The 576,716-nt window shown below is 42.6% G+C and overlaps 1 protein-coding gene and 1 non-coding gene across 2 annotated transcripts; both read right to left on the reverse strand.

The window, feature by feature from the left end:
- Positions 1-82,391: 82,391 nt before the first annotated feature.
- Positions 82,392-429,028, reverse strand: LOC124722723 (GTPase-activating Rap/Ran-GAP domain-like protein 3). Its single transcript, XM_047247864.1, has 23 exons — positions 429,021-429,028; positions 428,885-428,954; positions 369,382-369,468; positions 322,474-322,555; positions 311,752-311,870; positions 302,797-302,861; positions 302,265-302,331; positions 298,840-298,942; positions 269,619-269,717; positions 255,453-255,556; positions 242,245-242,356; positions 232,911-233,063; positions 192,290-192,405; positions 181,737-182,031; positions 169,841-169,939; positions 159,450-159,622; positions 146,485-146,598; positions 142,638-142,866; positions 136,104-136,187; positions 108,917-109,035; positions 85,984-86,065; positions 82,934-82,963; positions 82,392-82,728 (listed from the first exon to the last, which is right to left on the reverse strand). The coding sequence occupies exons 1-23, from the start codon at positions 429,026-429,028 to the stop codon at positions 82,451-82,453; spliced, it is 2,688 nt and encodes an 895-aa protein (XP_047103820.1). The 3' UTR covers positions 82,392-82,450.
- On the reverse strand, positions 257,138-257,221 carry Trnas-gga. The gene is given in 2 exon segments: positions 257,138-257,172; positions 257,182-257,221. It is a non-coding gene; the product is annotated as a tRNA-Ser (tRNA).
- Positions 429,029-576,716: the final 147,688 nt, after the last annotated feature.

Raw genomic sequence — 576,716 nt, forward strand, 5'->3', positions numbered from 1 at the left:
GCATCAGGATCATCAACATCTATGTGCCATACGGTTTGGGTGGCCACCATGAACGTTTCACTTTCTTCTCCGAGATGGTCATGCCTCTCTTACTGCACCAGCAGGATGCACTGATCGTGGAAGCTGACTACAACTTCACATAGAAGTCCAAAGACTAACTGCTGCATCACTCTCCATTGATGGCACTAGCAGCAACTGTTCAGCACTTCAACCTAGTGGACTCTTGGAAGCCTGATTGTGGAGATCATTCGGAGTTTACCCATTTCACTAGCCATTCTCCCTGTCACCTTAATAGTGTTTATATCTCCCACAATATTGTCAGTGGGAAGCAAGCTGGTTGAATCTGGTCTATTGCATTCTCTGACGCCTGTTTCTGTGTGATCTATCTTTGCCGCAAAGAATTGTGGCGCAGTTGGAGACCATGGAAACTGAACACAATCTAACTTACTTCACCTGACAGCTGGCTGCTCATCAAAACCACATTGGGCAGCTTGTGACCATTGCCAAAATGCATATCAGTCTGCATTGTCATTTTGGGTACACTGTGCAAAGCCTGCCTTCTGTAAGGCCTTGATTGGTTATGGAAGGGAGCTAGCAGTGTAATGGCGACAAACTCAGGATTTCTACTTCACCATTCTCTGGGACTGTACGATGCTTATTTGCCAGACCACCAGGCGATGGTGAATCTGTTTCAAGGCACAGCTCACTACCGTATCTCTATGCCACCTTGAAGGAGCTATGGTCAGGGCTTGCACGCACGATGGATTAGCACAGGAGCATCCATCCAGGTATCACGTGATAGCAGAATGATGCCACCATTGGAGGACTTTGATTAACATTCTTACTATAATGATGGATGGCATTTAGATACTCAATGTTATATAGGGTCTCGCATATAAGCACAGTATGTTATGCTGTAGTCTGTACAATGAGATCACCCCACCAACTTTGTGGCGGTCTCCTGACTCTCCTTTGACTTGGTTCCTGGGAGTTCCAATGATGGATCTGTTAACCGATGTCACAGAGGACAAGTCCATAATGGTATCAATGTGGATTCTATAAAGAAGTGGCTGGCCATGACAGCCTCCTACTAGGCCTTTATTGGACATTTCGTTCCTTACCAGTGCCAGAGTGGACGGAAATTTGTCGAGACCTTATGTCGCCCATCGTACAGATCCCCAACAGTTTCCTCCTGGTCTCCTCATTCCCATCCATAAGCCATGCAGTTTTCGCCCCTTGATACTGCTCAACAGTGACATGAAGATCTTTACTCGACTGCTGCCTGCACGGCTTAAACAGATAGCCTGATATGTGTCTTCTTCTGATCAAACCTCTTTGTGTGGTGCCGATAATATGTGCACTGCCCTCTGTCGCTATTGTGTCATATTCGCTCTTGCTCGAGCTTGTTGTGTGCAGGGGATTATGGTCGCTCTGGACTTCAGTCAGGGTTTCGACTAGGTCGATCATGACTACCTGCAAGGGGTGTTCTGCAGTATAGAATACCCTGATACTACCGCCGACGTCGTAATGCGTCTCCTTCATGGAGTGATGTCATGTGTGCTTTACAATGGCGTCTCACTCCTCCTATCTTTATCCGTCGTTCGGTGTGTCAAGGCTGCCCGCTATCTGCACAATTGTATGCTTTTGCCAAGGAACTGTTACTCTGTGGCCTCTGTCAGCACCTGTCTGGGATGCCTCTCGGTGGCCACGTCTTTTGCTGCAGTGCTTATGAGAACGTTTTCGTCCTCATTCTTCGTAGCAGTGCTGAGGTCAGGGAGCCCTTGGCATGGGTTACCACCTACAGCAGAAGCTTCTAGTAGCTGTCTTAACGTCCACAAATCGAGCGCAATAGCTATAAGTGTAGATGCAGGGCTTCTTGAGCACATCACTGCTCCATTCCATGTAGCTGCTCCTGTGCGATGCTTAAGACTTGATTTCATGGGTGTTCTGTGGCGCACGATTGCCAACTGTCAGTGCCTATTGTCTCAATTGCGAGCTGGGCTCCTAGATCATCGTTTAGAAGCCCTTGATCTTCCGCAATGGACACAATATATTAATGTATATTGGCGTCACATACCTCCCATGAGGCGCAGACCCTTCACATCCCACCATCCATGACCTGCCACATGCTGGCGACAGTGGGTTTGTACATTTGCCACAGCTTACTGTTACTGTTCAAGATATGGTACAAGACCCTCGCCCTCCTGCAGTGCAGGGGCTGTTTAGGACTGTATCATATCCCTGTAAGAGCGATAACCTGTTTTGTCAGCTCTCGGATGGTGCTGTGGCGCCGTTGTCCCACGAACCTCACCAACCTGTTGCTGGAGACCCTTGCACCATGCTCTCTCTCAGCTATCAGATGCCCTTCTTTTACTTCCGCCATTTTTACCTCTAAGTAAGCTGTGTCCATAAAGCGCTATTGTCAACACGCTTGATATTCATGAAGATGATATAAGGCTTTTTTCAGCAGGACAGGGTACCAAATGTCATTTAATGGAAGCATCCCCACGTCGATAGTACTGCTGTCTCGTGATCGGTGTGTGCTCCTTATCTTGCCACAAATGTCCAGTCTGCATGGTGCCTTATGGTCAATGGGAAACAAGTATGTTGGTCACGCCTTCACGTGACTCACTTAGCAGACTCCCCAATGTTCCTCACCTTGTGGTGTTCTGGACACGGATGAGCATCGCCTAGTGTGCGGATCGGCGATAAGTGTCTGGTTCTTGGTGCGACAGATGCTGGCCTTTATTACTTGTATGAGTCCTCATCAGATACCTCCTCACCTGCTCCTCTTTCTGGACTCCAGATACTTCCCACAAACGAAGACGAACTCCATGAACTGGATTTATGGACAGGCAACTCACTACTCGTTAGACGGGAAAAATGTCCTTGATTTTTGGCACTTTGTTAATGAACGACATTGTGTAGTTTTCTGCAATCTCAAATACAGAATTTTTTCTCTTATTTTCTTTGTAGTGTTTTTCTTAATCCACTTCAACGTTCAGGTGTTACTGCAATGAGCAGTTGATCCACGCATTTTCCACTCTTAGTACCGATTATTCTCTGGTCATTTAAATGTTCTTCTGCTAGAAGATATGCATAGATAGTCCCTGCGAGTGTGCGAATTGATGCTCCCTCCTTCTCATGATGTCGGTTTCCTATTACACATGGCAGTGTTACCAAAAAGACGAATTAAAAAAAGGCTTGTCTCATTGATATGTTTTGTACCTCTACTATTTCTCATTTCCTACCCTTTCCTTGGTTCCTGGGGAGGGAAGAGGACATGGTGGCCAGGCCTGTCCACTTTGCCCCACCCGTTCCTTTGGGCACATGGAAGGTTTCCTGGAGAAAAAAACTTCAGTGACGTTTGAGTTCAAAATGTTGCTTGGGGTGTACTACAACTTAATCTGATTAACATAAAAAATTGAAAAAAAATGACAGTATACGTCTTCCCCATGAAAGACGAAGGCCTGAGTTCGAGTTCCAGTCTTGCAAATCTGCCAGGAAGTTTCATTCCAGCGCAAACTACGCTGCAGGGTGAAAACTTCATTCTAATAACGTTATTACTTGCTTGCATCTAGAGAGAACACAGTGAAGAAGCATAAGCTTCTGTATTTCGGTTTACTCAAAAAGAAGAAGACAAAAAATGTCATCGAACATAAATAAGTATGCATATATATCTGCCATGATGATCAATTTAAAATTAAAAATGTATGAAGGACTTGTTAATTCTCATGGCTAATGTTCAAGATAACTGTAATTACATCATCACTGGCTATCAACGTTGTTTTAGGACCTTCTGAGTATTGGGGCAAGGGGGGGACCATGACGAAGTACCTTTATCCAATATGGCGGCGATGACGTCATCCAATATGGGGCGATGCCGTCATCTAATATGGCGGCGATGAGATCATCCATGATGGCGGCGATGACATCACCCAATATGGCGGATTTTGGTGGGAAGTTTGAATTTTGGTGGGAAGATAGGTCAATTGGGCTACCTCCACTAACTTTAATCCCCCTCCTCTCTCCTCCCCGAGAAAATGGTGAGAAGTTCAAATTCCGACAGGATAATGCATCCCACCTCTACTAACCAAAGAAAATAGCGGGAAGATCGGTCACTTGGGCTACCCCCACAATCCTAAGTCATCCGACCGCCACCTCTTCCTAGGAACTGGCGCCAAGTTTGAATTTTGGTGGTAAAGAAAGGTCAAATCGTGTATCTCTACTAAGCTAAGAAAATGGTGTGTAAGAAAGGACACTTGGACTATCCCCACTAACATAAGTCACCCGACTACCACCTCCTCCTAAGGATTCGTAGGAAAAGGACTTGACCAGTGCTGGACATAACTCTTTATTTAAACAATTTACTGCAGTACGGCCATTCAGTGTGCTCGCCATGAGGTCTGGACTCCAACTGACCTAATACACAATACTGCAGCCAGAGGGCACTCTCATCCATGATGTAATCCAAGATGGCAGGGGAAAATGGCGACAGACAGTGTCTCCACCAAGAGGCTTAGAGTCTAACTGACCTAGTACACAGTACTGTCGCCAGAGGGCGCTGTCATCTGTTCCATGACATAACCCAAGATGGTGGTTTGGGGTGACGGAAAATGGCGGGAAAAGGACTGTGCCTGTGCTGGACATGAGTCTTTATTTTGCAGGCAGTCTCTCCACCACAAGATCTAGAGTCCAACTGATCAAGTATACAGTACTGCCACCAGAGGATGCTGTCATCCGTCCTGTGATGTAATCCAAGATGGTGGTCTGGAGGGGGAAAATGACGCAAAAATGACTCAGCCTGCGCTGGGCTGCTGGGGAGAATAAGGAAGGAGTTTACTCTATTTATTTTGGAACATTTTATTTAAGGATGGAGAATATTTATCACACTGATACAAATCACATGCTTGGGGTCACGCCACACAGCCCACAGACCTGTAAACTACTCCTAAATAACGCTCTGCAGACACGCAAACAACTCCTAATTTACTGAAATCATTTCAGTACAGACATGCAGACTCCTCCAAAAGAATGCAATACACTGATATGTAGACACACTCAGTACTCGTAAAACATCCAAATAACGCATAGCACAGCCCACAGACCTGCTCGCAAAATAATACAACAGACACTCGTAGACACCGTCCTCCACCCGCTGCCCAGTAGGCCACACAGGAGGCTACCTGCAGTCCCACAAAGTGACGCACCCGTCAGCTGTCAAAACACGCACAGATGCCCTCAAGCATGAGGCAGCCATATCCCTTTCATACTTGGTACCTGAAAAATTCCTCTCGAAATACATGTTCACCTAGGCACCACTGCTGATGCAACCGGGTGGAAGTGCAGACACTCCAGGGGCGTGTGCGGCGCCATGGGCCGCAAGACGCCATCAGACGCAGGTGAAAGTTGCCACTATTTTTGGGTATACAGTCAGTGTTATACTGACGTCACAGAACTCCAAGGCGCGCTCACGCAGCTCCCATTTGTGAGACACCTCCGGGCAGCATGTGTCTTTACAATTGATGACAGAGTAGCACAGGGCGCGTTGTCCCTTGCGCAACATGAGAGATGTGTCTAACCGTGCTTAACTGCACAGCGTGACTGACGCAATGCCATGAAGTGTGCGCATGTAGCTACAAACCATCGCAAGCACATCGAACAAGGTTCTCAATCATATACCGATGTCAGATGACTATGTTAAAGCTAAGAACTGAGTCGACCTCTCGGAAATTGTATAGTGTCTCAGAAATAGTTAATGCTCGCTTTCTTGATGTCACAGCTTGTATGCATGGAAATTCTTTCCCTAACAGAACCTGTTTACGAAAATAGCGCAGAATGACGTCGAATGCAGTATTCCTAATGGTCCTAACGTGATACTCCATCCATCACGTGTTACCCTCCCTGCTTTCAACACACATAAAGGTGTAGAGACTCCTATATCCCAGCACAAAGGATGTGAATGAATTGAGCATTATGATTAGCTCTTATCGAATTTACCCAGCGAATTTCTGATGCTGCCAGTATTGAAGAACCGTCCGCCTAGTTTCCTTCTGCAAATGAGACTTTCAGCAGTTATTTTACACAGATAGGCATATTGCACTGGCAATTAAATCGTACAAACACCATGCATATCATCAAGTATGGAAAGACTCTTGCTTATTTACACTTCTCTCCCACCGAGGACAGGAGCTTGAACATTAGAACGTGAAACCAACCTGTGACCTATCAACATATCACTGCATACCCTACATAACGTCAAATATGGAAAGACTCCTACACAATTACACTGTTCTCCACCGAGGACAGGAGATTAAATATTAGTGCGCGAAACTGATCTCCAACCCAGCAGTATATCAATGTGTACCGTTTATATGTAGTAAACATACAATTCATATCCTGCGCCAAACAAAAACATCCCTTTTGCATCATTCATACATATACCGTGAAGACGAACAGTACCGTATATATTCCTCACTGCACTAGATATTTTCCTATAGCCGACGATCACAAGTCATCCACCCCCAACGCACGACCAGAGCGCCCTCAGCGGACCGAAGTCGCTCTCAGAACTGTACCACAAATTCGGCCATATTTCCCCCAAATGCACAAACGCATTACTGTTTCTGGTCCGAACCTGCTTGCTTGCTTGCTTTTCTTTACTCATCTCCAGACTCTGGGATTACAAGAACACAAGTATTTTCGTATGGTTTAACATAATATTATACCAGTTTCGCGGTACTTCTCGATATCAAGCACTAGGCAGCGTCTTACCAATCTCTAGCGTAGCAAAATTGCCAATATCTAGATTGGGAATTTCTTCTGTTCAAACCCGAAACTTTAATTAGGTGGGGCGTGCTATAAACCACTGACTAAGTAGAAACTTGTCACATCTGCAAAGACATCAAACTCGGAAAAAAATAAAGAAAACTGATATTTCCACTCACGAATACTGATGCCAGTGAATTAGTAGATTCCAAATTATCCCTATAATTTACAAGGTCAACTAAGGTGTTTCTCATGTCTAGAGAAACGGCAAACGTGTCTTCCACACACTAGATGCACACGCCGCAATCGATCGTCTTTCAACTAAATAAAGGCGCGAAATACGCAGAAGCAGTCAGCCGAACAAATTACATGGTGGAGAATAACGACCCAGCGCAAACGCACCTTCATATTTGATCTTCTCAAATATCCACGTAATCATGAATGCTATCCAACACATACTAAGTATTAGTTCACTATTCGGTCGTCTAGAGAACGGCAAAGTTAACTCAGATACTTTCCTACGCTCCAACAGACCTATGCATTTGGACGGCTGCTGCTGTTAACGGGAAACATGAATCACCCCAACACAGGTCACCGGAGCTGCAGGCCGAGCACACACAGGTAGAATGTTTGTCCTAAGAAATCAGTCACATATATATTTTATCCCTTTACTTACAACTAAATGTTACGATCGCGGTCTCAGTTGAACGACATTCTACAATGAGCAAAGTATCGGAAATACACTCTGTTGACGGCTGTGGCTCTGGAAATATATATATCAGTACCATTCTTATGACTTGACAAACTCTTCCCATGCTATCACAGTACTCCACGTCAAATCCATACCTCCCGTATGACTGGACATGGTCATTTCCTTTGCACATGTTGGAACACAAACACATATTTGTAAGCCTGATGCTCAAATGCAAAAGTATCACGTACCCCCTGCTACTAAGTATAATACTTCGCCAATAACTGTTCGCTGGCGATACGAAATAATACTGAGGGAAAATCAATCATGGGTGGACATGTCTCATAAGTTTTTCTTGTGAGTGCTACCACCGAGTCCTAGAAAGAGAGACGTAATTGGCCAGATGTTAAAAAAAAACTCGATGCCAACAAATACTGTATTTTACTGACACAAGCGGTCTTGGTTCTACAGGTGCATACAAGTATCCATGTTACAAGCTATACTGGCTTTATAAATCGAGGTACGACATTACCTCTGAATGAGGTGGTTTCTCTATCCATACAAATACCGAGACGGTGATCGCTGGAGTGTATATTATCAGACCAGCACTCCAGTTACACGCAGCCCACGATGCAACCTCGTTATAAAATCGCTGAATTTTGAAAGTGATTCGGCTAAAGGACATAGTATGTAAGTGGTATTCGCGACTCCCTCACACCACCCCAGCTAGATATTTCTATAGTACTTGTAATGTATTCTGACTCGATACAATATAAGAGGTTCTGAGATATATCCACTGAGTTATAGGCGATGACTGATTGAAAAGTAACAGAAGCAGTAGCAGTAGATGATGTGCTGATTGAGGACGTAAGAAAATGTTCACTAGCTTTTCAGATCTCCAGTGTTACACTATCAGCTAGAAATGATGTCTATTATTTGTAATCAAGTCTTTCCATTGAAGCACATACCTGCATCGGATCGCACTCACAAATGAATCATATTTCTGGCACTCAAATATCTCGAAACGAGACACCTTTCTCGAACATGTCTGTACAGTAAAATTCCAACCTGGTTTTAGTCAGCCCCCTACGCATCTTGCAACTGCTCATGCAATGACGCATAGCTGCAATATGGGTCTGGTGCAGAGAGAGTTGTTGCAATGCTTCTCAGAATAGCATTCCTAACAGGACACACCGTCCATCATCGAATTTACCTGTCAAACTGCTGCTGTTGCCGATGCAGTACGATCCTATTAAATATACAGATTTTGATCAATTGCAGAGGGCAGTTTAAGGCTTCATCACCCTTATTATAGAAGGATGGCTATATCCCACAGACTATACTGTAAGTCGCAAGAGACGCTCCATGTGACGCTGTGTCATTGTTTGATACATTGTGTTCTAACACACTTTGTACACAGTCCTACATTTTGTTTTTCTGCCACGACTTCGATGTCTAAGTCAGGTCCTAAACTGACATTCAGACGCTCTGATCCACGGCCTCTCACAGAAAAGTAGACATTATACAATGTAAATCATATTGTTACTTTGGCTACCATAACATGTCACAAACATTGGATGATTTTAAATAAAAGAGAGTTACAACATAAGTAACTGGGAGAGTTTTACGGCGTTGGCGTAGGTTTCCAAACTACATTTAAACAAATCTGTCAAAGTCACAGAATAGCTGAAGACTCTACATTCCGTTTCGACTGATTCATTATATTGCAGTCATGGAAGCGATCAGTGTTTCGGTGCTGTCCATCTACCAAAACTCTTTACCTAACTCAAACAAGCGATATCAGTGAATCATTATGTGGTAATCAACAGTGTGGCAGTGCACAGTTGGGATGGAAAACACACCATCGATGTAATCTAAAAATAAGCATCACAGTTTGTAGTGTAAACAATTTTACAGTAATTTCAACACCGACCAATGATCTGACAACATGTTTCTCAATTTCAGTGTAATAGCTAAACCACCCCTTCTCCACTTTGCGAGTTTCATTGTGAACGTGGATAGATGACCGTGCAATGCGTCCATTCATTATTAATCATCGAACGCATAAATCATCAATATATACGAAACAGCGCTCCACATATTTCTAACGCCTCGAACATAGTGCTCAATTTATGATCTATCTCTCTGCGTGTGAGAGTCAGAGAGTATTCTCGCTGTCTTAGGGTAAAATTAGAGAGTGAAAGACCCTCCTCACACTGTCCTTGACCAACCTGCTCTGCAGCACTGTTACTGAATTAATCTGCAACCGACCAGAAGATGACCGATACACTCCATTTCCCGTGAACGAATGGAGCTTTTCGCGTCCTCGCCCATCCAAGTGCATGAGATTTCTGTTGATACGCCCATGTCGAAAAGCTTAGCACTCCTTATCGATGTATAGTACAAGATTTCAAAGTGTCATGATGTAATAGCAGACGGTTAAGAAGAACAAGAAACGAATTGTTTTTATGCGCGATGGAGCTCCAGATGGATGGAGTTCGACGCATTTTTACGTAAATCAACCAATCTATCAACTCTAAAGTATTGTTCTAGAGTCTAGAATCGGTACCTGGAAGGTATTGGTAAGAGAGAACATAAACACACGAACTCCTAAGGCTACAACGTTCTGCACTTAAAACTGGCTATAATGTTAGATCGCCTCCGATTCCGACCTATCAGTCATATGGACTATAGCGCTGTTAATATTCCAATGTAAGAAATATATTTGAAGCGCATAACGTACAATCTTCTTCCCGGTTTCTCTACGATAAATTATGTTATCGAACCATAAAACGAAAAAACTACTTCCGTAAAACATTTGCTCTGCGTGATATGAGTACAAATTAGCTTTCCGGAGACGTATAGTGTCCACTGTTCACATCCATTGACTGTTCCGAAATTATAAAATGACCGTTAGTAGCGCGGGATACGTCCTACAAGGAAACAGACAAACGCATAGCAGCATCGTCCGATATGTGAAAATTACAAGTCATTCCGTCACTAACTCTGTAATCAGCGCATCTGTCAGGCAAATGTGTTCACAAGGATTGCAGGGCCTCACAAACACCTGTCGCCAACTTAGTTGCGAAGCCGATTTTTCACCCAATATGCGACAGGGGGGATGGAGAACATCACATAATCAAAATTCGTTTAGAGGAATGTGTCGAGTTTCATCACACGAGTTGGATGTTCTCTGATGACAGATAGATTTACCGTTAACGATCGCAAGTAGACAGCGCTTTACACCACATACAGAACACATGACTGCATATGAGTAGAACGCTGGCTATGTCATGCGACTGATGAATCCAGGAAGAACAGTGGAAAAATTGACCAGCAACTTCTCCTTCTCTAGAATGCATCAGTCAACCATTAAATCATACCCTGTTACAGCTCCATCTCAATCGATCACTCCGTCCACTCTGAGTTATCCTTTAACGCAGATGCAAGTAAGTTTAAAGGTGAATGGTTCTCTGTCTTCCTGATAAGCATCAAATACAGTAGCCAACTCACGCATATCACTAGACTTCAATAGCCATTCACTATAATGCTGCCTCGATGGAAAAAAAATTGATTGCCTCCCTCATTCCCTTCATTTCGATGTCGACTCTTCTCGGATTCCTCTTGTTGCCGTATACTTGTTCCCATGTAATAATATTATGGTAAACCATGCGAAAATACTTGTATTCTTGTAATCCCAGAGTCTGGAGATGTGTGTAGAAAAGCAAGCAAGCAAGCATGTCCAGATGAGAAACAGTAATGCATTTGTGCATTTGGGGGAAATGAGGCCGAATTTTTAGAACAGTTCTGAGAGTGACTTCGGTCCACTGAGGGCGCTCTGGTCATGCGTTGGGGATGGATGACTTGTGATTGTTGCTGCAGGAAAATATCTAGTTCTGTGAGGAGTATATATGGTGCTGTCCGTTTTCTTGGTATATGTACTAATGATGTAAAAGGGATGATTTTGTTTGGCGCAGGATATGAATTGTATGTTTACTAGATTGAAATGGTACACAGTGATATATTGCTGGGCTGGAGATCAATTTCACGCACTATAGTTCAATTCTTTTATCTTGGCGGCTCGCGCATGCCCGCCCAGACGCGGGAGATTGCTGCGTTGCCAGTTGCACACGACGCACGCGCCAATAGAAGCAGCGCCATAGTATAGCATAGTTCGCAAGATTACGTGTAGGGGGGAGTGCGCAGTTCGTGAGGTAAAGCCACCACGGCCGCATTAACCCTTTCGCAGCTACAAAGACGTGCTCCCTGCATTCCGCGCTGTGCGCGATTTTGTCACTGCACTGCTCGCCTGTGCAGACACATCGTGTTCCGACTGCTTTGACACTCTTATCAATCGATTCCACAAAAACTATTTGGCCCAAAAATTAGATTTTTACACCTCTTCTTGACTGATACCTTCCCCCCGTAAATGACTTAATTTTGTTTCGATGTTCAACGCAGTTATTATGCAGCATTAAATATAGTAAACCATTGCAGGAAATTTTGAAGAGTTTGCAGAGGTAAAAGTCCATAGAGTATACTTTCTGTATGGCCGATTTTAGTTGCCACAATGTTGAGAATGAAATGTGGAAAAGATACCTAAATTTCATATAAAATTTACTGTATAACAATAGCTCATTTAAGTACCACATAGGTGTCGTATGTAATATTGAGAAATATTCTGTCTTTCGCGACTGTAACAAAAGTTTTATTTACACTGAGCACGTTTGGCTTTATTTTAAAGCACTTCAATCAATCAAAAGGAAGTAGACATAATACGTTAAACAAAACTGTGGACTTACAAAAACATTAGGACTTGAATATACCGTCTATCAGTGAAGTGCTCTGAGCTATGTCAAATATAATTTTTGTGTGTGGCACACACAAACATCATTTATTTGCTAAAACACTGATCTCCCAACACAAACGTTGAATATTGTGTTACCGCAGCACAAAACTACGAAAGGTGACTTGGCAATGGAGGAGACAAAATGCTGTCCACTGAAGATGCTTCAAAAGAGAGAAACGTGTCTGGTCTAAATAAGTCCCATATTACAGTTGCAGAAGAGGAATATATTTCAGTACCATTGGTAAAACTGCGACTGTGGAACAAAAACAAGATAGAGAACATGAGTACCATTGTGTATGTGCCATACCTTTCCTTGATTGAAGTGCTTTAAAATAAAGCCAAACGCGTCCGGTGTAAATAATACTTTTATTACAGTCGCGAAAGACGGAATATTTTCAATATTACATACGACACCTATGTCGTACTTAAATTAAATGAGATATTGTTATACAGTAAATTTTATATGAAATTTAGGTATCTTGTCCACATTTCATTCTCAACATTGTGGCAACTAAAATCGACCATACGGAAAGTATACGCTATGGACTTCTACCTCTGCAAACTCTTCAAAATTTCGTGCAATGGTTTACTACATCTAATGCTGCATAATAACTGCGTTGAACATCGAAACAAAATTAAGTCATTTATGGGGGGAAGGTATCAGTCAAGAAGAGGTGTAAAAATCAAATTTTTGGGCCAAATAGTTTTTGTGAAATCGAATGATAAGTGTGTCAAAGCAGTGGGAACACTATGTGTCTGCACAGGCGAGCAGTGCAGTGATGACAAAATCGCGCACAGTGCGGAATGCGGGGAGCATGTGTCTGCAGCAGCGAAAGGGTTAATGAAGAGACAAAGCACTAGAAATTTCAAAAAATTGCATTCAAACGAATATAATTCGTGAAGTAAGGCACTTCGATATTGTTTTTAAATAATGAAATTATTTAGCACCACACAACATTTGAACTCATAACCTGTCGCGTAGCAGCCCAACACCTCAACCATTACGCTAACGTACCTTGTCTGACTACAGACCGCCACTAGGAGTATAAGACGTCACGCAGAATACTGACAAACACTGTTGGTATGACTATGAATTACTCACGCTTCGTCGAAGTACAATAGGAAATAAACAATTACCGCTGTTCTTTACTGCGAAAAAGCGGTTTGTGACAGTGATACAAACACCTTTCCTTGCTATCGCCTGAATTAGGAGTCTTATTGCTTGTTTGGTTTAATTAATTAATAGAATATGAAGCAATTGATATAAAGAATGCTTTTTCCAAACTTTCTATAAAAGAATGTCTGCTATCAAGACATTGCTTTTGTTCTATTACTTTATTTATGACTGAACGTTTCTAAAACTGAAGACACTCGTCCATGCTCTGCACTGCACTCGAGATATGGCAACGTCGTTCTCTGTTCATTGGCTGACTGTGTTTTGTGACGTCAGATGCGCAGAACGAACCTAAACCCGGCCGCCAACATAAATGACGCGCACTTTAATATTCAAGCTCTGGTCCTTGGTGGGGGAGCAGTGCAATTGTGTAGGAGTCTTTCCGTATTTGACGTTATGTAGGGTACGCTTTGATATATTGACAGGTCACAGGCCGGTTTCACGTTCTGATATTCAAGCTCCTTTCCTCGGTGGGAGGGTAGTGTAAATGAGTAAGAGCCTTTCCATATTTGACGATACGCATGGTAGTTTGTAAGATTTAATTGCCAGTGCAATATGCCTATCTGTGTAAAATAGCCACTGAAAGTCTCGTTTGCAGAAGGAAAAAAGGTGGACAGTGCTTCGAGTCCGGCAGCATCAGTAATTCGGAGGGTAAATTCGATAAGAACCAATCATAATGCTCGATTCATTCACATCCTTTGTGCTGGGATATAGGAGTCTCTACACGTTGGTGTGTGTTGAAAACAGGAAGGGTAACACGTGATGGACGATGTATCACGTTAGGACCGCTAGGAAGACTGCATTCTACGGTATTCTGCGCTATTTTCGTAAACAGGTTCTGTTAGGGAAAGAATTTCCATGCATGCAAGCTGAGACATCAAGAAAGCGAGTATTAACTATTTCTGGGATACTATACAATTCACGACTACCATGGCTGCAGATTCGAATCCTGCCTCAGGCATGGATGTGTGTTATGTCTTTAGGTTAGTTAGGTTTAAGTAGTTCTAAGTTCTAGGGGACTGATGACCTCTGATGTTAAGTCCCATAGTGCTCAGAGCCATTTGAACCATTTGAACACTATACAATTTCTGCGAGGTCGACTCAGTTCTTAGTTTTTACATAGTCATCTGACATCAGTATATGATTGAGAACCTTGGTAGATGCGCTTGCGATGGTTTGTAGCTACGCGCTTGCACTTCACGGCATTACGTCAGTCACATTGTGCAGTTAAGCATGATTAGACGAATCTCTCATGTTGCGCTGGGAACAATGCACCCTGTGCTACTCCGTCATCAACAGTAAAGACATGTGCTGCCCGGAGGTGTCTCGCATATGGGAGCTGCGTGAGCGCGCCTTGGAGTTCTGTGATGTCAATACAACACTGACTGTATGCCCGAAAATAGAGGCAACTTTCACCTGTGTCTGACGGTGGCTTGCGGCTGTGATGGCGCATGTTCCCTTGGAGTGCTGAGTGTGTCTACACATCTGTGTACTGCATTATTTAGGAAGAGTTTGCATTTAGGTACTGAAATTATTTTGGTAAATTAGGAGTTGTGTGAGGCTGGCCGCGGTGGCCGTGCGGTTCTAGGCGCTTCAGTCCGGAACCGCGAGACTGCTACAGTCGCAGGTTCGAATCCTGCCTCGGGCGTGGATGTGTGTGATGTCCTTAGGTTAGTTAGGTTTAAGTAGTTCTAAGTTCTAGGGGACAGGTGACCTCAGATGTTAAGCCCCTTGGTGCTCAGAGCCATTTTTGAGTTGTGTGTGTGTCTTCAGAGCGTTATTTAGGAGTAGTTTACAGGTCCGTGGGCTGTGTGGCATGACCCCAAGCATGTATTTTGTACCAGTGTGATAAATATACTCCATCCTTAAACAAAATGTCCCAAAATAGAGTACACTCCTTACTTACTCTCCCCAGCAGCCCAGCGCATGCTGAGTCATTTTCGCGCCATTTTCCCCCTCCAGACCACCATGTTGGATTATGTCACAGGAGGGATGACAGCACCCTCTGGTGGTAGTACTGTGTACTAGGTCAGTTGGACTCTAGATCTTGTGGTGCAGAGACTGCCTGCAAAATAAAGACTCATATCCAGCTCAGGAAGAGTCCTTTTCCCACCATTTCCTGCCACCCCAGACAGCCATCTTGGGTTACATCACAGAACAGACAACAGCGCGCTCTGGCGGCAGTACTGTGTACTAGGTCAGTTGGACCCTAGGTCTCTTGGTGGAAACACTGTCTGTCACCAATTTCCCCGCCATCTTGCATTACGTCATGAATGAGAGCACCCCCTGGCTGCAGTACTGAAAAAAATGGCTCTGAGCACTATGGGACTTAACATCTTAGGTCATCAGTCCCCTAGAACTTAGAACTACTTAAACCTAACTAACCTAAGGACATCACACACATCCATGCCCGAGGCAGGATTCGAACCTGCGACCATAGCGGTCGCGCCGTCCAAGACTGAAGCGCCTAGAACCGCTCGACCACACCGGCCGGCTGCTGCAGTACTGTGTACCAGGTCAGTTGGAGTCCGGCCCTCATGGTGAATGCTCTGGATGACTGTACTGCAGCAAATTGTTTAAATAAAGAGTTATGTCCAGGCCTGGTTGAGTCCTTTTCCCACGAATCCCTAGGAGGAGGTGGCAGTCGGTGACTTAGGTTAGTGGATGTAGTCCAAGTGTCCTTTCTTTCGTGCCATTTTCTTAGCTTAGTAGAGATACGCGATTTGATCTTTCTTTACCACCAAAATTCAAACCTGGCGCCAGTTCCTAGGAAGAGGTTTTGGTTGGGTGACTTAGGTTAGTGCGGGTAGCCCAAGTAACCTATCTTCCCGCTATTTTCTTTGGTTAGTAGAGGTGTGATGCATTACCCTGTTGGAATTTGAACTTCCTGCCAGTTTCTGGGGGAAGGGATGGGAGGAGGGGTTAGGTTAGTGGAGGTAGCCCAATTGACCTATCTTCCTGCCAAATTTAAACTTCCTGCCAAAATCCTCCATCTTGGATAACGCCATCGCCACCATCTTGGATAACGGTACTTTGGAGTAGTGCCCCCTTGCCCCAATACTTTTCTGATCTAATAGCCAAAAAATACAAAAACGTTATTTTTCTCTCAGTCAGGCTATCTGCTCTCAAACTAACTATATAGCAGAGTTTATCACACAGATAATAATTTGGTGACATTATACACTGCAATGCCGAAGAAACTGGTATAGGCATGCGTATTCAAATACAGAGATATTTGAACGAGTCTCGTTTCAAATCGTAGCGAATGGATGGACGTGTATGGGTATGGAGACAGCCTCATGAATCCATGGACTATGGACTATTCAAGTTGGTGAGGGCTCAGTAATGGTTTGGGGTGTGTGCAGTTGGACTGATATGGGAACTCTAAATAAATGGTTCAAATGGTTCTGAGCACTATGGGACTCAAATGCTGAGTTCATTAGTCCCCTAGAACTCAGAAATAGTTAAACCTAACTAACCTAAGGACATCACAAACATCCATCCCCGAGGCAGGATTCAATCCTGCGACTGTAGCGGTCCTGCGGTTCCAGACTGCAGCGCCTTTAACCGCACGGCCACTTCGGCTGGCATGGGAACTCTGATGCGACTCTGACTGGTGATAGGTATGAAAGCACGTCTGATCACCTGCATCCATTAATGTCTATTGTGCATTCCGACAGACTTGGGCAATTCCAGGAGAACAATGCGTGACCCCACATGCCCAAAATTGCTATAGAGTGGCTCCAGGAACACTCTTCTGAGTTTAAACACTTCCACTGGACAGCAAACTCCCCAGACATGAACATTAGTGAAAATATCTGGGATGCCTTGCAACGAGCTATTCGCAAGAGATCTCCACCCTCTCGTACTCTTAAGGATTTATGAATAGCCCTGCAGGATTCATGGAGTCAATTCCTCCCAGCACTACTTAAGAAATTAGTCGAGTCATGCCACGTCGTATTGTGGCGCTTCTTGCAAGGGGTCTGCACGATATTAAGCAGGTGAACCAATTAGTTTGTTTGGCTCTTCAGTGTATATTCAATATGGACTATGTATTTTAATTAAAACTTTGTCTGGTTTGCATTCATTGAGGAGTTCAGAGACTATCTGAGATATAGTAGCTATTGAAATGCAAAACAGCTGCTACTGTAAACGCCTTCAATTTCTGTAATGCAGAGTGTAAATGCTAGTGTTTCTTCAAGTTACACTGCTCGTTGGTGACTAGTGTCCTGCTTTTAAATTCCCCACTCAGCTGCAATGAGAAGCTAGAAAAAAGAGTCATCCAACAAATATGCAAGGTTTTGGAATTGGACTGTCCTTAAATGAACTAAATCCACGTATTTAATGCTTGCATAAAAATCTAGACCCTTATACAGGGTGTATCGAAAAGAATCATCTGATTTAAAAAAATCATAACTATTATGTTATTTGAAATATGTGTGTGGACAAAGTACTGCTGGAAAGAGCAAACTCTCAAGTTTTACGTGGTTCCTGCTAGATAGCAGCAGTCTCCGCCCACTTCAGTTCTATTAAAAATGGTGTCGGGACAACAGAAATCGTTTTGTGTTCTACATTTCGTGCAATGTGGGTCAGTCATAACTGTTCAGCGTGACTTCTGCACTAGATATCGTTTGGATCTTCCTACATCACAGAGCATTATGCGATGGCATGAACAATTCCAAGAAGCAGGTTCTTTGTGAAAGGGCAAATCGCTAGGCCATCCCCAAGTGTCTGACACAGACGTCTGAAGCATCCGTCATAGTTTCACAAGGAGTCCATACATCTCGACAGCTCAACAGGCCACCAATAGTATTGGAACAAGGTCGGTTCAGGGACAAAGTACCGCTATCCAAGATGGCGGCGATGACGTCATCCGAGATGGCGGCTGTGAAGTCAATCAACATGATGGATTTTGGCGGGAAGTTTGATTTTTGGCGGGAAATTGCGACGCCCCTCTCCCCCAGGAAAATGGCGTGAAATTCAAATTCCAGCATTATAATGCACCACACCCCAGTTATCTCTACTAAGCAAAGGAAATGGCGGGAAAAAAGTACTTGTCTTTATTATTTAACCAATTTCAAGCAGGTGTGTTCTCCACAGGGTCTGGACTCCAACTGGCTTAGTTCATATCGTCGCCACCAGAGGACACCACCGTGACATCAGGTGATGACACAAGTAGAATTATTCAAGATGACTGTACCCAGTGTGTTCACCACGAGCTCCAGAGCCCAACTGGCTTAGTTCATATCGTGGCCACCAGAGGGTGCAACCGTGAAGTCGGGGGATGACACAAGATCGTCCTCTCTCTCTCTCTCTCCCCCTCTCGTGTGAATTGTAACTGGACATGCCTCAGGCCTGCACCTTAATACTTGCGCCAGACATAGTCTTCTGTAAATATGCTAACGAATTTAACTGAACACAAGTGACACCAACATCATTCATCTAACCTATCAATTACCTAAGTACTTAATTTCATTTTAATTTTAATCATACTCAATAAGTCAATTTACAATTTCAATATTCAATGATCAAATGAGAAGTTCCACATTTTCTTACTATCAGCACGGTGCTCATTCATGACCTAACATCCCCGCCCCAAGAATACTACACTCCTATTTGCTACTGCATTAGTCATGTGTTTCGACTTCATAGAACTTAGCCCTTGGAACCAATTTTCACCAATGCCACACCCACCTGGACTTGGAATCAAATAGTTTAAGTCTCCACTACGATCCTCAACCCAGCACCACGCCCCCTTACCGACCCATGTTGGCGGGCTAACGTGTACTAACGTGCACTAACCTGTACTAACGTGCACAGCGCATGACATAATCCAAAATGGTGGGGCAAAATGGTAGGAAAACAGATCTGAACACAAGTCTTTATTTTGCAGGCAATGTCTCTACCACGAGATTTATTGTCCAACTGACGTAGTACATATTACTGCCATCAGATCCTACTGTCATCCCTCCTATGAACTAATCCCAGTTGGCGGTCTGTAGGGGCGAGAATTATGCTTAAATTACTCAGGCTGCGCTAGGCTGCTGGAGACAGTAAGGAGAGAGTCAACTCCATTTACCTTTGAACATTTTATTTATAGGTCGAATATATTTATCACACAGAGGCAATAAGTCCATTTACAATTTCAATATCCATTGATCAAATGAGAAGTTCCACACCTTATGCTTGTGCTCACAATACACAGTCTGCATACATGCAAACAACTCCTAATTTACGCAAATAATTTAATTACAAACATTCAGACTCCTCCTAAATAATGCTTCACACTGATATGTAGACACACTCTGCACTCGTAAGCTGTCCAGATAGCACATAGCTTGGCCTGCAGACCTGCTCGCGAAATAATGCAATCAACACACACAAGCACAGTCTGCCGCCCCGTGTCCAGTAGAGTACACATGAGGTAGCAATAAGTGACGCATCCGTCAGATGGCAAACCGCCCACAGCTGCCCGCAAGCATGAGGTTGTGGCATCCCCTTCATACTTCACACGTGAGAAATTCCTATCACCTAGACGCAGATGATGACATGATCGCACCGGAGCGAAGACATATTTACACAGTGCACATACGATCGAAGCTGGTCCATGTGCGCCACAAACCCCACGAAGTGAGGCGTCCGTCGGCTGTCAAAGCACACACAGGTCCCTGCTCTGCTCTCACGCGCTCTGTCACAGCCACAGCTAGCCGCAGCCATTGAACGCAGGTGAAAGTTGCATTCCTCTATACAGTCACAGTTATACTAAGGTCATAGCATTCCAAGGCGCACTCATGCCAGTCTAATATGCGAGACATCTCCAGGCCCCACTACCATTGAAAGCAGAATAGCACAGGGTGCATTGACACACGCATTCAGCCATGCATACCTGCCCCAACGTGGCACTCGCCTCGCCATGTGATTACTCAACATCTAAAACATTCCCCATGTTATTCTTACATCACATGGCTTTGTGAAAAAAAAAAAAAACAACCAAGTCGACCTTTCAGGAATTGTATAGCGCCCCAGAAATAATTAACGCTCGCTTTCTTGATGTCTCAGCTTGTACGTATGAAATTTCTTACCCTAACAGAACCTGTTTACCAAAATAGCATCTATTGCACTCTTCCCAGCGCCCCTAACGTCTTACCCTTCCAAATTTCAACATGTGCAAACGTTCCCTCCGCTATGTAGAGACTCCTGTACCCCAGCACAAACGACGTGAATGAACTGAGCATTCTGATTCGCTCTTATCGAATTTACACGGCGAATTACTTATGCCACCGGTATCGAAGCACCATCCACCTATTCTTTCACAGACTTCCAGCGGTTGTTTTTTCACAGATCGCTAAATTGCATTGACAGTTAAAATCGCAAAATTCTCTCCACATTATGAAATACATACCATACTCACAAGAATATTGGAAGCCAGGAACATATTTACCAGTGTAGCTACAATTAAATATTACGATTGCTGCTAAAGTCTGACACTAATCAACGTACACATAATCTCTCCTCTTGACTATGTTTCAGTATCTACAGCGCATATAATTTTCCACTTAAAAACTCTATCTCATACCCTTGTCGTTATCAGTCTGCTCAATCTATATGTAATAAACTACTTTACGCTGATCACCATTTCGCACCGAAAACTAAACCTCGCAAAATTGTCTACAGATCATCAAATACATACCAGACTCGCAAGAATATTAAAGCGTGAAACCGATCACCATCCCAGCAGTGCATCACCGAGTACCGTGTCGATCTAGTAAACATACATTTCACATCCTCCGCCATACAAAATCACCCCTTTTACATCAGCGAACCGAACTCACTCTCAGAACTGTTCTACAAATTCGCGATCGTTTCCCCTCGACGCAAACGCGTTAGTCTCTGCTTCCTTACCTGCTCGTTTTTCTATGCACATCTCCAGACTCGGGGATTACAAGAACACACGTATTTTCGTCATAATATTATACCATTTTCGCTATACTTCTCAATATCAAGTACACAGCAGTAGCCTCCCGATCGCTAACGCAACATGATTCCCGACATATAGACTAGAAATCATTTCTCTACAAACACGAAACTTTAGCTACGTGGAGCGTCCTCTAGACCAGTGAGTAACTAGAAACAAACACATGAAAAATCATATTTCATCCCGCGAATACCGATCTCGCTGATGTAACATACTCCAAGTCATCCATATAATTTCCAAGCCAACTAAGGTCCTTCCCACGTCTAGAGAACAGGCAGACGTATCTTCCACACAACACATTCGATCTTCTCTCAACTAAATAAAGACGCAAACTGTGCACAAACAGTCAAACGAACAATTTACATGGGAGGAAATAACACTCCATCACAACCATACCATCTTCTCAAAGTTCCACTTGATCACGAAAGCCGCCCAACACATACTAAGTATTCGTTCGCTATCTGGCCGTCTAGACAAGGGCAACGTTAAGTCATATACATTCCTACAATCCAACAGGCCTCTCTGCATTCACACGTATGCTGCTGTTAACAGAAAACGTGAATCATTACCACCACGGACTCTGTACCACACCGAATCATTCCGGACAACCGGTCGCATATATGTTTATCATTATACTTACAATTAAATGTTACGAACGCGCTCTCAACTGAACAGCATTAGAAAATGAGCGAAGTATCAAAAATACACCCTGTCATCGGCACATACTTTATAAACCTGATGCTCAAATGCAAACATATCACGCACCCGCCAATACTATTAAGTATATCACTTCGTCAATAACTGATTGCCTACCATACCAAATAATACTGATCGAAAATCAGCGATGGGCGTGCATGTCTCTTAAGTTCTTCTTTCGAGTCCTACCACCGCGTCCTAGAAAGATACACGTTATCGGCGAGATGTTAAAGAAATAACCGATCCCAGCAACTAGCGCATGTCATGTCACAATCAGTCTTGGTTCTACAGGCGCACATAAGTATCCATGTTAAAACCTATACCCGCTTTACGAATCGAGGTACGACATTACCTCTCAGTGAGATGGTTTTTTCTGAACAAATACTGTGACGGTGATCGTAGGAATACGTATTATCAGCCAACGATTCAGCCTAGGGATAAAATCACTGAACTTTGAAAGTGATTCGGCTAAGGAACATGGTATGTACACGGTATTTGCACCTCACTCACACCCCACCAACTAGATAATTCTTTAGTATTTGTAACGTACCCCGTCTCGACATCATATCAGAGGTTCCGCGACATATCCACCGAGTTATAGGAGATGCCTGATTGAGAAGGAACACGAACAGTAGTAGTAGATAGTGATGTGCTTACAGGTCGTAAGAAGAAAAATGTACACTAGCTTCTCAGATCTCTGGTGTTACGCTATATGTTCGAAATGATGTCAATCATTTGGAATCACCTCTCTCCATTCAAACACATACCTGCATCGGATTACAACCACTACTCAATCACATTCGGGGCACTCTCATATCTCGAAACGAATCACCTTTCCCGAACCTAGCTTCTACAGTAAAATTCCAACGGGGTTTTATTCACCCCCTACACATCGTTAAACTGATTCCATTTCTACAGCTTCGCGGATGTGATCGGTCTAATTGTCTGAACTGAGCAGAAGTCGGAGAAAGACATATCCACCACCTTCACCAAACCTCTGTAGAAACAGAACGAGCTCAATTACTGCAACAGGGCCGTGTTTTGACCATTTGGTGGAAATGCACGCAATATGGTACGTCCCCAAACTAGATACAAGTACTACAGATCCACGTGCATTCAAATCAATCAGCCCAACAGATAAAAATTACGAACTATAATAGTTCATACGAATTAGAAGCCAGCAAGGAACTGATGCGGGCGCCTCCAGCGCAGGAAACCGATTTCACAATACTTCCCACAATAGCATAGCGTGCAGCCATCCAAGCGTTCCTAGCCATATAATCCCTTCCTCACCGGCTCTCACCTCAAACTCCTACTGCTGCTGTATGTATGACACGATTCTATTAAATACACTGCAGGCCATTAAAATTGCTACACCAAAAAGTAATGCAGATGATAGACGGGTATTCATTGGACAAATATATTATACTAGAACTGACATGTGATTACATTTTCACGCAATGTGGGTGCATAGATCCTGAGAAATCAGTACCCAAAACAACCACCTCTGGCCGTAATAACGGCCTTGATATGCCTAGGCATTGAGTCAAATAGAGCTTGGATGGCGTGTACAGGTACAGCTGCCCATGCAGCTTCAACACGATAGCACAGTTCATCAAGAGTAGTGACTGACATATTGAGACAAGCCAGTTGCTCGGCCACCATTGACCAGACGTTTTCAATTGGTGAGAGATCTGGAGAATGTGCTGGCCACGGCAGCAGTCGAACACTTTCTCTATCCAGAAAGGCCTGTACAGGACCTGCAACATGCGGTCGTGCATTATCCTGTTGAAATGTATGGTTTCGCAGGGATCGAATGAAGGGTAGAGCCACGGGTCATAACACATCTGAAATGTAAGGTCCACTGTTCAAAGTGCCGTCAATGCGAACAAGAGGTGACCGAGACGTGTAACCAATGGCATCCCATACCATCACGCCGGGTGACACGCCAGTATAGCGATGACGAATACACGTTTCCAATGTGCGTTCACTGTGATGTCGCGGAACACGGATGTGACCATCACGATGCTGTAAACAGAAGCTGGATTCATCCGAACAAATGACGTTTTGCCATTCGTGCACCCAGGTTCGTCGTTGAGTACACCATCGCTGGCGCTCCTGTCTGTGATGCAGAGTCAAGGATAACCGCGGCCGTGGTCTCCGAGCTGATAGTCCATGCTGCTGCAAACGTCGTCGAACTGTTCGTGCAGATGGTTGTTGTCTTGCAAACGTCCCCATGTGTTGACTCAGGGATCGAGACGTGGCTGCACGATCCGTTACATCCATGCGGATAAGATGCCTGTCATCTCGACTGTTAGTGATACGAGGCCGTTGGGATCCAGCACGGCGTTCCGTATTACCCTCCTGAACTCACCGATTCCATATTCTGCTAACAGTCATTGGATCTCGACCAACGCGAGCAACAATGTCGCGATACAATAAACCCGCAATTGCGACAGGCTACAATCCGACCTTTATCAATGTCGGAAACGTGATGGTACGCATTTCTCCTCCTTACACGAGGCATCACAACGACGTTTCACCTGGCAACGCCAGGCAACTGCTGTTTGTGTATGAGAAATCGGTTGGAAACTTTCCACGTGTCAGCACGTTGTAGGTGTCGAAACCGGCGCCAAATTTGTGTGAATGCTCTGAAAAGCTAATTGATGTGTTGGCGAATGTGCCAACACCTTGTAGATAGAGGAGGCCGAAATGCACGCTATCTAACGCAGACGGGCGTGAATTCTGGAACAGGATAAATAGTGAATGTTAATAAGAAAAGTATGCAGCTCCTCGAATACTTAACTTTTATTTATCCTTGTTGTGAATACAGCATTCTTGATGAGACATTTCATACGATAACTATCAAACTATGTAAGGCTAATGGCGCCTTGCTAGGTCGTAGCCATGGACTTAGCTGAAGGCTATTCTAACTGTCTCTCGGCAAATGAGAGAAAGGCTTCGTCAGTGTAGTCGCTAGCAAAGTCGTCGTACAACTGGGGTGGAGTGCTATTCCGTATCTCGAGACCTGCCTTGTGGTGGCGCTCGGTCTGCGATCACACAGTGGCGACACGCGGGTCCGACATGTACTAAATGGACCGCGGCCGATTTAAGCTACCACCTAGCAAGTGTGGTGTCTGGCGGTGACACCACACTAATCATCTGCATATCACAGCAGCTTCTTCCCGTCGGTTAAATTTCGCGTCTGTAGCACGTTATCTTCGCAGTGAAGCAATTTTAATGGCCAGTAGTGTATACAGACACCGCCGAAGTCACTTTAAAGTTTGATCACCTACACTCTGGGCGAATTATCGTATGACACCCTCCCTCTGGGCCTGTTTAGTTGTCTCAAACACTGTTTTCTAACACGCTTTTGTACAACGCCAAACATTTCGATTTGCTGCCACGACTTCGATGCCTGTCTCATGTTCTGAACTAACATTAAGACGCCCTGATACACGGCCACCGGCCGCGGTGGCCGAGCGGTTCTAGGCGCTTCAGTCCGGAACCGCACGACTGCTACGGTCGCAGGTTCGAATCCTGCCTCGGTCATGGATGTGTGTGATGTCCTTCGGTTAGGTAGCTTTAACTAGTTCTAAGTTCTAGGGGACTGATGACCTCAGAAGTTAAGTCCCATAGTGCTCAGAGTCATTTTAACCATTTGATACACGGCCTCTCAGAGAAAACTCGACATCGCACGGTGTAAATCATTTTGTTGCTGCAACTACCATAACACGCCACTCATCTGCTTATTTTAAATAAACACCCACTTACAACATAACGAAACTAGAAGACTTTTACGGCACTGGTGTAGGTCTCCAGACTGATGTCTGAAAGCGAATGACGACCTATACACTTAGACTCGTCTCTCACACTCACGGAATATCTGACGACTATGCATTCCCTTTCGACTCATTCCTCATATTGCACTCATTTACGCGATCACTGTTTCACTGCTAGCACCCCTCAGAAGTTGCTATGCATCCACAAAAACTTTTTCCCCAACTCAAACAAGCCATATCAGTCAACCATTATCTGCTAACCAATGCAGGGATGTGATGGAAAAGACACCATCCATGTACTCTAATAATTAACATGAAACTTGATAGCGCAAACAATTTTATACTAAGTTCAACACTGGCCAATGATGTGACAGCATGTTTCCCCAATTTCAGTATCATAGCTAAACCACGCCCTTTCCACGTTGCGAGTATCATTGCGAACATGGATAGATGACTGAAGAGTACGTCCTTTCAGTCTGAATTCTAAAACACATAAATCATCCAAGTATACCAGACAGTGCTCCACATATTTCTACCACATCGAGTATAGTGTTTAATTTACGATCTAACTCTCTGCGTATGGGAGTCACAGAGCATTCTCGCTGTCTTAGGGTGAAATTAGAGAGTGAAGACCCTCATCACAATGTCATTGACCAACCAGCCCTGCAGCACAGTTAGCGAATTTATCTGCAACCGACTAGAAGAAGACCGCTACACTCCACATCTCGTGAATGAATTGAGCCTTCCGAGTCCTAACGCGTTCAAGTGCCATGTCGAGGAACGTAGCACTCCTTATCAATATATAGTAACAGATTTCAAAGTGCCGTGATATAATAGCAGACAGTTAAGAAGAACAAGAAATGAATGATTTTTATACGCAATCGAGCTCCAGACGGATGGAGTTCGGGGAATTTTTAAGTAAATCAACCAAGCTATCAACTCTAAAGTATTGTTCTAGAGTCTAGGATTGGTACCTAGAAGGTGTTGGTAAGAGAGAGAACATAAACACAGGCACTCCTAAGGCTACAACGTTTCTGCACTTAAAAACGGATTATAATATTACATCGCTTGCGTTTCGGACATATCGGACGTATCGAATGTAGCGCCGTTAATATTGCATTGTGAGAAATATATTTCAGGCTCATGACATAAATCCTTCTTCATGCTTTCTGGACGCTGAACTATCTAATCGAATCGTAAAACGAAAAAAACGACTTCCGTAAAACATTTTGTTTCCATGATACGAGAACAATATAGGTTTGCGGAGTTGTATAGTGTACACTGTTCACATCCAATCACGGTTCAGAAATTATACGATGCCCGAATCAGGCCTATATAAAATAATAGTAGCAGGGGATACCTCCTACAAGGAAACAGATAAACGCATAGCAGCAGCGTCCGACATGTTAAAATTACAAGTCATTCCGTCACTAACTCTGTAAACAGCACATCTGTCAGGCAAATGTGTACATGGGGATTGCAGCACCTCACAAGCTCCTGCCGCTAACTTAGTAATTACGCTGAAGTCTCGATTTCACACTCATGATGCTACATGGGGGGATCACATAAATCAAAGTTCGTTAGAGGAATGTATCAAGTTTCATCACACAGGAGATGGAAGTCCTCCGATGACAGACAGGTTTACCGTTAACGAACCCAAGTAGACAGTGCTTTAAAACACATAGGGAACACGTAGCTTTATGAGAGTAGAACACAGGCGATGTCACGTGACTGGTGCATACGGACAGAACACAGGCACAAAAAATTGACCTGCAACAACTTCTCCTTCTCTAGAATGAACCAGTCAGCCATTAAATCGGACCTCGTTACAGCGGTTCTAGGCGCTTCAGTATGGAACCGCGCGACCGCTGCGGTCGCAGGTTCGAATCCTGCCTCGGGCGTGGATGTGTGTGATGTCCTTAGGTTTAAGTAGTTCTAGGTTCTAGGGGACTGATGACCTCAGATCTTAAGTCACATAGTGCTCTGAGCCATTTGAACCAATTGATCAACCCGTCCACTCTCCGGTATCCTTTAACGCAGATGCAAGAAGTTTAGAGCTGAATCGATCTCTGTCCTCCTCAAAAGCATCAAATACAGTAGGCAACTCGCGTGTATCACTGGTACCTCAATAGACATACAGTATAATACTGCCTGAACGTAAAAAAATTGACTGCCTCCCTGATTCCCTTCGTTTTTCGATGTCAACGTTTTCTCGCATTGCTCTTGTTGCCGCATACTTGTTCCCATGTACAAACTGTTCAGCACGAACCAGAAGATACACAAGTACTTCCTCAATTTCACCGCATTTCGGTGTATATTAGATCAATTTATACCTATTCCCTCCTCGTTTTTCGCAATTCTATCGATTTTATGTCAGATCTGTCCATGCGATCACGACATAAGCGCTCGTTCCGTGTTCTAAAACTGATTGTAAATGTAACACAAATGCCAACACCTAACTCAAATGCACTGATCAGGAGACGTAATATAGTACTGTACTCGACTGTATCCAGTCATCCCCACATTCAGGGAGCGTTTGATTTGTTTTCTGTATGTCTGTGTACATGCACGCCTCGCCAAAGGCTCTCAGAACCCGCAAGGTAATAATACACCAAGAAGATAATAAGAAATTACCTGTTACTCCTCTTAGTCGTTTTTTTTGTTCACTCTGGTAGTCTGAATCTATGGATTTCGCTAGTAATTATAACAACGCTTATCATTTGCACACCCAATCAACCACATAAACAAACAGAGATTGGCATTCACCCGTTCGGGTTTATTCGGCTCATCCTGCATAGCCCCATCCCCTTTTGTCTGCCAGAAAGTTTTTTATTTCTAGATGCGATGGGGATTCCCCTGGCAGAGACATCACGTACACTGTGCACGCTTTCAAAAATCAAATTATGATTGGTTCAGAAATCAACTTAGAATGAGTTTAAAAATGTTCAAAAATCAACAAGCATGCGTTTCAAAATCATCTGAATAATTGATAGACCGACGTGTGTTGGATGCTAGGTGCTTTGTGAAACAAGATTTTTTTCTTCAAGAATAGGAATTTGGAGCCATCAGTCCAGATCTCTTCCTAAGTCTTCCTCTAGTTCCAGTTTTCTCTCTATAATTATTTGTTGCAGACAATTCCTAGCAGCTGTTGGCTCCAGAAAATTATCCAGCTCAGATGTGTGTGTGTGTGTGTGTGTGTGTGTGTGTGTGTGCGTGCGCGCGCGCGTCTGTGTCGTCACGTGACTTTGGACACAGGAACCAATACAGATTAATCAAAACACAAGCACCTGCTAAAAAGCGTGTAGGTCTATCTTTTGCTTCCAATACAGCGGTAATTCGGCATGGCATGAATTGGACAAGTCATTGACAGGTTTCTTGCGGTACTGAGGTATGGTTTACGGAATTCCCATCACATTATGATTCAGCATCTGCGATTTTCCGTCGTTCCAAAAGAATGCATGACAACGCTGAAGAGTTGGAGAATGACCAGCAGACACAGGAGAGCGAAGGAAGGAAGAAAGGAAGATTGGGTTTAACGTCCCGCCGACATAGAGGTCATTCTTCGAGAGCGACATAGTTCACAGACCAGGAGAAAATTAGTAATTGCAGTTCCGACAGGTAACAGTAATATCCACGAAATCGGAGATAATGTTACGCTGTATTTTAGCCAATCACCGCCTTGATGCGTAACAACTACACGATGAAGGCGTGGGATTCATTTTTTAAAAACAAATTACAGTATATTTTAACTAAATACACTTTCGCTACATAACAATGATACCATGCTTTAGCACCGGACGCAGAAACCTGTTGATAGTGCAGACACGGAAATCATGGTAGTGGCTGCATAAACGTCTGCCCCATCCCCAACCCCCCAAGTGAATGCCATCCCCAAACCACACACACCCCAGACGCCAAAACATGTGTGAGGTACTCAACGAGATACCTGCAACATCCAACTATAATATTAAGATGCACTTTAGATCACGCTTTGCTGCATATGGAATTTAGCTAAGTGCATTGCCGACTATTGAAATTGAAACAGCAAGAAGGATGGCAGTTGCACACATATAGTACGGTATGAAGAATGCATGATTTTATTCATAGCTGGTATGATGGTATACAGGGTGCAGTTATGTGAATGAACTGATCCCTCATCAGGTAGCAGTTTAAGGTAGATCATCCATCTCGATTGGGAATAAAGTTCAAGAAGTTCCACGTTTTTAGGAGTGCCAGTGAAATGCATACAACTAAATACCAATTCAACAGGAGTTATTTTTCAAATAAAACTACATGTTGTGCTCGAGTATGACAGTCATTTTGGAGGTCAAACATCTCTTCTATAGGGAGCTACACAGATTCTACAAGCAGTGGTAGTGCAAAACTTAACTTGACTCCACTTGCTCGCAAGAAATTAAAGGCTGTAAATATCAGAGCACAGATATATTCAGTACTTGGAAAGCCAAGTGAGTAAATTCAGCTTCCTAGTAAACGAAACATGGTTTTCGTTGCGCTGTAGCTTTTAATTTACCATTAAGAAAAGAGTCTACCATTAATATCCCAACCATATATGAGACTGATGACCTCACTGCTTGGTCCCTTAACCCTTTAACCTACCGATCAACCAACACTAGCATATGTGCAGCAGCACATGGCTTGAGTATTGGAAGAGTGTATGCAGCCTCCTAGTATTATAATACACTATTTCTATGTTTTCAATTCGAAGGATCCCAGCTGTAAATGTAAAATAAGATGCAGCTACTAGCTCTTTGAAATATCGGTCTGCACTTTAACAACTAGCGTTTCTGTCCAAGTTGCTTGCAAGTATCCCTGATGTGACAGAGAAATGATGTAGTTTCCATATTCTTTAGTCAGGAAATACGTATGTCAGGGCACTTTAAAAAATCATTAAGTTGGCTACCGAATCATAAATAGTGTTATAATCTGTGTTGCCGATTTCATCACAGATTACGGGTAAGTCTTCCACATGAACCATGTTCTGCAGTCATGGAAGACGCTTATCAGAGCACTGCATGAAGTGTCACAGAATACGTGCAGCTAGTTAATTGTTAGATTGCAGAATGATGACTCCTATCTATCGAGGGTTGTGTATCTCATTGAAACCTTCAAGGTCAGAGCACCAGGGCGACCAGTGATGCGCGATGTTGGAGGACCAAATCCCATTCCATGTGGACGAAAAAAGCTGATGGAGACATCTCTGGAACAACGCGGCCAAAAAAGGAAGGAGGTACCACTCGTCAACAGCTAACGGTCATAGTATATTGCTAAAACAGACCATTAGAGCAATCTGATATATCCAAATGTCATTGTCCTTTTGTGTGCAGTGTATGGAATGAGTTTGAGGCATTGTAAAACTATCCTAATTGTGACTAACTATTTCTGTTTGAAACATTTTAATTCTTTGGTGCAAATGGCTATGAGCCCTATGGGATTTAACATCTACGGTCATCAGTCCCCTAGAACTTAGAACTACTTAAACCTAACTAACCTAAGGACATCACACAACACCCAGTCATCACGAGGCAGAGAAAATCCCTGACCCCGCCGGGAATCGAACCCGGGAACCCGTTAATTCTTTAGTCAAGGAATATTTAACTAATAGAGTATGGAACATCGTATTAGGGAAGGTGAATGGAAGTATTTTAGGAAAATGCAATGAATCTTTCAAGGAAATTATATGCAAGACGCTATTGCTGCCAACTATGGAGTATTTCTCCTGTGTTTGAAGCTCTTATGAAGAAGACATGACAACAGACAACGATTTCAGAGACATGCTTCTAGTATCTCAACAGCTCAATACAGCCCAATATGAAAGTGTAACAGAAATGCTCAGGGAAACTTACATGGAATTCCACAGAAGAATGACAATGTTGGGTAAATGGATGTGAACATCAGTATGTAAGAAAGATATTGCCAGTAGAAGTGATTCCAATTATCCAAAACGAGGTGGTCATACACAGTACAGCACATACATACAGTGAATTTTGCTACAAATTTATGACTTTTTTTGTGTTTCATCTGTAATTGCAGAGGTATTGTATATTGTGGCATCGAAAACTCTCAAAAAACCCTATTATCGATATGAATATGCATCATCACGAAACAGAAGGACTAAGAGATAGAGTTTCTGGTACAGCTTCTTGCAATTTCATCTAGCAGTGGACCCTAGTCGAACTATTCTCTGTAGTGTAATTTCTGACCATGTGTTAGACGCAGACTTGTTCATGTAACTGTCAGTGCGTAAGCTACCATTCGTATGGCGTTAATCTAACAGACTTTGAATGAATGCAAATAGGAGATAATTATCACAAATCTGCTAGAGGCATATAGAGATACTAAATCCAGCATTATGACATCATAAATGGTTCACAGGGAAACTTTATCTGCTGATGTAATAAAGGAAGAATAATTAAATTTTGTTACAGAGGACTGTGAACTGTTTACGCCACGAAGATGAAAAAAATGGTTCAAATGGCTCTGAGCAATATGGGACTTAACATCTGTGGTCATCAGTCCCCTAGAACTTAGAACTACTTAAACCTAACTAACCTAAGGACATCACACACATCCATGCCCGAGTCAGGATTCGAACCTGCGACCGTAGCGGTCACGCGGTTCCAGACTGAAGCGCCTAGAACCGCACGGCCACACCGGCCGGCACGAAGATGATGTTACTAAAGAAGAGTGTTAACGAAAACAGTAGGATAGGAACTGCAGAAAAAATACAGCCATGTATGGAGTGTTTTGTTACACTTTTACTGTAACACAGTGCATTTTCTACAATTTTACTGCAAACTGGGGCAATTGGTTACAATTTTGCTATAAGGCAGTGTATTTGTTACGATCTTTGCTGCAGCACGTGGAAATTTGTTACCGTTTCACTGTAACATGAGCATTTTGTAACAATTTTGCCGTAACATGGGGTATTTCTTACTATTCCTCTGTAACATGGGGTAATCTGTTACAATTTTATTGTAATATGTTGATGTATGTGGCCCAGTGTCATGTAGCTTCTACTGCACAATTGATTAAGTTAGCATCATCGGCAGATGATGTCAACATTTTGTACTGGAAAATACGATTAATACCATAGTATAGAGACACTAAAATGGGTTTGGGTGACTTTGAAAAGTAGTTGAAAGTGGGCAGTTGGCGGTCCAGGTACTATGATGTGGGCAGGCATAATATTGCATGGTATACTGATCCCCACATAGTTTCACACAGTACACTCATTCCTCAGTTTTGTTGTGACACTGTACTCCTTCCCTTTGTGTAGCTTTTCAAGGGTTAATTCGAACATGACCTCATTTTTAAAGCTGATAATGCATAACTGCATCAAACTGCAAAGGTGGAGTAGGTCTTGGATATTCAGCAAATGGACTGGCCTGCCCATTCCCCTAACTTAAATCCCATCGAGTATCGAGCACATGTGCGATGCACTATGGAGATGTGTTGCAGCATGCCCACATGTATTAACAACTAGCAGTTGGCCGCACTTTAAAACAAGCGTGCTGCCAGTCACGCCACTGTGTTTCCCACAGCCGCCACCATGGCATGAGGTCACTGCCACAAATGCTTACACCGATGCCAATGATATGCAAGCATCCTCTCTCCAGAGTTCCAGGAAACATCGATGCACAGGACCTATTTTGAGTGTTTGCCATTTCATAACATTTACAGATTTTCGTAGTGGTCAGGTCTCGTCATCTATGGAATAGTCATTGTATTGAAGGCTGACTGAATTGTAAATCTCTGTATCCCTATATATTTCATGATTCAAATCTGCAGTTAACAACTGACGCTGCAACTGCAGCAGAAAAATTTATGTACTACTTTTACTACAGGGTGTACAACTTTGCTTCTGCCGTTTTTCCCCAACATTTGAGGCTTTAATGAAACAAGTTGGTTACACATGTATCATTCAAAGTATTTTCCATCGCTGGCCACTACTTTCTCCCATCTTTTGAGCAGTGTACGAACCCTGCGTCGAAAAAACTGTTCATCTTTTGAAGTGATCCACGAATCGATCGAATTTGTGACTTCTTCATGAGATCGAAAGTGTTTGTCAGCCAGGCCATGCGCCATTGATCTAAACAGGTGATAGTAAGAGGGAGCAATATCTGGAGAATACGGAGAGTGGGGTAGGACTTCCCATTTTAACGTTTCCAAGTACGTTTTGACCTCTTTTGCAACGTGGGGCCGAGCGGTGTCGTGCTGCAAAATCACTTTGTCGTGCCTCTCGCTGTATTGCTGCCGTTTGTCTATTAATGCTCTGCTCAAACACGTTAATTGCGTTCGATAACGAGCACCTGTGATTGTTTCACTTGTTTTTAACACCTCATAGTACACGGCGCCGTGATGGTCCCACCAAATGCAGAGCATGATCTTAAAGCCGTGAATACTCGGTTTGGCCGTCGACGTGGAAATATTGCCGGGATATCCCCATGATTTTTTGTGTTCAGGGTTATCGTGATGAATCCATTTTTCGTCCCTGGTCACAATGCGATGCAGAAATCCCTTCCGTTATTGCCTCTGAAGCAACTGTTCACAAACACACAAACGCCGTTCTACGAGTACGTCTCTTGGTTTCAGCTCACATGGGACCCAAGTTTCTTCTTTCTGAATCATGCCCATAGCCTTGAGACGTTTTGAAATGGCTTGCTGTGTCACTCCCGCTAATAGTGCCAATTCTTCTTGAGTTTGACGTGCGTCTTCACTCAGCAGTGTCTCCCATTCTGCATCTTCGAAAACATTCTCTCTTCCACCACTATGCCGGTCTACGACTTTAAAATCACCGTTCTTGAAGCGTTGAAACCACTCACTACACGTTCTTTCACTAATAGCGTCCTTACCATACGTACTTGAGGGCATTCGATGAGACTCAGCCGCTGTTTTCTTCATATTGAAACAAAACAGTAACACCTCCCGCAAATGTCGATAATTAGGCTCGTAAACCGACATTTTCAATCAAGAACAACATTATGATGCAGACACAAATCGACTAATGTTTGAATGAGGTTATGTTGACCGAGGTCCAAGCTAACTGCCTGACGTCTGCGATCTGTTTCTTTCGACCGCAACTTACCGTTGTCACCACCTGTCGGCAAACAGCGGAAGCAAAGTTGTACACCCTGTATTTGATATTAGATGCTGAAAAAATTAATATTTGCGTTCTCTGTCCACAAACCTCATCTATTCGTCGCTCCTGTATCCACTAAAGAACCACAAAGTGTACGAAGGAAGGTACAATAAGTTGACGAAAAGGACGGATTTACTGGAACAAGGAGCTTCGGACACCAAAGCAGTACACCTTTTTTTCTTTCTGTTGAATGTGTGTGTGTATATATTAAGCTGAAATATGAAAGTTGAAATATTTAAGCTGAGGTATTTAAGTAGTCATGACAAACAAGGGAGACCAACGTACAAGTGCTGAGCAGCATCTCTTATTCAGTTTCAGAGTCAACAAATAACAGAACTGCTGTCAGCAGTTTTTCGTCTCGTACAAGTACAAGCAGTCCAGCAGCAAAAGGCGCTAGATGCTAAAGACGGAGTTCAGCTGCCGCCTCCGCCTTTTCGACAGTTTGATGAGAAGAAGGAAATATGGAAAAAGTACATAACACACCAACATAAACAGTTCGACACCTCCAAAATCACAGGTGAATCGCGTCACGTATTTTTCTTTTCGTCTGTAGGAGTGTACACGTACCGGCTCATAGTGAAATTATTTCTCCTCACTGAGCCCCCAACCCAGCCCTACGAGATCATAATTGAAAGGCTAGACGAACTTTTTGAGAGTCAAAAACACGTTCCTGCTGCACAGCATAAATTTTTCAGCACGCAACGTCTTAGGGACCAGTCCTATAAAGAATGGATACAGAATTGCAGGGCATGAATAGAGTCTGCAAAGTCAATTGTGTGTGTAGCGTAACTTATCAGGATGAAATACTTCGCGACGCTATTATTAAGAATCTATCAGATAAGAGATTGAGGGCTGAAATTCTTAAGCATCACAATATTAGTCTCAGTGAAGCGCTTAAAGTTATTGTAGCGGCGCCACAGTTTAGGATAGGGAAAGTTAGTTTTGTGCGATATTCTGAGCATAAGTTCCAGCCAGGTGCGGGCTGGATTGTAGTAAGTTAAGCTGACCAGCAGTTGCGAAGTGGAATGGAGGCCAAAGGGGCCATCGAACTACTGAAAAGAGTAAACGCAGCGGTTCGCATGTCACAAGCTATAGGCAGAATGGGCCCACTGCCGCAACCGGGGTGTGGGGCGTACATGACTCGGAGCGATGCGTTAGCGAAACAGAGCCGCAAAGCCGAGTATAAATAGGTGTTGTTTTCTAACGAGATTCATTCAAGTGTGGCAGCTCTCCTGGACAGCGGGGCGTGTCGCACTACCGGCGACACAAGGCAACAGATGGGGCGACAGCGTCCCAGTCCACGGCGGGTCATTGGTTCGACCCTCTGAGGCCGGCGCGGGGTCCGCAGCCAGCCAGGGTGGGCCACTCTTCGGGTCGCTACCGTGGGCAGTCGTCTCGGCTCCCGACACACACCGAAGACTTTCGTGGCGCAGCCATCCTGACGTAATTGGTAAGCTACAGCTGGCGAACAAGGCCAGCACGACACAGCGATGCGTTGCACAGGTCGCTGGGGCAGTGGCCTCAGCAATGTGGGGCCTGTGACGCGGACAGAGGTGAACGAATCTCTGTAGTGGAAGCAAATAAATCATTTGAAAAGATCGAACGAGTTTTAATACGGCAACTCATGGCACCCATCCACTACATTATAAATGCACACGGAGTCCAAGATTTAGCTGAGCAAGGTTTCTGTCTACCTCACTTGGGACAAACAACCAGCACCCCAGCCACAGCCTCGCCCTGCCATCCGCGAACTGTAGCCGTAAGTCCACTGCTTCCGCACTGTGCAAAGTGAAGTCGTATGGGAAATGCTATGTCACCCATTATCAGAAGAACTGCTTCTTCAGACAGGCTGAATGCAATTCTTGTCATCGCACTGGACATACAAAACCGGTCTGCCTGCAAAAGACTAGAAAGCCCTCCTCTGCTTCATGGGGGAATAATGAAAAGCAGGAACATATGAAAATGACATTTATTGTCATTTCATGTTTAGATTATGCGTCTCCTCATGCTAAAACTCAGACAAGCAAAGACGCAGAAATCACACACACATGAGTTCAAAGTGAATAAAACACATTTCAAACAGGCTCCCCCAATCTCGAAATTTGAGAAAGCACTCCAGTGTGCATGTGGAAACAGAAAATTTTTTGGAAATTTGTGGTAAGTTCATATGTGACCAAACTGCTGAGGTCATCGGTTGCTAGGCTTACACACTACTTAACCTAACTTAAACTAACTTAAGCTAAGGACAACACACACCCATGCCCAATGGAGGACTCAAACCTCCGATGGGGGGAGCCGCGCGAACCGTGACAATGCGCCTGAGACCGCGCGGCTACTCCAAATGGCGTGGAAACAGAGAACTGTTTTTCACAACAGAGAATGGGCATTTGTATTCAGACAAGACACAGCAAACTGTGGACTACATTGCAAGTTTGTAACCAGTCAGTGCCTTTTGAACTAGATACTGCAGCTTTATGATGTTGTTTAATCTAGATAGATACGAAAAAATTGGCCAAGCATCTTTGCAAACAACAAGTCTGCATCTCACCGCCTACAATGGCGACAACATTTCAATGCTTGGAACATGCCACGTAACTGCAAACTACAAAAGCACGTCTAAGGAAGTACCTTTCACTATAGTTCGCTCACCCATGAGTCCAAATATTTTTGGCATGGACTGGTTAGACATACAGGACAATGTGCGTGTCATCGACAGAAAAGTTACCCATGCCGCAGTTCAACAACTCTGTGACAAGTGTCAACATTTGTTCGACGGTACTCTGGGATGTGCAAAAGATTTTCACGCCCACATTACGCTGAAAGCTAATGTGCAACCCAAATTTTGCCACACATGCCCTGTACAGCATGCATTACGCTACGATGCTGCTAGTAATTCAGAGACTAAAATCCGTTGGTGTCTTGAGAGCTATTTCAGCGAGTCAGTGAGCATCACCTTTGTCGTCGTTTGTAAACCAAATGGAAACATTCGTTTTTGTGCAGATTTCAAACGCAGTTATTGATTGCCACCCACTCCCACATCTTGAAGAAATGTTGGGTCGCCTAGCGGAAGGACGGTTCTCAAAATCCGATATTGCAGACGCCTGTCTCCAATTACCAATGGCTGAAGAGACAAAGAACATTTTTGTTGTGAATACTCATTTCGGCTTGTTTGAATATCAACGTCTACCTTTTGGGAGTGCTTCAGCACCTGCATAGTTTCAAAAATTTCTCGAACAAGTAATGGCCAACGTTCCATTTCGTTTTAATTAACTTGAAGGCATAATCGTCTCTGGACAAACCGAAACAACATCATAAAAATTTGGACTGTGTTTTTCAAGTTCTCACTAAGGCAGATCTCAAATGTATTTGCGGAAATGTTTTTTTTTTTTTTCTACACAGCGATTGACATATCATCGACGTCAGTGGCGCTCCTAAGAATTTAGGTGAAATGCAAGCTGTATTCGGAAAATTGAACAAATAGAACATGTGGTGGCACACTGTTGTGCGTGTGCGGACAATCAGGCCGCTCCACGCCAAAAAGTTCATTCCTAATGCGGCGCAAATTGCTGCATCTCTGAACCACCTCAGACGTAAAAATGTTCCATTCCATTGGACAAAAGACTGTGATCAAGCTTTTCAAAGACTGAAAAATGCATTGCTTTATGCACTACGATCCGCTCAAACCACTTGAGCTTGCTGTAAATGCCTTGCCTGAAGGCGCAAGCCACAAAACTGCAAAACACAACGTCCTATTGCATTTGCTTCGAAAACTTTGAACAGTTCTTGTGGTGTCACCGCCTGACACCACACTTGCTAGGTGGTAGATTAAATCGGCCGCGGTCCATTTAGTACATGTCGGACCCGCGTGTCGCCACTGTGTGATCGCAGACCTAGCGCCACCACAAGGCAGGTCTCGTGATACGAACAAGCACTCGCCCAGTTGTACGGACGACCTAGCTAGCGACTAGATGTACGAAGCCTTTCTCTCTCATTAGCCGAGAGACAGAATAGCCTTCAGCTAAGTTAATGGCTACGAACTAGCAAGGCGTCATTAGCCTTACAGTGATTGTAATTAAAGTCTCCTGTGTATAGTCAAGAGCGATGTACCACAATGATTGATTAAAGATAAGTATTAATCCAGCTACGTACTTTTCTTCATAGCATTAATTACGTAGCCTGTTCCAGTACTTCACGCCCGTCTGCGTTAGTCTAGCGTGCATTTTCAACCATCTCGATCTTCAAGGTGTTGGCCCAGCTGCCGACACATCAGTTCTCATGTTAATTGTAGTCAGCTGGAGAATGAAGTCCTGGCTACAGTATGTCGTAACAAATTTTTCCTGGTCACAGATCATTAGCCATCGACTGCACTGTTTCATCTGTCAAAACAAGACCCTTACCGCACTGCGCAAAGGCTTCAATGTTGGTTGCTATTGTTGTCAAATTACCAGTGAGAAATTCTGTATTGCCTGGCGGTGCAACACGCAAACGCCGACACACTGTCTCGTTTATCGATCGGGCCACATGCAGCATTCTATGCATAGGTAGCTTCTTGTTTACATACTGTTTCTTCTAATTTGCAAGCACTGAATTCTTTTCCTACTGATTCGCGGTGGATCACAAAAGTTACGGAGCATGACCGATCACAAAGACTGCTAAAAAGTTACATTTGTAGAGGTTGGTCGCACTCTCGGTAATGTATTCCTGGTCCCTTAGTACGAAGATATTTTGTGCACCGTAACAGTTTATCTCTTCTGAATGATGTGATTCTGCTTCACACGCGTAATGAAGGGATAAGTGTGTTAATCCCTATCTCATTGTAGCAGCAGGTGTTAAGCCTTCTACGTAGAGGTCAAGAGGTCATTGGGGAACAGTTCACAATAAGCAGCTGGTGCACCAACATTGTCCGTGGCTTGGTTTGGATAAGCAAATAGAACATGTGATGGCACACTGTTGTGCGTGTGCGGACAATCAGGCCGCTCCACGCCAAAATTTGTCTCCTAGCCACATTTAGATACTCCATGGCAACGCCTCCATATAACCTGTGGTTGATTTTCGTCGATGTTTACGTCAAATACCACGTTGTTATTCTAATACATTCGATGAATGCCGCCAACACTATCAATGTACTCGCTTCTATATTTTACCACAAACAACTGTTTCTGACACTGGGCCTCCTTTTTCTTCAAAGTAATTTGCACAAGTTTGCAAACAGAATACACACACATCAAAAAAGGTGTTGCATCACCCCAGCCGGCCGCGATGGTCTAGCGGTTCTAGGCGCGCAGTCCGGAACCGCGCGACTGCTACGGTCGCAGGTTCGAATCCTGCCTCGGGCATGGATGTGTGTGATGTCCTTAGGTTAGTTAGGTTTAAGTAGTCGTAAGTTCTAGGGGACTGATGACCACAGATGTTAAGTCCCATAGTGCTCAGAGCCATTTGAACCATTTTTTTTTTTTTTTTTTTTTTTTTGCATCACCCCAGTTTCCAGAACTGCCGAAGACAGACATTGACTGTGGATATTGTATCACAGACACAGTCCCTTTCACTGTTCACAGATGTCACTAAACCCGCCCAAAGATGTAAACAACCATGCGTGATCAACACCTACAAGACGGAGGGGTCCGACAACTAATCAGTTCCAGTCATTCCTCCAGGAAGGAGGTACATTGCTCGTGTTGTCTGTAGTTCAACCATGCCTAGACGGTCAATACCGCAGTTCCATCGCGTTCGCATTGTTACTTTGTGCCTGGAGGGGCTCTCAACAAGGGAAGTGTCCACGCGTCTCTGAGTGAACCAAGCGATGTTGTTCGGACATGGAGGAGGTACAGAGAGATAGGAACTCTCGATGACATGCCTCGCTCAGGCCGCCCAAGGGCTACTACTGCAGTGGATAACAGCTACCTACAGATTATGGCTCGGAGGAACCCTGACGGCAATGACACCGTGTTGAATAATGCTTTTCGTGCAGTCACAGGACGTCGTGTTACGACTCAAAGTGTGCACAATAGGCAGCATGATGTGCAACTTCACTCCCTTCGTCCATGGCAAGGTCCATCTTTGCAACCGCAACACCATGTAGCGTGGTACAGATGGGTCCAACAACATGCCGAATGGACCATTCCGGATTGGCATCACCTTCTCTTCATCGATGAGTGCCGCATATGCCTTCAACCAGACAATCGTCGGAGACGTGTTTGGAGGCAACCCAGTCGGGCTGAACACCCCTACACACTGTCCAGCGAGTGCAGCAAGGTGGAGATTCCCTGCTGTTTTGGGGTGGCATAATGTGGGGCCGACGTACGCCACTGGAGGTCACGGAAGGCGCCATAACGGCTGTACGATACATGAATGCCATCCTATGACCGATAGTGCAGCCATATCAGCAGCGTATTGGCTAGGCATTCATCAGTAGTAGGGTAGTGGCGACCTCGGTGCAATTTGGTATTAAATTGATGTGCAAATTAATTAAATTGATCAATTAATCACCCCGCACTCCCGCTCTCAACCACATCCATCCCCACCACCTGGATGATATGACGTGTTTTTCCCAGCTACACATGTGCTCCAGTTTCCTCATCCCCCTCTCCCCCTGCCTCCCTCCTCCCTGCCACCAACCTACCATATTAGCGCGAATTCCGAATTTTGGCGGGAATTTCTAATTTTGGTGGGAATTTTCAATTTTGGCGGGATTTCTTTGTCCCACGGTTGTGCTGGCATCACACCCCCCACCCCCATCTGGGAATGGCGGGAAAAAGGCCTCTGTGCTGGATAGGATGGACGTATGTCTTTATTTAAACAGTCTTTATTTCAACAATTTTTGAGGCAGTGCCTCCATCTGGTGTGTTCACCATGAGGTAAGGAGTCCAAGTGACCTAGTACATACTACCGCTACCAGAGGCCGCTGTCGCCCCTCGCATGAAGTAATCCAAGATGGTGGTCTGGAGGGGAAAAATGGTGGGAAAAGGACTCAGACTGTTCTGGGCTGCTGGACAGAGGAAGGAGTGTACTTTATTTATTTTTGGAACAATTTATTTAGGGGCTGATTTCACGTAGTTTATTTATTACGCTGATACGAAACACTCACCCTGACATGCTTGAGGTCGCAGTAAATAATCTACAGACCGGCAAACTTCTCGTAAATAATGCAGTACACGTGCCGGCCGAAGTGGCCGTGCGGTTAAAGGCGCTGCAGTCTGGAACCGCAAGACCGCTACGGTCGCAGGTTCGAATCCTGCCTCGGGCATGGATGTTTGTGATGTCCTTAGGTTAGTTAGGTTTAACTAGTTCTAAGTTCTAGGGGACTAATGACCTCAGCAGTTGAGTCCCATAGTGCTCAGAGCCAATGCAGTACACTGATGTGCAGAGACACAAACAACTCGTAAATTACCGAAATAATCCAGTACACAGCATACAGACATGCCTACCACTGGTAGATCACCGAAATAATGCATGTGTAACACTATGCTAACACGCTCACAACGCTTAAACACCCAAAAATAATGCAGTGCACAAGCACTCAGGCACGTAAAAAACACAACGTATCAGCGACTCAAACCCTGGTCCTCCTGGATGGAAAGCCCAAGTGCACCTCCCGACACATGGAAACTGTCCAGATGCGGGAGAGGAAGGTTAAGTTAGTGTTCCTTATTTATTTTGGTCGGGAAACTGACACAGATGTCGATCCTAGTTGCGCAATTAATCTCAAAGATCGGTCCTAATTACACAACTATATGCATAGAGCTCCACAAAGAGGGCATAAAATCGCAATACAGCGTAAAAACTGACGATACCATACAACTGGTGCTATCCTGCTGGGAAAAAATTTCGCAATGCCACTCGAAACTGATGCAAATATCGATTCTAATTACGCAATTAATCACAAAGGTCGGTCCTAATTACACAACTATGTGCATAGCGCTGCATAAGGACTGCGTAAAATCTCAATGCAGCGCAAAAACTGACGATACCATACAACTGGTGTTATCCTACTGGGAAAAAATTTCACAATACCACTCGAAACCAGCTACAGAAACACTCAAACTCTACCCTATATCTACAAGCTGGAGGGGAAAAAGGCTGGGGTGTAAGGTACTATCTTTATTCTTTTTGGTGGGAAATAGGTTCAACTGACTAGATGCTGGTGTTGGACAGAGAGAAGTTTAAAAAGTATATTACCTGTAAGCATACAGCATCTATCGATGTTTGTCATCAGAGTTCACTACAGATGCCTACTAAAAATTACCCTACAGCCCAACTAATTGAAGCCAATAGACGCAATCACAGCTGATGGAAAAAATGCGTCGCAGTTCTAATTACACTTCGAAATTGTCATGAAAAAACCAGCACTTGTAATGAATGGGTCATAATGCAGCACATTTACTGGGGGAAATCGTTGCCCTAAAAGACCACAAAGGGGGTGGTAGTAGAACGTGCATCCACTCCATGTAGAATCACAAACTGCCGAAAACCTAGGCCCTCTCCCCTCCCTCCCTCCATTCCACTACGGGATTGATGAATGGGGGGTGCTGCTCTGCTGACAGCCTCACAGCACGTGATGGCCGCTGTCCACCTTGAAGTATGATCCTTTGCAAACACAAAAGAAGGTATAGTTAACTAAACAGTAGGAGATGAAAGAATGGCTGTCCCGAATGCATCTTTGTCGTTTAAAGAACAGTGACACAGCCATCCCCTAATGGTTAAGGGGCGAACCTGCGGCGACGAGCTGTCACAGTCTAGAAACGTCACCAATTCCTCCAGTAGGCCTTTCGTTCTGTGATGAAAAACACTTTTCTTTAGCGTCACGTACGACGTTCAAGATTGGACCGGCCGGCCGCGGTGGCCGTGCCTTTCGTTCTGTGATGAAAAACACTTTTCTTTAGCGTCACGTACGACGTTCAAGATTGGACCGGCCGGCCGCGGTGGCCGTGCGGTTCTAGGCGCTGCAGTCCGGAACCGCGGGACTGCTACGGTCGCAGGTTCGAATCCTGCCTCGGGCATGGATGTGTGTGATGTCCTTAGGTTAGTTAGTTTTAAGTAGTTCTAAGTTCTAGGGGACTGATGACCTAAGACGTTAAGTCCCATAGTGCTCAGAGCCATTTGAACCATTTTTTGATTGGACCGAGGGAGAGTCGCAGTCTCATAGGAAAGTCGCCCGCCATTCTGCGCTGGACTACTTAACATCAACTCGACTTCTATAATAAAGCAACTATCAAAAAAAGAAAAAAAACATTCATGACGATGATAAATGTACTCTTTCCACGAAAACAGACAAACTCCATTTTCATTTAGTTTTATGAGCAAAATCAGTATAGCTTTTTTACGTTCGACTGCACTCGCATCTCATTCTTTTGTCATGTCCAGCGAAGTGTACCGCCACCGATCACAAATGATCAGCAGAGACATACCCACCCTGCGTAAAATCGGGAAAAAAAACTTCGACTATTTTGATGCAGAAACCACCGATCACCGCAGAATGTCCTCGTTATTTCGAAATTAAATTGATCATGAGAGTCACTTGCATGGCGAGCAATTTTTTTTTCTGTAGTCGGATTACACTCACCAGGTTGGTCAAATGGGAATATGTGGAGGAAACACGATATTCTTTTCAAGGAACACTATTGAAAAATGACATCTGAAGCTGACCACAGTGGGATTCTACAGCTCACAATATGCATTTCACATAGGGACCATGCTATTAAAACCACGATAGTCACGACTACGTTACTGTCACCCCGCATAAAAAGTGGTCTTGAGTCTACATGTACACACACGAGCCGCTGATAGTGTAACGCTTCCTGGTAGAAATGCTGTCTGTGATATGGAATCAGGTCTATGCATTCAACCGCTTACTTGCGTTGGATCCTGTAGAGACATCTTTTAATGATTACAGCCACTGGTGAATCATATTCATGGCACTCTCATATCTCGAAATGAGTCACCTTTTGTCTCTCAGGGTGCATTCACGTCTATCACCCAAACATATGTGGCGATCCTATTAAATATACAGGTATTGGTCATTGGAGCATCGAAGTCACTTTCACAGACCGGTGTAATGTTTCGTCACCTGTACTGTAGGATGACCATATCCAACAGACTATAAATCACACGAGAGGGTTCCTGTATTGCTGCTTCCTAAGCAGTTTAATACATTGTTTTTTTTCGGTTGTAACACATCCAATCAGTTTACATCACCATACACTTTGTTTTTCCTACCATGACTTAGAGACCCGTGTCAGCTGCTGTTAAACCAGCATTAACATGCTTCGATCTTCTGGCTCTCACAGAAAGCTTAACATCGCATGGCATAAACTGTGCAGCTACCACACCACAGGCTAGTAGAAATGAATCGCAGATGCGATGTTTCTCATTGACAAAAATGTGGAAGGCATCGCAACATATGGAAACTGGAAGAGTCTGCAGTATTGTAGAGTGCTTCCAACAACTATTCGAAGGGTAGCGGATGTCTGGGTGCTCCATTTCGAAAAGCATTGTTCCTTCATTTTGCAGTCATGTACATGATTACTGTTCTGGTGTTGACCATCGCCGGAAGGTAGCACTAACAAAAAGAGGTACTGTTATGTTACTGGTGAAAAAAATAAAAATAAAAACATGTATACGTTATCGCAGCATATGTAAACAGGACGAGTCTGTAGCAATGAGGAACGCTTCCAAACAACTGTATTAAGGTGACTACATCTACATTTAATCCCATGTTCCACAGCCACAAATAGCAGATATCCAGTGTTCCGTCAAGGTTCCCTCCATCTCAACAGAGTTGTGCCAGTCAATCATTAAGCAGTAATCAACAGCATACCCAGTGGACGGTCAGGATTGGGAAGACGCCATTGATATGGAGCGATGTACTGTAATACACACCGCAGTTGATAGCGAGATCAATTTTAGCAATTTTACCCAGAAGTCGGAGAGAGCAATATCCACCACAATCTGCAACCTGTTTAGGAACAGAGTGAGCTGAGTTAATGCTATAGGAGCGTGGTTTGACCACTCAGTGGAAGTGGGAACATGTTCTCGTAGATCAGGGCCGGCCAAACGCTGCACATTGTGCAGACGTGCGGAAGTGCTGCACATGTACGCACGTGTGCGACAGCGACATCTGTTATTAGACGTGTTCTAAATGAACGGCGTGGCTCCGCTGCCCTGTGGTACAAGCAAGAGCGCAACATATCCAGTCTCGTTTACCCCCTGTGACAGTAACCTTAGTAGAGAAGTTCTGAGAAATGGCAAGTACTGTGAAAAAGCTAAGGACGAGAGATCTATGTTCTTAGTCGTTTAAAAATGACTGAGAACTGCAATTCTTTTTTGTAGCCGTTGGTGAAAACTCACAGTGTTTGCTGTGCCGCCGAATAATAGGCGGCCAGCATAAGTTTTCAATTGAAAGATACTACAATACATATTACAAAGACGAGTGTAGTGTACTCAACAGTGAAGAACGGGAAGCAAAATTAAATGTCCTTAAGAAAATGAATGGGACACATCAACTCGATTTTACTTTACGTCGAAGGAACTGATACTTCTTGAACTCTTAGTTTCTTGTGTTACATTTATGTCTATTTTACTGTACGCTGTACAATTTACTGTTTTCAATTTTCCAGATTGACAACCACATTAAATCTTCACTGGGAGCAAGTTTTAAAATCGCATTAAGAACTGCACAATCCGGGAAAACCTTTTCCGAAGGGGAGTTTGTGAAAGGGTGTCTGATTGATGCTGCAGAACTTGTGTGTCCCACGAACGTTAGCGGGTTTCAAGTAATCAGTCTATCCAAACAAACAGTGACGAGACGTATCAGTGCTATAGCCGGCGATCTGCACAGGCAGCTATTAAATAAGGCTAAATACTTCGTTGCTTTCTCTGTTGCGCTCGATGAAGCAACAGATCTTACAGATACAGCCCAGGTTGTGATATACACACGAGGTGTCGATAACGCACTTTGTGTAACAGAGGAACGACATCTGTACGTAGAAACATGCACTACATGAACGCTGACGGCTGTGGCGTGCACGCTGTGACCCGGAAGTTGCACATGTGCAGGAGCACCGCACGCGTGCAGAATTTCTGGGCGGCCCTGTCGTAGATCCACCACCCGTGTACGATGTGTAAGGTCAGCGTCGAATGAAGCCTGCTCCTGCAACACGACAACAGTACGAACAGTTATGGTGGTGTTTCTTGCTGGGAAAATTAGAAAGACTCAACATCGAAGCAGATCCACGTTCCTCAGGATCCATTCACATCTATCACCCAAACATTCTATCATCGTTATTCTGTATCATCCAGAAGAGAAAAATTACGGACTATCTGCATGCAGGCATTGAGTACATGTAACAATCCTATTAAATATACAAGTATTGGTTTACTGCGCAGACCAGTGTAGCGTTCTCGCTTCCCACGCCCGGGTTCCCGGGTTCGATTCCCGGCGGGGTCAGGGATTTTCTCTGCCTCGTGATGGCTGGGTGTTGTGTGCTGTCCTTATGTTAGTTAGGTTTAAGTAGTTCTAAGTTCTAGGGGACTGATGACCATAGATGTTGAGTCCCATAGTGCTCAGAGCCATCTGAACCATCAGACCAGTGTAAAGTTGCATCGACTGTACGGTAGGAGGATGACCGTATCCCACAAACTATACAATAAGTCGCAAGAGACACTGCCTGTGATCGTATGTCCTTGTTTGAAACATTGCTTTTCTGCTGTAACACGCTTTGTACACTGCCAAACATTTTGTATTTCCGCCACAACTTCGAGGTCCGTGTCAGGTTCCAAACTGACATTAACATGTTCTGACCCATTGCTTCTCGCAGAAAACTAGACATTGCGTGGTCTAAATACGTTGCTACTGCTGTTATCATAACACGCCACACGTTCTTGATGATTTTAAATAAAAGACAGTTACAACATAAGGAAACAGGAAGAGTTTTGCGGCGCTGTGGAGAGTTTCCAAACTGCTGTCCAAAGGTGACTGACGACTTCTACATTTGAACTCATCTGTCACAGTGACGGAATAGCTGATGGCTCTGCATTCCGTTTCGACTGATTCCTCATATTGCAATCATGTACGCGATCACTGTTTCGGTGCTAGCCAGCCCCAGAAGGTGTTGTCCCTCCACCAAAACACTTTCTCCATCTCAAACAGGTGATGTCAGTCAGTCATTATGTGGTAACCAACAGCGTACTAGTGGACGGATGGGGTGGAAAGGACACCGTCAATGTACAGTAATAATAAGCATCACAGTTGTCAGTGCGAACAATTTTAGCAATTTTACAGTAACTTCAACACCGACCAATGATGTGGCAGCACGTTTCCCAATTACCTTGTAATCGCTAAACCATCCCTTCTCTACTTTGCGAGTATCATTGCAAAAGTAGATAGATGACTGTGCAGTACGTTCATTCATTTTTAATTCTCGAAAATTCACATCATCGAAGTATACCAGATAGCGCTTTACATATTTCTAGCACCTAGAGCATAGTGCATAATTTACGATCTATCTCTACGTGGATTGGAGTCACTGAGCATTCTCACAGTCTTAGGGTGAAATAAGAGACTGGAAGACTCCCTCGCACTGTTTTGAACCAATCCACCATGTAGTACCGTTACCAATTTAATCTGCAGCTCACCAGAAGTAGACTGCTACATTCCACGTCTCGTGAATGAATGGAGCTTGTTGAGTCGTCGCCCTTCCAAGTGCACAAGATTTCTCCAGACGCGCCCATGTCGAGGAGGTTAGCACCCCTTATCGGTATATAGCAGTAGATTTGGAAGTGCTGTGATGTAATAGGAGACGGTTAAGAAGAAAAAGAAATGGGTGGTATTTATGCATGATGGAGCTCCAGACGGATGGAGTTCGAAGAATTTTACTTAAATCAACTACGCTATCAATTTTAAGGTATTGTTCTAGTGTCTGGGATCAGTACCAGGATGGTATTGGTAAGAGGGAACATAAACACACGCAGCCCTAAGGCTACACAGTTCTGCACTTAAAGCAGGCTATAACGTTAGATCGCTTCAGTTTCCGACCTATCAGTCATGTGGAATGCAGCGCTGTTAGCATTCCAATGTAAGAAATATATTTCCAGTGCATGACATACGTCCTTCCTGCAGGTTTCTCTACGATATGGTAACAAAGTGTAAAATGAAAAAATACTTCCACAAAATATCGGTTCTGTGTGGTATGTGCACAATGTAGCCTTCCAGAGATGTATAACGTCCAGCGATTGCAGCAAGGTGGAGGTTCCCTGCTGTTTTGGGGTGACATTATGTGGGGCCGACGTATGCCGCTGGTGGTCATGGAAGGCGCCATAATGGCTGTACGATACGTGAATGCCATCCTCCGACTGATAGTGCAACCATATTGGCAACATATTGGTGAGGCATTGATCTTCATAAACGACAATTCGCACCCACATCATGCACATCTTGTGAATGACTTCCTTCAGGATAACGACATCGCTCAACTAGAGTTGCCAGCATGCTCTGCAGACATGAACCCTTTCAAACATGCCTGGGATAGATTGAAAAGGGCTGTTTATGGACGACGTGACCCACCGACCACTCTTAGGGATCTACGCTGAAGTGCTATTGAGGAGTGGGACAATCTGGACACCCCTCGCCTTTTCGTTATGCTGATCCGCACAGCTTTAAAATATGCTACTCAGCATAACAGGCAAGGCGACGATGTGTTACCAACATACTATGCACAGGCGTGAAATTGACAAACTATCCGAATTTTCTCAGACTGTTTTCAATCATGTGTATGACTATATTAATGCTGATTAGTGTGTTGCACACAACAAGTAAATATAAGATATAAATGAAAGAAGAAACGCTAATTAGTATGAGCTGTACTAATATGAATGGATTTCAGCTTATCGAGATAACATAACTGTTTTAGTAAGACAAAGTACCCCAGATCGTTACGAATTAGCCTATACACGTGGTAATTCAGATCCCAGTATTAATGCCACCGCGTTTTAGAAGTGCGAGCATTCCCATTGCCGGGTAGCTTAAGAAACACTTCGGCTAATGAACGTTTTTTGACTGTGGCGAGTCTACTGGAGAATTCGAAACATTGTAGAATACGTTTGGCAGCTATGTAGCCGTTTATTTCCTGGGGTGGTGCAGAATTATCCTACTAAATTTACTCGCTAATAACAGTATTTTGTTATTTCGGTAAACATCCCGAATGATTGTCACATAAGCGGTGACATAAAGGTAGAAAATTTTTGTTTTTGAGTCCAGAAAGCTCTGTGCAACGGAAACTGCAGATCATTTTGCCATTTTCATTGCGAAATTGCCGGCTTATTCAAGTCTGGGGTAATAATAGAGGGCTGTTTGCCTGGGTTGTCTGCTAGCGCAGTGAAAGGTGTTTGCTACTGCAAGGGAGTTCTGGTTTGTTTTCGGTTCTAATCTCGATGGAGGCAGATAGACTGGCAGTACAGCAATTTTAAGAAATTCTCGCTCCCCAATATATTTTATTGCTACCTTTATTCTGTACCGGCGTCTTATGGATGTAAATATGAAGATCTTGTAGAATTTCATACTTCTTACTGATTACTTTTTCCGCTTCTGTCAATAACTGAATTGACTTACGTGTGGCACTGAATGATTTTTGACTGAATTTCGTTATGAATCTTCATGCATTGCTAAATTTGCACATTTTCATGGTAGGTCAGCAACGGTAATCCAGTATGACTGGTCTGAATGTTGACACAGACCGTTTCGCAGCCGAATACGCATAATATTTTGCTAATTCGTAACGATCTGGGTACTTTGTCTTACTAAAACAGTTATGTTGTCTCGATAAACTGAAATTCATTTTTATCAGTACAGTTCATACATGACTGAAAACAGGCTGACAAAGTTCGGATAGTCTGTCAATTTCACGCCTGTGCATAGTATGTTGGTAGCACTTCGTCGCCTTGCCTGTTATGCTGTGTAGCAGACTTCAAAGCTGTGCGGATCAGCATAACGAAAAGGCGAGGGGTCTCGCTCGTTTTGTCCACGACTGTACATGGGGGGCAATAATCGTCCAGTGCAGACATCCATCATATTGAATCCTCTCATGCAACACGCGTGTCCACTTCTATCGTCACTCACCCAGCATACTGGTTACTTGCTTGGCTCATCAGTCATTTGGAGAGCACTGCCGCTGGGACCTGTCCCTGCGGCTGTTGGCAAGAGGCGACACGTTGAGGCATTCTTTGTAACTAACTTGCAGCTTCCAATCGACTGAGGCCTGATGCCCACTTGTGCCGCCGGTCGCGACCTCCTGCGAGACAAGCAAGCATGCCTTGGAAGTATAGCTGTAATTGCACTTCCACCCTGTCATAGACTCTCCCCAGTTTCCGAGACAGGGATGTCGTTGACCATACACCTAGAATTTCTCACGCGCAATGTAGATTTATCCATTTGTTTCAAGTTACACTACCTGCCATTAAAATTGCTACACCAAGAAGAAATGCAGATGATAAGCGGGTATTCAGTGGATAAATATATTATACTAGAACTGACATGTGATTACATTTTCACGCAATTTGGGTGCATAGATCCTGAGAAATCAGTACCCAGAACAACCACCTCTGGCCATAATAACGGCCTTGATACGCCTGGGCATTGAGTCAAACAGAGCTTGGATGGCGTGTACAGGTACAGCTGCCCATGCAGCTTCAACACGATTCCACAGTTCATCAAGAGTAGTGACTGGCGTATTGTGACGAGCCAGTTGCTCGGCCACTAATTGGCCAGACGTTTTCAGTTGGTGAGAGATCTGGAGAATGTGCTGGCCAGGGCAGCAGTCGAACATTTTCTGTATCCACAAAGGCCCGTACAGGACGTGCAACATGCGGTCGTGCATTATCCTGCTGAAATGTAGGGTTTCGCAGAGATCGAATGAAGGGTAGAGCCACGGGTCGTAACACATCTGAAATGTAACGTCCACTGTTCAAAGTGCCGTCAATGCGAACAAGAGATGACCGAGACGTGTAACCAATGGCATCCCATACCATCACGCCGGGTGATACGCCAGTATGGCGATGACGAATACACGCTTCCAATGTGCGTTCGCCGCGATGTCGCCAAACACGGATGCAACCATCATGATTCTGTAAACAGAACCTGGATTCATCCGAAAAAAAATGACGTTTTGCCATTCGTGCACCCAGGTTCGTCGTTGAGTACACCATCGCAGGTGCTCCTGTCTGTGATGCAGAGTCAAGTATAACCGCGGCCGTGGTCTCCGAGCTGATACTCCATGCTGCTGCGAACGTCGTCGAACTGTTCGTGCACATGGTTGTTGTCTTGCAAACGTCCTCATTTGTTGAGTCAGGGATCGAGACGTGGCTGCACGATCCGTTACAACCATGCGGATAAGATGCCTGTCATCTCGACTGCTAGTGGTACGAGGCCGTTGGGATCCAGCATGGCGTTCCGTATTACCCTCCTGAAGCCACCGATTCCATATTCTGCTAACAGTCATTGGATCTCGACCAACGCGAGCAGCGGTGTCGCGATACGATAAACCGCAATCGCGGTAGGCTACAATCGACCTTTATCAAAGTCGGAAACGTGATGGTACGCATTTCTCCTCCTTACACGAGGCATCACAACAACGTTTCACCAGGCAGCGCCGGTCAACTGCTGTTTGTGTATGAGAAATCGGTTGGAAACTTTCCTCATGTCAGCACATTGTAGGTGTCGCCACCGGCGCCAACCTTGTGTGGATGCTCTGAAAAGCTTATCATTTGCATAACACAGCACCTTCTTCCCGTCGGTTAAATTTCGCGTCTGTAGCACGTCATCTTCTTGGTGTAGCAATTTCAATGGCCAGTAGTGTATTTTCGAAGACAGAAGAAATCGGGGCGCACACGCGTTTTCACATCGCTGAAGTATTTACTTGCGAAAATCTTATAACAGTATTGCATGGGCGATATTTCCTCTAAGTATTCTCTCATCAGGTAAAAAGTGTGCTCTAGTCAGCATAATATCTGTTATGTCCTGCATCACAGGACTAAAATATTAAACGCATTTTAGGCTCGTGATGGAGTGCTAAGAGCATGCTGTACCTGTGTCACATGATGCTACCTCACTTTCAAACTCTCTTAAAGTAATCAAATGCTTAATCACATACGAAGCCTTAAGGTAACAGCACAGAGAAATTATAAATATCAGGGTTGTATCACTTTATAAACTCGGTAATATTGCTGATCTCATTACGATGGTCATATGTCTCTATGTAGGTGGGAGATAGAAATTTCGTTAAAAGATCTCATCGCAACGAAAAGACACCTGATTACCACTTCAACCTCCAAATCATATCCGTGGTGCTCTTCCATCTGCCCGGGAGCACGTCACTGATATCAAATTGATAGGCTAATTAATTAAAGTGATCATGAGAGCCACGTTGCAAGGCAAGTAACTTTTTTCCAGCAGTCGAATTACAATCAGCAGGTAGCTCAAATGGGAATCCCTGGAGGGAAAACGATGTTCTTTGCGAGGAACACTTTTGAGAACAGACTGCAGAAGGATTGTACCACCATCAACGTACAGTCTGCACAAGGACTACAAAGATAAGATACTAGAAATTAGCGCTCACAAGGAGGCGTATAGGCAGTCTTCCTCCCTCGCTCTATTTGCGAGGGAATAAGAAAGAGACTGACTAGTAGCGGCACAGGGTACCCATCACCACATACCGTACAATGGCTTCTGAAGTAAGCAGATAGGTGTAAATGTAAATTTAGTGTATCTATTAAGACGTCACTCCATCCATTTATAGGCACACAAAACTCACAGAAGAAAGTTGTCTCTTACATATCGAGAAAACAAAAGACGTAACTTGTGTCTCTCGGTAAAAATCTTTGTATTAGCCCCTGATTTTCACACTGCATCCACTCCGCGTGACGGTATGTGAGAGGTTGTAATATGTTTGCCCACAACGTTTGGAAGAAACGGTATAGAGCTCACCTCTCAACTCCCCTTGCGTCGGAGTATCACTTACCTGCCTTATACTCATATTCTCATGAATCTTCCAGTCTTCGACGTATAGCGTAGGAATCCCCATGATTTCCACGAGTAGAAGAAGTCTCCAGGCAAGTCACACATCCCTGCTAATTCTCTCTAAATCCCATCACGTTCCGACAGCACTGTTCCATTAGGAAGCTGTCTAATTCTCCTCCTGTCACTGACTAGGTAGAGAGCTGTCACAACGAGAAAAATAGAACACTAACGTGCACGAGGAGATTCACAACCATATAGAGTATACGCGGACTGTACGAAGAAATTCAGAAGCATAACATCTACAATGTATCGATATGGAATGATGGTATATAAATATCACCCTGTACGTGTCCTGATCTCATTATCATATTCCTATGATTACTACGTTAGATATACGACAGTGTAATGGCGTCAGTGGCCTCGCTGACAGCACAGTCTCTCTCTCTCTCTTTCTCTCTCTCTCTCTCTCTCTCTCTCTCTCTCTCTCTCTCTCTCTCTCTCTCTCTCTTTCTCTCCCCCCCCCCCCCCCCACCCCCTCTCCTCGTTATTTTTATAACATCCAACGGAGTAAAACTACGAACTACAAAAACCTGGTAAAATTACGAAAATACGACAAAAATGTAGATGACTGAGGGTCATGCTCGTCTGGGTGTGTGAAAATCATTCCAATCCTCGACTGATGCGACTGACAACTGATGGTCCATGCTCTATGGGTTTAATTCTTGCAGGTTCCCCCATCTGAAACTGATACAGTCATACACACATAGGGAAAAAATTTCGCAGCTGCACTAGGTGTGCACCACTGCACCAAATTCACAAACAATTTTTGCAAAACGTTACGAGAAGTGATGTCATGATCCATGAGCAGAAGTGACATAAAATCGGTTAAATTACGAAAATTGCCGGAAAATACGTATAATTGAGAAAAATGCGCCAAAATGCGGGGAAATTGAGGGAGAACTTATTTCTCTGCTTTGTGCAGGATAAGTCTTGCACATGGGAACGCGTATGTGACAGCAAGAGGAATACGAGGAAAAGTTGACATGGAAGCAGCAGGAACCAGGGAAACAGTCACTTTTCGCGAACGGCGATAGGACGGCTGGAATAGATTGACATGAATGACTACCAAATGTAGAGAAATAAATTTATATATGAGGGATCACAAGCGCAGGTGTGATCCGAAAGTTATTGGCGACCACCTTACAGAATTTTATAGAATGTCCTTTCCTAAGGAGCATTGTATTACCAGCCTGGGGGACTGCAATATACAACTACAGAATGGATCGCGTGTTTCATCCTGTCCAAGACTTTTTTGCATGTTTCAAACTCTAACAAACAGTATTTACAATGAGCTTCTCTGTACTCTCTACAAATCACAACTATGCGGTGCCAGCTAACAAATTCCTCACAGAACAGTTGCTGCAGGGCTTTTAGCAATATTCCGCTGTATATCTATTGAGGTGATAGGGATATATGAAAGTTGATTGCTGTTTTTGATGCTTTCCTCGAGAAGAGAACCATCTGCCTCTAAGTTGACGTGGAGCTGAGTTAAAGGATGATAGAATGTAGATGAAGTGATCGGTTGAGAGGGGTTGTAACGAGGCATGATTTAATGGTAGACTGATGATACATACTAGAGAGAGGGAGCGGCAGGTCATTTATCACACATTTTACCATTTTTTAAATTTGTTCTCTAGGTTATGTGGTATAACATGCATTTGACTTGTATATAGTTGCGTGTTCTGTGTGTGACTTAGAGCGATAGAGAGATAGAAAACTTGCAGGGTGAATGTTGACAAGTGTTGGAAAGACATTTCGTGCATTGGCTTGTTAACACTGTTTCATTTCATGCGACTAATATATCGCATATCAAACTGCTTTAACACTGTAGCATGTTTAAGTGCTGAATCGTGTAGCCTTAAGAGTGTATGTTATGTTCTACAATCATTTCCCTCTTTGCAGTACTTTCTTGGTATGGAATCCAAACACTACAAAAACACTACAAAATTGAGAGCACAAGTGATTTACGTAAAACGTTTCAAACTCCTTCCGCCTGATCTCCCACTTCTTAATCATCTGTTATATCTGTGGTGTCACCGCCAGACACCACACTTGCTAGGTGGTAGCCTTTAAATCGGCCGCGGTCCGTTAGTATACGTCGGACCCGCGTGTCGCCACTGTCAGTGATTGCAGACCGAGCGCCGCCACACGGCAGGTCTAGAGAGACGTCCTAGCACTCGCCCCAGTTGTACAGCCGACTTTGCTAGCGATGGTTCACTGACAAATTACGCTCTCATTTGCCGAGACGATAGTTCGCATAGCCTTCAGTTACGTCATTTGCTACGACCTAGCAAGGCGCCATTATCATTTGCTATTTATCTTGTGATGCATGTACCGTCAGACCGATGTTCACCAATTATGGATTAAAGTTAAGTATTCCAGAAGCTACGTACCTTTTTTTCACTAGTCTCAACTCCTTTAACTGTTCCAGACCTCACGCCAGCCTGCGTGAGCTTAAACGCGCGCCTTTCGGCTTCCTCATAGTGGCTTGGCTGTCTTGCCAAGTCACAACAATATCACCACAACACACTCAAATGTATCAGGATCGTAACTACTATACACCAATAAGAAGTGCTCACCTCTTCAGCATGCATGCATCTAGGGAGAACGTGTGTAATTGGATGGATGGCGTAAGACTGGTACAGAACAGTATTCGCAGGACTGTAGTTATGGTAATAGAATGTGAATACCAGTCTATATCACAGGTGTTGGTCGTTTGTGGAAGTTTGGAAGATGTATTATGCTCTTTCCAAAAGTAAAATATCGAAGTGTATTGATTATGTGGAATTCAGCTCGTTCTGTTCGTTAACAAGATGTCGAATGTAGCGGGTATAGTGCGCTCCTACTTCTGGTCGGTTCCAAACTAAATCGGAGACAGTGTTGCAGGGAGGGCTGGTTAAAGACAGAAGACAGTTACAAAAAGCTTAGAGAGAATATCTGAAGTTTTGGTCATGATCCACGAATGTGGGAATACTTTGTGACTGTCATCCACATAGAGAGAGATGGCCAATCGTAATAAAACCGTACCGAATTTATAAAGTGTTTCAAGTAAGGAACGTAGTTTTTGCACTACCTCTCTGCTGATGGCTATTTCCTACACTAAGAAACGGTATTTGCGTTATGTGGCATAGGCGGTGTAGCAGGGTTTGCGATAAGTCCACATGTATATAGCCATAGCAAAGCTATGGAGGGGGGTGGTGTAGAACCATGCTGCAATACCATTGGCTGACAGCATCGCGAGATCGAGGCGAGGGGACGTTTTGTTGACGTGACAAATTGTCCAGAGTGGTGGTCTGGACTCGAGTAATTGGGTAAAATGAGCTGAAATTACAGAAAACCTAGTAAAATTACGAAAACTAATGGAAAATACATACAACTAAGGTAAATACGAGAAAAATGTGGACGAATGAGGGTATTTAAATGCTCGCCTGGGTGTATGAAAACCAATGCTTTTCTCCACCAGTGTGACTGACAACTGATGGTCCATACTCTCCGCACTGTAGCGCTGAAGTCCTCCAGAATACCCCCTTGTTCCACATGTGGTTTTGCATTGTAAGCCATAAAAATGAAAGACTCAGTGTCCAAAGATTGGGCGGTCATGATGACCGCCATCTAGGACATCGAAACAGTGGTCACATACCTGGATGCGATATGCCCCCCAGTAAGAGGAATCCATGCTCTTGGTCTCTTTCAAGGGGAACAATGAGACATCTGCTACCCCTTCACTGTGGAACATGATTTTAAGTGTAGAGGTCATCACCTTTGGACAGCTCTTTGGAAATGCTCCACAATGCTGCAAACTCTTTCAGTTTCCGTATGTTGCAATGTCTTCCACAATCTTGTCAATAAGAAACACTACCTCTAGTTTCCATTTCAACCATACTGTGTGTTGAGGGAACAGCATAGTCTAGACCATGTGATGTCCAGCTTTCTGTGAGAGCCAATGGATCGAAACGTGTTAATGGCGGTTTAGCACTTGACACAGATCTCAAAGTCCTGGTGGAAAAAAAAAGTATGGCAGTGTACAAAGCTGTAGTTCTACATTAGTTGGATGTATTACAGCAGAAAAATAATGTATCAAACGTTTTTTCATGAAAGAGCAACACAGGAACACTCTTTTGTGATTGATAGTCTGTGGGATATTATCTTCCTACAGTACAAGTGACAAAAATTTGCACAAGTAACTTCGATCACTGGCCACCTACTCCAATGGACCAATACATGTATGTTTAATAGGACCATCAAAGTACTGTAGCAACGGCAGTGTCAGCACATTTTGTTAGAGCAGGCTGCATGTATTAAAGGGCAAGCATACATTCAGTGACAAACTTGATTGATTTATGAGCTCCTCCAACTCCTCTTAACCTGTTGTTCTGTTAATTGATTTATGACCCCCTGAGGCTTCAGTTATGACCCCATGGGGACAATATATCCTTCTAAGAAACCATCCACCCCTCCCCCTCCACCTCTCCCACTTCTCTCGGAAATCCCATCGCTGACACAAGCACGCTTTTGATATCTATTTAATTGTCTAATTAATTAAATTAAATCGATCAATTAATTAATCCCTCCTCCTCTGGGAAATCCCCCAGCCCTCCCCTCCTATCTCCCACTTACCTTCATGATATGAAACTCAAATCAGTATCAGTTACATAGCACAGGATATACGTTTTATAAAATTCATTTTTCAAGGGTTGGATCTCTCTTTCATGTGGTAGGAAAAGCTCATAATTCTCTGCTGTTTTGAAAGATGCAGGTCTTGTAAAATACATCAAAAAAGAAGTAATGAAATGGATCGCTTTTTTTCTGATCTTCCCAGGAATACCGTCACGAAGTTGATGTCAACATAACTCACCACAAGTAATTACACTGTAAAAAATCTTTTGATAGCATCTTTACACCCACCACAGTGCAGAAGTGCCAGCAGGGACATTGCGTATCCACACGCCGGCCGCTTTGACAGGCTGCACCACACACCAGTGTCCAACAGGCCACTCTATACCTGCTCGGGTCCCGCGACCATTGTCGGCCACCACACTGGCAGCCATCTCGCAGTATTAGCACACCCCAAGTGGCTGTTCCTGTTGCATGCTACTGCATGAGAGAATTCCGACCAACCTGTCCAGCAGACCATAGTGTCTCAGAATACAGTGCTCCTTTGCTTGTGACCATCTGGCACCCAGGTCAAACCAATAGCCATGGTCCCATTTGTATGTGGTGGAGTCCTTTGCCACCTCAGTTGCAGCATCTGCACAATCTGCTCCCAAAACACACCTTCCATACCAGGTCAGTAGAAGCAGCTACTCTATGTGCTCGCCCTGCTGTGCAGATACTGACCGAGTCAGTTCACGATGCCACCAGCAGAGGACGCTGGGAGAAGCAACCATTCCACCCATTCTCCCTCAAATTTCCTCCTCTCCTCCCCCTCAGGTTATTTCCAGTGAGGCAAAGCACCAGGTGGCAGCAACTCTTTGGTACTGATAGCTGGGAAGTTCCTCTCAAAACATGCTCTCTCGCTCTCCCTCTCTTGCAGATGGCTACTTCCTCTCCAGCGAGCACGTCATGTGCTACACTAACCGAACAAAGTAGCGGATACCTGGTAAATCCCCAGCTGTGGATGTCTTGGAAATATTCCGCCACTCTGTCAGATGGGTTGACTAATTAATTAATTAAATCTATATCCTTTGTGTGCAGGCTGTTTTTCCTTGCATCCTATTGATTGATAATAGGACTGGTATATTTGATGGGACTCAATCCTGCAACTACCTCGTTTCCAAACCCTTCTGGACGTTTTTCCCCCTTGCCTCCTATTGGCACAGTTATATTATCTGGTTGGAAGTCGAATACGTGGAAGATAGCTGAGAATTTAAAATTTCAGCTCAGTTGCATTCTGTGTCCTTAAGCAATCTGTGGGGGGTTGGACTGATGTGTGCGTTTGCAGTATCACTATTGGAGGCAATAAATTGAGCACTCGGGAATTTGGCATCTTGGTTGGAAAGGATGCTGGATAAAATGATAGTTAGATTTTAAAATTTAGACATGAATTTATACGTCATGGTTGTGGAATTCCCGACCATTACAGATCTGCTAAGTGTATTTTACAAAGCACTATAGAATTTAATTTTGTCCCTCTTTTACAGTGTTACTTCTGTGACTGTATTACTTTCATAATAATAAAGAACAACCGCCTTCACAAATCGTGATTTTATTAAAATACAAAAGATGCACTTTGAGCCCTGGGGGCTCATCTTCAGGTGCTTTGACAGTTTACATCCACTTTACATTTCGTTTAATTCTGGGCCTGGCAAGGTCACACTTTTATATTATAAAATGCCCCATTAGGAAATATAAGTTTCAAAAACTATGATAAATTTAAAAGTAACTTACTGTTTCTAGTAGTAGGTGTATGGTTCTGGTGAATGTTTAACTACAAATACTCATTTCCTGTTAAAAAGCACATTTGCAGAAATGTTTTGACGCAGCACATTTTCGGGCACAATTCAGAGCAAGTCAAGGAACTTCGACCGTGCAGATGCTGCATTTTCACAAATCAATATTAGTGTATTTGAGAAGGCAAGTATGGAAGTACCGTCATCGGTCCACATTTCTTGTCGTATTTTCATCAGTTTTCATAATTTTAACAGGTTGTCTATAATTTCAACGCATTTAACTCAGTTACTCAAGGTCCAAACCACCACTCTCGATGAGTTGTCAAGTGAACGAAATGTCTCATCATGTCGACCTTTTGATGCTATCAGCAAATGACATTGCAGCATGGTTGGCAATTTCTGTATCATCGCTAATCCAACCCCTCCCCCCCTCCTCCCCCCAATTACTTTGCGAGGGTCATATGCATGTGAAAATATCATGAAACCTATTACACAGCCTACACCACATGATACAAATAGTGTTTTTTAGTGTAGGAAATAGCCATCAGCAGAGAGGTAGTGCAAAAACTACGTTCCTTACCTGAAACACTTTTTAAGTTTGGTAAGATTTGATAGCGATTTGCTATCTCCACCTATGTGGATGGGAGTCACAAAATATTCTTGCATTTGTGGGATAAAGTCTCAGAGAGTCAAAGCTCTAGTTCTCACCCCTCTATTTCTAAACGAGATATCCCTTTATTGAACCTATAGGATAAGGATTCTGAGCAAAACTCTATGTGGTCTCTCTCTATGCATCTGTTCCTTTGCCTTTAACCAATCCTCCCTGCAATACTGTCTCCAATTTAATTTGAAACTGACCAGAAGTAGAAGGGCGCTATATCCACTACATTAGATATCTTGTGAAGGAACAGAAGGATCTGAGTTCCACATAATCAATACACTTCGATATTTTGATTTTGCAACGAGCATAGCGTGTGTTCCAGACTTGTACTGACTGGCGCTAGTGATATAGACCAACTTTATCATTCCAATATTGTAACTGCCGTTCTGCTAAGACTGTTCTGTACCAATCTTAGGCCTACTCACATCACCCATCCAATTACATGCGATCTCTGTACATGCTTGCTTGCTGAGGAGTTTAGCGCTCCTTATTGATGTATAATACATACAAGCCGGCCATTGTGGCCGAGCGGTTCTAGGCGCTTCAGTCCGGAACCGCGCTGCTTCTACGGTCGCAGGTTCGAATCCTGCCTCGGGCATGGATGTGTGTGATGTCCTTAGGTTAGTTAGGTGTAATTAGTTCTAAGTCTAGAGGGGACTGATGACCTCAGATGTTAAGTCCCATAGTGCTCAGAGCCATTCGAACCATTAGGAGATACAAGCCTGATACATTTGAGAGTGTTGTGGTGATATAACAGACGATTAAGAAGAAGAAGAAGAAGAAGAAGAAGAAACGTTTGAGTTGTGTATAATGAAGCTCCAGATGGAAAGAGATCAAAACATTTTACATAAATCACTTGCGCTATTAATTCCATAGGATTGTTTTAGCGTCTGGATTCCATACCAAGAAGATGCTGGGAAGAGACAAACACACATGCATATCAGTGGTGTTTGATATGTGAAATTACACACTATGCTGCACTAACTCTGAGAACAAAACACACCCTCTCCCACACACACAACATTTCTCAATCAGATGTATACACAGGGATTGCAGTATCTGACAAACCCCTTTCACTAGCTTAGAATCACTGCAGTTACGAAAATAACACTCGTTTTATGTCCAAGATGTGACAGAGAAATGGAGTACTTCGCACACGTCTCTGTTTATTTAGGGGAGAGTGCTGAAATAGGTTTTCCATTGATGGACGTGATTCATCACACATGCTTCGGAATTCCTCTCTGGACTGTAGTATAGAGAGTTCCACTGTTAATGATTGCATGTAGATAACACTCTAAGTCACACAAAGAACACAAATTGTATACAGGTCGATTGCAAGTTATACCACAACCGATGCAGCCCGAGAAAACAACAAAAAAAAAGCGTTGAATGCTTGATAAAGTCCTATCATCCTTTAACGCAGATCCATGTCAATTGAGAGTCAGATGGTTCCATTTTCAAGGAAAGCATCAAAGACAGCAGTCAACTTGCATATCCCTATCACCTTAATAGACATACAGTGGAACATGGCTAAAAACCATGCAGCAACTGCTCTGTAAGGTATTTGTTAGCCGACACCACATGGTTGTGCTTGGTAGAGAGTACAGAGAAGCACATTGTAAATACTATTTGTTACAGTTTTAAACACGTAAACAGTCTTGGACACGATCCATTCTATAGTTGTATATTGCCGTCCCCCAGCTGGTTCAAATGGTTCAAATGGCTCTGAGCACTATGGGACTCAACATCTTAGGTCATAAGTCCCCTAGAACTTAAAACTACTTAAACCTAACTAACCTAAGGACATCACACACACCCATGCCCGAGGCAGGATTCGAACCTGCGACCGTAGCAGTCCCGTAGCAGTCCCGCGGTTCCGGACTGCAGCGCCAGAACCGCACGGCCACCGCGGCCGGCCCCAGCTGGTAATATAATGCTCTTTACTTAAGGACACTTTATAAACGTCTATAATATGGTTGTCAATAAGTTTGGGGTTACACTTGGGCTTGCCACCCGACATATATAAATATATTAGTCTACATTTGGTAGTCATTCACGTTATACAACCTGTTCCAGCCGTCTTATCGCTGTCCACGAAAAATGACTGTTCGCTGGTTCCTAGTGCTTCCATGTCAACTTTTCCTCGTATTCCTCTTGCCGTCACATACTTGTTCACATGTACAAGAATTTTCCTACATCAAGTAAAAGGCATGAGAGTACTCCCTTATTTCGTTCACCCTCATTTCGTTCAAGTTCCCCGCATTTTGGCGTATTTTCCCTCGATTTATACGTATTTTCCGACAATTTTCGTAATTTTATCGATTTTATGCCACATGTTCTAAAACTGTCTGTAAATATAACAGAGTTGTCAACATCTAGCGTAAATATGCTATTTTTCCGTATGTGTGCGCGCCTGTATGGGTTCCATGTGTTCCTTCAAAAGAACATCGTCTTTTCTCCGGGGATTCCCATTTGAGCTACCTGCCGGGTGTAACCTGACTGCTGGAAAAGAATTACTCGTCTTGAAAAGTGACTCACATCATCAATTTGATTAATTAGCCTAACAATTTGATATCAATGAAGTGCCGCTGGGCGGGTGGAAGTGAGAGCTAGAGTAACACTGATATGATTTGGTGCTTGGAGCGATAGTCAGGCGTTTTTTCGTTGTGGTGAGATTTTTTAACGGAATTTCAGTCGCCCACCTACACAGGGACAGATGAGCACCATAATAAAATCAGCTATGTTACCGAATTTATTGGGTGATTCGTAGTACAACACTGATATTTATAACTTCTCTGTGCTGTTACCTTAAGAGGCTTTGTATGTCATGAAGATTTTGGTTACTTTAAGAGAGTTTGACAGCGAGGAAGCATCCTGTGACAGAGGTAGAACACTCTTAGAACTCCCATCACGAAGCCTAAAATCAGTTTAATATTCTAGTCCTGTGATGCAGGACATAACAGATGTTATACTGGTGACAGCACACTTTTTTGCCTGATGAGAGAATACTTAGAGGGAATATCGCCTATGCCACACTGTTATAGGATTTTCACAACAAGTAAATATATTAACGATGTGAAACTCGTGTATGCCCCGATTTCTTACATCTTCGAAAATAACTCGTATAAAATGGTGAAATCTACATTTTTAGTGAGAAATTTGAGGTGTATGGTCAACAACATCCCTGTCTCGGATTGTACAATCTGGGGAAAGTCTATGTCAGGTTGGAATTGCAATTAGAACTATGCAGCCAAGTCACGCTTGCTTCAAATGGTTCAAATGGCTCTGAGCACTATGGGACTCAACTGCTGAGGTCATTAGTCCCCTAGAACTAGTTAAACCTAACTAACCTAAGGACATCACAAACATCCATGCCCGAGGCAGGATTCGAACCTGCGACCGTAGCGGTCTTGCGGTTCCAGACTGCAGCGTCTTTAACCGCACGGCACGCTTGCTTGTCTTGCAGTCTGTCGCGGGTGGTGGCAGGAGTGGGCATATGGCTTTCGCTGAATGGGAGCTGCGGATTAGTTAGAAAGAATGACCCAGCCTGTCGGCTCTTGCCTACAGCTGCAGGGACAGGTCCCAGCGGCAGTGCTCTCTAGATGACCGATGAGTGAAGGAAGTAACCAGAATGCTGAGTGAGCAGCGACAGATGCGGACTTGTGTGTTGTGTAAGAAGATTCAATATGGTTGGTGTTTGCGCTGGAAGATTATTGCCCCCCCCCCCCCCCCCCATGTAAACTGATCATTTGACTGCTTGGTGACAGTCTCTACAACCTATCAGTGTTTGGTAAGATCAGCGTGTGGATGCAGTGGGATATGCGCATGTAGCTGCACTTGGCAGTGTGTATGGAAGTTTCCACGATCTCCAACATCTAATAAAGGTGACTACAGAATGTATCATGGTTTAAGTGTACGTGTTTACAAAGTGCCCTGTCCATGTGCAGACAGCTGCTGTGTGTGGTATTGAGTGTTCCTCAACACATCCCAGTGGACTTTGTCTTGCAGTGGAAAGGTGGAGTGGTATTTGTTAAACTAAATGTGGATTTATTGTTGTTACTATCCTATCAAGCTGTGGGCCCTTTCCCCTCCTTCTTGTACGTCTACATCTACATGTATATTCCGCAAGCCACCCAACAGTGTGTGGCGGAGGGCACTTTACGTGCCACTGTCATTACCTCCCTTTCCTGTTCCAGTCGCGTATGGTTCGCGGGAAGAACGACTGCCGGAAAGCGTCCGTGCGCGGTCGAATCTCTCTTACTTTACATTCGTGATCTCCTCGGGAGGTATAAGTAGGGGGAAGCAATATATTCGATACCTCATCCAGAAACGCACCCTCTCTTGAGGAGTCTGCCACTTGAGTTTGCTAAACATCTCCATAACGCTATCACGCTTACCAAATAACCCTGTGACAAAATGCGCCCCTCTTCTTTGGATCTTCTCTATCTCCTTTGTCAACCCGACCTGGTACGGATCCCACGCTGATGAGCAATACTAAAGTATAGGCCGAACGAGTGTTTTGTAAGCCACCTCCTTTGTTGATGGACTACATTTTCTAAGGACTCTCCCAATGAATCTCAACCTGACACCCGCCTTACCAACAATTAATTTTATATGATTATTCCACTTCTAATCGTTCCACACGCATACTCCCAGATATTTTACAGAAGTAACTGCTACCAGTGTTTGTTCCGCTATCATATAATCATACAATAAAGGATCCTTCTTTCTATGTATCCGCAATACATTACATTTGTCTATGTTCTTCTTCCTGGTGTAGCAGACAAAACCGACTTGGGAATTCTATAGTGCTTTAAAAAAGTGCAGTCAGCAGATCTGCAGGTGGTTGAGAATTACACAACCATGGAGGCAACAAAATTTGAAAATACAACTATTATTTTACACAGCACTGCTTCCAATCGCGATGTGAAATTCCTCATTGATCAGTTTATTGTTTTCGGTAGTGGTATAGTGAGAAACTTCCAGGCACACCCTTGCCCTGTCTCCTACAAATTGTTTAAGGACATAGCACAACGGAACTGAAATTTGATATTCTCACTATCGTTTCAGCTACCTCCAATGTAATAGATTTCCTGCCAAACCACCTACCTGTGCCAGTATCCACCAGCAGAATGCAAAGAAAAAATCCAGAAATCCAGAAGGGGGAAGAATAGGGTTTGGAAACCAGATAGTTGTGGGGTAGTTTCAGGATTGACTCCAACATTCACGGCCCAGCATTTTAGAGAGGGCTGGTAATTTACCAGGTATCCACTAGCACGTTTAGGACAAACGAGGAGTTAGTGCAGTACATGACAGTGTTCACTGGACAGGAAATAGCCACTTCAGAGAGAGAGAGAGGAGGGGATTTGTGTGTGTGTGTGTGTGTGTGTGTGTGTGTGTGTGTGTGTGTGTTAGAGAGAGAGAGAGAGAGAGAGAGAGAGAGAGAGAGAGAATTTCTCAGGTATCAATGTCAATGAGTTGCCATCACCTGATGATTTGTCTGACAGGAAGTCATTGGAGAGGTGAGGGAAGGAGAGGAGGTGACTGGAGGGAGGAGAAGTGGCATAGAGGTTGCTGCTCTCAGCAACCTTTGCTGGTAGTATTGTGAACTAACTCTGCCAGTATCTGCACAGCAGAGCGAGCACATAAGAGGTGCATTCAAGTTCTAAGGCCTCCGATTTTTTTTCTCCGGACTGGAAAGAGATAGAAACATGCGCATTGTTTTAAAATGAGGCCACCTTCATTGTCAATACGTCCCAGGGATGGCAGCACCGTACGGCAGATGGAATTTTAGCGCCAGTGGCGAGAATAAGAACTGTTTTAAACACTTAAAATGGCGACGTTTTCCTTACTTGAACAGCGTGCAATCATTCGTTTTCTGAATTTGTGTGGTGTGAAACCAATTGAAATTCATCGACAGTTGAAGGAGACATGTGGTGATGGAGTTATGGATGTGTCGAAAGTGCGTTCGTGGGTGCGACAGTTTAATGGAGGTAGAACATCGTGTGACAACAAACCGAAACAACCTCGGGCTTGCACAATCCGGTCTGACGACATGATCGAGAAAGTGGAGAGAATTGTTTTGGGGGATCGCCGAATGACTGTTGAACAGATCGCCTCCAGAGTTGGCATTTCTGTGGGTTCTGTGCCCACAGTCCTGCATGACGACCTGAAAATGCGAAAAGTGTCATCCAGGTGGGTGCCACGAATGCTGACAGACGACCACATGGCTGCCCGTGTGGCATGTTGCCGAGCAATGTTGACGCGCAACGACAGCATGAATGGGACTTTCTTTTCGTCGGTTGTGACAATGGATGAGACGTGGATGCCATTTTTCAATCCAGAAACAAAGCGCCAGTCAGCTCAATGGAAGCACACAGATTCACCGCCACCAAAAAAATTTCGAGTAACCGCCAGTGCTGAAAAAATGATGGTGTCCATGTTTTGGGACAGCGAGGGCATAATCCTTACCCATTGCGTTCCAAAGGGCACTACGGTAACAGGTGCATCCTACGAAAATGTTTTGAAGAACAAATTCCTTCCTGCACTGCAACAAAAACGTCTGGGAAGGACTGCGCGTGTGCTGTTTCACTGAGACAACGCACCCGCACATCGAGCTAATGTTACGCAACAGTTTCTTTGTGATAACAACTTTGAAGTGATTCCTCATGCTCCCTACTCACCTGACCTGGCTCCTAGTGACTTTTGGCTTTTTCCAACAATGAAAGACACTCTCCATGGCCGCACATTCACCAGCCGTGCTGCTATTGCCTCAGCAATTTTCCAGTGGTCAAAACAGACCCCTAAAGAAGCCTTCGCCGCTGCCATGGAATCATGGCATCAGCGTTGTGAAAAATGTGTACATCTGCAGGGCGATTACGTCGAGAAGTAACGCCAGTTTCATCGATTTCGGGTGAGTAGTCAATTAGAAAAAAATCGGAGGCCTTAGAACTTGAATGCACCTCGTAGTATTGTGAACTAACTCTGCCAGTATCTGCACAGCAGAGCGAGCACATAGAGTAGCTGCCTCCACTGACCTGGTAGCCACTTGATGTGGGGATTGCCCAGCAAAGAATGCTGCCTGAACAAAGGGGACCATGGCTGCACAGTGACCTGGCTGCCGGACAGCACAAACAACGTAGCTTGTGTCCACTGTCTGGGTGCTCAGTATGCACTGTGTAATTTCCGTATTGATTGACAGTCTCTGTATGGTGAACATGCTAACACTGGGAGATGTGCACTTAATGGTAGATGGCAGGAGCCTCTCGTGGTGCGGTGCAGTGTTACCAACCCAGGCACATCACAGATTCCAGAGGATGGCGTGTGTGTGCCTCTCAGCTAGCTCAGACACTGGCACACGGTGCAGCCTGGCGATGTGGCTAATGCGTAGTTGTGCAGTATTCTGGTGTGTCTGTGCTTCAATCAGTGTGAAGACGCGATCGTAAGATTTTTAACAGTGTAATTATGCATGGTGAGTTATGTTGATGTAAATTTTGTGATGGTATTCCTTATGCAATCAAGAAAAAATCGACCTATGTAATTAATTCATTTTGATGTATTTTACAACACCTGCATCTTCCAAAACTGCAGATAATGTTGAGTTCTTCCTACCAAATAAAAGAGAGGAGCAACCCCAGCAAACCAAAATTATAAATAAACAATATATTATTATACACTCTGCAATGTAGTTCAGTTTCATGTCATGGGATCCTTCCAGTCCAGGGCAGATAGAGTATTTTTCGCGTCAATTGCCAGGTGAGAGAGGGGAGGGGTTTTTCCTAGAGGTGGAGGGATTAATTAATTTCTCGATTTAACTAATTAGTCAGTTAATTTGATATCAAAGGTGTGCTTCTATTGGTGAGCGGTTTCCCTAGAGGTGTTGGAGAGTTGGAGGGGGAGGTGGTGAAGTGAGGGGTTTCTCAGAAGAACAGATTACACCAGGGGGTTGTAAATCAGTTAAAAAACAGTTGGTTAAGGGGAGGGGCTCATAGAACAGGGAAATTTGTCCCTGAATGTATGCTTGCTTCTGAATGTATGCAACCCACACTAACAAAATGTGCCAGAATGAAGGTTGCCCTACTACTGTTGGTCTATAATTAGAAAGGATTGGTAGCCATTCCAGCAGCTGAATTAAAGCAGGGTGCCATTTACTTACGTCACATGAATAAATGCTGCTTTTAAATACCAGCACATTGAGGATCTCTCGAGAACATGACAGTATTGCTACAATTTGCTGTAGCAAAGTGAAGAAAAGCCATATATTGGAGGTTAATGGTGTAGTTTAATTGAAGATGATGTAAATTTTCTTTTGTATGGTAATGTATTTTAAAGATAGCTGAGAGTTAATTATCTCTTAATTTTTGCAAATGTTTCACTCCTTTCTACACTTTTTATTTGTGGTGTGTTGGATGCGATTGGATTTTGCCCCTATGGTGCACAAAACCAAATTATGGTGCCCAGCAGGGTGAGGAACCCAGCCAAGTTATCATGATGATTAATTGAAAACAAAGATACTGTCATGCAACGGAAAGCAAATGGTAATTGGGGGGGGGGGGAGGGGGGGCATTAAGCATGAAACAAATGAGTTCTACGCCTCTCGCATAGATGTATTAATGGGAGGAGAGATCTTCTAGCTGTGAATGGGAACAAATGGGCACTATAACAAATCGATTTATTTATTTTGAACATGGAAGTTGCCTGCTGACATCTTAAAAAGGAGCATTAATAATTGGACAAGGGTATACAACCCGAAGTATAACCTTGGAACAGGTGGCCATGGAGGGTAAAACACAGTTACGTTAGTACTTCCGCATACACGGCCACTGCCTGTGTAAATTTATAATTAAGTGCAGAACATATACAGAAAGATAGTAGCAAACACCTTTACACTGCCAAAAATATGTGCTGAAAGCAAGAAGCTCAATGCGTGACTTTAAAGTTGCGTACTAGGCTCCTGAGGGGAATGCCTTCATTTTACGATTTATTGGCTTTTGGGCCATGCCCATTGAGCCATCTCACTGGTGTAATGTCAGTTTTGATGGTATGACCATAAGGACATCACAACACCCAGTCCCTGTCGCCATGTATATACAACAAAACCTGAATGATGGAGACAATTCATAATTCATGAATACTAACTTAGAAGGGGAACCCTGGTGAGTGCCATCCGAAACAGTCAGCAACATTATCGGACAAATGGTCAAATGTTTACAGAAAGTTTGGGACATTCAGCAGCTGGAACATTGTTTCCTTACTTACTTACTACTTAATAAATAAAATAAAATAAATAAATAGAAGATGAAGTTGAAAAGAAGATCAATGTAGATTAAAAACAATGCAATGAAAAGACTATAGGAATAATAAACTGGCACACTCTTTTGCACAAGAGGAAAATAGAGTAACAATGATGTGGTTAAAAAAGAAAAAAAAACCAGATGGGATTCTTGCAGAAATGAAATGAGCTTTATTGATCAACAAGATATTTACCCGAGTAAATTGCTAATGGGTTTCTCTTCATTCTTGAAGGAATGATTTCCTGTACCATAGAAGAATGCTAAAGCAATGATCATCAGTAAAGGGCAGGGCAAGGATCTGATGACACTCAAATTCTACCTACCCACAAGTCTCAAGTCTCAGGTCAATATTCTCAATATGACATTTACAAAGCTATTATCTGAAAGACTACACGATCATGGACTGCTACATGGCATTAACCATCAACATCACCAGTATGGATATAGGAGTGTCAAATCAATGGAAGATGCAATGAACAGTGGGGTGTTGCCTCTAGTGAACACTCATACTATGTATACTCTAGTGACAGTGATAGATGTTACCAATGATTTTGAAATCCTATGGCTGCTGTCAGTCTTTGATTGCCTGAGAAGTTAGAGGCACTGTATAACTGGCCAAGAGACTATTGTCATGGTAGACAAGAATATTTAATCTGCCCAGGACAGGAAATGATGGCAGCCATATGGAAAGGCAGTCCACAAGCGACAGTGTGTGGTTCTGAAATTTAGTATGTAGCAGGAAGCCCATATTATAGACATTATATGACAGTAATAATATAATTGGTTTGTAGCATTTGAAGATGATGTGTTGTTTAAGTAATGACTAAGAAGAGTTAAGAAGATACATGTAATACTTCACATCCATTAACTTGAACTATGGTTTTAGTGTCAAAACAGTACCTGCTGAAAGTGAACTTGTCAAAAAATCCTAAAATAAGATTATTCAATTTAATCATTACAACAAGCATTGTTATAAGGTACTTAAGTGTGTACCTAGATGAACATAATGCAGAAAATGTGCAAAGGTGATGCACAAAATTATGAATATCGAAAATGGATAATTACAGCTTCCCTTGAAAACAATCAGGACATACTACCAATTTTTATTAGTGCCAACTATGCAATGTGATGTAAGTGTATGGGCCCATAGATTACAGCTCATGAAGCCAGCCCCAGTACTCAGAAGAGAACATGGTGTGGTATTGAGATTACCTACTGTACTGCCCTACTGTACCTACTGTATTACCTACCATATTACCCTAATAAATGTGTTCCCAGTAATTCTGGAAATTTCTCCAACTGACCTGAAAATCAGGAAGAAGAAAGCGACATACTCCAGGACATACTCATTGAGAAGCCAAGGAGGGAAAACCATTAACTGCATTGCACAAACATAAATATTAATTTAGTACTTATTTGAAGACAGCCAGAATATGCAATGGATGTTGACAAGTAGAAAATGTTCCCAGTCATTTTTCATGAAATTCAAAATTATTTCACCATTTGCCATGAAATTAATATGTGTCACATAATTCTGCAGTATAATTTTCCTCATTATGCAAGTGAAATCAGTGTTGCAATTCAACCAATTCTAAGTACAGTACAGTGCAATATTTGTTAACTGAAGGCTGATTTAGTATCGAGGAAAACACATCTGAGTGATGTGAGGGTACAATAGAGACACACTTAGTCTTATTACTCTGATAATATATTCTACTTTTTTATTTCTTTCCATTTAAAAAAATAAAAGGGTTTATACCACAGTTTTGAAAATGTAGGATCTCCTGTAACACAGATGTGCAAATCATTTCACTGATGGTTAAAGATATCAAAACAACACAACATTCTGTAAAGTGATAGCAGAGCAATAGGCAAAAATTTTGTTTATTTAACTATGCAAATATTTTTATCTGCTAAGAGACTGAAGTAACTACACTTCTTTTAAATGAAATGATACACTTTTGTATTGATTTTAAGTATGTCTTCAAAAGAGATGTATGGTGATATAATGCTTATTAATGTTTGTGTTTAAACATATTGTAAAACATAGACAGAAAATATACTAAAAACAAATCCAATGTTTTTCTGCACAATATATCTGCTGTCAAGCAGACATATAATAATTGGGCTGAAAGAATCAGTATCTGGCTCTTAACTTAAGTGTTGACTGTTTTTGGATGGACTCTGTACACAGTTGTTGATGAATGACTTTATCTTTTTGCAGGTAACATTCTTTGTGATTACTTTGCGTAGCATAAGACAGACAGGTCCACACACATATTCTTTTGCTGAGGTCCTGTGTAGTGTTTCTGAAAAGACCTCATATTTGCACTATCCACTAGAGCAGATACAGCCTGTTTATGAACCACAGTTACATAGCAGTTTTAACTTGCACCAATTTCTTACCTTTTATTTCATCTCAAATGAATTGTGTATTTTAGGTTGATATGATGTTTTCTAAACAATTAAATTCATTAAAATATTTTATCCCTACTTTTAAGGGTTGTGCTTGTTAGATAATTAACATATAACATTAATCTCATGCTTCAGTTTACGACCAGTTTGCACTTAACTTCAGCGACCATGCCATCATGGTGAATGGAAGATATAGATTTGCTGGAAACATTCTGGGTAAGTACAGTGCAGCTGTAAAAGAAATTGTCTACAAGATGCTAGTGCCATCTATTCTAAAGTATTGTTCGAGCGATTAGAGCCCATATCACATAGGCATGACAACAGGCATTAAGAAAATTCAGTGATGGGCTACTAAATTGTAAATGATCATTATAGCCCATGAAAAAATGTAACAGAATTGCTCAGGGAACTTAAATGAGAATCCTTGTATGAAATAAGTTGTAGTTGTCATGATGGTCTATTGGGCTGATTTAGAGAACCTGTATTTGAAGAAGACTGTTCAACAGTCCTGCTCCATTCTATATTTCATGTAGGGATCATGAGAATCAGGTGAGAGAGACTAGGGCCTGTACAGAGACATATACATTAATTTTTTCCTCACACAGTACACAAGTGGAAAAGGATAGAATATCAATAATATTGGTATGAAGTAGTCTCTGCCTTGCATGGTATCATATCTTTCTGAGTATACAAGTAAATATACATAATTTTATGTATTTATTCTGTTTTGCGTCATAGACTGCATTTGTGACATCTATATAATGTGTTTTGGCAGCTATCAATGAGACCAGGAGATTAGGAGCTGTCTTATATTAGTATTGTATATCAACATTATCATTGAAATGTGTTGCATATTTTTCTACATTTGTATAGAAATTCCAACTTGTGTAACTCTCCACCCTATTTCTACCTTTACAGACCAAGGTTAACAACTATTTGAACTGTATGAAAAGGAGAAGTCACTTGGAAAAAAAAATCACAAATACACACAATGGGTGGCCTTCATTTATCTGTAGAAGTCGGGATTTGAGTACCGCTAACAGAAACATTTAAAGGTCAAAAAATGAATATCAGATTTTGGAACTATTAACTCAGTCCTCAGGGAGAAAAGAGGGATGGATTGAAAAGGTCTGAAAAAAGAAGCAGGTCACTCAAATCCCAAGATAAAGGGTCAGTTCATGAATAGCCCTCATGTTCAATAAATACCTTAGCTGTTTGCACATTATTACTATAAATGCTTTGTGGATCCTTGCTTATATTGTAAATTCATCATCATCTACAAGCACATTTTTACATCTTTATACGCCTCAGAAATAACTATTTTAGAGCATCACTTATTCTGGAGATAGATGCTAAAAGCACACCATCTTGTAAAAACCATATGTTGAATAATTTCTAATTTAAACTGGTCATAGCAATAAATTTTTGTATGCCTATATCTACTGTTTTAATTAATATAGAGCTGTCCTCAACTCAAATGTTGGTTTAAACACCACAGTGCTAAACTAGGTGTGATCCTTTTGGAAGTGGTATGCATTTATTCTGATCTTTGAGTTGACTTTCAAAATGTATTGTTTTTATGGGATGTATTCATCAATAAATTAAATAGACTTTACATGAGGAATTCTTTAATACTGATATGAAAAAATGTAAAACACAGCAGTCTAAATGAGTGAGCAGATATAAGCATCAGAGTATATTTATTTTTATTTGTATTTGCACCATGTATGCATACATATATATATATATATATATATATATATATATATATATATATATATATATATATATATATATATATATATATATAGTTTTCATATTGTGTGCATAGTCACTGATCACAGTATATAACTTAGACAAAAAATATGCTGCTTAAAAAATTACTTTTATCTCAACAAATTTTCATGTTACCATAATACGAATGCCTTAATAGCATAAAAAATACATCACATATTTCAATAAGCACAATTTTGATTCCATTTGTATCAACTATATGCAAATAAAAAAATGCACTGCCTGGTCCATGAAAGTACAGATTTAAATGCTGTAGGATGCATTCATTATAGTAGTATTGACATTTCATATATGACATTTGACTATAACATTCACCTCCACATTGAAAGATTGATTCTTTTCAAATACCTGTAAATATAACACAGTATCACATGTATTTAAAACTACCCAGTGACACAAAACACAAAAGAAAAGCCATTGCAAAATATTACGAATGCAGTTACAAAATTTTGTTGCTTCTGATAAATGAGGTTCCAGCACAAGTGTGAGTTACTGCATTTGAAAGTATGTACCACTATGTAGTTTCTAGTCAGGAAATACCTCTCTTATACTGGGTGACTCTCCTAGGAGTCCTCAGGCACATTTTTCTCTGGTATTTTGCCGAATATTTTAATTATATTTTTTGTAAAGTGTAGGGGGAGACAGCCAAAACTAATACTGATCACCACAATTTTAAGTGAAAGATAGAGTCAAATGGAACATGTCAGTCTGTTCCCACAACAGAATAGTTTTTGGTGTGTAATTTAATATGCACATTTGATAGAATGGCCCCAAATTAATATAGCATGATATTTGGTCTAACTATACTAACAAGGACACCAGTACTCCATCAGCAACTGAGTAGTGATGCTGCAAGGTGATAGAAGACAAACAGTACAGCGTGGGAAGGAGGCATACAAGATGGGGAAAATGGGCAAGGAAGATGTGGAAAAGAAATGTCTAGCAATATGATGAGTGCTAGAGAATATATTATTAAAGTGAGTGTTGCACTGTACCAATTTTGGACAGCTCTGTGGAATACACAAACAAATTCTTACTTTAAATTTTTTTTGTTTCTAACAAGAAAGTAATCATAAATTTCCATGGATACTATGTGTCACATGAAAACATGTCATGAGTATTAATTACTGATCTTACTCTGTTGACAAACTGAGAAACAAAATTGTAGACATCTGCCAAAACAACAGAGAAAATTCACCTGGTAACCCTTAGGAGAGGTACTCATCAAGACCACTGGTTTTCCACACAAGAGAGTATATCTTGGAGCATGGAAATCAAGTGTAAGTGGAGTAGTTAACCAAACAGCTTATGTGTCAGTAAAAGCATGATATGCCAAGCACATAATAATGTCAAAGTCTAAAACAAGATGAACACTACATGACCTGGAGGGCTCTAATAAATGTGTTATGGATGCATCCATTATTTAGGTGTCCTCTTAGTAAGTGATAATGAGACAGTTTATTACAGAAGGGATAGAGGTAAGGAACAGAAGCTATCATGCAAAGAGTATTCAAGAATCCGCTAATTACAAGAACAACCAAGTTAAGTTATACTCTCATGTGAGCAGTTGTTACATATGGACCAGAAATGCAGATGATGACAGAAACAGATACAAGCAACCTAAGGGCATTTGAATGGAAAATCCTGCAAAAAATTTATAGATCCACGAAAGAGGCAAAGGGCTGGAGAGTAAGGTACAGCCATGAAATACAAGAGAATACACAGAAGAAAAATACAGCAAAATTTATTAAATCGCAAAGAATATGCTGGTTAGGACATAAGCAGAGGAGGAGAGATGACAGGATGCCCAAATGAATAATGGAAGGCGGACTGTATTTCACTGGAAGGAATGGCTGATCAGGAGCTAGGTGGCTGGACAATGTGTCAGCTGACCTTACCGAGATGGAAATCTGAGGATGGAGGAGAACAGTGCAGAACAGAGAGGTATGGAGGAAGACTGTTGCGGAGCCTGTAGTGGTGAAGAAGAAGAAGAAGAAGAAGAAGAAGAAGAAGAACAACAACAACTTTTGGGAGAGACACCCAGTATATTTAGTTGTAAATAAAATTATGCTACAGGAGAAGTAAGTAATTTAAAATTATTTTCTGAAAATACAGCCATACATAAATATAAATATACTAAATATAATAGGTATTAATTTAAAAAATAAATAACAAAATAAATTCTCAAAATGGAATGAGAAAACAGGCATGTTAACATATCCAGAAAACATTCTACAATGTATAGCACACTGTGTTTAGATACTGGAAAACAATATTGTGCTTGAGTTTTAATGAAGTTTCTTAAGAATAAATTATTCTGTTTACAACTTGTGCATTTTTTTTCATATGCAGGATGAACTTTAGACTTTGAAGAAATGGTTGTGAAATATATAAACAATATGAGTATATTATGTATTAAAACATTCAAGTTCATATCAAATAAAATAATGAAAGAACATTTCTATTTGTAATGGCATTGCAGCCACTGTCCATCATTAGCTGCACAGATTTGATTATGTGAAGGATGTAAAGTGAATAGTTTGTGCCCTTAATTTGAAAATTTCTTCATTCTTTTCAGCAATGAACACTGTCTGTTATGGGAAGGAAGACAGTAAAAAATACCTAAATTTTTTACTTCTTAGGTAATAGCCTGCAGAAGAAAATTGTTTTATGGAAACAGTGGTCATTTTCAATGTGCAAAAGTCAGTACTGAGACGGGTACAGTTTACAACATGTATTATTCCAGTTGGATAAGTCAAAAGACTGACAAGTAAGATATGTAGTTACAGTATTAGAAATTACATAGTAATGGAAGCAGAGAACAAAGTTAATAGTTTCTCATTAACTGTTACATAGCAGAATCACAAATAAATCTGAATGGATTTTTAACACAACATGGACCATCATGCACTGCAGAATAGTAATACAGCATCAAAATCTGTTCTGTAAGCTGTTTTACTTTATTTATGTTAAAGGAAATTTAGATGTCAATAATTAATTTTGAACTTGTAACTGTACTATGTTGATGTTTTGTATCAGAGCCAAGATATAAAATTATATCAGGTATTTCGTTAGTGTGACCAGCTTTAATCAGAACTTAACAGCTTCATTGTTGGACATACTGATACAGAATTACACAACTCCCTTACCTTAACCATAGATTTAGATAAATTTCGATTGCATTCCTACTAAACAATTCATGAGTATTTAATGGACCACCAGAAAGTAAAACAGCAAACTTCATTTGAAGGCAAAGTTATCAGTTTGTAAACCATAAAACTAACCATTTTGAATAACATATGGATGAATACTATTCTTACTTCATACATCAAATTGTGACCTACTACAAACGACTTACATATATTTTAACACCAATATGATGACACATCAAAGGGATTAATTGTTAATATGCCTACACAATACTGCTGAAGTTCCAGTTAATTTACACAATACAACTTCTCTACAAACACAGAATTAGGTCTATAATTGATTGACTTTTTGAGAAACATCAAATATGACATACACCTACTTTACTTGTCTTAGTGTGATACTAAAGATGAAACACAAACTATGCTGTCATTATTTTAGACAATCACACAAAAGACATGGAATTTTTTGTAAGCACAGAAACAGAAAACCTTTAATGAAGATTACACAGTTACTTGTTACCAAAGATGTATTTTGATTTTCATTAGTGTAAATGGAAATTAGTCTGAATGGACTAATTAGTTAAATATTTGCAATAAAAACTTTGACAAGCACAACTGTCATCATATAGGCAAGACAAATGTACTGAACACTAAATGTTATTTGTAAAATAATCATTTCAGGATAACAAGCCATCGAAAGTCTGATCAGGATACAGATATAGCAGACCAGTAAAAATAATTGTTGTTGTATGTGAGCTAAGTAAGTGGGAGAAAATATTTTAGTCATGTAAGACAGTGACTAATATTCATGGAGATAAATATTTGTTTTCTAGTTGAGTGGTTTTTCATACCAAACATTTTTTAATTAATGTTAATTACAATTAATAATTAGTAAATTAAAGACATGGAGTGAACATGCTAACCTAAGGCAGGTATTGTTATTGTACTGTGATACTTCAGGTCACAATGCTGTCTTTGTAGCTGTGTAATTATGAAATATAATGGCCTGTGAATGTCTCAGTGTGCATGTTTGAAACATTCTTCTGTTGCTATTGTGTTTGTATTCAACAGAAGTCCTTGCTCCAGTGCTTTGATTTTAGTTTATTTATTGAAACATTGTTTCATTATACATCACTGGAAATGGTTACACACAACCTTCACGTTTCATTCTTTTTATCAGAAAAACTTTCACTTAACACTAAAACAATATGCAACAATTATTGCATGTCATTCATGATATCAATATCTGTAACATATCCAACCTCAGTTTTTTTTCCATACAGCCACAATGTAACACTTCTATCTCAAGATGAAAATAGTATACAGGACTTATCTGCTCAATGCATCAACAAACTTTCATATATAAAAATACTTGCTTATAAATATGGCAACTAAACATATGTCTAATAGAAAGTATTGTTTCACAGCAAACAAAAGCACTCATAATAATGCTTTATTTATCCTGTACTTTAAGGATTACTCTAATTTATCTCAAAATATTTATAATGGGCTTGCTAGTTATATGTAACTGTTTCTCATAAGATGTTTGAATACTTATTGGGAAGAGCTGATATTTGATTGAAAAACAGTCAGAACTGTGGTAATCATATCTACAAAAAATAACCATGTTTGCACATGAAGAACCTGAAATTCTGAAGTACTTTTTTTGTTTTTCTATTAACAGTCTTTCACTGATACATTTTGCATTTGTGGAAAATGAACTACACTTACTGTTTGAAAGTATTGCTTGAAATGGACAACTTAACGTAATTTTTGTACCCATAGAAATTATGGACCAATATGCCAATTAATGGAATTGGATTTCCTGACAGAGAGAAAAATGTAATGTGCTCAAAAGCAACATATTTAAAATATCTGGAGACAGACATAGGAAAATACATAAGGTTAACTTTTATCTTAATGCTTACATTACGTAATTTAAATTATACCACATATTTTAAAATTTGCATGGATGCTGGTAATGAAACAGTACAGTGAAGAAAGCATGAAACATTTCTGAAAGTGTCACTTTTTGTTTTTGTAGGTGAAGCAACAAGTGGTGTGTGGAAGTATTCTGGTATGAAAGTCTTAAATTTTAGCAACTGCAACTAATTCACAACTGAAAATTAAGTATATTTCTGCTGTGACAGATTTTAATGAACATATATTTATTTATCACTTTATTTTAATTTTGTTTGAAGTTTACCATTTCTTATAGAATATATAATACTGGTTAGAAATACATGACAGTCTTTGCATCTACAGTCACACATTTATAACATGTGGAACAGAGAAGTGTTACAATAGACTGCAACAATACAATCACATTAAAATGTAGATACTCACTAATGTGTAGTGATTCATCAAAAGTGATGTATCTCATGTTTTGCTATTCATGTATTGCAAGTTGCACTTCTGTCATGTTTCTACAGAGAACTGTAAATCTATCCATACATAGAGTTCAATTTTTCTCATGGTGATAGGAAAGTAACTTAGCCACTGGACAGATGTTACTGCTTTTCATGACACAGTGAACATAATCTTTTCATAATATTGTATAGAAATGCATTACAAATGTCATGAAATACAAAAGGAACTTTGAGAATAAAGGTACCAATGTATAAGAAACATAAAAAGTTTTACAGAAAAATCAATCGGAGAAACATTTTTAATTTCACATGCTGGTTGTTTCTCTTCTGATTCACTTATATTTTTGAGGATATTCGTCAATAGCACACATGAACACTGAGAAAAATTATTGATTTAGGTACATTATACTGGCCACAAAATATTTTTATCTTCCTTAAGTGGACAAACCTTAATGTATTTTTGATAGGAATGTTTTATTGACCTGCGATAAATTTGTATTTCATCTACTTGGCTGCAAATGCTCAAAGACATATAGTCACTAATGTCATTATGGACAATAAATACATCAACACACAATAAATAATTACAACATCAAACATCAAGAACATGCAAAATACACAGTGTATTATTATTTGCTGAAATTAGTTGTGAGGATATATAGTAGCTTTAACATACATATTTACTCTGAACATGCATTTAACATACAATAAATGTTATATCAACACCACATATATCATGCAGAATTTGAAGATCATCTTCATGTTTATTAATTGAATAATATGCTCTGTGTAACATATACTGTAAATATTTATCTGTGAACAAACAGAATTGATGACAATTTTGCTAATACTACTTGAAGTGCTTGCATAAATAATGTGGAAATATTTTAACCATGCAATCAATATTTTGAATACAGTCACAGTAACTGTACTAATTTATGTTCGCAAATTTTTGCAGTTTGCTTAATGTGTCATTGACATGTGATTTAGCACATCAGATTTGATTTCCATCAATATAGTACAACCAGGCCACACAATTCACCCTTACAACTTCAGCTATGTGTTCCAATGCAATTACATAGTATGAGCAAGAGATTACATGAAGACATACAGCATTCCATTTAGAAGGAGTATGTTTCTTTCATTTTTCATATACACTCTTATTATCAGGAGGAGATGTGAAATAGAAATAATCGCAGTTGTATATTTTTGGTCTTGGTATGACTTGAAAAGAAAATTGCAGTCATTAGGACTCCACTTCACTATATGTAATTTGAAAGTTTTCCCGAGCTATTAGAACAGCATACCAACTACTAAATTTCAAATTCATTTCAGCAAATAAATTTAAGAACAATTGACAAAAATATATATATTTTTTTTGTATAAAACAGATATCTTAAACTCAAGTGTTACCTGAGTATTCTTTTCTCACAAACAAATATTACTTCCTTTAAAACATTAGAACACAGTATTCACATTTGAGTAAAGTTGTGATAGCAGCAGAGTAAGCATTCAGACAACTGTTTCACAGTAATTACTGCAATAATTAACCTTACTCTATGTGTCGGATAAGAAATATATTGATGACAGAACTACAGTATAAACAGTAATATGAATAGTTTACCCTGGATAAAATACTGCAGAAGTACAAATATTACTATAAATACTTTTGAGTACACACGTTAAGAGTAGATTAACTGCTCCCACTTTTATTTAGAATACAATTTGTTAACATAGTTTCCAAGTCTGGAATATTTTTTGACAGCTTGTTTCTCCAAATTTATAAGTTCAATAAAGTTAGGCATCTTTTGGATTAGAAATATAGTGTACATCTGCCACAACAAGTAGCAGGGTGTGAAAGACTGGTATAATACAATTTTGCATTTAAAAATGCCCTGGAAGATGATATAGGCAATAAATATTGATTTAATTGCCATTAATGGTATTTTGCTTGACAATGACAAAAATTATATGATCAGGAAGTTATAAAATACATCTAAAATTTTAAAATGTGGATCCTTTACAAGTAAATTGACATGTATTGGACTGATCTTATGTTTCTTTCATGGGTAAAACTTTGTGGAGAAACTGTGTTTTAGTGAGAAGTCATCTCTTGCATGTACGGCAGGTTTCCTTTTTGGAAATGAGTAGAGTGAGAAAATATGAAGAAATTGAGTACCTGGTTGACTCTTTGACAGCTAGGGCTTTTATTTTAACATTCCTCACTTTGGTGGTGCAAGGAAGGATGGCTGATGTGGTGTGGGCGAGGATGAGCAGCTGCGGCTCAAGCCACGAGCATGCTCATTTTGCAGTGGCTGTCTCTGTGCAGAGCTCCCTTCAGCACCAGGAACTACAAGACCCCGAGCTCCAGAACTGGAAGCTGAAGAACTTCCTGGATCACATGGTGTTGGACAACGTCGCCCACAGGGTGGAATTGCTCCACTCAGTGTCTGCATTGGTATGCGGAAAAGGCGAAATGGTCTAGCATCTGGTGATGTAGCTGCAACAGATAGATATAGTTTCCAGTTTCATGTCACTACATGCTAAATTTTATTTCATTGCATCATTTACTTTGTTGTGGGAAAACATCATAGATTAATCTAAGGGAAGTCTTTAGTTATCCAGAAGAGCAATATAAATTCATACTAAACCAATTACAACTGTAGCACTAAAGTATTAAATGAAGTTGTAATACTAAAACATACAGGGTGATTCAGTTGCCCCTACTGCTGGGTTTTATGCAGCCTGAAATGCTTTCAAATACCACGTGCAAGATTTTCATATTCTCTCCCTCAGTACACGAAAACTACACACATCAAAAAAAGTTTTGCATCACCTCAGTTCCGAGAGTTCCTGAACCAGTACAGAAAATTGGAATAGAGATAAACTAAACATCACTTCTTCCCTTTTTATTGCTCATGAAAGCCACACATTGCATGTTGTACCACCATACAGTGAGATCTTCAGAGGTGGTGGTAAAGATTGCTGTACACACCGGTACCTCTAATATCCACATGGAATGATGCATGCCTGTATTCATCGTGGCATACTATCCACAAGTTCATCAAGGCACTGTGGGTCCAGATTGACCCACTCCTCAATGGCGATTCAGCATATATCCCTCGGAGTGTTTGGTGGGTCACATCACCATAAACAGCCCTTTTCAATCTATACCAGGCATGTTCGATAGGGTTCATGACTGGAGAACATCCTGGCCACCTCTAGTCAAGTGATGCTGTTATCCTGAAGGAAGTCATTCACAAGATGTGCACAATGCCGGTGTGAATTGTCGTCCATGAAGACGAATGTCTCGCCAATATGCTGCCGATATGGTTGCACTATTGGTCGGAGGATGGCATTCACGTATAGTGCAGCCATTACGGCACCTTCCATGACCACCAGCGGCATACGTCGGCCCCACATAATGCCACCCCAAAACAGCAGGGAATCTCCACCTTGCTGCACTTGCTGGACAGTGTGTCTAAGGCGTTCAACCCGACCAGGTAGCCTCCAAACATGTCTCCAATGATTGTCTGGCTGAAGGAATATGTAACACTCATCAGTGAGGAGAACATGATGCCAATCCTGAGTGGTTCATTCAGCGTGTTGGGCCAATCTGTACCATGGTGGATGGTGTCATGTTTGCAAAGATGGACCTCGCCATTGACGTCGGGAGTGAAGTTGCGCATCATGCAATCTATTGTGCAAAGTTGTAACATAATATCCTTTGGCTGCACGAAAAGCATTATTCAACATGGTGGCATTGCTGTCAGGGTTCCTCCAAGCCATAATCCATAGGTAGTGATCATCCAGTGCAGTAGTAGCCCTTTTGCGGCCTGAGCAAGGAATATCATCGACAGTTCCTGTCTCTCTGTATCTCCTCCATGTCTGAACAACATCGCTTTGGTTCACTCTGAGATGCCTGGACACTTCCCTTGTTGAGAGCCCTTCCTGGCACAAAGTAACAATGTGGACAGGATCACACCGTGGTACTGATTGTCTAGGCATGGTTGAACTACAGACAACACGAGCCGTGTACCTCCTTTCTGGTGGACTGACTGGAACTGATCAGCTGTTGGACCCCCTCCATCTAATAGGTGCTGTTCATTCATGGTTGTTTACATCTTTGGGTAGGCTTAGGGCAACAGTCAAATGGCCTCTGTCTGTGATATAATATCCACAGTCAACGTCTATCTTCAGGAGTTCTGGGAAATGGGGTGATGCAAAACTTTTTTTTATGTGTGTATTAGTCCTACAGAGAAAATGAACCGGATCTTTTTCTAGGAAATTTAATGTAGTTAAAATTTTGTACTGGGATATGTTTTCACTGGAGGCCATGGTTTTTGTCTTATTCAAGGAAAATGCATTTGAAGGTCACTTTCGTTCATTTTTCTTGAATAGTTTGTAAACTGTGACCTCTAGCAAAGACACACCCCAGTACAAAATTTAACTGCATTAAATGTACTTCAAAAAGTCCTGTTCATTTTTTTCTGTAGGGCTAATAGTCTGCATGCACCAAATGAGGGAATATGAAAATCTTCCATATAGCATTTGAAGCCATTGTGGGTTGCATAAAACCCAGCAGTAGAGGTAGCCAAATCACCCAGGATATGGGGATAATGAGGAAAATCTGAAGAAATGTGACAGCCTATGTTAATCATTTTGAATATTATTGCATCTGAATTAATCTACACAGAGACTACAGCTTAAATTAAATTTTACAGGATCAGGCTTGTCCACAATTTCCAGGAATACTTTTGTGTCATATGTCAACAGTTTGTGTGTATGTGTGTGTGTGTGTGTGTGTGTGTGTGTGTGTGTGTGTGTGTGTGTGTGTGTGTGTGTGTGTGTCCACAGGGCCTGTTTAAGGTCCAAAGAACACAAGCTGCTGCCTGATGGTACCAAACTGAGAGCGGTGCAACAGGTGTAAGAGTTCTATACAGAACATGTCACAATTAAAAATGGCCTCTTAGGGCGCCAAGCTGAAAGGGGCACAGGGGTGCACAGGTGAAAGACTTGTATACAGTGGTATCACAATTAGTAGTGAAAACTGACACCACAAGTGTAAGTGTAAGAGGAAAAGGAGGGGGGTGGGGAAAGGGGGGGGGGGGGAAGGGCAGGTGCCAAATGATAAGTTGCTTCTGCGGAGAAATGTCCTTGAACTGGCCCCAATTGTATGAACAACAGAATGTAATTAAGTTTTACTTTGAGAAAATCACATGTAGACTGAATCTGGGCCATCACCCAAAAATGTGAGATGTAAAATGTTCCAGCATTTGAACCTAGTGAAAACACTTATATAAAAAATAACAAAAATCATCAGTTATTTGTGCTTCTCTTCATAGTGCATTAGTGTTCTTTTTTTCACTGATGAACAAAATGTGAGGAACAAATTCAAACTGTCCAAAAGCTATAGTTGATAGGGAAACTAAGATAATAAAATACTGTGTACTCGTACTTTGAGGTGATGATGGAGGTGTAGCTGTTGATTCCTTTCCATCTTTGCCATCTTTTGTTTCTTTGCCATCCTTCACTTCTTTGCCATCCTTCACTTCTTTCACTTCTTTACCATCCTTCACTTCTTTCACTTCTTTTCCATCCTTCGGTTCTTTAGTATCTTTTACATCTTTACCATCCTTCTCAGTCTTCACATCCCTTACATCTGTCAGATCTGTTCCATTATTGGTTTCCTTAGCATCCTTTGCTTCTTTTGATTCTTCCCCATCCTTTACATCTGTTGTTGTCTCTGTTTCCTCTTTTTCTGGGGCATCTACATGAACTTGGGCATCTTTGTTATGAAAGAACTCAGGTGCAGTTGTTGCAAAGTATATGTCATTCTGAAACAAAGGATATGTGAAGTTATGTTAGTCACATAGTGAGAAGGTATAGACAAGGAAAATTAACAGAATGAGCTTACCAGTTCAAGAGACAAAATGTTGAATAAATAGATCAAAATGTATTTTCTGTTATGTTCTTCTGCAAGTCAGTTCATATAATTTTAAAGAACTGGTCATATGACATTCACCTAACTATAAGTGATGTAAATTCACTTGATATTTTGGTATAATGTTTACAGTTCATAAATATTAATGGAAAAGTGTTGAAAATGAAACATATTTATTGGCAGTTAGTATTCCATGCCAGCTAAGTTCAACAATGTTAGGTTTAACACTACACTTGAATATTATTTTGAATACATACACACAAATATGGTAAATTCTCCATTGTATTCATCCAGAAATTATGCTCCATGTATCATATTATTGTGGTGATGGGGGGCAGAGGGTGGGGGGAAGGTGGCTGTGGGACTGTGGATAGGTGACGCTTGATGGGAATGTGGATTGGCTGTAATGTCCAAATGCAGCTGACAGCAGTAATCCCCTTTGTTTCCATTCCTTTCTCCTCTTCTGCACCTTCAATTTACATATAATTATATCATTAGTCACATGATCATGAAGTTTCATGCTCATTCATTTGGTTTTCCATTACAGCAAGTCATTGCTCTGCTTCTTTAGTGTGGGGCAACACTCTTCTTTCTATGAGGTAGCTGCATGGATTGCAAAGCAGTGTATTTTTTACATGAGTTGGTATGGGATATTTTTATCACCGGGCACAACACTCTTAATGGTGTCTATATTATTTACATTGAGAGGGAAGTGCATTGGGGATGGACTGGTAGGCAAAATTTCATTAATTATGTGGTAGATTCCAGGTCTCTGGTATGCTTTATGATATGAACTTATATATGTATGACACAGTAAAGTAGGCCGCATGAAAATAATTATTTCATTCATAATGAGTAACAAAAAAAAGTGCAAAATTTTAAGCATTTTCTTTAAAATGATTTGAATTAATATTTATTATTCCAGTACTGTTATCAGGAAGAGCATCTGGCATACAGCTGTCACTAACGTTGCCAAAACCTGGATAACAGTGCTGACACTGTAGAGAAACAGGAACAGACATGGAAGAAGAAGAAGAAAAAGAAGGTGAAGAAGAAGAGATGAAGTTAAAGATTTAGGTACTGGTTATCTGTTTGAAAAAATGTGATTAGTTTAATCAAAAACACATTATTAAAGGGGAACTAATAAAAATTATTAAGTAAAGAAACTTGGAATAATGAAAAATTTCTACAGAGACATCAGTTGTTTGAATTATTTTTTACATACCTTAATTTGTTATCTTTATTTAGAAAAACTATTAAAGGAAGAAAATTGAGAATTCTATGACTTTTGAATAGAAATTTTAAATTAATTTAAACAATAAATAATATCTATTAGTGATGATAAAATAATAGATTCTACAATTGCATACATTGTGTGCAAATTCATGTTTTAGTTAGTAAACAGTTTTAATTAAAAATATATTTTTAGAGAACATTCTGGTGTGGACAGAGAGGTTATGAATAGATGCAAAATGCACCACTTGCATTCAAAGCTTCTGTTGTTATGCCGATGCATTCAGATGTTATCCAGTCATTCTCCTGTTATGATGAGCTTTATAAAAAAGTGTTTTTCTGATGTGCATGTTGCTTCTAAGAAGTATTTTGGAAAAAATAACTGTTAAGAACTGTAATGTCAAAAGCATTTTAATCAATATTATCACAAACCCATCCCTTTAAAGAACAAAGTCAGAGATTATCTACAAGAAATGAGAAAAGATAATTACATTATTAAGTATTTATAATTATTTCTTCCCAATCTGGACAGCTATTAGTGGACATTAATATTGGATATGTTCTCCCTTCACATTTATGGTAGCCAGTTTCTCCTCATAAGCCAAAACAAGAGAAGGTAGTGATGTTGGACATTGAGGTCTGGAATGAAGTTGATGTTCTGCCTCATTCTTCCACTGTTTGGTATCCCAGCCCAATGAGTTTGAAAGCCCACCAGAAAGTGTGGACCTAGATGACAGCTACTAGGTGGCACTCCTAATATTTGTGAGTGCTGCTGTTGCTGTCTCACTGCTAGACATAGCCCACTCCCCATGCACCAACCTATCAGCACCTTTGGCCAAGCTTATAAAGCTTGCAGCACAGGGGCCTGAACCTCAGTCATGTTCCGACTGCCCTATCTTATTTTTCATTGTATGCAATGTTCCTTGGACTTGGTTTCAGATATCACTACATCATGGTTTACACTCTTGACTCGTCATTCTGTCACTTTGCCTTGTCATTTGTCCACTGCTGTTGTTGTCTTTCATAGTTTTTGGTACTTCACCATCAATGGCCTCAGCTGGTTGGCCAGTGTCTCCTGGCTGGGACCAATTCTAGTTACTGTAATTGGTGATAAGGAAAAAGGTTAATAGTGTCTTGTGAATGCAAAACTAGTGCAACCTGTGTAACAGTGACAGCAATATCTGCTAGTGCAGCAACAATTGCAACAGCAATTACAATAGCAGTTGCAGCAGCAAACCAACTTGCTACATCAGGAAATTCAGTTTTTGTCAGAATGCTTGCAGGTGCAGGGTTTGCAACACATCCAGGCTGCAGTCACTTCCCAGGCTGAGTCCTGCCCACCCTCATTTCTGACATTTAACAGCGCCAAAGAAGATTGGGACACCTCTTTGCAGTGGCTGAAACAGCAGTTTGCCACTTTTTGGGATTCTGATGGCATCTATAATGGTTGCTCTTCATTTTTTGGTTCCCCAGAGACATGTTTCTTACTAAAGAAGTTGGCTGTCCTCTCAAATCTGGTTGTACTCCCGTTCACAGAGATGTGCTCATTGCTGTTGAACTATTATTTGCAACAATTCCATGTGGTCATGTTACACATTGAGGTCCATCAATACCACAAATGACCTGGTCAGTCATATCACCTGTGGGTGACGGATTTGCAAGGGATGAGTCAGCATTGTGATTTCACTTGTGCAGATCCATCTTGCAAAACTTCATATGCAGATTCCTTGAATCGAGACATGGTGGTCCAACTGGCCCCTGATCTTGAAGTATGCATGGCAGCCCTCAAGCTGAACATTCCTTCCTTGGACAATATTTTGAAAATTGTACACACTTTTGAGATCATGCAGACAGCAAATGAACACCTTATGGCTCATCCCCATGTAGCAGTGGTTCAACCACCACCAATGAGTCAAAATTCTCTGAAGTCCTTTTTACCAATTCATCAGATTCAGATGTGTCAATGGCCTCTGAGGAGCCAGTTACACCATGTCAGTGTAAGCAGTGGTGTTTCCCATCTTGTCCTGACTGTTTCATGACAAACCAGTGTGCAGGCTGTCCAGATCACTGGGTGCATTGCACTCATTGTGTAAAGGATGGGCATCTCTGAAAACTGAACCCCACTCCAGGCAATTGTTCCCCAGGACAATCCTTCTGCTACAGAGTTGTTTATGATCTCACAATTACACAAAATTCATTTCAAAGTAGACACAGGAGTGTTGGTTTCCCTGGTGAACCTCCCCATGAATGCTCATCTAGGATGCCCAATGTTGGTGTTACCCTCCCACAAGATGGTTACATATGGTGACAGCTCAGTTCCCCTTAGAAGTCAGTTGACAACTACAGCAGCATACAATAAGGTTACATGGCTGATAATGCTGTTTGTTGTCAATAGTCACTTGGCAGGCAACATTTTCAGCATGGATGCCTTCTTGCTGTTTGGGTTTCTCATCATGTATGAAGTTCAGGTTACCCCAACATGGTTCCCTTCCAGGAACTTGATGGCTTCTGTATCTCTTTAGCATCTTTGTTCAAAGCTGGCCTGCGGTGCACCACTAATTTAAAGGCACGTATTTCTCTACATCCAGATGTACTGCCTCATTTCTGTCAGGCCCATTTGCTTTCAGTCTCCCTACAGATGGCAGCTGAGATCAAACTCAATTGCCTTCATCAAGCTGGGCTAATTGAACATGTCAAAACCAGCATTTGAGCCACATTCCTCATAGTGGTTAAGAAACCAAATGGCTCCATCTGATTCTGTGGAGATTTTGGGTCAACAATCAATGTGTACCCCATGCCATGTCTGGAGGACCTCACAAAGCTTCTCAGTAGTAAATATTTTTCTAAGATAGACCTTGCTGGTGCTTATTTACAGCTCCCGATGGATGAGGAATTGCAATGCATTATGGTCATCATTACACCCTTTGGCACGTACAGATGCAATCACTTGCCCTTTATGATTTCTTCCACTCTGGCAATCTTCCAGAGATACATGGAACAGTTAACTATATCCATTCCCACTTGTATCAATTACCTAGAAAACTTAATAGTTATGGGTGCCCAATGCACAACCTTTGCACCCTCTTTACTATGTTGTGCTACGCAGGGCTCAAGTGCTGACTACACATATACCAGTTTCTTCAGGAGCAAGTGGAATATCTTAGGCATTTGATCAGCAAAGATTGGAGTCAACCCACTGACCACAACATTTCACTGTTGACTCTCTTCCATGTCCCCAAAAGCTATAAAAGCTACAGGCTCTTTTGTGTAAAGTAAATTATTATTCTAAGCTCCTCCCACAAGCAGCACACATTATGCACCCAATCAACCAGTTGCAGAAGAAGAGAACATTCAGTTCCAGTGGTTGGCTGCCTGTGAGCATGCTTTCAGCCAGCTGCAGCACATGTTATGCTCACCACCCCACCTTATGTCCTTTTCTCCATCAAGTCCTCTTGTTTTGGCTGCTGACACTTCCTCCTATGACACTGATGCAGTGCTGGCGCACCATAACAATGATGGTACTGTGCAAACCAGTGCCTATGCATCAAAGACAGTGACACCTGCTCAACGAAACTGCTCACAAATCAAGAAAGAGGCTTTTGTGATCATTTTTGTCTTTAAGAAATTCTGTGTGTATGTCTTTGGGGATAAATTTACCCCCATTACTGACCACAAATCATTGGTAGCACTCTTTGGATCACACTCGTGGCTTCCAGAGTGGACAGTTCAAAGGCTCCAGCATCGAGCTCATTTACTTAGTTCTTACAGTTACACCATTTACAAGCCTACCTCACAACACCCAAATGCAGATGTGCTCTCTCATCTATCCTCAGGACCAGACCCAACATTTGACGAAAAGGAGGTCTCCTTGATGATTAAATCTTCTTTGGTTATCAGCCAAGTCAAGGCATTGTTTGAACAAACAATGCTGCTGCGCAGGGTGAACGGGTTCTGTGATTTGATCTTTAAAGAGGCTCTGGAGACAAAAATTGAGAAGAGCACTCTAATGCAAAACCAGTGAAGGCAGCAGATGGAATCGAGAAGCCATACCAGGACATGATGCTCACACCCACCAACATGCAGGGAGCCCTCGCCCTCACCACCACCAGCCTTGACCCCCCCCCCCCCCCCCCCCATGGGCCGCAACACCCAACACCCCATCCAGAGGTGAACGATTGGTGGTGCCGATGCAGATGAGGCAGAGTAGGGTGCAGTTCAGTGGCTGTAAAGAACTGGACAATACATGAACCCAACACTTCACCTGAAGATGACAAGTAGGAAACTTGTTGAAATGTTGCTGCAGAACGACATCTTGACTCACCTGATAACCCAAGAAGACTTCATCATTGAAATTCACCAATAAAGTTTAAATTCACATATAGGAGATCTCCTCTTTCAACATTGACGTAGAATGTCTACACCCCTCGAATGGGTTTGCCTTCCTCCTATTCACATTTCCACAGACGGGCTCCATGACCCTAACTTACAGAATGTCACCCACTATGTGCTTCATGGGTAGCCCACTTATTTTTCCAAATCTGCTGATCCAGATCTCTGGGCCTGGGCTCACCTTTCTCATAATTTGTCTGTTGTTTCTGATATTCTTCTGCTGGATGCAGAGGTGGATACCTACCATGTTGTCTTTCTGATTACCTTATGCTCTCATATCTTGAAAGTTCTCCATTGTGAGCATTGGGGTGTGTCAGAGATGAAAGCCTTTGCCAAACGACATGACTATTGGCCAGGACTGAGCAAAGACATGGAGGCCATGGTGTGCATCTGTTCCTCATGTACCCAGCATCAGGCTGCTGCTCCTCAGTCTTTCAACCCTGGGTCCACTCATCATCGTCCCTGGTACAACATTCATCTGGTCTTCGCTGGTCCCTTTCTGGGCTTATGTGGCTCATTGTCAAGGATGCTTACTCCAACTACCCCCAATGGTTAGAATGGTGTCCACCACTATGACTGCCACATTCAATTCACTTACCAAGATTCTAGCCATCAAAGGGCTTCCTCACATCCTCCTGTCTGACAATGTGCCCCAATTCATGACAATTACCTTTGAACAGTCCTGTTATGACAATGATTTAAACACCTATTTAGCCCACCTTTTAACCCATCCTCCAATAGTGAAGTGGAGTGGTTGGTGAGTACATTTAAACACCAACATTGAAAGCAGTGGGAACATCTGCCACTGCAGTGGCACTTACAATGTTCCTGAGCATCTACATGAACACTCCTGTCCATGACCACAGCCTGGCATAGCTCCTCCATGAATGACAGCCACGTACTCTCTTCCAACTCCTGGCACTGCAGCCCTCAGAACCCTGGATCTTATATGCTGGACAGTACCCCCAGGCTCAGCAGTCTGGGCCCATTCCTATGGAGCTAAACTTTCATGGATGCCAGTTACAGTAGTGGCCACCCATACGTGGTGCATTATGATGGTTGCTACTCTGCGAGGTTTGGAGCATCGGCACACCAACCAATGCTGTTTCCATCTACTGACTGTGTGACCATCGGTGGGTCACTCGGAGTTCGAATGCCAGCCCTTGCAACCCCTTCAACCATATGAGTACAATTTTGCACAGCAGGGCGCCATCAGCAATTGCAGGGGATCCAGGTTTGGAAGTTACCTCACGACACAGCATCCATCGCATCAACAGTTATCTCCCATATCACTGATCCCCAGAGTGCACTGCCCGACGTCCCGCTTTCCTTCTTCCACCTGGCAGGCTCCCCCATCAGGACAAAAACCATGCCACCAGCCAGTTCACCTTATGAAACATCACCAAGGCACTTCAGGCACTATGAGCCCATTTTGGGAGGGGAGGGACCTGGTATCCGAGCCCAACAAATTCAAAACTGCACTGGAATGCATAGACCTAGATGACAGTTGCTAGGTGGTGCTCCTAATCTCCTAATATTTGTGAGCACTGCTGTCATGTGGGCCACACCCCACCTACCAGCCTATAGGCACCTGCAGATGTGCTATAAAGGTCACAGTTCAGTGGCCCAGACCTCAGTCATGTTCTGACAACCCTCTCATATGGTTCATTGTACACAGGGTTGTTTGGTTCCAGATGTTGCTACGTTTGATTTACTCTCTTGACTTGTGATTCTGTCATATTGTCTTGTTGTTCATCCACTGCTGTTATTGTCTTTTGTGGCTTTCGGCAAGTCACCATTGATGTCCTTGGCCAGTTGGCCACTGTCTCCTGGTCATGTCCAATTCTGGTTACTATACGCTGGGTTCAGGTCGAGACTCTGGATAGGCCAGTCCATTACAGGTATGTTATTTCCATGAACCATTGTCTCAGAGATGTTGCTTCATGACATAATGGATTGTCATGCTGATACAAACAATTATTATCATTGAAGTCATTGAGCTTTCATGACCAACACATCTGTTACTACTTATCTTCTGGTAACACAATACTTCCTGGCTCTTGCAACATCTAGTGGTCAACTCAATACTAAACAGGGGTTTTTGGACATGTATGATCACACTGTGTGTATTGTAATGTCGGTTTGTAGATACACTAAAAATATGCTTCATGTTCAATGTTATGGTAAATACTATAAGGGGTGTTCAAAAAGAAATGAGCCAGAGGCATAATTACAGAAACCAGTACCTTTATGTTAGAAATATTGACTCTGGTTGTTGAGACACTTGTCCCACTGTGACACAAGGCTGGGGCTGCGATGTTAACCAGTTCCACATGTACATCTGGACATTGTCCGAGGTGAATCGTTTGCTCCTCAGATCCTTTTTAAGGGGATCAAAAGTGGTGTAATCACAGGGAGAGAGGTCCAGACTGTATGGAGGGTGGCCAAGAACCTCCCATTTGAATTTCTGCAGGAGTGCCATGACTAGTTGACCATATGAGGCTTTGCATTGTCATGGAGCAGAAAGACTCCATGCGTGAGATTGTCTGGTCATTTTGATTTGATTGTTTGGAGAAGGGTGGTCAAGGTTTGCAAATAATCCTGGGCATTCATTGTTGTCCCATGCTGCAGGAAGTGAATTAGACGGAGGTGTTCTTGGTCAAAGAAGAACGTCAGCTTAGGGGCGAACGATTCACCTCGGACGACGACATCCAGCTGTAAGTGCAGAACTGGTTAACATCACAGCCCCAGGAATTTTATGAGACAGCATTCACCACCTTGTGTCATAGTGGGACAAGTGTCTCAACAGCCAGGGTCAATACTTCTAACATACAGGTACTGGTTTCTGTAATTATGCGTCTGTCTCATTTCTTTTTAAACACCCTTTATATTTGGATACTTGAAAACATGCAGACGTTGTGCTAGATGAAATATGATGATTTATGTAGCTAATCACAGAAGAATAGTTCCAAGTTTGGTTTTTTGTCTAGGATTATTTTGACTTGTGCATATAACTGTGAAAGAAGTACATTACAGGAGGAAGATGATAACTCTTCTCAGTGCATCAGTCTAGCCATCTAACACTTTAAGGCTCTTAGAACATGAGTAGCTGCATCATCAGGACTGTATGTGCTTCCTACAGTACACAAGGAGGGCATTCATCTAAGATCCATGGTTAGTAATATTAGAGTGCTTGAATATCAGTGAGCAAAATACACTGAAGCATCAAAGAAACTGGTATAGGCATGCATATTCAAATACAAAGAAATGTAAATGGGCAATGCCAATATAAGACAACAAGTGTCTGGTGCAATTGTTAGATTGGTTACTGCTGCTACAATGGCAGGTTATCAAGATTTAAGTGAGCTTGAACGTGGTGTTATAGTCGGTGCACAAGCAATGGGACACAGCATCTCTGAGGTAGCAATTTTCCCATATCACCACTTCATGAGTGTTCTGTAAGTATCAAGAATCTGGTGAAACATCAAATCTCCAACATCACTGCAGCTGGAAAAAGATCCTGCAAGAATGGGAACAACTATAACTGAGGAGAATTCTTGAACATGACAGAAGTGCAACCCTTCTGCAAATTGCTGCAGATCTCAATGCTGGGCCATCAGAAAGTGTCAGTGCATGAACCATTCAATGAAACATCATTGGAGCTGAAGGCCCACTCATTTACCCTTGATGATTGCATACACAAAGCTTTATGCCCCACCTGGGCTCTGTAATGGTGTAGGGCATGTGCGGTTGGAGTGTTATGGGACCCCTGATATGTCAACGTATGGCTCTGACAGGTGAGATGTATGTAAGCATCCTGTCTGATCACCTGCATCCATTCATGTCCATTGTGCATTCTGATGGATTTGGGCAATTCCAGCAGGACAATGCAACACCCCACACATTCAGAATTACTACAGGGTGTCTCCAGGAACACTCTTCTGAGTTTAAAAACTTCCTCTAGCCTCCAAACACCCCAAACATGAACATTATTGAGCATATCTGGGATGCCTTGCAACGTGCTGTTCAGAAGAGATTTCCATCCCTTGTACTCTCATGGATTTATGGACAGCCCTGCAAGATTCATTGTGTCAATTCCTTCCAGCACTACTTCAGACATTAATTGACTCCATGCCATGTCATGTTGCAGCACTTCTGCATGCTTGCAGGGGTCCTACACGATATTAGGCACGTGCACGAGTTTCTTTGTCTCTTCAGTGTACATGAAACACATTCTCAGTGAATATGAAGGGGAGTGCAAACACTACACTTGCAACTAAAGTCACTTTGTACAGTGCCTCAGTCAATTCCAGCTCTCGTAAATGAATATGTCCATTTTGATGCCGTTTCATATCTTACCAGTGTCCCACTTTCTGACTTCTTGGAACTAGGTACTGAAAAATTCGATGATTGTTTCCCTGAAATGTTTAGGCACAGTTTCACATCAACTTATTTCATGTTTTTGGAAAATATTACAAAGGGATCAATGGCATGGTATGGGTAGTACCGTATAATCTGTTGTGGTAATCCTTCGCATGTGACACTTTGAAGGACATTGTGCTTCTATTGATGTGTGGTGTGACCACATGAAATGAAAAACAACTTACAGAGTTTCTTAAATACTGAAACTCTACTAACCCTAATATAAAATTCTTGATGTAACATTATAAAAAGTGTCAGCTTCCTTTGCTCTGTGTGTTAGTACAGGGTTACAGTGTGTATAGAAAACTCAAGCAAAAAGACTTCTGTCTCAATGTCTCAAGCCATTATCACCATCCACAAAGAAATTCCATGTCAGAGACTCTAGTGCATAGAGAGTGAACACTGTCAGACAGCAAAGGCCTTGCTGAAGAATACAACATCTGTAAATAGTGTTCTGAAGGAATGGGTACTAAGATTGAAGACAATTGAGCAGGCATTGCTGTCAAAACAAACAACACCAGAAGAAAGGATAGAGACTGAAAAAAGAAAATTAAAAGCAAAAATCACTTATGTACTTTCTATGGTCCATCCTCTGGAAAGATTGGTAGATTTCTATTGAAACACGATAGCCAATGTGTGTCACTCTCTTCAACAAATATAAAAAAATCTTCTTTCTAATGTTAAAGATGGTTTATAAGGGCAATTAAAAATTTTCGATCTGAAACCTGTACAGGCCAGAATTGGTATGCTAATTAGACAAAATCTCCTAGAGCACAGAGGCAATAGTCCCACTGATTAATCAGACTGAAGATACCTGCTTGGTAAAACACCATGTCCTGCTATGTGGAGAAGTTTTTAACTGCATGCTGCACACTCTTATCTGACAGGAATCATTGGCACTTTGAAGCATTTTTTAAGGGATCAAAGGCATGATGATCACATGGGGGAGAAATCTGGACTATAGGTGGGTGCTCAAGTGTCTCCCACCTGAGTTTATACAACTTCTGCATTACCATGTTTACGATATACGGATGTGTGTTATCATGAGCTTGGCACACCATTCCACAATGGGAGTTTTCAACAGATATGCTACCACGTGCAAATTCTTCATTCTCCACTGGATGTCTACCAGTGTTTGTACTTTGGCAGCCAGGAAAATAGTAACAGCATGTTGGTCCTATCTAGATGCATTTGGCAATAACGTAGCCATAGTTCATGTTTTGACACTTACTGCATGCACACCGGAAAGAAACGAATATCACAATAATCCCTTGCCTACATGTCAGTTCTTATATACACACATTGGAGTCATGCTATGTTGCACATATGCTGCAGCAATGCCCTCAAATGAAAACTTTTTGATTGCCCCTTATAAATATCCGAAAGCTGGGTGTGTACCACATTTCAAGCGAATGTAACATGAACAGTGGAAGAGAGGTGCAAGGAACGTCATGACATACCTAACTAAAACAGCCAAGAAAATCAGCTGTCACTAAGTGCTCAACTGTGTATAATCATTAAATGAAATACAAGACCAGTATCATGGTGCAAATATCAGATTTGTAGGACAGTGTAGTTAAGTAGTCTAGAAAAATAAATATGTCAGAAAATCGAATAAACTGGCATGAAAGCTTCTATTTAAGTATGGGTTTAGATATGGTAAACAACTTTTTAACATCCCAGCATCCAACTCATCCATCAGAGCTGGAAAATGCAGGGAGAATGTGCATTTCATGGAACAACAGGGGCAGTTTCCAAAAAACAAATGTCCATGAAAAGGTACCGAGAGTCAAACAGCAGCATGACATAAACAATATTTCACAGTCTTGTTGGAGTCCAACCAGTGAGTATCCATAATACACCTTGCAGCACCTAGAGGTGGCTGGGTTGGTTGTCAAAATATTATGCAGTAAAACAGAAACAACAACTTGGCTGAACACCTGGAACCACTCCATAAGCAATCATGCTAAGAAATCCTGAGAGAACACATTAACCACTCCTTTTATTACTGATTCACAAAAAGTATATATTTATTTCAAAGCCAAAACTAGAATGCAGTGCTTTAGGTATAACAACAAAGCAACTTTAGGAGTTTCTGCTTACCATTGAAATACGATTTTATGCTTTATTGCAAACTGTTACTCAGTAATTAATCTGTAGTAGCTGACATTTAAATAAAAAAACCATTGATTATCTAGTGAGCCCCAATGAAGAAAAATGACTGACAAAACTCCATTTAATGTTGCTTTGAAGCAAAAAATGAGGAGGCAGTGGTATCATACCTCAATAAGGAATTTGAAACTCTTTGCTCTGAAAAGGAGCTAATGATGGGAGGGATCTTCATGATATACAGTCACAATAAAGAAACTTTTACAGAAACAGAGGCTACTGCATAATAGGTGTAAAACAAAACATAAGACTATAAATAGAGAGACACAGAATGAAATGCATTTTACCATCATGAGGGCAATGCAAAAAGCATTCAATTAGTATGATAGCACAATATTATTGAAGTATCTCTCTCAAAACCTAAAGAAATTCTGGTCATATGTAAGGGTTGTTAGTGGTAATAGGGTTAATGCCGAGATACATATAGATGAGACAAAGACGGACAGCAAAAGCAGAAATGGTTAACTCCATTTTTCAACCATGCATTTACAAATGAAATTCTGGGATATTGCCTTCATTTAATTCTCATATCAGGGCAGAGATGAGTGATTTAGATATCAGTGTCAGTATTTATTTATTTAATCGTATGGTGATTTTATACAATATACAGTTGATATAATGCAAATGATTTTATACAACATACATATGATATTAGACAAGATTAAACCTTAAAGTCCATGTTTTTCAACCAGTTAATTAAGCTGGGTGTGAGAGTGAACAAGTCATTGAGAATTCCAGGGTATGAATGAAGTGGAAAGTGTTGGACTAAATGTTCAATTGTCTGCTCTTCTTGATTACATTGGTGAACTGATCCAGCCCCATTTGTACTTGAAGTACCTACAACAACCATGTCCAGTCCTTAACCTGTTGAGGCAGCACCAAAGGTTCCTCGGTAGGTCAAAACCTTTTGGCTTCTTTGTGGGATCAAGGTGATGGGCTCTTGTTCCCAATGTTTTTGTTGACCATTCATGCTTCCAGCTTTCATTTAGATCAAAACCATCCATGATAAGTTGTCCTGCAGTAACACTTACTGGTCTTCTTGATTGCAAATCATTGCTGTGGCGGATGACAGAATTCCTGGTTCAGTGGTAGAGAGGGTGATGCAGAGTTACTCAGTACAGGTAATCAGTGGCATGGGGTTGATTTGATGGAACCAGTAATTTGGCGCATTGTGTCATTAAGTTTTGTGTCTACCTTCTTCACATATACACTTTCCAACCAGACAGGTGCACAGTACTTGGCAGCAGAGTACACAAGACTGATGCCAGTTAAATGCAGACAGTCACCAGGGGTTCCCCAGGTGGTACCACTGAACTTATGTAGTATGTTGTTCCTTGCAGTAACTTTAGGAGAAAGCTTGGTGATGTCCTCTTTGTAGCTCAGGGTTCTATCTAGACTGATTCCAAGATCTTTTGGGAAAGTATTGTACCTCTACGTTTGTCCATTGGGCAGAACTCTCGGTTTGTATTTCGCAGCATGATTCGCTAGATGGAAACAAGAGACTTCAGTTTTTGATGTGCTTGGGATCAATCTCCAGGTATTAAAGAAAGTTGACATCTTCTACAGATCCTCCGTAAGAATTTGTTCACTATCTTCGAAATTACTGCTCTGTGCTACCAGTGCGATTTCATCAGCATAGATGGCGACAGGGACTGATCTACAAGCTACTGCAAGTTGTACCAAGTCGAGAAACTGTGGATCTAATATCCAGCATGCTTAGTGAAAGGCAATTTCAACTGCTTCTAGGCAGCTCTAAAAGCCACAAACGGAAACTAAATAATGGACTGCCACAGGGATCTGTTTTAGCTCCATCACTATTCAATTTATACATTAGTGATTTACCAACCACAATCAGTGTTAGTGATACTGAGAAAAATTGCAATTGCTAAAATTTAACAAAACTCCTGGACCTGACGGAATCCCTATCATATTTTATGCCAAATTTACCACTGTGTTAGCCCATCTTTTAACCATAATCTACCAAGGACCCCATTGAACAAAATACTGTACCCAAAAGTTGGAATAAAGCACAAGTCATATCCATCTACAAGAATGGTGGTCAGATCTTGATAAGATTTCAAAGTGGTTTAAAGGTTGGCAACTTGCTTTAAATACACTGAAACATAAAACTGTGCACTTCACAAAAAAGGAATGCAGTATCCTCTGCCTACAATGTCAGTTATATACAGCTGGAATACTTGACTGTAAGACTTTGATGAGAGATCACATAGGCTTGGCTGTAGATAAAGCTGGTGACAGACTTTGAATCATTGGTAGGATGCTAGGAACATGCAATCAGACTACAAAGAAGACTAGTTGCAAACCATTTGTATTGCCTATCCTAGAATACTGTTCAAATACATGAGTTCCACACTTAATAGGCTAACAGGGTATACTGAATGTGTACAGGGAAGGGAAGTGTGTATGGTCACAGAGTCATTTGATCTGTGAGAGAGTGTAACAGAGATGTTGAGGAAACTGAATTGCCACACACTTGAAGACAGATACAAAGTGTCCCAAGAAAGCCTACTTACAAACATCCAAGAACCAGCTTCATCTAAGAAACTACTATAACTCACTGTGTATCACTCTCACAGGAACCATGAGGACAATATTATCTTAATTATAGTGTGCACAGAGGCATTTAAACAGTCATACTCTAGACACGGAAGGAAAGAATCCCTAGTAACTGGCACTGTGGGAAGTATCCTCTTCCACTCACTTGCAGAGTATTGATCTAGATGTAGAACAGGATTTAATTAGCTATTTACTGACAATATTGATTGTTGAAGTAGTTGGTACCAATAAAATATGAGTGTTTTCTTCTAAGATTGCACTGCGAACTTTACCACTCTACCACTCTATTGGTACAAAATATTGGCACTTTTGACATCATAAGTAATACGATAATTTTCTGTAATAACTAAATCACCTTGTTCTCTTACTGATTTACCCTGTTTTAATTTTTTCTCAGTTTTTGTTATTTCTGTACCCTTTCTCAACATGAGGTGAGAGTAGTGATATATCTGCAATTGTGATAATTATCTTTTATGATTCCATTTCTTGTATCATGATATTTTGTTTCCATTTGTTACCTGTAGTTTTTAATTGGGAACTAGTGACATATTTTACAGTACAATATTCATTTAGGACACTTGTTTAATGGTGAAATGGCATAAAGAAATGTGCTATTTTATACATGAAATTAAAACAACATGATGGACAGTTAAAAGGGAAATTGGACACTTTGTTATGGAACAAAATAATTCAGCTATTAAAGAAAATGAGTTGATCTAAATGACAACACATATGTAGTAGAAATTAATTGAATTCTCCATTGGGTCTTGGGAGAAAATGAAAATAAGTAGTAAAAAATCAATACCATGGAATTTGATTTTAGTTTTGTTACCATATGTCTTACATATAAGTGACCCCTGATCATATACTGATAATTATAATTACTTCTTTTGTCTGAAACTGAAGCCTAATAATCATGTTCTAATTATGGCAGTGGGATAAAAATATGTTTTATATTTTGTAGTAATAGGTAAAACATTTGTAATAGCCACTTTCTTCACATAGTAGATGAATTTAGTGCACTCCACCCAAAAGCTAAAACATTGTAGTATATGTAAGAAGCACAATCACATCATTCAATCAATTTTCTGTCAGTGTGATTTCTACTTCAGAAACTATGGAAAAAAAGGTGTGAAACTAAGTAAAGCCACCCAAAAAATTGATAAAAACCAAGACTGACTTCATTGTTAATAGTAGTCCCTGAAATCCTGGTTAAGTTATATTTTATAATGGGTAAGCATAGACAATGAATGAATCAGAATTTAGACTGAAGAAAGACCTTTCTACTGAAAACTGATTTACCTGTCACATATAAAGATATTTAAATGACAAAATGTTATTCATAAAGTTTCTAGCAATATTTCTATACAGTTGTATTGCAAAAATCACATAATTCTTTTGGAGACATTTACATTTTAAGATACTGAACATACAATTGATATCTGGTTTATTTAATATTAGAACAGAAAGCAGAGACAGCTTCATCCATTTGGTGACAGATCATATTTCAGCTGCAGAGATACAAACAATTTCTGAGTTCCATTAATGAATAAATATGATATTCGAAGTGCAGACAATAGAAAAATGTGGAAAGAAAATGCCAGTGTTGCAAGAAACTGTTCAGAAAGACCTACTGACAAAAAAGTGGCAGTGGAAGCTCATTATCATCACATAATATTAGACATAAAAATTGCATTAGTAAATCTTAGCAAACAGTGAAGGAAAAAGAAAAATCAACTGGTTATGCCAAGAGACTAGCAGTGATCACGTCTGATATTCAGTCAGAGTAGAAAGTGACTGGAATCAAAAAGTCTGAAGCACCAATATAGGAAGTGCTGAAAAACAATGAAGTGCCGTAAAGAAAGGTGTAAAATGAGTCATAATTGAAACAGGAAATGATGTGCATAAAAGCAAAAGTAGCTTTGCATTAAGAACACTGAAAGAATCACTAGCAAAAGTTTCACAAGCAAAGGATTTCACGAGCGTCCCCCACAGGCATGACTTATTTGAAAACTCTGGTGTATATAGATAAATCATCATAATAAACCAAAAATTCAAGAAGATTTGTAGCAGTTTTGTACATACAACTTTCACTAAATAAACCAATTCTGTCATAGAGCACTTTATTGGACATGGACTGCGTGGAAACCACCTTGATGAGAAAGTGCTGGCCAAAGAAATTCTTGAGGTGATAAAAACTGCAGGAGTAGACACCCACATAAAAATTACACTACATGCAACAGGTTTGCTGCCATTTCCAAAAGAACAAAACAATGCACCAGCAAGATATGAGGAGGAAGTTATATCAGCACCAGAATGTAAAGAACCACTGTCACCAGCTGCTCATTGATAGCACCAAAAGCAATAGTGTAAAATGAAGAAACATCAGAACACCCATTGGTATCAGAAACAGCAGAGCAAACAGTAGATCTTCTGACAACTGCTAGGGCATGATCTAGATCCATAGAAAGTAGCATCAGAAACAGGAAGCTCACTGAAAAGGACCTTTTTTTGTGTGTATCCAGAGTCAAGAGCAATACCTGCAGGAGGTAAAACTGCAACTGCTACTGCAGCTGCAACAGCAGCGAGAGAAACAGATAAGTGCCAACAGAAGAAGAAGAAACACCTGCAATTGAAATGTGCAATGTAGCAAACAGGCGATAAACAATGCCTCCATATTATCTGAAGAATATTTTAATCTCTGACATGAAGAAGAGGAAGCCACCACAATAAGTAGAACCAAATGTTTAACAGTTTTTCACCCAAATATTCAATCTCCTGGTGGGAATATAGGCATCGTTACCTCAAAAATGCATCTGGGCAAGGTATCTAGTCGAAAAATTACTACATTTCTTTGTCGTGATTTACATATCAGTACAATGAAGTCAAATATTGTCAGTAATACCTAATTGAATACACTGTTCAATTATGGCATATCTTCACTCAAAAACTGTACAACTACACTAACTAAACACCCTTCTGCAATGATAGACCATATAGCAAGAGATTTTGACAGAAAAAATGTCACATATTTGTTCTAAATCTAGGTCTGTCAGGTCATCTCTATCAGTTACTAGAATCAGATATTTACCTAGAGAAGCCAGCAAAGTTAAATGCATACAAAACGATTTCCTCAGAATCAAACCTATATGAATTTGCAGGTCAGTTATAATATGAAAAGTAGGGGCATGTGTATGCAGAAACAAATGTTAGCAAATTGTTTAATAAATTCATGGCACTATTTAAATTAAAATTTGAAGAATCATTCCCGAAAAAACTACATTGCATTGGAACTTCAGGTAGAAAAATATGGGAGACAAAAGGTATCAAAAATCTTATGGAACTATTAGGTATTTGACAGCCATCAGATACAGACAAAATGAGCCAGATTTTTTGGAATTTTACAAAAAACAAAAAAAAAAACAAAAAAAAAAAAAAAACAGGGAAATTTACAGAAAAGTACTCCTAGCTATGAAAAATATTGCAAACAACACATTATTGTTGAAAGCAGAAAAAAGCAAAGGAGACAACAAGTTTCGGGATGCTGTTGTTTTATCCATCAGGGACTAGCCAACAAAGTCAATGGTGCTCTTGTCAACAACTGAGATAGGGGTTACACATAGCATGCCAAATAAAAAATAAAAAAAAAATTGGCATCTTTATATGACATTCCAGTCACTGATCTTAAATAATGCACACATGACATAAAAGCACTATTAACAGAAAGAATTTATTTATTACTCAAATCTGGCTGCTTTCCAAAATAGTTGAAACAAGCTAAGTTTCTCCTATACTAAAGAAAGATGAGGCAGAAAATATATAAAATTAAAGACCAATTTCAGTACTATCTTCCATTTCTAAAATAATAGTAATGAAAAATAGATTACTGCACTACCTGAATAAACTTAACATTCTTTGCAATTAACAATTTGGTTTTAGGCCCAAAAGAGGTACAGAGTCTGTTACAGCATAGTTTACGAAAACTGTTCTTGAAACTCTCGACAAAGGTGACCATGTATCAGACATCTTCTGAGATCTGTCAAAAGCTTTTGACACTGTTAACCACAGAATTCTATTATATAAACTAGAAATATTGTGAATAAGAGGTGTGCCAAATAAGTGGTTTGACTCCTATACAGAAAACAGAGTTTAGTGAGTTAAAATTTATATACTTCAAGAAGATTCACTAGAAAAACACATATCAGAGTCAAAATATGTTAATATAAGCGTACCTCAGGGAAATGAATTGGTCCCTATCCTCTTTCTAATGTGCATAAATGATTTCCCAGACTGTGTCAAATCTGGAGAAAAAATACTATTTGCAGATAACAGCACAATACTGATCTCAGATGAAATACTGACACAGCTGACAAACAGAAGCCAATTATGCTTTCAAAGACATTCAAAAATGGTCATTATACAATAAAGTAACACTAAATGCAAAGAAGACAAACTGTAAAAATTTTGGAGAGAATGAAAAACACAATGGTGCTAGATTAATAGTAAACAATGCTGTATTACTATGTACCTATGCAATTTGATAAAATTGAAATTCAACCCACTTCTCCTACTGAAATTAGGAAAATAATAAATTCACTCAAAAGTAAAAGCTCACATAGAATTGATGGCATTTCCAACAGAGTACAAAAACCTTGTTCCCAACAAATAAGTAGGATTCACAGCCATATATGTAGTAGCTCACTGAAACAGGGCATTTTTCCAGATGGACCAAAATATGCTATCGTTAAACCATTGCATAAAAAAGGGGATAGATCTGATGCTAACAACTACCACCCAATCTCACTTCTGACAGCCTTTATCCAAAATTCTTGTAAAAGTAATGTATTCAAGAGTAGCTTCACATATTTGTAAAAATGAAGTACTAACAAAATGTCAATTTGGTTTTCAGAAAGGCTTTTCAACAGAAAATGCTATATATGCTTTCACTGATCAAATATTAAATGCTTTGGATAACCGAATATCACCCATTGGGATATTTTATGATCTCTCGAAGGCTTTTGATTGCACGAATCATGAAATTCTTATGATTAAGCTTAAGTATTGTGGTATGAGTGGATAGGGCACAAATGGTTTAATTCATACTTAACTGGAAGAATGCAGAAGTTTGAAATTAACAGTACAGATAGTCTGCAAAAAACAGCAGAGTCCTCTAACTGGAGAGGTATCAAGAGTGGTGTCCCACAGGGTTTTCAGCCTTGGGTAGCTTATTGTTCTTAATATATATTAATGACTTGCCACTTTATATTCATGAAGATGCAAAGCTAGTTCCTTTTGCTGATGATACAAGTATAGTAATCACACCCAAGAAGCAAGAATTGCCTGAGAAAATTGCAAATAAAATCTTTCAGAAAATTATTAAGTGGTTGTCTGCAAATGGACTCTCACTAAATTTTGAGAAAACACAGTTTATACAATTCTGTACAGCAAATGGCATAACACCATTGATAAATATAGACTATGAACGGAAGTCTGTTGCTAAGGCAGAATACTCAAAATTTCTGGGTGTGTGCATTGATGAGAAATTGAACTGGAAGAAACACATCAATGATCTGCTGAAACGGTTAGGTACAGCTACTTATGCTATTAGGGTTATTGGAAATTTTGGTGATAAACATATCAGTAAATTAGCCTACTATGATTATTTCCTTCACTCTTTTCATATGGCATCATATTTTGGGGCAATTCATCATTAAGAGAGAAAGTATTCATTGCACAAAAGCAGTGTAAGCAGAATAATAGCTGGGGCCCACCCAAGTTCACCTTGCAGACATTTATTTAAGGAACTCGGGATATTCACAGTACCTTTGCAATACAAATTTGTTGTTAATAACACATCCCAATTCAAAAGTAACAGTGAAGTGCACAGCAACAACACTAGAAGAAAGGTTGATATTCACTGTTCTGGACTAAATCTCACTTTGGCACAGAAAGGGGTGAATTATGTTGATATTCAGTGTTCAGGACTAAATCTCACTTTGGTACAGACAGGGGTGAATTACGCCAAAAAAATCTTTACTAATTTGTCAAAGAGTATTAAAAGTCTGACAGATAGCTAACCAACATTTAAAAGCAAATTAAAAGAATTTCTGAATGACAACTCCTTCTACTCAATAGATGAATTCTTAGATATGAAGTAGTAACTGCAAAAAATTAATTATTTTGTGTAAAGAAAACTTATGATAAAGTGACACATTCCACATCATTACAAAATGACATTCATATTAATGACCTATGGAACAAGGATTAACGTATGTATGTAAATGGGATCAAATTCTTGGGCATAAATGTAAACTGCCAACTGAAATGGACAGAGCATATGAAATTTTTACAAATACAATTTCTACCACTTATTAAGCCATTCAAATCCTTATTCCAGTTTGCAGAATTTCATTTCTAAAAGTGTCCTCTTTTGGACATATACAGTCAATACTGTTGTGGGATCATGGTTTGGGTAATAAGTGCTGGGAATATAACAGACTGTGTTTGAGGTACAGAAAAGGGCTGTGCAAATAACTGTGTGTTGAATTATTTAAAAGGATAGAAATTCTGACTGTATCATGTGATATATATTTCAGAAGATGAGGATAGGAAATATATAAAATACAGCATTAAAAATGCTGGGTATTCATATTGGTAAGTACTTGAATTAGAAATTAAATCTGGCAGAAAACTTTAAGAGCTTTATTTTGGGACCTGTTACTGTGTTTGTGTTGCTGACTTTGATGATGAAAGTGGCAGAACATTAGTTATATTAGCATACTTCCATGTATTAGTGTCATATGGATCAATATTCTGGAATATCTTTAGGTCTACAGTTTCCATCTTGCAGTAAACTGTGGAAGTAACAAGTCATACAATGACAGCTTCAAAATACATTTACAACCCTAAGGAATTTGTTGTTAATAGACAACAGTGACATACATGAATATACTAGAAGATTCTGGCAAAAAAAAAAAAAATCATGCATAGCAGGAAGCACTCATGACATAGAGTATGTATTGGGCAGTGGATAGACACCTTTTTCAGAGTGCACTGTTATGATGCTGTTTGTCAGTCAATTATTTATGTGTTTATGGATGATATTTGTGACATCTTGATGTAAAAAATGTCAACAGGTTTACAAATAAGATACATTTACTCTGTGAAAATATGTTCACATGCTGTTTATTTATGCAACTGAATTTTTATTGTAATTTCAATTATAATAAACATTATTAAATTCAAGCCAATTGCACATAGATATTATCTTTTCAGAAATTAATCTATGAGGTAGGAACAGTTCTCAAGAAAAATGATTTTCCTTTGGTTTTAAACTGCTTTCATTGTCTGCCATCCCCTTTTATTCACAAGAAAGATGGTCAAAGATACTTATGGCTGAATACTGTGTTCTTTTCTGTGCAATAATAAGATCATGCTGAGGACAGTGGAGTCTGTTTTGTTACTAATGTTATATTTTTGAATGCTGCTATTCTTTGGTTGTTTACAAACTTCATAACAGAGTAAGCATGTTGTGGGACTGTTGTTATACTGTCTAGTTTTTTTAAACTGTTGTCTACATGAGGTTAAAGGATGAATATCAGATATCATCCTTTCAACACACTTTGTGTCTTGTTTCGAATCATTCCAGAAAATTGCTGCTTAAGACATTTATCAACAGAAGTATGATATTCCATACAAACATAAAAGATAAAAACATTACTCATGTAAATGGTCATAGTGTAGGAACAAGAATAAACTCATGAAGAAAAGTACCATTAGTGTTAATATGCTGGCATGTTGCACATCATAGCATGATATCATGAATATTATTTAGATTTACTAACCAACATACTGAAATATTTTGTGTGAATGTCAGAGCATATAAGTGGCTAATAAAAGGATCTTGATTAAAATATATTAAACTGTATTGATGAATCTAAAGGTAGGTACCTACCTTGGCACAAATAAAATGGAGTTTTGGCATTACAGTTGTTTGCACCAAATTTCCATTGATGATTAGTCGGATTTCCATTGCATCAGTAGTAAAGGCAAAGATGTAAGGAAAAGCACAGACTGAAAAAGACAGAGATACAGGAAGATTAATGAATTATTTTTTTGCTTGATTTCACAAAAACCTAATTGTAAACATAACAATACATTCCTAAATTTTGAGATTCTGGTGTAAGGTAACACAACATCAAATACTTATTGGTATATTAACTTCCCTTAACTGGAATCAGGCATTTAATGGTTCTAATTGCAAACAAGTTTTGATACTGGTCCTTCAGTTTATTTCCTGCTTCCTGACAATAGCATACGTTATGTTGACAATGTTTGTTAACAAGCGCTATAAATGGTTACAATTAGGAACTAGCGCACTGTGGTATGAAATACAGTACTGACACATCTGTGGCAGTAGACAGCATAAGACATAGGATTTTCCATTCTTATTTATTGAAATGTTTAAACAGAAGTAACCCAATAACTGTAAGCAGATGAGTAACTGTAGAAAATATGAGGGTCTACATACTTAGTTTGGGTTAACAGAAGTGAAATGTCATTTACAGTGCATTTGCATGGTATTTGTTTAGGTCAGTATCAATCATTGTATCTTAATCTGAATGACTGAATGGTGCAATAATTATCAAAATTTGTAACACACTATCAATTAAAGGGTGGTAATTAGCATGAAACAAACAAAACATTAAAAATCACCTGAAAAAACTGAACTAGATCAGGTTATCATGTAAATATTCAAGTTACAGCATGCTCTGTACACAGCAACATTTCAAGAGTTAATAACATGACAAAGAGAAGAAAGGAGAAATGGCTCTTAAAATTGTTTTTCTTGAAAATGCCTGCTGGATTGAAACTGGTCAATATTACTGACTAAGGCGTTTTATTCAACTAACACACAGCATCAATGGCACCATGACTTCACTTAAATACTCTCTAAGTGTAACTCACCATTATTTTTTAATCCTTTTTTATGTATTGTTGACAGTTGTTGGTGGACAATGCTTTAAACTGACCTTGAAAACATTATGTAATTTGTTTGTTCTACATCCTGACTCTTCACAGAGTGTCAAGGAAAAATATTGTGATTTAGTGTTCCACTGATGACAATGTCATTAGAGGTAGTGTATAAGCTTTGATTGTTCTTTTTGAAGGAGTCATCCTGCCATTTACCTTAAGCAACTTAGGGAAGCCATGAAAAACCTAACTCTGGGTAGTAAAATCTTCTCAAGTGATCAGACAAGTGGTGGCAGCATCTTGTCACAATGTTTCGATGAGTTTTGTACCCACCACCTTCAGGCAAAGTGTCAGGATGCTGTGCTCTGCATATCTATATAGACCCAGGACTGCTGACCTCTTCTGTGTATATACCATTCTTCCAGAAACGAATGCCACACCAGTGGTCCTGGCACGTGACGAGCCCTGATGCAGAAGTTGAGCCCTGATGTCTGTCCATTCTATCTGCAGATGCCACCACCTTAAGCCAGAGCATTCCTATTGTGCTTTTGCAGTTGGACAATCCCATGCTGTGCTGAGTTGAAATCAACTATACTGGTTTATTAGGTTGTTGTACAGACATATTTCCACTGCCTCTTTGACAGTCGAGTCCCAGGACCTGTTGGCACTGCATATCTTCTTCATTTGTTCAAAATCGAATGTGGATGGTTGGATGGGGTTTGAACTGCTGTTTATCTAAATGTAAGTACAGTAATTTACTACTGTGTCACCTTGCTCAGTTGAGAGAGTCAAATAAATTTTTCTTGATACTTTGAATATAATAGAGGGAAACATTCCACGTGGGAGAAATATATCTAAAAACAAAGATGATGTAACATACCAAACGAAAGCGTTGGTATGTTGATAGACACACAAACAAAGACAAATACACACACAAAATTCAAGCTTTTGCAACCAACGGTTGCTTCATTGGGAAAGAGGGAAGGAGAGGGAAAGAAGAAAAGATGTGGGTTTTAAGGGAGAGGGTAAGGAGTCATTCCAATGCCAGGAGCGGAAAAACTTACCTTAGGGGGAGAGAAGGACAGGTATACACTCCTACACACACACATATCCATGCGCACATATACAGACACAAGCAGACATATGTAAAGACAAAGAGTTTGGGCAGAGATGTCAGTCGAGGCAGAAGTACAGAGGCAAAGATGTTGTTGAATGACAGGTGAGGTATGAGCGGCAGCAACTTGAAATTATCGGAGGTTGAGGCCTGGTGGGTAATGGGAAGAGAGGATATATTGAAGGGCAAGTTCCCATCTCCGGAGTTCTGACAGGTTGGTGTTAGTGGGAAGTATCCAGATAACCCGGATGGCATAACACTGTGCCAAGATGTGCTGGCCATGCACCAAGGCATGTTTAGCCACAGGGTGATCCTCATTACCAACAAACACTGTCTGCCTGTGTCCATTCATGTGAATGGACAGTTTGTTGCTGGTCATTCCCACATAGAAAGCTTCGCGGTGTAGGCAGGTCAGTTGGTAAATCACGTGGGTGCTTTCACACGTGGCTCTGCCTTTGACCATGTACACCTTCCGGGTTACAGGACTGGAGTAGGTGGTGGTGGTGGGAGGGTGCATGGGACAGGTTTTACACTGGGGGCGGTTACAAGGGTAGGAGCCAGAGGGTAGGGAAGGTGGTTTGGGGATTTCATAGGGATGAACCAAGAGGTTACGAAGGTTAGGTGGGCGGCGGAAAGACACTGTTGGTGGAGTGGGGAGGATTTCATGAAGGATGGATCTCATTTCAGGGCAGGATTTGAGGAAGTCATATCCCTGCTGGAGAGCCACATTCAGAGTCTGATCCAGTCCCAGAAAGTATCCTGTCACAGCTTTCGCATCCCGCAACTACCCTCCTGACCTGGTACAGAAGCAAATAACCAGAGCCATTTCCTCATCCCCTCAAACCCAGAACCTCACCTGTCATTCAACAACATCTTTGCCTCTGTACTTCTGCCTCGACTGACATCTCTGCCCAAACTCTTTGATTTTACATATGTCTGCTTGTGTCTGTATATGTGCGGATGGATATGTGTGTGTTTGCGAGTGTATACCTGTTCTTTTTTCCCCCTAAGGTAAGTCTTTCCGCTCCCGGGATTGGAATGACTCCTTACCCTCTCCCTTAAAACCCACATCCTTTCTTCTTTCCCTCTCCTTCCCTGTTTCCTGATGAAGCAACTGTTGGTTGCGAAAGCTTGAATTTTGTGTGTGTATTTGTCTTTGTTTGTGTGTCTATCGACATACCAATGCTTTCGTTTGGTAAGTTACATCATCTTTGTTTTTAGATATATTTCTTGATACTTTGTAATATATCCATTCATTTTGTTGTTCCGTGAAAAGACACATACTTTAATTTTTGTTGGCAGTCCTGTTACACAGAAAATCATTGATTACACTAACATATGTGAAAATTTGTACCTATCAAAAGCTACATCTGACTTAAATGAAATTTATACCCATGATTTAATATATGACAGTATGTTAATCATCTGGGTTACAGACCAGTACATGATCAATGACTATAAGAATTTTGTGCGGTGTAAAGTTCCCACATGGCATAATCAGAATCTCTAAATGGCACTGCAGGATAATCAAGGAGGGACTGCATATGTTTCTCAGAAAAACTGCTCCATACACTTTGCAAACAAATCCACACAACTTCAAAAGAGACTGGTACAAGACTCAGATGAACAGGTTTCTGATCAACTTTATCTAAAATAATGTCAGATGAGCCATGTGAAGTAAAGTGGAAGCCAAAAGAGCAGTGGGGTCTATTATTCTTTGCAGAATACTTGAACATTTCTTGCCACATGTTGATGGGCACTGCCATGCAGAAGTAAGGCAAGCAAAGTTGATTGAAGAAAGGACTGTACTTCAGATGCTAAAACCTCCATGATGTAGAAACTGTTGTTCATATCACCATTAGTACATTGGAGTCAGCATTACATGTTGTATCCAATAGCACCATAGGTCAACAAACTTGTTTTTTTCTCCATTACACTACTTAATAACACAAGGTGGCAAATGCAGATTATTATAGTAATATTTAACACAAATGTGGTCATCACTAAAGGATTGTTGAAGTAGGAGACATTTGGAAAACAGTATATTTTGGCACATAGTATTCCACCAGCAGCTTTCATATGTCCAAGTGTCACATGTAGTTTCTTGGAAATGTAATATATCACAGTGATATTGCAGATGGAGCTGTAAAGTACATTAAATTATGTAGGCAAGATGGTGGTCACACCATGCTGTGGCCGTACTGCATATTCTTGTAATCCCTCACAGGTATATAGAAATGTCTTTTAATCAATAGTTTTATACATAATGGGCGTAACAAAAGATATGGCCAAACTTTCAAGAAACATTCCTCACATGTAGAGGAAGAAAACGTGTTACGTGGATGTTGGAGCTCATTTTCTACTTCTCTTCATCATCATGTTTATCATGGGGAACAAACAGAAACAGAATGTACAAGCAGTATGTGAAATATTTTCTACATGAAATATTCAACATAGCCACTTTGTTACAGTATGAAACACTTTGCTAAAGGAAATGTTCAACATACCCTCTGTTTGTAAGGGTACGTGCATCAGCATGCTTTTGCACTGAATCCCTGGTGTGCTTGTGTATATCTGGAGAGTGACACCATCAACAAAGGTTTACTGTCAACATTTGGGTGGGCATTGTTGGTGCCTGTTTGTTAGGGCTTCATATTCTTGAACCCAGAGTCAATGGAGAAATGTACCACTCTTTTTAGAGAACATGTCACCTGTTCTGCTAGAACATGAGCCCTTATGAGTGCATCAAAATGTACTTCATGCATGATGGGGCTCCTTCTCATTTCAGTGTAAACATTTATAGGCTTCTAAATACAGATTTAGTGATGGATGACCAGGTAGACGTGGGCCAATTCCTTGGCATCCTTGCTCTCCAGACCTGAGGTCACAAGACTTTTATTTGTGGAGGCATTTGAAAGCTCTTGTGTGTGGAACCCTGGTACAAGATGTATAGACTTTTCACACCTGTATTGTGAAAGCCTGTGAAACAATACACAAATCTCTAGGGGTAAATGAGTGGATCAGGGATTCAGTATGACTTCAGGTTGAACATGTATCCTTGCTAACAGAGGGCCTTATGAGCATTTCCTTTAGGAAAGTGTTTCATATTGTAACCAAGAAGGTATGATGCACATATCATCAAAGAAAATGCTTGATGAAATGCTGATATGTGCTGTTTCTGTAGGTTTCTCATAAACAATGTGTTTATGAAGAGAAGAGGAAAATGAGCTTGAACATGGAAATAAAACATTTCTTGACAAATGTCCATAAATATGGACATATTAACCAGTATCAGATTAGATTAGATTAATACTAGTTCCATGGATCATGAATACGATATTTCGTAATGATGTGGAACGAGTCGAATTTTCTAATACATGACATAATTAGGTTAATTTAACAACATACTTAAGTTAATATAACAACTTTATTTTTTGTGTTTTTTTCTTTTTCTTTTTATTTTTTAAATATTTTTTTTTCTTAATTTATATCTAAAAATTTCTCTATGGAGTAGAAGGAGTTGTCATTCAGAAATTCTTTTAATTTCTTCTTAAATACTTGTTGGTTATCTGTCAGACTTTTGATACTATTTGGTAAGTGACCAAAGACTTTAGTGCCAGTATAATTCACCCCTTTCTGTGCCAAAGTTAGATTTAATTTTGAATAGTGAAGATCATCCTTTCTCCTAGTATTGTAGTTATGCACACTGCTATTACTTTTGAATTGGGTTTGGTTGTTAATAACAAATTTCATAAGAGAGTATATATACTGAGAAGCTACTGTGAATATCCCTAGATCCTTAAATAAATGTCTGCAGGATGATCTTGGGTGGACTCCAGCTATTATTCTGATTACACGCTTTTGTGCAATAAATACTTTATTCCTCAGTGATGAATTCCCCCAAAATATGATGCCATATGAAAGCAATGAGTGAAAATAGGCGTAGTAAGCTAATTTACTAAGATGTTTATCACCAAAATTTGCAATGACCCTTATTGCATAAGTAGCTGAACTCAAACGTTTCAGCAGATCATCAATGTGTTTCTTCCAATTTAATCTCTCATCAATGGACACACCTAAAAATTTGGAATATTCTACCTTAGCTATATGCTTCTGATTAAGGTCTATATTTATTAATGGCGTCATACCATTCCCTGTACGGAACTGTATGTACTGTGTCTTATCAAAATTCAGTGAGAGTCCGTTTACAAGGAACCACTTAGTAATTTTCTGAAAGACAGTATTGACAATTTCATCAGTTAATTCTTGTTTGTCAGGTGTGATTACTATACTTGTATCATCAGCAAAGAGAACTAACTTTGCCTCTTCATGAATACAGAATGGCAAGTCATTAATATATAATAAGAACAACAAAGGACCCAAGACTGACCCTTGTGGAAACCCATGCTTGATAGTTCCCCAGTTTGAGGACTGTGCTGATCTTTGCATGTTATGAGAACTACTTATTTCAACTTTCTGCACTCTTCCAGTTAGGTACGAATTAAACCATTTGTGCACTGTCCCACTGATGCCACAATACTTGAGCTTGTCTAGCAGAATTTCATGATTTACACAATCAAAAGCCTTTGAGAGATCACAAAAAATCCCAATGGATGGTGTTCGGTTATTCAGATCATTCAAAATTTGACTGGTGAAAGCATATATGGCATTTTCTGTTGAAAAACCTTTCTGGAAACCAAACTGACATTTTGTTAGTACTTCATTTTTACAGATATGTGAAGCTACTCTTGAATACATTACTTTCTCAAAAATTTTGGATAAAGCTGTTAGAAGGGAGATTTGACGGTAATTGTTGACATCAGATCTATCCCCCTTTTTATGCAAAGGTATAACAATAGCATATTTCAGTCTATGAGGGAAAATGCCCTGTTCCAGAGAATTATTACACAGGTGGCTGAGAATCTTACTTATCTGTTGAGAACAAGCTTTTAGTATTTTGCTGGAAATGCCATCAATTCCATGTGAGTTTTTGCTTTTAAGCAAGTTTATTATTTTCCTAATTTCAGAGGGAGAAGTGGGTCAGATTTCAATTGTATCAAATTGCATAGGTATGGCCTCTTCCATTAACAGCTTAGCATCTTCTAATGAACACCTGGATCCCACTATATCCACAACATTTAGAAAATGATTATTAAAAATATTTTCAACTTCTGACTTTTTGTTCATAAAGTTTTCATTCAATTTGATGGTAATACTGTCTTCCTCTGCTCTTGGTTGACCTGTTTCTCTTTTAATAATATTCCAAATTGTTTTAATTTTATTATCAGAGTTGCTGATTTCAGACATGATACACATACTCCTGGATTTTTTAATAACTTTTCTTAATATAACACAGTAGTTTTTATAATTTTTGATAGTTTCTGGGTCACTACTCTTTCTTGCTGTCAGATACATTTCCCTTTTCCGGTTACAAGATATTTTTATACCCTTAGTAAGCCATGGTTTGTTACACGGTTTCTTACGAGTATATTTAACTATTTTCTTGGGGAAGCAGTTTTCAAATGCATTTACAAAAATGTCATGAAATAAATTATATTTTAAATTGGCATCAGGTTCACGGTACACCTCATCCCAGTCTAACTGCTGTAGGCTTTCCCTGAAATTTGCAATTGTTAAATCGTTGACTGAACGTACTACTTTGGAGGACTGTTTAGTATTGCTGAATGGAGCTATGTCATATATTGTAACTAGCTGTGCACCATGATCAGAAAGACCATTCTCAACAGGCTGAGCATTTATCTGGTTAAACTTATCTTGGTCTATAAAGAAGTTATCTATCAGTGAGCTGCTATCCTTTACCACCTGAGTAGGGAAATCAATAACGGGTGTCAAATTGAAAGAACCGAGTAATACTTCAAGGTCATTTTTCCTATTACCCTCTTTCAGAGAATCTACATTGAAGTCCCCACAAATAATAATTTGCTTCCCCCTGTCTGACAGATAGCACAACAAGGAGTCCAAATTTTTCAGAAATAGATGAAAATTTCCTGATGGGGACCTATATACAGTTACAATTATAAATGTGCCTTTATTTAATTTAAGCTCACAGGCACATGCTTCTATATGTTTCTCTACACAAAACTGTTTTGTTTCTATACTTTTTTGCACAATGATAACTTTTGACATATATGGCAACTCCTCCTTTCTCCATATTTTCTCTCATTACATGTGCAGAGAGCTTATATCCACTTACATTTACCTTATCCATATCAGTAACAATGTGATGCTCAGACAGGCATAGTATATCTATTTCATTCTCAGCTTCTAAATCTTCTAAACAAACCAGAAGCTCATCTACTTTGTTCTTTAAACTCCCAATATTTTGATGAAATATACTTACATTATTTTTAATTATACTTTTATGAGAACCTTTCCTTATTCTAACATTTGCAGTACTCTCCTGTCTGAGTTTCTCATTGTGCTTAGGCCTAGTTCCTATACCAGTGGTCACATGGTGTTCAGAGAGGCAGATTATGTCAACTGGGTTGGGTGACTTTAATTCATCAATGCAATTACCTAGGACTGAGATACAACTTGGTGGAGATAAAATTTCTGGTGATTGATGAAAATTTATAATTGATAGCTGTGATTGGTGATCAAATGTGCTAGAATTGTGCTGTTTAATTTCTTTCCTAAACTGAAGATTTGTTTCAATCCTGACCTCTCGTAGAACTTGACATCTTTCTGTCTTACCTATCCTAAAAAAGGTGCTGCTCCAACACCTGTAACCACTGGTATTTTACCATTCATGGCAGTGCCTCCCCCCCTTAAATTTCCTGCTATTACCCCAGCCAGTTTCCCCTTCCCTTTCCTGTTGAGATGTAGGCCGTGCCTGGTATAGTCCCACCTACTGAGATAATCAACAGGAACCACACCAATATGAGCCCCCGCACCCGACCCAAGCAGCTGTTCCAACTTCAAATTAACTCTCCCAACAGAAGAGTTCAAATGAGGCCAGTCATGGCGTCTCAGGACAGATACAAATTCAACATTGGTGTGTCTCGATGCCGACGCAATCTTTACCAGGTCACACTCTATACTGTACCCAGGATCTCTGTCGATGCTGTTCCCTGGCCCTCCCACAATAACCACGGTGTCTTCCCTGGTAAATCCTTTACAGAGTGAACCTAAATCCTCTGTCACCTGATCCAGACTAGCACTTGGTTTGAAAAAATTTGTAACCTGGTATTCTGGTCCTAATTCCTCCTGCAGAAGTTGGCCTACACCTCTGGCATGAGAACTGCCTAACAACAAAACTTTCTTCCTTTTCGATGACTTTCCTACATTCTTTTTCAATTTCCTATTGAAAGTTTGTTGTGTCCTGTCTACACCTACCTCTGCTTGAGGCTCATCAGTTTCTAACTGAAGCAACAGGTCAAACTTATTTTTGACATTCAGCACAAAACTGTCAGACTTAGTTCTAGGCCTGTTCCTTCTGCTACCTGTTGCCACTTCCCACCTCTCTTTGCCCTTCTCCCTCCTTAACCTGTCCAGATATTCCCTAGCCTGATCAGATAAGGAAAGTAGATGGGTAACAAGGGTATTAGAAAATCCTGTCAGACACTTAAATGTCTCAGTTCTTTGCAAAAGAATTACACTAATCCACAGCTCCTAAATTACTATAATAGATACAAAAGAATATAAAAGAGGGTACTGCTTCCTGCAAAAAATCATTCAATGACAAAAATATACAATACAGAAAATAAAAGCAAAGTAGTATAGGATGACGTAAAACATGAAACTGGAAAAGGCAAATACAAGCATTGTGATAAGTGAGACAGAGATGAGAGTAGAGAAGCAAAAACTTCAGAGGACTTGGCAGATTTTGTAAATGGCTGTTTCTCAAGTGTTGCAGAGAACTTGCAACAAATTATTTCTAAAACACATTTAGCACTAGCAACAAACTACATTGCATGCACAACAATGTTGTTTTCCACAACGGAATTTGAAATCAAAGATAATAACTGTGTCCTTTAGTTTAGGTATTTTTTCCAGAATACCTGAAGCACACATTTGTTGTGCCCTTACTGAAGAAAATCATGCTGAAAGTATAGAAAGCTGCAAGCCAGTTTCACTATTGACAGCATTCACAAAAATAACTGAATCAATCATGAAAAATGGAATAATGAGTTACATGGATACATATAACCTTTTCAATGAAACACAGTTTAGTTTATGAAGTGGGAGAAGTGCAATATCAGCTGTAACAGGATTCACAAATGTTGTACTTGAAGCTCTTGACAAGGGTGACTGTGTTACAGGCAAATTCTTAGACTTATCCAAGGATTTTGACATTGTTGGCCATAAAATACTATTAAGCAAACCAGGAACATTATGTGTAACAGGAATAACAAATGAGTGGTTCCTGTCTTATGTGGAAAATAGGATGTAAAATGTAGTGACAGTTCATCCATGTGATGAGGATAAATGTTTAGTAAAGCAATTGTCATACAATAAATGTGCATATATAAGTGTGCCTCAGGGTAATGTACTGGGTCAAATATACGCCACATGACTAAAAAGCATCCAGAAGAGAAGGAGGAAACAAAATTAGACTTCAGGGACTGAGAAGGTATGTGATGTTATTTCAGTGATTACAGAGTCAAGTTAAATTTACAGAGAGTTTGGAGTATAAGCACACATATCAGTGGGATGTTGCACCCCTCTGGCCCAGATGCAAGTCCTATTTCAGTTTGGAAGGGTGTCATAAAGCTGATGCATCTTCTCTTGAGCTGAGCTGACCCACAACTGTTATGACAGTTCCTCGATATCCTGGATACTGGGATGGGATGGAGTTGATGTCCTGACTGGTCATAAATGTGTTCTGTTGAGACCAAATCTGGGGATCTTGTTAGCTATGGTAGTACCTCAACATCATACAGACAGTTTTTAGAGACACATGCCATGAGTGGATGAGCATTGTCTTGTTGAAAAATGGCACCACGATACTGTCACATGAGAAGTAACACGTGAGGACACAGGATGTCCAAGGCGTAATGTTGTGCTACCAGAGATCCCTCAGTCATTACCAACCATGACTTGTAGTCATACGCAATAGATCCCCACATCATGATCCCAGAGGTAACACTGCCATGCCTCTCCAAAATATTGGAAGAATGGGACCCCTCCACAGATCACCACCATACAATGGTCATCCAGAACAACTCAGAACCGGGATTCATCACTGAACACGACATGATGCCATTTAATCAGTAGTCCATGCTTCCCCATTCATGGTACCACTCAAAATATAGCCATTTGTGTAGTGGTGTCAATGACATCCTATGCACGGGCAGTAATTCCCTAGTCCAGGTGCTGCTAGTCTCCAAGCAATGGTGCAGGATGACACACAATGTAGCAGAGAGTTCATTAGTTGTTCTTGGATAACATACACAGATGTGAAGGTGTTACGATGTACTTGGTGCACAGTACAGTGATCATCCCTTGTCTGCCCTCCCATTTCTACCTGGTCCAACATATGCCCTCAAATCTGGGTATTTCATGATTTGAACACATTCCGAAAGACCTCTTTCAAACAATGTCATGTGTTGATAATGGTGTCTCACACCAGTACATGGCATCTCTGTGTGCTTCAAAGGGATCACTCAACATCTGACACTGTTCACACCCATTGTATATCCTGCTAGGCCTGGCAAAAACATGAATATGGACAACACTAACACCCTCTGATAGTCATTCTACCTACTGCAATGAACTGCAACACTAACCATTTACATACCTGCTGGTGGTGTGTAAGTGTACAAAGTTACAGTGACACCCGACCATGCCTTTTTGGTGCTTCACTTTTTTTGTAAATCAGTCTATATTATGTATTTTCCAGGAAGACATGGAGAAAAGTTCTCTTTGGTGATGACAGCTACATCTTACTCATAAAATGTCAGAACTCCTAATAGAGAAGGCAAATGAAAATCTCACATATGTTTACAAGTGGGCAGCAGGTGGAAAATGAAAAGAAAACAAATAGCCTGCATTTCACCAAAAAGAGGGAAAATGACTCTGTCACATAGACAATAAGCCTACAGATTGTGTAACAAATAAAAAGTTTTTAGGGATGAATATTGCTTGTCAATCAGCACAGAATGAACATGAAAAGATACTGGTAAAAATAATGTCATTAGCATGTTATTATCCTCTTAGGGTTTTAGCAGCAGTTTGTAACAGCTGAAATAGCATCTGTTATTAGTACCTAGTTCTTAGCAGTGGGTTTCTTTTCTGTGGCTCAGATGTGCAAAATAGATAAGTTTTTAAATCAAAGAAAAGTGCCCTAAGAATAAGAAGTAAAAGTAGCAATCAGATTCATAGTAAAGAACTATTTAAAATACTGGATATCCTTACTGCACCAAGTGTGTACACATCTATCACTCTGTTGTGCATATCAAGAAAAACTTTAGTAAGTTTCACACACACACACACACACACACACACACACACACACACACACACACACATATGAGAAACAATGAACTTGACATTGTTACATGTTTTTCACAACTGAATGTAATTCTTCAATCCAGTGCACAGTCTCTGGTGCTGTTTGTAAGAAATCTTCCTCACTACCATGAAGTGCTTGAATCCAACAATTAGTGACAATATGATGTATATTCTGGCCTGCAGCTCCACAATCATAATTTGGATTTACAGTTTGTTTTAATTGTGGAGTGAACCTTTGCAACTGTCATGGCCTGGTTGGATTCGATTCAGGGCAGTTCAGGCCTGGCATGGTAGATGAGATCCACTTGGGAGCTTAGCACCTGAGAAGGCATTATGCAGGTGCATATCTGTTACAGCTTACTGCTGACATTTCCATTCTTCAAGAGGTTTAAAACCTCTAGTGAACATGTCAGAATCATCATGCAGAACATGTCATGATTCTATTCTAGCCTTTCAAGATTTAAAAGTCGCAGGTATATATGCATCAGTAGATTAGGATTTCTGGGCATCTTGTTTTAATTCATGATAAGAATAGCAGACCTGCACATAACAGCTGGCATAATTCCTGTCAACAGCAGAAACCAGTGAACTTAGGTAGATCTGATAGCTCCAGATATTATGCACATAGTAGTAGTCAGTTGGGTACCAACAAGCTTTTTATGATGGCTACCAAAACATCACTGGTGCAGTCATAGCACCAGCCAAAAAGTGTATACAAAGAGGATAATGAAAAGAATATATTCTGGGATGGAATGATGAAGGTACAATGCTGTATGAACACTTCCAGCAAAGTGGAGACCTTGAGATATCAGCTGAGCTTATGTCCATCTAGGACTTAACTTTGAGACAAAAATGGACAGAAACATTCAAAAATGGGGGTTTTACCCACTCGAGCAGGAAAGGAAGCATAGTGGAAGGAAGTGGACCAGTATGCATAAAACTTGTGAAATGACATTGGGATGTGATCTATCTGCAAATGATTACTCTGCCCTCAGAGCCTGATTGAAGGAGGTTTGTTGAATAGCACAAACACCAGTATTACAGGAAAACTTTCAATATGTTCACTGCACAACTTTTAATTAGTGTGACTTTTCAAACTTTTGTTGTCACTATAAGCAGTATAATGACCAATTCCAGTTTTCACATGACTTAGTTGTTTACAGGCACACTCATATGAAATAGTTTGACAGTGGCAGATACAATACACTTTATCATATGAAGTCTCAAATATGAATATCAGTGTTGGCTTTCATTTACACAGTCAATTAGTAGATGCAGTAAGTTTTACAATGGCTGACAATAATGCACACTAATGAATATAGTTGACACTGAACAGTTAATACAATACAAGCAGACAGTAACTTTAAAGTATTGCATGCCCGGTTTTTAAGAATGAACTGCACTTTGACCACAGATGTTCATGAAGATATGATACAAAATTACATGATGTTAAGATTTTGTTACTTAGATGGCATACTGTCTTGGAGATATTAGGTGTGTGATTACTGACTGTAGACTTTATGACATTATTATTGATACCAACAGAGGTGTTACTCATTTATTAGCTTGTCTGGGACTTTCATATAGTAATCATCACCACTATCTGAGCCCATACTGATTATTTTGGGAGTGGGGCTGGTCTTATAATGACTGGCATACGAGAATGTTGTGATTTTGGAAATAACATAATGTTTTGATAAGCAGCTATGTTGGATTTTGCTAATTCAGATGGGCTATATGATACCACAGTCACTTGGTTTAAAAAGTATGCAGTAGTTAAGAAAAATGCAAAAGGTCATGAAACTATTTTATATATCTACACTGGGAATAATCCATTTATGAGTACAGGCACCATTTTTAGATTTATTATCATGAATGCAAATTTATACTGATTCTTAATTAATGGCTTAATCAATTAGTGAAAGGTGTCATTTGATTTGAAAAAAAAAAAAAAAACCAGAACAACAAAAGTGTGCCAAGCAAGATCATAAGAGATGGAAAAGAGCCACCGTGGTACAACAACCGAGTTAGAAAACTGCTGCGGAAGCAAAGGGAACTTCACAGCAAACAGGTCAGGAGTCCACTACACGCAGCAAGCAGCTACACGGGTAGCAGGGGTTGTGTGGCATGGACTGGGCAGTTTTTTACGTTAGATGGCCTCGGGCAAGTACAGAAAGGGCAACAGCCTCTAAGGGTGCAGGGCAAAGTCAGGACATGCGGGGACCAAGCAGCAATCCGTATTGTAATTGTAAACTGTCGAAGCTGCATTGGTAAAGTAGCGGAACTTCAAGCGCTGATAGAAAGCACCAAAGCTGAAATTGTTATAGGTACAGAAAGCTGGCTGAAGCCAGAGATAAATTCTGCCAAAATTTTTACAAAGGCACAGACGGTGTTTAGAAAGGATAGATTGCATGCAACCGGTGGTGGCGTGTTTGTCGCTGTTAGTAGTAGTTTATCCTGTAGTGAAGTAGAAGTGGATAGTTCCTGTGAATTATTATGGGTGGAGGTTACACTCAACAACCAAGCTAGATTAATAATTGGCTCCTTTTACTGACCTCCCGACTCAGCAGCATTAGTGGCAGAACAACTGAGAGAAAATTTGGAATACATTTCACATAAATTTTCTCAGCATGTTATAGGTGGAGATTTCAATTTACCAGATATAGACTGGGACACTCAGATGTTTAGGACGGGTGGTAGGGACAGAGCATTGAGTGACATTATACTGAGTGCACTATCCGAAAATTACCTCGAGCAATTAAACATAGAACCGACTTGCGGAGATAACATCTTGGACCTACTGATAACAAACAGAGCCGAACTTTTCGACTCTGTAAGTGCAGAACAGGGAATCAGTGATCATAAGGCCATTGCAGCATCCCTGAATATGGAAGTTAATAGGAATATAAAAAAAGGGAGGAAGGTTTATCTGTTTAGCAATAGTAATAGAAGGCAGATTCCAGACTACCTAACAAATCAAAATGATAATTTCTGTTCCGACACTAACAATGTTGAGTGTTTATGGAAAAAGTTCAAGGAAATCGTAAAATGCATTTTAGACAGGTATGTGCCGAGTAAAACTGTGAGGGACGGGAAAAACTCACCGTGGTTCAACAACAAAGTTAGGAAACTACTGCGAAAGCAAAGAGAGCTTCACTCCAAGTTTAAATGCAGCCAAAACCTCTCAGACAAACAGAAGCTAAATGATGTCAAAGTTAGCATAAGGAGGGCTATGCGTGAAGCATTCAGTGAATTTGAAAGTAACATTCTATGTACCGACTTGACAGAAAATCCTAGGAAGTTCTAGTCTTATGTTAAATCAGTAAGTGGCTCGAAACAGCATATCCAGACACTCCGGGATGATGATGGCATTGAAACAGAGGATGACACACATAAAGCTGAAATACTAAACACCTTTTTCCAAAGCTGTTTCACAGAGGAAGACCGCACTGCAGTTCCATCTCTAAATCCTCGCACAAACGAAAAAATGGCTGACATTCAAATAAGTATCCAAGGAATAGAAAAGCAACTGGAATCACTCAACAGAGGAAAGTCCACTGGACCTGATGGGATACCAATTCGATTCCACACAGAGTATGCGAAAGAACTTGCCCCCCTTCTATCAGCTGTGTACCGCAAGTCTCTAGAGGAATGGAAGGTTCCAAATGATTGGAAAAGAGCACAGGTAGTCCCAGTCTTCAAGAAGGGTCGTCGAGCAGATGCGCAAAAGTATAGACCTATATCTCTGACATTGATCTGTTGTGGAATTTTAGAACATGTTTTTTGCTCAAGTATCATGTCGTTTTTGGAAACCCAGAATCTACTCTGTAGGAATCAACATGGATTCCGGAAACAGCCATCGTGTGAGACCCAACTCGCTTTGTTTGTTCATGAGACCCAGAAAATATTAGATACAGGCTCCCAGGTAGATGCCATTTTCCTTGACTTCCGGAAGACGTTCGATACAGTTCCACACTGTCGCCTGATAAACAAAGTAAGAGCGTATGGAATATCAGACCAGCTGTGTGGCTGGATTGAAGAGTTTTTAGCAAACAGAACACAGCATGTTGTTATCAATGGAGAGACATCTACAGACGTTAAAGTAACCTCTGGCATCCCACAGGGGAGTGTTATGGGACCATTGCTTTTCACAATATATATAAATGACCTAGTAGATAGTGTCGGAAGTTCCATATGGCTTTTCGCGGATGATGCTGTAGTATACAGAGAAGTTGCAGCATTAGAAAATTGCAGCGAAATGCAGGAAGATCTGCAGCGGATAGGCACTTGGTGCAGGGAGTGGCAACTGACCCTTAATGTAGACAACTGTAATGTATTGCGAATACATAGAAAGAAGGATCCTTTATTGTATGATTATATGATAGCGGAACAAACACTGGTAGCAGTTACTTCTGTAAAATATCTGGGAGTATGCGTGCAGAACGATTTGAAGTGGAATGATCATATAAAATTAATTATTGGTAAGGTTGGTACCAGGTTGAAATTCATTAGGAGAGTCCTTAGAAAATGTAGTCCATCAACAAAGAAGGTGGCTTACAAAATACTCGTTCGACCTATACTTGAGTATTGCTCATCAGTGTGGGATCCGTACCAGATTGGGTTGACGGAGGAGATAGAGAAGATCCAAAGAAGAGTGGCGCGTTTCGTCACAGGGTTATTTGGTAACTGTGATAGTGTTACGGAGATGTTTAGCAAACTCAAATGGCAGACTCTGCAAGAGAGGCGCTCTGCATCGCGGTGTAGCTTGCTCGCCAGGTTTTGAGAGGGTGTGTTTCTGGATGAGGTATCAAATATATTGCTTCCCCCTACTTATACCTCCCAAGGAGATCACGAATGTAAAATTAGAGAGATTTGAGTGCGCACGGAGGCTTTCAGACAGTCATTCTTCCCATGAACCATACGCGACTGGAACAGAAAAGGGAGATAATGACAGTGGCATGTAAAGTGCCCTCCGCCACACACTGTTTGGTGGCTTGCGGAGTATAAATGTAGATGTAGATGTATAACATAGCCAAAGCCTTGCAGACAAACAAAAATTACGTGAAGCAAAATGTAGTGTGAGAAGGGCTATGCAAGAGGCATTCAATGAATTCAAAGTAAAGTTCTATGTACTGACTTCGCAGAAAATCCTAAGAAATTTTGGTCTTATGTCAGAGCAGTTGGTGGATCAAAACAAAATGTCCAGACACTCTGTGACCAAAATGGTACTGAAACAGAGGATGATAGACTAAAGGCTGAAATACTGAATGTCTTTTTCCAAAGCTGTTTCACAGAGGAAGACTGCACTGTAGTTCCTTCTCTAGATTGTTGCACAGATGACAAAATGGTTGATATCAAATAGACGACAGAGGGATAGAGAAAAAAATTAAAATCGCTCAAAAGAGGGAAGGCCGCTTGACCTGATGGGATACCAGTTCGATTTTACACAGAGTACGCAAAGGAACTTGGCCCCCTTCTTGCAGCGGTGTACCGTAGGTCTCTAGAAGAGCATAGCGTTCCAAAGGATTGGAAAATGGCACAGGTCATCCCCGTTTTCAAGAAGGGAAATCAAACAGATATACAGAACAATAGACACATATATCTAACGTTGATCAGTTGTAGAATTTTGGAACACGTATTATGTTCGAGTAAAATGACTTTTCTGGCGACTAGAAATCTACTTTGTAGGAATCAGCATGGGTTTCGAAAAAGAAGAACAAAGTAACAGCATATGGACTATCAGACCAATTGTGTGATTGGATTGAAGAGTTCCTAGATAACAGAATGCAGCATGTCACTCTGAATGGAGTGAAGTCTTCCGAAGTAAGAGTGATTTCAGGTGTGCCACAGGGGAGTGTCGTAGGATCGTTGCTATTCACAATATACATAAATGACCTTGTGGATGACATCGGAAGCTCACTGAGGCTTTTTGCAGATGATGCTGTGGTATATCGAGAGTTGTAACAATGGAAAATTGTACTGAAATGCAGGAGGATCTGCAGCGAATTGACGCATGATGCAGGGAATTGCAATTGAATCTCAATGTAGACAAGTGTAATGTGCTGTGAATACATAGAAAGAAAGATCCCTTATCATTTAGCTACAATATAGCAGGTCAGCAACTGGAAGCAATTAATTCCATAAATTACCTGGGAGTACGCATTAGGAGTGATTTAAAATGGAATGATCATATAAAGTTGATCGTTGGTAAAGCAGATGCCAGACTGAGATTCATTGGAAGAATCCTAAGGAAATGCAATCCGAAAACAAAGGAAGTAGGTTACAGTACACTTGTTTTCCCAATGCTTGAATAGTGCTCAGCAGTGTGGGATCTGTACCAGATAGGGTTGATAGAAGAGATAGAAAAGATCCAACAGAGAGCAGCGTGCTTCGTTACAGGATCATTTAATAATTGCAAAAGCATTATGGAGATGATAGATAAACTCCAGTGGAAGTCTCTGTAGGAGAGATGCTCAGTAGATCGGTACGGGCTTTTGTTGAAGTTTCGAGAACATACCTTCACCAAGGAGTCAAGCAGTATATTGCTCCCTCCTATGTATATCTTGCGAAGAGACCATGAAGATATAATCAGAGAGATTAGAGCCCACACAGAGGCATACCGACAATCCTTCTTTCCACGAACAATACGAGACTGGAATAGAAGGGAGAACCAATAGAGGTACTCAAGGTACCCTCTGCCACACACCGTCAAGTGCCTTGCGGAGTGTGGATGTAGATGTAGATGTAGATGTAGATGTAGATGTAGTGGCAAAACTTGGAATCTAACAGGCACAATGGTACAAATGGCTAAAGTAGTTTTGGGTCTACTCAAACTTTGATTACAATTATTTCTTTATTTAATTAGCTTGAAATATGTTACTCCAAGGTCAGAATACCAGTCTTTCTATTCAGTAATGTCAACATGCTCTATTAGACTGATTAGTTCAGTCAAAGGTTGCTATCTCATATTGTAGTAAGCATTTCAGTTGTTAAAAAACTTTTAATTAACATGGTTTTCTGAAATTAATTACATTAATAAAATTAGTATACTGAACAGGAAAGCCTGACTTAAGTGAAGCAAAGGCTGCTTAATAATTGAATGAAAAATTGAGAAAAAAAATTATTAATATGGGTGCCATAAGAGCACATGGCAGGTTCCAGCTTGCTCTGTTTCAACAAAATATTCAGAATCAATGATTGTAGAAACAAATGTATCAATATCTATAGTGCATGATAGTAATGTCTTGCCATTTTTCTGAGCTCAATATCTCACTCATTAGGAGAGATGCTGACTCAGTATTCCAGATAGACTGAAGGGAGGACATAGAGTTGTGTAGGTTTGTGGTCCTAGACAGCTAAGTAGAATAAGAATCATAACGCTACTCTATCATGATAGGTCTAAGCACAATAATGCTGACAAGAAAATGTATGTGAATGTGAAAAAGATGTACAGGTCTGAAATCAGAGCAGCTAAGTGCAAAGTAAATGATACATATACAATGAACTCCGTGAATACATGCAAAGCTGTAAGGGTAATTACTGAAAGAGAAATAAACTGTGATGATAAGGTATACCAGACACCAATTCCACCTGATATTCTAAATGCACATTTCATCAGTCCTCAGTCAGATAACAGCATAATGGAGGATGTGAGTAAGTCAGAGGCACTGCTGCCAGAAATGAACAGTAAGCAGACAGACAGCTTTCACTGGACTTGTGTACTGAGAAGATGGTCAATGAATCAGTAGCTAAGCTCAGTAATTCTGGAGCAGAGGATTACCATGGTGTCTCAAATTATGTTATTAAATATATCAGAAATCAAATTTTAACCCCACTGACTAAAATAATCAACAAAATTTTAAATAAAGGTAATTATCCGGAATGTTTAAATATATCTGTAGTTAAACCAGTACATAATAAAGGAGATATAGCATTTCCAGATAACTATCGACCAATATCACTTATACCCATAATATCAAAAATAATAGAATACCGCATGCATAAACACATGAGTCAATATTTTGAACATAGTGATATACTTACCTCCTCATAGTATTGTTTCAGATCCAGCCTTTCTACATTCAAAGCACTTGGGAATATGGTAGCAAAAATATACAATTGTTTTGAAAATAAAGATATTATCTGTGGAACGCTGCTGGAGCCGAGGAAAGCTTTTGATATGGTCCCCACAATATTCTCATAAAAAAGGTCTACCACTACAGAGTAGGAGAGAATGCTCTATGCCTAATGCAGTCTTACTTGGACAATAGAAAACAGTTACTTAAGGTAAATAATCAAATGTCAGAATGTCTCCCAGTTGAAAATGGCGTACCTCAAGGATCTGTTCTTTGACCTTTCCTTTTCGTTACTTATATAAATGAGTTACCTGCAGTTGTACCATATGATTCAGTGCTATATGCTGATGACACAACACTCATCAAATGTGATACCAACCTCAAAAATGTGTAACACAGCATGGCAGTGGCAATGGAGAGATGCACTACTTGGTTTGAGGCAAATGTACTGCAGAAGAATGATAGTAAAACTGAAGCTGTTGTATTCAATCTGAATGCTCCCAGTCCTGATAACAGTAAAAGTATTAGTATTTCAAACAGTTCAAAACTGCAGCTGGGATACCCACACAGGGAAGTTAAGTGGTAAATTGGCACATGTCATCTATCTGCTGTACAGGGTGAGGAGCAGTGTTAGTAAAGAACTTCTGTTATATGCATATTTTGCATTCTTCCATTTGCACCTGAGTTATGGAATAGTATTATGGGGCAATTCCATAGGCTCAAAATTAGTGTCTAATGGCAAAAGTAAGCCATAAGGTTCAAGGCAGGACTTAGCCCATATGAATCATGTCATGATTATTTTAAGAAACTAAATATAATGAGTATGTACTGTCATGTTTTTCATGTCCATTGAAAGCTCTTTGGTAATTGAGCTTAGTGTAACATTGATCTTTTCAGTCACATGACACAGGACACTGAAGGATCTACATGTACAGTACCCTTCTGTAAGCTGAACCACTTACTGTTGGTAAACAGTTCTACACTTCCTATAACTGTGGTTTCATCTAGGTTACTCTTTCTTTATGTTGCGGTTTTAACAAATATTATTGTAAGTAAAGCTGTTCTAAACTTGAAAGTTTGTTTAAACACTGTAGTGCTTTATCAAGGATGGTCTTAGTGGAGGAAAATTGCCCCCTTGATGTCTCCAAAGCAATTAAATGAATACATGGCCAATTACTGTAGAACTTAAACAGTTTAACATGGACTCCAACCACAGCACAACTTGGCATTTCTCACATTAACAAATCATTGCCAGAAGTGAAAGAAGTTATAACTGGGGGCAAAACCTGGAGCTTTGGATCTGTAGTCTGGCACTTATCCACTGAGCCACACAACACTGGTGAATAATGGAAATACTTTCACTTTTTGAAACAGAGTTTAAACTTCATCTGGATCCAGCTACTGCAAACCATATCATTTAATGCAGGGCTGGCCACAGCATGCCAAACTTCACACGCACAGTGCGTGCTGGCCAAGGGAGAGCCATGGCCTGGCCTGCCAGTCAGTTTTGCTTGGTCCTTCTCGGAAGTTTCCAGAATGGCATGACATTTCATTGAGTATTGTGGTGCAGCATTTTTTGGTCAGCACAACTCCCTCAGTGTGGCACAATCATGGTGTGGGTGGCGTTTACTCTTCACTATTTGTTCATGATATGAAGGATGTTCACAGATCCACTGGCTGTTTGCACAAAAAGAGGAAATCTAGTGATCTATGAAAACCTTTAAAATGAAAGGGAATGACAGACGTGAGGGATGAGAACTGTCAATTCACTTAAGTGATAGGTGCTGCATATCAGCTATGAAACAACATTACAATACCATGCAGAAGGATTTTAATGATTTAGTTGACAATGAAAGAGCAAAAAAATTACAATGATCAACAGACAGGATTCATTTCTCTGCATACCAAGAAACATTTTGTGCTAAGTTTGCAGGTGTGAAGCATCTGAAGAAAGTGGTGATACAAACAGAAAATTTCTGAAGCTGCATGCATTATTCTAGTGCCAGTTGCAACAATTTTCAATGGAACTGAGTGAAGCATAGGGAGACTTCACATATTACTGCAAAGTACATTGGTTGAGTCAAGGGGCATGCCTGAAATGATTTTTTGATTTAAAACTCGCTATTTTTAAATTTATGAAGGAAAAAGAACATCTGAAATGGATTGCAGTCTCTGCATTGTAAGTGGAGTTGACTGCACACTGCCGGCCGGAGTGGCTGAGCGGTTAAAGGCGCTACAGTCTGGAACCGCACGACCGCTACGGTCGCAGGTTCGAATCCTGCCTCGGGCATGGATGTGTGTGATGTCCTTAGGTTAGTTAGGTTTAAGTAGTTCTAAGTTCTAGGGGACTTATGACCACAGCAGTTGAGTCCCATAGTGCTCAGAGCCATTTGACTGCACACTGCTCACAGTAAGACAATGAAATGTAACTTCTTTCTGATTTGATGGGGATGCATTTAAAAAGAAAATTGCTTTGTAGAAAGGACACATTCTGACCAACACAGTCCAGTTCCCTGAGCTCACTGTCATCAAAGGAACTGTGTGGTTTGAGGAATTCATTCTGGTCTTAAAAGAATTACAAGGATATAATAGAGGGAAACATTCCACGTGGGAAAAATATATCTAAAAAGAAAGATGATGAAACTTACCAAACAAAAGCGCTGGCAGGTCGATAGACACACAAGCAAACACAAACATACACACAAAATTCTAGCTTTCGCAACCAATGGTTGCCTCGTCAGGAAAGAGGGAAGGAGAAGGAAAGACAAAAGGATATGGGTTTTAAGGGAGAGGGTAAGGAGTCATTCCAATCCCGGGAGCGGAAAGACTTACCTTAGGGGGAAAAAAGGACAGGTATACACTCGCACACACACACATATCCATCCACACATACACATGTATGTGTGGATGGATATGTGTGTGTGTGCGAGTGTATACCTGTCCTTTTTTCCCCCTAAGGTAAGTCTTTCCGCTCCCGGGATTGGAATGACTCCTTACCCTCTCCCTTAAAACCCATATCCTTTTGTCTTTCCTTCTCCTTCCCTCTTTCCTGACGAGGCAACCATTGGTTGCGAAAGCTAGAATTTTGTGTGTATGTTTGTGTTTGCTTGTGTGTCTATCGACCTGCCAGCGCTTTTGTTTGGTAAGTTTCATCATCTTTCTTTTTGAATTACAAGGATAGTTTTATAAAGGGTTGGAGGACACTGTCAGTCTTAAATCTGTTTTTGAGCTGTTTTTGAGACCATTTGCTGCTTCAGTTAAAAGCATCTTTGTGCATGTGCAGCTGTAACTGACTGACCAGCAAGGTATTTCCAGTTAGAATGACAAATATTTTTATGTTAAAACTGTTCAGGATGCCTACATTGCTTTCCTCAGGTAGAGTTTCTAAGTCTCCATAATGAGGTTGCAAAAGTGTTACAATATTTTGATTACCATATTTGTGTGAAAGACCTTTTTTTCATTATGATCTCCCAGCACATAGTTCCTGACAGCTGCCAACAACTCCCACATTCAGATGTGTGGCAAAAAATGTCTGTAATTGGACCTTGATTTGAACAAGTTGTTCCAATGCAATTTCATCATGGCAGATGTCACCAGACCTCTTACAGGAGCTGATTTCCTACTCCATTTTTGCTTGGCTGTGGACCTCTACAAGGGAATGTTTCTGTTCTATCAGAAGTCAACTCCTTGTAAATTTTAAGCACATCATTCAAGAGGTTCCAGAGACAGTGTCTCATCAGTAGTGCAAACATGACATGATGCACCAGATTCAGATCTCACTGGGCCCACCAGTCACTGCTAAACTAGGAAAACCCCCAAAATTTTTTGGTGATAAAGGCAGAAATTGAGAGGAAAATACGAGAAGGTGTAGCAGCACCTTCCCCAGAAATCTACTCCTTGATCATGGAGTCACTCGAGAACTGCAGCGTGAACATCCTGGTCATTGGAAAATCTCTTTCCTCCCAGTTGGTCTTTCAGCTTGATGAAAAGATGGAATTCACATGGTGCAAGATTGGCACTTACTGATCAGCATCATCCACATCTGTGTAAGCTTGATCAAATTGTGGAATATATTTCCAGTTGGCGTGCCATTTCACTCGCGCACTGTGATGCATTTATTATCCATACTTCAGCAGGTTTGTGCCTGCAGGAAACCCAGAACATATGCTCTGTTGTGACAATGCATCATTCTTATTGTGCAATAGTCTTAGTGTGGGTCAGCATCTGTAACTTATTTTCTGAAGTCCTTACATAATTAATTCTGGCTATGCTGTTAGTCACTAGAACATATCACTCTGTTATTTACATCCAAGTAGATTTAAGTTATTTACCACCACTCTTAGTTGCCATCTATTTAATTCAACTGTCCATTAATATTGCTGCTAAATGTGTATTTGTATTATGGTTACACTCAAAAAACGTCAAAAAATTTGTTGCATTTGCAATAATGTTATCAAAAAGAGAAACTCATTCAGTTTATTGTTTCTGTATAAATGCTAACTTTGGATTCAAGTCTGTATTAATGTCTTTGCTGTTACACAAAACCTATGAGACTTTATTCACTCCATGTCATATGACTTGTAATGGAGCCAATCCAAAATTAGATTTTTTAAAGCATGGATGTGTCTTGAAGGAAATTGTTTATGTAATTGGAACAAGAGTTTTGGCAGGTGATATTGTTACTGTGTTTGTAAATTGGTATATCTAAAAAAAGAATAAGTAAATTTTGTATAATTACTGCATAATGGGTACACTTTTTGCTCTGTAAATAGCACAGAACTATACATAATTGTGATTATATTGCAAAAATAAAGTGTGTGAATATGCAGAAAAATCACTTTTACTGCATGGGATTGGTTTTTAAGGAATGAGTTTGAAATTGAATGATTATACTCTTCTTTAGAATCTGAGTAATAATTTGTACATTTATCATTTTTTTTATAATTTTGCCTTTCCTTAGTTCATATTCCAAATTCACAATCATTATTGACTTGAAACTGGTAATTATGATCCTTTGTAAGCAGTTTTGTGATTCAGTAGCTCAGTGAGTAAGTGGCAAACTATATTTCTAGAGATCTGGGTTTTGTCCAGTTCCCTATCACTTATTACTTATTTCACATCTGAAAATGATCTTTTAATATCAAAAATTCCAAGTTACATCATGGTTTGCAGCCCATATTAAACTGTAGGTTCCACTATAACTAGTAGGTAAATCAGTTTAGAGGCCAGGGGAATGCAAGGATATGTCATCTCCAAAAGGGATCACCCAGTGGAGTACTGTAGAGTTCAAACCAATCTTTGGATGGAGGTCAAACAATGTATAGCTACCAGTTCCACTGCAATTTTTGATGGTTCTATGGCATTGACAGCAAATAATCATCACACACATAATTGTGATAAGTGACATTTGAGGATAAACTTTGGTACTACCAAATTCTGATACTCAGCTTGTTTTGGAGCATAAAGTAAAACTTATGTTATGGTCTATGAATATTACATGTTGTCAGAATGATGGTCCATTGGAGAATAGATTCATTATATTAACATCTGACCATTTAGATGATAAAATTTACATGGGTACTTTTACTTGTATAACAATTCAGGATTAAAATATTCTTGACAACCTGTATTTAAAACTGTAACAGGATATTCTGAAGAATGCTTTCCCATTATTGCTATGGTACAAACAAATTATTTGCAATGAATGTGACAAAAGTCTGCTACATTGGCATACACCAGCCACTCACATGCTAAGATAAATGGTTATGTTGCCATCCTGTCTGCAACAAAAGGATGGAAGGAAGATTAGGGTTTAGTATCTTACTAATTTTGCTGTCATTAGAGGTGGAACACAAAACTGGAAAGGGCAACAATGTAGAAGGACACAGATCATGTCATTTCCCAAAGAAGCATCCCAGAACACTTCTAAATGTGTTTAGGGAGGCCAAGGAAAACTTAAAATCAGAATGGCTGGGCAGTTATTGAAGTATTTACAAAAAAATGAATATGACTTTTGAGAAAATAAAATTATAACTGATTTGGTTTGGATTTGTGCTTATAAGCTCACTGGAGATGACGAAAAAGAAAACATCAAACATTTTCTGAGTGTACTGAGAGTAATTGGGTGAGGGAGGCGGAAGGGGACAGGATATATGAGGAAGTAAAAACAAAGGTAAAATGTGAGATATAATAAGAAGAGATTAGAGTAGCATATCTTGCATTTTAAAGGACCTAATGTGTCATAATGGATGTGGCACATAAATTTACAGTAGTAAATCAGTTTTGAGTTATTTTGTACATATGGATTTGCACAGTCATTAGTCACTGTATTTTCCACAAATTCATTCCTAGTGTTCAGAACTTTTGTGTATGTAGTCACTCATTGATGCACTGATCAAACCTCTGTCACTCTGAGGAAGCCATATTCACTAATACATTTTATTAGAATTTCACTAGGTAATTAACTAAAACTGAAAATGACATAAGATTACTGTAGGAATGCGAACCTATTGCTGATGGTATTGCATTCCAGCGGAAATCATAGTCAGTTGTTGATTTTCCTGGTACAAGTTTCTGGAAATGACAAGTATCTGAAAAGAGGAAAAATAAAAAAAATTAGGTACCAGTAGTGTAATTAATTATCTTTTTAATATTTCTCACAGTCAAAAAGTAATATGAAATTAGAAGTAAAAACTTCAGATTCCAAGATTGCTAATTATAATTTATTTTTGATGACCGGTTTCAGCAAATCTAAATTGTCATCATCGGATCGGTAAAGCACATAGATCACAAATTACAAACATAATCAGGTCAGATATAGAAAGGGGGGTACATATTTTCACAAGAGGGATATATACAAATACCATATACAACTACACCTTAATACATCTCATGTTACAAGACTGCATGTTTCTATTTTGATTTTATTTCAGTTGAACACTAGTGCCCTACACTTTATTTGTATACATTACATTATTGCTATCCTTCCCTATGCTAATGGCTGTATATTTTACATCCAGACCTTGAGCTACTATTGTCTTATAGGGGTGTTTTGTAATGTCTGGACATAATTTAATCACATTTACCCTGACATTCTACTTATTTCAATATGTTAAAAAACTGTTTGCATATATATTCATTATCTGGTGGTCTTGTACTAGATGCTTCTTATACCAAACTTAGACTTTGAGCACCATGTTATGTTAGTATGAACACCTTGTGTCAGACTGTATATTTTTTGTTACACTATTTTATTCTAGATTTATATCAGTTGAACACTGTAATGCGATACATTTTATCAGTACACTTCACATTGCTGATGTCCCTCCTCATGGTTATGGCTCTATATACATTTTACACCTAGACCTCGAACCACCACAATCTTTTACGATTTTTTTGTAATATCTGTTTATAATTTCAACACAGTTAGTTGGATATTGTACTTATATCACTATATTGGAAACTGTTTGTACACAATTATTCATTACTTAATTCCTAGTCTCATACTAGACTCTATTACACCAAGACTTTGAGCACAATGATACATTTAGCACCTTGACCTTGTGTTCTACTGATGTTCTTCTATAATATTGCAATTCGAATACAGTATTTTAAGAGTGCAATATTTTAGGTGTTCCCCTTTGTTACCCACAAAATTATAACATCTACTTCATGCATTGTTTCTGTATTCGTATCACCTAGACTTCTGTACCCTTACTCAATGGTGATATACTTTCCACATTATATTTCCCTTATAACAATATTGGCTATGTAGGCAACAGGTGTACAATTGATATACACATATCAAAACAAGTTTAGCATCACCCCGGTTCCTAGAACTCATGAAGATAGACATTGACTGTGGATATCGCATGATAGACACATCTACATCTACATCTACATCTATACTCCGCGAGCCACCTTACGGTGTGTGGTGGAGGGTACTTATTGTACCTTTACTGTTCATAGAGGTCACTAAACCCGCCGAAAGATGTAAAAAACCATGCATGAGCAGCACCTATTAGATGGAGGGGCTCTGACAGCCAACCAGTTCCATCATTCCACCAGGAAGGAGGTACATGGCTTGTGTTGTCTGTAGTACAAGCACGCCTAGAAGGTCAGTGGTGCAGTTCGATTGTGTCTGCATTGTTACTTTGTGCCAGGAAGGGCCCTCAACGAGGGCAGTGTCCAGGCATCACAGAATGAACCAAAGCGATGTTGTTCGGACATGGAGGAGATACAGAGAGACAGGAACTGCCGATGACATCCCCTGCTCAGGTCGCCCATGGGCTACTACTGCATTGGATGACTGCTACCTACGGATTATGGCTCAGAGGAACCCTGTCAGCAACGCCACCATGTTGAACAATGCTTTTTGTGCAGCCACAGGATGTTGTGTGATGACTCAAACTGTGTGCAATAGGCTTCATGATGCACAACTTCACTCCCGACGTCCATGGTGAGGTCCATCTTTGCAACCACAACACCATGCAGCACGGTACAGATGGGCCCAGCAACATGCTGAATGGACCGCTCAGGACTGACATCACCTTCTCTTCACAGATGAGTGTTGCATATGCATTCAACCAGACAATTCTCAGAGAAATGTTTGGAGGCAACCCAGTCAGGCTGAATGTCTTAGACACACTGTGCAGCGAGTGCAGCAAGGTGGAGGTTCCCTGCTGTTTTGGGGTGGCATTATGTGTGGCCAACATACATCGCTACTGGTCTTGGAAGGTGCTTTAATGGCTGTATGATTCGTGAATGCCATCTTCAAACTGATAGTGCAACCATATCGGCAGCATATTGGTGACGCATTTGTCTTCATGGATGACAATTCATGCCCCCAACGTGCACATCTTGTGAATGACTTCCTTCAGGATAACGACATCGCGTAATTAGAGTAGCCATCATGTTCTCCAGACATGAACCGTATCAAACATGCTTGGTATGGATTGAAAAGGGCTGTTTATGGATGACGTGACCCACCAACCCCTCTGAGGGATCTATGCTAAATCGCCATTGAGGAGTGGGACAATCTGGACCATCTGTGCCTTGATAAACTTGTGGATAGTGTGCCAAGATGAACACAGGCATGCATCAGTGCAAGAGGACATGATACTGGGTATTAGAGGTACTGGTGTGTAAGCAATTTGGAACACTACCTCTGAAGGTCTCGCTGTATGGTGGTACAACATGCAATGTGTGGTTTTCATGAGCAATAAAAAGGGTGGAAATGATGTTTATGTTGATCTCTATTCCAATTTTGTGCACAGGTTCTGGAACTCTCAGAATTGAGGTGATGCAAAACTCTTTTTTATAAGAAATTTAAATTTAAAAATTAAAAAAGAAATTTTTAGGAATGGAATTTTGTTATTCCAGTATACTCTGGATTGGATTATTTGTGTTATTCAATTACATATTAAAATGTATATATTGCATTGTTTTGTTGACTCGTTGGATGTAACTTATTCCTTATGCTTTCTATGTTACAATTGTATTTCTGTATGTTAAATGCCACAGTGCCTCTCGTTGGTAGTTTGTAACATTTTTGCTTTGTTTTGTGATTTACACTGAGAGAGCAAATCAGATGTATAATTGAGAAATCTCGGTATTGTGACACAAGTCATTCAGCTTAGGTTTATATTTCCAGAATTCAGATGCCTATGTAAACATTTGGCAATAAGTCAATATCATATGTCATTTGACACTCATTGATGGGTAAAGGCTTCCACTAGACTTTTGCATACATTATGGTCTTCAGTTATTTGCAACCATGTTGCTCCTGCATTTTTTGTAATGCTTTGGGCACATCTTCCATTAGGATATCACTTCAGTCTTTTCCTATATCCTGGAATCCACCAGTGAATTTCTTCAGTCCATTTACCATCCACAATGATGGTTTCAATATATTTCATGTACAAGTATGCCTTCTTCATTTTCCCAGTTTAAGACTCTAAAAATTCTTCAGAGATGGACAACAGTATTTTTGGAGGTATGGAATTTCCTTTTCTGTTTCAGCAAGTACTTACACTTATCATGGTACCTGGAACATGGCACAAACACAATACAGTGTCTGGAACATACTTCAGAGTCCATTGGCCGCACTTGACAGTTTGTCCATAAATGCATTCTGTACGACAACCTGGGAAAAGTCCAATCCATGCTAACACTCATGAGTCTAAAGATTTAAGTCATAAGCAGAGTCCAAATCACAGCAGTGTCAATGACAGTGTATGAACCTGAGGTAGACAGAGTATAGCAAGAATCAAACATGAAGTGCTTATAGCTGACTCTGAGCAGTATTTTAGTATACAACCCTGGATGAGCAGAACCACACATGTCTCATGGTGCCACTGCCATGGCTTGGAAATCAGTGTAGATCAGGGCATCTCTTGGCTATATTACATTGCACGGGAACTAATGTTAGGTTGGAGATGCTCTCCATCTTGTGATTAGCTACTTCCATAATCATCTCCATCTTTATGTCTGCTGCTTGTATACTTTCCTCAGTAGTGCCCTCTCTGTTGTTGTGGTCTGTCTCCAGAACTAATTCAGTATTTACATCTCCTGTTTCCAGTGAAGGTACAAGATTACCTTGCCTGACACCACTTTCTAGTATGAATTTCTAACTATTATGATGAAGTCTAATCAGAACTATCATAATCACATCTAATGGAAGCTGTAGCATTTATGTATGCATATTTCAGCATAAGAATGTAGGATGAATCAATTCCTTGTTTCTCAATGACTGTTAGCATCAAATTTATTGGAAGTGAGTGAAATCTTAAAGACAGAAAGAAATATTACTCGCAGATAAGGCTCTCAAAATTCTAGTGATTAAAGCCTTCATTGATGACTGTAGTAGAATCTTATGAAAAGATCTTTCACTAAACCAAAAGAAATGCTGGTCTCATGTAAAAGCTTTCATTGGCACTAAAATTTGGTTCCAGACACTAACAGTTGAAACAGTAACTAAAGGTGAGGATGTCAAAGAAAATGACGTGCTGGATTCCATTTTCAAATGTTCCTTTACAAAGAAAGATACAGGAGAATTACCTGTTTCAATTTCTGTACAGCTGCAGGCATGGGTGGTATAGATATTAATATCAACAGTGTTAAGAAACAGCTAAGATCTCTAAAACTGAACAAGATCCCAGGACCCACTGGATTTCCTATTAGATTCTACATAGAACTTATGACTCAGTTAGCCCCTCTGGAAACCATAATATATTGTAAATCCCTAGAGCAGTAAACTGTGTCCAGTATTTGAAAAGAAGCACAGGTCATACCTGTCTGCAAGAAGGGTAAGCAAAGTGCTGTACAAAATTATTGTCCAATATTACTGACATCCATCTGATGTAGAATAGTTAATCATATTCTGAGCCCAAACATAATGAGGTGTCTTGAACAGAATTATAACCTCTTTGCCAACCAGCATTTTACTTGTGTGACATCCTGAATGTCATCAATCAAGACAACTGAGGATATGAAGTATTGCTCAACTTACAAAGAAGTGCTCAACTCAGTACCTCAGAAATGCTTATTAATGAAGATACAATCATATGGGTGCCAAACTTGAGGGATGCCACAAGGAAGTGTTCCTTTTGCATATTAATGTCCTGGCATAAAATATAAATAGTAACCTCAAATTCTGTGCAGATGATGCAGCACTCTACAATGAAGTACTGTCTGAAGATAGCTGCAGATTGCCATGCACATCTTGTTAAAATTTAAAAGTGGTGCAATTATTAGTAAGTCATTTTGTGTATTCAGAAATGTGACATTGTGCACTTCAGGAAACACAAAAAGTGTAGTATCATGTGACTACAATATCAGTCAATTACAACTGCAATAAATCAACATGTACAAATACCTGTGTGCTGGTATTGTGGGTAAATGAAATAGAAGGATTGCATGGGCTCAGTTGTGGGCAAAGCATGTAGTAGATTTAATTCATTGATAGGATGATTTTTACTCGAGTAAATACAAGAAAAACAGCACTGGACAATAGCTCACTACAGTCAATGGGTTTCACTTAATTTTAAGCATTTCTAGTTAGCTATTTTTGATAGAATATAAAAAAAGGCATACAGTAAAAATTAAGAGTTTAATCTTGAGATATTAAAAGTACTTTTATTGATTTTCATTCCTAAGTGTTGCCATAATTTATATCTCACAATCTGATCATTTCCTACAAGTACTTATTAATTCCTTCAAGCTTCATTAGTAGCTATATGATTATTACTGTTATTATTTTTGCCAGTGCAGCTGTTTGAGAGGCTGACAAATTGGGCAAATTTATGGATTCATTCCCAGATTCAAAAACCCACTTCACACCTTGCTGTAAAGGATACAATCTCTATAAGAAATCAGTATTACCTTAAATGTTGTACCAGCAAAATTCATTGCTCAAATTTTCTGTCAAAATTGGTGGGAAAGATGCAGAAATAAAATTATTTTGTCATTGCAATTGATCTTTCATACAGTAATCAAGTACTAGTCAATATTATTATTAGTGTTGTTGCTTGATTTAACATAATTTAAATATCTGTTAATTTGCTATTCTAATGTTTCTCTGTTTTAAAATTATTACTTGCAGTTCGTTACTAAACTCAATTTTAACTCACATTTTATACAATCTGAACACTGGGAAAATTTGCATGTATAAAGAAATATGTTGAACTGAATTTCTTTTTAAAGCTTGCTCTAAATGCTTCTATTGCTTTGTCATTAATCACACTCTATGAGTGTGACTGAACTGTTCTTGTAGGTATGTTATGTAATGTAATTAAATGAGCACCATGTGCTGCCGATCCATTTACAGCAGATAAATATCAATCTGGTTAGATTTTACTGGATGTAAATATGAATGAACAGATGAATTCTTAAATATCTCAGACATAGTATTATTGAAAGATATGTGAAATTAACAGATTTAAATTGGAATTTATGTTGTTTTTGTGATGCATACAATTTTACTTTATAAGTGTTTTCTTTTGTTATTGATATTATAGGTAAAATTTGAAAGTTTCACTTACGATTGTAGCAGAGTAATAATTCTGGCTCTTCATCTTCATAAAGATCAATAGCAGCAACAAGATGTGCCCGTGATGACTCCACTGTATGTAAGTGCTTGTACTCTCCTGAGTGTTCATTCACAAGGTCAAACTGATGACGATATCCTAAGCATATATTTGTTTCAGTACTAGGTGTTAGGCCACCATCCACAAATGTCATCAGTGATGGATGTTCTGATAATGGTATCTCCTGTTAAGGGGATAAATGAAAATTGTGGATTAAAATCCATTAACTTACAGTATAAAAATGAAAAATAAGACACTGAAACATACAGGGTGTTTCTGTAAGAGCATGCAAAATTGTAACAATGCATAGTGAATGCTCCACTGAACAATTTGGGGCAAGGAATCTGGGGTCGGAGAAGCCAGCATAAGAATATATGGAAGTAAACTTGTCTATTGTTTTGTCTAGCATTACTGTTTTACAGCTTATTTAAAGCTAATATGTGTACAAGTTTACATGTACCATGCTCTTTATTTACAAGTACATTCATTATTTCCTGCAAGGAAACAAGGACGATGAGTCTGATTACTAGGAAGCCATGACGCAGGTTTTATTCACTTTACTTGTCCATAATGTGGCTCTGTTTTATCGTATGTACATTCTCCCATGACACAATATGCAATGAATCAATAACAGACCCATTTGTTACTCAGTGCTGTTCAGAGACACACAGTACAATATGATGGAGCAATACTGGTACAGTTTCGCAGAACTCATTGACATGCATCTTTTGTGTGGGGAAGTACATTGCAATGCCCTCACTGTTGAAAGGCTGTACAAGGAATGATTTCCTAACAGGCTTCATCCATCATTATAAGTGTTTATTTCTCTTGATCAGAGAATGCAGGACACTGGTTCATTGGGAAGAAGAAACAAGGGACCTGGCAACATGAGGACCACTCCCACATGCTATTATTTCCTTAAGCTGGCTTCTCCAACCTCAGGTTCACTACCTCAAACTGTTCAGTGAAACATCCTTGTCCTGTTAAATTTTTCCATACTCTTATGGAAACACATTAAGAGTTAAGAAAAAGAAAACATTTTTGTGAGAAAAACGGAAGATCAGCTTTTGCATTATACTAGTGATATTTTTAAAGTATTTTATGTGATTCCTTTAACAATAAGTGTTTCCAATAAACTAACTTATTTAACAGCTCCTTAAAATTCATTACAGTAAGAGTTGTTTGATAAAATGAGACAGCGCTTCAGCTTTGCATTGTCCCATACATTGTTCTCCAGGATATGGTTTATAAAATGTGTGTTTAATACATTGCTTTTTATGAAAAGTGCAACACCAAGAAGGAATTATCTGAATAATGCCACACTTGGTGGAAGTGGCGACGGGTGTGCAAGCAATACATGATACATTTTGCAGTGAGATGGGGTACACGTAGGCCGAGCAGAGCCCTCTTGTGTCGGTCCGACAGCGTCAGTGTTGCGTCTAGTGTAGTCAGTGCAGAGCTGTCACACAAGGTGGAAACAATACAGTTGGTGCCAGTATGCTTTGTTGACATCAAATGGAGCCATATCGGCATGTGAGCTTGTTTGAATAAGGCAGAATGCTCGGTCTCTGGGCGACGAGGTTATCATACCATGACACTTTGGCTCACACAGGGCATGCTGTTACTACAGTGATGTGTGTGTGGAAGCAGTGGATACAGGAAGGTCGTATGCAGCAATGAGTGGGAACTGGACCACAGAACATGACCACAACACAGGATGACTGTCATCTTGTCCAGATGACCATTATGGACCATAAAGCACCATCCACAGCTTTGGCTCGTCGCTGGAGCACTGCAACAGGTGTGAACTTGTCTGCATTGATGGTTCATCGCCATCTACTGCAGGTTGGACTGGCTGCATGCATGCCATTATGTTGGTTTCCATTGTCCAGAAATCACAAGCTCCTCCAACTGCAATAGGCATGTGAGCACTGTCGCTGGGGTGCTGAGTGGCAACATGTGGATGAGTCCCACTTCATCGTGTCCTACAGTGATGACTACATACGTGTCTGGTGGTACCGCGGTGAGTGCAACCTGGAGGGCTGCATTGTGGAGTGGCATAGCAGACAAACACTAGGTGTGATGGTTTGGGGCACCATTGATAACAACAACCAATCTCACCTCACATATATTGTGGGCACTTTGAGCAACAGCCAGTAACTAACAGAGTTTGTGGAGCTTAAGGTACTCCCCCTGCTTGAGGCATCTCCACAGGCCACATATCAACAGGACAATGCCCAGCCACATATTGCGAGGAATGCACAGGCTTCTTCAAAGAGTGACAGGTACCATTGTTTCTCTGGACTGCATGTTCACCAGACATGTCGCCCATCGAAAATGTCTGGGATATTGCTCGTTGGCATCTGGTGCATCACAGTCCTCCAGTAACTGGTGTCACAGATTTGTGTACTTGGATACAAACTGCATGAAGAGAAGTCTCTCAGGAACATATTCAGAATCTTATTGATTCAGTGCCATGCCATGTAGCAGCTCTAACTGCAAAGCATTGTGGCCATATGACATATTAAATAGTAGAGCTCAAAGGACATGAACTGATTTGAAAAGGTAATCATTTGTTACTTGTCACGTATCTAACCTGTGGAATTAAATAAAATGAATTCACATGTTTCCTTCTTGGTGTTGCAATTTCCACAAATGGTAGTGTAAATTTGGAAAGATTAGAATAGCAATGGATTTCTTTTGAGAGAGATTAGAGTTTAACATCCCATCGATAGTGAGGTCATTAGAGGCTTTCTTTTGATGGTTACCTCTAATTTGATGACCTCCCATACTACATTACATGTGTTGATGTACTAAGAAAGTATTCATTATTCACTTTGGATTTTGATGCTTTGATTTCTGGCTCATAATACCTTTTCATTTTTGTGAAAATTCTCTTGTAAGCTTTAAAGTGATGTGACCTATCACAGCACAAGAGTATCAGGATTATTACATCTTGTAGTTGTGTCGGTAAGCAGTTGTGTAGCCTTTAGGTTTAATGGAGCGTTCATGCTTGCAACACAATGAAATCAAAATATGCATCTCAGACATTACAGATTTTTATTTTGCAAACAATCTAATAACAAATATAAAAAAAAATTGTTACTATCAATCTCTACACAGTACAGAATAAGTATCCATTAACCCCACCTATAGAGTTAGTCACCAGAAACCTGGAAAACGTAAGTGCAACAAAGTTTCTTAGACTACGGATTCAGGAGGATCTGAGATGGGTTCAACATACAGAATATATAACCAATAAAATAGATATCATCTGTTACTGCATAAAAATTCTGTCAAGTTGCATGTCAAATGAAACAACAAAAAATATGTACTTTGGCAAAGCAGAATCTGTACTGCTGTATTGTATAATTTTCAGAGAAAACTCAAGTGCTAGCAGAAGTTGTTTCATAGCACAATAGAGAATAGTATAAGCCATGGGAAGTGCAGCTCCTAGACTCTCATCCAAGCCTGTATTTCAAAAAACTTCAAGTCCTTCCAATGCCAACGCCAATAATTTTCACCAGGAAACCCTTAAATCTTAATGAGCATTTTCTAGTGAAAACCAGGGTATTCAGTCCCTTAAAACAAGAAGAAACTGGGATATCACTACCAAACACTCAAGTACACCACTAAAACAAAATTGACCATGCCAAGCAGGGAATTAGCTACAGCATACAACAAACTATCTTATGACATCAAAGTGATCAGAGATACTTCAGCATTTAAACCAGATAATGGTTCAACTACTATTCTATAATAATAATAATAATAATAAAAAGGAAATTATGTACAAGCTTACCCGGATATACTGAAAGCCTTCTACAGTATCTGTGTCACTAGCAGGGCACCAAGCAGTCCAGGCAGCTGAGTGTCTCCACTGCATTATCAACAGTTTCTTCTGGAGAGCTGCTACCTTTAATTGAAATTAGACAAGGGTCAATTAGGTAACACTGACTGATGTATAAATCACCCTTATTATTTTGCTTGTATGATCAGGTAGACCTCTTAATCCTATGGAAACAGCCAATTTCTGTGTGAGGGCAACCAAAATCTTAATTTGCAATATTTTCACAAAATAATTTGATGATGTCTGGTTCCTAAAGTCACAGAATCTTGGCTTAAATACATGTGTTAAGCTCACTGCTTAACACATGTATTGTCATAAGCAATTATCACTCCAAGTTAGGTGTCATTGTTATTGATGTAACTAACATATTGAAAAGTATGTCCATGAAATTGGTAACTGATGGGTCATGATGTGTTTTATATATATTCAAGTATTTGCAGGGACAAAAAGCATAATTTAGGTTTTTATTTCTGAAAAACAAGATATAATTGTTGTGCACTGAAAATAACTGGAAATCATACCTCACAATTGTCACAGGCTAGTCCTTTTGAGTAGTGACATACAGGGCTATTACAAATGATTGAAGCGATTTCATAAATTCACTGTAGCTCCATTCATTGACATATGGTCATGACACACTACAGATACGTAGAAAAACTCATAAAGTTTTGTTCGGCTGAAGCCGCACTTCAGGTTTCTGCCACCAGAGCGCTCGAGAGCGCAGTGAGACAAAATGGCGACAGGAGCCGAGAAAGCGTATGTCGTGCTTGAAATGCACTCACATCAGTCAGTCATAACAGTGCAACGACACTTCAGGAGGAAGTTCAACAAAGATCCACCAACTGCTAACTCCATTTGGGGATGGTATGCGCAGTTTAAAGCTTCTGGATGCCTCTGTAAGGGGAAATCAACGGGTCTGCCTGCAGTGAGCGAAGAAGCGGTTGAACGCGTGCGGGCAAGTTTCACGCGTAGCCCGCAGAAGTCGACGAATAAAGCAAGCAGGGAGCAACGTACCACAGCCGACGGTTTGGAAAATCTTACGGAAAAGGCTAAAGCAGAAGCCTTACCGTTTAGAATTGCTACAAGCCCTGACACCCGATGACAAAGTCAAACGCTCTGAATTTTCAACGCGGTTGCAACAGCTCAGGGAAGAGGATGCGTTCAGTGCGAAACTTGTTTTCAGTGATGAAGCAACATCTTTTCTTAATGGTGAAGTGAACAGACACAATGTGCGAATCTGGGCGGTAGAGAATCCTCACGCATTTGTGCAGCAAATTCGCAATTCACCAAAAGTTAATGTGTTTTGTGCAATCTCACGGTTTAAAGTTTACGGCCTCTTTTTCTTCTGCGAAAAAAACGTTACAGGACACGTGTATCTGGACATGCTGGAAAATTGGCTCATGCCACAACTGGAGACCGACAGCACCGACTTCATCTTTCAACAGGATGGTGCTCCACCGCACTTCCATCATGATGTTCGGCATTTCTTAAACAGGAGATTGGAAAACCGATGGATCGGTCGTGGTGGAGATCATGATCAGCAATTCACGTCATAGCCTCCACGCTCTCCCGACTTAACCCCATGCGATTTCTTTCTGTGGGGTTATGTGAAAGATTCAGTGTTTAAACCTCCTCTACCAAGAAACGTGCCAGAACTGCGAGCTCACATCAACGATGCTTTCGAACTCATTGATGGGGACATGCTGCGCGTCCGCCGAATCACTAAAGGGGCACATATCGAACATTTGTGAATGCCTAAAAAAACTTTTTGAGTTTTTGTATGTGTGTGCAAAGCATTGTGAAAATGTCTCAAATAATAAAGTTATTGTAGAGCTGTGAAATCGCTTCAATCATTTGTAATAACCCTGTATATTTTCCATAGCATTTTTTAGTTAAATGTAAAACATTATATTTATTTGACTTAATTGCCAAGTTGGCTGAGATATATTGATTTTTAAATGAGGTCATTTGATCATGAACATGTTCTGTAAGACATCTTGAAAATATAGTGAGTACTCCTTAAGGCAATAAACATTTTGGGTGCCATTCTGAAATCATTTTCATTGCAATACAGGAAAAATCACCTTGAGTTTATATGCACTATGTAATCTCAATTACTTGGCATATCAAACTACAAAACATGGCAATATCATAGTCATTGTCTCCACAAATCATAGCATTGTGACACAACATTGTCATATACCACATTATTATTTTTCATTACTTGATCCATAGTGAATTGATGTCAATAAGTAATAGAATGAGGAGATAGTGAGTCAAATTTCTGACTGTTGAACTGAATAGAAATTATCTGAATAAGATGAGACCGAAAAGTTTTGTCATAGCAATGAGCAAATACCTATAGTGAGAATGGTTTTTTATTTGTACTTAGCCATGTTAAGCAGGTGGCTGAAATACTGGGTTCATTTTTGGGAGGAACGTGTTCAAATCACTGTCTGGTCATCATAAATCAGTTTCCTTAAATAAGGCCAAGATCAAAATTCCTTTTGTATCCTTATCTAGAAAAATCTGTGGTCTATCTAATGGCAACAGTGGTAGGATGTTAAATATTACAAATCTTTGTTTCTAACTATTTCTGTTTGTCACATAATTAATTTTAGGTACCTCTACAGCTAGGAAAGTGATCTGGATTTGTTGAATATTGCTGATACTCAGTGACTGAGTCTGTGTATTTAGTTAGGAAGGTAAGGGTTCCCTTTCTCTGGTGTGTGTTCTGCAAATTACATTCTAATGTAGACAATTCAATGGAAATAAAATCTGATGGCACATTTAAAACCAATGCAAATACCTGAGGTCTGCTCAAATGCATAATGTCTACTTAGCAAGGATGTGATGCTACCCCAAACCCACAGAGGCTGGCTATGGTTAGGAGCTACTGGTGTGAAAGAAATTCTTGTAAATAGTTACATGTAAATAACTAATGCCAGTGAAGCTCTCCATCAGATCTTCACTTATACTCCACAAGCCACCTTATGATGTATGCGGTGAAAGGTACATGTGACACTACTATCATTTCCTGACTTCCACACATTCCTGTTCCATTCATGAATAGTAGGCCTACATGGGAAGAATGACTGTTCATAAGTCTCTGTGTGAACTCTAGTTTCTCAGATTTCCTTGTCATGATCATCTCATGAGAAATGTATCTGGTACAAAATAATGTGTCTCCCGATGTTTCTTGGCTCACAGTATTTTAAACAGTAAACCTCTCCACGATGCACACTGCCTCTCTTGTAGTGTCTACCACTGGAGTTTTCCGAACATCTCTGTAACAAACTCACAGTTATTAGATGAGCCTGTGATGAAATATGTCACAATTCATTGGATGTTTCCTATTCCCTCTATTAATACTATAGCCTACAGGACCCAAACTGGTGAGCAGTAATCAAGAATCTGTCCTATTAGTATTCTGCACACCATTTCTTTTGTGGATGAACTGCATTTCCAGTGAATCTCAGTGTGGTAACTGCTTTTCCTGCAATTACTTTAATGCGGTCATTTTAGCTCCACTATGTTGCTCCTAGGTATTTTTGATTTGTAAGCAGTAGTGTAATTGAACAGTAATGAATCTCTTACTCAGTTTGCGTACAGTTCAGGGCTAGCACCATTCATCATCCTCTGCAACTCTTTCTACATTTTGCTATAATCTTCTAGTGTTACAGCCTTGATATAGACCACAGCATCGTTTGCAGACAGATTTATGGAGATTCCAACATTATCCACTAGCTCATTTATATAAGTCAAAAATGTTGGCTGACTCTCAGTAAGCTTGTAGTTTTTGCACTAAATGATGGTGCAGAACTGAATCAGGTGCCACCTGGAAGTAAGGAACATGGTCTCAATAAGGCAGTCTTTGTCTATAGTGTTCTGTATATCATGAATGAGCAGAGTTAGCTAAGTTTTACATGATCTCTGTTTACAGAATCCATGATGATTTTTATAGAAGAGACACTATGTGATCAAAAGTATCCCAGACACATCCAAAAACATACGTTTTTCAAATTAGGTGAATTGTGCTGCCACCTACTGCCAGGTACCCCATATCACAGACCTCAGTAGTCATTAGACATACAGCACAAAAGCATACAGGCTGACCTCATCTGTTGAGTGACAAAGACCGCCGACAGTTGATGAGGGTCATAATGTGTAAGAGGAAGACATCTATCCAGACCATCACACAGGAATTACAAACTGCATCTGGATTCACTGCAAGTACTATGACAATTAGGCGGTAGGTGAGGAAACTTGGATTTCATGGTCGAGCGGCTGCTCATAAACTGCACATCACGACGGTAAATGCCAAATGACGCTTCGTTTGGTGTAAGGAGAGTAAACATTGGGTGACTGAACAGTGTATAAACATTGTGTGGAGTGACGAATCACGGTACACAATGTGGCGATCTGATGGCAGGGTGTGGGTATGACGAATGCCCGGTGAATGTCACCTGCCAGCACGTGTAATGCCAACAGTAAAATTCGGAGGTGGTGGTGTTATGGTGTGGTCGTGTTTTTCGTGGAAGGGGCTTGCACCCCTTGTTGTTTTGCATGGCACTATCACAGCACAGGCCTACATTGATGTTTTAAGCACCTTCTTCCTTCCCATTGTTGAAGAGTAATTTGGGGATGGCGATTGAATCTTTGAACATGATCAAGCATCTGTTCATAATGCATGGCCTGTGGCGGAGATGTTACATGCTAATAATATCCCTGTAATGGACTGGTGTCCACAGAGTCCTGAGCTGAATCCTATAGAACACCTTTGGGATGTTTTGGAACCGACTGCGTGCCACATCTCACCGACTGACATCGATGCCTCTGCTCAGTGCAGCACTCCGTGAATAATGGGCTGCCATTCCCCAAGAAATCTTCCAGCCCCTGGCTGGATGTAAGCCTGCGAGAGTGGAAGCTGTCATCAAGGTTAAGGGTGGTCCAACACCGAACTGAATTCCAGCATTACGATGGAGTGTGCCACGAACTGGAAAGTCATTTTCAGCCAGGTGTCCAGATACTTTTGATCATATAGTGTATGTGATACTACCGAGAAGGAAGACCGCTGTGTTTGGCATATGGCTTTGGTGTACATACTTCTTTGCTACAGGAAACCGAGCGGCAGTTGACACCACAGTGACGCAACGAACTACTACAAAATGGTTATCTCAAGGATGGCTCCGAATCAGACGCCCTATAGCGTGCATTCTACAGACCCCCAAACCACCACCATTTGCTGCTTCAGTAGTGTCAAGCGAGAGGTCCCTGGATGTCAGGGCCGAAGTGTGTTGTGTTTCGTGACGAAAGCTGGTTGTGACTTGATGCCAGTGGTGGCCGTGTGTTGGTCAGGAGGCCAGTTGAGAGACTACAACCAACGAGTCTGTATGCTAGGCACACTGGGCCTACACCTTGAGTTATGGCCTGGGGTGCGATTTCGCATGGCAGCAGGAGCACTCCCGTGGTTATCCCGTGCACCCTGACTGGAAATTTATATGTCAGTCTGGCCATTCGACCTGTTGTACTGCCATTCTTGAACAGCATTTAAGGGGGTGTGTCCAACAGGATAACGCTCGCCCACATACTTCTGTTGTAACCCAACATGCGCTACAGAGTTGCTTGGCCAGCTCGATCAACACATCTGTCTCCGATCCAACACCTATGTTACATCATCGGACGACAGCTCCAGCGCCATACAGAAATAGCATTAACCGTCCCTGTACTGATTGATCAATTGCAACAGGCATGACATTCCATCCCACAAACTGACATCCGGCACCTGTACAATACAATGCATGCACGTTTGCATGCTCGCATTCAACATACTGGTGCTTACACCAATTAATAATGTACCAACATTTAACATTTGAAATGCCTTATCTCGCGCTTACCTTAACATGTGATGTTCCAATGTTAATCACTGAAACATATTACCTAGACAAATATATTCGAGAAATTTCTTGCCTCCACATTAATTATTTTTTGGTATCAGAATATGTAAAATGTGTTTTAATACTGTAGAATTATGATGATTATATTCAGATGTTCGAAAACAGTCACCATTTCACGACAATGATTTGTATTTAGAGTGATTTAAATATACTGAACTAAAAGGTACACTACTGGCCATTAAAATTGCTACACCATGAAGATGACGTGCTACAGACGCGAAATTTAACCGACAGGAAGAAGATGCTGTGATATGCAAAAGATTAGCTTTTCAGAGCATTCACACAAGGTTGGCGCCGATGACGACACCTACAACGTGCTGACATGAGGAAAGTTTCCAACCGATTTCTCCTACACAAACAGCAGTTGACCGGCATTCCCTGGTGAAACGTTGTTGTGATGCCTCGTGTAAGGAGGAGAAATGCGTGCCATCACGTTTCCGACTTTGATAAAGGTCGGATTGCAGCCTATCGCGATTGCGGTTTATTGTATCGCGACATTGCTGCTCGCGTTGGAAACAGAATATGGAATCGATGGGTTCAGGAGGGTAATACGGAACGCCGTGCTGGGTCCCAACGGCCTCGTATCACTAGCAGTCGAGGTGACAGGCATCTTATCCGCATGGCTGTAACGGATCGTGCAACCACGTCTCGATTCCAGAGTCAACAGATGGGGACGTTTGCAAGACAACAACCATCTGCAGGAACAGTTCGACGACATTTGCAGCAGCATGGACTATCAGCTCGGAGACCATGGCTGCAGTTACCCTTGACGCTGCATCACAGACAGGAGCACCTGCGATGGTGTACTCAACGACGAACCTGGGTGCACGAATGGCAAAACGTCATTTTTTCTGATGAATCCAGGTTCTGTTAACAGCATCGTGTTCGGCAACATCGCGGTGAACGCACATTGGAAGCGTGTATTCGTCATCGTCATACTGGCGTATCACCCGGGGTGATCGTATGGGGTGCCATTGGTTACACGTCTCGGGCACCTCTTGTTCGCATTGACGGCACTTTGAGCAGTGGACGTTACATTTCAGATGTGTTACAACCCGTGGCTCTACCTTTCATTCGATCCCTGCGAAACCCTACATTTCAGCAGCATAATGCACCGCCGCATGTTGCAGGTCCTGTATGGACCTTTCTGGATACAGAAAATGCTCGACTGCTGCCCTGGCCAGCACATTCTCCAGCTCTGTCACCGATTGAAAACGTCAGGTCAATGATGGCCGAGCAGCTAGCTCGTCACAATACGCCAGTCACTACTCTTGATTAACTGTGGTCTTGTGTTGAAGCTGCATAGGCAGCTGTACCCGTACACGCCATCCAAGCTCTGTTTGACTCAATGCCGAGGCGTATCAAGGCCGTTATTACGGCCAGAGGTGGTTGTTCTGGGTACTGATTTGTCAGGGTCTATGCACCCAAATTGCGTGAAAATGTAATCACATGTCAGTTCTAGTATAATATATTTGTCCAATGAATACCCATTTATCATCTGCATTTCTTCTTGGTGTAGCAATTTTAATGGCCAGTAGTGTAGCATTAACCGCCCCTGTATTGACTCATCAAGTGCAACAGGCATGGAACTCCATCCCACAAACTGTCATCCGGCACCTGTACAATACAATGCATGCACGTTTGCATGCTCGCATTCAACATACTGGTGCTTATACCAATTATTAATGTACCAGCATTTCACATTTTAAATGCCTTATCTCGCGCTTGCTTTAACCTGTGATCTTCCAATGTTAATCTCTTAAATATATTACCTAGACAAATAAGTTCACGAAATTTCTTGACGCCACAATAGTTATTTTTTGGTGTTGCAATTTTTTCCGTCAGAATATGTAAAATGTGTTTTAATACTAGAGAATTATGATAATTATATTCAGATGTTCGAAAACAGTCACCATTTCACGACAATTATTTGTATTTAGTGATTTAAATATACTGGCCTAAAAAGTATTATTATTCTCAATTCAGATATGCTAATTTCTCTCTGAAAAAAATGGCAATGCAGGTGCGGAATTCCTGAGAGCACGGACCCCATAGTGTCTGCTGCAAGCGCTGTGTCGATTAATCGCATGTGACCTTTGCCACCGTAGAGCCGCATCGTCGCGGCCGTAGTATTGGCAAAGAGCGGTGAATGAATGAGAAGTTATGGGAGATTTTCAGAGCATATTCTCTGCTCTGGTCGGGGGTTTTGCGTTTCACTAGGCGCTGCCTTTCGTAGCTGTGAGCGGAGCTTCTGGTCTGGTGTATTAGAGTCCGCTGTCAGCGCGTGTGAGATATTAGACAGCACGGGAGTGCCGAGCTGCCAACGCAGTGCGAACTCAGGCTCCATTCCAGGCGGTTGGCGGTCAGCGTGGCTTTACTCGTATTACCTCACACAACTGCGATCACTGTTTAATAAGTGGAGTCGTACCATTCGTCACGAACAGCAGTGAAAACACAGTCAAAAGGGAGATATTCACAACAAAACCCACCACCAGTATCGCCTGTCTGTTGGACAGTCGTACCAAATACGGCATCCGTATCCGACTGGTGAACTGTGATTTTAGAGACAATGTGAAGGAACTGCGATTTTAACTGACGCTTTTGACACTGCATCAGGCTATGTGAGACTGCAGGCTATGCTGCTTCCCCTACTCACCGAGTGAAGAAAAGAGGGTCGTTTGATATTCAGCGTCTAGACGACATCATCGTCTGAAGCTGTGAGATGGAGGAGACAGTCGACGCCGATTCGGGAGTAGTGGGGTTCAAAACTCTGCCCGATCCTCTTCATTTCAGTTTTCCGTGGTTTCTCTAAATTACTCTCTCTCATTTCTGGCTTCGCTTGCTCTATTCCTTTCTGCATTAAATGTCCAAAATGAATAATACCGTTTAAAGCAGCTAACGCCAGAAAGTTTATGTGAGGCGGCCAATACAGTTTAGTTAATGCACATGTTTTTACTGAAACTTTTTGCTATATCTGTATAAAAGTAGGTTGCATCCAACTGATAACGCCAACAGCCGAGTTCTCTCTAAGCAGCCGTATCTTGGCACTCGTAAAGTTATTCGGGGCACAGTCTGTGACGGTATCTCAAACAGCAGTATTGTAGGCCTACATAGAGTGAGTGACAATTTTTTTTACTCAGATGAAAGATAAAGAAAAATCACTGAGAAGTCTTCCTTTGCGCATTTAATTAACAAGTCAAAAATATGTCACGTCAGGTCGCTGCAGACTTCATGAAAAAAAAAACCCTCAGTTTTAGTGAACGCTACCACGTTGATAGAGACATCTTCGACTGAAGGATGCAAGTGAGTGAATGTTGACAGAAATACATATGACGGTAGTATCGCGTACACAAGGTATAAAAGTGCAGTGCATCGGGGGAGCTGTCATTTGTACACAAGTGATTCATGTGGAAAGGTTTCCAACGTGATTATGGTCGCAGACGGGAATTAACAGATGTCGAATGCGGAATGGTAGTTGTAGCAAGATACATTGGACATTCCATTTGGGAAACCTTTAGGAAATTCAATATCACGAGATCCACAGTGTCAAGAGTGTGCCAAGAACACCAAATTTCAGGCATTACTTGTCACTCAAGAATAACGCAGTGGTCGACGGCCTTCACTTAACGACCGAGAGCAGCGGCGTTTGGGTGGAGTTTTCAGTGCTCACAACAAGCAACACTGCATGATATGATCGCAAAAATCATTGTGGGACATATGACGAATGTATTCGTTGGAACAGTGCGGCGAAATTTTGTGTTAATGGACAATGGAAGCAGACGACTGACGCGAGTGCCTTAGCTAGCAACACATCGCCTGCAACACATCGCCTGCAGCGCCTCTCCTGAACTCGTGACCATATCGGTTGGACCCTAGACGATCGGAAAACCGTGGCCTGGTCAGATGAGTCCCGATTTCAGTTGGCAAGAGCTGATGTTTGGATCAGAGCGTGGTGCAGACCCACAAAGCCGTGGACACAAGTTGTCAACAAGGCACCGTTCAAGCTGGCAGTGGCTCGCTAATGGTGTGGGCTGTGTATACATGGAATGGACTGCGCCCTCTCGACCAACTGAACCGATAATTCACCACAATTGTTCGCAACTGGTTTGAAGAATATTCTGGACAGTTGGAGCGAATGATCTGGCCGCCCAATCACCCGACGTGAATCCCATCGAACATTTGTGCGACATAATCGAAAGGTCAGTTCGTGTACAAAATCCTGCACCGCAACGCAATCGCAAACTATGGGTGGCTATAGATGCATCATGGTTTAGTATTTTTGCAGGGAACTTTCATCGACTTTTTGAGTCCATGAAACGTTGAGTTGCTGCACTACGTTGGGCAAAACGAGGTTAGACACTATATTAGGAGATAACCCAATCACCTCCATGTACAAACGTTTGGAACAGCTGTGTCTTCATTCAGCACTTCACAAGATGTAATGCATGGACGTTCGCTTATCGACTCCACCCTTGCGGCAGGAAACATTCAGTGATGTCGCGTACCCAATCTGACACTTCTATTATGAGGTAAGCCCACACATGTAGGAGCTGTATACCGATTAACCTTGGAAGAATACACGCTGCGCGAGGCACTGTAAACAAACCAAAAGTCGGCATTGGGCAAAAATTGACGGAGGCTGCTTCTTTTCTAGACTGATTGCCGGTCAGAGATGTGGCAAGTGGAGCTTTCATTGTCTTCGGCTATTCGGTAACTGACCACAAACGTTCTACAGCAGCCAGCACCATTCGACTGTGGACTAGATTTGGAGTATGGCACGCAGTACGACTTTAGCACAGTATACATATAGATTTTTTTTGTAAACAACTATTTCTCCGCACAAACTTCCCTACAACACCTATACTAGCTTTCCAAACTGTTTCTGACTACTCTGTATACAAGGTTATTCGTAAGTGCCCCTGGGTTTTCAGAAGACTGCTGCACAAAAACTACAAGACACACAGAAAATAGACACACATCAGTGGATAGAGTATCTCTCCACGTTTCTGACTTACAGTACAGTATGGGCAGTGTTAGTGATGCTGCAAAAGGCAAATATGGGCGGAAGAGCACGCGCATGCAACTCATTCAAGTCGTTACTGCTGCTACGACAGCAACCAGCTTTTGAAATCTGTGCATTTGGTTGCGTATGTGCAGGTGCAAATTAATTCCATACTACAGAGTCCACCGGAGAAAGTATACCCTCTTTGTCAGTTTCTATCGAGATATCGATATTGTCGTTCGAATTTAGTTATGAGTGTCTGTAGTGTGGTCTTTGGCTCAACAGATATTAGTACTTTCATCTCGGTATTGAGAAATGAAGATGGCTGGAGCACGCTTGACATTCGAGCAACGAAAATGTATTGTGAAGAGGCTTTTCAAGTTTGATAATGCCGCTGAAGTGCAACGTCAGTGGAGGCGGGAGTTTGAAACAGAACCAACCGCCAATCCGCCTGACAATTAAACGCATCATTGACAAGTTTGAATTGCATGGAACGATTTGTGATATTTACAAAGGAAGATCAGGAAGACAGCGTACAGCTAGACGTCCTGCTTCGTCGGCTCTCGTGTTGGAAACGTTTGTTAATTCTCCACAGAAGTCTGCTACGCAATGTGCACGTGAAGTGTGGGTTAGCAGTACAAGTGTAAGAAGAATTCTGAAAGCTGCAAAGTGGAAAGTTTACATTCCAAGATTACTGCATGCGATTTGTTATGGCGATCCTGATCGTCGAATGCAATTTTGTGAATGGTATCAGCAAATGGTAACTGACGACGAACAATTTGTGACGGAGGTAGTGTGGAGTGACTAGACACAATTTAAACTTAATGGAACCGTGAACTGGCATAACTGTGTGTACTGGGCAGCGGAAAATCCGCATGTTTATGTGCATAAAGCGGTAAATCTACCAGGGGTTCATGTATGGTGTGCACTGTCATCTAGGGGCTTAGTAGGACCCTTTTTCCTTGATGATACTGCCACTGGAGAAATGTACCTGGAAATATTAGGCACATCAATTTTGCCAGGTATAAGTGCGGTTTATGGAGCTGATGAACAGGTGTTCTACCAACAGGACGGGGGGCCACCACACTACCGTCTAGCTCTATGAGCTTTCCTGGATGACAATTTTCTGGGGCACTGGACTGGACGAAGGGGGGTCATTGACTTCCCTCCACGGTCGCCAGATCTAACACCTATGCACTTTTACTTGTGGGGAACTGTGAAAGATAACGTCTGTCGACATAAGCCACGCACGCTGGAGGAACTTCGCCAGGTGATTATAGCGACATGTGTAGCGATCTCCACTGTAAAAGTGACTGACGTAGTTGCGGCGACCACTCGTCGTTCTGTTTACGTGTACAGCCGTCAACGGTGAGCATTTTGGTTCAATGGTTCAAATGGCTCTGAGCACTATGGGACTTAACAGCTGTGGTCATCAGTCCCCTAGAACTTAGAACTACTTAAACCTAACTAACCTAAGGATATCACACACATCCATGCCCGAGGCAGGATTCGAACCTGCGACCGTAGCAGTCGCGCGGTTGAGCATTTTGAACATTTAAAGTAACCACGTGCTAAACTGAAGGTTGTACAACATGTGTGATCAATTATTAAATGTAAAATGAACACATCAGTAATACTTTTCGTACCTTAAAGTGTGTATACATTTTTCTGGCGGACTCTGCGCAATACGGAACGAATGATATGTCTACATGTTCTTCCGTGACACGAAGGAACATCTTCGATGGAAATCAGGATCACATTGACGGTCGCGTACTTACATAGTTCTTCGTGAGTTATTATGTAGCAAGCATCTACCGGGAATGTTTCGGGCGTATGTAAGAGGTGCTGTTACTGCTCTACTATGATTAAGATGGTGTAAGAAAATCCACATGATGGGATGAGTAATATTTTTCTTGTAAGAACACTTCTGGAGTGGGAGAAAGAGATGTTTTGCGTACCACACGGAGATGTGATCCTCCTGGTCTGCTTGTGGCGTACAGAGTGCAGCCCCTGGTGCGTTCCAGGCGGAAGTCCTTGAGATCATTGCGGTTCCGGGCCGGCAGAGGAGGGCCACCTTCAACATCGCTCTCGAAGTCTGACAGTCGAAACACGTGGATCTTGCATTCACGACCTGCAAATGAAAGGAATTACGGTGATATTTATTGTAGATGGCTCTGTTACTGAAAAAGTACTGTTTATTTTTCTCGTGCTGTAAAGAGGATAATGGATGTGATACGGTTTGGTCCTAAGTCATTCGAGTATGAGGAAAGCAGTGCTGTATTGTTTGGTAAAAATCTTTTTTAGCAAAATATGCTGCTTTTTACAAGTTCTGACATATTCAAGAAAAGGCTTTCAGTGGTCCAGGAAAATATTTGCTTTATTATAATTCCAGTCTCGGATCAAAATGTTTATTTGTAATCAAGTAATTAATTTTGGTCGGTAATGACCATCTTCAGACCGGAGTAGAAACGTGTTTCATTATACATGAAATTTCTGTTACAAACTTCTAGGACTTGCAGAAGGAAGTGAGTACATAATATTTTGAATAGGTACCCATGTCTGGAAACGTACCGTTTCCGTTCTACGACGGTTTCTAATCGAATGTTTAATTCATTCTCTTCTGCTCGCGGAATTAAATTAGGCGTGACATAGTACAGTTATTACGTAACGATTCGAAAGAAAACATAACGAAACATCCATTTATCACTTAAGCTCATTTGTATTATTAACACTTAAACATTGCGTTGTGTACGTGCAGTATGCTACGTCCTTTTTTGGTTTGGAATAATGTAAATACGTAACGTTTAAGTGTTAATACAAACAAATGTACTTAAGCAACAAATGGATATTTAGCTATGTTCCCTTTCAAAAATGGTTCAAATGGCTCTGAGCACTATGGAACTCAACTTCTGAGGTCATCAGTCCCTTAGAACTTATAACTGTTTAAACCTAAGTAACCTAAGGACATCACACACATCCATGCCCGAGGCAGGATTCGAACCTGCGACCGTAGCGGCCGCGCAGTTCCAGACTGTAGCACCTAGAATCGCTCGGCCACTCCGGCCGGCCTATGTTCCCTTTCGAATAATTACTTAATAATTGCTTTGCGTCACGCCTAATCCAATTCCTCAAGCAGAAGTGGACGAGTTAAACATTTGAAATGAAACCGTCATAGAACGGAAACGGTGTGTTACCGGAGACGGGCAGTTATTCAAAATATTATGCACTCACTCCCCTCCACATGTCCCAGAAGTTTGTAATGGGAATTTCCGAACACCCTGTATATATCACGCCATTACATCTGATAAACTCATTAGCCATTTCGGCTTCGTCAAACAAATAAAACTGTGGTATGTAAAGTCTACCATTGAAGCGAACATACTGCATATGAAGCAGCTATCATGTCCTGTGATCACAATACAAGGCCAGAAAAAGTGCAACATCCTCAAGAACTGTGTTCAGTGGCATGTCTGTGCACCCTCCGTTTTGTCTGTGCAAGCAGTAACTGTGTCGAGTTTAGAGGTGAAAAGTGTTTACAACATTCATTCTACGGTACAACAATGCCCCACCGGCTAGTGCGTACTCCCGTTGAGCAGCTTCAATCAGTAATTTAAATCGGGTCACACTGGGGGCCTGCGGGAAACTGGATGGATACATCGAAGGATCGCTCCAGAAGCTGGGCTCACTGCTTCAGTGGTGTTATAATTAGCCTTTCCTCGAGACATTTGAGTCTCATATGTATCTACGATAGTGATGGAAGCTGAAGAAATGAACTAAAATTTTTGCCATACTAAGGACTTGAACCAAGGCCGCTTTGCTTTTTTTATTCTAATTTATTTATTATATATATATATATATATATATATATATATAATAAATTAGAATATATATATATATTTGTTGAGATCACATAGTACGCGAAAAATAACTATGTGTAATTACCATCAATAACAAACCAAATATTAAGGGAATGATAGAAATTAAAGAAAACGCCCTTCTGGCAGAACAGACAAAATGGTATCCGTGTCCCGCCAACTTGTGGGTAGACGCGCTCTGAATCCAAAGGCAGTCAAGCATGTTCCAAACACGTCTTCACGAAGGTTATTGCATTTGCCGGTACATGGGACTGAGTCCTGGTATTACACACTCTCACTGAAATAACCTTCTCATATTGGGGCACCCCAGCTGAAGGGGGGGATCGGAGAAGACACTACCCAAAAAGTTGGCATAGCACTGACGGTATCGCGGATGGTGCATGAGAAACGTAAGGCTATCTTGCAGAAACGTCCAAAAATCAAGAACACTCTCATCACCTTCATGGAACAAATAAGAGATCGAGAGGCCTTTTATCTAGATCACAGCATTGGTCTTCGTACTTGGAAAATATGTCTCATCTGGGAGCAGAAGAGATTTCGGTGTAATGGCATGGGGAGCCGTATGTAGAAGAAAGGCAAGCAACTTCTGAATCAGCTGCCACACCTCTGCAGAAGATCCACACATCAGTCGATGTTCGTCCGTATCAAGCGTGTGACAACGAGGACACAGCGGCGGATCTGTCATTTTTATGGCATGTAGACGAAATTGTGTCATGTATTTTCCACTAACGACCAGATACCAGGTCACACGACCCTTCCTGTGGAGGAGTATGTGGTGCACATAACGCCAAACCACGTGCCATGCGATCGTAGGATATCGGCTTTTCACAACATTCCGAGTATGATTTCTCATCATTAGGCGGTAAACATCACGTGCCGAAGGGTTTCTGGTACTAAGCAAGTTGGCATGGACATAACTGTGTTCGATGGGAAAGGTCCTGACATGTGAGAGAGAGGAAAAAATATGGGCTACTGCAACGGGTGCCACTCGAGAGGGAGGGGCCCGTTCATCAATCAGGCTTCCCGATAATCCGGTTCAGCGGCGGGTCCACGATTAAACCATCGTACTGACATAAGGGGCAGCTGCTCTCGCTTGGACGTTGACAAGGCCGAGGCCGCCATCTCGAGGAGGAAGTGTCAGCGTGTCGTAGCGGACTTTGAGGATAAGACCCGCGCTTACAAAGTAGCCGAAAGCCACCTGAAGTCTGTGTGCCATTGCCTTTGGCATCGGTAAAATCTGTGCTAAATGGGGCAGTCGCAAGACTAGATGAGTGTTAACAAAATCCACCCTTTGTAACATGTCCAGTGCTCTCAGGAGGTTGCCACGAACGTTCGTGCGGGTAGCTTGAAGCAGGCGTTTGTAGTTAAATGAGATCGTGTGCTGTATATTACGCGTGAAGGTGATCCCCAAACATTTGAGCTTGTCCACTAATGGCATGGAGCCACACACTCTGCTGGAAGGCTTCTACCGACGGACATAGCTCTAGATTTCGTCAGGTTCACACGGCTGCCCGCAGCAGTCCCGTACTGGTTGATCCATGCCAGTGCCTCTCGCACTTCATCCTCCGATAGAACCAAGAACACCACGTCATCTGTATAGGCGAGAACACCACGTCATCTGTATAGGCGCGGCATATGAGAGCATTCCCCCTTATTGTTACCCCTGTGAGTCGGCTTCTCAAACCGTGTAACAGTGGCCCAAGGGCGATAGCGAAAAGCAGCATCGACAGCGGATATCCTTGACGGACCGACCGCATGACATTAATAGGGCCTGCCACACGGCCATTGACCAGTACTCGCGACGTGGCACCGCGGAGGAGCCGCAAGACGATGTGTCTAAACCTGTGTGGAAAGGCCATCCGTCGGAGTACGTTTTCTAGAAAGTCATGACTCACTCTATCAAAGGCGTGGTCGAAGTCCACTGTTACTAAGGCACCGCGATTGCGGCAGGTCGTGGCCAGGACTATGACGTCATAGTAATCGCTGAGTGCCGTCTGGATGTTACTGTCACTTCCAAAGCACGTTTGATCCAGAGAGATGACTTGAGGGATGACGCGCCAAAGGCGAGCGGCAAGAATCCGGGTAAAAATCTTGAAGTCACAATTTAACCTGGTCAACGGCCGATAATGTCCAACTTCCAGACATCCCGATGGCTTGTGGACCGGGATAAGCAAGCCTTCTACGAATATGGGTCGGAGGAGAAGGTCAGGGTTCATCAGTTTTTCATACATCACAGTCCAGCGTGAGCCCATGATGTCATGGAATGTGCGTTAAAACTCTAGCGGGAACCCGTCTGGATCTGCGGCTTTGTTCGCCGCACCCTTATGAAGAGTATCGGTGACGCCATCAGCGGTAATTGTCACAGTGAGAATCTCCGCAGCAGCCTCATCCAGGGTACCTGTCAAGAAACGGAGGACATCAGTCGTTACCACCATGTTCTGGTCCTCTGCTGCATAGAACAAGTTGTAGTGATCCACAAAGACTTTTTCGATGTTATTCTGGGACGTCAATCGACGACCATCTGGCATGTCGAGGGCGTTGATCAGCTTTCTCCGACACTGCTGCTTCTCTCGGATAATACGATGAATGGACGGGGGCTCTCCTAGCACACAATCGTGACATCTTGCGCGTACTATTGTGCGGTGACGCATAACAGAAATTATCTTCGCCTTAATTGGTTGAATTTCAACCTGTCGTTGAACAGAAGGGACACGGTTTGAGAGTTCCCGGAGAATTGTGAAACAGTATTCCATGGTATGTCGTTGCCACGGCATGTTGTCGCAACCGTATTTCATCATCGAACCACGTAAAGCAGGCTCGGTGCAGTCGATCCACCACCGGAGTATAGAAGGATACACTGGATGGCGTCTCACACAGTTGTTCCACATCGTTTCTACGACCTGCCTGCATTCCGGATCCTTGAGATGGGCGACATTCAGCTTCCACAGGCCTCGACCGCGCCACACCTTAACTCTGGAGTGAAACAGTGCAAATGTAGACGATATGGTCGGAAAAGGCGGTAGGCCATATATCACCGTCAAGCGTGGCAGTTACGATTCCTTGGGAAACGTAGACACGGTCAGGACGACTTGCTGAATGGCTTGTGGCGTACGTATACCCACGCCGATCACTATGCACGCGGTCCCAAGTATCGGTGAGGTTCAGTTCATGCACGAGCAGCCACGACCTCTGAAGGCACCTCGAAAGGGAGTTCAAATAAACGTATCGTCTGTAGTCCAATCCCACATGTTCCACAGTTAACGTCACCGATGTGTCCAGTGACGGAACTTAAGACCACTTCGAGTTGCACTTAGAATTGTTTCACATATGTCTTCGTTAACCAATTCCACATATACCACACTGCTCACTATAGACAGGTGGATACCAACAAGATCGTCGCAATCAATCTTGACTTCCAGAATGAGATTTTCACTCTGCAGCGCCATGTCTCCGCTATATCCTTTCTTTCAGGAGTGCTAGTTCTGCAAGGTTCGCAGAAGAGCTTCTGTAAAGTTTGGAAGGTAAGAGACGAGATACTGGCAGAAGTAAAGCTGTGAGTACCGGGCGTGAGTCGTGCTTCGGTAGCTCAGATGGTAGAGCACTTGCCCGCGAAAGGCAAAGGTCCCAAGTTCGAGTCTCGGTCGGGCACACAGTTTTAATCTGCCAGGAAGTTTCATATCAGCGCACACTCCGCTGCAGAGTGAAAATCTCATTCTGGAAACATCCCCCAGGCTGTGGCTAAGCCATGTCTCCGCTATATCCTTTCTTTCAGGAGTGCTAGTTCTGCAAGGTTCGCAGAAGAGCTTCTGTAAAGTTTGGAAGGTAGGAGACGAGATACTGGCAGAAGTAAAGCTGTGAGGAGGGGTGGTGAGTCGTGCTTCGGTAGCTCAGATGGTAGAGCACTTTCCCGCGAAAGGCAAAGATCCCGAGTTCGAGTCTCGGTCGGGCACACAGTTTTAATCTGCCAGGAAGTTTCATATCAGCGCACACTCCGCTGCAGAGTGAAAATCTCATTCTGGAAACATCCCCCAGGCTGTGGATAAGCCATGTCTCCGCTATATCCTTTCTTTCAGGAGTGCTAGTTCACAAAGTTCGCAGAAGAGCTTCTGTAAAGTTTGGAAGGTAGGAGACGAGATACTGGCAAAAGTAAAGCTGTGAGTACCGGGCGTGAGTCGTGCTTCGGTAGCTCAGATGGTAGAGCACTTGCCCGCGAAAGGCAAAGGTCCCGAGTTCGAGTCTCGGTCGGGCACACAGTTTTAATGTGCCAGGAAGTTTCAATCTTGACTTCATCTCTGATAAACTGTTCGATTTCCAGTGCTTTTGGTCGGGCATACTCAGGTGCAAAGCTAATCTTCAGTGTCGATTTTCTGTGGGCATAAGACATTCTCTGTCGAAGGAAATATAGCGCGCTAAGACGGCAGAATCACGTAAACAAACTCCGCGAGCGAGCTGCGCGGCGAGGACGTAATCAAGACGTCCGTGCCGCTAGCGTGCCGTAAGGCGAATAACTGCTTAGTAGGCAGGAATGCTAGCCATTACACCACCACACCACTTCGGTTAACGCAGCGATGTTAGCCACAGTGCTGCAGTGGTGTAATGGTTAACATTCCTACTTAGAAAGCAAGGAGATCTGGGTTCAAATCCGCCGGCACGGTAGTTCAACGTGTTCGGCCAGAGGCCTGTTCGCCCTCAGTAAAAAAAAAAAAAAACGCCAGCACGATAGCTCAGCGTGTTCGGTCATTGTCTCTGTAATAAAAAAAACTGAGTGAAAAGATCAACAAAGAACTTCAATGGAATGGATATCATGTGACGTCCGCTTCGACCAAAATACATCGAACCCCCCCCCCCCCCACCCACCCACCCAAAAAAAAAAAACCTAGCTGTGGCACAAATTTTAATATATTTGTTCAGCTTCCATAATTTCGATATGTGTTGCTGTTTTTTAACGGTGGTCTGAGGAACATTCCTACACCTGTTGGTCAGGTTCTGTACGTCTGCGTAGTACAGACGTACGTCAAGATCAACGCGATGTGCGAACAACGGTGGCTGACCCAACATAATCCAGGGTTGAAATCCAGTCACATGTTGCACTGCTGTGTCATCAGGCACCATTGGGAGCCGTCTGTTTGCAGCAGGATTAAGATCACATGTGCCTCTGCCCATGCTACCACTGACAACACGACAAGGAAAGAGCGTGGAAACTTGGGTGTCGTGAAAGGATTGACTGGAGGGTGGAATGGCTCTATGTTGTCTTCAGTGATGAGAGTACCTTTTGACTGTATGCGAGTTACAGACGTACACGTGGGTATGGCGTAGAACTGATGAGCTGCCTATTCCAGAATGCATTCGCCCACGGTACACAGGTCCAGGTTTTATGATGTGGTGGCCATCAGTGCCAACTCGCTGTCAGATTTAGTATTTCTGCAGGCTAAAGTAGTCAGCGCCCGCTGCATTGCACAAGCTTTTTCCCTGTGCTACTGCCATTTCTTCCACAGGTTGGAGATGTGATTATTCAGCAGGAAAATACGCGTCAACATACTGCTGCTGCGAAGCAATATGCTCTTCGTGATGTACAACAAGTGCCTTGGCCAGCTAGATCACCAGATCTCCCGCCAACTGAACACGTATGGGACATACTGAAGTGGGAACTTGCTCGTTCTCCTGGGGCTGCAGGAACCATTGCCGAATCAAAATGCACAAGGTGCCTGGGATAATCTACACTACTGGCCATTAAAATTGCTACACCAAGAAGAAATGCAGATGATAAACGGGTATTCATTGGACAAATATATTATACTAGAACTGACATGTGATTACATTTTCACGCAATTTGGGTGCATAGACCCTGAGAAATCAGTACCCAGGGCAACCACCTCTGGCCGTAATAACGGCCTTGATACGCCTGGGCATTGAGTCAAACAGAGCTTGGATGGCGTGTACAAGTACAGCTGCTCATGCAGCTTCAACACGATACCACAGTTCATCAAGAGTAGTGACTGGCGTATTGTGACGAGCTAGTTGGTCGGCCACCATTGACCAGACGTTTCCAATTGGTGAGAGTTCTGGAGAATGTGCTGGCCAGGGCAGCATTCGAACATTTTCTATATCCAGAAAGGCCCGATCAGGAGCTGCAACATGTAGTCGTGCATTATCCTGCTGAAATGTAGGGTTTCGCAGGGATCGAATGAAGGGTAGAGCCACGGGTTGTAACACATCTGAAATGTAACGCCCACTGTTCAAAGTGCCGTCAATGCGAACAAGAAGTGACCGAGACGTGTAACGAATGGCACCCCATACCATCACGTCGGGTGATACGCCAGTATGGCGATGACGAATACACGCTTCTAATGTGCGTTCACCGCGATGTCGCCAAACACGGATGCGACCACCTTGATGTTGTAAACAGAACCTGGATTCATCCGAAAAAATGACGTTTTGCCATTCGTGCACCCAGGTTCGTCGTTGAGTACACCATCGCAGGCGCTCCTGTTGTGATGCAGCGTCGAGGGTAACCGCAGGCATGGTCTCCGAGCTGATAGTCCATGCTGCTGCAAACGTCGTCGAACTGTTCGTGCAGATGGTTGTTGTCTTGCAAACGTCCCCATGTGTTGACTTAGGGATCGAGACGTGGCTGCACGATTCGTTACAGCCATGCGCATAAGGTGCCTGTCATCTCGACTGCTAGTGATACGAGGCCGTTGGGATCCAGCAAGGCGTTCCTTATTACCCTCCTGAACCCACTGATTCCATATTCTGCTAACAGTCATTGGATCTCGACCAACGCGAGCAGCAATGTCGCGATACGATAAACCGCAATCGCGATAGGCTAGAATCCGACCTTTATTAAAGTCGGAAACGTGATGGTACGCATTTCTCCTCCTTACACGAGGCATCACAACAACGTTTCACCAGGCGACACCGCTCAAGTGCTGTTTGTGTATGAGAAATCGGTTGGAAACTTTCCTCATGTCAGTACGTTATAGGTGTCGCCACCGCCGCCAACCTTGTGTGAATGCTCTGAAAAGCTAATCATTTGCATATCACAGCATCTTCTTCCTGTCGGTTAAATTTCGCGTCTGTAGCACGTCATTTGCGTGGTGTAACAATTTTAATGGCCAGTAGCGTATCATCGGATGCCATTCAGCTTCTTTATGATCATTTGCAAGAGAGAATACACGCCTGCGTTGCTGCCAGAGGGGGTGTAATGTGTATTGGTGCGACTCTTTGGACACACTTTACTGTGACGTGTATTTCATTCGGTCTGAATTTGGTATCATATACTCCTGCAATGATGAATTACATGTCACCTCACATAATATTTTAATTTCAGTCTCTTTTACCACGTGGCGACATATTTCGTAGCAATTTATGAGGTTCAGAGTGCATAATTAAAAATTTTTAAACATCATGACGAAGCTGTTAGTGGCTTAATTATCATATCTGAAGATGGCAATGAAGTGTCAAAATCGCTAATTTGAATTTTCTAGTAATTTTGGAATCCTGACATTATAAATTATTATAGACAAATTTACAATGTTGCATGTTTCCGTTGGACAGTGTCCAATTCTTAAAAAATTAAAGCTTGTTCTTAAAATAAATAGATCTAATTGATACGAAAATATATATAATATTTCATGAATATTTTTTGCAGATTGAATCTGTTCTTTCTTATTAAACATTTTGTTTTGGTAACTGTGACAAAGTTCTGTCCCTCTCATCTTAGCACTTACAGAGTTAACTCCTAGATACCTCTCATATCCATCTCTTGGTAGTTTACATTGTTCTAATGAGAAAGATGGCGTCTGCCTTTGGTATTAAAACGTTAGCGAGCGCAAGCTTTTGCCTGCAGAGGAAAAGCGACCGTCAGAAACTAAAATTGTAGAGCCACCACAAGTCGCATATAACTTTTTCTTTATTTTTACATGTTTCTCTCGACCTGCGCGAGCATCTTCAGAAATTACGCAGCCGGGAACCGCAATATCGGGCCGTGTATAGAGCCCCCTTCATACACAAATATATGACGGCGGCGCTATACACAGCCAGGTATTTGTAAAGTGAGGGCCTCGGCTACGAAATTACTGAAGGTGCTCGCGTTGGTTTAGTGAAACATGTCAAAATAAAGAAAAAGTTATATGCGACTTGTGGTGGCTCTACAATTCTAGTTTCTAACGGTCGCAATCACGTGACTTATGGCGGCTCTACAGGTTTAATTAAAACGTTACATCAACAAAAAAGAAACGGCACACTGCGTGATGATTTATAGCCTGTTACTTTAGAATACTGTGTTTTCAGTGACAAACAGATTACAAAGATTTTTTACGTAGAACTAAAAGAATGTGAAAAAAAGTGAAAAAATGCTTATGACTAACGATTCTCAAAAAAGTAATCTTTCTCGATGGATTTTCAATGGAAAGCCGAGCTGAGAAACATAATTACGTTTAGCATTTTTCATGGTATTCTAAGACAAAACAAACCTTTTTCAGCTCTGAGAAGAAGTATGCCATGTGCCTCGATGACGCTAAGCTGTTTCACGGGAACTGTCTTGTCAAATATCAGTCGATGAGATGTGCTTTCTGCAAAAGAAGAATATATTGGCATGTGTATAATTTTGCAGGCAATAATAATTGTTCTAATACATTTGTCACATTACTTACGCATTACTTTTCTACGTAGTAGACAGAAATTTGATAACATACGATAAATTATTAGTGTGTATTATATATATTCTGTTGTAAACTAAATGACTCCCGCATGTACTGCAGAAAATTTAGTGTTACATTTAATTATTACCTCGAGGAAGTGTTGAAAATATTTGTACACTGAAGCGGCAAAGAAACTGGTATAGGCATGCGTATTCAAATAGAGAGATATGTAAACAGACAGAATACCGCGGTGCGGTTGGCAACGCCTATATGTATAAGACAACAAGTATCTGGAGCAGTTGTTAGCTCGGTTTCTGCCGCTACAATGGCAGTTTATCAAGATTTAAGTGAGTTTTCACGTGGTGTTAGAGTCGACGCACGAGTGATGGACACAGCATGTCCGAAGTAGCGATGAAGTGGGGATTTTTCCCGTACTACCATTTCACGGGTGTACCGCGAATATCAGGAGTCCGGTAAAACATCCAATCTCCGACATCGCTACGACCGGAAAAAAATCCTGCAAGAACGGAATCAACGACGACTGAAGAAAATCGTTTCGCCGTGACAGAAGTGCAGCCCTTCCGCAAATTGCTGCAGGTTTCAATGCTGGGCCATGAACAAATATCAAAGTACGAACCATTCAACGAAACATCATCGATATGGGCTTTCGGAGCCGAAGGCCCACTCGTGTATCCTTGATGACTGCACGGCACAAAGCAATTCGTAGCATTGGCTCTTAGGAATAATTCCTTTTAAAAAAATCGAAATATATATTTTATCGCTGAATGCTTTCAGTTATAAAGTGGTATTCTGTAAGTCTTAAGGGTACTTTGAAGACAACTCTGAAGTAAAAAACCAGCACATCTTTGCAAGACCGATTGCTCGTACGTGGGGTAGTAATGAAGTTTTGATTATCACATTTAAAAAAATACGTAATTAGTTTTTTGTTTATTTGCAGGTATACGTCTGCGATCCTTGTACGAATCGAAAATCTGACAGAAAAGTAGCGTGGTACACTACTGGAGGAGACAAAGGAAAATAACAACTGTGGCGCACCGGGTCCAACGGGTGCGAGAACTGTAAGTAACCGCAAAATTCGTTTGGTTGTAAAATGATCACACCAAGCTGCCAAAAGCTTTTGTTTTATTCTTTTGCAGCTAGTTTAGACATAATACTTACCATCTGTCGGAAATTTTAAATACACTCCTGGAAATGGAAATAAGAACACATTGACACCGGTGTGTCAGGCCCACCATACTTGCTCCGGACACTGCGAGAGGGCTGAACAAGCAATGATCACACGCACGGCACAGCGGACACACCAGGAACCGTGGTGTTGGCCGTCGAATGGCGCTAGCTGCGCAGCATTTGTGCACCGCCGCCGTCAGTGTCAGCCAGTTTGCCGTGGCATACGGAGCTCCATCGCAGTCTTTAACACTGGTAGCATGCCGCGACAGCGTGGACGTGAACCGTATGTGCAGTTGACGGACTTTGAGCGAGGGCGTATAGTGGGCATGCGGGAGGCCGGGTGGACGTACCGCCGAATTGCTCAACACGTGGGGCGTGAGGTCTCCACAGTACATCGATGTTGTCGCCAGTGGTCGGCGGAAGGTGCACGTGCCCGTCGACCTGGGACCGGACCGCAGCGACGCACGGATGCACGCCAAGACCGTAGGATCCTACGCAGTGCCGTAGGGGACCGCACCGCCACTTCCCAGCAAATTAGGGACACTGTTGCTCCTGGGGTATCGGCGAGGACCATTCGCAACCGTCTCCATGAAGCTGGGCTACGGTCCCGCACACCGTTAGGCCGTCTTCCGCTCACGCCCCAAAATCGTGCAGCCCGCCTCCAGTGGTGTCGCGACAGGCGTGAATGGAGGGACGAATGGAGACGTGTCGTCTTCAGCGATGAGAGTCGCTTCTGCCTTGGTGCCAATGATGGTCGTATGCGTGTTTGGCGCCGTGCAGGTGAGCGCCACAATCAGGACTGCATACGACCGAGGCACACAGGGCCAACATCCGGCATCGTGGTGTGGGGAGCGATCTCCTACACTGGCCGTACACCACTGGTGATCGTCGAGGGGACACTGAATAGTGCACGGTACATCCAAACCGTCATCGAACCCATCGTTCTACCATTCCTAGACCGGCAAGGGAACTTGCTGTTCCAACAGGACAATGCACGTCCGCATGTATCCCGTGCCACCCAACGTGCTCTAGAAGGTGTAAGTCAACTACCCTGGCCAGCAAGATCTGTCCCCCATTGAGCATGTTTGGGACTGGATGAAGCGTCGTCTCACGCGGTCTGCACGTCCAGCACGAACGCTGGTCCAACTGAGGCGCCAGGTGGAAATGGCATGGCAAGCCGTTCCACAGGACTACATCCAGCATCTCTACGATCGTCTCCATGGGAGAATAGCAGCCTGCATTGCTGCGAAAGGTGGATATACACTGTACTAGTGCCGACATTGTGCATGCTCTGTTGCCTGTGTCTATGTGCCTGTGGTTCTGTCAGTGTGATCATGTGATGTATCTGACCCCAGGAATGTGTCAATAAAGTTTCCCCTTCCTGGGACAATGAATTCACGGTGTTCTTATTTCAATTTCCAGGAGTGTATTTTTCTTCTTGATGTATAACACTTGTCTATAATTCAAACTGAATCAGCGATTACTTACCGCTGTGTTAATATGTAGCCCTTGCATATGGCATGACATCGTCGCGATTGCGCAGTTCCAAACTTGACGGTCATACCACTTGAAGGGTCACATTTTTGCACAGCGATAAGCAGTCATGGAGTACAGTTTAAAGTTGTAGACATGTGGCCTGTGGAAGAAGACAGAGACTGAAATACATCGAGTAAATAACTGAGGACGTATGTTGCAACTGATACTCTGGGATGAAGAGGTTAGCTCAGGTGAATAATTCGTGGCGGGCCGCATCAAGCCAGGCAGAAGACTGATGACCCCCAAAAAAATGTGGCATACCCCGTGAACAACTTTTAAAAATTATCTTCCAGATGATGACTGATAGGTCGAACCAGTTGCAGAATAAGGAAACAAAGACTTTTGTACGCTTGGTGTGGTTATTTTACAACAAAATATCTTCTACACAAGCTGTGCGCCACTATTTTAAGATGATCTTATAAACAAGAAATTAATTACGTAAGAATCTGAATGAAATTGCGGCTTATGCTAGACATCGTTTGATTAGTTTTATTTTACCTAATCATGTTCCAGCACTTTCTATACTCTCTTCAGGGAGTTTTTATTTATTTTTATTCTGAAAACTGTTATTACATGTTAACATCTTGTGGAGGTTATATGCGTCTTTGGCTTAAAGTTCCTCACATGTACAAAGTTGCGATAATAAGGTGCCTAATTTTACGTTAGTTTACATATACAGTAAGGAACACATGCCACAGAATATCTCGTACACTTACGCCATGCTGAAAAAATTAGGTCTAGGTTACTAACTTGGAAATGATATAAGCGGGGCGATCAAAAAGTTTCCGTTCGAAGGCCGTACAGTCTAGAATTGGTTTGCCAATTAAGAAATATTTTCTTGAGCATTGAGGTAATCATCCCACCAATGCAACAGGTCGAAGATACCAGTTCGGTAAAACACCACGTCCTGCTGCGTGAAGAAATCCTTACCTGCCCACTGCACATGCTTTTTTTATGGAACACCATTCCTTAACGGTGGATCTCGACAGACATGCTCCTCCCACACACATTCTTCATCCCTCCAATGGATGTCTACCGGTGTTTGTCCTTCGGCAGCCAAGAAAGGAGTAACAGCACGTTGGACGTATTTGGTAATAACGTCGTCACAGTTCCGCTATTACCGCACGCATGTCGGAAAGACACGAATGCCACACAAATCCTTGCCTACATGTCGGTGCTTATATACCAGCACCGGGATGGCGCTACGTCGCACAGACGTGCAGCAACACTCTCAAACTGAAACTTTTTGATCGCCACTTACACATTTGCTCACATATCTCATATGTCACTATTCGTCATGCGTGTCTGTAGTTTTACATTTACCACACATACTACAGCTTGTCACCTGCAAGCAACGAAACTTTCCCTGTTTTTCGTTCATTTCAAACTTAAAATCGCTGTTTTCTATCGCGTTATTTAGCGTGTTACTTATGTTTTTCCAGATTTTTTTATGCTGTGGTCTTCCTTCCCGTTTGTGATATGTGACTTTAACATTATATGTAAACAAACGTAATATTTGACGTCTAATTATTGCTTCTTTGTAAGTGTAAATTACTTAAAGCCAAAAATTCATACAACCTCCACAAGAAGTTAATATGTACTAATAATTTTCAGAAAAAAATTAAAACCTATTATAGATAGCACAGAAAGCGCTGAAACATGTTTGAGTAAAACAAAACTAATCGAACGGCATAATACTGGTTGATTCTTGCAGAGACAATGATAGCAACCAATCACTTTTTGTAATGCTATTTATTCACATAAATAGCGCCATTACCAATTTCGAAGCGATAGGTTCGTCATCAGACGGCTTGTTCATACAGTTTGTTGTAGTTTACATTAGTTTTCACTTTTGATTCCCACATGTAGTGAAAATTGCTTGGGATGGTGGTCCTGCAACCACAACATGATCTGATAAACTGTCTAATTTAACTGTAATTGTGAATCATAACGATTTAAAACGATATAAATACGTGTACAAAAATCATCATAAGAAGTGGTTGGTTGCTGTTATCTTTTCTGCAAGAATAAACCTGTAGTTTGTACATAGCCATGGTCTCAAAATATCAGTTTTCGACAAAATAGCATTAAGGGGCTCCGGAAAGGCTCAAAATCATGAAAAGTTCAATTTTTACTTTTTTGCGTTTTCTGAATCTGCAGACTATTACCTTTTAATAGATATATAATTTATTCAATTCCGAAGACTACAACTATTTTTAAATTTTTTTTGAAATGCATTCTACATGGGCGTGACCCACTGTGGCGCTGTTAAACTGCTGTCAAATGGTGTTATTATTAACATCCGTGTTCATCAGGCACATTTTAGTGATGTGAGATAAAGTATGTGTTGTGGCTAACCTGTGATGGTTCAATATATATCGCTGGTGTGATTGTCGATTGTTTCATGTTTATTTACTCTGTCGTTATCTCGGAAATATTCGTAATTAATTCTGTTTCTTGAGTCTCTGTTTTGTTGAAGTATAATAATGAGTAAAAGTAAAGTTATTAGAAATCCTCTGAAGGCTTTTAAGAAAAGGAGAAATGTTGGAAAGCCAAAGGTATGTGTTATTACTGTAAACAATAAAGACCATAACCAAGTGAGTGAACCTAACCTCTCAAGAACACCTGCCCATAGCAGTCAAAGTGGGAAAGAAAATACTTCACAGAAGAAGCTTGGTTCAATGAGTGAAAACTATGAATGTTTTATGAGCGAATCGGATGTGAATGAAATATTTGATATGTCGGTTCTCAAAGGAATTTTTTCAAACTGTGTAAGATGTATTCATTGTAGTGAAGTTGGTCTGGAACTCTCCATAATAAAGCACGTAGGACTTGCTAGTGAAATACAACTGAAATGTGATAAGTGTTCATACATGACCACCTTTTGGAACAGTGTTGCAGTAACTGCAACTGAAGAAAATGGTAGCAAAATCTACGAACACAACAACGAGCGATGCTTGCTTTAGATAAGGAACGCCTTCGGGCTGCAGACAGGGCTGTAAAGAGTCTAGAAATACAAGCAAGAGTAAACAGGAGGAGGAACAAGAGGAAGCTGGAGGAGGAGTTTGCAGAGGATGAAGATAATCCATCCTATGGACCTGGAATGTACTAAAAAGTTAATCCAATCTTTGTCGCTCGATTCCCAAAACTTTTATTTTATCACACTAATCACGTGTTTTCTAAGGATCTTCCAAACATATTTGTTTCAAACTTTCAGTAAATGTTACACAGTACCTTCTGCATAATTTAACACAGCCTTTTTCCAAAAAACTGTATATTTTTGAATATATAAATAAAAAATTGCAAAAAAATGTTGTGAATTTTCATTACAATTGAAAAAAAATCATCTTTAATAACTGAACTAAAATTTTGTAAAATCCCTGTGTTAAGTTGTAGCCCATATTCCAATAAATAATCTGTAAAAAGTTCAACTTCCTACCTCAAATACTTTGTGAGGAAAGATGTAATTTATAAGCGTTATTTTAACATTGCAAGTACAGGGCGTTCCGGAGCCCCTTAAGATTAGTCCGCCAGGTACTGAGAAACGTTCATGCTTCTAAAAGCTCCAAAAGGAACCTAACGAAGCCTAACCTCAACATCATGTACAGCATAAAATGCATGTCAGTACAGGTAACACCAGTCTACCAAAAATCGATGTACCAGGTGGCGCACACACGACGTCCTCCGTTGACGTTAGTTAATACCGGATACCACAGACGACGAAAGGTTTGCCTAAGCAGAACAGTAAAGAGGACTCCACACCAACAGAGAGGGGACCCTCTGAACGTAAGACTAGCGCTTGAAAACAACCACTTTACAGGTATAATTAGTCCTATAGCTCGATGCCAGAAAACTTGCTTGCTGCAGGTGGGGTGCCGCGTTCGATTCCTGGGCTCGAGAAAGGTGTCTGTGTAGAAGAACGATTGTCCCTGACCAAAACACTATGCTTAAGGGCCAAAGCCTATTAATTGTCTGTTTCAAGGCATATCAAGATATGATAGTTGATTTGTTAATAACACATAATGCACCAGTTCGTGTTTTGCAATTAGCAGCTCATATCATTGCAATAAAGAAAAATGAATATAATGAATGTCGTAAATGATGTTCCTTTAAACCTATGTTATAGACTGATAGACCTTTATAATTGCATTATTCGCAATACAAACGTTAAAATGCATGTCCGCCTTGTTGGATGCATTGATGTAAGCGCCTCTCGGTATTAGCATGGACACCTCTTAACATTTCTGCAGATACTGAAGCGCAAGCATGACGTATTAGTTCTTTAAACACATCTGGATTTTCCGGTTCCGTTTCGTAAACCATGGATTTGATACAACCCCATAAGAAAAAATTCAAGGATGTTAAATCAGGCGATCTCGATGATCATCGAATGCAACCACCACGACCTATCCACTGTTCTGGGTATACACTGTTGAGATATTCCCTAATCCCTCTACAATAATGGGGTGATGTACCATCGTGCTGAAACCAGTGTGTGCCGGCCGCGGTGGTCTCGCGGTTCTAGGCGCGCAGTCCGGAAACGTGCGACTGCTACGGTCGCAGGTTCGAATCCTGCCTCGGGCATGGATGTGTGTGATGTCCTTAGGTTAGTTAGGTTTAAGTAGTTCTAAGTTCTAGGGGACTGATGACCACAGCAGTTGAGTCCCATACTGCTCAGAGCCATTTGAAACCAGTGTCACACAGCTAACTGAAGTAGGATGTATTCCAAAAGATGCCCAAAGTTCAGCTCATTCTGTAGGAACTGCAAATACAGCCGATCAGTTAGTCTGGGAGCCCAACAAACTGGTCCAATGACGTGTCTCCTAGAATGCCTAGATTATTGACAAGAGAAATGAAAACGACGAGGAAGAATGTGTGCGAGGGTCTCATGAAGACCTTCACTGAAGAGTGGTTCAAAATGGCTCTAAGCACTGTGGGACTTAACATCTGAGGTCACCAGTCCCCTAGACACACCAGTGCGCTTGCATGTGAGGACTGGCAGGAGCCCAATAATGTAGATTGTGTCTATTGACAGTGGTGTCATTGGCGAAATAGTATTCGTCGCCCCACAAAATCTGGCCGATGGAATTCGGATTTAACGCTACTTTATTTACGTCTGCAGAACTATGCCCAATTTTGGAAATCGTTTGCATATAGCTGTCAGTGTAGGTGCAGCTTGAGGTAATGCCTTTTTCGTTCCCCCAGAATCCTTTGTACCGGAGACCTCGATATCCTCAGGCACGCTGCAGCTCTTCTTTGTCCTATTTACGATGAGAAATAGGTATTACTGGGCGAGATTTAATGTCTTTCATAATATTAATACAAAGGGTGTTCAAAACGTTTCGCACAGTCGTCTCTAATTTTTTTATTTTCTGCAGGAGGAGAATGAAATTTTTTGTGAACGAACTTGGAACATTTACCTATATATTGGAATATGAACGTATTTTCTTTTATTTACAGGTGAGCCATAATGGACCGTGAAGTAGATGTCAGGTTGCGACAACGGTCGGTGATGGAGTTCCTCTTCAAGACCGGCGATGACTCTGCCACATCGATTCACAGGAAGTTGATCCCTGTTTATGGGGAGGACACAGTGGATCGCAGCAGTATCGAGCGGTGGTTGCAGAGGTTTAAAGAAGGTGATTTCTCTCTACAGGACAATCCACGATGCGGTAGTCCATCAACAGTAGTGAGTGATGTGAATAAGGAGACCATTGATCAAATCACCCAAAATGACAGATGTGTGACGACACGACAGCTTGCTGAAATGACTCGTTTATCATTGGGTAGTGTGGTATCTCTGTTACTGTAACTAGGGTACAGAAAAATCTGTGCACGTTGGGTGCCTAGATTATTAACAAGAGAAATGAAAACGACGAGGAAGAATGTGTGCGAGGGTCTCATGAAGACCTTCACTGAAGAGTGGTTCAAAATGGCTCTAAGTACTGTGGGACTTAACATCTGAGGTCACCAGTCCCCTAGACTTAGAACTACTTAAACCTAACTAATGTAAGGACATCACACACATCCATGCCTGTATCCTAGATATTTATAGGCATCTGTTTTTTCCATCGCTTCTATGCAGTCGCTGTGGTTATCCAATATGTAATCTTCCTGTTTAGTGTGTTGTTATTATTATTATTATTATTATAGGAACAAATAATACCGCAACCTAAATGCAATAGCACGATAACACTTTCGCTTATACTAAATCGTACGCACGCGTTATTTTCATACGAGCTGTGCTTACCGTGCGCGGAATGTGCTCCAAAATACTCAATAACGTTCCGGGCAACATCGGGTACGTCGTGGATTGGTCTTTCCATGACACGTTGCACCTGTAAAGCTCCTTCGGTCCTTAAACGCATCTCCGTACTTCTAAAAACATGCACATTAGGTAGAACTCGCGTTGAAAAACGTTGTGAATATAGCATTGGGGCCTCAGCTGCACTGCAGTGCATCTCTCCGTAGATCAGTATCACATCGGGGTAGCCTTTGCTACAGTACATTGCAGTTGTTACCTGTTTGACCGTGAGACCTGACTCGAACTACAAGCAGACGGCCACGCGATCTTACTAGAGTGGAACCGGTAGGAAAACGCACGCTGATGGAGCACTTCCCCTTTGGACAGCAGTGATGACGCAACCCTTCTTGCACTAACGTATGCGGGCAACGTAAAACCACAGAGGACGGCTTGCCTGGGCCACCTAGCAAATATCGAAATATCTCTGAGAGCGAAATTCTTTGGTACTGTTATGGTTGCGATATCGCCATCTTTGCATACATCCTCCCATGCGGCAAAATTTTTTGGTATGTGTAGTAGTTGTGCTTTAAACCACAAATAAAAAAGTGCTTGATATTGTCTTCGCTACTCCATGAACACAAGTAGAGAGCATTGCAACGTAATGGCGCGGAGTTTCCGACGTACGTAACTAAAATATGTTCACGTTAATAATTTGTTTAGATCTACGTCCTTCGAAATTGTTATGAGGCAGAATTACAGCTAAATTAGACAGTTTCTCACATCATGGTTTGGTTGTCAGGCGCTACCAGCTCCAGGAATTTTCATCACATGGGAAAAGTGAAAATTAATGTAATACCAGGCCCCTGGAGTAGACAACATTCCATTAGAACTACTGACAGCCTTGGGAGAGCCAGTCCTGACAAAATTGTACTATCTGTGAGCAAAATGTATGAGACAGGCGAAATACCCTCAGACTTCAAGAAGAATATAATAATTCCAATCCCAATGAAAGCAGGTGTTGACAGATGTGAAAATTACCGAACTATCAGTTTAATAAGTCACGGCTGCAAAATACTAACGCGAATTATTTACAGACGAATGGAAAAACTGGTAGAAGCCGACCTCGGGGAAGATCAGTTTGGATTCCGTAGAAATGTTGGAACACGTGAGGCAATACTGACCCTACGACTTATCTTAGAAACTAGATTAAGAAAAGGCAAACCTACGTTTCTAGCATTTGTAGACTTAGAGAAAGCCTTTGACAGTGTTGGCTGGAATACTCCCATTCAAATTCTGAAGGTGGCAGGGGTAAAATACAGGGAGCGAAAGGCTATTTGCAATTTCTACAGAAACCAGATGACAGTTATAAGAGTCGAGGGACATGAAAGAGAAGCAGTGGTTGGGAAGGGAGTGAGACAGGGTTGTAGCCTCTCCCCAATGTTATTCAATCTGTATATTGTGCAAGCAGTGAAGGAAACAAAAGAAAAATTTGGAGTAGGTATTAAAATCCATGGAGAAGAAATAAAAACTTTGAGGTTTGCCGATGACATTGTAATTCTGTGAGAGACAGCAAAGGACTTGGAAGAGCAGTTGAACGGAATGGACAGTGTCTTCAAAGGAGGATATAAGATGAACATCAACAAAAGCAAAACGAGGATAATGGAATGTAGTCGAATTAAATCAGGTGATGCTGAGGGAATTAGATTAGGAAATGAGACACTTAAGGTAGTAAAGGAGTTTTGCTATTTGGGAAGCAAAATAACTGATGATGATCGAAGTAGAGAGGATATAAAATGTAGACTGGCAATGGCAACGAAAGCGTTTCTGAAGAAGAGAAATTTGTTAACATCGAGTGTAGATTTAAGTTTCAGGAAGTCGTTTCTGAAAGTATTTGTATGGAGTGTAGCCATGTATGGAAGTGAAACATGGGCGATAAATAGTTTGGACAAGGAGAGAATAGAAGCTTTCGAAATGTGGTGCTACGGAAGAATGCTGAAGATTAGATGGGTAGATCGCATAACTAATGACGAGGTATTGAATAGAATTGGAGAGAAGAGGATTTTGTGGCACAACTTGAGTAGAAGAAGGGATCGGTTGGTAGGACATGTTCTGAGGCATCAAGGGATCACCAATTTAGTATTGGAGGGCAGCGTGGAAGGTAAAAATTGTAGAGGGCGACCAAGAGATGAATACACTAAGCAGATTCAGAAGAATGTAGGCTGCAGTACGTACTTGGAGATGAAGAAGCTTGCACAGGATAGAGTAGCATGGAGAGCTGCATCAAATCAGTCTCAGGACTGAAGACCACAACAACAATGTAAATACAACAAAAATGTATCTTAACGCGAACAAGCCGTCTGATGATGAACCCGTCGGTTCGAACCCGGTAACGGCGCTATTTATCTGAATAAATAACGTTATAAAAAGTGGTTGGTCGCTGTTATCTTCTTTGCAAGAATAAATCTGTATTTTGCATATAGCCACGGTCTCAAAATATCAGTTTTCCTCGAAACAGCATTAATCAAACGGCGTTTAGCATATAGCGGAATTTCTGTCAAATTTTTCTTAGATTGTAAAAGCAGCTATAACATCCAAAAGATGATTACTTAAGTTTTCTTTTTGGAAGTGATAGTTACAACTTTATGACAAACCTTCGTCTCTATTAGGTTACGGAATTTCTCTCATTCCTTTCTGGCAGTGATCAAGCGATATGTCCTTAACTGTAGGCGCCATAGTTGGCAAGAAGTGAGCGTCTCGTACCTTCAATGACGAAGACTCCAGCCTCGGTTGCGGCAATGAGCTTGTTGTCTCCCCAGGAATCGCCGCAGAAGGTCTCGTGCGGGAAGTCCGGGTAGAAGCAGGCGGGCTCCCATGGCGGGCGTTTGAACATGGAGGATGAGGCGAGGCTGGTCGGAGCGTCGCCACGCATGATGGTGTCCAATTTGAGCGCCTGCCCTGCGCGCACGAATTCCACCTGGCGCGCCTCCTCCTTGCGCCGTGAACCCCTCGGTGCGTCGGGCAGCACGTCGCTGAAAGCCCTCCTGTTCAGCATCGTCTGCGGCGCACCCACACACATCACTCCGATTAGTAACTATTGTTTTTAATTCTCGGCAAATCGTGCACAACCAGTTAAGGAACCTCAACGGATATGTACGGCGCTGAAGTAATCGATTTTAAAATCTGTTCTTAATTTTCGTGAGATTTTTGGGGAAATATGGGAACTGAAATAATTTTGTGCTTTGATATGATGGAACCAAACTTTCTTTGAGTCATATGAATCTCAACCTTATTTTCGATAATGACAGGAGCTGAAGAAATGGATTAAAATTTGTGCTATGACCAGGACCTGCACCCAGATCTCCTGCTTACGAGGCAGATGTGGAAGCCATTACACCAAACGCAGCTGCGCGGACTGCTCTAGCACAGATCTGGGGTGCTATTTCAGTATCGCAGAGCCTCGGCATTTCTAAAGATTTAAGAAGGGGAAAATAGGTTGAAAGCGTGAATTGAAGTTTGTATTCGGTAGGGCACTGGACTAGACTAGTAAGTGCAGTTGTGTTAGCCATGCTGGTATAGTGATGTAATGGCTAGCGCATCTGCCTAGTTAGCAGGAGACCCGGGTTCAAGTCCCAGACGTAGCACGAATTTTAATTCATTAAAATTTTATGTATTTTTTGTGAAAAAATGGCCAAAAGAGAATTTTGAACACTGATCTCCTTGTTCGCACTCCAAGCCCGTGATCACATAACCACGACACCGGGCGTAATCAAATTTGCTCGATGTTGCATGTCTTGAGCTTGGATCGTTCACTATTTCTATTTTGCTGCTTTTTCACAGTTCAGGATACATTCTTTCTGTTTTCATGCTTGAATGTGTTCGTTTTTTACGGACTGTCCACTGGGTCATTTAGGGGGCTGCGATGGGGAGTTTCCCTTGTCAGTCGCCGAGTGGTCAGCGCAGCAGAATGCCATACGTGGGGTCCCGGTTGATTCCCAGCCGGGTCGGTGATGTTCTCCGCTCGCGGACTGGATGTTGTGTTGTCTTCATCATCATTTCATCCTCATCGACAAGCAAGTAGCCGAAGTGGCGTGAGCTAAAAATACTTGCACCAGGTGAACGGTCTACCTGACGGGAGGCACTTGCCACACTTGGTCTACACGGTAGTACCTCGCTGTCGTCCTGACATCAGCTGTATTGCAGAATGATATCATCTCTAGTTTGGAAATATTTTATGATGTGCGGTAGCCACGGAGTACAACGCTCCATTTGCTTTAAAAGGTTAAAAATGGAAGGAGTCACAACTAACTAGCGACACCGTGTAAGGAGAAAACATCCACAATGTTTGTTGGAAGAGAAGGTAACTTTGGTTGACATACCTATAATTTTGTAGACGTGCAATATACTTGGGACAATAACTGAAGCATTCATTTTTCGGTTGCTTCAGGGTGAAAAATTGATACCATCCAAAAGCAACGATGCAGGACAATCATCGGCTTGTGACTTTTCGCTCTGGCTGTCGCCGCACCCGTCTCTTTCACCTTCGCCATCTTTGCAGGAGACAAAGATATCGATTTGTGCCACAGCCTTCATCCCATACCGAATATGGTCTCCTATTCCTTCACATTTATTAGAATTTCTCGACCTTTGTTCGAATTCTACGATTATTACTGGAGGTAACAGCGATCAAAAACCGAAAATCAGTTATTTCAGAAGCCTGTTATTGCGAGCAGTTTCAATAGTCAGGTTAAACTGGTGATGGGAAGAAATGGTGTACTGTCGCTACTCCTTCTTGCCGGGACGGAATTTGTGTAGAACATCTGTCTGTGTCTAGTGCTATCTCATGTGAAAATGTGAGAACATCTTCGAAATGTTTACAAATCATGTAACGGAGGTTCAAATGGTTCAAATGGTTCAAATGGCTCTAAGCACTATGGGACTTAACATCTAAGGTCATCAGTCCCCTAGACTTAGAAACTACTTAAACCTAACTAACCTAAGGACATCACACACATCCATGCCCGAGGCAGGATTCGAACCTACGACCGTAGCAGCAGCGCGATTCCGGACTGAAGCGCCTAGAACCGCTCGGCCACAACGGCCGGCCGTAACGGAGGCGGGACGTGAGTACCAGCCCAGCCGGAACATTTATTTATTTATTTACTTCGTTGCTTCCTTTAGACTTACTCTCTATATTTATACAGGGTGTTTCCGTAAGAACGTGCAAAAATGTAACAGGACATAGAGAATGCTCCACTGAAGAATTTGAGACACGGAACCTAGGGTCGGAGAAGCCAGCTTAAGCAGATATGGAAGTAAACTTGTCTACCGCTTTGTCCAGCATTACTGTTTTCCAGCTTATTTACAGCCAACATGCATACAAATTTACACGTATGGTGCAGTTTATTTACATTTACATTCTTCATTTCCTGCAAGCAAACAAGGTGGATGAGTCTGATTACCAATAAGTTATGATTCACTTTTTGTTTACTTTACTTGTCCATAAGATGGCTCCGTTTTAACGTATTTACATCGTTACATGACAGACTGTGCTATGAATCAACGACAGATCCATTCATTACTCAGCGCTATTCAGAGACGTGTAGTACAATACGATTGAGCAGTACAGGTGCAGTATCTCCTGGTCGCTGGATTGGGAGGGTCCTATTCCGTGGCCTGCGAGTCATCTGACCTGAATCCCCTTTTTTATTTCCTATGTAGATAGCTAAAGGCACTTGTGTATGAGACCCCAGTGGATATGGAGATGGAATTAGTTGCCAGAATTTTAGCTGCCTGTGATCTGATTCGAAACACACCAGGGATATTTGTCAATGTGGGTCAGAAACTTGTTCGCCGATGTCATGCTTGCATGGAGGTTGATGGCCGTCAGTTTCAGCACATTTTGTAAGATACAGTACAAATGGTATGCTCATTGTGTCAGTGATGGTATTTGAAGTTAACTGTAACTAATGTAAATAAAAAAGTACACAGTAACGTGATTTTATTCCTATTATCTTCTTAAGCTGGCGTCTCCGACCCCAGGTTGATTACCTCAAGTTGTTCAGTGGAGCATCATCTACGTCCTGTTAAATTTTTGCACGCTCTTACGGACACACCCTGTATAATAAGTCGTACGGCACTAACACTGCCAAAACCGAAATACCACTGCCGACCCCATAGTGAAACGAGAAAAAGTGAAGAAGACCTTGTAGTGATACGAATATACTGATTCGTTACCACAAAGCTGGACTTGTGATATTGAGGCCATGTTAGTTGTTTGTGAATACATTTTTCAAAACCGTCAATGACGTGAGCGAGGGAGATAACATTTGACTACCAGGTGGATCCTGGTCTCGTACTGGGAGGAGTTTTCTACAATTTCCGCTTATTGGGAGACGAAGTGAAAGCGAGGCCGTTAATTCAAACAAGGCAGAAAAGACATAGATATTGTCAGTCTCAGGCCTCGTGCTAGATCGACCTTTCCAGGAACTTTAACAGAGACAAATTATTCTGTTTTTCCTTTTGGAGGAGCGTACCTGCTACACCACTGGGTTCGCAACATGGGAAGACTATCGTAAGTGCAGGTAGTTCTCTGAAATCAAACGCCGAAGACAGGCCAGGGGTTTTCGAGACGGCACGAAAGATCACCCGTAGACGGGCAGTGTTACAGGAGACGTGTGTTGCAGACGCCTCCGTGATGGCCGAACCTCTACCGGGTGATCAAAAAGTCAGTATAAATTTGAAAACTTAATAAACCACGGAATAATGTAGATAGAGGACTAAAAATTGACACAAATGCTTGGAATGACATGGGGTTTTATTAGAACAAAAAAAAAAAAAAAGTTCGCAAAATGTCCGACAGATCGCGCTGTACAGCAAAACTGCTACCGTGACGGGTGAGAGGTACACCGATATGTTACAGAATCGCCTGCCTGGCTGATAAACACCTGCTGGAACGTACGATGTTTATGCAGGATGGCGCTCCACCCCATATTGCAAGACGCATGAAAGATCTCTTGCGCGCGTCGTTTGGTGATGATCGTGTGCTCAGCCGTCACTTTCGTCATGCTTGGCCTCCCAGGTCCTCAGACCTCAGTCCGTGCGATTATTGGCTTTGGGGTTACCTAAGTCACAAGTGTATCGTGATCGACCGACATCTCTAGGGATGCTGAAAGACAACATCCGACGCCGATGCCTCACCATAACTCCGGACATGCTTTACAGTGCTGTTCACAACATTATTCCTCGACTACAGCTATTGCTGAGGAATGATGGTAGACATATTGAGCATTTCCTGTAAAGAACATCATCTTTGCTTTGTCTTACTTTGTTATGCTAATTATTGCTATTCTGATCAGATGAAGCGCCATCTGTCGGAAATTTTTTGAATTTTTGTATTTTTTTGGTTCTAATAAAACCCCATGTCATTCCAAGCATGTGTGTGAATTTGTACCTCTCTATCTACATTATTCCGTGATTTATTCAGTTTTCAAATTTATACTGACTTTTTGATCACCCTGTATTTCCGACGCGGCTCCATTCGGCACTGAGGTCAGTGTCGCCGCACCAATGCACGTTGCAGTATGAAGGCAAACTCTACGTACTTAGCGAAACCATGGGGCAACTGATTCTCGTTTTTCTCCCGCGTTCATTGGATTTCTGTCCGTTTTTATCACTACAGCTTGTGCATTGAAAAGCATTAAGAATACATATAGTTTTACCAGACTTCCTGTGTTTTTTAATTCACTTTTACACCCAGCCAAAATAATAGATTGCCTGTTGCTATACGCATCCATCTTGCAGCCAGCATCGAGCTCCGGTCACATTATTTCAGTCCAACCCTGCAAATAGGATCGAATCGATGCTCTTTGATCCAGAGCATTTCTCTTGCGATGAATATGTGCGTTTAGTCTTGCAGAGGAATCGCGCATTTACATTAATATGGTGAACATATTTTATTCTGTTATTTCACGTAGCCATACAGACGCATTCGGTGTCATGAGTTATTAAGTGAGCTCAGGTGGAGGCCGAAAAGCAGTACTTCGTTAGGCTTTTGACGTAAAATTATACGAAATAAGTCGCAAGCTGTTTATGAAACATCCAGTAATGCTTGCCACTGGGTACCCACAGAAGAATAGAATGAGACTGTATTCGATTACTGTGTGTGGCTTCGGTTGATGCTTGAGCAGGTAAACAAGTAACATATAAAAAAGTTACATATAGTTACATACACGTGACGAAAAGACTTACGTTACATATTACTTATTAACATTATGGTCAAATAAATGAAATGGGTTTTCTGAACCTTTCTTCCTCTGAAAATTCCCTGTGTCTGCTCAGATTGTGCTCATCGTTGTCAACGTGTTCTGCTGCCAAACAAAATTCGTAATATCCACATTTTGATAATAGCTCACGAAAGTTAAAAAGGAAAACTTCAGTCGGAGAGTCATCGCAAAATTTTTTTAAAAAGTGATTACTTTGCAACCAAATTTATCCGTCAAGGTTCCGTAAAGCCTGCCGTATAGGTCTATATCACTTAAAATATTAGTACAAAGGAACTATGGATATAAATTGCTTGCTTGGTTCTGTCCTGTATAGTTAAATAGAGATTGGTATTTTTAATAACACTAATTTCTGTTGCTTAGTCAGTGATTATTACAGTTATTCAAAAGCAGAGATTTAACCGATAATCGTGCAAGCAAATACAATAAACTTGTCTACAAAAATGTTTAAAGCAAAAACAAAGAATAAATGCAACTACGACAATGAAAGCTTAGATTAATTTAACAATATGAGTGTAATGAGACTACTGAAATGATGAACGTACAAACCGCAATGAATGAAACATCACTCATTAAATAATTTATGATGGTTCACGCCTTACTGAAAATTAGAAAAGAAAGGAGACAAATGAGTTTTGATAAGAGTGGGCAGGCTATTGCAAAAGAAATCCATTAAGATGAAAGTACAGCGAGGTATTCAGTTCACATTTATATAGGTAACTGATGCAAATGAAAAATATTACACATAATGCGCCATCAAAACTTGAATTTACCGTAGCATGGTTCGAATAATGCTTACAGCAGTACTGCTATATGCTGTATTTTTTGAAATCTAATTTCATGTATAATTTTAGCACTCTGACATGCTCACAAATCAAATACATTGCGTTTTATGTATCTTTCAGTTCTCTTTTTCAATGTTCACTATCTTTCCTAAAATGAGTTACATTTTACTGATAATCGCCGTTCTTCCTCTGGAAGCCTTTTTTGGTAAAAAGATCTAGATATTATATTTATGAGTCTCCGTTACGATTGTCGGTAACGTTAAGAAAAAATTAAAATGAATCATTATTCAGTGCAACAAGAAAGAGAGTGGTGTATATTTTTTTTTTCTGTCAGTAGCCTGTTTCAAATTACTTATTTCCCTTTAGGATCTTACTTATGTTGTCCGATCTCGCTTATCACCAGAAAGATATTTTACCGCATTCACTAATATCTAAGACAGCATTTGATTTATTCCAAACAATTCTTCACAATTAAAAGTTAAGGCAGACTAAGTCCTTCCGTCTCCGTTGCTACTTTAACGTATGTTGCTCAATCTGTGATTATTGCAATTCTTTAGTTTACTGTTTTCCATGAATTTTACTCCGTTAGCGTTTTGTTAAAATTTCTGTCTTTTGAAATTACGCACCATTGTCTTCGACAGAAAAGCAACTGGCACTAACATAAATAATGGGAATCCACAGACAATAACGCTGCTGTATTTTGCTTTTTTCAGTATTACTGATTAAGCGAAGGTAAAATTATTTTTGATTTTCCCATTACACGTCTGTACACACATACACAAGCAGTCTTCCTTAGGAAATACGGCTATCGGAGTAATTAGTAGCTCTAAATATTTGAAGCATTGCATCCTCACGTAGAGCATACGCACTGGCGTAATGTTGTCTTCGTCGAACCTACAGTCACTGTATTTGATAACAGTGGGCAGAGAATAACACCAGACAAACTGCAAAAGTTCTCGACAAAAAACTTTTCCGGTTTACTGTTTTCTATGAATTTCTTTTCCGTTAGCTTTTGTTAAAGTTCCTATCTTTTGAAATTACGCTCCATTGTTTTTGACAGAGAAACATCTGACAGTAACATAAATAATGGGAATCCATAGATAGTAATGCTAAGGAATGACCCAGAAATCCGATATTACATCGTCGCTAGTTTTTATTTGATGATACAGCATCGTTTTTCGCATCACAATGCAAGATAACAGCCCTTGAAGCACGTCGGATGGCCATCTTGATGTCGAAATGGAGCACGTGACCACTATGTTCAGAACAAAAATGACTTTCGAGGACCTCAATTAAATCAATTTGTGTTATGTGGAGGAATATCCAGTAAAATAAGACGAATCTTAAACAGGAGAGTAAATATATTGGTGTCAGACTTCTTAAGAGAAAGAAAAAGCTGTTGGACTCTGTGATGGATAGTCATGTTCTCCGAGTCCCAAGTATTAATAATAATCCGCGTGCGTGTGGCAGTGATTACGCGATGAAGAAAATCTGCATACTTAAATACAGCCTCATGAGTAAGCTAAGGATCTTGATTAAGCAGATGCGGTAACTGGTACATACTTTAAATTAACGTGACTCTGTCACTAAGGAGACAGTGGAAATTTGATCTTTGCAGACTTTGTGAATTTTCATGCATCCATATTTTTCCATGCTATGGTAATTTCTGCTATCAGGTTGAAACTCAGAATACATTAATATGACAGTCCTGTAATCATTTGTAGAGCCAGGCCGTAAGAGCATGGTAATTATCGAACAAGAGAGGTCTGAATCCCGTCCACCAACCACTGCACGTCAGTCCGATTCCTTAGGCCACGCGCAGTAACGCAATGGATTCGTTCAATTAATGGCAATATTGTCGTGCACATATGCCTGCTACAGCCGTCAGTGGCTGTCTTTCCCATTTGTCGTATCACCCTGCCATGACTCAGGCCGTCATCCATATTTATCCACGCTATGGTAATTTCTGCTATCAGGTTGACAGAATACATTAATATGACAGTCCTGTAATCATGCTGCAAATGGCGACACTATTATCAGGTTATTTTGAATAAGTCCTGTCATTCATGTTTCTACTTCTTCGCTTAACATTATCTTCATTTACTATATCATCTTTTTGAATATACTCATAAACCCCATCACCAACTTATACTTCACTCTACTACTGTATTATTATAAAAAATGTTAACTAGTCATTGGCGTCCCTGTGCGCACAGTGGATATACAGGACTAGTTACAAATGCCATCTGTACTGAAACTTTTTATGTGACGTTGTATTAATCCGACCTACTTAATAGTCCTTATTAAATAAAAAACCGGGTATACAAAATTACCGCTGTCAGGAGTTACATAATGATGTGGAATAATAAGTTTAGCATGAGCTGCTTCCTCATTATAGTTGTGTGGAAATAAGTTTCTATTAGGAATGCTGGTAGTATGGGACGAATAGAAATGGCTACGGTATACTGTCGTTTGTTCCAACGACTCACCTTTGACAATGTGAATGATCTTCTGAGCCTGTGCAGTTTCGAAGTTATTCAGACTTCGTATACAGAAACGTAGCGAATTAATTTTTGAAGATGGCTGTTAATCAGTCGTTTCAAATCTAAACTGTCTTAGCGTTGGTATGAAACCTTACCGTTTTACAGTTTTAGACTTTTATCTGCGGGAGATCTTGTATTAGTGTTAGAACTTATTTTCAGCCTGTCTTGAAGTCAAAATTATATAAATGTTTGTTATTTTAGATAACTGCTTCGTAATTTACCAATTCTTGGTAGATATCTTTGTCTTCATTGATTTTATAACTGTGTTAACCTTTTTTGTACTGCAGTTTATTTCACATCTTAATTCTCATTATCTAATTATCTAATTATCATGAAGACAAAAGAAGTTTAATGTGTATCTATGCGAGTCGCTATTAATACACACAAAGAGGCTCTACTAATACCGTCTTTTGCAGATCCATGAGAAGTTTCTTCTTTCTTTATGGTTTCAGATTTATCTCAGATAAGTTCCAATTACTTTGATCTATATCATATATATTTCCATTTTCCTGGACGAAGGCTATCTGAACGTTGATGAACATAAGGTTTTTGAACATAATATTTCGTTGTTTGCTCATTTGAGACGTTCAGTTAAGGAAAGCAAATAGTACTATTCTTGGTACGCTCTTTCCACCGTAATTCCTAGTGTTTACTTACAGTCAAATGCGTGAAATTCTTCTTCTATAAATAGAATTGTTGAAGGATTTTCCACAAAAGTCTTTATTTACAAATTATTTGTGAAACTGATGAGATATATTTAATGGTTGCGCTCACAATAAATGTTGTCTGATGTTTTGTCATGGCTTCTTATTTCTTATTGTCGTCACATTGATACGTCTGAGAATATTCGATACATCTGTGAACACAAAATTGTAATAAGCTTGTTCCTTGCATCTTATTTAGACTGCTACGATACATGTATGCAAGACATAGGATACTTTAATATATTTTCTTTCGTATGTTTTAATAACGTATTTAGCTGATCCTGAAGTAATCCATCTAACTGCTGATTATGAATCATTTAGCAAAGACATTTCTTTGTCACACTTGGACTAACAATAATCTTTATGGTTCGGTCATTCTACAGTGGAAGAGTGTTGTATAACCTACCCCATAGCGTGGAAGTTAACAGAGAGATGGGTTTTCAGTGGTATTTTAAATGTTGGGCCTTATAAATATGGCACACGAATAATAATTTTCTATCACGATTATAACGTCATTAAATGATCATGACAGAATACCTCTCATTACGAATGGTTACAGAAACAGGATAACGCAGAATGAAATAAAGGAGGAAAGAGCAGTAATTTTCGAACTTCTACCCTGGATGTTACTGCCACTCGATTCACATTAGAATTTCAAGACATGGAAACATTTATGTTGAAATACATCGAAGAAACTCATAATTTATTGTTTATGCCAAAAATATTGTGCCTGCACATAAAATATTAACCAGATTTGACATTAAAACTCTACAATACCATGGTTATAGCGAATGATAGATTATGAATTTTGTGATCTATTGAAAAGCGCATGAATGAAGTAGCAACAGGAATTTTGGTTAATGATTATGTGCTGTAGCCTTTCTATGTTATTTTTTTAGAGACTCGTTTGGCAAATTAACTGTATATAGACTGAATTGGAGACCACGAAGAGATCTTCTGTATGTGACAATAAATGCTACAGGGGTAGAGTGGAGCGCTCACCCCTCTTCCTTCGATCATGTGTTCCGAGTAGAGGTCCTTGATGAGCATATCCAGTGTGCGTTCACGTTTCTGTGCAAATGTTGGCGTGTTGAAAGCTGCTTTTTCACCGTTGATCACTGCAACACACATGCAACTCCCCTCAACGACTTCGAAAGACACGGGAACAATGTAGGCTGCAGTTTTGCTGTGGACAAATAGTGCTGACGAATTTGTACATTATCCAGGAGCATCACAGGTAGTAATTTCCGTTTCAGTTGCCATCGAGTATGGTGTTTAGGCGAAATAAGCATTGCATATTCCAAAACAACTGAAAACGGAATTAAAGGAATAATATATCGTGTCTGGTCGAAAATATCAGATTACTTTTCTGATTATATGTTGTTTTCCTCGAGGAGGGATAATGACCTGCGCTAGCGTCAATCGCCTTCCTGCAGTTTTATGAGAACGTAGCATTGCAGCCAATAACATGCTGTAACTTTTAGTTAGTTATGAGAGCTTGCTGTATCAGTATAGTTAATATAGATAAGCCCGTTGAAAGGATTAGCTTTTCTTCCTTTTTTTCTTACTTCTGATATAATAATCAAATACATAAAAATATAGAGCCTTTCTTGCTAATCTTTGTCATCGACGTTTGACGTTGCACCGTAGACTGTAATTATCCTGATTGGTACAAATTATGCGATGCCAAACATGGAAAAGTCACACAAATCAGACGTGCCTGCTTAAAATTATTGGATTTTTAACAACAGCGTAAGAGAAACCTTATTGCTTCACTGGTATGACTCCAATGGGCTTAAGTCGAGAAATAGCTATTGAAGATACGCAAGACATTATCTTACAAATGTCATACATTTTATGAGTAACTGTCTAATAAGTGACGGCTAAAATCCAGAAGATTTCTGCGCTCTGCTGAAGGTCTATCGGACTCGCAATTGCTTGTGGAAACAGAGAAGTATCCTCTTGCTCGTTAGTTGCACCCATTCTCAAATCTCCTACCAGATGACAAGGAGAAATGAGGGAAGATAAGGTTTCTTAGAACTATACGAGCCAAAGTTACTTGTTCATGGAACGCGTCAATACGTAGTGCACAGAATGCTGATTAGAAAATTTATAAACAAAGAATTGAAGAACTAATAAAACACAAAAATACGAATCAATAATACATTACAGAAAAACGTTCTCAGCTACTGCAAGGAACTCCTGTACAGAACAGAACTTCGACTTGAATACTTGGGTTGTATCACCCACTCTTTTTTCAGTTCTGCTGGAGGTGTGCTGAAAAGGAAACGTGGTGAATAGTGCACACCTTTTTGTACAGTAGCTAAGGAAGTGTTATCTAAGTGTATGTCGTTTTCCTGTGTAGTATTCACTGAATGAACGTTGCAGTCTCTTCTGAATGAACCAGTACTGTCAACATCAAATGTCGGGACGAAATATTTGCGCAGGGAGGGCAGAATTAGACTTCCCAGACACAATATCAATGGCCTACCTAGTGATTGCGTCAGTCTGACCGCCTGTTTCTGGGCGAAGATACTTAGTGAGAGCACGGAGTGGCCCAAAATATTATACACTGAGGTAACAAAAGTCACGGGATAGCTATACGCACATATACAGAGGGAGACAGCGTCGCGTACACGAGTTATAAAAGGGCAGAGCATTGGCGGAGTTGTCATTTGCACTCATGTGATACATGTGAAAAGGTTTTCCATGTGATTATGGCCGCACAACACGAATCGACAGACTTTGAACGCGTATTTGTAGTAGGAGCTAGACCCATGGGATATTCCATTTCTAAAATTGCTAGGGAATTCAATATTCCGATATCCAAGAGTGTACCGCGAATACCAAATTTAAGGCATTATCTCTCACCACTGGCAACGCAGTGGCCCACGGCCTTCACTTAACGGGCGAGAGCAGCGGCGTATGCGTAGAGTTGTCAGCGCTTAAAGACAAGCAACATTGCATAAAATAAATGGTTCAAATGGCTCTGAACATTATGGAACTTAACTTCTCAGGTCATCAGTCCCCTAGAACCTGGAACTACTTAAACCTAACGAACCTAAGAACATCACACACATCCACGCCCGAGGCAGGATTCGAACCTGCGACCGTAGCGGTCGCGCATGAGATAACCTCAGAAACCAGTGTGACGTACAACGAACGTATGCATTAGGACAGTGCGGCGAAATTTGGCGTTAACGGCCTATGGCAGAAGACGACCGACGCGAGTGCCTTTGCTAACAGCACGACATCGCCTGCAGCGCCTCTCCTGGGCTCCTGACCATGTTGGTTGGACCCTAGACGACTGGAAAACCGTGGCTTGGTTAGATGAGTCCCGGTTTCAGTTGATAAGAGCTGATGGTAGGGTTCGAGTGTAACACAGACCCCACGAAGCCATTGACCCAAGTTGTCAACTGTACAAGCTGGCGGTGGCTCCATAATGGTGTGGGCTGTGTTTACATGGAATGGACTGGGTTCTCTGGTCAAACTGAACCGATAATTCACTGTATATTGTTATGTTTGGCTACTTTGAGATCTTTTGCAGCTATTCATCGACTTCATGTTCCAAAACAACTACGGAATGTTTATGGATGACAGTGTACCATGTCACTGGGCCACAGTTGATCACAATTGGTTTGAAGAACATTCTGGACATTTCGAGTTGGGCCATCCAGATCACCCGACATGAATTCCATCGAAGATTTGTGGGACATAATCGAGAGATCAGTTCCTGAACAAAACCCTACACCAACACTTTCGCAATTATGCAGGGCTATAGAGGCAGCATGGCTCAATATTTCTGCAGGGGACTTTGAAAGACTTGATGAGTCCATGCCACGCAGCGTCGCTGTACGACGCCGGGCTAGAGGAGGTCGGACACGATGTTACGAGGTATCCCATGATTTTTGACACCTTAGTGTAGACTGTAAGTAGGCAAAGTAAACAAACATTCGTGTTGCAGTGTTACAGATAGTGGAGATTAGTTGATAGGGAGGATAGCACTAGCTCTTGAACTGACTGACTACATTCACACAACAAGTTTTTATTTTTACAAGAGTTCCGTTTCCGAAACTGTGGAACGTGTGGAACATGGGACCTTCTTTTGAAATGTTCTGAATGTTCCTTTCCTTGTATCATGGATGACTTGATAAGGGCGTCGCCAAATAATCTCGATATATACAAGTAATGGTCAGTACGTGTGCCGAGTGGCTGTAATTAAAGTTCAGCGACTCACATGGGCCCTGTGTCGGCTGTAGTTATGGTATGGAAGTGAAACTTGGTAGATATTCTAATGCGTTAATGCAGAACCGATTTACGCTGGAAAAAATTAGTTCTAATTTTGCCCACCAGGTGCGAATCTGATGCTGTTAATGCAACAAAGACGAATAGAAATGTTTCTATATGTAATGGATTAGGAACTGGACATGAGCAGAGAAGGCCGAACAAGTGAGAAAGGCATAACGTTACTTTTATTATTAACTACTATTTACACAATTTGTTCTATATGAGCAGCGGAGACGCCGAAGAGAAGGTGTACATTGCCAGACTTTCATCTGGTGGCCCTAAATTGGAAATAAATTTTTTCTAGCGTAAATCGGTATCGCATTAACGCATCAGCATATGTTGCCAGACAATAATTATAGTCCACACTGGAGTACCTGCACTTAATTATTCCAAAATGGTATTTTCGGAAGACTTCGAGAACTGATTACTGAGTACTGTGGCGAGATTTAGCCAATGGATGAAGATATTGCGAAAAAAGATTGTGCCAGTCAGAAACGAATTTAAAAATTGAATTGGCTGCAGTTACCCAGAACTCTAGAAACACTGTAGACGTAGTTCACCAAATTTTCTATTTTGATGTTTCGATTTCACAAACATCGTGGAGTAACATTGTACGATAGAGAATAGTTAACAGAACAAAAACAACTCTCATCTACATCTGCAAATTAGCTACTCTCAGTTATAAAACTGTATTATTTGTAGCGGAAGCGCAAATTCAGGCCTTGAAGTGGGAATGATAACTTCTTATTTACTTCATTTGTTGACATCTCACAGTGGAAATACCGATGTCTGCAGTTGATCACAACATTCTAATACATAGGAATTGAAGTACGGCAGACTAAAAAACAAAAAATGAGAACTTGTGATGTGACGACTTAGGTGGATAGTTTTTCAAGAGAATTATAGACAAGACGCTAAGCAGTTTGAAACGTAAGTAGAGGATCATTCAAACTAATGAAACAAATCCATCTCTTGCAGTAAATCACAATACTGGTGGTAGACTCAAACATCGAGAAGCAGCCAGTCAGCAATGACACAAGACTTGGAGCGAGAGTTGCTGAGAGGTAACGGACCAGCACAGCACGCTGGCCAGCAGAACATAGCTCACTGTCAGAGTCTTGAGAAATGACTACGCCGATACGTATGCCCACTCGGCACTGTTTCTCTCGGAAGACTAATATCCTACATTTTTCAAAAAGATCGATTGACTGTTTTCCGTTCCAAATCTTCCGCATACTTCCATTATATAGGAATTCCGTTGCTGCCGGAACGTCCTGCATAACATTAATGCCTTCTTTTAAAAGAATTGCGTTTCTAGTACATCAGTTCAAATAATTTAGTGGGATTCTGGTACAGAAGTGCAGCTGTCATTGTGATCCATTATTGATCGAGTGCGCAGACGTATTAGTGGAGGATTACATTTTAACAAGTGCGAGAACGCTTTAGTAACAATGTAATTTGGTTTTAATGACAAAAATTATTTTGTTTTCCTTTTGTAGCTTCCTGTCCACATTGTTGTCAAATGACAACATAGGGTTTAACCTCATAGATCAAAATAATTTTCTACTAAGCAATAAACATAAATTAGTGCGAAAGTGAAGTTTCTCGTTTCAAAACAATTACGCCCACTTCAGGGAATATTTGTGGAATAAAGCAAAAAATACATTTCCAGAAAAGATAATAAACCAATAACGAGGGTAGCAAATTCGAGCAACAACAGCAGAGAAATGGAGCAGTGACGTATGGTGTGCTGCTAAAACCAGCAGAGAATTGCTTCATTTCGAGATTCCGTGCCTTTAGACGGTTACTGTTGGGTGCTCATGGTGCAAAAACCTCAGGATAGGTCCAGTAGCTGAATGTGTAGGTAAGGGAAGCCTTGGTAACTTTATTAGGAAAGGTGTAGTGAAGAATCCAATGTAAACAGTAGCACACCATAATATGCTGAATTAAATACAGGTTTAGCTACAAAACCTTTCAACATTAATTAGTATCAAAGCCAAAATTATGACTGCGAAAGAGTTAATTGCATCAACTTTGTAGCCTGCGCTGCTAACTTGTCACTGTTTGTTTAAATGAACTAGCTGGTAGTGTCCGTACTTGCTTCAGACAATCAAAGGTAATGCATGTAGTCTTTGTTATTTTATGGCTCTAATGGTACAAGGGCAAGGTGAAACTTCTTGACCTTGTGCAGAGATGGCATTGACAACGATTAAATGATTGTTTTTGTAACGTTGGTAAATGTTGTATAGTAATATAAACCAAGTCCCAACGTGATTTTCGAAATAAGTTAATTCGTGTGGCTTTCTGAAATATTTGTAATGATGTGTGCTTCGTTCCAGTGTTATCCACTGTAATACTGTGTCGTTATAAAATACTTTATTTCGGACGGTTCATCGCCAAAGGAAATTGACTCAAGGTTTCTAAGAAGTATGCACCTTTATTTTCTACAGTCAATAAATGAATTGTTAAATTCAAATGCAACTGTACTTCTCTTGAAGGTGAGCCAGGTGAAGGATGACCAGAAACTGCAACAAGCGATGAAAAAATGGAGAAAGTGCACAATGTGGCACTGGAAGATCTCCAGTTAATGGTGTAGGAGTAGCTGATGGCACAAGTATATCGAACTAAAGGGTTCGGTACATTTTAACAGAAGAATTAACTATGAGAAAAGTTTTTACAGAATGGATGCCCTATGTCTTGAGTGATAGCCATAAGAAAATGCGAAAACGGATGTTTGGGGCGGCATGAAGAGAAACGATTCGACATGGTGTGCCAATTCATGTCAGTGGACATGTCACGATTTAACCATTTCACAAAACAGCAACAGACGATGACCCGGCAAAAAAAAAAAAAAGTGTGCGTTTCATGTATCGCAGGATTATGGCCATTGTTTTCAAGGACGAAAGGACTCTTTACCATTTACCACCTTGAGGATACTAAGCAAATGTGCTGGTGCAACTGACTGGAATGAACGATAAAGCCTGGATTGAAAAAAAAAAATCATATTTATTCAAGACCATGCACCTGTTTACAAAGGTATTTTGAAGCGGGAAAACTGAAGGTTTCGAAACACGAATGTTTGAAACATTCACTCCGTTTAAAAGATTTGGCGTCCTCTGTCTTCCACCTGTTCCAGCATCTAAAGGGACAGATGCTTCGGAAACTTTTGGAGTTTCATGAAAAAGTTATGACAGTATATTCTGCAGATATTTTAAAATCAGAGGTAGAATCTACTCACTCATGAGGCTGGATAACCAGCACTGACTTACAAAAAAGAAAAGTAATGGTCAGGTGCGAGTAGGATTCACGCTCCGAGGGTTCATGCAAACTTAATTATATATTCTGACAGTTCCTCCGCTCTAGGAGTCGATAATCTCAATGATTTTTACGTGTTATACGGATTGATACTGGCAATAAATCGGTTCCGGGAATTCCAAGACTTTCGAGAATGTTTTAATTTTAAGAACTTTTAACATTACAGCGCGTCAGCAATCGTGAATAATTTAATGATTATAAAGAATCCGCCTCGATTGCTAATAGAAACCGGATGTTGGCCTAGGTTTCTGCGAGGATAACCACGCCTTCTTCTAAAGAGGCAGTCTTGCCAACTTTCATGATTCTAAGTCAACGGGAAGTACGCTGTAGGTTTTAATGAGTGAGTTTGCGAGTGTCAAAATATGCGACACAAAATGTCCAACCTTTTGATTTCATTGACTTAGAAACTTAACTTTTTTACACCATGAAGAGATCATAGACCTCAGTACCTCGTTGCTACATGAATTTCAAATTGATACGTCTACCCGTGACTGAGAAAAAGGCATCTTAACAGACGGACGGTCGGGTAGAGAGACAGTAGGATAACAAATGACTTTTTTTCGTGTGATGTAACTAAAAATTAACAATTTCGTTTTTTCCCTTTAGTTATACTGTAAAGCCTTTCTTACTGCCAAGCTTCATGATTCTAGGTCCACGGGAAGTACCCTATAGGTTTTGATGAGTGAGTTTTCGAGTGTCAAAATACGTGACATAAATGGTCGTATCTTTTGACAGCGTTGACTTAGAAGATTCAATCCTTTACATCGCCAAGGGACCGTAGACCTTAGTATGTGACATACATTTCAACTTGATACGTCTAACGTTCCTGAGAAAATTGGTTTTTAACAGTCGGACAGACAGAAAGATAGACAGACAACGAAGTGATGCTCTAAGGGTTCCGTTTTTACCTACTGAGGCACGGAACTCAATGTATCAATTTTGCCTTATGTATATGAAACTACCTCTGATAAAATGGAAAATCTTGAAATGTTTAACCGACAACAGCAACGTGTGTGCGTAAAATGCTGTTCTAAATTGTGTGAAATGGTAAGAGACAAGTTCTCACAATAACAACAATAATAGTAATAATAATATAATGCCAACGATTCACCATGTCTTTATTGAACCCTGATTGGATCAGACATAACTACTGAAATATCATTTGCGGATCGAGAGCGGCCGAAAATCGATTAATGATGATAGAAAACGGCAGGAAGGACCAACACGATCATGGAGATCAACGAGGTAGCGTTCTCCACTATGTGATCTTTCCGTTGTTGATTGTAGAACGTTACAATTGTATCTCCAACGCTGCATCTCGTTTACCCCTTGACTGTCAGTTTGATGTGACAGGCACATGTGCACACGGCAGTTAAGTGCTGACGCATGTAGTACAATATTCAATTTTTAATAATAGTGACATGAAAACGGTTTTAAGGCACCCATAATATCAGAGAGGACAAAATCCTTTGATGTTGATCACAGGAGATGGTATACACTGTGATGGATCACTAACCATCCATGTGCGCAGATACATGGACGCAGGAAGCGGTGCAAATGTCTGCTTATTTTGTTATGTTGATAGGCAGTGAAACACGTAGAGCGTGATATATTAATGCTTATGTGGCTTAGGTAAATGTTTGGGACAGGACTTAACGTTAAAAAGCGTGATTTCCCCAGTGGTTTCGCTGACCCTCCAGAGTGGAGGATGAGGTGCTTGATGGCCGAGAGAGGATGTCTCCTATATTGATGATCATTGCAAAAATGGCGAAAGGCACGCATATGGCCACATAAATATGATAATTACTAAATCCATTACGGGCGAGTGCCGATCCAGAGAACGCGAATATCGCAAGAAAAAGAGACTGTGGGTGTGACTGCACCGAAGCAAACAGAGGAGGTATATGGAAGGAAGAAAGATGGAAATCACCGAACGTGGAATGTAGTCCGAAGACTGTTGTGGCTTCCTCTGGACTAACGGTCAGGGTCTTCCGTACGATGATGAATTTTTTTTGGATTGTACACTTATCCGAATGGATTCTTGTGTTTGATAATAGATGGTATCATTGCTCAGGGGCATTACTTGATCAATAATGAGTCTCATTGGCCAGTAGATAGTTCAGATGCAAATGGAAGGTATAGACTCTTTCAGAGCAAAAGAGGTGGGACTGAAATGTGAAAGAGCATGAGGGCAATCTGCGTGAGGCCCGGGAATATTAATACCTGTGAATGTCAGAAATAAATTAGCTACAGAACTTGGTCATGAACTAGCGAGATATTAAAACAATTCTGTAACTTAAAAAAAAGGGCAGGGCAACGGTTCGAGTTTGTTCTTTGTTTGTGAAAATAGAACTGTAGAAGTTTTTGATATCGTCAATGGAGAAATGAAATACGTGTGTAGTCAAAATCTACCACAGTGTACGAGCATGAAATTATCTTAGGCAGTCAGAGTGATATGGTTAAGAACCGTATTGGAAAACTTGTTAACCTTGTCTCGAGGGTAATAGGAAGGTTGATAACTCTATATAATTATTGAAAGTGATAGTATAGAACAAGGCCACGGATCGAAGTTTGCTCCTGATGTATGCTTTCGGCTGGTGTCTCATCACCTCGTAGTCACGGCTTTGCGTGTTGTGGAAGTAATATCGTAGTTGCGACGTAGTAGGCTGCGCAGCGTTCAGCATCGAAGAAGAAAGAAAATCACAGTACAAGCATGTTCCACACAAGTTCGTATCGGCTTAACGTGCAGTAAAAACGAATTTTATCTAGTGTACACTAAAGACGTAGTGAACAACTGGTGAATACTAAGACGCGTACAATACCAAATTGCTGCTACAGAACAACGCCGAGGAGAAGCTCCTGTACCTGGGTACGGAGTATGTGTAAAACGTGTAGTTGACAGGAGAGCATTTCGTCACTTTGCCGACACCTAGTTGATACACGAAACACAGTGACTGTTGATGACTCACATTAAGCGAAGAAGTACTACCAAGATATGTAATCCATGTCTCTAATTGTCATCCAACAAAAGAAACGGATTCATTGCAACTGTGATCCTATGAAGTGAGACGAAATTTTTCCAACAGGATGTTATCCCAACATGGTAGTCAAACTTTATACATGAGCTGCCATTACAGCTGGTGGCTGTGGTCTTACGGGGTTGAGATGACTGAATGGCACACGCTCAATATTGCTTAACAAGGAAAAGTATGCATCGATACTAATGGGCATTTTATGGTTAATGGAATAATACCGAGGTTTCCACCGAGATTAACTCCAACGAGAGAAGAAATGGTTCAAATGGCTCTGAGCACTATGCGACTTAACATCTGTGGTCATCAGTCCCCTAGAACTTAGAACTACTTAAACCTAACTAACCTAAGGACGTCACACACATCCATGCCCGAGGCAGGATTCGAACCCGCGACAGCAGCGGTCAAGCGGTTCCAGACTGAAGCGCCCAGAACCGCACGGCCACACCGGCCGGCCAACGAGAGAAGAATCACCTCCCAACAAAGTCATACTTTTGAGCTTCTGAAACACGACTGCGAAATTTCGATTTAAATAAGAGCACTCCTGCACTAATTTATGACCAGGGACCGTACACAGCAATCTGTTTTGCAATACAGTGTTCATAGTTCTTTCTGTCATCACGATACGAATCGATAAATCCGCGTCATCAAGGAGGGTAGTATTTGAAAGAGTCTGATAAAAAATTTCATAAAATGCTCTCTGCGATGTAGTTCTTACGCCGTGGTTGAGATGAAGATAGCTTACGCCTGTATGTACGAGAATGTGTGAGGGCTGCGGCACAAGAAAAAAGAAGGTAGGTTTAATATATGAAAACATCTGTGGACTACTTATTAATGAAGTTATGTACTTGGGAAGTTATATATAAAGCATTGAGATTTACAGCAATATTTGTTGGAGAGTAAAAAATGACGAATAGATGTACCTGAGCTATTCTGTTGTTGCGTCATATCATTACAGTAGAAAAACTGCAGGAAGGCGAGCAGACTGCTGCCATATACAGTCTAAGTGGCTCAGACCAGCTCAAGGCCGATTCATAAATAGACACAGCAGGCGCATGTCTGCTTATGTAGGAACGTTAGTTTTCGTTATGAATCTGTTGCTAACATCTTGGTTCGGATTGCACAGCTATTTATTTCTTTAAGCAATAAAATATAATTTACTGTATAATTGATAAAAGCAATCAGTTTTAATAATTCGTCATGAATTCACTATTCAATTATTAAAGCTGTTACACATATGATGTTTGTTTTATGTTGCGACGTGAAGTAATGATAATCGCAACATTATCTGCTGGCTGTTTCCTGTTCTACTGGTGATCCTTTAACGCAAATTATGTAACACGAAGGAAACTTAAATAAAAGGAGTCATTCCTCCACTAAAGGAGATAAATATTAGTGCACATGCTGTACTACATGTCAACTGGCCGCCCCACGATGTGCGTTTTTCACTCTCATTCCGGCGAATTACTGTGACTTAAGGCCTCCTTTAGCTTTGTTACCTTCTTTGAGATAGTTATGTTACTGCTCACTCGGATTGTGCTATCCAAGTTTCTTACCATCGTTATAAACGTCCACTCATCTTGCTTCTTTATCTTTGTTTGTTCGTTTACTGTGTCTAACAGTGTACTACGGTTGGATAAAAAGTAGTGAAAACACTGTTATAATTCATACCAGACTTTACTGACAGACGTTCACCGTCTTACGTGCCCACAATACAACAATCCCGCATCTTTATAACCTTCCCTCATACAGGTGGAAGGCGCCACACACTGTCAGCGCGTCCATCTCTGTCGATGTCTCGCAAGGACCGCCCCCTGGCGCGGATGATGTCTCCCCTTGTGCTGTAGCACGTGTCACGAAGAGATTCCTCCATTTTGCTGAACAGGTCGTAATCGCACGGACTCATGTCGTGTGAATACGGTGGAGGTGCCAGTATCTCCAACTACAAAGTAAGCAGGAGCTCCTGCACGGGGTTCGCAGTGCGTATTGTCATTAAGGATGATAAGATGCAGTACCAGATGGTACCGTCGCTTTCCTCTCAGTGGGGGACGATTGTGATGTAATCCTTGTTATATCCACCAATTAACACCCATGTGCGAACAAAAAATTTTTATTAGGTGGAGCAAGGCCACCGCTCAATTTTACAAAAAGATAAACTTTCTTTGAAAAAAAAGGCTTCTTCTCCTACCAAAATTTTATAACAAACCAAAGAATATGCCACCTTATTGAATTGAAATATTAGCAACTGAAATGAATTTACTTTCCTTCGTTGGGTTTTCTCAAGACGCTTTCCGGCAGATGCCGAGGAAGTAGACGGGCGCAGAGTCCAGGGTCGATGGCCGGCGTAGCGAATACGTGGTACCTGGACATTCCGGCTGCGTCGAAGTATCTTCCTGGCGGCAGTCCGCGGCGGGGCGAAAGACGCCTGTTTCCATTTCTTCCGGCTATTTAACACGGCGGCTCCAGTCTTCCTCCGCTGATTCCTGAGTGATGATTGGCGGCCGTTGGCGATCCCTGACTGGTGAATGGTGATATCATAGTGTGACCGACCATCCGCGCCGGAAAAAGGCTCGTGCGCGTGTGTAGTTCGCGGCTGACTGAATGTTTGGCGGGAACGCCTCTAGCGCCGGCTGGCGTAACGCGCCAGCACTAAGTTGCAGGCGCCGCTTAACTCTGCCACGGTAGCCGACCGTTTCGTTTGTGTGGCTGTACGCGCCACGGCAATCCTCACTTTGGTGGGGCGAGTAGAACCAGGGTGTTTCCAATCACTGGATTGTCTTTTTAATCGTGGTTCGCACAACCGAACGCAGATTTCGTCCATCGTGACGATCGTTCCAATGGAGACTTCCCTTCTCTGTGGCACCCACTGAGCAATTCCTCTACAAGTGCACAAAGATACCATTGTTACACCTCGGTCATTGCATGCGGTAGCCGATTCGATAGAAGATATGCGTGCCAGAGGGCGGTCCTTGCGAGACATCTACAGAGACAGACGCCCTCCATCTGTGTCGAGGAAGGTGACCGAAATGCGGGGCGATTATATTGAGGGTATGTAACACTGTGAACGTCTGTCAATAAAGTCTGGTATGAATTATAACAGCATTGCCACTACGTTTTATTTAACACATGTTAACGCAGAATATCATGAAAATTTTCTTCGTCATGGAAAGGAAGTAAGAACTGGATCGAAATAATGAGAGAAGGAACTGTGGAAAGGAGGGGGAATCGGAGGGAGGGAAGGGAGAAGAACAGAGTATAATGTTCAGTCGACGGTGTAGTCATTAGAGATGGAGCACTTGTTTCATTGGACAACAATGGCGAAGAAAATCGGCTGTAATCTATTCCAGCATTCACCTTAAGTCCTACAGGGAGCCAACAGGAAAACTAAAACTGGACGGACGGGCAGGGATTTGTATCCTGCTCCTGCCGAATACGAGTTCACTGTCTTACGTACTAAATCGTCTCGCTCTGTGGTTTGAAATGGAGGATTAAAACATAGGGTTTGATGTCTCTCAGACGCAGATGAAATTAGGTACTGAGCACAAAATCGATTGTGTGAAGATGGGGAAGGGAATTTGCACTGGCCCTTTTGAAGTTATCATCCCGATATTTGCTTGAAGGGAACTATGGATTTCATACAACACTTAAATCAGAACCGTGGGAGCGACATTTGTATCTCACAGATCTCGGATAAGAGTCTGCATCCCAATGATTACGCCACGTCGCGCGGTAATTCGATAGAGTGAGCTGCGTTGTGTCTAGCTTTATTAATTTCAGTTCTTTATTCGAGCGGTCGTTTCTCGTGCATTGACTGCCGGCATCTTTTTATCGGTTAGAGTAGAAGAATATTGCAGAGGTGTCGTTTCCAGGATAGTACTTTTTTTTTTTTTTAGTTAAACATTCTTCTTAAGGGTTTATCGTAATTTTGACATTGCACAACAAATTTAAAGGATCACTTTTTCGAAACACAGTAATTGTCTCTCATTTCGACGCATTAGTTTGAAATTTGGCTCGAAGATGCCTACAACCTTTCTCTGTAATGGCGCAATAGAGTGGCGATGCTTCAAACAGCAAGGTGTCCACATACGGAAAAAAACAGCTCTGACATTCATGTGAACTGTATTGAGATTAATGATGTCACACTGGTACCAAATTTCACTACAATTCTGCCCAACTCCACCGTGCACGTATCACATACCCCCTCTTAGCCACAATTCACCCCTTCTTTTGACGGTTTAGCGATGGAGGTCGGAACCTTGACAACTAGCTTTGAAATCACACAGTTTTCTTATCGGTGGCCGAGGAAAACAATTCGGATACACCGCAGCTCAGCATCGACACGGAAACGTCTCACAAGGGAAGCTTCCCATGGCACCCTCCTCAAATTTAGTTATAAGTTGGCACAGTGGATAGGCCTTGAAAAACTGAACACAGATCAATCGAGAAAAAAGGAAGAAGTTGTGTGGAACTGTGAAAAAAAATCAGCAAAATATACAAACTGAGTAGTCCATGTGTAAGATATGCAACATCAAGGTCATTCTGAACTCAGAAGCGTCGTGGTCCCGTGGTTAGCGTGAGCAGCTGCGGAAGGAGAGGTCCTCGGTTCAAGTCTTCCCGCTCGTGAAAGTTCAATGTTTTACTTTCAGGACATGCGACAAACTCTTATGTTTTCATCACTTTTTTGGAAGTGATTATTACAGCCGCAAGAAAACCTAAATCGGGCAAGGTAGAAGAATCTTTTTACCCATTCGCCAAGTGTACAAGTTAGGTGGGTCGACAGCATATTCCTGTCATGTGACGCACATGCCGTCACCAGTGTCGTATAGAATATATCAGACGTGTTTTCCTGTGGAGGCATCGGTTGACCTATGACCTTGCGATCAAATGTTTTCGGTTCCCATTGGAGAGGCACGTCCTTTCGTCTACTAATCGCACGATTTTGCGGTGCGGTCGCAAAACACAGACACTAAACTTATTACAGCGAACAGAGACGTCAATGAACGAACGGACATATCATAACTTTGCGAAAATAAAGAAAGTAAACTTTTCACTAGAGGGAAAATTTGAACCAAGGACCTCTCGTTGCGCAGCTGCTCACGCTAACCACGGGACCACGGCGCTCCTGAGCTCACACTATCCTTGATATTGCCTATCTTGCCCATGGACTACTCAGTTTGTATACAGGGTGATTCAAAAAGAATACCACAACTTTAGGAATTTAAAACTCTGCAACGACAAAAGGCAGAGATAAGCACTATCTGTCGGCGAATTAAGGGAGCTATAAAGTTTCATTTAGTTGTACATTTGTTCGCTTGAGGCGCTGTTGACTAGGCGTCAGCGTCAGTTGATGCTAAGATGGCGACCGCTCAACAGAAAGCTTTTTGTGTTATTGAGTACGGCAGAAGTGAGTCGACGACAGTTGTTCAGCGTGCATTTCGAACGAAGTATGGTGTTAAACCTCCTGATAGGTGGTGTATTAAACGTTGGTATAAACAGTTTACAGAGAATGGGTGTTAGTGCAAAGGGAAAAGTTCTGGACGGCCGAGAACGAGTGATGAAAATGTAGCACGCATCCAGCAAGCATTTGTTCGCAGCCCAGGAAAATCGACTCGCAGAGCTAGCAGAGAGCTGCAAATTCCACAATCAACTGTATGGAGAGTCCTACGAAAAAGGTTAGTTATGAAACCTGAACGTCAACTACCCGAGGCGATTGGATCGGCCGCCAGGCAGCCCGTGACAGAGCACTTCATCACTGGCCTCCAAGAAGCCCTGATCTTACCCCCTGCGATATTTTCTTACGGGGGTATGTTAAGGATATGGTGTTTCGGCCACCTCTCCCAGCCACCATTGATGATTTGAAACGAGAAATAACAGCAGCTATCCAAACTGTTACGCCTGATATGCCACAGAGAGTGTGGAACGAGTTGGAGTATCGGGTTGATATTGCTCGAGTGTCTGGAGGGGGCCATATTGAACATCTCTGAACTTGTTTTTGAGTGAAAAAAAACCTTTTTAAATACTCTTTGTAATGATGTATAACAGAAGGTTATGTTATGTTTCTTTCATTAAATACACATTTTTAAAGTTGTGGTATTCTTTTTGAATCACCCTGTATTTTGCTTATTTTTTCATAGTTCCACACGACTTCTTCCTGTTTTCTCGATTGATCTGTGTTCAGTTTTTCAAGGCTTATCCACTGTGACAACTTATAACTAAATCTGAGGGGGTGCGATGGGGAGGTTCCCTTGTCAGAGCGTGGCATGAAGAGCGCGAATGAAACCACCCCTAGTTCCCGTCGTTGATTTCCGACAGGACGCCGTCTTGACAGCTGTTGACACTGCTAAAATCCCCCGGACGATTCAATCTTTCTCTAAGGACGTCGTTAACCTGTAACTCCACTGAACGTGATCTGACCCCTCTGGAGTGTAGCGGAACCGCAATTTTTGCCCTTTGGAATCCCCAGGGACTATTAACAACAATTGCACGAAATATGAACGTGATTCGAAGCAGCAGAAGGTCGATATGCTTTCTCATTGCTCCTTTTTCGCACCCTCGTATGGCGTGATAACGCGGGGTGCACCTTAAGTTGTGCGTGAATGAAACGGCAAATGGTCTTTCTAAGACTCGTAGTTTGGCAACATCCTCCGTGTCACCCTGGCCCTTGACTGAGCACGTTGCAAATGTACCTGTCAGAAATTTCGACACACATTCTGCCTCGTGGCAGTTCTAACGCCTGAGGGTTAGGCAACCATATCGACACCCGTCAGGTGGTGTTTGCCTGCCTTCAGGCGCTAGAGCAGTAGCAAGGTAGAATGTGTGTCGAAGCTTCCGACAGGTACATATGTAACGTGCTCAACCAAGGTGCTGGGTGGCACCGAGGGTGTTGCCAAACTGATGGGGCGGGGGGGGGGGGGGGGGAAGAGTTTTTTAGAGGGACCCTTTGCCGTTTTATTCATGCACATCTTAATGTTGCATCCTCCGTGATCATGCTATAGTAGGGCGCGATAAAGGAGGAATGAAAAGCGTATGAACTCCTTGTTGCTTCGGATCACGTTGAGGTTTCTCCCAATGGTTTTTACCAGTCCCTAGTGATTCCAAGCTGTACAGCTGAGCAAAAATTGCGGTCGCACTACACTCCAAAGGGGTCAGATCACGTCCAATGGGGTTGCAGCCCCACGATGTCCTAAAAGTAGGGTTGAAACGCCCATGAGGCGGCAGCAAGGTCGAACGTTGTCAAGATCATCGTCCTGTTGCTTATCACACTGAGAAGTGTCGTTGTAGAGCGTGAAACGTGTGGGAATCAACGCCCCAAGCGAAGGGGTGGTTTCACTAACGCCCTTTATGCCATCTCCTGAGGCCTTAACGTCTCAACTCTGAGCAGTGGTAAGTCTGAAAAGTTTTTCTCGGCCACCCATAAGGAAACTGCGAGATTTCAACGAGGTTGTGACCTCTATCGGCGAGGCATCAAAGGAAGGGGTGAAATGTGGGTAAGAGTAGTTGTGACGACCGTCCCATCGTGTGGTACGTGCATGGTGGGGTTGGGCAGAATTGTGGTGAAATTTGGTGCCAATGCGACGTCATTAACCTCCTCATGGCTCACATGAAATCTCTAGTGGCCTATTTTCTTTTTTGCATATGGCGACACGTTACTGTTTGAAGCGTCGCCAAGCCCGATGGCGGCTTCACAGAGCGCCACGCATTGGCATCATTACAGAGGAAGGTAGCAGGCATTTTTGAGCCAAATTTCAAACTTATGCGTCGGGATGGGAGATATTTACACGTTTTCGAAGAAGTGATTATTTAATTTTGTTTTGCAGTGTATATTCACGGGTTTAGTACGCAAACCAGCAAGTTTATACGGTGTGAAGGTCGTTCCATTCTCTTTGAAGCTTCACAGCACCAAAATCTTTATGTGATATCACCAATACAACAATGACTGTTTTTTTATTATGTTACTAAATCCTTCGTCCCACATCTCAGGTTTTGGTATGTACGTCACTTTCATTCTGAAGGGTTTTTCTCTTTTTCGATTTGTTCCGGCAAAGAATTTTCAACCATGGCCTGTCTAATTGAACTTGGGTTAACTCAGTTTTTAACGTCAAATTCTTTCACAAATTTTCCTGGCACCGTTGTAAAATCTCGCTGGGTATCTAATTTGAGTAGGAGCTTCGAATGGTTTGCTATGTTGTTTCTGAATAGCAAATGTGGTATCAAATTTTAAATATGTTTTATGGACATTATGTGCATATTAGTTTATGGAACGCCCTTCAGACTTTCCGCTTACTGTAGTGAGTGATTTTCGTACACAATCTTTCTAGTTCTGTAATCTTTATTTCAAAGATCGCACAATCATCGCCTGTATCAAAAGAGTTGTGTTTATTGGGGATTTGAACTTTATTACAAGGCCACCAATTACGTGTAATGCCATTCAGAATTCATAAAAATTCGATGCAGTCCCATGTTGCTTGTGAGACCCCTTTTTGGTACCTTCATAATGGGTGCTGATGCTTATTTGTATAAAGGTTGCGCATCGCGTACCTATCATTTTTCCAAGTGACTGCTGAATTTTTTCTAAAGAAACCTTATGAGCATTTGTCTCCAGGAGCTCTTTATCGGGGAAACATCCATGTGGATATAATCTTCAATGAGCCTTAGTAATCACATTGATGTCTGATTTGTGTAAATACACTCCTGGAAATTGAAATAAGAACACCGTGAATTCATTGTCCCAGGAAGGGGAAACTTTATTGACACATGCCTGGGGTCAGATACATCACATGATCACACTGACAGAACCACAGGCACATAGACACAGGCAACAGAGGATGCACAATGTCGGCACTAGTACAGTGTATATCCACCTTTCGCAGCAATGCAGGCTGCTATTCTCCCATGGAGACGATCGTAGAGATGCTGGATGTAGTCCTGTGGAACGGCTTGCCATGCCATTTCCACCTGGCGCCTCAGTTGGACCAGCGTTCGTGCTGGACGTGCAGACCGCGTGAGACGACGCTTCATCCAGTCCCAAACATGCTCAATGGGGGACAGATCCGGAGATCTTGCTGGCCAGGGTAGTTGACTTACACCTTCTAGAGCACGTTGGGTGGCACGGGATACATGCGGACGTGCATTGTCCTGTTGGAACAGCAAGTTCCCTTGCCGGTCTAGGAATGGTAGAACGATGGATTCGATGACGGTTTGGATGTACCGTGCACTATTCAGTGTCCCCTCGACGATCACCAGTGGTGTACGGCCAGTGTAGGAGATCGCTCCCCACACCATGATGCCGGGTGTTGGCCCTGTGTGCCTCGGTCGTATGCAGTCCTGATTGTGGCGCTCACCTGCACGGCGCCAAACACGCATACGACCATCATTGGCACCAAGGCAGAAGCGACTCTCATCGCTGAAGACGACACGTCTCCATTCGTCCCTCCATTCACGCCTGTCGCGACACCACTGGAGGCGGGCTGCACGATGTTGGGGCGTGAGCGGAAGACGGCCTAACGGTGTGCGGGACCGTAGCCCAGCTTCATGGCGACGGTTGCGAATGGTCCTCGCCGATACCCCAGGAGCAACAGTGTCCCTAATTTGCTGGGAAGTGGCGGTGCGGTCCCCTACGGCACTGCGTAGGATCCTACGGTCTTGGCGTGCATCCGTGCGTCGCTGCGGTCCGGTCCCAGGTCGATGGGCACGTGCACCTTCCGCCGACCACTGGCGACAACATCGATGTACTGTGGAGACCTCACGCCCCACGTGTTGAGCAATTCGGTGGTACGTCCACCCGGCCTCCCGCATGCCCACTATACGCCCTCGCTCAAAGTCCGTCAACTGCACATACGGTTCACGTCCACGCTGTCGCGGCATGCTACCAGTGTTAAAGACTGCGATGGAGCTCCGTATGCCACGGCAAACTGGCTGACACTGACGGCGGCGGTGCACAAATGCTGCGCAGCTAGCGCCATTCGACGGCCAACACCGCGGTTCCTGGTGTGTCCGCTGTGCCGTGCGTGTGATCATTGCTTGTACAGCCCTCTCGCAGTGTCCGGAGCAAGTATGGTGGGTCTGACACACCGGTGTCAATGTGTTCTTTTTTCCATTTCCAGGAGTGTATTCTTCTCGAGTAAAAGGTAATCTTATTCGTTTCTTAATTACCTGTATTCCTAAATATACACTCCTGGAAATGGAAAAAAGAACACATTGACACCGGTGTGTCAGACCCACCATACTTGCTCCGGACACTGCGAGAGGGATGTACAAGCAATGATCACACGCACGGCACAGCGGACACACCAGGAACCGCGGTGTTGGCCGTCGAATGGCGCTAGCTGCGCAGCATTTGTGCACCGCCGCCGTCAGTGTCAGCCAGTTTGCCGTGGCATACGGAGCTCCATCGCAGTCTTTAACACTGGTAGCATGCCGCGACAGCGTGGACGTGAACCGTATGTGCAGTTGACGGACTTTGAGCGAGGGCGTATAGTGGGCATGCGGGAGGCCGGGTGGACGTACCGCCGAATTGCTCAACACGTGGGGCGTGAGGTCTCCACAGTACATCGATGTTGTCGCCAGTGGTCGGCGGAAGGTGCACGTGCCCGTCGACCTGGGACCGGACCGCAGCGACGCACGGATGCACGCCAAGACCGTAGGATCCTACGCAGTGCCGTAGGGAACCGCACCGCCACTTCCCAGCAAATTAGGGACACTGTTGCTCCTGGGGTATCGGCGAGGACCGTTCGCAACCGTCTCCATGAAGCTGGGCTACGGTCCCGCACACCGTTAGGCCGTCTTCCGCTCACGCCCCAACATCGTGCAGCCCGCCTCCAGTGGTGTCGCGACAGGCGTGAATGGAGGGACGAATGGAGACGTGTCGTCTTCAGCGATGAGAGTCGCTTCTGCCTTGGTGCCAATGATGGTCGTATGCGTGTTTGGCGCCGTGCAGGTGAGCGCCACAATCAGGACTGCATACGACCGAGGCACACAGGGCCAACACCCGGCATCATGGTGTGGGGAGCGATCTTCTTCACTGGCCGTACACCACTGGTGATCGTCGAGGGGACACTGAATAGTGCACGGTACATCCAAACCGTCATCGAAGCCATCGTTCTACCATTCTTAGACCGGCAAGGGAACTTGCTGTTCCAACAGGACAATGCACGTCCGCATGTATCCCGTGCCACCCAACGTGCTCTAGAAGGTGTAAGTCAACTACCCTGGCCAGCAAGATCTCCGGATCTGTCCCCCATTGAGCATGTTTGGGACTGGATGAAGCGTCGTCTCACGCGGTCTGCACGTCCAGCACGAACGCTGGTCCAACTGAGGCGCCAGGTGGAAATGGCATGGCAAGCCGTTCCACAGGACTACATCCAGCATCTCTACGATCGTCTCCATGGGAGAATAGCAGCCTGCATTGCTGCGAAAGGTGGATATACACTGTACTAGTGCCGACATTGTGCATGCTCTGTTGCCTGTGTCTATGTGCCTGTGGTTCTGTCAGTGTGATCATGTGATGTATCTGACCCCAGGAATGTGTCAATAAAGTTTCCCCTTCCTGGGACAATGAATTCACGGAGTTCTTATTTCAATTTCCAGGAGTGTAGCTTCAGACAATTTTCGTTTACAAGTATATCATAAATGTGAGTCGTTGATAAGTGCTTCCAGCTGTCTTTGTGCTTCAAATATCGTGAAATTCTTCCTGTTGACAGCTTTGTAACTACAAGGCTCAGACGGAACTGGATGCTGTCCAAGACTTTTCTCATAGTGCTTCTCTCTTTTGTCAGACACATCTATTTGGTAATGCTGGTACTCTCATAGAGCATAATCAGATGAGTCGGTGATACTGCTTGAAAGGTAATTGACTTAGAACATTCTGATTTACTATACATTTAGTTGTTTGGAAGGATTTGTTTTCTCAAGAAAGCGAGATTCATACAGTGACGTCGAACTCTTCCCTTCCCGTATGCAATATTCGCTGATGGGAGGGTTTTTCTCCATGCATAGTTCATCAAGAATCTTCCCCGATTATTTCATACTTTGCATGTTCCTGAGACACAAAATTTAGTCTCACTGTTTGGGGCTATGGTCTGATTTAGCTCTCAAGCTTTATCCCATTTAGTGACGTTTATCTCTTGTAGAGACATATTTTGGCGGACAGCAGGCTTGATTTCTTTCAGTCAAATTAACTTCATAGTGGCTAACCTGCCATGCATTCCTCTTAATCTCACTCCTTTTCATTTCTTTTGGATCAAGAAATACACAATGTAACTATTAGGAGGGAGTGTCTTAATTTGAGCGACAAGACCTGACACAAATCAGTACTGTAGACCAACGACCACTTGCTTTGTATGGCACCTAGAATGGCGTGATTTCACGCTGTTTAGGTAAGTTCTAGGCTGCTTTTCCATTTATACTGGCAATATAATGTACTGATGGAAGATTATTATTTCACGTTTCGTGAACGGCGAAGTCAATAGAGACGGAGCACAAGGTCAAATTGAAGAAAGATATAGGTCGTATCCTCTCAAAGGAACCATCCCGACGTTAACCTTAAGTAATTTAGGGAAATCATGGTAAACCTAAATCTGGATATGCCTGTTGTGTGGCACTTTGAAGCGCAGTTCCCTCGAATACGAGTCCACTGGACCACCTCAGTCAAAATCGTACATTGTTCACTAAGTTCAATTAAAATAAGAAAAATCACAAAACATGGATTATATGACTGTCATCAGATAACGCATATACTTCCTGGACCCTAGATGACGATGATGATGTGGCGTCAGATTCAACAGATCTGAGAGTGAGGTGGGGGAACCCTTCGTTACCCATAGATGAAGGTTACGGTGTGGCGTCCTATCATAGAAACAACTGGCAAAAGACTCGTGACGTACGTGTACTGTTACGAAAGTAGGATTACCACATAAAGCTGAAGAGAAGAAAAATCTGTGCCTTTCCGTGGTCTGCGCTTCAAGAAACTGATTCCTTAACGTTACGGCGTTACAAAAACAGTCCAAAATTTAAATTTCACTATGCATCATTTATGTCCGATAGGAGGACGTTAGTAGTCAGTCTGTCATATGCCAGAGAGACTAAGTAGCAACAAGATCTCTCACGGTAGTACAAAGTGTGAATTTACTTGGGACAACGAAAAGAAGCGCCAAAACAAGTTGCACCAGCCACCCGCACTAGTGCAATGCCCATCAATAGAACAATTGAATTACATCTTATATGTCGAGAGAATGTCTGCATTTCCATTGAATAACAATTCTTTCAAACCAGATACTTTTGCACTGATATCAGTATCGGTGTTTGTTCTTCTAGGCTGTCCTTGCTATAAGTTCTTGGAGTCAATTAATGGCACTCTTTCCTTGTTGCACTAAGGCTAAAACTTGGTATTTGCAGCAATCGCATATTGTGTTTGTTTTCCTAAAGTAAAGTTTACTTTACAGTTTGTTTGTTGATGGGTGCATATTGCACTGCCAGGAAACTGTCAAGCCTAACATCTAGCACATATACCTGGGACTATGTATCACGAGGGCGAACAATTTCTGTGGTAGTATAAAAAAGAAGCTACTAAAATTAGAATCTCGGAAAACGTCCCGAATAAAGACAGCGACCTACAACTCAGTACAACGTGGGATCCTTCCATCACGAAACGTTCACAACAGGGGTCGTAAGTATTCCCTTATTTATCGACGGACTGAGGATGGGTAACTACCTCTACGGGTATACAAGGACGAGACCATCTCTACATGGCAGCCAGCTGACACTTGGCGATGGTTGAGAAGTACTCAACAAAAACCTCGAGAAAATTAGACAACAAATGATTTTATGAAACAGTACGGATGTAATCATCATCTTACATTTGTAGACAGTTAGAAAGATTAGTCACTTTATACTCATGGTTCCTGATGCATGAGACTGAACTGGTTTTCACGGTCAGGAACTTGAGTCAGTTTGTTCAGTATTCGCGGACCAACTGTGTATTCTCCATACATGGACTACTCTATCAGCTTATCAACCGGAACTGTGCCTTGGTTTGTCAGACGGAGAACACGTTTTTTACCACCACGGACAGCATGTCAGCTCGTCCCTTATTCCTAATATGATAAAGTCTTCTTCATACGAGGTTGCTACGTCTGCGGATTAACTGAAACTGGAACGTGACTTGCCTGTCGAGACCGCCTCCTCCGCCAAGTGCCGAGAAACAACTCTTAGTTTTGTACTATGCAGATTCAGTGTCGCTGTCCCAAAGCCCATATAACGTAGGGTGCGTTTTCAGGCTGAATAAGCTGAGAAAGTGTTTAAGGAGACTAAACAGCTATGGTAACCAGTCTCCTATTCAACCCCTGGGACAGAAGCAATGTACCTAATCTGTCAGCGTATAGGGAAAATTCAGTGTGCAAGTGGGAGAAAGTGTTGTATATGTTTGCGTAGCGTTTATCGGAGGCGGAACATGTAAACCAGTCCGGTCTTCACCTAGTGGGATGTGGAAAACGCCTAAAAACGACATCCAGGCTGGCCGGCACACCGTCCCCTACTCGTTAATTCGGTGGACGGATTGGATTCGGGGTCGGCACACCTCCCCGTTCCGGAAGCGGTCGCGTTAAATTGCGCGGCTACCCTGGTGTATTGTGCGTTTTCAAGTTTCCAAGCTAATATCTCACGACACTCCAGTACTGAATTTTGGTGTTATCCGCTGAGATATTGCATTTCAGTCGCTTGTAGTGAATCTTGAATGCGCAAGTCAGTTACGCAAAGGTCACAATTCTGATGTATTCATTAAAAATTACTCGACATACCCACGAGAAATTGTATTGCTAAATGCAGTGGCAGACCTCACGTTTTTCCAGGAAAGAAATGTCTAGAAGGTCGCTCTTGTCACGCAGAGTTGCCGTCTTCTTGACGTATCGAGGTTACGTTACACAGATTTTTGTTGTGTTACAGTTTCAGATCGAGAAAGTGATATTTGACGGGACGCCCAGCGTGTTGCTCACATGTTGAGAATAAGGGCTACCTTACTAAATTTTTTCTGATAATTTAGTCGATTTTGACGCAATGTGAAAACGCGTACATTATTTAATTTCAAAAGAAGGAAGTGATTCTTGTACTAAAAACGAAAATAAAACTTAATATTGTAGAACAAACATAAGCACTACAAACTTCTACCATTTTTGCTGAGCGTATTTCATCTGCCTCGAGTGATACAAAAACGTTCCAGACCTATTGAAAATGTATGTCCTTTCCTCGATTTCATTTTGATGGAGTCAATTGTCACGCGGAAAATGCTCGAGTTCCCCATGTCCTCGCGCTTTACATTGCGCATATTTTTAGTGTCTCACATTCTCATCGTAGTAAACTAAGAATTTTTTCTTTATTTTTCAATATTATTTTGAAACTTTAATTGCTCGGGAAATTTACTTCTCATACCCGTCTTAGCATATTTCTTCATGGAATGTTTCCCATTTAAGCCTCTCTTCGGCAGAGCTAGACAGATTTTTCTGAGGGAAGGAGAATTTATAGATATTAAAGTGATCACTTCCTGACCCTGGATTCACCTGTCAGAGAAAATCACCTTGATGGGAGCTAAGTAGAGCAGACTTGACACTTATCACTGAAAGATCCATTCTGCAGTTTTATGGACAAAAGAAAAGGCCGCCTGTCCCTCGATGGAGTGACGACTGACGCTCTGCAGTGAGGACCAGGTGGGTGGCTCATGTTCTGACAAACTGCAGAGAATTTCCCTGCCTTTTGGGTGGCAAGGACTAAATTTCACCGTATTATAAGGGAGAGCCAGAAGAGATCGCGGGAACAATTCTTGACCATCATTAACCATTCCACGAAGAGGACCATAGTGTGGGAGACCATCAGGAGGATTTCTGGGGTAGGACGGAGGTGCGCAGTGGCTGCTGTACTGGGGAATGGCACTCTCCAAACTAGCCTGTGAGACATTGGCCAGACTATTAAGACCTATTATGCCACTGTTACTGCTACCTGTAGTCGGGATCCAGCTTTCTGGTGCCACAGAGTGGCTGCTGAGATGGTCAGTTGGGACTTCTAGTCCACCACTGCTGAAGAGTACAACTACCCCTTCTCCATGTGGGAGCTGGATTCTATATTCTCTGCAGCTCATGACACATCCCCTGGTCACGATAGCATCCATTATACACAGTCCAGTCATATTAATGTGACCCCATGTCAAAAGTCTGAATAACCACTTTTTGCAGTGCGGACATGCAGGAAGAGAGTCAGTGAGGTTCTGAAAGGTGCCGACAGGGATGTGGAGTTACGCCCACTCCAGTGCAGTGGCCAGTTGCGCTAGGTTTACAATTGAGGATCCAAGGTGCGAACAGTCCAATCGAAGGTGGTCCCACAGATTCTAGGTTCGGTTTAAATCTGGAGGGTTTGTTGGCCAGGGGAGTATAATCAGTTCATCCTGGTGCTCTTCGAATCACGCATGTATACTGCTAGCTGCGTGACATGTTGAGTCTGCTGGTAGATGCTATCATGTTGCAGAGAAACAAGCTGCCTGTAGGGTTGGAAGTGGCCCCCAAGGATAAAGGCTACATGCGTTGATCCATTATGCCTTCCAAAACGACGAGATCGCCCAGGGAATGCCACAAAAACATTCCTCATATTACAACGCTTCCTCCTCTGGCCTGGACATTTCCAGCAATTGTTGCAGGGCTGTACACGCCAAAGGCCATCTGTCCAATGGAGCATAAATAATGATTCGTTAGGAAAGGCCACCTGTCGGCATTCAGTGGACAGCCAGTTTCAACTGAGTACATTCTCTATCGTGATGAAAGGGCGGACGCGAATTTCTGTGGGGATCTGCCCTCCATTTTAGCTGATGACGAGGTGAGTGTGGTAAAAGTGTGAAGGTTTTGCGATGAGTCTGGACTATGGTCTCGGCTTTTAGGATGGAGATATTAGTATGTTGCAGAGTGGGTGGCTCATTCTTTTTCTTCCTGCGATCATCCAGCCACGGCCGTCTGCTATACTGTTTTAAAGCCTTCTACCATTTTTTCCTGGTTTAATCTAAGTTTTAATCTTGACATGATATCTTTCCTCCGCGCATCAATGTGGGTACACACACTGTTTGCCGCAATTTCGTTACTTTTAATTTCCATTGCTGTTTTCTACAAATGTGCGTTGGAAATGTTTCTTGATCTGCTGAAGTATAAGCATCTGTAGTTTAGATTTTATGTTTGACCTCTGTTTTGGTTGATGATTCTTCACTTTCATACACATTAGGATGCAGTATTAACGTGTTTGGTATGTCGCTGCACTAGAAAACGGGCAAATAACTGGAAATGTAGATTATGTGGGAGTAAAAGTTTTATAGAACACAGGCTGTAGAAAAGTGAGAGTTTGTGTAATTATTACACATCCGGCAACTGTGACGAAATCATTGTATTAATGCAGTTAACTTTGACGTATTTGGCTCTTCCTGTGCTGTTAAGGGGGGTAGGACGTCAAACGGGCCGACTTGGAGCAGGAGAGGCACCACACGACATTTCAATTTCCACTGTCTACACTTTTACAAGTAAATTCATAAAACATTGTCAGAGTGACCAGGAAGGATTCAGGATTCACACTCGTAGCAGCTGAAGTTCAAAAACATAACAAAATATATTTTTTTTTAGATATGAAATTTCATCATTTTTTCACTTACTATTGGCTGCATTTGTTGCTATAGGTACACTTTTGTTCATAAGTAAGAGAGACAGTTCGATGAATTTTGCACAGCATACAAACCATACTTACAGGTGTCTGAAACTCTAGAATCTATTTAATTTATGAGAAAATGAATGAGCCGTTACGTTTTAAATTTTATGTTTAGAAAAAAATCAAATTTTGTAGTTAATTATCTCAATTTTTACCACAGTTTTTAATAGATTTTGAATATTATAGAGTTTCACACACCTGTAAGTATGGTTTGTATGCTGTGCAAAATTCATCAAAGAATCTTTCTTACTTGTGAAGGAAAATGTACCTATAGCAACAAATGCAGCCAACAGTAAGTGAAAAAATGATGAAATTTCATATCTAAAAAAAATTATTTTGTTAAGTTTTTGCACTGCTATGAGGTGGTGGTTAGTGTTTAACGTCCCGTCGACAACGAGGTCATTAGAGACGGAGCGCAAGCTCGGGTTAGGGAAGGATTGGGAAGGAAATCGGCCGTGCCATTTCAAAGGAACCATCCCGGCATTTCCCTGAAACGATTTAGGTAAATCACGGAAAACCTAAATCAGGATGGCTGGAGACGGGATAGAACCGTCGTCCTCCCGAATGCGAGTCCAGTGTGCTAACCACTGCGCCACCTCGCTCGGTCACTGCTATGAGTGTGAATCCTGAATCCTTCCTGGTCATGCTGACAAAGTTTTATGAATTTATTTGTAAAAGTATAGACAATAGAAAATAAAATGTCCTGTGGTGCCTCTCCTGCTCCAAGTCGGCCCGTTTGACGTCCTACCCCCCTTAAATCTAAGAAAGAAAGAAACTGTTTCACGATGTCAGTGCTGAGATAGCAGTGACTCTGAGGATTTTAACTCTGACAAAGTATAATTGAAGGAGATGTTTATTATCTCTCTCAGACCTATCCTTCGGGTGCTATCAATAAGAAAAACAGCCCAAAACACTGTAGGCTCTTTCTTTGGCAAACGAAAACAGGAGAAGACCATGACGCTGTTTGCTGGGCACAGGAGAAGGGGCTATCCAGACAGCAGGCGACAAGGTTAATAAGCTTCACACCGTACGTTTGCTGTGTGCTCGTTGCCTACGGCGGGGCTTGCCGTCTAGCAGCAGATAAATGAAAATCTTAAGGTACGAAGAGTAAGCTACGACCACTGAATTCGTCCAAACGGTGAAGATGAACGCACTTCTGGCTAAAATGAAAATATGAAACCTGTTTGCTCTTATTTACCACTACCACTGGGCCTATTTCTTGTTCTAATCTTAGCTCAGTACCAGCCTCGTTTAGGGACAAACATTTAACTGCGCCAAAGTTGCAGACAGTTAACTGAGATGAAATGATATGTTATAGCAATTAATTTTTATGTCTTCGGTATTTTCAGTGCTGATGAATCTAATAAAAAGATATACTCTTGGACTCAGTAGCGTCAATAAAAACAGTGCACTGGAAGCGCGTATATAAGACATTAATGACAAAGCTGCTGTTGCCGTAGCTCTTGTACATAATGTGAATGCGAACGAGGGTTTCAGTGGGGGAAAAGGGCTCAAAAGTTGGAAACATGTGACGTGGGACGACGATTCTACTAGTACAGTCTCTTACCACAGCTGTGTTTACGTGGAGTACATCATGCCAATAGAACAATAAATACTGCCTCCTTCCAACAATGAAACGTGAAGGACGTTCTGAAGTGATTTTGTTTTATTGCAGTTTCTAGCTGGTTTTATTGTCATACTGAAAAGAAGAGTACGTGATGAGGTATGTGAAACCATTTTAGGCACTCATCTTCATTCAGCGGCTTAGGTGTTATTCACAGTAGGGGTTGCATCTTCCAAGATGTTTATACCTCCAACCATACAGCTTGAAATGTGCAAGATGGATTCGTGTGCATGGGAAAGATATAACACCTTTTTTGATCTTTACGAGCATCAGATTTGAATGTCACCGAGACATTTTGGTATTAATTTGAAAAACAATTACGGGGCCATTATCCTCATGCAGCATCTCTAAAAACAAATTGGAGCAGTTTCTTTGTAGCGAATAGCACAATATCCTTTTGGCAGCTATGTGCATCTTTATCCAGGAGTATTAATGCTATTTCGAGTGCAAAAGGTGGCCATACATTTCAGTAGGTGGGTGGTCACATTATTTTGTTCAACGTCTGAATGTCGCTATCAATATTTACTCCAGTCTCAGGAATAGTTTTTCGCCGATAAAAGTTTGAGATTCGCCACCGAGGTGATGTACACTCATACCCGTAAGTGAAACGATTTTCGAGATCCACGAAAAAATGTTTTTCGTCTTGGTGACTCTATACTCACCAAACCTTAGCGGTGCGACACGGACGTATTTGACACGACAGCAATAGACCGGTTAGTATGACTGCAGCAATCCACGTGGACAGAGATTTTGGAGACAGTGGTTCTGAGAGCGTGTTTTGAGAGTTAGGCACAGAATACTCGAATGGCAGGGAAACTGAATGGCACAGTGACCACACCATCATTTCAAAGCTTTGTATAAGATTTCAGTAGGGGGGAAACATTCAATGATGGTAGGTGCCAGGTCGACCACGTGCTGCACCCCATCGGCATCAGCCTTATCGTGTGGTAAGTGTCCAAAGAAGACCAATTAACACAGTACCTGCAATGACTAATGATCTTCTGCAGCCTCTGGGCCACTGATCTTTCGCCAAACCTCACAACCTACGATCTGTACAGATGACATACTGAAATGGTATGTGGACGTTTTTGGTGCTACGTATGGACTTTGGTTCCATCTAATGAATGACAATGCTTTACCACACAGGACCGAGGACTTCGAGGACATGTACCTGCAACACGACCACATTACTTGTATACAGGGGCAGATAGTTTCCTTGACAAATCCGACTGAACATGTATAGAACGCTGAAGACTGAAGGATTAAAGCCTGAATAATGCCATCAAAAAATGGCTCTGAGCACTATGGGACGTAACATCTACGGTCATCAGTCCCCTAGAACTTAGAACTACTTAAACCTAACTAACCTAAGGACATCACACACATCCATGCCCGAGGCAGGATTCGAACCTGCGACCGTAGCAGTCGCGCGGCTCCGGACTGAGCGCCTAGAACCGCTAGACCACCGCGGCCGGCAATAATGCCATCACGAACCGCTTGTTTAGAAATGTGTAATGTCGCAACGTAAGCTAGATGGCCTTATTCACAGTAAGGGGAGCCGTTTTGAATCTTGTATTGCCAGTTGCGAATAGGAGCCAATTATATGGGGGGGGGGGGAGAGGGGGGAGTGTGGACACCTCTCGTACTGACGTTCTATATACCATTAGCCGACAGTCACCACACACGTTAAATGTTATCCATAGCCGCAGCTGATTTTGGGGTGTACTTCGTAGTTACATCATATGTGTCAAGGCGGGGAGAGCACTTGTAGTTCATACTTTATCGTCACACCTTACGTTATTTCGTGGATCTCAAACATACCTAAACTTAAGAACATGAGTGTAAATTTAAGTGTCCTCACTATAATCACTCACCCTACTATTACCGCCATGACGTTTCTGAAACAATCTTTACAGAGACAGCCCATCAGTTCTTCTAAACTCGTAACATGAAAAAACTCGTAACATGAAAGAACTGACACTAGTTAGTCATTAAAACTCTATAGAGCGGCAGCTTTGATAATGATAAGTTGACACATATTTGAAAACGCTTTTCTCCCGGTGTCAGTATTCTATCTCGTCATCTGGCTGCCTTAATAATCTTAATGATACGTACCTTACATTTATTCTTTCATCATTTTCATCTCTGCCTTTTTTTCTCATCCTTCATGTGTCTCAGTAGAATTTTAATGGGAGACGATATACAATTATTAGCGAAGTTTTTTTAGTGTGTAAACGTCACTCACTTCAATCATCGATCAACGAAAACTTCTGAAATTATCGTGTACATGGCGCTGTCTCATTCCGAAATGGATTTTAACATGCAATGATGTACGACTAAATAATCCCTACTGAACTGGAGTTATAGCCTCCGTTCTGCTTGCATGTAAGAGCAGCATTTCGTTGGTATGAGCACTAGAGCTACATGAAAACTTTTAAAGATAGTAGAATATGAGGTACTCATCAGAAGGAGAGAAGAACTGTCAAGATACAACCAGCTACTTGAACGTTAAATGTGACGTCTATAGGAAAGTGAAAACAAAAAGCTGGGAAATTTGTAGAGGACGTTTTATCAGACACACACTAAGAATAGAAGTGCCCTCTGATTTAAATTAGCTGAATATTCCCAAACGAAAGTGCGGGTCGTTCCTTGTAGAGGATGCGCTTTATTATTTTCCAAGTCTTCAGTTATGTGAGTAAATATTGCCATCTCTGCCCATATCACCGAACGACGTGGCGCAGAGGTCAACGTAACGGAGCCGAAAGCTGTAAGACTCTGGCTGAAACTTCAGTGCGGCTACTCGGACTTAGGCTGCTCGTCGTGTCTTAAAATCGCATTAGGCGAATGCTGGAAAAATTCACCCTCCAAGGCCGCGGCCGATTTCCTGTCCAATTGTCGTCCAGGTTAACTAATACTCCGTCTCTAATGACAGTGGTATAGAGTATTGACAAAGTGTTAAATCTGTTAAGGTAAATGGATAAAGGAAGTAGCTAACTGCACTTCTCTGGTAGACGTTTCGAGACAAAGTGAGGGTCGGCCGCGGTGGTCTAGCGGTTCTAGGCGCTCAGTCCGGAGCCGCGACACTCCTACGGTCGCAGGTTCGAATCCTGCCTCGGGCATGGATGTGTGTGATGTCCTTAGGTTAGTTAGGTTTAAGTAGTTCTAACTTCTAGGGGACTGATGACCATAGATGTTAAGTCCCATAGTGCTCAGAGCCATTTTGAACAAAGTGAGGTATTTAAAACAGGGAAAAAGATAAATTACCGGTGAAGTGTTAAATACGTGACAATAATAAAACTGATACTTAATCCACCACAAAAGAGTATGTAATTGTGTATTTACTGTAATGGCTAATTGTCGTTAACAGCAGACCTTATTTGAAACTATGAGCAAAACAAAACAAAGAAGTAGGAGCCGTTTCAAAGTATAATTTTGGAACTACTACCGTAACAGGTGGCCGAGAGAGAAAGCGTCAAAGCAGAAGTGCATAGGGGGAATTAAGTCCTTAGTAGGTCCAACGATTTTCTCTCTCACCTACCCCTTCTCACCTTCTACAATTATTTATACATGTGTAAAATGTTAAATTGCACCGTGACTTGAAGCCCACGATAATACTGAGTTCCCCCTATAACTGGCTGAATAACTTAATTCCAGTGTCGGAGGCAGGAAAAAAGCAAACTATCTTCATTAGCACTATGTCTATTAAAGTATTGCGGTATTCAAATAAATCTTCAGGTTCAGGACAACCTTAATCTTATATGAATTGAAAATCAACATGAAAACTGAAAGTATCAGTACTGGTTTTCGATACTAAAATGACCGTGTGAAGTGACACTGTCATTACGTATAGTCGAGATGAATGGGGTTCAAGTCCCTGTTTGATAATTCACATTTAGATTCCCCATGCTTCTCCTTAATTACTTCAGTAAGGCTCCTGCTAATTTCCATTCCCATTCCAGTCCATTAGTAGTTTGCTTCTGAGGTTGAAACGTCATTTAAATGTCTGGAGTAATACTACGAAGCAACATGAAATGGAACATAGGCATTAAATCAGTGTTAGGGACGGTGAATGGAGGACTTACATTTTCTTGAGAGAATTCTGGCAAAATGAGAATATCAGTTAAATCAGTTGAGGAAATCACACAGAAGACGATAATGTGACCTAGTGTACATTACTCGAATATTTGACTTAGTGAGGTAACGTTGAGGTGAAGATACTGGAATGAGATTGGGAGGAGCGGAGCTCAGATTCATATACGAGAGCGTGCTGAAAAGTAATGCCTCCAAATTTTTTTATGTGAAAACTGTTGAAGGTTTTTAAATAAAACAAAACTTATTAATATTCTACATTTTTACTCTCCATACCTACATATTTATTTCTCAATATAGTCAACCTGGCGACGAACACACTTCTGCCAATGAGACACTAGTTCGTTGATACGGTCAATGTAGAATGTTTGACTTTTTTGACGGAGCCATAGCCGCACCTCTGCTTCCACCGCTTCATCACTATCAAACTGAAGTCCTTGAAAGTGTTCTTTAAGTTTTGGAAAAAGATGAAAATCGGATGGGAATCAAGTCGAGACTGTATTGTTGCGGCCACATGTAGTAAGCATTGCTTCACGCAGTGTAGAATGGCGAAACAGAGGCACGCCGGCGACCAAGGCGTTGCAAAGTAGGCAGGCACAGATAGCCTAGCTGACAGCAGCAGTCTACCGACAGGCTGACGCAAGGACGCACACAGATCGAGTGCCGAGTGAAGCCTGGATAGTGCTGAGTAAGGGGAAGTGAGGCCAGCACGCTAAGTTACGCTGCAATATACTGCGGGAGTAATAACAAAAAGCTACCACCGAGGGTAAAAAACGTCCTCCTGCCGGATATAAATAATGGAGCGCAGGCAGCAACAGACAGAAGCCATTAGGAAGCAGTTCGGAGTTGAGGACGGACGTGGTCCATGTCCGAATGTTCAATCTTTGTAGGTGACGATTCCGGAAGTATGTTCCAGCTCGTTCGCCCCCAGATGTCAACTTCAGCTCTGGAGGTCGGCCCGAGTTCGGTCGGCACCATGGCTGACTAACTACAGCGGGAACTTCTAGCAGGACCGGCCGCAGCGCGGTCTCGGTCACAGGCGCCGCCAGAGACTGACGCTCGGACTTCACATCAACCTGGCCCCACGGCGCGTGGTCCGTCCATGACGGGACCTCGCGGACATCGCGACTGACGGCTTCCCAACCGCCGGTGCAGCAGCCGTCGGCAGCTGACCTCACGGCGACGCGGCTCCGTGGGCGTGCCCGTACTGGGGCGCCGAGCGGCGACGAGTTCATCTCAACCACAGGGCATCCTGGCTTCAGCCAAGCACTGGTGGCCTGAGGCTCCCACGTGCGATCAGCGGCGTGCGTTGCGCGCATTGTCGGAGAATCTACACAGCAGCAGCCAGGCGGAGGGATCCGCAGGGCTGGGCAGCGTTGACGAGGGAGAAATTGTAAAGGAAGTTCAATAAATAATTGTAAACCTCCACGCCGCCTCACTCTTTGGCGCAGCCACTGTGTCTGCTGCTAACAAGTGGTGCAGAAGTCGTAACAGTATGGAGGAATATCGATGAGAGTGAACCCAAGGCGTCGGATTGTTGCAGATCTCGCAGCGCTTGTGTGTGGTCTGGCATTGTCATGCTGAAGGAGAGGCTGCTCCATGTATGGACGAACTCTGCGAATTCGAAATTCGATTACAACACACAGCTTCTCACAGACAACCGTAGTTACCTTACATACTACAATTCGGAGCCCTCTAGCGGCAGAGGGCTGCAAATATATAAACGTGAAGAACAAAGACGTAGAACGTTCATAATGTTTGTTTTATTTAAAAAGCGCTAAGAGTTTTCTCATAAAAAATTCGGAAGCATTACTTTTCAGCAAGCCCTAGTACTTCCACGATGAGTTAGATTTTTCTTAGTTTTATGCAGTAACTTCAGGTGAAGACTGGAGACAGTTTATTCAGTGAAACCACACTGCTGGAAATTTACACAACTGGAGATAAGAGATTATCAGACTTTGTGGAAAAAATTTAAGATATTCAGTTTATCGAACAAAAACCGAGAAATTATATAATGTAAAATGTACACGCACTAGGAACTGGTAACTGAAAATAGTAAATTGAATCATGTATAAAAATCGTTTAGAGAAAATGGAAACGTCAAAAAATACGTGAGATAAGTTTTATAATCCTAGGGAAATATGCGTTATTCTGCAGAAGAGAGGAAGAGAAGGAATTATTCCATTTGTGCGAATAAAGCTCGTCACAGAAATATTTTGAGAAGATGTAATAGAGTGGACTACACATAGCTGTCACAAAGTCTTTAGTTGCGTACGGTATAACAGAGGTAATGTAAAAATCCGCAGAAATGCAAATCTTGAAATAATAAAGAAAGAATTGGAAGATAGTAAATTATAATGATATGAGAAGATTTATGTTAGTGTAGGTTCGGAAAATCTAGACAACCTTCAAATGCTGCGTACCAATGAAAATAAATTACAAAGTGATCACTAATATGTATTTTTAACTGAATAACTAACTGGCCTTCAGTGGTCGCATGCTCTGTGATGCTGCTTCAAGACGTATGCGATGCACCTGAAACATTGCGTAATAAAAATTACGATTTTTTGAAACAGTTGTTGAACTAAAGAGGTGACCCGAAGAAATCTTTTCGATGAAAAAGACAAGGGTATGTGTCACATAGTCTTAGCATTAATAATCTGAAATTCACAGTTCCACTTCAATGCAGATGAGTTGTCGTTGAAGTGAGGTAACCATGCATCCAGCTTTTAGTAAACTTGAAAAATAATTTTTACTGCATTGAGTGCTGATTATTTTCCATGTAATATCTTCACATTTGCCGATTGCTGATCGCTGATCACCTTTGCTCAGGATCGTGACTTGATTCTGCAGCTCAAGACTCAGTTGGAAAATCAGGCTGACGGTTTTGAAGTTTGTCATGTATAATACAATTCAGAATTAATGTTGTAAACTTCTGGAAATTATTGTGTATGGGTTAATACTTCAGATATCAACCTTAGAGCTGACCATATTACGTTTTCTTTTTCTGCAGGACAGCAGACTTTCAGACATTACTAATGTATTGATAATTCATAATTTATATTTAGTACACTTATTGATACTGTTCCACAACTTAAGTGTCCGTAATAACTGACTGTGGAATAACAGTTTATTTGGTATTTTCCATATTTAGTTATGCGGTCCGTAAACAATAGATGAACAGTCTCCTTACAACGCCTTTCAACAAACTCATATGTGGAACGGGAGAAACAGTACAATTTTTAAATAAATTTTCATAGCCATGTGCTTCTTACATATTAAATTTTATTTGACGCACACAAATCGGTGATAGAAGGCGATATGATTTTCCGACTCTAGCTTCTTTCCGTTGTCTCGATGTTCTTCCGTTACTGATATCCACGTCGGTATGCTTGCTACGTCATATCCATTTTCTTCGTTTTCTCAGTCTTTCTTCATTCACATTACAGTCACAGTCAATAATGAATTAATTTTATGAAGTAATTGCAAGAAATATCTCGTATTGTATCTAAGAAATTGCCACGTATCAGTTATAACGTATATTTCGTCAAAGCATGAATACCTTTTGTAAATTTCCACTTTAACAGTCCGTGAATTGTTTTGCTTGCGAGATTTTTTAATTAGTATGAGTTTTAGCGTTCAGCCTGTTGATTGTTCCAAAGTGTTTTAACTTCAAAATCCGGTGGACGAGTGCGATATCTTCCCTCTGATGGAAGACGACTATGTTAGCTGCACTGCCTGTCTTGCGCCCAGCACATGTTCTGTATCATCGGGCTATTCCCTTCTATATTAAGGCGTCGCTGTCCTTCAAACTATTGCCATAAAATGTTGCAATAAGTATCAGTGTCTCGCCGATACTTTTTGGAGGGGAAAATAATAATGCCGTTTGAAGTTAGAGATTTTATTTTAAGTATACTTAGGGCATAAACATATCATATTGTTAGGAAACAATGACAATGACTTTTAATTGAAATCTGTATGCTCATAAATTACCATTTCTTTCACCATTTGATGATTTACTACATAATGCAAAATATTGCTTGCACATATATTTTTCTTTTTGTTGGCATTAATGGAAGAGCGAAAATTCAGAACGAACTTCACTGATGATACATATTGCAAAATAACATTGTGTTGCATTTGTGTCAGATTACATAGTTTCTTGAGCTTCTTCTTGTAGTTCATTGTTTGAAGCACTCGTAACCTTTCACTATTTACAGTTATTAAATTTCAGTCATATCATGTGCTTCTTGATCCATTTTCATTAGAGTTGAAAAGTTACTCTGTTATAATCTTGCTCCGATATGTCAGTCGCATGCTCCGCACCTCTTTCAGTCTTGCTACAGTTTCAACGTATCACAAAAGCATGTTGAGAAGAATATGTTGTTCGGACTTAACCGAATAGTGTAATATCTAATATCTCATCTCTCCATTTGGGAACACGTTGAAAACTGTTAGACTACAGAGGCAGGGACACTTTCGGAAAGAATGACAGTCGCTATAAACAGCTCATCTTCACCGGTCTCAAACTCAGAATAATTCAAGCCAGTCTTTTATGTGTTTGTTTGACAATGAGGAACAATCGATGAATAGCCTACAGCGGGACGAAAATTAATCTCATCTCGATCCTTAAATAATTAATCAAGCTCGTTTAAATTAATGATGGTGGTTCCTCTGTGTGTAGTAATCTTGACGTCGCTCCAGGCCTTTCTCGCGAGCATACAATTTCTGTCATTGTAATAACTCACGCTGTTACCGTTTTATTTGATGTGCTCCATACAATTTTGTGAAACTGGAATACAAGCTTTTTGCATTTTGTACTTTTTATCACGTACGTGCTAGAATTGATGATGATTATTAATTCGTTTCTCGTGTAGCCACAAGCAACAGCTCTTCAAATTGACGGAAGAATATTCTTTGCGTGAAGCGTCCATTGGTTTGGTGAAAACACCTTCTGGAAGGGTAGCGTATTCGGTAATAGCTTTCTGATTAGGTCATCCATACAAGTTGTCCTCCATTTTTTAACAGGCAACGGGTATTAAAAATACGTATTTCCTTTTAGTACCTTGGAGCAATACATAGGATTATATTTCACATTTTCCATATTAAATAATATTCTTGTTGACTTGTATTTCAGTGGTATATACACAAATAACATCAATTTCAGTGATTTCTTTCGTTTTCCATTGAAGGAACTGAAATAATTAATTGATTTGTTACGTTATTCTTCGTAATATCACCACTTTTTCACCAAGGGTCGACCAACGAATAGTGATGCTTGCGCATCTACACTATTGAACATTTTTGTTCTAATGCCATCTTCTGAATAACTTTCATGGAACAGACCTAAAGTTTCTACGTGTACATCATCGATAACCTTGTAGTACATATACGTTATCTTGAACTTCATTAAATGAAAGCTATACTGCTGCAATGCTGTCTCAACATGCAAATTGTAGGCGTCTGACTCTCACCTCAAAATTAATTTGTCAATCGTCTCACGGTGAAGATAACAGATTTGTTTGGAACGCTTTGGTTATATACCTAAAGTAAAGCAGCTGACTGAATGAATATCTGTGGGGAGCGTTACTTCGCTTTAACCTTAAAAGTCGTGTAACGTACCTGAAATGCAGCAAAATAGTCAAATTTTTTTCAGTTCATTTGCTCAGCATGATACCACACTCGAAACTTTCATTTCAGGCTGAAAGATTTAAGTGAAACATAAAAAGTCGAGGCCAACATTCGATAGCTGACATTCCTTGCTTCATCAGATGAGGGTTTCCAGACAATGATAAGGTTTATCCAAGGCGTTGACTACGTCCTTATACGTAAATCCCTGTGTAGCCTGAGAACTTTTTACAATAATGAGGAACATTATTGTTATGTACGCGACATCCTTGTGTCACGTCTTTTCTCGGCTTGCAGTAAAGAACAACGTTAAAGTTTCTGGATGTGGAAATAAGTGAATTTGGTCCATGATGCTAATAATGATGTTGGTGATTTGGTCTTAAGTCCGAAGGCTGGTCTGATGCAGCTGTCCACGCTAGCGTATCCTGTGGAAGCGTCTTCATCTCCAAACAGCTATTGCGACCTACATCCGTTTGATCTTGCTTACCGACCCTTTCCTCAAATCAAGTTGTGCCATAAATTTCTTATTTCCCCAATTCGATTCAGTAACTCCTGCCTAGTAAATCTATTTACCCGTCTAATCTTCAGCGTTCTTCTGTAGCACCACATTTTGAAAACGTCTATGCTCTCCTTGTCTGTAGCGCTTATGCTCCACATTTCACCTCCGTAAGTGGTCCATGTCAAGGAACATATTTCTAAAACATCATACATTGTCTTCAGTACCTCCAGCTGGCTGAGCGTTTTGATATGAAAAGGCGGTATACAACTTAAGGGCTAATTTGACATTAGCTGGTTGTGATGTATCTCCTATTAGCAGATGTGACTGGAACAGAACTTCAGATCTTGCTCTGCCGATAATACGTCCCTGTAGATGTTGCTTAGATTATCGTGATGCTTACTGTAAACTATATCACACGGAGCCGAATCCACAGGATGGGAAATATATGTTATAAAACTTACTGCGACGTACGCTATTCTTATTTTAATTGCAATAATTTTGATTGTTTTTAGGCATGTAGCAAACAAGACTTAAGATTATCTGTCATGTTTATAAGATTTTCATTCGACGGTGAAAGAAATTTCCTTTTTAGAAACGCATGTATTAATTTATCGACTGAGTAGCAGAAAAAATTCACTAACTGTTCAAGTTTATCAGATATCTTTGTACCTGACTATCCTCTTGTTTTAAGACATATTTCATAGCGTACAATTATTTTTCACTTGTTCAATATAGAGAAAGTTCATAATTTACCGAGAAATTTCCACAGTTTTGCGTAAGTTATAAAATTCGTCTCCCAGACGTATTGTTATCCTTGTCTTGGGAAACCCTAAGGTAGTATGCTATGGTGATATGACATATATTTCTACGTACGTCAGAATGACAAGTAAATCTCAAGTATATATATATAAATTTAAAAATTTTTCGTCTGACAAATTATTAAACTGACTGCTTTTACAACTCTTAATATAACTAAAAATAATCGGTCTTCCGACATGTGTTATTTGATCAGAAACACTACATGCACCATCAAAACAAAACAAACTATTAAGCTCTTTATCTGCTGAAATACTTGCTGCTGGTGGTCACCTCATTTTAACATTCGTTAATCTGCAGGGTCGAAAAGATGGTCCCGGTGCAGACTGCTGGAATATAAGACACTGCAATTGCAAGATTTAGAAAAATTTCAAAAATCAACGAATCATTAATTTTAATACTGGAGTGAAGAGGGGATTTATTTAAATTTGTTATAAATAGTACGGAGTAACAGAAAGAGAAAAGTACTCTTTGTTTTTTCCGAAAAACAATGCCAAGAAATTTTTAAAAATGCTGTTGATTTGACTTTTATGTACTAAACGATATCATGAAGACAGTAGTTAGAACTTGAATATTATGTAGTATTAGCACATATGTGTTGCGAATACTTACATTTGACCAGGAGAAACTCTCTGAATTCCTCATGGTCGTAGAACACCGGCGGGCACGGCAGAGATGGACCGAACAGCGGTACGGATTCTTCAGAATAGATGGCTAGACGGTAACTGTCTTCCAGTGAATTGTATGTCACTAGAGCAAATACGTCTGCAAGTGTTAAGGATGTTAAATAATTACAAAATAAAACACACACTGACAGACCATCTATTCTCGTAAATTTTTGTGTGTGCTAAATAATTCAAGCATCTGACACAAATACAATGAAAATGAAAATAACAAATCGAAAACGGCGATTAAAGGTCGATCATTGATTCCAAGTCTTCATGCAGTGAATGGATACCCATCAGCAATGGCACACTTATTCACCTCGCAGAAACTGCACAGGTATATGAAGCTTCAAGTGCAACACTGACGCATAAATTGTTATTTACGAACTATGCTCCTTCATCTGTTCTTGCGTCGTTGACTGACGTCATTCATCAAACAAGTTCAAACATACTACTTCCAGGACGAGCTTTTCTTGTCGTCTATTAGCAACGTAGACAGAGAAAGTGAGACGTTTGCGAAACATTTTACGAAAACAAAGACTCGCATTAATGTTACACATACAGTGACCGAAGTATCCCCGGATGATATGAACGCAAATATATGTGCGAGAAATTTCATCTGTAACTTATTTCGGACCAAAAATGGCCACAAGGGACTCTCTGACGACTACACAGACAAAGATAACCTGTAGCGCACTAGTTTCGTCAAAACTTGTGTGTTGACCATGTGAATAGTGTGTTTGGTTGTGAATTTACTGACGAACTTTGCTATAAACATCATCTGTTCCGTTCTTGCAGGATAATAAATAAATCATTAATGAGGGGCCAATTTATTACAAAATACAGTTAGTTGCTGCTAATTAACCAAACGTGTTTCGGTGTTATTGTACTGTCCTCAGTCTATGTTTGCTCGAGGTCCCAAGATTCATTGCAGTGTATTTACGATTTGATGAAGTATGTTTCTGCAGAAAGTAGAATGCTTCATTCGTACAAGTTCTGTTTAGTCCTAAAACGAATACGACTATAACACGATACTGTCACAACGTAACAAGAGGATTTAAAAACCACCGTACACGTTATCTTAAACCAGTTACTTGGACGATACAAAAAGCTGCTAATTACATTACTTATGCCGAAGACCGACATAAATAAACAGACTTTGCATGTTTATGCTCAAGACTAAGGTAAAATATTTCACTTTTCATAGGAACTATGTTCAGAAATTAATCAGAAAATGTACAGCGTAAGGAGTAAGGACCAAGGATTAGTGAAGAAAGTAAAAAAAAGGAAAAAGCTGTTATCCTTGTTAATTATTCGTCTACTAGTTATCCTTTTATTCTTTAGTATTTTCATTGTACTTATGCCATTGTACTGATTTGAATACTAGGGGAGGTTGGGCTATTGGGCATACATATCTTTTCCCTGTCTTGTTTTCTTACGGAATTATGAGGCTGAAGCAACTAAATATATATCCATAAAATCAGTCCAATCAATCCTCTTTGACAGCCTTCTTTATATAACTTGCAATTCTTATATTTTATTGCCGTAACATTTACTTCTTGATTGTACCTTTGACAAATAATAAAAATAAGTTCCACATTAGCTTCGATCACACAACAATGCGACAGAACAGAACAATAATTTAGACCTAGATCTTCCTTTCCTAGTGTTTAGGATGGCGTGGTGTATACTAATGCCAAGCTTTTTGTGACAGCTATTAGTAGACATAAAGTAAGAAATTAAGATCCTAGCAAATCTAAAACAAAATTAGCCATTCCTACTAATGATGTGGTTATGTCTATTCAAGTACTATAAATACCGTAAGAAACAATATTCGTTGTAAGTACCCCTTGTGTGATATTCCTGGCTGTGACCACCAGTATTTCATTTGCCTTGACGCAGCTTGATACCCGTGAAGTAGCATATGGTATAAACGTGGCGTGAGGTACAAGCGGTAGATGGTACAGTATGTACCAATCCCATGGGAGAGTCCGCCAATTGTACTGAACTTGCTTCTGATTGGTCGGCACGTTCGGGTGCTGGGCGCAAAAACGCCTAATTTCTCTTATTAATTGTTTATATACTTTTCACTGTATTTAACCCTGTTTCTAGTATGACAATCTACCTTGATTACCCTACGAGTCTATCGTTTTTTTATTATATTTCATTGGTTTTGAGAAACATAAGAGTAACGATATTGCAACCGAAGTGCTTCGGACACCTTCGGGTCGCTTTGGCGCGCCTTGGAGATGAAGTACTTCGGCTGCGCTAGTCACTCTGTTTCGGGCGTCCTAGAGGGCCGGACATGTATCTTAGTATCGTTCTTAGTCTCGTGCGTTTATTAGATGTGAATATGTAATAGTCACTCTGTTTCAGGTGTTCTTCAAAGCCGGACATGTACTCTATATCGGGCGTAGCCTAGTTTTGAATATGTAATACTCACTCTGTCTAGTGTGTACCGGAAAGCTGGACATGTGTATCATATTTCGGAAGTTGCATGAAAAAGTTACCCTACAATTAAGAAAGATATGTCGAGTGCTCTAAAAGACAGTGTAAATGTGTGAATATTTGAATAATAACCAAACAGGATACATTAATCAGAAGTGTCGCCTACCATCATTGTCAGATCTTGTCCTCTGTAGATACAGAGACTAACCTGGGCAAGTGGCATCCCACAGAAAGCACAATCACAGGTTCGAATTGACAGTGAAGCAGCCTGCGCCGAAGAAGTTTTCACTATCGACGAGCTGTCTTCTGCGTTGGGGACACAGTTTTAGAAGACGACAGGTTGGTGGACAGAACGGTCAGAGATTCTTATTCAACCTCTCCAACTTCCAGATCTGACTTCGAAGGGGACACATAATTTATACTTATTCTTACAGTCTTAATTTTCATATTATTATTTTTTGACATTTATGATTATACTCATGTAAATTTTAAGCTTTCAATGGTAAATAATCCGCATCCATTTACTTGTATTTGGAAACGACCACCTTTTTTTGTAGTAGGAGCTTTCCTACTTATTTCAATGTGTTTCTTAATACATTTGTATCCACATGTAAAACATAACAGTTTAACGATAGGTGGTGGTTAATAAAATAATCATAATTAGTTTACAACAGCCATTTCTCTCTTTAATGTATACATTGAGTCATTAAACACCTCTGACTTTTTCCTTTATGATGAAAACTATGAGAAATGGGGATAAACATATGGATGAGTGAAAAAATGAGTGAATCATGCATCCTTATTTCTTTTTATCCTTACCATACGGTGAAACAGTAAACAAACAAAGGCATCTCCTACAAACAGCTTCCATTCTTTATAGTGAACAAGAAGTTGCTATTTAGTAACAATGACAATAATAGTAATAATAATAATAATAATAATCTGAGGTATTCACTGAGATGTCCGGTGTGACACTTACCTCCTATATTACAGTTTCATCCACTGCTCCACAGACCAATGGCAGCGTGGTTTCCACAACTCTACGCGTTGTCGGGTTTTGCTTTCTTGTGATCCATGACTTCTAGGCAGCAGCAGGACCGCGATTACCGAATTGTATTACCGTTAGACAGGTACTTCTCCCTCTGCCCTCTCTATCTAAGCACCTACGGAACTCCTCTGTGGTTGGCAAGGATGTCTGCCGGTTAATCATTACAGTCCCTTGTAGAATGAAGTCTGTTAGAGCGATTATTGCGGTTTTTTGCTTTCCTGACGTTCTTACTCCATAATAAAATCTTTATCAATGGGTCTTGGTGCACGTAAATGAAGTGAAGTGTCCAACAACAAATCGAAATTCTGGACCTTTACAATTATGCCACTCAATACTAGTCTTTGAATCGCCGTTTAAAAACGGTCTCTGATGTTGAAAAATTGTGACTGCACTAATATACTCTCTCCTGAATTGTAAAGATATCACATAAAGCCCGTTCAGTCAGGTGGCCCGAGTGTTTGACCAAATATTATACATATCCGCCTGTCAATTTTGTGATCTCGTGCAAAGAAAGAAGGATTGAGCATCGTCTGAGCGAGTGAGGACAATTGGCAGTACGCCGCCAGCGTCTCAGAATCTTACAGCATTTTACTTACAACGCAGGCAACGATACAGTTGGATGCTTTAACGTTGAATCATTGTTCTATGGGATGGGTCTCTTTGAATTTTGTTCAGATATTCACATCAACATTTAAGATCACAGAGGAAAAGGACACAGTTCGTTACTAGCTAGGAGGCGCTGCATATTGCAGACACCAAACACTCCCCACCTTGCTTGTCGAAGCTACTTACCATATCCAACACGAATTCTTGACTATTTCGTAGGATTACTTCTCGCCTAAATTGAGCACATATTTCATAAGTTCTGTAATACATACATCTACAACATTATCGATCCCCCTCCCCCCCTTCCAATATTATTTCTGTTTCTACTGAGCTAGAACGCCTATACCCTGAACCTCATACCTACATACTCCACCCATCCTATTCTATCCTAGGTCATAGTTCCTCCTCCTCCCTCCCTTTCCTTTATTTTTCTCTCCATAACCATAATCTGACCTCTATCCACTTACAACTGACCCGAATTCCAATACCGTCGTAAAACGAACCCACTGGAATTTCATCCAACTCCACATCCCAGCCCATCTAGTCTATAGAGATCCCACACCCTGACATTCTCCCTGTCTCAAATTATCTTCCCTTGAGAAGATTACGCTCAGCACAGCACCACGTTTTGCACTCTTCACAGTTCTATCAGCATCGTTTTAAAAAACGATAGTGGCCTCGTGCAATTTCTAATGCCTTCACCGTTCCGTCACCATTTCTGTAATTTTATACACATTCAAAAAGTTTATTCTCTTTTATAATTTTAACTCACTCCTGATTGGAGTCACTATTGCCAGAAAAGAAATTAAGAAGGGAGTGAAATAACAGCAAGAATTGGTGGTGGTGGTGGTTGTTTGGATGTTTAAGGGGGACTAAACAGCAAGAATTGGTAAACATCCATCATTATGGGTTTTCGAAGCTATCAGTTATGGCTTCTAATGAGCTATGTGATTTAATCTGCGTATTTTATACACTCAAAATAGAATAACTCTCACAAGTATGATGTGGCTGTCAGTAACGGTTTGGTTGTTGTTGTTGTTGTCTTGGGTCTTGAGGCTGGTTTGATGCAGCTCTCCATGCTACCCTATCCTGTGCAAGCTTCTTCATCTCCCAGTACTTACTGCAATCTACATCCTTCTGAATCTGCTTCGTGTATTCATCTCTTGGTCTCCCTCTACGATTTTTACCCTCCACGCTGCCCTCCAATGCTAAATTTGTGATCCCTTGATGCCTCAGAACATGTCCTACTAACCGGTCCCTTCTTTTTGTCAAGTTGCACCACAAACTCCTCTTCTCCCCAATTCTATTCAATACTTCATCATTAGTTATGTGATCTACCCATCTAATCTTCAGCATTCTTCTGTAGCACCACATTTCGAAAGCTTCTATTCTCTTCTTGTCCAAACTATTTATCGTCCATGTTTCACTTCCATACATGGCTACACTCCATACAAATAATTTCAGAAACGACTTCCTGACACTTAAATTTATACTCGGTGTCAACAAATTTCTCTTTTTCAAAAACGCTTTCCTTGCCATTGCCAGTCTACATTTTATATCTTCTCTACATCGACCATCATCAGTTATTTTGCTCCCCAAATAGCAAAACTCCTTTACTACTTTAAGCGTCTCATTTCCTAATCTAACTCCCTCAGCATCACCCGACTTAATTCGACTACATTCCATTATCCTCGTTTTGCTTTTATTGATGTTCATCTTATATCCTCCTTTGAAGACACTGTCCATTCCGTTCAACTGCTCTTCCATGTCCTTTGCTGTCTCTGACAGAATTACAATGTCATCGGCGAACCTCAAAGTTTTTATTTCTTCTCCATGGATTTTAATACCTACTCCGAATTTTTCTTTTGTTTCCTTTACTGCTTGCTCAATATACAGATTGTATAACATCGGGGAGAGGCTACAACCCTGTCACACTCCCTTCCCAACCACTGCTTCCCTTTTATGCCCCTCGACTCTAATAACTGCCATCTGGTTTAGTACAGTTTCAAATTCTGAAAAATGGCGTCAACATTTCACATCTGGCAGTTTAATGTCCAGGGGTTAACTTTATTTGCTGTTAAGTTTCTTTATGCAAATTTAACTTGTTATCTCAAATTGCAACACGAGGGATGTTGAACTAAGAGGTGGAAGATTCTCCACGTTAACTAATGGTAATGAAAAAGAAAAGCAATGGCGTACTCAGCCCCGCAACTTAAGCAGCCGTGTGTGATGTGGCAGCGATAACCCTGTAGAGGTTTATCTCTCACATCACAGCAGGTTGTGGCAGGAAAGTAAGTTAAGACGTTAATGGCTGATTATTAATTCACAAAAGAGCTACTTCAGTAAAGTGTGTCAGACCGGAATTACAACCTGGTCCCCTACATTCCATGGGTAATCAAGTGAGCCAGCCGGGTCAGACTGAAGGCGCAATGCTTCTGCCCTGTCTTCAAAACTTCTCACAAGCTCGGCATTTCTTGCTGGATTATTAGTCCTGGGATAGTTGATAAGGCAGAGAAATACCACAGCTACGGCCTGGGGGTTCCAAAACTGATCTTGCACTCTGCAACGGAAAAATTAAAACGGAATTGAGCCTGAAGAGCCCGCATAGGTAAGGTCTAGTCCCAGTCTGTTAAAATATCGAGAACTTCTATAACAGCGGACACACTCAAGTATACAAGTCCGTGTCTTTGGCAGTATACACTGAAGCGGCAATTCACCAGTAAGCGAAAACGAACTGGCAGCCTCTAATTAGGGATCGTCGAGTGCCCATTGTCATATGAGAGGGTTTGCCTCAATGGCTGAATGCAGGAAAATCGCAGCTCTGACAGTGTTATTGTACACTGCAGGAACGTGCGAAATTCGTGCTGTACGCACATGGATATCGGTCGCTCGCACTGTATATGTCCACACTAAATTATTTGCGACCCACGATATTGCCACGAATTTCTTAATCACTTGAAATGAGCTGCACGTGAAGAAACGCTGTGTTCGCGGAAATACGTGTCCCACAATATGCAGAAAACATTTTCATTGAAGGCCTAGAGAGTGTTTAACTTGCTGCATCTATAGGAATCATGAATTTAATAGAATGTTACTCACAGTAAGTGCCGAATGAAATGGTAAGTTCTTCCTCCCGATTCTCTACCATAAATGAAACTGAACGAGCTTGCCGTACACAGCTTCAGTAACCCGAAAGTGTCCGTGTTTCTATCCAGCGGACGGGTCAGTGTCAACAGCGTCGGACGGTCTCACGCCGTGACACACTGCGAGGAGTTTTGGATTCAACGCAGCAAAATAAAGTGATTGATAACGAAGCGCTTCCACCTCTTCTGCCTTAGTTGACCAAATACTAGTTATTGAGATCTTATCCACTACTAGGGTCCTTAATGACTACCACTACAATAATTTTCTCCTCAACGGCAGAGGTTAGTAGGCACATTCCTGCAAAGCTTTTCCTAAAAGATTTTTATTCCTAATTTAATGTTTGGTGCCATTACATGTCTTTAATTGCTGGTGAAATTATATTCTGTGATTTCACCATATTGCCCAAATTTGCCATTATGTATAATTGTTCACAACGAGTATAAAATCATGTCGAAGGGTTATTTCTCTAGGAGCTGCATCAGTTCCTTCACTAGGTGTTAGATAAGTGTTTTTTTACGTTTTGTAGAAGGAATTCGCAGATACAACACTGTAACGTGATATCCTATTACGTTTAATTTAGTAGTTTGTATACTGTCAGCAACATGACAGCTCGAAAGTAGGAGATGGCAATAGCAGAGAAACGAATTACATTAGGTTCTTCATTGCCATTGCAGATTACTGAAACATTTACATCTAACTTTCCTACATGAAAATCCACCCGTATGGGATGAATGAGTAAACAATAAACGCCACGAAACAAACTTGTTCGGTGACTGACGCATATCCCTGCGTGCATGTCAAGCATTGTCTTTGTCGTTCGTATCAGGTAAACGAAACTATTTTTCGCAGTGGTAATCTCGAGGCTATGAAAGATTTTGCTTAATCACACGATAATCGTTGGTTTCTTGTTACTTAAAACGGAAGTATCCCAGTTAGAACGGCTAAATCTGAATGAAAATGATTTGAAAATAGGAAGATAGGTATGGTCTACTAACCCATCGAGGTTATTTATCTGTAAGGCTCTGCATTTATGTACAAAAGATGACTGAAGGGTAACAAATGTGAATACAGTATTACAGAAGCACAAGCCGCAGAACAAACAGCCTTGTAGCACAGAGCTATGATCATCGGATTCACAAACGTCATAAATGTGGTATTGTTTGACAAAAAGTCAAACTAATATTATATTCTCGGGTTTTCAGCCGCTTCCGGTGGTTAAAGTGACGTCACAGCCAGAGCGCGGTCATGTAACGGCGAGGCCGTTGCTACACGACAATGGCGAGGAGAGCTCGGCCGAAAGCTCGTGGGATTTTAACTACCCCTGGCGCGGCTGGAAGTTCGAGAAGATTTTATTAATTCATGTCACCGTGAGACCTTGCATTTATACATAATGATAAAACTTTGGTTGAAACAATATGTGTGCAGTACTTACGACGTCATATTACCCAAAACAGAGTATTCTGTGTTGTTGTACGTACAGCCCTTAACGTAATGATTCAATGAAGTGATTAAAAGAGAGGAATGGAACAGTAGGCATACTTGTCATGGCGACAAGTGGACGTGTCACATCGGTTTCAGTGTATCTGCACTACAGAAGCCCCATATCAAATGCCACAGTGAGATCACATTATACAGATATTAGTCATCAACTTCTCCATTCGGCTGTCTTTTAATCGCTTCTCTGAAACTCCACTGCTGATCGTAATGATTGTCTGTTACACAGTACTGTTTCTTCACTAACCTGTGCTTTAGGTTCGCCAATCTTCGAACATCGAGTGTACACAGATGCAGAATTTTACAGATGAAGCTCCTCGATGGTCGGTAAGAACAGACTTATCTCCCTATTTTCAAATAATTTTTATTCGCTTTTAGCCGTTCGAGTTCGGGTACCTCTCTTTTTAGTCACAGATATTGTGTACCCAGAATAAATACTTCACTTCCGCCGCCTTTGAAAAAAATCACAGAAATCTTGATTAGGGTACAAATTATATTTTTGTGCAGAAAACGTTAACAAACAGTGATTTTAAAAGGATACGAGTAAATTGTGATTTGATGTAAGAAGGGTTGAAATGACACATATGTCCGCTTCCTCCGTCCAGAAAAACGATGTTAACTATATCATTTCCAATGTGTCTCTTCCTTTCGACCTGTGCACAGAAAAGGAAAAGCCTTATAAGTAAAAGCCACGTACGATATATAAATATATGTATAGGTATATAATTTTAGACGTAGCATCAGTGAAAATACAGTGACTACTTAACAAAAACTGATTTTAAAAGTTTCCCCAGTTTTACTGCTACCACCAGAACACCAAAGGGGGAAAAAGTTACATTGTTACTAAACTGTGGTAAATTTTACAGCACCGTATTTTATTCAAAGCTGCAATTTACAGTTTTGCACTAGATAATTACAATTGTAAGGTTTTCAATGGTACGTCACATACAAAATAAGTACGTAATTTCCTATTTTACACCCTATACTGACAATACTAAATCGGCGGGAACCACGAATTGGTACCAACAGCAATCGTAAATTTTACGAAGGTTAAGTAATCCAGGGTTAAAAAACCAACATAAAATCATGTCAGAGGCTCATTTCTCCGGATGCTCAATAACTTTTGTTATTTTATACTTGGTTACCAGTTTCAATTAAACAACCATCTACACACCAACTATTGGAGAGAAGAAACAAATGGGTCATGAAAATGTGTACAGTTACAACACAATGAAGAATGAAAATGTCGATTGTATGATGGTATTGTTGGCAGCATTGATGAAATAATATCTTTTATGAGGAACCAGTAAATTAAGTTAAGTAATAAAATTCTGACTGCAAGCAAAACTTCGGGGCGTTATGTAAGCTAAATCTTTGTCCACCTTGCTTCACGTCGGGTATAAACAGATCAAAGAAGACTCTTCCAGTATAGGAGAAAGACGGGAAACGTTTACAACTTCAAAATATAAAAAAAAATATTAGTAAATAAATTTTTTATTTAACAATACATTCAGAGAAAGATTAGTATGGAAAGCCGCCATATAAAGCGCTTGTTTACGTGGCATAAGCAAAGATGTGTGCCGTATGTCACTTTCCGAATGATATGGCGGAAGGACGGTGGTTCGTATACATTGGGATATGCAGAATTAGGTCTCCTGTGATTTCCCTAAATCTTTTACGGGAAATTCCGGTATGGTTCATTCGAAATCGACGCAGATGATGTCCTTTCCTTCCTTAATTCAGACTTGTTTTCCGTCTCTAATGACCTCATCCTCGATGTGACGCTGAACCCTTATCTTCGTTACTTCACGGTGTCACGGGTGTAAGTGCAGATATTTTTACTGGTGACCGAGGACTGTGCACTGAACAAGATTACAACAGTACTTACGTCATTTACAGACTAATAATTATAACCATTACAATTCACATCTTGCAAGAGCAAACCATTAATGCTTATTTTCCCTGGCCAGCAGGTCGGGTGTTGGACACGTGGACACAAAACGGTTAGACTATACTGACAGGCGTAGTCCACTTCGTGGTGCAGTACGCGATGTTCAAAATGGCTCTGAGCACTATGCGACTTAAATTCTGAGGTCATCAGTCGCCTAGAACTTAGAACTAATTAAACCTAACTAACCTAAGGACATCACACACATCCATGCCCGAGGCAGGATTCGAACCTGCGACCGAAGCGGTCGCTTGGTTCCAGACTGTAGCGCCTAGAACCGCACGGCCACTCCGGCAGCACGCGATGTGTTCCGTGACATCTGCACGTTATCGAAAGCTCCTTGTACAACATGTGATTACTACTCTGGAAGCGCGCAACTTTTTAGAAACCACTGTTTTCATGCGAGATGGGGCAACACCTCATGTTGCTCGCCCAGTGAAAGATTTGCTTAATACAACCTTTCCCAAAGTGTTATCTTCATCTACATTGATACTCCGCAAGCCACCCAACGGTGTGTGGCGGAGGGCACTTTACGTGCCACTGTCATTACCTCCCTTTCCTGTTCCAGTCGCGTATGGTTCGCGGGAAGGACGACTGTCTGAAAGCCTCCGTGCGCGCTCTAATCTCTCTAATTTTACATTCGTGATCTCCTCGGGAGGTATAAGTACGGGGAAGCAATATATTCGATACCTCATCCAGAAACGTACCCTCTCGAAACCTGGCGAGCAAGCTACACCGCGATGCAGAGCGCCTCTCTTGCAGAGTCTGCCACTTGAGTTTCTTAAACATCTCCGTAACGCTATCACGGTTACCAAATAACCCTGTGACGAAACGCGCCGCTTCTTTGGATCTTCTCTATCTCCTCCGTCAGACCGATCTGGTACGGATCCCACACTGATGAGCAATACTCAAGTATAGGTCGAACGAGTGTTTTGTAAGCCACCTCCTTTGTTGATGGACTACATTTTCTAAGCACTCTCCCAATGAATCTCAACCTGGTACCCGCCTTACCAACAATTAATTTTATATGATCATTCCACTTCAAATCGTTCCGCACGCATACTCCCAGATATTTTACAGAAGTAACTGCTACCAGTGTTTGTTCCGCTATCATATAATCATACAATAAAGGATCCTTCTTTCTATGTTTTCCAGATGGCCTGCTAGATCACTTGATCTCAATCCATGTGACTTTTGGCTGTAGGGAAATCTAAAAGAACCCGTTTATCAGGGACACGTTTTGTCTCTATCTGATCTGAAGGCAAGTGCACAGGGACACGCAACTCAGATTCCACCGGAACTGCTGCGAGCAACTGTTGATCACGTCGTTTTACGGATCAAACATTTCGTCGACGTCTCCGGTTCTCATATTGAACAAATCGTCTAAGCGGCGGTTAATAATAAAATCAAAATTATGCCGATTCCACTTGTCTGACCCTTTCTGCCCATGACCCTTTTCTAATCCATTACATATGGAAACATTTCTATACGTCTTTCTCTCATTCACAGCGCCAGATTTGCAGCTGATGGCCAACATTAGAACAATATTTTTCTAGAGTAAATCGATTCCGCATTAACGCATTAGAATATCTTCCAAGTTTCGCTGCAATACGACAATCACAGACCACATGGGACCTCTGTAAGTAGCTACATTTTAATTATAACTACCTGGTGCCATTCAATCGACGCAGTGCGTAGGTTAGTATTCTGATTTCCTTAGTCACAGCACCCGTACATAGAATTTCAGTGACTCCCTCCGGTGTAGTAACGCTAAAAGTGTTAGGAGGAATGCTAGATCTCATGTTTTGTGGTCTCCTTCACGGGCTTGACAAAAAGCTGAACACGGGTACAGGGATGGAATCAGTGCGGTGATAAAGCGGTTGTTGCAGGGCACGACATTAGTTTCGGCTCTAACTTTTGCAGCAGAATGGAAAGCCCGCGGCTCAAGGTGACTCGCTATACAAACTCGAGATCCGGGTAAACAACTAGCAAACAATGGCTAGTCTGCAGTCCGCGCGGCAGAGCCAAAACACTCTCTATTTAGCGATGTAGTCATCTCAGTGCTTGACATTGATCGCTGTCGGCAAGTCCCCATCCGGAGGACATGTATAGAAACTGCGGTCGACTCACTGTATAGTAGGTGCGAGATGAAATCATAACCTGTTGCGTAATTAAAACTGAAATGAAATACCTATAATATTGTTCTGAGAGTAGAAATGATCGCAGCTTAGTTTTTACATCTGAAAGAGTCCCTCTGCAGTCTCTCATAATTTGTTACGTATTTATGAAGACCTCTGAAAGCTCCTATCATTATTCTCTTTCTCCTTTTCATCACGTTCCATGACCTTGGAGATTTCCTCCTCAATCTGGTCCTACGGAACTAGACGCGTAAATAAATAAACAATCATTTACTGTCATAATTCTTGTTCAGCCACTACAGTTATAATACATTATCATTTGTGAAAAGTATATATGATTCTGAATTCATCTTTAAATCACAGAAAAGATTTGGGTGAGGATATGTTTATGGGTAGTTTGCCTTAAAGCTGTTTGAGACTGTGGACTCACATTCGGGAGAGGCGAAGCCCAAATCTCTGCACGGTCATCCAGATAATAGTTCACGATGTTTATCCCACACCTGTTATAGTTTCGTTGGACACGGCCAATTTCCTTTCCTATTCTTGTCCATTTCGAGCTTGTTCTCCATTCCTAATGGTTTCGGTCTTCGTCATGGACGTGAAATTGAACCCTAACTTTCCTTCCTAATCATTTGCAAGCGAATCCTCAGCAGTGCCTTCTTGTGGGCTGTAAAGAACAGGAGGCGACCAACTGTATCCTGATATGTCTGATGCGCGACACGTCAGACAAGCGTGGAGGTCAGGGAAACAGAGGTACTCGTCGTTCTGCGAATAAAGCTTGCAAGTTCCTACCTACATGTGGATCGGCATTCTGTTGCTGAAATGTGATGTGTACAGTTTCAACTGAAGGAGGTGTATTATGTCCGACTCTGAAAGCTACCTGAGATAATTATAGTTGTTCGTGTTGTTCTCAGGAAGTGAGAGTCGAGATTGCATGATAATTGCAATGGTATCCTTAACTATCGCCCTTGAAGCTCTCCGATACTCCGCTCAACGATGGCTGCCAGACTGGGTCGCTACAGCAGGGTTAACACGTATGCGACCACTACTGAAGGATGGTTCGTTGCACTACTACACGAATGGATTTAAGTTTACGTTGTAAAATATGAAGTGTGTGCTCCGATGAAAGACAGGCCTGGAGGCTCTAATCTGGCCAGTACCAGTGACCGACTAATTAATAAATGAAATAGAGGGTGTCCGGGAAGTAGGGAGGAATATTAAAGTGCTGTAGAACATACAATATTTATTGAAAATTTAATGTGTTTTTCCAGACACATTAAGTAACTTCTCCTAATTATGTATGAAAAATTATATTCTTCATACGCCCACCCAAGGCCGCTCGGCAACGAGCAATGCGTTCAGTGAAGTTCTCGATGATGCGTTCACAAACGTCTGGTGGTATGCCGTTAACAACCCTTTTAATTACACCCTTCAGTTGGTGTACTGTTTGGGTTTTTTCACGTACACTTTTGATTTCACAAGTCCCCACAAAAAAGTCACAAGGCGTAAAATCGCATTATCTGACAGACAATTCCTGGTTGCTCAGCTAAGAGATAATTTCTTGAGGAAACTTTTCATTCAGCAGAACAATCGTTTCACGGAACGTGCGACATTCGCACCATGTTGTCTAAACAAAAAATTGTCATTTTCATCAATAAGAGGGAAAAATCAGTCCGTTTCGGTAACGGTCGCCGTTCACAGTGGCGGCATCCCCCTCATCATTTTCGAAAAAAGTATGGGCCGATCACTCCTCCTGCCCAGAACCCACACCACACAGTCGTGCGCTGCGGATGCGTCTCATCTTCCACAGTCACTCGCGGTTTATCGTTCCCCCTAGTTCTGCAGTTCTGCGTATTGACGTACGTACTGAGGTGGAAGTGCTCCTCATCTGAGGAAATTATTCTTTTTGTGTAGTTATCGTTCTCCGCTTGTCGAGCCACGACCCAATGGGCAAATCGGTGTCTCTTTCCACGATATGCAGTATTCATCTCTTGTGTACGTTGAATCTTGTACGGATGCATTTTCAGATCTTTTGCAAGAATTTCATGCAGTGAACTTGGTGATAATTCAGTAGCTGAACTCGTCGCCGAACCGATTTTCTGAGGCTTACGGTCACACAGTCACGCACGACAGCAATATTTTCTTCTGTCCGAACGGAACAAGGCCTTCCTATTTTCTTAACGTTTGAAACAGAGCCCGTGGTCTCAAACTTCCGAACTGATGATTCGATTGGAGCGGCATTGCGTCCGAGTATCACACGCAGTTCACGAACGGTTGCCATGGGACGTTCACTGTTTTTGTAATAACTTTTTATCACTTGGATACGTTGCTCAGTTGTCATCTGCTCAATGACGAAAATAAACCACAATGCTCACCACACAAAAGTTATCAAGTTGCTAATGGGAAGGGTCACATATACCAAACATGAAAAAACCACGGCTGCCAACCGTCATATAACAAAATGGCGCTAAATGCAAATTCGTTCTTACTTCCCGGACACCCGTTACTGTGATTGCTTCTGATCTCTCAACACAAGAGTAAAATATACTGTCTGACAAAGAAAAGGGAAGCAACCAGAAGACACGGTCGTACTTAAATGTAAGTTTGTTCACGTATTGGCAGGTACATAAATGATTAGATTTGCAATTCTCCGTGACAAGTAGGACAGCCACCAGCGTGAATTAGTGTTATTCGCGTTTAGTGTTGTTACCAAGCCTGGTAGGTTATACCAGTAAACATCCATTCTTTTGAATCGGACTCCCATGTATACATCTTCAAACGTCTGATTACAAATGAGTTAATGTGTTAAATATTTGCCTCTAGCAGTTTAGGAAAGGTTTGGAATTATGCTTAAAGTTTTTTCGGAGTCGTTAAGTGCTCTCATTATGAAACAGTTGACGAATACGTACTGGGTAATTTGAGCTCCATTTGAAGCAAAAGCTAGTTTTTCACTATCGCAGTGTTTACGGCGTCATATCTCCTGAGCTATGATATAATTTTGCAGAAACATTAACTGATATATGTAGATACTGTATGCAAGGTGGGTTGCGAACTGAGATGTTGGTAAATAAATAATTCATTAAAACGTCATGTTCGATGTTGAAGTTTTACTGTGCCCCATTTTAAGCAAAAGCTAGTTTTCCAAACATCTAAATAAATATAAAGTCATCTCTGCCGAGCTAAGTATTGCGCAATGATATAAATTTGCGGGTACATTCAGTAAGATAAATAGATGTTGCGTGAAAAGTGTGTTTCGAATAGAACTAGCAGTAAAGAAGTAATAAATTACAACGTCATGACTGAAGTTAAAGTTTTACTACGCGCCCTTTTAAGCAAAAGGTAGTTTACCACGTATCTAAATGACAATGACGTCATATCCCCCTCAACTATGTGTCGCACAATGATATAATTTTGCAGATAAATTCAGTAACATACGTGGAATTGTCCGCAAACTGTGTTGCATGTAGAGTTACTAGTAAAGCAGTAATAAGTTAAAACGTCATGCCTGAAGGTGACTGCACGATCAGCGAAAATGTAATAAGCGTTAAACTTTTTTCCTGTTACCATTTTCTGTGCAGTGCTAGCTATGAAAGGTTTCGTGGAAATGTTAAATTACGTGTCAAATTCATCGGACGTCACTAAGTGGTCTCATTCTCAACTATTTGCCCGCAATCAGTTACGCTGCCTCGAGACAAACACACAATTTCTAACTGTAGTACTTCTCTTATTGTGTTAAACTTTGAAAGGAGTATACTGGGGCATATTTGTATGTGGCACCCGAATATGATTTTATAAACGATGTTTGGTTTTGACAGGCTTTATATCGCAGACCCAGAGATATTGCTAGTGTTGGAGTAAAAGAGCTCTCGGCGCACAGTTGTCTGAGGGAAAGACGATCGCTTAGGCAGTTTTTGTGGTGTGCTGTGTGAAGCCACCAAGTGTTAGATTAACTTATGTATGTCAATATTTTGAACTTAGAAGCAGAAGTCTTCATGTAAGCAAGGTAAAGATGTTAAATAATTATGGTTTCTGTTTTTGCCAGCGCATTAGTATAGATGAATTGGCTGATAATTTGTAATTGTTGAATAACCCCAGAATGTACGTAAACCGTTTTTATAAAAACGCAAGTTAGATATTTCGCTTTGTAATGTTTCTAAGATTTGTTAACAGAGCTTTGTTTAATTTGATGATTTGCATTTATGTTGGACTAATGAAGTTAGATAATACTTGCTGTTTATATCTCATTGTTTGTGAATAAATTGTGAGTAATGTAACTTCAACTGTCAGATGTTTTTTGAAAAGCCAAACTTAACTTGCAATATAATTTTGCTAAACAAAGAAATCCGATAAATTTTGGGTATACGATAAATCGCACAAACCCAAGGGCTGTCAATTCGACTAAATATCTAGAGTTACAATTACGAGCGACTTAAATTGGAAAGACCTCATAGATAATATTGTGGGGATGGCGAAACAAAGACTGCGCTTTGTTGGCAGAACACTTAGAAGATGCTTCAAACCCACTAAAGAGGCAGCCTACATTGCACTTGGACTGGATGTTGTGTGATGTCCTTAGGTTAGTTAGGTTTAAGTAGTTCTAAGTTCTAGGGGACTGATGACCATAGATGTTAAGTCCCATAATGCTCAGAGCCATTTGAACCAATACATCGGGAGGACGACGGTTCAAGCCCGTCTCCGGCCATCCTGATTTAGGTTTTCCGTGATTTCCCTAAATCGTTTCAGGCAAATGCCGGGATGGTTCCTTTGAAAGGGCACGGCCGATTTCCTTCCCAATCCTTCCCTAACCCGAGCTTGCGCTCCGTCTCTAATGACCTCGTTGTCGACGGGACGTTAAACGCTAACCACCACCACCACCACCAATACATTGCACTTGTCCGTCCTCTGCTGGAATATTGCTGCACGGTGTGGGATTCTTACCAGGTAGGATTGACGGAGGACATCGAAAAAGTGCAAAGAAGGCCAGCTTGTTTCGTGTTATCGCGCAATAGGGCTGAGAGTGTCACTGATATAATACGCGAGTTGGGGTGGCAGTCACTGAAACAGAGGCGGTTTTCTTTGCGGCGAGATCTATTTACGAAAGTTCAATCACCAAATTTCTCTTCCGAATGCGAAACTATTTTGTTGACACCCACCTACGTAGGGAGAAATGATCATCATAATAAAATAAGAGAAATCAGAGCTCGGACGGAAAGATTTAGGTGTTCCTTTTTCTCACGTGCCACTCGAGAGTGGAATGGTAGAGACGTAGTATGAAAATGGTTCGATGAACCGTCTGCCAGGCACTTAAGTGTGAATTGCAGAGTAACCATGTAGATGTAGATGTAGAAAAAATCCCAATATTAGTAATTCACCATAATGAGTACCGCCTCCCTGTCCAGGTCATATATATTTTAAAGATGTTGGATTTTCTTAAATGTTCTCATTTAGCAGCCAAATGAATTTCATGTGCATTTCAAGTATTATGGCCAGCACTGCGCACTGCTGAGCCTGTAGCTAGTATATTTATATTTTTTTATGAGAGACCAGAATATATCGCGTTACTCCGTTGCTGATCTAGAGGTAAGACAGTTTAATTTATTTGTTATGTGCACAGGGACCAAAGTTATTAGTTTTCAACAGGGCCTTAGCATTCAGTGCTTAAGGGGCTGAATGTATTTTGCAGTGACTGTATTTCTTTATTGGTATTGGGAGTTGCATTACCCAAACAATTCGTGTAAAGTTTTGCTAACAATAACACAGAGTAAGCACACCACTTGCACTTAGAACAAGCAACACGATAATTCGAGTTTAATACCCATTTCATAATTTAGACATTCATTCTACGTAATCGTGAAGTTTTCCAAATAAAAAGAACGTTACACTTGAACGTTACGACTTTCAACATAAAATTATACCTCTTAATGAGTATATTAAACAGCATTTTAAATTTTTAAATTCGGTAAGTAACTATGTGAGATATTGAAAATTGAATTTTCGTTGCCGCTACCATGAAATTGGTACCTGGTTCCGGGATAGCGTTTTAGGGATGTGAAAAGCGCTATATGTTGAGTGATCGCTGTGAAGAAAACGGGGATGTCAAATACTCGTGTGGGACAGTGTTGCGAGCACCTGACAGAGTCTGAAAGGGGCGTCGTAACTCTGCATTTGGCCGGTTGTTCGAATGCTGCAATATTCAGGTCTGAGGGCATTCGGATGTGATAATGGCCCGATGTTGGACAGCGCGGGAACATCAAGTAGGCACACCAATCACCAAGGTTCCGACTGACCACGTCCGACCACCAGAAGAGAGGATCACCATGTTTGCACCGAGAACATCGTAATCCCGTTCAAATCTGCGCCTGCCATCCGAGAACATGGACTCCCCGCAATATTCTGTGTCATCCCGCGTCACTGGTCGGAGGTTAGGAGCAGCCGGACTAGGGAACTACCGTTCTATGCGTAGGCTGCCGTTAGTACCACAACACCAGCGTCTACTTTTGGAGTGGTGCCGTGGCCGGGAAGCATGGAGAGTCGGTTCATAACATCGCACGATGCTCTGCGACCAATCGCGGCTGTGCACGACCCCGGCGAGTACGGCGGCGACCGTCTTCCAATGTTTTAGAGCGTCAATGCGGTGTTAGTCCTGGCGTCGTTATGTGGTATTTTGTCGGGTACGGGACAGGGCTGGTAGTGGCTGAGGGAACTCTGCCTGCACAACGGTATGTTACGGGCATCCTGGGTCCTTATGTGTTACCTCTCTTGCCACGTTATCGTGGTGTGGTTTCTCAACAAGACAATCATCGTCCACATCTGGCACGTGTCTCTATGAACTGTCTGTGTGTTGAGATTGTATTGTATTGTATGTTAACCGGGGCCTAGAAACGACGGGAGGCTCCGCCCCAGCCGCAGCCGCAGTGGTCCACAACCCCACGACGACTACCGCAGTCCACTTCAACCCTCCGCCACCCCACACCGAACCACTCTTTCAGGGTTATTGTGTGGTTCGGCCCCCTCAGCACGAGGAGAACCCATACATGTCATAAAATGGATGTAGACTATGTGATCAAAAGTATCCGGACACCCTCAAAAACATATGTTTTTCGTATTTGGTGCATTGTCCTGCCACCTGCTGCCAGGTACTCCATATCAGCGATCTCAGTAGTCATTAGACATCGTGAGAGAGCAGAATGGGGCGCTCCTCGGCTCTCACGGACTTCGAACGTGTCAGGTGATTGGGTGCCACTTGTGTCATACGTCTGTACGCGAGATTTCCTCACTCCTAAACATCCCTAGATCAACTGTTTCCGATGTGACAATGAAGTAAAAACATGAAGGGGCACGTAGCGCAACAAAAGCGTACAGGCCGACCTCGTCTGTTGACTGACAAGAGATCGCAGATTGTTGAAGAGAGTCGTTATGTGTAATAGACAGACAAGACATCTATCCAGACCATTAAACAGGAATTCGAAACTGCATCAGGATCCACTGCATTTACTATGACAGTTAGGCGGGAGGTGAGAAAACTTGGATTTCACGGTCGAGCGGCTGCTCATAAGCCACACATCACGTCGGTATATGCAAAACGACGCCTCCCTTAGTGTAAGGAGAGTAAACATTGGACGACTGAACAGTGTATAAACGTTGTGTGGCGTGACGAATCACGGTGCACAAGGTGGCGATCCGATGCCGCGGTGTGGGTACGGCGAATGCTCGGTGAACGTCATCTGCCAGCGTGTATAGTGCCAATAGTAAAATTCGGAGGCGGTTGTTATGGTGTGGTCGTGTTTTCCATGAAGGGAGCTTGCATCCTTGTTTTGCGTGGCACTATCACAGCACAGGCCTACATTGAGGTTTTAAGCACATTCTTGCTTCCCACTGTTGAAGAGCAGTTAGGGGATGGCAATTGCATCTTTCAGTACAATGGAGCACCTGTTCATAATGCACGACCTGCATCGGAGTGGTTACACGACAATAACATCCCTGTAATTGGCTGGCGTGCACAAAGTCCTGAGTTGAATCCTATAGAACACCTTTATGATGGTTTGGAACGCAGACTGCGTGCTAGGCCTCACCGAACGACATTGATACATCTCCTCAGTGCAGCACTCAGTGAAGAATGGGTTGCCATTCTCCAAGAATCCTTCCAGCACCTGATTGAATGTTTGCCTGCGAGAATGGAAGCTGTTATGAAGGCTAAGGGTGGGCCAACACCATAATGAATTCCAGCATCACCGATGGAGGGCGCCACGGACTTTTAAGTCGTTTTCAGCCAGGTGTCCAGATACTTTTGGTCATATAGTGTACTTATATATGTATTTGACTATGTTCCACATCTTCTCCTGAACCACTTGTCGAAACTTGTCACACATGTTACTTACGGTCTGGAAATCACAGCTGTGGGGTTAAGGTCGACCTACCTATCAAAGGGGTGCAACTGACGGTGTAAAAGTGCAAATCCCTGCACTTTAGCAATGCAGAAATTGAGAATGAGAGCATTTTGAGACATACAACAAATTTTACACAACATTTCAAATCTTTATGGAACGTTTTCTTAATTATGACCCCAACTAAGTGATGAAAGGAAAAACATTTATTGCTTACTGCTTTTTCGCTGTTCATGCAGTAGAAATGCTGCATGACGCATGACGTTTTAATTTATTATTTCCTTACTACAACCTCTGTTCACGACAGAATTTGTAGACAGCAGCTACATATACCTCTGGATGTACCTGCAAAATTGTATTATTGCACAGCACATAGTTTGGAGATATGGCGTCATAAACATTGAGCTGTGTGAATATGAAACTGCACGGCGAAATTCGTTAGAGATACAGGTGAAATGTATGTACAAATATATGTGAAATACATTAAATTTATGTGAAATATATTTGACATGTGCGCACGTGGGAAAAGCCACGGGTAATCAGCTTATCGTAAACCCTGCAACGATTTCAACCAAATTTGGTACACATATTAGTTACAATTTGGAAATAAATACTGGGGTGAGCGTGATAACGTGCAGAGAGAAGGGGTTGGAGGAGATGGACGGACAACGAGAGGAATGAGGAGATTGGCACAGCAGGAGATAGATATAGCGAGGGGAGGGGGACATGAGCAGAGACAGGGGAGAGGAAGAGATGGACAGAGAAATGAAAGAGGAGAAGATGGAGTGAGACAGGGGGAGGAAGAGAGAGGCAGAGAGACGAGGGACGAAGAGATGAAGAGACAGAGGGCGAAAATGAAATGGACAGAGAAAGGTGAGAGGAGGAGAGATTGAGAGAGTGCGGGGGAGGGGGAGGGGGAGGAGATGGACGAAGAAAAGGGGGAAGAGAGGATGGACAGAGAGAGGAGGAGCAGATTGACAGAGGTGGAGGAGGAGTTGAACAGAGAAAGGGGCAGGAGGAGATAGACAGAGAGTGGGGGTGGAGAAGGTGAACAGAGAGACGGGGTGGAGGAGATTGACAGAGTGGGGATGAAGAAGGAGACGGATGGAGAGAGGGGGAAAGAGGAGATGGACTAATAGAAGATTAGAGTAAATACATACTTGGGCAACACAAGGTACTTAGCTAGTAGTGTGTAATTTTACATTATACAGTTATGAATTCAATGTACAGACTACAAATATTCATGGGACACCGAATAAAAGAAAAGCAGCGTACGTACCTGTTGTCTGTTTTCCTTAGAGTATGGCAACATTGTTGAAATGTGGAACATTATTTCGTGACCTTCATACATTGTGTAGATTGAGTACTTGCCAGTCATGTCTCCTGTAAAAGTAGAAAAGCAGAGTAAATCATGAAGCCACAACGGAAATTTTGGTTATAGTTACTGGGATGAAGAGAGATGAGGGAGGGGAGAGAAAGAGAGAGAGAGAGAGAGAGAGAGAGAGAGAGAGAGAGAGCGCTTGTCACCTCGACGGGTGGAACAGTTCGGCGTGTAACGTGACAATATGGTTGACAGCTGTTCTCTATGTAGCCAACATGACATGGGGGCGGGGGGTCACGTGGACAAGACGCGCGATTTCAGCGAGTTCCATCTCGACTAGATATTGGGTGCCCGACACGTGGCACATCTCCGATGTCAAGTCAATTATCTTCCACCTGTCAAGCGTGAACCGTGGTGGCCTTCTATACAAGGGACACAGCCACCATCCGGATCGTTTCCTATGGGGAATCATGTGTTAATGTCAGGGCTTGCAGCGGAATATCGCTGATTGTAACAGAGGATGCACTAGCTACAATTCAGCATATCACTCGACAGCCCAGTATTAGATAACAACTACTGAGCAGCCAGCCCATTCAGAAGTACCTACTTAAGTATAAGAAATCACTAGCCCACACACGTATTTTTGCTCATTGAACTTCTCGGAACACTGACAACATGCGCCCTGGAACACCTTTATTGATTATTCTAATTATGGGAAAAGGTCGTCTAGAATAATGAGTTGTTCTAAATGTTGGTTCACGCCATAGGCGGTAAAGGAGTATGTCAAAACGCACATACAGCAGTGGAAATCAGTATAAAGGCACGGACATTTGCAGGAAAATTAACAGTGTGTATTGGAATAGTTGTGTACAGTGTACATGCAACCGCATGAGATTCAGTATACCGACAAATGCAGTCAAATGGTATCGCATTTGATGTCAGTAGCACAGTATATAACAAGACATCAACGATTTAGGTGGTAGAGGGTGCAACTCGGTTAAAGGCAGTCGGCTCTTGCGGTGTTAATGTGTGCTACATGCCTTAACTGCACATAGGAAACGGGCACTATTAGTGCCAGTGCGTGCTCAGTACATAAACCACGGTAGTGGCAATGCAGCGCGTGAAAAGAGTGTTCAAGTAATAAAAAAGTAAAAATCAGTGTGTACAAAGACATGGGTCTCTCTAATCGTCAAAACGCCAAGAAGTTGTTTCGTTTAAGTACAGTGACTGATAATTTCGTTTGATTGGGAGCACAATGTGGACAGAACGTAAAATATTCGCAAAGTGGAAAATTATCTGAAGCATCGCAACGGTTACTTTTGCACAAAGAAAGGGCCACAGACCGTCAGTCTTCTCAACCTGTGGCTAACTTATAGTTACCAGTAACTGCGAAACGTCTAAGACAAATAGTGTCAAATGACAAACCTCTTGAATTCAAGAAATGACTGCAGAAACCTGCTCTATCACCCATACATAAACAGGATAGACTGGAGTTTCCTGGAAAGCATACATCATGGACTTCAGAATGGGATAAATGGTTCAAATGGCTCTGAGCACTATGGTACTTAACTTCTGAGGTCATCAGTCCCCTAGAACTTAGAACTACTTAAACCTAACTAACCTAAGGGCATCACAGACATCCATGCCGGAGGCAGGATTCGAACCTGCGACCGTAGTGGTCGTGCGGTTCCAGACTGTAGCGCCTAGAACCACTCGGCCACCCCGGCCGGCCTCAGAATGGGATAAAGTGATCTTCAGTGATGAGAAGAACTTTAATTTAGATGGGTCAAATGGATTTCAATGTTATTGGCATTATCCGAGTATAGAGCAGCAGGTAAGAATGAGCAGAAATTTCGGTGGTGGAAGTGTTATGATATGGTTAACCTTCTGCGCTAAAGGTAAATTACGCATTCCTTGGCTGAACACTAAAAAGAACTCTAACATGTACCCTGAGTTCCTAGAGACAGAACTGGTCAAAATTTATGATAACCTAGAGGACGAAAGTCTAAAGTTTCAACAAGATAATGCATCTGTGCATGTTTCTACTACAATTAAAAAGTGATTTGGACATAAAGATGTCAATGACTGGACTGCACTTAGCCCGGATTTGAACTCAGTGGGCCGGCCGGTGTGGCCGTGCGGTTCTAGGTGCTTCAGTCTGGAACCATGTGACCGCTACAGTCGCAGGTTCGAATCCTGCCTCAGGCATTGATGTGTGTGATGTCCTTAGGTTAGTTAGGTTTAAGTAGTTCTAAGTTCAAGGGGACTGATGACCTCAGATGTTAAGTCCCATAGTGCTCAGAGCCATTTGAACCATTTTGAACTCAGTGGAATATCTTTGTGAAATATTTGCGAGGCGTGTTTGTTGAAACCGAGGGCAATTTGAGGTCGTATTTGAGCTGAAAAGAGCAATACGAGAAGAGTGAGCCACAATTTCACCACAAGCACCACAAACCTTAACAAAATCAATGCCACAGAGAATTTTTGAGGTAGTGGGAAAGAACGGAGGATGAACAAAGTACTAACAATGCAATAACAAAACAGGACAGTCTGTGCCTTTAAACAAATTTCCAGCAAGGAAATGCAAATGCATCATTTTGTTACTCATTTTGTGAAGGAAACAACGTAATTCCGCGATGACTGTTTTGTCTTATATGGATCTACTACTTTCATAATAAATTCGTTGCAAGTATGCTTTAGAAATTTTACTTTTACTTTCGTAGGCACCCTGCCTTTATACTGATTTCCATTACTGCAAATGACATTCGCCAACAGGACGCTGCTCGAGCAGGTACTGGAGATATTTTCATGTGAGGGATGTTTACATGTGATGGTATGGCGGTCCCTTAATATGTTTGACATCTTCTCTCACCAGCGAACGGTATTTGCGGTGTCACCGCCAGACACCACACTTGCTAGGTGGTAGCCTTTAAATCGGCCGCGGTCCGTTAGTATACGTCGGACCCGCGTGTCCCCAGAAGCCCCTTTTGTTGATGGTGGATGCATCGGATTTCGAGATCGGTGCTGTGCTTGCGCACAAAGATTGATCGCACGATCGCCCTATTGCCTTTGCGTCCAAATTGCTCTCGTCTGCACAAAGAAATTATTCACAGATCGAGAAAGAAGCATTGGCTCTCGTCTTTGGTGTTACAGAGTTTCATGATATCTTGTATGGTCGTCACTTTACCATCATCACAGACCACAAACCTTTGACATCGCTTTTTCATCCGACCAAGCCTGTACCTCCATGTACAGCGCAGAAATTCATTCGTTGGTCTCTTTTCCTCTCGCAGTACCGCTACGATATCTGGTATCGGTCCACTGCTAAGCACTGAAACGCCGATGCGTTGTCCCGTTTACTGTTGCTGAGGATAGAGCATTCGATTCCTCCGAACTTGCTTGCATGTTCACTGATTCGTAAACCGATGACGTGGTCGAATCGTTTCCGATTGATTTTCGTCGGGTAGCTACAGCCACAGCTGCCGACCCTGTCCTTGCTACCGTTCTGCGTTTTGTTGCTACGCAATGGCCCTTGTCAAAGTCACGGATCGGGTATCCGTTGGTTCCCAATTTTTTGCTCACAAGGAGAGACTTTTTGTACGACGTGGTGTTTTGCCGTTGCGTTCTGATAATGATCAGTCCAGGGTCGTGGTCCCACGTTCGTTACAGTCCTCTGTCTTACAGCTTCTCCACCAAGGACATTGGGGTGTAGTGAGAACGAAACAATTTGCTCGTCAGCACTGTACTTGGTTCGGAATCGATGCCGCGATTACGAATATGTGCTCTTCTTGCATGGTGTGTGCTGAACAACAATCAGCACCACTGCGGAAATTCTTTGCATGGCCAAAAGCCACTTCCCCTTGGCAACGCTTACACACCGATTTTGCTGGTCCATTCTGGAATGCTCGATGGTTGGTTGTGGTAGATTCATTCAGTAATTTTCCTTTTGTTGTCCGGATGTCTTCCACGACGTCATCTGCGACCATCCAAGCGTTATCCGCGATCTTTTGCATTGAAGGTCTTCCACAGACTATTGTTTCCGACAATGGCCCACAATTCGTGTCCGCAGAATTTCAGTCATTCGGCAAAGCCAATGGTATTCAACATCTGACGTCCGCGCCGTTTTCGCCACAGTCAAACGGTGCCGCTGAACGATTGGTCAGGACTTTTAAGTCACAAATGTTGAAGTTGAAAGTCTCATTCTCGGGAGGACGCGTTGTTGATCTTTTTGTCCTCGTATCGCTCTCAGCCCCGAGATGGTCGCTCGCCGGCTGAGTTGCTCCACGGTCGCCCTCATCGAACCTTGATGTCTTTGCTACATCCGCCACATCAGGTTCCTGTGCATCGGCAGACACCTGCTTTTGCCCCAGGCGACGTTGTCTACTATCGTCACTATCGAGGTTCACGGCGTTGGCTCGCAGGGCGCATTCTTCGCTGCCTCGGCCGCGCTATGTATCTGGTTTTGGGGGGCCTCTGGTGAGGTGCGTCGGCATCTCAATCAGCTGCGCCTCTTTCGTCGCACGGGATCTGCCGCTCCCCGTCTGCTTTCAGCGACGGTGCCGTCCGGTCAGCGCCCTGGGGACCCATCTACTGGCTCGCCTCAGCGCCAAGTGTTACCGACGCTGCCTTCCATTTTGCCCCATGGCGACGCGCCGCCGCCACCGCCGCCGCCGCCGCCTGTTCTCCCGCCGGCGACGCCCGCAATGGACGCGTCGCTGCAACCGCCGGGCGCCTCCGTGGGTCACGCGCCGCCGATCGCTTTCCGTGACCAGTTGTCCTCTGCCATGGAACTCTTGCCCGCTCCGGACCATATGTCGTCTTCGCCCGTCGGGTGGCCCGGCCCGATGGAGGTCGACCCTTCGGCCCCACCTGTCTCTCTACGGGCGCATACACCGCATGTTGGCGTGCACCCTGGAGGAGGTTTTCAGGCGTTTCCTAGCTCCCCTCGGTCCGAATGGCAGGGTGCGGGTGGCACAGCCTCGCCTGTTGTTAGGCTCCCCACCTCGTCGCATACGTCAACATGGGGTCTTCCCCACGGCGGGCGGAAGCCTTATGCCACAACCGTCCGCCGATTTGCGTGGGAGGAATGTGGCGTCACCGCCAGACACCACACTTGCTAGCTGGTAGCCTTTAAATCGGCCGCGGTCCGTTAGTATACAACGGACCCGCGTGTCGCCACTATCAGTGATTGCAGACCGAGCGTCGCAACACGGCAGGTCTAGAGAGACTTCCTAGCACTCACCCCAGTTGTACAGCCGACTTTGCTAGCGATGGTTTACTGACAAAATACGCTCATTTGCCGAGACGATAGTTAGCATAGCCTTCAGCTACGACATTTGCTACGACCTAGCAAGGCGCCATTACCCGTTACTATCGATGCTGTAAAACATGTACCGTCAAGAGTGATGTTCACCATTTATGGATTAAAGTTAAGTATTCCAGCAGCTACGTACGTTTTTTTCTGAAGTCTAAATTCCTTGTCCTGTTCCAGACATCACGCCAGCCTGCGTGTGCTTAAATGCATGCCTTTCGGCTTCCTCTATTTATACGGGTTAGCTCTCCTGCCAGCCCACAACAGTATTCGAACAAAGTGCTCATTCATGTGTGTCCTCCTTTCATGCATGACAATCTGCACGATATCAGTATCTTCAAAAAGAAATTGCACAAACTATTTCTCTCGAACTTTATCAGAGTGTTTTCAGTTTTACTACACGAAAATAGGGTTTCTTGTGTAGCTTCCAAGGCCACATGGCCTTAGTCATGTTGAACTCATTTGGGGTACGATTGAGCGAGATGTGTACACCTTCGTTAAATGTACGACTATTTTCCATAAGAAGTTTGTGGTCGTTGAGCGGTCATGCATGGGTCCCCAACGATTATGGTGTGTCGTGGTGACCACACTGCCAACATCATCTGAGAGAAATGGTACTAAGTGGATCTTCTTTCTTCTTTTTCATGGGCTTTACCCTTATCGGCATGTTAATTATTAGATTTGGCAAGGTTACAGGTGGAGGGTGGCCGGGTGCACTCCTTATCGCGATGCCTAAGGCCGGTTCGCACTAGGGCTGCCGCGCGTCAAAACGCGCGGTAGTGGTGTGGTTTCCATGGAAACGCCGTCAGCGGCGCGGCACAGCAGTGTTTGCGTCGCTGTTTCCACATGTTGAACCGCTGTCGCTGCCGCTGCCGCGTGCCGCGCTCCAGGTCCGCGCCGCCAATCACAGAACTCGCTGAGCCTGACGTCAGGTACGAAACCCCCGGGCCACACGAACTTTCGCCGAACCTCTGGCGCGGACGGGGCGGCAGCTATGAAATACTTATCATCCGATTTCAAGGAAACTATTCGGTAGAAAAATGTGATTCTTGTGCATGTTACAGCCTGATATCTTCTCTCGATAAAGGACCGAATTCCTTTTCGTTATTCGTCGTGGTTACTTGCTGTATCGCATTTACGTAAACCATTACACGAAATTTTAATGAGTGTGCAGAGGTAAAAACGAATTGCGTGGACTTTCATTTTAGGTAATACATTATTGCGTATGAAATTTAGTCAACATATCGAAATTGTTTTTAAAGCTGAGTGCAGACCGATAGCTATCACCGTTCACGAGATATGTCGGCGGATGGGCTGTGCGGTGACCGCGCGCGGGTCGCTATCGATGCGACCGATACTTCGTCCTGCTCGTCGTAAACCATGTGGTTGTTTCAACCGCAAATTTCGTAAACGGTTAAAAAAATCGAAACGTGTTTTTTTTGCAAACGAGAACTTGTAAAAAGTCATGTATTTCGGCTCATGATAAATATCCTAAATCTATTTATCTACCGAGATACGAAAGTAACTACAGTTAAAAAGAATTGATAGATGAATTTTTTTAAATGGCGTTTAATGACATGTGGAATGAGAAGTTTAACCGAAACTAATTTGCTGGTATTTCATAAGATGTAATTTGCTAAGTATCTAAAGCAACTGTTTATTTCTTTTGGTAAGTAACAAACGTTTTTGTCTTGATCCAGTGTACTTTATTTGTTTAAGACGCGTTTCGCCTTTTACTTTAAGGCATCTTCGGTGGAATCTAGAATGATTCAGTTTTGTTTTGATATGTGATACTTGCAGACTATAAAACAGTTCACATCTTTTTTTACGTGAATAACTGGTTACTTACAGTTAATCGAGTTTTTGGCGGACATCTGCGTTTCCCCTCACCTGGTCACATGCTGGAGGTTGAACTAAAACTTAGCTTATGGAACATAAGCACATTTTCATGTTCGCTCTTTTTTCTTCTGTCAATAGCTGTAGACATTTTACCGAAAACTCTTATTTACAGTCCAAACTACAGTGTGTTCATCTCATGTTCCTTCCTGTTTGATTTGTTGATGTGCATGTTGTTAACCTAAAGAATTATATGCTGAAATCTTGTGTCCCTGTGTTTTATCGATGACACCTCCAGAGCTTCAAAGAATGTTTTAATTAAGACTGTCAAAACCTTTCTCTAAACATGCAAATGGTATAAATACAGTTTTGCAGTTCTTCAGCCTGTCTACTTAGCTAAGTGGTAGGATAAGTATTGCCTTGCATGTTCAGACATTTCACAGGAATCTAACATTGTGCTTATGATAGTTTGTATAGCCCCTCTCCCTCTCCTCTCTACATATTCTTTCCACTTTATAGCCTTCTCTTATTCACTTAGTTCTGGCTTGCCAAATGAGTTCTTGACAGTTGCTTCTCCTTTGAGCAAAGTTTTCTTTCTTCTTTCTCATTTTCATTCTCCTATGTTTTCGAAGTGCAAAATCGCTTTGCGATTTTGGTCTTTCTGTCAACGTCATATTTAGACATTTCTATTTCCCATGGCCTACTTTATTTGTTGCATTTTTATATTTTTCCCTTTTGTCAATTAAATTTAATATATCATGTTTTATCTAACGATTTTTACTGTACCTTTTTCCGGTTCACTTACTGTGCTGCATTCACCACTTCTTCTCTCAAAGATATCCATTCGTATTCTAGCGGATTCCTTCCTCTGTTTCAGTCAGTCGTTGCATTACGGTAACTTTAAGATTATCGAAAAACTGTGGCTCTTGACTTATTCAAGTTCCATCTCTTTAATTTGCTACCGTTTACTGCCTCTTTAGTTGTAAACTGCAGCTCGTAACCAATAAATTATTGTCGGTTTGCGTCTGCATCGGGAAATGTCTTACAATTTAAAATCTGGTTTCGAAAACTCTGTTCCAAATATATATTATTCTTTCATGATTCTTAAGGAATTTTAAGTTTTTGTCTCGCTTAACTATCTGAATAATCTCTTTTATCGTACATTGTTTCAATGTGTTAGGAGACAGTGAACAATCACGAACGGTAGTCATGAAATTTGTTTATGGTGAAATGAGAAAACATGAATAATGGAATATGTGAAAGAGAACATTGTACAGAAAATGAAAAATTGGTATGTCTTCACCAAACTTCGTCTTTCCTTCATGTAGGTGTAAGATATAGTTAATCAAATGCGCCGGGCGTTTCAGTGGGTCCCGCCCCGTACCTCAGTGGCTGTCCGTCATTGGCTACCGCTAGCGTCTGCCGCTGCCGGATAGGAACGCCAATTCCGCGAGCCGCTGCGTCAAAGCGGAAAACGCTTGCCCCTGCCGTTGCCGCACGCCGCCCTGCTGCGCTGTAGTGGGAACCGGCCTTTAGGGGCTGTGGCGCTTCCCCGAATTCGGAGAGAGGCGTGCAAACACGCGCGGCTATCCGGCTGGTTCACGGTATTAGGTAGGCATCTCTATTTAAATTGCTCGTGGATTTATAAATACTTTGATAAGTATGTTAGTTTTCCTCTGCCACATTATACGTCACTGAAAGCAGTATAACCGTATTGAATTCAGAGAAAAATATTGACGATGTTGTAACATATCAGGTTAAGAGCTCTCAAGTCGGCATGTATGTTATGACATACGTGATTGAATATATTCCGAACACGCACCTCAGTTGTTTACGACTTGTGAATACAATAATTATCTTATTTTATCTATTTTGGTTAGAGAACACCGCAGCTGTGGCAGTTACACTGCAGGAAATACTGCAACCAGCCCCAAGTTTTTTTTTTTTTTAATGTTTTCATTGTACCATCACGAGTTTCAGGCCTGCGTCCATCGTCAGATGCTAGCATTGACTTCATTGCAAGTTTTACATTTGTGTTCGAAAATACAATAAAGTTTTTGTGGTCATACTTTAATAAATGGTTTTACATATACGTCCTAAAATATAACAAAGTTTTTTTGTCTGCGTAATTTTATACTCATATAAGCTCTATACATTACGCTTACTTCATGAAAAGCTCTCCTTTACGGATTACGAGACAGAGTTTTGATTTTCTTATACGATCCATGCTCATCATTGAACAGAACTGAATACAAGATGGCGGATACATTTGTTTACATCGGCTGCTGATTTGATGTGACAAAGAACGTGTTATGTGTACAGATATGACACGCTAACTATTTAGGTTTGAAGATGCTAGTAACGGCCAATGACGAATTTTCTCTCTGTCAGTTAATTGTTATTTTTATATAAAAAAAGGTTCAAATGGCTCTGAACACTATGGGACTTAACTTCTACGGTCATCAGTCCCCTACAACTTAGAACTACTTAAACCTAACTAACCTAAGGACATCACACACATCCATGCCAGAGGCAGGATTCGAACCTGTGACCGTAGCGGTCACGCGATTCCAGACTGTAGCGCCTAGAACCGCACGTTATTTTTATCATTTCAGCTTATGAGAACTGCATGAAATTTTGGAGGTACCTTCTTTTTTAGTTCCAGTTGATCACTAAGACTGCAGTCAGGCTTATTGTGAAATGTGGTTGTTTATTTCTAATTCCTCTAACGAGTTCATTTGTACTCCTGTTTTGTAAAATGTAATACCTCTGAGTTTTCTTTGATGCTTATATCTTCGTGTTGAGCTAAGTGAGTAGTGAAAGTTGACTTATTTAGGTCTGGTATTTATAAACTAAATTGCTCTGTGTGCCCCAAATTTTACACTGGGCAAGCTGGCAGGAGTTTCAACGTACAGTACCGTGAACACATGGATGATCTCAGGCTAAAAACCTTAGTGAGTCAACATTCGCTGCTCACTTAGCCCAGTACGGAAACACCTCGAATATTTCATGCAGTTCCCATAAGTTGAAATGATAGTGATAACAATTAACTGGCAGAAAGAAAATTTGCCATTGGCCATTACCAGAATCTTCAAATCTAAATAGTTAAATGTATAACTGCATAAAATTACGTGTTTGATGCCATATCGGTAAACATCGGTATACGTATCACTTTCTTCGGCAGATCAAATCAGCGGCCGATGTAAACAAGTGTGTCCGCCATCTTGTGTTTAGTTCTGTTCAATGGTCAGCATGGATAGTAAAAGAAAATCAAATCTCTGTCTTGTAATATGTAAAGGAGGGCTTTTCGTGAAGTAAGCACAATGTATACAGCATATGTAAGTGTAAAATTACGTAATCATGAAAACTTTGTTATACGGCGTGTTCAAAAAGTCTCTCCGCCGTACCGAATGATTGCTAGCCGCGCGTGCCGTATGATTGTTCGCCTGCCTGGGTTACTTCCCTTCAAGTGGACTCTCCCAATGTTCCACTGTTTCGTTTATCTCAGCCAGCGTCAGTAGTATCGCTGGTGTGTGTCGTTTCGTGTTGACGTGAACATTTAAGTTTAGTTCCTTTGTTCGTTTGTTTCGTTTTTGTCACTGTTAAAACGCTTACCATTGAAGAACGTGAGTTTTTAGTCGAAGAAGTGTTCAAAGTTGGCGGTAAATACACGCTTTCAGTTCGTCAAACATCTAATTCAGTTTGCCCGGAGAGAGCACTCCCGCATCGCGATACTGTGCGACATTTGATTAACAAATTTCGAAGTACGGGTCCAGTGACAGATGCACCGAGAAGTGGTCGTCCTAGCGTTTTGTCTGAGGATAAACTACTCCATATTTCCGATAAAATGTCCACGAGTCCGAACAAGTCAGTAAGAAAACTCGGCCAGGAAATCGATGTTAGTGTCGGAACGGCCCACACAGCTGTAAGGAAAAAATTAGAACTTTTCCCATACAAAGTGACAGTCGTGCAAGAACTGAAAAATACTGATCGTGGCAAGAGACTGCATTATTATCAATGGTCCAAAAATTTCGTTCAACAAAATGGAAGGGATATTCTTAATGAAACATTTATTACTGATGAGGCGTGGTTTCATTTATCCGGATACACGAATTCGCAAAATTCTCGTATCTGGAGTACTGCAAATCCATTGTGTATTCACGAGGAACCACTTCATTCTGTGAAAATAGGAGTTGGATTGCAATTTCTAGACGTCGGATTGTTGGTCCCATATTTTTCAACGAAACAATAAACGCACAACGATACTGCAGTGATTTTCTGTACCCATTCATAGGAGAACTTGTGTTAAGTGAAATACTGAACGGTTATTTTCAACGAGATGGTGCAACCGCGCATACAGCTCGCGTTTCAATGTCACGGCTTGCTGATGTTTTTGATGATCGCATAATTTCATAGGGACTTTGGCCTCCACGATCTCCTGACGTAACACCACCTGACTTTTTCTTCTGGGCTGCAGCGAAAGCAACTATCTATAAAAACCATCCAAAATCCATCGATGAATTGAAAACTACAATATACACTTTCACTGCTTCTGTTACAGAAGAAATGTTACGGCTTGTGTTTGGAAACATGATTAGACGAATTGAATTGTGTATTCAACAACAGGGGGACACTTTCAACATTTAATGTGAAAATTTATAAGTAAAAATGAATATTCAGTGAGTTAATAACTTGTATTTCACTGAGTTTCGTTTCGGTATATTCACTGCGGCATACGGCACGCGCGGCTAACAATCATACGGCACTGCGGAGAGACTTCGAACACCCCGTATTTTAGGACGCAAATGTAAAACTTGCATAGAATTCAACGCTATCATCTGACGATGGTCTCAGGCCCCAAACTAGTAATGGTACAATAAAATCATTTTACAAAATTTAAAAATCTTGTGCCTCGTTGCAGTATTTACCACGGTGCAATAATTATCTTTCAGCTTTCAAAAATCTTAATTTAAAATTAATTTTATTACTTTATTGAGCTGAACAGCAAATTGGTATTAATTTCTTCATGTCTGTTATATTCAGCAGCGTTATAAAGTTGGCAATGTTTAAACTTTGAGCGTGTTTTCCTTCAGCGCAATTGTGATATTTGCAACAGAATGCTTGCCGCGGCTAGATGTATGTGGAAATGCGCAGCTCTTTCGTATAAAAGCAACATGTAACGTCTATAGGATTTCAGAAACTGTTTTATGTAACAGGATATCAACAGTGCCGATAGGTAGCCGGCACGGTAGCTCAGCGTGTTCGGTCAGAGGGCTAGCTGCCCTCTGTAATAAAAAGCTGAGTTAAAGGATCAACAACGAACTGAAATGGGTGTCTTTCGACGTCCGCCCAGAGCAGATACAACGACCGAAAACGAACAAAATGAGATAAAAAAAATAAAATAGGGTGAAGTGACCGTACACGTAACTCTCTCGTCCATCGACGTCGTAAAATCTAAAATATGAATTGTCATAATGGCGATTGTGTGCTGTAAGGCTCTCTAAGTGAAACGTTCGGAAGAACTTGTTTAATAATGTAGAATGCTTACTGAAAAGATATCAGTGTTAAATGCAGACAGTGTTGCAATTGAAACGCTATCATTTGTTGTTTGACTGATACGGGCGTTGTGGGTGATACGACAATGAACTGTGACTTAAAACTGCAATAATCACCAGTAATTTTATCAAATGGCAGAGTAGCAAACTTAGAGTAACTCTTCCATGCAAATTTTCATGTAGTATTAAGTTTGTAAGTCAGAGATAACGAACGGACACAGAATTTATTGACAGGAAGGGTGGTTTCGTCACAGTATAGAGTTATTTATAGAAAGGTCGATAATCAATTTCCGTGACAGCGTTTATCTTTACTTTTGGGTTTTGTATTGTCACTGTTGGGATCCATAATATTTTACTACTTACGTTTGGCATTTTTGCACACACATGTATGTTCATAAGGAAATATGTATATTCGCTCGTGTGAAAATTAGCAATCTCGTGTTTGATTTAATTTCACGACTGAACTTTTATGTACAGGTTCTCAAGAAGTTTTGCAGTGGCTATACGTAACAGGAAGTTCTTTGTCGACGTTCGCTTGCTTCTTTTCTCGTTCAGCATCGGCCCCATCGGTATACTTCAATTCGAGCAGCTGCACGTCCATCATGTTTTGTGAATATAGTTGTATAACTAAATCCACTTCATCACACAGTGGTAGATCTTTCACTAGAAAATATATTCAGGCCGCTAAAGGACTGCTATTTCTCTCAGTTTCTACTAATTATGGTTTGTTTGGATCCCGATGATTATCTAGCTATGTCTGGTGTAGAGTGTGTATAAACTCATTGGTATAATATACAACGGTTATTAGACTCAGCCTAATCTCATTGGTACGTGATAATTTCTGTTTTATCTAGAACACATTCTAAATACAGAATTAGAAAGTTATACAATTCCTTTACTCTGATGACCAAACTCCTACTAATGTCTACGAGAATTACTGCGGATTTTTCTGAAGTCTATTCTCTAGTTGTTTGCTTGATTTATTGGGTCACTTTTCAGAGCCAGTAGTGTTGTCCTCTTAGATGAACAAGTGCAGCAGTCAAGTGAAAGATCTAAGCTGCCTTACCGGCATAAATGCAGCTTGAAAGTAATTATAGATTGTACCATTTGAACCAGTGACAACTAAAAAAAAATGGTTCAAATGGCTCTGAGCACTATGGGAATTAACATCTGAGGTCATCAGTCCCCTAGAACTTAGAACTACTTAAACCTAACCAACCTAAGGACATCACATACATCCAGGCAGAATACATACAAGCAGGACTCGAACCTGCGACCGTAGCAGTCGCGCGGTTCCGGACTGAAGTGCATAGAACTGCTCGGCCACCGCAGCCGGCGACAACCAAACGTTTATTACTAATTTTCTTGAAAATCACAGCTGTTTGAATTATTCTACAAAGTAATGTTAATTTTAAAACACACCTTTAACATCCAGGCCACCACGATATTTGTCCCATCCACGGAGGCGAACCTGGTCTCCGAGAAGATGTATGAATCTGTTGAAATCGTCACTTCCAAATTCTGGAACAGAAGAGAGTCATGAATAAATGAATAAATACATGTTCCCTGCGGGGACTTCGCTTGTATGAAAGGCAGTAAGCAACATAAAATATGTATAATTTTAGACAATTCTTATTGTGCCAAACACAAAATTCCCTTTTACATTATTCCAAAGTCTTAATTCTCTAGTGAACATTAAACAGATTTAATTACCAATATTTCTCCACAATGTTAGGTACTTGCGTCATGAAACTTATTTCTTGATTTAGAGCCCAGCCCCACTTTTAGGCAGTAGTGAACAATTATATCTTAAATTGGACCGTGGAGGAAAGAATAGGCTAATTGAGACTTGGAGAATACGTAGACTTTATACTTGTTTCTAACAAGATTTCCAGCTGAAGCATTTTAAAGTTAATCACAAGGTAGCGGTTAAAGCTACTCCCATTCTCTTATGAAGCATTTTCAATCAACTTCCGTCGATCTGACAAACTAATTAATTGCATTGAGCAAAAGTGAGATTCAGAATTTGGCTACATGAGGCGGCTGCTTTGGACCTACAACATTGACCGTAAACTAGGAAGGTAGCACGTACACTGAAGCACTTGTTTGTATAAATTAATGCAAATAAGGTAAAAAATGTCACACTGCACGAACTGTACATGTGGTAGATTATATTCGTTTTTAAGGAAATTTCGATTTAACGTGAATTGGTTTCATTGTGTTGACGAATTACGTTTAGATAATTTCATGAAAAGTGAAGTGGCCAACTAGCTTACGACTGAGCCAAACCAAGGAAACAATATCTTACAGTAAATGTTTTCGTCTTATTTGAGGGAAAAAGCGGGAAACAAAATATACAACTACACTAATATTTAAGATTCGAAACGGAGAAATTGAAATCTGAAAAGTTAAAGGAATGTGTTTATAAAATTAATGCAATTTTCGATCTGTATTTCGCAGAACACATATAATACTCACGAAGATCATCAGACTTTTCCTTATTTTCTCAAAAAGTCGTTTACATCTTCACAGACCATCCTCATGTGAACACAGTCACATCTTCACATAACCAAAGTATACAATTCATGTAAGTGGCAGTTTAAATGAAGACGAGACACACGGAAAAATAAGTAAACTGTTTATCATTTTAAAAGCAATTACCGGAACTGTTAATAAATTTATCCCACTGTGAGACAAGACGATCACGGAACGATTTTGCGGTTGACTACGGAAGCACGATCCTACCCAAGTGAGCACCTCTTCGTCCGAAGCAAAACGACGGGTACCAGTGTCTTTCTCGACGGATCCAAAAATATGGAAATCATATGGAGAGAGATCGGGACTGTATGGAGGATGTATAACGGCTTCCAGGCGAAACATCTGCAGCGTATTAAAAACAGCGCTGACAGAATTTGGACAAGCATTATCCCGCAACAGAATTATTTCAGCGACGAAGCGCCAATCAACTCAGAGGTGTCGAAAAAACTGCCTGTTACTCCGGTGCCTAGCAGTCAATGACTGGCTGTCTCTCTACAAGTACATTTTTAAAGTGCTCGACGAAGGTGCATGGGTGTTGTCGAACTGGTGTGCCTTAGAGTGACCTTAGAAAAAAAAATGGTTCAAATGGCTCTGAGCACTATGGGACTTAACATCTATGGTCATCAGTCCAGAACTACTTAAACCGAACTAACCTAAGGACATCACACAACACCCAGTCATCACGAGGCAGAGAAAATCCCTGACCCCGCCGGGAATCGAACCCGGGAACTTAGAAGAACGCAGAAAAAGCGTAAATACCCTTTACTGCTTCGGATCACGTTCAGTTGTCAAATGGCTCAAATGGCTCTGAGCACTATGGGACTTAACATCTGAGGTCATCAGTCCCCTAGACTTAGAACTACTAAAACCTAACTAACGTAACGACATCACACACATCCAAGCCCGAGGCAGGATTGAAACCTGCGACCGTAGAAGTCGCGCGGTTCCGGACTGAAGCGCCTAGAACCGCGCGACCACAGCGGTCGGCCGTTGAGTTGTCATCGTATGGATTTGAACGGTCCCACACGTGGTGGAAGTCAACAAAATATTTTCGCATTCTGAGGCGAAAACTGGTGATTGAAATTTCGTGAAAACATCTATCCTCAATGAACAAGTTTTTGTTTTAATGCTCGCAGTCAGACTCACTTTCCACAGCCATGGCACACTCTCCAGTAAGCACTATAACAGAAAACGAGCAGCCCTCCTTCGAAATTTTTCGGTGTCCTCAGTCAATGCTATCACGTAAGGATCCCATACCGTGCAGCAAAGCTTCAGAAGAGGACGGACAAGCGAAGTGAAAGCAATCTCTTTAGTAGATCTGTTGCATCTTCGAAGTTTTTTCCAATAAAACGCGGTCTTTTGTCTTTTGTTCGTCTTCCCACATTTTTTTCAGTGTAATGGTTCTAATTTAAGTTGTCCTTAACTATAGTCCTCAGGTATTTGATTAAAATTCGCCCTTTAATTTTTTCGTGATTTATTGTGTAATCAAAATTTAACGGATTTTTTTTAGTACTCATATGGATGATCTCTCACTGTTTATTGTTAAGGATCAAGTGCCACTTTTTTTCGGGGTGCACTCAGCCTCGTGATGCCAAATTGAGGAAGTTTCTCGACCGCTCGACCGAATATTAGCGGCTCCTGTCAAAGAAAACCATCATAACGACCGGGAGAGCTGTGTGCTGACCACACGCCTCTCCTATCCGCATCCTCAGCTAAGGATGACACGGCGGTCGGATGGTCCCGATGGGCCACTTGTGGCCTGAAGACGGAGTGATAAGTGCCACTTTTGGCACCAAACGAATGAAATGGTCAGGAGAGAAACGTGGAACACTAAATTTGTTAGGAGATTACTGAATGAAAAGAAAACTTCCCCTGTAATTGGTTTGAAAATATATGGTTGTACCGTGGCCTCGTCGTAGCAGTTAATTAAATAAATGAAGATGAAAAGACACATCCTTGTGGTCCCTTTGTAATGCAATGGTTCCTAACATTAATACAAAAGACAAGCGATGATTAAAGAACTACTTTAGCATACAGATATATGAGGAAAGTATAAATTTTGATGCTAATACTATGTACTAAGTGCATCGACGTCACTATATTATTCGAGAACTGAGAACAAAAAAGTTGAAAGTTTCCACGTGAACGCATTACGAAACAAGGTGATTGTTTAATACAACGAATCGTTACTAACGCATGCTTTCAATGCAATAGTAATGCATCGTATGGTGCGATATAGCTGTTGAATGAAGTACTCACAACATCATCTTCAGAATCTGGGTTTTTTGTCTGAAAGTCATATAGCTAGCCAGCGTCTGGTCTATAGCTCCTTAAGTATTGGACTGCGAATAAACTCTGCTGATATTTGCTGCGATTTAGTGATTTTGCTGTTAAAATGTTTTATTAGCCCAACATTTGTATCTTATCGTATCGTACCTATACTTACAATATAAATACTATTACACTTTGGTGTAATCATATATACATGGATGTTATTTTGTTCCGCTACATAAAACACTTTGATACTATGAAGAATATGCAGGCTTCAACATATCTTTACTAACACTGAACCATAGTGTGCTTTATTTTGAAGCAAAGTTCGTAAAGAGTGAGACGTTCTCAGTACGCAACAAAAAATGTATAGGAGTTTAATACCAGATGGATTAAAATTCATAATTTATTTGTTGTCTGTCGGTAATGATTTTATGAGAGTAGAGTATCGTTAAAGATAGTTATAGGAGGTGGATAAAGGAAACACCAAAAACACATTACCATGGCTAATATGGTGTAGGACAATATTCGGCGTTCAAAAGAGCTTCCAGTCGTCCAGGAATGGATAAACACAGGTCCCGTATGGTTTTCAAAGAGGGAATCTCATACCACTCCTCGTGCAAAATAGTGACAAGTCCATATAACGATGATGGAGCTGGATAGCGATCACGTATCCTACAGTCCAATGTAGGCCACAAACGTTCAATGATATTGAGATCTGGTTACTAGTGATTAGGGGATATGAGATAGTTCACCTTCGTGCTCACAAAACCACTGCTGGACGATGCGAGCTGTGAGAAAAGGGGCCCTGTCGTCTTTGTACACAGCATCGGCAGCGGAGAACACACGTTGTACCACGGGATGGATCTGATCAACCAAAATGGACACACAATCCTCGCCAGTAATGCGACCTTGCACAGTAACCATGGGGCCCATGGAATACCACGATATGGCTGCCCAAATCATAGCCGACCACGCCATATTTCACTATTGGGACGTAAACTCGACCAGAAGCTGAAAACAGTGTGCAACAAAACTCATTCGACCAACTGATTTTCTTCCACTGCTGCACAGTTCAAGTTTTATGGCTTCGGCTCCACATTTTCCTGTTGCGGCCATTTGCATCAATGATGAGTGATTTCGGAATTCCAGCTCGCTATGCAGTTCCCACCTTATGGAGCTCCCTTCGTGTTGTTTTGGTGCTGACAGCGTTCGCGTCTGCGATACTCAGTTCTGCAGTGACTTTTGAAGTTCTCTCTCCATATTTTTCGCCACTATCCTCTTCAATGACTATCCGTCACGATCACTCAACACGCACTTTCGTCCGGCTTGGGACGTAGCGGATGATGTTTTTCCGCTTGATCTGTATGCGACAAAAATCTTCGACATAGTTCCTGTTAAAACATAAAACACTTCGGCTACCTTGGTAACAGAAGCTCCCACCATACGAGCCCCAATAATGTGGCCACGTTCGAATTCAGGAACCTCCGACACAATGCATTCACAACTACGCAGAAAGCCGTTATAACCACTACTGAAACTTGCGGCATATTTAGGACGTTGCACAGGTATCACTTGTGGTCAATTGCAACAGCGCAATCTGCAGGCTCGGTTAGCACCTGCATTTATGTTCCAGTCAGCACTTCTCGCGGTCTTTCCATATTTTTGTCCACCTCCTGTATAAGTAAGATTCCCAATATAAACAGTTTTGATAGCAAATAACGGCAACGGCCTAGCCGCAGTGAATACACTGGTTCCCGTGAGATTACCAAAGCTAAGCGCTGTCGGGCGTGGTAGGCACTTGGATGGGTGACCATCTACGCCGCCCTGCGCTGTTGCCATTTTTCGGGGTGCACTCAGCCTCGTGATGCCAATTGAGGAGCTACTCGACCGAATAGTAGCGGCTTCAGTCAAGAATACCATCTTACGACCGGGAGAGCGGTGTGCTGACCCCACGCCCCTCCTATCCGCATCCTCCACCGAGGATGACACGGCGGTCGGATGGTCCCGGTAGGCCACTCGTGGCCTGAAGACGGAGTGCCTTTTTTGGTAGTAAATAACAGATGCATAAGACACAATGTTTTACGGTACTGAGCACAAGCACCCATTGGTATTTCACTTTCTCATGAAAGTTTTCGTCAGTACTGAATTCATTATGCAAGAAATGGTGAGGAAATTGTCACGGCAAAAGAGGCAATCATCACTGTTTGAAAGTGAACGTTACGATGTTGCGGTGACTGATACTGGTAACAGAAAAAAATCTGAAATATTCATCCAATATTTCGTTTGGGAACCGTACAGTAATTTTCAAGTTACAACTGTACTTTTACCTCTGACATCTCATCTCTTGAGTATTAAATATCTGTTCTTTTGATTTTCAGCAGTCCTGATGGGACTGTGTTAATAGCTATGCCATATAGACATGACATGACATGATACGTATTAACTTTTATGCTGAAATTATGGTTATTAATCGAAAATGGTAGTGGTAATAAAGGACTGATAGACAATTTACACAGAGGTTCATATACTTATGCACTTGCTTATGTTTGAAAGGTGAAACACACAGTAAATATGGAATCAGGTAACAGTTAGTTAGATAATTATCTGCTCCACCTCAGACAATGATCAGTGGGGTAAGGGAATAAAGGTAAAATCTTGTGTTTAATTCCTAACTGAGAGCAACGCGTTCCAGTAGAACTTAAAATTTCAGTTAATAGATATTGATACAAGTGGTCATACCCAAAACAATATTACAAATTTAACATCTCGTCAGTTGCTTGGCTAATCTGGAGCCATTTAATGTGAGAAGCTAATCGTAGCTCGTACCTAACATGAAGCTGCGGGATACAGCTGGCCTGCGTCGTCAGAGGGCCCCTGGTTACTTCTGCGAAAGGGTAAACAGCCGTAAAGCGTGCAACCACAATGAGCCGTTGCTGGACGGACGCCGGTTGGTCGATACGTGCGTGGGGCTGCATAGCATAACGCCGCCACCGCGGTAGCTCGTTGGCCGAAACTCGTATTCCTGGCTCCGCACGCTGCGTTACCTCTTTGTAGGTGACAGCCGTTCCATTATGTACAGGCTTACCGATCATTGTTGGCTGTTGTTCCACAAACTGCATTCAGCAGCTGGGAAGTTCTTTCATTTGCCCATGGCCATTTTGCCTTCAGGCTACTGCCTTAGCAAGTTTATCATTGATTCATCTTTTGTGTATTTACCACTATCGCAATGTTGCCTCTACAGGGTGTAAATTTTAAGTTGACAAACCAGAATATCTCGAAAAATAAGCTTCACACGAAAAAATGTGTTGAATCCAAAGATGATTATTTTCGAGGGGGACATCTGCTGGAGCTAAAATTAGCCCGCCACCCCAGCCCCCTGGGGGTGGGGCGGGAGGCACTTTAAAATTTCAAATGGGAACCCCCATTTTTATTGGCGAATCAGATTCTACATAAAAAACTACGTACACTTTGTCTTAAACATTTGTTTTGATTTCTGGTAGTTGGCGCTGTAATTCAAGAAAATCCAAGTTCTCATTTTTGCGTGGAAAATGGTTACCGATAAGTAAAAAATACTTACTTACTTACTTACTTTGATTAGGTAAAACTAAAACTCTCCCTCTCTCCCCATAGGGTGGGGTTTGAGAGAGAGGAATTAGAGTTTTACATATGTTGACCCAAATATAATTTTTTCCGTAGATTCGGATAAGTTTTGTTTGGGTCAATATTTGTAAAGCTCTAATTCCTCTCTCTAAAACCCCACCCAATGGTGAGAGAGGGAGAGTTTTAGTTATAGCGAATCAAAATTTACGAAGTAAATAAGTATTTTTTTGTTTGTCCGTCACCATTTTCCACGCAAAAATGAGAACATGGATTTTCTTCAATTACAGCGCCAACTACCAGAAATCAAAACAAATGTTTAAGACAAAATATACGAAGTTTTTTATGTAGAATCTGATTCTGCAATAAAAATCGGGGTTCCCATGTGAAATTTTAAAGTTGCCTCCCGCCCCACCCCCAGGGGGCTGGGGGGTGGCGGGCTAATTTTAGCACCAACAGGTGTCCCCCTCGGAAATAATCATCTTTGGATTCAACACATTTTTTCGTGTGAAGCTTATTTTTTGAGTTATTCTGGTTTGTCAACTTAAAATTTACACCCTGTATAAAAGGTTAAAGACAATATTTCATATTTTTATCCAGAGCTTCAAATGCTGTAATTACGGCTGTTGAAGTTCCATAATTTCACGTAATATAATTCATCTATACACTGTAACTAGTTGGAGAAAATGATACTATTTCAATATGTTGATGTGCTAGATTGCGTAAACCACGATACAACATATTTAAGGAGCCAATTATTCATCTTCTATCGTGGATGAAGTTTGTTGTTCAACAATATTTTCCTTGATACACAGAGAACAGTTTGTTGCTATCAATAATAAACGTTTTATGTCTGCAGGAATAGTATTTAACGTCAATCAATATGCACCATGACCTTGGAAGTTAGTAACGAACGAGACACGACTTTGGATAGAAGATTATGTCAAATCGGACTCTTTGGTAGCATCCAGAGAGGATTCAAAACCAACGGGACGGCGGAATATTAGTTAAAGAGTCCAGAACAGGGGCAGTGTGATTACTTAGGTGTTTTGTGGAGCAATGTTGGTTGCGCTGGCTGCGAAGCGTTGCGGGACCACTAGGCGATGTTTCAAGAGCTGGTTGTTTTACCCAATGAGAGAGCAGCAGATAGACGACACGTTTCCTTGCAGTGAGTTGGAGTGAAGCTAGCATCGAACTGTTGAATACATTCGGAAAACAGCAGCCGAAATACGAGTTATTCGCCGTTACAATACAAGTAATCTTATGGCACGGTTACTTAAAACTGTCCCGTCATTGGCTACTCGAAACAGAGGCGCTGCCACCCTATGTACCACAGACGAAAAGAGCCCTGACTGGCATTTGCCATGTCCTAGATTTTAGCCGGATATCCTATCCGTAATCAACAAACCGCATGGACATTCTTAAACTGCGTCAACGATGCGGAGTTTGGGTACTTTGCCAATTGCCTCTGAGTGTCATCATGAGCTGAATTTTCTCGCAGAAGTCTTATTCAAATTTGACTTTACTTTTTAAAGTTACATCGGCAAAAACATTAAAATTGTTCAAAATTTCCGTAAATATGAGGAGCAGCACATTTCAAATTTTGTGAAACTTTAGAAGAATGAAAAAAAACCATACACACAAATTTTAATTCTTTTATGATAACTCCTACTCCGTCCGAAAAGGTCTCGGAAGACCCAACGGTACTGACCGACCACCGTGTCATCCTCAGCCTATAGGCGTCACTGGATCTGGATATGGAGAAGCGTGTGGTCAGCGCATCGTTCTCCCGACCGTTGACAGTTTTCATGATCTGAGCCGCTACTTCTCAAACAAGTAGCTCCTCAATTGACATCACAAGGACTGAGTACACCCCGCTTGCCAACAGAGCTCGGCAGACAGGACGCTCACCCATCCAAGTTCTAGCCAAGCCCGACAACGTGTAACTTCGGTGTCCTGACGGGAACCGGTGTTACCACTGCAGCAAGGTCGTTGACCTTTTCTCATAACTAAAGTGAGAAACCTTTTCCTAAATGTTTAAGTTAACAGGCAGAAAAAGCGTCCTACAAAACTGAACGAAAGAAAATGTGTACTGAAAACGTAGTCTAGTAATGTGGTTTGGAGTTTATAAAAATTACCAAGAATTCGTCATCCCTCGGCTGCATCGACACAGTATTATGCTACAAAACTTGCGGTTTCAAGCAGATGGCGCCATAGCACTTAGAGCTCGTCAAAATGGGGAAATATTACACATTTGCTTTCCTGGGCACATAATTCTTTGTTTCGGCAAATATTACTTGGACGAGTTGTTCTCCCAACGTCGCGCCTGATTACGTCTTTTGGGTCGTTTGTTCGATGTAACTAGCTCAAGTAAACCTTATCTCAACGTTTGGATGCCTCATCAAGCGACATGATCGTATAGCGTGAGCTGGCCCACATCCAGATAGATTCACGAGCAGGGGCTGTTACACTGGCCAACCTGTGTGCAGTTTTTAAGCGGTTTCCCATGTTCGTTTACGCAAAGGCTGCGGTGGAATCCATCTTCCACCGCAGAGAATGTGATATGGTCAGTTAAAATACAATGCCGTAGAGAGCAAAGTTTACAAGATTCACAGACAGTCGGTGCAAACGACTTCTCTCCCTTAGGTTACTTTGACGACAGTGGCGTCACAAAGAGCATCCGGCCACAAAGTTAAATTAATGAAATAATATTTCCCAAATCGCAAGAAAGCGGACATCGCACTAGAGAGGAAAGACGCAAGGGAAAAGAAAGAAGTCCTTGACTACTGGCATCGAACGAATTCAGAGGCAGGCTGCTAGGATCGTAATATGCCTGTATAGTCCATATAAAAATGTAACAGATTCCTTGGAAAACTTAAATGGGGATCTTCGGACAAAAAGCAACAAAGTTCTCCCGAAATCCTGCTGGATAAACTTAGAGAACCATTTTCCGTGCCCTATGTACGTTACGGTCACATTATTGTGTCCTATGTTCAGTGTCAACGTGCAATAATTACTCACAGATGTCAGGTGGCACCACTAGCAGTGTTGGGTGTATAACGCGTGTCGGGGAGACACGGAAAAGAAGAACCTTCAACATCGCAGCACGTCAGCAATCGTTGGTTAATATATTAAAAAAACTAGAAAACCCGCCTCTATTGCGAAAAAAGCACCTAGTGTTAAGTGTTAACCCAGGTTTCGGCGTAGATAACTACACCTTCCTCAGAACAATAAAACCTACAAGTGCCTAAGAAGACCTTTGTCAGTGATTAAAAGAACACCATAGGTATACATTTAAAAACGAAAAAGAAAAGGAAAACACAAACAGTACATATGTACAAAGTCAAAACCACTACTTAATGGTGTACGCTCCACCTCACACCGGCCTATGTTCGATGGGCCATGACCCGCCATAAACTGCAGCTACAAACGGTCGCTCACTTATAAGCCTGACCCGCTATCTATGCACATGCGCAAGACAAGGAAAGTTACTTGAATGCGCATGCGCATACGAATACGAGAAAGTTTATACATGGTTTGGGGCTAAATAGCACATATATTCCCAACCGTGGATCAACGTATATCAAAAAATGAAATGGATAGAACAGGAGACGAGCTAAATAGGAGATGAAACCTAAAAATAACCGCACACGGTTGCTTATGCTAGTAAAGAAACTTATATATGAAGCTACTTATGACAACAGGAGGAACTCTTAACAGCTATACGTAAAGGCAGTAGTTAGCCTGGGGGGGGGGGGGGGGCTGAGGGGACATAATCCAAAGACATCGTGGTAATAAAGATATAGGGATAAAACGTGAGGTATTCAACAGGCAAAAATCACCTTCATCGTAAAAGGAAAATGAGGATAAAAAGAAAGAAGATGAACAGCTTCACCAACCGCGCTCGCCTATCAGCGCGCGCATGTGATGATAATCCCCAGATCATCAGATTTACAAAAAAAAAAAAAAAGGTTAAAATGGCTCTGAGCACTATGGGACTTAACATCTATGGTCATCAGTCCCCTAGAACTTAGAACTACTTAAACCTAACTAACCTAAGGACAGCACACAACACCCAGTCATCACGAGGCAGAGAAAATCCCTGACCCCGCCGGGAATCGAACCCGGAAACCCGGGCGTGGGAAGCGAGAACGCTACCGCACGACCACGAGCTGCGGACTCAGATTTACAAGTATGAAGACAAAAGTAAAGGCGCGAAACCTTCAAAAACGTGACCACCGCCTATGTTCTACGTCAAAGTGCAAGAACCACTCCCAGACGGCAAGCGGCAGCATTAGCTGTGGTGGATATATAAAGCGTGTCGCGGGGACACGGAAAACAGTGCTGTCGTTATCGTAATGCGGAAACGAAGCGATTTATCTGACTTCCAAATGGGGTATGGTCATTGGTTTTGGGCCAAACGTGGAAGCATTTCCGAAACTGCTAAGTTTGTGAAATGTTCACGTGCTGCTGTGGTTAAAATATACGAGGATTGCCCAGAGGGTAATGCACCGATTTTTTTTTCTTCAACAGTATCTTATTGAACATAATGAGAATTGCTCACACGAAAGAATGGTGTTTTATCTACACATTCTACTTTTTCACATGATCTCTATCCCGTTCTATGGCCTTTCCTATGCGGTGCATTGCTTTCTGGGCAACCCTCGTACTGTGAATGGAAAAACTGTGCTATCCAAAACCAGCGCCGAGGCAACTGTGGTGCACCATGGGTCACATAGGACAGGGGTAGACGACGGCTGCGGTGTTGTCTAAGGCAAATAAACGTGCATTTGTTGAGCAACTGACCGCCCAGATGCACCACGAGGATACCAATAGCGTCTCCTCAACGACTGTTCAGCAAATGCAACTGCGTAGGGACCTCCGCAGCAGGCACCTGCTTCATGCACCCATCCTGACTGCTGTTCATCGGTAACGAAGCCTGGAATTTGCACGCCAGTACCGAAACTGGATGTCCACAGAGTGGTGACAGGCGGCGTTTTCAGATGAGTCACTTTTTACATTCCATCGGACTGATGGCCGTTGGAGTGTACTGTTTGAGGCGTCTGTAAGCAAACACCCTGCAACAGTCGTTGGAAGGGTCCAGACCATTGGAGGGAGTGTTACGACCTGGGGAAAGTGTTTGTTATTGTGGAAGGCACAACAGATCAACACAAGTAAACACCTACCCTTGGGGAACATGTACACCCCCACATGGCATTTACCAAGAGGACAATACAATGTGTCCGACAGCTCGCAGTTTACTTGCGTGGTTAGACGAGCACGAGGATGACTTTGCCGTACGTACTGGCCACCAAACTCGCAATATTTGAACCCAATCGAGGATCTGTGGGATCACCTCGCTCGGACTGTTCGCGAGATGGATCCTCAACCGAGAAGCCTTGCGCAACTGGAGTCAGGATGGTTCCACATCTTTGTCGGTACCTTCTAGAACCACACTGACTGTCTTCCTAGACGTCTCACAGCGGTCCGCGCTGCAAAAGGTGGTTATTCAGGATTTTGAAAGATGGTCACATTCATGTGTCTGCACAGTGTGTGTGAATGGAACAGGCCAGATAATCGATAATATGTAGACCATGTACCCTCCCCCATTCACAGTTCAGTGGCTTGCGCAGTGTATGTGCGTTTATACTGGGTGGTCCATCGATAGTGAGCGGGCCAAATATCTCACGAAATAAGCGTCAAACGAAAAAACTACAAAGAACGAAACTCGTCTAACTTGAAGGGGGAAACCAGATGGCGCTATGGTTGGCCCGCTAGACGGCGCTGCCGTCGGTCAAACGGATATCAACGACGCGCTGCGATGTTGAAGGTTCTTGATATCAACTGCTTTTTTAAAATAGGAATCCCCATTTTTTATTACGTATTATTGTAGTACGTAAAGAAATATGAATGTTTTAGTTGGAGCACTTTTTTAGCTTTGTGATAGATGGCGCTGTAATAGTCACAAACGTACAAGTACGTGGTATCACGCAACATTCCGCCAGTGCGGACGGTATTTGCTTCGTGATACATTACCCGTGTTAAAATGGACCGTTTACCAATTTCGGAAAAGGTCGATATCGCGTTGATGTATGGCTATTGCGATCAAAATGCACAACAGGCGTGTACTATGTATGCTGCTCGGTATCCTGGACGACATCATCCAAGTGTTCGAACCGTTCGCCGGATAGTTACGTTATTTAAGGAAACAGGAAGTGTTCAGCCACATGTGAAACGTCAACCACGACCTGCAACAAGTGATGATGCCCGAGTAGGTGTTTTAGCTGCTGTCGCTGCTAATCCGCACGTCAGTAGCAGACAAACTGCGCGAGAATCGGGAATCTCAGAAACGTCGGTGTTGAGCATGCTACATCAACATCGATTGCACCCGTACCATGTATCTATGCACCAGGAATTGCATGGCGACGACTCTGAACGTCATGTACAGTTCTGCCACTGGACACAAGAGAAATTACGGGACGATGACAGATTTTTTACACGAGTTCTCTTCAGCGACGAAGCGTCATTCACCAACAGCGGTAACGTAAACCGGCATAATATGCACAACTGGGCAACGGAAAATCCACGATGGCTGCGACAAGTGGAATATCAGAGACCTTGGCGGGTTAATGTATGGTGCGGCATTATGGGAGGAAGGATAATTGACCCCCATTTTATCGATGGCAATCTAAATGGTGCAATGTATGCTGATTTCCTACGTAATGTTCTACCGATGTTACTACAAGATGTTTCACTGCATGACAGAATGGCAATGTACTTCCAACATGATGGATGTTTGGCACATAGCTCGCGTGCAGTTGAAGCGGTACTGAATAACACATTTCATGACAGGTGGATTGGTCGTCTAAGCACCATACCATGGCCCGCACGTTCACCGGATCTGACGTCTCCGGATATCTTTCTGTGGGGGAAGTTGAAGGATATTTGCTATCGTAATCCATCGACAAATGCGTCAGCGCATTGTCAATGCATGTGCGAACATTACGGAAGGCGAACTACTCGCTGTTGAGAGGAATGTCGTTACACGTATTGCCAAATGCATTGAGGTTGACGGACATCATTTTGAGCATTTATTGCATTAATGTGATATTTACAGGTAATCGTGCTGTAACAGCATGCGTTCTCATAAATGATACGTTCAGAAAGGTACATGTATCACATTGGAAAAACCGAAATTAAATGTTCAAACGTACCTAGGTTCTGTATTTTAATTTAAAAAACCATCTCTTACCAACTGTTCGTCTAAAGTTGTGTACCATATGTTTGTGACTATTACAGCGCCATCTATCACAAAGCGAAAAAAGTGGTCCAACTAAAATATTCATATTTCTTTACACACTACACAAATATGTAATAAAAATGGGGGTTCGTATTTAAAAATCCGCAGTTGATATCCGTTTGACCTATGGCAGCGCCATCTAGCGGGCCAACCATAGCGCCATCTGGTTTCCCCCTTCAAGCTAGACAAGTTTCGTTGTTTGTAGTTTTTTCGTTTGACGCTTATTTCGTGGGATATTTGGCCCGGTCACGATCAATGGAGCACCCTGTATAAATATGCCTGTAGACATGTTTGAAACATACTTTCTTCAAACAGTTACGTACTTTCCACGATGTATATTTATTTTCTGAATTATTCTGTAGAAAATTTGATATAATAGGATGTCATTATACTGTAGTGTGACTCCATAGCTCACGAGTGGAAATTTCAACTTCTAAAAACTACTTACGGTAATGGAAGTGAAGCTTAAAATGTAACCAGAATACGTTTCAGAAATACCACGCAGTTACTGATTGTGACTTGTACTGGAATGTTTACTGAGAGAGAGAAGCGCCCTCGGAGGCTGCAGCTAAATGTGCAGGCGAGAAGCAACGTCTGTTGCGCCCTTGAATGTCGAGAGAGCAGCCCGTGCGCAGCGTGCCCTGCGGCAACTTGAGTGGCCGTGCGACAACAGGGCTGCGTCTCTCGGGGGAGTGCCAGAGCTCTCGAGGCAGCTAAAGCGGCCGTCTTACATCCCCGGCGACACTACAGATAAATCTCCCAAATGTTTCGGGCCGCCTACGAGGGTAACGACAAAATTTCTTGGCTCTCGTTGAGGATGCATTAATATTGAAGATATTTTGTTTTGTTTGTGTTGGTATATGTACAGGGCTATTACAAATGATTGAAGCGATTTCATAAATTCACTGTAGCTCCATTCATTGACATATGGTCACGACACACTACAGATACGTAGAAAAACTCATAAAGTTTTGTTCGGCTGAAGCCGCACTTCAGGTTTCTGCCGCCAGAGCGCTCGAGAGCGCAGTGAGACAAAATGGCGACAGAAGCCGAGAAAGCGTATGTCGTGCTTGAAATGCACTCACATCAGTCAGTCATAACAGTGCAACGACACTTCAGGACGAAGTTCAACAAACATCCACCAACTGCTAACTCCATTCGGCGATGGTATGCGCAGTTTAAAGCTTCTGGATGCCTCTGTAAGGGGCGTGCAGTGAGCGAAGAAACGGTTGAACGCGTGCGAGCAAGTTTCACGCGTAGCCCGCGGAAGTCGACGAATAAAGCAAGCAGGGGGCTAAACGTACCACAGCCGACGTTTTGGAAAATCTTACGGAAAAGGCTAAAGCAGAAGCATTACCGTTTACAATTGCTACAAGCCCTGACACCCGATGACAAATTCAAACGCTTTGAATTTTCGGCGCGGTTGCAACAGCTCATGGAAGAGGATGCGTTCAGTGCGAAACTTGTTTTCAGTGATGAAGCAACATTTTTTCTTAATGGTGATGCGAACAGACACAATGTGAGAATCTGGGCGGTGGAGAATCCTCACGCATTCGTGCAGCAAATTCGCAATTCACCAAAAGTTAACGTGTTTTGTGCAATCTCACGGTTTAAAGTTTACGGCCCCTTTTTCTTCTGCGAAAAAAACGTTACAGGACACATGTATCTGGACATGCTGGAAAATTGGCTCATGCCACAACTGGAGACCGACAGCGCCGACTTCATCTTTCAACAGCAAGGTGCTCCACCGCACTTCCATCACGATGTTCGGCATTTCTTAAACAGGAGATTGGAAAACCGATGGATCGGTCGTGGTGGAGATCATGATCAGCAATTCATGTCATGGCCTCCACGCTCTCCCGACTTAACCCCATGCGATTTCTTTCTGTGGGGTTATGTGAAAGATTCAGTGTTGAAACCTCCTCTACCAAGAAACGTGCCAGAACTGCGAAATCGCATCAACGATGCTTTGGAACTCATTGAAGGGGACATGCTGCGCCGAGTGTGGGAGGAACTTGATTATCGGCTTGATGTCTGCCGAATCACTATAGGGGCACATATCGAACATTTGTGAATGCCTAGAATAACTTTTTGAGTTTTTGTAGGTGTGTGCAAAGCATTGTGAAAATATCTCAAATAATAAAGTTATTGTAGAGCTGTGAAATCGCTTCAATCATTTGTAATAACCCTGTATATGTGCATGTAACGTACATTGTCACCTTGATCTAGTAAATATACTGCGATGACGAACGTCATGGGATACGTTCTAATATCGTGTCGGGCCTCTTTTTGCCTGGCGTAGTGCAACAAATCGACATGGCATGGACTCAAAAAGTTGTTGGAAATCTCTGCAGAAATACTGAATCGTGCTGTCGCTATAGCCGTCCATAACTGCCGGTGCAAGGTTCTGTGCACCAACTGACCTCTCGATTATTTCCAATAAATGTTGGACGGGATACAGTTGGGTAGCCAAATCATTTGCACGAATTTCGAGAATGTTCTCCAAACCAGTCGCGAACAATTGAGGCGCGGTGATATGTTTGGGAATGAATGGCTGCAAATGGTTTCCAAGCAGCCGAACGTAAGTATTTCGTGACAATGACTGGCTCAGATAGAACAGGGGACCCCGTCCCTTCCATGTAAACATAGCCCACACCATTACGGAGTCACTACCACCTTGCACAGTGCCGAACTCTTACCAGCGCCAGGTCGGCGGGTGATGTTTGAAGTGGTCACTGCAGCAAGTAGATATATACTAATACCAGTATTTCTCGTCCTGCTTCAATCACAAGAGAGGTAGTGTGGTGTCACCGCCAGACACCACACTTGCTAGGTGGTAGCCTTTAAATCGGCCGCGGTCCGTTAGTATACGTCGGACCCGCGTGTCGCCACTATCAGTGATTGCAGACCGAGCGCCGCCACAAGGCAGGTCTAGAGAGACTTCCTAGCACTCGCCCCAGTTGTACAGCCAACTTTGCTAACGATGGTTCACTCACAAATTACGCTCTCATTTGCCGAGACGATAGTTAGCATAGCCTTCAGCTACGTCATTTGCTACGACCTAGCAAAGCGCCATTACCAGTTACTATTGATGCTGTAAAACATGTACCGTCAAGAGCGATGTTCACCGTTTACGGATTAAAGTTAAGTATTCCAACAGCTACGTCCTTTTTTGCTAAAGTCTAACTTCCTTGTCCTGTTCCAGACCTCACGCCAGCCTGCGTGAGCTAAAACGCGTGCCTTTCGGCTTCCTCTCATAGTGGGTTGGCTCTCTTGCCAATCCACAACAGGTAGATTATTCCTACACGTCAGTCAGGGGCCTGAAAATGGCGTAACGCAGAGCCGAAACTGGTTGCCTAATAAAATAAGGTTGAAAACTGACGGCTGAAAGGTGTTTAATTTGACATCCTGAAACGTGGACAGGGATGCTCGAAGACATCAACCCCACATATCGTCGTTTGAGAGGGCATTCATTCTAGCTGCTTCATTTTGCTGTATATGTAAGCAGGGTTTCTTATTTGCTATTGGTCGTCTGAGATGTTTTGTAACCTACCGTTATCTGCCGACAACTGTTTTAGGATAAAGAGGGTCAGCAGACTGGCACTTAGGCCTTACGGAGCCTACACTCTTTCTGGCATTATGGGGCTCACATCCTGAAATTGTTTAGAACTTTGTAATTCTGGCCCTGGAGAATATTTACACGAGAAGTTAGTAAGCAGTATGCAAATGAGATAAAGGGGGTCGTCTTCGCAGTAAGCAATAGTGCTCACTTTTCATTCGTAAATTACAGTTTATAGATGATAACCAGATATACGATTATCTGGATGCACCAGAGGGCCCAGTCCATTCCACACGGTCTGATGCGTGTCGTATGAACTGACATGTTCCTAGTCTGGTAACTAATTGCTTCTAAATAGTGGGAGTGTGTGGTAGAAAATTTAGACTAAGACCGGTATACAATATTAATGTCTGATTTTTTTCTTCATTTTTGAAAGCAACGAATTAATAGCTTCTTCATGTGCTCAAAGTGCGAGCTACTCATCTCCAAACATGCATGAAGACAACGCTGCTATGATCTCAGCACATATTCGTCCGTATCAGGATTAGCTTCCATGTTAAGATGAGGATCCTGAATACGTATCGCGAGAGAAGTCTTCCGAAGTAAGAGTGATTTCAGGTGTGTAGGACCGTTGCTATTCACAATATACATAAATGACCTTGTGGATGACATCGGAAGTTCACTGAGGCTTTTTGCGGATGATGCTGTGGTATATCGAGAGGTTGTAACAATGGAATATTGTACTGAAACGCAGGAGGATGTGCAGCGAACTGACGCATGGTGCAGGGAATGGCAATTGAATGTCAATGTAGACAAGTATAATGTGCTGCGAATACATGGAAAGAAAGATCCCTTATCATTTAGCTACAGTATAGCAGGTCAGCAACTGGAAGCAGTTAATTCCATAAATTATCTGGGAGTACGCATTAGGAGTGATTTAAAATGGAATGATCATATAAAGTTGATCGTCGGTAAAGCAGATGCCAGACTGAGATTCATTGGAAGAATCCTAAGGAAATGCAATCCGAAAACAAAGGAAGTAGGTTACAGTACGCTTGTTCGCCCACTGCTTGAATACTGCTCAGCAGTGTGGGATCCGTACCAGATAGGGTTGATAGAAGAGAGAGAGAAGATCCAACGGAGAGCAGCGCCCTTCGTTACAGGATCATTTAGTAATCGCGAAAGCGTTATGGAGATGATAGATAAACTCCAGTGGAAGACTCTGCAGGAGAGACGCTCAGTAGCTCGGTACGGGCTTTTGTTGAAGTTTCGAGAACATACCTTCACCGAGGAGTCAAGCAGTATATTGCTCCCTCCTACGTATATCTCGCGAAGAGACCGTGAGGATAAAATTAGAGAAATTAGAGCCCACACAGAGGCATACCGACAATCCTTCTTCCCTCGAACAATACGAGACTGGAATAGAAGGGAGAACCGATAGAGGTACTCAGGGTACCCTCCGCCACACACCGTCAGGTGGCTTGCAGAGTATGGATGTAGATGTAGATAGATGGGAATGCATACTTTCTCGTCGAATTTCATTGATGAAATCTTCTCCGATTATCAGACGAGTTGACGCAACGTTTCTGTGGGTTTCCTACTCGTGATCTTCAGGCGAAGTAGCGGGCTTATGATGAATTCGTTCCTTCATCGCCTCTGGATCGCAAACTGCTCTGCCGTGGGCCGAACGGGTCGGCCAATCGCGTGCCTCCTGTAGGGATACCGTGGACGGTGGTGGGGGCGAAGGAGGGTCCGGGGGTCGAGTCCTGGTGCTTCCTGTCTGTTCAGCCCGCTGCCTCCAACTGATTTTACATCAGAGCGTTCCTGAGGCATTTTTTCTAATGCCATATCCTATGTGGAGCTCAGTTGGAAGCCGTTGTCCCAGATGACAATGTTGTCGTGTATTCTTATTTCCACTACCTCGTGCCCAGCTCTAGGTCGCATGGTCGCGTTCTCGCTTCCCGAGCACGGGATCCCAGGTTCGATTCCCGGCGGGGTCAGGGATTTTCAGCTGCCTCGAGATGACTGGGTGTTTGTGTTGATCTCATCATTTCATCATCATTCATGTAAGTGGCGAGATTGGACTGGGCAAAGGTCCATCCCGTTGAGTGCCCCACAAACCAATCATCATCATCATCATCATCATCATCATCATTATCCACTACCTCTTTGATGACCAGATTCCAGAGCCCTTTGGCACAGCACAATATCTGTGTACAATCAAAAACAAAAGTGTGTCCTTCGTTTACGGTGTGGTCTGCCACTGCAGGCTTATCGGTTTGGCCGAGAGGAGCGCATCTCACAAGTTGTGAACAGCGCTGCCAGATGCATAATTACGCCAACTCGACGCCCCATCTACCACACTCGCAATTGATGCTGTAGATACCAGGTGCCTGTTAGTCTTCAAATGACATAAGAATATTCTCGATTTTAACCGTTGAGCGGAAAATGTTCTATTATTCTGGCAATGTTGGTTGTAAGCGGCTCTGCGTACGAAAGCACGCCAGACATTTGGTTTCTTTGCTGTGGATTGTCTTCTTTCTTCTTCTTCTTGGCTGGGCAGTGCGTCTTATTTTTGTCTCTGAGTAGCCATTTTTGCGCAAGGTTTCAAGCAGATGCTGTAACTAGATAGACAGACTTTCCTTGTCGTCAATGACTCTGTGTAGCGGGATGATGAGTACAGATTTGCGTTCCGATGGATGGTGGCAGCTATTGGCATTTAGGCACAGTTCCGTGTATGTCTTCTTCCTGTAGACGAAATGTCCCAGGGTGCCATAAAGGTTTTTCTTTATCTTAATGTCTTGGAACTGTAGGGATTCGTTTTTTTCCACCTCCTTGGTGAACTTGACGTTCTCGTGTATGCTGTTAAAGTGGCACAAAAATTCTTGCAGGTTTTCTTCATTATGCAGTCAGACTACGTATGCGTCGTCCACGAATCTGTAGGATAGGAGAGCTGTTCCGAGACCTGCAACCTCGAATTGTTCGATATACAGGTTAACGACGCCATACGCTGAGGTTATGTAGTTGTTGTTTCCGGGCCGTTTGTGTGCTCAGATGGAGATATAACGCCGCAGAAGACAACGTCTACAATACGATCAGATTAACACATTGGACTGGTGAGGAATGATGATCAGTTATGATGTTAGAACAACCTAAGCAGAAACTAGTTGTGTTGGAGGAAAAACAACTGCAGTCACGTGGATATGGGATAAGTGGCTCGAGGAAGGATGATCTGACACATATTCAGCAAATAAATTACAACTTGAAACTTCCTGGCAGATTAAAACTGTGTGCCCGACCGAGACTCGAACTCGGGACCTTTGCCTTTCGCGGGCAAGTGCTCTACCAACTGAGCTACCGAAGCGCACACTCCGCTGCAGAGTGAAAATCTCATTCTGGAAATTACAACTTTACGACTGTAATGACACAAAGTCACATTTGGATTATCGACTGTTCAATCACATTAGACAGCCTTCCTCAGGGTATGTTCCGGCGTGTGGCACACAGAGTTCGTCGATGTTTGCAAAACCACGCACGGCGGGACGCCTTTTACTGACTGCTGTCCTTAAGCATCTGCGGCTCATGTTGGATTGCTAGATGGACGGTTAAACACCGTCTCCGCTGCCATTCCTTCCTGTAACATCACACTCTCATCTAACACTTTCCCCTCTTTGGGGAAGTGTGTGGGGGAGTTTGTAGCCTTATGGCTTTTACTCCACTGTGTACTTGTGTGTGTGGTTATTTCTGTAATTTCTGGGTGTCTGCGAGATGTGATGATTGTTCTGTGTGTGTCTGGTACTCGCCTGAGGTTGGCGAGATGATTGTTAGTATGGGTGAGGGAGGAGTATTAGGAACTGGATATAGGGATTTTCTCTTCCACTTAGTCCTGCAACGTCGTACCCGTTCGGCTGTAGTTTGGCGCGTCTCCAACCAATTGCTAAATTACTAACCTATATACGGACGGGGCCAATCATTCATATGCATTCCAGTGCATTCTAATACTGGTGGTACGTTGACATCAACTCTTACTCACTGATTCCCAACATGGAGGTAATTATTTCCTCAAAGTAACAAAACGATTTTTCTGAGGGGTAAAAACAAAAACGGTTTGCTGGTGCTTCAGTCACAAAACTAAACTGCTTTAGGAAAATAATTTATATTGCCGGTTGTTCATAATGTTCTAATACAATGGTCAAAATAAATGTTGCACATTGCCGAAATATTAATACTGAACGTTTTGTTGCAGAAGTACGTATGATATCAATACACTGGTTTATCTGTAATGTAATTCTAGCGGAAACAGTCCATGTTTCTACCTTGAAGGAAGAATATGTCCAGTCTATGACAATCGTGTCAACCATCGACACTGCAGTTCTCGAGCTGTGTGTTACTACTAGGGTTGTGTTGCTCGAGGATGGTTCGGACAACAATAACGAACGATCAGAGGCTCTGTATAGTCATTCCAATGGAGCAGGGAACGAGACGAGTGGACATGTCAGCGGATGTCGCTGTGAGTCAAAGTGATATCCCTTGAATATGGAACAAGCTGCTAGCGACAGGATCAGCTGTGGATCGTCACAGAAATGACAGCCGATGAAAGAAACAGCAGATACGCAGGATCAATATCCGTATATCACAGCAAGCTGAAACCTTCAGCTCAGTGCTACCGTCTACGGTGGGAGCTCCATACAGTGACAAGAGAGCAGGTGTAAACATAAACGATGCGAAATAGGTTCCATGAACAGGGACTACGCGCCAGACCTCTCTAGAGTTCTCCTCCAAATGGGGTTCAGAGAGGGGCTCGCGCCGCATGGTCACAAAGCCACTCTTCGTGGAGTAGGCAACTGTGGAACAAACACCCGTTTCTGATGAGACGCGTAACGGTATCCACTCTGAAAATACTCACTTTTATGTGTAGAGGCAACGAGGACAAAGTTTACACCATCTCTGTATCGTAGACCGCCATCCTTATCAAGGCGGTTCAGCCACGTTTTTGAGTGGAATCATATGTGGCCGCAGGACACAAGGTGTGCCAATACGTGGGAGGATGACTGGTGTGAACTATCGGGACGTCATCCCTGCACGCATTGTGGCTCCATTTGCTGAACATGATTCACGCTGATGGACGACTATATACGCTCCCATCATTACAGCCTTGTGAACACCTTCCTAGTGAAGCACAGAATCAGTCTGACAGAGCGGCCTCCGAGTTATCCAGATCTGATTTGCGTTGATAATGCAAGGACCATACTAAAAGGAGTGGTTTGCAATCATTCTGCCTCACCAGAGACCTTAAAGGGCATCACAGAGGCCGCTGTGTGGAGGAATGAAATAATATCCGACAGTTAAAAAAAAAAAAAGGTTCAAATGGCTCTAAGCACTATGGGACTTGACATCTGAGGTCATCAGTCCCCTAGACTTAGAACTACTGAAACCTAACTAACCTAAGGACATCACACACATCCATGCCCGAGGCAGTATTCGAACCGGCGATCGCAGCGGCAGCGCGGTTCCGGACTGAAGCGCCTAGAACCACTCGGCCACAATCCGACAGTCAGATCTGGACAATTTGGTGAGGAGCATGCCTAACCCCATTCAAAAGTGTCTCCAATTACGAGGAGGGCTAATTGTTTCATAAAAATTATATTATGCAAGGCGACAGTGAGAAGAAACTATAATGTTTCCAGGGGGATCTTTTGTAATATTGCCGGCCCGTGTGGCCGTGCGGTTCTAAGCGCTTCCGTTTGGAACCGCGTGACCACTACGATCGCAGGTTCGAATCCTGCCTCGGGCATGGATGTGTGTGATGTCCTTATGTTAGTTATGTTTAAGTAGTTCTAAGTTCTAGGGGACTGATGACCTCAGAAGTTAAGTCCCATAGTGCTCAGAGCCATTTGAACCATTTTTTGTAATATTATTCTTTTTTTGTTCCTGCTTAGTAGTCGAAATGTGTTTCTCCTATATTTTTGTTTTATTATGACTATACCTGTTAGAAGAAAATCAGTTTTGTTTCCTATTATTTCCAGTATTGACATTAAAGCATTTATTTTGACCACTGTCTTTATTACGTAAGTAACCAATGCGGCTTTGTGGCTCGGTGTGGCAGTGGGTAAACTATGAAACAGAAACAAGAAAAAAGTTAGGTTTCCTAAACAAAACCACGCCACATAGAATCGACATTACTGATATTTTAAAACCAGGTACCAACTATTTCCAACAGTAAACAAAATTGCGAGACGTGGATTCTTCGCTATTTAGTGTAATACACTCTAAAATAAAAAAAGAAGCACCACGAAAGACTTCTTCAAATTAGTCACAAATTGATATTCATATAAGCAGCGGCGGAAAGTGCAACACTGCAAACTTCCGCGGCCGATGGATGAATGTATGACGCTGCAGCACAATTTTACCGCGTAACTGGCGAGGATAGTAAACTTTCGTCATGTCGACACCAGAGCATAAAGTCTTAGCGAATTTTATTTCGTGTTAACTATGCCTCGCAGACAAGCACATGAACGATATACGCAGAAGTCAGCGTTTGAGAGAGGGTGTGTAGTTGGGCTCAAAGGAGCCGGCTGGAGTAATCAGTGAATCGCTCGACATTTGAATAGGAGCGATTCCACTATCTGACGTTGTTGGCAGGAATTGGCGAACCGTGGCCGAACACAGCGTCAAGAAGGAAGAGGTCGACTTAGAACACCGAGCAATAGTCAGCGAGGCTCTCAGAACACCGTATTCATAACCACTGATCCGACGTGCAACCTGTGCTTCGCTGACCACAAAGGACAATTAATTGGCGGCTCACAGAAAGAGGGCTGATCTCACAGCGCCCCTTGCGCCAACTATCATTGACCTCTGTACACCAACAAACCCGTTTGCAGTGGTTTTGGGACATTCGGCTTGGAATCTCATTAACTGGAGCAGAATTGTCTTCAGTGATGTGTCCCGCTTCGAAGTGAGGCCCGATGGGCACCGAAGACGTGTCTGCAGACGCCTCAGTTAGCAGAGGGGTACCAATCAGCAGCGATAGATTGGGATGCCATTTCATTTCGTAGCAGGATCACTTTGGTTGTCATCCGCAAAACCCTTACAGCACAGCGGTATATCGGTGATATCATACTCCCAGCTTTGTTGCCCTTCATGGCAAGCCATCCTGGGCTTACATTTCAGCAAGATAAAGCCCGCCCGCACACGGTGAGAGTTTCTAGTGCTTATGTTCATGCTTGCCAAACCCTACCTAGGCCAGCAAGGTCGCCGGATCTCTCCCCAGTTGAGAACGTTTGGAGCATTATGGGCAAGGCTTTCCAACCAACTCGGGATTTTGATAAACATCTACATCTACATTTATACTCCGCAAGCCACCCAACGGTGTGTGGCGGAGGGCACTTTACGTGCCACTGTCATTACCTCCCTTTCCTGTTCCAGTCGCGTATGGTTCGCGGGAAGAACGACTGCCGGAAAGCCTCAGTGCGCGCTCGAATCTCTCTAATTTTACATTCGTGATCTCCTCGGGAGGTATAAGTAGGGGGAAGCAATATATTCGATACGTCATCCAGAAACGCACCCTCTCGAAACCTGGACAGCAAGCTACACCGCGATGCAGAGCGCCTCTCTTGCAGAGTCTGCCACTTGAGTTTGCTAAACATCTCCGTAATGCTATCACGCTTACCAAATAACCCTGTGACGAAACGCGCCGCTCTTCTTTGGATCTTCTCTGTCTCCGCTGCCAACCCGACCTGGTACGGATCCGACATTGATGAGCAATAATCAAGTATAGGTCGAATGAGTGTTTTGTAAGCCACCTTCTTTGTTGATGGACTATATTTTCTAAGGACTCTCCCAATGAATCTCAACCTGGCACCCGCCTTACCAACAATTAATTTTAAATGATCATTCCACTTCAAATCGTTCCGTACGCATACTCCCAGATATTTTACAGAAGTAACTGCTACCAGTATTTGTTCCGCTATCGTATAATCATATAATAAAGGATCCTTCTTTCTATGTATTCGCAATACATTACATTTGTCTATGTTAATGGTCAGTTGCCACTCCCTGCACCAAGTGCCTATCCGCTGCAGATCCTCCTGCATTTCGCTGCAATTTTCTAATGCTGCAACTTCTCTGTATACTACAGCAATGTAGTATGTTCCTCAAGTGATAGTGTTCTAAAAGTATCCAGCAACGTCCTTTTCTAATCATTGGAGAAAAGAATTGAAAAAATAATTCAGATTGTAGCTGAGAACATAATGACAACATATGCAAAATTTGGTTTAATTGTCTCTCAAACAGTAATAGTTACATTAGCTTGTACACTGAGGTAACAAAAGTCATGGAATAGTGACATGCACGTATGCAGATGACGATATTATCGCGTAGACAAAGTATAAAATGGCAGTTCATTGGCGGAGCTTTCGTTTGCATGCGGGTGATTCACGTGAAGACGTTTGCGATGTGATTACGGCCGCACGACGGGAAGTAACAGGCTTTGAACGCGGAATGGTAGTTGGAGCAAGACGCATGGGACATTTCCTTTCGAAAACCGTTAGCGAATTCAATATTCTGAGATCCACAGTGTCAAGAGAGTGCCACGAACACCAGATTTCAGGCATTTCCTCTCACCACGGGCCGACGGCGTTTACTTAACGACCGAGAACTGCAACGTTTGCGCGGAGTTGTCAGTGCTAACAGACAAGCAACACTGCGTGAAATAAGCATAAAAATGTATGTGGGACGTACGACGAACGTATCCATTAGGACAGTGCGGCGAAATTTTGTGTTAATGGGCTATGGCAGTAGACAACCGACGCGAGTGCTTTTGCTAACAGCACGACATCGTCTGTACCGCCTCTCCTGGGCTCGTGACCATTTCGGTTGGGCCATAGACAACTGGAATACCGTGACCTGGTCAGGCGACTGCCTATTTCAGCTGGTAAGAGCTGATGGTAGGGTTAGAGTGTGGTGAAGACTCCACGAAGCCATGGACCCAAGTTGTTAACAAGGTACTGTGTAAGTTGGTGGTGGCTCCATAATGGTGTGGGCTGTGTTTACACGGATTAGACTGGGTTCTCTGGTCCAACTGCACCAATAATTGTAAATAGTTATGTTCGGCTACTTGGAGGCCATTTCCAGCCATTCATGGATTTCATGTTCTCAAACAACGATTGAATTTTTATGGATGACAATGGGCCTTGTCACCGGGCCACAGTTGTTCGCGATTTGTATGAAGATATCCTGGACAGTTCGAGCGAATGATCTGACCACCCAGATCGAGCGACAAGAGTCTCGTCGAACATTTATGGGACATAATCGAGAGGTCGGGTGGTGTACAAAATCCTGCACCGGCAACACTTCCGCAGCTACGAACGGCTATAGACGCAGCATGTCTCAGTATTTCTGCAGAGCACTTCCAAGGACTTGTTGAGTCCATGTCACGTCGAGTTGCTGCAGTACGCAGGGCAAAGGAGATCTGACACGAATTAGGAAGTGCCTCATAAATTTTGTCGTATGTGACCATGTACTTTCCCGTACGTCACACCTTAAACTTTTTCTTATCATAAGTTTTGGAATACAAATAATAAACAACTTCATTGCGCGCGTGTGTGTGTGTGTGAGTGTGTTTTTAGGAAGAATATTTTTTATTTACTGTCACTGCGGATCTTTAACGTTTTTAGCCCCATCACTCCTCTAACAAGGGAACCTCCCCATCGCACCCCCCTCAGATTTAGTTATAAATTGACACAGGGGTTAGGCCTTGAAAAACTGAACACAGATCAATCGAGAAAACAGGAAGAAGTTGTGTGGAACTATGAAAAAATAAGCAAAATATACAAACTGAGTAGTCCATGTGCAAGATAAGCAACATAAAGGCCAATTTTAGCTGATGAGCGCCGTGGTCTCGTGGTTAGAGTGAGCAACTTCGGAATGAAAGATCCTTGGTTCGAGTCCTCCCTTGAGTGAAGATTTTACTTTCTTTATTTTCGCAAAGTTACGATCTGTCCGTTCATTCATTGACGTCTCTGACCACTGTAATAAGTTTAGTGTCTGTGTTTTGCGACCGCACCGCAAAACCGTGCGATTAGTAGACGAAAGGGCGTGCCTCTCCAATAGGAACCGAAAACATTTGATCGTAAGGTCATAGGTCAACCGATTCCTACACAGGAAAACACGTCTGATATATTCTATACGCTACTGGTGACGGCATGTGCGTCACATGACAGGAATATGTTGTCGACCCACCTAACTTGCACACTTGGCGAATGGGTAAAAAGATTATTCTACCTTGCCCGATTTAGGTTTTCTTGTGGATGTGATAATCACTGCAAAAAAAGTGATGAAAACATAAAAGTTTGTCACATAAACTGCATCAAATGAATGCAGAGTCGCACAGTTTTCCCTTTGCTCTGTCAAAACATATGTTTTTTACGTTTTCAAATGTATCCGTGCGTAGACCGTCAAATTCTGTATATGTCCAAGCAAATCTGAACATGTCCTGGAATTTTGGAGAGCGAAGTTGATTATGTGTGAGTGCCTGAACTTTGATAATTATCTGAAAATAAAAAATTAAAATTTTCACCTGGGGGAAGATTTGAACCAAGGATCCGTCGTTTTACAGCTGCTCACGCTAACCACGGGACCACGGCGCTCGGAAGCTAACACTCTCCTTGATGTTACATACCTTGCCCATGGACTACTCAGTTTGTATATTTTGCTTATTTTTTTCATAGTTCCACACAACTTCTTCCTGTTTTCTCGATTGATCTGTGTTCAGTTTTTCAAGGCCTATCCCTGTGCCAACTTATAACTAAATCTGAGGGGGGTGCGATGGGGAGGTTCCCTTGTAAGTATTTTAGTGTAGGCAGCAAATCCGTCACATTGAACGCTCACGATCTTATTATGTTCTATATCGGCAAATACTTTATTCTTCTTGAAAAGACACGAGATGTACACCAGACATAAAAGCACCATTGTCTAGAAAAGTATCTTCTACATTTATTTCTTAAGGTACAACATAGCGCTTTGGTGCTAATTTTCTGATATTGAGACGCAACTTACAACCCACTAATTTTGGGCCGTCACCTGCTACCTCCAAATGTTGGTGAGAAACTGCATTTACTTCATCAGGAGTAGAATGTTATCATTATGGGATGAGCACAAGTTGATCTCACGGAGTTGACTGTTCGGTTGAAATGACGGATTAATTGTTGAACTATATGCAGGTAAGACACAATTCGATTATTCATATAATATAATCTAAAGTGTAACACCAGTTGGTACTTTTTTGTATCGCTGTGTCACTAAAATAGTTATCGTAGACGTCGTTGTTAGCAGTGATTGGTAGAAGCAAGTTCATCAACATGAAACTGAATACTCACCATTACTGAGCATTTCGTCATCAGTTGACTGGCCAGGCTTAGTGTAAAGGACGCCAAATTTGAAGTTCACTGATCCCTCTTGCTCTTCCAACAGAAGCAGGTCCTGGAATGAAAACAACTGTAATGGAAGCAACGCACGCTACAAAGCGTTTCATGACACACACAAACACAGGTGGCAACGGTGAATAGTGCTCTGTGCTTACGGAGACATTGATAATAAGTTAAAAGGGTCGTGAATTGCAGCAAACGTGTGACGCAAACACGAAAAAATAATCTCCCGTGAAAAATAAATACAATGGAGTAGAAATGAAAGTTGTAACAGCTGCCCGTTGAGTGTTTCTGTGGTAATTTCTGCATTCTATGCAACAATTGCGTGACTGTATTACACACTAAGACAATGCATTCCGTCATCCCAGGGAAAAATGTTCGAAATCTGAACTCCTAACGCCAGACAGTCATGATATAAGACCTGAGTTTTTCTCAGGGTGTACAATGTTCAAATAACTTACGGGAATGCAACAGCGTGAAGTTGTCGGCAACTGCCGATATTTCGACAGGTGACCGACCTGTTGTTTTCAGGGTAAAACTGCATCAAGTAAGCGCTGTGCAGGTGAATTTAAAACATTGTTTTGCAAAGCAATTCTGGAAAAATAAGACACTCTCTCTCTCTCTCTCTCTCTCTCTCTCTCTCTAAACACTAGGCTATCACACAACCAAAAATGAGCGGCGCTACAAGCTATCTATAGTGGAAATTACTAAACAAGGGGCGGGTTAGCTTAACTCTATCCCTCTGGGATAAATCGCATGGATAAAACTTCTCGTGACGCAGTTTTATTCGTAATAGGGAAAGGTTTTAAGTATGCACTGACGCCCAAGTGTTTGCTGGTGGCTGATTTTATTAGTTCTGTCGAACAGGCTGTTTTTAAACCTGCTGACGTTGCAGAGAAGGCTGGGAAGGAGGCATATCGTGTGCTGACTGGGGGACGTCCAACCAAGAGTAATACAACAGCACCAGAGAGGGTTACTTTATGTTCACTTAAGAGTTCATCCGGATATTGTTGTCTTACACGCGGACAAGAGCAATACTACAGTTATTCTGGACAAGCAGGATTACGTTCAAAAAATGGTTCAAATGGCTCTGAGCACTATGGGACTTAACATCTTAGGTCATCAGTCCCCTAGAACTTAGAACTACTTAAACCTAACTAACCTAAGGACATCACACACATCCATGCCCGAGGCAGGATTCGAACCTGCGACCGTAGCAGTTTCGCGGTTCCGGACTGAAGCGCTCAGAACCGCACGGCCACCACGGCCGGCTTACGTTCAAAAGACGGAGTGTTTAGTATCTGATACAGCGTATAGCAGGATCGGTGCTGATCCCACAAAAAGTTTTGAGAGAAAGACTAACAGCCTCCTGAAGAAAAGTTCTTTGTCACATGAGACTATAAAGAGTCTTAATTCTTATTGTGCTGTTCCTCTTAGATTATACGGCCTTCCTAAGGTCCACAAGGAAGGGGTTCCTCTTCATCAGATTGTAAGATCAGTGCTCCGACACGTTGTGTGGCAAAACACTATCCTTCTCTGTTGAGCCCACTAGTTGACTTGGGTGATCGTCACATTAACAACTCGGCTGATTTCTTACGTCGCTAGAGGCAATGCGTCTATTCTAATAAGTTTTGATGTGGTCTCTCTTTTCACTAGTGTGACTGTCTGATTCGTTACTGTTCTATGAGCAGAGCGATGGAGTTGCGACTGGAGGCCCGTTGTCATATATCATTGCAAATCTGTTTATGGAAGAACGTGCCTTGGAGTAGGCAGCTTTGAAACCTGCGTGTTTTTCAGATGTGTACACGATCATTTTGTTGTTAGGCCTTATGGGAGTGATAAATTGAACGATTTCTTAGAACACCTGAAATATTAGTTTCACGATAGAGGTGGAAAAGGATGGCTGCCTTCCCTTCCTTGATGTGTTGGTCGGGAGGAAGGTTGATGATACGTTGGGACATGTTTTTTATAGGAAGCTTACTTACACTGACTTGTATCTACAGGCTGACAGTTGTCTCCATCAGGCTCAGTGTGAAGGGGTACCTCGTAGCTAGGTTCACACGGTCCACGACATTTTAGACCATGAGTAAACTCATTTTGAGGTTACCTTCCATCAGAATGGATACAGTGAAAGGCGGATTAGACGTGCGTTGAGCTATCGATCAACCGTGCACCGGGTGGGTGATGATGACACCAAGTTGGCAGCAAGGTCTATGGCCTTCCTACCTTTAGCAGGGAGCATGTCCAATAAGACTGGTATTATTTTGCAGAAGTATGATGTGAAATGTATCTTCCAATCTGTATCTAAGATTAGGGTCCTTTTAGGTTCCGTTGAATGATACTGGTATTCGTAAGGAAGGTGTCTACCGTAGTCCTACCATTTGTAGCATGTCATATATTGGTCAGACTATCAGGACCGTGGAGGACCGATGTACTAAGTACAAGCGTCACATACGCCTACAACAGCCGAACAAATCGGCTATTGCACAGCATCGTCTTGGTGCTGGTCATCTTATGGAATTTAACAACGCGGTGGTTTGGACACGCACTTCGAGCTATTGCGATAGTGCTATATACGAAGTAGTAGACATTCACTTAGCAAGTAACCTCGTAAATAGAGGGGGAGGTTTTTGCTTAAATTCTGCTCTCTCCCTTGTCAACACCAGAGGGAAAGAATTAACGTTATCTCACCCGCTGTTTAGTAATTTTCACTATCGATAACTTCTGGCATCGATTATTTTTGGTTGTATGCTGGCGCTAGTGTTCACAGCGCATGATTGTTTGTTTGTTTGTTTGTTTGTGTGTGTGTGTGTGTGTGTGTGTGTGTGTGTGTGTGTTATCTTTCCGGAACTGCTATGAAAACTGAGGTTTTAAATTCACTTGCGCAACGCTTACTTTCTGCAGTCTGGCCTTGAAAATGGCACGGTGGTCACCTGTCGAAATACAGGCGGTTGTCGACGAATTCACCGGGCTGCATTCTCGAAAGTTACTTGAACATTCGTGATATACGCTCTAAACTGGGAATTAAAAATGTTCTCAGACTTCAGAGAACCGAAAAGGCAGTGAATTATCCAGACCTTACTGTAAAGTACCACAGTATTCCTTCTTAAGGGATGAAAATGATTGTGTAATGCAGTTTCTTATTATCGAGTGTCCAAGAGGTCTCAGGTCGAATATTATCACTCTACAGCACATAGAGATTGGTTTATTTAAAAACGTACTGAAATGTGAGAAAATTGTGCATACAGTCGGCGCATCGAATGCATACATAATTTCCATACGTCATACGCGTGCCGAGGTTTATGAAACACAGACACTTAAAAATTTAAAGACATTACGATACATACACAAATTATACTTTATGTGATTTCAGTTACCTTCTGCAAATCAGGTGTAAATATTTCCCTTGGTCCCTTGTCCAGTTTCTCCACACAAGAGAAGTTGCTGCATGCGATATGAAAAGAGAAGATTAAACTTTCCACGTTGTTTTTAATATTAAAGCTCGACATGTTTTGGACACAGCGTTACAAAATATGAATGACTTCAGTTCTTTCTTGTAAACAAAAATGTTTCCTTTAATTAGCAACAGTTTATATCGTGGAAGAAATGACAGTTCAGGCCAGTGCCTGGAAACTGCAACACATAACTCGTTTATACTGACACTTAGTGTTACGTTGTGAAAGAAAGAAAACGTAGTCGCATTGACCACATAGACACCACTGTTTATTAAAATAAAATTTTGCAATTCAAGTCATGTGCAAGATTATAATCAAAAGATATAATCTGAACAGCAGCAAAAGGAATAATAAACAATCTTCATACACATTTTCGAAGCCTTTTAGAACATAAATACCGGACGTAGTGTATTAACGCTAAATTTCGTACAGAATTTACTGTTTAACATCTTACCAGAGAATTTGCTTGACTGTTGTTGGCTTGTTGGGTGAGTAAGCAAGAGAAATTTTCTGCGACCCCTGAAAAAATGAAACAATTTAATTTTGAAAGTTATCAGGAATTAGCATGATGTCTACCCTGTAAAAACCTACTGCGAAATTAAATAATATTTATATTTATATGTTCAAATATCCGGAAGTGTAACATAGCTTCCTATGATTAATGTCTGATGCTCAAGTTTGTAGCTTCCCTCATGTCAACTTATTTAGAGGAATATCAGGTTGGTTCCTCATTTACCTATCAGATATGTAGGACACAAGTAGCCAACAATTAGAAAATTTCCAAGTAATGAGTAAATATTAATTACGAGAATAAATATCTAAATTACAGTCACGGGGTAAAGAGATGTGTCAAGTTCTTCTGCCGTACAGGAACAAAATGAGTGGCGGCTGCGCTCGCTCTTGGAATTCTAAAGACTGGTATAATTGTTTTAACAGTGGATCAATTATTCCAGACTTCAAAATGATTTTCTGAAATGAATATAAAGCAGATAATATTCACACTGAATGGCGGAGTCTTGTTGGAGCTGGGTTGTCGACATTTTTTAGTATAAAGTGAATGAGCTTGCAAACACGTGTTACCTACACGTGTTACCTATGTAGTGATTGTAATGTAACCAAGAAAATGTCACGCAGAACGTTTTATGGACACTTCGTGCCTTTGGTTTCTCTTTTCCATTCACCAAAACTGGAAGATATGATTTAAAATTGGGTTACTCAATGTAAATGGCTTTTAAAACGAATAATTCGCATTCCGTGTTTAAATTCAGTTCTTCGATCATATCACAGGCATGTTGTGCGAACATTTAAAGTTCTACGTTCAGAAATGTATTCTTTATTGCATGGGTTGTGATGCAACCTCCCGAGTACTTCCGCAGTGCAGTAATTCCAATCGTACAGGCGCACGGGCAGCAAAACTTCAGGAGATGAAAAATTATGAATGTATACAACTTTTTATTTACGAAACGTTGTGTACACCAATATCCAGATTTACATATTACAAACTCGACGTTTAATGTATGTGAAACGGCTTTAGTCCGATGCAAATATTTACTCAAATATTTGCAGATAGTGTGAAATGAAACTCCTGCGAGTTTACCTTTTTGAATCTGAAATTCACTGATTCTGCTGTCATAATCATTTGTGACAAATCAAAAAAGTGTGTCGGACCGGGATTCGAACCTAGGTACTTGTCCATCGCGGTTAGTTACCTTCTGAACCAATCAAGTGGGTATGCATGACGTACCAGCTGAAAATTTCAACTTGCCTCTGGATCCTCCCCATTTCTTTCTTGTAATAATTTTGTGATTTTTCCCTTTATCAGTAAAGCATATCAGACCTTTCCAGACAGCAACTACTATTAGTTATATAGTAATACCGATAGGTTTGGTGTTGATTACGTAATGGATTTTCAGTAATCTGGAAGGAAGTTGGGTCTCGTTCAACTTTCTGAGTGAATAGTTCCAAATATTAGTTTTTACCAGGACTTACTTGGAATGACATTCTTGTGGTTACAACTTCTTATAATGGATTCAGAAGTTTGCTGCTTACTTGCATTTGTTCCAGTCATGAGCAAATGAATTCAGTCAACTGAAAATACATTACAAGTACATCTGATTCTTGATAGTGATTAGCAAAAGTACTATTTTAAATACATTAATGGGATAAATAGGAGGAAACGCCTTCAATACAGAAAAATTGTCCCTTGAATTTATATTGATATAATTATCCATATTAAGAAGTTTTATATCCGTTGCGGAAGTAACGTCTTCGCAAATAAATTTCATCTCCGGGTCGACGATTTAATAATGGGGGAAACTGCTTTAATAGAGATGGAAACTGCTTCCCCACTGTTTTCAGCACGGCGTGGGAGGCAATAATAAGCCTGTATTAAAGAAGTGCGGCATGCCAAATTTTTCAGATGACCCAAAACGTTTTGGGGTGGATGCTTGTCACCTACGAATCGACTGCAGTCGTTATCCTCAGAACTCAGCATTAACTTCCATCTACAGTTGCAAATACTTTTATCACACAGTTATAATGTTTAAGTTCAGCATTGTGCCTGCAACAAGAGATAGGCTAGAACTGCGAAGGAATTCCGTTTCGTCATAGCGCACAGATTTCTCTTGTTTTGTCTCATTATACTCTTAATTTAAACAACTTTTTATTGTAGGGCGTAACATTGTGCACAGACTTGTTTTTTTCGAATTTTAAGACAACTGTAAATGAAATTTTTGGTACGAGCCCTCGAGACAGCAGCTCTAATCTAGCAGGGTCTGGAGATCTAGCTGCCAACGACACGTTTCAATTAGTGAGAAGTGGTCCTTGGCGTATCCACAACAGTGTTCATAAGGTACCAAAAATGCACGTGGGTTCTATCGGCTTCTGTCGATTTCTCCAAACGGAAGGAGTCAGAGGGCAGAGTTATAAATTCGTGCCTACTCGTACAGTACATGCAAGGTCTGTTACACATTATGAGAGGACGAGTGTACGGCTTTTAAATTTAACGTCAGGAAGTCCACGTTAAATAGATTCCTGAAATAATCTCGACCTATTCAATTTCTCATTCACACCTAAGGGAGAATTGCAGTGAAACGCGCCCTGAACTCAACGCCGTACTGTACGTGATGGGGACACTATTATTTGTCCACAGCATTGTTAACAGAAGTAAAAGTACTGTAGTACTGACGATACTGAGAAGAGCTTCACGAATAAAATTTTCTTATTCCGTGTAGGGAAGTCATTCACGTCATCTGTCTGCAAATCGTGAAAGTTTCGCGTGCTATCACGTTTTAACTGTCTGTATATCATATTCTCTGACACGGAATTTGGGGGCCAACCCGGCATTTTCCTACACGAGCGTGGGAAATCGCGTAAATACCGCGTTCTAGTTGGCCGGCGTATTCAGCGCACGGTCGTTAATCTGCCGCGCGGATTCGAGCCGGGTTTGGCTAACTTCCCAGTCTTGCAAGCTAACGCGCTGCGCTTTACGCTGCACGAGCAGGGGTGGATAGTTAATGAAAGAGTTTTGTGTATTTCGTCATGTACGTCAGTCACACAAAATTCATGGAGTTCTGTTACGTGTAGCTTCAAATTACAGTTTTATTACGTACTGATTTCCATAGAGCGAGAAAAGATCACAAAATTACCGTGTACTCAAAATGTGTGCCGATAGAGATGAGCTACTGATGCAACGTAGACAGCTTAACATAAAATAACATAAAAAGCCATGAAATCAAAGAGTCAGTTAAAGAATTTGTGTTCCAATTTAGAGAAGGTATTGTTCTCATATCTGTACCACAGATACGAGGTAAGGATTCGTTGTGTGGAACCATGGTGAGGAACTCCTCGGAGACTTCCTAAGACACCCGAAAAGTCTCCGTGCTAACATAAAATTTATCATATTGGTAGAGGAGGACCAACAGTCGCCCTTTCTAGATACGCTGGTTACGTGGTACGGTGAAAACTCGGGACAAAGCGCGTTTCGAAAACCGACACAAACGGACCAATACCTGCACAAACTGTCAAATCACCATGCGAGCCGAAAAGAGGTATGATTAATATGCTGGTAACGAGAGCAAGACGAATATATGAGCCGCAGAACCACAGACGCGAGATGCGACACCTAGAAAGAGTTCTGAGGAGCTCTTGGTACTCCACCAGTTACATAAGGAGTGTCACAAAATCAAACACTCGGCGAAGTGATACATCGGAGAAAGAAATGTCGGGTAGGGGCTTTCTGCCATACTGTCACAGAGTGACGGAGGGAGCCTGTCGTATATTGCTCAAACTTGGCGTAAGGACTATTTATAAACCGACAAAGAAGTTAAAAGAGTGTCTCACATCGGCACAGGGACACACTTGCAAAGTTGGGAATATACAGCATACCATGTTCATGCGGAAAAGGCTAATTTCATCTTAACTGCAGACCTGATGATGGCAATAGTCTAAATGACATAATAAATGAAAATATATTAAGCGATCTACTCGGTTTTATTGTCAGGAACCTAAATTGATCGCAGACTCTTTTAGGGAATTTATTTCCTTTGCTAATGAATCCCACAGTATGCATTTCCTTTATAATTTCATCTGAGGGAGAAGTTTTGGGTATTCCTCGACGAGCTGCATTTTCAAAGGCAGTAAGGAAACGTTTGAATCCAGACTTCCATCTTTTATCTGTTTAAAGTGAAGAAGCAGGTTTCTTATAACTCTTCATCAGCTTTGGTTGGAGTTCTGTTGCTAATAAACCATCCAAACCAAGAATTTTGTTACTACAAACCTGGCCATTAAAATTGCTACACCAAGAAAAAATGCAGATGATAAACGGGTATTCATTGGACAAATATATTATACTGACATGTGATTACATTTTCACGCAATTTGGGTGCATAGATCCTGAGAAACCAGTACCCAGAACAACCATCTCTGGCCGTAATAACGGTCTTGATACGCCTCGGCATTGAGTCAAACAGAGTTTGGATGGCGTGTACAGGTACAGATGCCCATGCAGCTTCAACACAGTTCATCAAGAGTAGTGACTGGCGTATTGTGACGAGCCAGTTGCTCGGCCACCATTGACCAGACGTTTTCAGTTGGTGAGAGATCTGGAGAATGTGCTGGCCAGAGCAGCAGTCGAACATTTTCTGTATCCAGTAAGGTTCCTACAGGACCTGCAACATGCGGTAGTGCATTATTCTGCTGAAATGTAGGGTTTCGCAGGGATCGAATGAAGGGTAGAGCAACGGGTCGTAACACGTACGAAATGTAACGTCCACTGTTCAAAGTGCAGTCAATGCGAACAAGAGGTGACCGAGACGTGTAACCAATGGCACCCCAATACCATCACGCCGGGTGATACGCCAGTATGGCGATGACGAATACACGTTTCCATAATGCGTTCACCGCGATTTCGCCAAACACGGATGCGACCATCAGGATGCTGTAAACAGAACCTGGATTCATCCGAAAAAATGACGTTTTGCCATCCGTGCACCCAGATTCGTCGTTGAGTACACCATCGCAGGCGCTCCTGTCTGTGATGCAGCGCCAAGGGTAACCGCTGCTATGGTCTCGGAGCTGATAGTCCTTGCTGCTGCAAACGTCGTCGAACTGTTCGTGCAGATGGTTGTTGTCTTGCAAACGTCCCCATCTGTTGACTCAGGGATCGAGACGTGGCTGCACGATCCGTTACAGCCATGCGGATAAGATGCCTGTCATCTCGACTGCTAGTGATACGAGGCCGTGGGGATCAAGCACGGCATTCCGTATTACCCTCCTGAACGCACCGATTCCATATTCTGCCAACAGTCATTGGATCTCAACCAACGCGAGCAGCAATGTCGCGATACAATAGACCGCAAACGCGATAGGCTTACAATCCGATCTTTATCAAAGTCGGAAACGTGATGGTACGCATTTCTCCTCCTTACACAAGGCATCACAACTACGTTTCACCAGGCGACGCCGGTCAACTGCTGTTTGTGTATGACAAATCGGTTGGAAACTTTTGGCTCAAATGGCTCTGAGCACTGTGGAACTTACCATCTGAGGTCATCAGTCCCTTAGAACTTAGAACTACTTAAACCTAACTAACCTAAGGACATCACACACATCCATGCCCGAGGCAGGATTGGAACCTGCGACCGTAGCAGTCGCGCGGTTCCAGACTGAAGCGCCTAGAACCGTTCGGCCACCACGGCCGGAGGTTGGAAAATTTCCTCATGTCAGCACGTTGTAGGTGTTGCCACCGGCGCCAACCTTGTGTGAATGCTCTGAAAACTGATCATTTGCATATCACAGCACCTTCTTCCTGTCGGTTAAATTTCGCGTATGTTGCACATCATCTTCGTGGTGTAGCAGTTTTCATGGCCAGTAGTGTACAATGTATTCTAATTTGTACCTTTGAATGAATTATACAAATCGCAAGAGTTTAAATTAAAATATTGCACATATCAATTTGATGCTTAACTTCCGTAGCATACATGACAAACGCAAAATTTCATGAACGTAATCTCTGTGTAGGGACGAGAACTTTTCCCCTTGTCGTAAAAATTTGTTTTCTCTCATTTATAGTCACTCCCGAGACGATCCCAAATTATCACCTACTGTAGCGACATAGCAGTTTTCACATGCCTCAAAGATGTTGTACCCGTAGACATGCCTGGCCTCAGCTGGATGTGGAAACATATGGAATTCTGTGCATCCGCTAATCAGACACTTGCTGGTCCTGATGATCCCCATTCTTGGATGCTTGATGGATGATAACGAACTTCGTGTTGTCTTCAAAGCAATACACGTCTGCAAGTTAAACTGGTATTCAATCATTTGTAGACAGACGTGTTGGCGTGTACCTCTCTGCAAAGGCTCCCTGATGTGAACGGTAAACTATACGCTGTTCAGTAATATGCATTTTCCGTCGTTCAAATTTGAGGCTAGCTGCGATTTAGAAAGTGTGAGTAGTTTTACGGATATTGTATATTTTCTTCCTGTATCCTCAGGTGTTGAATATGTCTTCTTGTTATATTCCTACGTTACACGCGGATTATTGTTTTTCTGGACTCTCAGCCTCTTTCTTGGTCTATCTCATGACACTTTCCCTATTAGTCTATAGGTCTATCGTTTTTAATTATTTTGGATGTGCTGTTTTCTTTCATCCCTTATTACTTGGACTCTGCATTATTTTTACAACATCAAATCAGTTCGATACTACTTTTAACACTGTGTCATCGCCTGATTACCGTAACCTTTATTCTATGTGTAGGCAATAGTAAGTTACTCGTCTTCATTTCGAGCTGCTATTTTGCTTGCTTCACTGCCATGTAATACGTATTGTACTGTGATTGCTTTATAGAACTTTATTTGAATTTGTTTCCTTATCTTTTTATCCAGTATTTTGTATGTGGTGCCAATGATATAACGGAATCTTTCTATTTTCTTCATCATGTCTCCTTTTGTAAAGACGTTGAACTTATAAACTCTGTTTTCTAATCATTTTACAATTTGACTTGGGACCAGATCTTAGCCTTTGGAAGCCAAACATTTTCTTTTCTCAGTGAATAAATGGCTACACGCAGTCATATGCATAACTGAAATTTTACTGTAATTTTAATCTACAATAAAATTTAACAAATATCACCCAGGCACACACAGAAATTATCTATCCTGTTAATCCTCTGTGGTGTAGAAAGAGCTGTCAAGGAGAAGTAATGTAAATTTTTGTAAAAACTCTTTTCATTTTGTGCCACGAAATTTCATTAAGAAGACGGGCGTTTAAATATTTTTCTGATTGCATGCTTCGCTCATTTTCATTAGTGTTAAGTTGTTAACAGTGGAAGCCTTTTTCGTAGTGATATGTTTATCAATGTTGCCGTTATTTTCAAATTGCGACTTGTTCTTGACAACTTTATAACAGAGTTACTAAGTATTGCAGTTTTGCTAGTGTGCATATGGCACTTTTGTGCACTACCACATTGATAACAATATATTCAACTTCAGAGTCAGTTGTTTTGCTTTTTCAATAAGTTACGGTTTTAATAATTTTTGTTCAATTTATACGTACCTGAGTGTTTCTTTTTTTTTACACATTGTACCGCCTAATAAAAAATCGTTACTTACTTACCAAGAAATTTCCTTCATTATTAAGGAAATATCTAATTATCAGCAGCAGTTGTCGTGATATGGACGCCTCCGAAACAAACATCGTTTCTCTTAGTACCATAACTTCAAGTTCTCTCCATAAGGGTAAATTTTATAGCTACCCGTAACGAGGTCAAATTGTAGTGTTAGCTCTAAAGAGTTTCCAGGATCGTTTTCCAATAGTTTCCAAGTATGGAGCATTTTGTACTTATTCTCAGGGAAGAAAGGGAAGGAGAGAAAGAGTATCGATCAGTTAGTAAGCGAACGACACGCGGTATAGAATGTTCCGCAGGATAGTCACACCTGAACCAGTGTTCCTCTTAAAACTTTAAGTCGCAGAATATTCATCGAATGGATAACGAATAATTTGTGTGTTTTGGTGGCTTACCCAACTACTATGTTGCACAGGCTGGAGTTCTACCAGATAATTTTTTAAAAGTATCTCATTGTTCACATTTAACAATGAATGCTATAATGTATTTTTTTTCAAACACACATAGCAGATGTGCCGACTGCTCCACAATTAAAACATTTATTACATTCTGACTGCAAGTACGGGACAACTCAAATAAGAATCGAATTCCTAGTACCACGTGTGATTCTTTGACCTAATGACTAGGCTGTCGACAGCGTAATTTTTTGTGGCGAAAAGGTTTGTATGGTATTGTACAATTATCGGAACATTATTAATATCAATATAAGAGACAGTCTTTTGTGTTACAGAAGTCATTGCTCCAGCCGTAATCGGTACACAACGTGGCTGCAATGATCGAGGTATCATCGGCATCGGCCTGTTTTTCTTCCTGTTGGGTCTTCGCACTTTTCGTACGCCACCTTACCCTCCATCTTTCCCCCACCCACCTTCCACACTCACCCTTCCGTCGAATGTAACTCACCATCCTCGGGGCGGTAGTACCTTCCTACTGGTGAAAGTTACTGGTCATGTCAATATCAGCAGTGGCTTGCTAAATGCTGCAAATCTCAACACGTGGCATAGATATTCGAGGTACATGTGCATGTGCATGTTACATGTGCAACACTTTGCACGTTAGTATGAAACTACAATTGTGTTCCTCTTCAAATTCAGAAGAAACACATGAATAGCAAGTGAAGTGTGTAACCAAATGAAGCTGAAATGGCGAGTATTTAGCACCACAGAAATTATTAGAAATAGTGAAAGAGTAAGGTAACCACATGTTTGATTCACAAAAACAGATGCAGATTTTTTTGTTCTTTTGCAGTTAGTAGGAAAACAACGTTTACGTAAGATACTTACCGTTTTACGCCATAATATTACTCGATACTGTGGGACGCATTGGTTGTTTGCATCGGTAAGCACCACAGAGAGGAAGAACGGCACCTTCTCGCTGTCAGATCCCACGTAATTCTGATGAACTGCAGAGAAAATAAATACGAGGCACGTTCAGAAAGTAAGTTTACTGTGACCATAACGGGCTGTGGTTTTTTGAGGGTTGGCAACACTGAGTGGAGGAGGGAGCGGGGAATCCCATGACCAGAGTGAGCATCGCATGAATACGGTAGTACGTAACCTTACGTTGTAGTTTCCAGTTACGTGAAAGATGTCGGTAAGAAATTCCGCCAAGTGCGAACCACGTGATGTGATTCGCTTCCTAATCGCGGAAGGAATAACACCCGCCGAAATTTTTTCGCGAATAATAACGGTTGTTTGGTTGATTTGCGGGAGGGGACCGAATAGCGAGGTCATCGGTCCCTTCGGATTAGGGAAGGAAAGGGAAGGAAGTCGGCCGTGCCCCTTTAGAGGAACCATCCCGGCATTTGCCTGAAGCGATTTACGGAAATCGCGGAAAACCTAAATCAGAATGGCAGGAAGCGGGTTTGAACTGTCATCCTCCCGAATGCGAGTCCAGTGTGCTAAGCGCTGAGCCACCACGCTCGGTCAAAACGGTTTACGGCGAAGATGTTATGAACAGAACGAGGGTGTTAAGTGATATAGGGTTTTTAGTGGAGGCAGAACAAATGTTCATGACGAACTGAGCAGTGCGACAAGACCTTCCATTTGGGCTGATGAGTTGGTGCAAAAAATCGAGGAAACTATTCGTCAAGACCGCCGATTGACAGTGGATGAAATTTCTGCAATGTTCCCACATCTATCATGAACTCTCTTACACGATACAGTCACAGAAGCGTTGGGATACCGGAAATTGTAGGCATTTACGTTCCAAAATGCCTGATGGAGCAGCACAAGAAGAATCGAGCCAATAGCGCTGGCGATTTTCTTGAGCGACTTGAATTGGAAGGTGCGAATTTTCTGAGCTCTATTGTGACAGGAGATGAAACGTGCGTGGGTCATGACACGCCAGACACAAAAAGATGGTCACCACAGTGGCGTCACGCCTATTCCCCATGTTCTAAAAAATTCAAAACCACACTTTCGGGCAAAAACATCATGGGCCAGTGTTTTGGGACTTCAAAGGCATCATTTTTGTTACATTTCTACCCCAGGCGAAGACCATCAACGCACAACGACATTACGAGACCCTAAAAAACTCAAATGGAACATCAAAAAGAAGGAGAATGCTGACGAGAGCGGTGTACTTGTTGCACGACAATGGTCATCCTCACACAGCCATAAGGTGGTCTTGGACCCATTTCATTGGGGTGTTTTGAACCCGCCCTCCCGTACTTTCCTGACTTGGTGCCTTCAGATTATTTTCTTTTCGCTTTTCTGACTTACAAATGAGTGGAATTAAATATCAACCGACGGGCAGGTGCAGAAGGGGGTTCTGAAGTGGGAGAAGGAGCTGGCGGGAGATTTCTTCGAGGAAGGCGTAAAGAAGCTTCTATCACGGCTCACTACATGCATTGAACAGGGTGATAATTATGTGGAAGAATAGTCAACAAGTGTATCAACAATATCCCGTAATATATTTTCAGGTACCAGGTACACTTCTTCTAAAAAATATAGTACTTTTACCTTCTGAACGTGCATCGTAACAGGAGAACATTAAGCAAAACTGTGTGACACAGCTTGCATGGCCTACTACATACGTAAATAATTACTAGACGAATAAGAAAACCCACAATTATATCAAGTGATCTTTCTTAGTTATTTTTTTTATATCTATAGCAAGAGTTCCTTGGGTCTAATTTATATCTTGGAAAGATGAAAAAGGAATCATATTTAATTACACTGACAGTTTCGAAGTAAAGGTACAGAGATAGATGAAGCACAAACGAGAATTAGTATTCTATTATGTGCTGCTTCTATTCGATTGGCCGTAGCGGCAAAGACAACAAACGCAACAGTTCAATCGACAGCTTACCGATACACGACGACAAAGCAAGACTGCATGTTGGTACCCTTAAAAGACGGTAACTGAGGAAATTTCAGTTCGCAACTTTAGATAGCTCCTCTTGTTATTTGTGAGAGTGAGCAGTGAGAATAGATCGTGCGCAGTTGGCTCCATAGGTTTCCTGCAAATCTCTTAATAACGATATTAAAACATTGTCAAAAAGGTGGCAAAAAAATGAACAGTGCCGTGTGTACAAATAGTTTTTCATATGTTCTAAAAATATAGTGCTTTGAAATATTCCCGGTCACGCTTCATTCATATCGTTACATAAAATACGCGCGTTAACGACAGCAAAACTCCAATACTACACAGGCAACGTTGGTGTCCACACCAGGGATATGATGTACGATATCATCCACGCATGGACACATTGATTGCTGATACCCAGACCGATTACCCTTGTGTGGTCCTACGAAGGTAATTCTCAAAATAGTTTCCATTTCCATACAACACGAGAAAGAAAACACTTAGCGGCATTTACTGTAGGAATATTGTAGGAGTACAGACCTAGTAATCCGAGAGCCAAGTTCGCTGTGACATTGTGCCCTGGGTGACAAAGGTTTGTAATGGCCGCAGCAATTACAAATACGTCGACTATGACGTGCGCACGGTTAGAAAAGCTATTCACTGTTAAATTTGTGCACTTTATGAAGATAATACCATGAATGGTAGTGCTCTGAGACAACTGAAATTTTTAGAGCAAATGAAAGACCCACAATTAAAAATCTGGCCACTCTATTTACGTTCTACGACTACATTTCTTCGACTTAGCAACTGAAAAACTGGGCTAATGGAAGCGGTTTACTTGTTGCTTGCCCAGATTTCTTTCTGATGATTATCATGCTCCCCCAGAATACGTTCGGCTCTCACTTTGCTGCTGTGGTGCGCAGACGAAGGTGGTCTTTCCTTGATCAAATTGTTATGGACCATGAGACGTGGCGTTCGTATGAGACTTACAAGACAAGACATCAGTTACTCAATGAGCTAAACCAGTTCATCACAATAACTCGTAAAATAGTGCCCTACATTTTCTTCGTAGAAAGCCACGGCCACTGTCTTTTGGATCAGGAATGGTGTACTGATGGCTCAGTTAATCGTATGAGACATACGCTCAAACTACCTACTGCCACAGTAGTTTCATTGCGAAACTACTGGTAAAAGCAGTAGTACAAACTCTAATTTACGTTATAATAACATTACATATGCTTACTTTCACTGTCAATGATCTCAACTCGGCCACGACAAAAAAAGTTCGCATGCCGCAATCTGCTACAATCACATAGCACAATATCCGCGCTGATTATTGCTGAGAATGCAATAAGTGACTGACACAGTGCGCTACGTTCATACAAGAACTAGTGTACCACTAGATGTCTCTGTATTGCAAAACCGTCGGTGGTTTCATGGTAAAGGAACTGATACTTAAAAAAGAAATAATAATAATAATAAGAAGAAGAAGAAAGTGGTGGATTCAGGCAGAAAACAATAGTACTCGAAAGTTTAATACACTGTATATTGCAGTGTTTGCTTTTACAGTGTGACGTCATACCTAAAGCGAATGACAGCTAGGGTACAGAGAGTAGTATTGCTGTAGCAACGGAGTTATATGATGATAGACGTGTCGATGTTACAAGCAGTCAGATAAACTAAATCGCTTTTTAGGGAGTGTAAACATTATTATACACTCAAGCAGCTGCTTTTCACTCAAAAAATATGTTTTCATTCAAACACACTCGATCTTTCATCTTATAATACAGTATATTTAGAAATTATGTCAACCTACACCTTTATTCTGTTACGAAATTGTGCTCATTGGGTCCATTTGAGGAACAGTACTCATACCAATACCTGCACACGAAACGCTGAAATGATTGTTGTGAATACTTCCTTGGCATTAAATGTAAGCTCAACAACGTAACGGAGCTGTGGAAATAAAATTTGGAACACACAATAATATTTTAATTACTAGATGGTATATGATGGCTAGGTTAAATGTTCTCAGCCTGGTACGGACATGGTGTTGATAGAAACTACTTTTTCTATATTGTTTCATGCTGCGTAATAAAGTAAATAATGTGGTAACTTGATTTGCGTAATAGCTTTTTCAAAGCTTTGCGTTGGAGTCGTATTGTGTCTGTTTCGCTCAAATTGAAACACTGGATGTGGAAGTACTTCTCTTGGAGATGAACTACGTTAAGAATGTCCAAAACATGCAAGCGCAGATGGAAATATCGACAGGGCTTACAATAATGTGCTATTTGATCCCAGAATAAAGGTATATGAAATAACCATATTAGAAGAAAGAGTGGAATATATTACGTCTGAAGAATTAACAGTGAGGATGATTTATGTGTGGTGGGTTACACATTTACAGAATGTAGGGCATAAAAGAACAAGTATACCAATGCTGGGAGGGTTTCAAAAATAATTCACGTGATTTTGTGCGTGGGTTTGTTACTGTGGATGAGAAGTTGGTCTGTCTCTTCATGTCAGTGGACAAGAAGTGGACAAAGTACTCTGCCTAAGAAGAGACTACGTGCGGTTTGACCTGAAAATTCACTCATACACTGCCAGGCCGACATCATTTCACCTTTCCTCATAAAATTTGAATTACATACGCAGTATAATTTTAACAATAGGCGTTATGGCAGTTTCACAGTAATTTATACAGGGTATATCATAATGAATAGCGAAAACTAGCACGGCTTACAGTATGCCATAGTAGAAGTAAAAACGTCTCAGTAAATATGAGTACGCAAACGAGATAACTGCTACTGTGTGGTTATGAGCGACCACTGAGTAGAGTATAAAATATTGTTTTACTTAGTATTTGGAATATAAACTTTTCGATAACGTCCCCATGTTTCTGAACTCAAATTTCACCCATGGGCCGATGGTTGGGGAGTGTGGTGCATGCGTGAGTGGGCACATTTTACTGCTGACGTAAGACGACATATAACGCGCCAGTGTGTTCCAGGATGGATAACCTGTAAAGGATTACTAGGATGTTGTGTTAACTTTTAGCCTACAGTTGCATAAGCAAAGAAACTTTACTTAGATTTCGGCTATAATAATGTAGCCTTCTTCACGTGCTGAGTAATAACTGACTTAAAAACAGAAAATCTTACTATGGAAAATAGTTTATTACAATAGTTAATGACATTAAAACCCCAAGTCACTGAAATTACCGTTCCATAAAAGCCAAAAGATATATAACAAGTGTACTGTACGTAAGTAAGAATAAACATTAATTGATAACATTATTTGTTACAGCAGCTACAAATGTTACTGGCAAATAAAACGTAATAACTGAAGTTACAGTTCTATGAGAGGCAAATGACATTATATAGCGTAGAGGAATCTTTTAATACGAAAAGGCCATAAGTTAAGGTTAACAGTGCCTGAAATATGTGGAACTTAGCTAAGAATTAACGCCTGTGAATGATAATAAGGACAATTGTCTCATGCAGGTTAGCGGTAAGAGATGCAATATGTGATCAGCAGTTAATACATAAGAAAACCAGTAGGCTGTATGTCATAGTCAGCTGCTGACATAGGTAGAAGATCATATAAAGTAATGGATTTATCGGACAATAGGTGCGTGCAGCGCCACAAAATATTATGAAGGCATTATAGCCAGTGGAGTTATATGCAAAGTTTATGAAGCTCTTATATGGGAATACTCCATTTGTTGTATAACAAATTGTGAAACAGCATTGAACGTAGGTTAGTGTATTAAATATGCAGTGTATAATCGGGAAATACCCGAAGCTACTAATAAGAACAAAAAGGCTGTATGTCGTGGGTAATAAGCAATGGGTAATAAGCAGTATACAGTGTTAGTTTTAACGGGTTAATAAGTAGTGCGTAGGGATGTACCCCGCCACAAGTCATTATAAAGGCAGTTATAAGAATTCATGTGTAGCAATCTTTACGAAACTCATAATTAAAGATACACCATTTGACGTGTATCAATTATAGAAAAGCCTTAAACTCGTAGAAAATAACAACGATTACTTGAAACGCGTATGTAAATATAAAGATAAGAGGGCACTGGCGTCGGGCGACATAGGAAGTCCCGCATCATCATGGTAGACGAAACAAGGGCTGAAATCCTTCGAGGAAGTTCTTATTTATCAACTGCAGTTGGTCATTAAGCAAGTTGTCTTTATCATAAAGGAGGTGTTTAAAACTTTGTATTTCTTCGAGTGTATCTAGCCTGTATCCTTAAGCATCTTGCTTTAAGAGCTCTGTGTTTATAAGTGGGTCAGGGGCATGGGTCATTTGGATTAGATGTTCCGAAAATGTCCAGCCACGGGTGCCATCTCCACTTTTTGTCGGTAAATGCTCTTTGTATCTAGCCGATAAAGCTCTTCCTGTCTGACCTATGTAGTAACTAGGGCATTCGCTACAGGTATATTTGTAAACACCTGATCGTGATAATTTATCAAAAATGGTTCAAATGACTCCAAGCATAATGGGACTTAACATCTGAGGTCGTCAGTCCCCTAGACTTAGAACTACTTAAACCTAACTAATCTAAGAACATCACACACTGAAGCGCCTAGAACCGCTTGGCCACAGCGGCCGGCGTGACAATTTATCGTTATTGTTACTTAGAGAGTGGATTAGGTTCCTTTTTAAGGCTATTATTAGTGGAGCAGGCGACTTTAAAGCCTCGACTCTTTAAGATGCGCCCTACTTTGTAGGAGACTTTGCCTATAAACAGGATAGAAATGAAATTAGTGGAGTGATCTTTATAAGCGGTACCTAGTATAGATAAGTTTGCATATAACTCCACTGGCTACAATGTCTTCATAATGTTTTGTGGCGCTGCACGCACCTATTGTCCGATAAATCCATTATTTTATATGATCTTCTCACTACGTCAATAGCTGGCTATGACATACAGCCTACTGGTTTTCTTATGTATTAATTGCTGATCACATATTGCATATCTAACCGCTAACCTGTATGAGACAATTGTCCTTATTATCATTCACAGGCGTTAATTCTTAGCTAAGTTCCAAATATTTCAAGCACTGTTAACCTTAACGTATGGCCTTTTCTTATTAAAAGGTTACTTTACGCGATATAATGTCATTTGTCTCTCGTAGAACTGTAACTTCAGTTATTATGTTTTATTGCCAGAAACAGTTTTAGCTGCAGTAACAAATAATGTTATCAATTAATGTTTATTCTTACTTATGTACAGTACACTTGTTATGTCTTTTACCTTTTATGGAACAATAATTTCAGTGATTAAGGGTTTTAATGCCATTAATAGTCCTAACTATTGTAACAAACTATTTTCCAAAATAATCTCAGTTAAGATTTTCTGGTTTTAAGTCAGTATCACTCCGCACGTGCAGGCGCGCGACCACTAGCTAAGCTCCCTGCGTCGCTGTCCGTCTCTATGTAGCAACCTTGGCTGTCCGTGGCGCCGTTACGACTCAGCACCCGCGGCCCACTGGTCAGGCCTGTTTGTTTGGCCTATCGGCAAAACATTAGTAGAAGTGTCGCAGTCTTATGACTGTGTACTGTAGTACTAACATTTTAAGTCTGACAAGGCCAATTACTGACATGTTTTAATTTTAATTTTATATTGTGACACAGCTGCAAAATACTAACGCGAATTCTTTACAGACGAATGGAAAAACTGGTAGAAGCGGACCTCGGGGAAGATCAGTTTGGATTCCGTAGAAATGTGGGAACACGTGAGGCAATACTAACCTTACGACTTATCTTAGAAGAAAGATTAAGAAAAGGCAAACCCACGTTTCTAGCATTTGTAGACTTAGAGAAAGCTTTTGACAATGTTAACTGGAATACTCTCTTTCAAATTCTGAAGGTGGCAGGGGTAAAATACAGGGAGCGAAAGGCTATTTACAATTTGTACAGAAACCAGATGGCAGTTATAAGAGTCGAGGGGCATGAAAGGGAAGCAGTGGTTGGGAAAGGAGTGAGACAGGGTTGTAGCCTGTCCCCGATGTTATTCAATCTGTATATTGAGCAAGCAGTAAAGGAAACAAAAGAAAAATTCGGATTAGGTATTAAAATTCATGGAGAAGAAGTAAAAACTTTGAGGTTCGCCGATGACATTGTAATTCTGTCAGAGACAGCAAAGGACTTGGAAGAGCAGTTGAATGGAATGGACAGTGTCTTGAAAGGAGGATATAAGATGAACATCAACAAAAGCAAAACAAGGATAATGGAATGTAGTCAAATTAAATCGGGTGATGCTGAGGGATTTAGATTAGGAAATGAGACACTTAAAGTAGTAAAGGAATTTTGCTATTTGGGGAGTAAAATAACTGATGATGGTCGAAGTAGAGAGGTTATCAAATGTAGACTGGCAATGGCAAGAAAATGGTTTCTGAAGAAGAGAAATTTGTTAACATCGAGTATAGATTTAAGTGTCAGGAAGTCGTTTCTGAAAATATTTGTATGGAGTGTAGCCATGTATGGAAGTGAAACATGGACGATAACTAGTTTGGACAAGAAGAGAATAGAAGCTTTCGAAATGTGGTGCTACAGAAGAATGCTGAAGATAAGGTGGGTAGATCACGTAACTAGTGAGGAGGTATTGAATAGGATTGGGGAGATGAGAAGTTTGTGGCACAACTTGACTAGAAGAAGGGATCGGTTGGTAGGACATGTTTTGGGGCATCAAGGGATCACAAATTTAGCATTGGAGGGCAGAGTGGAGGGTAAAAATCGTAGAGGGAGACCAAGAGATGAATACACTAAGCAGATTCAGAAGGATGTAGGTTGCAGTAGGTACTGGGAGATGAAGAAGCTTGCACAGGATAGAGTAGCATGGAGAGCTGCATCAAACCAGTCTATGGACTGAAGACCACAACAACAACAACATTGTGACATTTCTGAAGAAGACTAAATTATTACAGCCGAAACACAGGTAAAGTTTCTTTGCTTATGCAACTGTAAGCTGAAAGTTAACATAATTACATTTTACAGTTGCTGACTCTGCTGCACCATGCTAAAAATATTCAAATTATTAGGAAGACGCACCAGAAGAGCTGCTTAAAATAACTAGTCTTTATTCACGACAGAGTGTTTCGGTGTTTTTCACCATTGTCAAGTATCTGCGAATACAATTATGGTGTGAACGTGTATAAATATGAATGTCACTTATATTAAAGTGACTATATTATACTCATGTTTAGATTGATATTACGTCGTTAGTGAACTGTCTTACAACTGTCCCTGTTTTGATAAGATGGTAAATGACGTAAATATATTGAAAATAATATGTTAATTACGGTTTGACAGTTCAAGTGTTATGGCGTAATATGTTTACAAAGATTATGCGCATGAACAGCGATATTATTTTATTAACTAAATTTTCTCACGACTATCTTTGGTTGTTGCATTATTTCGAATAATCATGTCATTATCTGACATACGGGATATATTACGCTGCTGGCTCTAAGGAAGAAAAAAATGTTGACGTTATAGTCTGCAAAGGGCCTGTAACCTGCCCTCCAAGATTTTCTGACCTAAATCTCGATCTGGGGGCATCTCAAAAAGTGAAATGTAAGGCACTGCTGCCGGTACAGATGAAGAGCAAGAGCACTGAATTGTAGATTCTTGTCAAGAATACCGATCGAGGTGACGCAGTGGTTAGCACAGTGGACTCCAGTTCGGGAGGACGACGGTTCAAATCCGCGTCCGACCATCCAGATTAAGATTTTCCCTGATTTCCCTATATCGCTACAGCAAATGCCGGGATTGTTCCTTCCAAAGGGCACGGCCGATTTCGTTCCGCATCCCTGAAACAACCCGTATGCTCCGTCTCTAATAACCTAGTTGTCGACGGAACGTCGAGTCCTAATCTTCTTTCCATCTTTGTCAAGATTTAATAGGTGATTCGGGCATGTTTCAAAGAATTCGTAACTCACTGCAGAGACGTGTGTATTTGAACCAAATAGGACAACACAGTAAAGTGATGTGGGTCACGGTTAGTTAGCACAGATTACTAATTATCTCAGAAATGAGTTGTCTGCGGACCCATGTTTACTGGCACGTTTTTGTTTCTATTAACGTATATCCCCCCGCCTCTCTCTCTCTCTCTCTCTCTCTCTCTCTCTCTCTCTCTCGCTCACTCACTCACTCAGTCTCTAAAAAAGTAGCAGATGTTACGTTAAAGGGATGGAGAGCAATCATGCAATTTCTTCAACTCAGGTAATGTAGGTGTGCTTGAGAGGGTTGCTAGTATATGAGAAAATATTTAATCATACAGTGGATTCCCACATGACATGAACTGCGTGTAATTATTAGCTTGGAACACAAATGAAAAACTAAATACATTGAATGTATATTTCGTTGATTAATGATTTATGGGACATAAATTCCGCAGTTTTCATGCTTCTTTTCGCCGAGTAACAAGAACACTCTTCTTCTCCAAATTGCTTTAGACTGTAATTATTGATGAAAGTTAGAATGTTTACTGGCACGAATCGTCACTAAAACGACAGAATTCTTTCTGTCCAGAGGTACTGTTAAACGTTTTCTCTTTGATCATATACCAGCAGAGTGCGAGGCGGTGGGAAGGACGGGAACAGATTTGCCTCCCTTTAACGTGACAACCACTGAATTAAACATGCAAGCGCCGCTAGAAATCTCTCCATCTTGGTACTTACGCTTGCCGAGAAAGTACTTGAAGTACCAGCGCGTCTGGTACTCTGGGTTCTCAAGGACCGGCGTGCTCGGTGAGCCGAACATCTGTAAACACAAGAGACATGGTCATCAGCTATGACGCCCACGCCACACCTCGCTGCTGCGAGATACGTGGTGGCTGCAACTTTCCATCCTTCAGCTGCGCTGTAACTACATGATGAAAACTGTATGTGATTCAGGCCATGTCGAATATTTGACACATTTTAACAGATTCGTAGTGAATGAAACCGGAAACAGACAAGTGAAACTAACCTTCTTTCGTACAATTACGTAAATGGAAAGTGTTACATCATGAACGTTAGTAAACTGATAACCCTGTGTTTTCAATTATAGGGTGCGCTAAATTATTCGTTCAGATTAGTACAGGATTAACACAACGTTATATACACTCCTGGAAATTGAAATAAGAACACCGTGAATTCATTGTCCCAGGAAGGGGAAACTTTATTGACACATTCCTGGGGTCAGATACATCACATGATCACACTGACAGAACCACAGGCACATAGACACAGGCAACAGAGCATGCACAATGTCGGCACTAGTACAGAGTATATCCACCTTTCGCAGCAATGCAGGCTGCTATTCTCCCATGGAGACGATCGTAGAGATGCTGGATGTAGTCCTGTGGAACGGCTTGCCATGCCATTTCCACCTGGCGCCTCAGTTGGACCAGCGTTCGTGCTGGACGTGCAGACCGCGTGAGACGACGCTTCATCCAGTCCCAAACATGCTCAATGGGGGACAGATCCGGAGATCTTGCTGGCCAGGGTAGCTGACTTACACCTTCTAGAGCACGTTGGGTGGCACGGGATACATGCGGACGTGCATTGTCCTGTTGGAACAGCAAGTTCCCTTGCCGGTCTAGGAATGGTAGAACGATGGGTTCGGTGACGGTTTGGATGTACCGTGCACTATTCAGTGTCCCCTCGACGATCACCAGTGGTGTACGGCCAGTGTAGGAGATCGCTCCCCACACCATGATGCCGGGTGTTGGCCCTGTGTGCCTCGGTCGTATGCAGTCCTGATTGTGGCGCTCACCTGCACGGCGCCAAACACGCATACGACCATCATTGGCACCAAGGCAGAAGCGACTCTCATCGCTGAAGACGACACGTCTCCATTCGTCCCTCCATTCACGCCTGTCGCGACACCACTGGAGGCGGGCTGCACGATGTTGGGGCGTGAGCGGAAGACGGCCTAACGGTGTGCGGGACTTTAGCCCAGCTTCGTGGAGACGGTTGCGAATGGTCCTCGCCGATACCCCAGGAGCAACAGTGTCCCTAATTTGCTGGGAAGTGGCGGTGCGGTCCCCTACGGCACTGCGTAGGATCCTACGGTCTTGGCGTGCATCCGTGCGTCGCTGCGGTCCGGACCCAGGTCGACGGGCACGTGCACCTTCCGCCGACCACTGGCGACAACATCGATGTACTGTGGAGACCTCACGCCCCACGTGTTGAGCAATTCGGCGGTACGTCCACCCGGCCTCCCGCATGCCCACTATACGCCCTCGCTCAAAGTCCGTCAACTGCACATACGGTTCACGTCCACGCTGTCGCGGCATGCTACCAGTGTTAAAGACTGCGATGGAGCTCCGTATGCCACGGAAAACTGGCTGACACTGACGGCGGCGGTGCACAAATGCTGCGCAGCTAGCGCCATTCGACGGCCAACACCGCGGTTCCTGGTGTGTCCGCTGTGCCGTGCGTGTGATCATTGCTTGTACAGCCCTCTCGCAGTGTCCGGAGCAAGTATGGTGGGTCTGACACACCGGTGTCAATGTGTTCTTTTTTCCATTTCCAGGAGTGTATATATATATATATATATATATATATATATATATATATATATATATATATATATATATATATTCCCCAATGCCAGTTTCTGACGGTAGGGACGATTTACGCACAAGGTAGTTTACCATACTTATTACAGCAGTAGCATTTACAAAAACCTGCTCGAATGTGCGACCATTGGACTGTATGCACGCAGTATATCGTCGAGCCATTGGTTGTCGAGTCCGTTTGCAGTTTCCTAGCATGTCCGCAATGGTACCAGCAGCTACGGCATTTCTGGCGAAAAGTTCTTCTACAACGGTTTCATGCGACAGCTGCTTCATATGCCCCTAGAGGAAGGAATCCAGACACGTGAGGTCAGGTGACCTAGGTGGCCAGCCCACAGGGCCGATCCATAGATTCAGCTCTCAGATGATTCCTCACAGCAATGCTGAAATGGGCTGGCCCACCATCGTGTTTGATGCACATCGTTTGTCTAACATTCAGAGGTACATTCACAACCAGTACAGCCGACCATCAGTACAAAGAGCAATTATGTCTGTATACATTTCCAGTCAGCTACAAAGACACAACAGTACCGCTAACAAAATGTTTAAATCAAACAAGTTTACTGTTACCAGTCACTGCTTATTTATCTCCACGACGCGTTTCAGAGTTTTAAACCTCCATCATTAGATGGATCTACATTTGTTAGTACGACTCGCGTGCGTGTGCGTGTGTGTGTGTGTGTGTGTGTGTGTGTGTGTGTGTGTGTGTGTGTGTGTGTGTGTGTGTGTTACGATTTTTTGAGGAACTTGTAACATTGTCTAGTGGGAGAAACAAAACACTTTCAGAACATGGTTTTGGGTTTCTTTTGACAAAAAAATTAAACGTATATTTAATGGTAAAAATTAAATAAGTAAATAGAGTACCTCTATTGGTGACAGATTCATTTCACTGCCGTAACACATCACATATAGCCTATACTGTCATATTTTGTAAACAAATATGGTGTCGGGAAACTACTAGGTGCAAGAATCATATAGCAGAAGAGAAACATTATCACAAAGTACAAATAATATACATCGTTACATCGTAACAATATTATTACAGAATAAATTTTAAAGGATCTTGGAGATCTTTGTTTTGAGGTGTTGAATACATGCGTTGGAATAAATATTTGAGGTGGTATATAAATCCGATTTTGTCAAGTTAATTTAGCTTAAACTTCTTACTCGTTTATATAACAACATGACATGTTGCAACTTTTCAGTATAATTATGTTGGCTACAGTGGTAAAATTATACAGCTCCTCAATAGCCCACATTTTTGTAGCAAAGCTACACGACCCTTGAGATGGTACAAAGAGCAACGTCAATGGACAGTGAATGACTGGGAGCGATTTATGTGGAGTCTTGAATCACGCCATACCCTGTGGAAGTCCGATGGAAGTGTTTGGGTTTGACGAGTGCCTGGAACATGTTACCTGCCTGACGTGTAATGTCAGCAGTGAAGTGCGGATGAGGCGGTGTTATGGTATGGGGTGTTGTTCGTGGATTAGTGTGTGTTCCCTTATGGTGGTTCAGAAAACCATAACTGCGGAAGGATATGAGCTCACTTAACACCATTGTGCACTGGGTACAGAACAGGAGCAGTTCGGAGATGCCGACTGTTTGCGTCAGCAAGACAGTGCACGCTGTCATAAGGCAACATCTGTGAAGCAATAGTTTGTGGACAATAACATTCCTGAAATGGACTGGTCTGCCCAGAGCCCCGACCTGATCCCAATGAAACCGTCTTTTGGTTGAGTTAGAAGGTCAACATCACTACCTTATCTGTACTCTGATTTTGAGGAAGAATGGGCTGCCATTCCTCCATAGAAATTGAAAAACCTCACTGAAAGTGTGCCCAGCAGAGTGGAAGCGGTCACGAATGCGAAGGGTGGGCATACATCATATTAATATCCACTAATATGTGGCTGGATACTTTAGATCAAATAATGCATCTTAAACGACCCTCGGTCTACTGATTATTGTGTCTTGCTTGTCTTATAAGGTAAGATTAGTAAAAGATAGATAATATTAAAAGAAATACAGTATGTTTCATCACGGGTTCGTCTAAGAATCTCCAATAATATATGTGTATATATATACAAGGTTATTCATAAGCGACTCTGGGGTTTCCGAAGACTACTACGCATAATCTATAAGACATACAGACATGTAAATAAACAAATTATTATGTGCTCATTTCTGTATAATAATCCATTCACCTACTCCTCAATTAGAACTACGAGTATTTTACTTTAAATTCTAAACGTAGTCAGAGGGAAAAGTCATATTATTTTGCATATCCAGTTCCATAGCTGATGCATTCATAAATGGCTTGGACCAAAAATTGATCAGTACCAAACAGACTAGTACGAAGAAAGTTGAGTATTGCAGATGATACACTGTCGCTAATCAAAGGTGATGTCATAGACGCAACGAACATTCTAAACTGGTTTGTCAAACAATAAATGTATTATCTAGCGATACACAGTAAGCGCTTACACACACACACACACACACACACACACACACACACACACACACCACACTACACACTACACACTACTGACTGTTTGCCCCCGCCCACCGACTTACTCATTTGTGAGAAAATTCAATGGTGCATAACAGTTTTAAATTTAAACTTACTCTTTCAGCAGCCTCTGTATTAGATGAATAGGTATGAGTTTACCGAAACAAAACCGCTGATTTATGCAGTAATGTTCGGAACTAGTGGTTACCCCTACATCTACGTCTGTACTCTGGAAACCACTGTGACGTGCATGGCAGAGGATACATCACATTGTAAAAGCGACTAGGGTTTCTTCCCGTTCCGTTCACTAACGTAACGTGGGACAACCGATTTTTTAAATGCCTCTGTTCACGCTCCCATGGGTCAAAAAAACCCGTGACCATTCGTGCTGCCCTTCTCTGTATACGTTCAATATCCCCTGTTTGTCCTATATGGTACGGCTCAAACATGCTTCAGCAGTATTCTAGAATGGGTCGTACGAGTGCTTTGTAAGCAATCTCCTTTGCCGAATAATTTCATTTTTCCAGTATTGTACCAATTAACGGAAGTTTACCACCCGCTTTACCCACAAATGAACGTATATGATCATTCCATTTCATATCCCCGCGAAGTGTTACATCCAGGTATTTGTATGAGTTGGTTGATTCCAACTGTGACTCACTGATATTTTTTTCCCAGGATATTAAGTTTATTCGTTTTGTTAACAGCACGGTTTTAAGTTTCTGAACATTTAAAGCGAGTTGCCAAACTTTGTACAACTTTGAAATCTTATCAAGATCTGATTGAATATTTGTGCAGCTTCTTTCAGACAGCACATCATTGTAAGTAACTACATCATCTGTAAATAGCCTGAGATTTCTATTCATATTGTCATTAATCCATAACATGAAAGGGAAGGGTCCCAACATACTTCCCGGGGCACAACCGTAGTTACTTCTACACCTGACGACGATTCTCCATTCGAGATAACATAGTGTGTCCTCCCTACTAAAAAATCATCAATCCAGTCACAAATTTCGCTTGATAACTGATATGATCGTAATTTTGACAATAAGCGAAGATGTGGTTGTGAGTCAAATGTTGTTCGGAAATCAAGAAATACTGCATATACCTGACTGCCTTGATTCAAAGCTTTCATGTGACATAAGTCAGAGATGGGTTCGGCATAATCGTTTTCTTCCGCAATCCTTGTTGTTTGGCATGGAGGAAGTCATTCTGTTTGAGGTATTTCATTATATTTGAGCTAAGAATAATGTTCTAAGATTCTACAACAGATTGATGTCAAGGATCAATTCTACTAACCTTGTTGCAAACGGGAGTGACCTGTGGTTTCTTCCAGCTATTAGGCACGGTTTTTTGTTTGAGGGATCTACGATAGATTGTAATTAGGAGAGAGTCTAGACTAGAACCGATGGCAGAATCCGGTTGCGAAACCCCAAGTTGGTAAGGAGTGAAGTGGGGAGCAGGTGGAGGAGATTTCACGTGTTCTGTGAATATTAGCAACACTTCAGCGTGTATCTGCCAAAACCTTTGCTTCCCCTTACAGCCGTTGACCCTCTCCAGAGAACGGTTTCACTTCCTAGCCCCCTGTTCCGCCAATATGGCCTACAAATAGAAGGTTTTTAAACTAATTCATATCTAAATGCTAAAATCGTTTTTTCGTCTACCGTAGGCTGTAAGGATTTTTATACAGCAAAAAAGATGAAACTCCTTTCTTTGAAAACATAGTTACACTTCTCAAATTACATTGCCTACGTCTACGTCGATGAAATGTGTATCGTCACATTTAAAACTATTTAGTGCTACGTGAGAACAGGGTTCAAAAAATGGTTCAAATGGCCCTGAGCACTATGGGACTTAACTTCTGAGGTCATCAGTCCCCTAGAACTTAGAACTACTTAAACCTAACTAACCTAAGGACATCACACACATCCATGCCCGAGGCAGGATTCGAACCTGCGACCGTAGCGGTCGCGCGGTTCCAGACTGTAGCGCCTAGAACCGCTCGGCCACTCCGGATGGCGTGAGAACAGGAACTTGTTGACATACACGAGTTGAAAATCTGTTTATATCGTCCGGAATACCACATACTGGATAGAAGGACGCATTGTGTTGCACATCATATAACTGAACTTTTGACAAATGATTTTCAAGCCCTTGCTCAAGGTACGTAATAGTACAACATGTCCTTTCACTTCTATAGACGTAAACATAACCGTTAAAAAACGCGAAGCAGGCTACTCTCAAAGAATATCCAGAATGAAATTTTCACTCTGCAGCGGTGTTTGCGCTGATATGAAACTTCCTGGCAGATTAACACTGTGTACTGGACGGAGACTCGAACTCGGGACCTTTGCCTTTCTCTGGCAAGTGCTCTACCATCTGAGCTACCCGAGCACGACTCACGCCCCGTCCTCACAGCTTTACTTCCGCCAGTACCTCGTCTCCTACTTTCCAAACTTCACAGAAGCTCACCCATATTACATCCAAGTTATTTGGGCAGCCAGATCCCTTAATGACAACACCAGAGGGCCGCCACACCATCCACGGCCGCCATAGGACGATATAAGAGCCAACAGAGGTCGCTGGTTCTACGGACTTCTTTACCATGTCAGGCCATATGACACGAAGTAAGCCCGACTGTGCCCTGGCCGAGAGCTGTACTTAGGCCAGTGCATGGGCCCTCAAAGGACAGCTCACTTCAATTGGGCTTCCTGGGCCAGGCGTCGAATGCATGCGCATTTCTTCAATCATGAGCTCACTCCAGAGCTAGTGCGAGTCTGTCACTGCCTTCTGAGCCAACTCTCACACCCAAGAACCTGTAACGTGTCTTCCAGAAGAGGAAGTGTCGTTGCTATGGTGACTGACTACTGGACGTTTAATATTTTGGTGTTTGTGATTATACCGGCTTCACTGGACTTAAATTTGTCATTGTGAACGTTAACTCTAACTAGTTTCTTCGAGACTTCATTTCAGAACTCTTTCTTTTCCGTTACCAGACCTTCTGCCTAAAGTACTGTGTTATGTACAAGCTGGAAGAGCTTATCTTGTTGACGATTGTTTCAAGACCTGTTTGCAACAAGGAAGATTGTGTTCTCTTAACTAAAATAAATTTGATGTTTATTTTATACATGGGCCTTTAATTTTTGACCTCCTATTTTGGATACGTTAGTGTGTGTTCATGACGGACAGTGATTGAAGAGGACTGTGACGAAAAATAAATGGACGATAATTGCAAAAGTCACTGCAGAAGAGAATGTCACACTGGTGAACCCTCTGAGCACCAAACCAACAAGAGGGTATCTCCAGACGCAGTGAACTGCAGGGCGAGCTGGAATGCAAATACCACTCTTCAGTACTGCAAATGCCCGTAACAGGAAAACGCGATTCCAAAGCCATAAAACCTGGACTACAGACCAATTGAAGGATGTCATTTTGTCGAGTGGGACTTGTTTCACAGTGCCTCTGACTTCTAGCCAAGTTACGCCTCAAGAGGCAAACATGGGAGGGGTTTGGTAATGATTTTGGCAGCGATATCGCGGTATTCCACGGTTCCCAAGGTTACTTTGCAAAGTCGCATTGCTACCAAGGTTTTGTAAGTATGCTGTTTAGGTTTTTGTGTTGGTAACGCCACTTAATGCTCTATATGAAAATCACTGACTGTGCTGTGTGAAGTCTGTGGCTGGTTTGTATTGTTGGAATATTTGCTATTGTAGTGTTGGGCAGTTGGATGTGAACAGCGGGTAGCGTTGCGCAGTTGGAGGTGAGCCACCAGCAGTGGTGGATGTGGGGAGAGAGACGGCGGAGTTTTGAGAGCGGATAATCGGGACGTGTGTCCATCAGAGAGAATAACTATTAAGGTAAATACGTTGTTTGTTCTATCAAAATCTTTCATTTCCTTACTATGCCTATCAGTAGTTAGTGCCTTCAGTAGTTAGAATCTTTTATTTAGCTGGCAGTATTGGCACTCGCTGTATTGCAGTAGTTCGAGTAACGAAGATTTGTGTGAGGTAAGTGATTCATGAAAGGTATAGGTTATTGTTAGTCAGGGCCATTCAATTGTAGGGATTATTGAAAGTCCGATTGCTTTGCGCTAAAAATATTGTGTGTCAGTTTAGTGTTGATCAGAATAAATAAAGAGCGAAATGTCTGAGTACGTTCAGTTTTGCTCAGCTGTTTAAAAATCAAATAACGTAGGGGTTTATCAGCACAGTCATTCATAAATTTTTCTAAGGGGGCGTTTCAGTTTATGAGACCATTTTGGCTGATCAGATCCATCCCATGGTACAATGTTTGCCCACAGACGACAGGGTCCCTTGTCACACAGTTCGCAGGACTGCTATTGTGAACACGAGAATGAATTGTCACATCTCCCCCGGCCTCCACATCCACCAGATCTCATTATTAATGATCCTTTGTGGTGTACTTTGGAGAGAAGGGTACATGATCGCTATCCATCTATATCATCTTTACCTGAATGGTTCAAATGGCTCTGAGCACTATGGGACTTAACATCTGTGGTCATCAGTCCCCTAGAACTTAGAACTACTGAAGCCTACCACACACATCCATGCCCGAGGCAGGATTCGAACCTGCGACGTAGCGGCCACGCGGTTCCAGACTGAAGCGCCTAGAACCGCTCGGCCACACCGGCCGGCTCGTTACCTGAGCTTGGCACTATTTTGCAGGAACTCTATTTATCCATCCTGAGACAACTGGAAGCTGTTTTGAATGCTAACATGTTTCCTCCACCGTATCAGTCATGGTATGTGAAGTGTTTTTAGTGATTCCATATTTTTGTCGAACTGTGTAAATTGAGAACAACGTCGTAGCCTTCTGTCGGAAAGTTTGACCTGTGAAAGGAATTACCGGAATGTACACCTGCCTGGGCTTTCTGTGTGCTGTAAAATTCCAGCAAGGAAAGCTGTATACATATGTTAGCCGCACGGAGTGGCCGCGCGGCTTGAGGCGGCATGTCACGGATTGCGCGGCCCCTCCCGCCGGAGGTTCGAGTCCTCCCTCGGACATGCGTGTGTATGTGTTGTTCTGAGCATAAGTTAGTTTAAGTAGCATGTAAGTCTAGGGACCGATAGCAAAAAAATGGTTCAAGTGGCTCTAAGCACTATGAGATTTAACATCTGAGGTCATCAGTCCCCTAGACTTAGCAACTACTTAGACCTAAATAACCTAAGGACATCACATACATCCATGTCCGAGGCAGGATTCGAACCTGCGACCGTAGCAGACGCGCGGTTTCGGACTGAAGCGCCTAGAACCGTTCGGACACTGGCCGGTTAGGGACCGATGACCTCAGCATTTTCGTCCCTTAGGAATTCACACACATTTGAACATATAGTTGTTATTCAGCAGCATTTATTTGTGAATGTCCACCCGAGCTTTAAGGAATTTTGCATAATGAGTAAAGTCACCCGCCCGGTTAGCCGTGCGGTCTAACGCACTGCTCTCCGGGCGGGAAAGCGTACCGGTCCCCGGCACGAATCCGCCCGGCGGATAAGTGTTGAGGTCCGGTGTACCGGCCAGTCTGTGGATGGTTTTTAAGGCGGCTTACCATCTGCCTCGGCCTGTTTATGTTATGGGTTCTGTGTGGTGGTGGGAGGGAGTTTTGGTGGGTGGCGTAAGTGTAGTAGGTCGGCGAGACAGGGTTTGTCAGCTATGAGGGGGCGTGGGGAGGTTTGGAGGTTGCTGTAGAAGTGGTGGACAGTGGTACACCGAGGCGGGAGTAGGAAGCGAGTAGGATGGAGAGCTTTTAGAGGTGGCATTGGGCTGGTTCCCCTTATTCCGCCTCAGTTACACTATATTGGCGATTGCTGCGCTAACACTGTCTCCACGTACGCGTTCACCATAATTACTCTACTGAGCAAACATTGGGGTTACACTCGTCTGGTGTGAGACGTTCCCTGGGGTCCACTGGGGACAGAACCACGCAATAACCCTGGGTTCGGTGTGGGATGGCGGTGGGGTGAGTGGACTGCTGTAGCCTGTTGTAGGGTTGGGTACCACTGAGGGCTACGCCGGGGACGAATCCTCTCCGTCGTTTCTAGGTCCCCTGTTCAATACAATACAATGGAAAAAGTGGTTTCCATGTAGAGAAGGCTTAGAAAACATTATCCGCGCATGTGTGACTGGCAATAGGGAAGTGCCCCCGTGGACGGCTCAGCGCTGCCTACTCGTCATTATTGATTTCGTCCAAATTTATGGTACATGCAGGGCTTGGCTAGAAATGAATCTGACAGAAGTAGGAGTTCCAGGTGCCCAAGCGTTTAGAAAAAACAGCATTTTTGACATTGGACGAGCGAGGCACGAGCCACTTACGCAACCAGGCGGAGGTTGGTGCACCGGAAGGAGTGCAGGATTGTAATACGAGAATTATGGGATCGAGTCCTTGTGCCGAAACTTTTAATTTTTTGCGTTACCTTCACTGCAAATAAACCGAAATAATGCTCAGCATATTGCATTTATTATTATTTTCATAAAAGGTATGAAAGGAAAAGGAAAATTTGCGATGGAAAATTAATTCCCGGGAAGAGGTTTTACATATAGCGTCCACACAGATTCTACAAATAACTTTGCAGGGAGGAATTTTAATTAAAGAGTAGAGGAATTCGTATTCCATTAGTTTCAGTTTGACCTTCGAGGAGCCCACGGCTTCGAGCAGCCCTGCTCTGTCTGTTTTTATCGTCAGGTAAAAAATTTGTCGAAAAAAAAACTTCGAAGCAGCTCTTATCTCATCGAGAGACAAAAGAGGTGACATCCCGAGAATAGAAGTCACACCCCGGGTAAACTGGCATCCCATTGCACATCACCAGCTATCCTTGCCAAAATTTGACGAAATGATGCATTATGCGCGGTTTACTGCCAAACTGTACGACGATAGGGAACCTTTTATGAATAGAAACCAAGTCAGTTTTTCTATAGAAACTTCATAACAGCTACGTATTTGTAAAAATGCGGCGTTTGCAAAGTGTGGAGGATGCCAAAAAATTACTGCCTCTCCTGTTTAAACGATGACTATCACCTCAGTACGCGTAAACCACCAACGGTACAATAATAAAACTATCTAATTTTAGATACGAAGTATGTATAACCAATACATTTCAGTAGTCAATGTTATGCTACGCTTGAGGTGGTGTCAAGTACGACGACGCCACTGGACAGTGGACGACTGGAAACGAGTGATTTGCAGATGTGAATCTCACTATAAACCACGTAAATCTGACGAGAGGGTCTGAGCTTGGCGAATACCGGGAGAACGTCACCTGTCCAGTGCCAATAGTGAAGTGTGGAGGAGGTGGTGTTACAATTCGGGGTATTTTTGTTGTTAGGAAATGATTACATTATTGTGGTTAAGAAAACGCTAAATGTGGAAGGATATTTTATAGCATTGTTTACCGCATACAGTAAAAGAACAGTTCGGAGACGATGACTGACTGTGTCAGGACGACGACGAAGAACACTGTCATAAAGCACCACATGTGAGGAAATGACGTTCCCGAAATGGAATAGGCTGCCCATAGTCCAGACCTGAAGCCAGCGGAACACCCTAGGGTTGAGTTAGAACGACGGCTTAGGTACAGGCTCCAGCGCCCAACATTACCACCTTCGCTATATTCTGTTCGTGCGGAAGAATGGGCTGACATTCCTCCAGAGACGTTCAGATACCTCATTGAAAGTGTCCCCTGCAGAGTTACATCGGTCATATTAATGTCCGCTAATAGGTGTCCTGATAGATTTGATGAAAAAGCGTACATAAAACGATCTTGAGATTCCAGGCTACTACGTGTGCGGTGGAAATTCCGCTCACTTACACAGAATAACATATGAAGACACACCACGGCGACCAAAATTGGGAATCACATTACCTTTATCCGACATCCATTACGTAGATGTAACACACGTGCAGAACTCTGGGATAAGTCTCTAAGAACTGTTCCAAGTTAAGAAAATGATCAGTGGTAACATACATTCTACTTAAGTAGTAATTTATGTCTGCAGTTTCTTGTGGTTTAATTTGCTATTTACGAAAAGACTAACTCAGCGGTGTTGAAAACATTAGTTTAAAATTACATGCGAAATAACTGACTACTTATAAATTGTATAACATCAAATTAACCTGCATTTTAGCGTGTTTTATTTAAGACGTAGTTTATTTAATTCGACAACAGGGTGGAAAATGGTAAATTTTATGTTAACATACGTGGTTAGTGACGGCGAAGTTGAAACTGAGGCAGTAAAAGCAACAGCTAATGATAAGCTAGATAGCTGTGGCAGCGGTGAAACACACGGGGTGGAAGAGTCCGAGAGTAATTGTTTGAGCCGGAAAAAGGACACTTCGTCTTGGGAGGCAGTGGAGTGAACACTTCGGGCTGGAAGATGTTGGAGTGAGGACTTCTTCTGGAGACACAATACAGACAAGTTGGTCTTTCTTCGTTTCCGGGCGGTAGACAGCCACATAGTCGAAAGTCACAAGTTTTGCGAGGGAAGGCAGGGTGGAACTTAAATGTTTTGCGAAACATTTTGTGCTGTGAAGTCTACAATTTTTCTTCAGCAGTCGTGAAAAAAGGAGTAACAGATGTGGGAAATAAACTTTGTTCTTCATTTAGTAGGATTTAGTGAAGCACTGTGTACTCGTACAGCTGCTCCCAGCTTGCGTTGCTATCTCAACGGGTTTTCGGTGAAAAATGATCCGTGTTTTTTTTTTATTAAATAAACGCTTTTATTTGAAATTATAAACTATAGTGTTGCCTAGTTTAATCAAATATAATGACTCCACCTACTTATATTCATTTAATTCTGCAGTTAACAAGCTCTGCAAATAATATTTAAAAACTTTAATTTTAAGAAGTGAGCCGACCAGAGTGGCCGTGCGGTTCTAGGCGCTACAGTCTGGAACCGAGCGACCGCTACGGTCACAGGTTCGAATCTTGCCTCGGGCATGGACGTGTGTGACGTCCTTAGGTTGGTTAGGTTTAATTAGTTCTAAGTTCTAGGCGACTGATGACCTCAGAAGTTAAGTTGCATAGTGCTCAGAGCCATTTGAACCATTAAAGAAGTGAGTAGTTTTACACCGGTTCGCGATCGGTCTCTATGCAGTTATTTTCGAGCCAAAGACATTACTTCAAATCCGATCGTGAACGCAAGTTCCAGACCCAATGTGTCGAATCAACAAAGTGTGTTTAAAAGGTCGCAAATAAGAAAGGAAACTGATTATACTGGTACGATGTACCTTCCGTCATGAACTGTGCGGTGGCTTGCGGGGTATTTATCTAGATGTAGACTATAATACACAGACGTAAACAACTGAGGCTGAACGATCTCTTTCTTAATCCTTCGAAGTGCTCTCAATCGAAAAAGGCTTGGCATACTGTATCGTAGGTTTCAATAAATCCATCATTAACAGAATTTTTGCTCGTAAGTAGAAAAGGATGGACTTTTCTCACTAGCAGTCAACGTATAGAATAGCATAAAGTGTAATTCTTTATTACGTTACTCATTTTTGATGACAGTACGTCAGTTATGTGCATCTCTGTAGTTCATCTTCCAGTGAAATCTCTAGATGAAGCCGCCTCTAGACCACTCCCACCCACCCACATACAAACGCAAAACGCAAACACACACACACACACACACACACACACACACACACAAACACAAGCAAGCAAACAAACAAACGAACTTGCAGCTTTCAGATGGAATGCTGGATTCTCTATATAGCCCTACATCTATGAAATAACGTTTCACGAATGTTCCTTATTCTGCATAGGAAAAACTACCGAAATTCCTCATCATGCGCTCCGAAATCTTAAGTGTTTTCACATGAATCAGAGATACAAGATCAGCAACAGTCACACATACGCAACACAGGACACCAATTAGGAACCTATACTATACCGCTTCCCAATCAGGGACGACACATATTTAGAAAATAACTAAAAATACTTTGTATTTGCCCACCAGATCTGACTGGGAGGGACACATCAGTCAAAAGATGGTTCCCTAGATCCCTGTAAGAGGTCACCGCGTATCAACGATTCAGAAAATGACTCATGCTATAGAAAAATAACGACAAGTTTGTACATCAGCTGCTCTGCTCAGTACCTATCGATCCTACATTAAATATGTAGAACTTACACAATTATACATTCACAAAGCACAGCTGAAATAATTAACAGCAAAATATAAAAATTGCGGCAATAGTAAAAGCAGCTAACAGAACCGTGTGTCCTGAAATCAATAAACGACAAATTTTTTGCCCCGTAAAATATTTAATCAGACAACTGAACTATGCATTCATAGGCGTATCTGTAAATTTCTGTGAAGCTGTATTGCACTTCACTATATAACAAAAATATTAAATCAGTACAGTTCAAATGGTTCAAATGGCTCTGAGCACTATGGGACTCAACTGCTGTGGTTATTAGTCCCCTAGAACTTAGAACTACTTAAAGCTAACTAACCTAAGGACATCACACACACCCATGCCCGAGGCAGGATTCGAACCTGCGACAGTAGCAGCAGCGCGGCTCCGGACTGGAGCGCCTAGCACCGCACGGCCACCGCGGCCGGCTCAGTACAGTTATATAAAGGAATAATATATGTGCAATAATACTAATTCTGAATCGTAATGGATTCACAGCGGCTAAAAAAGAAAAATTTTCATGAGGAATATAGTTAGATAAAGCTTCCTCCGTTGCTACTACGAAACGACTGTAACAACTAATTACGATTTAGGTACTTTGTGCTTGTCCGTTTTAGGAACTGTGCTTATCATACACAGAACCAAACTCAGTTTCCTCTTATGACAAACCGGACGTTTCGAATAACTTCTTATATACCTCAGGTAAGCTAAAAACATTTGTTCAGTGTGATGTTATCATAGTTAGGTTAAGTAAACGTCAATGTTCTACAGTCGGTGTATCGTGATCCCTCGTCTTTTTGTTATCCTGAACCGCAAAGCTCTACTGTCTATTATCGTTGCATAACATACAAGGAGACGCATTGCTTCCAACATACTGTCGACTCAAAATGTGCCACTACTGCACAGTACAGGAAACAAAAATAAGATGTAAAGTGGAGCCAAGTTAGGAATCAACAGAAAACGAATTTTACACAAAATCCATTTCACAGAAAAGTCCGTTTTATTCAACCATAAAACGTGGTGGGAAAACAGTCCTTTACGAGCATCACAGCCAGTAATATCGACGTTCTGCGTGATGAGTGTTTTTTTGTATGACACGATGTGGACGTCATGAACTGACTTATTAACTGATCCACAATCTTATTTTTCCTCACAGATCTACAAGCTCTTCACGACTGCTTTTCTACATCTCATCGTAGTGTCAATGAATAGAGACAATACGACTTGTGATATTGCAGTTGAGATACATTACTTGACATTTCTTACAAGATGGAACTCTGTGAATTACGCGACGGGCGGACAACTATCGACAGTAGCTAGTACTTCAAGTTTCTGTCACCTTGAACACACCTGAATGAGGAGACGGACTTTCGGTGGCTCCCAAAGGGGCTGACAATGAGAATTCTATAGAAGAATGAGACAAAAGCCGTTAGCCTGTTTCTTTATCAGTATTAACATGACTTTATGACACGTCGTAATCTTTGTGAAATAAAAGACACTATTATCGCCGGCCGGGGTGGCCGTGCGGTTCTAGGCGCTACAGTCTGGAACCGCGTGACCGCTACGGTCGCAGGTTCGAACCCTGCCTCGGGCATGGATGTGTGTGATGTCCTTAGGTTAGTTAGGTTTAAGTAGTTCTAAGTTCTAGGGGTATGATGACCTCAGATGGTAAGTTCCACAGTGCTCAGAGCCATTTGAACCATTTTTTGAACGTAATCCTGTTTGTCCAGAATAACTGTAGTATTGCTCTTGTCCGCGTGTAAGAAAACAATATCCGGATGAACTCTTAAGTGAACATAAAGCAACCCTCTCTGCTGCTGTTGTATTACTCTTGGTTGGACGTCCCCCAGTCAGCACACGATATGCCTCCTTCCCAGCCTTCTCTGCAACGTCAGCAGGTTTAAAAACAGCCTGTTCGACAGAACTAATAAAATCAGCCACCAGCAAACACTTGGGCGTCAGTGCATACTTAAAACCTTTCCCTATTACGAATTGCATCAACTATTAGGCAATTGTGCAATTAGTAATAACATCTAAGCCGGCCTGGGTGGCCGAGCTGTTCTAGGGGCTACAGTCTGGAACCGCGCGACCGCTACGGTCGCAGGTTCGAATCCTGCCTCGGGCATGGATGTTTGTGATGTCCTTAGGTTAGGTAGGTTTAAGTAGTTCTAAGTTCTAGGGGACAGATGACCTCAGAAGTTAAGTCACATAGTGCTCAGAGCCATTTGAACCATTTGACACTATTGTCAATATATGTTTACATGAGAGTAGATGTTATTGGCTCTGAGCACTATAGGACTTAACTTCTGAGGTCATCTGTCCCCTAGAACTTAGAACTACCTAAACCTACCTAACCTAAGGACATCACAAACATCCATGCCCGAGGCAGGATTCGAACCTGTGACCGTAGCGGTCGCGCGGTTCCAGAGTGTAGCGCCTAGAACAGCTCGGCCACCTCGGCCGGCTTAGATGTTATTACTAATTGCACAATTGCCTAATAGTTGATGCAATCGTCACCATTATGGATTACAACTTGGCACCTTAGGCCTCTCTCCAGTAAATCACCCACGTTTCCAACCTCTAAATATCGTCTGACCCACTTCGCAACGAATGTCTTTGACTTTATAAGAATTTTAACAGCAGCTCCATATGAAAGCTTTGGTCCCTTTGGGCGATTTACAAGGAACACTGCCTCGTGACGCTTCAGATATTTTGCACTCATTTTAAACTGCAACCTACAAACAAAACATTAAACTCTCACACTGTTTATCCACACACTGTACAAAAGCGCAGTGATAACAGATTCTAGACCACTAGGGGAGATATCGCTGCGGACGTTACATTTAAAATTATTGCGTACACTTTCTTGTGTAACTGACTGTAAATTTTCCCTGTTGTTCTTATTAGTCAAACATACATCTAGACGAAAGCTTCTAATGGGGCGCACGAGAGTGATCTCGCCTTACACCCTGTGTTACAAATCAGTAGAGGACATAGATTCCAACCAAATTTCGGTCCGTCTGGAGGACACTTTTTTCCCCATCGGCTTTATCAGGCGCTAGGTCTGTGAGAACTGTTTCATAGTAATTCTCATCTCAACTAGGCTTTAACACTTACAGTAGACGTATAACTAAAGCGTAAGAAAAATATGAGATTGCTGTGATGTGATGTGATGTGATTGATGACAACTATTTTGTAGATGCGCTACTAACACAATAACATACCTGGCATCGTAGATCAATGTGAAAACATTAGATCTAACGGAACCCAAATAAAAGTAAACCTTTGGGTCACAGGTTACAGTGTTTATTAGTTTTATCAATAGTGCGTCTAGAAAGCACACATAACTGAGCCGGCCGCGGTGGTCTAGCGGTTCTAGGCGCTCAGTCCGGAACCGCGCGACTGTTACGGTCGCAGGTTCGAATCCTGCCTTGGGCATGGATGTGTGTGATGTCCTTAGTTTAGTTAGGTTTAAGTAGTTCTAAGTTCTAGGGGACTGATAACCACAGATGTTAAGTCCCATAGTGCTCAGAGCCATTTGAACCATTTTTTTTCATCGGTCCCTAGGCTTACACACTATTTAATCTAACTTAAACTAAGTTACGCTACGAACAACACACACACCTACGCCCGAGGTAGGACTCGAACCTCCGATGGTGGGAGCCGCGCGAACCGTGACAAGGCGCCTCTGACGACGCGGCTAATCCTTGCGGGGACAAGTCATGGGATAGCGACATGCACATATACGAATGGCGGTAGTATCGCGTACGTAAGGCATAAAAGGGCGTATCATGTCGTTTCTGGAAACCCAGAATCTACTCTGTAGGAATCAACATGGATTCCGGAAACAGCGATCGTGTGAGACCCAACTCGCTTTATTTGTTCATGAGACCCAGAAAATATTAGATACAGGCTCCCAGGTAGATGCCATTTTCCTTGAGTTCCGGAAGTCGTTCGGTACAGCTCCGCACTGTCGCCTGATAAACAAAGTAAGAGCCTACGGAATATCAGACAAGCTGTGTGGCTGGATTGAAGAGTTTTTAGCAAACGGAACACAGCATGTTGTTCTCAATGGAGTGACGTCTACAGACGTTAAAGTAACCTCTGGCGTGCCACAGTGGAGTGTTATGGGACCATTGCTTTTCACAATATATATATATATAAATGACCTAGTAGATAAGTGTCGGAAGTTCCATGCGGCCTTTCGCGGATGATGCTGTTGTATACAGAGAAGTTGCAGCATTAGAAAATTGCAGCGAAATGCAGGAAGATCTGCAGCGGATAGGCACTTGGTGCAGGGAGTGGCAACTGACCATTAACATAGACAAATGTAATTTATTGCGAATACATAGAAAGAAGGATCCTTTATTGTATGTTTATATGATAGCGGAACAAACAGTGGTAGCAGTTACTTCTCTAAAATATCTGGGAGTGTGCGTGCGGAACGATTTGAAGTGGAATAATCATATAAAATTAATTGTTGGTAAGGTTGAGATTCATTGGGAGAGTCCTTAGAAAATGTAGTCCATCAACAAAGTAGGTGGCTTACAAAACACTCGTTCGACCTATACTTGAGTATTGCTCATCAGTGTGGGGTACGTACCAGGTCGGGTTGAGGGAGGAGATAGAGAATATCCAAAGAAGAGCGGCGCGTTTCGCCACAGGGTTATTTGGTAAGCGTGATAGCGTTACGGAGATGTTTAGCAAACTCAAGTGGCAGACTCTGCAAGAGAGGCGCCCTGCATCGCGGTGTAGCTTGCTGTCCAGGTTTCGAGAGGGTGCGTTTCTGGATGAGGTATCGAATATATTGCTTCCCCCTACTTATACCTCTCGAGGAGATCACGAATGTAAAATTAGAGAGATTCGAGCGCGCGCGAGGCTTTTTCGGCAGTCGTCCTTCCCGCGAACCATACGCGACTGGAACAGGAAAGGGAGGTAATGATAGTGGCACGTAAAGTGCCCTCCGCCACACACCGTTGGGTGGCTTGCGGAGTATAAATGTAGATGTAGATATTGACGGAGCTGTCATTTGTATTCAGGTGATTTATATAAAAAGGTTTCCGACGTGATTATGGCGGCACGATCGGAATTAATAGGCTTTGAACGCGGAATGATAGTTGGAGCTGGACGTATGGGACACGTGCTTTCGGAAATGCTAAGGGATTCAATAGTTCCCGAGTTCCACAATGTCAAGAGTGTGCCGTGAATACCACTTCTCTCGCATTAACTCTCACTACACGCAGTGGCCGACGGCCTTAACTTAACGACCGAGAGCAGCGGCCTCTGCGTAGATTTGTCAATGCTAACAGACAAGGAACTCTGCGTGAAATAACCGCAGAAGTCAATGTGGGACGTACGACGAACGTATCCGTTACGACAGCGCGGCGCCACTTCCCGCTAATGGGGTATGGCAGCAGACGACCAATGCAAGTGCCCTTGCTAACGGCACAACATCGCCTGTAGCGCCGCACCTGGGCGACCATATCGACTAGACCCTAGATGACTGGAACATCATGACCTGGTAGGTTAATCCAGATTTCAGTCGGTAAGGGCTGATGGTAGGGTTCGAGTGTGGCGCAGACCCCACGAAGCCATGTACGCATGTTGCCATCAAGGCACTGTGCAAGCTGGTGGTGGCGCCATGAAGATGTGGGCTGTGTTTACATGGAGTTGTTCAAATGGCTCTGAGCACTATGGGACTTAACATCTAAGGTCATCAGTCCCCTAGAACTGAGAACTACACATCCATCACACACATCCATGACCGAGGCACGATTCGAACCTGCGACCGTAGCGTTCGCGCGGTTCCAGACTGAAGCGCCTAGAACCGGTCGGCCACACTGGCCGGCTTACATGGAGTGGACAGTGTCCTCTGGTCTTGCTGAACCGATTATTGACTGGAATTGGTTATGTTCTGTTATTTGGAGACCATTTGCAGCCATTCATGGGTTTCATGTTCCCAAATGGCTCTGAGCACTATGCGACTCAACTTCTGAGGTCATTAGTCGCCTAGAACTTAGAACTAATTAAACCTAACGAACCTAAAGACATCACACACATCCATGCCCGAGGCAGGATTCGAACCTGCGACCGTAGCGGTCGCTCGGTTCCAGACTGTAGCGCCCAGAACCGCACGGCCACTCCGGACGGCTTCATGTTTCCAAACAACGATGATATGTCATCGGGCCACAACCGCTCACGACTGGTTTGAAGAACATTCTCGACAATTTGAACGCATGATTTGACCACCCGGATCGACCGACATGAGTCCCATCGAACGTTTATGGGACATAATCGAGAGGTCATTCCGTACACGACAGCCTGCACCGGCAATTATGGACGGCTATTGTGGCAGCATGGTTCCTTCTGCAGTGGACTTCCATCGACTTGTTGAGCCCATTCTACGTCTAGTTACTGCACCATGCCGGGGAAAAGAGGTCCGGCGCAACATTAGGAGGTATCCCACGTCTTTTGTCACGTCAGTGTATAATGGACTCGATTACGGAACAGGACGCTGTGAACTACACTTTAGACCCGACTGCATTTGTTCTCAGGGTCTCCTTGATTTAGGTAAACACTTTTGGCATAACTATTGTTGTGTTTCTCATTATCTGCTTTAGCTTTTAGAACCCAAGCATCGCTACAGGATACAACATTGGCGCCGAGGCTGATCCTTCGTTTGGCGATTTCTTGTGGATTCGTATCTTGCTGGGACAGCAATACAACGACAACGAAGATAGTGTGTGCTTGTTGCAGATTCTTGGACATACTCCGTGCTTGCCCAACACATTGTTTCTATATTGACTTTCTGTGTTTCAGAATCATTTAGATCTGCAGATTTCTGGTTTTCGTTTCCGCTTGTGGATGTTTTTTCATGTTCTCGTATGTAAGTTCTAACTCAGACACTTTTTACAGCCCAGTGTTTATACTGTGTTTCTATTACTATCATTTGTGTATTGAATCGGGGCCATTATACCGTAGTGACCGTCCAGAAGTCAAGAAATTCAGTTTCAGGCCCTGCAAATCCAACAACTCGTAACAGGAATGACGCAATTACCGCAGTTCCAAACTACCGTCTCGGCACCCCAAGCAGCGCCGCAACGAACACCCCTGTCTGCTCACCACAGCTCCTGTCATTCGACACAACAGAATGACGATTTTGAATGATCCCATTTCGCTGCACACCATATTCAAGGTATGGACAGAAAATCGCATTTTTTACCAACAGTAGACATCACAGTTTACAGGCTCACATGTAAATATTTTTCCACCGCCAGCGCTGACTATGAGATCTTGATCGCGGTATTAGTGAAATACTTTCATCAACAAATGGACGTGGCTGCTGCTCCTTACAAGTTTTTCCGATTACGTAGGAAACCACATCAAACTTACGAAGACTGATTTATAAGGCTTGGACGGCCGGAGTGGCCGAGCGGTTGTAGGCGCTACAGTCTGGAACCGAGCGACCGCTACGGTCACAGATTCAAATCCTGCCTCGGGCATGTATGTGTGCGATGTCCTTAGGTTAGTTTGGTTTAAGTAGTTCTAAGTTCTAGGGGACTGATGACCTCAGAAGTTAAATCCCATAGTCCTCAGAGCCATTTGAACCATTTTTAAGGCCTGACCAGGCATTGCAAGTTTAAGTGTGAATGTGGTCGGTGTTTCAGTGACGCCATGATTCGAGCGCTAACACCCAGAATGTGTCTGACTCTAGAATCAGGGAGCAAATATTTAATTATTCGGACCCTAGTTTGAAGCAACTGTTAGAATTAATCGAGTCACAGGATTCATGTGACAGTGCTGCGGTAGACTTTGTCTCTCCTCACATTTCTGCGCTGCAACGTTGGACTGATAGCAAACAGTTCGAGCGCCTAGCTCACCCGTCATTCCAAACCACGGCCAGGACAGTGCCGTAAACAACAGGAGCGTGCTAGGCAGACGGCACGCGGTGTTAAATCTTGCCCTGAGTGCTTCATGTCACACAAGCGACTGACGTGCCCCTGCCATGACGCAAAGTGTTTTCATTGCGGCAAGCAGTGTGTTTGCAAAAGCGAAAGTCCCATACGAAATCAAAATGACAGTCTATGAATGTCAGTGTCGTACTTTCAAAGCCATCTCGTGCTAATCATCTGGCCAAGTCAATGTCAAAAACAGTATCAAGGTCAGTATCGAATAAGTTTCAGAATTCTTTCCTAGACAGCGTCAAGCAACGAAACTTTTTTTCACTTTGAAGATTGGTAACCGCAACGTACGAATATATTTATATACGGGAGCTTCAATGACAATTTTGAACAGACGTTCGTATGAAACGTTCGGACAGACTAAACTGTACAAGTCACTCGCAATTCTCTCAGATTATGACTACCACACCATCCCAGTTCTTGGTGTTAGTAGCCTGCCTGAGACTTTTTTTAAATGTTTCAAAGACAGTTTCATTGACAGCGTTGTGTTCAAAGAACAGTCTAAACATTTTTTGGTATTGATTCATTCTGTCTTTTTGGGCTACAAGTTCATGATAGCTATGCCTCAGGACAATGTTTCTAAACTCTGTGCAGACTTTAGTGAACACTTGAGTCGGCCTAGGCAAAGTAACCAATTCTGAGGCTCATATTACAAAGAAAGAAACAGCGCAACGTTGGTTTTTTGGGCCACGGACCGTCCCAAATGCAGTTGGAGATAAAGTGACAACAAATGTCAAACTGGCAGGACGAAGATGTAATCACTCCATAGCAGCTAGTCAGTGGGCATCTCCTCTTGTGATCAGGAAACCGTCTGGCGAATCAAGATTGTTGCTGATTTTATGTTAACGGTGAATCCTGGAACAGTAATTGACTCATTTCCATTACCATAGCGTGATGAACTGATGGATAAGCCAGGAGCAGGTCGCTTCTTCTGTAAAATACTTACGGGATGCATATTTGCAGATTTCATTGCATGAGAAGTCTCAGAAATTTTTTGTGATTGACACCCACATAGTTTTTACGTTTGCCATTCGGCAGTCCTTCAGCGTCTGCAGTTTTTCAGCATTATCTTAAATAGCTGACTGCTACATTGCCTTCGTGCTCGATTTATTTGGATAATATTATGCTTATGGGTCTTATTCCCGAAGAACATCTCTCTAGTCTGAGAAGATTATTTCAAGTTCACTCTGTTGCTGTTCTTAAGTGCAACAAAGACAAGTATAATACTTGAGCTATGTAATCAACGCTCACGGCATCCACCCTTCCCACTCACATTTAACTGCAATTCGTGACCTCCTAGCACCTCACAACGTAAGTGATTTTCAAGCAGTACTAGGAAAACTCACGTAGCTCGCTTCATTCCGAATACAGGGCAAATTGCTGCTCAATTACACAGATTGATCAAGAAAAATTTTCCTTTTGTATTGTCCTGAGAGTGTCAAACTGCTTTTCAGAAACTGAAGAAAGCTTTAATGAGTGAGAGTTGTTTCACACATTTTGATCCCGCTAAGCCAGTAGTGCTAGCTATCAACGCTTCCTCAAACAGAACTGGTGCAGTGCTTTAGCACAGATTTGGATCCATGGAAAGACCGACTGCTTTTGCATCCAAGCTCATGTCCAAGGCTCAGTACAGTTATTCTTAATTCGAAAAGGACTCTCTTGCCGTTATCTACCGTATGACAAAATTCCACCAGTATCTTCAGGGAAGGAAGTTTTACTTCTTGACAGACCACAAGCCACTTAGATCATTGTTGGGCCCATCCATGCCAGTCCTGCCACGCACAGCGCAGAGGGTGCAACACTGGGCTTTAATTTTGGCAAATTACTAATATGAAATTATGTACAAACATCCCAATGCAGGCTCCCCCTCTCGTTTACCTGCTGGCAACGTTACGGCGTTCGATGCATGTGAAGACTCTTTGATCCCATATTGATGCGCAGGCCCGTGAAACTCTATGGTTTTCCCACCAGTCATCGTCGGACTGCCCAGGCGACGGCTGCGGATCCCAGTTTATAGTTTCTACTGGAGTGCAGCGGCATTAGTTAGCAAAAATGGTTCAAATGGCTCTGAGCACTATGGGCTTAACCTCTGAGGTCATCAGTCCCCTAGAACTTAGAACTACTTAAACCTAACCAACCAAAGGACATCACACACATTCAGGCCCGAGGCAGGATTCGAACCTGCGACCGTGGCGGTCGCGCGGTACCAGACTGTAGCGCCTAGAACCACTCGGCCATCCCGGCCGGCCACTAGTTAGCCACACAATGCCGAAGCTGTTAGAAATCTAGTGGGTCACTGATACTTGCGCTTCGGCATGGTTTGTCTCTACAGCAGGGTTCCATTCTGCTTCACTCAGTGATCAGTCACGTGTGATAGTTCCACAGTCTCTCCAGAAGCAAGTCCTCCTTCTCTTGCAACATATTGGGCATACATAGCAAAAGAAATGTACTACTGTACAACTACACTATTGATGACAAATAACTGGATACAGCGTGTCCCGTAAAATATCTAGGTGTAACTGTCCAGAGCGACCTTAAGTGGAATGACCATGTAAAACAGATAGTGGGAAAAGCAGACACCAGAATCTTAAGGAAATGTAGCTTATCCACGAAACAAGTGGCTTATAAGGCCCTTGTTCGCCTGATTCTTGAGCATTGTTCATTTATCTGAGATCCCTATCAGGTAGGACTGATAGAGGAGATAGAAAAGATCCAACGAAGAGCGGCGCGTTTCGTCACGGGATCGTTTAGCTGGCGAGAGAGATGCTAAGCAAACTCCACTGGCAGACGTTACAAGAGAGGCGTTGTGCATCACGGAGAGGTTTACTAATGAAATTTCGGGACAACACTTTTCAGGAGGAGTCATACAACATATTACCTCCCCCCATATGCATCCCGCGTATTTACCACGAGCATAAAATTCGAGAATTTAGAGCCAATACAGAGGCTTTCCGACAATCATTCTTCCCACGCACTATTCGCGAGTGGAACGGGGTTGGAGGGATCAGATAGTGGTACCGAAAGTACGCACCACCACACACCATTAGGTGGTTACCGGAGTACCATGTAGATGTAGATGAAGGCCATTAGGAGATAGTGTGTACAAAGCAACTCGCCTGACTCCACTGTACATGCGACGGGATGAACTCGCAGACTGAACAATTGACCTCTCATTGTGAGGTATGTGCATAGCACCAGGCTGCTCCACTTCAAAGATTATTCGAATGGTTCAAGTCCAGCACCCCTTGGCAGAAACTACGTAATGATTCGTTTGGTCCGCAACACCAGTTGGCTAATTGTTGTGGACGCTTCTAGCAAATTTCCGTTTGTAGTCCCAGTGCAATCAACAACGGCAAATAACACCAAAACTCGAAAGTCAGTTTTCTGCGTGGAAGGTTTCCCTGAAGTGATAGTCCCAGATAATGGACCAGAGTTTACATCGGCCGCCTTAAAGCAATTTTGTAACCGAAAGCGTTCAACATGTAACAAGTGCACCATTCGGCCCGCAGTGTGATGGCGAAGTTGAGCGCTTTGTGAGAACATTTAAGTAAATGAGCAAGTTATGTGCCTTCCACACACAGGACGAAGTTCTGATCATTTTGCTGTTCTCATAACGTTTCCAGCGACGAGAACTGTTGCATACACGTCAACATAGAACACTACTGCATCCACGGTAGGGCACTAAATTTAATGTTACTGATGTTCGTCCGGGCTGTGTGTGATCCTGCCGCAGACGTCTCGGTTTCAAAGACAGAGTCTACAAACCCAGCCGCCCATGCCTCGGGTCCCGCGCGGCCAGTACCGAGCTGGGATTCAATGGATGTCGATGTCATCGCAAAGTCAGAAGCCCCTTCCGAGGAGATCTGGTCCTCTCCACCACGCCGCTTATCAGCACACCTCCGAGGACCCACCAGTCACCACTGAGTCATCGCCAGTGCCAGATGATGTCCCGTCCTTGGACGCGGATGTGCATTCTATCACCGCTATCACCGGTTTCTCGACCGGTGATCCCAGTCATTCGCAAGGCGAATGTCGCGATGCGGCCACAGTTCCAGCTCCTGCCTCCTCAGTGTCACCTGCGTCCTGGCCCTCGCTCTGTCGTCATTAATCAGCGAAGCCAATACACAACGTCGTGTCTACTCATAATTCCTAGGTTGGCACCGGATATTTGTAGTACCGCCGCCAAAAGAAGCTATACAGTAACTACGGCTGCCAACCGAAGACTTATGTCAAAGCGGTAGGTGGATCAAAAAAAAATGTCCAGACACTCTGTGACCAAAATGGTACTGAAACAGAGAATGACAGACTAAAGGCCGACATACTAAATGTGTTTTTCCAAAGCTGTTTCACAGAGGAAGACTGCACTGTAGTTCCTCCTCTAGATTGTCGTACAGATGACAAAATGGTAGATATCGATATAGACAACAGAGGGATAGAGAAACAATTAAAATCGCTCAAAAGAGGAAAGGCAGCTGGACCTGACGGGATACCAGTTCGATTTTACACAGAGTACGCGAAGGAACTTGTCCCCCTTCTTGCAGCGGTGTACCGTAGGTCTCTAGAAAAGCGTTGCGTACCAAAGGATTGGAAAAGGGCACAGGTCATCCCAGTTTTCTAGAAGGGACGTCGAACAGATGTGCAGAAGTATAGACCTATATCTCTAACGTCGATCAGTTGTAGAATTTTGGAACACGTACTATGTTCGAGTACAATGTCTTTTCTGGAGACTAGAAATCTACTCTGTAGGAATCAGCATGGGTTTCGAAAAAGACAGTCGTGTGAAACCCAGCTCGCGCTATTCGTCCACGAGACTCAGAGGGCCATGGACACGGGTTCACAGGTAGATGTCGTGTTTCTTGACTTCCGCAAGGCGTTAGATACAGTTCCCCCACAGTCGTTTAATGAACAAAGTAAGAGCATATGGTCTATCAGACCAATTGTGTGATTGGATTGAAGAGTTCCTAGATAACAGAACGCAGCATGTCATTCTCAATGGAAAGAAGTCTTCCGAAGTAAGAGTGATTTCAGGTGTGCCGCAGGGGAGTGTCATAGGACCGTTGCTATTCAAAATATACATAAATGACCTTGTGGATGACATCGGAAGTTCACTGAGGCTTTTTGCGGATGATGCTGTGGTGTATCGAGAGGTTGTAACAATGGAAAATTGTACTGAAATGCAGGAGGATCTGCAGCGAATTGACGCATGGTGCAGGGAATGGCAATTGAATCTCAATGTAGACAAGTGTAATGTGCTGCGAATACACAGAAAGATAGATCCCTTATCATTTAGCTACAAAATAGCAGGTCAGCAACTGGAAGCAGTTAATTCCATAAATTATCTGGGAGTACGCGTTAGGAGTGATTTAAAATGGAATGATCATAGAAAGTTGATCGTCGGTAAAGCAGATGCCAGTCTGAGATTCATTGGAAGAATCCTAAGGAAATGCAATCCGAAAACAAAGGAAGTAGGTTACAGTACGCTTGTTCGCCCACTGCTTGAATACTGCTCAGCAGTGTGCGATCCGTACCAGATAGGGTTGATAGAAGAGATAGAGAAGATCCAACGGAGAGCAACGCGCTTCGTTACAGGATCATTTAGTAATCGCGAAAGCGTTACGGAGATGGTAGATAAACTCCAGTGGAAGACTCTGCCGGAGAGACGCTCAGTAGCTCGGTACGGGTTTTTGTTGATGTTTCGAGAACATACCTTCACCGAAGAGTCAAGCAGTATATTGCTCCCTCCTACGTATATCTCGCGAAGAGACCATGAGGATAAAATCAGAGAGATTAGAGCCCACACAGAGGCATACCGACAATCCTTCTTCCCACGAACAATACGAGACTGGAATAGAAAGGAGAACCGATAGAGGTACTCAGGGTACCCTCCGCCACACAACGTCAGGTGGTTTTAGGAGTATGGATGTAGATGTAGATGTAGACCACCACCACCTAGGTGGTGGTGTGCAGACACGTCCCTATATGCCGGCACAGGCAGCGCCACTATGGAAATGGCTAAGAGGTCGCCGCAGGCTATCTTCATCCCCTTCGGTATCGTGAATGACGCCAGTAAATAAACACCCTCTCTCAATCAGTGACTGAGTGTAACGGACTCGGCTACGGAAAAAGATACTCTGAACTGCACTTTGCATCCGACAGCATTTTTGTTCAGCGTTTCGTCGATTTAAGTAAACGCTTTTCACATAGCTGTTATTTTGTCTGACATTCTCTGATTCCTACTTCAACAACCCACACATGTCTACAGGACACAAAAATTTGAAACAATTGAAAGCACCGTGTTTCGCTTGAAAGATAAGCGCACTTATTTACTCTGACCAGCTGACGAAGCGTTGGTCAACAGACACATCTACATCTACAACTACATCTACATGATTGCTCTGCAATTCACATTTAAGTGCTTGGCAGAGGGTTCATCGAACCACAATCATACTATCCCTCTACCATTCCACTCCCGAACAGCGCGCGGGAAAAACGAACACCTAAACCTTTCTGTTCGAGCTCTGATTTCTCTTATTTTACTTTGATGATCATTCCTACCTATGTAGGTTGGGCTCAGCAAAATATTTTCGCATTCGGAAGAGAAAGTTGGTGACTGAAATTTCGTAAATAGATCTCGCCGCGACGAAAAACGTCTTTGCTTTAATGACTTCCATCCCAACTCGCGTATCATATCTACCACACTCTCTCCCCTATTACGTGATAATGCAAAACGAGCTGCCCTTTTTTGCACCCTTTCGATGTCCTCCGTCAATCCCACCTGGTAAGGATCCTATGCCGCGCAACAATATTCTAACAGAGGACGAACGAGTGTAGTGTAAGGTGTCTCTTTAGTGGACTTGTTGCATCTTCTAAGTGTCCTGCCAATGAAACGCAACCTTTCAAAAAATGGCTCTGAGCACTATGGGACTTAACTTCTATGGTCATCAGTCCCCTAGAACTTAGAACTACTTAAACCTAACTAACCTAAGGACAGCACACAACACCCAGTCATCACGAGGCAGAGAAAATCCCTGACCCCGCCGGGAATCGAACCCGGGAACCCGGGCGTGGGAAGCGAGAACGCTACCGCACGACCACGAGCTGCGGACAAACGCAACCTTTGGCTCGCCTTCCCCACAATATTATTTATGTGGTCTTTCCAACTGAAGTTGTTCGTAATTTTAACACCGAGGTACTTAGTTGAATTGACAGCCTTGAGAATTGTACTATTTATCGAGTAACCGAATTCCAATGGATTTCTTTCGGAACTCATGTGGATCACCTCACACTTTTCGTTATTTAGCGTCAACTGCCACCTGCCACACCATACAGCAATCTTTTCTAAATCGCTTTGCAACTGATACTGGTCTTCGGATGACCTTACTAGACGGAAAATTACAGCATCATCTGCGAACAACCTAAGAGAACTGCTCAGATTGTCACCCAGGTCATTTATATAGATCAGGAACAGCAGAGGTGTTCCCTGGGGAACACCTGATATCACTTCAGTTTTACTCGATGATTTGCCGTCTATTAGTACGAACTGCGACCTTCCTGACAGGAAATCACGGATCCAGTCGCACAACTGAGACGATACCCATAGGCCCGCAGCTTGATTAGAAGTCGCTTGTGAGGAACGGTGTCAAAAGCTTTCCGGAAATCCAGAAATACGGAATCAACTTGAGATCCCCTGTCGATAGCGGCCATTACTTCGTGCGAATAAAGAGCTAGCTGCGTTGCACAAGAACGATGTATTCTGAAACCATGCTGATTACGTATCAATAGATCGTTCCCTTCGAAGTGATTCATAATGTTTGAATACAGTAATGCTCCAAAATCCTACTGCAAACCGACGTCAATGATATAGGTCTGTAGTTCGACGGATTACTCCTACTACCCTTCTTAAACACTGGTGCGACCTGCGCAATTTTCCAATCTGTAGGTACAGAGCTATCGGTGAGCGAGCGGTTGTATATGATTGCTAAGTAGGGAGCTTTTGTATCAGCGTAATCTGAAAGGAACCTAATCGGTATACAATCTGGACCTGAAGACTTGCCCGTATCAAGCGATTTGAGTTGCTTCGCAACCCCTAAGGCATCTACTTCTAAGAAACTCATGCTAGCAGCTGTTCGTGTTTCAAATTCTGGAATATTCCATTCGTCTTCCCTGGTGAAGGAATTTCGGAAAACTGCGTTCAATAACTCCGCTTTAGCGGCACAGTCGTCGGTAACAGTACCATCGGCACTGGGCAGCGAAGGTATTGACTGCGTCTTGCCGCTTGTGTACTTTACATACGACCAGAATTTCTTCGGATTTTCTACCAAATTTCGAGACAATGTTTCGTTGTGGAACCTATTAAAGGCATCTCGCATTGAAGTCCGTGCCAAATTTCGCGCGTCTGTAAATTTTAGCCAATCTTCGGGATTTCAAGTTCTTCTGAACTTCGCATGCATTTTCCGTTGCCTCTGCAACAAATTACAATGGCTCGTATCCTGTCTTTGTCACGTTTTTCTTACATTTCCAACTGCTGCTAGCTATGATCTGCCCCTCACAGAGAGAATCGCACCTATAATTTTGATAATGCTCATAGATCACAATGTCCACAAGGAAATTATTGTGGTAATACTAGTAATAATTTCGTGTGGCTCAATGCCCTGGTACAGGTCTCCCAGTTGAACACCATTTCGGCGACTTGCTTCTCCCTCACCTAACCCAGTTATCCAATCGCTGAAAGGGATCTGCAGTTCAACGTGGAATTCGAATCACATGTCGTTTCTGGCGACTATTCATGTCGTTGAGAGACGAAGCCTAGGACAAAACGAAGATTGAAAAATCCGTGGTCGGACCGACATTCACTACCGTTATCTCTCGGTTTCCAGGCACACGCTTTTCCGCTAGACCATCAGGCGCTACATATTGTTGCAGTCATTCACGGTATTGTTCTGTAGCCTTGAAAGATTCTGGATGCTAATAAAAGAAACACTGAACTTTCGCAAGTAGATAATGATTTTTAAAAAATATTACGTTTCAATAATGTCACAAAAACTAGATTTCATGTGTAATTTTCCTTTTCTGTGACATTGTTCTCTGTAAAGGTCTAACCTACACCGACATCAAGCCAGTTATTAACGGTAGACATCGTATTTAAATGGGATTCAGAACAACGATCGAACCCGGTGTTCTTCGCTTGGCTAGTATTGTATTGTATCGTATTAAACCGTTTCTAGGTCCCGCCGTAGCCCTCAGTGGTTCACAACCACACAACAGGCCACAGCAGTCCACCCTCCCCACAGCCGCTCCATACCGGCTATTAGACGGAGGGGGTCCGACAGCCGATGAGTTCCAGTCATTCCACCAGGAAGGAGGTACACGGCTCGTGTTGTCTGTAGTTCTACCGTGCATAGTCGGTCAATACCGCGGTTCGTTACTTTGAGCCAGGAAGTGCTCTCAACAAGGGGAGTCTCCAGGCGTCTCGGATGTTGTTCGGCCATGGAGGAGATACAGAGAGAGAGAAACTGTCGATTACATGTCTCGCTCAGGCCGCCCAAGGGCTACTACTACAGTGGTGGACCGCTACCTACGGATTATGCCTCGCAGGAACCCAGACAGCAACGCCACCATGTTGAATAATGCTTCTCGTGCGGCTACAGGACGTTGTGTTACAACTCAAACTGTGCGCAATAGGCTGCATCATGCGCAACTTCACTCCCGACGCTCATGGCGTGGTCAATCTTTGCAACTACGACACCACGTATCGTGGAACAGATGGGCCGAACAACATGCCGAATGGACCGCTCAGGATTGCCATCACGTTCTCTTCACCGATGAGTGTCGCAAATGCCACCCCCAGACGATCATGGGAGACGTGTTTAGATTCAAATCGGTCATGGTGAATACGTTAGACACACCGTCCAGCGAGTGCAGCAAGGAGGAGGTTCCCTGCTGTTTTGGGGTGGCATTATGCAGAGCCGCATTACGCCACTGGTGGTCATGGAAGGCGTCGTAATGACTGTGCAACAAGTGAATGCCATCCTTCACCCGATAGTGCAACCATATCGGCAGCATATTGGCGAGACTTTTGTCTTCATGGACGACAATTGGCGCCCCCACCGTGCACATCTTGTGAATGACTTCCTTCAGGATAACGACATCGCTCGACTAGAGTGGCCAGCTTGTTCTCCAGACATAAACCCTATCGAACATGCCTGGGATAGATTGAAAAGGGCTATTTATGGACGACGTGACCCACCAACCACCCTGAGGGATCTACGCCGAATCACCGTTGAGAAGTGGGACAATCTGGACCAACTGTGCCTTGATGAACTTGTGGATAGTACGCCACGACGAACACAGGCATGCATCAATGCAAGAGGACGTGCTACTGGGTATTAGAGGTATCGGTGTGTACAGCAATCTGGACCACAACCTCTGAAGGTTGATGGGTACCGGTGTGTACAGCAATCTGGACCACAACCTCTGAAGGTTGATGGTACAACATGCAACGTGTGGTTTTCATGAGCAATAAAAAGGGCGGAAATGATGTTTAAGTTGATCTCTATTCCAATTTTCTGTACAAGTTCCGGACCTCTCGGAACCGAGGTGATGCAAAACTTTTTTTGATGTGTGTATTTAGCGTAGAAAGTCAACCGCCATAATAAATAATTTTATGCTTGTTAATCCGAATGCTACAACGTGCGCTGTACATCAAAGTCGCAAGGCGCGAAGCATTTCCATCACCCGGACGGATACTGGCTGGCGTCAGGAAACTGTTGGCTGGTGGAGGTTGTCTGCTGCATCGAGAGGAGACTCTTGACCAGGAATTGTTCTGATCGGGACACGGATCTGCGAGGTCTTACGTGGAACTATTTTCGAAATGTTGTTTTCTACTAAGACCAACTTAGAAAAGGACGTAAATTATCTTCGTGTTTCCATCAAATGGTTCAAATGGCTCTGAGCACTATGGGACTTAACATCTGAGGTCATCAGTCCCCTAGAACGTAGAACTAGTTAAACCTAACTAACCTAAGGACATCACACACATCAATGCCCGAGGCAGGATTCGAACCTGCTTCCGTAGCAGTCCCGTGGTTTCGGACTGAAGCGTACTGAACCGCTCGGCTACCGTGGCCGGCGTGTTTCCATCAGCCTGACACTTTTAGCAGTCCACTACTTTTGACAAAGCCAAGAGAAGAACACCAGATTCGAGCGTTGGTCCGAGAACTATGTAGACACAATGTTTTCCGCTAATAACTGGGCTGTAGTCGGTTTAGGTTGGACCATGACGGAGGTCGATGTCGTTGCAAATGAGGTCTCCTACACAGAAAATTTCGTCATTGTTACCTTATTGAAACATAGGATACTTTAAAAATAACTGTGCGTTCGCGAATTCCTTTGCTGCTGAACGATTCAGTGTTTCTTTTTCCAATATCCATATTCTTTCAAGATAACAGAACAGTACCGTGAATGATCACAACAGCATGTCGGATCTGATGGTCTAGAGGTGAAGCGCGTGCCTGGAAACCGAGAGATCGCGGGAGTGAATTTCGGTTGGACCACAGGCTACAAGTCGTCGATGTGGTGTCTAATAGAAAGACTTGCACCAGGGCAATGATCTATACGAAATTATTACTATTATTGTCCCAATTATTTCCTAGTAGATATTGTGATCCATGAGCGTTATTAAAATCACATATGCGTTTTTCTCTGTGACGGTGAAATAATAGTGAGCAGCATATGGAAATGCAACGAAAACGTGATAAAGACGGCACACAAACCTTAGGAATTTGTGTCTGTTGCCCCATGTGACGTCAGATGGACAGGTTTAATATGTAAGTTTATCTTTGTAACAAAACATTGTGTTTTCAACTGTCGCTTCAAATAATCGTGGGAGTTAGTATTAGTTCCTCATATGCTATCTGATTTTTATATTAATTATTTGTCGCTTTTGGATCGATTAGCTGCCGCTGTAAAGGTCCACGATCGATTATCAACTTTTTAGTTGCGGGCTGTAGTTTGCAACCCTGATTTCAATAATTAGAAAATTCGTTTCTCAGCTGCCTGTGCTTTCTGGAACCTCACAAAACGAAATATGGTGAGCATTAAAACATACGACACAAATGAATTCTCAAGAAGTAATAGAAAAATTTCAGGACTAAATTAAAATAACAGTTAGTTGGCATTAGAATTTTATAAAATCACCAATCAACGCTGTAGCACAGAAAACGATTGTGTCAGACAAGACTAAGAAAACGACATAGCAGAACGAAGTATGTGAACAATCATTAACAGAATAAGTATCTCTTCGAAAAGATTGAAATGCTCTTGAAAAAGAGAACACTATGACCAGTTTTAAACAACAAATTGGAGCAACGGCAAAAATACCAAGTAGAGTTCAAAGACTACAAAAACATTCTAAGCGCCGCAATCGGTTTCAATCATCCAGTGGTCATCAGACTTCACTAGATAAGAAAGAGGAGACGAAGAATCATTACGGAATCTACAAAACCTCTCACGTAATCATCTACTTAATGATTTCCTGACACATCGCGTCCAGATACAGCATCGTCTACTGCGTGCTGTACTCTCCGGTCCGGCATGCTACTAGGCGATGCTGCCCTTCAGGTACGCATCATGACAGAAATACTGCGCTGCCTAGACGTCTGCGTGCACCTCATATTGTTACCAACGAACATAATATGCAACGAATAATTTGTCTTCCTTTACTACATTGCTTTAGTTTCTTCCTTATTTCTCCTATCCAGTTACAGCGCCATCTATCACAAAGCGAAAAAAGTGGTTCAACTAAAACATTCATATTTCTTTACGTACTACACGAATATGAAATAAAAAATGGGGGTTCCTATTTTTAAAAAACCCAGTTGATATCCGTTTAACCTATGACAGCGCCATCTAGCGAGCCAACCATAGCGCCATATGGTTTCCTCCTTTAAGCTAGACAAGTTTCATTCTTTGTAGTTTTATGGTTTGATGCTTATTTCGTGAGATATTTGGCCCGGTCACTATCAATGGACCACCCTGTATAGAAAGCGAAAAACATGATTAGGTAAATACAAAATGTATTTGACAATGGGAATTATTTCCCGGTACCCGTCGTGTGGAAAATAATATTAAAGTTATCAAAATGGTGTCTGGCACCAGGAAACATTTTGATGTTGAAAACGAAACTACTGAAGATGGTCCATTTATTAGTAATATTACCGTGCAATGAATGTCATCCACCGTGCAGTCGGGGTTATAGTTGCTGATTAGCGAGTTATGGGTTATAGGTTCGATTGCTACCTCCTGGTATTATTTAACAGTCGTGATTTCTGGAAGGTTCTGGACTTTGGTATTGACGCAATATTGGAATTTGCTAGAACATTCTTTGCATGTGTAAAGAGGAACACTCTCTGGTATTGCAGGCAGTTCAGCTCATACAGTTTTATGTGTGTTACACAAACGATCTATCAGTGTGAAGTGTTAGTTCTTGCTGATGACCCTTTTCTTGTAAGTAGTACTTATTTTGGAATATACGTGAGACAGTTCGATGGCGATGCTAGATTCCTATTACACAGACGTTGCCGTGGCTCCAGTAAGGTGTAATACTTCGCTGCCGCAGGCTCAGAACTAAAGGGCTCCACTTACGCCACGCTTTGACGTGGTGAGACTTCCGCAAAAGTCACAGTAGACGGACAGTTACGGTTTACCTGAAATGTTTGCTTCTACCTTAAAGGGGTAACCCGTTTGAAGGCTGACTCGCAGCTAAGGGACGCTGCCGAGTATCGAGTATCTACGATACCTGAGCGAATGAATAAAGCCTTTCCCGTCCCGTGGCAGATAGTCTTATTGCTGGGTTGCAGCCTTCTCGACAGATAAGGAATGCAGGGATGCACCTGTAGGAATTCTCAGCGTTTTTCACAACAAAATTCTGCATGGTAAGCAGCTAGGGAAGTAGCGACCAGTGGCGTGGAGTGCCGGAACTCGTAACATCGCGAGGAGAATGCGGGAGTTCCCATGTTGTATTCTAGCCGTCTCCCACTGCGCTTTCGAAACAGGATCAGCCTGTACGAAGATGGGAGCGCCATGAAGGATAGAACGGGGGAAAATGAACAAAATTGTTGGGCAGGGGCAGCCTGGGGATTCAATCTGTCAGATCAATCAACTGGAGGGTAGCTAAATTATTCAGTTGAAGCTGGATCATTCAGTCGGTCAGTATGGAAGTATGATGAGATCAGAGCAGATCCTGTCTTTCGGAAGTCTTTCAGAGATCACTCGGAGTTGACACTGCAAAACTATAATTCCGAGATGATTGGGAGTTCATTCTGAGACGACTTAAGTGTTCAACAGAAGATCCTTTCAGAAGATAAGCATGTGATATGCTAAGTGAATTACATCCTGTTTCGCATACAGCATTCTGCCTTCGCCTTACGGAAGCTTGTGAGCCTATTTTCGATTCAGTTTTCAGACTGTGTTGGATCACTGCATGTGTTCCTAAATCTATTGTCACTTTCTTACATCCTCAGTTTTCATTCCGTGTCCCACGGTCTTCCTTGCGGTCCGATGCTTTAAACTTCTGACTGCATTTTCCACGTCTCTTAGCTTCCAAACAGTGTAACATTGACACTGCCTCTACTGCCTAATCACCGCAGACAACACATGGCGTGAGTGTGTGGGAAGTCAGCGAGTATCCACGTACGGCGAAGGATAACACTGCGTCGGCCACTGGTCGGCGTTTTTGCCTTAAGAGCACTTGGGCAGGATGCACGGGACGAGAAAAAAGTTAAGCTGCTCTGAACGCCGCATCAGAACCCTGGGTACACAAAGATGAGCTCTGTTGCCTGCCAGACAACACCAAAAGAGGCCTCGTGTGAGATAAACACAACACGCCAACATCACATCAGCTGGTCACACATGCACATACCGCTGACCCCGAGAAGAGGTGAGACAGCGTTTCATGACCCCCCACCACAACGCAAATTACTGAGTCGCGTTTGGGTCCAGTGAAATAGGCGCTAATTCTGTTTCGTATTTATCTGTTCTATATAAGTATTTTATATTGTATTTATGTTTTGTGACAGAAATATAATAACATATATGGGAATTGTGGTTCAAAATGGTTCAAATGGCTCTGAGTACTATGGGACTTAACAGCTGTGGTCATCAGTCCCCTAGAACTTAGAACTACTTAAACCTAACTAACCTAAGGACATCACACACATCCATGCCCGAGGCAGGATTCGAACCTGCGATCGTAGCAGTCGCGCTGGGCTTTGTGAATCCGCATTATTGCCAAATACTTTTTGTTATTTATTTACTTATTTTTTCCCCAAACTAGTTTCAGCGACAAATATGGCCATCATCAGTGGGTCTCTAAATCTAAAACATTCAGAAAATACAGTAGCATGGTTATAAAACACTGTAACACATTATTACATTTGCACTGTTTGTTTTTTAAATATGGTTTCTGTGGATACTTCCATACTACCTTACTTATTGTACTTTACAGCATTGTTTTAAGAATTGTTGTCGCTGTTTGCTGCATATATTCTGTGATTTTTCTGTTGTCGTTTTTCTTGGCATACATCATGTCATCTACAATGCACAAAACCATGCTGTAACGTAAAATAAATAAAGTTGTATGGCAGTATAGACAGAAAAAAATATTTAAAAAACAAACAGTACAAATTTAATTAATAGTGTTTTATAGCTATGCTATTTTCTGCATGCTTTTTGAAGAACCCACTGATGATGGCGATATTTGTCGCTGAAACTAATTTGGAGAGTAAATAAGTAAATAAATAACAATAAGTGTTTTGCTTCAAGGAGGATTCACAATTTTCATATTTCTGTTTTTTTCTGTGCAGACACGGACCAAATGGAAGAGTTCCAAGATAAAGTTATGATAAAATATGTAGATGTTTCCATGTCTTTATTATGTTACTGCAAATTTCGCATCCAGAGTGGGGCCATGTCATTATCAATACAAGCAGTACATCAAGACGGGGCAAACTGTCATCAAACCGACTTATAGAAAGACATCGGCAGTGAGTCAGATGAAGCTTGAATCCAGCAGTGTTTTCTGAATGTACTGGCCGGTCTAAACGGATCTCAAAAATTTCAGATTGAAATTAATAAAATATTTTATAATTCCGCATATCCGAAGAAAAAGTGAAGAACATTGCTCAAAGCCAAGCAGACGCGACACAGTCGTATACAAAGATTGTTTTGGCACTGTACCATGCAGTGAATCCGAGTATGACGAATGCCTACAAAATTTAACAGCTAATAAAAGACTTTGCAGTAGACGTCGATCAAGCGCTCCTTTTGAAGGCTAGAACCACTACAGAGCAAGCGCTGCCTATAAAGTAATAGAAGATCACGCTGAAAGACGTTCGACAGACTTCCGAATGTCGTAACAATGACAATCGTAGAAAGAAATGGCTCTGAGCACTATGGGACTCAACATCTTAGGTCATCAGTCCCCTAGAACTTAGAACTACTTAAACCTAACTAACCTAAGGACATCACACACATCCATGCCCGAGGCAGGATTCGAACCTGCGACCGGAGCAGTCCCGCGGTTCCGGACTGCAGCGCCTAGAACCGCAAGACCACCGCGGCCGGCGACAATCGTAGAAGATCATTAGGACCTCGCATTGCTAGTATGGCAGGTAGGGCTAGTAAGAGAAAAGATAGAAGGGCATGTGATGTCTATTAATTATGAACTCACACAGCTGGAAGCAGCAGCATTGAATGTCGATCTCAGCAACGTTGAGACAGCATCGTTAATTCAAAAAGAGGTTCAGCGATCCTTAGCATCAGTTTCAAGAAAGCAGGGCTACATTGACAAACGTCTGAAACTCCAGACTTACGCCGGAACCGTCAGACAACATCCAGGGTTCTGGGTGATTACGATATATTATTTAACAGTCTGCGTAAATTTCGGTTAATTGTATGCTAGATCTGCAGCTTCCTCATCAGGGTTTCGCAGAACTGTTTTACTTTTAAAATAATTTCATTTACTTGAAGATCAATTGTGTCAATGTGATTCAACGGTTCTCTAGATAGTCTACATATTGCGCAGTAAGTTACCTACCAATAAGTGAAACGCTGCTAAATACTGGTTGCATAGTCATAATGTCGGCTTTTATGTTATTCACAAATTCAAAGACCACTAATTTTGGCCTCTTTTGTATGGCAAGTCTCACTACTGTTTGATTACACGACTGCGGAACAATCACTATAAGCACTTACTTCCATAAAATATCTGGGAATTTGCGTACGGAGTGGTTTACAGTGGAACATAAAACTAATCGCAGGAGAGGCAGATGCCAGACTGAGATTCACTGGAAGAATCCTCAGAAAATGTAGTCCGTCAAGAAAGGAGGGAGCTTACAAAACCCTTACTCGACTAATATTTGAATATTGCTCGTCAGTATGGTATCCGTACCAGACAGGACTGACAGAGAAGTTCTAAAGAAGAACATCACGCTGTGGGTTACTGTTAAAGCTCCGAGCGCGTACTTCCTGGAAGAGTCAACATATATATTGATTCCCTCTGCGTATATCTCTCGAAAGGCTCATGAAGATAAAGTTAGAGATTCGAGCCCACACGAAGGCTTATCAGCACAATCGTTTCCGCGAACCATCCGCAACTGGAACAGGAAAAGGGGAGAGCGACAGAGGTACACGAAGTACCCTCTGTCACACACCGCAAGGTGGCCTGCGGAGTGTAGATTTAGTGCAGATACAAAACGAAAACAGGGCAAAGGAATTACATTAAGGACAAAACATGAAGCAAAAATTCCAACAATTAAAGAGATATTTTGCAGCGTATTACTTACGTGGTTACGCTTTGTTTCCAGTCTCTGTTAAATATACAAAACATAAGCTGTCACATCCACCTGCAACGATTCAATTCATCCTAAAAGTATGAAAGATCATTAAAAAATTTTAGTGCATTGTTCCACGGGTACGTTGATATCTAATTAGCTCACAATACTTGCACATTAAACCAAACACAAATATAGCTAGCTATAGCACAAAATTTTTATCCGATGTTAACTAGAACACTAGAACAAATATTTTTTAAATCATACGTAGAAGCTGATTGCTTACAGGAAGTACTGAGTGCTCATCACAGATCGAGAGAATAAGCATCACGAATTTACAAGATAGGTTTAGGGCATGTGTCACCCTGAAAAAAAAACTGTTCGGTAGCCTTATCGTAGCAGATTGACTTAATGGAAGTAAAAATGTAGGAAACGGTTCTCGCAGATAACGATTAAACGCAATCATGCCAGCACATAATGAATTTCAATCACAGTTGTGGTCAACAAACGTCTATGCAGGATCATAGTAGTGCGAATAGCCTTATTTGTAACGTGTTGGCGTTTAGAGGAAAGCACGATAATAGGAAGTTTGTTGTACTCTCAGAACTGTATGCACTTAAATTTAGTCTTGTTCGATAAAGCAACGGACAAGAGCGAAAAGCAGCGCTAGTACTCGAATGAATGTTAAGACATGACGAACAGAACAGTGTCAGTGGTTTTAATCTCCGTTTGAGAAGGTGCTGGCTCCTCAGCTGAATCTGTGGAGGAGTAAAAAGTATTTTAAAAACAGTGGCATAACAGCTGCATGTCTCGCGGATGGATGCCTGTATCACATGCATTTACGCCGCTCTTCGTTTCACTTCCACGACGTCGCTCGTTTTACAAATCCTCGCTTGTCCACCCACAGACATTGATTCGATGTTTTGTTTGCCACGCTGTTATCCTCTAACTTACAGGTTTGGGTCATCAAATGTAGGAGCTTATCCCTTCACCTTCACCTACACCTATAGCTTGGCTCATATTACTGTGGCTTGCTTTTTTGCGTATATGTATTTTCTGTGATTTTAAAATTCACCTGTCTGATAATCTGTTGAAAGTGTTATGGTATTGTAGAATGAAATTTGTTCATCTATCTTATATTATCCTCGAGCTGAGTAAGAGAGTGAATTGTCGGACTGCTTAAGACACGAAATTAACATTCTGGAGCGATTTTCTGAAATTTGCATAAATCGTGTAAGGCGAATGCTGGGATAGCTCTTTTGCAATCCATCACTATCGTATTCAATCTTAGGTTGTTCTCACTATCTAATGACAAGGATGGGAACTCAAACCCTGATCTCAGAAATGTTTGGAACAAAACTAAAGCAAATTGTCTGTGAACTACAGTTTTCTTTACCATTATTAAAACTTCAACACGTTGACGCTGGCGCTGTGAACTGTGTTTCTCGCTGTGGGTCGCCTCGCGTATTCATGATTTCCTTCATCCGAAGGTATTGCTTTTCCTGGTTCTCTCCGTGAGGTGGTGGTCGTATTCAAATCCCCCTACACTACTGTTTCCACACTTTGACTTTTTATTTTGAAAGTGCCATAAGTGTATTCTTTTAAAACAACGAGAGGTCACATAAAATAATTTTACACCTTATGGATAGCAAAGTATGTAATACCTCCTCTGTGAAGACAGCTCTCTTGCCGGGTGGAGTTGCCGCACGATTTGAGGCGCCATGTCACGGACTGCGCGGCCCCTCCCGCCGGAGGTTCGAGTCCTCCCTCGGGCATATATGTGTGCGTTGTTCTTGGCATAAGTTAATTTAAGTAGTGTGTAAGTCTAGGGACCGATGACCTTAGCAGTTTGGTCCCTGAGAAATTCACACATTTTTTAAAAGCTCTCTCGTTGAAGGATGACACAGAAGCATATTCACAGCTGTTCGTTGCTTCTGGATGTTGGTCTGTACAACACACACTATAGTGCGCGTCATTTATGTTGGCGGCCGAGTTTAGGTTCGTTCTGCGCATCTGACGTCACAAAATACAGTCAGCCAATGAACAGAGAACGATGTTGCCAGATCTCGACTGCAGAACAGAGCAGGGACGAGTGTCTTCAGTTTTAGAAACGTTCAGTCATAAATAAAGTAATAGAACAAAAGCAATGTCTTGATAGCAGACTTTGTTTTATAGAAAGTTTGGAAAAACCATTCTTTATACCAATTGATTCATATTCTATTAATTAATTAAACCAAACAAGCAATAAGACTCCTTATTCAGGCGATAGCAAGGAAAAGTGTTTGTATCAATCTCACGAACCGCTTTTTCGCAATAAAGAACAGCGGTAATTGTTTCTTTCCTATTGTACTTCGACGAAGTGCGAGTAATTCATAGGCATACCAACAGTGTTTGTCAGAATTTTGCGTGAACTGTTATAGTCCTTATGGAGGTACATTGCAGGACGAGCTGCGCTAGCGTAATGGTTAAGGCGTTGGGTTAGGAAGCGAAAGGAAAAGAGTTCAAAACCTTGGGCGAAGCTAAATATTTTCTTTATTTAAAAACAATATCGAAGTGTCTTACTTCATGAATTTTATTCGTTTGAATGCAATTTTTTGAAATTTCTAGTGCTTTGTCTCTTCATTAACCCTTTCGCTGCTGCAGTCACGTGCTCCCCGCATTCCGCGCTGTGCGCGGTTTTGTCATCACTGCACTGCTCGCCTGTGCAGACACATGGTGTTCCCACCGCTTTGACACACTTATCATTCGATTTCACAAAAACTATTTGGCCCAAAAATTAGATTTTTACACATCTTCTTGACTGATACCTTCCCCCCATAAATGACTTAATTTTGTTTCGATGTTCAACCCAGTTATTGTGCAGCATTAAATGTAGTAAACCATTGCACGAAATTTTGAAGAGTTTGCAGAGGTAGAAGTCCATAGCGTATACTTTCCGTATGGTCGATTTTAGTTGCCACAATGTTGAGAATGAAATGTGGACAAGATACCTAAATTTCATATAAAATTTACTGTATAACAATATCTCATTTAATTTAAGTACGACATAGGTGTCGTATGTAATATTGAGAAATATTCCGACTTTCGCGGCTGTAATAAAAGTTTTATTTACACCGGGCGCGTTTGGCTTTATTTTAAAGCACTTCAATCAATCAAAGGTATGGCACATACACAATGGTACACATGTTCTCTTTCTTGTTTTTGTTCCACAGTCGCAGTTTTACCAATGGTATTGAAATATATTCCTCTTCTGCAACTGTAATAAGCGACTTATTTAGACCAGACGCGTTTCTCTCTTTCGAAGCATCTTCAATGGGCATATTTTGTTTCCTCCATTGCCAAGTCACCTTTCGTAGTTTTGTGCTGCGATAACACAATATTCAGCGTTTGTGTCTGCTGATCAGTGTTTCAGCAAATAAATGCTGTTTGTGTGTGCCACACACAAAAATTACATTTGACATAGCTCAGAGCACTTCACTGATAGACGGTATATTCATGTCCTAATGTTTTTGTAAGCCCACAGTTTTGTTTAATGTATTTTGTCTACTTCCTTTTGATTGATTGAAGTGCTTTAAAATAAAGCCAAACGTGCCCAGTGTAAATAAAACTTTTGTTACAGTCGCGAAAGACGGAATATTTCTCAATATTACATACGACACCTATGTCGTACTTACATTAAATGAGGTATTGTTATACAGTAAATTTTATATGAAATTTGGGTATCTTGTCCACATTTCATTCTCAACATTGTGGCAACTAAAATCGACCATATGGAAAGTATACTCTATGGACTTTTACCTCTGCAAACTCTTCAAAATTTCGTGCAATGGTTTACTATATTTAATGCTGCATAATAACTGCGTTGAACATCGAAACAAAATTAAGTCATTTATGGGGGGAAGGTATCAGTCAAGGAGATGTGTAAAAATCTAATTTTTGGGCCAAATAGTTTTTGTGGAATCGAATGATAAGAGTGTCAAAGCAGTCGGAACACCATGTGTCAGCACAGGCGAGCAGTGCAGTGACAAAATAGCCCACAGCGCGGAATGCGGGGAGCACGTCTCTGTAGCAGCGAAAGGGTTAATGCGGCCGTGGTGGCTTTACTTAATGAACTGCGCGCTCCCCCCTAAACGTAAGCTTGCGAACTATGCTTTACTATGGCGCTGCTTCTCTTGGCGCGTGCGTCGTGTGCAACTGGCAACGCAGCAATCTCCCGCGTCTGGGCGGGCATGCGCGAGCCGCCAAGATAAAAGAATTGAACTATAGTGTACTGCTAGTTGCATTATTGGCAGAGTCGAGCGCGAGACAATGGTGGCACACGCCAGCGTGAACATGTTAATCATCTCAGGCTGAGAAGAGGGAATGTAGTACAATTATAACCAAAATTACTTTATTTTAGACATTCACGGGAGTAAAATTAACCAACTTAATGTGTTTATACACACAGATCAGCAAACACGCAAGTTAAAGTTCTTGATTATTCTTAACTTGGAAAAAATGGTTCATATGGCTCTGAGCACTATGGGACTTAACATCTGAGGTCATCAGTCCCCTAGACTTAGAACTACTTAAACCTAACTAACGTAAGGACAGCAGTCACATCCATGCCCGAGGCAGGATTCGAACCTACGACCGTAGCAGCAGCGCGGTTCCGGAATGAAGCGCCTAGAACCGTTCAGCAACAACGGCCGGCTCTTAACTTGGAGTGCAAACACATCCCAACACCCGCAATATGTAAAATATTCATTCGAAACTTTGAGAGAATTTCTAATGAATAATCTGGCCAGAACTTTTGTGAAGGATTCTATATGACGAGCGACTCGTGAGTCAGCGGCATTCGAGACCTTCATGTTACAGCCAAAAACAAATGTATGATTAGCTGGAGAAGTTTATTGTTTGTCTCTTACTCGGACTGTGCCAGTTAAATAACTGAAACTGTTCCACGTAAAAAAAAAATTCAGTCAAGTGCTGGAAAACATTCGTGGGGTAAAATAATTAACATGAAAAGGAAATCTGATTTTACGTTCTTATTGACCAAAGTAAGTCACTCACCAACATAAATGCCTATCCTTTCTTAGTTGATTCCTATTTTTTACAGACTTCCTAACATTTCTTCCTCTGACAATGTCTTCTTTCAGTTTTTCTTTCTTTCTTTCTTTCTTTCTTCCATGTTGTGATTGATTTCCTATTTTTAGTTGTTCTCTAGACTTTCTATTTAGCCCTTACGAGGTATCAAATTAGTTTCAATCTTTGGTACAGTTTATTTCTAGTTCTGTCCTTATTTCTGTGATACACTTCACTGCTGATAACTTACTGATATACGGGTCATTTTTTGTTTGCTTTGTTAGTCTGCTCTCGTTCACTTGTAAGAGATGTCCAAAAAGTAATACTATGTGCTGTGTCATGACCTCCGAATTATTAAGTATTTTGTTTTATTTTACATTTCACCTATTATTTTTCTCCAGATGTCCCTTAGAGGTTTTTATTTTCTATCCAGTTTACCCAATTTCCTGTCTTTTTTTTTCTTTAGAACAGATGCCTCTAGCTTAAAATTAACGCTTCCATCATATTTTAGATGTCAGTGAGAACATATCATCTATGGAATTTCTTAGATAAGTAGCTCTCAAGATAGAGTCCAGGTATCGAAGCCCTAGAACGTATATTCTGCCTAAATTTTCCTGCACCAAGACCAGTTTTTGCTATATCTATTTCTCTGTCTGCTAGTAAAAACTTTAGAACAATTTAAATGCTGTCGACCATTATATGGAGCAGAGCTCTGTCGCTTTTAAATGTCCATATCCATGCAAGCGGCGTGGGTGTGAATGTTTTGTAGCGCTGTGTTACAGATTACGGCAGTGTCGGAGTGGACAGCGACACAGTGCCGGCTCGCAACTGCAGGCGACATATTCCCACGCTGCTGCTGGCAACACAATGATGAAGTCTCATCACTGAAATTTCGGAGACAGCGCTCAGAAAATAAAATGTTTAATTACATTTCATTTTTGTAGAATAGTACTGGAGGTAAACACCTTAGGTCTCCAACAGACAATGGAAATACACTAAATGGCCAAAGATCTCTGGACGCGCCACGGAATGTTACCTGTACGGAATGAGGTCAACCGGAACAAAAAATGGTTCAAATGGCTCTGAGCACTATGGGACTTAACATCTATGGTCATCAGTCCCCTAGAACTTAGAACTACTTAAACCTAACTAACCTAAGGACATCACACAACACCCAGTCATCACGAGGCAGAAAAAATCCCTGACCCCGGCGGGAATCGAACCCGGGAACCCGGGAGTGGGAAGCGAGAACGCTACCGCACGACCACGAGCTGCGTACTCAAACGGAACATGACATAGCAAAAACATGTACGTACAAAGTGATAACCAACGTGGTCGAACAGTCATGAGTGTACTGAAAGAGAAGCAAATTTAAAAGCAGCAGCACAATTATAACCTTTTACTTCATGTAAGAACTACTAACAGCGCGAGTACAGTCTTATGTACATGTCAATATTCTCCAAACGATTTCAGGCATACAATTAAAGTAATATTATTTACTCACTTCTTCACGTTCACCCAGTGATTCTCCATTCTCAACTCGAAAGCGTCTCCCTTGTAGTTCATGGCCGTTTGCTTCAATCTGTGGCAGCTGAAAAAAAAAAAATTAAAAAGTGTAAGATAACGACATTTTTCGCTATCACTGTTTAGTACAATAAGTTTGTTTAGTACTTTTTTTATTAAGAAAGGTTAAATATTTACCCACTACAAGCTTGAAATTTTACAACAAATTCACAGTTGAATGTTTTTTCAAGAACATCCGGTGGAAGCTTACACTTTAAGGGCTTATATAATAATGAGCGTTCACACACACACACACACACACACACACACACACACGATACTGCACATAATAGCATGTCTCGTACTATGATATTGAACGCCAGTGTTGTATTTTGCTGACTGATCTTGGCAAGGAGCGACATTGACAGTGCAAGAAGTAGCAACTAATTAGTGTGAATACTAAACTGTTTGGCGCCTGACTGAACTGATGCGGACGGCTCCTCTCCATGGCGAGTTGGACATATCGGCCAAAGGACCGAATCTGAGGCTTAATCGATTCTATAACGAGCTAGGGAGCTAAATGTTTGACTGTGCTGTCCGGTAGATGATCGTAAGTATCCTGTAAAAGACTGTTCCTACGAATGTTTTTCTCCATAGACCGCGGTGGTGACGAGGAATGAAACCCTATTTTATTTTTATATACTAAGTACTTACCATAATCAACCTTTTAGGCTACGGATTGCAAGAAAATGCGGAGTTGACTGATGCGAATGCATTCATAGACAATCAAGTCACAGTTCTTAATGTCCGCTCATCTACTCGAACAACTCCGTTATTCTCTTTTCATTTAGTCCTTGGACCACATTAAAACTTGCCACAGTCTGTTTCGTACTCTTTTTGAATGTCATACGTTGTTGTGGTCTTTAGTCTGAATAATATTAGATGCAGTGTACCACACTAATCTGTCCTGTGCACGTCGCTTTATCTCTGGTAACTACAGCATACGACATGCATTTGAACCTCCTTACTGTATTCAAGCCTCGGTCTCCCGTCAAACTTCCCTCCATTACCAAACTGACGAATCGCTGATGCCTCAGGATGTACCTATCAATCGATAACTTTCTCAATTAGTTTTGGCGATAAATTTCTTTTTTTCGTCGCGCGGTCTTGGGCGTCTTGGGCGTCTTGTCACGGTTCGAGCGGCTCCCCCCGTCGGAGGTTCGAGTTCTACCTCGGGCATGGGTGTGTGTGCTGTCCTTAGCGTAAGTTAGTTTAAGTTAGATTAAGTAGTGTGTAAGCTTAGGGACCGATGACCTCTGCAGTTTGGCCCCGTAAGACCTTACCACAAATTTCCAAAAATTTTCTTTTTTCCCGATTTCGATTCGCTACCTTCTCGTTTGTGATTCGAAGTGCCCAACTAATCTTCAGAGTTATTCTGTAGCACTACATTTCTAAAGATTGTATTCTCTTCTAGTGTAGCCTATTTATTGTCCATATTTTACTTCCATACACGGTTCAAATGGTTCAAATGGCTCTGAGCACTATGGGACTTAACATCTGTGGTCACCAGTCCCATAGACTTAGAACTACTTAAACCTAACTAACCTAAGGACATCACACACATCCATGCCCGAGGCAGGATTCGAACCTGCGACCGTAGCGGTCACGCGGTTCCAGACTGAAGCGCCTTTAACCGCACGGACACACCGGCCCGCTCCATACACGGCTACACTTCTTATAAATACTTTCAGAAAAAGACTTCCTAACGTTTAAACCCATATGCGATATTAAGAAATTTCTCTTCTTCAGAAACGCTTTCTTGCTATAGCCAGTCTGCATGTTATTATATACTTCTGCCATCATCAGTTACGTTGCTGCCTAGATAGCAAAACTCATCGACGGCTTTTAGTGTCTTATTTCATAGTTTAAATCCTTCGCATCGCCTGATTTAACTCTAATATATTCCAGTACTGCTGTTTTAGTTTTATTGATTCATATTACAACTTTTTTTCAAGACACCATAAATTCCGTTCAACTGATCTTCTAAGTCCTTTGCTGTCTCTGACAGAAATACAATGTGAACGGCAACTCTCAAAAATTTTGCTTCTCATGCGTGAACATCAGTTCCTCTTCCACATTTCTCTTTCATTTCTTTTACGGCCGGCTTGCTCAACATACAGACAGAATAACATCAGAGGTAGGCTACAACTCTATTTTATCTGGAACCTTCCAGTGTATCTTTCCCATAGTAATTCATGCTTCTTCAACCTTGCATATGTCCTTCAGCCATTCCTTCTGAGCTATTTTGTAATTTATGTCAATACCATTACTGAGACGAATGTATTCCATTTTGTCTACTTAATTTCCTGTATTTTTATATTTTCCCCTAGTTTTGCTCTAGTTACATATGCTTCTACGTTCTTGCGTTTTTCTTCTTTACCATTTTGCATTACCGTCAGTCTAAGTTTTTAGACGTCCGTAATTCTGTTGCCTCCTTAATTTGCTACGTTTTTATACTTTCTCCTTTTGTCAATTAGATTAGATATGTCGTATGTTTGTCAAGGGTTTCCATCTTGTCTTTTTGCCTTATTGATTCTCTTTTGCCTACAATATTTCAGCTGTCAAAGTTACCTATTTGTCTTCTATCGTATTCCATTCGCCTGTTTCAGTCAATCTTTGCCTAATGCTGCCTTTGAAACTCTCAGCCCAACCTCACGTCGTTTCAGTTCATCCAGATTCCACATCTTTAATTACAATATCCTCTGTGTTAATCTTCAGTTAATAACCAATAAATTATGGTCAGAGTTCACACATTTCACTACAAATATTATGTGGTTAAAAATCTGGTTTAGGAATCTCTGTCGTACGATTTCATAAACTATCTGGAACCTTTCGGCGTCTCTACGTCTCTTCCACTTATACAGACTTCTTCCATGATTCCAAATTCAAGCGTTATCTAATACTAAATTACACCCTGTACAAAGTTCTGCCAGGTGGTTTCCCCTTTCATTCCTTTTTTTCAGTCCATGTTCCATTATTTTTCCATGTCTTCCTTTTCCTACTATCGAATTTCAGTCCCTCGTCGTACCTAAATTTTGGTCTCCCTTAAGTATCTGAATAATTTAGTTTAGCTTCTTCGTACGTTGTGTCAATATCTTCATTTGCGGAGCTACTAAGCATTTAAACTTAAATCGTTGTCGTGATTGTTGGCTTTGTGCCTGTCTTGGCTACGATAATGCGTTCAGCGTGCTGGTCATAGTAGCTTACCCGGATCCCTATTTCGTTATTCACTATTACACCTCCTCCTGCAGTACCGAATTTGATTTCGTGTTGATGGTCCTGTATTCACCTGACCAGAAATCCTATTCTTCCTGCCATCGCACTTCGCTTATCCCCAGTATAATTTTAACCTATCTATTGTCCTTTTTAAATTCTCTAACATACCAACCCGATAAAGAGATCTAATATTCTACGCTCCGGCCGGTAGGAAACCAGTTTTTTTCCTTATGACGATATTCTTCTGAACAGTCCCCACACGGAAATTCAAATGGAAGACTATTTTACTTCCGGAATATTTTACCCAAGAGGACGCCATCATTACTAAGCCAACAATAGGGATGCACGCCTTTGGGAAACATAACGAATGTAATTTCATCTTACTTTGAGCAGTTCACAGTACCAACATGTCAAGGCCGTGTTGGCTGACGTAACAAGGCCAGATCAGTCAACCACCCAGACTGTTGCACCTGCAACTTCTGAAAAGTTCTGTATGTCGTAACCAGTGTAAATCCTACTCCGACATACGTTTCTCCAAGAAACCCATAATTCTTTTCCAGTCGACAACCAACTGGTCCTCCCCATGCATACTAGAATGTGGAATACTTGGAACCTGTGCTGCACAGTGCTAATAAAGCGGATTTCAGGGGCTTCAGTGTCATCGTGCAGTAAAAATGTTGCTACTCTTGACTGACTCATTAATTATAAAATGTCGATTCTTTTTCACAGATGGTGACATGAATGTAAGTGTCGTAGCGGCTCCTTATCAGCTAGACGGCCTGCACAACAGACAAGGAAGGTGGGCTGCCGACCTCCCTTCAAGAGCTCTGATCGAAACATCGTCAGTGGAAGTAAACAACAACAGACTTTCCGCATAAGCATGGAACTACTTCCTGAAAAGCCATGTGACAGAGAGCCTACAGCTAGGACAGCTCCGCCGAATACCTACGCCGGCTCTAGCATTGTAGACACTCGCCGTAGCATACAGTAGAAAGTTGTATCTTTGAAATTGAGGAGAGTAGTATTTTGGTTATTATTTTCTTTTCATGGTCTTGTACTGTTATCTGATTTTTGCCACCGCAAGAATTGTTGTGCTTCTTGTCGTTCTTGCGTTTAGAAATTAGTGCACGCCAAGAAAGCGTTTTAGTCATAATAAAGTGTGCTCAAACTCGATCGTTCGTTCTTTCCTGCCGACTGCAGAACACTACAGCAAGAGCTGTAAATAAGACACTGTGTAGTATGTCCTTTTTCCCTCTAAAGACTCTAACTGGTTTGTGAATGATGTCATCGAATTCCTGTGTGTTACTATGTGACGCAGTCAGAAATCACATAATGAACATCGGTTGGAGTCAGTTCCTTCCACCAATCCTCGCTTTCTTTTCTTCTCTAGTTTAAATCTCCGTTGTTTCTAATATCAGAGGTAAACAATGTTGTATAAATCTATTGTTGGTGATTTTATTGCTCGACCAGCCTTTTAAGTGCTGTTCAGAGGACAGCGGAAGAAGCGCTTTCCGTCCAATATTCCCTGGTGCGTCCTTGTTCCCTATCCTTTTGCACGCCTTCGCCTCGGAGTAGAATTATACGAACTATAAAAGTTAGTCCTTGCGTTTCAGCTTGCATTTGGCCTAACTGTACGAACTGGTCCATCAGTTTCCCCCAGGGACACACCACAACACAGTGCTAAGCACATTGCTACGAACTTGCTTGGCTGGAGTAGAGATTCGCTGTTCTGATTCTTTCGTATATCAGACCAAATTTTTAACGACTATTGGGGCATCGCCACTGTCTACTAATGCGGAGGTTGTGCATTTGAGTCTACCACGGGTACAGATTTCAAATGTATACCTTATGTTTAATAAGTACAGGGAGCGGCGCTGAAATCCAGACAAATGAAACGTTTTCCTTGAAGCAAATTTATTAAAACAAAATACAAATGAAAATGAAAATCCTCTTATATATAAGTAGTGGTATTTTTCAAGAGTAACATTATTCGATGTAACTCTCTTCATCAGCAATGACTACCTCCAAGCTTGTGCTGATGCGATCGCACACACTCTTTAAAACAGCGCTGTCCATATTTGCGAATGCTACTTCGATAGATATGGATAGAAATGCGACATTAGGGTGCCTCGTCTTATTGGTAACTCTTTCAACTACGCTCCAAACAGTAGCCGAGGGGGTTCAAATCCAGGCTATTCGGGGGCCAGACCTCCTTCGACCAGAACATGTCAACGTTATCTAAGAGCCAGTTTTGGACTAATTGGCTCGTAAGAGGTCCTCTACTGCCACCCGACGCATTGTTCGCTCGCTGATATTCAATACTGACGCCAAATTCCTTAGAAATTGCCCCGGATCCTCCGATATCAGCGCCTGAGCCTTTTCGATGATTGCCGCAGGTCGTTACACGTGTTTCATCGAATGAAGTTTCCTCGCCGGGCTAGCGGAACCTTCCTCAGGCTTCTCCGAAGCATTATACTTGGCCACAATATCGTAAACAGTTGATCTCGAATACCCGAAGACTCGAAATATTTCGGTGGGCGAATGCCCCCTGCGAAGACTTTCGATAATCGCAGCTCTTCCGTTGTTCTCCGCACTTGCAGTAACATCCCGGCCATTTTGAGGTTCTGACTGTTTACTAGATGCCTATGGCTTTCAAGAACGCCAACCTGAACTCTGGCGGAACTATGATATTGTGGGAAATTCGAATTGAAATTCGTCCGGATTTAAGCGAAAGATCTTACGGATCTGGCCTAATAACGACGTATTTTTTCTTTTTTTCTCAGTTCTGGAAGCCCATCAGTTGCGACAGCAGTTGAACACGCAAGGTCATATACTTTATTTCCGAAGTCGCAAAAGTGTGCATATGAATGCACAGTCGAATGTGACTGTAGCCACTATTTCCTTCCGAAAATTCGTTCACAGTTATTCTCATCCAAATACGTGCCAAATTCCGGCGTCCAATAAGTTAACGATGTCTCCCGGATGTCGACATACTGTAGCTGCGAATGCTGAGCCCTGTTACAAACCCTTTTTAATTACTTTTTTTATATTTTTGTGAGCACTAGTTTAGCAGACCCCAACTGTACGATGATTCGTCTGAGCCTTTGATAAGGAAACAATTCCCTTGTTAACCAGCAGCGATTCATAGAAACCACGATAATTTGAGTTAGGATTGTCGGACTGAGAGCAAAATCTGCGTTGTCCAGCGTTATATTCTATTGACATTATGTTTGCTTCATTCTGTTTCTGCAGCCGCCAGCAACCACGAACACGAAGTTGAATGAATCAAGATTTCGCTCTGCTTAGAAGCAGTATTCTGTAAAATCTTTCTTTTTCTAGGTTTCAGTACCATACCAATCATTCCGAAAGCGAGTGTGAGCGTTGGCTTAGTTTAAGTAAAAGGTGAGTGATTGTTGAAGAAACAATCTAGGGTATTTATTTGAAGTGATTTAGGGTCTGCTAATTGTTCTGAGTGAGTTAGGGAAATCTAGAAGAATCTAATCGGCTTCCAAAACCGAAGTCGCCAATACATGCTAGCACTCTGTCTCTCGTTACAGAGGGAGTCGATTCTAGTATTAGCGGTGCAAGAAATTTTTCTCACCTGTATTTGTCTGGCAAGGGTACCAGAAGTGGTTTCGTAAAGTTTCTGATCACCAGATCTCGCGAATAAATCCGAAAACTGTTCGCAATGTCTCGTTCAACGAAGGTATATAATGATCATACAATGTAAGCTTTCACGACCGGTATCGTCTTCATTTAAAACTTCCGGGCTGATAGGCCGTTGTCGAAGTATAAAACTCTCTACTGACGTTTCGTCTCCGACTGCGGGACACATCCTCGGGGGTACAGCGGCGAACTGCGAAGAAAACTCGAGGAAGCGCTGATTATATAGGCAGTACAGAGGGCGCCACTGTCGATCACGTGGCGTCGGTGTTAAACTGGATAAAATTTGGATGTCAGTGTTGCACCGAAAGCGTGATGATCGATTACTTTCAATCGAGAATGTCGGCATTACCAGAGATAATCTCATAGCCGACGCCACGTGACGGACAGTGGCGCCCTCTGTACTGCCTATATAATCACCGCTTCCTCGAGTTTTCTTCGCATTTCGCCACTGTACCTCCGAGGATGTCTCCCGCAGTCGGAGACGAAACGTCAGGGTAGAGTTTTATACTTCGACCATGGCCTATCAGCCCGGAAGTATTAAGTGAAGAAGGTATATAATTCTCGGTGATCCGTCCGACTGAAAGGGACGTTGAAGTCGAGGCTTCGTTTGGTTCTAACTGAAAGGGGTAAACACAGTGCCCCTACTGAATTACACTAATCCCAATTCTTCCAGTCCACACCGGTCTACAAACAAAACAAACAGACACACACACACACACACACACACACACACACACACACACACACATACACAATACGCTGCAAATGCACACGTCACAACTATTCATACGATACAGAAACATGGTTAACTACCTCCACAACTTCGATTCTACGCGCCTTTCGACTAAATTGAGAGCGACTTCCTGGCAGACGAAAACTGTGTGCCTGACCGAGGCTCGAACTCGGTACCTTTGCCTTTCGCGGGCAATTGCTCTACCATCTGAGCTACCCAAGCACGACACACGCCCCTTCCTCACAGCTTCACTTCCGCCAGAACCTCGTCAGTAAAGCCCTTGCCCGCGAAAGGCAAGGGTCCCGAGTTCGAGTCTCGGTCCGGCATACAGTTTTGATCTGCCAGGAAGTTTCATATTAGCGCACACTCCGCTGCAGAGTGAAAATCTCATTCTAAATTGAAAGTAATCTGTACCAGACGAATGGGCTGCGATATGAAACCTTTCCCTTGAATGCAAAGCGAGTGTTTGACGTGTGACGCTTTCCTGTGTAATTTATCTGTGGCACTCGTAAGACCAGAGTCAGAGCTTTGTAGTTATCGCGGCTAGGGACGCCAGAGCAGTAGTCGATCGGCCTTCTGTGATTTGGAAGCCTTCCCCAGAGTACTGAAACAGGTGAGCGCACAGGGGGAGCAGTGCTGCTGCCCGACGACCGTCGTTCGCTGAGTGAGCGCCAATCTACCCTACCCCTTTGAGGAATTTGAGAATTTCCCTGGAGCCTACAAATGGCCGTTGCTACTCTAATGGAAACTGACTGTGGCCAAGGCCAGAGGAGCGGAAGAATCAATGGTGGCTTTGCCGCCTTTCGCCGGACTACAGAAGATTTCTTACGTTTGATTGTTTATTAGGCTATATACAATATTTGCCGTTTAGAGACACGATAATTTTAAGCGAGTTACCAGACTTAATTACCGTTAATAATCCCTATCAAATATACGAGTACTGATTACAATGGTAAAATGATCTTGTTTTTCAGTTACACAAACAGTATGTACCTTTTCTGGATGACATAATTCTGTACCGGTCTTAGTTTTATGTAATAATGTTTTTGTAAATGTTGCGGTAGCCTATGTATTGTGTGTATATGACAAAATGATACGCTTCCGCGACAAGGCTTCCCCATGCAAAGAGCAAACTAATATGCCATTACATAGAGGAATCAGAGAAATGAGTAACATAAGAGTAAAGAAAAGTAAAGAATAAGGCCTAAAAATATTTACTTCCAGATTTGCTGTGATAATTTTCTACAGGAAAGTCTTTTCGTAAATACAGGCAATAGTCGCCTTGATAACGCTTTTCCAATTGAGAAATGTCCTAGTGGAACTGTTCTCCACGTTAATCTCTAACGGCGATAAATTTGTCTCGGGAAAACGTCCGAACGATCAGTCAAGAAATCTGAGATGTTACAGCCCGTGCGCTGGTGGAATCTCTTGAGTATGGGGTTGCAAAAGGACAATGATGCAATGATGTTTATGGCATTCGACGCCCCCACATATTGCCTACCATGCAACCAAAGTATTGGCTGCTAATGACAACGGTAGGGATGGGGGGGGGGGGGGGGACGCGAGACTGGAAGAATCCAATGGTGAGCCTAGCATAAGGCAACGGACCATAGTTGAACTGCTTAGTCGACGAGTAACTCAGAACAGTGCTACAGTGCTAGTGGTGTTATTACAAAGGAGAGCAATGGCAACGACAAACGTTGCAAATATTGCATAATATCTACAACAGTTGCCGAAGTTAACATATCGTCAGTAAGGAGACCAAGAAATTTCACAGAATGAGAAAGAAGTGGCAGATGAAATATTACCGTTTCCGCTAGATCAGTCAGTGGAATGTGTGCTGTCATATGCGCTCGACTGTGCGGACAATGTATGTACATTCGATAGCACAAGAAGCGGGCCACCCCTGAATTCCAATTTGTAGGCCGCACCTGACTGTATGCAACCAGCATAGCATAGCTGTGTCGCAGGTCCTCGAAACCCTCTGCAGTACAGTCGTTTGATTATACGCAATGAGTACCACAAGAGACTACAGAGAACACTGCTCTTCACGGCGGTCAGTCAAGATGTAAAACCAATACAATCATACAACAAATATTAGAAAACAAGTTACTGGAGATAAGACAGTCCTTAACGCTTGTAAATTAAACTTCATTAAAATAAGTAACACCGCAGAAGTATTACCACACACATTAAAGGACGTGACGAAGTGTTGGGGATCCGAATTTGAACCCACTGTTAACCAAACAAGGCTCGCGTGCTGACTGAGACTCGACTAGGCATAAAGAGATGTAAAATATCTAAGCGTTCACCAGTATAAGTATTCTGGAAAGAAATGACGATACGTTTAGCACTGCACCGGTAAGTCCACGAAGCTTGTATTGCCCCTGAGAAGTAACCAAAAAAGATATGTAATAAAGTGCAACGCACAAGTGTGAAATGCCATCAAATTAATTTGTGGTGATAGATGGAGAGTAGAAACCAGTGACTATATGAATTGTTAACTAAGCAAAATTAGATGTCAGGTATTAAATACGTTCACCAATAGCGTGATAGTGGAACCTGAAACGACGAAAAAATGATTTTTGCCCGGCAATAATTCGAACCCGGTACCTTTGGCTATTTTTTATAGCTACGAATAGACGTGAAATATTTACTGTTTCTGTGCTGCCTGTGACTCCAACCCTATGCATATTGTCGTTGTTGATTCCACATGAAGAGGTGTCAACTATCAAATTCCCTTTCACTAGTAGCTACGATCGCGCCGTTCGTAGCGACCTGGAGGAGTTTGGCATCGTGAGGAAACAACGAAATGACGGGACACTATCATGAAGAGTTCAAATCAAGAGAAAAATTGGAATCGGAGCTCAAATCCCAGTCTAGTGTCAATATTTTCAAAATCTCAAGGTCACTTAAAATAAGAAATGAAGATCCTATGATCTTACATGACAACTGGTTCGTGAACTAAAATAACATTACTTGTCTAAGAAAGCTTACTAGAGACAGAGTTTCTGCAAGCAGCGATTTCCGCCTCTGTCAGCCAAAACTAATCCTACTTTGTTCCTGTCAGCAGCGAAAGGACATGTTTAATGCTGATTTGGAACCAGGGCACATTCCTGCATTCTTTACTTGCCATTGTTGGAGGTGAAGAGAGTATGTTTGTGGTTGTTAAGAAATGGAACCCCGAGCGGGAATCGAACCCACTCCTTACCCATTACATGCTAGCCGCAGTCCAACCAACCACCGATTTTAACATGTGTTAGCATCATGTTTTTGTCATAATGGGGTATGCAGCACAGGGTACAAGAAGTGCTGACTTCCACTTAAGCTGCTGTTGTGAATAACCTATTCGTGGTCTAGTAGTCAACGTAATGCAGTGCGAATATAAAGCCGTGACATCAAACCCATCCTTTTCCTTTCTTTTTAAATCATATTCCATCTGTCTGCCTAGAGCATCAGTCTGACAGAAGGTCAGAGACAGTTTCATTCATTTTCTAACCAGCCAGTATTAAAAAAAATCTTGTGGAAACATTTTTGTGAAAGGGCTCATGGGTGCCTGTCACGGTAAGACCAATTTCAGCGCCATCAGCCAACGGCCGCTTGATACAGACCGGCGCCCGCCCAAGTGGTCGCGACGCATCGTGCATAGAGCCTATGATCTCCAGCGAACTTTTCTGCACACGAATTAACGAGTATAGTATTATGCGGCGTTGCGTATGATATAATACTATATTGCAGCATTCTCTATGGCGATTTTGTATAGCATGTTGCTATAAGCGTATTTCACTATGGTCTTATTTTGGTCAAGTTTGTAGTTAGCTCGTGCCATGACAACTTCAATATTTTTCATTTTTTACGTTATGAGGAGAATCGTTTATGCATTAGAAAACGGAGTCTAAAACGGACATTTGACACTGTGTTCTGTTTGTGTTTAATAAAAGGGTGAAAGCAGTTCGAACCACCTGTGCCCTGTTTGGAGTGTTGTGCTATCGAGAAAGTTGAGTTGTATCGTTTCAAGTACTGTCGTTTCGAAGTAAGTTAATCACACATTCAGGAAGAGACACAGGCGTTGATGAAGGACATTTCTGCGATTTACTACTATGGTCGATGACAGAGTATTCGATAACTGGCAAATATGATGACAAATTAACCTTCTTGCGACACTTGCTTTCTGAGGTCATACTGAGGTTAAAAGAAAGGGATGAGGATTACGGTACAAAGTCTTGTCGAAAACGAGATTAGATGTGAAGCAGAACCTCAAACTGGGAAGGATGGGGAAGGAAGTCGTCTGTGCCCTTTCAAAGAAATAATCCTGCCATTTGGCGTAACAGATTTAGGGTCACCGTAAACCTAAATCAGTGCGGCCTGATGTCGATTTGAAGTACCGTATCGTAACTTCATGAGGAGAAAATAGTGGGTAAGCCATAGCAAACATTATCTCAAACGATGGGCTGTATACGTCCACGAAATGTATTGTTATTGATATAGCTCTGGTGATACAAAGAAGGTGTTTTGTGTTAATAACTGCTTCACAGGTATGTGTCCTCCGCAGTTGACATTTGTTGCCAACAAATGAAATCCCTTGCAGTCGCAGAGTAACAAATGCGACCTGGAAGATAGCAGCCGGCCGCTGTGGCCGAACGGTTCTAGGCGCTTCAGTCCGGAACCGCGCGACTGCTACAGTCGTAGGTTTGAATCCTGCCTCGGGCATGGATGTGTGTGATGTCCTTAGGTTAGTTAGGTTTAAGTAGTTCTAAGTTATAGGGGACTGATGACCGCAGATATTAAGTCCCATAGTGGTCAGAGCCTTTTGAACCATTTTTTGAAGACAGCACCAAGGGGCTTGGTTGGCAAACATTCCTACCGCTCGCCTTCTGATCTGTCACCCGCAAGTGTTTACCTTTCTCGCTCCTTATCGATCAACCACCGAGAAAGTTTGTTCGTTTTTGTCTATCTTGTATTGACGACTGCGCTTCAAACGTGGCTTAACTCAGACTCAGCAAGTCTCGACATGCGTGGGATCAAAGAACTACCTGCGCATCATCAGACGGTTTTCGATAACGAAGCGGAGTATGTTGTTGACAATTTCTCTGATATTTGTGTCTATTTTGTTCAATAACCTAACGGGATACGCTGTTAATATGCCCTAAACTAATACAACTAGTGTCTCATCATAATACCATGCAAGGAATGGCTATGTTAAATACATGTGAAGTCTTTTGTCATGCTCAAATAGATTTCTCAGATTACAACATAAATGCGACAATGTGGCTGTGAGAGTAGTTGCTGAACGAAACACAGTTAGCAGAGTATTCAGTGATACAGTTCCATTAACAGATCTGTGTATTTTCAATAGCAGTTCCACAGTATTTTATGTTTTTTAACTCTACATCTTGACTAGAATACTTACTTTCAAATTCTGAAGGTGGCAGGGGTCAAATACAGGTAGCGAAAGGCTATTTAAAATTTGTACGGAAACCACATGGCAGTTATAAGAGTCGAGAGGCATGAAAGGGAAGCAGTTGTTGGGAACGGAGTGAGACAGGGTTGTAGCCTCTCCCCGATGTTATTCAATCTGTATATTGAGCAAGCAATAAAGGAAACAAAAGAAAAATTCGGAGTAGATATTAAAATCCATGGAGAAGAAATAAAGACTTTGAGATTCGCCGATTACATTGTAATTCCGCCAAAGACAGCAAAGGACTTTGAAGAGCAGTTGAACGGAATGGACAGGGTCTTGAAAGGATGATATAAGATGAACATCAACAAAAGCAAAACAAGGATAATGGAATGTAGTCTACCTAAATCAGGTGATGCTGAGGGAATTAGATTAGGAAATGAGACACTTAAAGTAGTAGATGAGTTTTGTTATTTGGGGAGCAAAATAACTGATGATGGTCGAAGTAGAGAGGATATAAAATGTAGACTGGCAATGGCAAGGAAAGCGTTTCTGAAGAAGAGAAATTTGTTAACATCGAGTATAGATTTAAGTGTCAGGAAGTCTTTTCTCAAAGTATTTGTATGGATTGTAGCCATGTATGGATGTCAAAAGTGCACGATAAATAGTTTAGACAGGAAGAGAATAGAAGCTTTCGACATGTGGTGTTACAGAAGAATGTTGAAGATTAGATGGGTAGATCATGTAAGTAATGACGAGATACTGAATAGAATTGGGGAGAAGAGAAATTTGTGGCACAACTTGTAGAGAAGAAGACATCGGTTGGTAGGACATGTTCTGAGGGATCAAGGGATCACCAATTTAGTATTGGAGGGCAGTGTGGAGGGTAAAAATCGTAGAGGAAGGCCAAGAGATGAATACACCAAGCAGATTCAGAATGATGTAGGGTGCAGTAGTTACTTGGAAACGAAGAAGCTTGCACAGGGTAGAGTGGCATGGAGAGCTGCATCAAACCAGTCTCTGGACTGAAGACCACAACAACAACAACACCTCTAAATCTACTGGTTACTGGACATAGCGAGACATCTTATGATGACAAAGATTCTAAAGATGTCGTTGTGAGTTCGATATAGCTGTTTGTAGCTCTGTCACAGAGGAGGTAAAATGTTGCTCTCGCGCCTGTTTGTAACTGACAGCTACTACCTCTTACTCTTCACAGTGCATCGACATTTTAATGGAGCAAGCGACCAACTGGAACGTTCATCGCCACCTCATTGATCTTGTGATGGCAGGCACAGATAATTCGCAATGTAGACAACGAGATTAGTTGTAGTTGCTGCGTGAAAGCACTCTCCCCTCTCTGTAAACATGTATTTGGTAAGTCGATGACACACCAAAGTGGAATTCCTGCAGAATCTTTGGTTAGTGTACCAGTGATATATCAAGTGAAACTTGCAAGATTATTCTTTGTCAGTCCAGGAAGTAACAAAGATATCACAGCGTCACTAGACATGTTTCACTATGTTGTCATGACCCTATCATACACTCCTGGAAATTGAAATAAGAACACCGTGAATTCATTGTCCCAGGAAGGGGAAACTTTATTGACACATTCCTGGGGTCAGATACATCACATGATCACACTGACAGAACCACAGGCACATAGACACAGGCAACAGAGCATGCACAATGTCGGCACTAGTACAGTGTATATCCACCTTTCGCAGCAATGCAGGCTGCTATTCTCCCATGGAGACGATCGTAGAGATGCTGGATGTAGTCCTGTGGAACGGCTTGCCATGCCATTTCCACCTGGCGCCTCAGTTGGACCAGCGTTCGTGCTGGACGTGCAGACCGCGTGAGACGACGCTTCATCCAGTCCCAAACATGCTCAATGGGGGACAGATCCGGAGATCTTGCTGGCCAGGGTAGTTGACTTACACCTTCTAGAGCACGTTGGGTGGCACGGGATACATGCGGACGTGCATTGTCCTATTGGAACAGCAAGTTCCCTTGCCGGTCTAGGAATGGTAGAACGATGGGTTCGATGACGGTTTGGATGTACCGTGCACTATTCAGTGTCCCCTCGACGATCACCAGTGGTGTACGGCCAGTGTAGGAGATCGCTCCCCACACCATGATGCCGGATGTTGGCCCTGTGTGCCTCGGTCGTATGCAGTCCTGATTGTGGCGCTCACCTGCACGGCGCCAAACACGCACACGACCATCATTGGCACCAAGGCAGAAGCGACTCTCATCGCTGAAGACGACACGTCTCCATTCGTCCCTCCATTCACGCCTGTCGCGACACCACTGGAGGCGGGCTGCACGATGTTGGGGCGTGAGCGGAAGACGGCCTAACGGTGTGCGGGACCGTAGCCCAGCTTCATGGAGACGGTTGCGAATGGTCCTCGCCGATACCCCAGGAGCAACAGTGTCCCTAATTTGCTGGGAAGTGGCGGTGCGGTCCCCTACGGCACTGCGTAGGATCCTACGGTCTTGGCGTGCATCCGTGCGTCGCTGCGGTCCGGTCCCAGGTCGACGGGCACGTGCACCTTCCGCCGACCACTGGCGACAACATCGATGTACTGTGGAGACCTCACGCCCCACGTGTTGAGCAATTCGGCGGTACGTCCACCCGGCCTCCCGCATGCCCACTATACGCCCTCGCTCAAAGTCCGTCAACTGCACATACGGTTCACGTCCACGCTGTCGCGGCATGCTACCAGTGTTAAAGACTGCGATGGAGCTCCGTATGCCACGGCAAACTGGCTGACACTGACGGTGGCGGTGCACAAATGCTGCGCAGCTAGCGCCATTCGACGGCCAACACCGCGGTTCCTGGTGTGTCCGCTGTGCCGTGCGTGTGATCATTGCTTGTACAGCCCTCTCGCAGTGTCCGGAGCAAGTATGGTGGGTCTGACACACCGGTGTCAATGTGTTCTTTTTTCCATTTCCAGGAGTGTAGTCGTAGCAGGTGCATTATATCTCTACAGGCAATGTCTTTCTTTAGTGGGCTAACAATGTAGGAGTGCATCTTGTGCATCAACGATACAGTGCCTTAATTACTTCTCTTACGACGTCATGAGGAGTATTCTAGTATTTATGGTGAGGGAGAAGAGTGGAAAGTTGTACAGACCACTGCCGTGCATACGAAAGAAAATAAACGTAAACCACTGAGTTACAAATCCATTTCATTGACATCGACCTGTAGCAGGACGTGAGAACAAATACTTCGTTCCAAAATTATGAAGTACCCGAAATATATTACCTATCGACATCAAACCAACTTCAATTTGGAAAGCATCACTCTTGTGAGACACAGCTGGCACTTTATTCGTACAATGTACGAGTGAGGTAGACCTTCTGTTATTTCTAATATATATTAAACTATTTAGCAGACAATCAGAACATGTGCAAAAGAACTTTGCCTTCTATTCAGAATAACACAGGCACTGCAATATCGTATTTTTCCGCTGACCCCAGGCAAGCGAGTTTCAAGTAAAATGTCTCACCTGCACGAGAAATATACATAGTGGATGTACGAGTACTGGATGTAGACGACATATGGATGTTTGGGTCTCGCAGCGATCGTGCACGAACAGTCAGATGGTAAGGCGACCGCTCGCGATATGCGAGAAATTTGGATTCGAGTCCGGGTCCGGCACAATTTTTCATTATCGTCATTCCATTCTATAGCTCTTGGTTGTCCATAGTTGCAATTGCGAATACATTGAATATGTTTAATAACGGCTGTCATCGTGATGTTACAAATATCGTGGGCGTTAATAAATCACTTATACTATGATGTCTTTTATTAAAGTTTACTTTCACCCTTTCTCACACAGAATGGGTTTCGTTGAATCGGAGAACAACTTCGGTACAATAGTAGTTGCGGATCAGCCATTGATGTGGTTTAAGAACGATGGGTACAGAACCTTAAACTGACTTGCAGATGTTCTCCAAATGAAAGAAACCGGTTATCACCGTAGAAAAGTGCGATGGTACCCTGCAATAAACGCATTATAATAATTCAGTTGTTCCGGGTTTTCTCGACTTGACCATATACTAAGACTTCATAAATAACTGATCTATTGCTCCAAGACTTTGTAAAGGATTCTTCGGCCAATATTATTCTCTTCCATCATGGAAATGTTAGTTTTGTGTTTCAGTGACTTTTGCATCAACCACTGATTCATACAGTCTTAAAACATTTACGGGATAATGTTACCAAATGCTCAGTATTTTTACAGAAATCTTTCTGGATTCGGCAGGTGCTATATAACGGTTTTGAAAAGAAAATTATACATCTGTTCAAACTATAGCTTCAAGTCAGATGTAATTCATAACGATTAGGGATTGTTTATCTGAAAGGTGCGCTGCGACGTTGTTCCAATAACTCTTCGATACCAAATTCTGGTAAACATTCCATACGCTACGTAAGTTAAAAGTTTTTGAACACAGAATTTAAAATATTTTATAAATCCTTACGTAATATCTGATGAAGTCAGAAAGGCTGTCTGTCCCAATATTCTGCATATTTAATAAAATTATGCGGCTCTAAATCCTGGAAAAAACAAATCGGCTCTATAGTGCAATCAGCACCAACGAAAGAACAATATACGACTTGCAGATGAACGAAATATGATTAACAACGCAAAATCAGCGCACCTCTTCACGCGAAACGTTAATCAGCATTTGAATTCATGAAACTAAGTAACAAAGTTTGCGTTAATTACGATGCTGATCAAGCATTCAATTACAGAGGTTTGTTATGTCAGAGGTGTGATAATACTATTCTCTCGTGCTTCATAAACGAACTGTCTTATCATACGAAATTTGCCTGCCTTTGTTCGTCAATATCGAGGTTTCAGCGACTGTGTCAGGTAAAAATAGGATATGACAACATATTTAATATCTGCACACTGTTCCATTATTTATTCTAGCATCAAATGTTTTGTGTTATTAGGTGAAAGGTATTAAGTTTGCTCATTTCTTTGTTCTGAAAGTGTTAACGAAGAAAATGGCTACAATTTCGGGTGTCAACATAGGGATATATCTTAACAAAGCATAAACCTTGAAAATTAAATCAGACGTATGTACCTTTGTTCAATTTTTTGGCATAATCAGCATCTGAGACTTATGCACCTTTGTTCAATTTTTTTTTTTTGGCACAATGTTTCTCAAATTTTTCGACTCCGCACTAGTGGAAGAAGGTAAGAAGAGAAAATACTTCAACAATGACAGAGGAAAAAAAATAAAACTACAAAGTTGAATTTTAGGCGAAAACTATTAACAGAAAGAGGAGTAGTAATTACGCAGGACTAGGTATGAATAGGGAGAGAAACAAATTAATGATTTTATCAGTAATAAAAAGCCAACGGCCTTGTCGCAGTTGTAACACCAGTTCTCGTTATATCACCAATGTTAATCACTCTAGGGCTTGACTTGCACTTGGATGGGTCACCATTCGGGTCTGCCGAGTGTTGTTGGCAAGCGGGGTGCACTCAGCCCTTGTGAGGCCAATTGAGGAGATACTTGATTGAGAAGTAGTGGCACCGCTCACGAAAACTTACAGCGGCCGGGACAGCAGTATGCTGACCAAATGCCCACATCCAGTGACACCTAAGGGCTGAGTATGACATGGCGGCCGGTCGGTAAGTTGAGCCTTCAAGTCCTGTTCGGACGATGTTTGTTTTGTTTTGTCAGTAACGAAATACAAATTGAATATTTAGTACTTCGTTTTGTCATAACGAGCATTATTCCCGTATGCATCTACAATGTGTTTAGTCATCAAGTGTTGAAGGTTGATACAGCAGATTAAAGAAACTGCTTCCCAGCATTCTATACTGTGCTCCCCGCGAAATTACTGGAATCGCGTTAGCTGTCGAAAAAAGAAGTAGTTGAATTCTAAGTGTACTCTCTCAATTCTACTGTGTACTTTCTCTCATCTAATGATTTAACACTTCAACCTCACTTTCATGCAGACATTTTTTAATACTGAAAAAAATGAAGATGACTGTTTGGTGTTCTGTCCAAGTGTGATTAATACAGAAGATACCGGACCAAACTGAAATATTATTTTTTCCCGTTCATCCTTTCTATACGCCAGGAGAATTCCAGCAACACAATGTGAATAAAAAAAGTAACTGGAGTACCGTTTGACAGGCGGTCAACTATGCTATGACTCTCTTCGACGCCGGCCGTAGTAGCCGAGCGGTTCTAGGCGCTACAGTCTGGAACCGCGCGACCGCTACGGTATCAGGTTCGAATCCTGCCTCGGGCATGGTTGTGTGTGATGTCCTTCGGTTAGTTAGGTTTAAGTAGTTCTAAGTTCTCGAGGACTGATGACCTTAGAAGTTAAGTCCCATAGTGCTCAGAGCCATTTGAACCAACCCTGTCCGACGTAATAGGTGCAATGAAAATAACTACTAACAGGTAGCGTCCTCTCGTACCAATTCATTAGGAGAAAGTATCCAATGCGGAGGAATGTCAACTGGAGCTCATTCCGCCTCAGTCTCTGGAAGGAGCTATGCCACGGTGCGTCAGAGTAGTCGCCTAAAAACATCAATCAAAGCTAGTTGCCGTTCACTTTCAATCACTTTTCCTCGCAACATCACATAATAATGTACCTCAAATGCTAGATCCAGTCAAGTCATGAGGGAGCAGTTTATTTTGTGATACAGTACGTGCTGTTTCAGCCCCCGTGTCTGCGGCGACAGTCACATTATTTCACCGAATTTGTACATGCTGTCGTACTCCTTCCTTAAATGTTGTAGCCGAAGAAGGAGATCCTGGATGTTTTAGACAGATTTTTTTTGCCAAGTAAATGTACTTGGTTACTCACAACGCACGAACAGATCCGTAGGAAAATGCGCGATAAAAGCGACATACGAGACGCAGATCAAAGAATGTATGCATATTTGATAAGTGCGAAATGAACTTCTCAGTTTGGTATTGCTCAAATACCATCAATGTGAAGTGTGATTACCCTGAATAGCAATACATACCGTACATCGATTGCTACTGATATTGTCTGGAATACGCAATGCACCTATGAAACATATCCACTTACATTATACTGCAAATGTATGCCACCGTTAGCTTCAACTTGTTTCCAGAATTTGGAGCATAACGGTCGTTTCACGTGAGTGGATTACAGTGTGAACCACGCCCGTCCAAGAAGGAGGGCGACAACTTGATTTGTTCCTGGCTGATTCAGCTGCACCTACATACGAGTTTTATGCGATCCATGACGCCTTCAAAAACCACGCGCGAGAATTTCATATTCTCTCGCTCGCTACGCACTAACTATTAGTATAACAGACAAAAATGAACAGGACATTTTTAAAAGAAATTTAATGTAGTTCGATTTTGTACCGTTTATGTTTTCGCTGTAGGCCATGGTTTACGAATTATTCAAGAAACACAAGTTTGCCGGTCAATTTTGTACATTTTCCTTGAACAATCGAGAGAAAGCGTATCCTAGTACGAAAATTAACCAAATTAAATTTCCTACAAATAGGTCGTCTTCATTCCTTCACTAGGGCTAATATGAGGAATGTCCAGAAAGTAAGTTCCGATCGGTCGTGAAATGGAAACCCCTGGGGAAATCCGGTAAAGCTTTGCACAGATGTCTTGGGCAGTGTCTCTAGTATGCCCGTCGATCGTGTCGCGTCGTTCTTCTCGGTTTTGAGTGAAAAATGAGCACACAAAGATGTGTAGGGAATAGAGTCTCCCGCCTGGTTAAAGATTTCGCCTGTGTCGCGCAGCCCACATAACACAACTGTCGAGCAGTTCCTTATTCATGCCAATTCTCGGCCGCACTCTGCAGGGGCAATGAAGACGCACCTGCAGCGTTTCCGATGAGAAGTGTTTGATCACCCACAATACAGTCCGTAATTGGCTCCCCCTGAGTCTCATCCCTGCTCACAAGAACCGCTGTATATGAGGACAAAAATTTTCCACAGTCAACGAGCTGCAGACCAGTGCAGACAACTGGCCGAAAGCACAGGCGGCTGCTTTCTATGACGAGGATATTGGAAAGTTGATACAACACTACGACAAAACTCGAAGTTGGAGTGGCGACTATGTAGAGAAGTAGGTGGAAGGTGTACCTAACTGTTGCAGATAAAACGTTTCTTGTTTTCACTGTGGTTTCAATTTCTGCGATGGATCGGAACTTACATTCTGGACAAGCCTCTTAGTTTGCGCGAAGAGAGCGAAAGAATATGAAAATTTGCGAGTGATACTCAAGGACGTTGCAGGTTGCATAAAACGAATATGTAGGGGCAGCTGAATCACCCTCTAAAACTAATGTTTCATTTTTGCAATGTATAGGTGGAGTCAGCGAGATAAATTCTGCTTATTAAGTCTTTCATACGAAGCTCAGGGTCGACAGAAAGTTTTGGTTTGTTTCCAAGTTAAAAAAAAAACAAACTGGAATTTTATCTGTTAATTCAACATCTACATGGATACTCTGCCAATAACATTTAAGTGCTTAGCAGAGGGTTCATCGAACCACCTTCACAGTTATCTATTATTCCAACTCATAAAGCACGCGGAAATAACGAACACTTATATCTTTCCGTACGAGCTCTGATTTCCCTTATTTTATCATGGTGATCGTTTCTCCCTATGTAGGTCGGTGTCAACAAAATATTTTCGCAATCTGAGGAGAAAGTTGGTGATTCGAATTTCGTGAGAAGATTCCGTCGCAACGGAAAACGCCCTTCTTTTAATGATGTCCAGCCCAAATCCCGTATCATTTCAGTGACACTCTCTCCCATATTTCGCCATAATACAAAGTGTGCTGCCCTTCTTTGAACTTTTTCGATGTACTCCGTCAGTCCTGTCTGGTAAGGATCCCACACCGCCGCAGCAGTATTCTAAAAGAGGACGGACAAGCGTAATGTGGGCAGTCTCCTTAGTAGATCTATTACATCTTCTAAGTGTCCTGCCAATAAAACGCAGTCTTTGGTTAGTCTTCCCCACAACATTTTCTATGTGTTCCTTCCAATTTCAGTTGTTCGTAATTGTAATACCCAGGTATTTAGTTGAATTTACGGCTTTTAGATTAGACTGATTTATCGTGTAACCGAAGTTTAACGAATTCCTTTTAGCTTTCATGTGAATGACCTCACACTTTTCGTTATTTAGGATCAACTGCCACTTTTCGCACCATTCAGATATCTTTTCGAAATCGTTTTGCAATTTTTTTTGATCTTCTGATGACTTTATTAGTCGATAAACGACAGCGTCATCTGCAAACAACCTAAGACGGCTGCTCAGATTGTCTCCCAAATCGTTTATATAGATAAGGAACAGCAAAGGGCCTATAATATTACCTTGAGGAACGCCAGAAATCACTTTTGTTTTACTCGATGACTTTCCATCAGTTACTACGAACTGTGACCTCTGACAGGGTATCACAAATCCAGTCACATAGCTGAGACGACATTCCATAAGTACACAATTTCACTACAAGCCGCTTGTGTGGTACAGTGTCAAAAGCCATCGGGAAATCCAGAAATACGGAATCGATCTGAAATCCCTTGTCAGTAGCACTCAACACTTCATGTGAATAAAGAGCTAGTTGTGTTTCACAGGAACGGTGTTTTACAAACCCATGTTGACTGTGAGTCAATTAATAGTTTTATTCGCGGTAATTCATAATGTTTGAACACAATATATGTTCCAAAATCCTGCTGCCTGTCGACGTTAACGATATGGGCCTGTAATTTAGTGGATTACTCCTACTACTTTTCTTGAATATTGGTGTGGCCTGTGCAACAGAGCTGTCCTAATTTAGGCTAGTGTGATATTCTTTTTATCGATTTGTATTAACGGGGGCAGTAAAACACGAAGAATAACAAATAATTCAGCAACGACAGGGCCGCCATGGCCGATACTGACTAACCATCATGGAGAAGTGTTGCACAGCCGGTGCCCGAGAACTGATTATTCTTCGTGTTTTACTGTTCTTGTTGAAAAAAATCGATAAAAAGAATAACGCACTAGACTAATTGAAGACAGCTCTGCTGAATGGGCACGTAACATTCCGATTTAAAAATAATGTCGTTTATAATGGGAAACAAATCTTCGTTTTCCGTCGACGCTTGGTGGCGTATGAAAGACGTAATAAGCAGGATTTGTTGGGGCTGGCTCCAGTTACATGCTGCAAAAACTAAATTGCAAATATCTGCCGGAACACCATAGAAAAATTGCCTGATGACATATAGGAGAGACACGCGGCATATGACTACTACTAAGAGAAATAGACGATTCAGTTCTCATACAAATAGTAACAAGTACTGGTATTCATATCTGAAGGAGAAATCACAAAAATAACGGTATTAAAACCATAGAGTGTCAAATGTGATGAAACTATTCTAAAATTTAGATCATACAACACGACATAAACAAGACATGAAAACACAGCTGCAGGCTTGTAATTTAACATTCAGCGTAGAACATTTTTAAAACATGTTAAATGATCATGTCTGTGATCGCCCAGTGCTATATTATATTAGCTGACGCGATATATGATACTATTATTAATGGTGGTGTATATGAGCACCATATGGCACGAATCTTACTATTCTTGAAAAGCTACCGCCAGAGCAGGAAGGATCTACGGAAGAGAACTGCGAGTAGCAACACGCGTTCCGAGAGCACCAAAGAGAGGCTCAGTTTGGTCTGTGTCAGAAAATCGAGTTGGCCCCTCCAGGCTCTGAATTGCTTGGGGGAAAAGATGTTTGTCGATGAGATGAACTGTGTGACGCGGCTCTTCGCTTCGCATACATATCACCTACAAGGAGCCTTCTGTGCACAGCACCAGCCGACAACACGTTTCCGGTGGCTTAAGAAAGGACATGCTTTATTTGGAACTTGGTCCCGATGCCTTTCCTTTGTGTACACAAAAGCAAACTTTGGTCACCGGCGCGTTATAACCTCTGTCGATCGTGTCTGAATTTTCTAGATGTCGAAATCGTGATTGGATGTTGTTTCCTCAATTAGTGAACGACTGCCTCAAATTTGCAAATGGAACAACATGCTGTTATCTATCATATACAGGCCACGCAAGCAGAGTGAAATGTTGCTGGTTTGCATGAAACAGTTAAAAATATTATTGCTGCGGTTAGAGCATGTTCAACTTTGTCGTCAGTTGCTTTGTTTTTCATCCAGTTACTATTGTTTGTGTGATTTATTCCTTAGTTGCTAAAAAGTAGTGTACAGGGTGTTTCACAATTTCTATAATAGGCCAGTGAGATTATAGCGTGAACATAGCAGCTAGCATAGGAACCTAAGTCCGGAAACAGATTCCGTGTTTGACGGAAAACCGAGTTATCTCATGTTTTTAACTGCCTCTTTCGTATCGACTCTGACCTAGTTTTCCTGTACGACAGGTTGGCAGTGTGTACTTTTAGTGCTTTCCATGATGTAACACCGGTAGTAATTTCATTGGGTTCCATGTTTGTCCTATTTATCTACAGAATCAGAGGTAGTTGATTTTACTGCAAAGCTACTCTCTGAGTGCTAGGAAAACGTGCCCCTGAGTCTGCATGAATAAATGTGGTCTCAACACAACGGAACTCCAGATAATTTCCCTTCTGAGGCCATCACGAAGCAACATTCAGGGATCGTGTCTACGCTCTTGGCCGCTAATGTGTTCAGGCATGATTCATTTAAACTTTTTCTGTCACTGCATGAGGAATCTTGTTTACAGGATCCCTGTACTGCCGGAAGATCTTGCAGGGAAACCAGAAATGAGTTACTATTCAACGGATATTTTTGACAGAGTATATCAGAGATTACTGCACAGGAACAGTTTGTATAACAAATATGGCGGTCGCCCCAACGAACATTTTTTGTGGATACATAAGCAATATAAATGTTAGTACCAAAGCGAAGCACTTGAGTCGCTTTTGTTTTTGCTGAAGCGCGAATAAGTACCGTTTACAGGGCTATATCCATGTGCCATATTTTATTTTCTGTGTTTTAGGAAGTGTGCAACACTTTCTATAGTAAAAGATCCTAAAGGACGTTCATTCTGTATCACCGAGAAGTACAATGTTAAAAATTCCGAAAATGCACGTTCCACTAAGAGTCAAGCAGCATATCATACCAGCCCAAATGTTATATGTAATGCACAGTTTTCTAATAATAAATCACTTCAGCTGCTTTTTTATGTTTTACTGCCTACATGCAATCACGCTATAATTAGCATATGTATATCGTATACAAGATATGCTAAAAGCCCATCTTTGAAGTAAATCTAGTTTGAAGATGGCCAAACGGGAGCTTGTGGTTGGAAAGAAACAGATAATAGCGTTGGATGCAGATCGATGCCGAATAGCGGATAAGAAATAAATACTCAATATACACTCCTGGAAATTGAAATAAGAACACCGTGAATTCATTGTCCCAGGAAGGGGAAACTTTATTGACACATTCCTGGGGTCAGATACATCACATGATCACACTGACAGAACCATAGGCACATAGACACAGGCAACAGAGCATGCACAATGTCGGCAATAGTACAGTGTATATCCACCTTTCGCAGCAATGCAGGCTGCTATTCTCCCATGGAGACGATCGTAGAGATGCTGGATGTAGTCCTGTGGAACGGCTTGCCATGCCATTTCCACCTGGCGCCTCAGTTGGACCAGCGTTCGTGCTGGACGTGCAGACCGCGTGAGACGACGCTTCATCCAGTCCCAAACATGCTCAATGGGGGACAGATCCGGAGATCTTGCTGGCCAGGGTAGTTGACTTACACCTTCTAGAGCACGTTGGGTGGCACGGGATACATGCGAACGTGCATTGTCCTCTTGGAACAGCAAGTTCCCTTGCCGGTCTAGGAATGGTAGAACGATGGGTTCGATGACGGTTTGGATGTACCGTGCACTATTCAGTGTCCCCTCGACGATCACCAGTGGTGTACGGCCAGTGTAGGAGATCGCTCCCCACACCATGATGTGTGCCTCGGTCGTATGCAGTCCTGATTGTGGCGCTCACCTGCACGGCGCCAAACACGCATACGACCATCATTGGCACCAAGGCAGAAGCGACTCTCATCGCTGAAGACGACACGTCTCCATTCGTCCCTCCATTCACGCCTGTCGTGACACCACTGGAGGCGGGCTGCACGATGTTGGGGCGTGAGCGGAAGACGGCCTAACGGTGTGCGGGACCGTAGCCCAGCTTCATGGAGACGGTTGCGAATGGTCCTCGCCGATACCCCAGGAGCAACAGTGTCCCTAATTTACTGGGAAGTGGCGGTGCGGTCCCCTACGGCACTGCGTAGGATCCTACGGTCTTGGCGTGCATTCGTGCGTCGCTGCGGTCCGGTCCCAGGTCGACGGGCACGTGCACCTTCCGCCGACCACTGGCGACAACATCGATGTACTGTGGAGACCTCACGCCCCACGTGTTGAGCAATTCGGCGGTACGTCCACCCGGCCTCCCGCATGCCCACTATACGCCCTCGCTCAAAGTCCGTCAACTGCACATACGGTTCACGTCCACGCTGTCGCGGCATGCTACCAGTGTTAAAGACTGCGATGGAGCTCCGTATGCCACGGCAAACTGGCCGACACTGACGGCGGCGGTGCACAAATGCTGCGCAGCTAGCGCCATTCGACGGCCAACACCGCGGTTCCTGGTGTGTCCGCTGTGCCGTGCGTGTGATCATTGCTTGTACAGCCCTCTCGCAGTGTCCGGAGCAAGTATGGTGGGTCTGACACACCGGTGTCAATGTGTTCTTTTTTCCATTTCCAGGAGTGTATTTCGATCTTTTACAGTGAGCCCTACACCAGAGTCAACCACGATACCTTAATCCTAGACGAATTGGATGATTCTGTCTCCGAAATCACAGAAATACTTCCCTCAGAAGTAAAACGTGTTATAGACATGATGAAAAGAGGAACTGCTCCAGGTGGTAATAATCTCTCAGTCGATATTTCAAAGCTCATGGATGAGGAATCTATAAAGCATATAGCTAAAGTATCTTTAAGTTCTTTGCACAGCGGGATATTATCAAGAGACTGGAATAAAGCCAAAATAATCCTAATATATAAGAAATATAGTACTAGAGATACACTGATCAGTCAGAACATAATGCGCATCGACCTACTATCGATATAAACCCGTCCGGGCGATAGCAGCGCCCCCTGGCGAGGAATGACTGCAAGGAAGATACACGCACGGTTCACGGGGCAACAGTGAGCGTGCTGTCCTTGTGTAGAACGGAGTTTGACCTAGTGCATATTGTTATGGCCCCGAGGCTCGGCACGAGCATTTTGGAAACTGCACAACTTTTCGGGTGTTCGAGGAGTGCTGTGGTGAGTGTCTTCAACACGTGGCGAAACTAGCATAAAACCACGTCCAGACGTCGTGAGAGCGGGCAGCCACCCCTCATTACAAATGTCGGACGTCGTATGCTGGGCTGACTGGTAAAACAGGATAGGGGGCAACTGTGCCCGAACTAACATCAGAGATCAATGCTGGACAGAGTACAAGTGTGTCTGAACACACAGTGCCCCAAACACTCCCAACGATGGACCCCCGCAATCGACAACTCATCCATGTGCCAATGTTAACAACACGACATCGGCAACTACGACTGAAATGGGTACGTGATCATCAGCACTGGACGTTTGAGCAGTGGCAGAGCGTTGCATGGTCTGATAAATCCCGATACCTTCTTCATCATACCGATGGGATGGTGCGAATCCGACGCCTTCCAGGGGAAAGCTCGTAGATACCTGTACTGTGGGAGAGGCACAAGCTGGCGGCGGCTCCAATATGCTCTGGGTAACATTCACGTGGGCATCCACGGATCCAGTACAGCTCTTGCAAGGCACCATGACGCCTAAAAAGTATCGTACACTGGTTGCAGATCACGTATACCCCTTCATGACGATCATGTTTCTCGAATTTAGTGACTTTTTCAACAAGATAATGCACCTTGTCACAAGGCCACGTGTACGATGGAGAGGTTCGAGAAACATAGTGGCGAGTGATGTGCTAGCCTCCTAACTTGCCATATCTGAACCCGATGGAAAAATCTGGGATGTGACTGAAAGTGGCGTCAGAGCTCATGGCAATCCTGCCCAGAATTTACAGCAATTATGTGCCAACTTCCTCCAGCGGCCTACCAAGGCCTCATTGCCTCCATGGCATGACGCGTCGCCGCTGTTATCCGTGCCAAAGGTGAACTTACAGTCTATTAGGTAGGTGGTCATAATTTTAGGGCTGATCAGTGCATACAGATCTATCGGCCTATCAGCTTTCTGTCTATATTGTACACTCTTTACTTAAATTTTCACTACCAGGTTGAGCACTACACGTAACATGGCTCAGTCCAATGAGCAAGCTGTGTTCTGCACAGGAGTTAGTACAAATGACCATAACCTAACTCTACGCGAAACAATTAGTAGAAGAAATGAGTACCATCTATCTCTTTACCTTGCATTGATAGATTTTGAAAAGACATTCCATTCGATCAGTCACCCAGCTGTGTTTGAGGCTGTAACAGAACAAGGAATAAAACTGGGCTACATGAAAGTGTTATATAAGATATACAAAGCCTCCACATCGTTTGTGTTGTTGAAGGAATCAATGAATTTCCAATTGAAAAGTGCGCAAAACAAGGTCACTCTATACCTCGACAAATAGTTTCAGCAGTCCTAGAAAAAGCAATGTCTAATCTTATTTTGAAAACAGGGGGAATCAAAGTTATGGGAAAGAGATTAAATAACCTGAGGTTTGCTGATGATATTGTTCTATTTGCACATAACATAGAAGAATTTGAATTGCTGGTTAGCGAACTTGCGTTAGTTTGCTCTGAAGTTGGTCAAAAAATGTACTATGATAAAACCCAGATCAAGATGAATGAATGGACAGCAGAGAGCTCAATTCTAAGACGTTGGCTGAGTCGAAGATTTATGACCAATGTATACGGCCAGCAATAACTGATGACTGAGAGACATGGACATTAATTAGTTATCGTTAGAAAACTAACAGTAACCCAAATAGAAATGGAAACGTCATGGTTGCGCTATACAAAGAAAGACGGAAAGAAAGCAGTTGGTATCAGAGTACAACAAAGGTCTGTGACATAATGGAAAGAGTGAACATACTGAAATGGCAGTGGGCTGGTCATGTCGCTCGAAGAAAATATACCGGGTGGTCCAAATAAGTACTAGATTGGAACCCGATTTACCAAAAAGGAACAACGGGAAGACCACAGGACAGATGGGACAGAGATTTAAGATAGTCAGCTGGAATGAACTGGCAACGGAAAGCTCCAGATCGACAGAAGTGGAAGGACCTTCTGGGACCCTATGTTGCATGGCACCTCAAAGACGCCTCATCACCAAGTGATCGAATTGGCTGATGACGATTTATAATTTTAGGTTGTAAGTTTAATTTTTACTTACGTTAGCATACCTTGAATGATATTTTTCAATAACGATCTATCTTTGTTTTGTCATGTTAGTGCATGACCGTTACGCTATGTCAGAGATATACTTTTTTATTAACTTTATATCTCTGATAAAAGTCGATTTATATCGCGTGTAAAAAATGATATACGCCGCTTGAGAGTTAGTCATCGCTATAAACCAATAGCGGTAAATAATATATAAAAAAGCAGCTCTAGTGGATTATTGTTACAAAAATATACGTGTTATACAACTTATTAAGGCTGCAGTACCGCATACACAAGAAATATTCCACCCAACTATATTTTGAGAAATAACCATGGAGGAAATATCGCAATAATTGGAGTTTATTTGAGGCAGCATGTGAGAAACGTAACCGAAAAGGTACACCAAGTATCCTCCAGAAGACACCATAAGGTGTTTTGCGGAGTACAAAAAACAAATGGCTCTGAGCACTATGGGACTTAACATCTGAGGTCATCAGTTCCCTAGAACTTAGCCTAAGGACATCACACACATCCATGCCCGAGGCAGGATTCGAACCTGCGACCGTAGCGGTCGCGCGGTTCCCGACTGAAGCGCCTAGAACCGCTCGGCCACACCGGCCGGCTTGCGGAGTACAGATTAAGGTGTATGTGTGGGACATGACGAAAAGATGTAACTCTGTTGAAGGATCTTCACTTTTAAGTATCAGGGAACTGTTTGTAGCTAATGAAACAATAAGAATCATAGATTCTCTGAAGGTGTTCTAGCTACTTATGTGGTCGATATCATGTTAAATTGATGTGTTTCAGGAAGACAGAGAATGTTCTGCAAGAAATTAGGAATGTGATTGTATCCTATAATTTTTATCCATTATGGGTATACACATCCTCCGCCAACAGAGAGTTCGTTTTACGGAACTAAATAATCCTAATATGGAGTGACCCAGGGCTAAGAGCGCCTACAACAATTCTCATGTCATGTCGTGTTGAAGAAATCCTGTTTCGCATGTGTTATAGAGCTTTGCTACTTGCAAAAAACGTAGAGAAATTTATTGCCATGCTTACTATATATTCGTAATCGAATCGTTCCAACGGCCTGGCGCCACATTCAGTGAATCATGTGAGGTGTTCTATTACATTAAAGTAACTACATTACTCGAGCAAAATTTACCTAAATGAGAGTATCTCTCTCGGAGCGTGAGCGCAGCAGTAAGTTAATATCAGTCGATAACTGAATTTCTAAAATCAAATTAGGAACTCAGACGCGTGAAACAGCAAGAGACTAATATTATGGAATATGACGATTAATTACTGTCGTTTTACAGCACTGCCGACTCTGCACAACAAAAGCGTTTCTCCCATGTATAGAGTGGATAAAATGATAGAACACCGTGCTATAGATCGAATATTTGGTTGCGGAAAATTTGTTACCAATATGTATCCATATACATCCATGTACTCAACTTGCTCTTTTCTCGCACACTATCCTGCGAACCATGGAAGAATGGCAAGAAGAAAGAGTTTGACACAGTGCTCCACTGTAGACCGTTAGCAAAGGTCCGAGCATACGGAATAGGTCCCCAGATAAGTGAGTAATTCGAAGACTTCTTAAGTAATAGAACCCAACACGTTCTTCTCTACGGCGAGTGTTCATTGGAAAGAAGGGTACCATCAGGAATGCCTCAGGGAACTGCGACAGGACTGCTCTTGTTTTCTGTATAAATAAACGATCTGAGGAATACGGTAAGCAGCAGCCTGAGACTGTTTGCTGATGACGCTGTAATGTAAGCGAAGGTGCAGTCGTTGAGTGACTGTTAAAGGATAAATGGTGAATTAGACAGTACTTTTGTTTGGTGTGATGAATGGCAGCTTTCTCAATGTGTATAAAAATGTAATTAATGCGGATAAGTAGGAAAAACAATACAGTAATTTATGAATGAAGTATTAGTGGTGTGCTGCTTGACATAGTCACGTTGACTGGATATCTAGGCGTAACGTTGCAAAGCGATATGAGATGGAACAAGCACGTTAGCTCGGTAGTGGGAGAGGCGAATAGTCTACTTCGGTTTTTTGGGAGAATTGTAGGAAAGTGTAGCTCATCTAGAAAGGAGACTGCGTGTAGAACACTACAGCAATCCTTTCTCGAGTACTGCTCAAGTGCTGGGGTCCCCACCAGGTCGACTTAAAGGGAGACATCGAAGCAATTCTAAGGCCCTGCTAGATTTGTTACCTATAGGTTCGATCAACACGCGAGTATTACAGAGATATTTCATGGACTCAAATGAGAATCCCTGGAGGGAAGACGACGTTGTTTTCGTGAAACACCATTGAGAAAATTTGGGGAACCAACACTTGCGACTGACTACAGAACGATTCTACTGCAGCCAACGTACATTTTGCGCAAGGACCGTGAAGACAAGAGAAGAGAAATTAGGGTGCATTGGAAATGTATAGACAGTCACTTTTCTCTCCCTCCATTTTCGAGTGGAATAAGAAAAGGAATCTGCATCATGTAGATGTAGAGTAGAAAAACGAATGACTAGTAGTGGTACAAGGTACACCCGGCCATGCGCCGTATGGTGGCTTGCAGAGCATGTAAGTAGATTTCGGTGTAGATGTGTCGTCAGTAACGTACATAGTGAATTTAGAACTCTAGTTTAATTCTAAAGATTACTAGGTCGTAACAAAAGATTGCATCATTAAGAGACACAGTTTTCAAAACTCTTGTCATATTAAGAGATAACTGAATATGGAGGGACTTTATTGTAATGAATAGTCTAACCGCTACAGTGAAAATAGTCTTGGAGTTAAATGAAGAGTCCGAAGGAAGTTACATAAAATCAACATGTGAGATAGGGCTGCACTGTACAAAACTCAGATCGCATTATAGCGTACTCCATGGGCCAAAAATGGACTGCTGAAGACAAGGAAAATGCAGAAGAACTCCAAGGGGCACCTTTAACGTTTCTTTTTACAACAGGTCGGGTTAATGTACTAAGAATGACGAAGTAAACGTTTTCTAAGGACTAAGATTGAAAAGACATCCCCGACGATTTTATAGTATTAAAGGACGAATATTCGTTAATGAATGTGTAAAAATATTGTGGATAAGAGATACTACTTGTTGCCTAACATGCATACCTTTTCAAGGTGATAGCACTTGAGGACACAGGACCAAACATGTTAATATTTCATCTTTCCGGGCCACACCAAGAACTCGACAACCTCTGAATGACTGTTCAGCTGCAACGGGATACGGTGATAAGCAGCTCTCTACCTCACTTCTGAAGATCTCAGCTATAGATGGTATGCATTTCCACGTGATGATACCCAGAATTTGAAATGAGGGCAAGTTGTAGTAAAGATAAGGGGACATCCAATATCTTGTGGGATACAGAAATGTTTATCAAATCCAGATGATCTCAATATTTTTCCTGTCGCACTTCCAAACATATTTCTTCCATTTAAATGGAACAGTACGGCAACTGAACGAATATCAAAGAAATATAGTGGTTTACTGGAACTTATTTTCGACTCATAATCTGAATGTGGTAATATAAACTTCGTTCAATGTTCAAAAATAGTGCAGATGGTGTGTCTGTGACAGTACATAGCAGGTATGAAACATGTCTACTGCAGAAATTACCTTTCTTATGGTATAAGGACATCATATTGCGTTCTTTGCTCTTACTTTTGTGTTGTCTTTTGTATTTGTTTCATTGCTGAAAATAGTCAGTTTTCACCAGATAACCAGAAAGCCAAAATGTGGCTAACAGCTGGCGGCTAACCAGGATGGGCCACAGTGTGCGAAACCGCACCGAGCCCAGTGTACGAGCCGATGCTCGGCCAGTCACGGCTTTGCTCCGTCCTTTCCGGAATACCCAGCGAAGCACGACGTTTCGTTTAGTACTGCGGTGCGACTTTTTTTGTCTGCACGACTCTTCAGTTCGGCAGAATAGTATTGTCACCGTTGTTTACCCTTCGCTATTTGCTCGTGGTATGAAGGAAGTTCACAGGTTCAATGGCTTTTTGCACAAAAGCAGGCAGTCCAGCGATCTATCGTCATAGACATTTAAAATGAATGGAAATGACAGAAGACTAATGATGAGAATTCTCAATATCTACTTAACTGATGGATACCAGAAATTTGTTGTGAAGCGACATTACAATGCCATGCTGGTTCAAATGGGTCAAATGGCTCTGAGCACTATGCGACTTAACATCTAAGGTCATCAGTCGCCTAGAACTTAGAACTAATTAAACTAACTAACCTAAGGACATCACACACATCCATGCCCGAGGCAGGATTCGAACCTGCGACCGTAGTGGTCACGCGGTTCTAGACTGAAGCGCCTAGAACCGCACGGCCACACCGGCCGGCACAACGCCATGCTGAAGTAATTAAAAATTTATTTGAGAATGAAAGAGCAAAAAATTAGAATGATCGACAGACGCGATTCATTGGTCTATGCATCAAGAAGCACTTGGTGCTAAATTTGCAGGCATGGGGCACGTGAAGGTATTGGGGGTACGAACAGCGAAATTTCTGAAGTCGCAGACATTATTCCACTGTCAGCTGCAACCAAGACAGCTGAGAGCCAGTACTGGGACAGTAGTATGATGTGTGACTGGACCTCATCTCCGATTTTATCATTATTTTAAAGAAGGTTTAACGTGATTTAAACATAATTGGAGGAGCATTGGAACAAAAAAAAAATACTCATTAGGATGAAAAACAGAATAACTGTAATTCCTTATTAAAAAACATTTTGTATGTTCACAAATGCAATTTAAACCATTGTACTGTACGTTGCACGAGATAATGCCGGAATTCAAATGGTTGAAATGGCTATAAGCTCTACGGGACTTAACATCTGAGTTCATGAGTCCCCTAGACTTAGAACTACGTAAACCTAACTAACCTAAGGACATCACACACATCCATGCTCGATGCAGGATTCGAACCTGCGACCGTATCAGCAGCGCGGTTCCGGACTGAAGCGCCTAGAACCGCTCGGCCACAAGGGCCGGCCTGCCGGAAGTCGAACGAACTAATAGTTAGTTTTTATGGTGTAAGAGGCTGAATCAGAGCTTGCAGTAGTATATACACGTATCGTCGAGCTGCTATTAAGAGCAAAAGTTCGGTTTCATGTTTTACAGAGCCTGCCAACATTCGAGGAAATTATGCAGACTGTAACATGTCGTTGTATACAGAGAGCAGACGCTCCCTGAAAAAGTCTCGCGAAGTGTTCCAACCCGGAACAGGAAGTTTATATACAAGAGTACCAGAATAACTGCTCCTAATTTTCTGATGCCAAAGAGGACGCGAACATGAACATTAGTTATCGGTAATACAGCGTCTGCAAATGTTTCGTTCTCTGTACAAAAGCCATTGCTCATCACTCAAAATTAACATGGTCTTCTTTCAGCTGTGGCCGAGCAATTCTAGGCGCTTCAGTCAGGAACTGCGCTGCTGCTACGGTCGCAGGTTCGAATCCTGCCTCGTGCATGGATACACAATGAACTACTGAAGTTGGTTTGTTATTATTAGCCACAGAATATCTTGCGTGAAATTTGTTTACCTAGTTTCGGGAATTAAAATTCATAACATTGTTTTTCTACAACAGTGTGGAAAGACATGCTTCCTGATTACAGGACTGACACTAGAAGTTAAATGTCCTGCCGCAAGTATGTAACTTTTTCCTAGGAAATTTTCTGCATTCACATTTACGATTTCTACACAAATTTACCTCACAATTAGAATGGACTGCGATCGCTACAGATTTAAATAACATTTATCTACATATCTGTAATGTTCATTATATTTAATTATGACTATTTTGCAGAAAGAATACAGTTTGTAGCACATTTGTATGAGGTGCCATCGCAAAGATCGTGCTATAAACATCACACTCGTTTCACAATGATGACCTTCCAGCAGTTTTATTTCAATGCACAGTTTCCTTCATCCCAGAAGAAGTTCAAAACGACGTGTTTCTGGACATTGGTTTATTAAAAAATTTTTTTGATTTCACACCGTATATTATATCTGAAAACAAGCCATCTTCGGTTGTTTGCAGATGACGCTGTCGTTTGTCGACTAATAAAGCCATCAGAAGATCAAATCAAATTGCAAAACTATTTAGAAAAAATATCTGAAAGGTGCTAAAAGTGGCAGTTGACCGTAAATAACGAAAAGTGTGTGGTCATCCACATGAGTGCTAAAAGAAATTCGTTAAACTTCGGATACACGATAAATCAGCCTAATCTAAAAGCCGTAAATTCAACTAAATACCTAGATATTGCAATTACGAACAACTGAAATTGGAAGGAACACATAGAAAATGTTGGGGGAAGGCTAACCAAAGACTGCGTTTTATTGGCAGGACACTTAGAAAATGTAACAGACCTACTAAGCAGACTGCCTACATTATGCTTGTCCGTCCTCTTTTAGAATACTGCTGCGCGGTGTGGGATCCTTACCAGGTGGGACTGACGGAGTACATCGAAAAAGTTCAAAGAAAGGCAGCACGTTTTGTATTATTGCGAAATATGGGAGAGAGTGTCACAGAAATTATACAGGATTTGGGCTGGATATCATTAAAAGAAAGGTGTTTTTTATTTTGTTGACACCGACCTACAAAGGAAGGAACAAAGAAATGGTTCAAATGGCTCTGAGCACTATGGGACTTAACTTCTGAGGTCATCAGTCCCCTAGAACTACTTAAATCTAATTAACCTAAGGACATCACACACATCCATGCCCGAGGCAGGATTCGAACCTGCGACCGTAGCGGTCGCGCTGTTGCAGACCGAAGCGCCTAGAACCGCACGGCCATTCCGGCCGACAAAGGAAGGAACGATCACCACGATAAAAAAAGGGAAATCAGAGCTCGTACGGAAAGATATAGGTGTTCATTCTTTCCATGCGCTATACGAAATTGGAATAATAGAGAATTGTGAAGGTGGTTCGATGAACCCTGTGCCAGGCACTTAATTGCAATTTGCAGAGTATCCATGCAGATGTAGATGAACAGTTATTATGATACATGTGCTATAACGTTCTATTACAATCCAAAGCATTTGGAACGTATTAAAGCAAAATATTGGTCATAAGCCAGTCTGAGCATGCACGTGAGCCCGATGGCAATTGCTTAAACAAACCTCGTGACGTTCCCATTTTCCCACTTGAAAGAATTAAATACCAGTCGCATGAATCATGAATGAATGTGTGAAGGTCAAGTATACTGAGAAAAAATACCACCGCTATGACACTTTCATGTAATAGGAAACTGAAAAAAAGAGTAATAAAATTGATTTGGAAAGTAGTGATGAATATAATGTCAGGAACCCAAGACCACCACAGGTAGGAAGCTGGATGATACTCGACCATGAGCTACACGGCAAGAAAGAAAAATGATATGACTTCAAATGCTACTTAATAATAAAATCTTGTAAAATGTATGGGCACTCCATTTAATTTTATTTTGTGTATTAGTTTAATTTACCTTCACTTCACTTTAAAACTAAGGCTAACTATTATATTGCTTTGCACATTGACGAATGTCTGGTGTCGGTAACGCTACGATATGGAGTGTTCCCTCGGACCCCTCACGTTCCCTGATGTGCCCACACAAAGTATAGTTGTCTTGCCAAATTAGATACAGCTGCCAAGGTCACCAAGTCTGTGAGGCGTTGTTGATGCGTAGTTGATAGAGACAGTTCTTCAAACAAGATCTTTCTCCTTCAGTTACAGTCATTGCATGTGTACAAAAGAAGCACAGAACTACACATGCACTCGGAAATAATCTTGAAATCGCATCTTATTCGAGAGGTCTGATGGTTCCAAAGTACTGTCTCCGAAGTTTGAAATGTGAATTGTTTTCAGATATGTAATTTCTTCTTCTAAATCTGTTGTGGCATCATTATTGTATTCGTTGATAAATAACTTGAATGCCTGAGCGACCTGATCGTCCGTCATTTTCAACTATTTCCATACAAGCCCAAATGTGTCATCTTCATTGGTTCGTACTTGGTTTTCTAGGCAGACACTAGACTGTCACAAATGAAGTAAAAAAATCATTTATCTTGAGAACATCTTCCGAGCTCACATGTGTCAGTTCGTTCCTGGATTCATCACAAAAGAATTTGTTTTTCATAGTGTGCGCATGCGGAAATTCAGGATCGATATTAATTGCACTGGCAACAACTTTGGACTGAGAGAGAACGGCGTCCCGATTTTCGCGAAGATATTTTAAGTCATTTAAAAGGCTCGCAATGTTTCATATCACAAGAATAAATGATAGTATTTCGAACTTGTAGCAATTTGCTTCTGTAGTCACTTGGTACCAACAACTTCAGCCAAATTCATGGCATGATTAAACACTTGAAAGATCTCACATAATCTGAAACGCCCTATCTACATTTTTCAGATGACAAATTTAGCTTACTGAGTGTTTCAAAAGCAATGGCAGTCTTATCCAAGTGGGCTGCAGCATGAAGCCAAGTACTTCAGTGGGTGTCAGATATGGAATATAAAGACTTTCCAACGCACTGTCTCAGAATTTGCCATTGTTGTGGACTGCAACTGAACAGTTGTTGAATCATTCGGAAAAAACGTCAACTTCATAGCTGTCAGCTGCCAGGTACTTCTCATAATTTAGGGCTACGACAAGCACACGGAGAAAACTTTGCAAGAGGACTTCACGGAAGAAAATGTGTCGGAGCTCCTTTTTAGGCCCCACTCACATTACTTTCGCTGTCGTTACCTCGTCCGCGGCACTTACTGATAGGAACTGAGTGTTTCACAAGCGTTGATAGCATTAAATGTGCAGTAGTAACTCCTGTTTTCTGATAACAATCTAAGAATTTCAAAAACCGTTCATTTATTTCATATTTATCAATTACCTTATTAAAGTAAATATAACGCAGAATGAATGTTGTCTTTTCAACACGATTTTAATCAGGATTTGTGTCAACAATAATTGAATGATAATTCAAATTTTCTCTCTGTCCCGAGATGGCACTCCAGAAAGGATGGGCACGACTAGAAATAAATTCATTCAGGATATCACTATACAGATAATTCACTTGTGAACACTTTCCAGCTTCCTGTCCGTTTGTGACCTTGCTAGTGTGTTTTGTAAGACCTGGATTGTAGTGATTAAGGGCTCTAATATTATGAGGAAATTTCCATTACTTGGCTCTCCAATTATCTGAGACGAATCTTTGAAAGGCAAGTTTCTTTACTTAGAAGTAATGCCATATCAAGTGATCGTTTTAGTACCTGTTTCCAAATATAGGCTTCATTTTAAATCTGTTTCTCGATTCTTTAGAATATAGCACCAGAGAGTTTTGACTGAATCTCAAAACTTCGCCACTTGAAGTAACTTTTTTTTATGAAGAGTGCTACATTGACGTTCTGGGATCCTGTCATATAATTTTCTCCACTTTAATTTATATGAATTTCCTGATTTTGAAGAGAAGTATTAAGGAACTTTCTCAGCCTAACTAGAAAGAAGATGGCAAGGAAAACAAAATAATGCTTGTTGAGTTCGAAAGGAACCAGTCGTGGGGCACACATTCATTGTTCGGAAGTTTAAATAGAAGTAGAGATGTAGGAAATGCATGGGGATTTACATTTGCTGGGAAAATATTTTGGATGGTTAGATGACCCACATTTTACTGTCCTCCTATATTCCCTTAGTTGTAGAGTTTAAAGCGCTTAGGGTTCCGACATCAAAGCCCTTGTGAACACTTATAACTAGCAGCCCAATGTTGACGCTCTAAAAGAGTTTAAAAATACACTTAAAACGCTAGAAACTGAAATCTTAAGAAAATGCACTGTAAAATGAAGAAAGTTATCTTACATTAAAACGTTTGAAATGTTCAAATGTGTGTGAAATCTTATGGGACTTAACTGCTAAGGTCATCAGTCCATAAGCTTACACACTACTTACCATAAACTATCCTAAGGACAAACACACACAACCATGCCTGAGGGAGGACTCGAACCTCCGCCGGGACCAGCCGCACAGTCCATGACTGCAGCGCCGAGACCGCTCGGCTAATCCCGCGCGGCATTAAAACATTTGAAAATTTCATCATGAATTAATACCTTAAGCATAAACTTAAAATGGAAGCAACACGAGGTTTCAATACTATAAGCAACCTACTTAATTCACCTTAGTCCGAGTTGAATTACAATGTCATTTTCACGTTGTCGAATGTGAAATACCGTCGGTTATTAGCCAACGAGATTATATTCATCGAAAAGCTGCGTTCAGCTTCGGCTGACGAGATCATAGAGCACTTTCAGTGTGGAAGATCGTTTGACTGCTAAAACCTACTCATTCCTGTAAATGGATAGTTTTTACCTTAGAGAATGAGATCTGACACAAAATGTTGTATCTGGTATTTTTGTCCACCCTTAGTCGCAGTGTTTTTTGAAAACTTTTTTTTCAATTTAGATGCAATAACTGTAGCAGTTTCACCACAGCCGCCAGTCCGTACGATCTAACACTGTATGGCACTGTAGTAGCGACTACACAGTCAGCCGCTTATTGCTTGCCTTGAGCTGTGGCTTAAATTTCATTTCATTTTCACCACTACAACCAAGTTTAACATGTGAACGATGGGGAAAGATGCGGGGAGGCGGTGCTGTGCATTTCCGGCAACCTCGCGTGTCATACCGATAATCTGCTACGGTGAAAATAACGCATGGAAGTAACAATGTTTCGTGAAAGCGCATTTTAGCTCTTTACTCATGGTCACTCACCGCCAATCACAGGACATTGAACCAATGCACTCGTGGTAACACAGCGCCGCCCATTGATATTCTGCATACGTTGGCAGTTGTTTCAACGACGACGGCTTCCGATATCTAGCGATAAATACTTGATCAGAGACAGCGGCCAAATTGCAGCTCCCAGACAGTAAAAAGTGATTTATCTATACCGTTTTTCAGTTGTTCAGCTTTAAGCTTCCTTTGAATTTAATGAGAAATGTGCTGAACATTAGATGAATGACTTCTCTTTCTCAGCTGAATGATTCTCTTTCCTGCATTACCATTGGGCACTCCAAAAGTATCACATACTGTTTACCTTTCTGGCCATAAATGGAAGTTATATACAACGGCGCACTCGAGGAGATAAAATATACGAATTAACAAATTAATAAATAGCAATTATTTCGCAGTCACGTCAGAGATTTGTCTTTGCCATTTTCCACTGCTGCGGCCTGAGCATCAGGTGTCTGGATTATTCATTTTGTTTATCATTGTACATTGAAGCTGAAACAAATCCGAGGATTAATAAACATGTCTGACCTTTTTCCCTTTCTCCTCTTTCTCTTTTTCCTTTCTCTTCGTTGTCGCAGACTTGTGTTTAGATTCCATAATGTTTATATCATTTAAATATAGCTTGCACTCTTGCACACCACACCCAAAGCTGTCAAAAGTTTGTAAAAGAAATCATTGTCAGTGTTGCAAACTCAAAGGTCTCGAGACGAAGTGGAGGTGCACTGCGGCAAGCTATGGTATCGCTACGTATGAAACCGTGAAACCTATGTAACTACTCTCTGCCCCAGTTCTGGGTGCAACTGACGGGTAACAGGAGTGCACGATGACGGTGATCTTCAGGAATAGCAAAAGGAATCCCAGAGACGGCACAGTTATAGTAATTCTTCACTTCGGCACTGATGCATGCTAGCTGCCATTGACGCGAAGAGAACTGGGGAGTAGTCATGGGAAGGCCCAACTGTTTTTTTTTTTTTTTTTACTTTTGTTGTCCGCAGCTCGTGGTCTTGCGGTAGCGTTCTCACTTCCTGCGCACGGGGTCCCGGGTTTGATTCCCGGCGGGGTTAGGGATTTTCCCTGCCTCGAGATGTCTCCATCACCATCATTCATCCCCATTACGGTCGGAGGAAGGCAATGGCAAACCACCTCCGCTAGGCCGCTAGGACCTTGCCTAGTCGACGGTGCGGGTCTCCCGCATCGTTCCCTACGCTCCTCGAAGTATGGGACCTCATCACCATCATCATCATCATCATTTATCCTACTAACCACGTTTTAGGTTTCTTATTGGTCCAGTTGTAATCGCTTGTTTAAGAAAAGAACTGATAACCAATAAACAGGGAATGAAAACAGGCAAAAATTCAACTCGCCGCATCAGTTTTCAAATAAGAAGTTTTAATTGGTAAAATTTTCATTGGTTTCAAGTACTGGATTACTGAAAACAAAGTAAAGAAAGCATTTCTCGTTCAGTAACAATCCCGAACGACAGTCAGATGGTACTAGAAGCGATACAGCATTTTGAGCTAATAACGTTCTCGCCATGTGATGTCCATGTACTTTACTAGCTATTAGACGGCGCTCGGTGAACACGTTATTTTATTCGTTGGTAGAATAGCCCATTTAAAAGTGAGCTACGATACACAACATTATGTTGGTGGTGGTTTAACTATGAAATTTCCGACTTTTCAACACTGACCTACATTATGAGCCGATTACTGATGAATGTTGCAGTCTTTGTACATGTCCTGAAACCCAATATGATACAAAATCTCTTTATTTTACAACAGCCATCTGACGTTTTCCAACTGAGCACCCTGGGAAATCCAAATCCTTGGGAGATTTCCCCCCCCCCTCCCCCCCATGAGGCTTAGGCCCCAGTTGTTACCCCCCCCACCCCCCTCCCTCGACGGGGCAACAGTTTTTGATGGAACTGAACGAGTATGGAGTTCTCACATGCAGGGTGGCGCGGAGCCAACTGACACATTTGAGATGTGAGTAGTGCGCCCCCACTATAGCTTGTCGAGGTTGGCTGAATGGGGTATGGATGAGACGACGAGAGAGGGGGGTTGTTTATGTGGGAAGGACGCCATTTCATGACGTGTGCCACCGCGATGTCAGTCATAGTTGCCAACTGTAGAGTCATATCCCCACGCGTAGGGACTTTCGGCTCTTTTTTCCAAAATGTATGGACTGTAAAACGTAGGGACTTCCTGTCCAAGACAGTAAAATTACAAAATAAGAAATTAACAAAGAAAAAGTTGCCAAACTGTATAAATTTTACATCCTGTATACGTCTCTCACCACTGCATGTAAGATCCAGTCTCACGGACGAAACGAGATGCAGAAGGAAAGTATTTTAGTCACTGTCTGGAGAGGGTACGTGACAGGAAATACTGACGTGTTTGCTGCTTAGCGCTCCTCGTGCCGATGACCGGCTGCCCCATGAAGTACAAATTTCGCAAGGAAAGAACATAGATTTGGCACTGCGTACTACAAGACAATCATTTTAAAATGCTGCACTTATTTGCAGCAAATAACGTAAATTAAATTGAAGTTGTTGCAATACAACGATGCCCAGTGTTGAGGTAACACTGGCGCTAGCAACAATCGCTAATAGAAGAAAGTCAGCCGGCCAGTGTGGTCGAGCGGTTCTAGGCGCTTCAGTCTGGAACCGCGCGACCGCTACTGTCGCAGATTCGAATTATGCCTCGGGCATGGATGTGTGTGATGTCCTTAGGTTAGTTAGGTTTAAGTAGTTGTAAGTTCTAGGGGACTGATGACTTCAGATCGTAAGTCCCATGGTTCTCAAGGCCATTTGAACCATTTGAGTGCTCCGATGTGGGCCGACATGCGACGACTGAAACCAGGGGCTTATCAGGCAACTTTTAACGCGTCTACTGTAATCACTGCACCATTGTTACTCTCACAGTCACCGACTTAACTTCTGCGGCGCCGATTAGGTTTCTATCTTCGTTGCGTATTCACATAATGAAAATAAAGGATAAACAGATCGCGTAGATCAGTTCAGCTTCTTTAACCTTAACCTAAGCTTCCAAAGTTCTTTTCTTGGATGTGTGTAACTGCAGTGTTAGTGTTTTCTTTTTTATTGTGGCTTCAGCCCTGAAAAAGAAAAGATTGTTACAAAGCAGTGACGGATAAAGTCGAAAGCAGAAATTTAGGGAAGTGTGGCAAGAGGAAGAACAGTTTAACTGCAGATCCCAAGGGTAGTTATTGTGCTCGTTGCAGGGCGTGTGATGTTAGTTTGTTTGCTGAAAGAAGCGAAACTTTTGAAACGCGCAAATTGCGATTCACACAAAAGTCAAATATCACAATTTAATAAACAATCAGTGCTTTCATCGTGGGTGCATCAAACTATTACAAGACTGCAAGTCTTAAGCTTGAAGAGTATACCAAAGCTGCTGGAGTAAGATCGGCGGCAGCTTTTGCTGACCACTCAGTATCCTTCTCAACAATAGATCATACAGGTGAGCTCATAAAAGACCTTTTCATTGATTCTAAAATTTCCCAAACATGAAAATTCACAGAAAAAGCACAGTATTTAAAAAATGTTGTGGCTAAAATAGAGTCCAATAAACTGAACGGTATCCTGCAAACTCTCAAGTTTTCATTATTTGTAGACGTTGGCACTGACATTTCCAGTAAAAAATTATTGTGTTTAGTTGTTAGAATTTTTTGGAAGACAGAAAGAGCACTGTTACACCGTTGTTGGAAATCAACTTCAGATGCCGTAAATTGAACCGCATAAGCTCTGTCTGATGCAGGCATCACATGCTCCAACGAGAAAAATATCTCAACTTAAAGTATTATTGCCATGCTTGCAGATAAAGCACAGGAAAACTGCTCGTTGATGAGAAAACTGAAAGCTGAGCAGATGATTCATCCTTTGTTACTAAATGTATATATGCTGTTCGGAAATTCCCGTTACGAATTTCTAAGACTTGCAGGGGGAGTAAGTACATAATATTTTGAGTAGGACCCCACGTCCGGAAACGTACCGCTTCCGTTCTACTTTTCGAGCAGTATCTTAGGATTCACTGATGACCAGTATCGCGTGTTCTGTTTGTTTACCCAGCCAGAAACATGAACATGTGCTTCGTCGGTCATTAGCAAATTACACAGAACGTGTGGGTTTTACCCGTAACAAACTACTCGCTGTGGTGCAGAAAAGCGTGTCTTACTTGCTTGTCTCTTTCATTAATTTGTCGCGCAACTTCAGTTTGTAAAGGTGAAGTTTTATCAATGTTAGCATTAGATTTAAACTTATTTTACTGACACACTAAATGCAAGATTGCTGCCGTGCCGAACGGCAGGGACTGTGTTTAAAACCTTCCATCACTGTCTGCAGGTTCTTTGACGTCCGCACTGTTCATAAAAATCTACGCTTCACGTCTAAAGCGTTACCAGTTTCTTCAAATTCTTTCACCCAAGCCAGTATGGTATTGCGAGACGGTACATGACCGTGAACTGTCTTTCATAGACACGATGCTCTTCCGTGACAGAATTTGTTTTGTAATAACTGCGAACACAGGTAACTCGGTGTTGCACGTTCCAAAACATCATTGCAACTGACATCTGTGCTTCCAACTCATTTTCGACCATGTCCCTACACTACACGTGATAAGTCCCGACGTTCAACTTGAACGTCGCTACAGACGTAAAAAAATTATAGACTGACGACAAAAAAAAGATAATCATGTATTGTGGGATTTGGTAGTAACATTTCCCCTTTATTAACGATTTTTTACTCTGAACAATCACTGTTTTTTCAAATAAAATGTCCAAAACGTTATTTGGGAAACTTAGTCTCTGTGCCATGCGCGGCAGTACATCAGTTTGAGCTTCATACTTAAGACGCCAACAGGCGCAGCGGAATGGAGTCTTTCTTTTGTAAATGACGCACTATTTCCAGTCATTCTCCACTGGAGCTGTCTGAAAAGAAAATATTCGTTTTTAGTTTTTGTTTTGTCGGTTCCTTTAATCCAACACTGATGGCCACCGGGTACTTGGGAAACGCAGCGACGCTGGTACGAATGTGGCGAGGAACAGATGTTCCGCATAATACCAAGAAAAAAAATAGCTTCCCGGTTCAAATTTTTATTTCTTCAAATGACTAGTTTCGGAGTTTTACAAAGTCCCGATTTTCAGAGTGTAATACTTTGAAACCTCGAACTGCACAGTCGAAGAAATAAAAATTTGCGTCTGAAAGCTGAGCTTTTTTGTACAGTGATAAAACAAAACAGGTGCAGGATAAGCACTGAAACCAGTACCACTGCCGCACTTCTAATAACTTACGCAGCTCGCGATTCTTATCAAACACTTGCTGTGATTGAAATGACGCACAGACGTATCAGTGTTTCACAAAAGCGTCTTACATACCAGTTTGAGCAATTTATTTCGCATTTCAAAACAACACATTTAAGTGATTATTCCTGAAACTGAGAAATACAGTACCATACCTGCTTAACGGAGGCTCTCAGTCGTTCTGAAAAGGTTAATTAAGTATCAATACATCTTTTTGATTTTATAAAAAGTTGTTTACACAACTTCATTCAAAAGAGAAGAGAGGTTAATACATACTAACATCCTCGTACACGACAGATTTGGTGTTGTAAGACAGAATGGAGGCTGTGTTTTCCAATTTTGGATTTTTTGCATCATCAGTGCCCTTCATTTCTGTCTCTAGTAATGGTACAGTAGCTCGTTGAGGAGCCCCACCTGTGCTATGTTTTCTTCTTTTCAGATTTTAGTCTCTTCAGGTGTTCCGCTATTAAGTCGCCATAACATTAATGTTCGTCCAAAGTATTCGTTAGCACTTTTCATAGATATATCGGCTGTTTCTTCACTGATTTCCTACTTCGATTCCAAAATTGCCCAAAATATGAAAATTAATAGAACAAATACTACAATATTTAAAAAAAAAAATGTTCTGCTGTGTACATACCACAAGGCCGCATCCCCTGTTGGCGATTGCGTATGGACCGGAGAAGAAGACCCATCCATCGTCCTGGATTCGAATCCGGCTTTTTGATTCCATGACATACCACCTTTAACCGTGTTTTGTTCTGACGGTCAACGTATATTAGGTACAAAGTTCCGAGCTTTTTAGCTCTAATGTTTTAGATACATGTACGCCCGAAGACGTGGCTTTTAGTGCCACGAACCGGTAGTTATCTAAAAATAATGGACTAAATCCAGCTTAAGCGGTTTATTAACATCCAAGATGACTACTCATAGTTGTGGTTTGCCTACTTGCAAGGTTGTCTGCAGCTTTTCGTGTTTTCCGTTCAGGTCTAATGCCTACGTCATTTAAATATAAGAGTCATTGAATACACTGAAGCGCCAAAGAAACTGGTATAGGCATGCGTATTCAAATACAGAGATATGTAAACAGGCAGAATACAGCACTGTGGTTGGCAACGCCTATATAAGAGAAGTGCCTCGCGCAGTTGTTAGATCGGTTACTGCTGCTACAATGGCAGGTTATCAGGATTTAAGTGAGTTTGAACGTGGTGTTATAGTCTGCGCACGAGGGATGGGACACAGCATCTCCGAGGTAGCGATGGGGATTTTCCCGTATGATCATTTCACGAGTGTACTGTGATATCAGGAATCCGTTAACACATCAAATCTCCGACATCGCTATGGCCGAAAAAAGATCCTGCAAGAATGGGACCAACGAAGACTGAAGAGAATCGTTCAACGTGACAGAAGTGCAACCCATTCGCAAATTGCTGCAGATTTCAATGCTGGGGCATCAACAAATGTCAGCGTGCGAACCATTCAACGAAACATCATCGATACGGGCTTTCGGAACCGAAGGCCTATTCACGTACCCTTGATGACTGCACGACACAAAGCTTTACGCCTCGCCTGGGCCCGTCAGCACCGACATTGGACTGTGCGCCGTGCCGGCTCGTATCGATTGATCGATCGGGTCGGCATGGTGTGATCCTTGGGCTCGGCCGTTTGACGTGGCTTTTGGATGCGGCGGGCGTGTGGCGCTAGAGAGGGACAGCCGGCGCTGCGAAATCAGGGGGAGCGTGGTTGAGCAGGCCGGGGCACGACGCAGAGGTTGTGGTGTGTTTGGTACGTTTGCAAGACCGAACCTGGCTTGTAGTGTGGGAACTGGACTCGGCCACATTACCCGAATCGAGTCGTGCGGCCCTGATGTGGATCTGTAAAGGATTTCATAAAGGATTTGGTGAGAATTGCTTGTCATGTTTTTGGTGCGCATATTATACTGATCCTTGCTTCCCAAGTATCGGCACCATGACTGGAAACTGTTGTCTTGCCAACCAAAAGGTCCCATCTGTTTAGTGCTGTTTAAGTAAACACGTGTTACTGTGTTTGGTTAAAGGTTTATCTGGATTTTGTGATGTGATACAGCTCGAGTACGCGAGGTGTATTAATTGGCACTATTGCTATTCGGAGTGACGGGCGGCATAAGTCAGTATGGTGAAACTGTAATATTTTTCCAGGTACACTGAGCTGTGTGGACGTTGTTATAGTTGGTTCAAAGCACAGGCTTAACACTGATTGGTTCAAATGGCCCTGAGCACTATGGGACTTAACATCTATGGTCATCAGTCCCCTAGAACTTAGAACTACTTAAACCTAACTAACCTAAGGACATCACACTACACCCAGTCATCACGAGGCAGAGAAAGCTTTAACATTGAATCTGTACGTTCTGTGTTATCTAATTGCATTACTTGTTCATTCGTAAACAGTGAAATGGTAGTCTTACTTGACTGTTTAAGTTTATCAGCGTCCTCTTAAGGGGTAATTTAAATGAGCTCCCCAGTATCAGTGAGCATATGTTAACCTACTAGTGTATAGTTCAAATGGCTCTAAGCACTATGGGACTTAACATCTGAGGTCATCAGTCACCTAGACTTAGAACTACTTAAACCTAACTAACCTAATGACATCACACACAACCATGCCCGAGGCAGGATTCGAACCTGCGGCCGTAGGAGCAGCGCGGTTCCGAACTGAAGTGCCTAGAACCGCACGGCCACAACGGCCGGCTAACCTACTAGTGTAGTTTAAATTTCTAAGCTGACTTCGTATTATGCTATTCACCATCGTCCTTTAAGGTTACGTCAAGGGCATTAGTTATTGATTCACCCTTGACTGTTTTATTTCAATGTTCGTGAAATAGGGTATTATCTTATACATCGTAGTTATTTTACGTTTGAGGAATTAATATTTGCCGTTTTCTCTCCCCCCCCCCCCTTTCTCTGAATCTATGAAGTAGCACGGGCTCTAAGACTTTTCTTTCAGTGTGTTATAGTGTACTGTGTGCGACACCCTGTCCAGCTCGTCCGCTTACTGTGGGTTCTGGGTCTAGCCGCCTCTAGGAATCGTTAGCGCCAGGATTTCACCCGGAACAAGTCCCGCCCACTCACCCCCGGTCTTCCCGGTCTTTGTTCGGCGCCTGGGCATCGTTTCAGTTGACCCACGTGGTTTACCGCGTTCAGCTGCACTCGCTCGGCGTGAATGTTAAATTAATATCTTGCTAGGTCTTAAATGTTGCCACAGTTAAGACACGTTACAAAAAACGTGTACAGTTGGCCTCAGCTGTGCCAGGTACTTCCACAGCAAACATAAGAGAAAACAATTTAGCACTGAATTCTTTAAATGCGAGAACTCAGTATTCAGATGAATAGCCTATGAAGAAACATACTTCTGTGTGAGAAAAAGCACCCAATGGTAAAACAGGAAAAATCTACCCTCAAAGAATAATTTGCTAGGAGAAATAGGAACCACGGTATACTTGACACTCGAGTTTCCGATCTCAGACAGTATACGCTAACAGGCACCAGTGTTCACTATAATTCCAGAGGGCATCAAAATTACTTTGTTCTTGCTACAGCGATCCAGGCTGTTTTCGCATGTTATTCACTGAATAGTTTTGGTGAAAAGTTTTAGGGGTGGAAGAAGAGCTAGCACAGCATGAAGAACGTTTTAAAGCCGTCAAACACGGCAGCATTTATTTCCTCCTTAACTGCTCTGTGACAAACATACACATCATCAGTATCATTTTTAAATAATGGTTTGAATGGCATTTATGAAATTAATAAATCTTTTGGTTAAAAATAGACAGGGCAAAGAATAACGACAGATTATTTTCTGAGACGTTTGCAACAGCGTATAGTACATTAATCACACAGAAACAGCCACAATTCTTTATAACCTCGTTTATAATGCGCAGGTATGGCATTGGAAGAATTTACAAGTTTAAATTCACCCATTACCCATGCAAATGGTAACGAAATATGTCATATAAGCAAATATCTTACTGCTTTCATTAGGCATTCCTACTTTATGGCATTCTTATATTCTTTAATTTTCGTTAGTTACTATGAGGGCCTACATAAACAAAACGACTTTCACTTATTTCTATATAACGTTGATGTTAGACAACAGAGTTGGTCGACTGCACCAGTGGCTTTACTACCGACATGACAGATTCAAGACCATTGTTATCGCATTGTATGTTTGCTCTGCTGTTTCCCTCAAATGAACGTATTATAATAAGTGAATTAGTTAAAGAAAATTTGTCCTTATCGCCCTTAAATAACATCACGTTATTTTTTGTTTTCTATTGCTGGCGATGCTTTCAATTCTCTATAAATATTTTTATTTATTTAATAATTCAAATTCATGTTATGTAACTATCCAGAAAACCTTAAATTTCTTATCATTACTGAATTTCATCACAGTGTAACATGTGTTGAACAGTGACGATAACAACTTTGTTGTAGCTTCCAGTTTGCGGAACTGGCGGCTGTTTAGGGGAGGGCCTTACACTACGGATAGGCGTGGAGGGGGGTGAATGGGCGGGACTTGTTCCGGGTGAAATCCTAGCGCTAAGGGCACGTGCCGCCTCTGGTCTGGGTCCAGTGGGGCCCCCCTTCTGCTACTTGAATTAGCCTGTGCCTATGTCACGTCGCCTGTTTTGCAAATCTGTCACGAAGGGGTGTATCTGCTTGTACTTTTTTTTTAATTTGTGATATCCATGATTGGTTAAACTTTATCTCATTATTGTAGTCTCCTTTTACCAGTTTTACTGTGTACAGAATTTAATTAACTTGCGAATCACTTAGTGCCTGTTTAAAGGTTAATGTTGTTGTTTGAATAGGGCGCTTGCCCGTGCTTGTACGGATTCCTTGCTAACTTCCCTTATCACAAAAATTTTAAAGATAAAATTTTAATTCCTAAAGAAAAGTTTAATAAAAGTGTTGTTGCTGTGAACTGTGAATGTTGCTTATGTGGCTCGGCCCTACCGCTCAACAGCAATTGCCTGATTAGGGTGGATTGACCACCACAGACCGTTGATGACTGGAAACATGTTGCCTGGTCGGACGAGTCTCATTTCAAATTGTATCGAGCGAATAGACGTGTACGGGTACGGAGACAACCCCATGAATCCATAGACCCTGCATGTCAGCAGAGAATTGTTCAAGCTGAAGGAAGCTCTGTAATGGTAGGGTCGTGTGCAATTACAGTGACATGGGATACGTGATACGCCTAGATACGACTCTGACAGGTGAGGCGTACGTAAGCATCCTGGCTGATCACCTGCATATTTCCATGTTCACTGTGGGTTCGGACGGACTTGGGCAATTCCATCAGGACAATACGACACCCCACACGTTCAGAATTGCTACAGAGTGGCTCCAGGAATACTTTTCCGAGTTTAAACACTTCCGCTGACTGCCAAACTCCCAAGACATGAACATTATTGAGCACATCTGGGATGCCTTGCAATGTGTTGTTCAGAAGAGATCTCCACCCCCTCGTACCCTTACGGATTTATGGACAGCCCTGCAGGATTCATGGTGTCAGTTTCCTCCAGTATTACTTCAGACATTAGCCGGCTCCATGCCACGTCGTGTTGATGCACTTCTGTGTACTCACAAGGACCCTTCACGATATCAGGCAGGTGTACAAGTTTCTTTGCCTCTTCAGTGTACATGCTGTTAATACATATCTGTCATTTTTATGAAAAATTCACGTCTTTCTGTTTCTAATTACATACCACAAACAAAATATAAGGCATTATGTACCAATCATTTATGAAAGATTGTTAAAAAAGATCGTTTAAATCAAAGAAAAAACATTGCATTTGATTTTTCATCTTTATATATTTTAAGTTTCATGGAAACCCTCATAGAACATGCACCATTGTTTAAAATCTTGCATCAGCCACGACTCGAACCCGGGTCGCCCACATTGCAGACGAGCATTCCGCCACATAGCCATGCGGAACGGCGGCAAAATCTGTCGTATATCACTGAATTAAAGACACTCGAAAAATTTCAAATATTGATATTGATTTTTGAGTTCTGAACTTCACATAGACTTGGTTCCTATGTGGTCTACTTATGGGACGGAGTATCACCAGTAGGCACTAAAGGTGAAAAAATGTTTTGTCGTCCATCTCCACCCCTAGACTCAATTTACAAAACTATAATCTTTGTTATTTATCGCCATCATAAAGGGATTATAGCAATTGAATCCCGCATGGTAGGAAACACAGATGCCGCTGCAGAACAGAACAGACAGATACATGAGGAATAACTAACTCTAGGCTGACACGACGAATTGATTTCTGTGGACCATGTGAAAAACTTTGTTGAATGTGCTTTACATCTTGAACGAACACACGGGGTCGATAGTTGGATTTCACCTCACATAAACAACCAGTCTACATCTGCATCTACATTTACATGGACACCTCGTAAGCCACCGTACGGTGCGTAGCGGAGGGCACCCTGCACCGCTCACTACTTGTCATTTCCTCTCCTGTTCCACTAGCAAATAGGGCGAGGGAAAAACGACTGTCTGTCTGCTTCAGTATGGGCCCTAATTTCTCGTATCTTACCTTCATGGTACTTACGCGCAATGTGTGTTGGCGGCATTAGAATCGTTCGGCAATCATCTTCAAATGCCGGTTCTCTAAATTTTCTCAATAGTATTTATCGCCTTCCCTCCAGGGATTCCCATTTGAGTTCTCCGTAACACCTACGCGTTGTTCGAACCTAACGATAACAAATCTAGCAGCCCGCCTCTGAATCGCATCGATGTCTTCCTTCAATTCGTCCTGATAAGGATCCCAAGCACTCGAGCAGTATTCAAGAATAGGTCGCACCAGCGTTTATATGCGGTCTCCATTACAGGTGAACCACTCTTTCCTATCATTCTCTCCATAAACCGAAGTCGACCATTCGTCCTCCCTACCACACTTCTCACACGCTCGTTCCACCTCACATCGCTTTGCAACGTTATGCCCAGATATTTAAGCGACTTGACTGTGGAAAGCAGGATGCTAGTAATACTGTATCCGAACATTACAGGTTTGATCTTTCTACTCATCCGCATTAACTTACATTTTTCCACATTTAGCGCTAGCTGCCATTCATCATACTAACCAGAAATTTTATCTAAATCGTCTTGTACCTGCCTACAGTCACTCAACTTCGACACCTTACCGTACACCACAGCATCGTCAGCAAACAACCGCAGATTGCTGCCCATCCTGTCAGCAAAATCAGTCTCCAGAAACCGTTGGTGCCATCGTTGAATCCTTTGAACTGCAGGATGTTCTCTCAGGAATATCACCCCGCTCTGTTGTAACTGAATTCCACCTGTTGACACGGACAACCCACAATGCCTTTTGTTGGTGTGATGTTGTCATGTCTTCTCTATGGAGGTCAGGTAATATATGAGCAAGCGAGTCGGCTGTCAGGAAGGCCCCTTCCGACAACCACATGGACAACTTAATTTCATTAAAATTTTCTCCAGGATTTTATCTTCGTACGTGTAGAAGATGCACTCTTGAGAAATCGGATGAATGTTCTTTAAAAAACTGTGCAAAGGACGCATTTAACACACCTGGTACCGTGACCAGCTTGTTACGTGGGGCAATGCGTCGTATGTCAGACCTGTCTCTTATCGGGAGGTCTACACAGCAAACGTGTTGTAGCATAGGTAATACCACCTGACGTACGTAGGCGATAGCATAACCAACTCTGTCGTATCGCAAGTCGAAACACAACGTCCAGAAGATGTTACTGATTGAAAGTAAATTAAATAAAGTAAATCTTAACGGTGACAGCGCCTGTCACAAACTGTAAGAAGGTCGGTTGGTTGATTTGGGGGAGGGGACCTTAAAGTGAGGTAATCGGTACCGTCGGATTACGGGGATGGGGAAGAAATTATGCCGTCCCCTTTCAAAGGAACCATCTCGGGATGTACCCGAAGTGATTTAGGGAAATTACGGTAAACCTGATTCAGGATGGTCGGACGTGCGTTTGAAACGTCGTCGTCCTGAATGCGTATCCAGTGGGTTAACCACTGCGCCACCTCGCTCGGGTGTAATGAAGGCAGTAAGTCGGTTGTGGAATAAACGTTGAATGATGGCGCTTAGGATATTTTCAAAGGGAATGTTGCGCTTGTAACGATTCTGTCTCTTAGACTCAGTGCAGATATAATACATTTATATAGGCTACACAGTAGAATCATTAACTACGCATCCACTCTTCCATTTATTTTTCAATTCATCCAGCACACCTGAAGAGTTGATTGAAAGGCATTTTGGTATGACAACATTTTTCTGTAAACGACATCTTAGTAAAATTTGCGATAAGTTATCGAGGTAATTGGCAAGTCGTGGCAACATGATGGCTGTCAATTTGTTGATTACTGCTCAAAACAGTTTCTGTTTTGCAAATTTAATGACTTTGTCTTTCTCAGTATCGTGCTTAAACCTGAAGAAACAATAAAAACATGTGTTTAATTGATTACGCCTCGCCGGCCAGAGTGGCCGTGCGGTTCTAGGCGCTTCAGTCTGGAGCCGAGCGACCGCTACGGCCGCAGGTTCGAATCCTGCCTCGGGCATGGATGTGTGTGATGTCTTTCGGTTAGTTAGGTTTAATTAGTTCTAAGTTCTAGGCGACTGATGACCTCAGAAGTTAAGTCGCATAGTGCTCAGAGCCATTTGAACCATTTTTGACCTTTTTCTTAGACTTCCTTGACTGGCCTTGGCACGCCACTGGCTTCGTCGAGCACTTACGAATTGTAAAATTGACGTTTGTGTAAATTTTATCGAACAGTTTTGTGAACTGTAACAGCATAAATTGAACAATTATGGAACGATAGGGAAGGAAGTTGACCATGCCCTTTCAAAGAACCCACCCGCCATTTGCCTGAAGCGCTTCAGGGATATCAGGGAAAATCTAAATCAGGATGGCCGGACGGGGGTTTGAACCGTCTTCCTCTCGAATGTGAGTCCATTTTATACAGTGGTATGAGGGAGTGCCGTGAACAACATACTAGGAATCCTACTGATAAGGGATGAGCGTAGGGTGGTGGTCCATTTGAAGGTCACTTCAAACTCGGCTTTTTCCCGAATAACTCTAACACCATGGCCTCTAGCGAAAACATATTCCAGAAAAAAATTTAAATACAATAAAGTTCCTACAGAAAGGTCCTGCTCATTTTTTCTGTAGGACTAACAGTTTGCATGCAGTGAGCGAGAGAATGTGAAAATCTCGCGTGTTGTTTATGAAGGCCAGCTTCAACATTGCGAGTTGCATAAAACAAGAGTGGTTGGGGCAACTGAATCATCCTGTGTAGTCTCGACAGCAGAAACAGTCATATATTAGGGGCAGTCAAATCGCAACCGAACTCCTGCTACAACGGGACCGTGGAATGGTTTTTTTCAAAAGCAGTCACCACATGCGTTAAGAAATTCATCCCACTGGGAGACGAGACGATCAATTCCTATTTCGTAGAATGCAGTCGGCCGATGACGGATCCACAACCGCACCCACTCTAGCACCTCCTTGTCCAACCGAAACCTATATCCATGCCGAAGATGTGAAAATCACACGATGAAAGACCCGGGCTGTACGGAGCAGTTGCATGGTTTCCCAACCAAATCGCTGAAAGGTATCCTTCGTCCGATTGGCAGTGTGGGGGCGCGCGTTATGCATCAAGATGACTCCGTCTGACAGCATTCCTACAGTCCGAGGGCAAACGGGAAAGCTTCAGTGGAAACAATCCACATCCCTCCGGTCAAAGAAATCCAAAACTGTTCTCACAAGTTCCGGTAAAGTCGTGATGATCTTCTTCTTCGACTGCAGGGGCCATCTGCTCGTTCAGTTCCTCGAGCGTGGAACCAAAATCAGTGCGCAGTGCTATGAAGATACTTCGCAGAAACTGCTATGCGCCATGAAGTCAAAACACCCAGAAATGTTGTCGGACGGAATCATCATGTTGCACGATAACACCCGCCCCTACATTGCCAATCTGACGAAGGCTACGCTTCAGCTATTTGGTTGGGAAACTCTGTTACATCTTCTGTACAGCTCGGATCTTTCATCGCATAATTTTCATATTTTGTGCGACCTGAAGAAAGACCTGCATGGAAGTCGGCTGCAGTCTGACGATGACGTGCAAGAGTGGGTACGACTGTGGCTCTGTCAGCGGCAGAACGCGTTCTACGAAACAGGAAAAGATCGTCTCGTCTCCCAGTGGGATAAATTTCTTAACGCATGTGGTGACTACTTTTAAATGGAACCATTCCATAGTCCTTTTGCGGCGGATGCTAGGTTGTCATTTGACTGCCCCTCATAGAAAACTAGTGTACGCACTGGAAAGCACAATAAATATGATTACTATCTCCGTTTTTGTGTTGCAACTGAACTGACTTTCTAGATAAGATTATTCGTTTTTATTACTGTCACTCTTCGTTTCATGTTACACTGTAAACATATGATGAAATGACTACTCTGTCTTCAAAGACGTCATCAGCCCAACGTTTGGTTTGTACACCATGCTGCGCTAGTAAACATGGTCCCATTGGAAGTGGGATCCATAATCTTCCTCCGATCTTTGAACTTATTTTTTTTTAGTCAGTTATAGGGTGGCCAAAGTTGAATATGGTTTCTGTACAAAGGTGCGACTCGACGTTTTTCACATTAATAATTTGTTATCGGTCTTTCGATTCAAATGGTTCAAATGGCTCTGAGCACTATGGGACTTAACAGCTATGGTCGTCAGTCCCCTAGAACTTAGAACTACTTAAACCTAACTAACCTAAGGACATCACACAACACCCAGTCATCACGAGGCAGAGAAAATCCCTGACCCCGCCGGGAATCGAACGCGGGAACCCTGGCGCCGCAAGCGTCGGTCTTTCGTTTGATCAAGTGCTCATAATACAAGTTAATGAAATACAAAAAATAGCCGCCTGTTAATATAGGACAAATAATCGGTACAAACAGCTCCATTTTTCATATATTTATAGCACAAGTTCTGTATCAACTACCAGTATGTTCGTAATAAGTGAACAGGGAGAAAATTGGTGTTCTTGGATAGATGGAATAGACATAAACAAAGTTTTTTATGTAGCTACATGCAGCACGTTCATGTAAGACAAGAGTCAACATGGTGAAAACTATGCAAATCTCCTGGAACTATTAGCTCTAAAGATACGTGATAAGACGTCTGTATTTCAAAAGAAAAAAAAATCATCTCTTTTTACGAGTGTATACCAGCCGTCAAAGGCGTATTGGGAATGGGTGGTAAGAAGAATCTGAGGTACGAATTTTTTGATCATTCGTCCTGTTCACTAGATTCGTCACCATACTGCTTGTATCTTCTACGACATCTAAAGAAATTTATAGGCAGAAAACTCTGTGAATCCGTTGAAGATGCTATGCGAGCCGTAGATGAGTACTCTGTAGACTGTCCAGAACAGCAGCAACAGGGGTGGAACTCCCACTGGGCCGGCCGCGGTGGTCTAGCGGTTCTAGGCGCTCAGTCCGGAGCCACGCGACTGCTACGGTCGCAGGTTCGAATCCTGCCTCGGGCATGGATGTGTGTGATGTCCTTAGGTTAGTTAGGTTTAAGTAGTTCTAAGTTCTAGGGGACTGATGAACATAGATGTCAAGTCCCATAGTGCTCAGAGCCATTTGAACCATTTTTTTGAACTCCCACTGGAGTATCGTTGAACAGTGTGTATTAACCCTGACGTGGGTTATGTAGAAAAATACGGTGAGGTGACAAAAATCAGGGTCCGCAGCTCGTGGTCGTGCGGTAGCGTTCTCGCTTCCCGCGCCCGGGTTCCCGGGTTCGATTCCCGGCGGGGTCAGGGATATTCTCTGCCTCGTGATGACTGGGTGTTGTGTGATGTCCTTAGGTTAGTTAGGTTTAAGTGGCTCTAAGTTCTAGGGGACTGATGGCCGTAGATGTTAAGTCCCATAGTGCTCAGAGCCACAAAAATCATGGGGGGGGGGGGCAGTGATATGCACACAGATAGCAACAGTATCGCGTACATGAGGTATTAAAGAGCAGTGCGTTGGTGATTATGTGAGAAGAGCAGTGAGCAGTGCATTGGTGATTATGTGAGAAGAGCAGTGAGCAGTGCATTGGTGATTATGTGAGAAGATATCCGACATGATCATGGCCACACGACGGGAATTAAGTCTCTGAACACGGAATGGCAGTTGGAACTAGACGCATGGGACATTTCTCACTGTGGCCGACAGACTTCTGTTAACGACCGAGAACAGCGGCGTTTGCGTAGAGTTAGGACAGTGAGGTGAAATTTGGCGTTAATGGGCTATGGCAGCAAATGATCCACGCCTTTGCGAACACCAAGACATCGCCGGCAGCGCGTCTCCTGGGCCGGTGACCAGATCGGTTGAACCCTGACGACTGGAAAATTGTGACCTGGTCAGAAGAGTCCTGCCTTCAGTTGATAAGACTGACAATAAGGTTCGAATGAGGCGCAGACCCCACCAAGCCTTGGACCCAAGTTGTCAACAAGGCGCTGTGCGAGACGGTGGTGCCTCCATAACTGTGTGGGCTGTGTTTACATGGCACATTGATTGGAAATGGTTCAAATGGCTCTGAGCACTATGGGACTTAACTTCTGAGGTCATCAGTCCCCTAGAACTTAGAACTACTTAAACCTAACTAACCTAAGGACATCACACACATCCATGCCCGAGGCAGGATTCGAACCTGCGGCCGGAGCGGTCGCGCCGTTCCAGACTGTAGCGCCTAGAACCACTCGGTCACCACGGCCGGTTTGGAAATGGTTATGTTAGGCTATCTGGAGACCATCTGCAGTCATTCACGGAATTCATGTTCCCAAATAACGATGGAATTTTTATGGATGGCAATGCGTCATGTAACTGGGCCATAACAATTTGCAATTGGTTTGAAGAACGTTCTGGACAATTCGAGAGAATGATTTGGCATCCCAGATCGCCCGAATTGAATTCCATCGAACATTTATGAGACGTAATTGACAAATCTGTTCGAGCAGAAAATCCTTGTCAACAAGGCACTGAGCCAGATGGTGGTGACTCCATAACTGTGTGGGCTGTGTTTACATGGCACATTGATTGGAAATGGTTATGTTTGGCTCTCTGGAGACCATCTGCAGTCATTCACGGACTTCATGTTCCCAAATAACGATGGAATTTCTATCGATGACAATGTGTCACGTAACTGGGCCACAACTGTTTGTGATTGGTTTGAAGAACATTCTGAACAGTTCGAGCGAATTATTTGGCAACCCAGATCGTCCGAATTGAATCACATCGAACATTTATGGCACATAATCGACAGAGTTGTTCGAGCACAAAATCCTGCACCGGCAACACTTTCGCAATTATGGAAGGCTATAGAGGCAGCATGGCTCAGTACTTCTGCAGGGGACTTCCAAGAAAGTCCATGCCACTCGAGATGATGCACTATGCAGGGAAAATAGGGATCCGAGACAATATTAGGAGATATTCCATGACTTTCGTCACATCAGTGTAAGAGCATATATGTCCTAAGAGACACAGCCAAGAAACGTTTTTCTTGCGCTCGTATCTCATGTTGTATAAAATTTCCTTAAGTTGATGATAACCTCATTCCAGAGAAGGAATCAAAATCATGGGTAAAAGCAAATGATTTTTATTCGATACTACATCAGCTATAGATATCATGTATTAGATGCACCATGAGTGTACAGTAACACACACTTCTCACGTGAATTTTGTTGGACGCTTTTCTGTTCTTGTGAAGTCACACCTAGCTTTAAAATTAAGTGTAGACCAAAAATACAATAAAATATATGGTTACGGTATTAATTTGCTGAGTTATTACTTACCAATTCTACTGATCCATAATGGCGACGGCTGAAGACGCCGCGACGGGAGATCAAATCAGTGGTTGAAGAGCTGAAAGACAAAGAACAGCCAGTAAGTGTAAACGAAATGATAAGTTATTTGACAGAAACAATTAACCTTAACATAAAGTTAAGAGGAATATTGTAAATAAATTCGAAGAACTGAACACTAATAAACCACAATATAAGTACTTAACAATGAGAGTAATAGTTATGATTTCCTGTTGCTCTTGTAACTATCATGAGTCGTTTTACTCCAATAAGATGATATAGAATGTTGTAATAGTAAACATAATTTTAAATAGCTATAAAGGCTTTTGATACCTCTGATTCAGACATATTACTTATTAAAATGAGTCAGGTGAACATCTCAAAGAGTATCATATTTAGATCGACAAACAAATAAGTAAAAACAAATATCGACTAATCATCTATAGGTCAGAGAAGTCGTCACTGGAAACATGTACTGCCGTATCAGTGGACATTATCATGAGAAATTTCGTCCTGTACTTCTTGATGGTATCTAAGTACCGTATCAAAGACAAAGTAAAAGATCTCGGCATAACTTTGGATGAGTATTTAAATTACGTAGATGAAACTGTCTTGACTGTACGAAATCGAAAAATTTAGAAAAAAGTATTTCCTCAAAAACTTATTCATTCTTATGTCCAGCCGAATCTGTTTTGTCGATTAACACGGCACAAATAGTGAAAAGAGCTGGCGACTCTAGCTAGCCTCGAATGGTTGTCTAAGGTGTGTGTAACATTCACATCTTTGATCGTGGCAGTCCTCCCTACACTCAGTTAGGGTGGATACAGTCGGAAGGGTGACTTGATTTTCACATGCTCTGTGTCTTTCGTCGGTTTCTTAGTCGCTACTGAGTTCAACATCTACAACGACATATTAAATATCCATCACCAGTCTCTAACTGCAAGGTCTGTTACGCCCAGTGACGTAACTGCACCTACGCGTAACACTAAATCTCTGGGACAATTTACCAGTAAGCAGCATCTTATCCAAATCCTCTCTGCATTAAGAGGGCTGTAAAGCTTTATCTGATTTCCAAGGGATACCCTCCCTCTCGGCATATCCCAGCTGTTTTTGTTCTGCCCGACAGCAGTCCAGTATTTCTGCTACATTGTCAACACTATTAATAGTTTCATCATCCCTTTTTTCTGCTTTCTTTTCTACATTTCATCTACTAACCTTACCCTATTATTTATCGTCTCCGGACCAAACAACTTCTTCAGAATTGATTTCTTCTGAATTGTTGCCATATATTTGTGTTGGACATCATTATTTACATTCCACAAAATCCTGATGATGAAATTGCTTAACGTGAAGTTAATTTGACTGACCTTAATGAAATACTGAATAATAATAATAATAATAATAATAATAATAATAATAATATTTGCTGCTCATGCACATGCACATTGTAATAATTACTATAGATATTATCATTATTATTACTATTGCAATGCTCCTGCAGTAAATAAATTTTAATGTTAACTTATAAAAACTATCTGTTAAAATATAAGAAGGGACCTGCAGGTCCTTATTTTGTCAGGAGAAATAAATGTGTAAATAAAAAAAATGTTATAATTCTGTAATTCTTAAATTGTATGCAAATGCTTAATCCATCTCAAATATGAAATTAATTCAGAACAATTCAACATACTCATAACGTATTTCTAATACTACCTTTGAACGTTGTCCAGAATCTGCAAAACAAAACAGAACTTAATAATGAAGTCATTTCAGAACTTTTACATAATGTTCATAACCGACATTTAACAAGATTAAGGAGTATTATGGCTATTTCAGTTCTCATTTCCTTACCCAGGATGACTATTTCCCACATTAACGTAAGCCCATCTGCCAAGAAGGAATAGTTGTCGATAAATCTTTTTATTGCTTTCCATTGTGTATGCTTGTAACTTATTTCTTAAAATAAGTTATATGTAGTTCAAGTATGTATCAAGATTTCATCCAGTAACAGCCAGTGTATTAGGACAGATGAAAATATGAGAACGGTACCAGTTTGAAATTTATTTCCTAACTTTAGCTATGTATCATCGTACATTAACGCAAAGGGAACATGTAACATTATATATTATATCGTACACAAACCGTTCAGAATGATTCGTGTTTCACCTGTATGAAACGAATACTCAGAGCTGTGACTGTTCTCTCTTCTCAGATGGAAGAGGATGAGTAGAACATAGTATAAACCTAGCCGTGGTCGACATCTGACAGTGTATCTTAGATTATAACTGTTAAATTTGTTACATCACGGAGTGTCGTCTTCCATTTCGTGTCGAACTAAAGCGACCGAAAATATTTAAAACTAAGTAATCCATAATATGATGGGATCCAGTTGACCACTTTCCCCCATGATATGACGTTGCCCTACATGAATGCTAACACAGAACACTTCACGTAAAGATAGATATTAAATTTACTCACCATAAACAAATTTTTGTTCTATTCCTAATCCACGTCTCAGAAAAAAAAATTAGGGCTAGTGTAGTGAGTAGCCAAAGTCTAACTTGATAGCGTTGGCATTCATTGAGCACCTTCGAGAGCACAGATTTTTTTTCGTAAATCTTAACTACTTCAAGCAGCTCTAAATATTATGATGTGGTCTAGGCTCCAAAAAGTTGAGTTCTTACGATACTTGCAAAGTTATTTCCTTTTATTGCCACACACAGGCAAACAACAACCACCTCAGTGCCAATGTCAACGCGCGTTCCAATTAGCTAATTACTCGTCACGTCGATAGATACCTACGTTCTGGTCTTCAGCGAACTGTTTGTTAGTACTCTATGAAATGGAATATCCGGGACACAAGAGTTCTAAATTAGTCCGTTATGCCGAAGACAGGAAGACCTCGTTCAGTTTTCATCGAACAAAGAGCCATGTTACTCCCGGCGGGGAACTATCATTTTTTTACTCTAATTGTTCTTTCTCGTCCAATATATATGAAAATTTATTACTTGTGGTAAGAGTAGCCGTGGTATGACGGTCATAGGCAGCTGCAACTAACCCGGAAGTCGCTGGAGGTCTCCTTACTTTAATTTTTAAATTTGTTCTAACTAAAGTGAAAAATAACTGTACTTAAGTTAACTGTCAACTTGATATGCTGTGTAAGATACGAACTGAGAACAATTTCTAATAGGTGTGTTGCAAAATAGCATAATGTAATTGTGTAATTACAAGAGTATAATTCTTAAAAGAAGATCGTCAGCGACAAATTGTCATGAAAGAAAGGAAATAAGAAAGTTCACATGAATGTTATGTCTGATAGCATCTTTTGATCATACTACATGGATAATACTGACAGAATTTGCTTTCATAAAGACATTTACATAATTAATGAATAAATAATAGTAAGGCATTTATTCAGTGATGTAATAATGATTAGGAAAATAAGAATTTTAAATAATTTTGAGTATTAATAAAAAATCAGTTTGAGGATATAAATTTAAATTTTAAGTTTTTCCTGTGTGCGGGAACGGTCTTGTACCGGCTGCAATGGGAAGTTTATCGTATATGTATGTGCAGCTCCAGAGGACTAGATCTCAGCAGCTGATAGTGTCACTGCAAATATCTCAAAAACTTTTTTTTAGTTAGGTTTAAGTCATTGTTAGCACTGCTGTGGCCATAACCATAGTTCCTATTTGATAGTGGGCTGGGAGGAATTGAGGGAGAGAAGGGAGATTTGGAGTCAACAAACACTGTTGTCGTGGCTTAACCACTGAGCCACAATGCTTGGTGTGAGCCGTGTTATGCAGCAGTGAGCGAAACAGAAAAGCGTTTTCGTCCTGAACGTCCAATATCTCTGGGTGATATTTCCTGTTTCGAAAATTATGCAACATGGCATGAAGCCAGATTTTTATCGATAGTTAACTGTCAACGCGTTTCTGTTATTTGAAATTTCGCTACTGAAACCGGTGTAGTAATTGGCTTGAACCCTTGAAGCCAAAATTACCAACAGACTACGTAGCCTAAGATTAATTATTAATGAATAGTGTCTTTGATCTTTGTTGTTTTAAGTGAATCAAGCAAATAAAGAAATGACTTTTGTTTTAATCTGATTGTCTTCTTACTTTCGGCAGTTTCATCAAAAACGTAGGAAACTTCTGTTCGGCAATTAAGGAAATCTGCAACATGGAACAGAACGCGTGTACTTATCAGTATTCCTCCCAGGGGGTCCACAACTCTTTTGTGGATACGTGCGTGGCGAGCACGGGGCCCCGAGCCATTGCAGCCTTCTTTCTCTCCCGGGCTGCATTTCCTTTCCCTTCCCCTCCTTTCCCCTCCATACCCCTTTCCCCTCGCCCTCTCCTCTCCCTCTATTGGTGTCCTTGCTTATGTTGGCCCCCGCTATCCTCCTGGTTCTGTTGGTTTTACACTCCGGCTTTGTTGCGTAATCATCTCCTCCTTTTGGCATTCCTTGGTCCCCCTCTGGGGTTTGACCTCCATTCCAAAATTTCTCTTCCGTAGTGTGAGCCATTTGGGGAAGAGCACCTTACCTAGTGTCTCCGACGTGCGCCCTCCTAGTACATTCCACCTTTTCTTTTACGTCGTTGTCTGATGCTAGGGTGCATAGCCAGCACGGTAGCCAGCCCGTGTGGTGGGGTCGCTATGTACCCTTTTGGTTGAGCCCCCTGAACACACAGGGATCACACTTCTGATACCTGAGCTGTGACCTCCTCATGCATGCCTTGGAGTGGTTGCTCGTCATCCTGGAGCATCGGAACTCCCGGCAATGGCCGCCGTGCCAGACGGCCCTTGCTGTGGCTGGGTGGCGCCCGTGAGGAGAGCCCCTGATCGGAGTGGGTGATATCAGGGCGGACGCTATGCAGATGAAACGCATACGGGTCCAAAACTCTGGCCGTTCTTCTGCGGCCGTCTCTCTGCGTGGTACTGATTCCTCAAGTGCTGCTTCTCTTGCCCCTTCGGCCTTCCCTTCCATGGCTACCCCCTGGGAGGAGGGTCAGGCCCGTCGTCTAGGGGCAAAACCTTTCCCCCGTTATCTAGTTTGCACCAGGACTGATGGAGATACTTTCACCAGTGTCAAACCTTTATTCTTTGTGGAACACATTGAAGACAAGTTCGGCGAAGTGGACTCCCTGAGCAAGATGCGGTCGGGTTCGTTGCTGATAAAAACTGCTTCGGCTGCCCAATCTGTGGCCCTTCGTGCCTGTACCCATCTTGGCACAATTCCCATGTCCATTACCCCTCACCAGTCTCTAAATATGGTACAAGGTGTGATTTTTCACAGAGACCTCATCCTTCAAACTGATGAGAAACTTTGGGAAAATCTCGGACGGCGGGGTGTTCACTTTGTTCGGCGTGTTCAGAAGGGTCCTAAAGATAATCGTATTGATACTGGTGCCTTTATCCTGGCCTTTGAAGGGGATACCCTTCCTGAGAAAGTTAAGATTATGGTCTATCGCTGTGATGTGAAGCCGTACATCCCACCTCCTATGCGGTGTTTTAAGTGCTTGCGTTTTGGCTACATGTCTTCTCACTGTTCCCAGGACCCTCTCTGTGGTGACTGTGGACGTCCACTCCATGAGGGGAGTCCCTGTGTTCCCCCTCCTGTATGTGTAAATTGTCATGGTAGTCATTCTCCACGTTCAGCAGATTGCCCAGTCTATAAGAAAGAAAAAAAGATACAGGAGTATAAGTCCCTTGATCGTTTAAGCTACACAGAGGCCCGTAAGAAATATGCACGATTGCACCCTGTGTCCATGACATCTAGTTACGCCTTGGTTACATCTTCATCCCTTTCTCCCCCTTCCTTACCCCCATCCCGGACCCCTCTCCTTCCCCCCTCCCCTGAGGCTCCCACATCTTCTCCTCTGGGCGCTGCTCCCCCTCCCCAGCCGGAGAAGTGTCCCACTCCTTCGGCGTCTGCCGGTCAAGGGCGCCTCTCCCGGGATGCCCCTTCCCGGCACCTTCCAGGTCAAAGGTCTGCTGCAGCGCGGCGACCGCGAGAGCCGCGGTCTCTCGGCCCCCAGGTCGCTCGGTCTCTTTCTGTTCCTGATCTTGCTGCAGCTGGCTCCTTTATGCCACACAGCCCTCCTCGATCTCAGCCTGAAAAGAAGAAGAAACATAAGTCCTGGGACAAAGAGCCTCTGGTGTCACCGGAGGTCCCTTCCCCGACTTCACAACCGGATTCTGACCTGTCGTTTATGGATGTCGCCCCCTCCTTGTCGGTGACGAGTGGGGACCCGGCGGTATGACTGGATTTAGCGTGTTCAGCCCTCATTTAAACCATCGTTCTGTGGTTCTCCAATGGAATTGTAATGGCTACTATCGTCACCTTCCGGAATTGAAATCCCTTCTTTCGTCCTACTCAGCAGCTTGTGTGGTTCTCCAGGAATCTCATTTTACTGATGCTCACTCACCGACCCTCCGTGGGTTCCGTGTTTTCTGTCGAAATCGGGTCTGACCCTTGCGGGCTTCTGGTGGCGTTTGTACGTTGGTCCGTACAGACATTGCTAGCACGTGGATTCCTCTCCAAACTACATTGGAAGCGGTTGCTGTTAGGGTCCACTTAGACTCTGCAGTCACAGTTTGCAATCTTTATCTCCCTCCTGACAGGACTCTTACACCTGCTGCCTTAACCACCCTTCTTCAGCAACTTCCTCCTCCCTTCCTCCTCCTTGGGGATTTTAATGCTCATCATCCTTTGTGGGGCAGTGCCATTCCATCTAGACGAGGTCTTCTTATAGACCAATTTATTGCAGACCACGACCTGTGCCTTCTTAATGATGGCTCCCCTACTCATTTCAGTGCTGGTCATGGTACCTTTTCTGCCATTGATCTTTCTCTTTCTTCTCCCTCTCTCCTCCCTTCATTACACTGGTCGCCACACGACGACCTTTGTGATAGTGACCATTTCCCGTTGATTATCACGCTCCCTTCCCGCTCCCCGATGGACAGGTTACCTCGTTGGTCTTTCCACCGCGCCGATTGGCCTCTATACACTGCACAGGTCGAGTTTTCTCCCTCTTTGTCGGGTTGTATTGATGACGTCCTACGTGACGTGTCTGACGCGATTGTTCGCGCTGCTAACCTTGCTGTCCCGCGCTCATATGGACAATTTCGTCGTCGGCAAGTCCCGTGGTGGAGTACGGCTATTGCCATTGCCATCTGTGATCGCCGTCGAGCTTTGCAATACTTTAAGAGGCACCCATCTGTAGCCAGCCTTTCTACCTTTAAGCGCCTTCGCGCTAAAGCCCGTTATTTAATCAAACAGAGCAAGCGGATATGTTGGGAACGATTCGTTTCTTCCCTTGGTTCCACTGTCTCTCTGTCACGGGTATGGGCTACACTTCGCTCTCTCCAAGGTTGCCATCGGCAGTCCACCCTCCCAGGCCTTCACCTCCCAGATGTCATTTGTACGGACCCATTAGTTCTCGCAGAACATCTTGCGACCCATTTTGCAGTGGCATCAGCGTCGGTCTCCTATCCAGCTGCTTTCCTTCATCAAAAACAGCAGGCTGAAGCTGTCACCGTATGTTTCACCACTTGTGAGTCAGAATCTTACAACGAACCTTTCACTGAATGGGAATTTCTTTCTGCTCTCTCTTCTTCTCATGACACGGCCCCTGGCCCAGATTCCATTCATAACCAGCTGCTTCAACATCTCAGTGCTCCACAACGGCAACATCTTCTTCGGGTATTTAACCGTATCTGGCTCCAGGGTGACTTCCCTTCTCAGTGGAGGGATAGCATTGTGGTTCCTGTCCTTAAGCCTGGTCAGAACCCCCTATCTGTTGACAGCTATCGGCCAATTTGTTTGACCAATGTTGGTTGTAAGTTACTTGAATGGCTGGTAGCCCGTCGGCTCACGTGGGTCCTCGAATCTCGGGATCTATTGTCCCCTTACCAGTGTGGCTTTCGAGAGGGACGATCTCCAATCGATCATTTACTTCGCTTGGAATCCGCAGTTCGGCAGGCTTTTTCCCAGCGCCGCCATGTGGTTGCAGTGTTTTTTGACCTTCGCAAGGCCTATGACACGGCCTGGCGCCATCACATCTTACTAACCCTTCATCAGTGGGGTCTTCGGGGCCCACTCCCGATTTTTATCCGCCAGTTCCTGATCCATCGGTCATTCAGAGTTCGAGTTGGTACTGCTTTTAGTTCTCCACGGACCCAGGAGACGGGCATCCCACAGGGTTCTGTCTTGAGTGTCCTTCTTTTCCTCATTGCTATCGATGGACTTGTGGCCTCTGTCGGTCCCTTGGTCGCCCCTGCCCTGTATGTGGATGATTTCTGCATTTGGGTTAGTTCCTCCTCGATGCCATCTGCAGAACGGCAGCTCCAGGTGGCTATACGGCGTGCCTCTGCATGGACCCTCTCACACGGGTTTCAATTCTCTCCTTTAAAATCGCGGGTGGTCCACTTCTGTCGCCGTACTATGGTCCACGCTGATCCAGAGCTCTATCTCGCTGCACAAAGATTGCCTGTGGTTCCACAGTTTCGTTTCCTGGGTCTTCTTTTCGACAACAAGCTCACTTGGCTGCCCCATATCAGACTCCTGAAGGTAGGATGTTTCCGTAAACTCAATGTCCTTCGCTTCCTTGCCCACTCCTCTTGGGGTGCGGACCGTTCCCTCCTCCTCCGTCTTTATCGTGCTCTAGTTCTGTCACGTTTGGACTATGGTTGTCAAGTTTATGGTTCAGCTGCTCCTTCCACACTGCACGTGCTGGATCCAGTCCACCATCGTGGTATCCGTTTGGCCAGCGGTGCCTTCCCTACTAGCCCTGTTGATAGTCTCCTGGTTGAAGCTGGGATCCCCCCCCCCTTTCTGTTCGGCGGTCCCAGCTTCTGGTGTCTTATGCCCTTACTATCCGTTCTTCTCCCGCTCATTCTTCCTATTCTATCCTATTCCCAGACCATGGACGTCGCCCGCCCGACTCCCGCCCTCGGGCGGGTTTACCGGTTGGGCTGCGCCTTGCGTCTCTTAACCGTGATTTTCAGCTTCCTTCTTTGTCCTGTCTTCCTCGCTCCCTCCCCTCCACCCCTCCTTGGTTAGTTCCTCGGCCTCAAATTCGGATGGATCTCCGCCGCGGTCCGAAAGATTCCATCTCCCCGGTGGTGTTCTGTTCCTTTTTCCGCCAAGTTTTATGGGGGTTTCGGGATGCTGTTGTTTTTTACACTGATGGCTCTAAATCTGCTGATCGTGTTGGGTATGCCTTCACGTCCTTTGTTGGAACGGAAAATCATCTGCTGCCACCCTCATGTGGGGTGTTTACTGCGGAATTGGTTCAAATGGCTCTGAGCACTATGGGACTCAACTGCTGAGGTCATTAGTCCCCTAGAACTTAGAACTAGTTAAACCTAACTAACCTAAGGACATCACAAACATCCAAGCCCGAGGCAGGATTCGAACCTGCGACCGTAGCGGTCTTGCGGTTCCAGACTGCAGCGCCTTTAACCGCACGGCCACTTCGGCCGGCTTACTGCGGAATTGATGGCAATTTCCTGGGCCCTTACCTTTATTAAACAATCCCAACACAACCGCGTTTTGTTATGTACGGACTCGATGAGTGGCCTTCTTGCTATTGACCGGTGTTTTTCGCGCCATCCCTTGGTCTCTGCCATCCATGACCATCTCGCTGATCTTCACCGTGCTGCTTGTTCCATTGACTTCCTATGGGTCCCGGGCCATGTGGGTATCCCGGGTAATGAGCTCGCTGATCGTTTGGCTGGGGGAGCAGTTACTTGCCCCCCATTTTCTGTAACCCCTCCTGCAGCGGATTTACGGCTTCACATCAAATCCCACTTTGCACAATCATGGGCCAATTCTTGGGAGGCTACTCCACTGTCTAATAAACTTCGTGCAATTAAGGTGAATCCAGGCCCATGGCGTTCTTCCTTTCGCCTCTCCCGTAAGGACTCGACCACACTGTGTCGTCTCCGCATTGGCCATACCAGGCTGACCCATGGTTTTCTTTTGCGTGATGAGCCACCCCCGCTATGTGGTTGTGGAGCCTTCCAGTCAGTGGCCCACATTTTGGTTGAATGCCCCCTTCTTTTGGCTCTGCGTGCTAAGTACAGACTCCCCCACACTTTACCTTTGATGTTGGCTGACGATTCCCGGATGGTCTCTCTGGTTCTAGGTTTCCTCCGGGAGAGTGGTTTTTATTCTCAGTTTTTAAGTTTTTAATCTCCCTCTGGTGTTGGGGCAGGGCGGTGAGTGTTTGGGTGTCTCCCACTGTAGGCAGTGTTCAGAGATTCCCGATTCACCTCCCTGACCGGAATCCTCTTTTCTTCCCCTTTTACTCTGTTTTTACCCCTTCTTTTTAAGGCTTGGATAGTTTTTCTATTCCCATACGTACTTTCTGCATTATAGCAGTTGTACCTTTTAAGTCACAGGTGGTCTTGCCTATGCTGCTTCAGCATAGTGTTGGGTTCGTTCTCTTGCCAACTTCCCTCATTTGTTTTTACTAATGACAACGTGACTGCCCTTTTACGTTTCCCCTTTTTCCGTTTTATTGTTCTGACTTTTCTGAGATGTCCCGTTAGCAGAATGGAGTCTATTTGAAACAAGGGACTGATGACCTTGCTGTTTGGTCCCTTTAACCTCAAACAACCAACCAACCAACCTTATCAGTATTGGAAAATTTAGCAGCAATAGGGACACGTTCATAAATAAACACTGATCTCATCCATGAGTGAGTGAAGCTGTTAATTCTCAACACATATTTGTGGGGGCCATATGGGACGGGGAAATGATGTCAATCTCAAATTGGCAAACATTTTTATGGTGGGCGCAGCGAAGCGATTACTGCTGAATAATAAGTTATTTTTGATTCATACACAGTGTTCGTTACGGAAAAGGGAGCCCTTTTTACAATACGAGGGATTTTGGTTTTAAGAGTTATTTGCTAATATGATTCGATTGATGTTCTCCTTTCCAATTTCGGGAGTCATTGACAAAAAATTGCGCAGAGCTAAATTTTCATCACCTCCGGCAAAATTTATTTCTAATGAGGCAATTTTTAGAGGAGTAATATGTTCAATCGATTCCCTTTGTTTAACTAACTTCAATTTGGATATTGCCCTTTAGAGGGAATGCACATTGATTTTTAAGGAAACTAAAGATACTGCATCGCATGTAAATGCCTCTCGCCAAATTCCATGAAATTGGCTCTTTCGCAGATCAAGCGATAGATGGACGACCGGGTCCGGCTATGGATAAAGCAACATCAAACGCTTATTCAGTAAGAGTCTAGAGCACTGTATTCGCCGTATCTCGCAGGTAACTGGGGTCAGCTATACATCAATAACCAGAATTGTGGCCACACTTAAATTACATCCTTATAAAATGCAAATGTTACACATCTCGTTGAGGACGATCCAGATAGTCGGGTTCAGTTTATAGAACAGGTGACGCGCAAGCTGGATGAAATGCGTCGTTTCACCTATAACGTACCGTTTACTTTGTGAACGGAGAGATAAAATAACAGAATTACAGACATGGTCAGATGTCAACCATCTATGAGTAGATCCATCAAAGGTAACTGGGGCATTGGAGGTGATGCTTTGATGTACATTGTCGGTTTCCGTGTTGTGGGGCCCTTATGCATTCAGGATACACCAACAGCTGCCCGCAGTTGTTAGATGAAGATTTTCTGCCGGCGTTGCTGTCCACAGACGGGGCATTTACATCTTCCAGCACGACGATGCATCGGCACACTACAAGGTCTTAAATGTGCGGCGTAGTGACCGCCATGTTACATTGATTTAAGTCCATTAGATTTCTATCTGTGCACACATCTGAAAGCAGTTTTGTATGTTGAGAAGATCACAAACTGTGTACAACTCAGGGAGCGGATTGCTGATGCCTGTGCTCGCATTCCGGTACATGTGTTGGTTAAGGTCGATTGAAGAATGGGTGGAGTGGATAACTAGAACTTTACGGTCTGTTGGACAAGTCGAGCAGATCGTGTGGCCAGTGTCACCAGCATTTGCATTGTTCAGTATAAAATGCGACATAACTCGAAAACGTTCAAATGAAAGGCTCTATTGCTTCTGTCTTGTAATTTTCTATTGTCTGAGATGTAACATAACTCTACTTCCTTTTGAAAATTTGTATCCAAGGTGACGGATTTCGAAATGGCCGCCCTGCTGGTAGCATAGCCTTACACGTTTTTCCTCCTCTATCAGCTCCTTGTAACTGACTTTAAATTTCAATGTTTCCACCTGCTATCTAGAAGGATAGTTCCACATCTATATATAGTCCGGAACTACTCCACAAAACGGATAGCGTGACAAGTGAACGAACATTCATATCTCACCTATAGCAAGTCCACTCTTTCCGATGTGATAGTGAAGTGGAAACGTGAAGGGACACGTACAGCACAAAAGCGTACAGGCCGACCTCGTCTGTTGACTGACAGTGACCGCCGACAGTTGATGAGGGTCGTAATGTGTAATAGGCAGACATCTATCCAGACCATCACACAGGAATTCCAAACTGCATCAGGGTCCACTGCAAGTACTATGACAGTTAGGCTGGAGGGGAGAAAACTTCCATTTCATGGTCGAGAGGCTGCTCATAAGCCACACACCACGCCGGTAAATGCAAACGACGCACCGCTTCGTGTACGGAGCGTAAACATTGGACGATTGAACAGCAGAAAAACGTTGTGTGGAGTGACGAATCACGTTACACAATGTGACGATCCGATGGCAGGGTGTGGGTATGGCGAATGCCCGGTGAACGGCATCTTCCATCGTGTGTAGTGCCAACAGTAAAATTCGGAGGCTGTGGTGTTACGGTGTGCTCGTGTGTTTCATGGCGGGGGCTTGCACCCCTTGTTTTTTTGCGTGGCACCATCACATCATAGACCTACAATGATGTTTTAAGCACCTTCTTGCTTCCCACTGATAAAGAGCAATTTGGGGATGGCGAATGCATCTTTCAACACGCTCGAGCACCTGTTCATACTGCACGGCCTGTGGCGGAGTGCTTTCAAGACAATAACATCCCTGTAACGGACTGGCCTGCACAGAGTCCTGACCTGAATCCCATAGAACAGCTTTGGGATGTTTTGGAACGCCGACTTCGTGCCAGACGTCAACGACCGACATCGATACCTCTCCTCAGTGCAGCACTATGTGCAGAATGGGGTGCCATTCTCCAAGAAACCTTCGAGCAACTGATTGAACGTATGCCTGCGAGAGGGGAAGCTGTCATCAAGGCTAAGGGTGGGCCAACACCATATTGAATTCCAACATTATCGATGGAGGGCGCCACGAACTTGTAAGTCATTTTCAGCCTGCTGTCCGGATACTTTTAATCACATAGTGTATGTACAAACGTTACTGTAAGAATTATAAAATAAGAAGAGTAGAGAAATAAAGAAAGACAGTGGTAATTTGGAGTTTACAGTCACGTCGACGTTGAAGTAATAATAGACGAAGTACTAGCACAGTTGAAGTATGTGTGCTTGGTTTCGAGGAACGATCACGCCGTTCGCCGTCGGTAATTACGAGAAACCATAAAAATTCTTAATGTGGTTGGGTGGGTATGAATATAAAACTCACTTGTATACGACTCCAGTGTCTGTAGTACTGCGACATGTCGCTTTATATGAAAGTTGACAGGTTGATTTCTAATATAACTGAACCATTTTCTGAAAAATAAAATAATTTCCACTGATGTTGAAATTTGTAAGTAGTGCGTGAGTTACGTTTATTGAGATGCAATGAGCATATATATATATATATATATATATATATATATATATATATATATATATATATATATATATATATATATATATATATAGCTTAAGGTTACGGAAACTGATTCAAATTCTGTGATAATTGAAAAGTCTTTGATTTAAAGTGAATATAATTTATGCTGAATAGCTGTCATTTTGCATGTTTACCTTCTGTTATGGCATGTACACATTTTTTGACAATTTACACGTGTGTATTACTTTATTTTAGTCTTAATATACGTACTCAGCCACTGGAGGAGAAAATTAAAAACGAGATCGCACTGATTGGACAGTTTAGGCGATGGAGGTGGTGATATGTGGCTACTGCCAACGTACGCCTTTTCGCAGATTTTATTGAATGACCTCACATAATTAAAAAGCGTAACTTCTGCGGAAATTTATTATCAAAGAGCTTTCGAGAAACAATATGTGATAATACATGTAGCGGTCGAGCTTTCACTGTTTGCTCCATGGACAAGGGGATCTAATATCTCTCAAAATAAAAGAAATGATAGTATCGCGTTGTATCAGACGCGAATGGTACGTCCGAACACTGTTTGGAGGTGTAGAGTTTGGGTTTATTATACAGCTGCTTTTTGCTATGTGAGAACTGGGCCGAAAATACCATGTATTTTTCCACATAACATCGATACTCGAAGCAAACCTGTGGCGAAAAAGTAATTTGTATCCTGTCAGCTGCACGTCAGGAAGTGGTAGCGGAGTAACAAGGTAAGCGGGCAATCGACCGACGACCAGCCAAGCGGGATGGCGATCTTACACTCGGTTGCTCGGGAGTATTCCATTAATCGCAATAGCCCAGCGCGGCGTGCCGCATGTGTAATCTGTCACACTTTTTAACTTCCCGACTCTCTAGAAATTCTAATGTCCTGAATAAATTTCTGGAGCCAGCGAAATGGACCATGGTCTCAATCTCGTGCTGGCAGTTACCGATGTATTTTATACCATACTGATATTAATATTAATAATCAATCGTCTGTTATTCATCAGCTGGTGATAATTAGTTGTATGCTATGCCAACAGGTTAAAGCCTGCTCCCGTCGACAAGTGACATTGTGAATTGCTCCTGAAACTAGCAATATAGCGCTGAAGAAGTTATCAGCAAGGGACCTGTTGCAGGAAATTAATTATTAAACTAAACATTTTGATATAGTCAAGATGTGGGCAAAAGCAGTACAACAGACGTCAATAAATTTTATTGTGATATAAAATATATGTTAATGATTGCGCAGATAGTATTAGCTGTGCTTCTTTACGTGAAAAATATGCCTGTCGTAGCGGTTAGCCACAGGCTGCTTATGTCGAGATATTTTAAGATGTGTACTCCACGGAAAGTATATATGTAGTAGTCTTTGAATACACGGTTAATGAGTGACAGCTGGAAGCAATTATGTAACGCAGATACCTGGGGAAAACAATGAATATGCGTATAAAGTAGAATGGACACACCGGTTTTGCTTACAGAGCTCCTCTACGGATACATTCGTGGGCAAATGAGACGTAGCTCTTGCGTTTGACAAAAAACGCTGCAGTCACCACAGCAAATGAAACAGTTTGGCGTGACACCTGACTGAGATTTTTATTTTATTTATTTGCCGGCCGAAGTGGCCGTGCGGTTAAAGGCGCTGCAGTCTGGAACCGCAAGACCGCTACGGTCGCAGGTTCGAATCCTGCCTCGGGCATGGCTGTTTGTGATGTCTTTAGGTTAGTTCGGTTGAACTAGTTCTAAGTTCTAGGGGACTAATGACCTCAGCAGTTGAGTCCCCATTTGAACCATTTTTTTATTTATTTACCAAATTCGTTTTTCCGTCTAGTGTTTACTGAACGAATGCTTCTGCATCTTCTGAATGGCACAATATTGTTAACAAATTACATGATTGAGTGTATGTGCAGGGATGACAGAACTGTGTTTCTGAAACAAATGAACAACGGCCTTCACGAACTGACAATGCATATCAGTCTGACCACACTATTCTGGGCAAACAATCTTGGGGAGTTCACGTAATAGCCCCAAGATATTGTACTATAGGAGTTAATAAAATGAAAGTAAGGAAAGGCAATAAGGTTTCGAGTTTCGGTGTCAGAGATAGTGAAGATCAGTTTCATAGTGAAGGTAGCACGCAGTAGTCATTTTTTGCACAACGTATTGAAAGGCACATTCAGAGAAAGCTCTTCATCTGCCATCGGTCATAATAATTAAAACTGTAGACTTCACTGACTGCCTGACCATTTTGGGACGATAAAATTTCGCTTTTGAAACAGTTCCGTGTCGGAAACCGAATGCAATTTTCTGGAATATGAAAAAAATTTCGCTGTTGATTACCTTAAAAAAGGTAAAACAACAACTAGGTAGTAATAACCAATTTTCCTGGACTAACTTGACCCATAAATGTGAGAGAAGACGTCTAGGACGCTAAGCGGAACAATAATCTTTCCTCTGACTTCCACATGTGTTTCAGTCTAAGGAAATTTTTATTCTGAATAAGTACAGAGAAGATGTTACGACATACATAGGTGGATGTTTTGCAGATAGTCCTAAATCGCTCTTGAGTGCTAGTGTACTCACTGCAGAAACACTACTTATAAGACTTCATTGTGGACAAACATATTTTAAACTAAAAAAATGTGTTTCATATCGAGGTGAAGGAACATTTGACTTCACGAATCGTTGAAAAGAACCCACAAGATCACCCATAATCTTAAAAATCCCGAGCGTAGAGCGCTGTTGAATACTGTTAATATGTAAATAGTGATATCTTACATGATCGCAACTAAACAAACTAATGTAACCTTCATTTAAGAATTAGTTATTAAAGCACTACAGGTTAAAGTTTTCGATGTCTGGTATTACTAAAATATTTTGCAATTAGAACGTTGCGAGTGGAACTTCTTCGTCGACTACTTATGAATTAGCTATGTGACGTGTCGTGGGTATCCACTGATTTTACGCAGTAACAAGAAATTGTTTGAGGCCCTCCGAAAGACACAGCATTCCTCCATAAAGAAACATAACAGTATTCATTCTAATCCCCCAACAAACAGTGAAACTCTAGCTACAGTTTCAAAACGAAATACATAGCAGTTAACTATATTAAGACATAAATTACATGCCTGCTTTAATGGAGTGTCATATCATGGCGTTGTTATATTGCTCTCACCCCATCAGCATTTTAGCGAAGAGTGGATTTCCGACTAAGCGCTATTAATCAGTCTTATTGTAGTATAAAATCTGCATTAAAAAGTGGGACCTGCGTATATGATTTACCATAATTACTTCGCAGGCAGGTCGATTTTGTCTCAGAACTGGATAAACTGGATGACACTGATAGGATGCAAATGGATACACACCTCAATGAGCACACGTTGCTCTGATGGCGCTGCTGAAGACAGCTGCAGTATAATCGATGGCCCACGGCAACATCAGGCACGCCGGATGCGTGGCAGTCGTAAAGCGGAGCTTTTGTTTCTGTTTCCTGATTTAACCGGGTGTGTTGAAATGTTTCCTCAACATGGCCAGCGGTTTCACATTCACCATTATTTATTTTATCGGAGCAACTGAAACTGGTCTACCAGTGTTTCTGCAGACCGAATGTCGTACCCTAATGTTTTTTCTGTATTTCAGTGCTGCTACCGGAGAGATGCCAAAAACGTACACGAATGCTATTAGACTTTCACTTGTTTATGATCTTCCCCGACAGTCACTAAATTCATCTGAAGGATCTCTCTCACGTACAAGATTGCATTGATTTTCAAGAAAGTGTTTGTCATAAATTATAATGAAAGTACAGTTAAACTAGTTTACCAGGTAGTCACTGATCGACTGCCACGACCATCCTGGCTTGTGGTTGTTTAGCGACCCCAGAGCGGCGCCCCACTGTATTCCGAACTGGAGAATATAAGTCACATTTCACCTCTGAAACATCATGTTTCCTTTCTGTGTACAGACGTGGACAAAAATATCGAAGCACAGCGAGAAATGCATGCTTGAACGTAAATGCAGATGCTACCCAAGCCTGCTACTTGTGATGTTGTATATGACCACGAACGGTAACTTTGAAACGCCCTCAATATATAGCAAATGTTAGTCGCGGTCACGACAGTGTTCTGTGTAGTTGTGAGGGCATTATGTCGGAGCTAAGTGAACTCGAGCGTGGGAATTTGTTGGCTCTCGTACGGTTGGTGCTTCCGTAATCATTGATGATGATGATGATTATGATGTTTGGTTTGTGGGGCACTCAGCTACGCGGTTATCAGCGCCCGTACAAATTCCCAACTATTGCTCAGTCCAGTCTCGCCACTTTAATGAATGATGATAAAATGATGATAACAGCACAAACATCCAGTCCGTAACCAAGGGAGACGAAGTGTTTGGTGTTTCAAAAATGGTTCAAATGGCTCTGAGCTCTATGGGACTTAACATCTGAGGTCATCAGTCCCCTAGTAGTTACAACTACTTAAACCTAACTAACCTAAGGACCGTAGCAGTCGCGCGGTTCCGGACTGTAGCGCCTAGAACCGCTCGGCCACCGCGGCCGGCGTTTGGTGTTTCAAGAGGAATCTTTCAAGAGGAATTTTATCGAAGATGTCTACCGCATACGGGAAAAGCGGAAACAACATCGTCCGCTAAGCCACGGCGTGGACGAAAGTGTGTTCAAATGGTTCAAATGGCTCTGAGCACTATGGGACTAAACATCTATGGTCATCAGTCCCCTAGAACTTAGAACTAATTAAACCTAACTAACCTAAGGGCATCACACAACACCCAGTCATCACGAGGCAGAGAAAATTCCTGAACCCGCCGGGAATCGAACCCGGGAACCCGGGCGTGGGAAGCGAGAACGCTATCGCACGACCACGAGCTGCGGACCGAAAGTGTGACAGACGGGCACTGAAGAGGAATGTGAAGAGAAATAATACGACGACAGCAGCAAAAGTAGCTGCAGAACTGAATGTCGCACTCGCGAACCCTATCGACACCAAAACAACAAGAGGGGAGCTAGATAAGCACAGACTTGCAGATCGAGCTAGAATTCTAAAACCAGTCTTCAGTAATGCAAACGCCCGTAACTGGAAAATGTGGTGCCTAAGCAATAACACCTGGACTATGGAGCAATGGAAGATGTCGTTCGGTCGGATGAATCTTTTTCATATTTTTTCCGATTTCTGGCCGTGTTTACGTTCCAAGCGTGAAACGTAGCGGGATATTGGTGATCATTCGCGCAACCATGTCATGGTATTCTGTGGGCTCCGTGGCTACGCTGTAAGTCGCATTGCTGCCACTGATTGCGTGATCATTCTGGCTGATCATCTCAATATATATTATGTCGTGTGACGAGGGCCTCCCGTCGGGTAGACCGCTCGCCTGGTGCAAGTCTTCCGATTTGACGCCACTTCAGTGACTTGCGCGTCGATGGGGATGAAATGATGATGATTAGGACAACACAACACCCAGTCCCTGAGCGGAGAAAAATTCCGACCCAGCCGGGAATCGAACCCGGGCCCTTAGGATTTACAGCTTGTCGCGCTGACTACTCAGCTACCGGGGGCGGACATCATCTCAATCCCATGGTACAATGTTTGTTCCCCAACTATGGTGCTATGTTTCACGGAGACGCGGCCACTGTTTACACAGCTCGCATCGTCGAATGTTTTGTGAGCACGAAGATGAATTGTCTTATCTCCTCTATCCGCCACAGCCAACAGTTCGCAATATTATTGAGCATTTGCGGTCTACTTTGGAGGAAAGGGTGCGTGATCGCTATCCACCTGTATCATCTATTTTGCGGGAAGAATGGCATATTATGTCCTTGAAAACTATACAGAACCTTATTTAGCGATTCTGAGAAGACTGGAAGTGGTTCTGAATGGTAACATCTTTCCTACAACGTATAGGCACAGTGATGTTGGTTTTTGGTGTTTCCAACGCTCTCACTTGCTCTGGCACCGGCATAACACAAAGACACAGTGGGCTATGCGCGAATAACCATAAGCAAAATTAATGTATACGACGGAAGACGGACGTTGTCTTTAAAAACAAAACGACAATAATTACTTGAAGAAATACAACAAATCACTTTTTATACCAGCTTGTATAAGCAAAGATGGTGTTTCAGGTCACCAGCAGTCTTCAGTTGGCATAATACAATTATACACTATATTATCAAAAGTATCCGGACACCTGGCCGAGCCGGCCGGAGTGGCCGAGCGTTTCTAGGCGCTACAGTCTGGAACCGCGCGACCGCTACTGTTGCAGGTTCGAATCATGCCTCGGGCATGGATGTGTGTGATGTCCTTAGGTTAGTTAGGTTTAAGTAGTTCTAAGTTCTAGGGGACTGATGACCTCAGAAGTTAACTCCCATTGCGCTCAAAGTCATTTGAACCATTTGAACACCTGGTTGAAAATGACTTAAAAGTTCATGGCACCCTCCATCGATAATGCTGGAATTGAATATTGTGTTGGCCGACATTAGCCTTCATGACAGCATCCACTCTCTCAGGCGTATGTCAATCAGGTGCTGGAAGTTTTCTTGGGGGGAGGCAGCCCATTCTTCACGAAGTGCTCCACGCACGAGAGGTATCGATGTCGGTCGGTGAGGTCTGGTACGAAGTCGGCGTTCCAAAACATCCCAAAAGTGTTCTATAGGATTCAGGTCAGGACCCTGTGCAGGCCAGTCCATTACAGGGATGTGTAACCACTCCGCCATAGGCCGTGAGTTATGAACAGGTGCTCGATCGTGTTGAAAAATGCTATCGCCATCCCCCAATTGCTCTTCAACAGTGGGCAGCAAGTAGATCCTTAAAACATCAATGTAGGCCTGTGCTGAGATAGGGCTACGCAAAACAACAAGGGGGGATGTCCCCTCCACGAAAAACAAGACCACACCATAACACCACCGCCTCCGAATTTTACTGTTGGCGCTACACACGAGGGCAGATGACGTTCACCGTGCATTCGCCATATCCACTCTCTGCCATCGGATCGCCACATTGTGTACCATGCATGATTCGTCACTCCACACAACGTCTTTCCACCGTTTAATTGTCCAATGTTTACGCTCCTTACACCAAGCGAGGCGTCGTTCGGCATTTACGATTGTGATGCGTGGCTTATGATCAGCCGCTCGACCATGAAATCCAAGTTTCTCACCTCCCACCTAACTGTCATAGTAGTTGCAGTGGACCCTGATGCAGTTTGGAATTCCTGTGTGATGGTTTGGATGGACGTCTGCTTATTACACATTACGACCCTCTTCAACTGTAGACGGTCTCCATCAGTAAACAGTCGGGGACGGCCTGTACGCTTTTGTGCTGTACGTGTCCCTTCACATTTGCACTTCACTATCACATCGGAAAAAGTGATCCTAGGGATGTTTATGAGTGTGGAAATCTCGCGTACAGAAGTATGACACAAGTGACACCCAATCACCTGACCACGTTCGAAGTCCTTGAGTTCCGCAGAGCGCCCCATTCTGCTTTCTCACGAAGGCTAATGACTACTGAGGTCGCTGATACGCAGTTCCTGGCAGTAGGTGGCAGCACAATCGACCTAATATGAAAAACGTAGGTTTTTGGGGGTGTCCGGATACTTTTGATCACATAGTGTATCTTCGTCGACAAAACATTTTTGTCAGCTGCCTTTTAAACACTGCATCTGTTCTGTTCGAAGTAATAACTTGTTCAGCTACCCGATCTTCCGAGTTGCATGTTTAAGGTAGTTGGTTACGTGTACTTTCTTTTATTCTGTAACTTGCGGCTTCTTTTGCCATATTTATATGCATAGCGCACACACTTTTTGGCGTGTCGCAAAAGCCATCAGGCGCCGACGCCACACAGCAACACACGAACCGTCGGGTTGGTTGCCAGCTCAGCCCCTGCGACTACCCTACGGTCCGGCTCCGCCATTTTCTGTGTGACAAACAGAGGGCCTTCGTCTACACGGTACCAAAGCACAGACGGAGTGTGAATGAGCAATAGGGGTCGCTCCTGTCATGACCCTTTCCCTGCATTCGCCAATGTCACATACAGCCAATGAGGAGGAAATGGAAGTCCGCCGTGCGGGTATTTAGGACCGCGCCCGCGCTGAACGCAATACCCCCCCCCCCCCCCCAAATTCTATAAGTCTCTCCAGATCCTTGAGCGTCATGCACTCCGCCTCGCCTTCCGTATACGCCTCCCGTCCTCCACGCGGATCCTCTATGATCTCATTCCTTTCCCCCATCTGCTCCTATTCCTCGAACATATCCGCATCCTCTACACCTCCCGCCGTCTTGAACCCCCTCACCCCCTGGTTGCTCTTCTCTGATCCCCGCCCCCTGCCACGTCTTCACCGTTGTGTCCCCCCTACCCTCCATCTCTACACCCTACATCTCCTTTCCCAAGGTGGCTTCCATCAACTCCCCCTCCCAGATGATGCCCTCTCTGCCTCCATTTATCCCTCCTATCAACTCTGATCCTCACTCCCCCTCCTTTCCTCTGTCCTTTTCCCGGGCTCCCTCTCCCCCCCTTTCATCCTCTTTCTTCCCCACCTCCCCTCTCTTTGCCCCCATCACTCCCCTGAGTCCTTTTACATTTCCCTCCTCTGCCTCCTCTCATTCCGTCTCGCGTCTGCCCTTCTCCCCCTTTATTAGTCCTCTCCCTCCTTGGTTCCCCCCCCTTTTCGTTTTTTCCTCTCCTCCCTCCTTGTTTTCCCCCCTACTCCAGGTCCCCCCCCCCCCATCTGCCTTGGATCGGGAGTGCCATCTTTGTGCCGCCTTTTTCGTGCAGTGTTTTACAGTGCGTTTTTCCAGTGCGTGCTCCGTGTTGTGTCTTTTGGGAAGTGTAGCGAACAGCCATCATACTGTCGCTGGGTGTGCTTTTTTTATCACTTGCAAACAGAAACCAGACTGTCGCCATGTTTTTTAATTGTGTGTCTACTATGTTACTTGTCTGATTCCTGTGTATTTTATCAACATTGCCAACCCCTTTTGCTTTCTGTTTTAACTTTCCGCATTTTTACGTCATTTTCCACTTTAAATTACCATTTTATCGCCTGTTTTTCCTTGTTTCTTTCTTCTTCCTTTTTTAAACAAAAGTCTGTAGGCTGTAGAGCAGCGTAGTAAGCTGCTGCCAGCCCGCCCCCTTCGGGGGGGGGGGGGGGGAGGGAATTGAAAATCAATAAAGAAAAAAAAAGAACTGAACGCAATTTACGACGCAGCCGGGCAAGAAAAGAAGTCTGCTGCGGATCCAGCCCCGCCTCGACCACACGCGGCCAAGGGACCTCGGCAGTGCGCTCAGGGGCCTGTCAGACTCACTTGCCAAGACTGTAGAAACTATGAACTCGTACAGATCGCAACTTACGTGTTGGTCTGTTCCAATGTGCTCCCCTGCAGGAGAGCGAGAACTTAAACATCCATAGCCATACTTGTTCAGAACGAGCTCTGTCTGTAGAAGCGTTCATTGTGTTGTTTCCTCAATCAAGACTTCTGTTCCGTGAACTTATTTTCCTGTTCGGAATCAGTTACAAAGTTTGTTACTTGTTTGTGAAGGTGAACGAAGACCACTTGTGTTGAATTCATTGTGTCCTTAAATATAGATCATGAATAACATTCTTGTGTGCTTCTTGCGAAAGTTTTCCAAGTTCCTGGTGCTTCACTTTTAACTTCAGTGATGCACTAATCCATCAGTGAAGCCAAGAGCTTGTGTGCTATGCATATAAATGTGAGAGAACGAGCCACAAGTCGACAGTACGTTGTAATGGCATTAGAAAGCTATACTAAAACGATATTGATTCAAGTAATTTTAACCACAGGCCCTGTTACCATTGTTAAATTAACAGTAGGAGAACACTATTACTTACAAATACTTCAAAAATCGTCTTTGAATTAATAATAGGAAACACTGTTACCTACAAAGTTTTCAGAAATATGGCGATATTCTGATCGCATTTATCGACACCAGTATTGAATCGTTTAGATTTGGACTCTTCAAACTTGCTTAAAATTACCCCTAGTCTAACTTATGACGTAACACTGTTGACATGGCAGAACGTGCAGAGCACAGTGACTGCAAGGCCCCAGAGACTGTTAGTGTACGGGACACCCAGAACCTGGCCCAGACAGAACTCTCTGTCTTGGCGACCCTGCGCTCGACTACCATGTCGAATGCCACTGCGAGCTCTGACGTCTTAAAATTTTTTTAACAACTCTTTAAGACGTGGAATACATTATAACGACAAAGGAATCGTCTGGTGCGATGGTCTACAAACGAATCTACACCAATAACTCCAAACATTACGACCACTGCCCACCGAGAGATTGAATGCCACCTGGTGCCGTTGCGGGCACTCGACGCTGTAAGGAAAGTGTATAAGCTGAGCAGAGACGAATGAGGAATCATCCTAGCGACGATACGGGCCGCAAAAGCGGACATCTACTGATATAAGCGACTTTGACAAGAAGCAGATTATTATAGACCGGCAGATGGGAATGAGAATATCTGAAAGGCTCGTGCTGTTCGTGTGCTGCTGTCGTGAGCATCTATGGCAAGTGGTTGAAGGACGGTGAAACCACGGGCAGCCTACAAGGTGGTGGACGTCTACACCTCATGACAGAATCAGGAGATCGGAGCCTTCCGTCTCTGTAAAGGAGGATAAACCACCTGTGGCAGTTCTGACGACATAGCGTATGTAGTATATGCTAAACGATCACATGCTGTGGTTACAAGCAATGAGTAGCGGTGCACCAGAAAGTGCCCGATATAAAAATTAGGAATGCCACCTGGCCATACATACACTCCTGGAAATTGAAATAAGAACACCGTGAATTCATTGTCCCAGGAAGGGTAAACTTTATTGACACATTCCTGGGGTCAGATACATCACATGATCACACTGACAGAACCACAGGCACATAGACACAGGCAACAGAGCATGCACAATGTCGGCACTAGTACAGTGTATATCCACCTTTCGCAGCAATGCAGGCTGCTATTCTCCCATGGAGACGATCGTAGAGATGCTGGATGTAGTCCTGTGGAACGGCTTGCCATGCCATTTCCACCTGGCGCCTCAGTTGGACCAGCGTTCGTGCTGGACGTGCAGACCGCGTGAGACGACGCTTCATCCAGTCCCAAACATGCTCAATGGGGAACAGATCCGGAGATCTTGCTGGCCAAGGTAGTTGACTTACACCTTCTAGAGCACGTTGGGTGGCACGGGATACATGCGGACGTGCATTGTCCTGTTGGAACAGCAAGTTCCCTTGCCGGTCTAGGAATGGTAGAACGATGGGTTCGATGACGGTTTGGATGTACCGTGCACTATTCAGTGTCCCCTCGACGATCACCAGTGGTGTACGGTCAGTGTAGGAGATCGCTCCCCACACCATGATGCCGGGTGTTGGCCCTGTGTGCCTCGGTCGTATGCAGTCCTGATTGTGGCGCTCACCTGCACGGCGCCAAACACGCATACGACCATCATTGGCACCAAGGCAGAAGCGACTCTCATCGCTGAAGACGACACGTCTCCATTCGTCCCTCCATTCACGCCTGTCGCGACACCACTGGAGGCGGGCTGCACGATGTTGGGGCGTGAGCGGAAGACGGCCTAACGGTGTGCGGGACCGTAGCCCAGCTTCATGGAGACGGTTGCGAATGGTCCTCGCCGATACCCCAGGAGCAACAGTGTCCCTAATTTGCTGGGAAGTGGCGGTGCGGTCCCCTACGGCACTGCGTAGGATCCTACGGTCTTGGCGTGCATCCGTGCGTCGCTGCGGTCCGGTCCCAGGTCGACGGGCACGTGCACCTTCCGCCGACCACTGGCGACAACATCGATGTACTGTGGAGACCTCACGCCCCACGTGTTGAGCAATTCGGTGGTACGTCCACCCGGCCTCCCGCATGCCCACTATACGCCCTCGCTCAAAGTCCGTCAACTGCACATACGGTTCACGTCCACGCTGTCGCGGCATGCTACCAGTGTTAAAGACTGCGATGGAGCTCCGTATGCCACGGCAAACTGGCTGACACTGACGGCGGCGGTGCACAAATGCTGCGCAGCTAGCGCCATTCGACGGCCAACACCGCGGTTCCTGGTGTGTCCGCTGTGCCGTGCGTGTGATCATTGCTTGTACAGCCCTCTCGCAGTGTCCGGAGCAAGTATGATGGGTCTGACACACCGGTGTCAATGTGATCTTTTTTCCATTTCCAGGAGTGTATAAAATTACCAAGCATTTAGTCTCCATAGAAAATCTATAGTGATTACATGTTGTGTGCTTACCGACAGTAACAAAAAGTAATAATAAAAAAATTTCACACTGGCAATAAGCACACAGTATGTAAATACTCTATTGTATTTTATATGGAGCACAAGCCCATGATAACGTTATACGTATGAACAGGTAGCATTTCTAATTGTTATATCGGGCAGTTTTTAAAAACCACCTTTCTTTCTGGTGCACCGCTATTCATTGGTTGTAACCATACCGCGTGATAGTTTAGCATGTACTACACTCTGCATCCAGCGGCGAGGTAGGTAACTTCGCAGAATGTCTGCCGCCTCTATGTTAACACACCACTGGCAGCGTAGAGATGTGCGGCAAGTTTTGAGTCATGGGTCATCTTTGCAATCAACATGCATTGATTTTATAACCTATGTGCATTTTATCAACCAAATTTTTATCAGGACATTCATTAGCTGGGAGTGGCTTTTGTACTTTGACTTCACGTAATGTAACAATGCAATTTTATAAGTTCCATAACGTAAGTGAAACTTCGCATATTTTATGTAATCCTTGATATGAATCTCCCTTCCCCCTTCCTCTCCCCCACACGCAAGCTTATTACCTCCATGCTTTCCCATAGGAACAGATGATGGCAGCATGAGACTGTTGAAACCGGTCAGCGTCCAAAGTCACGGCACTTTGTGGAGTTACTCGTAGACTGCGCAACAGGGAACGAGCATCTGCGCCGTCGGTTGCGAATGAATCAGTAGCGTGGAATAAATTCCGGGCACTGAGGCGTCGGAAATTACGTTTCCCATCGTACGCCTAGCTCAGGAGTTGTCGGGGCGCCTGACGGAGCGTGACATATCGATCCGCACCGAGTTAATTTTTGTGTAGCCGCGAGTGCGATCACGCGAACGATGACCCAGGGATCCATCTGCATTGGCGAGCGCCAGCAGCCGCAAATAACCGCGACGCGTTATTGGCAATCGAACGTGTAGCCGCGCCGTCTAGCTTTTAGCCTCTATCCTTACTCACCTGCCCGTAACTGTCACAGCCCTACTTTCACCGTACTTGCGTATTTGTGAGGAATAAACGACTGTTTCTGTGAGTGCGACACAGATCAGTTCACGGCAATAATCATGAAGATGAAGAATTGTTCCTTACAGCGCTCAAGATGAGGCTTTATCGGTGACCACCCATAATAATACACTGACGGAAAAAGTCTCAACACCAAGATGGAGTTGTGTGACATAAAAGAAATATGGTTTCCGTATTTCTACCTCCGAACAATATGTTCAATGCTAGCAGTGCCACCACGAGAACGCAAATCAGGTTTGCACTAAGCGTTAGTTACCTTTGAGATTGGACGTGCTAAGTTGATGTTAGTCACGAATGCTCTTAAGGACAAAGACGCCATTATCAATACATCAGAGTTTGAACGAGGTCGTGTAACAGCGCTACGAGAAACTGGATGTTCCCTCATCGATACGGCTGAAAGACTTGGCAGAAATGTAGCCACTATACATGACTGATGGCAGCGGTGTTCAGAAGAAGGTACGGTTGGGGGAAGACAGACTCCGACCGGCCACGTAGCACTACCGAGAGGAAAGACCAGAGTGTTCGGCTTATGGCTCTGGCGCGTCGTACTACTTCTGCAGCAGTAATTTAAGCAGCAGCTGGCACCACAGTTACGCAACGAATTATTACAAATCGGTTACTTCATACCGCCATTTGCGGCTTCAGTGCTGTCAAGCGAGAGCTCACTGGAGGGTAGGGTAGATGTCTTTTGTGTTTACTGATGAAAGCTGGTTCTGCCTCGGTGCCAGTGATGGCCGAGAGTCGGTTAGGAGGAGGCCTGTAATCAACCTGTCTGCATGCTTGACACTCTGGATCTACACCCGGAGTTATGGCCCGGGGAGTTATTTCGTATGACAGCGGGAGGACTCTCGCGGCCATTCAACGCACCCTGACTGCAAATTTTATCGTCAATCTGTTGAATCAGCCTGTTGTGCTGCCATTTATGAACAGCATTCCAGGGGGTGTTTTCCAACAGCATAACGGTCGCCCACATACTGCTGCTGTAACCCAACATGCAGTACAGAGTGTCGTGATGTTGCCTTGGCCTGTCTCCAATCGACATCATCGAACGACAACTCCAGCGTCATTCACAACCACCATTAACCATCCCTGTATTGACTGAGCAAGTGCACCAGGCCTGGAACTCAGTCCCACAAACTGACACCTGTACAACACAATGCATGCACGTTTGCGTGTTTGGATTCAACATTCTGGCGGTTACAGCGGTTACTAATGAACCAGGATTTCACATTTGCAATGGCCTGTCTCCTGATTACATTGACCTGTGATCTTGCAATGTTAATCACTTAAATACACTACTGGCCATTAAAATTGCTACACCACGAAGATTACGTGCTACAGACGCCAAATTTAACCGACAGGGAGAAGATGCTGTGATATGCAAATGATTACCTTTTCAGAGCATTCACACACGGTTGGCGCCGGTGGAGACACCTACAACGTGCTGACATGAGGAAAGTTTCAAACAGATTTCTAACACACAGACAGCAGTTGACCGGCGTTGCCTGGTGAAATGTTGTTGCGATGCCTCGTGTAAGGAGGAGAAATGCATACCATCACGCTTCCGACTTTGATAAAGGTCGGATTGTAGCCTATCGCGATTGCGGTTTATCGTATCACGACATTTCTGCTCGCGTTGGTCGAGATCCAATGACTGTTAGCAGAAAATGGAATCGGTGGGTTCCGGAGGGTAATACGGAACGCCGTGCTGGATCCCAACGGCCTCGTATCACTAGCAGTCGAGATGACAGGCATCTTATCCGCATGGCTGTAACGGATCGTGCAGCCACGTCTCGATCCCTGAGTCAACGGATGGGGACGTTTGCGAGACAACAACCATCTGCACGAACAGTTCGACGACGTTTGCAGCAGCATGGACTATCAGCTCGGAGACCATGGCTGCGGTTACCCTTGACGCTGCATCAGAGACAGCAGCGCCTGCGATGGTGTACTCAACGACGAACCTGGGTGCACGAATGGCAAAACGTCATTTTTTCGGATGAATCCAGGTTCTGTTTACAGCATCATGATGGTCGCGTCCGTGTTTGGCGACATCGCCGTGAACGCACATTGGAAGCGTGTATTAGTCATCGCCATACTGGCGTATCACCCGGCGTTATGGTACGGGTAGCCATTCGTTACACGTCTCGGTCAGCTCTTGTTCGCATTGACGGCACTTTGAACAGTGGACGTTACATTTCAGACGTGTTACGACCCGTGGCTCTACCTTTCATTCGATCCCTGCGAAAACCTACATTTCAGCATGATAATGCACGACCGCATGTTGCAGGTCCTGTGCGGGCCTTTCTGCATACAGAAAATGTTCGACTGCTGCCCTGGACAGCACATTTTCCAGATCTCTCACCAACTGAAAACGTCTGGTCAATGGTGGACGAGCAACTGGCTCGTCACAATACGCCAGTCACTACTCTTGATGAACTGTGGTATCGTGTTGAAGCTGCATAGGCAGCTGTACCTGTAAACGCCATCCAAGCTCTGTTTGATTCAATGCCCAGGAGTATCAAGGACGTTATTACGGCCAGAGGTGGTTGTTCCGGGGACTGATTTCTCAGGATCTTTGCACCAAAATTGCGTGAAAATGTAATCAGATGTCAGTTGTAGTATAATATATTTGTCCAATGAATACCCGTTTATCATCTCAATTTCTTCTTGGTGTAGCAGTTTTAATGGCCAGCAGTGTATGTTACCTAGATAAATGTACTCCCGAAATTCCATTGTTCTACAATAATTATTTTTTGTGCGATATTTTCCGTCTGTGTACGTATTAGTTTTGAAACAAAAAACTATTACTTTTTGACAAGGCGGTGTCCGTCTTTAGAGCTATTTATGAGATCTTGAGGATATAAGCATATTTTATATTGGCTGTCCAAGCCAAGCAGGCGCACAAGCGCGGCCCATGCTATTCACCCTGTCCACCATACTTAGCGAACGCTCGGCTTCACGCAGGGCCCACGGAAAATCGATATGTCAATGAAAATGTCGTTTGCCATCGAGAGCTTGCATGCATTTAAACAGGGAGTTAAGAATTATTAAGCGCATCTGAAAGTTACTCGGTCCCCACCAGAGATGGCTACTGGCACATGTAAGATCTGCAGGGCCATGTGCTGTGACGTACGTGACGCGGCCTGTCTTTCTCGTGGGCCTCCTTGCCTTCCAGAGTATAGCACTTCTCATGTGCCACACTGCCTGGTTGCATGTGGCGCTGTCTGTGTGTTGGGAGCGGAACAACTACTTATATAAAACATATCAGGAATTACCACGGAGCCACTACAAGAAACACTCTTGGGCGCATACAAATGGGATCTACTAAACGAACACGCATTTCAAGTCTTCAAAATTGAGCACTCTGTCTATAAAGAAATGAGATCATTTATATGGAATTCAGAAGTGTACAAATTACCCTTCCAGGCTGCGTGCTCCTGTCTCCACTGCAACCATCTCAGCAGCTCAGCCTGCCTTAACGGAGAGACAGAAGTAAAAGTGCACTGAAACACAGCGCTTAAAACAGGCGTACCTTGGTCTTGGTGAGCCTGTAAAGCTTCACGGGACCCGCTCAGCCTTCTGTACCTGCCAGTAGGTTGCGCTGGCAGCAGCAAAATGAACAAACCAAACTTAAGGCGATTGTGGCGAAATTAAGACTTGGGGAATGTATAACAGTCACGAAACAGAACCCAAGTCCAGCACGGAAAAAGTCCTCGTGTGTTTAAGCGGAAGGTTCAAAAAATTGTTGGTTGGGTCTCTCGCAATGCAAATTGTGTAAAAAGTTACTAAATACTCATTTGAGAACTTCGAGTGTGCTATGACGTGTTTGTAAACCTGACAAGCGCTTTTCTTACTCCATAAATATTTTGAAAGAGTACGAAGACTTAGTGGCTTACAAGCGTTTGCAAATGTGTGTTAAGGACATTTATCAGTATATAGCCTTCTTAAATTTAGGGCAAACATTGATTAAAATAGGAAAAAATATAGTTCAATGGGTATTAAAAACAAAACCCTGGTAGTATGCAACGTAGTGCGAAGAAAGTTTAGTACGAAAGAAAAACTTCTTCTTTCAGATGTGTACTTTTTAGTTTAACATTGCATGAAAAACGGCCGCGTGGAGTAGCCGCGCGGTTTGAGGCGCCGTGTCACGGATTGCGCAGTACCTCCCGCCGGAGGTTCGAGTCCCCCCTCGGGCATGGGTGTGTGTGTCGTCCTTAGCGTAAGTTAGTTTAAGTAGTGTGTAAGTCTAGGGACCGATGACCTCAGCAGTTTGGTTCCTTAGGAATTCACACACATTTGAACATTTTAGCATGAAAAACGAACTTCGTGTTTCCTAAAATGCGTGTGGGGAATTTAGAACGAACTCCTTTGGTCACCTAGAATGAATCAGCGAACCCACAATCACACCCTGGAAAAAGGAATTAAAATTGGTATAACTGGTGTCATATTTGGTTGAAATATACTAAGGTTACTGAACCTTTCTTTAGCTTGCGTTGCAGCATAATAGACATCTTCAGGTTCCAAAGTGTAAAGGATTTCGACTTTCAGAGATAGTTCTGCTTACTACAGAAAACATTTATTTGAGGTGATCTGATGGTGGTTCGAATTGAGAATAGACAGAACTAGTCCAAAGATGGTGATGTTGCAGAGAAAACTGTTCATACCGAAATAAATGAATAAGACCAAAATACGAGTAAAAGCAAAAAAAGGACAAAAAGTCCACCATTTTCTGGCTGACGGTGTGCCAGAATGAATATACAGCGTGTACATAAAGTCCGGGAACACTTTCAATTATTTATTGCACAAGAACCAAACATTGTACAGATATCATACATATGTCATTTTGAAGAGAAACCCTGAAAGTTTTTTTTTCATGTATACCGCCAAGCGTGGTTTAGTTGTTTGCGCTAGTCGCGAACATGGAGAGTTCAGGTGCGGAGCGAGCTTTCTGTGTGTTGGAGTTCATGAAATGGCCTCCCCGATCACCAGATCTCACTCCGTGGGACTTTTTCTGTGGGGATGCATTAAAAATCTAGTGTATGTACCGTCTCTACCACGTGATGTAGCAGAGCTCCGGGAGAGAATACGGGAAGCGACTGCCACAGTCGACGATGCCATGCTGGGACGGGTATGGCAAGAATTAGATTACCGTATTGACGTCTGCAGGGTCACTCATGGTTCGCATATCGAATGTTTGTACAAAAACTTTCAGAGTTTCTCTTCAAAATGTGGTATGTATGACATCTGTACAATGTTTAGTTCTTGTGCAGTAAATAATTGAAAGTGTTGCCGGGCTTTATGTGCACCCTACATATTTTAGTGAGCCTCGTATTTTGATACTTGGGCACAAAAAGACTTTTCAGCAACTTACGAATCATACTGACAACACTACAATGAAAGCATACGGAATAAACTGCTCCGTAACCTAGCACAGCGGGAAGACGACTGGCTAGAGACTCCTTTAGCCTGCTTGGGTTATGCATGGCTTCGCTTGAATGGAAGTCAAACAGCCTGTCCATCATGCTGATACCGGGTGGCAGCTTGCCTGCCTGGCTAACAGGCAAGAATGGGCAGGTTAAATGTGGAATGTGTACAAGTCTGATCGAATTAGACGACAGTGAACCAAATGGGATAGCTCAGATGAAGACTCGAGGACAACGGATTTGTTTGCCATTAACACCAGCGACGAGATGAATGAACAGTAACATGTACATAACACATACACGACACTAAATGATGAAATAGTAATAGACAGACAAATTAGAATGGAAACCTGTTAATCAATTAAGTAGGTTAGTTCGTAGCCGATTATTGTACCGGATGTCACGTAAAACATGTAATTCACTACATTAACATAGAAAAACTGTTGACAAGTAATCTAGCTACTTAACACACATGTGATGGAGAGACAAAAATAACACTCAACACAGACACAACAAACGACACTAACTGCAGTGATAGTAACATTCAGATATAGCAGAACAGAAACCTATCAATAGATTAGGTAAGATAGATCGTGGCATATTATTGTACCAGGCGCTATGTTAAACTTTTAATTAGACTACATTAACACAGAAAACTGTAAAACAAGTAATGTGGCTAATCAGCATATATAAAATATAAAACACTGACGAAACTTTGATATTACAACAGTTATGCGAGAAATTAATCTACTCGTGGCACCCGAGAAGCGAATTATCTCGTGTAATAAACTAGCAACGGAACGCATTGCCCAGGGAGATCGACTCGAGGACACATTCGGAGACCACTTCCCTGAGCAGCGCCGGTGAGAGGACCACTGTTTTCAATACTAATCTTTCCTATCTTCTTTTTTTCTCTTCTTAAAAATTAAAATTATGTTTCGAAATTGCGTGTGTCATAATTTCAAGAAGTAATTACAGCTGTATCTTCGAAAAAAAAAAAGACAAAAGACCTCCACGCAGCCCTATCGCCACGTGGTGTTCCATGGGCAACGCTGCCCGCGACCTCAGCTGCATAATCAAATTTCGTTGCGGGATAGGGGTCGTGGGTACCGGCTAAGTGGACTCAATGGACCACTACGGCCAGCACAAAATTTATCAGATGACGGGCTCTAGTTGTCTAAATGCAGCCTTGATGGAAAGAAATGCAGCCTTGAAGAAAAGAAATGCAGCCTTGAAGGAAAGAAATGCAGCCTTGTGTCTGGTGTAGCCGCGCATGGGATGTCTCGTGTAGCTTAGTGGCTTCAGGCTGTGAGTGTAATCGAAGAGCGCGCATTGAAAATTTCAGTTAGAGACAGGCTGTTCCCAACAGGCTCGGCTTTTGGGCCCTTGTGATACAGGTCTGCGGTTTCAGCATGCTGGTTCTTATATTTGGGTGCATTTCATGTTGTATATTTTCGTTTCTTGCACGCCGTGTTGCTTTTGAGTCATGTTTATACTGAGTAAATTCTCACGTTGCACATTGGTTCAAATTGTAACGCAAATGAGCACTCCTTTGCGAACAGCTCGCATGCATGTGCCAAGCAGATGGCGATATCCACTTGTAATGGACACATTCCACCAGTGGCATTCAGACTCACTCACTCTCTCTCTCTCTCTCTCTCTCTCAATTAGCAAAAGCGCTTTCATTGTATAATTTTTTGTCTTGTTAAAGAACTACATCAGTGGTGATTACTTTGCGGTATTTAAGACGAACTGTAATCGCCCGCATGGGGCTGTCTATCCTCTAAATAATTTTTTTTAACATTAAAATATATTTCTACCCCAATTTGCGTTCGTCTTTTCATTACATTAAAATGTTTCCTTTGTTTGAATTTACAAAATCTTGGTTCGATATTTTGCACTAGTAGTGGATTTCCTCTCGGTACCTGGTCTTTTTAACGGTTTTGCTCCAGTACCAAATGTCCTGGCTTCACTTCACCACGCTCTCTTCTGCCGTCTTCCGCAACATTTACAGCTATCAGGTTAAGTCGACGTGATGCAGTTTACTGATGTACGCAGTTTGGAACAACAACGTCGTCCTACCAGCCTCTGTACGTACGTTTTGTCATTGTTTATTAGGATTTGAAAGTTATTGCCTTTGGAGCTTAGTTTCAGGTCGTGCAGACGGCTACTACATTTGTACGATACTGCAGTGATTGTGTTGTTAAGACGTACATGCATGTCCGAAGGATCATTGCATCTTACTTCTTAAGAACACAGGCACGTGTTGATCTGCCGATACCACAGAGCACTTCCCCGTACGAGAGGTACATAATGAGTAAGAGTGCAGTGTGTGACGCATGGCATGACATGACATGACATGACATGGTTGTTAAATATGGCCGTGAGTCATAAGCGGGTTGCCAAAGCGGTTAAGCCGACCGCTAGCGTGAGGTGGAAAATCTGGGTTCGAGTCCCGGTCTGGCAAAAATTTCCATAGTCATTCCATTACACAGCTGATGGTTGCCCGTATTCACAACTGCGAATCCATTTCGTGTATTTGATATATTACAATTATCTTGGACGAGCTTCGTCGACAAGACGACGCTCATTACACGTCTATTCGTTAATGCACCCTATTCCTGGATAAAACTTTTAATCTCTTTCCTTCATAAACTTTTCGATAACATTTCCATTGTGCTTGCGAAAGAACTACCGTTGTCATTAAAATTTCCGCGTGAGATTGCGTTATCAGGGAATCGTGTGTGTAAACTGGTTGACAATCGGGGTAAAACTTGATTGAAAATTTTATTAGAACGTTTATCATAATTTTTCGTGACAACGTTACGCTTACAATATTTCCGTATTAGAAATAAGGTAACCATAAATTTAAAATCTGTACGACATGTGTCTAGAATCTCTTGCAGTCATTCGAGCATTATTAGTGGAATCAGATCCAGTCCATCTCTAAAGACTACAGGCAGACGAGTGACAGTCCTGCCACTCATGATGCTCCATCGCCTAAAGTGCGAGAGATGACATAGAGTTTGTGGATAAGCTCACTGCAGAGAATATTAGTCACCCTCTCAAAAGAGAACACTTTAAATTTTGGAGCGTGTGAAGAACCTATTTCTTTACATGTCCAGTTATTCACTATTATTTACAACTTTTGAGAATCAATTTCTCGAACTGCTTAATAGCAGTGACTATGTTGCAGCTACCTCTGGTTTCGCCCAGGTAAAATTTTAAAGTAGTCGCTGCTCATTGGCGATGTTTTGAATAAAGTTTGATTGTTGTTGCTGAGCGCCAGTGCAGGGTGGTAATTAACAGTCTGCAGACGGCAGGGATAACTGTATCGCGTGAGACGCGCAGTCGGGTTGAGAATACGTACGATCTGGCAATGTGCGGTTAAAGTTGCTAATCCGTTTTGGTCTATAATTTCTCGCGCCGCGTTATTTCATTTGAGAGTTTAAGTATCGGATGTTAGAAATCGTGTAGTGGCACGCAGAATATTAACTGACTGTGAAGTTTCAAGGTATTTGCTGTGTTGTGTTTTCGATAGTAAATAGTACCTTTAGTGACCTCATAACGATAACTGTTCACCATAATACCCGTCATCATCCACTTTCTGAAAGCATCAATCACTGGATTATATCTATCTCTTATTGAATGGAGTTGAGAGAGGCAGCAGTATCGACGTAATTATAGCACCCACTTGAGTGTCGTGTTATAACCGGTACAAGACGGTCATGGGACTTTCCACTAGAGGTGGGCAAACTCGTTCATCCTTGGGAACTAGTTCACTGGTGATCGCTCTTTTTTGGGAACAGTTCATTTTTACTCGTTCACCGTCCATTTATGTTTGGTATATGGTTCTTATCAAAAATTGAAAATTAGACGCATAGGCGACTGAAGATGGAAGGCGCCAAGAGGGGGCAGTGAAATAATATAAGGTGGCATACGAATAACCGGCCCCGAGTACAGGCTGCTCGCCAATTAGGTACGATTTGTTGACCGCTACGAGCAGAATAGATAAACATGTAATACTTAGGCAGTGAAGAAATAACAAATAAGCTCATGAAAACAACAACTTCGAAACAATAGATGAGGATTGGTGGGCGACAATGAGCAGTATAGTACTCGGCGCCGAATTTTCGTGCGCCACCCTGTACCACTGAAATAATATTGTAGAAGTTATCATATTCTCTTGACAAAATGTGACACCAGACACCCGGTTATGGAGCGCGGTCTTCGTTCAGTTGTAAGTCGGTCTGCCTTCCATAACAATGAACATGCTCTTTTACTTTGAATCAAAAAAAGACGGAAAATGGCCACTCGTGTGTGCCGCGCCGACTTCTTTTGCATGTGTAATAACAAAAATATCTTGCCTTTTTACAAGTATTTCTTCTGCTGTTTATCGAAATAGTGAAGTAATCTGATATGCTGTTTTGTTACCTGGAAATATGCATGTATTACATACCACGTAACTTTTATCTAATTTACGTAATTATAAAATACATTTTAATTACCGATCGTGGACGCTGAATAGAATACGAAAAGAACCAGAAGTTCAGAGTTCAAAAAAGATTTGAAACAGACCTAGAACTGACGTGCGCAGCGAACGAAACGAACAACAACTCGATACTGCACTATGAGCAGTCGGCAGTGGAACTGCGACGAGCGGCCACGCGAAGACGGATGAGTTCCACCGAGCGAGACCGACCGTTTCTCGTTCCGGGGAACTATAAGTAGAAAGCCGCGATCGAAGTGAACTATGAAAGACCGTTCCTTACAATTCGTTCCTAGCTCGTTCCGTTCATCTTGATGAACCGTTGCTTTGGACCCGTTAGTTCGCGAACGACCCATCTCTACTTTCCACCGCTGATGCGAGCCACGTTAGTGAAGAGTTGTGCACCTGCCTGGCGGTTGTACAGAAATAATACAGTAAGACTGGTCGAGGTAAGGATGTGCCAGAGTTACACAAAGGAGCTGTCGTGCTTGAGGATTCCCATTGTCACACCGTTAACGAAGATGTCTCACGTCTCTACAAGGAATGGTGTATCATTCGTGGCGATGTAACGCAGCTTAAGAAAAGTGCTCGTAGAAAGATCCTAAACGGGAGGGGGATTGGAGATGAGCGTCACGTATTATCAGTTACAGTCAGGTTCAAAATTAACTGGAATTGCTGCTATCAGTGAATACAGGTAATCCCAACCAGGTTCCGCGCGAACACGCCGAAGGGATTTGCACACAACGGACATTTAGAGCCTGGGAAGTTGCGTATGGCCATTGCACACAGACGCATGTAAGGATCCACGGCTTCAGTGGGTCAAACAAGATAATAACTAGGCAGTCACTGATTCATAGTTTTGATTCTCTTCAAATAACGCAACTGTGTGTAGGGTGTAGCAGAGGCAATAAGCGGCTATACAGCTACATCGACATTAATTCACTGTAAACTACTATGAAGTGCATGGCAGAGGGTACTTTCCATTTTACCAGTTATTAGGGCTTTTTACCTATTCAGGTGTGGAACACGGGAAGAATGAGTGTTTAAAGTCTCTGTGCGCGCCTGTAATTATTCTAATCTTGTCCTTACAATCCCTAATGGAGCGATACGTAGTGGGATGGAAAATATTCAAGGATTCGTGCTTTAAGGCCAGTTCTTGAAACTTTATAAGTAGGCATTCTCGGTATAGTCTTCTTCAAGTGTCTGCCAGATCAGTCTCTTCAGCACCTCCGTGACACACTTCCACGGATCAAATGAACTTGTGACCGTTCGTGCTACTCTTCTCTGTATACGTTCAATTTCCTCTGTTAGTCCTATTTCGTACGGGTCCGACACAAATAAGTAATATTCAAGGATGGGTTGCAGGAGGATATTTTAAGCTGTCTCCTTTGTGGACGTTGCATTTGCCTAGTACTCTACCAATAATCCGAAGTTAGTACCTGCGATAGAGCTTATGTAGTCATTCCATTTCACATCCCTACGAAGTTTTACAACAATGTATATGTGTCTGTTGACCTATTCTAATTATGATTCGTTGATACTGAAATCATATGATACTACATTGTAGTTTTGTTTTGTGATGTGCACAATTTTGCATTCATGAACATTTACAGCGAGCTGCCATTTTTTGCACCACTTTGAAATTTTGTGAAGATCTGAAAGAAAATCTGTGCAGCTTTTCTAAGACAGTACTTCATTTTCGATAGAGGCATTTTCTGCGAAAAATCTGAGGTTACAATTGATATTGTCTGTAAGGTCATCAATATACAACAAACGACAAAGGCACGAACACATTTACCTGGGATGTACCTAAAGGTACTTCTAGATACGTCGATGACTCTGCAACGAAGATAACATCCTACATCCTCCCTACCAACAAATTTTACAAATGGTTCAAATGGCTCTGAGCACTATGGGACTCAACTGCTGTGGTCATAAGTCCCATAGAACTTAGAACTACTTAAACCTAACTAACCTAAGGACATCACACACATCCATGCTCGAAGCAGGATTCGAACCTGCGACCGTAGCGATCGTGCGGTTCCAGACTGTAGTGCCTTTAACCGCTCGGCTACCAAATTTTACATGATATCCCTTATGACCGTACTTTCTACAATAAGTGTAGGTGCGGTACAAAGTCAAATGTTTTAATGAAATCAAGAAATACTGCATATACACCTACATCTACAGCTACATGGATACTCTGCAAATCAGATTTAAGTGTCTGGCAGAGGGTTCATCGAACCACCTTCACAGTTCTCTATTATTCCAATCTGGTATAGCGCGCGGAAAGAACGAACACCTATATCTTTCCGTAAGAGCTCTGATTTCCCTTATTTTATCGTGGTGATCTTTTCTCCCTATGTAGGTCGGTGTCAACAAAATATTTTCGCATTCGGAGGAAAAAGTTGATGATCGGAATTTCGGGAGAAGATTCCGTCGCAACGAAAAACGCCTTTCTTTTAATGATGTCCTGCCCAAATCCTGTATCATTTCAGTGAAACTCTCTCCCATATTTCGCCATAATACAAAATATGCTGCCCTTCTTTGAACTTTTTCGATGTACTCCGTCAGTCCTATCTGGTAAGGATCCCACAATGCGCAGCACTATTCTAAAAGAGGACGGACAAGCGAAGTGTGGGCAATCTCCTTAGTAAATTTGTTACATTCTCTAAGTGTCCTGCCAATAAAACGCATTCCTTGGTTAGCCTTCCCCACAATATATTCTGTGTGTTCCTTCCAATTTAAGTTGTTCGTAATTGTAATACCTAGGTATTTAGTTGAATTAACGGCTTTCAGATTAGACTGATTTATCATGTAACCGAAGTTTAACGAATTCCTTTTAGCACTCATATGGATGACCTCACACTTTTCGCTATTTAGGGTCAACTGCCAATTTTCGCACCGTTCAGATACTTTTCTAAATCGTTTTGCAATTTTTTTTTGATCTTCTGAGGGCTTTATTAGTCTCTAACCGATAAATAGCGTCATCTGCAAGCAACCTAAGATGGCTGTTCAGATTGTTTCCCAAATCGTTTATATAGATAAGGAACATCAAAGGGTCTATAACACTAACTTGCGGAACGCAAGAAATCACTTGTTTTACTTGATGACTTTCCGTCAATTACTACGAACTGTGACCTCTCTCACAGGAAATCACAAATCCAGTCACATAACTTAGACGATATTCCATAAGCACGCAATTTCACTACAAGCCGCTTGTGTGGTACAGTGTCAAAAGCCTTCCGGAAATCCAGAAATACAGAATCGATCTGAGATCCCTTGTCAATAGCACTCAACACTTCACTTCATGCGAATAAAGAGCTAGTTGTGTTTCACAAGAACGATGTTTTCTAAATCCAAGTTGACTGTGTCTCAATAGGCCGTTTTCTTCGTGGTAATTAATAATGGTCGAACACAATATATGTTCCAAAATCCTGCTGCATATCGACGTTAATGATATTGGCCTGTAATTAAGTGGATTACTCCTACTACCTTTCTTGAATATTGGTGTAAGCTATGCAACTTTCCAGTCTTTGGGTACAAATCTTTCGTGGAGCGAACGGTTGTATATGATTGTTAAGTATGGAGCTAACTGCTTTGATCCATGTCATGTGAGAAAAGTGTGAACTGGGTTTCACATGATCGATGTCCGATGAATCGATGTATGTTAGCATGGAAGAGACCAGTACCTTCCAGATACTTCGTTACGTTTGAGCTAAGAGTAATTGTAATCAAACAAGATTAAACTTGAAGATGAACCACGTGAAAAATGTTCGAAAACTGGAGCCAGAGATTAAAAAAATGAAATGCAAAATATGATATAGTAGATCCTTTGATTGAAGGTGTGTGAAATATCTGGTACTATAGTTACATGAGAAAGAGTACGGTAAATTTTAAATGTATAACTGAATATGGGGAAGCTCTGTGCAAGATCGGCAGGCAAACAAACAAGTACGAAACCGGATTTCTCATAGACACTGGGACAATTTAAAAAGTACCCAACTGATTTGCCCATCTGTTACTACAGATAAGATGGGGGTCCGCTACGGGACACCAGAAATTAAGCAGGACTCAGAGCAGTGGTTGGGTAAGGAGCGCCCAGCACGAAGCAAACTTTTATCTGCTGGTGAGTCTATAGTGTGTTCTGGGGTACAAAATAGTGACTGCCTCACAGTTACTAGTGAATGCTATTAACTTCTGGACTGAAAATGTCAGTAAACGCACATTTTATCAGAAGGGCTTATAACCTGATATTGGAAAAACTAACGGCTGGCTCTGAGCACTATGGGACTTAACATCTATGGTCATCAGTCCCCTAGAACTTAGAACTATTTAAACCTAACGAACCTAATTAACCTTGCACCACCTTTTTATTTCATTCATCTGTTATCTGTTGGCTATACACAGTCAAATTAATGAATAGTCTAGTTATGTCCTGCAGCTGCTGGGATGTATGGTCAGTGATATTATGCATCGGAGTAGAAATATTACTCGTATTGAACAGTAATTATTACTCTGCAGTAAAAATGGCGGTTATCACTGAAATACACGGTTTTTAGTTATATCGTTTTTTCCACGGCCGTTTAATCTGACTGTTAAACCCACTCAAAATAACTGGATTCTGATATAACCGATTTTCTGTTGCTTTATTCCTATTACTTCCTGCAAGAAAGCTAGAAACTGAACGAAGACTGAACAATTTTAACTCTCTCAGTTTCAAGATACGTACATAGATTCAGAATTTTAAATTAAGTGGGCAAATAAAAGAAACCTTACTCCGTCCACCATTCGCTGCTTTTCTTGAAAAGTGATGAATGGTTGAATACTTCAAAAAGTCACCAATATTGTCCTATTGATTGTATTTTTTTTAAAACTCTGCTTAAAAATCATGTTGCAGTTGGAGATCATACCAATATTGTGACATTACGAATAGTAAGTGCTAAAAGGTGCAAACTGATGTTGAAGAACTCTGTTTTTCGTATTAATTTGTCCGTTTTCGTGGTCTGAAAACATATAACGGCATATTATTTAGACATAGGCAGCAGTTTCTCTACTTTCATTTTTGCTGTTGCTGGGTTTGTTTCACAGAAATGGCAGAAAAATCTTTAATCTTTTGAAGCAAATGAAACATTGTACTTCACTGCTACGTAACTTCGTAAAACATTGCCAGACTGGGGTTGGTGCATTCTGTAATACATCGGCTGACCGGCGACGGACAGCCAGAAACTACTCTATAGACCACGTGGGGCCAAGTGTAGCACACTGCATGTAACGCATACCTTAAGGCACGACATACGGCAGCAGGAACATTATCATCCCAGCAAAGCTGTACCAATTCTTATGCCAAGTGTTTGTTGCTCGTTTCTGTCAGCATTGTCACTAAAAAAGCAATGATCCTTTTCCCCATTTTCAATAATAACGCAGTCGTTCAAAGCAATGCAGTTTTGTGAATAAGAATTACTACTTTTAAGAAAACCAAAAATTTTGGCACCTGCTATAGCTAACTGATATTTAGGTTTTCTACTCGGTTCTTAATAAAAAATAAAAAAAAACACATGTTATAACCAGGACCAAACAAACATCGGGTATTCATAACTAAAATACCGGTATAGGTTTAATCGGTAGATTTTTAACCTCCTCTATTCTGCAGAGCAAACTGTAGGCCTAAACGCCGCAAAATAACTTGGTCACGTGACTCTGTGCTGTTGTGACCCAGTTCCAACCAGTTCGAGCTGTAGCATAGCGGTGGAAATGTGGAAATGTCATTTCAGACACGCGTGACGGCTTCCTAGGAACGTCATTCGATTTATTAAAGTTGACAAGGAGGAAAGGTCGATAGTTCGATGGATAAGGTGACGGACCGTGCTGGACAGCGTTTCAGTCAAGTAAGTTGATGATGTGAATAAATCATGGAATGAGCGATTCCAGGCCACGTGGAGTGTTGTTAAATTATCTGCACCAAATACGAAGAAAACGTCATGGCAATAAGAACTTGACTGGCAGTATGCGTAAATTTGTCATTACACAGAACGTTCTGCGAAGCCTTCAAGTATATGAAATACGCTAGCTCTGGGAATATCTTTACAGATTTTGTTGTGCAGAACTTGGCTTTAGAGTTACGTAATTAATTCTCTGAAATATTTTTCTACATAAAATGTTCGGTTTTAAAATGTGCAAAGTAAATGGAAGAAATAAAGATTTTACCTAATCCACAATGGTTTCCCGAAGCATGCTGAGGCAGTAGAAGATACACGCTTATGTGTATTTTATGTATTAGAGGGACCGATAAGTAATGTCGTATCTGCGCCTGTCAATATTCGTTTGTTATTTAAAAGGCTCACTGTGTACTTAAAAGTTGTGCCAAAGACATTTCAAGGTTAGAGTGACTTGTTTACTCGTAAATTACTAATTTTTTTCAATTTAGTTCGAAATATCCACCAAAATAGCAAGAGATGTATGTTTCCGATATTGTCTGACTTCTGAGTTTCACAAGGATAATAACAGTTGCCACCAAAAACATTTGCGATGTTTATCCAAGTGCATTAGACGTTCGTAAATTACAAAGATGGTTTTCTAAGTTCAAATCGGGTAGTTCTGATCTGTCCGACTTGTATCGACCGAGACGAACACCTTCTTTAGACAACCACATCTTAAGGGCGGAAGTGGAAGAAAATCGGTGTCAGACAGTCGAGGATACGTCAAACATACTTTACCAACTTTTGTAGACCATCCAAGATCATTTGCAGCAGATTGGTAACGACAAAGTCAAATGATCCATCACACGCATTTTATTACTTCAGCGGCACAATACAGAAGCGTTTTTTGATCGCTTGTTCATTGGACATGATACTAGATAAATGATTATGATGAAAAGACAGGTGCTTAATCTCTGATACGAGGTACTGGGGTGCGTGCATACTCAGGAGTAAATGAAGTAGCCGCAGCATATGATAGTCACTTAACGTGGCTGGACTCAACCAACTTAACTGGGCGTATCAGCCAGTGAGATGGTTAATTTGAAAGAGACGCGGATTCACACACACTACGCTGCGAAGAAATGCTGGTGTAAGGTACGCAAGGGGAAACAATAAAAAATGATCAACGTTTAATTTTTATCATAACCATTTTCACCACCCAAATAACTTTTCGTCCAGAAGCAAAGTAACAAATGTATCAACCAAATGCTTAGTTGTGAGGGGGACATTCAAATGGTTCAAATGGCTCTAAGCACTATGGGACTTAACATCTGAGGTCATCAGTCCCCTAGACTTAGAACTGCTTAAACCTAACTAACCTAAGGACATCACACACATCCATGCCCGAGGCAGGATACGAACCTGCGACCGTGGCAGCCGCGCGGTTCCGCACTGAAGCGCCTAGAACCGTTCGGTCACAGCGGCCGGTGAGGGGGACATGAACCAGCATGATTACCTTTCTTGTATTTTCGTTCATCGTGAAGACATGAACAGAAGTATGGTAATTTTAAACTGCGCCGCTTAGTTTATATGCTGTAATACCTGTTTAAAAACATATCACAGTGTGCCAGTCACGAAAACAGGACGACGTTAAAAACGTAACAAAATTGACTGTGACTCTTCTATACTAACTGGAGCTGTACAACTTCCGTAGGCTACCGTAGCCTGTCATAAGTTAAGTGTAGGCTTCGGTACCTTTCCTAGTAGCTTTGGTCAGTTAAGGTCGTACCCACGTTACCTGTACGTTAGGTGTGCTGCATGCCTATCGGGCGTTACTTCATAACGATGGCTTTGTTTACGTATGCGTTCAGTTTTTAATTAGGATCCCCTAAAAACCGGAAGCGGTAAATTGCCTAGAAACTGTGTAAAGGGCCGTGTAACCTACGCAAAATTTTTGTTCTACATAGTTATCCTTCTGTCCATTACTTAAAAATAAACAACATTTATAGCACAACTGAATTTGTGAATGTTTGAAATAAAAAACGAGAAAAATATAGCAAACATCGCTTCAATACTTCGTGAACTTAATAAAACATGTTTCTCTTGCTCCTAAATAACTTCTGCATTTATCAATAATAAAAGGAAACTCTTGCTTTAATCACGATGAAGAAATTTCTATTGAGTACAAATTAACACCAATAATTATATATATATATAAATATAAATATATAAATATATATATATATATATATATATATGTGTGTGTGTGTGTGTGTGTGTGTGTGTATTTGTGCGCGTAAACTGTACTTGCCTCAAAAGTACTTGCTTCGGTTACATAAAAGCAGAGACGTTACGCGATGAACTAATTTTCATTACTAATAAATGCAATTTTTATTCTGTAAGGATATAAAGTACACAATGGACTGACAGTTAATGATATGCGGTTATAAATATGTTCAAAAGAAACAAAGAGAAATTGTCGGATCCTAGTGTCTCTCTTACACATTTATTCTTTCCCTACGAATACTACTGGTAACCGTACCAGTTGCTACGTCATTTATGTACTGTACCAAAACTACTGAACCGGAGTTTTGGCAGAGCGCAATTCTAGTAGCAGCCCACGTACTCGTCCACTTGCTAGAGCCGACAGTGAACAAAGGGAAACACCAGGAAAATGGAAACGTACGTTCTCCTCAGATGAGTAGTCTTTTTACCTCCTCTTCATTTGTGTATACTGTACTCACACTAATCTTCAACGGAAGAGGGATGACTGAATGACCTGCTTACATTTCCTTGTGTTTCCACTGGTGTACTGTCAGCTCCAGCAAGTGGACGAGTTGTGTCACCCTGCGCACCTACACTGTTTGCTGGTACAGAAGAATGAAAGTGAGTTTTGTGTTACGTTTCTAATAACGTCATCTTTGCGTGAATGGATCTCTGTGCCACGTCTTTGATCACGTATCGAGAAGAGAAAGTGTACTGCCGAAGAAAAGTTTTTCTTTTTGCGTGGTCATCTTCCGCAGCAAGCACATAAATATTTGTTTTGTAAAACGCCTCTTGTTGTCCTTGTTGTTGCAGTGTATTTCTCTCTCTCTCTCTCTCTCTCTCTCACACACACACACACACACACACACACACACACACACACACACACACACACACACACACACACATAACAGAAATGGATGGACGTTAGTTTTCCGCATATACTTCGTTACGTTGGCAACACGTACGTGTACGTAAACAATCCAAACAGGATGAGATACACAGTTAACTGAAAGTAGTTATGGCTGTATTAGTGTTTTGTCCGTATTAGTGACAGAAGGCCGGCCGCGGTGGCCGTGCGGTTCTAGGCGCTTCAGTCCGGAACCACGTGACTGCTACGGTCGCAGGTTCTAATCCTGCTTCGGGCATGGATGTGTGTGATGTGCTTAAGTTAGTTAGGTTTAAGTAGTTCTAAGTTCTAGGGGACTGATGACCTCAGATGTTAAGTCCCATAGTGCTCAGAGCCTTTTGAACCACTTTGAGTGACAGAAGACTGACAACAAGAAGAGCAAACAAAATGAAAGAGGGGGGGGGGGGGGCAGAAAAATGTTCGAAACACAAAAACATGCTTATGTTTCGTAAATAGAGCGTTAGTGCGACCTCCACGTGACCTGATGAGTGGAAACGCCGATGACAACTAAATACGCGAAGAACGGTAAGTGATCACTTATTTACATAAAAAAGCGATAAGTGAACTGTTTTATAATATACGAACAATACATATAAAAGCAAAAGTGTATCATAGCTGGATCATTATCGATTCCGTTGATGATGCTTTAAAGTGAAAAAAGCCAAAGGCGTCTGGAAGAATAAAATACAGTGCAGCAAGAGAACGCGTTTGTTATTTACAAAACAAAAAAATAGGGTGATATTTAAGAAAGACGCGTTACTGTTCATGTCTCTGTACGAACTAAGTTACAATAAAAGTAATCATGCTAGTTAATGTCCCTCTGGCAGATAAATAACATTTTCTAGATTTATTTTGGTTCTGGACGAAGTTATTTGAGGTGGTGAAGATGAATGGCACATCCAGTATAAAAGTTGAGCGTGTAACAGCGGTTCGCTTCTAAGAATATCGGAGCGTACGCTATTGCTATCTCCGTCTGACTCTTTATCGGGCGTAAATATTCCGCTGGCGCCAGTCGGACTGGGACTCAGTTTGCCTCACTGTTCGGACGTGACTTAGCGGAGGTCCCGCAACAGAAGGGCCGGTGGATGACGGCCTGAGGAACACAAAGGCCGTATCAGATAGCCGGCACGCTGCACACTGCACACCGCCCCCGCACGATCCGCCGGCGCTCTGAGAATGGCCACTACATCTCACCGCAGCCAATGTCAACAGCGAGCTACACACCCGCATAATTACATAAACAGCTCCTCTGCGCCCGCAGCCGTGTCCCCAATCGCCCGCACCACACGTACACACACACACACACACACACACACACACACTGTGCACCGGCGTGGCGATTCTGACTGCAGCGATCAAATTTGTGCACGTAGGCTGTAAACTATGAACTGTGGAAATAACCGATGTGGGGCATCAAAGGAATGAAATTTGGCTGCGAGAGTGAAAGCCAGCGTGTCACGGCACAAAGTCGCAGCATTCAAGACAGCAGACCTTTAATTAGCTGTCAGCAGTATTTCACGGTCTGCCAGCAAAGGGTTTGTCGCCTATAATGCGAAAGCAAAGCACGGCTGTGTTAATTACCTTTCGGTGGTTCGGCGTACGTACTGTGCAGAAGTCATTTATTGAAATTGAAACGAGTCGGAAATTTTCCCAGAATCGTGTGTCGATGTACTTTGTCTATTGTATTGGAATCACAGAAAACCAGTCATACGTACTGGAAGATACTTTTTTACCATGACTAATTTCGAACATTTCCTTCTTATCTTCTGGTGTTTCACATTCAATGTGGAAGTTTCATGCGGTCTGGTCACATTTGGTATGCAGTACATTCTGTGTCTAACGATCACAAATAACGTTAAAGTTGAAACTTTCTGGCAGATTAAAACTGTCCGCCGGACCAGGACTCGAACTATAAACTTTGCCTTTCACGGGCAATGCTCAGATTGACTGAGCAAGTCAGGCCCGACTCACAACATACCCTCATAGCTTTCCTTCCGCCAGCAACTCTCTCCCATTTTAAAAATTCACAGAAGCTCTCCGCCATACCTTGCTGTACTAGCACTCATGGAGAAAAGGATATCGCAGGGAAATTGCTCAGCCACAGCCTAGGGGACTGTTTCCAGAATGAATATTACGCTCTGTAGCAGAGCAGACGTTACTTTGAATCTTGGCAGATTACGACTATGCACTGCACCGGGACTCGAACATATAAACTTGACTTTCGCAGAAAAGGTATCCCGGTTTGAGTAGCAGTCACGCACGCCGTTTTAGTCTGCCAAGAAGTTTCAAAAGAGCGCACACTTCACTGCAGAATGAAAGTTACTAAGTGAGCCGCGTCACATTGACAACTGTAAACAGACACGGTTTACTGCTTACCTGAAGAGTTTCATGATGGCTAGCCACAAGGAATGTAAACCAGCAGAATATTAGTAACTAAATTGCGTTTGGTTTAAGGAAATAAAGTTCTTCAAAGACATATGATTAGTTGCAATAATTGAAACAGTTCGTGTGAAAGTGTGGGTGTCTAATTTCCGAAAAGCATAAAAAAAAGAGAGAATGTGTGTACGGCATCTTTGGCCGGGACACCTCATCTACACTGAAACGCCAAAGAAGCTGGTATAGGCATGGGTATTCAAATACAGAGACATGCAAAGAGGCAGAATACGGCTCTGCTGTCGGCAACGCCTTTATAAGACAAGTGTCTGGCGCAGTTGTTAGACCGGTTACTACGGCAGGTTATCAAGATTTAAGCGAGTTTCAATGCAGTATTATAGTCGGCACACGAGACATAGGACACAGCATCTCCGTGGCAGCGATGAAGTGGGGATTATCCCGTACGACCACTTCATAACTGTACCGCGAATATCAGGAATCCGGTAAAACATCAAATCTCCGACATCGCTGCGGCCGGAAAAAGGTCCTGCAAGAACGGGACCAACGACGACTGAAGAGAATCGTTCAACGTGACAGAAGTGCAACCCTTCCGCAAGTTTCTGCAGATTTCAATGCTGGGCCATCAAGAAGTGTCAGCGTGCGAATCATTCAATGAAACATCATCAATATGGCTTTCGGAGCCGAAATCCCATTCGTGTACCCTTGATGGCTGCATGACACAAAGCTAACATCGACATTGGACTGATGATGACTGGAAAGATGTTGTCTGATCGGACGAGTTTCCGTTCAAATTGTATCGAGCGGATGGGCATGTACGGGTATGGAGGCAACCTCATGAATCCATGGACCCTCCATGTCAGCAGGGGACTGTTCAAGCTGGTGGAGGCTCTGGAATGGTGTGAGGCGTGTGCAGTTGCAGTGATATGGGACCCCTGATACGTCTAGATACGACTGTGACAGGTGAGACGTACGTAAGCATCCTGCCTGATCACCTGCATTCATTCATGTCCATTGTGCATTCCGACGGACTTGGGCAATTCCAGCAGGACTGTGCGACGCCTCCTCACACGTCCACAATTGCTACAGAGTGGCTCCTGGAACACTCTTCTGAGTTTAAACACTTCCGCTGGCCTCCAAACTCCACAGACATGAGCTCACTGAGCATGGGATGCCTTACAACGTGCTGTTAAGAAGAAATCTCCACCCCCTCGTACTCTTACGGACAGCCCTGGCTTGCAGGATTCATGGTGTCAGTTCCCTCCAGCATTACTTCAGACATTAGTAGACTCCATGCCACGTCGTGTTGCGGCACTTCTGCGTGCTCGCGGGAGCCCTACACGATATTAGGCAGGTGTACCAGTTTCTTTGGCTCTTCAGTGTAGGATGTTCGGCCGCTAGGTGCAAGTCTTTCTTCGACGACTTGCGCGTCGATGATGATGAAATGATGATGAGCACACACTCCCTGCCGCCGTTGGATAAGCAGCTGCAGCAGCAGCAAGTCGTATACTCTTAGCTCACTTATTTGTTACATAGTTTAATTCTTAATTTCTTTGCGTGTTTTTGGTATTTGCATTGTTTAATTCATAAATTTCGGGCGTACTATAGTATTTGAGAGTTGTAGCATCGCGTTTTAGTACCTGAATAGTGTAAAATCGCGTAGTCTCCTTCCGCCGCCGAGCAGTGTGTCAGCAGTGCGCAAGTAGCAGCATTACTGCATTTACTAGGCAATCTTGTATTTTAATAACCGTTTAAATTTTGTGTCGAATTGTTTGTGCTCTCTGTAGATTAGTTCAGACGTTCTTTGCACAACAGTTTTTACCATGGATAGGGACTGCAACTGCTGTGTTCGGATGCAGGCTGAGTTGGCATCCCATCGCTCCCAGCTTCAGGCAGTGTTGGCTTCGGTCACACAGCTTGAGGCTGTTGCCAATGGGCATCACTGTGGGGGTCCGGATGGTGGTTTGTCGGGGACGGCCAGCTCGTCCCAAGCATCCCCCGATCGGACTACGACTGTGGCTGCCCGGGATACTGCCCACATTGAGGCTGATCCCTCACCTGTGTTAGAGTCGGAGGTCGTCTCGAGGTGTGGCAGGGGGCGAAAGACATTCCGGAGGGCTGAACGGAAGGCCTCTGCAGTTTGTCTGACGAACCGGTTTCAGGCTCTGTCTCAGGCTGATACTGATCTTCGGCCTGACATGGCTGCTTGTCCTGTTCCAGAGGTTGCCCCTCAGTCTGCAAGATCCGGGCAGTCGCAGAGGGTGGGCTTGCTGGTGGTTGGGAGCTCCAACGTCAGGCGCGTAATGGGGCCCCTTAGGGAAATGGCAGCAAGAGAGGGGAAGAAAACCAATGTGCACTCCGTGTGCATACCAGGGGGAGTCATTCCAGATGTGGAAAGGGTCCTTCCGGATGCCATGAACGGTACAGAGTGCACCCATCTGCAGGTGGTCGCTCATGTCGGCACCAATGATGTGTGTCGCTACGGATCGGAGGAAATCCTCTCTGGCTTCCGGCGGCTATCTGATTTGGTGAAGACTGCCAGTCTCGCTAGTGGGATGAAAGCATAGCTCACCATCTGCAGCATCGTCAACAGGACTGACTGCGGACCTTTGGTACAGAGCCGAGTGGAGTGTCTGAATCAGAGGCTGAGACGGTTCTGCGACCGTGTGGGCTGCAGATTCCTCGACTTGCGCCATAGGGTGGTGGGGTTTCTGGTTCCGCTGGATAGGTCAGGAATCCACTACACGCAGCAAGCGGCTACACGGGTAGCAGGGGTTGTGTGGCGTGGACTGGGCGGTTTTTTAGGTTAGATGGCCTCGGGCAAGTACAGAAAGGGCAACAGCCTCAAAGGGTGCGGGGCAAAGTCAGGACATGCGGGGGCCAAGCAGCAATCGGTATTGTAATTGTAAACTGTCGAAGCTATATTGGTAAAGTACCGGAACTTCAAGCGCTGATAGAAAGCACCGAAGCTGTAATCGTTATAGTTACAGAAAGCTGGCTGAAGCTAGAGATAAATTCTGGCACAGACGGTGTTTAGAAAGGATAGATTGCATGCAACCGGTGGTGGCGTGTTTGTCGCTGTTAGTAGTAGTTTATCCTGTAGTGAAGTAGAAGTGGATAGTTCCTGTGAATTATTATGGGTGGAGGTCACACTCAGCAACCGAGCTGGGTTAATGGCTGGCTCCTTTTACCGACCTCCCGACTCAGCAGCATTAGTGGCAAAACAACTGAGAGAAAATTTGGAATACATTTCACATAAATTTTCTCAGTCTTAGGTGGGGATTTCAATTTAGCAGATATAGACTGGGATACTCAGATGTTTAGGACGGGTGGTAGGGACAGAGCATCGAGTGACATTATACTGAGTGCACTATCCGAAAATTACCTCGAGCAATTAAACAGAGAACCAACTCGTGGAGATAACATCTTGGACCTACTGATAACAAACAGACCCGAACTTTTCGACTCTGTAAGTGCAGAACAGGGTATCAGTGATCATAAGGCCGTTGCAGCATCCCTGAATATGGAAGTTAATAGAAATATGAAAAATGGGAGGAAGGTTTATCTGTTTAGCAAGAGTAATAGAAGGCAGATTTCAGACTACCTAACAGATCAAAACGAAAATTTCTGTTCCGACACTGACAATGTTGAGTGTTTATGGAAAAAGTTCAAGGCAATCGTAAAATGCGTTTTAGACAGGTACGTGCCGAGTAAAACTGTGAGGGACGGGAAAACCCCACCGTGGTTCAACAACAAAGTTAGGAAACTACTGCGAAAGCAAAGAGAGCTTCACACCAAGTGTAAACGCAGCCAAAACCTCTCAGACAAACAGAAGCTAAACGATGTCAAAGTTAGCGTAAGGAGGGTATGCGTGAAGCGTTCAGTGAATTCGAAAGTAAAATTCTATGTACCGACTTGACAGAAAATCCTAGGAAGTTCTGGTCTTACGTTAAATCAGTAAGTGGCTCGAAACAGCATATCCAGACACTCCGAGATGATGATGGCATTGAAACAGAGGATGACACGCGTAAAGCTGAAATACTAAACACCTTTTTCCAAAGCTGTTTCACAGAGGAAGACCGCACTGCAGTTGCTTCTCTAAATCCTCGCACAAACGAAAAAATGGCTGACGTCGAGATAAGTGTCCAAGGAATAGAAAAGCAACTGGAATCACTCAACAGAGGAAAGTCCGCTGGACCTGACGGGATACCAATTCGATTCTACACAGAGTACGCGAAAGAACTTACCCCCCTTCTAACAGCCGTGTACCGCAAGTCTCTAGAGGAACGGAAGGTTCCAAATGATTGGAAAAGAGCACAGGTAGTCCCAGTCCTCAAGAAGGGTCGTCGAGCAGATGCACAAAACTATAGACCTATATCTCTGACGTCGATCTGTTGTAGATTTTTAGAACAGGTTTTTTGCTCGCGTATCATGTCGTTTTTGGAAACCCCGAATCTACTCTGTAGGAATCAACATGGATTCCGGAAACAGCCATCGTGTGAGACCCAACTCGCTTTATTTGTTCATGAGACCCAGAAAATATTAGATACAGGCTCCCAGGTAGATGCTATTTTCCTTGACTTCCGGAAGGCGTTCGATACAGTTCCGCACTGTCGCCTGATAAACAAAGTAAGAGCCTACGGAATATCAGACCAGCTGTGTGGCTGGATTGAAGAGTTTTTAGCAAACAGAACACAGCATGTTGTTATCAATGGAGAGACGTCTACAGACGTTAAAGTAATCTCTGGCGTGCCACAGGGGAGTGTTATGGGACCATTGCTTTTCACAGTATATATAAATGACCTAGTAGATAGTGTTGGAAGTTCCATGCGGCTTTTCGCGGATGATGCTGTAGTATACAGAGAAGTTGCAGCATTAGAAAATTGTAGCGAAATGCAGGAAGATCTGCAGCGGATAGGCACTTGGTGCAGGGAGTGGCAACTGACCCTTAACATAGACAAATGTAATGTATTGCGAATACATAGAAAGAAGGATCCTTTACTGTATGATTATATGATAGCGGAACAAACACTGGTAGCAGTTACTTCCGTAAAATATCTGGGAGTATGGGTGCGGAACCATCTGAAGTGGAATGATCATATAAAATTAATTGTTGGTAAGGCGGGTACCAGGTTGAGATTCATTGGGAGAGTCCTTAGAAAGTGTAGTCCATCAACAAAGGAGGTGGCTTGCAAAACACTCGTTCGACCTTTACTTGAGTATTGCTCATCAGTGTGGGATCCATACCAGATCGGGTTGACAGAGGAGATAGAGAAGATCCAAAGAAGAGCGGCGCGTTTCGTCACAGGGTTATTTGGTAACCGTGATAGCGTTACGGAGATGTTTAGCAAACTCAAGTGGCAGACTCTGCAAGAGAGACTCTCTGCAACGCGGTGTAACTTGCTCGCCAGGTTTCGAGAGGGTGCGTTTCTGGATGAGGTATCGAATATATTGCTTCCCCCTACTTATGCCTCCCGAGGAGATCACGAATGTAAAATTAGAGAGATTCGAGCGCGCACGGAGGCTTTCAGGCAGTCGTTCTTCCCGCGAACCATACGCGACTGGAACAGAAAAGGGAGGTAATGACAGTGGCACGCCCGTTGGGTGGCTTGCGGAGTATAAATGTAGATGTAGATGTAGGTGTAGATGTAGACTTCGTCACTAGCGGAGAAAATCCTCGTCCCGGTCAGGTATCGAATCCACGACCCTAGACTGGAGACTGAAGAATGCTAGTCAGAAGACCACGTTTAAACGTTATGTTAAAACAGGAAGAGAATAATTTCCAGCGTTGGAGTGTAGCTTGAAGATACCGACACCAGAAATATGAATGCACGTCCGCTTGGTAGCAGCTGTAGTTGAAATTTCGCTTGGTCTTAGGACACGTGGGAGCCTTTCCAGTTGTGGTCACATTGCAATATATGCGTCTTAAGTATAGCTACCTGAAAGAAGTGACTCTCGCGAAGGAGTGTAGAGTGTGTTCTAGTGTTTGTGTTGTTGTTATTGTTGTTGGCGGTTATGGCCGTAAGAGGGAAGGGAGAGTTTGAAGCCCAGTGTCGTCACATACAGCATCTTACGTTAATATTCAGTCTCTCTATAACGCCAATGCGAAGAAAGTATGGGGAGGTTAAATTTACGTTAGTTAATTAAGCAATTTTTAAAGTGTTGAAAAATTTTTAAAGTGTTGAAAAACAGGGCGCCAGGTCGACGTTCTGAATCTACCAACATACCGACACGAACACAAAGAAAACGTCTAGCTTACATTTCGTTGAAAGCTCAACTGCGATGAGTGCTCGACTCTAGCAATGAAGTCTTCTACTTTATCGTCATAATACCTTTTTCAGCTTTTTCGGATATCAATGTCCTCGTCAGTCGAATGACTGCGTTCTTTACGAAGGATACCTCTAGTGAAGCTGCTGTTGTGTGAGAACTGCACAAGAAACAATGAAGATCAAAATATATGCTAAATCCTCGTTTACAGTATTTTGTTGTAATGGGACAACGCAGTCTGCCTATTTCTAGTTTATATTCTGCGCACAGTTTCATGAATACATGCATATATAGTGTGTCTGAGAAGTCCACTTACCCCTAAGTCAAAACAGTTTATTGTGTACTGTAATACAGACATACAAAACACATGTATCCAGCGGATCTGTGTATGCAGCATCGTCCCTTATGTAAAGATTAGTGCCCTCCATATTCCCATTGACATCTTGCTTAGTATCTCAGGAGTTGTGCGTCGAAACGTTTCCTCAACACCTTCATTAGTCTTGTACCTAGGTTGAGCAACATGGCGCTTTACGATTCCCCATAATGAGCTCTCGGGAAGTGGGTGTTATCTTGTCCTTATCGGCATGACGTCACAACTGACTCGAACATCGCCTGCATGATGTCACATGACAAGTCTAGGCCTATGTAACTTCGCACCGGGGTATGACTTGGTCTTAAAACATGCTCTGAATTGTTGACACACCCTGTTGTATCTTCCACAGTTGAGGTAGCTGTATGGGCACGATGGGGCTGTAACTGTGAAATACTGAAGGAACAAATGATAAAAAATTTATTCGAACTTAAAGACCACAATAGTCAATCCCTCGTCCTTTCTTTCTCAGAATCTGAAACAAAGTAAAGGAGAAAAGAATAAACAGAAAAGTTATTCACAGTTATAACCGCTTTGTGACTTTAGGCCCACCCTCTATAAGGTGAATCACTACCACATTTCACCCTCTAATAACAGTTAATACCTGATTTTCAGTATTGTAGATGTGCTGCATAGTAATTTGTTTGATAATAGTAGCATATACTCGATTGGCATCTCAGAGTATCATTTGATCAATCCTTTTATCTTATATCGTATGACTCCTGAAAGAAAGGAGTGCTAGTTCTGCAATGTTCGCAGGAGAGCTTCTGTAAAGTTTGGAAGATAGGAGACGAGGTACTGGCAGAAGTAAAGCTGTGAGGGCAGGGCATGAGTCGTGCTTCGGTAGCTCAGATGGTAGAGCACTTACCCACGAAAGGCAAAAGTCCTGAGTTCGAGTCTCGGTCCGGCACACAGTTTTAATCTGCCAGGAAGTTTCATATCAGCGCACATTCCGCTGCACCGTGATATCTCATTCTGGAGTACATCGATTCATCGAAAGCTCCATAATAGTTACAGTGGCTCGGTGAATAAAAAATTACAAATATTGACCATAAATCAATAGACTAACCCCTTTGTGCACAATCATTTACGTAAAGACCACGTTTCAGTCTCTTGAATGGATTGTGAAAATTAGTGTTATATTTCACTTGACTGCGACTGTATAGCTAACCGTGACAGCGCGATGACATGACCGTATCAGAATTTCAGAAAATGAAATAGTTGCACTGAATGGTAAGCATTTCGGTGATACTATAGAAATAACTGGCAAAGGAGCTCGAGAAGGGACTGTACTCGAAAGCTGGTTCTGAAGGTCGTCGACTCTTTTCCAGCCAATCCGGCAACACCCACTCAAACGCGCCGTGCATACGGACGCGTCATTCGCGCCAAGGGCCAATCCCACGTCAAAGGTCGCCGGGCCAGAAGGCAATATTGATGCAGCGGCGGTGGAGGTGGCTGCTCTTTGTGCGTGTGTCGCTGTTTACCTGCGTGGGAGGGTTGATGTTGCACTGCATCGCGTTGAACACGCGAACGAACCAATTGCACTGCCCGAGTACAATCAAAGCATTAAATGTATGTCCCTTCCTTTACAAAGTAAAAATTTCACGGTCTAGCAGTTAAGGACTGCTGTTTCTTACGTCAAAAACGCATTTATTTAGCGACGCTGAGACCGTTTAGATTCATTTCAACACGGATTGTCCGACGTATCTTCAGGGAGTATAGAGAATGCGTTTGGCGGAGGTGTCCGAAATATAAACTTACTGCTGTCATAGCCTTTTCATTGGCCCGCAAAACGTTTCCTAGTCACATATGGCAATCTAAGGGAGAGAAATCTGGGGGACAGAGACACTTTGTGGGTAGCTGCATCGTTCACATAATAATTATTTTTGTGTTTTTCGTGATCTAGGCTTCACGAAATTCGACAGTTATTGCTAAGCCAATCAATGAGATGAATGTTTTTTGCTCCTTAGAAAGCAATGAGCATCAGATTTCCGCCAAATAAAGAGGACCTTGTCTATTGTCGTATTTGCTCTTGATTGTGGTTTAATTTTAACTGCGGAGTGGACCCGCATCTCATCCACATTAAGAAAACCGTGCACAGAATCAGATCCATATTTTAGAAGGCTAAATTCCTTTCCTCAGTGGTTCAAAAATGCTTCATCCATCTTTTACAAAGATTTCTCATCCTAAATTCTTCTTGCAAAATATAGCGCACTCTTTCTTCTGAATTGCCTGTGGTAACAGCTATTGTATAACCTTTAACCGACTATCGTTCAGTGCCGTATTTGTGCTGTCTGGATGTTTTCATTCGTGATCGTACTTTTGAGATGTTTTTCTGACAAATAAGCTCCAAAAGAAGTGTGGTACGTTTAAATTCAGCCACCCAATTCCTAACTTTTTAAAATGAAATATGAGACTCCTTGTAAGCTTTTAGAACTTTTGAAGGAATTTTGACGTCTTGCTGTTCCAGTACACTCATTTCACTACGAAGCATACAACATCGCTGTTGTAAACTAACAGAGCAAAATAAACTGTTACACAGATCTAGTCTATTTAGCCTTCGTTACTGGGCCAAATGTATCAGTACAACGAAAATTAAATGTCACTCGTGTCTCGCTTCAGGCAAATGCCGGGATGGTTCCTTTGAAAGGGCACGGCCGATTTCCTTCCCCATCCTTCCCTCACCCGAGCTTGCGCTCCGTCTCTAATGACCTCGTTGTCGACGGGACGTTAAACACTAATTTCCTCCTCCTCCTCACTCGTGTCAATGAACCCGCTCTGCAAGTAGTCAACATTTCAACTGTACATCGTATAAAGTGTACGCAAACTAGCACAGTCACCTGTTACCAGGAAGTCACTTTTGTAGGAGCTGCAGGTACTGAATAACCATGTTTCACAAAACTACTTCTTCCATTACCAGAAAATTTTTGCTGTCATCACCATGTTCTTTACAGTGTACTTTAAACTCTTGAACCCAACACGTCCCAAGAGATTGAGTGAAATTTTATTTGTCAATTGAATCATTTACCTCATTCAGATTATGGTCTCAGATATTTTTTAATTTCGACTAGGAACTATATATATACAAAACGTTTCTAAAACACTGTTTCTCGACCTTCCAAATGTTCATGCATCGTTTCAATTCAGTTAAACGAAGTTTACTAATAACGACAATTACAATAGCACAAATAATAATAACAGTTGTTTAGGTTTTGCAGACGATCTTGCCGTTTTAGCTGAATCTATACAACATGCAACAACGCATATAAATCTCCTACAAGAGACAGCTTCAAACTCGAGCCGGTGTATATCTTTTGAAAAGGATGTGTGTTTGTGTGTGTGTGTGTGTGTGTGTGTGTGTGTGTGTGTGTGTGTGTGTGTGTGTGAATTCCTAAGGGACCAAACTGCTGAGGTCATCGGTCCCTACACTTACACACTACTTAAACTAACTTATGCTAAGAACAACAGACACACCCATGCACGAGGGAGGACTAGAACCTCCGGCGGGAGCGGCAGCGCAATGTGTGACATGGCGCCTCAAACCGCGCGGCCATCTTTTGAAAAGACTGACTTTATGACAGACGGCAAGGAGGCACCGAAACACGTGAAAAATGATCATGAAGGAATAAAAAAGGCTACAAAATTTAAGTACCTAGGTGAAGTGATCGTATGGCATTTATTGACCGGGATATCCCCTTCGGGATTCGGCCGCCGTATTGCAAAATCTTTTTAGTTGACGCCACCTCAGCGACTTGCGAGTCAATGATGATGAAAACGGGTGATGGACACACAACACCCGGGAATCGAACCCGGGCCCCCTTGCGTGGTAAGCAGTAACGCTACCGCTCCGCTACGGAGGCGGACAGTACCTATGTGAAATAACACATCAAAATCCTTTGGACAAAGAATCTAACTTAGCTAGCCAAAGAAAATCGAAGTGGCTTTTCAATCAACTAAAAACCTGTACAAAGAGGAATTTATTTCCATAAACGCAAAACTCCGACATTACAACACTTTCATTAGACCAGAATGCCTTTATGCTTCAGAACGTTCTTCGTTAAATACTGCAAAAACAACCAGGTGAAAGAGAAAAAAATGAAAGGAAAATTATAAGGAAAATCTCTAGACCAAAATATGACAATGGGATATGGCAATTAAGAAGTAATAGACACGTTTATGAAAAGAAATAGAATGAATGTAAGGCACAACGAGAAATCCGCGTTAAGAGAAAAAATTGTGAGTGGTGCAGTGGAACAATCAACTAGCTGATGAGCGCGGCGTGTCGACATTTGGGTTAAGACGACAAGCGTGTGAAACTGTTGCGAGACGGGATACCCTCACTCAGTGTAACATGCCAGTGCAGCAGTAACGTGTGGCGCAGGCAAGGCGATGTTTTCGTCGTCGGGGTCAGTGGTGTTGCTCAGTGGCGCAGGAGTGGCGCAGTGGCCCAAGTGTGCTGCTGTGTGATTGGTAGCAGACTCATGCACAGTCCAGCAGTGCCACCAGGATACAAGAGCAAATCCAGACGGGGAGACAACACGACAAATCCGTCAAATCTAAAGGCCGTAAATGCGAGTAAATACCTAGAAAGTACAATTACAAACAACATAAATTGAAAGGAACACATAGAAAATGTTGTGGGGAAGGCTAACCAAAGACTGTATTTTATTGGCAGAACACGTAGAAAATGTACAGATCTACTTAAGAGTCTGCCTACACTAGGCTTGTCCGTCTTCTTTTAGAATACTGCTGCCCAGTGTGGGATCCTTACCAATTAGTACTGACGGATTACATCGAGAAAATTCAATGAAGGGCGAAATAAGGGAGAGTGTGTCATGGACATGATACAGAATTTGGGATGGACGCCATTAAAAGAAAGGCGTTTTTTGTTGCGGTGGAATCTTCAGTCACCAATTTTCTCCTCCGAATGCGAAAATATTTTGCTACGCAGACCTATATAGGGAGAAACGATCATCATAATACAATAAGGGAAATCAGAGCTCGCACGGAAAGTTATAGGTGTTCGTTTTTTCCGCGCGCTATACGAGATTGGAATAATGAAGGATTATTGCGAAGTATGGTTCGATGAACCCTCTGCCAGGTGTGAGTCGTGCTTGGGTTGCTCAGTTGGTAGAGCACTTTCCCGCTAAAGGCAGAGGTCCCGAGTTCGAGTCTCGGTCCGGCACACAGTTTTAATCTGCCAGGAAGTTTCATATCAGCGCACACTCCGCTGCAGAGTGAAAATCTCATTCTGGAATCATCCCCAAGGCTGTGGCTAAGCCATGTCTCCGCAATATCCTATCTTTCAGGACTGCTAGTTCTGCAAGGTTCGCAGGAGAGCTTCTGTAGAGTTTGGAAGGTAGGAGACGAGGTACTGGCAGAAGTAAAGTTGTGAGGACGGGGCGTGAGTCGTGCTTGGGTGGCTCAGTTGGTAGAGCACTTGCCCACGAAAGGCAAAGGTCTCGAGTTCGTGTCTCGGTCCGGCACACAGTTTTAATCTGCCAGGAAGTTTCACTTAAATATGATTTGCAGAGTGTCCATGTAGATGTAGTGTTGCTAGACATAGCCGTGGGTTCGAGTCGCCGCACTAATTCTGCTCCCTGGACTTGGTGCCAGAGCGCAGCGATCTTGGCAGTCCACTCCAGCAGCAGCCAGACTCCTGCCGGGAGGCAGCTAATCGCACCCCAAACACAGCAGTCGCCTTCCGACAATGTGGTGGGCGCGCCTCTTGCCGCTTGCCTCGGCCGCCTGGGTGTGGCGATTCATCGAAGAGATGCTACTTCTGCAAGGTTCCAGTACGTGCCGCTGACGTGGGCGCTGGCTGGCTCGAGCAACACTGCCATGGGCCTGGCCCGGAGTGCAGATGTCAGCAAAGCTTGTTGCAGCCAGCTGGACGGACGCTAGCGGTTGGGTGACCGACTACAGGCCCACTCCTGTGGGGCAGGGCCGTGGTCGCCCCCACACCACGCCGCAGAACCAATATATGAGTTGAAAATGAAGTGTTAATTTTGACAGCCGCTTCTTTTCTGGGTCTCATCGGCCTATCATTCTGCCTCTTGACAATGCAGCCACCCACACCATCCCTGGGGTCGGCCATAGACCTCTTAACCACTCGCAACATCTGGTCACGGGTTGCCGGGAGTATGACACACCGACACTCACCAGCCAATGTAGTTGATGAACTCTGTCTGAGCGGTCTAAGGCGCAGCAGTCATGGACTGTGCGGCTGGTCCTGGCGGAGGTCCGAGTCCTCACTCGGGCATGGGTGTGTGTGTGTGTGTGTGTGTGTGTGTGTGTGTGTGTGTGTGTGTGTGTGTGTGTGTTTGTCCTTAGGATAATTTAGGTTAAGTAGTGTGTAAGCTTAGGGACTGACGACCTTAGCAGTTGAGTCCCACAAGATTTCACACACATTTGAACATTTTTGAACTCTGTCTGAATCAGCATGAAATGACTTTCTCATAGTTGCCATCAAAAGTTAACTCCACTCGAAGCTCAACAGGGTTCAAAATGGCTCTAAGCATTACGGGACTTAATATCTGAGGTCATCAGTCCCCTAGACTTAGAACTACTTAAACCTAACTAACCTAAGGACATCACACACATCCATGCCCGAGGCAGCATTCGAACCTGCAACCGTAGCAGCCGCGTGGTTCCGGACTGAAGCGCCTAGAACTGCTCGACCACCGCGGCCGGCCGGTCAGTTGGGTTAGAGGTATTATTGCTGCCCGAGGTGGCAGGTATGTGCACTAAATTTCGCGCTCTTAATACACTACAGATCACCTAAAAATTTACACTCCTGGAAATGGAAAAAAGAACACATTGACACCGGTGTGTCAGACCCACCATACTTGCTCCGGACACTGCGAGAGGGCTGTACAAGCAATGATCACACGCACGGCACAGCGGACGCACCAGAAACCGCGGTGTTGGCCGTCGAATGGCGCTAGCTGCGCAGCATTTGTGCACCGCCGCCGTCAGTGTCAGCCAGTTTGCCGTGGCATACGGAGCTCCATCGCAGTCTTTAACACTGGTAGCATGCCGCGACAGCGTGGACGTGAACCGTATGTGCAGTTGACGGACTTTGAGCGAGGGCGTATAGTGGGCATGCGGGAGGCCGGGTGGACGTACCGCCGAATTGCTCAACACGTGGGGCGTGAGGTCTCCACAGTACATCGATGTTGTCGCCAGTGGTCGGCGGAAGGTGCACGTGCCCGTCGACCTGGGACCGGACCGCAGCGACGCACGGATGCACGCCAAGACCGTAGGATCCTACGCAGTGCCGTAGGGGACCGCACCGCCACTTCTCAGCAAATTAGGGACACTGTTGCTCCTGGGGTATCGGCGAGGACCATTCGCAACCGTCTCCATGAAGCTGGGCTACGGTCCCGCACACCGTTAGGCCGTCTTCCGCTCACGCCCCAACATCGTGCAGCCCGCCTCCAGTGGTGTCGCGACAGGCGTGAATGGAGGGACGAATGGAGACATGTCGTCTTCAGCGATGAGAGTCACTTCTGCCTTGGTGCCAATGATGGTTGTATGCGTGTTTGGCGCCGTGCAGGTGAGCGCCACAATCAGGACTGCATACGACCGAGGCACACAGGGCCAACACCCGGCATCATGGTGTGGGGAGCAATCTCCTACACTGGCCGTACACCACTGGTGATCGTCGAGGGGACACTGAATAGTGCACGGTACATCCAAACCGTCATCGAACCCATCGTTCTACCATTCCTAGACCGGCAAGGGAACTTGCTGTTCCAACAGGACAATGCACGTCCGCATGTATCCCGTGCCACCCAACGTGCTCTAGAAGGTGTAAGTCAACTACCCTGGCCAGCAAGATCTCCGGATCTGTCCCCCATTGAGCATGTTTGGGACTGGATGAAGCGTCGTCTCACGCGGTCTGCACGCCCAGCAAGAACGCTGGTCCAACTGAGGCGCCAGGTGGAAATGGCATGGCAAGCCGTTCCACAGGACTACATCCAGCATCTCTACGATCGTCTCCATGGGAGAATAGCAGCCTGCATTGCTGCGAAAGGTGGATATACACTGTACTAGTGCCGACATTGTTCATGCTCTGTTGCCTGTGTCTATGTGCCTGTGGTTCTGTCAGTGTGATCATGTGATGCATCTGACCCCAGGAATGTGTCAATAAAGTTTCCCCTACCTGGGACAATGAATTCACGGTGTTCTTATTTCAATTTCCAGGAGTGTAATCGTGTGTGCTTCCTACTATACTGTATATATACAATAAGTAAAATTTCGTTACTTGCTGTCCTTTCTGGAGTTATAATTTTAATGGTCAGCATTACTTGTTCACGTTCTTAAAGACTGCAGATAGCCTCATGCGGTTTGAACCCCATCTTCTTGGCTTTCGGAAAACCTCTCATATTATTCCAAATTGTCTCCTAGCATACTAAATACATATTTTCGGAATGACGGATCGACAGAAGCGAAAGTAGTGACCGACGGCCATGAAACGTATGTAATATGGTCATTTCTGTTCATTCCACTGAGGAAGTTAACCGAAAGCAAGTAACGAAAATCGGAAAATTTTATTTTACATTGCAGTATAAACGACTGAAACTTCGTAAGCCTGATAGCCATCTTTTTTCATATCTGTACGGTTTGCAGATCTGCAAGTACAAATTTCACCAAGCTCTGGCAGATCGAAATCCACAACAAGAGGAAACGATAATAGAGTTAAATGTGCAGCCTGCATTAGAGTCGAATCAGGGGCGCCCAAGCTACACGAGTTTAAGCAAAGTAAGAAACGGCATTTGCACAGTGCATTGGACTATACACAGGTCTGATTAGTTCATATTTCGAAGAGGCTGCAGTAATGGTCTGAGGAGACAAGTTTTATTCACGTGCCGTACAGGTTGGATATAATGTGTGATTATAAGAAATTGTGAGAACTTGCTGGCAAATGGGGGGTACGTTGCAGCGGACAACTTTGCGAGCGCGTTAAATAAACCACAGATTGCACTTAACGATGATCGAGATGTATCCTGCACTGTTTAGCTCCCGAAACAGCAGAAGTATAGAGCCATTGCTGGCTGTGGTTCCAACATTTTGATGCACGGAACTGATTTTTTATGCCTGCACCTAATATACACTGGTAGGTACCGCAATCGTAGACGACAGAACATTATAAAATTATTATCAGAGGCGCCAAGGCAGAATTTGTCCGCATTCAAAAACAGAATTTTACACAAATCGTTCCTGCAGAGCAGAAGCACCATGCTCTACACATCCGGATGTGGGATGCACGATGAAGTGTGAGGGGGGAACCGATGTGGTGACCAGGCTGCTTCCAACAATAGATTCGTGATAGTCCTATTGACACTCTGGCTGCCATACTACTCCTAATTTGCGCTGAGAAATTTCAATTGGCAATGGGTGCGATACAAGCATCAATCTGCATACAGATGCCGTACGAAACTAGGACGACTATCATGAATACCTTCCTAGGCTCAGCAACATCATGCTAATACACTGCTGCCATAAAATGTCCAACGTGTTGAACGCTTCTTCGGTAAGGCCCATCCAGCTTCTCCCGAGGCAACAATATGACCTCGCTGAAATTAACTCAAAAAATGGTTCGAATGGCTCTAAGCACTATGGGACTTATCATCTGAGGTCATCAGTCCCCTAGACTTAGAACTACTTAAACATAACTAACCTAAGGACATCACACACATCCATGTCCGAAGCAGGATTCGGACCTGCGACAGTAGCAGCAGTGCAGTTCCGGACTGAAGCGCCTAGGACCGCTCGGCCACAGCGGGCGGCAAATTAACTCAAATGGCTGCATTAAAAGATTTAATGTTCCACTGATACGATGATCGAAACAGCAAGTCACTCTTTCAGCGAGTCAGATACACTTTTTATTGGCACAACTTTCATGATCAGGACATGCTTGCTTCTACGCCCACAGCAGTGCACTTGGATTATTTTCTTTATTTCTCTGCCTCACTGCTCCATACAAATATGCTGTTTCTACGTTACGTCTTTAGAGGCATCCATTGTTCATTTTCCACTACTGTGTATACAGAAAGAGCGAGCGAGATGGTGCAGTGGTTAGCACAATGGATAGGAATTCGGTTGGACAGGTGTTTAAACCTCGTTCGGCTACAGAGATTCATGTTTTCTGAGGTTTCTTTACATCGGTTGAGACAAATGCTCGAACTGTTAATTGAAATGGGCACACAAGGTACACTACCCTATTCTCCTCCCCCCCCCCCCCAAACCAAAGCCCTCCACCCATTTCGAGCTCGTGCTTCGTCTCAAGTGACTTTTTCGTCAACAGATATTGAACTCAAATCTTTCAAACATACAGAAAAATGGCAGTGGCAGGATATATTGCGAAATTCCTATAAAATGGTAGATGAGTAAGTAGCATTCTGGGACGCGTCAAAGAACAAATTTCTGACGTACGAGGACGAGCTGAACAGTTACGCCCCGGAATTTTTATGTGATAATTCTTAAAGCTTTTTTAAAGAAAACAAGCTTATTAACATTCTGCATTCTTAGTCTTCATATCTACATATTTATTTATCAACATAGTCATCCTGACTACGAACATATTTCTTCCAACGAGAGACCAGTTTGTTGACACCGTCTCTGTGAAATGTTGCGTTTTGTTGATTCTACTTGCACCGCCTCATCACTATCAAAGCTACGTCCTCGTATGTGTTAACTGAGTTTTGGAAATAGAAGAAAATCGGAAAGGGCCAAGTTGGGAAAGTATGGAGGATAATCGCTGACAGTGAACCAAAGGCGTCGGATTGTTGTAGAAGTCGCAGCGCTCATGTGTTGTCTGACATTGTCGTGATGAAGGAGAGGATGCTCCATGTGTGGACGAAATCTTCGAATTCTTGCTTTGAGTTTTCTGAAGGTCTCTCACGCATCGACATCGTTACGTTACACACCGCCATGTCACATGCAACAATTCGAAGGCCTATAGAGGCAGAGGGGAAGTCGACCGAGTAATATGCATGACATGTAATACCTCAACCGATTCCGAGAACACAATAAAAAATTCGTAGACATTACTTTTCATCACGCCCTCTTACACTCAGTGTAGTGACGTCACAGGGTAACTAGAGGAAGCGGGGTGTCATCAGTAAATGTAACAGATAGGGAAATTAACTGTGTTGGTACAGAATGCGCTCTGCTCAACAGGTCGAAAAATGTCTGGCCATGTACAAGAATAAATGTAGGTGTGGGTTGTCAGCTACCTGAATGGAAGTATCCTTGAATTTTCTTGTTCATCATAGACTGTTAGGTCCATAAACATGTTTCCGAAATAAGGCTAATCACAATTACGATTGGTCTATGCTACGGTTCAAAATAGTTCAAATGGCTCTGAGCATTATGGGACTTAACAGCTATGGTCATCAGTCTCCTAGAACTTAGAACTACTTAAACCTAACTAACCTAAGGACATCACACAACACCCAGTCATCACGAGGCAGAGAAAATCCCTGACCCCGCCGGGAACTATGCTACGGATTGTTCTGGTTTATAAGAAGAGGATCGAGCCAGGAAGCTTTTGTTTATCTGCTTATTTACATTAGCATCACTTGTTATTTGTCAACACACCTCCAAAATAAGAACAAATCAGTTCGCGGGTAGATAATCAGGTTCACAGCAATTTAGAACCTTCATTACGGTTAATGGTATTAATTCATTTCGTTTGTCAACTAATTTGCTTTGTTTTTCTAAGAAATGATAGCATAGGCTCTTCGAGAACAGAGAGGTTTCTAAAATTTACTCTCTATCCATGAGGGGAGTGCTTTCGGATACATTTCCAATACATTATAAAGAAAGCTATATAAAACAATTTCTCAATCTAAATATACTTTCTATCTTAAAAGCATGAAATACTGTAAACGTTATGCATGGTGTATCAGGAATATCTTTACAAACTTGATAAAGGAATTCGCCTACCAAAAACGGGAACAAAAATTTTACAAAGTTATCAAGCCAGAAATTCATTACAAATGTTAAGGATATGTTTTGCTAACTCCTGCATACGCATGCAGTGCTCGGATCATCGGCTACCACAGGCTTTCAAGCTCCTGCGGGAGGTGTCGATTGGTTTCACATGTTTTGGTGACGTTTTGATGAAGTGTCCCTGTGTTAAGAACGTCTGCTGCATAAACTACTTGCTTTGTGTGTCCCCACAGCTGGCATAACAAAGGATAACGTCCGGGGAACATGCATACTCTGGAACTGCTTTTCTCCTGCTTATCTATACCCTGAGGTTACAAAAGTCATGATATACCTCCTAATATCATGTCAGAACTGTGTCTTTTAATTGTGCCATGGGATTCACTCCGGGCAATTTGGGTGGCCAGATCATTCGCTCGAATTGTCCAGAATGTTCTTCAAACCAATCGTGAATGATTGTGGACGGGTGACGCGGCGCACTGTCATGAAGTCCATGAATGGCTGCAAATGGTCTCCAAGAAGAGGAACATAACCATTTCCAGTGAATGATCGATTCAGTTTGACATGAGGACACAGTCCATTTCATGTGAACACAGCCAACACCATTATGGAGCCACCATCAGCTCGTATAGTGTGTTGTTGAAACTTGGTTCCATGGCTTCGCGGAGTCTGCGCCACAGTCGAACCCTGCCATCAGCTCTTACCAACCGAAATCGGCACTCATCTGGCTAGGACACGATTTTCCAATAGTCTCGGGCCCAGCCAATATGGTCAGGAGCCCAGGAGAGGCGCTGCAGGCGATGTCGTGCTGTTATAAAAGGCAATCGCGTGGGTCTTCTGCTGTCATAGCCCATTAATGCCTAACTTCGCTGACAATTCTACGCAAACGACGCTGGCCTCTGTCTGAAGGCCATTGACCACAGCGTTGTCCGTGGAGAGACGAAACGTCTGAAATTGGATATTATCGGCACACTCTTGACACTGTAGATCTCGGAATATTGAATTCCCTAACGACTTCCGAAGTGAAATATCCCAGCTCCAACTAGCATTCTGCGTCCAGAGCCTGTTATCTCCCATCCTGTGGCCATATAACGTCGGACACCTTTTCACACGAATCAGCTGAGTACAAATGACAGCTCCGCCTATGTACTGCTCGTTTATACATTGTCTACGCGATACTACCGCCATCTATATGCGTGCATATACCGATCCCATGGCTTCTGTCACATCACAGTACGTTACAGTACATTTAATACAGTGCATTTCGAGCACTGAGACTGAATTTTGGTAAATACACTACTGGCCATTAAAATTGCTACACTAGGAAGAAATGCAGATGAACGGGTATTCATTGGACAGACATATTATACTAGAACTGAGATACGATTACATTTTCACGCAGTTTGGGTAGATCCTGAGAAATCAGTACCCAGAACAACCACCTCTCGCCGTAATAACAGCCTTGATACGCCTGGGCATCGAGTCAAAAAGAGCTTGGATGGCGTGTACAGGTACAGCTGCCCATGCAGCTTCAACACGGTACCACAGTTCATCAAGAGTAGTGACTGGCGTATTGTGACGAGCCAGTTGCTCGGCCACCATTGACCAGACATTTTCAATTGGTGAGAGATCTGGAGAATGTGCTGGCCAGGGCAGCAGTCGAACATTTTCTGTATCCAGAAAGGCCCGTATCGGACCTGCAACATGCGGTCGTGCATTATCCTGCTGAAATGTACGGTTTCGCAGGGATGAAGGGTAGAGCCACGGGTCGTAACACATCTGTAATATAACGTCCACTGTTCAAAGTGCCATCAATGCCAACAAGAGCTGACCGAGACGTGTAACCAATGGCAACCCGTACCATAACGCCGGGTGATACTCCAGTATGGCGATGACTAATACACGCTTCTAATGCGCGTTCACCGCGATTTCGCCAAACACAGATGCGACCATCATGATGTTGTAAACAGAACCTGGATTCATCCGAAAAAATTACGTTTTGCCATTCGTGCACCCAGGTTCGTCGTTGAGTACACCATCGCAGGCGCTCCTGTCTGTGATGCAGCGTCAAGGGTAACCGCAGCCATAGTCTCCGAGCTGATAGTCCATGCTGCTGCAAACGCCGTTGAACTGTTCGTGCAGATAGTTGTTGTCTTGCAACCATCCCCATCCGTTGACTCAGGGATTCAGACGTGGCTGCACGATCCGTTACAGCCATGCGGATAAGATGCCTATCATCTCGACTGCTAGTGAAACGAGGCCGTTGGGATCCAGCACGGCGTTCCATATTACCTTCCTGAACCCACCGATTCCATATTCTGCTAACAGTCATTGGATCTCGACCAACGAGAACAGCAATGTTGCGATACGATAAACCGCAATCGCGATAGGCTACAATCCGACCTTTATCAAAGTCGGAAACGTGATGGTACGCATTTCTCCTCCTTACACGAGGCATCACAACAACGTTACACCAGGCAACGCCGGTCAACTGCTGTTTGTGTATGAGAAATCGGTTGGAAACTTTCCTCATGTCAGCACATTGTGGGTGTGGCCACCGGCGCCAACCCTGTGTGAATGCTCTGAAAATCTTATCATGTGCATAACACAGCATCTTCTTCCTGTCGGTTAAATTTCGCGTCTGTATCACGTCATCTTCGTGGTGTAGCAATTTTAATGGCCAGTAGTGTATTTATGACGCATAAGCGAAAGTTGCTTCTTATTTGCAACAACATACCCTGTAGCATTTCCAGAAGTTTTTATCTGGATAAAGTCCCTGTAGACTGCAACTGTAAAACGTTCCGAAAGGACATATGTCCCTACCATATCATCATCTACAGTTCCAGTCTACACGTTAAGCATACTCAGATGTTGGCACGGCGACCCGCCGCTTTTAAACACGAGTGTAATTAGTATACGCAGTCGTCGCTCCCGTGTATGACGTAAGTCAGTAATCAGAGCGAGTGAGGCTGCGGTCTCCGTCTGTGTTACCACAGACGGCACGTAACTGTCTCCAATGCGCCGGAGTAACAGGACGTGTAAGGGGGCTAATGCGTCTTGCGTATCAAAGCAAAACACTTAAATTCTGAAAATGTCTACCAGTCTGCCGTCTTAAATTTATGTTTTCGTCCCAGGACAAAGCAGCACGTATAGATCGTGAGTCCGCTTCCCTTGGTGTGAGGCTCTAAAGGACCTATTAATCAAATGGCTAAGGCTCATTACTACTGAAATCATTACTCCAAAAGATTATTGTGAATACATCGGCTTTTTGTCCCACATACTGCATCAGCTACAACCGAATACTGCTCACAGAAATTCCGTGGGAAACGTACGCCTGCAAAATGCACACGTGAAATAACTAATCACCAATATTATTTCCAAATCTAAACTTTACACATCGTTAAACATATTAAAAATATGGCAATTATTTCATAAATAAAATTACCCTTCCAAAGCACAATTTCATTCTGCCTCGCTCGCAGAGTCCCAGTTTTGGCAACTGTTCGGTTCGGCCCCTCCACTAACAAGGAGAACACGGAAATTGCCATAATCTGATCTCCCACAAATTTCGCTTTGTGGAAGAGGGGTCAAAATAAACGATCACGTCTTTGCTTCTCTGTAGACACTCGATCGTTTCTGAGAAAACGGCAGAGGAAGTGTGGTATGCAAAACATGCAGGCTTGCCAACACAATTCTGGCGCGCCCACAGTTGGATACGCGGTACAACAAAAACAGCAAACTCACATGCCGTCTCAGTACGGAAATCAAAATCAACACGCGTATTCCAATACAAACAATAGTTACAACAGTAATAACATTTCATGCGGCAATCCATACAAAAGGCACCGCGGTAATAACTACAACGGTAACAACGGATACAAAGGTAATAACAAAAACACAAACAGAAATAGAAATAATAATAACTACGAGCCAAGACAGCATCAAGGTTGGACTCGTAACGATCAGTACTTTCATTCAAACTCTGCTTTACCACAGCAGCCACCAGGACAAAATTGGAGCATACCTTACGACCGACAGGTAAGTTATAATGCGCAACAGCAACAACAACCGCAAAAGTTTGGAGATCATAATAGGCAATATCCGAATGTGAATATAATAGAAATGACACCTGATGCACAACCTCAATCTGTGTCAGTACCTAGTACAAATGCTAATCCAACAAACTAGAAACAGTCACTACTTTGCCCCAGGTCGTGGCTGAAGAATTCTTGGGGGGCGACTTCAATGTTAATCAGTTATTTGACACCACACTTGAACAACAGAATAATGATATGCCGAGTAATTCTAAACAAAAACTACCTGATTTATTTATAAGATACAACCACAATAACAATATATCAGATGAACTTTTACAAGACAGTACACAATGTCGTTTAAACACAAATGAAATTGTTTTAGCATCTACTACTGGTGTAGTAGGTGGGATTCCAACTACTATTATCCTAGATACAGGTGCAGCTGTGAGCGTTTTGTCTTTTAATTTCTGTAAAAAGATGTGTGAATTGGAACCTGTGCCTGAGTTTCCTGCCCAAAACTGTAAAATAACTACTGCACTAGGTAATAAGTCATGTAGGGTTACGAAGCAAGTTTTTGTAAACGTTAAAATAGGTAATGGAACCGTACAATGGCCATTCCTGGTTGTACAAAACCTTGTGACAAATTGCATATTAGGAATAGATATTATGAGCGAGAAGGACTGCATTATAGACTTCTCCAAAGGTAAATGTATTTTAAATGATAAAGGCAGTGTAATTATTATTGATTTGGACAGGAGAACTCTAAAGCATGACAAACACTGTACAGGGTACAAGGTTCAGTTAGTACTTGACAATGACATTCAAGACATGCAAACACACTCATCTGACACAGAGCTAATGGACTTGGAAACATTGCTTGATCATAAGATAAGTGAAGCTACAGCTCTCAGTGTACATGAACGTATAAAACTACAGGAAGTGTTATCCAAATATTTACAAGTTTTTACCAAACGATTAGGTGTTATCAACACGTATGTGTACAAGATTGAAGTTAAGCCTCACAAGATCTTCTACCATAAGACATATAACGTACCGTTATCTCAACGACCTGCTGTGTGGCAAGAATTAAAACAAATGTTAGACTGGAAGGTCATTGAACCATCCACCTCACCTTATTGTAGTCCTCTACTTGTTGTCAAAAAATCAAATGGAAGCATTAGGTTAGTGTTAGACGCACGAGCTATTAATGAAATAATTTTACCGGTTCACACAAAACCTGAAAATTTAGAAGAGCAATTACAGAAATTTCTAGATGCAAAATATTTTTCCACAATAGATCTCGCTAATTCGTTTTGGCAGGTGGGTATCACTCCTGATTCTCGGAAATATACTGCATTTATGTTCGGGGGGCGAACCTATCAGTTTTGTGTTCTACCCTTCGGACTGAATGTCAGCTATGGGGTATTCATTACAGCCCTGGATACCGTGCTTGGCGACGATTTAGTTGGGACAGTCACACACTATGTAGATGATATACTGATAGCTACACAATCTTGGAATGAACACGTTGACACACTTCAAAGAATTTTAGAAAAATTTGCACAAGCTGGAGTCACAGCCAACCTAAGAAAATCAAAGTTTGGTTGCAGTGAGATAAAGTATTTAGGACATATCATTAATTCACAGGGCATACGTCCGGATCCCAGTAAATTAGATGCTATCAGAAACTTTCCTAGCCCTCGAACTAAAAAGCAGTTAAAATCATTCCTTGGGCTATGTTCATTTTTCAGACGTTTTTTGCCACAACCACTTTTGAACAGTAAATATCTGCTAAATCTACTCAGAAAGAATCAAGTTTGGATCTGGTCGGAACAGTGCCAGAATGACTTTAATACAATTAAACATGCTTTAGTGGGTCCTAACATATTGAGCCATCCAGATTTCAATTTAGATTTTTGTATGACTTGTGACGCTTCACGTACTGGCTTGGGCTGTTGCTTATTTCAAGTTGTAAAGAATAAAGAGGAGGAACAGATAAGAATTATTGGGTTTGCGAGTCGCACTCTAACTGAATGTGAGCGTACATACTCCACTACTGAGTTAGAAACACTTTCCATAGTATGGGCATTCAAGAAATTCAATTATTATTTATTTGGAAAACATACAGTAATTTACACCGATCACCAGGCCCTGACATTTTTGTTAACTTGTAAACTTGTACATCCTAGACTATCACGATGGGCGGTTACACTTCAGAACTACTCTTTTGAAATTAAGTACATAAGAGGTAAGGACAACACCATTGCAGACACTTTGTCTAGACTTCCACAAGGTATGAATGATACCAACAGTGACTTAGAAAATACAAATGACTACAGGATTCTCTTAATGCAAGACAAGCAGTATCACCAATATTATATTGATATGTGCAGAAACATGGCTGAATTACAAAAATCTGATCCTCACTGGTATAAGATAATAACATTACTGGTAGAAAAACACAATCATCCTTTGACTAAGTATTACAAGTTACACAATGATGTGTTATTTTACCGCCGACATCCAAATGCTACTAACTGGTGTGTATGCATTCCCAAAGAGTCTGAACGTAATCTAATTTGGCACACACACTTAGTTTGGGGTCATTATGGGACGAAAAAGTGTTTGGCAAAGCTCAGTACATACTGTTATTTTAGCAATATGAGAAGAAAAATTTACAGGGAACTAAAAACATGTGTCATATGTCAAAAATCAAAACCTCAGAATTTATCCACAAAAACAGATTTACATTCTATTTTACCTAGTAAACCCTTGGAAATTCTGTGTACTGACATCAGTGGACCGCATCCAGCAAGTTCTGGAGGCGTCAAATATATCTTAGCTTTTTACGATATATTTTCTAAACATGTAAAACTTTATGCTTTAAAATCCGCCACTGCAAATGCTATAATACGAAGATTCTCAAGTGATTACCTGACGCACGTGGGAAAACCTAAAGCAATTCTATCAGATAATGCAGCATACTACTCTGGGTACAAATGGAGAAATTTCTTGAAGGACAATAACATTAAAAGTATATTTATTTCGAGGTTTAGTCCACAATGCAACGCGACTGAGAGACTTTTCCGAGAATTAAATCGATTCATGAGGACCTATATTTCATCAAAACATACTAATTGGGTGTCCTACCTAAGTCTTTTCGAAGACGTACACAATAACTTAAATATTTACGATACGAATTACACACCTAACGAGATCATGTTCAATTGCAAACAGAACGATCAGTGGATAGAACCATTACCTAAGTTGTCAGACAAGGAAATCACACCTGAACAGAAAATAAAAGAAGTATTGACTACATTGACACATCACTCACAAATACGAAACAAACATCACAGAAACATAATAAAAAGAAAACAAAAATTCGAGGTAGGAATGCTTGTACTACTTCGTACTCATCATAAATCTGTAGCACTCAAACGACGCAACGCTAAGTGGCGTCTGCTATATGAAGGACCTTATATAATTGTTAACATACCGCATCCTGGTGCGTATCTGTTACAACATCCTAGAACTAACAAAATTATTGGGCTATACGCACACCGAGATCTTAGAGCATTTCATGCTGAATAATGTCAAAGTCATACCCATCAAAATATTGCTAAGCAACTCGAAAAACTCTGTTGTTACAACACAGATAATAAGTAGTATAGAAATTTTCATTTCAGCGGTTCCAGTGACGCAGTTGAAGACAGAAGAACTCTTCTTTCAGCGCGCGCCTCCACCTGAAAGACGGAATATTAAAGTAAAATTTATGATTACGTAGCAGTGGATGACATATTAATTTTTCACGGAACATTTGTTACTGAAGGTACCACTGACTTGGTGTGACACCTGACGAACTGACAGACGTCATCTGTGAAGCGATCTTTTACTTTGAGGAATAGATTAGACGCACATCTCTCAACACGAAAAGCATCTATCAGTAGTCAAGGCCACACAGACACTCTACACACACGCACAAAACGCGAGGAATCGAACATTTTCTCTCTCTTACTATTTTGAATATTTATTGAGTAGTGAAAACGCCTGGTCTTGCCTACTGATGTAATGAATGTTGTGTCTAACCTATCTTAATTTCAGATGACATCACAAAAAACATCGAAAATATCCCAGCAAAACCGCTAAAGAGGATGTAAATATCTGCAATTCATGTAATCAAATGTGACACAATGTAATAACCTATAGCGATGTAATGATGATGTAAACATGTTTATGTGCAACTATATTATGTTTATGCTAAGAAAATATGTGACGTGTGTATGTATAATTACTTATTTTTTTAAACTGATGTATAGTGTAACTGTTACTATGTAAAAATTTGAACAGAACGAGTGCCAAAAAGACATTGCATAGTGAACCACTGTTCACGGACATTAACGAACATTACTAACTCTGCAACTACGCGGAAACCTATGTGAAAGAAACTGTTAATGCCATTCATTATGCAGCGTATCTATGTGAACGCGATGAACGATTTCCTTGATTAATAACTACGAACATTTAGGTGAGCTATATGCAGCAAAAAAACTGAAAATGTGAAGTGCATAATTCGTGCATCGTCTAGTGACATTACTACAGTACCCATCTTCAAGATGTTAACTGGATTAAATGGACACAAAGTGCCTGTCCAGAAAACAACACGACAGGTGGAAGAATTTTGGTTGGAACCTCAGGGAATGAAATGTTCTCGAAATGTGACGGACACTCTTACCTGGACTGTCCAAGGATCGACGCCAGCTATGTGCCGTCCGAGGTTCTGCAACCAAGCTTCCACGGAATGTAAAAAACGAACTGCACGTGGACCAATTACTCGACGGGTCACGTCTGATCTGTAATAAGCAATGCTTTTAGTCACAACGAACTGCATCACTACGACTATAATGGAAATGAGAAATGGACACGCTTATGTATTAATCACGTTGTTATACAACGATGTTACTGTGATCAAAAAAACTTTACCACGACGATACTAACCTGTAAAAAAATTATTGTGCAGCGGATGAATATGAACTGTAATAACGACACGATGTGTATAGGTCAACGCACCTGAAAAATACGGACATTTTTCTTTGGAGTATTTCAAAACAATACTATGTAACTAAGAACATTCAACAATCTAAGTTGTATTGTGTTATAACAAATATTGTAAATTTAAAACTAAGTTACCTGTCATAGAATGTAGTCTTCATATGTAATCTTGGTTGAATATTTTCTTTGTGCAACGACTGAAAAACGCGCGCACACGAACAATATGATCTGCAATACTGTGCCGCGTGATCTAACTGTACGATATAACGGCAGTGCCGCAGTTACACAGACGCTTCTGCGCATGCGCGCACTCTATCTGCCAACATAAGAACTTTTACGGCGCACCCGCGTCATTCAAATTTTGTATATAATGTGTATAATGTGTAATGTAAGTCGTGTAAATAGTTGTAGATAACTTAGATTTTCTTGTGCCTTTAGGTGAATTGCTCGCCTGCAGGTGTGTCCTTTCGCCTCGCAATTCAGGGGGCAATATAAAGGCACATTTGCATGCTGAGCGTGAGTTTCCGCGGAAACGCGAAATACTAATTAAATAAATGATCAGTGACAAATAAATAAAGCCTATGGCACACAACTGCAGCGCTGTGTCGCTGATAAAACAAAAGCACAATTACGTTACTCTTATGTTTGATTAAAAAAGGGGAGCTCTGGTTGAAGTGGTGCGAGAAGCACGTATTTTATTTTATTGTCTGGCACACCGCCATATTTCATGTTATAGAAGAATACTGCGAGTTGCAACCACACTAGGCACTCGATTCTGTAAAGAATTTATATTTATAAAAGTAAGTAGGATTATGAACTGTAGGCTTATTCATTGAATATATCTGATTTAACTAACTGTGTAACTTTTTTATGTTTAGTAGACAATCACCTCTGTACGACGTATTGGCATGGCTGGCAAATTATTGTAATATTGAGATTTAGATTATGAGTCCGCACCTACCGCAGCAGTCTTTGGAAACGATTTAATTACGAAGTCCGATTATTCAGTTTTATTTCACGGTCAACTACGAGTAACATTGCCTTTACGAAAAAGCCATTGTCAAGCGTCTGATACCGAATAATTAAACGTCCACGTTCCAGATAAGCAAATACAATTGCAATCACAATCACCATCATACAGATAGAATAATTAACATATTTAAAATAACATTTTTTATTTATTTTATTTATTTTATACCGTACACCACAGCAAACAGCTATCCACCCTATACAAAAGATAATTCATGTAGATAGAAAACAACAGCGGACCTACCACACTTCTCTGGGGCACTCCAAATGATACCCTCACCTCCGATGAACACTCACCATCGAGGACAACGTACTGGGTTCTATTACTTAAGAAGTCTTCGAGCCACTCACATATTTGGGAACCAATCCCATATGCTCGTACCCTAGTTAGGAGTCTGCAGTGGGGCTCCGAGTCAAACGCTTTCCGGAAGTCAAGGAATATGGCATCCGCCTGATACCCTTCATCCATGCTTCGCAAGATATCATGTGAAAAAAGGGCGAGTTGCGTTTCGCAGGAGCGATGCTTTCTAAAGCCGTGCTGATGCATGGACAGCAACTTCTCTGTCTCAAGGAAACTCATTATATTCGAACTGAGAATATGTTCGAGAATCCTGCAACAAACCGATGTTAAGGATATTGGTCTGTCTCTCTTGCAGAGTCTTCCACTGGGGTTTATCCATCATCTCCGTAACCCTTTGCGATTACTAAGTGATTCTGTAACGAAGCGCTCTGCTCTCCGTTGAATCTTCTCTATCTCTTCTATCAACCCTATGTGCTACGGATCCCACACGGGGAGCAGTATTCAAGCAGCGGGCGAACAAGTGTACTGTAACCCACTTCCTTTGTTTTCGGACTGCATTTCCTTAGGATTCTTCGAACGAATCTGTCTGGCATCTGCTTTACCTACGATTAATTTGATCAGGTCATTCCATTTTAAATCACTCCTAATGCCTACTCCCAGATAATTTATGGAATCAACTGCGCACAACACCTCAGTGTATACTGCTGAATGAAGTTACTTGTCATACGTGCTATTACTGTGCTGCCAAATTACCTTTCTTGACGTCGACTTTCTAACGATAATTTGCAGTTGATGCCGGCGAAATTTGGTTCTGCCTGTGTATCAAGTGCGCTCTTCCTTTCGATAACCGTCCACTCCTCCGTCATACAATACACTTGATTTACGACTCCCTGCTTTGCGTGGTGAACTCATAACCTAACGGTGGAAGGCCAACATACTGCATACGACATTTCCTCCTTAATCATATTTATCCCCAGAAATAACCAGATTAATTTGCGTATAGCGGGCGCACAGTTGTACTTGCAGTACGAGCTATTGTTCGTACGTGACTCCATTTTGTGACATAATGCGTCAGCAACTGCATCTTCGCTCAACTGAGATGTGAAGGGTGTGGATAAATTTTATGGCTCTCAGAGGCCAAATGTGAATAATAATATACTACTGGCCATTAAAATTGCTACACCACGAAGATGACGTGCTACAGACGCGAAATTTAACCGACAGGAAGAAGATGCTGTGAAATGCAAATGATTAGATTTTCAGAGCATTCACACAAGGTTGGCGCCGGTGGCGACACCTACAACGTGCTGACATAAGGAAAGTTTCCAACCGATTTCTCATACACAAACAGCAGTTGACCGGCGTTGCCTGGTGAAACATTGTTGCGATGCCTCGTGTAAGGAGAAGAAATGCGTACCATCACGTTTCCGACTTTGATAAAGGTCGGATTGTAGCCTATCGCGATTGCGGTTTATCGTATCGCGACATTGCTGCTCGCGTTGGTCGAAATCCAATGACTGTTAGCAGAATATGGAATCAGTGGGTTAAGGAGGGTAATATGGAACGCCGTGCTGGATCCCAACGGCCTCGTGTCACTAGCAGTCGAGATGACAGGCATCATATCCGCATGGCTGTAACGGATTGTGCAGCCACGTCTCGATCCCTGAGTCAACAGATGGGGACGTTTGCAACACAACAACCATCTGCACGAAAAGTTCGACAATATCTGCAGCAGCATGGACTATCAGCTCGGAGACCATGGCTGCGGTTACCCTTGACGCTGCATCACAGACAGGAGCGCGTGCGATGGTGTACTTAACGACGAACCTGGGTGCACGAATGGCAAAACGTCATTTTTTCGGATGAATCCAGGTTCTGTTTACAGGATCATGATGGTCGCATCCGTGTTTGGTGACATCGCGGTCAACGCACATTGGAAGCATGTATTCGTCATCGCCTTACTGGCGTATCACCCGGCGTGATGTTATGGGGTGCCATTGGTTACACGTCTCGGTCACCTCTTGTTCGCATTGACGGCACTTTGAACAGTGGACGCTACATTTCAGATGTGTTACTACCCGAGGCTCTACCCTTCGTTCGATCCCTGCGAAACCCTATATTTCAGCAGGATAATGCACGAGCGCATGTTGCAGGTCCTGTACGGGCCTTTCTGGATACAGAAAATGTTCGACTGCTGCCCTGGCCTGCACATTCTCCAGATCCCTCACCAACTGAAAACGTCTGGTCAATGGTGGTCGAGCAACTGGCGCGTCACAATACGCCAGTCACTACTTTTGATGAACTGTTATATCGTGTTGACGCTGCATGGGCAGCTGTACCTGTACACGCCTTTCAAGCTGTGTTTGACTCAATTCCCAGGCGTATCAAGGCCGTTATTACGGCCAAAGGTGGTTGTTCTGGGTTCTGATTTCTCAGGATCTATGCACTCAAATTGCGTGGAAATGTAATCACATGTCAGTTCTAGTATAATATATTTGTCCAATGAATAACCGTTTGTCATCTGCATTTCTTCTTGGTGTAGCAATGTATGCATGCTACAGAAAGATAGTAAAAATTGTCAGGGCTTTAGGTTTATTGCGAAGCTACCCGAATATTTTACACGGTTTCGCTGCTTACGAAGCTTAGCTGTTTCACAAGGTCAGTGAGTTCAATTCGCCCGCAGTTCGCAAATCTTACGGCTCCTGCAAATTGCGAATAATTGTGGAGAGTTGGCGGCTGCAGGGGACAGTCACCTGGATTAAAATAACGACGCTGTTTGCAGGGTATGCGGCTGTAAAGCGGTATTGATTCGGAAACAGGTAGGGGGAGGCAAGGACAGGGCGTGGGGTGAGTCACGGCGAGGAAAGGCGACGCAAGAGTGTGAAGAGAAGCAGCCTAGGGCGGCTTGTAATGAGCCCTATTCAGCGGCCGCCGGCAGCCGCTACCCCAGACAGCTCCAGCGCCCCGGCGCCGCTTCAAGTAGATTGTCCTGCACTAAAAGTCCACATTTTTAATGTATCATCAACTGCGCAAATTAATCTGGCTATTTCTGGGGATTAATATGATTAAGGAGGAAATGTCGTATGCAGTATGTTTGCCTTCCATGGTTAGTTGAGTTCACCACGCAAAGCAGGGCGTCGTAAATCATGTGTATTGTATGACGGAGGAGTGGACAGTTATCGGAAGGAAGAGCGCACTTGATATACAGGGAGAACCAAAATTCTCCCGCATCAACTGCAAATTATAGGTAGAAAGTCGTCGTCAAGAAAGGCAATTTGGCAGCACTGTAATAGCACGTATGACAAGTAACTTCATTCAGCAGTATACACTGAGATGACTTTTTTGGTCATCAGTCTACTGACTGGTTTGATGCGGCCCGCCGCGAATTCCTTTCCTGTGCTAACCTCTTCATCTCAGAGTAGCACTTGCAACCTACGTCCTCAATTATTTGATTGACGTATTCCAATCTCTGTCTTCCTCTACAGTTTTTGCCTTCTACAGCTCCCTCTAGTACCATGGAAGTCATTCCCTCATGTCTTAGCAGATGTCCTATCATCCTGTCCCTTCTCCTTATCAGTGTTTTCCACATATTCCTTTCCTCTCCGATTCTGCGTAGAACCTCCTCATTCCTTACCTTATCAGTCCACCTAATTTTCAACATTCGTCTATAGCACCACATCTCAAATGCTTCGATTCTCTTCTGTTCCGGTTTTCCCACAGTCCATGTTTCACTACCATACAATGCTGTACTCCAGACGTACATCCTCAGAAATTTCTTCCTCAAATTAATAGCAAATTAATAGCAATGTCATCAGCGAATCGTATCATTGATATCCTTTCACCTTGTATTTTAATTCCACTCCTGAACCTTTCTTTTATTTCCATCATTTCTTCCTCGATGTACAGATTGAAGAGTAGGGGCGAAAGGCTACAGCCTTGTCTTACACCCTTCTTAATACGAGTACTTCGTTCTTGATCGTCCACTCTTATTATTACCTCTTGGTTGTTGTACATATTGTATATGACCCGTCTCTCCCTATAGCTTACCCCTACTTTTTTCAGAATCTCGAACAGCTTGCACCATTTTATATTGTCGAACGCTTTTTTCAGGTCGACAAATCCTATGAAAGTGTCTTGATTTTTCTTTAGCCTTGCTTCCATTACTAGCCGTAACGTCAGAATTGCCTCTCTCGTCCCTTTACTTTTCCTAAAGCCAAACTGATCGTCACCTAGCGCATTCTCAATTTTCTTTTCCATTCTTCTGTATATTATTCTTGTAAGCAGCTTCGATGCATGAGCTGTTAAGCTGATTGTGCGATAATTCTCGCACTTGTCAGTTCTTGCCGTCTTCGGAATTGTGTGGATGATCCTTTTCCGGAAGTCAGATGGTATATCGCCAGACTCATATATTCTACACACCAACGTGAACAGTCGTTTTGTTGCCACTTCCCCCAATGATTTTAGAAATTCTGATGGAATGTTATCTATCTCTTCTGCCTTATTTGACCGTAAGTCCTCCAAGGTGACATAAGCGTGGAATAGCGAAAGGCACATATACAGAACGCGGAATGGTAGTTGGTGCTAGACGTGTGGGACATTCGATTTCCGAAATCGTTAGGGAATTCAGTAGTCCGAGGTCCGAAGTGTCAAGAGTGTGCGAGAATACCAAATTTCAGGTATTAACTCTCGCCGCGGACATGGCAGTGGATGACGCCTTTACTCGATGAACGACAGCAGCGGCGTTTGTGAAGAGTTGGTCAGTACTAACAGACAAGCAACGATGCATGAAATAACCGCAGGAATCAAAGTGACACGTATCCGTTGGGGCAGTGAGGCGAAATCTGGCTTTAATTGGCTTTGGCAGCAGATGACCGACCCGAGTGCCTTTGCTAACAGCACGACATCGCCTTCAGCGCCTCTCCTGGGCTCCTGACCATATCCGTTGGACCCAAGACGACTGGGAAACCGTGGCCTGGTCAGATGAGTTCCGATTGCAGTTGGTAGGAACTGATGGTAGGCTTCGAGTGTGGCGTAGACCCCACGAAACCATGGACCCAAGTTGTCAATAAGGGACTGTAGAAGCTGGGTCCTCTGGTCCAACTGAACCGACAACTGACTGAAAATGATTAAGTTCGGCTACTTGGAGACCATTTGCAGCCACTGATGGACTTCATGGCAATGCGCCATATCATTGGGCCACAATTGTTCACTGTTGACTTGAAAAAGATTCTGGATAATTAGAGTGAATGATTTGGTCACACAAATCGGCCGACGTGAATCCCATCGAACAATTATGGGACATAATGGAGAGGTCAGTTCGTGCAGAAATCCTGCACTGGTAGCACTTTCGCATTTATGGGCGGCTTAGAGGCAGCATGGCTCAGTATTTACGTAGGGGAGTTCCAACGACTTGTTACGTCCATTTTATATCGGGTTGGTGCACTATGCCGGGAAAAAGGAGGTCTGATGCGATATTAGAAGGTATTCCATGACTTTTGTCGTCTCAGTGTAAGAACATGGATGTCGTAAGAGACACAGCCGAGACATATTTTCCTTGCGCTCTTATACTGTCGTACAAAATTTCCTTAAGTTGATAATAACCTCATTCCAAGGAAGGAAAGTAAAATAATGGGTAAAAGCAACAGATTTTTATGCCATACTGTATCGACTATTGATATTAGATATTATAAGGTGCGTTCGAAAAGGAACGAGTCGGAGGTATAATTACAGAAACCAGCACCTGTATGTTAGAAGTATTGACCCCGGCTGTTGAGACACTTGTGCCACTGTGACACAGGGCGGTGAATGGCTGTCTCATAAAATTCCTGGGGCTGCAATGTTAACCAGTTCCGCACGTCTTCGTCCGAGGTGAAGCGTTTGCCCCTCAGAGCCTTTTTGAGGGGCCCAAAAATGGCGTAATCACAGGGAGAAAAGTCTGGACTGTATGGAGGGTGGCCGAGAACCTGCCATTTGAATTTATGCATGAGTGCCGCGACTGGGTTGGCCGTATGAGACTTCGCATTCTCGTGGAGCAGAATGACCCTACGGGTGAGATTGCCTGCTCGTTTTGATTTGACCGCTTGGCGACGAGACAACTCGAAAAAAATTAAGTAAACTATTTTATTGCTTCAAAAGTAATCGCAATAACCGTTCATACATTTATCCCACTGTTAAACAAAACGGTCAATGCCTGCATCGAAAAATGTTTGCGCTTGCCTACGGAAACATGATTGCTTCCAGCCGTGCACCTCTTTACCCGAAGAAAATCTGCGTGTACCAGTGTCTTTCTTCAAGGCCCCAAAAATACAGAAATCACATGGGAAGAGATCGGGACCGAATGGAGGATATGTAATGGCTTCCCATCGAAACTTCTCCAGCGTAATCGAAGCAACCTGTGAACAAAAAATGCACTCCGAAAGTTTCGCTGGGAAGCCCTTACACATCCTCCTTACAGTCCCGGTGTCTACCCGTGTGATTTCCTTATTTTTGGAGCCCTGAAGAAATACATTCGTGGCCGTCGGTTTGCTTAGCAACCAAGAGGTGCCCGCCTGGGTACAATCATCGTTCTGTAGGCAACCGCAAACATCTTTCCATGAAGACACTGTGCTTCTTGTCTCACACTGGGATAAATGTATTAACGATTATGGCGGTTACTATTGAAATAATAAACAGTTTATTTACGCTTTCTACATCTGTCTCGTTTTCATGTCGCTGCCCCTTAAACATTTTGTATTATTTCATTTGCTACCATTTACATTTGGCCTACTACGTAGCGATTAAGACAGGTCGTGTTTTCACAATATTAAGTTATACATGTACATAAAACGAAGCTTATTTGATTTCTTAGTTTTTAAAAAAGTTTCTGATTTATATACTCGGGATCTTAAAACTAATTAGGAGACAGAAATGCTTGGAATTGACAATTTATGTGATAAACGATAGAAAAATAGGAAGTTGCAAAATAGTTTAGGTTAAGAGACAGCCACCATCGATGTTGTGGAGGGGGGATTGCCTCAAACTTCACTGACCCTCTCGCTCCTGGGCAGCAACAGCCCGATCTACTACTATTTGCCATTCGATGGCAAAGAACACAGAGTATTTTGAGACTCTCGCCCTCAGATGGTGTGATCCTACATATAGATTAGGTTCTATTTTTAATCATACCTAATAATGAAAACCGACGCGGGTGTAAGCAGTAATAATAGAAGCGAGAATGTACAAATAAAAAAGGGTACGCAAGCGAGTCGTTTGCGAGATGACTGCTAAGGGTGGTTAGGACTCAGCGCTGACTTCAGTATGATGTACTGTCCTATTTAGTACAAATTTATTTGAAATGTAAACTTTTCGATTATGTCCCTATCTGACTGGGCTCAAATTTCATCCTCAGTCTACTGTTGTGGTCTGTGGTAGATGTGTCATGGAGTACCGTCACATTTTTGCTGCCGGTTTAACACATCTACCGTGCCAATACGGTGCAAGATGGATCGATCGGGCGGGCCCATATCTTGGCCTCCAATATTTGTTTTTATTAATCCACTAGACTTTTCTGTCTGGGGTCATCTCAAAAGTGAAATTTACAACAGTCCTGTTGATATGATTGGAGAACTGGAGCAGCGAACTGAAAAGACTTGTCAAAATTTACGAGACGAGGCGCGGGTGTTTCAAATAATTCGTGAATTACTGAATAGACGACAGCTTTGAGTAGTGTGCTGAAGCAATATTTTATATCTTGTTAGTGTGCTGAAGCAATATTTTATATCTTGTTAAGGTTAAATTTGAACACACACAGATGGAGAATTAATCGAAAAGTTCACTTTTCAAACACACTTGTACTAACTATGATTTTTCATATGGAGTCAATGATGGCTCATAGCCACGCATTCCCAATTATCTCGGACATGGCTTGTTTGCTGATTCATGTTTACGTTTTTACTTCTATTATCATATAGTTTCACCACCTCTGTTCTCGCCGTTAATATCATGATTCTCTTTTTTTACCAGTGCTTAATATAACAAGTTTAGATGAATATGTACACAAAAAAAACGGACAACTGGGATTAGGACTTTCAGCTCAAAACACCTTAGAATTTCACGCACAAAATTTTCATATTCTCTCGCTCTCTATGCACAAACTATTAGTACCACAGAAAAATGAATACATGCTTTTTGTAGGAAATTTAATGTAGTTAAATTTTGTACTTATATATGTTTTTCACTAATTGCAAATATTCCATTTTAACGAATGTGTGATAAGCGAATGGGTGGAATAGAATTAAGAATGTGAACCTTTCAGTTTCTCTACTGCCAACTGGCGACCAAATAGACCATCTTAATCTGGTAAATGACTTTAGATATGATAAGAACTTTACAGGAGATCAAAATGTTTCCGCATCAAAACATTTGGTTCCAAAGTTACCTCAAGGTTTGTTGTAAATGTATCTATGTTCGATTTCCTCTAATTCGACATTTGTTTATCAGAAAGACCACAGACATAGATGAAGGAAGGTTGATATGGATAGAGGAGGACATGGAGAGAGAGTGAGGGATAGTAATAGATGGACAGAGGGGGAGAAGGTGCATAGAAGGTGGACAGAGAGAATGGCGAGGAGGGGGAGATGCAGGAGGCAGGTAGTGGACGAGGTGGTTTTGGACTGAGTGAAAGGGTAGGAAAATATGGTTGGAGAGTGTGGGGACGGCGGATATGGACGAAGAGAGTGGGGTGGAGAAGATGGAGAGACAGAGAATGTGGGAAGGCGGAGATGGACAGCTAGAGGTGGGAGGATGATGTGGAGCACAAGCGACGGAGGGGGGGGAGGGGGAAACGGAGGCAAGGTGGTGGACACAGAGAGTGGGAGGAGAAGATGTGTGAAATATACGTGTCCAGCGCATGTGCAGGTGAAGCCGCGAGGAAAAGGCTAACATACACCCTGACAGTAATTCCTCCGAATTTTTTATTCTCAACAACGGCTGAGGTATTTTATGTTATTTGTGTTACTCTGTCGATTTTTCCGCTTCGCTGACCCAAGTTGCAACCCTCTACCGCTAGAGGGCTCCGAATAGTAGCTTGTAACATGGTAGTGTGTAACGTCACTATATCGGTGCGTGAGATAGAGTCTGCTGAAGGCATGGGATTGAACTTTTTTGGCTTCGGTGATCCTTTGTGGCGGAACTCCATTAACGCTCTCCTGTTTTCAGGGTCAAAATAGTGAACCCAGCTTTCATCACCTGTCAAAATGTTGTGAAGGAACCTATCAGCTTTACGCTCAAAGTGCAAAAAGTTGTTGACAGACGTTCAATGTCCTCCGTTTCATGTCAGCAGTCTGCATTCGAGGTACCCACCGTGCACACAATTTTCTTGTGTTTCGCAGTTCTGCAGTGATGGCCTGTACACGCTCTCTAGATATGCCACGCTTATCGGAGAGCTGTCTCTGTACTATCCAACGACTTTCTCTGGTGAGTTCATCAGCCCGTTTCCGATGTGTCGCGTCAGTTGCTGTACGCAATCCGATTTCTTTCACAAACGTTGAGGTTAGCACCACCGTTTCCTTCATTACGAGTACGAAAAACCTAACGGCGCACATTACTGATGACGATACAGTCATCACCATATACAGCGTTCATTCTCCTGTGGATTTCAGTAGGTTAGAAACTGGATCACGGCACGCTTTTCTCACGCACCGACACAGTTACTTTACACACCGCCATTTTACATACTACAAATCCAAATGGGTCTGAGCACTATGGGACTTAACATCTGAGGTCATCAGTCCCCTAGAACTTAGAACTACTTAAACCTAACTAACCTAAGGACATCACACACATCCATGCCCGAGGCAGGATTCGAACCTGCGACCGTAGCGGTAACGCGGTTCCAGACTGTAGCGCCTAGAACCACTCGGCCACTCCGGCCGGTCTTACATACTACAAATCGGAGCTCTCTGGCAGCAGAGGGTTGAAACTTGCGTCACCGAAACGGGAAAGTCGAGAGAGTAATATAATGACGTCAACCGATATTGAGAGCAGAATAAAAATTTCGGAGGCATTACTTTTCAGCACACCCTCATACGTAGGCCGGAGACAGACCAAGTTCTATAATACCCCGATTTGGGTTCTGCCCAGCGGTGACCGTGTTCTTAGTTTTAATGCGTAACGTTTTTTTTTATTTAGCTAGGATTATTCCTCTGTCTATAGTTACCATACAGGTATCTCAATACTGATTTACTACTCGAGCCTGAGGACAAATACAACACGCCGATACACTCTGTCCACCTTGATACACAACTATGCTTCTTCAGTAGCTCTGTATCTGACTTGCTAAACTTATACAGATTCCTCCCGTCTCTTACTACTTCGCTCAGTACTTAAGTGCCTAACATTAATCTCACAGTAATTACATTATGACTCACAAACCTTTCTCAATGTCTCTGTGCGGTAGACTGTTTTACACATTACTCTGAAATAAATTCTATTAAGTTCGCGCTTCGTTATATCCTCCATATATTAGTTTACATAGTTGAAGTCAGCATAATCTACCTCTGGACTTTGTTCAAACAATGTCGAAGTAAGATAGTGGGTGTCTGACATAATTTTCAACCTATTCCTACATTTATTGAGAAGTGGTATAATGAAATGTTAAAAATTTCTACAAAAATAACAGTAGAGACTAGAGAGGTAGTGTTGACGAAATGATCGTCTGGAGGAACAACTACGAACGGTACACGACCATCTGTCGTTGGATAGATGATTCAAAATACAAACGACTTAAAAATAAATTTTTGTTAATAAGGATGTGCAAACATATGGCGAAAAAAAGATCTTAAAGCGACGTTTTGTGTGTACGGCTTATTTCATACTGATGAGGAATTACATGGCATATTTCACTGATGAGCTGTTGGTATCAGCAAGACAACTGTCCGGTCGCATTAGTACATTGTATCGGAGCATGTATGTATTTAGGTCCTGTTGCTATCCAATGCTTACGTAACGTTGCTGTATTGTATACCCGACGAGCCCATAGATCGTCACTTGGGGAAGACAGCTTCTGCAGTGATGTAACTGCCAGAGCACACCAAACAATATGGAAATCAATTGTAGTGCAATACACAACTTCCCGTCCACTTCACGTCAATAACAGAACGCCCGCAGCTGCACTGATATATTAAAGGAGCCTTCCTAATCGGCTTTCAGATCTGCAGACATTCACAGAAAGTGTAATTCGACGTGCAATTGCAAAGCAGTACAAAGAATGGGAGCATAAAGGTTGAAGTGCTCCTGCAGGCATTGCAAGAATGAACATTTCCTATGATTCAAGGAGGAATGTTTTAGAAATATCGCAGAAGAGGAACATGCTTTCGGTTTCGACACAAAGATTACTTTTTTTTAGATGTGCAATTTTTTAGCTGCTTGTTTCATTTAAGGCTTGTAACTTACTGTTTACACCATAAAAGGTCTTTGTATGTTGGATGAGGAAAGCAGACAAACAGTATACTTGGGTTTTGTAACAGCCATTATTCTCTTTAGATTACTGCAATGAGAGATCGAAGAGGGAACACACTCCGCCACTTTTGGCTTGAAAGACATAAACTGTTATGACACAAAAGTCAAAGGCAAAATAAATCAAACAGTTTGGAAGCTTTCGAACCCACGTGCTTCGACGGGCAGAGAGAGTAAGGATAGTAAAGAAACGACTGCCTCCTCTAAGGGCTGAAGAAGGAAGTGAGTGCAACCTTCAGCATCCCGTCAACATAGATATCCGTACTTTTAAATCCGCAAGCGATGTTACGATGCTTAAGAGAGGGTAGACGACAGAAGTGTCAGTTTTATTCCTCCCTACTCCCTCCTACCTCGCCTCACTCAACCCAATCTATTAGCGAATGGAGTGGGGAAACACACACTGTTGGATGAACTTCATATAAGCCCTAAAACTTTTAATTTTACCACCACTTTCATCACACGACATGTATGGGGCACAAGTGTCTTGATAGCCCGCTTTCAGAATTTTAAGGACAAGAATTTTCGTGATTGATAACGTCTTGGCAGTAGAATCTGTCTCTGGAATATCACAACTTTTCCATGAACCTTCTCCCTTTTCCAAAATCCACCTTCGTAAGAGACTCCTATTAACGAATAGTACTGGAGATTTGATTTGTCAAGACTTTCATATGTGACGTTCTCAGTGGACGATTATAATAACTCAAAATTGCTAAAACAAATGTCATTTCACCAATGACTCTCCTACAAGTACGTTTATGTAGTGGCTCCGTCTTAACTCTCTGCGAATGGGTACCCTTACATATTGAGGAATCTGACGAATTTGCATGATTAGTCTCGTTAAGCATACAGTATAATCAGCAGCAACGTTAGATATTTGACCATTAAGAAACACAGCAATTCATCGGCAACATTGTAGTTAAAAGATATAATATGTTTTAACTTATTCCGGGGCAAAGCGTAATGTTTCGTTGTGTTAAAGTAAGCTGACAGTTTTTGCACTAGACATTTTTGCATTCTGAAACGAAACGGCAAACCTGTTTACAATCGCTCCGTCCATGAGCTTCATAGAACTATCTGCGGTATCTACCATATATTTTATACCGATCGTGAATAGTAACGATCCTGTCACAATTTCTTAAGATATGTCCTATGCTGCGTTTTCCTTCTGACGATAACTCCCCATCAGAACATCATACAGAGCTCTGTTTGCTACAAAGTCTGCAATGCAATTGACGTCGGGGTTTAAGAGGCGAAATACCAACAGAGACATCAGCTCTTTTGGAAGGCAGTTCGAATGAACCACGCAAGGACTCATCCAAAGTGATTTAGGAAAACCGTTGACAAATCAGAATACCCAGACGAGAATTTGATTCTCGTTCTTCTCCAGTTTGATACCAATTTCTTATCTGTTACGCCACCTACATCGATGGTGGGCTGAGAAAAATTGGACAGAGAAGTAATGTCACTACCGAGCGTCACCAACTTGTAGTCCAGAACGGAGCCGCAGAGACTGTTAGGGCAAGTGTTAGTATGACTACATGACGGCCATTTCCTTGAGGACTTGTAGATAGGTTTAAAACAGAATTTGCTGGCACGCACACTCACAAAAAATGGCTCTGAGCACTATGGGACTTAACTTCTAAGGTCATTAGTCCCCTACAACTTAGAAGTACTTAAACCTTACTAACCTAAAGACATCACACACATCCATGCCCGAGGCAGGATTCGAACCTGCGACCGTAGCGGTCGCGCGGTTTCAGACAGTAGCGCCTTTAACCGCTTGGCCACCCCAGCCGGCGCACACGCACACAAACATGCAAACACACACACACACACACACACACACACACACACACACACACACACAGAGTGTTTTCGCTGACTTATAACCGTCTTTTACCTGGCTACTTCTTCTCTTTTCATGCATATTCAGCATAACAATTTTGTTATCAGCTTTTGGTTGTTGCACTACAATGGGGCTAACGTAGCGAAATTCAGTGAGGTCTGCATTCGCACAGCCGATAAGGGGACTTCTTCGTCTCACAAGTGCTCTACAGCAGTGAAGTAATATGAGACTGGCTTTCATTCGGAATGACAAATGTGCGCCATGTGTAGTTGCATTATGATAGGTAGGTGAGTGGGAGTCTAGAAAGAGAGCACTGCTGTTTGGTAATAAGTGCTACAAATCCACGTAATTTATAAGCACCAGATATGTCGCAAGAGCTAATTTTATCATCAAGCTCAGAGTATTAACACCGCATAGAACGTGTAGAGTACGAGTACATTTTACAGAAATGAATCTTACTGTACAGTGAATCGTATTGTGATACGGAACTTTCTAAAATATTAAGAATGTACAAGTGTTTTGGACAGGGATTCTAACCTGGATCCTTTTCTTTCATCACAATATCCTTGTGTCCTTTCTGTCAGAACTAACTCAAGCGAGGTATGCGGGAAAGATACTGTGCGGCTCGGAAAAGTAGGGAAGACGAATTGGCGCAGAGAGGTTGTGAGGTGGGACGGGATGCGTGCTAGTTTCTGAGCAGTGCGCAGTGCCAGGAAGTTTCAGTAATCCTTTATCCGTTAGAAATACAGCGTGGCTTGATGACTGAACTTTGTTATAGTTTATTTTAAAAATACCCCCTCTACACTAACAAGGGGAGGCCGCCAATTGTGAAATTCAGATTCGATTCATACTGCGCATAATAAAAGCTCATGGCCAGAGGTGTAATGTGGCAAAGCACCAAGATGCACTTCTCAGCCGTTGTCGAGAAAATCGACAGTTAAAAGAAACCGTTGCGGTGAAATACTCTCTACGATTAATGATTTTCTACAGCGTCATAGCGCAGCGGTAAGCGCTGGGGTTCGTAATCCGAAGGTCACCGGATCTAATCTCGCGCCATGCAATATTTTTTTATTATTAGTTTTTTGCAATTCAAATATATATATATATATATATATATGTATAAACTATTAATGAATTGCTTATGCATGTTGGTGAAGGCGGATCGCTCTCCAATTGTACCGCCTCCATTTTTCCGTTTGTTTAACAGGGTGTACCAAAGCTGTCCCGTCCGCACTGATTTTCGACGATATTATAAGTTGCGCTAGGGACCGCATCTACCTTCTTTCGAAGTTAGCAGGCAACTACGCTGTTATGGGGCGGCTCGTTTCGGCCCATTCAACTTCTGTCCTTCAAGTGTAACGAGCGAGTAACGGAGTTTATATTTCATACCTGCCATAGCAAGTTTGTGTTCGTGGGGTCTCTATTCTAATTCGAACGTTTGACTTACGCTATACGTATTCGTTTCTACGTCTCCCTTTAACTATACATGGTTAACATTATGAAGACAATTAATAACATTTGTGAAATACAACTTTGTTTGCGGAAAACATAATGATGTTCGAAGTCGCCAGTTTTTCCACGACAAACGACTTTCAACAACTTATTATATGCATAATTGTTGCAACTGATTGCCGGGAATTATATATATTATATATATATTATATATATATATATATTATTTATATATACACTCCTGGAAATTGAAATAAGAACACCGTGAATTCATTGTCCCAGGAAGGGGAAACTTTATTGACACATTCCTGGGGTCAGATACATCACATGATCACACTGACAGAACCACAGGCACATAGACACAGGCAACAGGCCATGCACAATGTCGGCACTAGTACAGTGTATATCCACCTTTCGCAGCAATGCAGGCTGCTATTCTCCCATGGAGACGATCGTAGAGATGCTGGATGTAGTCCTGTGGAACGGCTTGCCATGCCATTTCCACCTGAAGCCTCAGTTGGACCAGCGTTCGTGCTGGACGTGCAGACCGCGTGAGACGACGCTTCATCCAGTCCCAAACATGCTCAATGGGGGACAGATCCGGAGATCTTGCTGGCCAGGGTAGTTGACTTACACCTTCTAGAGCACGTTGGGTGGCACGGGATACATGCGGACGTGCATTGTCCTGTTGGAACAGCAAGTTCCCTTGCCGGTCTAGGAATGGTAGAACGATGGGTTCGATGACGGTTTGGATGTACCGTGCACTATTCAGTGTCCCCTCGACGATCACCAGTGGTGTACGGCCAGTGTAGGAGATCGCTCCCCACACCATGATGCCGGGTGTTGGCCCTGATTGTGGCGCTCACCTGCACGGCGCCAAACACGCATACGACCATCATTGGCACCAAGGCAGAAGCGACTCTCATCGCTGAAGACGACACGTCTCCATTCGTCCCTCCATTCACGCCTGTTGCGACACCACTGGAGGCGGGCTGCACGATGTTGGGGCGTGAGCGGAAGACGGCCTAACGGTGTGCGGGACCGTAGCCCAGCTTCATGGAGACGGTTGCGAATGGTCCTCGCCGATACCCCAAGAGCAACAGTGTCCCTAATTTGCTGGGAAGTGGCGGTGCGGTCCCCTACGGCACTGCGTAGGATCCTACGGTCTTGGCGTGCATCCGTGCGTCGCTGCGGTCCGGTCCCAGGTCGACGGGCCCGTGCACCTTCAGCCGACCACTGGCGACAACATCGATGTACTGTGGAGACCTCACGCCCCACGTGTTGAGCAATTCGGCGGTACGTCCACCCGGCTTCCCGCGTGCCCACTATACGCCCTCGCTCAAAGTCCGTCAACTGCACATACGGTTCACGTCCACGCTGTCGCGGCATGCTACCAGTGTTAAAAACTGCGATGGAGCTCCGTATGCCACGGCAAACTGGCTGACACTGACGGCGGCGGTGCACAAATGCTGCGCAGCTAGCGCCATTCGACGGCCAACACCGCGGTTCCTGGTGTGTCCGCTGTGCCGTGCGTGTGATCATTGCTTGTACAGCCCTCTAGCAGTGTCCGGAGCAAGTATGGTGGGTCTGACACACCGGTGTCAATGTGTTCTTTTTTCCATTTCCAGGAGTGTATATATAATTCCCGGGAATCAGTTGCAACAATTATGCATATATATATATATATATATATATATATATATATATATATATATATATATATATATATATCAATTACAAAAAACAAATACTAAAAAAAAAAGTTACATGGAGCGAGATTTGATCCGGCGACCTTCGGATTACGAACCCGAGCGCTTACCGCTGCACCACCACGGTGTAGAAAATTACTAATCGTAGAGAGTATTTCACCGCAACCGTTTCTTTTAACTGTCGATTTTCTCGACAACGGCTGAGAAGTGCATCTTGGTGCTTTGCCACATTACACCTCTGGCCATGAGCTTTTATTATGCGCAGTATGAATCGAATCTGAATTTCACAATTGGCGGCCTCCCCTTGTGATCAAACATATCCGGACGTCCTACGTAATTCGGAACTGAGCTCTAGATATCAGGAGAGGTAGACCTGTCAGTATAAAAGAAAGCGGGAAATACTGTGTTGTCAGTAAAGAAGCAGTACCAGCAGAATGGGTAGATCAGAAGAGCTCATTGGACTTCGAACGTCGCCTTGTAGGCTAGTCATTGGCTGTTACCTGAGTAACAATTCCGTTGTGGACATTTTAAGCCTCCTGAGGCTGCCCAAGTCGACTATTGGTAACGTGATTGTGAACTGGAAACGCGAAGCAACAATCAGAGCTAATCCAAGATCAGACAGACCTCATGCAGTGATTTCCAAAGTGCTACCTGCAGTACATCTACTACAATGACCGCGTACAGGGCATTAAAAAGAGTTCCCTATGTAATGCTTGAAGTAGTGTAAAGAATGACGGCACTGGACAGTCAATGACTGGAAACGTATGTTCTGGAGTGATGAATCATGCTATACTCCTTGCTAATCGGATGGTAGTTTTAGGTTTGGCGAATGATTGGAGAACCTTAGTTGTCATCATTTGTAGTGCCAACAGTGAAGTACAAAGGAGGTGGTGTTAGGTTATAGGGGTATTTTTCGTGGTTAGGGATTAATTCCTACATTTACCTCTAGAAAGCAGTAAACCAAAAGCATAAAAACACATTTGACTACACTGTATACTGCGTACAGCAGTGAAACAATTCGGAGATGATGATAGATTGGATCGTCTTGACAATACACCCTGTGAGAAATCAGTGTCTGTGAAGCGAAGTTTTATGGCCATTAACATTATTGAAAAGGACTGGGCTGCATGGAGTTTCGACTTGAACCTAAAGGAACGCCTTTTGGATGAGTTGGAATGTCTGTTTTTCTCCAAACCCTAGCGTCCGACATCACTACCTTCCCTGATTTCCGGCCCTGAAGAAGAATGGGCTGTAACAGCTCCGCAGACATCTAGACATCTCTCTGAAAGTATCCCCAGCAGAATTTAAGCCATATAACAGAGAAGGGTGGACAAATCTCAAATTAATCCCCACTGGTAGTTATCCAGATACTATTGATCAGATAGTATATAGCTGCTGTTAAGTATTAAACCACCTTTCCTTGGTGTAGTTACAAACCTTCTTTATGACATATATATGAATTTCAGCGCGTTCACATTAAATCAGTGGACAGAAGATCTCAATGACAATTTTCAGCCTTATGCCACCAATACCGAGGCTTGTAACGTTTAAATGGGGCAACATTTACGATCTCAAGTCCGTTATCTTATTTTGCTACTTTCCTGCTTCTCCGTAACCCTTGTAGTCACATTCATCCTTGTAGTCACATGTGAGCATCGTGTATACCTGTTTCCACATATAAAAAACTGGTATTGCTCCGGGTATTAGATTAGGAAACGAGACACTTAAAGTAGTAGACGAGTTTTGCTATCTGGGGAGCAAACTAACTGATGATGGTCGAAGTAGAGAGGATATAAAATGTAGACCGGCTATGGCAAGGAAAGCGTTTCTGAAGAAGAGATATTTGTTAACATCGAGTATAGATTTGAGTGTCAAGAAGCCTTTTGTGAAAGTATTTGTATGGAGTGTAGCCATGTATGCAAGTGAAACGTGGACGATAAATAGTTTAAACAAGAAGAGAATAGAAGCTTTTGAAATGTGATGCTACAGAAGAATGCTGAAGATTAGATGGGTAGATCACATGAGTAATGAGGAGATACTGAATAGAATTGGGGAGAAGAGAAATTTGTGGCACAACTTGACTAGAAGAAGGGATCGGTTGGTAGGACATGTTCTGAAGCATCAAGGGATCACCAATTTAGTATTGGAGGGCTGCGTGGAAGGTTAAAATCGTAGAGGGAGACCAAGAGATGAATACACTACGCAAATTCAGAAGGATGTAGGTTGCAGTAGTTACTCAGAGATGAAGAAGCTTGCACAGGATAGAGTAGCGTGGAGAGCTGCATCAAACCTATCTCTGGACTGAAGACCACAACCACCACAGCAGTATTGATCCACAGGGTCTGTTTTTGTTAATGTCAGTGGAAGACGATATATGAGTATATTATGCACCCAAATACTGGGACATAAGTCGGTTTCACCGCTTCCATAAGCAAACACCTGTAGCAGGCCTGGCCAAACAGCGCGAGTTCTCCGGCCGCAATCGTGCCTAGCGCCCCGAGGGCAGTGGCGAGTGGAGCTGAAGGGTGACGAGGGAGAGGAAAATGAAGGCTTCATCCAGATGCCCCTAGAGCGAGGCAGTGCGACTGTCAGACGCCAAGCATTTTTCTGAGGATACTACTCGCGTTATATTACGAGGCCTATTCGGACAGTAAGGTACGATCGGTCGCAAAATGGAAATCGCTGTGAAAACGATTTTTTTATTTTCTTGTAATAGTTAGGAACACCTTCCAGCTGCTTCTCTAGATAGTCACCGCTCCGGTTTAGGCATTCGTTGTAGCGTTGTACCAACTTTGCAATACCCTCGTCATAGAAGGAAGCCGCCTGTACTTCCTGCCAATTCCTCAATGCTGGTCTACAGCTCGTTGTCTGTGCCAGAACGTTGTCTTTATAGCTAGCGGTTCATGTGAGCGGAGATAAAACTCAGGGAGAGTCAATTACGGGCTCTGTTGCGGGTGATCTAACACGTCGCATCGAAAACGCTGCAGGAGCATCTTCAGAGTGCGGCCGAGAACTGTCATGCAGAAGGAAGCGTATGAAGAGTACGTTATGTGCGCTGCATGACTTCTGGCGAAATCTCACACCAGGCCCTCCTACTTGGCGGGAGACAAGCATCTTTACGTACTCACTGTGCGCTCATTGAAAAGAGTGCCGTGACGCAATCGACGGGCATACTAGAGACACTGCCCAACACATCTGTGCAAAGCTTCGTCGGGTTTTCACTGTGGTTTCCATTTCGCACCGCATCGGACCTTACTTTCCGAATAGCCCTCGTAGATTTACATTCTGCATTAGGAATACTATAGCGGCTGCGCATTTGTACAAAGAGATAAAACGTTCGATGCCGAATGGGAATTCCCTTACTTTTCGTGTTGTTTAAAGGCGATGAAAAATGCTTAATATGCCACAGCACTATTATGAGCTGGAAAAACCCTTATTGGAACGTCACAGAAAAGCAAGCCACAAAAGCGATATGATGAACTTGTATTTCTGACAAACGACAGTAAATGTTGGCTGAACTGGAGGAGGCCATTAGGGAACAAACTGATTTAAGGGTAAGTAGAGGAGTGACAAATTCTTTTGGGGTGGTCCATTGATCGTGACCGGGCCAAATATCTCACGAAATAAGCGTCAAACGAACTACAAAGAACGAAACTTGTCTAGCTTGAATGGGGAAGCCAGATGGCGCTATGGCTGGCCCGCTAGATGACGCAGCCATAGGTCAAACGGATATCAACCGCGTTTTTTTAAAAATAGGAACCCACATTTTTATTACATATTCGTGTAGTACGTAAAGAAATATGAATGTTTTAGTTGGACCACTTTTTTCGCTTTGTGATAGATGGCGCTGTAATAGTCACAAACGTATAAGTACACACATCCATACCCGAGGCAGGATTCGAACCTGCGACCGTAGCAGCAGCGCGGTTCCGGACTGAAGCACCTAGAACCGCTCGGCCACAAGGCGTAGTTCCGTGTCTTTGACTGAATCAGGAGCCATGATTCCAGATATGTTACATGTCTATAAATTTACAAACATCAAAACGTAATTTTCAATGCCCGTGTGTAAAGCCTTTTGTATTTCTGCTCAACTAATTAGCACTATCTATTGTAGTTATTTAATCAAATGATAAAATTTGTTGCTTTGGCAGAAAAGTAAAGTTGGAAATAAACACACGTGATAAACTCTCGCTTATAAAAGTATGCTGCCATATTCGCCCCTCGTAAGGAACTACAACTACCTAACCAGCTCACTCACAAACCTGCTCGGAATAGCACAGTGGAGACGGGAGCAGGAGAGCTGAGCGGAGTCGGCTGCGCTCGCGAAGCGCAGTTCTTCTTTACGATCCCACATGAATGACATTGTGCTGCTATACTCTACGGGGGCGTGCTTGAAAGTATTGGCTCCGAATTTTTTATGCAAAAAATTCTTAAAGCTTTTAAAATAAAACAAACGTTATCAATATCCAACATCTTCATTCCTCAGTATAATCATCTACAGCAAAGCGCAGCGTCCTGGCCCTGATGGTGCACCAATCGGGACCGACCGACCACCGTGTCATCCCTTGCCACGACGTCACTCGGATGCGGTATTGAGGGACGTGGGGACAGCATACCGCTCTCCCGGCCGTTGTCGGCTTTCTTGACCTTGGAGCCGCTACTTCTCACTCAAGTAGCTGCTCAATTGGCGCCACGAGGCTGAGTGCGCCCCGATCTCCCACCGAGGGGAAAATCCCTGGCTGTAGCGGGGATCCTCCACGCAGCAGCTAGCCGCGCTTGCTACTGAGCCACGGAGGCGGACACAAACATCTGTACATATTTCTAAATAAAAGTCCCCCACTGTGTTGTGCTATATGCATGTGCAGGCTGATCTCAGGAACTACTATAGCAATTTTGATAGGGTGAACCGGGGAGGGATGGCGCACATTTTCAGAATCGCGAATGTTAAGTGCTTTGGTGCCCTTTCACTAAAACTTTTCTTTTGTACAACTAAACACGCCAGTCGTCTATGACATACAATTTTTCTGCTTTTTTTCCAATATAATAGTTGACCATGAAAACATCTTTAAATTGCGGCGTCTATCGCTTATGGTATGGGTTATATATATATGTGTGTGTGTGTCTGTGTGTGTGTGTGTGTGTGTGTGTGTGTGTGTGTGTGTGTGTGGCTATAAATATATTATGGGGTGGAGAAAAAACTACGATGGTTTATCAGTAGTTTTATTAATATCTTAATTATATATACTTATGTAGTTCACTGGTTTAGATAATTAGGTTACATACTGGGAGCTTAAAACATTAAAACTGACAAGCAGAAGCCACACCGTTGGGATCACAGATTTACTTCAAACTTTGTACACCTTCAGTAGGCCATTAAAACAACGTAATGTGAAAGTAGTAGGGTGCACTACTCTGACAATTCCGAGAAAATCACAAGAGAAGTCTATTATGTAAGTGATGTATCTATGTGTAGGTGGCAGACGCTGAAGTTAATGATGGTCAATTGGTGCCAGCGCGGTAGCCCAATGTGTTTGATTAGAGGGTTAGCTGCCCACTGTAATTAAAAAAAAAAAGCAATTGTTCATAGATGAACTTGAACGGGTGTTATTGGACGTCCGCCCTGAAGACATGTAACAAAAAGAAAAAAAAAAAGTAGTTAGCGTCAGAAATTCGTAAGGCGAAGGTATAAGAGGCAACAGTTCGACTGTCGCTCAAACTTAATTTTTAATCTGTATTTTTTTCATCACTGGTCATTTTAATAAAATTTGTACCACATTTGAGAGATAACACAACTAAAAAAAACCACGTGTATTTATATGAAGTTTTAGTGCATTTCATGTTATTTGACTACTTACTATTTTAATTAAATTTAATTATTAGAATAAACATATTTGTAACTATCGACAAGTAAATGAAGAAACGCATAGCGTTTTCCTGAAAATGTGTGCCTGTCGTGATTTGTGAAATCCCTTGTACATGTAATCCGGTAAGGTACACGGAACTACTTTGCAACTCGATGCTTCGAGCTGCAGACACAGAGGTAAGCCTAATTTGGCAGTTAATCTGTGCGGCATTGATACGAGGCTTGTCCAGAAAATAAGTTCCGATCAGTCGCGAAATGGAAACTACATTGAAAATCAGAAACGTTTTATTTGTGACAGTTGGCTCCACCTTCCAGCTACTTCTCTACATAGTCGTCGCTCCAGCTACGACATCTATCGCATCGTTATACCAGCTTTCCAATACCCTCGTCATAGAAGGCAGCCGCCTGTAATTCCCGCCAATTCTCTACGCTCATCTGTAACTCGTTGTCTGTGCGAAAATGTTGTCTTCATAGCCAGAAGTTAATGCGAGCAGAGATGAAACACAGAGGGAGCCAATTACCGGCTGTAGTGCGGGTGATCAAACACTTCCCATCGAAAACGCTGCAGGAGCATTTTAATTGCCCCTGTAGATTGCGACCGAGAACTGTCACGAAGTAGGAACCGTATGACAGTTCTGTAATGTGGGTTGCATAACATCAGGCGAAATCTCTCACCAGGACGTCATATTTAGCGGGAACACTATTTTATACGCATCTTTATGTGCTTACCATGCGCTCAGAACTGAAAAGAGCGAAGTGGTGCAACCGACAGGGATATTAGAGACACTGTCGAACACATATGTGCCGAGATTTATTAGATTTTCACAGTGGTTTCCATTTCTTGACCGATCGGAACTTACTTTCCGAATATCCCTCGTACGTTGCCAATGCAGCAAGAACGAATAGTGTAGTGGCAAATTTTTTGAACAGCACAGAATTTACACTTGTACTACAAACATGATGGTTGGAGTCAGAGTCGAACTGTCGCTTCATACAGGTTCGTCTTACGGAGCTCCAATGAGTTCGGCATCTATGCACAGATACATCAGTTACATAACAGACGCGTAAAACTTCTCTTGAGATCTTCTCGGAATTGCCAGAGCAGTGCACCTTACCACTTGTCTCAATGGTCTACTGAAGGTGTACAAAGTTTGAAGTTAATCGGTGATTCCAACGTTGTGGCCTCCCTTGTAAGACATTTAAGGCGTTTATCTTTAGTTAATGTACTCAATAAATCCTGGTGAAATATAAAATCGAAAGCAAAAGTAAGACTTACAAACTTAGCTCGTATGGTTTTGTTTCTATTCTCTCGGCCACAGTCGACACAAAATACATCAAAAATTGTGCACTCTTCGTGTAACCAAAACTTACAAGTTCCGCAACATAACCAATAAATCTTTTTTGCTGTTTTCAAGTGTAATTCTCCATACTCCTTACACATATCTAGGGATACTTTTTTCTGATTCTTTTGTGTGATCATCCGCGTCGTTCGGTTTCTGAAACATTGTGCATGCTGTCATTTGAACGAAAATACAAACAAAACAGAAATGTTTTCACTCATTTAAAACTGTTATTTGATTTGTGCGCGAGTATTTATAACGAAAATATGTGCGGCATATGTACCGGATTTTATGACGGCATGTATAACGATTCGCAAGGGAGGCACGCCGCACCGTATAAATTCATGACCTCGATAGCCAACATGGCCGCATTAGAATCAAAACACTCCCAAGAGAACTTACTGTTAATAAAACCACTCAAACGTTTGAAAATATTTGATTGTTTAGAATATACTAAGAACTAATCGTGACGCTGAAAAAGGTTTTGAAGAGATGTTTATGCACTTATCTCAGTTATTCCCCCAGAGCTTAAGTAAAACTTAATCGATCGAAACGTAAACACTTTTATTATAGCCTGGCATCCACTGAGCAGCTGCAGTACCGATACGCACACACTCAGTCGGTGTTGCAGAAACTATGAGGGGATCGCAGTTTATACCGCATGTGGCGCCTCTCCCGGATTTACTCTACGGTTTCCACCAATATACAGGCTGACTGAAGGGGAAGATTTGTTATATAATTTATTATCGCTGCGCCAGACAATTCGTTCAGCTGTCGATAGGGCAAAGTAGCCAATAATTTGTACCATTAGTGTAAAATTCGTACTTTTTGTACTATTCGGCATTTAGTGAGTTCAGGGTGAACTACGTGCTTCTTTGGGCTACATTTTCAGCTTTGAATTCTGCTTATTGAGGAACAGATCGTCTGAAAACAACGTTAATTTTATCGTAGTTTTCATCTAAATTTTTGTGTATGTAGCGACAATTGCTGTTATGAGGTATGTGGAACACAGTGGTCCGCAGCTCGTGATCGTGCGGTAGCGTTCTCGCTTCCCACGCCCGGGTTCCCGGGTTCGATTCCCGGCGGGGTCAGGGATTTTCTCTGTCTCGTGATGACTGGGTGTTGTGTGCTGTCCTTAGGTTAGTTAGGTTTAAGTAGTTCTAAGTTCTAGGGGACTGATGACCATAGATGTTAAGTCCCATAGTGCTCAGAGCCATTTGAACCATTTGGAACACAGTGCTTTATTTGTGGATAAATATATATGGATTAATCTTAGTTTTTAGAGAATAATGAGTCTGTAGTCTTGTCGTTCGTTCGTAGGAAACTGACAAAGGGAAATGGCGATGTTACCCATAACGTACCGCTATAAGGTTACGACATTTTACCGGTACAATTTAAGAAACTTGCGCGCACAGTAAGCCTTGAAAACCGCGTTTAGCATTATTAGTGCATCATAATATTTGAATACCAACATAATCATCATCAGTGTTCTGCCTAAAGGCAGGTTTTCACATGGTAGTTCTCCAGGTTGTCCGGTCTTCTACCATCCTCTTGAGGTCTGCATAATTTCCTGTTCCGTTTATAACATCTATCATCTTGTATCTCCTTCTTCCTCTCAGTCTTCTCCCACAAACCAATCCTTCCAAAGCATCTACTAGCAAGCACTCCCTTCTCAATGAATGTCCCAACCAGTTCTTTTTCTTTTCTCTTGCAACCTTCAGCAAACATCTCCTCTCACCAACCCTTTCCAATACTCATTCATTACTCACTCTTTCCATCCAACTTATTCTCTCCATTCTCGTCCACATCCACATCTCAAATGCTTCTAACCTTTTTTCATCCTCTCGTCTCAGCGTCCATGTTTCTGCCCCATATAGTGCCACACTCCAGACAAAACATTTGCCAAGCCTTTTCCTTAGTCCTTTATCTAATTTGCCACATAAGTCTCCTCTTTCTGTTGAATGCCTCCTTCGCTACGGCAATTCGAGTTTTCACCTCCTGGTGACATCTGAAATCTTCAGTTATTGTGCTTCCGAGATATTTAAATTCACTTACTTGACTAATGGTAGATTGTCCTATTTTAATGGTTCAAATATCTCTGAGCACTATGCGACTTAACTTCTGAGGTCATCAGTCGCCTAGAACTTCGAACTAATCAAACCTAACTAACCTAAGGACATCACACACATCCATGCCCGAGGCAGGATTCGAACCTGCGACCGTAGCGGTCTCTCGGCTCCAGACTGTAGCGCCTATTTTAGTATTGGAGAGTCTGCGTCTTGTGCTGATGACCATCCTCTTTGTTTTTGCTGTGTTTATTTTCATCCCATATTCCACACAAGCTTCATTGAGATCTTTGAGCATGTTATTCACTGTCCGCTCACTTTCTGCCACCAATACCATGTCATCAGCAAATCTTATTCTATTCTCTTTCCACCAATACATATTCCTCTTTACCCATCTAAGCTTTTCGCAATAATCTCTTCAAGTTATACGTTAAAAAACAGTGGGGAAAGGCAACAACCTTGTCTAACACCTCGTCCAATGCTGCTTCCTTCTGACATTTCATTTCCAATCCTTATCCTTACTTTCTGGTGTAAATATAGATTCTGTATCAGTCGTCTCTCTTTCCAGTCTACTCCTTTGAATGCGACGTGGTAAAATTTATAATGCGTGTTTTAATGTAAGTTATTAATTAAATGTGTTTTTTGTATTGCAGCACGACAACGGAAAGGCGTAATAGTAAGTATGGCACAGATGTGTTGTACTTAGCTGTAGCGGTATATCTAAATGGGGACCATGCACACTTTCCATAACGTGACTGCTAATCTGAGGACTCCTGCTGAGCACCGGCACCTCACAGCAGCACAGATGTTAATTTGAACTTCAATTTGCCTTCGCTCCCCGTACACCAGATATTAATCTCCAATAATAGCTACTCCCTTCTCTTCCTACCTCGAGGCTAATATTCCACTAATAGCAAAGCGTTGCACTACTTTGTTTATTACCTAGCGTGCACAATGGCCAGCTTCATGTATTTGTAAGTGCTTGCGTACGCCAACACAAAAGGCTCTCTCTTACAGATACTGACACTCATACAAAATCTTTACACCAATACATTACAAGTAAAGTGGTGGCAAATGAAAATCAATATTGTGGAACAATGGTTCAAATGGCTCTGAGCACTATGGGACTTGACTTCTAAGGTCATCAGTACCCTAGAACTTAGAACTACTTAAACCCAACTAACCTAAGGACGAAACTTCGTGGTAGATTAAAACTGTGTGCCCGACCGAGACTCGAACTCGGGACCTTTGCCTTTCGCGGGCAAGTGCTCCACCATCTGAGCTACCGAAGCACGACTCACGCCCGGTCCTCACAGCTTTACTTCTGCCAGTATCTCGTCTCCTACCTTCCAGACTTTACAGAAGCTCTCCTGCGAACCATGCAGAACTAGCACTGCTGAAAGAAAGGATATTGCGGAGGCATGGCTTAGCCACAGCCTGGGGGATGTTTGCAGAATGAGATTTTCACACTGCAGCGGAGTGTGCGCTGATATGAAACTTCCTGGCAGATTAAAACTGTGTGCCCGACCGAGACTCGAACTCGGGACCTTTGCGTTTACGGGCAAGTTTGGAAGGTAGGAGATGAGATACTGGCAGAAGTAAAGCTGTGAGGGCCGGGCGTGAGTCGTGCTTCGGTAGCTCAGATGGTAGAGCACTTGCCCACGAAAGGCAAAGGTCCCGAGTTCGAGTCACGGTCGGGCACACAGTTTTAATCTGCCAGGAAGTTTCATATCAGCGCACACTCCGCTGCAGAGTGAAAATCTCATTCTGGTAACCTAAGGATATCACACACATCCATGCCCGGGGCAGGATACGAACCTGCGACCGTAGCGGTCGCGCGGTTCCAGACTGCAGCGCCTAGAACCGCTCGGCCACTCCGGCCCGCGTGGAACAGTGCTTCCACATGAATGTAACTGTGATTTGTAACAGAGATTTGTAACAGTTCAGTGTGCCACTGAGTTGGCAACTGCTGCTGCAGATGCAGTACAATGTGCTAGAGACATACATCGAACACGATGGTCCTCCCTCTCGGCAGTGCCACATGGCCGTCTTTTGCCCGGACTTTTTGTGACCGTACATTCTCGACACCACCGCTGCCAGCAATCACATACGGTGCTACGTTCCTGCCAAGTCTTTCTGCAATATCGCAGAAGGAACATCCAGCTTCTCATAGCACTGTTGCACAACCTCATTCAAACTCAGTGAGGTGTTGATAATGGCATCTGTCCCCTTAAAGACATTCTTTACCGACATCAACTCATCATGCCCAATCTCAAAGGTAACCAACGCTCACGACCGTTACAGCGTGTGTTTAAATCAAACAGACCTAATTTGCGTCCTCATAGTGGTGCTAAACAAGCGTACTCTTATGTAACTGGCACCAAATATGAATAGACATCATCTTCCAAATGTAGAAACACACCTACCGAGTTTTGTTTATGTCGCACAACTCCTTGGTGTTGTGATTTTTTTCCCTTCAGTGTATATTATTACGCTACATAACAAATTCGCCGACCAGAGTGGCCGAGCGGTTGTAGGCGCTACAGTCCGGAACCACGCGAGCGCTATGGTCGCAGGTTCGAATCCTGCCTCGGGCGTGGATGTGTGTGATGTCCTTAGGTTAGTTAGGTTTAAGTAGTTCTAAGTTCTAGGGGACTGATGACCTCAGTAGTTATGTCCTATAGTGCTCAGAGCCATTTGAACCATAACAAATTCATAAAATTTACTGACATGTGCTCCAACATGTCCGTAGTTACCACCAATGATGCAGACTCGTCATTAACATTTCTTCTCCTAAAATCCAAAGCTTCAGCGGCGGAGATGTTAGACGTGTCAAACATTTTCGTGCAATTAGGCCAGAATGCCGTTGCTCCGCTTGAAAATCTCAACATTTCGTCCATGAATGAGGAGGATACTTTCAGTGTAAAGCTTGAGTAGCAACAAAAACATATTTTTATTACAACAGAAACTCGCACAGAGGCATTGAAGACACCTGTTTTTTAAAACCCGACCGTCATTTCCAGCACCATTATTTTTCCACAGGGGAAATACTGAAAACCTTATTCACCGTTTTCCACTTTCCAGTTTCGGCTGGAATTATTATCACGTTTAGAAATTTCTGTCGCCTGTGTATCGTACTATCTACTCATTGTTCACAAAACATGAATTTTCAACAAATGGTTCAAATGGCTCTGAGCACTATGGGACTTAACCTCGGAGGTCATCAGTCCCCTAGAAGTTAGAGCTACTTAAACCTAACTAACCTAAGGACATTACACACATCCATGCCCAATGCAAGATTCGAACCTGCGGCCGTAGCGGTCGCGCGGTTCCAGACTGTAGCGCCTAGAACCGCTCGGCCACACACGCCGGCATGAATTTTCACTATTACAGCATTGGAATATCTATAATGGGCAGCGTGTTTCGCTACAACTGATTTATGCGTTTCCTTTTTCAACGATTGTCTTTGTCTTGCATTATTAGTTTCTCTGCTGTTATATTCGTAGTTCCTACGTGCATCTGTTATCATATTCACTGTATTATAAACACTTCTGCTTTTCACAAATGTTGGTGAGCACCCTCTACTACTTGTTGATGACGAAAATTTCTCGCACTCTGTGCATTGATCCACGACAAGTAATCTCAGTTCACATCTATAAACTTGATGTACCCTCTAAAGGTGGAGGAGGCGGTGTGTACACGAAAACGTCCAAAGCTCTGGTCGGCGGAAAGTATCGACCATAGAGCTAAAAGTAGTTACGTCAGGGCTTGGCGTGGACACTGAAGCACCTTATTAATAATTAAAGCACTTCGTAACGCGCCCAGACTGTAATTCCAGCGACACTCACAGACAAATTTTATAGATCGATTAATAACACATGCTGTAAGGGAAAAGTCGTTTACTGACATTCAAGAGTGAAAAGCACGTCAGAGTTGTCACGTCTCAGGCATTCACAGCACGTCACAGGAAATGACACGTCAGCGGGGTATGGTTTGTCGGTGGCTAGATATGTATCTACATTGAAACGTTGCTTGCACAACGCTCTCGCGTTTCTCAATAGCTACTCGCTGACATTCCCTTCGTTAGCACTCCTTGGTTTCTATTTCATCACCTAAAAAGAAACAGTACTTAAAATAGGGTTTCAATTCCGACGAACGAAATAAAGCTCTGTCTTAACTGATTTATCGATTTTTCCGGTATCTGAGGGTATGAAAAGTTATCGTCAAATGATTTTTCAACTTTCGCGATAGGGATGGAGTTCTGTGACGACGTTTTGATAACTGCTGCCGCAATAAACAACGGCTGTCAATTTAAAATTAAGAGCACAGAATCAGCTGGAACAGATGCTAAATCAAAAACCCCAGGATGCAAAACTAAGGCATTGCAATTCTATGATTAAGTCTGAAGCATTTTATGTGTCGGTATATTTGATTATTAGATTCAATTACTAAATAAAGACGATCACGAAATCAGTGAAGATAAATCCCAGGAAACAGATAGGCCACTCTACAGAACAAGTGTCTGGATTGAAAGAAAATCCCACGAATCCTTCCCGCCTTATGAAAATAATAACCAAAAATTTTAGGATGAGGTAACTGAAATTTCCCGCCCACATAATTCCCTCATAATAAAGTTGAAGTATAATTGAGTACTACAATATGTACGAATCCTTAGGAACAGGACTTCTGACTGGACATTGTACGGGACATAAACAAATTCAGAATTCTGATACCAATTCATGGAAAATCCAAGCATCATAAAATACACGTCAGATGTTGTCAGTTGTGTGCCATTTTTGACCTTAGTGTTCAAATGGTTCAAATGGCTCTGAGCACTATGGGACTTAACTTCTGAGATCATCAGTCCCCTAGAGCTTAGAACTACTTAAACCTAACTAACCTAAGGACAACACACACATCCATGCCCACGGCAGGATTCGAACCTGCGATCGTAGCGGTCGCGCGGTTCCAGACTGCAGCGCCTAGAACCGCTCGGCCACTCCGGCCGGCCCCTTAGTGTTCCAAGGATGATGCAACACACATAATCAGTTCTGGGCATTATGGTGTTGGGAGGCGAAGTCCACTACGGCGGCGCACCACTGGTGCTTGTTGAGGGAAAATTGAACAGTGAAGGATACATTCAGAAAATAAGCCAACCCAGTCTGCTGCCGTGCTCCAAAAATCAGAGGGATGGACTGTTGTAGTAGAACGATACCGGTGGACACACTTATCGCGTGACCCGCTTTCCAAGATGTCCGTCCACTTCCCTAGCCAGAACAATCACGAGATCTTACACTGAACGTACTCCTGTGAAGAACATGCGACGGAGTCTGCTCAGCAATGCACTGCAGGTTCAAAATGGTTCAAATGGCTCTGAGCACTATGGGACTTAACATCTATGGTCATCAGTCCCATAGAACTTAGAACTACTTAAACCTAACTAACCTAAGGACAGCACACAACACCCAGCCATCACGAGGCAGAGAAAATCCCTGACCCCGCCGGGAATCGAACCTGGGAAGAAGCGAGAACGCTACCGCACGACCACGAGATGCGGGCTGCACTGCAGGGATAATCCCTTGTTAACCTCACTAGTCGGTGGAATTAACACCGAACACTATCACCCAACGTAACACCTGGTATTCGTATGACCAGATGATGATTAGTGTTTTAGGGCGCACAACAGCGAGGTTATCAGCGCCCGGTCCCAAAAGTTCAATTCAGAGCCGAATCGTGAGAGAAGTGGTATTGTTCAAATTGCAAGATTGGACACAGCACATCAAAACAGGGAGATAAAACGAAAAATAAAATAGCAGTACAAACAGGGAAAAATAAGTAACGGTGGCTGAGTGACCACGTACAAATAATGGGTGACCAAACCACTGGACAGCACATTAAGACTTCAATCCCAATATTTTGGGAAGAAGGCCAGACACCACACAAAAACGTAAAACTCTAGTGACACTCGCCTCATTATTAGTTAAAAGAGAGGGTAGGTCTGGTGGGAAACTGAAATCTTCCCTCAAACCTGCATATAAAACACACTCAGTTAAAATATGCCGTATCGAAAACTGTGCCCCACATGTCTGACACGTTGGTGGCTCCTCACGACGTAACAGAAAACCATGTGTCAAAGGACAATGTCCTATTCTAAGCCGTGTAAGGGCTACTTCCTCAGCGCGTCGTTGTCGGAAGGAGGTGAGCCACGGTCGGACAGAATCCTTCACCGCTCGCAACTTATTATCCCTCACGTCCAGCCACTGAGCCTCCCACCAACGCATGACCTTCCGAGTCACGAAAGACATAATGGCCTGCAGGAGGACGGAACAGCGAGCAGGAGGGGGGATGGAGCAAGCCTCCTTGGCAGCCGCATCTGCAAGTTCATTTCCAGGAATCCCTATGTGCCCTGGAACCCAGCAGAAAATCACATCCTTACCCTGCTGTTGCAAGAGCAGGAGTGCGTCCTGCACCTCTTGCACCATCCGATCTGCTGGGTACATTTGTTGAAGAGCGTGTAGAGCACTTTGGGAATCGGAGCAGATGATGAATTTCGTGCCACGATGTCGGCGCATATGCTCTAATGCTTGCAGAATGGCAAACAGTTCTGCATAGTAAACTGAGAACTGCTCCGGGAGCCCTATCCGATGGACAGTATCGGGAAACACAGCAGAGCAGCCCATAAAATCCCCCTGTTTAGAACCATCCGTGTAAACAGGAGTAAAATCGGAATGGCGCTCTAAAATCTCAGTAAGTTTAATTTTAAAAAGGTGGTCCGGGGTACAATACTTCCTGTAAGCAGCCAGATCAAGAAGTAATCTTGGCCTTTGTAGTCGCCAGGGAGATCCCCTACTCCATCCCTGGTGGAGGACCTTAATGCCCTCCAGGTGTACCGACTCGAGACTCTCCTTTGCACGGATGCCAAACGGCTTTGTCGCCGCCGGACGGTGGCGGAAGAGACGTGCCAGTGCCGGCTGGGATAAAGTGTCGGACGCCAATGAAAGAGGAGTGGACTTGGCCCTGTACGCGTGCCGTACCACGAGGAGAAGACGCCGAATGGACAGCGGAGACTCTCCCGCCTCGACACACAGACTAGCAACCGGACTCGTGCGATAAGCCACCGTTGAAAGCCTAATACCCCCATGGTGAATCACATCCAACATTTTGAGGTAGGAAGGTCTTGCAGAGCCATAAGCTTGACATCCGTATTCCAGTCGAGGTCGCACAAAGGCCTTATAAAGTTGGAGCAGACGTGCCCTGTCAGCGCCCCAGGATCTATGACTGACGCATCTAAGGACGTTTAAAGCCTTGAAACAGCGGACCTTTAGATCCCTTAAGTGTGGCAACCATGTGAGCTTCTCATCAAAAATAAGCCCGAGATATTTCACTTTTTCCATAAAGGGGAGAACAGTGTCTCCTAGTTTTAAAACAGGGAGATTAAGAAGAGAACGGGAACGGTTAAAATCTACACAAATGGTCTTCTCCAAAGAGAATTTAAAGCCCGTGGTCTTAGACCACTTCTCCACTCGCACGAGTGTCAGCTGTAATTGGCGTGTAGCAGCTGTGACGGAGGAAGACGCACAGAAAATGGAGAAATCGTCCACAAACAAGGAGCACTGCACGGGCCGGCGCACTGTGGACGCAATACTATTGATGGCAATTGCGAAAGCTGTCACACTGAGGACACTTCCTTGAGGGACACCGTTCTCCTGCTTAAAACAGTCAGACAGGACATTCCCAACCTTATACAAAAAATACCTGTCTGACAGAAAGGATCGGATGAGTGTGGGTAAACGCCCACGGAAACCCCACTCATAAAGCTGCCGCAAAATGGTATGCCTCCAGGTGGTATCGTACGCCTTCTCCAGGTCGAAGAAAACCCCGATAAGGTGTTGCTTACGTAGGAAAGCATCTTGTATCGCTGTTTCGAGTAGGATCAGGTTATCTAGGGTGAAATGATACCTCCTGAATCCACACTGGCAGCGGGTAAGTAAGGATCTAGATTCGAGAACCCACACCAGGCGCCTATTGACCATACGCTCAAATGTCTTTCCGACGCAGCTCGTGAGACTAATGCTACGGTAGCTACTGGGTTCGGTCCGATCCTTCCCTGGTTTTAAAAGCGGAATTAAAATCGATTCTTTCCACGAACTAGGAAAGTCGCCTGTCTTCCAAATTTCATTAAAAAGTTGAAGGAGGACTTCCTTTGACCGCAGATCCAACTGCTGCAGCATGCTATACGATATCAGGTCTGGACCAGGTGCGGTATCCCGAGATATGGACAGTGCAGAGTCCAACTCCCACAAAGAGAAAGGCTGGTTGTATTCCTCAGTGTTCTGTGAACGGAAATCAAAACCAGCCCTCTCCTGTGTACCCCGATAGCGCAGAAATTCGGGGTCCTGGCTAGAATCGGCCGTAATAGTTTGAAAAGATTCTGCCAACGCCCGGGCGATGTCTCTCGGAGATGTTAGGAGACACCCCCGCTCACGTATAGCGGCTAGTGGCGGTCGAGAGTATCGCCTTGAGATCCTCCTAATGGCTTCCCATACTTTGCTTGAAGATGTGGACCTATTGATGGAGTTCAGGAACTCACGCCAAGACCTCCGTTGACTCTCCTGAACGATTTTCCTCGCCCGCGCCCGTGCTATTCGGAAAGTTGTCAGATGCGCAGCAGTGGGGCACCGACGGAATCTCCTCAAAGCCGCCCGCCTGTCTCTGATGGCGGTACGACAGTCGTCATTCCACCAAGGGACAGGCTGCCTCACAGGTGGTCCCTTTGACTTTGGTATGGATACATCAGCGGCATGGTGCATCACCGCCGTAATGTGATCCACCCAATCCTGGACGCCTTCACACCGTTCAAAAACAGCCAACTGCCGGTAGAGCGTCCAGTTTCCCTTCCGGAACAACCATTTCGGCGGCTGTGCGACACGACCCATTTCAACTGGCAGATGGAGCCAGATAGGGTAATGGTCGCTGCCATGAAGGTAGTCGTCGACGACCCACTGAGCAATGTCCGCAAGCACAGGCGAACAAATAGAGAGGTCTATGGCAGAAGACGAACCTGAAGCGGTGCTAAAATGCGTGGCCTGACCTGTGTTCAGCAGTATGACGTCGGAAGTCCTGAGCAACTGGGGCAGGTTTTGTTGGAACCCCATAATGCATTATGAGCATTAAAGTCTCCTAAAATGAGAAAGGGACGGGGTAGCTGATCAATGAGCCGTGCGAGGGCTTCACTGTCAATGAGCTCAGCGGGTGGTAAATACAAGGAGCACACTGTAACATGAACCTGGGCCAGGATCCGAGCTGCAGCCGCTTGTAGCGTCGTGGTTAAGGTCACAGGTGAGGAGTGCATTGTGTCCTTAATGAACACTGCCACCCCACCCTGAGCCCTATTACCAGTCAGGTCGTCTTTCCTGTACATGCGATATCCCGTAAGTACAGGCGTGTCAGTCTCTTTAAAATGTGTCTCTTGCAAAGAGATGCAAATGGGGTTTGCCTGTACTAACAGCCGCAATTTTGCAAGGCGAGGTCTGACTCCATTCAGATTCCACTGAAGTATGGGAGCCATATCAGCGTTTCGGTTTAGATTTCCCCCTGTCTTTGCGCCGCGCTGGTGAGGCACTTGTAGAGCGAGTGGCAGCAGAGGGGCTGCCAGGTTCTGGGGAAGAGGTATCAGAATCCATGACGATGTCCTGCTCATCAGTCAGGGATGCCATGATGACATCCGATGGTGCCTTTGGCAGGTGTGACGTCAAACGCCGTGCCCCTTTCCCTGGTCCTATTTTCTTTGTGGAAGCTGGGGATGGGGGAAGTGGAGAGGCACTCTGTTTCTGGAGGGCCTTCGAAGGTTTCACTGGAGCTGTCTCTGCAATAGCGGTGGGTGCAGGCGGAGCAGCCTGAATAGCGATATCGTTAGTGGGAGTGCTCTGGCAGGTACAAACACAGGTACAGGTATTGGTGGAGGATACTGCGACGCTGGACATAGTCTGCGTCGAAGCGTCTACTCGCGACGCACGGTTGTGCACCAAGGAGGCATAGGATGTGGCAAAGACAGGGGGTTTTGTAGCCCTATACTCTTTTTTGGCTTCCACATAAGGTAGCCTCTTTGTCACCTTGATCTCCTGAATTTTTCGTTCTTCCGCAAAGACGGGGCAGTCTCTGCTCCAGACGGGATGGCTCCCAGAGCAGTTTATACACAGCGCTGGAGATGTGCAGTTGGTCCCAGCTTCATGAGCTGCCTTGCCACAGATACCGCAGGTTGGTTCACCCCCACAACTCATTGTCGTATGGCCAAATCGCTGACATTTGAAACAGCGCATAGGGTTAGGTATATAAGGCCGAACCCTAAGTCGGAGGAAACCAGCCAGAACGTATTCAGGTAAGACAGGCAAATTGAAAGTCACAATGAAAGTGGCAGATTTCTCAGTGACTCCATTATTTCTACGTGTCCTTTGTTCCACGTCTACAATCCCCTGTGTTGCCCATTCTTGCTTCAGCTCGTCGACATCGATATCCATTAAATCACGGCAGGTGACAACGCCTTTACTGGAGTTGAGGGAATTGTGCAACTCGACAGTTATATCATACTCGCCTAACTTGGGTGACTTCCGAAGCAGCTCCACTTGTGATGCCCTAGTAGTCTCAACTAACAGGGTACCATTCCTCAGGCGTTTGATAGATTTCAGTGTACCTGCGAGTCCTTCTAAACCTTTATGTATGTAGAAAGGAGACACTTTTTCAAATGAGCCCTCCTTCCTCTTAATCACGATGAAAACATTGTCATTTACGACTCCATGAGCCCTGTTACTCTTTTCCATCTGCATATCTGGAGGACTAGCCTCCCTCATGCGCTTGACTGATTGCGAAGTTGGTGAAGGGAAATACGTGGTTGCCATGTGCGTCCCACGAGCAGCTAGGGAACGAAACGTCAGCCCAGACAGAGCCCCGCATGCCTGGGTAGGCCTAATACAACTGAGGTGCGGCAGGTTCCCCAGAGGTTGCCCGCTATCGACTGTTCCACCTCAACAGCCATCTCAGCAGCGCGCAGCACACCTTGAGATTGAGGTTTTTTTTATAGAGGTTTATTCCATCCTCACAATCCGGGCGGTCAAGCCAAGATCCCCATTCCCTGAGACACACAACGTTCCACCGCCGCGCCGCACTGTGGTCGCTGAAGCATGCTCAGAGGTTACGGTGACAGGGGACTGGCGGCGCTTACCAGTCCCCAGCTCAGGAACCCCGGGGTCGCCAAGCCCGTACCCAGCAAAGGAATGCCGAGCCCCTGGGGGCTCGTATGACCATCTGTAGACAAGACCTATACCAGAAACAGGGAATGTCCATTATGTCCGTAAGTGTACGACATTTGCGAATTAGCCAGTGGTATTGGCCGAGTGGTTCTAGGCGCTACAGTCTGGAACCGCGCGACCGCTACGGTCGCAGGTTCGAATCGTGCCTCGGCCCTGGATGTGTGTGATGTCCTTAGGTTAGTTAGGTTTAAGTAGTTCTAAGTTGTAGGGGACTGATGACCTCAGAAGTTAAATCCCATAGTGCTCAGAGCCATTTGAACCATTTGTGAATTAGCTCATATACAATACACATATTCTTTAACATGTGAATAATTTCTTTCCGATTATGACCATAGTATCATTTATTTAAATATCTAAATAAGTGTTCATAACAACACGGCGATCTAGTGAGGCGTTAAAGATATATAAATTGATAACGATAATTTTTCGTCTTTTCGTCATTTTAGCAGACCATGTGTTTTTCATTTGACCGGAAGTACGATCATTTCAATGAAGGGGAAAGATAAATAATTTTACAATCGTTCTGATGTCTTATGGCCGATTCGAACAAAATCATTCGTTTTTTTGTCTTGCTTATTTTAATGAGTAATATTTTGAAAGAGTGTGTACGAGAACAAGATAAAGATTTCTCTGCCTGTTGGAGAAAGAATTTACAACAAAAATTCTTTTCTAGTGTATTCTCCTTTTCGATTCATGCTTTTCGCGCAGCGTTTTTTCAATTAATAGAGTGCATCTCAGAAGTGCGATATTCGAGTATCTTCAAAATATTAATCAATAAATATGATAATATAACGGTTTTACACGCAGCATATTATTTATATGTGGGAATTAGTGAAAGATAGAAGGTATCAAACCTGCTAAATAGGAATGTCTTTCCAACAATTTGTACTTCAAAAGCATGTTGCGTAACAAGTCCAGATTCTGTCAGACAGACGTATTTTTCTCAGCGTCAATAAATGTCACTAGTGTCTTCTTGAATCGCTTGCTTATAAAGTTGGCTTGCACAGTGAATCATATATAACAGTGGTTCCCAAGATTTCTGAGAACATTACCTCGGATGAGTTACGTGTTTGCTGGTCGTCTCCACAAACGCCGTCATCCAGGTGAAAAGCTGCTAGAATCGTACGTCAAGCCACGGATGCAGTCTGCTGCGTGCAGTATTATGCTACAATAGACATACTCCTGCGCTCGCTTGGGACCTGTGGTAGTAATCGAAGACACCAGATCAGCTACGGACCACCTGCATCCCTTCATGCTTGATGTCTTCCATGACGACGATGACATCTTTCAGCAGTATAATTGTCCGTGTCTCGAAGCCAGAATCGTGCTATAGTGGTTTGAGGAACATGATAGTGAAATCACGGTAATGTCTTGGCCACCAAATTCCCCTGATGTGAATCCGATGGTTCCCGTCTGGATCGCTATCGAGAGCCATCACCGCATACACAAATCAGCGGCCAATTATTTAGGGGACGTACATGATTTGTTTGTAGACACCTGGTGCCACATGGCTCCACAGATCTACCAAACAACTGTAGAAACGATGGTACGCAGAATCGGTGATAACTGCATTACAAAGATGGCCTAGCGAGCTGTTAAGCAGGGGTCATAATGTTTTCGCTCGTCAGTGTATTTATCTGATATGACATATGGAATTATAGTACTTACCAAACTTAATAACAGTAACACTAGCAATACTATTCATCTATATCTGCATGATTACTCCGCAGTTCACAGTTACGTGCCTGGCAGAGCGTTCATCGAACCACTATCAAGCTATTTGTCTACGTCCACTCTAGAACAGGGCACAGAAAAAAAATATTATGATTATTTGTCCCTATGTGCACGCCATGTACTGGAACATGTGAGGCAATACTGACCTTACGACTTATCTTAGAAGAAAGATTAAGGAAAGGCAAACCTACGTTTCTAGCATTTGCAGACTTAGAGAAAGCTTTTGACAATGTTGACTGGAATACTCTCTTTCAAATTGTAAAGGTGGCAGGGGTAAAATACAGGGAGCGAAAGGCTATTTACAATTTGTACAGAAACCAGATGGCGGTTATAAGAGTCGAGGGACAAGAAAGGGAAGCGGTGGTTGGGAAGGGAGTAAGACAGGGTTGTAGCCTGTCCCCGATGTTATTCAATCTGTATATTGAGCAAGCAGTAAAGGAAACAAAAGAAAAATTCGGAGTAGGTATTAAAATCCATGGAGAAGAAATAAAAATGTTGAGGTTCGCCGATGACATTGTAATTCTGTCAGAGACAGCAAAGGACTCGGAAGAGTAGTTGAACGGAATGGATGGTGTCTTGAAGGGAGGATATAAGATGAACATCAACAAAAGCAAAACGAGGATAATGGAATGTAGTCGAATTAAGTCGGGTGATGTTGAGGGTATTAGATTAGGAAATGAGACACTTAAAGTAGTAAAGGAGTTTTGCTATTTGGGGAGCAAAATAACTGATGATGGTCGAAGTAGAGAGGATATCAAATGTAGACTGGCAATGGCAAGGAAAGCGTTTCTGAAGAAGAGAAATTTGTTAACATCGAGCATAGATTTAAGTGTCAGGAAGTCATTTCTGAAAGTATTTGTATGGAGTGTAGCCATGTATGGAAGTGAAACATGGACAGTAAATAGTTTGGACAAGAAGAGAATAGAAGCTTTCGAAATGTGGTGCTACAGAACAATGCTGAAGATTAGATGGGTAGATCACATAACTAATGAGGAAGTATTGAATAGGATTGGGGAGAAGAGAAGTTTGTGGCACAACTTGACCAGAAGAAGGGATCGGTTGGTGGGACATGTTCTGAGACATCAAGGGATCACCAATTTAGTATTGGAGGGCAGCGTGGAGGGTAAAAATCGTTGGGGGAGACCAAGAGATGAATACACTAAGCAGATTCAGAAGGATGTAGGTTGCAGTAGGTACTGGGAGATGAAGAAGCTTGCACAGGATAGAGTAGCATGGAGAGCTGCATCAAACCAGTCTCAGGACTGAAGACCACAACAACAACAACAACATGTGCACGCCAACAAAACATTGTCGCATTGGTAGGAGATAGTTGATGATTGAAATATCATGAGGAGATCACGAACGACATTTTTTAAATGACTGCCTCTCCAATTGTCGTATCATATCCGTGCCACTCTCCTATTTCGCGATAGTACAAAATGAGCTGCGCTTCTCTGAACTTATTCGGTGTCAGTATCACTTGTACTGCTACTATTGACGGTAACACTAGTACTTTACTTACGGCTGTAAATATGTGAGATTTTATGACATGAGTTCTGAGGAACAGAAATTCAGGTAGACTGTACCATCTAGGGATTTTAGAAGATGAGGATAGTCTGATGAAAAAGAAATGCACCTTGATCTAATGTGGTAAGGGTAAGTACAGAACAAAGGCAGACATTATTGTTTTAATAAATATGTCTTATCTGCCTTTTGAGGCTGGAGATGTTATTTACTTCTCTGATATAGTAACGAATATCATTCCAGAATCTGGTTCCTGTTACAGGAAAGGACTTAGAGAATACGGCTGAGTGATGGAGTTGGACAGAAAAGATCTTGCTCTGATGGGATCGAGTGTTTCTGCTGTGTTGTCCGCGCAAGTGTATTATGGGAGGAGGAAATATATGAGGGACTTGACACGTTGATAAAAAGGTAAGAAAACAGAGTGTGTGTATGTACCTGCACATAACCGTGATACCTGTCCATGAGATGGTGAACGTCGTATGTAAGCGTTCACCAACAGCTCCAAGCGCAAAGAGCGTTCTTGAGAACGATGTTGTAGGATAACATCGCTGTAATCAATAACTCTAAGTAAAAACATTCACAGAAGTTTATTTTTCTGGTCAAAAGGAAAGTGTTTTTAACATATTTCTCTAGGGCATGGAGAGATGTTGATTCCTTTCTCGAGGTTGTAGCTTTCTACTCAGTCCAGCTTAGGTTTTCATCTATTATTAATGCTTGACTCTTTGCTGAGGAAGAGAAATATATATATGTCCCATTTAGCTATGAAGATTGTAACGATTCCTGAAATTTCGGGCTAATGAGGCAGAAATGACCGACCAGTACCGCTTGGGTTTTGTGTGAATTGTGTTTTGAACCTTAAACCCCGTGTCCGTTTTGATAACGCAGAGGGGTCAGCATTTTCACTATCGACAGTCACCAGCTTACATGTAGTGTTTAAAAGGAGACGCAGCTGATGACATTTCACTGTCGCACAATGAGAGCATCGGACCTAATACCGAACCATCTGGAAACTTATTGCTCCATGTGTCCATTGCGACCTTCCCGTCCCTGACACGATGCATTCTTGGTGAGACGTAGGGTACGAGCGAAACCATTCGTTTTAACCCGGCGAGAAATTTAAGCTGTTAAGTCTGGCAAGTAAAATATCGAAGCAGATAGTATCGAGGCCTTGCTAAAGTCTAAAAAGCAAATGATAGTCACCTTTTGACTGACCATGCGTTGCTTCTTGTCTGTTGCTAGTCGCATGAGATTACAAGAGTCAATACATAGTGGTATCTCATTGACTTTTATTATGGACTTTTTATACGCAGCAGTCAGCATGGTTTGCACAAAAGACTCGTAGTTCTCGTATTTATGGTTCTAGCCCGGCAACTTGGGCAAGGGTTTCAAGTTAGAGACTCCAGCACCGAGTTAAAAGATTTAGCGCGAATGTAAACCGAAATATGCGGAACTGGAAATATTTTCCTTCGCAAAGTAAACTAGCGGATTTTTGTTTACGAGAAAGGAGCTGTGTTTCATACCGGAAAGTTAGCCTTCTTGGGTTTTTGGCAGCTTAAGGGAGAGTGAAGCCTCCGTGTTTGCACAGCGCTCATCTCTGCAGCGCCAACACGGCCGCAGGGGCGTAAAAGAACACACTGACCCAGAAGATAGGTAGCTACTTCTCGCATCGGCTGCTGACGTCCACCACTTTCATGATAGATAAACAAGAGGACACCTATGTTGTGATACAATGCCAATATCCTTTAATGACAATAGTAGTAACAATAACAAGAATAATTTGGAGTAGTGAAATGGAGTAACTCAGACCTAGAAGCACTCAATGCACTTACACGATCACAATGCCACAAATACAGAATACATCACATACATTCAGCAACAGAAAGATTCACATGAAACAGAAAGGAAGGAGGAAGGGGATTTATCGACATAAAAAAACTACATTATGGACAGGTAGACAATTTAAGAAAATTCTTTATAGATCGAGCAGAAATTAGCAAAATACACAAAGCAATCACTCATTTAAATACATCGGCTACACCACTGCAATTTCATAACCACTTCTACAACCCTTTAGATCACATAACATCAACAGATACGAAGAAAGTGAATTGGAAAAAGAAAACACTACATGGCAAGCACCCGTATCATTTAACACAGCCACACATCGATCAAGACGCATCCAACACATGGCTAAGAAAATGCAATATATACAGTGAGACGGAAGGATTTATGATTGCAATACAGGATCAAACAATAAACACCAGATATTACAGCAAGCATATTATTAAAGATCCCAATACCACAACAGATAAATGCAGACTTTGCAAACAACAAACAGAAACAGTAGATCACATCGCAAGTGGATGTACAATACTAGCAAATACAGAATTCCCCAGAAGACATGACAATGTAGCAAAAATAATACATCAACAACTTGCCATACAACATAAACTAATAAAACAACACGTTCCCACATACAAGTATGCACCACAAAATGTACTGGAGAATGATGAACACAAATTATACTGGAACAGAACCATTATAACAGATAAAACAACACCACATAACAAACCTGACATCATACTCACCAATAAAAAGAAGAAATTAACACAACTAATCGAAATATCCATACCCAATACAACAAATATACAGAAGAAAACAGGAGAAAAAATTGAAAAATACATCCAACTGGCTCGGGAAGTCAAGGACATGTGGCATCAGGATAAAGTTGACATTATACCAATTACACTATCAACTACAGGAGTCATACCACACAATATCCACCAGTACATCAACGCAATACAGCTACATCCAAACGTGTATATACAACTACAGAAATCTGTAATTATTGATACATGTTCAACTACCCGAAAGTTCCTAAATGCAATGTAACATATACCGTACAGTTAAAAGGAAGTCACGCTTGATTAAGGTCCGCATCACTTTCCATTTTTAACCAGACATAACGTCTTAGAAAGGAAAGAAATAATAATAATAATAATAACAATGAAAATAATAAACATTGGTGGTTTGGGAAAATCACGAAATATTCAAATCGTTATTGGTGTAAAAGATAAACAAACCTGTATTCTCTTTACTAGACCAGCTTTCGTATTTCCTCCAGCATTTTAGTGACAGAGTTACAACAACACAAGGAAGTAGAACAAAATATTTATCAAGGTTCCAGTTTCGAGTCATGGTGCATCTCACGTTTCTGATGTGACAGGACGTTTTAAAGCACTTATATATTAACAGCGCTGTTTACTAATGTATTTATTTCAGAGAATTACACACCTATAACACAATAGAAAACGTTTGCCGCAGGAAAACTTCGGGTTGAGATATATGGTTTGTGGATATTCTTCAACTCCTCTGGGGGGGGGGGGGGTGAAGCTGACTCCTGCACGTGGTGCCCCTGCATAGGTACTGGACTAGATTCTCCAGTACTGAACTGAACGTCAGCATTCCAAAAGCATTGCAAAAAAAAAAGCATAAAAAAAAAAACTCCTCTGGAAGCCTATTGAAAGTTTATGTTGCAGCATACCGCACAAATTTTTGTACAGAAGGTAAGAATATCTAATCAAGACGAATATCGTCCTCCAGCCTCGTGTTCACCGAAAACATGCAGTTTTTCCCCGTTAGCAAAATCATGCTGCAAACCACAGATTTTGGCAGCGAGCTGACTTAATGCCTTGTGCGTGTAAGAGTCATCTGTTCGTTAAATAGAGGCATCCATGATCACCGTCAATGAATGTGACGTTTGGCATGCGTCTCGTTTAAACTAAATATTATATTTCTGCTTAAGCTGAATTCCTCCAAGACTACATTCCATACAACAGCAAGGAATGAATGTACGCAAGGAAAATGAGTTTCAGTGTACGTGTAACTGTGCTTTCTTTCATCTATAACGAGTGTCTGTGAATTGCAATATTTATTTATTGGTGTTGAAGATTAAGATGGAATTCAGGACGTACGGGTCACATATCTAACATTTCCCTACGAGTAGCAAAGTGGGCTCCATGTTTCACATGTTCATGCGACTAGCGGATCAGTCAGCAGTGTTTTGTACTGTCATTCCACTTTACGTTGAAGTTACCGAATTTATTAGTCTAAATATGTGCCCCGTGTTGTGGTATGTTCACGATTTCGTAGCAGTATGTCTATTCTAGTTCCTGGTCCCCTTGCCAGTAAAAAATAGCCACCTGTCAGTGTTGGTTCGTCGCATCAGTTTAAAGCAAGTATGACAATTATTCATATTCTCTCTCTCTCTCTCTCTCTCTCTCTCTCTCTCTCTCTCTCTCCCCCCCCCTCACACACACACACAAACACACACACACACACACACACACACACACACACACACACACACACATGTTGTGACGCGCACACAATTGCACATTCGATGACAGAGGAGAAGCGAGGGAAGACGAAAAGTGTTGTGTAAAAATTCTAAATGGAGGTATGTACCATTTACTTGGAGATAAATTCAGTTCAATGCTCAAAACTAGACGAAGAGAACTGAATCATTTAAGTAAACGATACATGATCATTCGCTGGACTAAAGCACAACCCATTATGTGCACTGTCGGGCAAGAAAAGCGATGCACGTATAATGTGGAGACGAAACAAAATGGAACTTTACGGGTTGAGAGGGTCTGTTATGTTATTTCAGAGTTTGCAATGTAGACTAAAATTTACAGAGATCTTGGCAGTATGAGTCCACTTATCAGTATGACGTTGTACCCCCTCTGACCTGAAAGCATGCACTGACTCGGGCATGACGGTCTGGGGATCTCGCTGACCAAGGAAGTACCTCATCATGCAGACAGTTAATAGAGACACGTGTCATTTGTTGACGAGCACTGTGTTGTTGAAAAGCATACCAGGATGCGGAGGTTCCAGGGTGTCCTCGATGTACCGTTGTGCCTTCAGAGTTCCCTCAGTCACTACCAGCCGTGAGCTGAAGTCATTCCCCATTGTTCCCCACACAGTGACACACGGAGTAATACCCCTTTGCCTCTCCAAAACAATGTAAGAATGGCAGATCTCTCCAAGTCGCCGCCATACTCGTCAAAGATGGTCAGCCTGAGTAGTGCAGATTCGTAACTCGTCGCTGTATACAATGAGACGCCACTGATCAGCAAGTGATGGTTCCCGGTCAAGGCTCCACTCTAAACGCAGCCTTTCGTGTTGTGGTGTTAACGGCAGCCTACGCACGGCATGGTAATGCCCTAGTCCGGATTCTGCTACCCGCCGACGAATGGTGCAGGATGACAGAAGGTTACAGGAGTCCATTGCTCGTTTTCGGGCGGTGGGTGCAGCTGTGAAGGGCTTACGATGTGCTTGTTCGACAATACTGCGATCCTCCCATGTGGTGGTGAGATGTCGTCGACCAGAGCCATGACGACGAGTATACGTGCTTTCACGTTCCCATGCAGTCCAACATCGGGTGACTCTCACACCCACATGTTCCACAAGTTGGGATATTGCACGATTCGACCAGCCGACTAAATGGAGTCCCATAACGAGGCGTCTTTCAAACTCTGTCAGGTGCTCATAAAGCTGTTACACACGGGCACGTGGTATCTTAACGTCTGATGCTGTTCTCACCCCTTATATACCCTACCGAGCCTGGTAACAACACTAAACATGAAAAACAATAATACATCGCGGGTGCTGTTGTACCTGTCAGAGAGTTTTCGTCGACAGTGTGTGCCGTGCGGTCTTGGGCGCCTTGTCACGGTTCGCGTGGCTCTTCCCGTCGGATGTTCGGGTTCTCCCTCGGGCATGGGTTTGTGTGTTGTCCTTAGCGTAAGTTAGTGTGTAAGCCTAGGGACCGATGACGTCAGCAGTTTGGTCCCATAGGCGTTACCACAAATTTCCAATTTCCGATAGTGTGAACGTGTACGATGTTGCAGTGACATCCCATCATCTCTTCCAGGAGCTTGACTTTTCTCTGTCAGGCATTGTATTTAGGAACATATCTGGATGGAGCGATTACCCAAATGAATATAATCGTCGACGGGAGATTTCAGTGTAACATTCATCGGAAGAAACGTAAACAAACGTAATTCTTCTACAAAGGAAGTCCACTACAAACTCCTCGTTCTCGTATTTCTTTAATCTTGTTTGAGATTTATAACAAGTTGGACTAACTGCAGAGAAGATTAGACTTAGTCAGTACTTGAGTGGTCCTACAACGTGCTTTGGGATGACGTTTTACGAAAGACAAACTTTACAAATTTTTCCCCTGAATTTTACTGATGTGGAAACAGACACTATAAAGTGCGCAGATGAGAAGTATAAGACTTTAGGGATATGTGCACTGTATCAGACGTATTAGAGCTGTAACCATAAAAAGTAATCTCTAAATGTACAAAGATAATGACACAAGTTCGGATATACGAGGTCTGTTTAAAAAATTTCGGAACATAATTTCGAGCCAGTGGTGTGTTGGAGCGAAATGTGTTTGGCATCCCTGCACAGGTCTGTGTTTAGTGTGTAACTGTCGGAAGTTTCATTGTTGTATGTTTGTTAGTTATTGTTCAGTGCTGTATTGAGTAGAGCGTTGTGTCGCACAATTTGCGAATTTCGAGATGGCAGAGTTGGTGGAGCAACGTGTCTGCACGAAATTTTGCGTGAAACTCAAGAAAACATTCAGAGAGACACACCAAATGACGTAGGGAGTCTACGGTGATGGGTGCTTAAGCCGTACTCGGTACTGAGAATGATCCGGACGGAAGTTAAAGATGACCCTCATTCAGGACGCCCTTCAACGTCTACCAACAACGCTCATGTCAGGAACGTCAACGAAATTATGCGTGCCAATTGAAGACTGACTGTCCGAGAGATTGCAGAAGAACGTAACATTTCTGTTGGATCATGTCTTGAAGTCCTGACACAGTATCTTTGAATTCATCTTGTTGCCGCCAATTTCGTCCCACGACTCATGAGTCAAGACCAGAAAGATCTCAGCCTCAAAATCTGTGAAGAGCTGTTGGATCACGCAAATGAGAACGAGATATTCCTTAAGAGAGTCATAATTGGTCATGAGACGTGGGTCTACGTTTATGATGTTGAGACCAAGAGGCAATCTTCACAATGGGTCGGGAAAGGTTCTCCAAGACCAAAACACGCTTGTCAGGTCAGGTCAAATGTCAATGTCACTCTGACAGTTTTCTTTAACTTTCAAGAATTAATTCATCATGAATTCATGCCACAGGGACAAACTGTTAATCGATGGTACTATTGGGACGTTTTGCAACGCCTGCGAGAAATTGTTGGAATTTGGCGAGACAATTCATGGCTCTTGCATTACGATAAAGCACCCGCACATTCATCCCTGTTGGCGCGTGACTATTACACAAAAAACGAAGCCAGTGTGCTGACTCACCCCCCGTGCTGTCCAGACCTGGCCCCTGCGGACTTTTTTATTTCCAGATTTGAAAACCCCGTTGAAAGGAAGATGATTTGCAACGAGAGACGAGATAAAAGAAAATTCGCAGACGGCGCTTCGCGCGATCCAGCAAGAGGCGTACCAAGACTGCTGTCGGAAGTGGAAACGGCATTGGGAGCGGTGTGTCATTGTGAAGGAGAGTGTTTCGAAGGAGACCATCCACAACAAATAAAATATAAGCGTAGAAAAATTTTAAAAGTTCCGGAATGTTTTCAACAGATCTACTACAAGGATCCTCGATATCACTTTTTGATCTCATTGTTTGCTTCTTGTGCTTGCTACCTTTGTTAGCTCGCTCGTTTCTGGATTGCACTAGCTTTCATCTGATGTTAATTTAGCTGGTTGTTCAGCATTAATTCTTATCTAGAGAAGAAACGTTTAATCAGAATACAGGAATGATTAATTGTATATGGGTCACAAAACAGTATTCTGTTCACAGACAACATATTTTATTTTTCTGTCATAACTATCGATTAGTCGCTGTGATGACCAAATGTAGGTTTGTGTGTCTTAAAAATATATTGTTAACTTCATTTTTTGTTTCATTTAAAATAGCACTCATTTCCTTACAAGATTAGTAATTGTTGAATAATTAAATACGGAAGCTTTCTTTTTGTCCCCGTAATTTTCAAGCGCCATTTCAAGAGCAGCTACCTTTAGTCTATAAGTTCCGATGGAAACTGTAGTCATTTTTACGTTACGAAGTCCGATTGTAAATTACATATTTTATGAAAGAAAACAGCATTAAATTTCACGGTCAGTTTATAGATTACCAAAACAACTGCCTTCCAAGCTACTTGTGGGCCGTGGCTATTTTAAAGTTGCTACTGAAATCGTTTAACAATTTACGTAAAAGCTTTAATAGTGGAAGAAAAGAAACTATATTTCATGAAGAGAGGCCCCACTATTCTTTAACATAGCCGTCATAGCTAATTATTGCAAGTCAGAGTTTACGGAAAGTTAATATTTTCATTTCTCAGTTATTTTACGTAACTTCAGTTCACTAAAGACAGGCGGTGACGTTAAAACAACTCATGTCATACAATGACAACGAGAAGAAAATTAGAGAAATTCCGGCTTGCACAGACGGTTACTGGCTCAGGGAATGGGGCAGAATAAAATTTATTGGAGGGGGGAATGGGAGGGCAGGAGAGAGAGAGAGTACCTGAGACGTTATGTTTCCTCCGCTACACACCGTACAGTGATTTTCGGAATGCAAAAGTATATACAGAAAGCAAGCTATTTTAAGTTACAATCATACCTGCTACATGTATCGGAACGAGTATCACATAAAGCTTCTGTCCCCGTGGGCTGTTCTTGTAACCGCGTCAATAAAGGCCGGTGGGCTGGCGGCTACTGGATTTCCTCCAGGGACCGAGCCACCCTTCGCTGCCTGCCCCCTATAAATTACGGCCTCATTAAGTGTAGTGCGCGCCGCGAGGCAGATGCAAAGAAGAACTGTGTGCCTCTTCCGCCTTTAAAACAGCCACTTGATAATTAATTCGCGGCGCGTGAGACGGCGTACAAATGCTGAGCTGTACGCATGTATCCTTCTGTGCGTACCAGAGAAAGTACAGAAAATGCGTAGCGGAAAAAAAAGAAACTGTAAGACACGAAAAGTGAACAAAATTTATTGCTCGTTCTAGACGTTCACAGTCTACGTCGTTAACAGCAGCAAGTTGGTAAATTTGTGCAGCATCAGCTTAATAATCATACTTTTTTCTGTGCCGTGCCTTGCGAGAAGGTACAATGTCAACGATTTCTCCCTGAAGCAACTGAGAGCAATGCCTCACTCCTGGACACTGTGAAGCATAATTTGGCGATAGTGACAGAACTCCAAACCTGGAACTGAGGGCTGTCTCACAGAGGTTAAGACACTGGACTTCCTTTCTGTGACATCGTCAGTTCAGTTCCCCTTCCGAACTGCCACTATGTGATCAAAAGTATCCGGACACCTGGCTAAAAATAACTTAAAAGTTCGTGGCGCCCTCCATCGGTAACGCAAGAATTCAATATGGTGTAGCCCTACCCTTAGCCTTGATGACAGCCTCCACTCCCGCAGGCATACGTTAAATCAGGTGCTGAAAGGTTTCTTCGGGAACAGCAGCCCATTCTTCACGGAGTGCTGCACTGAGGAACTGAGGAGAGGTATCGACGTCGGTCGGTGAGGCCTGACACGAAGTCGGCGTTCCAAAACGTTCCAAAGGTTTTCTATAGGATTCACGTCAAGACTCTGGGCAGGCCAGGTCATTTCGTTTCAAGAATGTTATTGTCGTGTAGCCATTTAGCCACAGGCTGTGAATTATCAACAGGTGCTCGATCGCGATGAAAGATGGAATCGCCGTCCTCGAATTGCTCTTCAACCGTGGGAAGCACGAAGGTGCTTAAAACATCAGTGTAGACCTGTGCTGTGATAGTGCCCTGCAAAACAAAAAGGGTTGCAAGCCCCCTCCATGAATAACACGACCATACCATAAAACCACCGCCTCCGATTTACACTGTTGGCACTACACACGATGTCAGATGACGTTCACCGGCCATTCGCCATACCCCTACGCTGCCATCGGATCGCCACATTGTGTACCGTGATTAGTCACTCCACACAACGTTTTTGCACTGACTTTTGGCATTTACTGGTGTGATGTGTGGCTTATGAGCAGTCACTCGACCATGAAATCCAAGTTTTCTCACCTCCCGCCTAACTGTCATAGTAGTTGCAGTGGATCCTGATGAAGTTTCGAATTCCTGTGTGATGGTCTGGATAGATGTCTGCTTATTACACGTTATGACCCTTCTTCTAACTCTCGGCGGTCTCTGTCAGTCAACAGACGAGCTCGGTCTGTACGCCTTTGTGCTGTATGTGTCCCTTCACGTTTCCACTTCACTATCACATCGGGAACAGTGGACCTAGAGATGTTTAGGAGTGTAGAAATTTCACGTGCAGTCGTAAGCCACAAGTGACACCCAATCACCTGACTACGTTCGAAGTACGTGAGTTCTGCGGAGCGCCCCATTCCGCTCTCTCACGGTGTGTAATGACTAATGAGGTCGCTGATATGGAGTACCTGTCAGTAGGTGGCAGCACAAAGCACCTAATATGAAAAGGTAGGTTTTTGGGGGGGTGTCCGGATACTTTCGATCACACAGTGTGCTTTGGTTTTCGTAACGCACATAAGATGAATGCTCGGACAGCCAACTTTCTTCACCATCTTTGTTCAGGCCGACATAATGAGACGTCGTCGTCGTCGTCGTCTTCGTCGTCGTTGAAGGAGCGTTAAACCCTTATGTGCCTTTTTATTCCAGCTTTCACAAGAATCTACAAATGAAACTAAAGTGTATTTTCGTACTGTGCTGTATATGTCTGCTGATGACTACAACCACCTCTACCAGTACTGCAACGTTATTTGCACCTTACTCTATCCGGTTTCTTTCTTTGCGTGGCTGAGAAAGATAGACTTTGTGCGAGGATAATCAAACACCAGCGTACCACTAAGGCGAGAAAAGTTTCTTGTTACTATAATGATGTGTATCGCATGGTCATTTATGTCTACCCTCTTAAGCATATTGGGTGACGCGCTAGATATTTGCCGCTAATGATGTCTTAGCTTTTGGCTGTGAAATGTGAAAATAAACATTGGAGATGACACCATATATTAGAGACAATTGCTTAAGTTTTTAAGAAGAGGAGAGGCGAATGTGGAATCATTCTAGCGGCTATACGCGTCGTAATATGTTAAATGAAAGTTAAAACAAATAAAACTTGCTGTTAGCAGAAAACACGAATAAACGATTACCCAGAACTACGTCCTACACTTCTGGATGGCATTGTTTAAATAATTTTGTAACTTATTGTTTAGGCTATAATAAATATAATCTCCAGTGTGGTACAGTTTAGCAACACACCCCTAGTACCATTTCGGATCGGGTAAGGAAAGAGTACTCGACTACCGCAGGAGCTGAAAGACCGAACGGGATGCGGAGGCGCGGGCTTGATACATTCTTGGCCTCTGCTGGGAGCCCGGCAGACAAAGGCGGCTTCGAGGGTCAGGAACCGGAAGCAGTTTGCCGCTTTGCTCTCTGCAGGGGGTGGAGCGGGCCGCTTGCCAATTGTTCGCGACTTCAGTGAGACGGCTCGAGCTAAAATTGCCTAGTTGCATGGCTTAGCATCGTCTTCCCGGCGCGGCTGCCGTCGATGCTCAGCGTGCGGCTTGCCACTTTGTCGTTCGCCTCGCACTACGGTTGGGAGTTGCCAACTTAGCACACAGTTTGCAGGCCTGTCTCCGATTTGAAACAAAATTGAAAATTATGATCACCCACATTCACGTCGCAGAGAAATGATGTCGTCTCAATCTGATCTGTAATCTCAACCAAACCTTTGGGAAGACACAGCACAGAGATGGTCAGCGCTATATGGAGGACCTGGGTTCGATTCTGGGTACTACCAGAGATTTTTCCTCGGCGGGAGGGCTGGATCCGAGTGCACTCAGCTTTGTGATACCTACTGAGGAACTATTTGAGTGAGAGGTAGCGGTTCCAAGTGCAACGGCCGGGAGAGCAGTGTGCTGACACCGTGCCCCTCCATACCGCATATAGTGACACCATTGGCAGAGAATGATACGGCGATCGGTCGGTCCCGAGTGGCCAATGACGGCCAGATCGCGCAGCTTTACTTCGCTTTCTTGCTGTACAGTGATCAAAGCTGTCCTTACAATCTACGAGAAACTATTTTCAATTCCCTGTTCTGTATTCTAATTTGGAGCAGATGTGGATTTCCTAGTCTGCTTACTTAAAAGACGCGTAGTAAAATAATTTTTCCGATTCAGGGCGATTAGTTATTTTATCTATTAAGTTTACAATTTTGCTTCGGCCGTTTCTTCTCGAAGATATAGGCTTTACTGCGAAAAGTTATAAGAAATTTACTATTCAGAGTACTGAACATCGCTGGCCACTACTTTCTCCCATATTTCAGACAGCATACGAATCCAGCGGTGGAAGAACTGGGCGTCTTTTGAGGAGATCCCTTTAACCGATCCAACGTTTCGCTCGTTTATGTGAGCTGAGGTGCTGGTCGGCCAGGCCGTGTGCCATAGATCGAAAAAGGTGGTAGTCAGAGGGAGGTACGTCTGGAGAATGCGTCGAGTTGGTTAGGACTTCACGTTTCCACATTCCCAAGCATATTTTGACTGGTTTTATGACGTGGAGACGAGAACTGTCATCCTGCAAAATCACCTTTTCGTGTGTATACCTGTATTTTGGCTGTTTGTCTTTCAGCCCTCGGCTCAAACGTATCAAATGGTTTCGATAACGATCTCCTGTGATTGTTTCCGTGGGTTTCAGTAGTTTCGAAAATCTTCTCTTCCACCGCCATGCTGGTCTTCGAGGTCAAAATTGCCGTTCTTGAAGTGCTGAAACCATTCCATGCACGTTGTTTCACTAACAGGCGCCCCACCATAGGTCTCACCCAGCCTTTTATGAGTCTCAGCCGCAGATTTCTTCATGCAGAAAATTAAAACTTCCCGCAAATGACGAGAAACGGGCTCGTAAGATGATATATTCAGTCGAGAATAGCTTTATGATGCAATCACAAATCGACTAATATTTTAATGGCGTTACATTTACAAATGCCCAAGTTTACTGTATGACACTTAATGACCTGCACCACCACTTGTCGCTACTACCATCAAATGGAAAACAGCGGAAGGAAAGTTGTGGACCTAATACACTCCTGGAAATTGAAATAAGAACACCGTGAATTCATTGTCCCAGGAAGGGGAAACTTTATTGACACATTCCTGGGGTCAGATACATCACATGATCACACTGACAGAACCACAGGCACATAGACACAGGCAACAGAGCATGCACAATGTCGGCACTAGTACAGTGTATATCCACCTTTCGCAGCAATGCAGGCTGCTATTCTCCCATGGAGACGATCGTAGAGATGCTGAATGTAGTCCTGTGAAACGGCTTGCCATGCCATTTCCACCTGGCGCCTCAGTTGGACCAGCGTTCGTGCTGGACGTGCAGACCGCGTGAGACAACGCTTCATCCAGTCCCAAACATGCTCAATGGGGGACAGATCCGGAGATCTTGCTGGCCAGGGTAGTTGACTTACACCTTCTAGAGCACGTTGGGTGGCACGGGATACATGCGGACGTGCATTGTCCTCTTGGAACAGCAAGTTCCCTTGCCGGTCTAGGAATGGTAGAACGATGGGTTCGATGACGGTTTGGATGTACCGTGCACTATTCAGTGTCCCCTCGATGATCACCAGTGGTGTACGGCCAGTGTAGGGGATCGCTCCCCACACCATGATGCCGAGTGTTGGCCCTGTGTGCCTCGGTCGTATGCAGTCCTGATTGTGGCGCTCACCTGCACGGCGCCAAACACGCATACGACCATCATTGGCACCAAGGCAGAAGCGACTCTCATCGCTGAAGACGACACGTCTCCATTCGTCCCTCCATTCACGCCTGTCGCGACACCACTGGAGGCGGGCTGCACGATGTTGGGGCGTGAGCGGAAGACGGCCTAACGGTGTGCGGGACCGTAGCCCAGCTTCATGGAGACGGTTGCGAATGGTCCTCGCCGATACCCCAGGAGCAACAGTGTCCCTAATTTGCTGGGAAGTGGCGGTGCGGTCCCCTACGGCACTGCATAGGATCCTACGGTCTTGGCGTGCATCCGTGCGTCGCTGCGGTCCGGTCCCAGGTCGACGGGCACGTGCACCTTCCGCCGACCACTGGCGACAACATCGATGTACTGTGGAGACCTCACGCCCCACGTGTTGAGCAATTCGGCGGTACGTCCACCCGGCCTCCCGCATGCCCACTATACGCCCTCGCTCAAAGTCCGTCAACTGCACATACGGTTCACGTCCACGCTGTCGCGGCATGCTACCAGTGTTAAAGACTGCGATGGAGCTCCGTATGCCACGGCAAACTGGCTGACACTGACGGCGGCGGTGCACAAATGCTGCGCAGCTAGCGCCATTCGACGGCCAGCACCGCGGTTCGTGGTGTGTCCGCTGTGCCGTGCGTGTGATCATTGCTTGTACAGCCCTCTCGCAGTGTCCGGAGCAAGTATGGTGGGTCTGACACACCGGTGTCAATGTGTTCTTTTTTCCATTTCCAGGAGTGTATTTATTGATCTATTGCATTCTGGAAACCTGCTATGCCTCCTTTTTTTATCAAGAGCAGGTCGTACAATGCAGTCACAGCATTGAACATTCTCTGTATAATAGTAATTTTTAAACTATTAGTTCTAATAAGCTGCCCTTCGGTTTGTGGCTTCCTCTTTGTGTATTGGAGAGTAGCCCCCACCCCAAAATCTCTGTTAGTATGTGGCTCGGCAACGCTCTGTCATCGCAACTCCGCACGTGTTTCATACAAAACGTATTTGTTTCTATTTACCTAACTTTAAACATCCAATACTGTAATTATAATTAAATGTTCCATCACAATCCCTTTTAGGTGAATACACTGTCCTGTTACTAGTTAATAATATGTTTATATTAAAGTAGATGAAAGTTTCAGATAAAATTACTTGCGACGCACTCAGAAATTCACTGATCAACAGTGTCTTTACGGCACTTGTGGACTTATATTCATGCACTGTCATGTGCGTGTCACATAACGACACTCTTTCCCTCACCATCGGAATTACTGACGTATATTCACACTTCCCCGTCATTGGCATCTTATCCCGCATTCATCCCCTTTCCACTGTGAATTCTCACCGACCTGTGTCTCGGTCTCTAACATCTACTCTGAACTTATTTAGTTCATTCATACTTTGTTTGTTACAATGTCTAATAACTCAAACTAACCTTTGGTTTCTAATTTTAATATCAAATTTAAATTCAGTTAAAATGATATATCAACCGTTGTATGAGAACATCTCGAAGGTGTCTAAGATTGCTGTGGTTAGCGTTAAGAGGGGCAGTCATTTTATGTAAACAACATTCATTTTCCTAAAACACAACACGAAAGTTTGATTAACTTTTCTGAGTTAATTTTGGGAGTCATGATTAAAAAAGTTTCATGATACCAGGCTACGAAAAAGGGTAGCCTCTGGAACGGCTTTTAAAATGGTTCAAATGGCTCTGAGCACTATGCGACTTAACTTCTGAGGTCATCAGTCCCCTAGAACTTAGAACTAATTAAACCTAACTAATCTAAGGATATCACACACAGCCATGCCCGAGGCAGGATTCGAACCTGCGACCGGAGCGGTCTCTCGGTTCCAAACTGTAGCGCCTAGAACCGCACGGCCACTCCGGTCGGCAAAGGCTTTTAAGTTAAAAAAAAACAAAAAAAACTCGTAGTATATTTGAATCACGTTTTCTTGCTTTCTATTGTACTATGAGAAAAAAAGGAAATAAATAGATGTTGATTCCTCTCTAATCACAGGCCACCTAACTTCAACTCTGATCACTCACTCAGTTGAGGGTGCTCATTGGTCTTCCTGTCATTCAGAACTTACTTGAGTCTTGATTGAGATAAACAACGTAGTTACATAACTTATGCGTCCTACTACACTATAGCTTGAGTCTTGTGACTTAACCCAAGCGAAAGAAACGGCAGCAACCACAAATTGGCTTAGGTTTTGTTCCGCAGATTGATTCAGATAGAAAATATGCAGTTACCACCTAATAGCACCGAACTTCGTTCCTTTACTGTGGCTCTGTGACTATTTCAATTCCAGTACCAGAAGGGAACATTGCTGACCGTATACTTCCATGGTATATTGGCTCATAATGTGCAAATAAATTGAATACACTGATATAAGTTACTTGAAAAACTGAAGGCGCTAATATTTTCATATACAGTTTACAAAATGGAAGATGAATTTTATTGTCAGCTCCTCTCTACGCCACCCTGAAACCCTTAAATTAGGTGGAGAATAGCAAGCATCTGACTTGTTACCATAGCATACACCCTTGTAAAATTTGTAAAACAGACGTAGAATGCATTGTTTCGACACGGAAAAAAAGCGTCTCGTAACAAGATTTACAAACAATTAATATGAAATATAACTGCCAGTGTCACAAACCGAACGTAACCAGTACTAAATTTACGTAATTTTGCAATCTTGCATTACAAATGGTTCAAATGGCTCTGAGCACTATGGGACTTAACATCTGAGGTCATCAGTCCATAGAACTTAAAACTACTTAAACCTAACTAACCTAAGGACATCACAAACATCCATGCCCGAAGCAGGATTCGAACCTGCGACCGTAGCGGTCGCGCGGTTCCAGACTGAAGTTCCTAGAACCGCTCGGCCACACCGGCCGGCTGATCTTGCATTACAGACGAGAATAGTACATACGGTTCAGTTTTGCTCACACCGGGAATGTGACCCTTTAATAGCATCACAGAGCGTACAGCTTTGCCGGTACATTATCGTCAAACGACTAGTAGCAGATAGTTTTGTTGTTAACACCTCAATGGGTCGATGATATGATGGTATGGCATTAAAAGCAGGAAGACCCCGTCGGAGGTGGTGCGGCCGCCTGCTACTAAACTTTCAATTTGACGCCATTCGGTGTTTTACGCGTCTTAAGAAATCGATGAAATGTCGTTATGGTGGGGCTCTAGATAATGCTGTATGGGCATTTCATAATCATGTCAATCTGTACATACAATTTCACATATAAAACTCGAAAATATCTTCAGAATGGTTATTTATTTATGCCACTTAACTGAAGAATGGTAAATCGTTTTTGTAGTAGCTGACATTTCTGTCGGGTGACCAATGATAAGCGAAGAAACTTGCTTCTTCGTCTCACAAGGAAAAGACAAATGACTGAGTTAGATTTGAGCAGTATATGTGATTTTGTGAACTGGCATATTTTCTCTGTCTACTGGCAAGGGGAGGGCACGACGTTGGGATCACGGATTTACTTTAAACTTTGTACACTTTTAGTGGGCCGTTAAAACAACATACTGCGCAAGTGTTAAGGTGTACTACTCTGGTAATTCCGAGAAAATCACAAGAGAAGTTATACGCGTCCATCACGTGCCGTATCTATCTGTGCGAATGCGTCAGTCGCAAGAAGCGCTTGTGGTCAAGTGGTTCAGTTGGCCGGCAGCGACAGAGCGGCAAGGACGTTTGCTCGCCGTCCCGCCGGTCTAATGGCGTACGCGAGTTTGTTTACTTTCCGAGAGCACATGTCGCTTACTACAAGCTCACTGCAGTAACATGGCGAACTCCTTTAGGGAGAACACTATCAAGATTATGTTCCAAGACCGCGAGCATATGAAGTAGAAAACTTCTTGCGTGATGAACTACGTCTATATCCACAGGACATCATAGATATTCACTTTTCGTTCACGGCCAATGCAGTTAACGTTAAGATGATTAAAGAAGAAGCGTGCACGAAGGTGGTTACCGGCGCTACCAGCGAACCCCAATTTAGGCACTCAGATGGACATATCGGCGCTGTTACCGTTGAACACGCAGGCCTAGCATGAGGACCCTTCGAGTATTCGAGCTACCATTTGAAGTACCCGCCGAGTCCGTTATCTCCGCTCTTGAGCCGTACAGGTCTGTCATTAGTAGACTGCGGATTTGAGGTAAAAACCTATTTTGTTCCTGAGTTCCTATTTGCATAAAGATTTGTACTTATGCGTTTCATGACTATTTACACTTAATAGCGTTAATTCTATAGGACCTAAAAAAGCCTATTTCGACGTTAGTGCCTATTTTTGCCTATTTCGGCTTTAATACCCTAAAACGTGCCTGTTTCATCATATAAGACAGTGGCTCCAAGTTTTTTCCACACTATACGTCAGATGGAAAAAAAATATTTTCTGCCCAGCGTGCAGCAAGGTGGTTAGTTGATATGCGCTCATGCTTCGTATTTGCCTAACACTTCGGTCTTTTTTTATTTTTTTATATCGCTAACCCTGTTGATACCAAATACTCTTTATAGGTGTTTTATTATTCATATGTAAAAAATAGATCATGGATCTTTAGGTTGAAACCTATTTTTTTTTCCTAAACTCCAATTTGCATATAAGTTAGTACTTATGCGTTTCATGACTAACTAAACTGAATACCGTTAGTTCTATAGGACCTAAAATTGCGTATTTCGACGTTGATGCCTAATTTTGCCTATTTCGGCATCAAAATCCTAAAAAGTACCTATTTCGTTAATCTTACATAGAATTCTCGTGTTTTCAAAGATTAGAAAGAGGAAGTAAACGTAGAGCTTTACGTCTCGTCGAAGGCGAAGGTCGTTAGAGGCTGTTTACAATTCCTTTACTTGCCTTACTACCAACAGCACTCGGCACGGCTGAATGGTCATCCATCCAAGTATGCGCCGAGCGCGACAGTGCTTAACTTCGGTGAGCGAATGGGAACCGGTCAAAGATTTGAGTTACACATTAGAATCGAAAGTGGGAGTACTAAATGTTATATTTGAAAATATTTCGTTCGTAGGATTCTGGCCAGCTGTGTATTTTCGCAAAGAAACGGTTTCATAGGCCTTAAGCTGAGCACGGATTAAAAAATCACAATGTTAAACGTAGACGCCCTCTATAGCTAAATTACGGCCCTTCGCGCATTTTCTCGCTGCTGTCTACGGGCAGTCCTATCAAACTACTCTGTTTCGTGAAAGGTATTATCCGTGAATTTTCCGGTTCGAAAAACAATTTGCCAGTAGTAAGATGTTTTCATCTGAAGTACCGGTAGATTCCATTCGCTTGTTCAGAAAGGGCGGCCATCGTTCAGGTGCCATATGTCCAGCAACGAGTACGGTACTTCCCCTACCGCTCCCATGCACCGCAGTAAAAGGGGGAAAAAAAACAGGTCATCGTTCACTTTTCCCAGCGAAAACAAATCAGTACATTGTGTAGCGACCGACGTATTAAGTTTTACTGACGTTCTAAGTGCAAAATAAATTCTAGTTTCTGTGTGAGAATACTACGCCATGCCGAAAACAGCTACTTCAAAGTCTACTCATATAAGGCAGTGACTGCAAGATTTTCCACATCATACAATAGATGGGAAAATTATTTTCTGCCAAGCATGCAACAAGGAGGTTAGTTGATGTTTTTCTTAGACTTCTTATTTCCCTGTCACTTAGGATTCTTTTTTATCGCTATCCTTTAGTAATACGAAATACTCTTTATATGCAATTCTAAACTGCATTTCCCCTTTCTATCGTATTAGGTTTCGAGTGTTAAGAAATCTCACTTAACTCAGCATGCAGATAGAATCGCACATAAAGCTAATGTTGAACGAAAGTCAAAATTGAAGCAAACTCTTTTAACCAATAAAGCTGATGAACCCTCCGAAAAAAAACAAGTTCTGCAGTGATTTGTGTCATGCACTTGTGGCAGCAAACATCCCCTTTCGGAAACTAGAAAACCCTATTTTCAGTGGTTTTCTTGAGAAGTACTGCCATCAGTATATTCCTGCAGAGTCAACTTTACGTAAGAATTATGTGAATTCAGCTTACAATGCTGCATTGCAGAGAATCCGAGATGATGTTGGAGAATCTTGTATATGGATTTCTGTGGATGAAACTACTGACTGTATTGGCCGTTACATTGCAAACCTGATTATTGGCAAGCTAGATCCAGATGCTCCATCCAGGGCTCATTTGATTTACTCAAAACAGCTTGCAAAAACTAACAAACAAACAATAGCACAGTTTGTGAACAATGGGCTTAAGGTGCTACACCCAAACGGAGTGGATGAGAATAAGGTGCTTCTGGCCGTCACTGATGCTGCTGCATGTGTGATAACAGCGTTTCAACTATTAAAAGTATTCTACCTATTGATGCTGCACGTAACTTGTGTAGTGCATGGGATCAACCGCATAGCAGCAGAGCAAGTAAGGCTACAATTTCCTAAAGTAAATAAAGTAATATCTATGGTGAAGAAAATTTTTGTTAAGGCACCATCAAGAATGCAGGCATTCAAAGAACAGCTTCCAGATGTCCCATTGCCGCCAGAGCCTGTTGTCACCCGCTGGGGCACGTGGCTGATAGAAGCAGAACACTATAGTACGCATCTCTCAGCTGTCCAGAAGGTGGTTAAAAATATACCGGAGGATGCTGCATCCGTAACTGCAGCAATGGAGTTACTCAAAGATTCTTCTTTAAAACGGGACATATCCTACATTAGGGCCCACTACACATTTATGGCAAGAATAATTTCACAATTAGAAGGCTCAGGGAGACCTATCTACGACAATATTTCTTTTCTTGAAGAAGTCAAAATGAAAATTAATGAAGCGCCAGGTGAAGTAGGGGAAACAGTACGGGAAAAATGCAAACGGTTTTGCAGAAGAACACTGGCCTGAAGGAGTTGTGTGCAGCTGCCGACATTCTTAGTGGAAAATCCAGCACTCCCGACTGCAGCATTCCTGTCCAACATCTGCCGAAAATGAAGTACGCCCCTGTCACATCTGTTGATGTAGAACGTTCTTTTTCAGCGTATAAATTGATTCTGACTGACAAGCGCCACGGTTTTTCACTAGAAAACCTAGAAAAGATTTTGGTTATTTATTGTGAAGCCAACTATGGTCAGAATATGTGAAACTACGAATGTATTAATTAAACCATTGCCACATCTTTTTCACGGAGATCTTTATCTTGCAGGAACTCAAAAATATTTGGAGTTATGTTCAACATTAATGTTGTAGATTGCTGTGCTCTGTAACTGTGTAAATATTCATTCTCCTTGTTTTAAGGACTAATAAGATGTTCATAATGTCAACACTGTGTATTTTAATTTATTTTTATTTTCTCTGCATAATTTTTATTAGAGCCTATTTTAGGTTTTATATAGCCTAAGTGAACTATTGAAGGAGCCTATTTTAGGTGCCTAAAACACACTTTTTTAAGACCTAAAAATCCGTGGTCTAGTCATTAGCTACGTGGCTGAGAAGTTGCAGACTTTTACAACGTATCCCGTACTCAGCGGAGTAAGACAGGTCAAAATCGAACTGACGAAGCATGTTCCTTCATACTTAAACACTGCCGATTATCGCGCAATTATCATGCACGATGGATATCCGCGCACATGCACAGGATGCGGACAGGAGGTTCACGTTCGCTCTGATTGTTTGCAGCGGCGGATCACCCAGATTCCTTCAGGAGAAGCGATACAGCATTTCCTCCACCGATTCTACCAATTACTTATACACGAGTGGCGACACCTGTGACGTCGGGCGGTGGGGATCGAAATAGGTTACTACCGCAGACAGATGGACACATTGATGAGGGACATAGCGCCCGCTCTATGCAGACGGAGTCGCGAGATAAACCTGAACAGCAACTATCACCGCGAAACGAGCGGATGGATGTTGATCAACGAGTCGTGCCAGCCCAAGCCTTCCTCTCTGAAGGCGCCGAGTAGTCGGATCGACAATACTGGCCATTAAAATTGCTACACCTCGAAGGTGACGTGCTACAGACGCGAAATTTAACCGACAGGAAGAAGATGCTGTGATGTGCAAATGATTAGCTTTTCAGAGTATTCACACAAGGCTGGCGCCGGTGGCGACACCTACAACGTGCTGACATGAGGAAAGTTTCCAAACGATTTCTCATATACAAACAACAGTTGACTGGCGTTGCCTCGTGAAACGTTGTTGTGATGCCTCGTGTAAGGAGGAGAAATGCGTACCATCATTTTTCCGACTTTGATAAAGGTCGGTTTGTAGCCTATCGCGATTGCGGTTTATCGTATCGCGACATTGCTGCTCGCGTTGGTTGCGATCCAATGACTGTTAGTAGAATATGGAATCAGTGGGTTCAGGAGGGTAATACGGAACGCCGTGCTGGATCCCAGCGGCCTCGTTCCACTAGCAGTCGAGATCACAGGCATCTTATCCGCAATCGCTGTAAAGGATCGTGCAGCCACGTCTCGATCCCTGACCCAACAGATAGGGACGTTTGCAAGACAACAACCACCTGCACGAACAGTTCGACGACGTATGCAGCAGCGTGGACTATCAGCTCGGAGACCATGGCTGCGGTTACCCTTGACGCTGTATCACAGACAGGAGCGCCTGCGATGGTGTACTCAACGACGAACCTGGGTGCACGAATGGCAAAACGTCAGTTTTTCGGATGAATCCAGGTTCTGTTTACAGCATCATGATGGTCGCATCCGTGTTTGGCGACATCGCGGTGAACGCACATTGGAAGCGTGTATTCGTCATCGCCATACTGGCGTATCACCCGGCGTGACGGTATGGGGTGCCATTGGTTACACGTCTCTGTCACATCTTGTTCGCATTGACGACACTTTGAACAGTGGACGTTACACATCAGATGTGTTACGACCCGTGGCTCTACCCTTCATTCGATCCCTGCGAAACCCTACATTTCAGCAGGATAATGCACGACCGCGTTCAGGAAATGTTCGACTGTTGCCCTGGCCAGCACATTCTCCAGATCTCTCACCAACTGAAAATTTCTGGTCAGTGGTGGCCGAGCAACTAGCTCGTCACAATACGCCAGTCACTACTCTTGATGAACTGTGGTATCGTGTTGAAGCTGCATGGGCAGCTGTACCTGTACACGCCATCGAAGCTCTGTTTGACTCAATGCCCAGGCGTATCGAGGCCGTTATTACGGCCAGAGGTGGTTGTTCTGGGTACTGATTCCTCAGGATCTACGCACCCAAACTGCGTGAAAATGTAATCACATGTCAGTTCTAGTATAATATATTTGTCCAATGAATACCCGTTTATCATCTGCGTTTCCTCTTGGTGTAGCAACTTTAATGGCCAGTAGTGTACATTCACATTCTGACACGGATACGCACGTCCGGAAGAAGCGTTCGCACGGAAAGAACAAGAAACGCCGTCGGACACCGTCTGACGACTGTCTCTTGCGGGCAGGTACACACGATCGTTCTGATTTCGACAGTGTTGCGGAGTTCCGTTCTCCGGAGGCGTCGACCGACACTGCTCACTCTTTTTGAACTGAGCCGATGGGATTTTCTTCTCCTGGACACCCGTGCGGAGATGGAGGGACCGATGGAACAGCGTCGCTGGCGCGAGGAATAACAACGGCCTCTCTCCAGTAACTCGTGAGAGGACGACGTGGAAGATGACTCTTTGGTGGGCACGTCACATACAGAAGAGGGGGAGTTACATAATCCTCCCCATCTCCTGCGGACAGAATGATAATAGAAACGTCAGGGTGGCGTGGAGGTGACCATCCGTCGCCACTGAGTACACCGATAACTGCCGCTGCCTTCGAGGGCGAACGACAGTTATATCGATTCTCAACGATTAACATCAATACCATCCTGTCGCGTGAGAAGCTGTCATTGCTACGCGATACGTTTTATGCGGTCGATACTGACGTGACCTCATTGCAGGAGGTATACGTTCTTGGCTTCCAGGACATTACCGGATACACGACATGCATATCACATGCGTCGGATATCGGCAGTGGCGTCGCAATACTTCTCAAAGAATGGTTAATAGCCACCGATATACGTTACCTACCGAATGCCAAGGGCATGGCGCTTACGGTCCAAGGGATACACCGTGTCAGTGTTTCGCACCGTCCTATACCAGCAAGAGGCGTGAACGTTCGCTTTCTTTACTGTGGAATTAACACAATTCTTCCGAGGCACGCTAGATGATATGGTGATGGGGGTGATTTTTAATTCTACAAAATCTCTCAAGGATCAAATTCCTCACCATTCACCATGCCTAGCACTCGGCGCTGTCATTCGCGAGCACGGTTTGGTAGATGCTTGGAACATCATCTACGCTGATAGACAGGGTTTCACGCAATTTACAGAACATTTGTCTAGCACAATTGATAGGACATATACCTCCCGCTCTATCAGGGATGCGGTCACGGCAGCCGAGCTGTTGCCAGTAGCATTTACCGAGCACAGTGCATACAACTGTACCATCAAGAGTCGACACCTACAAGTGTGGCGCTGCCGCAGCCCGTGGAAGTTTAACACCACTCACCTTCAGTATTGGGCTTATGCATCGCTTGCTCCAAACTGTTTCGGCACTGATGGCGATATAACCGCTTTCGATAGCACCGGATTTTTTGAATCACTCTCCCTTTCATGTGGCGACTCACCGCCGGGTGCAAATCTTTTCAGTTGACGCCATTTAGGCGACTTACGTGTCGGTGACGATGAAATGATGATGAGAACAACACAACACCCAGACCCCGAGTGGAGAAAACCCGAGACCCGGTCGGGGATCGAACCCGGGCCCCTTCGGTTGGCATCTAGCCACGCTGACCCAACGGCTAGAGGGACGGACTTCCGTATGACTGTGTTTTTGATATGTGGTAGAGCAAAATTAACTAGCTGGAGCACACACAGCCGGCCGGGGTGGCCGAGCGGTTCTAGGCGCTACAGTCTGGAACCGCGCGACCGCTACGGTCGCAGGTTCGAATCCTGCCTCGGGCATGGATGTGTGTGATGTCTTTAGGTTCGTTAGGTTTAAGTAGTTCTAAGTTCTAGGGGAGTGATGACCTCAGAAGTTAAGTCCAATAGTGCTCAAAGCCATTTGAACCATTTGAGCACACATATACAGTCCTATCACGTGTTGTACGTCGGCATATTGCCATTATAAATTTACCAAAGTATAAAGCATAAGCAAAACGCGTTTGAAGGATTCACAGGAAATGAAAACAATAACAATAGGCGCTGAGCTTCGAATTGAAATCTTAATACTATGACCTTGTCCTGCAGTTAAGGTAGATCCACACCTGATTTCGCCGAACACACGGGCTTGCGTAACAGTAAGTAGTGGCCCAGCCTTAAGTTTGATTTGTTTACATAATTTGATTCGAGCGCGCTTTCGTACAGGCCAGGCACAGATCGGGTCTGCCCGCCGACTGAGGGTTCAGTTGATACTCTGTACAACCAAACATGACTTTCAGCGCGTTTTCCACTCTTGTCTACGCAAACGTCTGGCAGGGTTCCAACGCCCGTTCCAGGAACACAACAAACTAACGGTTAAAACACAGACCCACCCATTATGAACAAAGCTGAGACTATTCAGAAACAGGCAGCGCGCATGCATTTCCTCTTGTAATGTAACTGACTTTTGTGGCGATAGATCGGCTTTCGGACACGGAGTACAGACAAAAATATTTGCCGGATCGCGGATATTCGATTGCCCACCATTGGCGGACCGCGCTGCAGCTGTGAAACATCCCGAAGAAAAAGTTTGTCGTTGCGTGTGACGAGCGTGGCTGATTGTGTAGGCCCTGCAGGGAGGGACGCACCTTCTCGCATTATTGATACGGCACACAGAGATCAACTTGGCAGACGGCGGCTCCCCACGTCACGTTATTAGAAGTCCTTTGGAAACCAATAGTGAGAGGCCTCGCCTCGGTCTCGTAAGCCCCTTCATCTCTTTCTAAGGAGTTTTCTTTATTTCCTTTGTGAGAGATCCCATTTCCAACTTACTGGCACGTTCTAGCGCACAATATCTTTTGTTTCTCCGAAACTCCAGGCAGCACTCCGAGAACTGCCTACGCTCTCTGACTGCAGCTCGATTACTGCGAGGAACTTCAGTTCGAAAAATACTTACGATATGGTATAGAAAACACAGGATCAGAAGCATGAAACTAAGACTGTGTGGAAGAGACGCAGAACGCATTATGTCCAGATTATGAAGCAAAAAAGGACTTAGAAACTGTCATCTCTGTAACGCACTACTGCTTGTGAAATCAATAAATCCCTGAACGAAGTACGAAAATTTTATGAAACTCTCACGACTTCCAAAGCAAGTCATGGTGTTGAAATTATTAAAATTATGGAGTATTTATCTTTAAGGCGGTCGTGTTAAGTGTTCGTGCAAAAGGTTATGGTAGATGACAAACACCTAATATGGCCGTTAGTGATGCAGTGTGTAGCAGTGACATTCACAGGTGTAATGGTAATTGAACTTTGTGGCATGGCTGTGAGGAAACATGAGAAACTTTATTAGTAATGTTTAAGACAACGCATAAGGCGTGGTATCAGGCAGATATCAGTACTCCGAAAAATGAGAAACTTTATTAAAAGCAATAGTTAGGACAACGCATAAAGCGTGGTATCAGGCAGATATCCGCATGAAGTCGTACTTGTTAAAAAATTGCTGAGGAAACGGTAGTGCTTAATGGTAGGTGAGGACAACACCCTCGCGTACCAAGGCAACTATTAGACTCTGCAATACAGCCAGAATGTTCGTGAAACTTTTGGAAGGTTCTGGAACAGTCTTTGGGAAGACCTTCGGAAGAGTCAGGGAAAACATCTGCTGTGGGAGAAACTCACACAAATATCCCTGACGAACTTGTATATAAACGGTCAGTGTAGGGGGCCAAAACAGTGATACCAGGAAGCAGCTGGGAGCAGTACCATAGCCGAGTCGTCGGGAGCAGTCACTACAGAGTGACACTCTGATGCTGATGCAATAAAAACCACGATACGTCTGTACACAGTAGAGGGAGCACAATTGTGTTTCCGATAAGTATACAGCGACAGTTATTTTGAATTTTCTGCCCGTTGGTAAAGTACAAGCTCCGTAGAGTTTGTCTCTAGTAATAGCAACAGTAATAGTTGCTATTTTGTGTGTGCCAGAGTATAAACAGAAACAAGTGCTCTCTCACACTTCTCTCCCGTTGTGGGTAAAGTATCTGATTGTGTATTTTCGGAACGAGTTGCAAGCACATCACTCGTTTCTGACAGTGAAAACTAGAACTCAGGAACTGAGAGTTGCTGGAAAGGATTAGCATACAGAGTGGTAGGGTGTACTCACTGATTTCCTTAGATATAAAGCCGCTGTAAGACACCTATATGAAAAAGGCTGAAATATTGGGAAGTACACTACTGGCCATTAAAATTGCTACACCACGAAGATGACGTGCTACAGACGCGAAATTTAACCGACAGGAAGAAGATGCTGTAGTATGCAAATGATTAGCTTTTCAGAGCACTCACACAAGGTAGACACCGGTGGCGACACCTACAACGTGCTGACATGAGGAAAGTATCCAATCGATTTCTCATTCACTAACAGCAGTTGACTTGCGTTGCCTGGTGAAACGTTGTTGTGATGCCTCGTGTAAGGAGGAGAAATGCGTACCATCACGTTTCCGACTTTGATAAAGGTCGGATTGTAGCCTATCGCCATTTCGGTTATCGTATCGCGACATTGCTGCTCGCGTTGGTCGAGATCCAATGACTGTTAGCAGAATATGGAATCGGTCGGTTCTGGAGGGTAATACGGAACGCCGTGCTGGATCCCACCGGCCTCGTATCACTAGCAGTCGAAATCACAGGCATGTTATCCGCATGGCTGTAACGGATCGTGCACCCGCGTCTCGATCCCTGAGTCAACAGATGGGGACGTTTGCAATACAACAACCATCTGCACGAACAGTTCGACGACGTTTGCAGCAGCATGGACTGTCAGCTCGGAGACCATGGCTGCGGTTACCCTTGACGCTGCAACACAGATAGGAGCGCCTGCGATGGTGTACTGAACGACGAACCTGGGTGCACGAATGGCAAAACATCAGTTTTTCAGATGATTCCAGGTTCTGTTTACAGCATCATGATTGTCGCATCCGTGTTTGGCGACATCGCGGTGTACGCACATTGGAAGCGCGTATTCGTCATCGCACAAACTGGCGTATCACCCGCCGTGATGGTGTGGGGTGCCATTGGTTACACATCTCGGTCACCTCTTGTTTTCATCGACGGCACTTTGAACAGTGGAAGTTACATTTCAAATGTGTTACAACCCGTGGCTCTACCCTTCATCCCTGCGAAACCCTACATTTCAGCAGGATAATGCACGACCGCATGCTGCAGGTCCTGTACGGGCCCTTCTGGATACAGAAAATGTTCGACTGCTGCCCTTGCCAGCACATTCTCCAGATCTCTCACCAACTGAAAACGTGTGGTCAATGGTGGCCGAGCAACTGGCTCGTCACAATACGCCAGTCACTACTCTTGATGAACTGTGGTATCGTGTTGAAGCTGCATGGGCAGCTGTACCTGTACTCGCCATCCAAGCTCTGTTTGACTCAATGCCCAGGCGTATCAAGGCCGTTATTACGGCCGGATGTGGTTGTTCAGGGTACTGAGTCCTCAGGATGTATGCAGCCAAATTGCGTGAAAATGCAATCGCATGTCAGTTCTAGTATAATATATTTGTCCAATGAATACCCGTTTATGATCTGCATTTCTTCTTCGTGTAGCAACTTTAATGGCCAGTAGTGTAAATTGTTCTTCAACTGAATTCTTAAGTGTTTGCACCCTTATTCACTTCGTACGAAGCCAACAACCTCTCTTCTCCGTTCCAAAATCATCTGTGCTAAGCATCCTATGGGAGTGTCTCCCTCTCATTCCGTTGAAGGAAACTTACTGGATTTCAGACTACATTTTCCTCTACGTCCTGATTGCACCACGCAGGCGACACCTTTGTTCAGAGCTGGTGATAGGACGAAGCTGGGACGCAACACTTGGAAATAGAAAGATGGCCAACAGACATAACCGCCTGACTAACTATTACGCCATCAAGCAATCATAAAACACTGGATAACTGCGTTTTTGCGCACGATGAAGAAGTAGTAAGACAAAAACATGAATTTCTGCAGAGACATTCACGAAATAAAAAATGAAAATAATGAAAAAGACCACTAAAAATAGCGAGATTTCCCAAAAAATGGTTTGGAAATTACAAATATATTATTTGAATAAAAAAATGGTTCAAATGGCTCTGAGCACTATGGGACTTAACTGCTGAGGTCGTCAGTCCCCTAGAACTGAGAACTACTTAAACATAACTAACCTAAGGACATCACACACAACCATGCCCGAGGCAGGATTCGAATTTGCGACTGTAGCGGTCGCCCGGTTCCAGACTGTAGCGCCTAGAACTGCTCGGCCATCCCGGCCGGCTATTTGAATCAAAGCGGACCTACAACATCCTTTTGTTACTCAGCAGACACGGACGAGTCATGAGGAGAAATGAAGTGTACAGTGATCATGTAACCGTAAAAAAAAAAAAAAAAAAAAAAAAAAAAAAAAAAAAAAAAAAAAAAAAAAAAAAAAAAAAAATCATTACGCTAGTCGCTAGTAACACAACCTCTAGTGCTATTAATGAACCCAATTCTACGAGGAGGGAAGTATAAAGATTTCTTTATATCTGCCACACGCAGCTAAAACCACTCATTTTTGATTTGATACCACAGATCTACGAAGCTGCGGCAGTGTTGATTGCTATGGTTCACCCGCTGTTCCAAATAGTAGCAGACGTTTTCATGGGATTAATATCTGGTTATTCAGCTGGCTAGACGAGACGCGATGGGATGTTTAGGTGTTCCTGCCGTCCTGTGAGTACGGCTGTTGTCATCTTGGAAGACGGCGTGTCCATAGCATACTCATTTTGTAGATGTAGAACAAAGAATAGTACTCGTCGTTTATGCGACTGCGTAATATATATTGAGAATTCTGATGCCTCTGTTCTCTCGTTTTCATTAATTTGTAAAGGCTTGTGACGATAGATGCTAGATTATCTCTTTTTGT

This window comes from Schistocerca piceifrons, chromosome X (genome assembly GCF_021461385.2).
Source record: "Schistocerca piceifrons isolate TAMUIC-IGC-003096 chromosome X, iqSchPice1.1, whole genome shotgun sequence".
Classification (NCBI taxonomy): domain Eukaryota; kingdom Metazoa; phylum Arthropoda; class Insecta; order Orthoptera; family Acrididae; genus Schistocerca; species Schistocerca piceifrons.

Coding starts and splice junctions, on each gene's coding strand:
- LOC124722723 (XM_047247864.1), bottom strand. Junction 311,871..322,473: donor CAAGTACTTTCTCGGCAAGC/GTAAGTACCAAG, acceptor TTTTCTCTGCAG/TTCATCAGAATTACGTGGGA. Junction 233,064..242,244: donor CATCAAATCACAATTTACTC/GTATCCTTTTAA, acceptor TAACACTTGCAG/ACGTATTTGCTCTAGTGACA.